The sequence below is a fragment of the Pseudorca crassidens genome, chromosome 15 (genome assembly GCF_039906515.1).
Source record: "Pseudorca crassidens isolate mPseCra1 chromosome 15, mPseCra1.hap1, whole genome shotgun sequence".
Taxonomy (NCBI): Eukaryota; Metazoa; Chordata; class Mammalia; order Artiodactyla; family Delphinidae; genus Pseudorca; species Pseudorca crassidens.
In genome coordinates this window covers 27,937,231-28,452,067 of record NC_090310.1, presented here as the reverse complement: position 1 = coordinate 28,452,067, position 514,837 = coordinate 27,937,231, and the positions used below count along the sequence as shown (strand labels likewise).

At 43.0% G+C, this 514,837-nt stretch overlaps 1 protein-coding gene and 1 non-coding gene across 3 annotated transcripts; one reads left to right on the top strand and one right to left on the bottom strand.

The window, feature by feature from the left end:
• Positions 1-60,781: 60,781 nt before the first annotated feature.
• On the top strand, positions 60,782-354,547 carry SHISA9 (shisa family member 9). 2 transcript variants are annotated; one of them, XM_067706602.1, is made up of 5 exons: positions 60,782-61,769; positions 71,897-72,024; positions 325,657-325,812; positions 332,956-333,003; positions 350,613-354,547. In XM_067706602.1, exons 1-5 carry the CDS (start codon positions 61,084-61,086, stop codon positions 350,993-350,995), a joined length of 1,401 nt encoding a protein of 466 aa, XP_067562703.1. In that variant the 5' UTR covers positions 60,782-61,083; the 3' UTR covers positions 350,996-354,547. The 2 variants fall into 2 exon arrangements, with proteins under 2 accessions (XP_067562703.1, XP_067562704.1); XM_067706603.1 differs by lacking the exon at positions 332,956-333,003.
• A 134,242-nt stretch (positions 354,548-488,789) lies between these two features.
• LOC137208271 (U6 spliceosomal RNA) lies at positions 488,790-488,896 on the bottom strand. The gene has a single exon (XR_010935585.1). It is a non-coding gene; the product is annotated as a U6 spliceosomal RNA (small nuclear RNA).
• Positions 488,897-514,837: the final 25,941 nt, after the last annotated feature.

Sequence of the window (514,837 nt, the reverse complement as noted above, 5' to 3'; positions counted from 1 at the left end):
ATCATTTCATTGCAAATAACAAAATCAGTTCAAATTGGTTTGATCAGAAAAAGGAATTCATTGGCATACATAAATGAAAACCCTGCTATGTGTGGCCAACACGGTGGAGTAGGAAGACCGAGCTCACCTCCTCCCACAGGTACACCAAAATTACAACTATTTACACAGCAACCAGAAGACTCAAAGAAAAAGATCCTCTAAGACTAAAGATATAAAGACGGAGCCACAACGAGATGGGTAGGAAGGGTGGAGTTGTGCTATAGTCCAGACCTTCCACCCTCGAGTAGGCAAACCACAAGTGGGAGGATAATCACAACTGCAGAGATTCTCCCCAAGGAGCGAGGAGTCTTAGCTCCACATCAGGTTCCTCGGCCTGGGGGTCTTACACCGGGAAAATCAGCCCCCAGGATGGCTGGCTTTAAAGGCCAGTGGGGCTTGCATACAGGAGAGTTAAAAGGTTGTAGGAAACAGGAACTCCACTCAAAGAGTGCACACAAAATCTCATGTGCTTTGAGTCCCAGCCCAGACTAATTTGAAAGGAGTCAGACCTACTTGCTGATCTTGGAGAGCCTCCCAGAGAGGCAGGAGGCAAATGGGACTCCCCCTGGGGACATAGACACGGGTGGCAGCCGTTTGGGGGGAGCTCGTTCTACCATAAGGACACTGGTGCTGGCTAGAGCCATTTTGGAATCCTCCCTCTATAGCCTATGGGGGCTTACCCACCCATCAGTGCTCCAGCATTAGTCCAAGGACACCGTGGACCCCACACCCAGCCACTTCCACCAGCAGGCTGGCACCAGCCCCAGGACTCCCTGGGCTGTGCAGCTAGTCATGCCAGGGCTCAGCCCTGCCCACTAGCAGACTGGCAGCTTCCACACAAGGCATGGCCTGGCAGACACCTGGGCCAAGGGCCAGCCTTGCCTACCAGCATGCCCACAGTAACTGGCTCTGCCGCAACAGAAGGGCCCGTGCAGCCCACGTAGGGGGCACCCCTAGAGCATAACGCTCTGCTGACCAGAGGGCAGTGTGCTGCTGGGCAGCATATCAGCTAGTGACTATTATGCCCCCTTCCCCACCCTTTAAAAACTGCCCCTTTTCTTCCATCCTCCCCCTTGTAACAGCTAATCCAAATGTGCTGTAATTTAGAGACTTAGGTATATTACTAAGAACATCAGTTGCTGTGCTGGCCTGTATTACAGCCTCACTCCAGGAAGCAAGCAGAACCGTTTCTCCTAACGCTCAGGGGCCCTATAGGCAGATGAGCTTTTTTCTTTTTTTTTTTTTAACATCTTTATTGGAGTATAATTGTTTTACAATGGTGTGTTAATTTCTGCTTTATAACAAAGTGAATCAGTTATACATATACATATGTTCCCATATCTCTTCCCTCTTGCGTCTCCCTCCCTCCCACCCTCCCTATCCCACAACCCCTATCCCACAGCCAGGACATGGAAGCAACCTAAGTGTCCATCAACAGATGAATGGATAAAGAAGTTGTGGCACATATATACAATGGAATATTACTCAGCCATAAAAAGAAACGAAATTGAGTTATTTGTAGTGAGGTGGATAGACCTAGAGTCTGTCATACAGAGTGAAGTAAGTCAGAAAGAGAAAAACAGATACCGTATGCTAACACATATATATGGAATCTAAGAAAAAAATGTCATGAAGAACCTAGGGGTAAAGCAGGAATAAAGACACAGACCTACTAGAGCATGGACTTGAGGATGTGGGGAGGGGGAAGGGTAAGCTGGGACAGATGAGCTTTTATAGATCTTCTCTGTCCTCCTCACTGTCAGGCCGTGAGCTGTCCCTTCTCACTGCTCTGGCATCTGCCTCTAGCGGGTCCTCACGCTTTACGTTCTTCCCTCGTTTCTCACCTGCCCAGGTTTGTAAAACCAGACAATAATGGTTGTTAGGATTCTGAGCCAGGTTGGTTTGTGGATTTCAGCCAGTAGGCTTGGCCTAAGAGCCTGAGGCCTCGTTTAGAGAAGAATGCCTGGGCTTTACTTTAATGAGCGTGGTCATTCCTGGTTAGACTGCATGATAGTTAATTTTATGTGACAACCTGGCTGCTTCCCCACCCCCACCTTGGATCCAGATATTTGTGCAAACATTATTCTGCATGTTTCTGGTTCTTTTTTTTTTTTTTTGGCCACGCAGCGTGGCATGCAGGATCTTAATTCCCCGACCAGGGATTGACCCCTTGCCCCCTGCAATGGAAGCGTGGAGTCTTAACCACTGGACAGCCAGGGAAGTCCCCAATGGAATTTATTCACATGAATATTTTTCCATGTTTATACATATATATGGACCTTATTACTCTTAACAGTTGCCTATTATTCTATTGTATGGATGGACCACACTTTATTTAACCATACTTCTTTTTTTTTTTTAACCATACTTCTATATATGAATATTTAGGTTATCCCAGTTTGTCTCTTGAAAAACAAAACTGGAGTAAGTATCAACATACACGTATTTTGAGTCCTGAGTGTCACAGGTACGCTTGCGGATACACCCTAGTTTACTTAATTGGACACATGAGCCAATATGTGTCCTACATTTGGACACATTTTCCTACAATTGGACACATGAACCATTTCCAATTTTTTTTATATTTTCCATGCAGTGGTTTTATTGTTAACAACTATTTGTTTGAAACTTTTGGGCTATGTGGGGGTTATTTATTTAAGATAGAGACTCCAACATGGTATTAATGGATCAAAGGGTTTGGGCATCTTCAAGGCTGTTGATGCATGTTGGCATGATTCTATCTTAGAGACTCCTTTTTCAGCAGGAATTCTCCTGGTGTCTGTGGTTGTTCTACACATAGAGAGTGACAGGGATCTGTATTGCCCATCATCAACTATTCCTCCTCAAGGCTATCTAAGGAACCAATCAATCTAGGCATGAAAAACTCAGTTAATACTGATAGACTAATTTTTTATTTAGTAGTTAGCATTTTGCTTATTTTCTTTAGTTTTATTTTCTAGGCATTGATGTATTTCTTTGTTTTTAAACAAAGTTGTTACACTGGACACTTTACACATAAGATTTCACACCTGAATTGGCCTTGAGCCCAGTAGGGCACACCTACTGGGTTTCCCTGATGAGTTCTCTTTCTTACTCTCCAAGACAATAGTCCCTATCTTCTCCCCTCATCTTCCCACTGCCATACCTATCACCTCCCTGCATCCGTACCACTTTCCCTCTATCACCTCCCTGCATCTGTACCACTTTCCCCCTTCCCTCCCTCCAATGATAATGATGGGACAGACTGTGATACCCACAAAAGGAACCCCTTACCTTGTGCACTGCATCCTCTTCCCTCTTCCCTGTTCAGCAGGTAGTAGTTCTCCTTCTTGCTACTCTGTCTTTCACTTCAGCATGCAATGCTGGAGAGATTTTTGTTGTAGCAGAAGTTAAGCTACAAAAGTGCCTGGTCTTCCTCTCTGGAAAGGGAATAAAAAAACAATGCAAAGGGCAACATCTTGTCAGGTTTTCTAACCGAATCAGGACTCCTCTGAAACAATGTGGGCTGCAGCTGTCCCCTCCTGGAGAGTTTGCCTGTGGGACAAACCAGCTGCTGCCTGCATGGCAGGATGTCCCACACAAGCTGTGGATTTCTAACTGCCCGTGGTTACTCTATTCCCAGCCCACAGAGTTTCTGGTATGACATTCAGAATCCCTAGTTTTCATGAGATCCGCAGAGCAGATGAACTGGAAAAATGAAATCCTATTGTCTCACTCTTCACGCAGTACTGTTATAGGCTTTCTCAGTTAAATAAATATGCAGAATTCCAAGATAGGTTGATGGGCATTGAGAGTGTTTCTTCTTTGGGACATTCATTCATTTGTTCTGCAAATACCTATTGCATGTCTACTTTGTTCCAGGCATTGCCTTGGGGGACTTGGGATACATGAGTGAATAAAACAAATACATCTGTCCTCATGGAGCTTACATTCTGTCAGGGGAATTCAGACAATACATATAATAGATGGATGATATAGTGTGATTGAAGATGATATTGATGCTATGGAAAAAGACAAAGTAGAACAAGGCAACGGGGACTGAGCACACTACAGCTGGGGAGAAGGAGGGTTGAATTATTAAATAGGGCGGTCGGGGTGGCCCTCATTGAGAAGGTAGAATTTCAGCAAAGATCTGGAGGAGGTGAGAGAATTAGCCAAGTAGATATCTGTGGGGGAAGAGTGTCCCAATAGAGAGAAAAGCTAGAGCAAAGGCTCCAAGGAGGTGGAAAGGAGCTTGGAACATGCAAGAGCAGCAAGGAGACCCATGTTCCAGGAGCAGATGAACAAGGGGAGAGTAGTAAGAGAAGCAGTCATAGAGGTGATAGGAGTACGTCACATGAAGTTCTTTTATGCCATCATAAGACCTTTGGTTTTACTTTGAGTGAAACGGTGCCACTGCAAAATTTGGAGCAGAGGCATGACATGATACGACTTATATTTTTAAAGGCTCACTCTGTCTGCTGTGTTGAGAGTTGACTAGAGAAAAGGAAAGAAGCTGGGAAGCCTGTTAAGAGGCTATTGCTGGGATCCAGGCAAGAGTTAACGATGTCTCAGAACAGGATGCTAAAGGTGGAGGCAGAGTCAAGTGGTTGCGTCCTGAATGTATTCTGAGAACAATGTCAACACGATTTTATGAGAGCTTGGATGCCAAGAGAAGACAAGGATGCTTCTGAGATTTTGTCCTGAGCCACTCGAAGGATGGAGTTGTCAGGACGTGAGATGGAAACAATGGTGCAGTTTTTTGGGGGGAAAGATCAGGCGTTCAGTCTGGGGCATGTTGAGTTTGAGATGCCTGCTAGATACCCAAGTAGAGATGCTCATAGACAGTTGGATAAATGCATCTGGGATACAGGGGAAAGGTCTGGGTTGAAGTCTACAAAGCGCACAATTTTTTTTTTCTATTTCTATGAGTCGAAGTTTCTGTTATTCAAAAGCACATTAACCTCCTTTTTTGGTTTGTTTGTCTTCCAAGTGTCTCTCATCAGTAATAATGTGCAGAACACCAAACACAAGACCTATAAACCCCTCAAATACCTTCTGATTCATTGGTGAAATAAAATCAAGTTACGGGGCTTCCCTGGTGGCGCAGTGGTTGAGAGTCCGCCTGCCGATGCAGGGGACACGGGTCCGTGCCCCGGTCCGGGAGGATCCCACATGCCGCGGAGCGGCTAGGCCTGTGAGCCATGGCGGCTGAGCCTGCGCGTCCGGAGCCTGTGCTCCGCAATGGGCGAGGCCACAACAGTGAGTGGCCCGCGTACCACAAAAAAAAAAAATTCTGAATCCCCAAATCTTCACTGTAAAAGGGGAATAACACCCATCTTGGAGGGATATCAAGGAAAATGCCACACTTGATACTTTATAATCATTGTTTTTGTGATTTACACCTTTCCCATAAGGTGAGTGTCCAATAAACCATCTTATTCCAGCTCCTCCTCTTCCCAGCACCCACAGAATGTCTAGCATATAGTAAGTGTTCAATAAATGCTTATGATTCATGACTCAGATGACCCCCACCCCGTCAGAGGAATCCTCATTTCTCTCTCCATTCTTCTGCTATATATTTGTTTATTTCCCTGCCACCATGTGGCCTGACATGACACACTTACCTGTTTAATCTCTGCCTCACCCATGACATGTAAGCTCCAAGAGGGTAAGAAATTGTATTTATTCAATCCCTATATCTCTAGTGCCTAGGACTGTGTCTGGTACATTGTTGGGGTTCAACAAAAGTTTATGGAATAAATTAGGAGATGAATGAATGATTTCAGCCAACAAACCAGCTCTACCATTTCCTAGACAAAGTGAAACTTCAAGGACCATCAACCAAATCACCTTGAAAAATCCTCTGCCCAGAAAAGGACAGACTGGACATTGTTTCCAGCAGTAAGGGTTTACAAATTAATTGATTTTTCTGACTCACTGTGGGTTTCAACCATTTATCTGAAAGCGCTGTAATATATTCTTTGAATTACTCTAACAATAAGAGACACAAAAGCTGAAATAATGAGTTAAACACTTAGTTGAGCCATCTCTATTAGCCCCTCATGTTTATTGCCTGTCAGTATCACCTCTGCAGTGCCAGCTTCAATGCACATTTGGTTCTTCTGGGGACAGATGCGTTGAGTTTTCTCCCCATTTCCCTCCCAGCTCGTTTGAGAAAACTGCAGACCTGCCCTTTGGTGACATCACCTGCTCTCAGATCAAGAGCCTTTGGTGGAGGCCTGCCAGACCTTCTGAAGAAGGCTGCTGCCTTGTCCTAGCCCTGGTGTGCCACCCACTCCTGCAGCAGCAATATTTAATAACACAAAGAATACTAAGCCCAGCTGGTGAGTCACTGTTGTGAGTGACCCGCCAAACTGAAATCTCCTTTAATAAAATGGCCTTGAAAGGCAGGAAGAAAAAAAACCACTCCTTTAAGTTCCGCTTTTAATGGGGATGCTATGCATTTCCAGGGACAATGCCTGTGCTTTCTTCTTCCTGGCTGATGTCATAAAATGCCTCCGAATCCACGTTAGGTTCAGAGTTCTTTCTTAACCCAGTGTTCTGCAAACTTCAGGAATGTGCAAACTGTCTTCTGCCACTTTCTTTGCCCTGTCTGCATACCACCTGCATGACTATTTACTTCCTAGTTTTCTTTACTATAACTCACTTTGGTTACTTAAACATCTTCTTTCAAAAGACAAAAATTTCATCTCACTCCTCCTGATTCTGGTAAACCAGTATTTCCTACCAGAAATAGACAGTAAAATTAGAGGGGAAACCAAAATACTATCAATTCTTGTTAAACAGTTTCTGTGGTCTGCTGGGGACTCTGAGGCTGGGATTTGGGATGTCTCTGATAAAGAGGGAGAGTGGAAAGCATTAGGTGTTAAAGATATGGTGACTGCAGATGCAGATGGTCTCATGAAGTGAACTGAGGAGGGAATACAGACGAGGGGCGCCTTTGTGGTAATCCGTTCTGAATCAAGATTGTGGTGGTGGTTACACAAAGCTATGCATGGAATAAAATTGCACAAAGCTGTGCACGCACACACACATATACATGTCAAAAAACTGGTGAAATCTGAATAGGGTCTATAGTGGGGTTAACAATATTGTACCAATGTCAATTTCCTGGCTTTGATATAGAACTTAAGATGTCACCATTTGAGGGCTTCCCTGGTGGCACAGTGGTTAAGAATCCACCTGCCAATGCAGGGGACATGGGTTCGAGCCCTAGTCTGGGAAGATCCCGCATGCCGCGGAGCAACTAAGCCCGTGTGCCACAACTACTGAGCCTGAGCTCTAGAGCCTGCGAGCCACAACTACTGAGCCTGTGTGCCACAAGTACTGAAGCCCACGAGCCTAGAGCCTGTGCTCTGCAACAAAAGAAGCCACCGCAATGAGAAGCCCGCGCACCGCAATGAAGAGCAGCCCCTGCTCGCTGCAACTACAGAAAGCCCACGCGCAGCAACGAAGACCCAACGCAGCCATAAATAAATAAATAAATTTATTTTTTTAAAAAAAGATGCCACCATTTGAGGCAGCCAGGTGAAGAGTTTGTGGGATTCCATGTATGGTTTTTGCAGCAACTTCCTGTGACCCCACAATTTTTTTTAAGTTGCATATTTTAAAAAAGAGTACTGTCCCCCCATGTGGCTTGATTCTGTGTATCACCTAAAATCTACAAGTGTACTACCAGTGGTATATGTCCCCCTTTGGGCAAAAATTGCTTTATTATTCTTTGGAGGGAAAAATCTAAGAAGAAGATACATTTATCAGACTTTGAAACCCTCAAGTGTAGGATGCGGTACTGTAAGAAGCAAGACAGCGTTGTGGTTTAGAAGCTTTGGCTGGGGGGTCCCATCAGAACTAGGGTGAATTGCAGATTCACTCTACCAGTAGTGAGACCTCAGGCCACACTCTTAGCTTCTCAGAGCCTATGTTTCTTTGGTTGAAAATGAGAATAAGAACGTGGTACATTTATCATACGTTTTCTAAGGGGATTGTATGAAATCATTCAGACAAAGCACTTAGGATACTGCATGGCACTTAATAAGGCTCAATAATTATTTGTCTTGTCCTAACTTATCGTCTTTCTCTTATTCTCCTCCTTCCCATCACCACCACCACCACCATCATCTTCACCACCACCATAATCATCACCATCATCATACTCATCATGGACCAAGAGGAACTAGCATTTGGGAAATACTAACTTCATCTCATTTCACAATTAAGAAGGCTAAGGACCAGTGAGAGTAGTTGACTTGTTCTAAGTCATAGCGTGAAACTAACGTCATACCTGGAATTAGAACTCAGTTCTCTCTGATACTCTGTCTTAACAGCAACAAAATAATAATCAATTGTTGAGCCATGGAATTTTAACTGTCAGGGCCTCAGAGCTCATCTAGTCCAAATTCTTCCTGAGGAAACTGAGGCCCAAAGAGAATCGATTTCCCAAAGTCACAAAGTTAGCTGCTGTGGTTTTCTCACACCCACCAAATATACATCCAAATTACCCAGCAATCAAAGAAAAATCATAGCTGATGCTGCCCCTAGTGGCCAAGCTCTGCAATACAAACCATCACAGCACAGATATTTTTAAAGGTAGATTTCTTAACAAAAATAATAAACCACAGACCACACAGCACATCCGGGGGAAAGTAAGGTTAATTCCTTAATATATTAGATTTAAATTTATGATTACTCTACCTTTGATATGGAACTTTAATCACTGGTGCCCAAATATTTCTTTTAGCTGATTTTATATCTTTTTTTTCTAGGTTAGTACAATATTATTGCACATCCAGAGCTAATAATTTTCTATTAGATTTTAACACACAGTTAAATGTACTTAAATCAACCAAAAACTAGTGTGTTACTCCCAACAGAACTACTTTAAAATCACTTTCAATACATGTTATACATGTAATGCAGAATTGGGATGTATTTTATATACCTGCATGGCTTGTGTGCCAACAAAAATGGTAGTAACACAGAACAACTGTTTTTTAAAAAAATATGTATCTCAATGGGGAATCTTTTGTTTTTTTCTTTAAAATCATCCTGCCTTTAACTTCCTAATCAATACTTATATGAATTTCAGCAAAAAAGTAATTGGCAAACAGGGTACTTAACACACTCCCCCTCCCCAACTCTGATGAGGAATTAATCCAGACATACAGACATGTGATCTACTTTTTGAGGACCACAGGAATAGAATGGGTCTGAGGAGTTGCTTTTCTGGAAAAAATCAGAAAGTCCTCATTATCTCTGGTTCATGTACTTGGCAAATAGCTTTAGAAATTAGCAAGCCCTGGGGACTTCCCTGGTGGTCCAGTGGTTAAGACTCCCTGCTCCCACTGCAGGGGGTGTGGTTCCATCCCTGGTCTGGGAACTAAGATCCCCCATGCTGCGGGTGGTGGGGAAAGGAAATGAGCACAACCCTAACTCTGGTTCTGTCCTCTCAAAAATAGAATTATGATGCTATTAGGTTAAAGGGGAAAAAAGAAGAGTCCATATTGATGTTGCCTTGAATATCTTCCACTAAGAATAGGAAGGCTAAAGGAAACCAATTGTTGTGCTGGATAAGCACTGTAAGTACTTTATCTTTTAAAATTCTAAGAGTATATGTGTGAAAGATGCCAATCTCATTTTTATTTTTATTTATTTTTATATCTTTATTGGACATATAATTGTTTTACAATGTTGTGTTAGTTTCTGCTGTACAACAAAGTGAATCAGCTATATGTATGCATATATCCCAATATCCCCTCCCTCTTGTGTCTCCCTCCCACCCTCCCTATCCCACCCCTCTAGGTGGTCACAAAGCACTGAGCTGATCTCCCTGTGCTATGCAGCAGCTTCCCACTAGACATCCCTTTTAAATTTGGTAGTGTATGTATATCAATGCTACTTTCTCACTTCATCCCAGCTTCCCCTGCCCACCCCCACCCGAGTCCTCAAGTCTGTTCTACATCTGCATCTTTATTCCTGCCCTGCCACTAGGTTCATCAGTACCATTTTTTTTAGATTCCATATATGTGCGTTAGCACACAGTATTTGTTTTTCTCTTTCTGACTTACTTCACTTTCTGACTTACTTCACTGTATGACAGACTCTAGGTCCATCCACCTTATAACAAATAATTTCATTCCTTTTTATGGCTGAGTAATATTCCATTGTATATATGTGCCACATCTTCTTTATCCATTTATCTGTCGATGGACATTTAGGTTGCTTCCATGTCCTGGCTATTATAAATAGTGCTGCAATGAACATTGTGGTATGTGCATTTTTTTTAATTAATTAATTTATTTTTGGCTGCGTTTGGTCTTTGTTGCTGCATGCGGGCTTTCTGTAGTTGCGGTGAGCAGGGGCTACGTTTGGTCACAGTGCACAGGCTTCTCATCGTGGTGGCTTTTCTTGTTGCAGAGCACGAGCTCTACGCACGGAGGCTTCATTAGTTGTCACTCGTGAGCTTCAATAGTTGTCACTTGTGTGCTCTAGAGCACAGGCTCAGTAGTTGTGGTGCACGGGCTTAGTTGCTCCACAGCATGTGGGATCTTCCCAGACCAGGGATCGAACCCTGTTCCCTTGCATGGGCAGGTGGATTCTCAACCACTGCACCACCAGGGAAGCCCGGTACATGTATCTTTTTGAATTATGGTTTTCTCAGGATATATGCCAGTAGTGGGATTGCTGGGTCATACGGTAGTTCTATTTTTAGTTTTTTAAGGAACCTCCATACTGTTCTCCGTAGTGGCTGTATCAATTTACATTCCCACCAACAGGACAGAACGGTTCCCTTTTCTCCACACCATCTCCAGCATTTACTGTTTGTAGATTTATTGATGATGGCCATTCTGACCAGTGTGAGGTAATACCTCATTGTGGTTTTGATTTGCATTTCTCTAATGATAGTGATGTTGAGCATCTTTTCATGTGTTTGTTGGCAATCTGTATGTCTTCTTTGGAGAAATGTCTATTTAGGTCTTCCACCCATTTTTGGATTGGGTTGTTTGTGTTTTTGATATTGAGCTGCATGAGCTGCTTGTATATTTTGGAGATTAATCTTTTGTCAGTTGCTTTGTTTGCAAATTTTTTCTCCCATTCTGAGGGTTATCTTTTCGTCTTGTTTATGGTTTCCTTTGCTGTGCAAAAGCTTTTAAGTTTCATTAGGTCCCATTTGTTTATTTTTGCTTTTATTTCCAATACTTTAAGAGGTGGGTCAAAAAGGATCTTGCTGTGATTTTTTTTTTTTTTTTTTTTTTTTTTTTGGGCAGCATTTGGTCTTCGTTGCTGCATGCGGGCTTTCTCTAGTTGTGGTGAGTGGGGCTACTCTTCGTTGCAGTGCACAGGCTTCTCGTTGCAGTAGCTTCTCCTGTTGCAGAGCATGGGCTCTAGGTGCGCAGGCTTCAGTAGTTGTGGCATGCGGGCTCTAGAGCTCAGGCTCAGTACTTGTGGCGCACGGACTTAGTTTCTCCGCAGCATGTGAGATCTTCCTGGACCAGGGCTCAAACCTGTGTCCCCTGCGTCGGCAGGCGGATTCTTAACCCCTGTGCCACCAGGGAAGCCCTTGCTGTAATTTATGTCAGAGTGTTCTGCCTATGTTTTCCTCTAAGAGTTTTATAGTGTCTGGCCTCACATTTAGGTCTTTAATCCATTTTGAGTTTATTTTCCTGTACGGTGTTAGGAAGTGTTCTAATTTCATTCTTTTACATGTAGCTGTCCGGTTTTCCCAACACCACTTATTAAAGAGGCTGTCTTTTCTCCATATATTCTTGCCTCCTTTGTAAAATATAAGGTGACCATATGTGCGTGGGTTTATCTCTGGGTTTTCTATCCTGTTCCATTGATCTATAGTTCTGTTTTTGTGCCAGTACCGTACTGTCTTGATTACTGTAGCTTTGTAGTATAGTGTGAAGTCAGGGAGTCTGATTCCTCCAGCTCCGTTTTTTTCCCTCAAATTACTTTGGCTATTCGGGGTCTTTTGTGTCTCCATACAAATTTTAAGATTTTTTGTTCTAGTTCTGTAAAAAATGTCACTGGTAATTTCATAGGGATTGCATTGAATCAGTACATTGCTTTGGGTAGTATAATCATTTTCACAGTGTTGATTCCAAACAATCCAAACACATGATATATCCAAACACATGATATATCTCTCCATCTGTTTGTGTCATCTTTGATTTCTTTCATCAGTGTCTTATAGTTTTCTGAGTACACGTTTTTTACCTTGTTAGGTAGGTGTATTCCTAGGTATTTTATTCTTTTTGCTGCGATGGTAAATGGGAGTGTTTCCTTAATTTCTATATACTTCCCTCTTAGAACTGCTTTTGCTGCATCCCATAGGTTTTGGATCATCGTGTTTTCGTTGTCCTTTGTCTCTAGGTATTTTTTGATTTCCTATTGGATTTCTTCAGTGATCTCTTGGTTATTTAGTAATGTATTGTTTAGCCTCCATATGTCTGTGTTTTTTACGTTTTTTTTCCCTTAATTTGTTTCTAATCTCATAGCATTGTGGTCGAAAAATATGCTTGATATGATTTAAATTTTCTTAAATTTACTGAGGCTTGATTTGTGACCCAAGCTGTGATCTCTCCTGGAGAATGTTCCATGTGCACTCGAGAAGAAAGTGTATTCTGTTGTTTTTGGATGGAATGTCCTATAAATATCAATTATGTCCATTTGGTCTAATGTGTCATTTAAAGCTTGTGTTTCCTCATTCATTTTTTGTTTGGATGATCTGCCCATTGGTGTAAATTGGGTGCTAAAGTCCTACTATTATTGTGTTACTGTTGATTTCCCCTTTTATAGCTGTTAGCATTTGCCTTATGTATTGAGGTGCTCCTATGTTGGGTGCATATATATTTATAATTGCTATATCTTCTTGGATTGATCCCTTGATCATTATGTAGTGTCCTTCCTTGTCTCTTGTAACATTCTTTATTTTAAAGTCTATTTTACCTGATATGAGGGCTGCTACTCCAGCTTTCTTTTGATTTCCATTTGCATGGAATATCTTTTTCCATCCCCTCACTTTCAGTCTGTATGTGTCCCTAGGTCTGAAGTGGGTGTCTTGTAGACAGCATATAGATGGGTCTTGTTTTTGTATCCATTCAGCAAGCCTGTGTCTTTTGGTTGGAGCATGTAATCCATTCATGTTTAAGGTAATTATCTATATGTATGTTCCTATTACCAATTGTTATGGGTTTGTTTCTGTAGGTCTTTTCCTTCTCTTGTGTTCCTGCCTAGAGAAGTTCCTTTAGCATTTGTTGTAGAGCTGGTTTGGTGGTGCTGAATTTTCCTAACTTTTGTTTGTCTGTAAAGCTTCTGATCTCTCCATCAAATCTGAATGAGATCCTTGCTGGGTAATCTTGGTTGTAGGTTTTCCCTTTTCGTCACTTTAAATATATCTTGCCACTCCCATTCTGGCCCGTAGAGTTTCTGCCAAAAGATCAGCTGTTAACTTTATGGAGATTCCCTTGTATGTTATTTGTTGCTTTTCCCTTGCTGTTTTTTTTTTTTTTTTTTTTTTTTTGCGGTGCGCGGGCCTCTCACCGCTGCGGCCTCTCCTGTTGCAGAGCACAGGCTCTGGACGCGCAGGCTCAGCGGCCATCGCTCTCGGGCCCAGCCGCTCCACGGCATGTGGGATCTTCCCAGACCGGGGCATGAACCCGTGTCCCCTGCATCGGCAGATGGACTCTCAACCACTGCGCCACCAGGGAAGCCCTCCCTTGCTGCTTTTAATACTTTTTCTTTGTGCTTAATTTTTGTTCTTTTGATTAATATGTGTCCTGCCATGTTTCTCCTTGGGTTTATCCTGTATGGAACTCTCTGCACTTCCTGGACTTGATTGACTATTTCCTTTCGCATGTTGGGGAAGTTTTCGACTATAATCTCCTCAAATATTTTCTCAGACCCTTTCTTTCTTTCTTCTTCTTCTGGCATGCGTGTAATTAAAATGCTGGTGCACTAAATGTTGTCCCAGAGGTCTCTGGGTCTGTCCTCCTTTCTTTTCATTCTTGTTTCTGCTCTGCAGCAGTTATTTCCACCATTCTATCTTCCAGCTCACTTATCCGTTCTTCTGCTTCAGTTATTCTGCTATTGATTCCTTCTAGAGTATTTTCAGTTTCAGTTATTGTGTTGTTCATTACTGTTTGTTTGCTCTTTAGTTCTCCTAGTTCCTTGTTAAACGTTTCTTGTATTTTCTGTATTCTATTTCTGAGATTTCGGATCATCTTTACTATCATTACTCTGAATTCTTTATCAGGTAGTTTGCCTATTTCTTTTTCATTTATTTGGTCTTGTGGGTTTTTATCTTGCTCCTTCGCCTGCAAGATATTTCTCTGTTTTCTCATTTTGTCTAATTTACAGTATTTGAGGTCTCCTTTCCCCAGGCTGCAGAGTCATAGTTCCTCTTGCTTCTGTTCTCTGCCCCTGGTGGTGAGGTTGGTCCAGTGGCTTGCATAGGCTTCCTGATGGGAGGGACTTGTGCCTGCGTTCTGGTGGGTGGAGCTGAGTCTTTTCCCTCTGATGAGCAGGGCCATGTCAGGTGGTGTGTTTTGGGGTGTCTGTGAGCTTCGTATCTTTAGGTAGTCTGTGTGCTGATGGGTGGGTTTGTGTTCCTGTCTTGTCTGTTGGTTGGTGTGAGGTGTCCAGTGCTGGGAGCTACCGGTAGTTGGGTGGAGCTGGGTCTTGGATTCAGATAGAGGCCTCTGTGAGAGCTCTTGGCAATTAATCTTCCCTGGGGCCAGGAATGCTCTACTGGTCCAGCGTCCTGGACTTGGTGCTCCCACTCTGGAGCCTCAGGCCTGACTGCTGGTCGAGGAACCAAGACCCTGCAAGTGGCTTCTCCTGGCAATAAAGGGGATTTTAAAAAAAAGACTAACAAAACCCCAGACAAATGGTAAAAAGTAAAATCAAACAAACAAAAAGAGAAACAAGGAAACACACACACGTAAGAGAAACAAAAATAGAACCAAATAAATGAAAAAGCAAGGGAACAACCAGACAAATGGAAGAACTCAAAAACAAAATCAACCAATTAGGATTAAAGCTAACAAAAACACACAACCCATAAACAAAAGCAAAGCAGTGTGCCAACCGAAGAATAAAGCAAGGAAACAGAATTAACTGATAAAAATGATTAAAAACATAATAATAAAATAAAACAAAATTGGAAAAAACACAGGACAACAGAAAAGCAAAGTAGAAATGGAAATATTAAAAATATATGTTAAAGAAGAAGAAAATAAGGAAAAAGAACATAGAATAACAGAAAAAGTAAAAATAGAAATAAATTTTTAAAATAAAAATTAAAAATATACTATAAAAGATGGAGATCCCAGGGCTTCCCTGGTGGCACAGTGGTTGAGAGTCCGCCTGCCGATGCAGGGGACACGGGTTCGTGCCCCGATCTGGGAAGATCCCACATGCCGCGGAGCAGCTGGGCCCGTGAGCCATGGTCGCTGAGCCTGCGCGTCCGGAGCCTGTGCTCCGCAACGGGAGAGGCCACAACAGTGAGAGGCCCACGTACCGCAAAAAAAAAAAAAAAAAAAAAAAAAAAGATGGAGATCCCAAAAGACTAAATAAGAAAAAATACTAAAACAACAAGAACAAACAAACAAACCAAAAAAATAAGAACGAAAACCCCTCCCAAAAAAGCCAGAACCAACAACAGAGTGAATCAAAACAGAATTAGTAATAATAATTATGTCTCCCTGGAGTCTCTGCTGTAAGTGTCCTTGCATATGCCGTGAGCCTCAGCCAACCTCTGCCTCCCCACGAGGCTCTCCTGCCTCTGGGCTGCTCTCTGGACCTGCTGTGGGCCCTGTGGGGACCTCTCAGACTCTGATGTGGCCAAGTTCCTGCATGTGCTGCCCCCAAAGTCCACAGCTGCCAGAGCTAGACCGTTTTAATTTGTGGGAACATTCATTGTCTACTCAGATATTCCATAGATGCGGTCTACCTATACGATTGTGGGGATTTAATCTGCAGCTTGTACAGCTGTTGGAAAGATTTTTGATCTTCTTCCTTAGTCACCCCATCCCTGGGGTTCAGCTTTGGTTTTTTTTGTTTTTGTTTTTTTGAATTTTATTTATTTTTTTATACAGCATATTCTTATTAGTTATCCATTTTATACATATTAGTGTATATATGTCAATCCCAATCTCCCAATTCGTCACACCACCACCATCAGCTTTGGTTTTATCCCCACCTCTGTGTGTGGTCCACTCACAGGAGTCTGGTCCTGAGGCCACCTTGGAGCTCTTGGGTCTGCCCCAGTGAGGACAGGGTGCAGAGGTGGTATGACTGCTTGGATCATGGGAGCCCCGATGGCACCAAATGTGCAGGGAAGCCTGTGGCCATGGGCACAGGAGATATGGCCCTAGTGAGGGCCTTTTCTGGCGCCCAGTGTAAGGTGTGTGAGGGCCAGCCCTGAGGGGGCTTCTCTCATTATCATCAGCAAGCACCCGCGTGTGCAGAGAGAGAGGTTACAATAGTGGCTCCTCTCCCTGCATGTGGTTCAGCAGTAGCGCCTGCTTCCACGGCAGTCTGGCCTTCCTCGTAGGCATTCCCTGCTGTGGATTTCCTCCCTCCCGTCCCCTCAGTCTGTCTCCCCACAGCCAACGGCAGTTCTCGCTCCAAGCCTGTTCTCCAGTCCCCATGCTCCAGCTCCCAGCCCCCTTGCACACCTGTGAACATACGTCCCAGTCCGGGCCACACAGGGCTGTGGTATGGACCATCTGTGTATTTCTCACTCTGTACCATCTGCCACAGATCGGCCGCTTCACCCTCTTCCGACAGCCTCAAATGTTTCCCTCCTGTCCCAATCGATTTCCCCGTTGGAGAGGGGGTTTCCCCAAATTCGGGACTCTCTCCTCTGCCTCAGCTCCCCCACCCTGGGATGCAGGTCCCATCCTGCTTCTGCTCCTCCTCCTTCTCCCTTCTTTTTCCATCCTACCCAGTTATGCAGGGATCTTTTTTTCTTTTTTCTTTTTTTTTTGCGGTACGCGGGCCTCTCACTGTTGCGGCCTCTCCCGTTGCGGAGCACAGGCTCCGGACACGCAGGCTCAGCGGCCATGGCTCACGGGCCCAGCCGCTCCGCGGCATGTGGGATCTTCCCAGACCGGGGCATGAACCTGTGTCCCCTGCATCGGCAGACGGACTCTCAACCACTGTGCCACCAGGGAAGCCCATGCAGGGATCTTTATAGTCCTTTCCAGTGTCCACGGTCTTCTGCTAGTTTTCAGCCAGTGTTCTGTGAGAATTACTGCATCTATAGATGTATTCCTGATGCATCCGTGGAGACAGATGAACTCCACGTCCTCCTATTCCTCTGCCATCTTGAATCCCCACCCACCCCCAATTTCATTTTTAAAATGAGGAAACTGAAGCTGAAAGAGGCTCATCTGTCCTTGGTGTAATGTTGCCAACCAGCATTTATTGAGTCCTCGCTATGTGCCAGGATCAGTACAATTCTTTTACGTGTATTATTCCCTTTCATCTTCAAAATCTGTGTGGCACCATCCATATTTCTCAGAGGAGGAAATTGAGACTAGAAAATATTCAAACTTCTACAGTCTTAAGGGAGAAACAGATAAGTTTCCCTGGGACAAATTGCAATTCGGGGGACAGGGGTTAGAAACATGGAGATCAAAACACCAAGTGAAAAACCAGAGGCTGAGTGGATGGAGGTCCCCTCCCAACACATCACATGGCCAAGGTCACACAGCTTGTAAGCAGAGAATGTAGAATTCGAACTCTGATCTGCATGCCTCAAAGCCCAGACTCTTATCTACCACTCTGTCCTGTCCTTATTCTTTTTCTTTTTCAGAAAAATATGGGATAAGAAAGACATCCTACAAACACCAGTTTCACCCATGCAAACCTTGGCTACCTACAGGGGATTCTAACTACTGTCATTAACTGGTTAACTAAGGGTTAATGAATACTTTATTTTTTTAAATAATCCTTGGAAAAGAAAAATCTACTGAAAAATGGTCCTCTACCCAAATTAGCAAATATAACCAGGACGCTTAACTGCCAGTAATAGGAGCACAACTTCAACAAACGTAAACTAAAGGGTATGTTTATTAAAAAGGCACTTGAGAGTCAGACAAAGAAAGAAAATGTTCTCAAACTGGGAGAAAGCAGAGATGCTTCTGAGGTTCCATTTGACAGTGACAAGAAGAAAGATCTTCTAGAAAGATTGGCTTCTCCAGCAGCAAGGCATGTATTAGTGTCCTACTGCAGCTGTCGCAAGTGACCACAAACTTAGTGGCTTAAGACCACACAAATCTAATATCTTATAGCTCTGGAGGTCAGAAGTCTGCCATAGGTCTCATTAGGCTGAAATGAAGATGTGAACAGGGCTGTGTTCCTTTCTGGAAGCTCTGGGGGAGGGTGTATTTTCTCACCTTTCTCAGTTTCTAGACACCACCTGCTTTCCTTGGCTCATGGCCCCCTCCCTCCATCTTCAAAGCCAAGCAAAGCTGCATCTCTCCCTGAATGTTTTTCTGTTTCTCCCATCTGCCCGACTCTCCTCTTCTTCCTCGCTCTTCCATTCTTAAGCACCCTTCTGATTACAGCGACCCCCACCTGTTTTATCCAGGATACTCTCCCTATTCTAAGGCTGGCTGACTAGCAACCTTAATTCCTCCTGAAACTCTAATTCCCCTTTGCCACATACTGTAATATACTCATGGATTGGGAGCATTAGGGTATGGATACGTTTGAGGGCCACCATTACTCTGCCTACCGTAAGAGGTGTTGGGCTGCTCCCCGCAGATGTACAAGGCCTGCACTTGCCCAGCTTTAAGACTGAAGAAAGAGCCCAGAGTCAGTAATACAGACATCAAAGGTTTAATGGATGGGAGAGCTTACACATCTGAAGCAAGGTCCTGGTGCAACATCCCACCATGCAGCAGACAGCAGGCGGGACATGGTGGCAGTCTTTGCTCGGAGTGTGGCGGGGGGGGGGGGGGGGGGGATGGGATAGGGAGATTACCAGCTATCGGGGAATTGATGTCAGGTGGGCTCATTAGTTACCAGGGAAACCAGTGGAGGGGCAGGCGGCACCCATCCCCCCGTTTTTTAAACATCTTTATTGGAGTATAATTGCTTTACAATGGTGCGTTAGTTCCTGCTGTATGACACAGTGAATCAGCTATATGTATACATATATCCCCATATCCCCTCCCTCTTGTGTCCCCCTCCCACCCTCCCTATCCTACCCCTCTAGGTGGTCACAAAGCATTGAGCTGATCTCCCCGTGAGATGCAGCTGCTTTGATAAGAACCATTACTAGCTGGGGCCTGGGGCAATTACGTAGGAAAGTCAGTCACCTGTGTAGGGTGTAGGTGAAGCAGGCCCTGGCTGGGCAGGGGATGTACGGAGAGCAAGGGAACAGCTATCTTGGGACTTCCGTGGCGGTCCAGTGGTTAAGACTCTGCGCTTCCACTGCAGGGGGCGTGGGTTCAATCCCTGGTCGGGAAACTAAGATCCTGCCTGCCACGCGGCACGGTGAAAACAAAAGAACAGCCATCTTGAGTGGCCTGACCATACAAGAGGGTAGACACCTGGATTTACCAATCAGGGATTCTGAACACAAAGGGTGAGGGGTAAACTTCCAGAAGGAAGTTGGAGTGTTGGAAGAGGGGGAATAATTTATAAGTGGCCAAAAGTGACAAAAGTCCTCAACGAATGGGGAGTCATTTCAGAAGATGGAAGGGCCGCTGAGTGAACATAACTGTAGCTGTCTACTTGGAGCAACATCACCGAACTACAGAGCGAAATCTCTCTTCGATCATTTGTGCTCTCTCAATGTCTCAAGACCAGGCTTATGACTACCGCCAACTGTATGTAGCGCTCAACAGGAAATACCAGGGAAGGGGTTCTGTATTGGCTTGTAAAATACCCTGACTTAAAAAAAATTCCAGCATAAGTTGTTTTCTTGTTGTTTGTCCTTGTCTTAGAAAAGTGGACCGTAGAATTCATAAAAATGATTATGTGAGGGCACCAGTGCATTGAAATTTTCTTCTGCTGTGTTTAAGACAATACAACTTCTTTCAAATAAATGGTAGTAAGACCTTTCTCTCAATTTAAGGCATAAACATTCTTATCTTTATTCACTCAAACTTGGTGAATTTTCTTGGCCAGAGAAAACAATTTGTTTACATTCTGGGCTGCTGGAATCCCCTTATCTCACTCTGTTGCCAATAGGTAACTAGATGATTTACAGTTTGGTGTGTGTATTGTTCTAGATCTTTTTCTATTGGATTCATATGTAGAAACATGCAATAAAAAAGTTTGACTAGAATTTTTCTCATGTAACAATGCTCTTTAGAGAACATTGTAGGTCAGGCCAGATAGCTCTACCTTGTTTTTTGAAATAGACCACTGCAAGATCTTCTGAATGTCTTCAGAGGAGCTCTAGATTCAGATATTTATGGGAAAAGTTCTGATTTTTTATATGTTGGCAACTAATTTAAAAATGTATAGAAGAGTGTGAAAGCATAACAGAAGACGCCTGTGGCGTTGATTCATCCCATCAATGGCCAGTCTGAGACCTCGGAATGGATATGCTCTTCAATGTAGCCACACATGCATGGTGTTGGTAGAATCTGCTGAGGTCTGGGCGTAAGAGGATGAAGGAGGACAGTACTTTGATGGTTGTAGTTGAGATGATGATCATTCACCAGTGAAGGGAGATTGAACTTCTCAGCCTCCTTGACCTTAGTCAAAGCCATATGACTAGTTCTGGTGAACAGGTTGTGGGCAGAAGGGACATGTGTGATTGCCAGGCTGTGGTGAAAACCCTTTGCCTGCTCTTCTCCCAGCAATTATAGAAGCACATCCTAAAAAGGAGCCTCCAACATACTGGATCCCTGAGTGACTATTCTGAGAGGAGCCCTTCTAATAAAACACATCAGACATTTGTGTGAGTGAGAGGTAAACCTTGGTTGTTTTATGATTCTGAAAGTCTGTGTTTTTTAAAAATAATTTAAAAATTGTAATATTACTCAGTTTATCCTAATTTGGGGTATATTCATTTTCTATTGCTGTTTGACAAATTACCATAAACTTAGCAGCTTGAAATAACACCCTTTTATCTGCTCAGAGTTCTGTAGGTCAGGAGCTGCATTCTAATCTGATGGTTCAACCAGGTAAAGTTTCCCTTCCAAGCTCCCTTGGGTCATTGGCAGAATTCATGTCCTTGTGGTTGTAGTACTGAGGTTCCCACTGTCTTTCTAGTTGTTGATCTGGGACCATTCTCAGCTTCTAGAGGCTCATCTCAGGTTCTTGCTATGTAGCCCCCTCCTTTGACAACCAAGAATCTTCCTGAAACTGAATCCTTTTCATTCTTTGCATTTCCCTGACTTCCCTTTCTATGACCAGCAAGAGGAAACTCTCTGCTTTTTAAAGCCTCGTGTGATTAGATTAGTGTGATTGGGATTATGTCTTTATTCAAGGTCAACTGTACCAAGTAATATAACCTAATCATGGGAATAAAATCCGTCATGTTTATAGTCCTGGGAATTAGGCAGGGCAATTTACACCAAAGGGGCAGAAAAGCTTGGGATCCATATTAAGAGTCTGTCTTACACATGGGGAGAAAGTAAGAATGAGAGCAAGTGAGTGAGAAAGAGTATTTGTTGGTCTATTTCTGCCTGGGGAAGAATCTATACACTTATCTCTTTTTTAATGACTCTAATTCATTCCTGAAAATTCTGATGCTAAGTAAAAAGTCATTAAATGGGAAACATTTTTTCCATTACTTTTAATGGGAAAATTATGATGCATTCCATCTCAATCTAAAATACCCTCATGATTTTCAAAGATAGAAAATATATCAATTGAACAATGGAAACAAGTTTATATAAGTAATAATTTTTAAATGGAGAGTAAATAAATATAGTTGTTCACAAGATATAATGCAAAGAAGCTTCATTGTACTTGCCAAAAGAGGAAGGTAAAACTTAATTGAAAAATTGGCAAAAGACCTAAATAGACATTTCTCCAAAGAAGATATACAGATTGCCACCAAACACATGAAAGGATGCTCAACATCACTAATTATTAGAGAAATGCAAATCAAAACCACAATGAGGTATCACCTCACACCAGCCAGAATGGCCATCATCAAAAAATCTACAAACAATAAATGCTGGAGAGGGTGTGGAGAAAAGGGAACCCACATGCACTGTTGGTGAGAATGTAGATTGTTACAGTCTCTATGGAGAACAGTATGGAGGTTCCTTAAAAAACTAAAAATAGAACTACCATACGACCCAGCAATCCCACTACTGGGCATATACCCTGAGAGAACCATAATTCAGAAAGAGTCATGTACCACAATGTTCATTGTAGCTCTATTTACAATAGCCAGGACATGGAACCAACCTAAGTGTCCATCAACAGATGAATAGATAAAGAAGATGTGGCACATATATACAATGGAATATTACTCAGCCACAAAAAGAAATGAAATTGAGTTATTTGTAGTGAGGTGGATGGACCTAGAGTCTGTCATACAGAGTGAAGTAAGTCAGAAAGAGAAAAACAAGTATCATATGCTAACACATATATATGGAATCTAAAAAAAAAAAAAAAGGTTCTGAAGAACCTAGGGGCAGGACAGGAATAAGGACGCGGATGTAGAGAATAGACTTGAGGACATGGGGAGGGGGAAGGGTAAGCTGGGACAAAGTGAGAGAGTGGCATGGACATATATACACTACCAAATGTAAAATAGCTAGTGAGAAGCAGCCGCATAGCATAGGGAGATCAGCTCGGTGCTTTGTGTCCACCTAGAGGGGTGAGATAGGGAGGGTGGGAGGGAGACGCAAGAGGGAGGAGATATGGGGATATATGTATATGTATAGCTGATTCACTTTGTTATAAAACAGAAACTAACACACCATCGTAAAGCGATTATATTCCAATAAAGATGTTAAAAAAAAACTTAATTGAGAAGGAAATACACAAGGGAATGGTGCATTTTTCTTTCTGCACCATGTTCTTCAGTAATTTCTGAACAATCTGGGGGCTGATGGGTTGGTTATCTTGTATTCAGATTGTACCAAAAAATTACAGTAGAGCTCAGATAAACACCTTTAGGACAAAACAACACTGAACATGAGAGTGATCATGGAAATAGTACATGTGCCAAGTACACTGGAGAGCTATAGAAGATGCTGCTTTTTTATCCCTCACTCTTGGTGTATATATGCAGGGAAAATCTTCAGAGTTCGTTCCAAACATGGCTTGCAATTCAAATTTGTTCCACTTAGTATTTTCTGACTTGAAACTGTTGTGTTGGGTAAATTGGAAAGTGTGTCTTTGCCAGAAACCGTAGTGTCAAACTATCACTTCTTATAGTATATTTATTTAATGTGTTTTGGGGAAAAAACATTGGTATTAAAAAATAAAAAGAGTGGTTGTCCAAAAAGTAGCATAAATTTTCAAGAGCCATTATGACAAAAATTGATTGAACAGCTATAATGTGATCTAGTAATTAAATCTAGTCCTAGGGTACATATTTTAGGGACCTTCTGAAATACATAGGCCCATAGTAGGTTTCTATTTGTTAGCTGTCATTGAAAAAAATCCCTCTTCTTTTTCATAGTTACATTGAAAATTAACAACTATCATAAAGAAAAAAATTAGATTAAATCAAGTCAAAATGACCCATTTGGGGGTTCTCACTAATTAGAAATTGCTGGAAGAACCATGCTTCAGAAATAAATGTAGAGCTTAAGGTAGATAGTTATTGGCTTTTATAAATCTTTTAATATTTTAAAAAGGAAATTTCAAAGTTAAATGTCAATTTCAGGGTGCTATTTACTGTAGCACAAAAACATGATAATGAAAATACAGTTTTAAAAAGTCAGCACAAAAGCAATAATAATGAAATTCTGTATCTTCCTTTAAAATATTTTAGTAGGAACTGTCCATTTTTGTTATAGTATTATACCTCTGTTTTCTAAATGCTAGGTAGGGTAGTTTTTTTCGATTTTGAATGAGATAGAAAAAGCCTGTAAACCTCAGCATTTCTCTTGCTGTTTTTCCAGGTTAGCCTTACTTTAAAAATTCTCGGATATAAGTTTATGTTTACCTAAAATGGACAAAAGAATATTTTTAGTAAAGTCCCTTGACTTTCTCAAGGAGAGAAAATAGAGGTTTTTGTTTTTTTGTTTTTATAAATTTATTTATTTATTTTTGGCTGCGTTGGGTCTTCGTTGCTACATGCAGGCTTTCTCTAGTTGCGGTGAGCGGGGGGCTACTCTTCATTGCTGTGCGCGGGCTTCTCATTGCAGTGGCTCCTTTTGTTGCGGAGCACGGGCTCTAGGCGCGCCGGCTTCAGTAGTTGTGGCACGTGCGCTCAGTACTTCTGGCACGCGGGCTCTAGAGCACAGGCTCAGTAGTTGTGGCGCACGGGCTTAGTTGCTCTGCAGCATGTGGGATCCTCCCTGACCAGGGCTGGAACCTGTGTCCCCTGCATTGGCAGGTGGATTCTTAACCACTGTGCCACCAGGGAAGCCCAGAAAATACAGTTTTAAGTAAATACTACAGAAATGTAGTACATTTAAAATAATGTTTATAAAAGACGTTTTGTGCATGCCCTCAATACATTTATAATCCCAAACTATTTACTTTGCTTCAATTCTGATCTTTTTTAATAGCCTTATTGAGAACTAGCCCAAGCACTGTACTTATGGAGAAGCAGGTAAAGCACTTTCTCTTGACCTCTCTTCCCCACATTCCATCTTAGTTTATTGCTTTGAGGATGAATGCTGAGCAAAGCGAAGGGGAAGTCAATATTTGACTTTGGTGTGCACTGAATCTCAGTGTTTAGTGAAACCAGAGATCGACACCAATTGTTTCAGGAAGAATTCCATTATGCATTCCCTTTGAATGAGCTATGTATTTATGTGTATTGCCTTATGCAATCTGATTCCTCCAAGGTTTTCTGAGGTAGTTTTAGGACTTCTTCCTCAAGTGATGACAGATTTGAAGGCATCTTGTTATAGTAACATAATAGAATGAAGTTCAGCTGCAATAAAACCCTAATGATGGTGACTTGAACAATAGAAATGTATTTCTTTTTCCTATAAATGAAGCCTAGAGGCAGGTAGCCTGATGCTGGTATGGCAGCTCCATAGTTCTCAGGGACTCATGCTCATTCTATACAGAACACATGACTTTTACCTCATTGCCCAAGATGGTTGCTGGTGCTCCAGCCAGCAGGAAGAAGAAAGGGAGGAAAAAGAGGCAAAATATACATGGAAGCTATCTTTTAGGAAGCTTTCGTAGAAGCCACTATAGATTACTATATATTACTATAGATTACTTCCTCTCACACCTAGGATTTAGTTTCATGGCCATACCTAATTACAGGGGAGGCTGGGATGGGTAATCTTTGTTCTTGGTGACTATATATTAATAAAATGTGCCTAAGTAAAAATCTGGGATTTTATTCCCACAATAAAAGGGGAGAAGGCATCTTGGTCTCTGCCACTAGCAGAAAGAACATGGTCTTTGAAGTCAGACACATCTAGATTCACATCTAGCACTGATTCATTCTGTGACCTTGTGAAAGTGACACAGTTAAGCCTCCATTTTAATACAAGGATGATACCATCTAGCTCTTATGGTTATTATGGTCTTTCTTCCTAACTTCCATGAAGTATTTCTGTATAATAATAAAACTCTGGATCCTGATATGTGCACCTTACATCATAAGTTCTAAAACATTCAAACATCTTTGGAAACAACTCTTTAGGAAATTCCCTGGCAGTCCAGTGGTTAGGACTCAGCACTTTCACTGCTGTGGCCTGGGTTCATTCCCTGGTCCGGGAACTAAGATCCTTCATGCTGCAGGGCATGGCCAAGAAAAAAATTTTTTAATAAATAAATAAATAACTTCAAAGTCACATGAATCTCATTAAATTAGAATACAATGCTTAACACAGAGTGTTTTTATAGTAAATGTGGACTGAAACAATAGATATATTTTGAAGAATTCTCCCATGAACCCTGTTATACAAACTGTATGATAGATACTGACTGGATGGAAATTAAAGAAAAAACAACTACTCAGATTCTTTATTCGGTCAATAGTTTTGAGCAAAATTATGCAGGCTCTGGGTCAGCCCTTCCTTGATTCCATCCTTATTGTGAAGAGAGGGATTTTTTTTTTTAATTAATTTTTTATTACAAAAGTCAGGGTTCAGAAACAGAACCAATAAGAGATATTTAGATAGATATAGACCTCTCTCTCTCTCTATATATGTATATATATAAATCTGTATCTATATCACCTATATCTATTTCTATATCTGTGTCTGTATCTGTGTCTATATGTATATGTATGTCTATATCTAGAACAAGATTTAGGATAAGGAATTAGCTCATGCAATTATAGAGGCTGAGAATTCTCATGATCTGTCACCTGCAAGCTGGAGACCCAGGAAAGCCAGTGGTTTCATTCAGAGGCCTGAGAGCTAGGAAGTCGGTGGTATAGAATCCATACCGAGTCTGAAGGCCTGAGAACCAGGAATCCTGAGAGCAGGAGTGGGTGGATGTCCCATCTCGGACAGACAGTGAATCCCCACTTCCCCTCTGCCATTTTGCTCTATGGGAACTTCAACAGATGGGGTGATGCTCACCCACATCCACTTCACTCAGTCCCCCAAGTTAAACGTTAACCTCCGCACAGTCACTCCTGGAAATACCTCACAGACACACCTGGAAATGATGTTTAAGCATATATCTGGATACCCCATGTCCCAGTCAAACTGACACATAAAATTAACCATCTCATAAAGTAACAAAAAAAAATTGGTTGCAAACAATTTGGAGTACAGAAATGTTTAAAATAAACTATTGACGCTCATCACTGTCTTCATCCTTTAGCTTCATTCTCCAAAGATAATTGCTGTTTGTAGTGTGGGCTTTTTCCTTTCTGACATTTTTTACTATACATATTCAAAAATAAAAATATAGTGATAATACCAAACACTATTCTGCAACATACTTTTTTTCCTTACAATACATCTTGGACCACTGAGCAACATCTGTGTGTAAAAGCTGGCCTCACTGTTTTTTACTGCTGCATACTACTCCACTGTATGGATTTCCCCCTAAGTTTCTTAAGTAGTGCCTGAATGTGGATGTTTACACTCTGTCCAGTTTTTCTCTAGGACAAACAATGTTGCCAGGAATATCTTGTACAAATATTTTTGCTTGCATCTATGGCTAAAATTCCTAGAAACTGAGATCACTTGCCTAAGGATGTGTTCATTTGGCACTGAAACATAGAATGACAAAATGCCAGAAGACATTTAGACATCTTTTGATTGCCATTATCTGAGTGGTATCTGGGCTGACAAGAAATTTCCCACTGGACAGAGATATATAGAGTCTTTCGTATTTCTAATGCTCACTTCTCCTTGCCACCTCTTTGCCCCAACAGCCCAGCGGGTTAACCACTTCTTGACCACTATCATGTTGGCAAGAGAAAAACAAGCCTGTTCACTGTGTCCCTAAAGTACTGCTAGCATTTTTTTTAATATGTAATTCAAAAAGACACATGCATACCAGCGTTTATTGCAGCACTATTTACAATAGCCAAGACATGGAAGCAACCTAAGTGTCCATCAACAGATGAACGGATAAAGATGTGGTATATATTATATACGGTGGAATATTTCTCAGCCATAAAAAAGAATGAAATAATGCCATTTGCAGCAACAATGGATGGACCTAGAGATTATCATACTAAGTGAAGTAGGTCAGACAGAGAAAGATAAATATCATATGATATCACTTATATGTGGAATCTAAAATATGATACAAACAAACCTATCTACAAAACAGAAACAGACTCACAGACTTTGAAAACAAGCTTTTGGTTACCAAAGGGGAAAGGCTGGGGGAGGGATAAATTAAGAGTTTGTGATTTACACATACATACCACTATATATAAAAGAGGTAAGCAACATGAACCTACTGTATAGCACAGGGAACTACATTCAGTATCTTGTAATGATCTATAAGGGAAAAGAATCTGAAAAAGAACAGACCTATATATGTATAACTGAATCACTTTGCTGTACCCCTGAAACGAACACAATATTTTAAACCAATTATACTTCAGTTAAAACATAACTGGGGCTTCCCTGGTGGTGCAGTGGTTGAGAGTCCGCCTGCCGATGCAGGGGACACGGGTTCGTGCCCCGGTCCGGGAAGATCCCACATGCCGCAGAGCGGCTGGGCCCGTGAGTCATGGCCGCTGGGCCTGCGCGTCCGGAGCCTGTGCTCCGCAATGGGAGAGACCACAACAGTAAGAGGCCCGTGTACCGCAAAAAAAACCCCAAACAAACAAAAATAAAAACCATAACTGACAGCATTTTTTAAAATTTTATTTATTTGTTTGGCTGAGTTGGGTCTTCATTGCTGTCGCGGGCTTTCTCTAGTTGTGGACAGTGGGGACTACTCTTCATTGCAGTGCACGGGCTTCTCATTGTGGTGGCTTCTCTTGTTGCGAAGCACGGGCTCTAGGCACTCAGGCTTCAGAAGTTGTGGCACGTGGGCTCAGTAGTTGTGGCTCGTGGGCTCTAGAGCGCAGGCTCAGTAGTTGTGGCGCATGGGCTTCGTTGCTCTGCGGCATGTGGGATCTTCCCAGACCAGGGCTCGAACCCGTGTGGCCTGTATTGGCAGGTGGATTCTTAACCACTGTGCCACCAGGGAAGTCCCTGATAACATTTTTGAAAGCAGAGATGATGCTTCAATTAAACTGTTTTCTTTAGGTCGGGGTGAGCAAACCAAAACCTGTGGGCCAAATCCAGCTACCATTTCTTTTTATACAGTCCATGAGTTAAAAATGGTTTTTACATTTGTAAGTAGTTGGGAAAAAAATTAAAAGATAAATAATATTGGTGATGGGTAAAAATTACATGAAATTCAAATTTCACATCCCCACGTGAAGTTTTGTTGGAGCACAGTCATACACACCCATTCACATACTGTCTGTGGCTGCTTTCACAGAACAAGGATGGAGTCCAGTGGTTGCAACAGAAACTCTATGGCCCACAAAGCTGAAAATATTTACTATCTGGCCTTTTACAGAAAATATTTTCCAACTGTTCCTTTAGGTCTACAGTGTTATTTTTTCTTGCGTATCCGTCTCATTTTTTTCCTCTAAATTTTTCTCTATAATTCTGTTACTTCTTTTTTTCTTCAACTCTTCTGCAAAGATTATACTGCAAGTTAGCAAAGCCCATTTTAATAGTGAATTGTACTTTCCTACTTGCCAGGTTTCTGAAGGTAAAATATATTTTAGGGAAAATAAAGAGTAATGGCTTTGACTTTGGTCTAAAATTAATTTTGGTCACAATATTAACACAAAGCTAATGAATTTCAGAAGGAAGGGTTTTTTTGGTTTTGTTTTGTTTTTAGTGAATGAAACAATGTAGCTCTGAATCCTTCTAGTTTTATGTTTCTCTAGAGAGAAAGATTTAATTTGAGGGTAGGAGCCAGAGGAACCCCTTCACATTTGGGGTCCACTGAAACAAAAACAAATAATTAACTCTTTCTGAACCACAGCTGGTCAGAGGCGGAACAGCTGCTAAAGTATCTCTGAAAAATGCTACCTCTCAACTCAGGGATGCAGAGAAGGGCTTGGTCTTTTTAGATGAATTCCTTGGCTATCTGGTGATTGTAAGGTGACAGGGTCGCCTTTAGCATCAAAGGAGAGGATGTGAGAAGGCATTCTGGTGGTCTCTTTCCAGGGGGGCTCCCACATTGAGAGGGCTGTATGGGGCAGTGAGAATGGACCATGGTTGATGGCTGGCTAATGGGGCCAGAGCTTGGAAATGAGATGGCTCCCTGAGAATTAGACTATTAAACAGATGGTTCGAAGTGTGTTCCCAGGGACTTCCCCGGCCGTCCAGTGGTTAGGACTCCGCGCTTCCACTGCAGGGGGCTCGGGTGGGTTCCCTGGTCAGGGGACTAGGATCCCCTGTGCCAGCGGCATGGCCAAAAAAAGAAAAAACAACAGTGTGTTCCCAGACCCACAGCACGAGCTTCTCCTGGGACTCGTTACAAACGCAAGTCATCAGACCTATACCCTAGACCAACTGACTCAGAAGCCCTGAGGGCAAGGCCCACCTCTCTGTTTTAACAAGCCTCCAGGTGATCGTGATGCTTGCTTCAACCTAGGAACAGCTGCGTCCAATCCACGCCTAATGGTTCAGCTGCATCCAATCCACGCCTAATGGTTCAGAGTGGAGGCGGCTCTCAAGGGACCGCAGCTCCTACACTGTTGGTGGGAATGTAAATTGGGGCAGTCGCTGTGGAAGATGGTACAGAGGTTCCTTAAAAAACTACAAGTAGAATTACCACATGATCCTGAAATCCCACTCTTAGCATATATCTGGAGAAAATGCTATTTCGAAAAGAAACGTGTACCCCAGTGTTCATTGCAGCACTATTTACAATAGTCAGGGCATGGAAGCAAACTAAATTTTCATTGACAGATGAATGGATAGAGAAGATATGATACATATCTTATATATATCATTATATATGATATATATCTTATATATATCATTATATATGATATATATCTTATATATCATTTATATATGATATATATGTATAATGTAATATTACTCAACCATAAAGAAGAATGAAATAATGCCATTTGCAGCAAGATGGATAGAGCTAGAGATTATCCTACTGAGGTAAGCCAGACAATGACAAATATAATATCACTTATACGTGGAGTCCTAAAAAAAAAGATACAAATAAACTTATTAACAAAACAGAAATGAACCTACAGACATAGAAAACAAACTTATGGTTATCAAAGAGGAAGGGGGGAGGGATAAATTAGGAGTTTGACATTAACACATACACACTACCAAATATAAGGTAAACGACAAGGACCTACTGTACGGCACAGGGAACTATACTCAATGTTTTGTAATAACCTATAAGGGAAAAGAGTCTGAAGAAGAATATAGATACATATATGTATAACTGAATCACTTTGCTGTGCACCTGAAACAAACACAAAATTGTAACTCAACTATACTTCAATTAAAAAAGAAAAAAGAAGAGAGAGACTGTGTGTCTCCTAGGGCTGTTAAGGTTGAAGTTTTCTGTTTGTTGGTTGGTCGTTTCTACTAATGACAATGGCAACCGTCTAGCTAGAGCTTAGTGAGTCTCGGGTGCTCTGGTACATTGAAATAATAACAGCCGCCACCTACTGAGTGCTCAATGTGCTCCAAAGTGCTTTATTCTACCACCTCACTTGATTTCCAGAATAATTTCATGAGGTAGGCGTTGTCATTACCTCCATAATACAAATGAGGAAACTGGGGTGCAGAGCAGTTATGCCCTTTGCTGAAAGGTAATAAAGGATGTGACCCAGGATGTGAGCCAGGTGGTCAGGCTCCAGAGCCCTCACCTGTGACCACTATATTGTCAATGGTGTTCTGAGATGCATTAATGAATTCATTTTATCCTCTCCATATTACTTAGAATGTGAAATTCATTAAACAAATGTTATTTTATTTTAATTGAAGTACAGTTCATTTACAGTGTTTCAGGTGTATAGCAAAGCGATTCAGTTAAACACAACTGTTTGTGTGCATATATATATATATATATTCTTTTTCAGATTCTCTTCCATTATAGGTCATTACAAGATATTGAATATAGTTCCCTGTGCTACACAGTAGGTCTTTGTTGTCATTAAACAAATTTTATAGTGGAAGAGTCAGAGGACGTTTAGGAGGAGCTACATTTCCTCATTAAAGGCTCAGCCGGATGGAGAAGCTGTCCTGCCTCCTGTGCTCAGTTGTCTGGGCTATTCCCCATGCTTTCTCCTCACGCTTGCCATTGTGTTGGCACACAGCAGGTCATCGTCGCTGAGTGCTGCCAGCTGTTGATTCAGAGACCGTGTCCCAACCCTGTTTGTGGGCAGCCTGACCTGTTCCTTAGGTCATATAAAGAACAGGTCCTACAATTACCCCCAAACTGAGTACTACCAGAAAGAAGATTCCCCAGGAGCCTCCTTGAAGCTTGCTGTAAACCAGCAAAGACAAGTCGTGATTCAAGCATGATTCATTTGTACGGTTTTCATTAGTAAATAAATTGGGTGGGGGGAAAGACATCAATTAGAATATGTGGTTAAATAATCAGAAAGATGCAGAAAGTCCTTGTGCCTGGAGGAAATCAGTGTGTTCCATTAACACTAATTAAGAAACACAGAATATCCTTCCAGGCTGCGTGAAGCTCAGGATTCAGGTACACTGCGGTGGTATAGAAAGTCTGGCTGCTTTCAAGTTTGAGAAATCTGGTCATTTCAGGGTATCGGGCTCAGATTCTGACCACCCATGTGAGCTGGAGGGTACGGGGTGGGTGGGGAGTGGGGCATGAATCACTTTTCAGAGTTCACCAGGGGCTATCTTGGAGGCTGGCTATTGAAACCGAGCAGGAGCCGGTGGGGCTCCCGGGCACAAATCCTTTCTTCCTCCCCCTTTCTTGTTTACAGGAAATGGGCTTCATTCAGCCTCCTAGACCTTCCCTGAGTTCCAAAGGGCAGATTCAAACGGTTGTTAATCAGGGAAGGGATGCAGAAATAAGGGAGGAGCAGTCAAGAAACAGTAGTGCAGGGCTTCCCTGGTGGCGCAGTGGTTGAGAGCCCGCCTGCCGATGCGGGGAACACGGGTTCGTACCCTGGTCCGGGAGGATCCCACATGCCGCGGAGCAGCTGGGCCCGTGAGCCATGGTCGCTGAGCCTGCGCGTCCGGAGCCTGTGCTCTGCAGCGGGAGAGGCCACAACAGTGAGAGGCCTGCGTGCCGCAAAAAAAAAAAAACAAAAAATAGTGCAGCCTTGGGGCAAGGTCCTGTTTCCTCCTCAAGGAGCATACAGGGACTTCCCTGGCAGTCCAGTGGTTAGGACTGCACTCTCACTGCCGAAGGCCTGGGTTCAATCCCTGGTCGGGGAACTGAGATCCCACAAGCCTTGTGCGGCACAGCCCAAAACAACAACAACAAAGGAATATGCATAACAATATCTTTGAGTTCTTCTGCAGAAAATAAGGCCTCCACCCATGTGGAGGAGGGTAACTTCAGGCTGAGCACCAGATCCTGGAGCACCGCCATTTACCTCCCCACCAACCAATCAGAAGAAAGTCACACACCCTGCATCCTCACCCCAGTTATTGCCTATAAAAATTTCTCCCCCACCAAGCCAACAGAGAGTTCAGGGTTTTTGAGCACGAGCTGCCTGTTCTCCTAGCTGGGCCCTGCAGTAAAACTTTCTCTGCTCCAAACTCCCGACATTTCGGTTTATTTTGCATCACTGTGCGTCAGGCATGTGAACTTGAGTTCAGTAACATTACTACAATGAGCAACTTCTCTGATTCTGACTCCCGGGAACTCACTCTACTCTCATTACACTGACCATCCTTCTGTTTTTCTAACATGCTACACTGGTTCCAAACCCGGGCCCTTTGCCAGCTCTTCCTTCCACTTGGATACCCTTTCCTCTGATCTTTGCTTCCTCCTAACATTCAGGTTTTGGCTCAAGACATCCTTAGAGAAGTGTTTCCTAATCATTCTAATACTGCTCTTCCTCATGGCCTCCACTCCAAGCCAATCCACCACAGTCAACCTATGTATTCTCTTCACTCTCTGAAATCATCTCAATTAGTCATTGGTTCTCTTACCCTCTGTCTCCCTGCGCTGGACCTCAGCATCCTGAGAGCAGGGCCTCACCATTGGGCACACTCACCACAGCCTCCTCAGCACCTGCAAAGCGCCTGGTACATAGTAACTGAACCACTTGCATTAGCCTGGAGCTTCCCTGGGGGAAAAATTCCAGATTCCTCACATTTCCTCACTCCCTCCTGCCATCATGGACCTGATCTGAAATCTGATCCTGTGTTGGTATTAAGCATTATTCACTGTGCCTACCCACAAGTCTGCACAGCCCTGCTGTCCCCCTGGGGAGGGGAGGGGAGGGTAAGAAGAGCCTGGGTTACTGGCTGAGGAGCTGCCTTGCTTCAGGCTTGTCTGAAACTGGCAGCCTGAGCTCACCCTCCCAGCCCAGAAGGCTTTTTTTTTTCTGATGGTGATTATTTGAATGAGGCACTTTTAACTGCACATCCCCAGCAAGGGCTTCTTGGCAGGGGACCCATTAACACTGGCCTAAATGGGAATCACCTGGAGGGAGTGAAGCCCCAGGGACCACTCAGAAAGCTTTAGCGAGCTGCGGCCTCCTCCTTCACTGCAGTTTCCCCAGGCAATTAAATGGGCAGCAACGAGATTGCTCCCTTAGCATCTCCAGCCTCTGGGGCTCAGAGGCTGCTGGAGATGGTTGGTCCCTGCTGCCTGCAAATCAACCATCTGCCTATCAGACTCCCTTCCACCCTCTCTCCATCCTTCCCTATCCCCTTCCTCCCTCACTCCCTCCCTCCCTCGCTCCCTCCCTCCCTCTCTCCCTCCTTCCCTCCCCCCCCTTCCTTCTTTCCTTTCCTCCCTTCCCAGTCTAAGAAAGTTACAAAGTCTGAATTCTCCAGCTCTCCACCTCTTAGCCCTAGCTGTTGGCTCTACCCACTCCATCCTTTTCTCCTGTATCTCACCTGCCTCTAAAATCTGAAATATCGAGGTGACCTACTTTCGCTTTATAAGGGGAGGCCGTGGAGCTGTGGGCCAGGTGAGTGGGAGAAGTGGGCAGAGGCGTGCAGAGGCGTCCAGCTAGCAAGAAAGTGGGGCCCCAAGGGTTATCCAGCCAGGCTGCTGGTGGCTGCTGGCAGGTGTAGATTTTCAAAGCTTGGCATCTTGGGCAGCATTCATGCACCTGGAGTTCTTGACCTGCAGTATTTTAGGGGCAGCAAATTGAACAGACGCTGGGATTTCTATAGCCAGAGTGCTATGTTGGACCTGGCATTTACTGAGTGTTGCCACCACAGTGCTAAGCAAGGTGATCCAATTAAGAATACTTGTGAGCACTTTATAAGGCAAGAACTTGGCACACACCATCTGGTTTGAATTCTCCCCAAAGCTCCGTGAGATGGGAATGATTTGTACCCATCTTTCACATGAGGAAACTGAGGTGCCAAGAGGTTAATTTGTACTGTTTCTCAAGTTACCAGAGCTCTGGGAGATGAGAATCATAATCTCCATTTTATGCATGAAAATCCTGAGTCTTGAGGGTAAAGGTCACAGGCAGGGCCAGTAAGTGGGAAATCTAGCACTCATCAGCAGTCTCCTAGGCATGTTGTCCTGAACTGCGGTGCTCAGATAAATCGCTACCATTTGCAACATTTTATTTTATTTTTTATTGATTTTTTAATTGGCGTATAACTGCATTACAATGTTGTGTTAGTTTCTGCTGTACAATGAAGTGAGTCAGCTATATGTATACCTATATCCCCTCCCTCTTGGACCTCCCTCCCACGCCCAACCCCAAATCCCACCCATCTAGGTCGTCACAGAGCACTGAGCCGAGCTCCTTGTGCCATACTGCACGTTCTTACTAGCTATCTATTTCACACATGGCAGTGTATATATGTCAAACCTAATCTCCCCGTTCATCCCACCCTCCCCTTCCCCTGCTGTGTCCACACATCCATTCTCTACATCTGCGTCTCTATTCCTGCCATGCAAATAGGTTCTTCTGTACCATTTTTGTAGATTCCACATATATGTGTTAATATACGATATTTGTTTTTCTCTTTCTGACTTACTTCACTCTGTATGACAGACTCTAGGTCCATCCACATCTCTACAAATGACCCAATTTCTTTCCTTTTTATGGCTGAGTAATATTCCATTGTATGTATCTATCACATCTTCTTTATCCATTCACGTAAAATTTTAAAGCTCATTTGCTAGGAGAATTATTTACTCATTCAGTGAGTATTTTCTGCACACCATTTAGATGTTAAGACCCAGTGGTGGTGAAATAGATTGCAAACCTGGCTTCTCATGCATCTTTCCTCTTTAGCCACACCCCTTTGCAACATGACAGAGTGCCAGTCTAGACCTCAGGAGGCCTTGCAGCTCTGCTCTCTCTTGGAACACTATGAGCTCCATGGGAACAGTCCTGGGCTCAGCAGCCAAGGCATGAGAGACAAATGGCCCAGTTACACATGTCACCTTAGCTGGCAGCCAGCAAACCACCCCCGGGGAAACAGAGCTGCATGGCTAACCAGCCGCTGATCATAGATGCATAAGTGAGCACAGCCCAGACCAGAAGAACTGCCCTGCTGAGTCCAGCCCAAAGTGCCAACCCACACAATCATGAATTCAGTGATTCTCAGAGTGTATCCTCCAGCCCAGCAGCATCAGCATCACCTGGGAGCCTGTTAGAAATGCAAATTTTCAGACTCATCTAAAACTACTGAATCATAAACTCTAGGAGTGGGCCCAAGTGACCTTTTTAAACAAGCCGTCTGGGTGACTGTGATGCATGCTAAAGTTTAAGAACCACTAAATACGTGGTGTTATTTATTTATTTATTTTTTTGTGGTACGCGGGCCTCTCACTGTTGTGGCCTCTCCCGTTGTGGAGCACAGGCTCCTGATGCACAAGCTCACTGGCCATGGCTCACGGGCCCAGCCGCTCCGTGGCATGTGGGATCTTCCCGGACCGGGGCATGAACCCGTGTCCCCTGCATAGGCAGGCGACTCTCAACCACTGCACCACCAGGGAAGCCCTACGTGGTGCTATTTTAAGCCACTAAGTTTTGGGGTGGTTTGTTACCCAGCAGAAGCTAACTAATACAGGTGAGGAAGTGGAGCTCACCAATGCCCTTGAGATGCTCAAAGTTCATCAGGGGAGACAATATATTCTTAAACATAAAAATTCTGTAATGTATAAGGCCAGATATTAACATTATGAACCACTCTCAAATTGCATAATAATAATAATTAATATTTAAATAAGCACTTACCATGTGCCTGGCTGTGAAGTACTTTGCATTCATTATTTCATTTAGCCCTCATAGGAACTTTTTGAGGTCAGTGCTCCTTTTTTTTTTTAATTTTTAAATTTTATTTATTTATTTTTGGCTACATTGGTTCTTCATTGATGCACGCAGGTTCTCTCTAGCTGTGGCGAGCAGGGGCTACTCTTTGTTGCGGTGCGCGGGCTTCTCATTGTGGTGGCTTCTCTTGTTGTGGAGCATGGGCTCTAGGCATGCAGGCTTCAGTAGTTGCAGCACGTGGGCTCAGTAGTTGTGGCTCCTGGGCTCTAGAGTGTAGGCTCAGTAGTTGTGGCTCATGGGCTTAGTTGCTCTGCGGCATGTGGGATGTTCCTGGACTAGGGATCAAACCCATGTCCCCTGCATTGGCAGGCGGATTCCTAACCACTGTGCTACCAGGGAAGCCCCAGTGCTCTTTTTAATGCCCATTTTATAGATGAAGAAATTGAGGCCTAAAGAAAAGAGCTTTGCCGGAGGTCACTTAACCAGCCAGTGGCAGAGCCAGGATTCTGCCCCAGGTGCCTGCCAGACCCTGAAGCCCACACTCTTGTGTGTTGCGGGATCTGCACCCTAAATGTGGTGCAGAAAGTGTGGCCATACAGAGGGAAAACCTCACCATTCCACAGGCGAGTCAGGAGAGTTTTTATGGAAGAGGAAGTCCCTGGGTTGACCTCAAAGGCCAGGCAGTATCGGGACACGTGGCAGCAGAAGAGAAAAAGAGTTTCAGTGGAGGAAACAACTTGAGCAAAGGTGAGGGAGCAAGCAAACCTCAGGAAGAGCAAGTAGCTTCACTGACAGAAGAGAGTGTTCCAAGGAAGGACTGGAGTGGAATTTTAAATTCAGAGCATTACAAAGATCCAGCATTAATCATGTTGTTGGACACGAGGTGTGGAAAGGTTATTTGAAATATTAAATTATTCAACCCAGCATTAACAGAATGTCTTCTGAATTTTGGGTAGTGTGGTCTCTGAATTGATTTCCCTCCGCCATTTGACTAGAAATAGTTTGAAGATGTTTGACTTGAAAGGGTAGCGGAAATATTTTGTTGTTGTTTTAGTTTAATCTCTCACCTGAATTTTTTATTTAGATAGTTTTTTCTTGAATCGTATGGAGCAGGTAAGACCTTCTTCCTTCCGCTTTCCTCTCTTTATACATTAACAATCAAAGGAGGGACTAATTTGAGACTTCCCTGGTGGTCCAGTGGGTAAGACTCCATGCTCCCAATGCAGGGGACCCGGATTCAATCCCTGGTTGGGGAACTAGACCCCGCATGCATGCCGCAACTAAAGAGTTTGCATGCAGCAACTAAGAAGACTGCATGCCACAACTAAAGATCCCGCGTGCCGCAACGAAGATCCTGCATACCACAACTAAGACCTGGAGCAGCCAAAATAAATAAATACATAAATAAATTAATTAATTAAAAAAAGAGGGACTAATTCAGTGAGCCTTGAAGAATGGTGAATGTGTGCAGGATTCTGCCATGTTTACCATAAGTTAAGATGCTTCTCCTGCTCCCAAGGAACTTAGAAATTTAACTGGACCCTAAACTGTCTGGCACAAATTCTAAAGACCATTAACAGTGAGAGAAGAGAAAAACCAGCATAGATTGGAGAAACCAGGAAGACCTTCAGGGAGAAGTTAGTACCAGTGGAGGAGAAAAACATTCAGCTTCACACTGACATTCAGTATGTTAGTGCCATCCTTCGAATCAAGTAGAATATACCCTTATCTAATTTAGAAAAACAAAGAGATGACCCTTTGCCTAAACATTTCTTGGAATCTTTTCAATCTGAAATAGTAAATGTGTTTTACCTGTTGGGTAAATTCTGCTTGGAGTGCTATCTTGAAAAGGATTTTGAGTCTCTGACACTCTCAGGGGAAATGAGTGCTGGAATCAATTAGTGATGTCTGCCACAGGTATGGGAGGAGCAAGGAAGACTATCCTACATGTATGACTTCTCTCTTCCATACTTTTCTCGGCAAATTATAATGACATTTTTGTTTTAATATACCCAACTGGCTGAAATCTTTAACTGGATATCACATCTTGCTTTTGACTTTTAGGACAGAGACACGTAAGAAAATTTAAACAATTATTCAAAAGGAGAATCTTCCAGTACATTTCTCTTCAGCTAGTTAAATTTTAAACTGATATCCTGCACTTTATTTAGAGGATTGTAAGTTGATTCCTTTATATTTTGAAAGATGACTCGAGGTACAACAAATCCTGGATAATGTAAGGATAAACTATATATCTGTATAAATAAGTTGTGTTCTGTTGAAAATATATGTTCTTGGCTGAGAATCTACTTGTATTAAGAAGGGAACACTCATTTAAGGATATAGTTACTTGCCAGAGTGGTATTGGGTGATTCTAAAGTGTTTGATTCTAATTAACTTAAGATAGCAACTCTATGTGCTGGAGGATAGAAATCAGGAGGAGAAGTGGGTCACACGGAGGACATTTTTTCTTGATTAGATAACAACAATAGCAAGAGGCATGGGGGGAGGTTAGCAGGGTTGCACACTGCACAACTCTAGGACAGGTTATCTGTAACACAGTCATTTGAGACATACTGAATGGGACTCCCTAGCATTGCACTGTCCAGGGAATTCCCTGGCAGTCCAGAGATTAGAACTCAGTGCTTTCACTGAGGTGGGCCTGGGTTCGATCCCTGGTCAGGGAACTAAGATCCCACAAGCCTCACGGTGAGGCCAAAAAACAAAACAAAACAAATCAAAGCAACCCCCCCAAAAAACAAACAAACAAACAAGAAACAAACCAAAAAAACCCCTCCCCCCAAAAACCAAAACCAAAACCAAACCAAACAAACAAACAAGCAAACAAAAGAACATATTCCGTAATAAAAAAGGTAGAGAAAGTAGGAAAAGAAATTTTGGATAACCAACAAGGACCTAGCACAGAGAACTATACTCAATATTCTGTAATAACCAATAAGGGAATAGAATGTGAACAAAAATAGATATATATGTGTATACAACTGAATCACTTTGCTGTACACCTGAAACTAATACAACATTATAAATCAATGATACTTCAATTAAAGAAAAAAAGAAATTTTGATCACATTAGATAAAATAAAGTAGTAATAGGGGAAAAGGTTAGGGGAGGGAAATTTGGCAATATGCCAGGGCATTTTGCCCCCAGTTTCATTGAGAGAAAATAGACATACATCACTGTATGTTTAGGGTATACAGCATGATGGTATGATTTACATGCCAAAGCATTGCTCAAAACTTTGTATCACATTTGTTTATAATGTAACACAGCGATTTATTTTGCTGTCACGCTTTCTTCCTCAAAATTTGTTTCACACACACACACACATATAGAACTGTGGCCTCCATAATGTGACTTAAGTCTAGGTGTGTAGCAATCTCAACTCTTTAAGCTATGCAGAGAAATCTAGACACTACCAGGTGATCGGGGGCAGGCAGCTCCATGAATTCCAAGGCATGGTGCCTAAAACCCTCTCAAAGATTGGTCCTGCAAATTCAAACTTCCAAAGTGATGACAGATTCAGTGCTATAAAAGGAAAACATGTTTATGTTTGCTTAATGTCCCTTGGAAGAGAGGGCAAAATCATCCCCACTTGGGAACCACTGCTCTAGAACAGCTCTGTTCAACAGAAATATTATGTGAGGCACATATGTAATTTTAAGCTTTCTAGTAGCTACACTAAAAAAGGAAAAAGAAGCGGGTGAGATTACTTTTAATAACATATTTTACTTGACCCAATAGCATCAAAATATCATCATTCTGCTATGTAATCAACAGGAAAAACTGACATACCTTATACTCTCTTTTTTCTTTAATAGTAAGTCTTAGAAATCCTGTATTCTACATACACAGCACATCTCAGTTGGGACTAACTCCTTTCCAAGTTCTCAACAGCCCATGTGGCTTGTGGCTGCCATACTTGACAGTATAGTTCTAGAACATAAGATCCATGAGGGTCTGTTTTTTTACATGGCTGTATCTTTAGTGCCTAATACCATGTATGCATAAACCATAGCAGACCCTTAATAGATATTTTAAAGTAAATGATGAAGTGCATATCCAATTCTATTTGTAAGGGAGAGGAAGGGCACTCTTGTCTAAAGTAGGGCACTTTATTTATTTTATTTTATTTTTTGGCCGTGCAGCGCTGCATGCCGGATCTTAGTTTCCCGACCAGGGATTGAACCCACGCCCCCAGCAGTGGAAGCGCGGAGTCTTAACCACCAGACTGCCAGGGAAGTCCCTAAAGTAGGGCACTTTAAAAGCAGCAGTGAGGGCAAACCAAAGCAAGTCAGAGTAATAATCCCAGCTGGTGAGGGTTTAAATCCCGCACAAGATGAAATTCATAAAACTACTATTAAGGAGGCCAGTTGGCTGTTAGGTGGATGAAGTGTGAGGGTGGAGCGTGTACACACACACACACACACACACACACACACACACACACCCTGATTTCCTGCTATCTCCCACACTGCCCAATAAGATGCTGAGTCGTTCTCTTCTAAGCATCCTCCTGTCACAACCCTCCCCAAAATGTGGTGGTTGTTTTTTTTTTCCAAATCATTGTCTCTCTGCCTCAGATACTGTGTTAAGAACTACAGCTTTCTCCTAGCTGTCTGGTCTAAAAAATATTGGCTTGCTGTACCTGCCTTTGAGATTAAATTTTTTTTAATTGGCTAACACCACGGTCTCCTGTGTATGTGTAGGCAGTTAAGTGTGTTATTAAAATGAGATGGTGTTTGCTCTTTACATATGACATGCTGATGCAAGCAAATTGACCACAAGAAGATACAACCAGGACCTTCTCTCAGCAACATTTCCACATCTTCTCCCAACGTCTTGATGTACTTTTCAAATTAGACTCCCAAGTCCTTTTGGGTCTTGCCTCAATTTTTTTTTTCTTCAGGAATAGGAGCACCGCCATTCTGGGCAAGCCAGTTGCAGAAGATGACACTGGATTTATTTCATGGACTTTTCTTTTTCTGCCCTCCCTGGCATTGATAAACAAGCATATACAAATGGACTAGATTTTTTTTTTCAGTCGAAGACAAAGATTCTCCTCTGTTGACAAATAGCAAGGGAGAAATCTAATTGCACTAACTGAGGTACTACACTTTTGCATCAAGAAATCCTCTATATTATATTGGATTTTCCCTTTTCAACAATCTGCCATTTGGCCCTTATTCCTGTCAGCACATCTGGCTGGTAGATGTTACACTAACCTGTTGTCTCCCTGGAGGATGAGGAGACATATTTTTCTAAAGCTGCTTCTAATGCCAACCTTTTTGCTCTCTGTTAAATGGTGACAGTCCAGGCTTGCATTCTCTGGCTAACATGGTTTACAGAAAATTAACCCACAGCTGAACCGGAGAACTCTCCAGTGAGGACAGATCAATGGTTTTGAGATTTTCTGAGTCAATTTAAGGAAAATGCATCCCTGAGGTTTACCACAACTACCCTTGTTCATTTCAGGGGGGAAGAAAAGGCTACTACCTTAAAACTCACACAGACACATATACACAAGTTTAGCTATATTAGCACTGAAAAACAAAAACAGACATACGTGACATTCCCTCACTATTGGTTAAGAGGTACTTTCCTGCTGATTCATGAGAGCAGCCAGACTCTGGTCCCCAAATGTGGGTGATCAGTAGAATCATTTGGAGGGCTTTTAATGAAGATAGATTCTACTGCTAGTGAACATGAGATCTATTTGTGCAAACAGTCCTCCCCCCTTCTTCTGGCAACAAGCCACTTATTTCTTGGGGGAAACCCATTTACGTGACTTACGTGGAGTCAACACTGACATCTCTGCCACAGGAATGGACATCTGACTCAAGCTTCACCTATCAGAGCACTATATCCTTCTGTCTACTGATTGGTTAAAAGATGGGCATGTGACCCAAGCTAGACCAATCAGATAGCTCCCAGAGACTGTGGCTGAAAACACCAGAAAAGATATACGCTCCTATCTTTATGGATCACTAGCATAAAGACAAGGTGAGACAGAGCTGCTGGTGGCTATCATTTCATCATACAGGGAGCCCATGAATGAAGCCAAATGATAAGATAAAGAGCCAGGAGATAGAGCAGGGGTCCCCAACCCCCAGTCTGTAGACCAGTGCTGGTCCACGGCCTATTAGGAACCAGGCCGCACAGCTGGAGGCAAGCAGCAGGCAAACAAGCGAAGCTTCTTCTGCTCCCCATTGCTCCCCATCGCTCGCATTACCACCTGAACCGTCCCCCCCCCGCCCCCCACCCCAGTCAATGGAAAAATTGTCTTCCACGAAACCAGTCCCTGGTGCCAGAAAGGTTGGGGACCGCTGAGATCGAGGAAAGAGAGAATCTTGAAGGCAGCATTTGAGTCCTTGGCTCTAGCCAGGCCTAAACCTAACCTTAGACTTTTTAGTTTTGTGAATAAATCTTCCCAATTCTTTTTTTTCCTTTAGCTTAAGTTAGTTTTACTTGAGTTTCTGTCATTTTCAAAGTCATTCTGATTAACACACTGTGTTCTCAGGATCACTCTAGTTGGAAGCCACTGAATGAGAGAGAGCGATTTCTAAACTTTAGAATGCATGCAATTGAGACAGAGGGCTTTACAAAATGCTATTTCTGAGTCTTTCCCAGAGATTCTGATTCAGAAGGATGAAGCCCAGAAATCTGCATTGGCTAAGCACTCCAGGTGATTCTCACATGGGACCGCACTTTGGGAATCACAGAACTAGAATAACCTCATAGGCTAATAGCTTCAGAATGTAGGAAGGTGACTAATTGATTGGGTGCTTACCATGAGCCATAACTCTGGACCAGGTTCTGTACTTAACCTCATTTAATCCCTAGAACAACCTAGTGAGGTCTCCCCAAAGAGAAATAAGATCTCTCCCCTTAGACATGCAAAATGATTTTGGACTGAAGTAGAACAGCAATTCTACTCTTTAACCAAGGGCAGATAGATGCAAGAAATAAACGAACCCACTAAATTTTCATTGACTTTCCAGGTGGTGATAATCCCAAGGATACATGTAATTACGAGAACTTAATTGATTACTTCAATGGAACCTACTGGTCTTATGCACATCGGACAAGAGAAGATAATGCATCTTTCAATAGACAGAATCATTAGCAGGTTAGAGTCTAAGTAGTAGATACAAGAGTTGAAGCTGTGAGAAGCTGTCCTTATATCAGCCATGATTTGAATCATCCCGTTTTGTGAAAACCTAGAACTGGGTCTTTCTTTCTTTTTCCTTTACAATGGTGTGTTAGTTTCTGCTTTATAACAAAGTGAATCAGCTATACATATACATATAACCCCAATATCTCCTCCCTCGTGCATCTCCCTCCCACCCTCCTTATCCCACCCCTCTAGGTGGTCACAAAGCACCGAGCTGATCTCCCTGTGCTATGCGGCTGCTTCTCACTAGCTATCTATTTTACATTTGGTAGTGTATATATGTCCATGCCACTCTCTCACTTCGTCCCATCTTACCCTTCCCCCTCCCCGTGTCCTCAAGTCCATTCTGTACGTCTGCGTCTTTATTCCTGTCCTGCCACTAAGTTCTTCAGAACCAATTTTTTTTTAAGATTCCATATATATATGTGTTAGCATACAGTATTTGTTTTTCTCTTTCTGACTTACTTCACTCTGTATGACAGTCTCTTGGTCCATCCACATCACTACAAATAACTCAATTTCGCTTCTTTTTATGGCTGAGTAATATTCCATTGTATATATGTGCCACATCTTCTTTATCCATTCATCTGTCGATGGACACTTAGGTTGCTTCCATGTCCTGGCTATTGTAAACAGAGCTGCAGCGAACATTATGGTACATGACTCTTTTTGAATTATGGTTTTCTCAGGGTATATGCCCAGTAGTGGGATTGCTGGGTCGTATGGTAGTGGACCTGGGTCTTTCTGAAGCTGGTCTTGGATCAATGGTTTTTGTGCTTTTGGTTTCTGATTTTGAGTTTAAAATTATATGAATGATCGCCTGAGGCTGAATTCTACAGAAGAAGACCCTGAGGTGAGAATTCACATGTAGTTGTTTTATTAAGGAAGCACTTCCCATAAAGTAAGGACAAGAAGCCAAGCAAAAGTGTGATTGTGGGCAAAGTTCCACAGAGGGTAACTCCAGCCTAATTCTGCAGGGGACTCTGGAGTGTAAGGTATACCTGAGTTTGTTCTGACCCAAGGCAAGAGAGCTGGCATTTCATACTCCTGCACTCATAAGTCCTTGACCAAAGGGAGGTAACCTCTGAGTACTTCTGGTTTGGAACATCCAAGAAAATCCGTTCCAGTAGCCTGAGATAGTTTTCCTCCTCTAAAGACTTCCTTGTGCATGGCACCAGGAGCAAAAGCACATCAATGCAGGCAAGGGTCACAAGATATGGTCAACGGGATCCAAGGGGATTTGGGTGGAGCACCAACAGTGCCTGCTCCAATAACACTGATTCTGTTGCTGACTTGACAAATCTAGTAATTATTATGCATTTTATGAATTCACCAAGGGACAACTAGTAGATGACAGACACTGGGTTTTTTTTAACATGGCCCTGATCTTATTTAAGAATGCAAGATTAGGAAGTATCCTTCAGGTGGCTATCTCTAAAACATGCCCAGCTTTTAATATTTTTGTGCCCCAAATGTGCATAAGATAAGCATAGACTTTGTTTTTTTTCCATTAATGTTGTTCCATTCAATAAAGTGAGTAATCTAAGTTGAAGAATACACATGTTTTCCGTGGGACTCAATAAAGCCATGTTTGATTAAAGAAAATGTGTGGACTTATTAAAGTTACAAAAGTAAGGCATGCCACAAGAAATCAAGTGAGAAATGAAAATATTAAATGGAAAAATCTCCCTCTTAAGTAGCACTGCCTAGAGGTAACCAAATTCTAGCAGTCTATCCTATTTATTCTTCTATTTATTTAGCCAGTTTCCTACGTATGGACATTTGGGTGGTTTCCAATTTTTCACTAATACAATGTTACAATAAACTTTTTTGTCTATAGTCTTGTATACAAGGATAGAAGCATCTTTTGCACAAAGATAGATTCTTAAAGGAGAATTGTTGATCAAAAAGATACATGTACCCCAATGTTCATAGATGCAGTATTTACAATAGCCAAGATATGGAAGCAACCTAAATAAATGTCCATCCACAGATGAATGCATAAAGAAGATGAATGGAATATTACCATAAAAAAGAATGAAATAATGCCACTTGCAGCAACATGGATGGACCTAGAGATTATCATACTAAGTGAAGGAAGTCAGACAAAGACAAATATCATATGATATCACTTATATGTGGAATTTAAAAAATGATACAAATGAACTTATTTACAAAGCAGAAATAGACTCACAGTCATAGAAAACAAATTTATGGTTACCAAAGGGGAAGGGGGGGAGGGATAAATTAGGAGTTTGTGATTAACAGATACACACTACTATATATAAAATAGATAAACAAGGACCTGCTTTATAGCACAGGGAACTATTCAGTATATTGTAATAACCTATAATGGAAAAGAATCTGAAAAAGTGTATTCATATCTGTATCTCATTTTGCTGTATACCTGAAACATTGTAAACCAACTATACTTCAATTTAAAAACTTTATTATTTTTATTTTTTTATTTTTGGCTGCACCATGTGGCTTGTGGGGTCTTAGTTCCCTGACCAGGGATCGAACCTGGGCCCTTGGCAGTGAAAGCGTGAAGTCCTAACCACTGGACCGCCAGAGAACACCCCCCACCCGCACGCAAAAAAAAAAAAAAAAAAAAAAAAAATTTTTTTTTTTAGAAGGAGAATCCTTGATACCAAAATTCATGCAGTAAATATTCTGGAAGATGGAGTCAAATGTTCAGCACTACCACCCCCCCAACTCAGCACACACCCTGCAAATGACGGTGCTCTCATATACTTTCACCAACAGGGATTGAATGCCCATTTCCTCAGTTATTTTACTCTTAAATGAAGAAAAATTTTAAAAGGTTGTCCATATATATCATTGTACTTATTGAACTGGCCCCGTGTATAAACCAGCTGTCAGGCATCAGGCCTCAGCCCTGTCAGTATCATCTGCCTTAGAATCCCCCCTTGTTTAAGCTCAAGCTTGAGTCCTTTTTTCCCCAGCTATTTTAAAATGCACAATTCATTGGCTTTTCGTACCTTCACAGTGTTGTACAACAGTCACAGCTCTCTAGTTCCAGAACATTTTCATCACTCCAAAGAGAATCATTGTTAACCAATTTTATGTGGTGCTGAGTGAGCATCTCCTGCTTATTGGATGTTTTGGGGAAGGAACAATGCACATTTTGAGTAGAAAAAGTGACCATTATTGAGATTAGAGTTCTGATGATCTTTCTCCTTCTGTGTTATGGAGTTTCTAAGACTTCACGTGCTCCTTTCAGCACTTGGAGACTTGCCAAATGTGCTACTCTTCTTAAAGAATCCCTATTGGCCTGAATAATTTAAAACCCTGGGCTGGGATCTTTCTGAAAAAACACGGTTCACTCTCACAGTTTCCTCTTACCCTTCTAGCCTAGTCTTCCACTTCATTCTACCATGTAGCCCCACTAAGCACCAGTGTTCCTTCGCTCCCTGTCTTTATTTGAAGTGTTCTCTCTGCCCAGAATACACTTTCCCTGGGACATCCTACTCATTCTTCAAAGCCCATCTTCAGGGTCACCTCCTCTGTGAAGTCTTCCTTGATATTGATTCCTTTCTCCCGTTTACACCCATAGGGCATTGTTTAAACCTCCTCTTTCAGATGATCTGCTGTTGGAATGGCTTAACTGTGTCTTTCTCCATCTCAATGTGAGCTTCCTGATGGTAGGGACATTGCCCTGCTCATCTTTCAGTTGTCCTGTACTTCCTAGCTTAATATGTGTTTTCTGAACTGAATTTGAACCGTGAACATGCTATGAATTATTTTTTCTTTTTAAAATTAATTAATTTATTTTTGGCTCCATTGGGTCTTCATTGCTGCAGGTGGGCTTTTCTCTAGTTGCGGTGAGTGGGGGCTTCTCTTCGTTGCAGTGCGCGGGCTTCTCATTGCAGTGGCTTCTCTTGTTGCAGAGCATGGGTTCTAGGCATGCGAGCTTCAGTAGTTGTGGCACGCAGGCTCAGTAGTGTGGCCTGTGGGCTCTAGAGCGCAGGCTCAGTACTTGTGGCTCACGGGCTTAGTTGCTCCATGGCATGTGGAATCTTCCCCATCCAGGGCTCAAACCCATGTCCCCTGCATTGGCAGGTGGATTCTTAACCACTGCGCTACCAGGGAAGTCCTACTATGAATTTTGGTAACATTTAATTTTAAAAAGTTATCTCAGGAAAAAAAAACTGATTCATATAACTGGGGAAAAAAATACTTGCCTTAGGGTTTTTCTGGGTGAAAGAAACCAAAATCTGTTTAGATTAGCTTAGGGTAAGTGGGTTTTTAAAGAAAGATAAAAATCCCATAAAATTCCAAGAAAAGCTGGAAATCTAGTTCTCAAAAGGAAACGAGCTAGGGTGGTACCAGCGATCTGGAGCAATAAGAATTTATGGACCTTTTGGCTAGTGATTATTTTTTTCTTTCGACTAATATTTACTGAGCACCTACTGTATGCCGGAATGGTGGCAGACCCCAGGCCTGTAGCAGTGAATGAGACTGTCACGATCTCTGCCCTCATGCTACTTTCAATCTGGTTGCTAAGCATTCACGTAATGGGCCTCTTCACCTGCATCCTCCCCCAATCTATGTTTCTTAGTTCAAGTTCTTGAGGGGGAATCTAATTGGCTTTGGGCAGCGTTATAACTGACTGGATCCTTCTGGGTCGGGCATCTGGGGCCATCTCTGACCAGGTTACAGAGGGCAGGAAAGCAGAGACTTCTCTGAAGAGGGTCAAGGGCCGGTCAGGCACTCAAAGGTGCCTCTTGTAAAAAAAAAAAAAATCATCCTTATTCTACAGGATTTGCAAATATATTATTTATGATTCATTTTCTACCTTTTAAGGCTCCAGATTCCAAAGATGACTCTAATAAAGAAAAGGTCATTTCATATTATGATGGTTCCATCATAGGTGGCTGTGGGAAGCCAGCACAATTACTGCGTTAATTTGAAAGTTCTGCCAGAGCAATTAGATCTGCTGGTGAATTTTTGGAGTTGGGACCTTGGAGAGCATCAAATTCTGCTGACCTATTTTCCAGAGGAAAAAACCGAGGCCCAAAGAAGGGAAATGATTTGGTCAAGGTCAGGGATCTGTGGTCAGAGAGGCATTAGGAACGGAACTCAGGTGGTTGCTACTGTTGAGATGTTTGATGCTTTTTTTTTTTTTTTGCGGTATGTGGGCCTCTCACTGTTGTGGCCTCTCCTGTTGCGGAGCACAGGCTCCGGACACACAGGCTCAGCGGCCATGGCTCACGGGTGCAGCCGCTCCGCGGCATGCGGGATCTTCCCAGACCCGGGCACAAACCTGTGTCCCCTGCATCGGCAGGCGGACTCTCAACCACTGCGCCACCAGGGAAGCCCGATGCTCTTTCTTTTCATCTCTCCTCATCCATTCCTCCTCTTTCTTTCCTTTTAACACACTTTGATTACTTTTCTTGAATAGGTAAAGCATACAGATGGTTTAAAACACAGTACACAAAAGTATAAGGAGGAAAGTATAATAATTGTTCCTCCCTTCCAGTTCCTATCCCTAGAGGCCACCACTGTGTCTAGTATATCTTTCCAGAAATGGTCCATATATTCTAACAGTAAGTATGCTTTTATTTTTGCCTTGTTTTTTTTTTAACTATATCTTGAAAAGTGTGTGTGTGTATGTGTGTGTGTAAATATATATATTTAACATCCTGGGGATCAGTAAGGCAAAATTGTACAAGCAGAAGCAGGAAATCAGAGACAGAAGAGATTAGGAGAAATATCAATCCCTATTTATCATGGGGCGGGGTGGAGGTGGGGATTAATGCTGGATTTCCCATTGTATGGAGATGGTATTTGAACTATTTTACTCAAATTACAAAGGGCATGGTGGACCTGGTAAGCAACAGGATTTGGGGAGGACATCCAAGGGTTAGTACCTGGGTTTCCTAGGCACTTTCCCTGTTCCTTCAGTCCTCCCTGTTTCATCTGTTTCCTGAATAGGTGGCTAAGCTGGTTAGGGCCTCTGAAGATAATACTGGTCATCAGAGTTGGTACAACTGATACTGATGGAGAAGATGTCCCTTTTGCCCTTGGTCAACAGTTGGAGCCCAGGAAGTCCATCACCAACTCCTACTGAGTCCACCTACATATTCAGTTAGTCCTCTGCCATGACCCTGGATTACTACCTTTCTACTTTTCTTCTGGAATAAAGCAAATGACTGACTTCCATCTCCAGCATTGATTCCCCTGGTCTGTGCTCCAAGGAGGAGGCAGAGTCATCCTTCAAAAATGTAAATCTTGTCAGGTCACACCTGCTTCTAGGCCACCCCAGTGCCCTTAAAATTCAACCCTCCTACCAAATCCTATTAGATCTGGACCTTGGCTACCTCTCGGCCTTAACCTCCACCCCCTCCCTGCCTTCCTGTCCTTTTGCCTAACTCATTAATGAGTGATACCTATCTGGAACTCAGTGTTGGCATGACTGCCTGTATTAGTTTCCTCTTACTGTTGTAGCAAATTACCACAAATTTAATGTTTTAAAACAGGAAAAATGTATTCTCTTACTTTTCTGAAAGCCAGAAGTCCAAACTGAGTCTGAATGAGCTAGAATAAAGGTATCAGCCGGACTGATTTGTTCTGGAGGCTCCAGGGGAGAATCTATTCCGTGCCTTTTCAGGTTCAAGTGTCCCTTCTCAGCTTCCCGGGCTTGTGGACCCTTCTTCATCTTCAAAGAGCATCACCCCAATCTCTGTATCAGTCATCACATTTCCTTTTCCTCTTCTGTAGTCAAATCTTCCTCTGTCTCCCTTTTATAAGAACACTGGTGATTACATTTAGGGCCCACTTGGATAATCCAGGGTAATTTCTCCATCTCAAGATCCTTAACTTAATCACATCTACAAAGTCCCTTTTGCTAAGTACTGGGTTTCAGCTTCCAGGGATTAGGACTTGGATATCTTTGGGGGCCATTATTCAGTCTACCACCATACCTTCTTGAATCCCAGGATATATTAAATGTATTAAACCCTCCCCTGGCTCCCACGGGATGCTATACTTTTCCAACCACATAACATCTATTACATGTATTACAATGATCTGTTGAGGCAAGGACTGGTTATATACTGAGCAATTCTCTTTCTTTCTCTGAGCGCACAGGAAGACTACATTTCCCAGCTTCCTTTGTGCTTAAGTTGGGACCATGTGATCAAGTTCAGCTAATGAGATATGGTGGGAATGATGTATGCCCCATTCAGGCATGGCCATAAATTGCCTTACTCAATCTTTCTGCTCTTTCATCCACACACATGGCTCCACATGGTATCCACATGGCTAAAAGTAAATGATTTCAGAATGGTGGCGCTACATCACGGGAGGGACTTGGATTCCTAAGTCGTCATTTACTATGTTAAGCCCCTGAGATCTTGGGTTTGTGTGTTATAGCAGATGACCTAATCTGACTAATAAATTTGTTTTCTTGCTTCTTTTGTTTACCAAACTATAGGGTCTCTCTTATTTCTTCTTGTACCCACCTGTTCCTAGCACAGTGCTTGGCACAAAGTGATCATTCAATAAAGGGTTGTTAAGTGAATGAAAGGCAGTTGGATTCAGGACGAGGACATAGGGGGTTAGGTGAAACTAGGGGAAAGTGTAATTGTCACTGTGAGAAATGATGAGGGCTGAACTGAAGCCGTGACAATGGGGATGAAAAGAGAGGAAAGATCTGATATTTATTTAGGAGGGAGAATTGACAGAACTTGGTGATTAATAGGACATGGAAGTTGAAATAAAAGATGGTATCAAAGACCTTCCAGTTTACTGGTTTGGACACATGGCTGGGCATTGATGCACTGAACTTTCAAATGTCCAAGGGAACATGTAGGTGAAAACACAGCTCTATGTGACTGTTGCTTATTTGGTTGCAGCAAAATTCATGTATATAAGTTTCTCCTTGAATATTGTTGGCTGGGCAATCTTGGGGATATGGAGATTTTTAAGTCTACTGTGGGTAGTAGTAATGGGCTTTGATATATGTGGTAGGTTGATGCTGTGGTCTGAACGTTTGTGTCCCTAACACATTGATATGTTGAGATCCAGCTACCCAATGTGATGTATTAGACAGTGGGGCCTGTGGGAGGTGCTTAGGTCACGAGCATGAAGCCCTCATAATGGGATTGTTGTTCGTACAAATGAGATCCCCCCACCTCTTCCACCATGTGAGAATACGATGAGAAGGTGCTGGCTATGAACCGGGAAGAGGGCTCTCACCAGAATGTGACCATGCTCCTGCCTTGATCTTAGAGTCCCCAGCCTCCAGACTGTGAGAAATAACTTTCTGTTGTCTAGAAACCATCTAGTCTCAGGTATTTTGTTATAGCAGCCCAAACAGACTGAGACAGGTGATATAAAAATAGCTGCCGTCATTCACACATCCTTGTATGCAGGCCCCTTTTCAATGTGACTTTTTGCAGCTTTTCCCATCAAGAGAAGAAGTCTATTTCTCTACACCTTGAATAGGGACTTTTTTTTTTTTTTTTTTCTTTGCGGTATGCGGGCCTCTCACTGTTGCGGCCTCTCCCGTGGCGGAGCACAGGCTCCGGACGCGCAGGCTCAGCGGCCATGGCTCACGGGCCCAGCCGCTCCGCGGCATGTGGGATCCTCCCGGACCGGGGCACGACCCCGCGTCCCCTGCATCGGCAGGCGGACTCTCAACCACTGCGCCACCAGGGAAGCCCTAGGGACTGGTTTTATGGTTTGCTTTGAGCCAACAGAATGTGGCAGAAGTGATGGTGTGATTGTTCCGACCCGGGTCTCAGTAGGGCTTTCATGCCTTCTCTCAAAAGGAAACCTGCCCAGGCACCGTGTGAAATATCCTGGGCTAGCCTGATGGCATATGAGAAACCTCATGGGATGGAGAGGAACTTTCCCAGCTGAAGGCTGTCCCAGACCAACCAGCACCCTGATGACCTGGCAGCTAATAGCAAATCCATTAGTGAGTCCAGCCAAGACCAGAAGAACCATTAAGTTGAAGCCAATTTAAAAGTTTCCAATTCACAGAACTATTAGTTAAATAAATAGCAGTTGTTTTAAGCCACTAAGTTTCGGGATGATTTGTTACATGTTAAAAACTAACTAATACAATCTGTATTTATAGGTATTTGAGCAGAGAGACAGGGTCTGGGGAGTAAACAGCTGTGGGTTTTTCATCTAGTCTCAGTTGATTCCTAGGGGTAAAGCTAGTTGTTTTAACCCATGTAGCTAGCTGGAAAATTCATGACCCCAAAACCTATTGATTTCACAAGTATAGTTGGATGGACTTAAATTATTCAGATAATTGCTTCAACCTACCACTTTACTTGTAAACAGAAGCTACTGTGATGTTTTTAAATTAGTTGTCCCAGCCTCTGGGATTTCATCTATAGTAAAATGACCAAAATTGGGAAGGATAGGTTTCCAATTCTTCGCTGGTAAGAAATATTTTAAAAATCACACACACACACACTATATAAATATGAAACTAACATGGAGTAACTCCAACAACATTACCTTAGAAAGAAAATTTTAATACAAACAGAATATGTAACAATTAAAAGAGGTGTTTTTGAACACATTTCATCAGCCTAACTTTTTCTCAATTTTCAATGGCTTAGTGAAAACCTCGACACATATTGGCATTGTTCTGTGGACTAGCTTTTGAGAACTACTTTTAAAGAGGGTCTACCAAAATTCTGCCTGCTATGTTTCTGAGAATGCTTACACACATTTAACTTAACTTAACGTTAACTCAAATGTCACCACCTCTGGGAAGTCCTCCTTTCCTGGGTTGGTGGAGCTAAACATCCTCCTCTAAGTTTCCATAAGCTTGACCTCTGTTTCTGCTGGAGTTGCATTACCTATACACAGGACCGGTTACATAATTGGTGGGACCACGTGTTCAAAAATCATTTGGAATTTCAAGAAGACAACTGTAGAGCATTAAATCAAGCATGGAGCCTTCCGGAGCATGGGTCTCTGTAAGGCTGCACAGATTGCACGCCCAGGAAAATTCTGCCCTACCTCTATATTCTATCTCAACCTGGAGATGTTGTGATCCTGGAAAGTAAGATCTTGTCTCAGTCATCTGTCTCCTCAGTGTCCAGTGCAGTGCCTGACACATTGTAGACTCTTCTGGTTTACTGTAGTAAGAGTGAGTGTTTCACTGCTAAGTGTGAAACTGAATAATGGAAACCTCATTTAAAAGGGAGTCTGGGGCTTCCCTGGTGGCGCAGTGGTTGAGAGTCCGCCTGCCGATGCAGGGGACATGGGTTCGTGCCCCGGTCCGGGAGGATCCCACATGCCACGGAGCGGCTGGGCCCATGAGCCATGGCCGCTGAGCCTGCGCGTCCGGAGCCTGTGCTCCGCAACAGGAGAGGCCACAGCAGTGAGAGACCCGCGTACCGCAAAACAAAAACAAAAACAAAAAAAATGGAGTCTGGAGGCCAGAAGGGGGAACTCTCAGGCACTACCACTCCATTCAGTTACAGACCCCAACAGAAAGAAACATACCTTGCATTCCCAGCCTGAAGGTGTCACTTCTTTCCTACCCCAGCAGGAGGAAGGAAGATTTCTTCCCCCAACCCCAGCAACAAGCCCAGCCAATGGGAACTGTCCAAACTCAGCCAATGGGAAGCCATCACCACCCTGAAATCTCGCGATCCTTTGAGGGGATCTTTGTTCAAAGCACCGAATCCTAACTTCTTCCTTTTCGCTATAAAATAACACTCCTCTCCTTTGTTTGCTGGACTTGCGTAGAGCTTTCGCTTGTATCAAATTGCAATTCTCTGATAGTCCCAAATTAACGCATTTTGCTGGTAAAATAACTGGCTGCTTTACTTTTAAGGTCAACGTAAGGTTACTTTCACTGCGCTGATCTCTCCACACAAGGTATGGAATGTCTGTAATATGCCTGGGGAGAGGCACCATTCTTATCCCCATCTTATAGATGAGGAAACTGAGGCTTAGAGAGCTTAAGTGACTTATTCGAGGTCATCTCATTTGAGAAAGAGCCGGGATTTAAACATAGGCAAGACTCAGTGGTTCTTGATCAGTTTTGCCCCCTGGGGATGTTTTGTCAACAGTTTTTCGTTGCCAGAACTAGGAGGTGCTGCTGGCACCCAGTGGGTAGAGTCCAGGGATGCTGCTAAACATCCTACAGTGCACAGGACAGCCCCCCAATGGAGAATTAATTAACCGCTCCAAAGTATCAGCAGTGCTGAAGTTGAGAAACCCCGTCCTGTTGCTAAAGCCGAAGCTTCCTAAACTTTGGTTTTCAGTACCAGCCACTTTATATTCTTTATTCGTATTTCACTTCATTAATAAATACTATATTTATTATTTTTAAAAAATTGACTTTAAATTGTTGTACTTGAAAGAATTAACTATACCTTAAACATTTAAGCCATGTGTTTGATGGGTCATTTTTTTCTGATACACATTGAAATAAATGTCAGTGAAAAAACGTTGCCTGCCATGTCAGTAAACAAAGGACGTTGCAGCCATCAAGCCACTACAGACTTCCTGGACAACGAGCCCTGAAGAAACTCAGGATGGAGTAAAATGGGGTGCCCACTGCCAAGCCCTTAGCCACTGCAGTCAACTCAAACGGTGCACCCTGAGGGGATTCAGAGTGGAGAAAAGCAGGATTCCGGCCCCAGATAGCTGAGGAGCATATCAAAAGAATGATTTCAGTGAGCCTAGACTCTTCCATCTTCCCAGACATAGAAAAGCGCTAAATTCATTAACTTGAGATATCTGGTTTTCTTTAATTAACAGTAATTTGTTTTTAATTAATTTTTTGGCTGCGTTGGGTTTTCATTGCTGCATGCGGGCTTTTTCTAGTTGTGGTGAGCGGGGGTACTCCTCGTTGCGGTGCGGGGGCTTCTCACTGATGAGCACGGGCTCTAGGCACGTGGGCTTCAGTAGTTGTGGTGCACGGGGTCTAGAGCGCAGGCTCAGTAGTTGTGGTGTATGGGCTTAATTGCTCTGTGGCATGTGGGATCTTCCCGGACCAGGGCTCGAACCTGTGTCCCCTGCATTGACAGGTGGATTCTTAACCACTGTGCCACCAGGAAAGTCCCCAATTAACAGTAATCTTTTGATGTTCCGACTGCCTGGTCTTTGTTGCAAAAACTCCTGTATATTCTGGCTCCTCCCTTACCTCTTTGGAGCAGTCCCTCAGAGCGGTCTGAGAGTCCTGTCTCCCTGGCTTGAAGTCCTCAGATTGTCCAACCAAATAAAACATAATTCTCAGCTTTTAGGTTGTGCATTTTTTTCCTCAACAAATATAAAACTGTTTAAAAAATCTTTGTTGGGGTACCACCAAAAATCATCTCACACACCACCTCTAGTCTTAGAGAACCTTACTGCAGACCCACTTCACTACTTTTATAAGGCTTCTCTTATCTTTTCAGAACAAGAGACTAAAATACATCAAATCAGTGTGTTGCTTGAAGCTGGCAAGGTACTAGCTACATTTTGGCTTCTGTTGGGGAAAGTCTTCAAGAGGATGTGACCACCCATTAACCAGAGAGCTGGACCTGGGCAAGCTGAGGCTCCTCTCTCCCTCCTGTCCTTGAAATGTACATTCCACCCACTGTTCCCTCACTAGAAGCTGTTCCAAGGAGGCAAAAGCCTAAATAAACTGTTAAGATTCTGGCAGATGGGTGCAGAGATCTATTCCTCTTGGAGCCGCCCAAGACAAACTCTACTATAAGTTCCCTTGTTTATTAATTCTGCCAATCTGGAGTGGCTGCTTCTTTCTTCCCTCTCTCCTGAGATGGGCCAGTTTCGAATTTCACCCGGGAAGCTCCCTGAGGTTATAAACTAAAGCTTCTGTTTCAACTCTTTTATTTTTTCTCAAGGCTAACAGTTGCTTAGAAACTGCTTTGAAGCCCTAAGGACCACCTGATGGGACAATTAACAAACAGCTCCTTGGAGTGAGGGCCACGGCTGCAAATAATCTAATTTGTTGAGCTGCTTCTGGACATTGATTGCAAATCCTGGTAAGCGAACATCCTTCGTTGCATTGCTGTCTCCCCTAATTGTTGGGGAGTACAATGCATTCTCGCTGTTACACGCACTGCAGTCTGACATAATTAAGGCTAGAGCCAATGAGATTCTTCTTTAGATATTAAAAGCCCCTGTGTTGTAAATAATAATGTTATCATCTCTTTCATAGAAAGCGCTTTCATTAAGAGCTACATTTTAATTTCAACACGTGTGCACGAATTCATTTGGGTAGTGGTAGGGGGTGGCATTTACTAATGATTTTTCATCTTCCATTAACTTGCCAGGTGTTTCAAATTCCCCCCACCCCCCAGCCTCCAAAGCCCTGAAAGAAAGATATTCTCAATCACATGTTCCAAATGGGGGCATGTTCCCAATAATCACACATCTAGTGCGAAGTAATGAATCTATTTACTGACTTGACATACCCAGAGGAAATCAACTTTTTTCCTTTGAGGAGTAAAAGGAACCAAGATGATTCCTCTCTCTTCTAAATATTTTTCAAATTCTTGGGAAATAGGCTCGGGCAGTATTCCAGGGGGCAGTGACAGCCACGGCCGGCGGGAGCAGGAAGGGAATTTGGTTTGGGCAAAGCTCATGGGGCTTCAGGTATGGAATGTGGTATATAAGCCACGCAGAGTGGATTAGGTCCGCTTCTTTCCAAAGCAAGATCCCTGCACTCTCCCTGTGACAAACAGGGGGCAGTCTCTGTTAATTAAAGCCGGGAGCAGCCGCCAGAGCCAGTCTCCTCTGAGGACCAGACTCAAATGTCCTGGTGACGGGCAATATTTTACAGAGATTGGAGGCAGATTCTGAAATGGACTTTTCTGTCTAGATTTTGTCTCTTTTCGCTAAGATTGTTCTTTTTTAAAAAAATCAAATTTAGAAGGGCCTTCAAACCCCCAACTCTTGCGGGAAGGTGTCTGTGACCTAGCCCTCAGTGGTTCGTTGCCCTCAGCTCTCAGCCGTGATGCTTGCTGGGAAGAGTCACGTGGGGTGCAGTGGGGTAGGATGGCAGGAGACCTGGGATTAGGAGCCCGGCACTCTGCATCCAGCTGTGCATTTCCCATTTGCTGGCCATATGACCTTGGACAAAGCCCTTATTTGAGCCTCAGCTTCCTGGACTGTTGCAAACATGCTGGAGCAGAACTTTCTAATTCTGAATTAGTATGTGGAAATATCCCAACCCCTCTGCATATCTGTCTCAGCCCTAGGTGTTCCTTTCCTCTCTCAGTTTAAGACAGGGTCTTGCATAAAAGGTCTTAGTTCATTAAAACAGCCTGTACATATTTTTCAAGTGTTTCCCGTATCCACATTGTTCTAGATGCTGGGGGACCCTGTGAGAGTCAAGGCCCTTTCTGCCGTGGACTTTACATTTCAATGTGGGAAGATAGAAAAAAAAAACCCATAATGTCAGGTGGATGGAGAGTCTGGAGGCCTATTTTAGGAAGGCGCTACCTGCGGTGGTTAGAACATAGGCTCCTGAGTCAAATTTCTTGGGTCAAATGCCAACGGCAGCACTTCCTTGCTGTGCTTCCTTGGGCACCTGGCTTAATTGCTTTGGGCCTCAGTCTCTCCCTCTGTTGTGTGAGCTTGGTAAGATTACCTAAAAGGTAGAATTAAATGAAGTCAGTCATCCAATGGTTCAGCAAATATTCCCAGATTGTCTGCTAGATGCTAGGCACCGCTCTAAGCATCCTCGAGGAGGTGATTTTAGAACAAGCAAGCTTAGTGGGTATGTTACAAGCATTGAATAAACGTCAGCTGTGGTCAGCTCTCCCACACCAATGCCTGTGTTTGTAGAGACTTACACAGTGCTGGTGTGTGTGGGTGGACAGACAGTCCACACTGTCCTGTTTTGGGGATCCCATTATGATGAATCCGATGAGTTCAGACTACACAATCTCGTGCCTCGTCCTGATGGCTTTAGTACATAATACAGCCCATAATTCAGTGAGTCTTCCAGGGCTGGTACACCCCTGGATACATTCTATCAGTATTGCCCTGGTGTGTTTTTGTTGGAATAGGGTCATTTCTGCAAGTGTTTGGGGGAGACAGTAGGTGACCGTTTCTTCAAAGAGAAGGCACAATTAGCTGAACTGCGTCTCATTCTGAGAAAACTTGCAACGGAGTCCCAATAAAACCCCATGCTTTTTCAATTAAGGGGACACTCCCCACCCCTGCCGTATGTCATTTTATATGTGGCCCAAGCTCTTGGTTCTTTGAAAATGCCCTGAGAAGCCCTTGACTGCAGCCAAATGGAGAGAAGGGTGGTGGAAACATTTCCCTGCAAATCGCCTAGCCTACTGCTAAGTGTATACTTAGTTAATGCAATTAAAAAACAAAACGCAGGGGCGTGTGGGGATCTAAATTTGGTGTAGCAGCTTTGGTACAAATCCTGTTTTAGGGGCTACTGGAGTCAAATTCAAGCCGAGGAGAGGAAGAAGTGGGAGAAATGGGAGAGGGCCGACGGATGGCTGGAATCGGCTGATTTGAGAGAGGGCAGGTTTGGAAACACTGACTGGCGACGGGAGACTGAAAGCCGAGGAAGCAAGGCCCGGCTCGGCAGCTCCCGGTGAGGATATCAAGGGAGGTGGAGGGTCGGTGGGGACAGGGACCAGCCGGCTCCGGGAGACCGATGCGCGCGGGCTCCAGGTACCGGAGGGCAGCTGAGGCCGGGCGCGAAGGCCTTGCGCTGCACCAGATCTGGGCGCGCAGAGGCGGCGCCTTGGTGTGCCCTCCTGTGGAGCGCAGGGAAGGCGGCGACGGCGAAGAGGGACAGAGTGGCAGGTCTAGGGGCCTGGGAGAGTCCCAAGGAAAGACGTTCTGGGACAGGCCATTGCCTCGGCCTTGGCCGCTTCCTCACCTTACCCCTGCGTTTCTTTGACTTTAGTTCATCCCGAGCCCCTCTCCCGGGGGTGCTTACCCCGGGCCCAGGCGCTTGCCACCGGCCTTCCCAGCTCAACCTTGGTCCTCGCCTGGGCCCCGGGAGTTGAGCCAAAAGGGTGGCGCCTCTGGCTGGAGGGCACAGTCGGGGAAAGGGCAGGGCGGCCCCGCGCCACCTGGGAGGGGTGATCCTGATCAGACTGCACCCCAGTCTGTCTTGGAGTGGAAGCTACCTGGCCTGTCCCTCAACCCTTCGAGTCACCCCTTCCCTGGTGGGCCGACTCCAGCCGCAGCTGCTGCGCACGCTCCCGGGAAAAAGCTCCGGGCGGAGCCGCCTCTGCGCCCGGAACAGGTCTGAGCCGCGGCTCCCCTCCAGAGAGGGCGCGGGAGGTCCCGCAGCCGTTTCCACCTGCCGGGAAATCCGAGCTGTGCTTCAGCCTCTGCGGCTGCCGGAGCTCGCTCCTTTCCGCCCGCCAGCCAGGCTCAGCTCTGCACGCCCCCCAATTGGCGCCTGCCAGCCCGAGTCACCTCTCCCGCGCCCCCGCCCCTCTCCAGCTCGCTCCCGCCCCCTCGCCCCCCCCGCGCCTCCTCTGCCCGCCCTCCTCCCCCTCCCCCTCCCCCTTCCCTCCTGCCCTCCCTTCATTCCACAAGTGTTGCTTAGCTCTCTCCGGCGCACTTGGCCAGCTGGAGAGGTGAGAGGGATCCTGCGAGCGGGCGCGGGGCGGCGAGTGCAGAGCCGCCGGCCGAGGGGAGGCGCGGACAGACCGACTCGCCCTTGCTCTCCGGCCCCCGCCTCCCCCTGTGGCCATCCGAACCTGCACCCCGCGCTTGCCCCCGCTCCTCCTCCCCCCGCCCGGCCGGCGCGCTCCTCCCCGACCGGCCCCTCGGCGCGCTGCGCGCTGGAGGCGAACGCGGGCTGAGCCGAGCGCAGTGGCCGCCGACCACCGAGCGCCCCGCGCCGCTCCCTGCATGTGCGGCCCGCGGCGGCTCGCAGCCCCCGGCAGCAGCCTCGGCAGCTTCGGCCGCGCCTCGAGAGGCGGCTGCAGCGGCTCCAGCGGCGGCCGAGCGGCCGAGCCCGGGCTGGGAAACACGATGCGCCGCGTCCTCCGGCTGCTCCTCGGCTGCTTCCTCACCGAGCTGTGCGCCCGCGTGTGCCGGGCGCAGGAGCGAGCGGGGCACGGGCAGCTGGCGCAGCTGGGCGGCGTGGTGGTGCTGGCGGGGGGCAACCGCTCGGGGGCCGCCTCCGGAGAGGTCGGTGAGGGCGTGGGGGTCTCGGACGCACCCCCGACCCGGGCGCCCACGCCGGACTTCTGCCGGGGCTACTTCGATGTCATGGGCCAGTGGGACCCGCCGTTCAACTGCAGCTCGGGCGACTTCATCTTCTGCTGCGGGACTTGTGGCTTCCGGTTCTGCTGCACGTTTAAGAAGCGGCGACTGAACCAGAGCACCTGCACCAACTACGACACTCCACTCTGGCTCAACACCGGCAAGCCCCCAGCGCGCAAGGACGACCCCCTACACGACCCCACCAAGGACAAGACCAACCTGATCGTTTACATCATCTGCGGGGTGGTGGCCGTCATGGTGCTCGTGGGCATCTTCACCAAGCTGGGGCTGGAGAAAGCGCACCGGCCCCAAAGGGAGCACATGTCCAGGTGGGCTGCCTTCCCCCCCCCTCCTCCGGGCTTCCCTACCCTCTCCTCTCCACCTTCCTGGAGGCAATGGCGCTCCCCCCGACCCTCGCTTCTCCGCGGGGGTATGTCACCCGGGCAGCCAACTTGGGCTGAGAGCGCAGAGAGGGGACGCTGCGCTCAGCACAGGTGCGGACATGAGCGTGTGTGGGGGTTAGGGGTGTCTTCTCCTCCCCCGCCCTCTTGCCGCCCCCTCCCGCCGAGGCTTGCAGCGGGCTTGAGACACACAGTCCCTGGGAACCCGTGGCTCCGAAGTCTTGGGCTTTGGGGAGGGGGTCCAGCCTTCGGATTCCAGATACTAGCCTCTAGGTAAACAGGGGCCAGCGAGCCCGAAAGGGAAGGGGGGCGTGTGTGAGCTCGCGCGCGCGCGTGTGTGCGGGAGGGAGGGAGGGAGGCAAGGAGTGTGTGCCGCCTGCAACTCGTACGACTCGCGAAAATGTGGCGAGGGAGGTGGAGAGTGCGGGGAGGGCGAGAACAAAAGCTGTGCTTGGAGCGGCCGCCTCGCTTTCTCCGAGCTGCCAGGTCCCTGGAATTGGGAGCTCGCCACCCCTCCCCTTAACCCCCTCGTCCCCCTCTCCAGTCGCCACCTCTACCCGCCTGGGGCAGCGACCTCAGCTGCGCGCTGCCCCCCCTTGCCCAGGCTGGCGTGGCCTCCAAGGACCGGAGCCTTCTCCCCGCGCGCCTTCACCCCCCAGATACTCTGATTCGTCAACTTCCCCTTTTGCCTTGTTCATTATGCAAGTCCCAGCACGAGCAGGTCTCAGCAGATGGGAGAAGGCATTTGGGATTAAGGAGCTATTTGCCTTTTGCTTTTTTTTTTAAAGTATCTAAATCGATTCGCACAACCTAGTAACTTTGAGGCGGAACACGCAGACGCGAGGACGCAGCCCCCGGCCGGGGTGAGGCCTGGGGTTGGTGTGAGGTCCGGGCGGGCGGGGTTGAAGAGCGCCGGGTGGCCTGCGAACAGCTGGATGACTGGGGCGCCAGGTTTATTCTTTTTCCGAATATGGGCAACAGAGTCGCCATGTGTTCCCCCCATGCCCCACCCAACACACACACACCCCGCACCTCCGGGTGACAGTGTGCCCGCCTAAAAAATCTCAACAAAGAGACCCACCAAAAATAGGCGAAGGAACATCACCACCTCACTAGTAATTATTTTCTACTTATACTCAGATTATCCGATTTTTTTTTTTTTTTTTCCAGATGGGAAGAATTTGGGGGAAGAGGTGAGGAAGTTCCTCTCGGTTTGGGTCAGTAGGGAGGTGTGGATGGATGTTGAGGTCTGGAGGCACAGAAGTAAGCTCCCAGGGCATTCAAGAAAGCCTGACCTACTAAAAGAGTCAAGAGCAGGCCTCGCCCACCTCCCCGTAACCCCAAGGTGCCCGATCGCCAACCGCATGGGCCGGGTGGTTTCACTTCCCCCACTGTCCTCTCCGAGGGTCTGTATTAAGGTGAGAGTGAGACACGGAAGCAGGGCTGCGGCAGAGACTGTTGCCTTGGTAGGGAGATTCACCCAGGGATATAGGTAGGCTGCCTTGCAGATTTCGGCTTAATTCCTCTGCTGAAATCTCCTTGGAGCCTTTGCCTTGCAAACCAGCTCTTACAGGAGCCCTCCTCCTTGTTTGGTTGGGATGGGGGTGGAGAGGCATGAAGAGGGAGGTGAGAAGGTGGAGAGGGGAGCTAACCTTTGGGCATCTGTGGGAGAAAGATGCTAGCTTCAGGCCAGCAGGGACTCAACTTCCTGGTCCTGCCCCCTTGCAGCTCTGTTTGCTTCAGCCCAGCAGGCTGCAGCCACATTCTTCTGCAGGTATCGGAAGAGGTCTGCTTGGAGGTGAAATCTAGGCGTACCCAGTCCTGGGGTAGCAGAGCCTCAACACAGGCTCTCCTTGCATACATTTTGGGAATTCCAGAATGGAGTGAAAGTATGTACTCCTGAAGAGAAAGGACGGTTGATTTTTACTTGCAACTCCTAAAGTATAGTTTTTAACCTCAGCTGATGTTTAGGGTCACCTGGAGTGCTTTTAAAAGAGTCCTCTCTCTGGGAGCCCCACCCTAGGTGGTTCAAATCAGAGCCTCTAGGGTGGGGCCTGACCATCCCTACTTCCGTGTATCTCTCCAGGCTTTGCAGTGTTCAGCCAATCACTGTCCAGGAAAAGGAAGTAACATTTGCTGAGCACAGTTCTGGGTGCCAGGCGCTATACTAGAGGGGTGTGTGTGTGTGTGTAAACATTTTCTCGTTTAGTTTGCACAGCGATGAGACAGGTGCTAATTTAATTCCCACTTACATAGGAGGAAATCATAGCTGAGGTTGGTGGCTTGCTCAAGGTCACACAGAAAGTTGTGCGATCCCTAGTCCCCCGGTTTCAGCTGTGTCTGGGGCAGATGTTTTCAGTTTGAGTGAGCGTCAGAATTTGGGGAGCTTCCTAAAATGCACAGTCTTGAGTTCGATCCAGAGAGATACTAAATCCATCCGTCTGGGCCTCGGAAATCTGCATTTCACCATCTCCCTGAATGGCTCACGTAAAGTGGTCCACACTTGGAGAAACACTGGTCTTGATTCGGGAATATGTTACAGGATTGAGGATGGATGAATTCATCCAGTGTGACTCTTACTTATTTACATTCTATTGCTGGTTTTCCCCGTGTGTGTAGCCTTTATGTGTATTTCTGTGGTGCTGGGGGCAGCCCCAAGTTCTCACCAAACGCATCCTGCTCTGCTGATGCAGTTAATCATTTCAAGTCCCAGCCGTGGCAGTGGCGTCATCCACTTTTGCTTGCACGGGGCCATGGGATGCTTGGGTGGGGCCAGCACACCAAGCTCGGCATCAGAGAGACTATACGGTGGCTTCTAGGTGAAATTAACCTGCTGGCTGCAGCCTCTTCATTTACTTTGTCTGCAGCTGCTAGGGTCACTGGGATGTTCTTACCTCATCCGAAAGTATCTTCTCCTCAAAGACTTAACAGCACGTGCTGCTCCCACGTCACACCCTGACTGGTATTGATGACCAGTGTGCTTGTGTTTGAGGAGGTCAGTTTCTAGGCTCAGAGTCCTGGGCACATCCCACGCTTCCCTTTGGGCTGATTAGGACTGAAAAAGGGGAAAGAACAGTTCCAGGAGCGTGCCTGGACCTTGCTTGTGATGTTGGGAGAACTGTACAGATGCTCATTCAGCAGCTGTAACAGCTGCCACATTCAAGCACAATTTATTGGAAGAAGTGACTGCAGATGGTGGCCAGCTATGGGTACCAAACCATGCAGACCTGTTTTGTTTGGTCTGCAAGGTATTTCTATTTATGTATTCTAATTTTTAAGTTTTCCTCAATTTGTTATTGTGAAACATTTTAAACATACAAAAAACTTGAAAGAAGAATAAACACTAAGTCCAGTATATCTTTCATCTAGAGCAGGGTTTCTTCCCCTTGACACTGTTGACATTCGGAGCTGGATAATTCTTTGCTGTGGGTGCTGTCCTGAGCATTGCAGCAGCCCTGGACGCTACCCACTAGGTGCAGGTAGCACCCACCCCACGCTTCATTCGGGACAATTAAAAACGTCCTCAGGTGTTGCCAAAAGTCATCCAGGGGCAAAATCACTCCCAGTTAAGAACTACCAATTTAGATTGAACAATTATGAGTATTTTGTCCTGTTTGCTATCTCTCTCTCCCTTCTTTCCTCCCTTCCTTTTTTCCTTCTTTTCTCCTTCCCTCCCTTCCTCTCTTTTTTTCCTTTGTTTTTTGGCTGAAGCAGTTGAAAATAAGTTGCAGACATGACGCTTCATCCTTGAATGCTTCAGTGTGGATCTCCTAAGAACAAGGACATTCTCCCACATAACACAATTCCAGTATCACACCCAAGAAAAAGAACAAAAATTCCGTAACATCGTCAAATAGCCAACTGTATTACTGTTTTCCCAGTCATGTACCAGAAATGTCTTTTAGAGCTTGGTTTCTCAAACCAGGATCCAGTCAAAGCTCACTGCCTTTGGCTGTGAAATCTCTTTAGTCTCTATTAAGTATGGTGTTTTAAAACCAACTTAGAACCAATTGCCAACATTTAAAAACTGAGAGATTTCACACAGAAATCCAGATTTCTGATTTCTCTTGAGAAATCGATAGGTCTGGTAATATTGGACCTGCATATTCAAACAGCAACTGTTCCTTTTAGGACCCTCTTAGGTTTAATCTCCAGCCACCACCCCCCCCGCCGCCCCCCAGCCCCATTCACTCAGTTATGTTACCTGCAGTCCCCAGAGAGGTCATCAGGCTGATCTTAACAGAAATGGGCTCAAGTCAGATGGCTCCAGATTCAGTCCCAGCTCAGCCACTTAATAGCTGTGTGACTCTGGGAAATTTACGTCACTTCTCTGATTCTCAGGTTCTTGCCTACAAAATGGGATGATGAGGGTCCCTAATGCATAGGCTTGTGTGAGGATTCACTGAGACTGGGCTTAGAAAGCTCTTAGAGCAGGGCCTGCCATATGGTCACTGCTCAGTGACTATTACCCTTTATCATCATCCTTATTACTGGAATTTTCTAACCCTTATCTACCGAAGTGGGTGAAGTTGTAGTCTGGAACTCTGTGTCTAGCCCTTGCTCTGCTATGACTGTTTAGCTGTGTGACATTGGCCAAGTCTTATAACCTCTCTGGGCTTGCATTTAATTTTAGCAAAAGGAGTGGCAGGTTCACAATAGGAGAGACGATCCATGTATGACAACATTAGATGCATTGCAAAGAGTTGGCCTGGGTGATATTGAAGAACACTTGCTGGTTTTACTATTTTGCCATAAGCTTGTGTGTAAATTCTCATTTAATTTCATGTCCCACCACAAGGAGGTCCGCCTTATGACAGTCTGCCTTTCACAGAGGCACAGATTGCTTTCCAAGAGGATGCACAAGCCGCTAGTGAGTGGAGGAGTTGGACTTCAGGCCCAGACAGTCTGAGGCTGTAGCACGGATCCTTGACTACTAGGCTGCACTGCCTTGGATCACTGAGACGCAGGACTTCAGTCTTTCCAGATCACAGAGAGGTGCTCGATGCCCTGCAAATAACAGTGCACACATCAGGGCCAGTTCGCGGAGCCACTGTCAGATCAAGACTAGGCATGTTTTCTGCATCTGCCCCTGGCAGGGCCAGCCCCTTGGCAAAGGCATCGGTAAGAAATGACCTTGGGGCAGGAAGCTCTCTACACTCGAAGCCAGTAGGGAACACATGTCATTATTTTGCCCACCTTCAGACAGAATCTGAAATCCAAGTGACAAATTATGTAGCACAATGTCCTGTGTGTTTTTCAAACATGCTTCACAAGTGTTGGAGTCCCTTGCAAAGAAATGGCATCAAGTGATATATGTCCCTTCTTCCCTTGCCTTTTCTCTCTTATTCCAGCTTCCCTTCCACCTCCCCTTTTTCTTACACATTTATGGTTATCTTGTGGCTTCCACCAGCTCCCCAGGCTGGAGAAGCCCATGAATGCATATACTGTTGGCCATGGAAAAGTCTAAATTATTTTTCTTTGCAGAATATGTTTGCTTCTCTTTGGGTACTGAGTCCTTACATTTGAAAAATCAACTTTAACAACATTGCAAAGCAGTTATACTCCAATAAAGATGTTAAAAAAATCCACTTTATTGGGGTCTAATTTACACAATAAAATGCACACACATTATCTGTACAGTTTGATGAGCTTGGACAAATGTCTACACCTGTATAATCACTACTCCAGAAAGGTACCTGGTGCCCATTGCCCTTAGATCCTTGAAAAATAAATGATGCTTCTGGTAAAAGAGGAAATTCTCAGGAATCCCATTCAAGTGTTTAAAAGTCAGGACATAGTTTAGACCTTGGAACCCCTGGAGGCTGTGAAGCAAGATGCTGGAACTCTGAGCTCTGTTCGGTAATGCTGGGGTCTTTTATTTGCTTTCTGTAATTGGAAAGAAAAGGGATGCAGCCTTTTCTTTTTGTTCCTCAGCTATGCCACGCTCATTGCTGCTTTGGAGTTGTTGTGTTGGTTTGCCTCAAATTCTCTGGCTGGCCCCTCCTCTGCATTCAAGTCTCAGCTCAATGTCACCTGTCTGAGACGCTGTCCCTGACCCCACAGGCTTACTTACTAACGCCCCCCTCCTCGCCCCCTGCAGCCCATCACTCAATGTTATTTGCTTCATTTCACATTACAGTCTAAAATGAACTTAATAATGTACTAGTTTACTAGTTTATTATCTGTCTCTTTCCGTTATCTTTCACATTAAGGAGTGCAGGGATGCTAACAGTCTCTTCCCCATCTGTCACCTGTGTCCTAGTACGGTACCTGGCACATAGGAGTTCTGATTCCTGACATCCTGGTTTATATGACATAAGGTATCTTCTCATTCAGTCATTCATTTGCTCATTGATATATTCATTCAATAGGGTTTTTTTTTCATTCAATAGGTTTTTATTGAGTACCTATGGTATACCCAGCCCTGTGCAGAGAGCTCTGAGAATGCAGCAAATAGTGCAGGCACAGAGCTCATGGTCAAATGGCAGGAGACAGGTAATGTACAAGTAAATATACAAGTGAAGTGATACTAAGTTGAACCTTATGAAATTGCCAATATTCCATCATCTTCAACCTCAAAAATGGCAATGTTTTAACTAACAATTTGGAGCTGGGTTAAGGGATATCAAGGAAAAGTGTAGTTTCTTCAATAAGGTGCCTGTGTTAGTTAGGGTACTGCAGAGAAACAGAACCTCTAGAAGATCTATCTATGTATCTATCTATGTATCTATGTATCTATCTATCTATCTATGAAGAGATTTATGCAGAATTGCCACACATGTTAATTGAAGCTGGGAGGTCCAACATCTGCAGAGTCAAGGTCCCAGTTTGAGTCTGAAAGCCGTAGAAACATGAAGAGCTGACGTCCCAGTTTGAAGGCCATCAGGCAGGGAAATTCTCTCTTACTTGGGGGAGGGTCAGCCTTTTGTTCTATTCCAGCCTTCAACTGATCGGATGAGGCCCACCCCATGGAGGGCAATCTGCTTTCCTCAGTCTATCAATCTAAATGTTAATCTCATCCAAAAACACCCTCTCAGACGCATCCAGAATAATGTTTGACCAAATCTTTGTTCTCTTCAGTCAAGTTGACACATAAAATTTACCATGAGATTACCTTTAGGATCTTGCTATTCAGATTGTGGCCTGTGGACCAGCAGCATCTCCATCACCTGGGAGCTTGAGCAGAATCTCAGGCCCTGCCTCAGACACCTTGAATCAGAATCTGCATCTTAACAAGACCCTGAAGGTAATCTGAATGCACATTCGAGTTTGAGAAGCACCTGAAGTATGTGTCACACATAAATACCAATTCCTTGGGCATTTGTTTGGCTTGTAGTACATAGTTGGTTCTTTCCACTAATTCACTAATTTTTAAAAACACATCCCTAATTGTAACATTTTTTTAGCATACACCCCAATATGTGCACATACCAACAAAAATTATGTACACTATAGCATTTATTATTTTTTAAAATTTTATTGAAGGATAGTTGATTTACAATGTGTTAATTTCTGCTGTACAGCAAAGTGATTCAGTTTTTTATATATATATATTCTTTTTCATATTCTTTTCTATTATGGCTTATCACAGGATATTGAATATAGTTCCCTGTGCTATACAATAGGGCCTTGTTGTTTAGATACACTATAAAGCATACATAAGAACAGAAATATTAAAGTGAGCTGAAGGTGAAATAAATATTTACAATTTGTTGCCAATGGTGCTGACTTCGTGCAATCATTAGCTCATCTCTCAAAGCCTAATGTGTGTTGAGGATGAAGCTCATCATTCATAAATAAATCCATAGTTTGAATAGTTTTCCTGAGAGCTTTGATTATTTTTGGCTGACTTCATTTTGATCTGAATAGGCCATCATTGTTTTAACCTTGTGAGAAGCTGTTGAAGAGGAGGGGAGAGTCCAATCTGTCCTTTTCCTGTGCTTGTGTCATCAGTATTATCTCCAAGCTGTGGTTTTGTTATGGGGGACATTTTTAAGCCCCATGTCCACGTAGTGATGGTTAGCCTGGTAAAACTAGATACTTTGCCTGCACATCCGCTTTAGGGGTGCACATAACTGCAATACAGGTGATGCAGCCTAATGATGGTGCCACTGCTAGCCACCCTCCTTGGTCCAAGACTCCAGATTCTCACCATCTGACATGGGTATTCCAAATGAGGGCTCCAGCATCAATTCACATATTAAATTTATTTCTTATTCTTAATGACTAAAGACCATACACAGAAGTTCTCATGTTTCCTTGCCCCATGCCAAATTATTTTAGGCAGTCCCTGAGTGAGTGGACCACATCTTGAAGACTCTTTGTCCAGGATGTGCGGGCTCTAAGAATCCCTGTCTTCACTGCATGCTCTGGGAGGGGCTGCCTTGGAAAAAGTATGGCTTGGCTTTTAGGTGAATTGCATGAATTTTGGCACTCAGAAGAAGCCCAGGGAATCTGCCGATGGCAGTGCTGACCGAGTTCATGGATAGACTTATTGAATATTTACTTTGCTGTCCTCTTGAAAGTCCGAATATTCTGAAATTTTGGAGAGACTCCTTAGAGAATCTGTTGATATCTATGGCTTCTTCTTCGAGAAAAACGCACAAATAAAATTTCCATTCAATTCCAGAGGAGTTCAGAGATCCCCTGAAGTTCATATAAAGAGCCTGTTTAAAAGTGAAAAAAGGCAAATTAGGTTTGGGAGGCATCTATTCTATGTTTCAAACATTCCTTCCCTGCAGCCCCTTTGAGTTTCAGGCCTTGCTTACTGCACAGAGTAGGAAGGAGCCTGGACTCTGATTTCAAAGACACTCAGATTTGTATCTTAGTCCCTCCACTGATTAGCTGAGTTAACTTGGGCATTTTTTTGTTTTGGAGAATGGATAATCCACACCTTGTAACATTATCCCCCCTGTTTGCCATAATCCAGCTTTATTGGCCTTCTTGCTTGTCCCTCAGATACCTGAACTCTTTCCTGCCTCAGGACCTTTGCACTTGCTGCCCCTCTGCCCAGAATGTTCTTTCATCGTCTTTATGTGACCAACTCCTTCTACTGCTCAGGGCTGTACTCAAATATCACCTCCTCAGAAAGGCTTTTCCAGACCACTCCATCTCAGTATATTTAGGATTAAAAAAAAAGTGTACAGAGACTTCCCTGGTTGTCCAGTGGTTAAGACTTCACCCTCCCAATGCAGAGGGCCTGGGTTTGATACCTAGTCAGGGAACTAGATCCCGCATGCCACAATGAAGATCCCTCGTGCTGCCACTAAAACCTGGCGCAGCCAAATAAATAAATATTAAAAAATACTAAAAAGTGTACAATTCAGTGGTTTTTAGTATATTCAGAAAGTTGAGCAACCATCACCACTGTCTAATTCTAGAACATTTTCATCATCCTAAAAAGAAACCCATCACTCATTAGCAGTCACTTCCTATTTCCCCTCCCACACCCCCAGCCCCTGGCAACCACTAATCTACTTTGTCTCTATGGATTTGCCCATTCTGAACATTTCATGTAAGTGGAATCAATTCACCTCTCTGAGTCTTTGTTTACTCATCTGCAAACATAGAGTAATAATCCTCATAAGATGTTTACATGCTGCTTAGTTGAATTAAAGTATGTAACGTGACTAGTATAGTGCCTGGCTTACGGTAAGTACTCAGTAAATGTTACTTATTGTTAGGAATAGTGGGCCATTGCTGTACGTGAGGTGTTGGTATCTAGGGTTAGTCATAAAGGGGAACTAAACTTGTGGGGTGCAGACATATTACATATATTCATCATTTAATCCTCTCAGCAACTCTATAAAGTAGGTAACACTGCTATTACATCACTATTGTGAGAGGCATGTGAACTGTTCTGCGTGAGGTCCTTATGTAATCTCTAATTGCAGTGATCTTACTAATGTCTTTTTTTCCCCTCTGCCCCTCAGTAGAATGGCAGCTCCATGGAGGAAGGAGTCTTGTCTTTTGTTCATAGGCCCAATCATTGTGCCATTGTGCCATGTGCCAATCATTGTTTTGAATGAACAGATTTAAATTTTCTCTTCTTTCAGGGCCCTTGCAGATGTCATGAGGCCACAGGGCCACTGCAACACTGACCACATGGAGAGAGATCTCAACATCGTGGTCCATGTCCAGCATTATGAGAACATGGATACCAGAACCCCCATAAATAATCTTCGTAAGTACAGCTGTGCGATCCATTCCAGTCCTGTGTGGGCCCAAGTGGTGGTCACACCACTCCAGATTTCATGGTGTATGTTTGGGTCCATGAAGAGCTTCTATTTGTTGAATAAGAAGTTTTATTTTATCTCTTCTGGATCAAACTGTGTTTGGCATCCTCAGATTTCACTTAGTTTGTTTCTCTGTTAAAGAGTGGCCCACTTGGTGGATTTCTCATGTTTGGTTCTTCTATTAGCAGAACCACTTGGGTGGTTCATCTTGGTTGATCTGTTAACTAATGACCCTCTTGGTGGGTTCATCATGGTTGGGTACCTAGTTAACCAATGGATTACTTGGTTGGTTCATCTTAGAGAGTAAATCTGTTAGCCGATAACCCATTTTGTTTGTTCATCTTGATTGGGTAATCTGTTAAGCAATGGTTCATTTGCTTATCTGTCTCCCTCCTGAGGTAGACCAATTGTGTCTTTTAGGTTTCGTGCTGCTTTCAGTTAACAGACACTGGTTCAGAACTAGATTTATTTTTCATAAAACTAGAGTTTCGTAGATATAATCCACAAACTCTGTGTGTGTGTATGTGTGTGCGTGTGTGCATGTGTGTGGAGTTTTGAGTTGTGGTTATGTTTGGGGTGGGTGTGTATGTGTGATTCAACAGTAGCAAATTGTTCCATTGTTCTTCCAGGAAAAAAAAAGCTGCATTTGCTATTGTGTTTCAATATGTATTCTTTAGCTGATGGAGCATAGTTGGGGATCTTAGTATGGTCCCAAAGATTTTCTTTTCTTTCAAAGATCTGTATATACAACATACATTATGGAGCTGGTGCACTGAGAACAGGGAGTGGGGAAAACAAGATGGTTTTGTTTTAGTGTACTACCGTGGTTACTCCTAGCAATTATGTTTTCAAGTAACCGCCACATTAAAGTAATGTGGAGGGGTTGGTTTACAATAACAAAAGCCAGACAATTTAAAGGATGCATTCAGTTGTGGCTGGAGGTTCTTAAAAACAGAAACATTTCTGGCAGTGCACATTTTTCTAGTCTGGGTCGCCTTTGCTAAAGCTGCACGAGGAGCGGCATTGGTGTTTTATTTGCTGAATCATACTTTTGGACTGGTTGCAAATTTTCATGCTCAACGGGTAGAGGAATAAGCCTGTGGAATTTGACATAGGTGATGAAAATTCTCTGATTCTGCATGGTGACAATTGTTCATGGCCTTGGAAATGTCGCTGTATGTTGGCAAAGTCAATGTGTACATGGTTTGAAAATGGGTTACTAAGTAGGTCTTAGGTTTCATTATATTAAATAATCTGACATTATTTATTTGTGAACTGGACCATAAAATGATATGAGAAATAGCCACATTTTAGAGCAAAATACACCAGCCATTGGAAGTTTTATGACCAAATCTCACAGCCCTGAAAGATATGGTAAATTGCGCCAACTCTGATATGGCAATCATATCCAATTCTGGTTTTGATGGAAATGAGCACATTCTCCTTCAGAATGCACTGGGAAATAAGTTGAACCTAGGTGTATGTGAGTCCCAAACATCATAAGTGAGTGATGGTGACCATGAAGTAGAGAAAGCGGAAATAGTATTGAGTCCCTGGCTATAAAAGGCAGCCGTTGAAAGTTTCTCATTTGAAGTTTCAATTTTTAGGATGATTTTGAATCAGCACTTGAGTGGAATAACAAAATCATTGAAGGCACTCAAATTTCACCATTCCATCAGGCAAAAAGGGCAGGCGACATTAATGAATCTTGCTTTAGTAAGGAATTAAAAACAAATATTTATCTTTTTGGTTGTGTTGGGTCTTAGCTGCAGCAGGTAGTCTCCTTAGTTGTGGCATGTGAACTCTTAGTTGGGGCATGCATGTGGGATCTAGTTCCCCAACCAGGGATCAAACCCAGGCCACCTGCATTGGGAGCGTGTAGTCTTAACCGCTGTGTCACCAGGGAAGTCCCTTTAGTAAGGGATTTTTGTTTAAAGTTGTACTGAGAATAAATTACTGTTCAGAGATGGGTGTCTAGGTACTGAGCAATTCAATAGTCTCCTGTGACAGGCTAACTTGGTTTATTTATGATTCTTGCTTTTAGTCTATATTTGTGTTTCAGTAATCAATGGTCTTTTTATACTAAGAAAAAAAATGTGTCTTGTAATATTTTACTGGGTAGAATTACACCAGAGCATTCCTGGCAAACTACAGGGGAGAATTCCAGGTGTTATGTCACAAACACTGCATTCCCATAAGAATTACCACAGATATTAATTTCATATAATTTTGCTAGGTTGGTTCAATCCTTATTTTCAACTGTTTTTGGGACTATCTGAAAATAAGAAGCATATAGCCTTTCCACAGATTTACATTAATAAGTTTAATTGATATAACAAGTTAATTCAGTAGTTGGTAGTGATTGTGTTTCCTTGTAATTACATGTTTGTCTTTTGTTGACTTACAGGAGCTCTTTATATATTGTAGACATGTGGGAAAAATTTGCATGTTCAGAACAAAGAATGATTTGGGAAGTTCATTGAGAAGATAGGACTAGATAACTGATATTTATCAGTTATTAAATGTTCAAGAAGCCAAACCGTCACCAGAGCCCACTCTGACCAGTAGAGAACTAGGAGAGAAGGAATTCTGTCTAATAACCAGAAAGTAGGACCAGATCTTGGTACCAGAAGTAGCATGTACCTATTGAATATAAAACCCTTTTCTGGACATTATGGGAGCTACAAAGATTTACCATTACAAAAAACGGAATGAAAGATGCATCTATTTGTGATACAACAAGAAGGGACACATCGTGCCATTTTTAGGGTGTTCTTCACTAAACATTCAAGTTGCCAGATTTGACTGGAAATTCGATAGGCCCAACTTAAATGTTATTTTCATCTCTGTTCAATTACTCACTTGACATTGCTTTAGGAGAATAATCATCTCCATATATTTATCTCTCCTCCTCTTGATACTAAAGCTGGATCACTTTATGATCGTTCCCTTATGCTTTGTTCAAATGCTAAGAGAATCAACAGTCAGTCTGGAAATCTGGATATTTGGAAGGAGGGGAGTGGAGAAGGACTAGGGTGAAGGCAAATAGGGGGCAGAGGGCTTCCATATGGGGAAATTTTTTGCCAACCTTTATCAGTTTTGTGAAGCTGATTTTTCCGGTGATAGGCAGGACTTGCCTTTTTTATCTGAAGATGGATTTTTCTTCAGCAGATGCTGAAGGGTCTTTCCAGGCATTCAGTGATATTGCCTAAAAATATTTAGTCTGATAATCAAAAGGTCTTGGACCTCTTTGATTAACAGGATGTAGATTCAGATGAGATAGTGATTTTCTGCAAAGGCTCCTAGGCTTCTGTGTAATTACAGTTTGCTTTTGAAGGCACATTTTGTCCTCAAGTGCTGTGAACGTACTGTCTCCCCGACCCCAGCCTCCCTGCCTGCCAATGACACCTCCCACCCCTTTTGAGAGTCCAGGGTAAATGTAGGCTCCCTTTGGTGTTAAGAACGGGATGAACCTTTTTTTTTCTTCTTTTCTTTTCTTTTTTGGCTGCGCCGGCGGCTTGTAGGATCTTAGTTCCCTGACCAGGGATCGAACCTACGCCCCCCGCGGTGGAAGTGCAGAGTCCTAACCGCTGGACCGCCAGGGAAGTCCCTAGTGTTAAGAATGGGAGACGTGAATGAGGGGCTGTGGGGACACCATATCACCTGGGTCACTGTTTCTCAACTTGTTTGTGTTAAAAGCACACTTTTTTTTTTTGAAATAAAATTTTAATTTGGGAATAATTGTATATTTATAGAAAAGTGGCAAAGATAGTACACAGAGTTCTGTATATTCCTCAGCCACTTTGATTTTAACATCTTACTTGACTATAGTATGGTCAAAACTAAGAAATCAACATCAGTATGCTATTTTTAGCTAAATGGTAGATATTGTTTGAATTTCACTAGTTTCTTCCCTAATGTCCCTTTTCTGTTCCAGGATCCAATCCAGGACACTACATTATAGTAGTATAGCCAACTTGATAGTAGAATTTTGGTTGTGCAATATTGGTTAATGATGTGGTGAAGGCTGGAATCAACACTGAATAAGTCAGCGGCAATTACAAAACCTTTATTGCCACCATATAAAAAGTGTCTCCCAGCGTCTATGAAAACATCTATGTTAAATTATTCACCTGCTCACTGTTGGAATGGAACCAGTTGCTGTCCTGACTGTGCTCTCACGTATACTCACGGGACAAAGGACCCTCACATTCCATACAAACATGCAACCCCATTTTGGAATGGGGTTAGTGTTACAGTATTTATTTCACGGCATAATCTGAGCAAGTGAGATCTCACCCCAAACTCCAGAGAAATGCTAACTTGATATTTCAGGACACAGAGTCCACCAGAAAGACCAGGTTCTTATTCCAGCTTCTACTCACACCCTCTCCTCCCCCAGGACCATTCCCAAGTGGCTTTACAAGGAATCAGATGAAAAGCAAACCCATGATTTAGTTTCTGAAGAGGTTGTACAGCTCATACCTAGGGCCAAATGGAGTTCCATTCATTTGTCCATATTTACCAAGGCACCCGGGATGTCCCATACTCGACTTTTGGAGATACTGGAAGGAATATTCCCAAATACTTTTTAAAAACTGGAGGAATTACCAACAAGGACCTACTGTATAGCACAGGGAAGTTTCCTCAATATTTTGTGGTAACGTATAAGGGAAAAGATCTGAATTACTGTGCTGTACACCTGAAACTAACATTGACATTGTAAATCAACTATAGTTCAATAAAAAATAAGTAAAATAAAAAATTAAAAATAAATAAGTAAAAAATAAATTTGGGGGTAATTTCCTAAGCAGGGCAGGCAAAAAGATAAATATAGATACAAAAGAAATAATGTGAGTTAGTGTAATAGTAACAGTAAACTGAGCAGACAGCATTCTAAACCCCTACCACATTGAATCCTACAGAACTTATTGGGTTGGTACTATTATTTTCCCCATCATAAGGACGGATAAACTGAAGTCAGAGAGGTTAAGTGGCTTGTCCAAAGTTCATACAGTTACTAAGTAGTAGAGCTGGGATTTAAATGGGGCCAGTCACATCCCAAGGTCTGTGTTTTTAACCACCACACTACATTACCTCTCCTTGTGGTACAGATGTTCGCTGAAGGGGGAAATATGTTAAGTGAACCTAAAGAGCAGTTGGCATTCCAGGAAAGAGCTGTTTCCAAAATACTCTCCAATATACTGTCTTGTGATGAGTCCTCCCTTAGGGATAATAACTAATATTTATTGAGCCCTTCCTAACTGGAGGCATTGTGCTAAATGCTTTGAATATATTAGCTCCTTTATATGCAAAGCAACCCTCAAACTGCCTAGGCTCATTCTTGCCTCAGGGCCTTTGCACATGCTGTGCTTCCTGCCTACAGCACAGGCTCCCAGGCCTTTTCCATCTCATCTCTTACCCCTATTGCCACTTCATTAGAGAGGACTTCCTTGTCTGCCTTTTTGGCCCCCAAATCACCTACTGTTCCCCATTTTCCCATTATCTCTTCATAAGTTTTGTATTCTCCGAAGTTGTAAACTCCACGAAAGCAAATGCTTTGTATTGTCACAACTGTACTCCCCACAGCAGGAACTGGGCTGGCTCATGGCAGCAGCTCCATAAATTTTTGTCTAATAAATGAAAAAGCCTATGGAAGAGGTTTCATTTTGTGGGGGATGATAGATGAAACAAAATGGGAAAAGTATTGTTATTATAGCTGGGTGACCAAATACGTGGGGATTCATTATTCTCTCTATCTTTTTGTATATTTGAAAATATCCATAATAAAATTAAAAATTAAAGAGCTTGTCCATGATATCATAGTTCATATACAGAGGAGCCAGGATTCAAGCCCAGGTCTGCCTGATTCCATAGCCTGAACCTTAACGGATGCACTTGGGTTATCTTCTGGTGAATAACCAGGCACAGGAAGGGTAGGAATCAAGACACCTCAGGGACTTCAGGAGGTGGAGTGGGTAAAACATCACTATCGTTTCTGTCCTTAATGTGCTCAATCACTGTGTCTTTTAGTTCATTTTATCCAGAGAGAGAAAATGTGATTGGTTTCTGACCAGCCAATGGCCTGGCTTCCCTGGATCAGCTCTCTGGCCCCAGATTAATCAGTTGGGTGTGATGGAGAGTGTCTTGGTCTCCTTCTCAGGACTGTAGTGGGACTAGGTCTCCAAGAAGGCTGTGTTTGAGTAGCAGGGTGGAGATTGCTGTTGTAAGCTTCCTTGGGGCAGGGGCAGGGTTTACATTTGTCTTACTCTCCCCTGTACCTCCAGTGCCTAGTAACTACACAGTGTTCAATGGATGTTTGTTAAATGAAGGGATACACGCATGTATGAATGAATGCCTAGCACAAGCTCCATAAGAGATCCAGGGGAACCCATTAGCAGGACCCTTGGGATTTTGAGTTTTGAGGGAACTTGGCGATTTCAACTCATATGAGGCTTTAACTCTCTTCTAAGAAACGACAGCTACCGATACTGTTGTTCCTGAAATAACTGGACAGGATGGTCTTTCCACCTGAAGATCTATGACTGTAATGGTTTTGGCACACAGGTCAGCAAATCTTAGAGCTGATAAGAGTTAGGGGGTGGATCTATACACTAAAAACATTTTTAGCTTCAGTGCCATAGCTTGAGTTGACTTTGTGTGGTTTTAGATCAAGAGCTCTGGTTTTCTCTTCAAGTATTCAGTGTTATAGATGAGATCCTGACATGTGATGATGCTCATCAGATATTAGACAATATATCTTTGAGATGGTTCAGTGAGGGCTTGGGGGATATGGGCTTGGGAGGTGGACGTGGTTGGCTTGGGTGTCTGCTTTGTCATCTGTTAGCTGCGCAGTCTTGGAAAAATTTATTTAAATCTGTAAACTTCAGTTTTCCATTCTATGAAAAGAATAAAATAACATCTCCCTTACGAGATTGTTGTGGAGATTACATGAATTAACACATTTAAAGGACTTAGCTTGATGCCTGGTAACATACACATTGGTTGTTACTATTATTTTTTGTGGAATGAGTAAGCATTAATGTTAAGGTGGTCCGTTCGCTAGGGGCCAGTGATGCACATTGGTATGAATTTGTTGTGCAGTTGTCTTCATGGTGAAAATATTTTCACTCTGTGTGCCTGTTGATAACCCCATTTGTGTGTGTGTGTGCGTGTGTGTGTGTTTTTTTACTACTAATGTTTTTGATGCAAATGAGAACTGAAGAAACTGTCAATTCCTTCCCAAGGAAATAGTTGGGATGGAGCAGCTGTCCCATTCTTAGCCATTTGTTCCTGTCTTATGTTCTTCTTCTATTCTCATTAAAACACATGAGCTTTCATTCTGGTAGGAGTGTTGATTTTAATATTTCTTTACACTGGCAGACCAGACCTGAAGGAATCTGTCTGGCCCCCAGCATGTCTTATAGTTAGTTCCACCTAGAAAATGAGATTTGTGTGTGTGTGTGTGTGTGTGTGTGTGTCTATGTGTGTCCATGCACGGGCAACAGAAACAGAGCCCTTAAAAGAAAAACAAAAATCACCACTTTCTGTAAGTCAACTCCTGGGCTCTTTTCAAACTTGCTACTAATGCTGGCCACGTGGCATTGCCTGATTGGATCTACATTGCCTTTCCAAAGTGCTTCCAACCAGCTGGAGGACTATTTGTAAAGAAAGCCTCAGTGCTTATCACAGTGTCTGGTTTAGTTTAAAAGATGCCAAGTTCTGCTCCTTCCATTCTAGGGAAAGCCTATCCAGTTCCTTTGGGAGACCGTTTCTATTTAGATCTCGGGATTCAAAGATGCAACATGCCTACTATGTGATTGACAGTGTGGATTAAAAAAGGAATAAATGAAACAGAATAATGCTTGTTCTGCTCCTACCACATACATGCATTTTTCTTCTCACAACAATCCATGAAATAATTGAAATAGGTACTGCACCTACATATTATAGATGAGGAAACTATGGCATAGAGAGTTTAAGTAACCTGCCCAAGGCCATAGAGATTTTTTTTTTTTTGCGGTACGCGGGCCTCTCATTGTTGTGACCTCTCCCGTTGCGGAGCGCAGGCTCAGCGGCCATGGCTCAGGGGCCCAGCCGCTCCGCGGCATGTGGGATCTTCCCGGACCGGGGCACGAACCCGTGTCCCCTGCATTGGCAGGCGGACTCTCAACCACTGCGCCACCAGGGAAGCCCCAGCCATAGAGATTTTTAGTAAGGAGTTCAGACCAGAGACATGGGTTCAGGCATGAACTCTATTCATGACTTTTCTCATGCCTTTCCCAAGGACTTGCACCGGGTGATGTAACAGATTATGTCTCTTTTTCTCCTTCTCCCCATTATTTATAGATCCTCACTAAGAATCACTATATTAAATGACACTCATCTTTGAAAATGGACCAACTGGATAAAGCCGTCATTTCTGTCCTAGAGGACTCAGATATTAGCCAATCGTTTGCTTTCTTGTCATTAATATTTCCACATCCTCAATCAACATTGAATTGATATTTATTAAAATTCTGCTACGTGTCAGGCAACGTGCTAGGAAAACCGGAGGTATGAGGATGAATGAGTCAAAAATAAGAAATATCCTCTTGGATCTTATGATACAATTGGGGAGATGGAAGAGAAAACAGGTAATTGCAAAGCAGCACGATAGGGATAATAAGTACAGGATGCTATGGGAGCATAATGGGGGCCTCCTCAAAACACTTGGGGTTGAGGAGGAGGGAAGGGAGATTGGGACAAATTTTCCTGAGAAATAGGTATTTTGCTCTTAGAGAGAAATATTTCCCAACAACTTTCCAGGAATCAGAGTGGAAGAGGGACTTCCCTGGTGGCACAGTGGTTAAGAATCCGCCTGCCAATGCAGGGGACACGGGTTTGAGCCCTTGTCCGGGAAGATCCCACATACTGCAGAGCAACTAAGCCTGTGCGCCACAACTACTGCGCCTGCGCTCTAGAGCCCGCGAGCCACAGCTACTGAGCCCGTGTGCCACAACTACTGAAGCCCACGCTCCTAGAGCCTGTGCTCCACAACAAGAGAAGCCACCGCAATGAGAAGCCCATGCACTGCCACGAAGAGTAGCCCCTATTCACCACAGCTAGAGAAAGCTCACACCCAGCAACGAAAACCCCACGCAGCCAAAAAGTAAACAAAGAAATTTATTAAAAAAAAAAAAAAGTGAAAGAAAGAACATTTTTATGTAGCAGAACATTTTTTTTTTTTTGCGGTACGCGGGCCTCTCACTGTTGTGGCCTCTCCCGTTGCGGAGCACAGGCTCCGGACGCGCAGGCTCAGCGGCCATGGCTCATGGGCCCAGCAGCTCCGCGGCATGTGGGATCTTCCCGGACCGGGGCACGAACCCGTGTCCCCTGCATCGGCAGGTGGACTCTCAACCACTGTGCCACCAGGGAAGCCCGCAGAACATTTTTATGTACTGATTTTGCTTGCTTTTGATTGAGGGGAGAACTATCAGTGCTAGAGTACAGCTCTCTGTTGCAGGTCTGATTACTTTTATACAAATTATAGAAAGGGGGGAAGAGGATTTTCTTCGGTTAGGGTCATACTGCATTTGGTAGGAAAATTAAAATGCCATGTCTGACACGGGAAGAACAAAACTTCAGGATGAGCTTTCAAGAGTTGAATACAGATTTTTTTCAGAACAGTCTTTGAGTTCAAGTCAGCTGGCTGTTCTTGGAGATTAGCATTTACTATTTTCTTCTTTTAAAAATAACGGCCAATATAAAACTAAGCAACATAGTTTAATACCATAATACATATATTAAAATAATTTACAATAAGGCTTTAGGAAACTGCCTGAAAAAAATCCCAGTAAGGATTCTCAGTAAAGTTAATTATAAGTTGAAAAGGAAATCCGATCACATTAGTCTGAGAATGCAGTTAATGAAACTAAGTGTAATCATAATCTGAATATTTCATTAAATGGAGACTTAAACTCATTAATTTAGGTATTAGGCTTGGAGTTGTGTGCTCGCATGAAGACTGCCACACTCCAAGCAGATCCTGGATTTCACACATTGAAATCCAATCCTTCGTCCAGGGAGACGGGCTTCTTCTCTGGGATCTGTCCACGGTGCCGAATCATACCCTGGATGTACAATATTATAGTTATTCAAACCACCCAGCAAGAAAAGTCTATCTCAAAGAATTTTGGAGCTGGAGGGAACTTTGGGAATCACTTTGCCTTTGGTTTACCACATTTTTGGTTTCAAAGGTAACTAAAAATTAAAAAAAAAAGTAGAAGAACTGGGGAACCAACATACTGTGCTTTCAATTTTGCAAGAAAGGAAATTATGTAAAAAGTAACTATGAGATAATACCAAACATTTAGGTAAGAAATAGATCTCAAAATCAAATACAATTCCTAAGTCGAATGAAATTAACTCACAAAAAACTCATTCCACTATCCTTATGTTTTCTCATTATTTTTGGCCTCCAGTCTGTTGGAAATGAGAACATGGATTTACATTTTGGGGAATTACTGATCATTCCTTAAATGGTTTGCTTATTGGATGAGTATTTATTGAGCACTGTACCTACTATGTGCTAGGCACTGGGGCTTGGTGCTAGGGACACAGAGCACCAAGTCATATATGCGTATACATATATGTATATATGACTTCATGGTGCTTACAGTCAGTCCATTCTCTGCATTTTACAAATAATGAAACTGAGGTCCAGGGAAAATTTTTTTTTTTTAAAGTGACACAACCATGAAACTTGTCAGGTTAATACTGTTTAAAAAACATCATTGGGGCTTCCCTGGTGGCGCAGTGGTTGGGAGTCCGCCTGCCGATGCAGGGGACACGGGTTTGTGTCCCGGTCCGGGAGGATTCCACATGCCGCGGAGCGGCTGGGCCCGTGAGCCGTGGCCGCTGAGCCTGCGCGTCCGGAGCCTGTGCTTTGCGACCGGAGAGGCCACAGCGGTGAGAGGCCCGCGTACCGCAAAAAAACCAAAAAACAAAAAAAAAAATCATTGACTATTTAGGACACAATTATTGATCACAAATACATGTATACTTGGCAGCTCTTGGAAATGGACTTAAGGATGTAAAATGAAGGGATAGACTTCATAGCTATTGGTGCAGTACCTCTTTAGTTAGATACCTTACCTGTTATCCAAAGGAAGCTCTTTGAAATATTTAGATACTCTTGACATTTTAACAAAATATTGAATTGCCTAAAGCCCATGAATTGGAAGTTGTGCAAGGGCAGCGTGTGATTTTTGATTTCCTTTATTGAGTAGTAACAAGGAATGGAGAAAGCACCTCATTCTTCAGAGGCATTGTTTAAAAATATTTAGTACATATATTCAAAGTCAAGGAAGGTCATCAATCAAATAATTCTTTGGTAATAGCTGACAAGGACGTTGTATAAGCATGTTTTGTTTTTTTTTTAAAAGAGAGAACGTGCATGTTTAATATGTTAAAAATTATATTAGTGAAGACAAGAATATACACTTTAAAAATTTTTTTATTTCATTAAAGTTAGTTGATTTACAATGTTGTGTTAATTTCTACTGTACAGCAAAGTGATTTCAGTTATACATATATATACAAAGAATGTACACTTAAAGACATGAGAGAATGTTGTCTGTGTCAAAAGAAAATACAAATGAGGTAGTTTCCCTAAATCAAAAGACTAGAGGGGCTTCCCTGGTGGCGCAGTGGTTGAAAGTTGGCCTGTCGATGCAGGGGCACGGGTTCGTGCCCCGGTCTGGGAGGATCCCACATGCTGCAGAGCGGCTGGGCCCATGAGCCATGGCCGCTGGGCCTGCGCATCCAGAGCCTGTGCTCCACAGCGGGAGAGGCCACAACAGTGAGAGGCCCGCGTACCGCAAAAAAAAAAAAAAAAAAAAGACTAGAAATATGATTCAATACCTGATCCTGCTTCTTCTTTTTTTATTGAAGTATAATTGATCTACAACACCATGTTAGTTCCAGATACACAACATAGTGACTTGACACTTCTGTACATTACAAAATGATCACCACTGTGTAAGCATATTTTAAAAAAATTGTCCTTATGAACATTTTTGTTCTGCTAATCAGCTTAGAGGTGGCTTGTTTCAGATCCTGGTATTGTTCTTTAAAATATGTATTCATTATTATTTTATTTACATGAGTATTATATATATATAATTGTGAAAATATTCACATAATATGGTACTGAAATCTTGCTTCTGTCATTAATTATGGCCTCTTTATATATACCAAATAATCTCCAGGCATATAATTGTTAATTCTGTGTAAACTAGAACATTTCATTTTATTTCAACATGACTAGGTACATCATTTTGCTGTTGAACTGTTGGAGAGAAAAATCACTTACTGCCAGGGTTGCTAGGAGGATGGGATGCATACCTGGAGCTGCTTGAAGCTACCTTGCCATCACAAGGGGGTGATCCTGCCATGGAATAAAGCCATTGAGAAGAAAGGCAGAATGGAGAGGGGGAGAGAGTGAGTTTATTTCTGATACTGTTTGAGTTCCTGGATCCAGCTGTACCTGAAGCCATGAGCTTTTCAGTAACAGAATGAATTTCTTTCAAATTTAATCAGCTTGGGTTGGGTTTCTGTCACTTGCAATGGAAAGGATGCTGATTTCTATAAGCAAAGGCTACCATTTATAAATTACCCACAGTTTTCAATACTTAGGTTATCTCATCTAGTTCTTAGAACAATCACCTGGGACTATAGCCTGTTAGCCAGAAATACTCAGATTTATCCAGGAATGTACTAACTCTGTTATGACTTTTATCCTACCAGACTGTGAGCTCTTCAAGCTCTGAGATTGTGTTCTTTTCTGTGTATCTCTGTTTCCAGCATTTAGACTTGAACACACGGTAGGCAGTTAGTAAATGCATGGTGAATAAACTAATGAAGCCCAGCCACTTTAACTAGTTGTGACCAGTCTAAGCTAACAAAGCTAGTTAAGTGGAAGAACAAGGACTAGAACCCCAGTCTCCAAACTCCAGCTCTAGTGCTTTTGTGTTTGGCCATTGGGCAATTTGGGCCATAGTGACATGTGGGTCTTCACCTGAACTTCATTACATCACTTCCTGCTTAAAACTCTGCAATTGAGCTTGCTATAGCCCATTTTTATTGCAATAATAATAACAAACTCCTCACTTGCCTACTTGGTCTCACATAACCTGGCCCAAGTGCTATATCATTCACTTGACCACAGTGAGCTCTCTTTTTTTCTTATTTAAATGAGCCAGGATTGCTTTCACCTTAGGTAGGGGCTTTCCTTTTGCTTTTCCCTCTGCCTTCCCCCATTCTTTGCATCATTTATGTTTTGGCTAAACTGTTATCCCTTTAGGGAAGCCTCCCTATACAAAGTAGCCCACCCTACGTACAGAATCCCACCACCATCCCACCACCATCACCATTTTCTTTCCATCATAGCTCATATCACTACCTAAACATCAACTTGTTTACTTGTTTCTTTTGTATCTTCCCCACTCAAAGATCAGCTCCACAAGACAGGGGACCTTTTCTGTCTTGTTTCCTACTGTATTCCCAGTGCCTAGCACAGTGCCTGGAGCTCTCTCCCTATATAGTAGGTGCTCAATAAAAAGTTATTGAATGAATGCTGTCAAAATACAACACTGAGCACATTTTCTCAAGTAATTGCTATTCTTACTTTTTCTTGTCGACTCATCAGGGTTTTATTCTTATGGACTAAACCTTCAGTGTGGTTATCAAAGTTTAGCAAATGTCAAATTACATGCCAAGAGAAATTACATACATTAAAAAAAATCATGAATAGGTATGGCAGCATTACCTGGAAATTTTGAAATGTCACACAAATTCCCGTCCACCGATTTGAACACAATTGATTTTTTTCAATAGCATTTCCTCCCATTTCATTCCTTTGGGCTTCTCTGTGTCTTAGGTCCCCTCAGGATGTCCCTCTCCATCTTGGCTCTCAGTTTCATTAGCATGAAAGCAAACTAAGAAGGGAATTGGGCGCGTATAATATTTATGAAATGACTATGTTGTGTTGATGTGCACAATTAAAAAACTTAACTCTGGTGATGCCAAGTAACCTTAATAATTACCTACTTAGAATTATAATATTGATTTTCAAGTATTGCCAAGCAAACTATTAAATCCCCAACAGCTACGTTCCACATTTAATTATTATATTTAAAAGGAAGCTTTGGGACTTCCCTTGTGGCGCAGTGGTTAAAAATCCGTCTGCCAAGGCAGGGGACATGGGTTCGAGCCCTGGTCCAGGAAGATTCCCACATGCTGCAGAGCAACTACCCCGTGTGCTGTGACTGCTGAGCCTGGGAGCCACAACTACTGAACCCACTTGCCACAACTACTGAAGCCTGCATGCCTAGAGCCTGTGCTGTGCAACAGGAGAAGTCACTGCCATGAGAAGCCTGCGCACCACAACAAAGAGTAGCCCCTGCTCGCTGCAACTAGAGAGAGACCGCGTGCAGCAGCAAAGACCCAACGCAGCCAAAAAAAAAAAAAAAAGGAGTCTTAAAATCCAGAGGGAGGAGATGGTGGATACAAAGAAAAAAAAAAAAAACCAACACAGCAGATCCATGGATTCATTTCATATCCTATAACTGGGCAGTTCTCCAGTGGCAAGCCTGGCCTATCTATGGTTAAGATCAATTACTTACGTACCCTTTGAATTTGAATTCCAGAATGCCCCCAGTGTGCCATTGGATCTTACAATCCTCACTCCCAGAGAAAAATCGGGTCAAGCTAAGAAAAGCACTCAAGAACAAAAGATGCAGCCTCTGAATTTTCTGAGCATCCCCTGCCTCCCAGGATACTTTTTAGTAAAAGTATAGGAAAGAAATGGGATATATCATGGTGGGTAGAAGGCATGGAGGGAGGACATCGTTCTTGGTTCCCTTTGCCTGGTTTTCCATCTTTGTATCCCACTGTGGTTGCTTCAGCAGGTTATTGTTCATGCCAGCCTATTTTATTATGCATCACTGTATGTGAAACACTCTAGGAGGCTTATTTGGGGTAAAAGTAATAACATCAATAGTTAGCATTTATTGGATACCTGCTGTGTGTCAGGTGTTTCAAATATATTATCTCATTTAATTCTCTTAATGACCCTGCATGTTGGGTGGGATTATCTGTATCTGACCGAGTAGGTAGGCACAGTATGTATCTGATACACGGGTTCAAATATTGTACAACGTAGTCTGACTCCAAAGCCTGAGCTCTTTCTTCCACCCAGGGTAGGCACAGAGGTTTCCTTTCGGGTGCTGTCACTGATGACTGGCGGTAGAGTGTTGAAAGGGATTTTGAAGCTAGATTCAAGCTCAGTGAGCATGAGTGCTATGATTGATTAGCCATGTCTGCTCTGAGAGCGCGCTAGGAGAGTAGTGCTTGTTTGCCATGTATTTACACTCCTATTTCTGCTACACGTTTGATACAAGCCCCTTAAGTCAAAGGACTTAATGATTTTTTAAATGAGGGAAGATAAATGTAATATAAACTGAGGGAGTATAAACCCACTTGATGGATTGGGAAGGCCTCAGTGCGTAGTGCTTAACATATGGTGTTTGGATGTATAGTAGGTGATTAGCATATCTTTGTTTAATGAATGAATGAATACATGAGTGGATAGTTGGACGCATATTACAACCCTTTATTCTCCTAGGTTCTCTAAGCTATTTACATGTATCAAGTCATACCACCATAAAAGTACATAATAGAACTGCATTCCTTTATTTGCTGTAGGAATGTCAACCCGGGACTGAATTTTAATAGTAAAATCTTTGATCTTTTTAAAAAACATCATAGTTGATATAACAAAGGGCAACATGAAGAATGCATTTGCATTCTTATAAATCTGCTGTTGAAAATGGGGTATATTACGTTGTTCAATATCCTTTATATAGGGAATGACTTCTGTATTACACATTTATTCAACAAATCTTTTTCTTGCATTATCTAGTTAGACTCAGTGCTAATGGAGCGAAAACCAGCTAGGTCTCTGACCTCTAGAGTCTATATTTGAGTGGAGTAAGACTGTTCTCAGATCTAATAGATTAAAAAAGTGTAAGAGTTACTACTTGTGAAAAGCATGGGAGGAGACAAGGAAGGTGATGGGATAAAGGATAACAAGGCTAACATCACTGAGAAAGTAACAATTCATGAGAAACCCAAGAATGAATGAGAAGGAACCATCCAAGTGAAGTGTGGGGGAAAGTGAAGGCAGGCAGAAAAAACAGAATGTGCAAAGGTCCTGAGGCAGGAAGGTTCATCTGTGGAACTAAAGGAAGACCAGTGGGGCTAGAGTCTGGTGAGGGAGGGGAAGAAGTTATATACATAAATGTGGAGAAATGCTATTAAGAAATGAGAACAAAGTGAGACACTAATTACAGGCATACCTTATTTTATTGTTTTGCTTTATTGTGCTTCACAGATACTGCATTTTTACAAACTGAATGTTTGTAGCAACGCTGTGTTGAGCAAGTCTATCAGCGCCATTTTTCCAACAGTATTTGCTCACTCTGTGTCACATTTTGGTAATTCTCGTACTATTTCAAATTCTTCATCAGCAAAAAGATCACGATTCGCTGAAGGCTTAGATGACGGTTAGCATTTTTTAGCAATAAAGTATTTTTAAATTAAGGTATGTACATTTTTTCAGACATCATGCTACTGCATACTTAATACACTACAGGCTAGTGTAAACATAACTTTTATATGCACTGGAAAACCAAAAAACTTGTGCGACTTGTTTATTGCAATATTCGCTTTATTGCAATGGTCGGGAACTGAGCCTGCAGTATCTCTGAGGTGTGTCTGTACAGATTATAGCTACAGTTTTTGAGCACCTACTAGGCCCTGTGTTAGGTGCTTTACATCTGTTATATTGTGTCCCAGTGATTGATCTGTCCCTCTAATCGGGCTTTCCAGTGGCTGTTCCACTGAACACTAGTCCTTTGAGATGTTCTGCAAAATTAAAATTTCTTGACCAAATAAATTTGGGCATAGCTACATGCTCTCTCAACCTCTTGAAGATTTTCAGTGCATATTATTAGCACCCTGAAGACTGAGAATAAAATGTAAAAATATGAAAAGCCATTTATAATTGCATTCATTGCAGTGTTTTTCAAACTGATCTATTAAACATCTTTTTGTGTAGCAATTATTGATATATAGAGGAAACGATATTCTGGAGAGCGAATTTTGAAGAATGTTGTGGGATTAATGTTTACTTGGCCCTACTTCATCACCTTCCATGGTGGTAGACTCATTATGTCCCAAGGCAATCCTTTCCGCTTTCAGGCAGACCTCATCGACAGGGAGTGTGTCCATTCCAAAGTTATCAGCCAAGCCACTTAGAATGGCCTAACAGAGGAAGTGGAGGCCAAAGCTATTAATAATTCTCTTTCCTCCCCTCTGTTCACACTAGTCTCTGTCATGTTTCAAGGCTCAAGGTAAATAGTCCGTATCAGGGTGTTTTGGTTACAAGTAACAGAAATCAGTGCTGTGTGACTTAAGCCTTAAAAAGGGTGCCCTTTTGAAGAATATGGGGTGGTTCATAGAACTGAAGGAACATTTGAAGAGCAAAGATTGACATAGTCACAACCAGGGCAGCTCTAACCAGGGCTGGTGGCTTGAGCTAATCTACGGTCTTATCAAAGCTCCCCTGCAGATAGCAATCATTATAACCGTTTTTCTTTCTTTGTGCCCACTCTACTTAAATATAAGGTCCTGGGGAGAGTCTGGCTGGCTCTCATTGAGAGCCACATTGAGTCACATGCTCGGCCTTGGCTAGGGAGGGTGGGTACCTTGATTGACAGTCTCACCAAGATTGCACATGGTGAGGAAGACGAAAGTCTCCAAAATGAAATTGAGATTCTGGGTGGAAGATGGAGGGAATGGAGACTGAGTATTCAAAAAGAGAAACCAAGTTCAAACAAATCCCATCTTCTGCCTGCTCTCTCTTCTGGATTTACATATGCCCTGATGTCTGTCCTAGTCGCTTCCATACCACTCTGTTCTATCAACATCCAGATGCTGCCTGGCCATCTTTCCTGCATTGTTTTCCTTCCCTGCGGCTGAGCTCTTATGGGATGTGTTTGCCCTGTGTCTCTAATTAGGCATAATAATGCAACCTATATAATGCCTCCAGCAAAAGTCGATGTAAGTGATCACGGGGGGATCATTCACGGGGGAGGGAAATCAAGCCCTCAGCAGGGCACTGTGAGATGTGGGATGGGGAGAGGGGATGTGGTTGGTAAGGAAGGAGATGTGGGCAGAAACATGGGGGTATGCAGGAGCACGCTCACAGAAGGCTGCTGAGGCAGGTGGAGAGGAAGTAGCCTTGCTGGGGCAGAGGGGCTGCCACTGGAAGTGAAGAGTGATGAAACTGATGAACAGAAGGCCTCCAAGTCCAGGTTAAGGAATTCAGACCCGAGCCTCTGGGAGTTTTGAGCAGATGTGCTGCCTTACATCCCTTCTCTAACAGGTGTCTTGTTGGGTTGTTGGGGTGATGAGCGAGAAAGGCCATTTAAGACAATTTGGGGAGACTCCCTCGCCATCCTAGACGCAGCTGCCACTACCTTACCCGTGAAGTCCTTGTTCTAACCATTCACCAAAGTGTTTTGAGGGTTGCTAGGAAACTGGGGATGCTTGAACAGTTGGGATCTGATGATAATAATTCTCTAAGTTTCCATGGTGGGAGGAAGAGCCAGGTCAGTCCAATGCCGTATTCTCTTACCTTACGATGGAGTAGAGTGAGGCAGAAGTGCCTTTAAGATATGTGGATTCTATTCTGTGATCTCGGGGTCAGGGATGGGAAGAAGCAAATGGGAGAGGGGGCGTGAGAGGGAGAGAGCAACATAAATAACGTGAGTATTTCTGCTCACCCTTCCACACAACGAGCATATGCTCGGAGTGAGACGGGAGACAGGAGTCTGCTTTTGCTGCAGACAGACTCACTTCCCACGAGCTTCTCCTGAGTGTGATTCTAGCATTTAAAGATATGCATTTTTCATGTAACTTGGCCCCTAAACACAAGCCAGTTACTTCATCTGGTGCTCAACCAGAGAAACAGCCATTGTGGGTAATTTCAGCCGAACATGATTTTAGCTGCTCCCTCTGGCCTTAGACTGGACTCCAATGAATAGTTCTGTGAAATCCCTACTTGGTGGCCATGGATAATCCCATATAACTCGGCTCACCTACTCACCCACCCCTTGGTATAGTGTGGACTGGCTGGAGGGTAGTGGGGCTTATTTATTTGTTTCTTACGCCAGTGATGTCTCTGCTGAGATAGCGTTATAACCTGGAGCAGAAAATACCGCCAGGTACCCTCATACAATTAGCTGGTCCTCCCAAGAACCACTGCCCTGCCCCCTGGGTTATGCAAGCCCATCCTGGCCCTAGCATTGCATATTTGTTAGAGGTTTTTTTTAAAAAAATTAATTAATTAATTTATTTTTGACTGCATTGGGTCTTCATTGCTGCACGCGGGCTTTCTCTAGTTGCGGCGAGCAGGGGCTTCTCTTCCTTGCGGTGCGCGGGCTTCTCATTGTGGTGGCTTCTTTTGTTGCAGAGCACGGGCTCTAGGTGCGCAGGCTTCAGTAGTTGTGGCACGTGGGCTTAGCTGCTCCGCGGCATGTGGGATCTTCCTGGACCAGGGATCGAACCCGTGTCCCCTGCATTGGCAGGTGGATTCTTAACCACTGCACCACCAGGGAAGTCCCTTGTTGGAGTTTTAAGGATTGACTTTTAGGTAGTGGTGGAGCTCGGCATTTCCTGGAAAGACGGTTTACCCAGGCCTCTGGGCAGTGTCTCTTGCCATTTATTTATAGTACCTTTTTTTTCTTCCAGTTTTACTGAGATATAATTGACATATAGTACTGTATAAGTTTGTGTACAGCATAATGATTTAACACGCATCATGAAATGATTATCACAATAAGTGTAGTGAACATCCATTGTGTCATATAGATACAAAATTAAAGAAATAGAAAATTTTTCCTTTGATGAGAACTCTTGGGTTTACTCTCTTAACAAATTTCATAAATAACATACAGTAGCGTTACTTAGATTTGTCATGTGTACATTACATCCCTAGGACTTATTTATCTTATAACTGGAAGTTTGTACCTTTTGACTGCCTTCATCTAATTCTCCTCCACCCCTACCTCTGGTAACCACAAACCTGATGTCTTTTTCTATGAGTTTGTTTGTTTGTTCTTCAAGTGTAATTGACCTACAACACTGTGTTAGTTCCTGTTACACAGCATAGTGATACGATATTTCTATGCATTTCAAAATGATCACTGTGATAAGTCTAGTTATGATCTGTCACCATACAAAGATAATACGTAGTTACGGAGTATATTCCCTACACTGTACATTTCATTACCGTGACTCATTTATTTTGCAACCGGAATTTTGTGCCTCTTAATCTCCCTCACTTATATCTTTCCCCTCGCCCCCCCACTTCCCCTTTGGCAACCACCTGTTTGTTTTCTGTATCTATAACTCTAGCATTGTTTATTTGCTGGACTTTTAGGGGTTGATTTTTAGGTGGTTGGTGGAGCTAGGGATTTCCTCAGAAGGACAGCTTACCCAGCCTCTGGGCAGTGTCTCTTGCCATTTACATAGAGTACTTTTAAAAAATATTAATGTATTCATCTACCTGAATAGGTCAACATGTACATGGAGAAAAATAACCAAGTGGTACAAAAGGGTATAAACACTAGATGTCTCCTATCCTCAAGGCCCCAGTTCTCCTCCTTAGAAGTAACCACTGTGATAAACTTATTGTCTGTTCTACCAAAGATATTTATTAACATTTATAAATACTTTTGCACCTTGTTTATTTCACTTATGAGTAGATGTTTTTGTCTGCTCAGGCTACCATAATAAAATACCATAGACTATGTTGCTTAAACAACAGAAACTTATTTTCTCTAGTTCTGGAGGCTGGGAAGTCCAAGATCAAGGTGCTGGTCAGTTCAGTTCCTAGTGAGAACTCTCACCCTGGCTTGCAGAAGGCTGCCTTCTCCCTGCATCCTCACCTCGTGGAGAGAGAGAGAGAGAGAGGGAGAGAGAGAGAGAGGTCTCTGGTGTCTCTAACTCTTTGTAAAAGGGCACCAGCCCTATTGGATTAGGGCCCCACCCTCTCATTTAACCTTTATCATCTCCAAATACAGTCACCTTGGGGGTTGGAGCTTTAACATATGCATTTGCGAGGGACACGAACATTCAGCCCATGACAGTGGATATATGCCTATTTAACAGCCTTACCCTCCTCCCAGGTGATTCTGATGTAGATGGTCCTGGGTCATATTTTGAGAAATACTGTCTAAGAGTCCTAATTATCCAGTAAACTAATATGTACTCTGGTGTAGGTGGTAGACACTCAATTAAAGGTTGACTCCGCCCAGATATCATATTTTAACGGTGTAATTCATATTTAACGGCCCTGATGGGAAGGCAGGCATTTTTGGTTGGATGAACCTCAGGAGCAAGGGATTTTCCTGCCCATTTGTGGTTCCATGGTGCCCACCTTCCTGGGTCTGAGGCAGAGTCTAGAGCATGGGCTCAGGGGTCCTTCAGATTCATGGGTTCTGTCTCTTCCTAACAGTGTGAGCTTGGGCAAAGCACATAACCTCTTCCTCCTCTCCTGGGAAATGGTGTTACTATCTGGTTCCTTGGATCACTGTGAAGATGAAATTAAATAATGCACATAAAACCCTTGGCACAGTTTCTAGGGTACTGAAAACAAACAAACAGGCAAACAAGACAACCAAATCTTGTCGTCTTTATTGTTACAGTTATAATATTGTACTTTGCTGCAAACCTGCGTTTGTTTATGCTCCTTGAGTGAGGCACGTCGTTAGAATATGCCTCACCAAAGCATCACCTCTCCAAGACAAGTTTGGGGCACAGTGGCTTTTTTTTTTCTGCTTGTAAGGTCAGAGAGCTTGGGACAATGTGTTACTTGGGCTGGAGCCATTTGAAATCCTCAGTGGAGTGACAGCCTGATGGTAACATGAGATCCCAACGGCCTAAATTAAAGGAGGTGAAGAGGGAAGCTCTCGGGGACAGCCCCTGACCTCTGCAGCTACCTTGGTGCAATCTTCCTTATGGCTGGAGGGCAGGAGGCTCCAATTCTTTTGAGCTTCCCTCTTTGGTAGGAGAGAGTGGAACCTTCAGAAGTTGGCATAAACGAGCTTATTTCTGAGAAGGAAAGGACAGAAACGGGCTGAGAATTAGTAGCGGCTAAAATGTCCAGGAACCAGTTCTAGGCAGGTTCACACGTGGAGAGAACCTACAGCAACGTGCATCCTCCGAGCACACTGCCTCCCTCCCAATCCCACAATCCCACAGAATCAAGTCGACCAAGCGTGTAAGGGTGACTCCCCTCAGCATCCGTAATAGAATCTGTAAAAAGCAGTTTACCAGCCCCATTATTGCACTGGCAGAGAGTGTCAATCAAAAGAGGACACCATCCTCCATATCTCAGTATTTCCTTTCCCATGATGCTTTGAGAAGCCAGTGCTAGGAAAAAGCGACGCTTCTCCTAAGGAGCTTGACTGTTCTCATTGCATTAATGAGAACGATGTAACTGACCAGCTTTCCCTTTTCATCTCATCTACTCAGAAGTACACAGCCAACTTCGAACTGGTGTCACCCTGCTCCCTGGTGTCATTTCCTGCTCCCTGGTTTCCATTTCACTCTCTTCTTGGCATAATCCCTGTAATATGTCACGACCTTTTAGGTTCAAGTGACAGAAACCTAATGCAAATAGAAAGAGGAATTTAGTGGTCCATGACCTTCAGGCATAGCTAGAACTCAACAAATGTTCTCAGGGCTCTATCTCCTCATCTCTAGATTTTGTGTGCCTCCTTCCTCTTAATTTTCAGACAGGCTTTTTCCCTGGGGTGGCAAGATGGCTTCCAGCAGCCCTAATCTGACGTTGTCCTTAACCTCCAGACCCTCAGAGAAGGAGAGAGCATACTTCTGTACAACTTCGGAAAAAAACTTGGAGCATCTGTGATTGGTCTCTGGCAGGTCACATGACCATCTCTTGACCAGTCATGTTGAACAAGGGTAATGGTGCTCTGATTGGTTAGTCTGGGATCATATGTTCATTGTTGGACATGGGTGGAGTCAATTCCATCCAAAACTCACAGACTGCGCAGGATCGTTATGGAGCAGTGAGTGTGAGTGTTTGTGTGTGTGTGTGTGTGTGTGTGTGTGTGTGTATACACGTCGCATATTTCAGGGAGAGTTCTTCAGACAAGAGATTCCAAACAGACAACAACCATAACAAAAAATTCCACACACCCCTTATTCTAATTGATATTGTCGCTGGTTTTGAAGTATGATTGTTTATATTTTGCTTCACTGCCTGAAACCCCTTGTGAAATGAGGCAGAATAAACAACTAAGATGTGTAAACTAATTGAATAGACACATCTATGCATCTCTCTTTACAAAAGGAGGGAGGGGTTGATGAGAGATAACAGTCAGCAAACTCAGACCCACGTTGAGCTATGGAACGTGATGGAGGTGAAACACTTGTTTCTGATTGCCCACCCGTGTATGGCCAAGACCTCCATGCTGTTATGCCTGTTACAAAACGACCCTGCGTCCGTTTGTAGATACTGATGAGGCGCCCATATAATGTAAATAGCATTTTACAAGTTCCTAACCCTAGCTTAGGGCTCAAATTTGAAATTCGTTTTTTTGTTTGTTTGTTTGTTATTCTGTCTTCTCCTTCCTTTACTACAGGGTTTCTCAGCCTTGACACTTTTGACGTCTTGGGCCAGGTAATTCTCTGTTGCTAGGGCCGTCCTATACATTGTAAGGTGTTCCGCAGCATCCTTGGCCTCTACGCACTAGATGCCAGTGCCCTCCAGCTGTGACAACCAAAAATGTCTCCAGATGTTGCCAAATGACTCCTGGGGGGAAATTGTCCTGGTTGAAAATCACTGCTCTATTCGAGTGTGGCTTCTGAGAGACGAGGGACCTTGTATGACTCGGTTCCTGTTTAATTCCTCTACCTAGCACGTTGTCTGGAACTCAGTAGATGCTCAAGAAATCTTGTTTTCCCAATAACTCTTTGTTGACTAAATGAACTTGGCCCACTTTGAACTTATTTCTAGGTACTCTTGGCCTCCAAGTAGCCACATTTCTTCTTGTTAGAACTAAAATAATTTGTGTAAAGTTTCACCTTCTTTCAGGTATATGACAAGCAGTCAAGGAACGTTTGCTCCTGGCATTACTATTATTACGATTATTTCCTTCCTGGAATAGTGCTAAGCCCAAAGCCATGTGCTTATTTTGTCCTAAAAATCATTGCTGTTTCTTGAACCGCAGGGAGGAACGGGATGGAAATGAGAGGGAGAGAGCAGAACAGGCATAGAGGGTGCAATCGAAGGACTTTTAGGGGTAGTTCTCTGTGAGATGACCTTGCCATGTGCTTCTCTTATAGCCAGAGCTCTAGCTAGAAAGCTGCTGTGGAACTTAAACATTTTCTTATGCAGGAATAGGAAGTCCTCACCCTCCACACTTCAGTATGGGTGTTTGGAAAGGTGAAGGAACGTTTTCAGTGTCACGGTGCCTGGGGAGCTGTCTTGGCTTGATTTTCCCCAGAAGCCGACCTTGAGACAAGATTTGAGGGCAAGTTATGTTATGGGAGGTAAAACCCAGAAAACGCTGTTAGGTGAGTGTAAGCAGTAAAAGGTATATTTTCCGCCCAGTTATCACCTGGGCAACTGGGAGACCATGTGTGTTTTCCAGCCAGAGCAAAAGTTATCAGAGAGAGAGTCAGAGGTGTTTGCAGCCGGCAGCGCCGGGTGGAGAGGTGCATGCCCAACGGATATTGGCAGGGCCCTGCCACGGGAGGCACATTTGGTAGACAGGGGCAGTGGTGCTTAACATCCTACAGCACACAGGGCACACACTCACCAGGAAGAATTAGCCTACCCTGAGTGTCAATAGACACCCCTTTGAGAAACATGAAACACAAGAATGGATATTTCCTTTCTCCTTTGGACTCCTAGAAGAGAGAACACTTTCTGTTTTATTTTTATTTATAAAAACAATGACTTATTTACCTAGTTATAAACGGAACAGATGCTCTTTGTAGCAAATGTGAAAAGTGCAAGAAAAAAATCCCTGAAGGGCTTCCCTGGTGGCGCAGTGGTTGAGAGTCCGCCTGCCGATGCAGGGGACACGGGTTCGTGCCCCGGTCCCAGGAAGATCCCACATGCCGCGGAGCGGCTGGGCCCGTGAGCCATGGCCGCTGAGCCTGCGCGTGCGGAGCCTATGCTCCGCAACGGGAGAGGCCACGGCAGTGAGAGATCCGCGTGCCGCAAAGAAAAAAAAAAAATCCCTGAAAAACATGCAATTTGGTGCATTTCCTTTTTATTCTGTCTATAGGCAGTGTAAGTAGTGGTTAGAAAAATTGAGTTGAAAGTTGAATAGTCCTGGCATCAAATCAAGCTCCACCACTTACTAGCTAGGTGGCCATGAAAAATTTAGTTAACATTTCGGAGCCTTAGTTTCCCCAGCTGAAAAGTGGGAATAATAATATCTTATTGGGTTGTTTTGAGAATTAAATGAGATAATGTATTTGCTTATAGTAAGCACTCATTACATGTGGTGTATGCGAGTATCTCCTTTTAAAAATGAGAATAATATTATTAGTGTGTCCGTGTGAATTACAGTTCTTTATACAGTCTTTTCATGTGTCCTGTTCTGTTTTGTTGGTGTGTTTTATTTAGAATTACACTCAGCCCCTCCGAAGCCATGGGATTTGCATCCTCAGATTCAACCAACCTAAGAATACAGTATTTTTTATCTTGTTGGTTGATGTGAAACTGGCAGATATGGAGGGCTGACTGTAAGGGACCTGAGCATCCTTGGATCTTCAGGGGTTCCTGGAGCCAATACTAAGGGCTGTCTGTATTTCAATGGTGTGTTCTTATGGACCTAAAACTTTTCATAAGCATTCTGTTGTTTTTTTTTTTTTTTTCGGCTGCGCCATATGGCATGCGGGACCTTAGTTCCCCGATCAGGGATCGAACCTGGGCCCCGTGCAGTGGAAGCACAGAGTCCTAACCACTGGACTGTCAGTGAATTCCTTCATAAATGTTCTTTTAAACCATTGTGTAGTATTCCATTGAGTGCTATATTAGTAATTTAAAGCTGCATAACAAATTACCCCATTAGTGGCTTGAAAGAACAATAAACTTTATTATCTCACACCGTTTCTTTGGATCAGGAATTTGGGAGCCGCTTAGTCTGGTGTTTCTGGCGTAGGTCTGTCGTAAGGTTGCGGTCAAGATGTTGGCTGGGACTGCCATCATCTGAAGGTTTGATTGGTCAGGAGGATCCACTTTCCAGATGGCACGGTCTTGGTGATAGTGTGAATTCCAGGGCATGAGGATCAATGGAGGCTGTCTTGGAGGCTGGCTGCTACACTTGCCTGGCAAGTTTTTGGGGACTCACTAAATATCTGTTGAATAAATAAATGAGTAGACATCATGCAATGCTCCTCCTATTGCAGGGTATTCAGATTGTTTCTGGGGGCAAGAATCTTTGGTCCGTAGGAAGGGGTCTGAGTCAGGGACTAGAACTGCGTTGAATCTCATGACAAAACTTGATTTTCTTATCTTAAAGTTTTTTGTCCCATTAAAAGCGAAAATCTGAGAGGGGGCTTGAGGCACAAATGTACATAGCAAGGTGCTGGAAAAAGGATCAAATCAAGTAAAAGGAATGCCTTCTGTGTGGATACCAGTCTGGTAATAATAGGACCCGATAATAAAATGAAATATTTTGAGAGCATCTGCTGGTTGCTGGGCATTTAGACCTTTGTGTTAGTAACCATAGCAACTCTTCAAGGTAGACATACTTGCTCTCTTCTGTAAAATGAGTGACCTGGGCAGTCCCTGAGCCTAGGAGTCCTTTTAGTGGTGCTGTGAGGATGCTGACATAACTAGCAAGAAGGGTTTAGCATAGTGCCTGCCACACAGTGTACTGCCCAAGATGTGGTACCTGCTGTCACCACTATTACTGCTATTTTTTTTTGGCTGCATTGGGTCTTCATTGCTGTGTGCAGCCTTTCTCTAGTTGCGGCGAGTGGGGGCTATCCTTTGTTGTGTTGCACGGGGTTCTTATTGCGGTGGCTTCTCGTTGTGGAGCACGGGCCCCAGGTGCATGGGCTTCACTAGTTGTGGCACGTGGGCTCAGTAGTTGTGGCACACGGGCTTAGTTGCTCCGCGGCATGTGGGATCTTCCCAGACCAGGGCTCGAACCCGTGTCCCCTGCATTGGCAGGTGGATTCTTAACCACTGCACCACCAGGGAAGCCCCTATTACTGCTATTGTTACTGTTATTCTTATTTTCATTAAGTCACAAACCGAGTCAGTGACAGAACCAGAATTTTAACCCAGGCCTGTTAAAATAAAAAGCCTGTGTTCTTTGTCCTATACCACTGCGCTGAAGACACATCCTCTATTTCACTCCCCATCCTCCAAGAATTTCATAGTCGTATTGGGAAAGGTACAACTGGGAAGCATAATACAGCCAAGAGAAAAAGACGATACCAGTAGGGAGGTAGGATGGGTTTTAATGTCTTATCTCAGGTTGGGTTTCCTAGAAGCAAAGCCTGAGACAGGGATTTGGGAACATTTAATTTACTGAGGGAGGCGCTTAGGGGAAGGAGGGTTAGGAAGCAGGATGGAGCAGAGGAACAAAGCTAAGCAAGTGTTGGTCTTAATTGGAGACTGACTTCAGCCTGATCCCAGAGGGAACTCTGGAGCATGAATGGTACCACAAAGTTGGTCCTGCCTTAAGGTCAGTGGCTGGCCTTTTGTACTTTCCCATCAGTCACCCATTCACTGGCTCTGGCTGCCCCCTGGATGGATGTAGGTGCAAAGTAACTTTCTAGGAGAGAAAGCCCTGCTGGCTGAGGTGGAGAGGGGATCAGCTATGAGCCATCAGCAGCTGGTAAAGGGGATCTGAGCAGGACACTGAGAATGGCCACTACAGGTCTCTGGGGCAGGAGTCAGCAAACTACAGCCCACGGTCCAAATCCTGCTTGCTGCTGATTTTGTAAATAAAGTTTTATTAGGACGCAGCTACACTCATTTGTTCGTGTATTGTCTATAGCTGTTTGTGCTATAAGGGCAGAGTTGAGTAGTTGTGATGGAGACCATATGACTTTCAAAGCTAAAATATTTCCTATTCCCAGCAACCAGCCCAGGGGTTCAGAGAAGAGAGAGGAGTTCACAGTAATCTGGAGTGGCCCCATGGTGGAGGTCCCTTTTCTCTGGACTTGGGTTAGTGGCGAGGAAGCCAGAAGAAGTTTGAGGATAAGCAGGTTAATGTGGGCACAGGGAAAGCAGATACACCCAGAAAAAGATGGAAGGCTGTGACAAGGGAGCGTGATATGGTAAAGAAACTTCTCTCCAAAGACCACGTGGATATCTGGGACAGTAGCTTGTTTAAGGGAAGAAATCCACTTAAGGCTCATTTCCAGGGAAGAATTCCATTTAGAAACCCTTAATCAGAGGAGTGCGTGGTCTGGGGTGTGCTAAACCCAATGCATTCCGATGTAATTATTTGGAGCAGCTATAAACAAGTCTGGTCACTTCAGATAAAGATGTAAAACACACACTTTGCCTTCATAGGAGCAGCAAAAGGAGAAAAGGGTATCTCTGTCCTTGATATTGGTGAACGCTTAGCAGGAATTCATTCAGCACTGGCAGACATCATGTGCTCGCTAACAGGGACATCGGGACAGCAGCTCTTGAAACTCATGGACTATTTTTGTCAAAGGAGAATTCAGTTTTAAATATTCGATGCCTTTAGGATAACTCATCTATCACTGGGCCAATTAAAGTCTCATTAATCACATACAGGAGAAAGGGAAAGAACTCCCTGCCCCTTGAAGCTATTAGTGTATAGCTGTGAAATGGAGGCTGGGAAATGGAACTCAAGTGGCATAATTATGTAGAGATGGGAGCCAGAGTGATCCCCCTGCATAGGGACTGTTCCTTGACTCAAAAATTGCCAATCATGGGTTCTGCTGCAGAGCCTGGGGCAGCCTGGAGTGAGAGGATTTGGAAGATCATGATGGCGATCTGGGGATTACATTTAGGAAGCATGATGTAGGGTAAAGACCATGATGCTTGGGGCCAGACAACCTCCATTTATGGATCTATCATCTACTGAGAGCCTACTATGTGCCAGGCAACGTACTGAGCACTTTAAATGCAAACACTCATTTAACCCTCACAATGACCCCATGAGATACGTCATTATCCCCCTTTTACAGATGTGAAAATTGAGGTTTAGAGATGTTAACTGTTTTGTCCAAGGTCATAGAACTTCAGAGTGGTGGAGCTGGGATTTGAACCCTATTTCCAAACCAAACCAAGCTCTTTAAGTATTATGCTACACTATACTCAAGGCAAACTAAACCTCATCAAAAATGGACACTTTTCTCACCTTGGAAAAACTGGGGGGAAACAGAATGGTAGGAAGTGTTACCGAACCAAACTTGGGTCTGTTCGCCCAATGTGGAGCGAAGCCAATCTACTGACACCAGGTTGTGGTGAAGGAAAGTAAAGCATTTATTGTAGGGTGTCAAGCAAAGAGCACCAGAGGTTAGTGCTCTGAAGACCCAAACTCCTCGATAGCTTTTAGGGAAGTGTTTTTAAAGGCAACATTAGGGACGAAGGTCATAGGGTACATGATCAGCTCGTGGACTTTTTCTGATTGTTTGGTGCCGAGGTAACAGCGTGATATTTTGGGGGAATCTCAATCATCAACACTCTAGTTTCATCCAGTTTGGGGTGTTCTGTCCGGTGGGGTCCTGGGTTTTGAAAAAGAGCTCAAGGACATGAGTCAGCCTGTTATCTACATCCTTTGAGGAGGAACTTGGGGTCCTGTGACTCTTTTTAATGGTTGCTTGCCTATTTTCTTTTTGTTTCTGTTTTTCTACTTCTCTAATTATTAACTGCTTGAGTCAGCTCCTTGGAACTGGGGAATGGCCTAGGAGCCTGAGGCTTTTTTTTACAAACAAGAAGTGGAAGACACAGGAGGTCTGATACTGGTGAGTTCCTGCAGGGTCCTGTTTGGTTTTAGAATAAACAGCCACTAATAAAAATAAACAGCCATTCATTCTGACTGCCCAAAGTAAGGTATTGACAACATTGTGGTGTATATCCTTTCAGGCTTTTAAAAAATGTCCATATTTTAAAAACACATATATACACATAGTACATTTTGGTTTTGTTTTTCCAAATCAACATTATACCGTTAAGTGTTTAAATGTTATCACATACCTTCACAAGTATAAATTTAAATAACTCCATAATATGTTGTTGTACGGCTGCATATACCTGTCTTTGTAAGTTTCCTTATCTTTGAAGTGTGGCTAGTATTTCCTACCTCACAGCTTTGTGGTGAGATGAGATAACAGTTATTAAGTGTCTGACACATGAGAGGTACTCAATAAATATTTGCATTCGTTTCTCCCGCATTTGGACAGGTTTCCTAGAATCAGAGCCCGAGATGGGGATTCTTGCACAGGTCACTTTTTTTGAGGGGATGCTCTCAGGAAAGATCTGGAAGGGAGTGACGGTGGCAGGAGGGGGCAGGAGGGCAAGGAAGGAGCACATCTGCTTTGGAGCCCGGCTACATCCTGATCCACGGAGAGCTCTGGAGCACAATTAGCACCACAGGTCGGTCCCACCTTGAGGCTGTGGGGTTGACCTTTTACGTCTCCACGTTAGTGGTCATTGGCTGTGGTGTTGTGTAGAAAAACCTACTCTTCCTCCTGTGTGGGTCTCCTTTACAACCACACTCACACCACTTCTCACGCGAGATGTGTGGGGTTATTTTTCCCACACCAAACGATTCTCTGTGACACCAGATGGTCGTCCTACAGTTCAATTCAATTCTGACACTAACGGGAGGAAGTGCAGATCACACCCATTTCTGATGCCAATCTCAAGTCCCAGGGTGTCACCTGTACTTAGGACTGATCGGTTATAAATCAGGCTTCCCATGACCCGCTGCTTGTGTTCAACAATTTGCTGGAGTGACTTAAAGGACTCAGGGAAACACTTCCTTACATTTACCAGTTTACTATAAAAGGATATGATGAGATACAGATGAACATCTAGATGGAAAAGATACATGGGGCAAAGTACAGGGCGAGGGGTACGGAGCTTCCAGCTCCTCCGTGTGTTCAGCAACCTGGAAGCTCTCTGAACCCCATACCATTGGGAGTTTTATGGAGGCTTCGTCACATAAGCATGGTGGATCCTTAAGTCAGCTTTCAGCCCCTTCCCTCTCCTGGAGGATGGGGAATGGGGCTGAAACTTCCAAGCTTCTAATCATGGTTTGGCCTTTCTGGGGACCAGCCCCCATCCAGGAGCCCATCAAACATTGCCTCATTAGAACAGAAGACTTTCCTCTCACCAGGGAAGTTCCAAAGGATTTAGGAACTCTGTGTCAGGACCTGGGGTCACAGACCAAATATTAGAACAGAAGATGCTCCTGTACCTCTATGTTCCCAGCAGCACTAGTTACACTAGCCAAGACCTAGAAGCGACCCAAATATCCATTGACAGATAAGTGGATAAAGAAGATGGGTACATATGTACAATGAAGTACTACTCAGCCACATGAAAAAGAATGAAATAATGCCATTTGCAGCAACATGGATGGACCTAGAGATGTCATACTGAGTGAAGTCAGACAGAGAAAGACAAATACATATGATATCATTTATATGCAGAATCTAAAATGTGACACAAATGAACCTATCTACAAAACAGAAACGGACTCACAGACATAGAGAACAGACTGGTGGTTGTCAAGGGGCAGGGGGGTGGGGGAGGGATGGATTAAGAGTTTCGGATTAGCAGATGCAGACTGTGATATATAGAATGGATCAACGACAAGGTTGAATATAAATATATTTTATATATAAATATATAAAATATAAAGAATATAAAAAAGAAAAAAACCCCAGATGCTCCTAGTGCTCTTATCACTTAGGAAATTACAAGGGTTTCAGGAACTCAGTGCCAGGAACCAGGGGCAGAGACCAGTATATGTATTTTCTGTTATTTCACAGGTGTAAAACTTTGGAGTAAAACCTCTCCTAGTCAACCGAAGGAGACTTTCTTGAGTAGTCCTTTCCAATGTGGTAGCCCCTAGCCATATGCAGCTATTAAGCACTTCACATGTGGCTAGTCTTAACTGTGATGTGTTGTAAGTATGAAATACGCATCAGATTTTGAAGACTTAGTACGCAGAAACAGATGTCTACGTTATTAATAATTGTAAAATTGATGATATGTTGAAATAACATTTTTAATATACCGGGTTAAATAAAAATATGTTATTAAAATTAACTTCATTTATTTTTTTAAATTTATTTTTTAATGTGACCTTTAGAAAATTTGAAATTACATATGCGGCTCACATTGTTTCTTTAAAAAATTTTTTTTATTGCATTTGGATTATATTTATTTAAATTTATTTTATTGAAGTATAGTGGATTTACAATGTTGTGCTAATTAATTATTTTATTAAAGGTGTTTATTTATTTTTATTTTATCTTGGCTGCACTGGGTCTTCGTTGCGGTGTGTGGGCTCTTTGTTGCGGTGCGTGGGCTTCGCTAGTTGTGGCGCATGGGCTCCAGAGTGTGCGGGCTCAGTAGTTGCTGTGCGCAGGCTCTCTGATTGTGGCGCGCAGGCTCAGTAGTTGTGGCGTGTGGGCTTCTCTAGTTGCAGCATGTGGGCTCTTCGTTGAGGCGCGCAGGGTTCTCTAGTTGTGGTACATGGGCTCCAGAGCGCGCAGGCTTAGTAGTTGCGGTGCGTGGACTTTGTTGCCTCACGGCATGTGGGATCTTAGTTCCCGACCGGGGATCGAACCTGCGTCGCCTGCATTGGAAGGCGGATTCTTAACCACTGTGCCACCAGGGAAATCCTGTAACGTTGTGTTCATTTGTGCTGTACATCAAAGTGATTCAGTTATACATATATATACATTCTTTTTCATATTCTTTTCCGTCATAGTTTATCACAGGATATTGAATATGGTTCCCTGTGCTATACAGTAGGACCTTGTTTATTGATTCTATGTATAATAGTTTGCAACTGCTTCACATTATATTTCTATTGGACAATGTTGCTGTGGAGTAGGGGTTGGCAGACTTTTTCTGTAAAAGACCAGAGAGTAAATATTTTAGGCTTTGTGGGCCACACAATCTCCATTGCAACTACTCAGCTCTGCGCTTGTAGGGGAGGCAATCGTAGACAAAACAGAAATGATGAATGGGCATGGCTGTGTCCCAATAAAAAGTTATTGATAAAAACAAGTGGTGGGCTGGTCTTGGCCCATGGGCTATAGTTTTCTGATCCCTGCTCTAGAGAAAAAAATCAGCTGTGAACTGTTAGCAGTCAGTGCTCATACCAGCTTGGGATGGTGGTGGTGGAGGGGTGTATCAGTCTATATGCCTATTTTTCTCCTGGTTAGGAAATAATTCTTTTTCCAAATGATTTTCCCCAGACTTTACTACTGACCTCTAGGTACTTCGTCTCTAAAGGAGGAAGCTTTGGGGGGAAACTTTATTTCAGGGGGCTTGGACTGTGAGGCTAAAGATGGAGAAATATGCAGAAGGAAGGAAAACAAGACCAAACATTTATTTCCTACTCAGAATAGGAGGAGAGGAACATACACATGTCAATGTAACATTTGAAGATGCTACTTGGTATTCTGAAGGTCTGTACAACTGGTCTACCCTGGAAGGTGAAGGCAGTGTCATTGAGGATTTAAGTAATTTTTTAAATGACATATCTCCCTGCCCCCCAGCTTTTGCCAACACAGACATAAACATGAAATTTTCCGGTAGAGTCCAATTAACATAGAATGCCTTAGGCCAGGAAATAATCAATACAGAATTCTGGGGAAATGACAGCTCTGCAACTCATGCTTTCCCAAGGTGGAATTGCTCAATTAAAATGATTCTTTGGCCTCCAGAGAACTTCCTGTGACCTCTTTAGGCTGGACTCAAATGTCCCCACTGGTTCTGTGCACTTCCTCGGGCAGCCCCGTGGCCCTGCCCCTCCTTGTAAACGCTGAGAATCTTCTAAAGCCCCCTTCAGCTGGTTTGCAGTTGACTCTTCCCAATTGTTTTTACCCATTGACGTATTGGGGTGGTCTCCCCAGTCTTCAGTCTCCTCTAATCAGAATCCTATTCCTTCAAGGCAGGATTGAAATCTTCCTCCTTTCTGTCCTGTTTTCCTTTGGCAAATGTTTACTGAACATCTATTGTTTGCCAAGCCTGTTTTAGGCACCGTGTACTGTCAGGCTTAGTATCCTAGTGGGGAAGGCTAATAATCAATTTTTATTTTTATTTATTTATTTTTGTTGTTGTTTTCTTCATGGAAAGGCATTTTTTCTTAACTATAGCAGTGTGTACATGTCAATCCCAAACTCACTTCTCCCTTGGTAACCATAAATTCTTTCTCTAAGTCTGTGAGTCTGTTTCTGTTTTGTAAATAAGTTCATTTGTATCATTTTTTTTTAGATTCCGCATATAAGCGGTATCATGTGATATTTGTCTTCCTCTGTCTGACTGACTTTGCTTAGTATGATAATCTCCAGGTCCATACATGTTGCTGCAAATGGCATGATTGCATTCTTGTTTTTATGGCTGAGTAGTATTCCACTGTATATATGTACCACATCTTCTTTACCCATTCACCTGCTGATGGACATTTAGGTTGCTTCCATGTCTTGGCTATTGTAAACAGTGCTGCAATGAACAGAGGGGTGCATGTATCCTTTCGAACCGTGTTTTTCTCCAGATATATGCCCAGGTGTGGGATTGTGGGATCATATGGTAGCTCTATTTTTAGTTTTTTAACGAACCTCCATACTGTTCTCCATAGTGGCTGCACCAGTTTACATTCCCACCAACAGTGTAGGAGGGTTATCAATTTTTAAATAAATACGTAAATAATACAACTTTGCCAAGTGATAAGGTTTGTGAAAAAAGTTAAAAAGGGCGAAAGAATGGAGAGTGATGGTGTGCGTGGGGTATGTCAGATAGGGTGGGCAGGAGAGGTATTTTTGAGAAGGTGGCATTTGAAAGAAGGCCAAAAAATTAGAGTTAAAACAGCCAGTGCTTATATGGTGCCCACTCTGTGCTAGGCACAGTTTGGAGTGCTTCTCAGACATTGACTGATTAATCTTCATGAAAGTGCAATGAGGTAGAACTACAACGAGCCCCACTTGATAGATGAGAACCTGACGTATAGAAAGATGACGTCATTGGCCCAAGGATGCCAAGTTCATCAGTGCTTAGATGGGGTTTGAACCCAGGCCCCTGGCTCCAAGTGCTCTTAGCCATCAGGAGGCATTAGGACATTGATTTATTGAATATTTGATTCACTGATTTCTTCTCACCTCTCACTCTTAGAGGACCAATATGCGCCAAGTAGACATAAGTAAGGCCTATTCCTCTCTTATTGTCTCAGGGTAGAGACGGCCTCGGGGCTCAGGCTTGCTGAGAACTGTTATTGCAGTGATAAGCACGTGATCTGGTCTCAGCCTGGGGTAGTGGAGGGATGATCACGGAAGACCGTTCAGAAGAAGTGACAAGATGAATTGAGACTTGAAGGATGAATTTTTAGGAAGGCAACGTTGGACTGGAAATGTAGAGAGTGGGAAAACAGGGGTCGGGAAGGACATGGCAGGCAGAGGGAACAGATTGTGCAGAGGCGCAGAGTCAGGGCATGCTGAGGGAGGTAAAAGTCCTTAAAGACAGCATAGCGTCCACCTGGGCAAATAACAGCTCTTGAGACAGGAAATGTGGGCAGAGTTGGGATTGCTTAAGGAACCTGGGTTTTATCCTGAGGGCGATGGGGAGCCATTGAATGATTCTAAGTAAGGGGTGAGGTGGATGGATTTGTGTTGTTAGAACTGGTAGCACAGGTAGCAGTGTGTGTGTGCAGCGTGGTTTGATGGGGGACGTGTTACCCACTTGGTTCTTTTTTGACACCTTCCCATCAGCCCAGAGGAAACAGAATTTTCTCCTTAATTATTATTTTTGTTAATGAATAATAATAGTAGCTAATTCTTATTGGGCACATACTAGGGGCTGAGTAGATTCTATGCTGAGTACTTCACATTTTTTTTTTTTTTTTACCTTAGGTAATTCTTAAAAAACACTTTATGTAACAGATATCACTGAGTCTGTTTTACAGATGAAGAAACCAAGGGTCATAGAGGTTGAATGGTGGATCTCAAATGACACAGACATTCATTGGTGAAGCAGGAATGACAGCCCAGAGATTATAATTCCAGAGGCCATAGTATAAAGCACAGTGCTTTCATCAACTCATTTTGTCAACTGCACTTTCCTTATTTTCATACCCAGAGGGCAGGGGATGAATGAAGACACGTATTGAGTGCCTTCTATGCACTAGATGAAGGTGGACAGCTCTGCGCACTTTATTTATTTATTTATGGCTGCGTTGGGTCTTTGTTGCTACGCGCTGACTTTCTCTAGTTGTGGCGAGTGGGGGCTACTGGTTGTTGTGGTGTGTGGGCTTCTCATTGCAGTGGCTTCTCCTGTTGCAGAGCATGGGCTCTAGGTGCACCGGCTTTAGTAGTTGCAGCATGTGGGCCCTAGAGCCTGTGGGCTTCAGTAGTTGCAGCGCATGGGCTCAGTAGTTGTGGTGCACGGGCTTAGTTGCTCTGTGGCATGTGGGATCTTCCCAGACCAGGGATCGAACCCGTGTCCCCTGCCTTGGCAGGCAGATTCTTAACCACTGCGCCACCAGGGAAGTCCTGCACATATTACTGATGCTATTTCCTTACAATAGCCTGATGCAGTGTATCCCCTTTTAACAGATGAGAAAACTGAATCCAGGAGGTGTGGGTTGCTGGCTTTTTTCCCTGCCTGGTGTTTCCACTGGTTTCTCCCTGAGGGCTTCGTAAGCTGCCTCCTCACTCTCCTGCATCTTTAACTACGTCTCCTTCCTGTGGGATTGCCCACACTCTCCCCAGCAAGCACTAGCCAATGGCCACATTAGAAGTGGTTCACTTAGTGTCGTTGCTTCCTGGTTTCCTTGCCAGGTGACACCTTCCATCAGCAGCCTTCTCTCCAGTGCTCATCACACCTATGAGAATAACCAGCCCCTTCACGCTCTGGGCTGATGTGTGTCTCTGAGTGTCTGTTCCCACTGGGGTGCTGGGAAGGGGAGCAGGGATTGCATTCCCAGAGACTAATTCCTGGATCCCAAAGACCCTGAGTTCACTTTTCCTCGTGATGGCATGACTGATTTATTATAGACACACAAAAAATGTATATTTCTGTATTGCTTCTTCTTCCTAAAGTTATATTCATCATCAAACATTTAGAATGTTTCAATAAGCAAAAAGGAGGAATCAAAAGAAACCTTTAATCTTACCTCCTAGTGATAAACACTGCTAATATAATGGAGAGTATTTATCTGGTCTGTGTGTTTCTCTGTCTCTCTCTCTCCTTCTTATTACAAAATAAAATCATACTATACATGCTGTTTCGTAATTGGTCATTTCCCTTTCACAAGTCAGCAGAGGCACCTTGATGTTCTTCTCTAATGATGGTTTTCAAATTTGTTTTAGCAGCTTTTGAACCCTTTCTGCAAGCACCATCATTGGAAATGAAATTTATTAGACAGATTGCCTTAATCAGCTTGGGCTGCTATAATGAAAACCATAGACTGGGTGGCTTAAACACCAGATATTTATTTCTCACAGTTCTGGAGTCTGAGAAGTCCAAAATCAAGGTGCCCACCTGTTTGGTTCCTGAGACAGCTGCTTCCTGATTTGCAGATGGCCACCTTCTTTCTGTGTCCTCACATGGCAGGGACAGAGAGAACCCTGGTGTCTCTCCTCTTCATATAGGGGCATTAACCCACCATGGGGTCTCCACTCTTCATAACTCCATCTAAACCTAATCACCTCCCAAAGCCCCGCCTCCTACTATTATCACATTGGGGGTTAGGGCTTCAATAAATAAAGTTAGGGGGGCACGAACATCCAGTCCATAACAAATGAAAGCAGAGCTTCTTTGATTGAAGCGTAAGTACAGGAATGGAAATTCTGCCTAGTTGCTTTGGTTTTTTTGCTCAGATTGGCTCCTGAATCAAATTCGTGGATCTAGTTTTTCAAGGAGCAGTGTTTGCAAAACAATTTCGTCATCTGGCATTATTTTAAATGGTTGTATTGTATTTCATCATATGGATGTATCTGGCTCCCTGTTGTTGGACATCTAGCTTGCTTTCCGCTTTGCATTATGAACAAAATTATGATGGGCATCTTTGTATTTCCAATCTTGTGTGTACCCATGATCGTTTCCCTCAGACTGTCTTAGAAGTAAAAATGTCTTTTGATTGCTGGCTTGTGGAAATTTCCCTCTGAAGCCCTAATCTTTGTTTGGCAGGCCAGGGGTGTGGACCTTTGTTCAGAGTGTGTATGTGCTAGACATAATATGTCTTCATAACAGACGGTTGGTGTTGGCCTGCTGAGTCATGCTCTGTTGTCAGGACAGCAACAGACTTTCCCCTGGGTCTGGGCAGGCAAGACTGCCGAGGATGCTATCTTATATTTGCAACAGCCTTTTACAGTTTTCAAAGCCCTTTTCATCTGTTGTGCCACAGTCACTCCAGGAAGTAAATGGAGAAGAGACAAATATATCTTTAAAAAATTTAAAGCATACTGAGGTTCCAAGAGGTTAAGTGACTTCCTAAGATTACGCATCTAGTAAGTGGTGGCACTCTGTATTAGTCAGCTATTACTGCAGTAATGCTGCGTAACAAATAACTCTCTTCCCTCCAAAAAAAATCTCAGGACCTTACATGAACAGTTATTTTTTTCATTCTCCCGTGACAGTTGGGTCTGAGGGTTGGCTGCGATTTGGCTGATCTCAGCTGAGCCGTTGTAGCTGGGCATAGGGGACAAAGGGAATAGTGACAACAGATAATGTTATAGAGGAAGACTTGACCATGACCTTAAAGACCAGGGTGGGGGTTCTGAATCTTATATTTACTGCAATGGGAAGCTATTGAAGGATTTTATGTAGGAGAGTGATGTGATCCGATTTATGTTTTGAAAGATTATTTGGACTTGTTTGTTCAATGTTAGATTTTCTTTCTTTTTTTTTTGTGGTACGCGGGCCTCTCACTGTTGTGGCCTCTCCCGTTGTGGAGCACAGGCTCTGGATGCGCGGGCTCAGTGGTCATGGCTCACGGGCCTAGCCGCTCCGCGGCATGTGGGATCTTCCTGGACCAGGGCACGAACCCGTGTCCCCTGCATTGGCAGGCGGACTCTCAACCACTGCGCCACCAGGGAAGCCCTCAGTGTTAGATTTTCAGTGCTGCGTTCGTAACAGATGCTCCATAAATATTTTATTGGATTAATAATGAATCTGGTTCCCAGGGAAAGCAACACAGTGCAAGACCTGAGGAACTGGGTACAGTCCCACTCTGTGCAGGGAGTTGGTAAGCTGGTTGGCTTCTCTGGGGAAGATCTATTCATTAGTCAGTTTGTTCATTTATTCATTCATTTCAGTAATTCGGAGAACATTTGCAGGGTGCGTCCTCTGGGGTGTCCACACCAGCAGGGGGAAGGCTGTGACTTTGCAAACACTCTAGAGATCTCAGATGAAATGATGGCCCCATCCTTCTTTTCTTCTGAGGAGGAGAATCTCAGGGCAGCTGGTGAATAAAAGGGGCTCAGACTTTTGAGAGACAAGGTCCTCTCTTGGGGTCGAATAACCAGGGCAGAGGGAGACAATCATTGTTAGGGCTGGAGCATCCTTTATTCATCAATTCATTCAGCTTCTTGTGTGGAAGAGGAAACCAAGGCCCTTGGAGAAGGCGAGGGGGACTGATTGCTCAGGATGACCCAGCAAGTTAGCTCACAGCCCCGGAGACCCTAGACTCCTAGCTACTGCTCCTGGGGCTCTTTGCTTCATGCTGCCCTGAACACTCACTTTTAAACGAACAGTTTAGACACTCTGTATACGAGTTCGGGGGAAGAAAATAATGGTGTTCATTTTGAATTATGATGCTTTTTTGATTAAAAACCAACCCCAGAAAGATGGTTTACATTTAGAGTGAAATGGTAAAGTGCAAAGGTTTAGGATAGGAATTAGGATTTCTAATTATACAGCACTTGGACTACATGTTTATGGAATCTTTGAAGAAATGCTTTATAAATAGGTCAAAACAGGCCACACAGTCCTCATGTGTTTATTTGCTGGGTGTTCTCATTTGGCACTGGGCCCCGATCTTATGTAGCCTTGAACTCTAGTTGCATTTTCTTGTGTAAGTGAATCATCTCCAGCTAGACTGCAAACAGGCTGTTTTTTTTTTTTTTTTTTTCTGTTTATCCGTTAGCGTAGTGCCAGGTACAGGGAGTTAGCTTAATAAATCCATTTCATCTCCCACCCCCTCCATCCCCTCCTTCCCCTCCCCTCCTCCCAACCTCCTTCCTCCATCTCTCCGTCCCTCCCTCTCTCTGTTTCTTCTCCCTCTTCCCTCCCAAGCCCTCCTAACTCCGGCTTCCTCCCTTCTCCCTCCCTCCCTTTTCCCTCCCTCCTTCCCTCTTTTTCTCACCACTTTCCCCCTTTCCTTCCACAATCATTTCTACTGTAAATCAGTGCCAAGCCCTTTACAGGCATTGGGGATTCAGTGATGAGTAAGATGAACAGGTTTCTTCTCTCACGGAGCTTTGAGTCTACCTGGGGAGACCTGACATTAAACAGCTAGAAGTGGGATCACTTATAAAATTACCTTTGGACCACGTGGAGTGAAGAATGGCAATGTGGAAGGATGGGGGGGCATGTGGTCAGGGGTCAGGGAACACTTTCCTGAGGAATGCTTGCTCGAGCTGAGACCTGGAGGATGAGTAGGAGAGAGCAGCCAAAGGAAGGGAGCGGGTGGGACTGCGATCAGGCCGAGGGAACTGCAGGGTTCGGGGAAAGCCTTGAGGTGGGGAGCGGCCTGGGTCTTTGGAGGAATGGACAGGAGACCTGCGTGGCCAGAGCCGAGAAAGTGGAGGGAGACGTGGAGAGGTCAGCACGTAGGTCAGGCAAGGTCTCAGGGGCTACCGGGGAGGTGTTGGCGTTTTTCTTGAGAGTAATGGAAATCCGTGGAAGGGGTTTTTAAGCAGAAGAAAAACACAGTTGGAATTCATTTCTGGAAGGTCACTTTAGGCCAGAAGGGTAGGCAGCTCCACCGATGGGGGTGAGGGAATCCCCCCCAATGGCACACTCTGTATCCTGATAGAGAAGGTCCCCAGAATGATACGTTAAATGACAAAGAACAAGGTGCAGAACAATGTCAGAAAGAGAGGAGGATTGCACTATGTATTTGGATTTATGTGTATTTGATTAAGGAAACACTGGAAGGATGAAGAAAGAAGTACCCCAAGTGGCTGTATATTTATTGTGTGTGTGGGCAAGATGGATGGGGACAGGTGTGTGGGCAAGATGGATGGGGACAGGCATGGGAGCCACAGACTTCCCCACGTGTGCCTTTAAAAAATTTTTTTTTAAAGATTCATGTATAGTTGATTTACAATGTTGTGTTAGTTTCTGGTGTACAGCGAAGTGATTGTGTTATACGTAAATTGTTTTTATATTCTTGTCCATTATAATTTATTCAAGATATCGAATATACCTCCCTGTACCATACAGTAGGTCCTTGTTGTTTTTCTCTTTTATATATAGTAGTGTGTACCTACTAATCCCAAACTACTAATTTATCCCCTCCCCCACTTCCCCTTTGGTAACCATAGTTTGTTTTCTACTTCTGTGAGTCTGTTTCTGTCTTGTAAATAAGTTCATTTGTATCATATTTTAGATTCCACATATAAGTGATATCATATGGTATTTGTCTTTCTCTGTCTGATGTACTTCACTTAGTGTGATAATCTCTAGGTCCATCCATGTTGCTGCAAATGGCATATTTCATTATTTTTTGTGCCTGAGTAATATTCCATTGTATATATATGTACCACATCTTCTTTATCCATTCAACTGTCGACAGACACTTAGGTTGCTTCCATGTCTTGGCTATTGTGAATAGTGCTGCAATGAACATTGGGGTGCATGTAGCTTTTTGAATTAGAGTTTTCTCTGGATAGATGCCCGGGAGTGGGATTGCAGGAGTAGAGTTGCATATGGCAACTCTAGTTTTAGTTTTTTAAGGAACCGCCACATTGTTTTCCATCGTGGCTGTACCAATTTACATTCCCACCAACAGGGTAGGAGGGCTCCCCTCTCTCCACACCCTCTCCAGCATTTGTAGCATGTGTGCCTTTTTATACTGCTTTGACTTTTGAGCCATATTATTAAATGATTTTTAAAAAACTGAATAAAAATGAGCTGAGCTGGGCTCTAACAGCAGTGGTTGTGCATTTGGAGGTGGGGTGAGGGGAATGGGATGTGAGCTATCGATCCGTGATGGGAAATTCTCAATCAGTGTCACTCTCCTTTCAGGAGATTTTGTTTTCTGTATCTGATATTGATGCTTTAATCATTTATTGAATAAGCAGCCCCTTGATCTCATACTTGCTCCTCTAACCAGACTCTTTTGATAACAAGATTTCATCAGCATCTTACCTTTAACAATTGTTGCAGAGTTGCCCCAGCTGGAGGGTAATGGTATCTAAGTTGTACTGAGCATGTATATCATGCCAGACGCAAAGTACTCTACCTGGATTGTCGCATTTCATTTTCACAACCTCTCACCACGGTTTTGTGCACACGCAAACTGAGACATGGAAACGTGAGGCGATTTGTTCGGGGCCACCCTTGGAGGTCAGCCTGTGGAGGGTAAATGGAGCATTGATTAATTTGATGACTGTTTGCTGGGTGCCAGCTATGTGCTGGGCACTGGAGTAGGTGCTAGAAATATCCTGATGAATAAGAGGCAGGGTTTGCTCTCACAGATCACACTATCCAAAGGGTCTGACAGAACTTCCACGTGTAACTGTTAGGGAGTGTGACAGAGGCTTTCAGCTGGGTATGTGCAAGGCCCAAAGAAACGGGAGAAGGGAATCAAGGAAGGCTTCCTGGAAGAAGAGAAAGTGCTTTAGTTATAAGTAACTCCTGTGTTATGTATAGGAGTTTGACAAGCACATGGAGCCTGCAGGGCATTTTGAGGGGAGGGCATTCCAGGGAGAGGAAACAGCAAGCATGTGCAGAGGCCTGGAGGCGGGAAGTGGTGGACCATGAGGGTAGAAATATGAGTACTCTGGAATCTCCATGGGAGAGGAGCTGGGTGGGGGCCTTGATACCGTGGGTGGGGTTCATGCCATTTTCCTCCAGCCAACCCAGTTATTTTTTTCTTTTTTTTTTTGCGGTATGCGGGCCTCTCACTGTTGTGGCCTCTCCCGTTGCGGAGCACAGGCTCCGGACGTGCAGGCTCAGCGGCCATGGCTCACGGGCCTAGCCGCTCCGCGGCATGTGGGATCTTCCCAGACCAGGGCACGAACCCGTGTCCCCTGCGTCGGCAAGTGGACTCTCAACCACTGCGCCACCAGGGAAGCCCCCAGCCAACCACTTCTGAATTTATTTACGTATTTATTTATTTATTTATCTAGGGCTGTGTTGGGTCTTCGTTGCTGTGCGCAGGCTTTCTCTAATTGCAGCGAGCAGGGGCTACTCTTTGTTGTGGTGCGCAGGCTTCTCATGGCAGTGGCTTCTCTTGTTGCGGAGCACGGGCTCTAGGCGCGGGCTCAGTAGTTGTGGCTCTCGGGCTCCAGAGCTCAGGCTCAGTAGTTGTGGCACACGGGCTTAGTTGTTCTGCGGCATGTGGGATCTTCCTGGACCAGGGATCGAACCTGAGTCCCCTGCGTTGGCAGGTGGATTCTTAACCACTGTGCCGCTAGGGAAGTCCCAGCAACTGACTTCTGATATGTGCCTTTCCCTGCTAGCAGTGTGTCCCTTTGCCTTTATGATATGTCTGTAATCAACTCCCAAGATTCATTCCTAGCTTAGCTAAGCAGTTGCTGTGTGTCTGTCTCCCAGCTGGGAGTTCAATGGCAAAAATGATGTGGTGGTGTCATGGATGAATCAGGCATGGAAATGGACAAATTGATTCAAAATGACATTTGGTAAGTGGCATTATACTGTACAAGGAAGCCCAGAGAGGGGACATATAATTGGAGACAGGAGGTGGTCAGAGAGGGCTTCTTGGAGGAGGTGACCCTTGAGGTAAGTTTTAGTGGATGAGGAGGAGTAGTTGTGGGGGTGAGGATGAGCTGGTGTGGCCTCAGAGTAGAGGGAACGGCAGGGACAGAGGCCCAGAGGTATGACGCAATCAAGTGTGTATGTGGGGCCAGTGGAGAGGCTAGAAATTAAACTGAAGAGTTAATAGAGGCCCTGGGAACCAAGCTCAAAAGACCTAACAGGGTGTTTTCACGAGGGAGGAAGAAGGAGAAAGAAGGGGAAGAACGGTAACATCCTCATGTTCTAAAATGCTAATAAAACCAGAGCAACCTGTAAATCAGTCTGGAGCACATTGCACTAGAACTCTCCTCCGGGGAACAGCAAGTGAACTCAACAAGTGAGGTTTTGGCCGAGCCCTGCACGTGGAGTGGCTGGCTGTCCGATGTGATCACACGTACCTGCCAGAGCTGGCCTTTCTCTGCTAGGGAGTTACATCTTCCAACTTGGCTGAGACTGAGAACCCAGGGACCAGCACTTCAGGCCTGGTCAGAGTAATTAAAATGGGATCAGTGGTTCCCATGGCAATATTGACATCAGTGCTCCCAGCGTGGAGGCCTCTGGCCATGGCGAATTTGCTTCCTGAGGGCTGGCGCCTGGCCCGCCTTGCCCGCCCTGGCCAGGCTCATGCCCACCAAACAGAAAGGAAACACCCTCTGTTTCCCAGCCATCATGTGCCAGAGCTATGCTGTTGGCACTTCATGCACATGACCTTGGATTCTCAAGACAATAGCCCTAGTGGGCAGGAAGGGGAATCTGAAGCCCAGAGAGGCTCAAGGACCTGCCCATGGACAGTGGGAGCCAAGGTCAGGATGCAACCGCACATGCTGGGGCCACTAGATTCAGGGTTTTCTGACCTCCCTCATCATTACTTTTCAGTCCCCCAGTTGTGAGAATGACGCTTGCCATGTTCACTTCTGTTATGGACTAAATGTTTCCATCCTTCCAAAATTCCTATGTTGAAGCCCTAACCCCAATGTGATGGTTTTAGGAAGTGGGGCTTTTGGGAGGTGATTAGGTTTAGATGCAGTCATGAGGGTGGAGCCCCCATGATGGGATTAGTGTCCTTAGAAGGAGAAGAAGAGACACCAGAGCTCTCCCTGCCATGTGAGGACACCCTGAGAAGGTGCAATCTGCAAGCCATCTGCAAGCCAGGAAGCCCTCATGGTGAACTGAATCACCCAGCACCTTAACCTTGGACTTCTCAGCCTCCAGAACTGTGAGAAGTAGATGTCTATTCTTTAAGCCACTCAGTCTGCGGTTTTGTTATGGCAGCCTGAGCTAAGACAGCCTTCCTCAACCACCCTTCCTTAAAGCACCCCAATTTCCATTTGGAGAATTATGTTCCCCTCACTAGCTGCATCTTGTTGCGACTGAACCATGGTGGTCATGTGACCACACTGGGCCAATCAGAGTTATTTTCTCCAGGCCTGGCCTTTGCACAGAGTCTCACAGTTCCAGCATATTCCGCTCACGGGGTCCTCGGGGAGACAGGGAGGGACCGTGGCTCCTGTCGCCTGATCCCAATCCTACTTCCGGTTCTCAGCCTTCCCATCCACTGTGTAAGCTGCTATTCAGGTCCATCCAATGACGTCCGTTTCTGCTTGAGTTCCCCACCATCATTTCTGTTGCTTGTAGTCAGAGGTTCCTGAAGACAGGCGTAGCCTGGTTCTCGGTACTCTCAGTGCCATTTGCCTTTGTTTTTGTTTTAAAACAGCTTTTTTATTGATGCATAATTTACATACCAATAAAATTACCCTTTTAAAGTGTGCAGTTCATTGCCTTTGGAGTGTTCACGGAGTTGTGTATCCATTACCAGTGTCACATATTAGGACATTTTCGCTACCCTACAAAGAAATCCATACTCATGAGCACTTATCCCCTCAGCCCTGGAAATTACTAATTTACTTTCTACCCCATAGATTTGCCTATTATGGACATTTCATATAAAAAAAACCACACACACACAATATGTGGCCTTTTTGTTCTGGCTTTTTTTTTTTTTTTTTTTTTTTTGACCGCGCTGCAAGGCTTGCCAGGTCTTAGTTCCTTCCCTGACCAGAGATTGAACCTGTGCCCTCAGCAGGGAAAGCGTGGAGTCCTAACCACTGGACTGCCAGGGAATTCCCACATTCTGGCTTCTTAAACTTATAGCGTTTTTCAAGGCTCATCCACGTTGTAGCAAGTATCAGTACGTCATTGCTTTTTAAAAAATTGTGGTGAAAACAAAACACAGAACGTGAGCTCTACCCTCTTAACACATTTCTAAGTGCACAAAACATTATTGTGAACTAAGGCGCAATGTTGTACAGCAGATCACCAGGACGTTTTCTCCTTCCATAACTGAAACTTTGTGTGCACCAAATACTATTTGTTTTTAATTGTCAGCTGAAAGCGTGTCATGAGAAAATGTGTGCGTGTGACGAGCAAGTTGAGTGGGAAAGGTGAGGGATGTGGAGGACGTCTCTGCAGGATGTAGGATTGGGAGCAGCAGGCAGACAGTCTGGACACACTCCTTCAGCATGACCGGGAAGGGGGGTTGGTGTCATAGGTGCATGCAGCATGGCCTTGGCCTTCAGAGACTCAGTGTAGCAGGAGAGATGTTGACAGGGGCATAAATAGCCATGTCAGGGTGCAGGGGATATGGGCATGAAGTCTGGATGGGTGGTGGGGATTCAGAGGAGAAAAAGATTATTCTTTGTGAGGGATAGTTGATAATAATAACAGTAACAATGATAATAGGTAGCATTTATTGAACCTTTATTATGTGCCAGGTGCCTTACTTAATGTTTTATATGTTTATGTCATTTAATCTTTACAATAACCCTAGGAGGTAGCTACTATTATTTCTCCCACTTTCCAGATGGGGAGACTGAGGCACAAAGAAGTTATATAAGTGGCCCAAAATTACAGGACTGGGAAATTGTTGGGTGGCATTTAAATCCTCCCCTTGTGGCTCCCCAGCCCATGGTCTCCCAAGGTATCACGGGGTAGAGACTTTGGAGTCGCCTTGTGAAAGGCAGGCTGAGAAAATTATACCAGTCCGATAATACCTCGGGCAGAAGGCATTAAAACAAGCTTTTTTACATGTTCTGGATGTTGTAGCTGAGAGAAAATCATTCATGTAATCCCTTCTCTCCAGTCCTCACTGAGGGGGCTTCTGGAGCCCTTCAAGTCACAGCCTCATAATTAACTAAATGAAAAGCTCCCTGCAAACAAGGAATCTTCAAAGGGCTGCTGCTTGCAGACTAACACTGACAAATCACAGTTTTCATTAGAACAAATTCCTGCTGAAGTTGGGCCAGGTTCCAGGTCTGCCCTGGATGTGTTAAGAATCAGTCCATTTCCAGATCTGGCCTGAGGTGCTGTGTTTGAAAAGACTTTTGAGCCAAGATACAGTCAGAGCTGATCTCGAAGGAAGCAAGAGTGTGTTTCTTGACCTCAAGCCCAGGCCCCGGGCCCCTGGCAGGTACTTAACAAATATCTGTTGCCTGAACAAATAAAAATGATTGAAAGGTAATTAATTCTGTGGTGCATCATAGGTATAACATGAACCAAAGGGGCGGTGATGTATCGGTCAAGACCTTGGGGTTTTCTGCTTTTTTATGCAACAGAAATTCAAACTGACTTAAGTAATAGAAGTTGTTGGCTATGTAACTAAAATGTCCCAAGGTATGCTGGCCTTCAGGAAACGTTCGCTCCAGCAATGCCTGTGTCACAAAATTATTGTTTTTGTTGTGAAAGCTCAGCCTCTGGGAAATTCAAGACAGGACGTGTTTATTCTACACCTCTGTTTGAAGTATGATACTGTGGTTTGGTCAAGGGTAAATTTTATAGACATAAAATCTGGCTTGAGATGGAAAGAATTCACCAGATTGCCAAGCTTTTGTGAAGTATAGAGTAGCAGATCAACTGAATTCAAGAACATGACAGAGAATGGAGGGAATTCCTAGCTGTGTTAACCTCAGAAAAGTTGCTTAAATCTCTCTGAGCCTGTTTTCCCTGGAATAAACCTGAGTAGTCATTTCTGCCCTGTTTTAGTGCTTGGGGTTGTCAAAAAGCTCAATTAAGAAAATATATCCATTAGAATTCTACACAAATGAGCAACTGTAATTAGTGATCATGGGGAATAATGGGTTATTGATCATGGCAGTTTCTTCTAGTAGGTGCTTAGGCTGATTCAGTCATTTATACATTCATTCATTTAGATATATATATATATATATATATATGTATATAGCCTTCAGGAAAAGTTTGATCCAGCAATGCCAACAAATTATTGTCTTTGTCTTGAAAGCTAAGCCCCTAGGACATTTATATATATATATATTTGAGATATAATTTACATACCATAAAATTTCAAGTTTTTAAGGTGTATAATTCAGTGGTTGTTGGTACATTGAACAAATTGTGAAAATTCACAGAACATTTTCATCACCTCAAAAAGAAACCCCATACTCATTAGCAGTCATTGCCATTTCCCCTCACCCCAGCCCCTGGCAGACATTAATCTCCTTTCTCTCTCTCTTTTCTTGAGCACCTACTGTGTGCAAGGCACTCTACCAGGTGCTGGAACTATGATTATGATAATAAGAAAATTCTCCCAACCGATTTGGAATCAGGTGAACAAACTAAATTACTCCAGCAAAAAATGAATGGAACTGGCTCACCGTCATTGTCACTGATGGGGGGACTGCTTTCGCAGGGAGGGGCAGTGTAGGGTGCAGTGGAATTTACTCTCTCTGCCACAACTTGGCAGCCATGGGGCCTTGGGCTCCTTGAGCCTCTGTTTTCTTGTCTCTAAAATGCCACCCACCTCTGAGGGTTGTTCAGAGGGTAAAATGAGATGAGGCACTTAAAGGGCTTAGCACGGCATCTAGCGCATATAAGTAAGTGGTCAATAAATGGTAACAGTATTATGCTTGAAATGAATGATGAGAAAGAAATGGTATTTATTGAAAAAAAAATGTAGTAAAGGGTGGTTCTTATCTCAGGAATTGAAGGATGGGGAAAATTTTCTTACCAACCACTTCACTGAAACTGGGGTCTGACCATGGCCCTGTTACCATCTTGGGCTGAATAATCCTCTCTTGTGGAGGCTTCCTGTCTGTTTTAGGGTGTTTAGCAGCATCCCTGGCTCTATCTGCTGGATGCCATCAGCATTTTCCAAATTGTTCCAAGACAGTTTTCCAAAATTGTCTCTGGACATTGCTAAATGTCCCCTGGGAGGACAAAATAGCCCCTACTTGGGCACCACTGATCAAAACTGAATACTCAAGTGTCCTTTGAAGAACGCTTTGCTTTCCTGCATCTACAGCTCTGCTCACCTCAGGGACTTGCACTTCCCCAGCTTCGTGTCCAAATTCCACTGCTGGCCTTCAAGGCCAAGCTCCAATGCCACCTCCTTCCTGTGTCTTCCCTGTTGAAAAAGCTTCCTCGTCTCAAATCCCTAAAGCGCTTTATCTCTACGTCTTGTATGATAGCGAGTGCCAACTATCCACCAGGTCTGTGCTTTACAATCCTCATAATCATTCCATGAGGAAGGCATCGTTACTCTCATTTACAGGTTAGGAAGACAAGGCTCGGAAAAGCTGTGTAACGTGTTCAAGGTGACGTAGCTGGAAAGTGGCAGAGCCAGGACCTCTGTGCACCTTAGAGTTTCTGCTGCTTCTTGCCCCCACCGCCCAATCTTTGGGACAACCCTTTCTCCTCTGCAGTGGAGTGATCTGTATACATCACTCAGTTCCTTTGAACACTGAGAATCCACAATCTCCTTCATTTCCAGCACAGTGCCTGACACATAGTAAGTGCTAAGAAATATTTGTTGAATAAACAAATGAAAAGAAGAAGTCTTAGAGGGGGCTGCCAGGTGTTGTTACCAAGTCTTTGAACTTGGGAAAGACTCGGATCTATCCGGGATGGTTAAATAGTCGTGAAGGCTGTGGTCCACATTACCTCCTGAATTTTTGCCTGATTCTAGTCATTCAGCAGAAAGTTCCCGAGTGCCTCCTGTGTGCTAGGATTTGTGATAACCTCTAGGGGTCTAGAAATGAAAAAGACATAGTCTTGTTGGTAGAAATATTTTGGAGACCAGTGTGGAAACTTCTGGGAAAGTGAAAGATGTTCATACCCTCTGAACTATCAATTTGTCTCCCAGGTGGAGATTCTAAAGGAACTGTTGGTCATGGGCACAGCAGGACCTGCAAAGAATAGTTATTGCAGTGTTGTTGGTAATAGTGAAAAAATTGGAAGCAGCCTGATTCAGTGGTTCCCAAACATGTCTGCATGTCAGAATCACCCAGAGATCATTTAAAAATTCAGTCTACATCCCATATCAAGTAAATCACAATCTCTAGGGGTGGGACACAGCTGTCACTATGTTTGGAAGCTCTTAGATAATCCCAGTGTGTACACTCCTTTGGGAAACACTGATCTAAATGACCATTATCAGCTGAACGCATAAATGATTATATAATGGATTACCTTGCTGTAATTATAACAAATGAACTACCCCAAAAGACATATACAAGGATGTTTATAGCAGCAGCACTGTTTACAGTAGCCAAGATGTGGAAGCAACCTAAGTGTCCATCCACAGATGAATGGATAAAGAAGATGTGGTATATATATATATACAATGCAATACTACTCAGCCATAAAAAAGAATGAAATACTGCCATTTGCAGCAACATGGATGGATCTAGAGATTATCATAATAAGTGAAGTAAGTCAGAGAAAGACAAGTATCAAATGATATCACTTATATGTGGAATCTAAAAAAAATGATACAAATGAACTTATTTACAAAACAGTAGCAGACTCACAGACATGGAAAACACACTTATGGTTGCCGAAGGGGAAAGGGGTTAGGGGAGGGATAAATTAAGAGATTGGGATTAACAAACTACATATCTAAAATAGACAAACAACAAGGTCCTACTGTATGGCACAGGAAACTATATTCAATATCTTGTAATAAATTATAATGGAAAAGAATATGAAACAATATATATATGTATAACTGAATCACTTTGCTGTACACCAGAAACTAATATAACATTGTAAATCAACTATACTTCAGTAAAAAAATTAAAAAATAATGTTTATAGCAGCACTATTCATAATAGCCCCCAAATGGAAACAACCCAAACATCCATCCACAGTAGAATGGATAAAAATCGTAGTGTGATTAGAAGGGAATATTACACATCAGTGAGAATGAAGAAGCTACAATTATATGTGTGAATCTCACAGACTGTTGGGTAAAAGAAACCAGGCCCAGGGGTGTACAGACTGTATGATTCCAAGTATGTGATGTTCTAGAACAGGGGGGGTCAGCAAACCTTTATGCAAAGGGACAGACAGTAAATTCTTTAGGCTTGTGTTCGATACTGTCTCTGTTGCTAAGCAGCTCCGCCATTGTGGTACAAAAGCAGCCATGCATGATATGGAAACCAGTGTGTCTGTGTTCCTATAACACTTTATTTATAAAACCAGGTGGCGAATGTAAAATAGTTGGCTAGTGGGAAGCAGCAGCATAGCACAGGGAGATCGGCTTGGTGCTTTGCGATGACCTAGAGGGGTGGGATAGGGAGGGTGGGAGGGAGGCTCAAGAGGGAGGAGATATGGGGCCATGTGTATGCCTATGGCTGATTCGCTTTGTTGTGCAACAGAAACTAACATGGTATTGTGAAGCAATTATACTCCAATAAAGATCTATTAAAAAAAAAAAAGCAGGTGGCGGGCTGGCTTTGGCTCACCGTTTGTAGTTTGCCGTAGTTTGCCGATCCCTATTCTAGATTGAGCAACATATATCTATGGTGAAACTACCGTGAGACTTGTTCACCCCACGTGGAGGGTAGGGATGAGAAAGGCAGTTTCTGGGGCTCAGGAAATGATCTTTTTTCTTTCATTTGGCTGCTACTTATGCTGCTGTGTTTATTTTGTGGCAATTCATTATTCTGTACACTTAGATGTGTACACTTTTCTATGTGATGTTGTTCTTCAATGTTAAGTTTGCATTAGAAGCCGCAAATCAACAAATGAACTGAAATGATATGCACTAAATCATAACGTGCAAAAAAGGTGAGTTTTGGAAGATACATACAGAATGTAAAATAGACAAAACGATGTAATAAACTGTTTAGGGACTATGCGCTAGATTAAGATGGAGAAGACGTTCAGGGGAACAGTAACCACCAAATTCAGGGTGGTGGATACCTCGGTGTGGGAGGGGGGAGAAAAATGGGATGGAGAGGGGTCCACCGGGGGCTTTTTGTGTAATTGTAGTTTTTTTTTTTGCGGTACGCGGGCCTCTCACTGTTGTGGCCTCTCCCGTTGCGGAGCACAGGCTCCGGACGCGCAGGCTCAGCGGCCATGGCTCACGGGCCCAGCCGCTCCGCGGCAGGTGGGATCTTCCCGGACCGGGGCACGGACCCGTGTCCCCTGCATCAGCAGGCAGACTCTCAACCACTGCGCCTCCAGGGAAGCCCTAGTTGTAATTTTTAATTTCTTGAGCTGAATGATGAATAAATGGGCTTTATCATGTTATCCTTTATTTCTTTTTATGTGTTCAAATATTCAGTACTAAGAGCAAGAAGAGTAGCAGATAATATCCTTACTTTTCAGGGGCATATGTTTTAAAATTCAGAAGAATGTGAGCCCAGGAGGACAGTGCTTTATTATCTATTTCATTCTTTTATTTCTCTCCAGTGCCTAGAATAGCGCCTGATACATAGTAGACACTCCCCAAATATTTGTGAATAAATGTATGAATGAATGAAATGCTCATCACATGAGACAGTTACAGACTGACTGAAGAATACATTTTGGAGGTGTCATGGGAATTGGGCGAGAAGGCGAACCAGGGACTCTGTAAAGACAACTAAGACCTGGGCAGTAAGATGGGCTCGGCCAGGGCTCCCCTTTTGCCCAGTCTTCGAAGCTACTAACTTTCCAGCCTAAATGGCAAGAGCAGAACCTTGGAGCAAACATTTAAAAGATGACTGCTCCTGACCTTGCCTCCCCTCTCCACATCCTGAGTTTGTGCAGGAAAGGCTGTGGGGACCCCTCAGCTTGGGTGCTTTTTGAGGCTGTCTAGTGAATCCTGAAGCCTTTGTCAGGAGCCAGGAAGCTCAGATCACCGATGGGGAAGGTGGTGATGGGGGAGACGGAGGTTGTGCCCGGCCGTGTTGGAGAGGCAGGCAGAAAACCACTTGTCTCTTGGCTGGCTGCCTGGTCTTGAATGGGAAAAAGGTCTTCCCATGAAGCATGAGTCAGCCTCTGAAGGTTGGGGAGGAGGTGGGGGAAACTGTGGCCTAATTTGGTACATGACTGGGGAGGCGAGCATCCTCCCTGTGCTCTGGGGATGCTGACCTGTAAAAAATTCATGAATCTCCTTACTCACCCTGTGCTGTTGTGGGATCATCTCTGTTTAGGAGGATGAGCCCTGAGAGCCAGGCACTGAACCCGATTATTTTTATGATCGCCATTATCATTAATGCCATCCTCGTTGTTCTTGGGGTGGATCTGTGAGGCAATTAATCAAAGCAGCCAAAGTAAAGAAAATCCCCTAAAAATGGAGAAAGCTGGTATTTGGCAGACTTTCCTAGCTCCTTTTTCAGCCCAGTGTTCAGCTCAATTTTAGAGGTACCCATGGGGTTATTCATATTACCTTTCTCTTTACAGGATTGCCCCTTGAATCCTGGCCTGTCTTTGTATTATGTTTAGCCTATTTATTCCACAAAATTTTCTCTTGAACCCTTACTCTATGCTAGGCACCTTCTAGACACCAGGCATGTGGCTGTAAATAAATTAGGCAAAATCCCTGCTGTGTTGGAGTTCACGTGCTAGCACATGTGTGTGGATGTGAGTGGGGACGTGGGGGAGAAACAATTAAATAAATATGAACATTGCCAGTAGTTGTGAGCACTAGTATTAAAATTGTAGGGGCACACATTAGCTAGGGTGGTCAGGGAGAGCTCTCTGGAAAGAAAATATTTGAATTAGGACCTGAAAGATAAGAAGAAAAGTAGGGCAAAGAGGAAGCGTGCTCCAGCCAAAGAGAACCACAGGTGCAAAGGTTCTGAGGCAGGACCAAATTTGGCAAGGTCTAAAACCAAACAACTTCTGAGACTGAACCAGGAAGAAATAGAAAATATAAACAGACCAATTACAGCACTGAAATTGAAACTGTGATTAAAAATCTTCCAACAAACAAAAGCCCAGGCCCAGATGGCTTCACAGGTGAATTCTATCAAACATTTAGAGAAGAGCCAACACCTGTCCTTCTCAAACTCTTCCAAAATACAGCAGAGGGAGGAACACTCCCAAACTCATTCTGTGAGGCCACCATCACCCTGATACCAAAACCATATAAAGATATCACAAAAAAAGAAAACTACAGGCCAATATCACTGATGAACATAGATGCAAAAATCCTCAACAAAATACTAGCAAAGAGAATCCAACAGCACATTAAAAGGATCATACACCATGATCAAGTGGGATTTATCGCAGGAATGCAAGGATTCTTCAATATATGCAAATCAATCAATGTGATACACTGTATTAACAAATTGAAGGATAAAACCCACATGATCGGGATTTCCTGGTGGCGCAGTGGTTGAGAGTCCACCTGCCGTTGCAGGGGACACGGGTCCATGCCCCAGTCCGGGAAGATCCCACATGCCGCGGATCGGCTGGGCCCGTGAGCCATGGCCGCTGAGCCTGTGCGTCCGGAGCCTGTGCTCTGCAACGGGTGAGGCCACAACAGTGAGAGGCCTGCGTACTGCAAAACAAAAAACAAACAAACCATATGATCATCTTAATAGATGCAGAAAAAGCTTTTGACAAAATTCAACACCGATTTATGATAAAAACCCACCAGAAAGTAGGCATAGAGTGAACATACCTCAACATAATAAAGGCCATATATGACAAACCCACAGCCAACATCATTCTCAATGGTGAAAAACTGAAACCATTTCCACTAAGATCAGGAACAAGGCAGGGTTGCCCACTCTCACCACTATTATTCAACATAGTTTTGGAAGTTTTAGCCACAGCAATGAGAGACGAAAAAGAAATAAAAGGAATCCAAATCGGAAAAGAAGAAGTAAATCTGTCACTGTTTGCAGATGACATGATTCTATACATAGAGAATCCTAAAGATGCTACTAGAAAACTCCTAGAGCTAATCAGTGAATTTGGAAAAGTAGCAGGATACAAAGTTAATGCACAGAAATCTCTTGCATTCCTATACACTAATGATGAAAAATCTGTAAGAGAAATTAAGGAAACACTCCCATTTACCATTGCAACAAAAAGAATAAAATACCTAGGAATAAACCTACCTAAGGAGACAAAAGACCTGCATGCAGAAAACTATAAGACACTGATGAATGAAATGAAAGATGATACCAACAGCTGGAGAGATATACCTTGTTCTTGGATTGGAACAATCAGCATTGTGAAAATGACTATACTACCCAAAGCAATATACAGATTCAGTGCAATCCTTATCAAGCTACCAATGGCATTTTTCACAGAACTAGAACAAAAAATTTCACAATTTGTACGGAAACACAAAAGACCCCGAATAGCCACAGCAATCTTGAGAAAGAAAAATGGAGCTGGAGGAATCAGGCCTCCAGACTTCAGACTATACTACAAAGCTACAGTAATCAAGAGAGTATGGTACTGGCACAAAAACAGAAATACAGATCATTGGAACAGTATAGAAAGCCCAGAGATAAACCCACTCACATATGGTTACCTTATCTTTGATAAAGGAGGTAAGAATATACAATGGAGAAAAGACAGCCTCTTCAATAAGTGGTGCTGGGAAAACTGGAAAGCTACATGTAAAAGAATGAAATTAGAACACTCCCTAACACCGTACACAAAAATAAACTCAAAGTGGATTAAAGACCTAAATGTAAGGCCAGACACTATAAAACTCTTAGAGGAAAACATAGGCAGAACACTCTATGACATAAATCACTGCAAAATCCTTCTTGACCCACCTCCTAGAGATATGGAAATTAAAACAAAAATAAAGAAATGGGACCTAATGAAACTTAAAAGTTTTTGCACAGCAAAGGAAACCATAAACAATATGAAAAGACAACCCTTAGAATGGGAGAAAATATTTGCAAATGAAGAAACTGACACAGGATTAATCTCCAAAATATACTAGCAGCTCATGCAGCTCAATATTAAAACAACAAACAACCCAATCCAAAAAAATGCTCAGAAGACCTAAATAGACATTTCTCCAGAGAATATATACAGATTGCCAACAAACACATGAAAGGATTCTCAACATCACTAATCATTAGAGAAATGCAAATCAAAACCACAATGAGGTATCACCTCACACCAGCCAGAATGGCCATCATCAAAATGTCTACAAACAATAAATGCTGGAGAGGGTGTGGAGAAAAGGGAACCCTCATGCACTGTTGGTGGGAATGTAAATTGATACAGCCACTATGGAGAATACTATGGAGGTTCCTTAAAAAACTAAAGATGGAACTACCATGCTACCCAGCAATCCCACTACTGGGCATATACCCTGAGAAAACCATCATTCAAAAAGAGTCATGTACCACAATATTCATTGCAGCGCTATTTACAATAGCCAGGACATGGAAGCAACCTAAGTGTCCATCAACAGATGAATGCATAAAGAAGATGTGGCACATATATACAATGGAATATTACTCAGCCATAAAAAGAAATGGAATTGAGTTATTTGTAGTGAGGTGGATGGACCTAGAGTCTGTCATACAGAGTGAAGTAAGTCAGAAAGAGAAAAAAATATCATATGCTAACACGTATATATGGAATCTAAAAAAAAAGGTTCTGAAGAACCTAGCGGCAGGAGAGGAATAAAGACACAGACGTAGAGAATGGACTTGAGGACACGAGGAGGGAGAAGGGTAAGATGGGACAAAGTGAGAGAGTGGCATGGACATATATGCACTACCAAATGTAAAATAGATAGCTAGTGGGAAGCAACCGCATATCCCAGGGAGATCAGCTTGGTGCTTTGTGACCATCTAGAGGGGTGGGATGGGGAGGGTGGGAGGGAGACACAAGAGGGAGGGGATATGGGGATATATGTATACATATAGCTGATTCATTTTGTGAAACAGTAGAAACTAACACACCATTGTAAAGCAGTTACACTCCAGTAAAGGTGTTAAAAAAACAAACAAAAAATACCAGAGTCCGGTGTAATTGGAAGTGAGCAAGAACAAAGGTGATGCATAATGGGGTTAGAAATATTGGAAGGAGTGAAGTTATATAGAATCTTTTAGAGCCCAGTAAGTCTTTCTTCTCAGTCAGCACTGTCCAGTAGAACTTTCTGTGATGACGGGTATGTCCTATATCCGCTCTGTTCAATATGGTGGCCACTAACCATTTGTGACTGTTGGGCAGTTGACATATGGCTAGTGCTACTGAGTTACTGAATTATTAATATTTGCTAATTTTAATTAAATCCAAATTCAATTGTAATAGCTGTGGGTAGCTATTGGCTACCATGCTGGAGGGCAGTTACAAGTGGTCCAGGAACCAGTGAGTGTTTTTTGTCACTGGAATGGTATGATTAGGTAATATTTTTCTAGAGAATGGATTTTTAGGGCAAGAGGAGAAGCAGGGGCCCATTTCGGAGGCTGTTATATTCCATTTACTTTCTATGAGGAGCCTGGCAGCTGAGTCCAACATTCAAAGAAAGGTTTCCACTTGTCCTTATTTTCCTTTTCAAATGCTGTCAGCTTTTCTGGAATAGTATGGGATCAGGACTGAGCTGATTCTTTGGGAAAATAGAAAGTCACAGGGAGTGTGCATTGTGTTTGGAGGGACAGCTCGATTCTAGTGGAAGACATTCTTGACTCCCATAAAGATATGGGCTACAGACCAAGCTTGTTAACCACTGGGCACTCATTGGGCAAGTGAAACCATCTTATTTTATTTTATTTTTTAAATTGGTGTATAGTTGTTTTACAATGTTGTGTTAGTTTCTACTGTACAGCAAAGTGGATTTCCCTGTGCTATACAGCAGGTTCTTATTATGTGTCTATTTTATACATATTAGTGTATATATGTCAATCCCAATCTCCCAGTTCATCCCTCACCCCTACTTTCCCCCCTTGGTGTCAGTACGTTTGTCCTCTACATCTGTATCTCTATTTCTGCCTTGCAAACCGGTTCATCTGTACCATTTTTCTAGATTCCACATATATGTGTTAATATACGATATTTTTTTTCTCTTTCTGACTTACTACTTACTTACTCTGAAACCATCTTGATTTCAGAGCAGAGAGTTGTCAGGCCACTGAGCAAATAAGACTAATTCACCCTATCACTTTTCTTTCCTGCTGTAGACAAAATGCACTTAAAATCTGCAGATGTTAATGATAGTTGCTCCCTTTTTCTTTTAGCACATACGAGCAACACAACTTATGTATAAGTAGCACTGAATTTTCATAACCACTCTACCTGTTAATGATAGGTCCCTATGAAGTATTTCAGAAATTTTATATTAAGACTCATAGAGGTAAGGGTGGCATCCTTACCTCCAATCATGGGTTGCCTTCAAATCATGAGTTGCCTTCCCCACTGATTGCTCTAGGAAAGGAAACGCGTTAATTTTGGAAGAGTGTGGTCCTTTGGATTTTCCTCTGTCCTTTTGTGGTCCTGGCCATGTGTGCATCATCTCTTGGCTTGAAAGCTTTGAGATTCAGCATCCCCTGCTGAATAATTCTTATTCTGCTACCATCTCAACTGAATCACAGAGATTTGGAAAGATGCTTACTTCCTTCAAAATTCAGTTTTCCTGTATGCTTGAACCAAAGATATTTTCCTTATTCTCAGAATCTCTCTGAGTCATTCCAGGTGTGCTAAGGTGTGGCTAAGGCTTTCTACTGCAAAGTGCCTTTTGGGGTTTAAATAATAAGTGGTTTTTAGGCAAGTGTGTTTTACAGAGGGAAGCAGTAAGTCCTTGTGGCTGAGAGTCAGACTACCCTGATTCCAGCCTTGGCTTTGCCTAGAATATCACTCCAGGCAGAGAAAATGCAATAGGATGGTAGAAATGGGCAGGTGTAACAGGGATCTCAGAGGAGAATGGCTGAAGGCTTTTAGAAAGAGTTGGCACTTAAGATGAATCAAAGAACCATCTAGGATTGTGGGCTATCTGGAGGAGGAGAACATTGTGAGCTTGAGTGATACGGGAAAAGAGGGAACAGTGTGAGCAGAGGGCAAATGGAACATATTTCTGGGGGTCCGGGCTTGGTAGAATTGTTGTGTATTAGTCACAGTAGTCTGGGCAGTAAAAAATAACCCTTGAATCTCAGTGGTTTAAACCAAAGGTTTATTACTCATACTACAGGTTATTGCAGGTCGGTTCTGCTCCAAGCTCTACCTACTCAGGAACCCAGCTTATCAGGGCCTCCACTGTCTGGAACATTGCCAGTATCCAAGACAGGGCGAAGAGAATGCGGCAAGTCATGCAGTGGCTCTTGAAGGTTTCCACTCACGTGTCACTGACAAAAGCAAGTGACATGGCTAGTCCTAACTCCGGGGGGGGGGTGGTGGTTGTAAAGTCCAATCCTACCTGGAAGGAGAAGAAGGGGGAATATCAGTGGACAGAAGAAATGACTGCAAACAGTGCTGTAACATTGGTTTGGAATCATTTGGATTTGTATCCTTACATGATACGAGTTCTGTGCTGGGGTGACATGATCATTATAGCTACAAATCATGCTGCACATACTACATTCTGGGCACTGGCTAATGATTTACATGCATTAGAAACTGAGTCTTCACAACCTATCATGTATGGTAGATTTTTGTCCTGCTCATTTAGTGTTTGAAGAAACCAAGGTCCCAAAAGGCTAATCTAAATTTGCCTGAGGCTGCATGTTGAGTAAGTGTTAGACTCATGACATGAACCCAGGTTCCTCTTGCATCAAATCTCAGGCTCTATCTTTCAAGGTGAAAGGGAGATGGGGCCCTTATAGGAACAGCTCCTGTCGTGTGTGTGTGTGTGTGTGTGTGTGTGTGTGTGTGTGTGTGTGTGTGTGAGAGAGAGAGAGAGAGAGAGAGAGAGAGAGAGAGAGAATGTTCCCGCTAGACTGTACGCTTCATGAGGGCAGGGCATTTCCTGTCTTGTTTACCATTGTGTCCATGTGCTTAGAAGAGTTCTTGGTAGATCCTTAACAAATATCTGGTGAATGAATAAGGAGGGGAAGATACCATGCTGGATAATCCGACAGCAGGCACTGGACACATAAATGAAGGAAGTGGCCCCCGCCCTCAGGGAACACTTGTTGAAGAGAAGCATATGGTGCTGGGGAGAACACAGTCCTACTTGAGGGAATCAGGTAAGGCTTCTTGGAAACTGGGACCAGAGCAAAGTTGTGACAACTGAGAGGGAGATATTCACCTTACATGAATAAGGGTTGGGGGTAGAGAGGAGCCTTGTACAGGTGGTGCAGAGACAGAGAAGAGAGAGAAAGAGTGCTTGGAAATGGGCAGATGACACAGCGAGAGGATGTTGTTCTCCAGAAGATAAAATGGAAGACTGAATTTGGTCCACATCTAGCTCCTACTTCCATGAACTAAAACATCAACACCTACTTGGTATGGGAGAATCAGACTGCTCACTGTTTATTGTGGAAGAAACAAGCATGACTTCAATCCCCCCTGGGGAAGAATTTTCATAAGTGCAGCCCTATTTCATCAAATTACGATTGCCGATTTTTATAGAGGAGGAAGAGCCATTGTGTAACCCAAGGAGTCACTTTCGATTATAACTGACGTCTGAGTATTATTTGAAGTGCTCAGAATTTAATTATGCTCCATGTAGATGGCAAATAATTTGAAATGGTAGGCAATGAGTGTGTTTCCAAACCCCAAACCAAATGCCAATGATGCAAATTGCCACCTCCATAAAACTCCCATAAAGAACAATTAAGGAAAACAGTATTTGTTTTCAGAGTAATCTGTTTAATATCTAATTCAAATTATTATAAACAGCCCCAAAGGAGTGCAGCTACCTTGGGCCGGGGGAGGTTGGCGGTGTTTGAGATCATCGCAGAACATTTGGTTTCTATGTTTAAGGCATTGAGACATTTTCTTTTAAATTTGTTTTCTTTCCACTGCAACATGACAGAACCTGTACTAGAACCTTCTTCTTAAAAAAAAAAAAAAGTCAGGTTAATAGGTGACTGGAGAAATAGATAAAAGGATAAATGTATGTGAAAGAAACTATTCCCAAGTATTACTTGTAGACTCGTAAGTGTGAGTGAGTAGAGTATGTAGGTGTATGTATTCACCATACAGTTCTCTCAAATTTTCTGTAGTTTGGAAAGTTTCTGTAATAAAATGTTGAGGGAATGAAACAGTGAGACGCAGTGTCTTTGAATTATGGGATGGTTTGTGATCTCTTTTGGGATCCCAGAACTTGGTTACTGACCTTGATTCCTCTCCCCTCTCAATCTCCTTATCTAATCGGTCACCAAGTCCTGTGGATTCTACATTGCATTAAATCTGCAGATACCATCCTTTCCTTGCCTGTTGCCATGACTCCTGCCTGCATCAAATCTTGCCTGGGTTATACAGCCATCCCTTCTTTGCTGGTCTTTATCTGCTCCCTTTCTGATCGACCCTTCACTCTGTTGTCAAAGTGCTCTGTTTATTCATTAAGCACCTTTTGGGTATCTGCCATCTGCAAGACACCGTGCCAAGTGATTGGCCCTTAGGCACACAAAACTGGATGGATGGCAATCCATAGTTTATAACACACTCCCATCATTCCACACAGGACTTGCTTTTGTTCAGTTAATTATGTTTAATAGTTAGAGTTCATTATTTTTAATGATGGAATAGGCACCTCTGAACTCATGCCCCCAACAAAATCTGGAATATTGACAATAATGTGCATCTAACCTTATGGTTCCCTCTCAGCCCCTGTCTCCACCCTTCTCCCCGCCTTCCTCCATCCAAGTCAACTAGCATTCTCAGTCCTGATGCATCATTTGCTTGCTTTCCTTTTGATATATTTATTGCTTCTGTTTATATTCCTAAGTGTTTATATTCTTATTTTGATTGCTTTTAATTTTGTAAAACGTGTAGCACACGCTATATAATTTTTTGGAACTTCCATTTTTTTTCTCCACGTACTAAGATTCATCCATAATGTTGTATGTAGTTCATATGTATGTGGTTCATTTTTTTTGACTGCAGTTTATCCATTTTAATTTATTTCAGTCTGTGTCACTCTTTTATTTTTAATCCTTGCTTTCTTTTCAAAAATGGATATATCTCCCCTCTAATAAGAGAGGAACTTAACATACTTTCCCATCCCTTGGTTTCTTTCCTCCCCACCACTACATCTACTACTTTGCCGTTATCTGGACTAAAGCTTCTCAGTTTTAAAGTGCATTCAGATCACTTGGGGATCTTATTAAAATGCAGAGTCTGTCTTAGTAAGTTGTGGGTGGGACATCAGTTCCTGCATTTTTAACAAGCCCAAGTGATGCTCTTGCTACTGGTCCAGGGACCACAATTTGAGTAGGATCTGGAGACTTGTAATTTTCTATTTTTCTGGATATAATTTCTCTTTTTATTTGGTCTTAGCTATTTTTTAAAGACAGCATCAAGGCATTTGATCACCTGTATCTATCTACCTGGTACCATCTCCGGGATATGTCTTTCCTCTTATTTAGGTAGTTCATCCAAAATTGTGTTCAATGTGGGGCTTTGTGTGGCTAATCTTTGAGGTCTTCTATGCCTGAAAATATTTTTATTGTACCTTCATATTTGAATGACTTCTTAATTGGATATAATATTTTGAGTTCTATTTTTTCATTTAATTCATTGAAAATATTACTTCATGTATTCTTGCATTCGGTATTGCTGATGAAAAAAATTCTGATGTCAATTTGATTCTTTTAAAAAAAGTGATGTCTTTCTCCTTGGAAGCTTTGTAGAATTTCCTCTTTGCTTTTGATATCTTCTTAACTTTAACTATAATGTGTCTAGGTGTGGGTTTTTCCTCATTTCTCTTCTTTGGGACGTTACAGAACTTTAAAAAAAATTCTGAGAAATTCGTATCTAATATTTTTTCAAATGTTTACTCCTTTCCACTTTTATTTCTCTCTTTTTCTGGGAGTCTTCCTATTTTAAAAATGTTTTTTATTGTAATACAGTTGCTTTACAATGTTGTGTTAGTTTCTGCTGTACAACAAAGTGAATCAGCTATATGTATGCATATATCCCCCCCACCCCGTCCCAGCTTGAGCCTCCCTCCCACCCCCCGCCATCCCACCCCTCTAGGCCATCACAGAGCACTGAGCTGAGCTCCCTGTGCTATGCAGCAGCTTCCCACTAGCTATCTATTTTACACATGGTTCCACTCTTTTTTAGATTCTTTTCCCATAGAGGCTATTACAGAGTATTGAGTAGAGTTCCTTGTGCTATACAGTAGGTCCTTATTAGTAATCTATTTTATATATAGTAGTGTGTATATGTCACCCCCAATCTCCCAATTTGTCCCCTCCCCCTGGAATCTTCTTACTTTGATGTTAGTGATTCTCTTCTATCCTCCATATCACTTAGCTTAAAAAATTTTTTTTGTCTCCTTAAAAAACTAAAAATAGAGTTAGCATATGATCTAGCAATCCTACTCCTGGGTGTATATCCAGAAAAGACAAAAACTCTAATTCAAAAAGGTACATGCACCCCAATATTCATAGCAACACTATTTACACTAGACAAGACATAGAAGCAACCCAAATGTCCATCGATAGATGAATGGATAAAGAAGATGCAGTACATATATATACAATGGAATACTACTCAGCCATAAAAAGAACGAAATAATGCCATCTGCAGCAACATGGATGGACCTAGAGATTATCATACTAGTGAAGTAAGTCAGAAAGAGAAAGACAAGTATTATATGGTATCACTTATACGTGGAATCTTAAAAAAGGATACAAATGAACTTAATTTACAAAACAGAAATAGATTCACAGACATAGAAAACAAGCTTAGGGTTACCGAAAGGGAAAGGGTTGGGGAGGGATAAATTAGGAGCTCGGGATTAACATATACACACTACTATATCTAAAATAGATAAACAACAAGGTCCTACTGTATAGCACAGGGAACTATATTCACTATCTTGTATACACACACACACACACACACACACACACACACACACACACATATAACTGACTCACTTTGCTGTACACCTGAAACTAACACAACATTGTAAATCAACTGTACTTCAATAAAAAAATTTTTTGTCTCTTCTTCCTTCTAGAAGATTTCCTCAACCTTGTCTTCCAGTTGATTAATTCATTCTTCAACTGTATTTATTCTGCCATCCATTGTGTTCTTTATTTCAACCATTACATTTTTTATGTCTGATATTTCAGCTTGGCTTTTTAAAAAATATTCTTTTGTTCTTGTTTTGGTTTATATTGTTACTCTTTTCTTTTATCTCTTTAATATGCTTAATAAAAGGCTGATTTGATATTCAAAGTCCATCTGTTCTAATATTCTTACTTCTGTTGGAATCTGAAGCCCCGTGGGTTGTTTTCCTTTCGAAATGGTTCTAATCCTCAAATCTATTGTTACTTTGGGCTGTGAGCTCATTTTACCCTGGAGGTATTGGGCAGTTACTCTGATGGGCAATGTGGATGGATGGAGACCAGATCCCTACGTCAGCTCTGATGAGCTCTAGGGAGTGGATGAGCCCTAGAATGGTGAGCTCCAGACAGAAGAAACCCACAATCATGCTCACCATTCAAACAGCTTTTCAGGCATCATTTTTGCCCTGAAGGGAGGCCCCTCCTAATGTAGCTTTTCCATTTTCCCTACTCACACATACCGCTTTGGAGGTATGAAGGGGATAAGTCCTCACCTCCTTGAGGAAGCAACTCCCTTGAGGTTATTTAGTCCCCTTTTTCTCAGCACCTCACAAGCGCAGAACTTTTACCCTGCCCTGATTTTATTTTTGATGGCATCTGGACGAGAGGTCTGAGTTGGCCTGTGGGGGCAGGTGCTGTATGCACCTGGGAAATGGTAAGGGAGCACCGAGGGCCAAACATTGCAGATTTAGAACATTTCCATCATTGCGAAAAGTTCTCTTGGACAGCACTGCATTAGACTATATTGCCTCCTGAGAAAATGATTACGTTTCTTTTCTTAGTACAGAAAGTGACTCATGGACTGGCCCTGGTCTACCCTTTTAACCTCATTTGCTGGTACTCCTTCACTCTCTCTACCTTTCCGTTGTACCCAGTTCCCCAGAGCTCCCCAGCAAGGCATGCCTTTCAGGCACGCACTATACTTTTGTCACACCTACTTATCCATTCAGACTGGGTTTACCCGCTACCATCTTCAGGACCTTTTCCCTGATTTGCTGGGCCAGACCAGGTATACCTTGTCTGCAAGATGGCAGTACTCCTTGTCTCTCCCAACCACAGCACTGGATCCCACTGGATGGCAATGGTTTAGTTATGTCTCTATTCTAGACATTGTTAGCCTCCTAAGGGCAGGTATGATAACTTCTTAATCTCGGAAACTATGGTACCTAGTAGTACCTGGGGAGAGTGAGATGCTTACTCAAGAAGTGTTGCATATGAAATGAGGGCATTATAAGTATCTTCTATTTTCCCTACTCACACATCACTTCATAGAGAAATTGCCACCTCACCACTGGCTGCCCTGGTTTTATAGGGTGATATCTTGCCCATCCCATCAACATAGCTGAAGGGATGAGGAGCCAATCAGACTCTTCACTTTGAGAATTTGAGCCCAAAACACAGACACTCTCATCAGCTGGTTTTGGGTACCATTGCATGTAACTGTTGATATGGGTGGGCTCAAGTCTCCCATCCTGGTACTTTCCCCTGGGTGTCAGAACCAGATTTGGGCTGGCCATTTTGCCATTTCACAAGCTTGTTGAGACAGGAAGAGCCAGCCCGCAGAGAGAAGCGTTCCGAATATAGTACACCTAGAGAGAAGAAGCTGAGGGGCTCACGTGGCCGGTGGTAGAGGGCAGTCGTTTTGAGGACAGGGTGTGAATTCTAATTCTGCCGCTTGCCAGCTGTGCAACCTCGGGAACTTTATTTAACCTCTCGGAGGCTCAGTTTTCCCATCTGAAAAATGGGGATGTTTGTATCTCAGAGAGTGTCCTGTGTAGGTAAACTGTGAGATAAGGCAGGTAAAGCATTGAGAGCAGTGCCTGACACATAGCAGGATCTCAGTCAACATTATGTTTTTACGTGGTGTCAGAGAGGAGAAAGTGGTTTTGGTTTTTAATTCTCTTGTTTATTCACCCTTTTGAGATTTGTACTCTACCCCGGATTCTTCCAATTAAAGTCCCCTTCATCTCAAGCTGGTTTGAGTGGGTTTCTGTTTCTTATAACCAAACGGTACATGATTAGGATAATGATTGCCTGTTGGCTTTTGGCATTAGCTCCTGTTCACTACTCCCATATTGGCACCCACTGTATGCTGCAGTTGGTGTTTTTTATTTAAGTACTTGGTATTTAACATTGATTTTGAAGCTGAAGTCCATCTTGGACTCCCCATATGAGACCTCCTTCATGTCATCCCAGCTTTTCCAGCCCGGAGCCCTTCGCCTTCCTACCAATTTGCCCTTGTCACTCAGTTGCCAATACACTGACTCCCATTTCTTTAAGCTTCCTTAATATCAGAGCCTCAAGCATCAAGGCAATGAGCAGAGGTGCTGAGCAGCAGAAAGAAATGAAAGGCGCATTCAGTATCTGCCATGGTAAAAATTGAAGCCCCTGTAATGTATTCAATCATCTTCCTTGTTGAAGGATTTCATATTAAATCTCAGCGACCTTTTATTTTACCCCCAAATATGAGCTCAATTTGCTGAAGTTCTGTGAACAAATTTTCTTTTATTTACTGGTATCTGTATGAATAAAGCTGCAGATCCAGGGACAAGTTACTTGATTACGTTTCTTTCTCTATAGCGGTGGAAGGTGGGATACTTTCCTTAGATTAGAGCCAGGCTTAGGTAATCAGCTCTTGAAGATGGTCTTCGAGATGATCTTTAGACTATCAGGAAGGGAGACTTTTTCCCTAGGCAATAGGGAGATTGGTTCTTGGGGTTTAAAGCCAAGGATTCAGGAAAGGACTGCTAGGCTTGGATAAGAATGATGGATGCCAGGGTGGTGTCCAGATCTCCTCTGGTTCCTTGGGCATGCTTCTGTAGGCTTTGCTCTCATGGTCTGCTCACGTGCCTCTCTTTGGGTTACCGGAGCCACTCTACTGGGGAGGCTACGTACCCTGGGTGCCTAAGTGATGCAGGCATATGAAAGCCCAGTTCGCTTGCCTCAAGTTGGAACTAACTGTGAAGCCTGAAGTACACTCCAGAGTTCCACCTGGGATCGGGCTGAGGTTGGGAGGTTCCCTGAAATCACCAAATGACCAACTTCTTCCCCTTTGCTGACCTGCCTCCCCTACTCCCTTACCAGTTTCGCCTGCAAGCTCTTCCTGCGTGATGTGTGGCATTACCCGAATTGCACATGAATCTTCACCTCGGGGTCTGCTTCTGGGTCATGTTTGCATCCAAAGGAGGTGTTGTTGAGTGGGTAGCAGTTGAAAAGAACAGAAGCTCTGAGGCCCACAGACTTGAGATAGATTGGAATTTCTCTGTTACCACTTATATGTTGGCCGTGAAAAATTTTAGAAGATTCTTAAACTCTCCGAGCCTCAGTTTGCTCATCTGTAAAGTGGAAAGAGTATGACCCACCTTGAGAAGTTGTTGTGAGGTTGGGCATGTCGTCTGTGTGATCCCCTGCCCATTGTGGATGCTGTATACATTTTAGCTCTTATTACTCTTTGGGATTGAACGGGTTGAGACTGGAGACAAAGAGTTCATTCAGACACAAATTACCTAATAAGAGAAACGTTGAACCCCTGAGCTGGTCCCCCATCCTACTCTATGCACTATAGCTGTAATTTGGATGTGTTCCTTCCTTGTCTAAGGATTTGGGCTGACGTTCAGCTGGTGTTACGGACAATGCTGGTACTCTGCCCAGATCCACTGAAGTTCTGTTCTTCTCCTCAGATTAATGGTGTCCAACCTTTGACCTTCCTGTGCTTTTGCCTCCAGGCGGCACCAGTGGCTCTTGTTCGGAGGACTTCCTGGGCAGCTCCTGGAGGTGCTTTGCTTTGCTCTGTATCCTACTCCCAGGACAGCCCTTAACTCCTGACTTGTAGATGCATGAATATGAAAGCTGGGCTCTCTTGCCTTAAATCAGGCCGACTGTGGGGCTGATTTAATGCTCCAGACTCTCCTGTGGAATCAGGTTGAGGTCACTATCTGCGTGGCTTTGATTCAAGTCCTCAGCCTGGCTGGGCTTTTCTCCCTTCTTTGTTCTGCTTCACTTGCTTTCTTACTGGTTTTTTTTCCCCCTGGGAACAGCTTCTTAATAAATCACCCACGTACAAATCCTCATCTCAGAGTCTAGGTTCGGTCTGGCTGGTATGTACAAGTGTGCCCGTGGTGGGCATTAAAATTTGAAATGCTTCCATGCCAGTTGGGAAACAGCCACTGCCCTCGTGTCCTAAGTGCCTGCCTGCCACCCTGGCCCTTCACTTGTATCCCCTAAACCTTCCAAGATTTTTAAAATAAAAGGATAAGAGCAGGAGACTTCCAGAACCTTCTCGAAAGTTAGGGTCATTGTCCATTCTGATTGGTTAGTAGATACACTGTCAGGGTTGTTAAAATTTTGTCTGTCAACCTGTTAAGTAGGCACACATGGGATTACTCGGAAGTGTATGTGTGTGTGTGTGTGTGTGTGTGTGTGTGTGTGTGTGTAGTTGAGAATGGCAGGCAGGCTGGTCCAAGTTTATCATTTGGTGGTGATGTTTCTCCCAGATGTCACAATGCCTCCCTTGTTTAACAAAACCTCAAGCACTTTGTCTGTCCAAATGCCCAGACTCTGCCAGGGAAAAGGAAGAATTGGCTTCTGTTGGAAATCAACATGAGACCAGGAGTCCATTCAGTCCAAGGATCACCCAGAGTGACCCGAGGGGGCTGCCAGGCAGGCAGGTGTTCAGGTGGAATAGTCACAGAGGAGACACCTGTCACCTGTCTGCTCTCTCAGGTGAAGCAGGAGAGTGTGCTCAGGTGTCTGGCCCCTGTTCATCCTCAGGCAATCCTGCCTTGCCCACAGTTGTATCCTCATCACCCTTTCCTGTTCCTGTTAAAGAACTTCCTTCTCCACTTCCTCCCTCCCTCCCCCCTCCTCCTTCTGGGGTGTGTGTGTGTGTGTGTGTGTGTGTGTGTGTGTGTGTGTGTGTGTGTGTGTGTGTGTGGCGGGAGAGATGGGGAGAGCGGGATATTGCTTTTAGAAGTGGTTTGGAGTCTCCTTTCCATTTAGAAAATGGGTGAATTACTCTTTTTTTTTAACATCTTTATTGGAATATAATTGCTTTACAATGGTGTGTTAGTTTCTGCTTTATAGCAAAGTGAATCAACTATACATATACATATGTCGCCATATCTCCTCTCTCTTGCATCTCCTTCCTAGGGTGAATTACTCTTTACAGCCACAAGTCTTTTGTGGGTTTTGGGGGAAGAGGTTAAAACAATAAAATTGTACATCTTGATTCCCAAGAAAGTTTTCTCTAGATCTGTGTGGTGATGATGAGGGAGAATTCAGGTGTGGTGCGATCATGGCCCCTGAGGTCTGCCCAGACTGGATATTGGAGGGGTTGGGCTGAATCCCCCTGGGAGAATCTCCCCGCTCTGCAGGTCAGAGAATCAGACTGTCTTTCCAGGGTCTATACGTCTAGTCACCAAGATGTTAATAGTGGTAACAGCTAATGTTTATTAAACTCTGTGTGCTGGGCATGGTTCTAAGGGCTTCCGCTTATTTTGTCCTGCCACAACCCTATGAGGGAGAAGCACTACTCTTATTCTCCCCATTTTACAGATGAAAATACTGAGGCTTGAAGAGATGAAGTAACGTGTCCAGGTTCACATGGCTGCAAGATCTGCAGATAAAACCAATAAGAGCAGGGAGTATGGCCCCAGGGCCTGAGTGCTACCATGACCTGATATTGCTTCCTCTTCTCACTACCTGAATGAAGTGTACCTGTGCCTTCCATGTCTGTCTTCTGCACTGGATTCTGAGCAACATGAGGCCAAGTTCCTGGCCATCACAGTACACACAATGCTTCTGACCTGTACCAGATCCCCATTGCCTACCCAGGATCTGGTACAGGTCAGAAGCATTGTGATAAACCCTGAAACACCTGAAAAAAACCTCCCTGTTGGGCCGAAACTGTTGCCATTCATTCTTTGTACATCTGCCCACTGATCTACCCCACGTTCAAAGTTTCAAGAGAACGAATTCCACTTTGAGGGAGATTCAAGTTCTATGTTTGGTGTAACTTTTATTATTATTTTTTAAATTTAATTTTTATTTTATATTAGAATATAGTTGATTTACAGTGCTGCGTTAGTCTCAGGTGTATAGCAAAGTGATTCAGTTATACATATACAATATATCTCTCTCTATATATATTCTTTTTCAGATTCTTTTCCCATACAGGTTATTACAGAATATTGAGTAGAGTTCCCTGTGCTCTACAGTAGATCCTTGTTGATTATCTATTTTATATACAGTAGGTGTGTGTATGGAGTAACTTCTAAAAAAGCAATTAGAGCTGCCATTTTATCAAGTCCTTGCTGGGGGCTTCCTGGCTCCATGCTAAACCTCTTACACGGGGTAGATAGCATCACCCATCTCTTGTAGATGCAAAAATGAAGGCTTAGATCCATGAAGTAGGCAACTTGCCCAGAGTTACAATAGCTAGGATGTGGTGGGCCCAGGAGTCACCTCTAGGTAGCTGGTCGCCAGTTTTCCTATTCTTATAAACTAAGCTAGTCTGCTTGTCTGAATACATCAATAGTCAGAGACTCAAAGAAGAAAATGAACTTGCAGGACAAGACAGCAAGGTCTTGAAGTCAAATCTCCAGATTCTTTCAGTCCGTCCCAGTGGTGGTACCCACAGTCCTCCTGGACTCTCCTCCAATGACTTGGGACTCCTGGCTCTCCAGGCTTCAGGAACATTTCCAGATCCAATTCCCAATGCGTCTTTGTAAGGCCCTAGAGTGGTCGTCTAAAGTGTTAGGCAGTTAAACTCTTTATGGCTCTTGACGCTTTGGTACTCGTGACTTGAAGCTGTCTGTCCATCCTGTCCAATTTAAATAACGTTTCCTGGCAGTCAGTCTCCTCTGCTAGATGGATTCTTCATCCCTCTTTTCATTCCACCACTAATAGAGTTTCACCCAATGTCAGATCCCCAAGCACCGGTGATCTCTCATTCTCAGACTGTGTCTCTCCCCAGAGAAATTAGACAAGCTCCTTCTGGCTTGGTGTTGTATGTTCGTTTTCTTTCTTTCTTTTTTCTTTTTTTTTTTTTTTGCGGTACGCGGGCCTCTCACTGCTGTGGCCTCTCTCGTTGCGGAGCACAGGCTCCGGACGCGCAGGCTCAGCGGCCATGGCTCACGGGCCCAGCGGCTCCGCGGCATGTGGGATCCTCCCGGACCGGGGCACGAACCCGCGTCCCCTGCATCGGCAGGCAGACTCTCAACCACTGCACCATCAGGGAAGCCCCGTTTTCTTTTTAAGAAAAAGATTTTAATTCAAAAGGTAGTCCCTGTTAATGAGGACTCACCTTTAACTGAATACCTATGACCACCAGGCACCTTGCTTAGCACTTTCTATGCATTAGCTTGTTTACTCTTTGCCACTCTTTGCAGTAGGTACATGGTTATCCCCGTTTTGCAGGTGAAGTCACAGTGAGTTGGATGTTGAGAGTTAGTAAGAGTCAATAATAGCTAGACAGTGGCAGGGCTGGATTTAAAACTGGGTTCTTCAGACTAGAAATCCATTCTCTGAGCTTATGGAGCCAAATAGATGTTTTGAAAAAGGAAATGAAAACTGCTTTTTAATCCTACTACCTAAAGGTAATTGCAGTGGGAGTTTGCTTTATTTCCATTCAGTCTGTTTTTCTAAGAAAAACATGACTAATTAAATTATCGGTGGCTAATTAATGGCTAATTAAGTATTTTCTTCTTTGCTTTTTTTCATATACCATTTTATTATGATTAGGTTGCCTTGTCATTCATTTTAAGGGAATACATATAATATTCCATCATCTGAACAGACCATAACTCATTTGACCATTTTATTGTACTTGGACATTTAAGTCATTTTCAAGTTTTTATTCTTAGATCAGTGGTTCTTTTTTTTTTTTTTAAATTTTATTTTATTTTATTTTATTTTATTTTTTTTTAACATCTTTATTGGGGTATAATTGCTTTACAATGGTGTGTTAGTTTCTGCTTTATAACAAAGTGAATCAGTCATACATAAACATATGTTCCCATATGTCTTCCCTCTTGTGTCTCCCTCCCTCCCACCCTCCCTATCCCACCCCTCCAGGCTGTCACAAAGCACCGAGCCAATATCCCTGTGCCATGCGGCTGCTTCCCACCAGCTATCTACCTTACTACGTTTGTTAGTGTGTATATGCCCATGACTCTCTCTCGCCCTGTCACAGCTCACCCTTCCCCCTCCCCATAACCTCAAGTCCGTTCTCTAGGAGGTCTGCGTCTTTATTCCTGCTTTACCCCTAGGTTCTTCATGACATTTTTTTCTTAAATTCCATATATATGTGTTAGCATACGGTATTTGTCTTTTTCTTTCTGACTTACTTCACTCTGTATGACAGACTCTAGGTCTAGCCACCTCATTACGAATAGCTCAATTTCGTTTCTTTTTATGGCTGAGTAATATTAGATCAGTGGTTCTTAATGCGGATTTTGTCACCCCAGGGAACATTTGGCAATGTATGGAGACAGTTATTTAAAAAATTAATTTTATTTCGGTATAGTTGATTTACAATGTTGTGTTAATTTCTGCTGTACGGCAAAGTGATTCAGTTATACATGTATATATTCTTTTTCATATTCCTCTCCATTATGGTTTATTACAGGATACTGAATTTAGTTCCTTGTGCTATACAATAGAACCTTGTTGTAGTTTGCGACTGCTAATCCCAAACTCCCAATCCAATCCTTCCCCCACCCTTGGAGACAATTTTGACTGTCGTAGCTAGGGGCTGGTCTGTGTACTCTTGACCTCTAGTGCGTAGAGTACATGGTTGCTGCCAAACATCTACAATGCCCAGGACAGCCCTTACAGCAGAGAATTAGTTGTCTGACCCTGAACGTCAAGAGTGCTGCAACTGAGAAACCCTGATCTTAGAAATACCATCGTGATAGACACCCTTGTCCATTAAACCAAACATGTCTGACAGACAGATCTCTGGTTTTATATGGTTGATTCCTAGAAGGGGAATTACTGAGTCAAAGATTAGAACCTCTTTGAAGGATCCTGAAACACAATATCAAATTGCTTTCCAGCAAGGTAGAAATATCATTCTTCTAACACCAGTACCTATTAAACCCCACTCTAGCTAGCATGGAAAATGATTATGCTATAACCCTTTGTTAATTTGAAACTGGAAAAAAAATGCTCTCTTGTTGTTTTAATTTGCATTTGCTTTGATTATTAAGGAGCTGAGTACCTTTTCATATGCTTATTAGTTGTTTGTATTTCTTCTCCTGTGAATTATCAGCTCCTGTCCTTAGCCCCCTTTTCTACTGAAGTTTTAGTGGTTTTTAATTGATTGGTGGGAAAGTTTTCCTTTGCAAACCTTTTTTTTTTTTGGATTTCAAAGGCAACTCAGAACATATATTTTGGACTCATTATGTATAACTTATTAAATATTGTTTGGGAAGAGTTGTCTAGTAGGGCGATTATGGGCTTTTTGGAGCCTTTCCCGTGTCAGATATAGAGACGTCATTGAAAGTTGATAATGTTCTTTGAAGATGAAAACAGCGCCTGGGTGTAAAGCAGCGTCCTCTGTGACTGAAGGGAAGGAAATGAAAGTGCCTGAAGTTTGGGGTGTGAATTGGAAATGGAGAGCCAGGAAGTTCAAACATGTTCTCAAACTGAGAGAGCCCTAGTCTCTGGCTCAGAAAAAAAAGTTCTCCTAATTGCTGAATAATTAGTTAATTAACGTCACTCTCTTCATGGCTCTAGCAGAATGGGTTGGAAGAGAGGAAGATAAACTGTCAGTCTCTCTAGAGGAATCCCGAACAGTACAATTTTGAGAGTTACCAGGAATCCTAGCTATTATCCGGGCCCAGGTGTCCAAAAGCACCCACCTTTTATCACTGGGAGCACCTAAGATTAAGGTGGATGTTAAAGGGCACATTTCCTTTTGCTATTTTTACATTGATTTTTTTAAAAAAAATGTTATTGAGGTATGGTTAATTTACAATGTTGTGTTAATTTCTGCTGTACAGCGAAGTGATTCGGTTACACACATAAATATACTTTCTCATTTTCTTTTCCATTTATGGTTTATCACAGAATGTTGAATATAGTTCCCTGTGCTATACAGTAGGACCTTGTTATTTTTACATAGATTTTAATACACACTAGAAAAAATACCTATAGTTAGCTTATCAATCCCATGAGTTCATGGATATTGTTGCTTAGGATGGGAGTAACTAGATATTAAGTTAAAAAAAAAGTCATCTAGAACAGTGTCTCAGTACCTAGAGGATTGCCTGGCATATTGTAGGTGCTTGGCGAATATTTGTTGAATAAATGGATATAAATAAGAAATATTAAATAAGTAATGTTATGAATGGTATGAAGATACAGCCCAGTAAAAACTATGAAAGTGGTAGGAGAATGAAAAGTTTGAGAAACAGTGCTGTTAATATCCTTGAGTGCAGACAAAAAAAACTAATCCTCACAGAAGTGAAAATGTTGCCTAAGGTCACAGAGTCAGATCTAGAATCTGCTCTAGATCCCAGTTTTTCTCTCAGACACCTGTGCTCTTTTAGCTGTAATAAGAGGTTGTTTCCAGCAATTTTATTGTGGAATTCCCTTCTTCACTGTTGTAACTGTAGTATCTACAGGGGTCACTCTGTCATTTTTGCTTTGGAAATTGACAAGGGGTGACTTGCATTTTGCAAAGGGGTAGTAACTGAATACTCATGATGTTCTAGGCAAAACCGAGCTCTTCCTTTCCACATTTCTAGAAGGTAGAGATGCACCTTATCACCCCGTTTCACAACTGGGAAAACTGAGGCACAGAAATATGATATCCCACTTCTAGTGTAGCATTTTCTGTACAATCTATATTGCTCTGATGCACACACGGCCTGTGGTATACTTTTCGTCTCCATCTTGGATTCTTTCAATTCATCTTTGTTTTTGTTTCTATCTCCTTCTCTAAAAGAGATTACTCATTTCATGGTGGAGGTTGGGTGGAGAGGAGAATGGGACAGCTCAGTCCCTCTGCGAGCCCCCCTGTGCTGACCCTCAGGTAGGTTTTTTTCTGCAGGAGGAAGGAATTGACTTTCTCCTTGTCTTTGAGGTTGGCTTAGATTGCAGAGAAACAGGCAGGACGGGTCATCTCACATCCTGAGAAACTATTTTTGCGTTTCTTCTAGAGGAAGCAACATGGCGCAACAGTTAATTGTGTAGACCCCAGAAATGGACACATCTGGATTTGTATCTGGGCTCTGATTTTTCCTAACATTGTGACTTTAGGCACATCACTCTACTTTTCTGAGCTTCAGTTTCCTTGGATTAATATACCTAGATGAGGCATGAGGATGAAATGAAACAATATAGAAAGTACATAGGTGCTCAGTTGAACATCGTTTGGTATTCATTCAACAGCCAGTTATCAAGCATCTACTCTGTACAGTGTGTCTGATGCTGGTGACTTGGTGGTGGGCAAGATAGACCCATCACCTGCCCATGTGGAGTTTACTGTGTGGCAGAGAGGCAGACATCAAGCTGGTAATTGCCCACTTATAATTCCAATTTGTAATAAATACAGGTTGTTTAAGAAACTATATGAAGAGTCTATTTAGACTGGGCGATCCCTTGCCTTTCTGAGCAAGGTATTATAAGCTGAGATCTGCAAGGTGAGTGGGAGGAAGCCCAGGTAGCAAGGAGAATGGGAAGGGCGTTCCAGGTGGAGGGAATGGCATCTAGAATGGCAGCCAGGTGGAGGGAATGACTGGGGGACAGAAAAGTGGGTGGTGAGCTAGGGGCACCTGAAGGAAGACCAGTGTGGTTCCAGCATGAGTGAGAGCAGAGAGCAGAGGAGATGAAGGTAGATTTCCCAATGGGGGGGCGGGGTTCTGTTTACTCCAGGCTCAGTATCCCTGGGCTAGAGAGATAGTCTGGGAACAGCTTTGGTAGGGCCTTAGTGGTCGGGATACAGACTTTGGAGTTTTCCTGAGTGCAATGGATCAACACTGTAAACAAATCATTCTGGCCCCTTTGTGGAGAACAGATTGGAGGAGCCACGGAAGGCAGGCAGATAGTTGGTAGGCTGTGTTCACATCCAGCTGAGAGATGATGGTGACGTGGACCCGGGTGGGAGCCATGGTAATGGAGAGAAGTGGATGGATCTGGAGAATATTGGACATCATGGAGGACCATATCACCGTTTTGCAAATATTCACTTTCTGCTCTACCATCGGAAGAAAGTACTTCCTCGTTCTGCTGATTTTGGGTTTGGTCACGTGACATGCTTTGGCAATGGAATATGGGTAGAGCCAACAGAGTACAGTCAGAGAAGAGGCTTTAAGAGGACTTGTATGTATCTACCAGCCTCTTGTGCTCCTGTCATTTGCCATGAGAATGGCAAGCCCCAGCTCAGTAGTGGTGGTGGTGTCCCATCATCCTGGTTTTGGAATGAGGAGACGCATGTTGTAGATTTGAACTTGACCTGCACCCTGAGATAAGCTCAGCAGAGTCAGGCAGAGCTCTAGCTGACTCACTGTGGTCTTCAACCACTAAGATTTTGGAGTTATTTGTTACTGCAGCAAAACCTGACCCTTCCAGAGGTAGAACTGGTATGATCATTGGATCATGGTCAGGGATATGATGTCATGGGTGAGGAAAATAGCAGTGTCAGGGGTGATTCCCACATTTCTGGCATAAGCAGCTGGATGAATAGAGGTGCCATTTACTAAGATTAAGAAGATCAAAAGTTCAGTTTTGTTCTTGGGAATTTGAGATACCTGTAAGGTATCTACTTGCCCAAGTAGAGATATCAAGTCTATAGATGGTCTTATGTGTCTTGGGCTCACAAGAGAGTTCTTGGGATAAAGATACATTTTTTTTTCTACTGGCATGTGAACAATACTCAAAGTCACAGGAGTGGATAAGATATTTTGGGCCAATGTTTCTTTTCGTTTTTTTTTTTTTTTTTAACATCTTTATTGGAGTATAATTGCTTTACAATGGTGTGTTAGTTTCTGCTTTATAACAAAGTGAATCAGTTATACATATACATATGTTCCCATGTCTCTTCCCTCTTGCATCTCCCTCCCTCCTACCCTCCCTATCCCACCCCTCTAGGTGGTCACAAACCACCGAGCTGATCTCCCTGTGCTATGTGGCTGTTTCCCACTAGCTATCTATTTTATGTTTGGTAGTGTATATATGTCCATGCCACTCTCTCACTTTGTCACAGCTTACCCTTCCCCCTCCCCATATCCTCAAGTCCATGCTCTAGTAGGTCTGTGTCTTTATTCCCATCTGTGTCTTTATTCCCATCAAGGTTGCCATGACCTTTTTTTTAAAATTTTTATTTTTTTCTTAGATTCCATATATATGTGTTAGCATACGGTATTTGTTTTTCTCTTTCTGACTTACTTCACGCTGTATGACAGACTCTAGGTCCATCCACCTCACTACAAATAACTCAATTTTGTTTATTTTTATGGCTGAGTAATATTCCATTGTATATACCTGCCACATCTTCTTTATCCACTCATCTGTGGATGGACACTTAGGTTGCTTCCATGTCCTGGCTATTGTAAATAGAGCTGCAATGAACATTGTGGTACATGACTCTTTCTGAATTATGGTTGTCTCAGGGTGTATGCCCAATAGTGGGATTGCTGGGTCGTATGGTAGTTCTATTTTAAGTTTTTTAAGGAACCTCCATACTGTTCTCCATAGTGGCTGTATCAATTTACATTCCCACCAATGGTGCATGAGGGTTCCCTTTTCTCCACACCCTCTCCAGCATTTATTGTTTGTAGATTTTTTGATGATGGCCATTCTGACTGGTGTGAGGTGATACCTCATTGTAGTTTTGATTTGCATTTCTCTAATGATTAGTGATGTTAAGCATCTTTTCATGTGTTTGTTGGCAATCTGTATATCTTCTTTGGAGAAATGTCTATTTAGGTCTTCTGCCCATTTTTTGGATTGGGTTGTTTGTTGTTTTGATATTGAGCTGCATGAGCTGCCTGTAAATTTTGGAGATGAATCCTTTGTCAGTTGCTTCATTTGCAAATATTTTCTCCCATTCTGAGGGTTGTCTTTTGGTCTTGTTTATGGTTTCCTTTGCTGTGCAAAAGCTTTTAAGTTTCATTAGGTCCCAGTTCATCTGTACCATTTTTCTAGATTCCACATACAAGCAATATTATACGATATTTGTTTTTCTCTTTCTGACTTACTTCATTCTGTATGAGAGTCTCTAGGTCCATCCATGTCTCTGCAAATGACACAATTTCGTTCCTTTTTATGGCTGTGTAATATTCCATTGTATATATGTACCACATCTTCTTTACACCTCTGTTGATGGACGTTTAGGATGCTTCCATGTCCTGGCTATTGTAAATAGTGCTGCAGTGAACATTGGGGTGCATGTATATTTTTGAATTATGGTTTTCTCCAGGTATATGCCCAGGAGTGGGATTGCTGGGTCGTATGGTAGTTCTATTTTTAGTTTTTAAAATAACCTCCATACTGTTCTCCATAGTGCCTATACCAATTTACATTCCCACCAACAGTGTAGAAGGGATGAACATCTTAAGCAGTTTTATCCTGCTTATTCATGTAAATGGTGCCTATGCTGAGCTGCTCTTAGGTTGGGATCTGGGTACCACAGTCTTGTAACCTCTGCCTTCACAATGGGGGCCACTCAGGTGCATCACTGGCCAAGGGGTGGACGGACGTGCAGGAAGCTTCTTGAGTTGGGGTTTCTGCCTGTGTCTCTGGCAACGCCAGTTGCATAATTTCTTCGAAATTGCAGGGAGGTGTAAGTGAGGTCTCCTGACTCTCAGAAGGCAGACAGCTCCAATTCCTGGATATATCCAGGGCACAGAGGGAGTGATGATACATGCATGCCTCTTGTAATTTGTTGCCAGAAACTTTTTGATAAAACTATTAAGTGGTGCAAAGTGGTGACCCAGAAGATGCATTTGTCTTGCAAATACATTTGATTGGGCTACATAATATTTTTTTTGTTTTTTCTTTAATGAACTTAATTCCCAGCGTTTAAAAACTGGAAAGCTTCATATAAAATCTAGATTTTTGGCTTCTCTTGAAAAAAATTCAGACCTGGCAGTGCTGAGCTGGTTTTCCCGCATAGCAACAGTCAGCTGGAGGTGCGTGTAGCTGTCTTTACTTTGAACAGGGCTGAGTTCACCCGTTTGGTACAAGCATCACCACACTGTCTTGAGCCTGGTGCTCTAGCTAAGTGCTGGTTACCATTTATCACCTTTTCCAGGCCTACTTGACTTGCTTGTGTTACCAGCATGGCTCCCAGGGCTGCTGCACTGCACGCCTCGAGGTGATGCCATTCACATCATAGTTTGGAGTTGTGCAGTGCTCAGCTGTACAACTGAACTTGGCAACCCTGCTAGCTGACTTGGCTCAGTGGTTCTCAACCTGGGATCCGTGATCCCTAAGGATGTTTGGATGTGTCTCAGAGGTCTTATAGGATGGAAGGGGAAGCCCTGAGGGTGGGACCTTCGAGGGACCTTCAGTTGCTTATCTCCAACTTCAAATAGAAAACTTCCTTTTGGTCTATTATTGTGGCGTGCTGAATAATATTTTAGTTTTGAAAAAAAAAGTTGTTAAGAAAATTTGAAAAAGTGACTGCCAAAATTAGTTTCATATAAGGCACCCAGTGCTGAGTTTTCTGGGGATAAAACTGCTTAGCATGCATGTAATTGGCATCTGCAGCCCCCAACTGCCAAATCCTTAGCCTAGAATTTGTTTTAATCAGTATAATTTACATACAGTGAACTGCACATAGCTTAAGTGAACAATTCAATGAGTTTTGACAGATGCATATACTTGTGTCACCAACTCCTCTATCAAGATGAGGAACCTTTCATTACCCCCCAAATTCCCCTATGGCCCTCCTCTAGGGCATGAGTGGTCAGCCCCACCCATCCCCTAGAGGAAGCCACTCTTCTGTATTTTCCACCATGAAGTAGTTTTGCATACTACTCAACACGGTATACATGGATTGTAGCTTATATAGTCCTTCGTGTTTGCTTCTTTTCCTCCTCCTCTAACTGGCCAATCCCAGGGCCCATTGACTCAAGGTCAAAAGGCATTTCTGCTGCTCCCTGGGTCTCCTTCCCACTCCTGAGACTCACTAGGGTAAATGCAGTTAACTAGGCCTTTGGTTCTGAATTTTGACTTCACAAAGAATCTCCCCTAGAGCACTTTTAAAAAATTTTATTAAAGTATAGTTGATTTACAATGTTATGTTAATTTCTGCTCCTCTAGAGCAGAACTGCACTGCCCCAAGCTAGTCTATGGTAGGAAAAAATGAGAACAGTGGTTGATTCTGGGGAGTAGAGGTATGGATTCACTGAGCAGTGACATGAAGGAATTTTCTGGGATATTGACGTTGTTTTCTGTCTTGATACAGATTGTGGTTACATGGGCATATGCAACGTTAAACCCGTAAAATGGTGTACTTCAGATTTGTGTGTTACATTCTCAATAAATTTTATCTCCACAGAGACAAATATAAACAGATATCCAACTTTAGTTAATTTACATGACAGTCATGCAGAAGTATTTAGGGGAAAATATGCTGCTGTCTGCAGTTTACTTTGAAATGTAGAAAAAAAAACCCCATAAGTATGGGTTGATGGGTGGAAAGATGGATAAATATATGATAAGGCAGGAGCAGTAAGTGTTAAATGTAGAAGTTAAGGTGTGGGTATACGAGTGTTCACTGTAAAAATCCTTCAACTCTTCTGTGTGCTTAAACATGTTTATAATAAAAATGCTGGGAAAAGTGCCAATTGCCCAGGACCCTCCCCCAGATAAATGGATTTAATTGGTCTGGAATGGGGCCTGGCCATCAGTCCTTTATAAAACTCCCTGTGATGAAAAACCACTAACCTGACTTAGAGTAATGGCATTCGGGCTTTACAAAGTGCCTATTATATGTCAGGACCGTCCCATACAAGGTCTCATTTCATCCCCCACAGCAGCTCTGAGTGATCAGAGAGGTGTCTGTTCATTGTCACGTGGCTACAAATTGGAAGAGCCAGGTTTGGAAACACCATGCTCCGTATCCCTAAACTGTGACCTTTTATGAATCCCCTTCACATGTGTCAGGCTTGATAATAAGCCTGCGGAATTTCACTGCGTCTCCCTGCAATCATTCCAGGAGTAGGTCCTAATTATCCTCATTGTGCAAAAGCAGAGGCTAAAGGGGGTTAAATCACTTCACAGTTGTTCATTCATTTGATAGAGATCTAAATGCCAGGCACTGCGCTAGGAGCTGGCCATGCCCTGGGAGAGAGTCAGTGGTCCCTGTCTTCACAGGGCTTACACTCTGGAATGTAAGCTCAAAAATGCATTCCCAACTAAGTATTGAATGACAGTCATTATCTATGCCGCAGAGATCTAATTAGAGGGAGCTGTGAGTGCATCTGAAAAGGATATTAGATGGAACCTTGGGGATGGGGAGGCCATCAAAGAAAGCATCCCTAAGAGAAGAACATTGAGCTGAAATCTGAATAGTTGGTGGTGTCAAGGTGCGCACATTCCACTGCAGGAAACGGCATGTGTACAGACCTCAAAGTGGGAAAGACTTCAACCAGGAGCAAAAAGGTCAGTGTGGTTGGAGCAGAGTGAGAGACGGGAGGGGTCTGGTGTAGAATGAGATCAGAGCAGTACTCAGTGGCCAGAATACACAGGGTGTTATCCCCCATGGGAGTGACCCAGGACTTTAGCCCCAAATCACCGGGGAGCTGTGGAAGGGCTTCAAACATGGGAAAAACATGACCCATTTTGCTCCAGGTTATGTAAGTTCTGAAATGGCCAAATCCATATTTAGACCCAGATATCTCTGCCCTCAAAGTCTTTTTCTCCTTAAGCTTGATGGATTCTGAACTTTTCAAATGCTGGTGTATTTCCAAGAATTACTTGTTTTGGCCATGTGCAAAAACCCAACCTGCTAGAATGGCAAGAAATATTCTCTTTGTTATAAGACAACCTGCGAATACTACTAAAAACAACAAATAATAATCAGAAGTGACAACACCCGTAATATTCTGTGGGGCAGGACTAATTAATGGATGCTGGATAAGCTATGAGCTGACCATGCATTCTTTTTTTTATTGAAGTATAGTTGATTTACAATGTTGTATTAGTTTCAGGTGTACAGCAAAGTGATTCAGATATATATATATATATATATATATATATATATATATATATATATAAAACAGGTTCTTTTCCCTTATAGATTATTACAAGATATTGAATATAGTTCCCTATACTGTGCTATACAGTAGGTCCTTGTTTATCTATTTTATATAGAGTGGTGTGTATCTGTTAATCTCATGCTCCTAATTTATCCCTCCTCCCACCTTTCCCCTTTGGTAACCGTAAGTTTGTTTTCTATGTCTTTGCGTCTATTTCTGTTTTGTAAATAAGTTTGTTAGTATCTTTTTTTTTTAGATTCCACATATAAGTGATATGTTATTTGTCTTTTTCTGACTTGCTTCACTTAGTATGATCATCTCTAGGTCCATCCATGTTGCTGCAAATGGAATTATTTCATTCCTTTTTTATGGCTGAGTAGTATTCCATTGTGTGTATATCTATTTATGTATCTATTCTTTAAGTCTGCCTCAAAGGGGCTATAGGAAAAGCCCAACTTTTGACAGATCTGGAAGGGTCCCTAGTGACTGACTTGTCCATTTTAAAGAGACCCAGAAGAGAGATGTTATGCAGTCAGGGCTCAACAGGGAGCCTGTGGTTGTTTAGGAACCAGAAGCCAGGTTGCTTGATGGCCAGGTCTGCGTGTTAAATACCTTCAAAGTCAGGGCCGAAGGAATGGTCATCGGTGAGGCCCGAAGGCTGGGCTGGGCCAGTTCATGCTCTTTTTTTGAGCTAAGGTAAGGATTTTGGTTTTATTCTGAAAGCCCTGGGAAGCCACTGGAAGGCCGCAGGGGTGACCTCAACCAGATTCACCTTTTACAAAGAGATCTCTAGGTGCTTGATCTAGAGGATCTAGAGTGGATTGGTGCTATCATCCAGGTAGGAGACGATGGTGATCGAGACCAGGGTGGGATGGGGGAGGTGTTGAAAAGGGGAGAGATTCAAGAAGTATATGGGAGATACAATCGACAGAACCTGGTGATGGTTTAGTTCTGATGAAGGGAGAGAGAGGCCTCCAGGATGCCTTCTGGGTTGGTCCATTGAGATCACTGGAGGTGCCATTCCTGAGATGAAGGTAACTGAACGGTTTGGGGAGTTGGTGGGGAAGAATAGGGGCTCCGTCACTCGATTTGAGGCACTGTTAAGTTTGGGACACTTGGGAGACGTCCAGAGATGCCAAGTCAGTTGTTGGATAGATGAGTCTGGAGATCAGAAGAGATATCAGTGCTGGAGATTTAAATTTACAAGTTTTGGGAAGTTTCAGGACAGATGAGATCAGCTGTTAAGCATAGGGGGAGAAGAGGCTGGGTGTGGGTGAAGGACAACAAATATTTATGAAGCACCTACTATGTGTCAAGTCATCTTGCATCATGCAAGCACCAAATGGATGGATACCCATTTGGCCAATGACCAAAATGAGGCTCAGAGAAGTTAAGTCATTTGCCCAAGGGCGTACAGCTAGTAAGTGGTGGCAGAGATGCTATTGAAATCCAGGTCTTTCCCTTTTCCGCTTCTGGAAAAATATCTCCCATGAGGGTCCTGGGGTTGACTCTCACTGGATAAATCTGAATACTTTCTCATCCTTGCTCCCGTCACTCAGGCCAGTGGGACCTTCTGATTGGCCAGGCCTGGGACAAGGGTCAACCTCTGATGCTGGCCCCACTGACCACATGGCTGGAGAGTGGGGGAGGGGAGGAGAGGAGCTGTGATCAGAGAAGGGGGAGTGGATACTGGTGGGGACACGGAGCAGGTGCTCTTTGCAGACAGACACTTTGCCTCTTGGGCACCAGCATCCCAGGGACTGCTGCCCGTTTGGAAAAGCATTGCCGCCACATGGTGTCTCTTGGGTGACCTAGGCTTGTGAGCAGGGAAGGTCTGAAGCAGTGGGAGGCTCTGATTTCAGAGAGTTGAGCACAGAATGTTGGAGTCCTTTTCGATTGCAAAGTCACCCACAAAGGCATATGTCTCCCTGCAGCTTAGGCTACAGATGGGCAGTGAAGCCGCGCGCGCGCGCACACACACACACACACACACACACACACACACACACTCCAAGAGACTGATTTCAGACGAGCTTTTATTAGCTAGCATATCATCTGTGCAAAGAAGAGACTCAAATTTGAGTGTTTGCATCATTTGAAGGAAAGAAAAATAAGCCTGCCAGACTCTCTCCTTCCTCCCCCAAAGGAAGGGGCCAGGGTGACCTCAGCAACCTGAGAGTGTGTTTGCTCTGAGCACCTTCCCCTTGGCTTGTTTCCTAAACTTGGAACGAGAGAGGTCAAACCACCAGCCATCAGCAGGGAGACAGTGGGGAGGAGTGGGTTCCCACTTCCCTGCTACTGTATCAACATACCAGTCAGCCCTTGACACTCGGTCAATATTTATTGAGCACTTTCTCTGTCTCTCCAACTTGTGGCTGAGGGCAAAGAGGATGCCAGTGAAGCATGACTCACAGCTCTGTCCTCAAGGACTCTGCAAGTCACTTGGGGACTTGATTCATTCATTCATTCATTCATTCATCAGACATTTTATCTGTCTTGTTCATTACTGTAGTGCCAGTACTTTGCATGCTGCCTGGCTCACAATAGGTATTGAGTAAATATTTGTTGGATGCACAAGTGAGGGAAGACATGAGAAAACGAAGTGTGTTAGACCCTGTGGCAAAAGGACTGGGAACCTGACTTCAGAAGTTTACACTCACTGGGGGGACATAGGCACCCATCACCAAAAGTGATGTACTCTCTCCTCCAGCCTACTTGGCTACACCTCGTGTCTGAGTCCACTGGCCACTCTCTGGCCTTTGCAACTCACCCCTCCCTTTGGTTTTCATGTTCTACTTTCTCTTCTGCTTCCTTCCCTTCCACCTTTCAGACCATCCAGCTCAGGCTACTCTTTTCCTACCTGTCTCCAACTGTAGGTGTCTTCAGCTATCTTTTCATCACCCTCCATACCTTCTGCACACCTGCTGCCTCAGGGCTATTTCAATGCGGATGAGCCCCCCAAAACATTCCTTCATTCTGTCAACAGGTATTTACAGGGTACTATCCACGTGCCTATTGAGGGTCTGTTCTAGGTATTAGAGATAATACAATGAACGACACACACCAAGTCCTTGCCCTCAAATTGAATGTCTGCCTCCCGCCCTCAACTCTCTTTCTTGAGCTCCAAACTCATGTAGCCAAATGTGTATATGGCATTCTACTGGGCACCCAAAAAGAGATTCACCCTCTCTCTCCCACCAGGCCAGCCCCTCCTGCTGCTTTATGTATCTCAGCAGATGGTTTTTCTACCACCTGGTTCCCCAAACCAGAGAATAGGGACTCACCCTAGACTCTGCCCTCTTCCCGCGTCTCCCACACCCGAAAGGGTCCCAGTCCTGTAGTTCCTGCCTCTCCCGTATTGGCCTCCTCTTCTCTCCCCTCCCCCGACAAGTGCACCTTATCTCTTGCCTGCATTTATTGCCATGGCTGCCATATTGGTCTCTCTGCTTTTGTTCTTTCCTCCTTTCAACGCATCTCCCCACTGCAGCCACAGGGATTTAAGATCTTAATAATATCACATTGCTCCATTACTTAAAAAGTTGAGGGCCTTCCATTGCCCCAGGGTGGGGGCGCAAGCTTTTAAACATGGCCTTCAGGGCCCATCATGACTTGCCCCCCCCAAACCCCATACGCTTCCCCAGTCCCAGTGCTCACATGGACCATGCAGACGTGCTCTCAGTTCCTCAAGGGTGAGCCCGCAACCCTTTGTCCGTGCCTATACTTCTTTGCAGCTGTTTCTTACAGCTCCCTGCATAGAACTGGCCTCTCCCTCCCTCAGACCCTTCTTGTGCCCATCATCTAGCTCTGCTCCTATATTCTTTTTTAAAAAAATTAATTAATTAATTTTTGGCTGCGTTGGGTCTTCGTGGCTGCGCGTGAGCTTTCTCTGGTTGCGGCGAGTGGGGGCTACTCTTCGTTGCAGTGCGTGGGCTTCTCACTGCGGTGGCTTCTCTTGTTGCAGAGTACAGGCTCTAGGCACACGGGCTCAGTAGTTGTGGCTCGCGGGCTGTAGAGCGCAGGCTCAGTAGTTGTGGCGCATGTGGCGGAGTTGCTCTGCGGCATGTGGGATCTTCCCAGAGCAGGGCTCGAACCTGTGTCCCCTGCATTGGCAGGCGGATTCTTAACCACTGCGCCACCAGGGAAGCGTTCTGCTCCTATATTCTTATTGCATGTGTGTGTTTACATGACTCTCTCTTTTAAATCCCACAGTGGGAGGAGCAGTGTCTTAGTATTCCCAGTGCCTGGCACTCGTAGGTGACCGTAGCAGGTGTTATTGGCGCCCTGCCCTTATTCCTTCAACTTTCCCCTTTCTCATTCCAGCTGCAGGTTTCTACTTGCGGGCACTGGTGATGCTCTGCCTAAGGGCTTTCTCTGACCTCAGGAGCATGCCTGGGATGTGAATGGAGCAGGATGGAAGTGTCAAGGAGTTAACATCTTAGGGAACATTAGTGGGTAAATAATAATTTAAAATATCTGTTAAATACAGATGGGCATTGGGGGATTAATAGCCCAGCTTTCTTACTCCTTGGGTGCAACAACGATGAGGTGATTTTTACATGCTCTACCAGAGGTCCCCGTCACGAATGTGCTCCAGTTGTGTCAGTGGTAACTTGCTCGTTAACACACCCTCTCCTTATATCATGTCCCCACTCCTCTCCTGGGACTTCCAGGGATCATCATCTCAAATAAACTGGTGCACCCACAGCTTTGTCTCTAGGTCTGCCTCTGCCCAACTAAGATGGTGCCTTTAAAAATGTTTGATGATTGACTAAACGAATGTAATACAATGACTATAAAATATCCATAAAACAGTAAGTGAGCAACATGAGACAGTTTATAACCAACAATCAGCAATTTCAAAGCCTTTGTAAATCAGAGGAGAAGGACCCCAGTGAGGGCGAGGAATAGTAAAAGGTAACACTGAACTGGCATTGACTAGGTCCCAGGCTGTGTTCTAAAGGTGTGGGTCTGTGTGTATTTTTTCTCATTTAAACATCACAGCAGCTCATGGACACGCTATTATAATAATCTCGCTTTACAGGTGAGGAAATAAGCTGGGGGGCTGTAGGTGGAGGAGCTGGGAATTGGCTCCAGACAGTTTGGTTTTGAGCTGCATTCTGAACCGCTGTGCCTTGTAGAGGGGATGAGACTTGATGAGGCTGGAAGGGGTTGGGAAGGCATTCCAGGAAGAGGGGTTAGCAGGAACAAAGGCAAGATGAGAAAGTACAGGACTTGTTCAGGGTCATACACCTTGAGGGGAGTTTTCTTTTTGTTTGTTTTTGCTTCTTTTTTTCAGTTTCACTGAGAAATAATTGACATATGTCACTGTAATTGCTTTTTTACTATAAAAATAATATACTCATTGTAATAAAGAAGAAAAAGAAACAGAAAAGCAAATTCTGAGGCTATCATATAGACGTAACTGCCGTTAATATTCTCATCTATTTCTTTCTAATAAAAGTGGGACTTTGTTAATGTGCAGGAAGGTCTGCGTTCTGCAGCGATCTCATTTCCGCCTCCATTTTTCCTGTCCCCCGTATTATTTTCAGCACCTGGGGATGTGGGGAAGGCGGAAGGGCCGAAAGCTGGAATCAGAAACCTCTGAGGAATCTGGCTACACGTGCTGCAGCAGCAGATTCTCTTCTGTAGCTTTACTTATTTTAGGCAGACTTTGCAAGAGTCTCAAATGCACACTGGAACTTAGATTAAAAAAATCACAGGAAAAAAAAAAAAATCACAGGATCCTGGAGTCCCGCAGCCAAGGTTGCAAACTCAAATTCTTGCAAGGGCCAGGCAGGCAAGGTGAACAACGCGATGGAAGACGGTAAATGGCAGCGTCCATGTCTGACCTAGAGGAGGCAGCTGCACCCCACTGCAGCCCCTCATTGCTTGATGGGGATGGGGGCTCAGCGTGGCTCTGTTTTCCCTTCTAGGAAAAGGAGAAGCCAGAAAGCCAATTTTTAAAAGGGGAAACTTTCCAAATTGTAAGTATTGTCAATAAATTAATTTAAAAAACATTTTGCAGGCTGACTTTGAGGGGCTCAAACAAAATGTGTTAATGGATCCAATTCAGCTTATAATCTTCCATGTTAAGACACCCTAATCAAGACAATAGAATATTTTGCTTAGCTCGACAGAATCCATTTAAAATAAACAATGAGAAACTAAGAGAATCTTTTTTTTTAAAAAAATATTTATTTATTTTTGGCTGTGTTGGGTCTTCGTTGCAGTGCATGGGCTTCTCACTGTGGTGGCTTCTCTTGCTGCAGAGCACAGGCTCTAGGCGCACGGGCTTCAGTAGTTGTGGCTCACGGGCTCAGTAGTTGTGGCTCGCAGGCTCTAAGGTGCAGACTCAGTAGCTGTGGCGCACGGGCTTAGTTGCTCTGCGGCATGTGGGATCTTCCCAGACCAGGGCTCGAACCCGTGTCCCTTGCATTGGCAGGTGGATTCTTAACCACTGCACCACCAGGGAAGCCCCCCAAGAGAATCTTAATGTCAGAATCATGAGTGTTACAGATTCTTAGACTTAAAACTCTCTCTTAGATACTTGGCACATTCAATCACTAGAATCACAGCCATAGAATTTTAGGGGAAGTCTCAGGTACGTAAGATCATATAACCAGAAAATCAGAATTATTAGCATTGAGTCTGGACCTTTACTCATTAATATCTAAAACCTCATAATCAAACATTACTGGAATCAAATGCCTTCTACAGCAAGTATCCGGCCTTTAAGAAACACTAGTTGAATGAATATACTTGGCAAATCTCTGCTTGAATGAACTGCGCCCCATCCCCCACAAGATATTCTTGTTCGTTTCTTCCAGAAATATTTTTATTGAGCACCTAATAAATATGGACATCAGAGAACCAGAGAGACATAGTGCCTACTGTAATGCAGCTTACATTCTTGTGCAGGTGGGCAGGCAGAAAACACACACAAAAAATAATTTTAGACAGTGATCAGTTCTAAGGAGAAACCAAGCAGTAGCATTACAGAAAGTGACATGGTGGGATGATCAGGGTGGACCTCTCCTCCTTTGACAGGAGACCCAAATTAGGAGGAGGAGTCAGCCATGGGAAGATCTGGGGGAAGGGAGTCCCAGGCCTGGGGAACAGCAAGTGGAACGGCCCTGAGGTGGGGGAGGGGCTTGTGTGCTTCAAGGGGGATGAGCTTGTGTGCCTCAAGGTGTAGGAAGAACACCCGTGGGGCCGAAGCACAGGGAGTGGGAGGGGGAACGTGGTGGGGGAGATGAGGCCAGATTGCTGGGCGGGAGTGCACCCTCTTTCCATTTCAAAGAAATGAGACACTTTCAGCACATCTGTGTCTAACCTGCTGCCCACTACACATTGTACGTAAGTGCTTGCTAGGAGTTTTGGACGCACAAATCAGGTCACGGAGAATGAGCTTGGGGGGTTAGCACTGCCCTGGGCCACAGCTTCATACAAGGGTCCACAGTTGCGTTTCCTCAGTGCTTTTGCAAGCATCCTCTTCTGTACTTCAACCATCTGCTCACTGTGACATCCGCTCTTCTCTGGTCCTGCAGTGCTGGGGTCCTATGTCTCTATCAGTGACGGCCAGACGGGGAGGAGAGACAACTTTCAGAAGTGTGTATGAGAGCTGTCACAGCCTCTGTGCTTGCTATCTCCATGGTACCCAGGCAGGGGGACAATCTAATTAGGCTATTTTCAGCATCCCGGAGGGAGGGGGGGTGGAGGGAGACAGGGAGAAGGGGGCCTGCCTTTCCCGCTGCCTGTCTCTCTCTCTCCCCCCTTCTCTCTCTCCTTCTCTGAAGTTATTATTGATTAAGCAGTCAGGGGCCACGGAGGCAGGACCTTTCCACGCTTTGTGCTGGGATCAAAGGAGGCTTTTTGGCAACACGGCGGGCCTTGCCAATCGCATCAGGACCCCAGGGCTGGCAGGCTTCCAAGCGCCCAGTGCTAATGAGGTCTGAAGCCTACAGCTTTGACCGGAAACACGTCCCCTGCAGGCTCTTTGTCCTCTGCCGGGGCTGGCTGCCACCAGCTTCCTCTAGAATTATGGGCCCAGAGACAAGGATGCCGGCAGCTCTCTAATTTTTAGCCTGGGGCCTGTGTTGGCCTTCAAGGCTTTTTGCCTGTGATATTCAGGGCCTTGCAAGGAAGCTGGGCTTTCATCTGCTTGGAGCACGTGGCCAGTGGCTCCTGGAAGTGACTCACGGGCCATGGACTCAGTGGAAACACTCGGCTCTAAGTTCCAAGGGGCCAGGGGTCACATCCAGTTTGCTTGTCCCGTGCCTCAGCTTCTAGCACTTAGAGGTTCTAAACATTTAGTCACCAAATATCCTGCTATGAACTTGAAAGAAAGCTGACTCTAAAGGGCCATCTTCTTTAACTCACAAGACACCACTTTTCACATTTCCCCATTTGCTCCTGCTTTGCCCATGCTAGGTGGGTCTGGACGTTAATGTGGCCAAAGCAGGTTGGAAAAGAATGGATACCTTTAGAGCTCTTACAGGACATAGAAACTGTGCCAGTTGAGCTACCTGCACCATCTCATTTTACCCTCATACAACTCAATGAAGTAGGTGCTTTTATTATCCCCATTTCACAGATGAGGGAACTGAGGCACAGAGCAGTTAAAAGAATGTGCCTAAGCTAACACAGCTGGTGTCAGATTTGAGATTAACACCCAGGTTTGCCTGACTCCAAAGCCGGGCAGATTCTCAGCTTTAGGATTCAAAGGAGTTTAATAGGTTAATAGGAGTTGTGAATCTCAAAGAAGGGGCATTTCCTACAATCATTAGACTCTTCCCTTTTTATTTTCTGGGCACACTTATTAACATCTTCTGACAGCATCTTGGGAACTGCTGCTTGTAGGTAATTAAACAGAGCAAGTGATAGTGTCTTTAATTAGTCCAATTCAGTCTCTTTCATTTGTGCTTATTTCCTTATGTTGGCAATAGCTCCAACAGGAGGGCTTTACAGTCACATCCCCTGGTTATTCCTTCCGACTCCAGAAAGAGAATGGACACCAAAAGGGGCATTTTCAAAGAGCATCTCATGTTGGGTTATTGCTTTGCATCATTGTGAGGTGTGATGCTGTCTATCACAGTAGAGGGCTGACATGGATTCTGAACCAGAGTTAAGGCAGTTAAACGCACAGACACACAGACACAGACACAGACACACACACACACACACACACACCCTCAGATGAATCAGACCTCACTGTGGAACTTTGTCCGTTTGTTTAAAATATTATAGAGTCATAGGACTTCAAAGACATCCCTCTGATATTTTTCCATTGATGTATTCCCTTTCACCCTATTATTATTTACCTGTTTGATGTGTGAAGATGTCTCGAAGGTGGATGCCTCACCTATCTGCCTGGTACTTCCCTCCTTCAGTGTCTAGTAGAGGGCTGGACACGCAGAAGCACACAACAAATGACTGATTGGTGGGTCTCCTGCATTAATCAGCATTGCTATATCATCATCATCATCATCATCATCATCATCAAAGCTACCATTTAAAAAAAATTTTAAATTTATTTATTTTTTGGCTGCGTTGGGTCTTGTTGCTGTGCGCGGGCTTTCTCTAGTTGCAGCGAGCAGGGGCTACTCTTTGTTGTGGTGCACGGGCTTCTCATTGCGGTGGCTTCTCTTGTTGCAGAGCACGGGCTCTAGGTGCACGGGCTTCAGTAGTTGTGGCGCATGGGCTTAGTTGCTCCGCGGCGTGTGGGATCTTCCCGGACCAGGGCTTGAACCCGTGTCCCGTGCATTGGCAGGCGGATTCTTAACCACTGTGCCACTAGGGAAGTCGCAAAGCTACCATTTTTTGATTGTCTTCCATGTGTGGACCCTGGCCTTTATGCTTTTCTGCCAGGAGTTGGAGCACTACAGCCCACGGGCCAAATTCAGCTGGCTGTCTGTTTTTGTAAAGTATTATCGGAACATAACCAGCCTATTTATGTATGTATTGTCCATGGCTGCTTTTGTGCTGCAATGGCAGAGTTGAGTAGTTGGGGCAGAGACTATATGACCCTGTAAAGCCTAAAATATTTACCATGTGGCCCTTTACAGAAAAAGTTGACTGAACACTGCTTTATACACATACGTATTGTCTTTTAATTCTCGTGACAAACTTGAAAGGCAGTGCTCCCATTTCACAGATGAGAAGATCTAGGTTCAAGGAGGTTAAACACTTTTCCCACCTGATAAGTGGTAGATGCAGGACTCAGGTCTGCATCTCTAAAGCCAATGCTTTTTACTCTGCCTTATGCTTCCCATTCCCCAATACTGCAGAAAACTGAGAACAGATTGGATTTTTTCACCTTGATTTTTGAACCAAGTTTTCTGAGCATCTGGGCTTGATTCTGCTGGGGGCTTTGAGGGCACTGCCAGCCTAAAATCACTCTCGAATGCGGTCAGGATTCCTGGGTAGTTTGCAACTGGCGCGGACTGTTGCTCTCTGCATAGATACACAGATTCCCTCCTGCAGATCAAAGGTGTCTGGAGCAGCTGATTCATCAACACCTTTGAAGTCTGGTTCCAATTTCACAAAGACAAACTAATTTCTTTAGCTTCTTAGCTGCTGATGGTTTCAACCCTCCTAGAGATTTCAGCTGGAAAGTCTTCCCCGCCTTTCTCTACACCATGGATTCCTAGAGCTGTTCTAAATCTTCAGTGACTTATCTACGCAGGGAAGGGAATGGGTAGTAACACTGAATTCACAAACATGAGTCCATGTGGTTGGTTGTGTAATGTGTGGTGATAAGGGCAGAGAATATTCTTGTCTCTGGAAGGAAGACACAGGCAGCTAGTCTCCCAGTTCGTGGTGTTTTCATCACTTACATTTGTGTTGGGCAAACCCTATGAGGCTAATAACCAAACCCAATCAGCACATTCATTTTTCTGGTTGATTGATGGATGGATTGGACCTCTGACTACCTTTATATTGAAAGTATTACAAAAGCATTACATCATGTGTTAAAGGAATGGGTCTTGTGGGAAATCATGAAGGGAGGTGAAGTCAACACCATCTTGGAAATCCAGGGACATGCTGTCTTAGTACCTTTTTTTTTTTTGCGGTACGCGGGCCTCTCACTGTTGGGGCCTCTCCTGTTGCGGAGCACAGGCTCCAGACGCGCAGGCTCAGTGGCCATGGCTCACGGGCCCAGCCACTCCGCGGCATGTGGGATCTTCCCGGACCGGGGCACGAACCCGTGTCCCTTGCATCGGCAGGCGGACTCTCAACCACTGCACCACCAGGGAAGCTCTGTCTTAGTACTTTTTAGACACTTTTCTAAGACATTTAAAAACACAGTCCACCTTCCCTGGTGGTGCAGTGGTTAAGAATCCTCCCACCAATGCAGGGGACATGGGTTTGATCCCCAGTCCAGGAAGATCCCACATGCCGCGGAGCAACTAAGCCCGTGTGCCACAACTACTGAGCCTGTGCTCTAGAGCCCGCAAGCCACAACTACTGAGCCCATGCACTGCGACTACTGAAGCCCGTGTGCACTAGGGCCTGTGCTCTGCAACAAGAGAAGCCTGCACACCGCAACGAAGAGTAGCCCCCACTTGCTGCAACTAGAGAAAGCCTGCACGCAGCAACGAAGATCCAACGCAGCCACCCCTCCAAAAAAAAGATGATTAAAAAAAAAATAATATAAAAACACAGTCCCCAAGAAAGGCAATTTTGACCTAGTGAGTATCTTGTGGCATTAGGAATTTCAGAGTACATTTTGAGACGATGAGCAGGAGTCTGTGAATGTTTATGTGTATGTTGGGGGTCCCTGACCCATGGGAACCTTTGATCTTCTGAAAGGATGGGATCTGAGATTTTGTGCAAGGCATTTTTCTATACGTTATCTCATTGGAGCTTCATAAACAGATTTCTATGTTGGAATAATTACCCCCATTTTGTAGAAAAGGGAACTGAAACTCAAAATTATTAAGTAATTTGTTGAAAGTCTCACGGCTACTGGCTAAGCTGGGATTCCCATTTAGATCTGTCTTAATTGAAAGTCCTTATTCTTTGAAAATAATGATATCATCAACAACAACAACTATAATAATAGTAGATGAGACAGACTGCCAACTATGTGTCAGGCACTATGGTAAGCACTGTCCATGGATTATATCATTTAATCCTTATGATAACCTTATGAGGTAGGTTATTGTCCCCATTTTACAGATAAGAGAAACTGAAGTTCAGTGCAATTAAGTCACTGGCTCAAGGCTCCTCAGCTTGTAAATATCGGAGGAGGGGCCTGAATACATCCTTGTGTGACACCAATGCTGCAAGGGCATTGACTCTGCTAACTTCTGCCCTTCTCAAGTCATACCAATTCATGCATTTAGCCCAAAATGTCTTTCCTTAAGGGCCATCTCATCTAATTCCTTCATTCAACAAAGGGTCAACGGGGCCATAAAGAAATCCCCTCATGCCCATACTCCCGTCTAAAAGGAGATTTTTGGCTACTTTAAAAATTTTATTTATTTTTTAAATTTTATTGGAGTATAGTCGATTTACAATGTTGTGTTAGTTTCAGGTGTACAGCAATGTGATTTAGTTATACATATACATATATCTATTCTTTTTCAGATTCTTTTCCCAGTTAGGTTATTACAGAGTATTGAGTAGAGTTCCCTGTGGTATACAGTAGGTCCTTGTTAGTTGTTTTATATATAATAGTGTGTGTATGTTAATCCCAAGGATTTTTGGCTACTTAACGGAGAAAGCGCTGAACGTGGACTTCTTCCTTGTACCAGCCAAGGCCATTTGCTCTTCCCCAAGTCCTACCTTGTCCCCCGCTGAGGGGCTAGCTCAGAGTCCCAGCCCTTGATTGGACAGAGGCAGCCACAGCTGGACTCCCGCCCAGGCCAGCCTTTGTTCCCAATTCTATGCCTGTCCTGAGAACATTCGTAATGAGCAGAGCCCTACTGTGGAAAGGGCTTCTTGAGCTAGTGTTGGCCTGGCTTCCCCTTATCATTCATGCCCTGCACTCAAAGTTTTGGCCCCAGATCTGGCAAGAGGGATCTGGCCTCCAGTCTGAATTTAGTCTCGCACAGTTGCCCCCACTTGCTGAGGAAGCCATTGAAAATGGTCAGTTAAGACCAGTTTCTCAGCATCTCCTGTTCCCTTCCTGGTTTTTTCTCTTGTTCTCCTTTCCTACCCTCAGTCTGTCTACCCTACCTCCTACCATTTGCCCAGCACACACATCCTTCACTTCGTGGGTCGTCTTTTGCAAGCTATACCTTTGAGCAAGGTTGGGGAAGAGGAGGGTGTTCCACGGGGATGAAGGCAATTTGCAGAGTAGCAGAGAGGAGTCCCAGGTAGGTTATGTGCAGACTTTCCAGTGTTCTCTCTGCTTCCATCCCAGTCATTTGCAGTCTAGGAGAAGCACTGCAGCTGGAAATATTTCCAAAATGTAAGTCTGCTTAAAATTCTTTATGGATTCCCAGTCACCTATCGGCTTTGGTCATACAATTTTAATGTACATAACTATCACCCAGTGAGCTTGTAAAAATGCAGATTCCTAGGCCCTGCTTTCAGCACACCTGATTCAGTAGATGTGGGTTATCTGTATTTGCAAGAGCCTCTGGGAGATACTGATGTAGATGGCCCAGGAACTGAGCTTTGGGAAATTTTGACCCACAGGACAAAGTTCAAACTCCTTAGAATGTGTCTTGGTCTGCTCAGGCTGCCATAACAAAATACCATAGACTGGGGGGCTTAAACATCAGAAATCTATTTTCTCACAGTTCTGGAGGCTGGAAGTCCAAAATCAAGGTTCCAGCTGATTTAGTTTCTGGTGATGGTTCTCTTCCTGGCTTGTAGATAGTTCCTTCTCATGATGTCCTCACATGGCCTTTCTTTGGTATGTGTACAAGAAGAGAGAAAGAGATAGAGATGGAGGTGGAGGGAGAGGGAGAGAGAGAAGAGTGGGGGGAGAGAGAGAGAGAGAGAGAGAGAGCGCTCTTTGGTGTCTCTTCTTATAAGGCCACCAATCCTATTGGATCAGGGCCCCTCCTCTATGACCTCCTTTAACCTTAATTACTTCCTTTAGAGGCCCCATCGCCAAACACAGCCACACTGTGTGGTTAGGGCTTCAAAATATGAATTTGGTGTGGGGGATACAAACATTCAGTCCATACCTCTATGGCATACAGGACTCTTCCTTTGCATCTCCAATATCCCTTCCTTTTTGTATTATACGGTCCAAATATACTAAACTATACTAGACCTCTGATACTTTGGAGGGATAAGTTCCAAGACCTTTGCAGTTACAACTGTCAGGCATTCAGTGTGAGTTTAATACCCTATCACTTACTCCTCTTTGAAGGAATTCTACGCAAGGATTGGTGCTGGGGCAAGAAGGTCAGGCCCAGAAACCAAATAAGGATTTCTCTTCCTGGTTCATTTGAATCTGAAAGGGCTGGGTGTGCCAGGCTGAGTTGCTCATTCAGCCTCATGGAGAAAGATGACAGGGTGTTTCTACCCTTCCTCCAAGCCTCATATATGCTAGAATCTCCTGTGCAGCAGGAATGAATCAACTAAGGGTGATTTTGCCCCTCTCTCCCCTCCCTCAGGGGTATTTGGCAGTGTCTGTGGTCCTTCTTGATCATCACCACTGGGGGAGGGCGGTGGCTCTTGGCATGTAGTGAGTGTAAAGGCCAAGGATGCTGCTCAATATCTTAGAATACACAGGACCCCCTCCTTGCCACACACACATAATGAAAAAATGATCCAGTCCAAACAGTAGTGATGGCGTTGAGAAATTCTCTCCTTAGTGGTCCTGCTGAGGGCATGTTTGCACAACGGTCTTCTCCAGATGAGGGCAGGAAGTGTAAAATAGGACGAGGAGCCCGGCTTCTGATATTCAAGGCTCAGTCATCATGCCCACCAGTAAAATGTGGCTCGATCATGTATCTAATTCCAGACATTCTGATGAGCAACTTCTCTTCCCATGGGAAGTAGGAAGACGGGGAGCTGGGCTGAGGGGAAGAGGATGGAGACTGAGCAACTTTAACGGACGATTCTTTTCTCTAAGGGTTGAGGTGGAAATGTCAGGGGAGAAGATGTATTAGGGTCCCATGGTTGCTGTAACAAATTGCTGCCCCCACTGCATGGCTTTTAAAACAGCACAAAGTTATTTTCTTACAGTTTTGGAGGCCAGAAGTCTGAAATCAAGGTGTTGGTTGGTAGGGCCATACTGTCTCAGAGGATGCTTCCTTGCCTTCCTGACTCCAGGCGTCGCTCGGCTTGTGGCTGCATAACTCCAACCTCTGTCTCTCTTCATGTGGCCTTCTTCCCTCTGTTTGTATGTTTCAGATCTCCCTCTGCATTTCTCTTACAAGTACGCCTGTCACTGTATTTAGGGCCCACCTGGGTAATTGAGGATGATCTCATCATGAGATTCTTAATTTGATTATATCTGCAAAGACCTTCTTTCTAACTAAGGTCACATTCACAGGTTCTGGGGATTAGGACTTGGGCAAACTTTTGGGGGGATGCTATCCAACCCACTACAGAATGGGATAAAACAGGAAAAGGGAAGGGAATAAAAGAACACTGTGGGGCTTCCCTGGTGGCGCAGTGGTTGAGGGTCTGCCTGCCGATGCAGGGGACACGGGTTCGTGCCCCGGTCCGGGAAGATCCCACATGCCGCGGAGCGGCTGGGCCCGTGAGCCATGGCCGCTGAGCCTGCGCGTCCGGAGCCTGTGCTCCGCAACGGGAGAGGCCGCAACAGTGAGAGGCCTGCATACCGCAAAAAAAAAGAACACGGTGGAACATGATTTACCACCTAAAATTCAGGGAAAGGAGAGGATGAGGAAGAGAGGGAGTAACAGTAATAAAGCATCTACCACGTGCCAGGAGCTGGACTAAAGCTCTCCATTTCTCACAACCACTAATCCTTGCTAACACTTGGTGGATTGGTTATCTCTATTTTAAAGATGGAAACAGAAGCTCAAGGAAAGTAAACAAGTAGCTCAGGCACATACAGAAGTTGAACACTTGCTCTGCTGGTTCTAGAACCTGTGCTCTTTCTAAGATAAAGGAAGCGTTTGCATGGCTTCTCGCTAGCAGCTGTCGGGAGAGGTCAAGACCAGAACATGTCTTTTGCAGCACAGAAGCTGTCATTGCTCATCCTCGGCCTCCCCCAGCCTGGCCTTCACCTGCTTGCCTTTGGCAGCTGGAACCCAGGTGCTTGGACAGCCCTGTTGGCGGGGCACAGAGGCAGATTTTGGCAGGTTCAGAGGCAACACTCTTTCTGGCACCCTTGGCCACTTGGCGCTGCAGAGGAGCCAGTCCCACAGATAAATATTAAAGCGTTTGGATTCCCTACTCCCGCCAGTGCTGGAATTGGAGGAAATCAGGCAGAACTTCCTGAGAGAGAAACAGTGTAGTGTGCTAGAAGAAGAAGGTTGGAACAAGACAGACCCCAGTTCAAATCCCATCTTTGCCACTTATGGGTTGTGTGACCACAGGTGAGTTATTTCCGATCTCGGAGCCTCAGCATTCTCAACCTCCTCAGCTATAAACTAGAGGATGATAGTATCCACCTTTGCAGAGCCTGCACATAAAGCGCCTTGAACGACGCCTGCTGCACTGTAGACGCTTAAAGTTCCTGGGTTGGGTGAATCTGCATGTTCTATGATGCTTCCTTATCCCTGGCTAGCATCTATCTGCAGGGTGAGGTCTCTGCTTGCCTGGAAGTGGCAGTGGTGGAGCTGGCATCTCATTGCCAGGTACCTTCTTTCAAATGCAGATGTGTTGAGCATCACCGCTAATGAAAGGGGACAGACAGATCTTGGAGAAGGGATGTCTGGGTGGAAGACTGTGGGATCCCATGTGACTTGGCCTGGAAGGGCTTTTATTGAATATCTATTATGAGTCAGGCCCTGTGCTGGTGTTTTATCACCTTCCCTCTTTTATGCTCATAGTCATCTTGGTTCTTTTGTTTTAATTGAAGTATAGTTTATTTACAATGTTGTGTTAATTTTTGCTGTACAGCAAAATTAACTCAGTTATACACATATATACATTCTTTTTCATATTCTTTTCCATTATGGTTTATCACAAGATACTGAACATAGCTCCCTGTGCTATACAGTAGGACCTTGTTGTTTATCCATTCTACATATAATAGTTTGCATCTGTTAACCCCAAACGCCCAATCCACCTGCCCCCCACCTTGGCAACCACAAGTCTGTTCCCTGTGTCTGTGAGTCTGTTTCTGTTTTGTAGATAGGTTCATTTGTGTTGTATTTTAGATTCCACATGTAAGTCATAGTTACCTTGGGATTGATATCAGTATATTAAGATGATTCTTTTTTAAATTTTTTTTATAAATTTATTTTATTTTATTTATTTTTATTTTTGGCTGCTTTGGGTCTTCGTTGCTTCACGCAGGCTTTTCTCTGGTTGTGGAGAGCAGGGGCTACTCTTCGTTGTGGTGCAGTGGCTTCTCATTGTGGTGGCTTCTCTTGTTGCGGAGCATGGGCTCTAGGCGTGCGGGCTTCAGTAGTTGTGGCACACGGGCTTAGTTGCTTCTTGTCATGTGGGATACTCCTGGACCAGGGCTCGAACCCCTGTCTCCTGCATTGGCAGGAGGATTCTTAACCCCTGCACCATCAGGGAAGCCCCGAGGCGATTCTTTAAAACTCAGCACATCATCTTCTCTTGGCATTTTCTCTGAACCTCTAGGCTTATGTGATGTCCCCCTTCTCTGAATTTCTAGAATACCCCATATTCATTTATCATCATACTTATGACATTGGATTGTAACTGTTTATTTATTATATAGGGACAAATTTAAAGGCAAGGGCTAATTATTCTTTTTCTCTATCTTCCTAGACCACTGGTCTTCAAAATTTGGTCCTTAGACCGGCTGCACCAACATCACCTGGAAACTTGTTATAAATGCAAATTCTCAAGATATACCCCAAACCCACTGAATCAGAGACTCTGGGCCTGGGTGTTGGCAGTCTGTATTAACAAGCCCTCCATGTGACCCTCATGCATGCTCAAGTTGGAAAACCACTGTCCCAGACCACTGGTCCTCAAGCTTGGTGATGCATCAGAAGCTCTAGGGAGCTGTAGAAAATAGTGATGCCTTGGTCTCACTTCCAGAGATTCTGAGTTAATTGTTTCAGAGTGTGCCCTGGGCATTGGGATCCTTTAAAGTCTCCAAGGGATTCAGCCAACTGGCTTCAGATGTTCAGCCGAAGGTGAGAACCACCAACATGGCGCATCACCCCCAGTGGGCACTCAGTGTGCATTTGTTAATTAGCAGAACATGGTGGTTCAGTGCCTGCTTGGGAGTCTGACACAGATGCCACCGTAACATCCTTCTTTCTAGCTGTGGGTCAGTGCTTTTTTTTTTCTTCCATATTTAAAAAAATGTGGCAAGAATACTTAGCATGAAATCTACCCTCATCAAAATGTTACAATTTTTATTATAGTATTTTTAACTATAGGCACTATTTTGTACAGCAGATCTCTAGAATTTATTCATCTTGCATAGCTGACACTTTATACCCTTTGGACAGCAACTCCCCATTTCCCCCTCCCCCCAGGCCCTGGCAACCACCCTTCTACTCTCTGCTTCTATGACTTTCACTACTTTAGATCCCTCATGTAAGTAGAATCATGCCACCTTTGTCCTTCTGTGACTGGCTTATTTCAGTCAGCGTAATGTTCTCCAGATGCAGCCATGTTGTCGCATGTGGCAGGATTTCCTTCTTTTTTTTTTTTAAGGCTGAATAATATTCCACTGTATGTATACACTACATTTTCTTTATCATTCATCTATCAATGGACTTTTAGGTTCTTTTCCTATATGGGCTACTGTGAATAATGCTGCAGTGAACATGGGAGGGCAACTGTCTCTTGAGATCCTGACTTCGATTCTTTTGGGTATATACTTAGAAGTGAGGTTGCTGGATCTTGTGGTAGTTCTAGTTTTAATTTTTTTGAGGAAACTCTATGTTGTTTTTCATAGTGATTACACTGTTTTACATTCACTGTGGGTCGGTTCTTAACCTCTGTAAGCCTTAATTTCAGTATCTGTTAATAGGAGTAATAATGTGAATCTTCATATAGGATTGTTTCGAGGATTACCTATATAATGCATATAAAGCACTTGGTACAATGAAAAACCTCCAATTAGTTGTGCTGATTAGTATTATCTCCATTATACAGGAGAAGAATGTGAAGCTCAGAGACTTTGGCTAAAGAAAGAGTGCTCCTCCTGGGTCAACGTCAAAACCTCAGGTTTTAAGACCCAAAGTCATTAGCTCTGCCTTCAGGGTACCATAACTTCCTGTATGGTTCTGTTGTCTGGAAGAGACTTGAGGAGACTCCCCTTGACCATCTGAATCACTGCACCCGAGTCTTCGGGGCTATAGCTCATCTATTGAACAAAAAAATATTTAGGGAACTCCAAGATTTCTGTTCTCAATATTGAGTTGTACTATTGGTTGTCAAGTGTTGGGTGAAAAATCCCCAGGTTTCTTTGGAAACTGGCCAACACTTATAGATATTATTACCTGGGAGATGGACTCCATCAGTATTCTTTCAGTTATAAGTAGCAATAAAACCCATCTCAAACTTGCTTAAACAATTAATGTTATTAATTGGGTCATGTAGCAAAAAGTCTAGGAATCCAACTAGGAACAGTTGCTCAAAAGACCTTGTTAAAAGTTTACCTTTTGTTGCTTAAAAAGTGAAACATAAAATTCAACATACACTTAGTGTGCCAAGAAATTCCCCTCCTATGTATTTACCCAAGAGAATTGAAAATTATATCCACTCAAAGAAATCTACACTAATATTCATAGACGCTTTATTCATAATAGCCCCAAACTGGAAGCAACCCAAACGTCCATCAACAGGAGAATTAATAAACAAGCTTTGGAATAGCCACACAATGGGATAACTCTTAGGAATAAAATGAATGTTGATACATGCAAAAACAAGGTTGAATCTCAAAAGCATTATATTGAGTGAAAGAAGCCAGGCATATCTGTATATTCTATTTATATGAGATTTTAAAAGGTAAACCTGTAGTGATAGAAAGTAGCCAGTGGTGGCCTGGAGTTGGGATGGAGTAATTGACTGCAAACAGGTGTGAGAGACCCCTCTAAGGTAATGGACATGTTATATTTCGTGCTTGTCATGGTGGTTAATTGACGATATGCATGTGTCAAAATGTATCAAACTGTACACTTAACATGGGTGCATTTTATTTTGTGCAAATTATACCTCAATAAGCTTTATTGAAAAAGCTGGCTCTCTCTCTGGCTCTGCTTACCGCAATGCGGCTTCATTTGCAGGCAGGCTCTCCCCATGTGGTAGCAAAGCCAGCTCTCAGTAATTTATGACCCTCAGTTCAGCAGCCCCAAGGGAAAGAGGGCTTCTTTCCATATTACAGTAATGGCATAGATTGTCATTGGATTAACTGAGGTCATGTGACCTTCCTCGAACCAGTCACTGTCTGGGGATGATAGTGGAATTCTCTGGTCAGGCCTGGGTCATGTGCTAGAGCCAGGGGGTGGGGTCAGCCCTGCAAAACTACAGAGTGTGAATAGGGGAGGAGTCCATTCCCAAAGGAAAGCAGAGGTGTTGTTACTAGAAGATGGAGAAATGGATGTAGATGCCATAGAGGTCTTCTACATAGACCTTCCCTGGATATACCTTCCTGGCTGGGTACCTCTCTCTCTTTCAGACCCCTCATCATCCAGAATGAGACAGATCCACCTGTTTCATCACTTTTGTGATTTCTGCAAGCATGAGGTAGTAGAAGGGCAAAGGCATTGAAGTCAGACACACGTGGGTTCAAATCTCAGCGCCGCTTCTTCTTGGCCCCTTGATCCTAGGCAATTTGTTGAAGCTCTCTGAGAATCAATTTCCTTATCTATGAAATGAGTATAATTGTAAGACCTACCCTATGACAGTACTGTGAGGATTCAATGAGATACTTCATATCAAGTACTTGGTACACAGTAAGCACTTAATCAATGTCATCTATTATTACTATTTTTAATATTTCAAATGACTTAAAAAAACTGAGTATTAACCTATAACCAGGTGTAGCAGGTGTATGGGTGCCCTGCCCATATCTCCTCGGTACTTTCATTCCCATACATAGTGATGGCATTCCACTGCAGGAACCTTCCGCTCACTCCATATGACGGCTCCCTCTGGCATGCTCTCCTGCATGTGAGGAGGCCTAGAAGTGCTAGAGACTTGATGCCCCTGGGAGTAGCTCTCAGCCAGTGATGGATACCCCAGTTTTCTCATCTCTTGGGTGAGGCACGTTCTACAGCGTCTCTCAGGAGGTGCCCCTCCCTCACCCACATTTTGGGATTGAGCTTCAGTTGCCCCCTGCCATTTAAGACTGGATTGTCTTATGCCCCTTCCCCGTCTAACTTCCCTGCTCCTTCCTAGCTACTAAATACACTATTTGCATTCAGACTTTATTTCAGAGCCTGCTTCTGAGGGAAGCCAACCTGAGATCCAGACCCCATGAGTGAGTGGAAACATCACAATTCTACTCTTGGCTAGAATCACCCAACATTGTATAATGTCATAACGCCAGAGGCTTTGACTGGTAACCTTTAAAGCTTTGATGAGTAAAATGTGGTAGAAAAGAATGAATTATTCCTTAATAAATGCAGTTTGCTGGGTAGGCAAACCCTATACAAACATTTATAGGAGAGGAATGCAATGGGGGAGATGAATCCTGAAAGGCCCTTTCATGGCAGAAGAGCGGGAGTCACTGACAGGGGAGTTCTCAGTAAATACTGTTTGAGTGATTGATTAGTCTGGCTCCCAGCATAGGGCTATTACTCAGTGTCAGAATACTGGGCTGTGGGTTTATGTGCAGCCAAGAGACTTCGTGAAACTGCAAAGCTTGGGAAGCTGAGCACACACGTCCTGGCCATCCCTGTAGCTCTGCTGTGTTCATGGAGGGGCTAGTTTGAGTAAACCATGGCTCAGTCAGGTGCCACTGGGCACCATGGTTACAATGGGTCTTGTTCCAGGCATATTGGCAATGACTTTGCCAAGGATCCACAGTCCCAGATTTTAATCCCTCTCCTGCCTCTACCTTCCTGTGTGACCTCGGTGAGTCCCCTGCTCTCTTCTGTCAAATGGAGTGGTTTGGATGAAGAGGCCCCAGTTATTCATGCTTTGTGAACTGTATGAGGCTATTGCCTTGTCGACAACGTATTCAGCTATTGCACATTTTCCATAGGGTGGGTGGGTAGCAGATGGACACCGCCCCATTTTATAGATAGAGTAACTGAGGTGGAGTGAGAAAACATGACGTGGTCACTACATACTGTGCCAGATTTTTAAAATTTCAGTACAGAATCTTATGTAATGTAACTCCTGAGACCTGAAGAGAAGACAGCCCAGGGTAAGGCAACTTAGATATGTAACCTAGGAAACACTGGCGTTGAGATGGAGCCTGCCAGCGTGGAAAGCACGTGAGCACTAGAGTTCTGACGGACATGGCTTTGAATCTAAGCCTTGGCCACTCCCTGGCTCCCCGAACCTCAAGGTCTTCACTTTTAAAATGAAAGAAATAATATCTATGCCATAAGATTCAGGTCAGGCTCATATGAGACAGTTAGTTCTGCTGTAACACTTGTCCTGGAAACATGAATTTGTTCCAATGAGATTGATATATTAGGAAGCAATTTGAACATAATGTGAATTTCACATTTACTTATGTACAGTTTCATCAGTGAGAAGCAATAGGTGAGTGAAAGAAATTGCCCTCAGCTGAAATAAGCCATGTAAGAATACACAGAATGCTATATGTGCACACACCTCAAGCATCTACCTGATACCTAAGTTATGAGCCACACCCATCCACGTCTGGTGTTAAAACTTCCCGTCTGATTGCAGATAACTGATATCAGTTCCACCACCTCACAACACATCAGCCGCAGTTTTCCCAACCCCCCACCTTCACAAGCCAATTTCAGGTCTTTTCCAAGGTAAAGGGTCATATTTATTGTAGTATGTGTGTATTTAAAAACCATTTAATATGTGTAAAACTATGCTTCCATTTTTAGCAGTTTTCTGTGTTTTTTTAAATGTGTCACTGATGAAGTTTTTGAGTGTTGTGTCCCAACCTCATTTCCCCATAAACCTTTGTAGTTTTTATTGTACAATGGTGCATAGTGCAGTGAATTTTAGGAATGCATATGTTATACTATGGCAGAACTGATTGTATAGTGAGGTAAAGTGCCTGGCATAGGGCATAGTACAGAGTAAATGTTAGAGTGCCCTCATTCCCTCACTTTTCATCCTCATATGATAAAAAGTAAAAAGAGCTGAATTGTGACTCTTGATTGTTTAGAGAAACTACTTGTGCTTCGTAGGTAAAAAAGAAAGAGGGATTTATTAGAATTCTATCTCTTATGGACAGGAATGTGACTTGGCTTCACTGAAGTCATAACTGTGACCTTTAGTTGTAAGAAACAGAAACCCAGCTCACACTTGTTAAGACAAAAAAAAGTTTATTGGCTTGTTGCTAAAGGGTTCCCTGAAGATTTGCTTCAGTCACAGCTGGATCAAGGCACTAAACCTATGCTACGTCACTGGGACTTGGTTTCCATCTCTCAGCCCTGCCTTCTGCTGGCTCTGTTTTCAAGCAGGCTTTATTCTAGTGGTGGCAAGATGGTGGCCAGCAACTCTTGACTCACATCCATACACTTCAAGTCTAGTGGAAAAGAGAGGGCGTTTCTTTTTTCTAGTCTCATTTGCCTAAATCTTGAGATTTATTGGCTCTGGTTGGGTCATATTCCCACCGCTGAAATTATAATTGTGGCCAGAGGGATCTGATGCTCTTATGGTCAGGCTTGGGTGTCATACCCTCCCCTGGAATTAGGGTATAGTCAGCTCTTATGCAAATGAACCTGGGTGGAGGTGGGAAAGGGATGGTTCTCCATAGGAAATTCAACGTATTAGTATCCAAATAAGGAAAAATGAATATTGGACAGGCAAAAACAACAAAATCCCACTATAAGAAGTTACCAAAACCAGGAATTTGGAAGCCATTTAGATTTTCTTTACTACTCTGTGTTTCACTGTTTTCTTTTCCTGAAACCTTTCTTTCTCTGCTTTTCTGATCCACGTGATATTTTCAGAATGGACAGAATCTGCCAACCCCACGCTACCCAAACTATTACAGAGCCAACCACCAGAAGGAGGGAATATCTCAATTCAAAATTCTAAAGGAAGGATTCTGACCCAGCTTGGATCAGGGGCTCACTTACATTTAAACGACCTGATTCAGGCATGGGTGTGTTGCTGTTTTGTTGCATAAACAGACTTCCAGGAGCCCACTGTTAGGTCTGTAGATGTGAAGACCAATAGTAATGATCATTGTGAGTTGGTCAGACTACCTAGTAGGTGTCCATAACAAGGCAGGTCTTCTCAAATTTCTCCTCCACTATTTTCAGGATTCAAGTCCAAGATGGCTTAGCCTGTGGTTGATAAAGTGATGGACGATTGTTAAATACCTGTATCTGAGGCCAGAGACTTCACCTTCCCCAAGCTCCTTGGAATCTAGCCCATTTAGCAGGATAGAGGCGAACAAGAGGAGTGAAGTTGGTGGGGGTAGAGACAGTGAGTGCCATCAGCATCTCCTTACAAACGACCTAACTTCTCAGCTTCTGTTTCACCTCCTGGTCCTGCTAGACTTGATAATGATCAGTGACACTGACTCACATCTTACAGAACTCAGGTCACTGGGCTTTTCTTTTTTTCTGGGATGAGGGAAATTGGATCATAGATATTCAGCCTCAGACCAGAATTAGTGAGATATGAGAGCAGGAAGTAATTTAAGTTTATCTTTTTGGTCTGCTTGGGTATTGTTTTGTGTGGCAGATTAGCACAGTAGGACCAATTCTTCAGCCTCCCAGTATGCATACTCTTTTCCATGTGACTTTGCAGTTTCTGTCACCAAAGAGGTGGGTGGAGTTGCTTTCCCACCTGCTAAATTTGGACTGGCCTGTGATTTACTTTGACCAATAGGATATTGTCGAAGTGACTCTGTACCAGTTTATTTAATTTATTTTTATTTTATGTATACAGCAGGTTCTTACTAGTTATCCATTTTATACATATTAGTGTATAGATGTCAATCCCAATCTCCCAATTCATCCAACCATCCCCCCCACCCCACTGCCACTTTCCCTGCTTAGTGTCCATACGTTGGTTCTGTACATCTGTGTCTCTGTTTCTGCCCTGCAGACCTGTTCATCTGTACCATTTTTCTGGGTTCCACGTATATGCATTAATATACGATATTTGTTTTTCTCTTTCTGACTTACTTCACTCTGTATGACAGCCTCTAGATCCATCCACGTCTCTACATATGACCCAATTTCCTTCCTTTTTATGGCTGAGTAATATTCCATTGCATATATGTACCACATCTTTATCCATTCATCTGTCTATGGGCATTTAGGTTGCTTTCATGACCTGGCTATTGTAAATAGTGCTGCAATGAACATTGTGGTGAATGTGTCTTTTTTTTTTTTGCGGTACGCTGGCCTCTCACTGTTGTGGCCTCTCCCGTTGCGGAGTACAGGCTCCGGACGCGCAGGCTCAGTGGCCATGGCTCACGGGCCCAGCCGCTCTGCGGCATGTGGGATCCTCGTGGACCGGGGCACGAACCTGTGTCCCCTGCATTGGCAGGCGGACCCTCAACCACTGCGCCACCAGGGAATCCCCGGTGAATTTGTCTTTTTGAATTATGGTTTTCTCTGGGTATGTGCCCAGTAGTGAGATTGCTGGGTCATATGGTAATTCTATTTTTAATTTTTTAAGGAACCTCCATACTGTTCTCAATAGTGGCTGTATCAGTTTACATTCCCACCAACAGTGCATGTGGGTTCCCTTTTCTCCACACCCTTTCCACCATTTGTTGTTTGTAGATTTTCTGATGATGCCCATTCTAACTGGTGTGAGGTGATACCTCACTGTACTTTTGATTTGCATTTCTCTAATAATTAGTGATGCTGAGCAGCTTTTCATGTGCTTCTTGGCCATCTGTATGTCTTCTTTGGAAAAATGTCTATTTAGGTCTTCTGCTCATTTTTGGATTGGGTTTTTGTTTTTTTAATATTGAGCTGCATGAGCTGTTTATATATTTTGGAGATTAATACTTTGTCCGTTGATTCGTTTGCAAATATTTTCTCCAATTCTGAGGGTGTCTTTTCGTCTTCTTTGTGGTTTCCTTTGCTTTGCAAAAGCTTTTAAGTTTCATTAGGTCCCATTTGTTTAGTTTTGTTTTTATTTCCATTTCTTTAGGAGGTGGATCAAAAAAGATCTTGCTGTGATTTATGTCAAAGAGTGTTCTTCCTATGTTTTCCTCTAAGAGTTTTTAGTGTCCAGTCTTACATTTAGGTCTTTAATCCACTTTGAGTTTATTTTTGTGTATGGTGTTAGGGAGTGTTCTAATTTCATTCTTTTACATGTAGCTGTCCAGTTTTCCCAGCACCACTTATTGAAGAGACTGTCTTTTCTCCATTTTATATCCTTGCCTCCTTTGTCATAGATTAGTTGACCATAGGTGCGTGGGTTTATCTCTGGGCTTTCTATCCTGTTCCATTGATCTATATTTCTGTTTTTGTGCCAGTACCATATTTTCTTGATTACTGTAGCTTTGTAATATAGTCTGAAGTCAGGGAGCCTGATTCCTCCAGCTCCGTTTTTTTCCCTCAAGACTGCTTTGACTATATGGGATCTTTTTTGTCTGCATACAAATTTTAAGATTTTTTGTTCTAGTTCTGTAAAAAATGCCATTTGTAATTTGATAGGGATTGTATTGAATCTGTAGATTTCTTTGTGTAGTATAGTCATTTTCACAGTGTTGACTGTTGCAATCCAAGAACGTGGTATATCTCTCCATCTGTTTGTATATCTTTAATTTCTTTCATCAGCATCTTATAGTTTTATGCATACAGGCCTTTTGTCTCCCTTGATAGGTTTATTCCAGGGTATTTTATTCTTTTTGATGCAGTGGAAAATGGGAGTGTTTCCTTAATTTCTCATTCAGATTTGTCATCATTAGTGTATAGGAATGCAAGAGATTTCTGTGCATTAATTTTGTATCCTGCAACTTTACCAGATTCATCGATTAGCTCTAGTAGTTTTCTGGTGGCATCTTTTTTTTTTTTTTTGTGGTACGTGGACCTCTCACTGCTATGGCCTCTCCCGTTGCGGAGCACAGGCCCCGGACGTGCAGACTCAGCGGCCATGGCTCACGGGCCCAGCTGCTCCGCGGCATGTGGGATCTTCCCAGTCTGGTGGCATCTTTAGGATTCTCTATGTATAGTATCATGTCATGTGCAAACAGTGACAGTTTTACTTCTTTTCCAATTTGTATTCCTTTTATTTCTTTTTCTTCTCTGATTGCTGTGGCTAGGACTTCCAAAACTATATTGAATAATAGTGGCGAGAGTGGACATCCTTGTCTTGTTCCTGATCTTAGAGAAAATGCTTTCAGTTTTTCACCATTGAGAATGATGTTTGCTGTGAGTTGGTCGCATATGGCCTTTATGATGTTGAGGTAGGTTCCCTCTATGCCTACTTTCTGGAGAGTTTTTATCATAAATAGGTGTTGAATTTTGTCAAAAGCTTTTTCTGCATCTATTGAGATGACCATATGGTTTTTCTCCTTCAATTGGTTAATATGGTGTATCACATTGATTGATTTGCATATATTGAAGAATCCTTGCATCCCTGGGATAAATCCCACTTGATCATGGTGTATGATCCTTTTAATGTGTTGTTGGATTCTGTTTGCTAGTATTTTGTTGAGGTTTTTTGCATCTATATTCATCAGTGATATTGGTCTGTAATTTTCTTTTTTTGTAGTATCTTTGTCTGGTTTTGGTATCAGGGTGATGGTGGCCTCGTAGAATGAGTTTGGGAGTGTTCCTTCCTCTGCAATTTTTTGGAAGAGTTTGATAAGGATGGGTGTTAGCTCTTCTCCAAATGTTTGATAGAATTCACCTGTGAAGCCATCTGGTCCTGGACTTTTGTTAGTTGGAAGATTTTTAATCACAGTTTCAATTTCATTACTTGTGATTGGTCTGTCCATATTTTTTATTTCTTCCTAGTTCAGTCTTGGGAGGTTATACCTTTCTAAGAATTTGTCTGTTTGTTCCAGGTTGTCCATTTTATTGGCATAGAGTTGCTAGTAGTAGTCTCTTAGCATGATTTGTATTTCTGTGGTCTGTTGTAACTTCTCCTTTTTCATTTCTAATTTTATTAATTTGAGTCCTCTCCCTCTTCTTTTTCTTGATGAGTCTGGCTAAAGGTTTATGAATTTTGTTTATCTTCTCAAAGAACCAGGTTTTAGTTTTATTGATCTTTGCAATTGTTTTCTTTGTTTCTATTTCATTTATTTCTACTCTGATCTTTATGATTTCTTTCCTTCTACTAACTTTGGGTTTTGTTTGTTCTTCTTTCTCTAGTTCCTTTAGCTGTAAGGTTAGATTGTTTATTTGAGATTTTTCTTGTTTCTTGAGGTAGGATTGTATTGCTATAAGTTTCCCTCTTAGAACTGCTTTTGCTGCATCCCATAGGTTTTGGATCATCATGTTTTCATTGTCATTTGTTTCTAGGTATTCTTTGATTTCCTCTTTGATTTCTTCAGTGATCTCTTGGTTATTTAGTAACATATTCTTTAGCCTCCATGTGTTTGTTTTTTTTACTTTTTTTCTCTGTAATTGATTTCAAATCTCATAGCGTTGTGGTCAGAAAAGCTACTTGATATGATTTTAATTTTCTTAAATTTACTGAGGCTTGATTTGTGACCCAAGATGTGATCTATCCTGGAGAGCGTTCCTTGTGCACTTGAGAAGAAAGTGTAATCTGCTGTTTTTGGATGGAATGTCCTATAAATATCAAATCTATCTGGTCTATTGTGTCATTTAAAGTTTGTGTTTCCTTATTAGTTTCCTGTTTGGATAATCTGTCCATTGGTGTAAGTGAGGTGTTAAAGTCCCCCACTATTATTGTGTTACTGTCGATTTCCTCTTTTATAGCTGTTAGCAGTTGCCTTATGTATTGAGGTGCTCCTATGTTGGGTGCATATATATTTATAATTACTATATCTTCTTCTTGGGTTGATCCCTTGATCATTATGTAGTGTCCTTCCTTGTCTCTTGTAACATTCTTTATTTTAAAGTCTATTTTATCTTATATGAGGATTGCTACTCCAGCTTTCTTTTGATTTCCATTTGCATGGAATATCTTTTTCCATCCCCTCACTTTCAGTCTGTATGTGTCCCTAGGTCTGAAGTGGGTGTCTTGTAGATAGCATATGTATGGGTCTTGTTTTTGTATCCATTTAGCCAACCTGTGTCTTTTGGTTGGAGCATTTAATCCATTCATGTTTAAGGTAATTATTGATATGTATGTTCCTATTACCATTTTCTTAATTGTTATGGGTTTGTTTTTGTAGGTCCTTTTCTTCTCTTGTGTTTCCCACTTAGAGAAGCTCCTTTAGCATTTGTCATAGAGCTGGTTTGGTGGTGCTGAATTCTCTTAGCTGTTGCTTGTCTGTAAAGCTTTTGATTTCTCTGTCAAATCTGAATGAGATCCTTGCTGGGTAGAGTAATCTTGGTTGTAGGTTCTTCCCTTTCATCACTTTAAATATATCATGCCACTCCCTTCTGGCTTGTAGAGTTTCTGCTGAGAATCAGCTGTTAACCTTATGGGAGTTCCCTTGTATGTTGTTTGTTGTTTTTCCCCTGTTTTTTTCAATAATTTTTCCTTGTCTTTAAATTTTGTCAGTTTGATTACTATATGTCTTGGCGTGTTTCTCCTTGGGTTTATCCTGCCTGGGACTCTCTCTGCTTCCTGGATGTGGGTGGCTATTTCCTTTCCCATGTTAGGGAAGTTTTGGACTATAATCTCTTCAAATATTTTGTCGGGTCCTTTGTCTCTCTCTCCTCCTTTTGAGACCCCTATAATGCGAATGTTGTTGTGTTTAATGTTGTCCCAGAGGTCTGTTAGGGTGTCTTCATTTCTTTTCATTCTTTTTTCTTTATTCTCTTCTGCAGCAGTGAATTCCACCATTCTGTCTTCCAGGTCACTTATCTGTTCTTCTGCCTCAGTTATTCTGGTATTGATTCCTTCTAGTGTAGTTTTCATTTCAGTTATTGTATTGTTCATCTCTGTTTGTTTGTTCTTTAATTCTTCTAGGTCTTCAACATTTCTTGCATCTTCTTGATCTTTGCCTCTATTCTGTTTCCGAGGTCCTGGATCATCTTCACTACCATTATTCTGAATTCTTTTTCTGGAAGGTTGCCTATCTCCACTTCATTTAGTTGTTTTTCTGGGGTTTTATCTTGTTCCTTCATCTGGTACAAAGTCCTCTGCCTTTTCATTTTGTCTGTCTTTCTGTGAGTGTGGTTTTCCTTCCACAGGCTGCAAAATTGTAGTTCTTGCTTCTGCTGTCTACCCTCTGGTGGATGAGGCTATCTTCTGTAGCAGTTTAGAGCCTAGAGCTGAAGAGTCTTTGTGTATTTCTGCTTGCTCTCTTATACCTCCACCATTCCCTAGAGAACATGCCTAGACTAACCTGGTGGAGGATGAGAGCCATGTGAAATATAGCCAGGACACCTAGCAACGTCATTTGAGATTATCCTAGATTAGCCAGCAGTCAGCCAATCCCAGACATGTGAATGAGCTGAGCGGAAACAGGAAGGGATGCCTGGATGTCTTAACCTAAATCATTGGTCATAGACTTGAGAGCTAAATAAACACATTTTGAAAATAACTACAGTATTTGGAGGGATGAGTTTTTTCAAAAAAATTGACGTATAGTTGGTATAAATATTACATAAGTTACAGGTGTACAATATAGTGATTCACATGTGGGATGGTTTTTTTCTTTAATTTTCCTATTTTAATTGTTAGAATACTGTCCAAAGTAATACAGTAGAAATGTATTGTATATATGTTTATAGCATATATAAAATGAGAATATGAAAACAATAGCATAAAGGATGGAGGGAGAAATTAGAAATATAATACTTAAAGTTATTACTCTCTATTTAGAGTAGGATATTATTTGAATTTGGAACATTGTAACTTAAAGGTGTATATTTTAAATTTTTATTTATTTATTTTTTATTGAAATATAGTGTATGTACAATATTACATTAGTTTCGGGTGTATTACATAGTGATTTGACATTTGCATACATTATGAAATGATCACCACAATAAGTCTAGTAACAATCTGTCCTCATACAAAGTTATTAAAATATTATTGACCATATACCGTATGCTGTATGTTACATCCCCGAGGCTTACTTATTTTATAACTGGAGGTATGTATGGCAGATGGTTTTTAAAGCAGCATTATTGTGGCAACCTATAACTGATATGTTTAAGATAGAATTTAAAGCTTTGTATCTTGACTATCTACTACGCAACAGATATGTTATGTATAGTGGCTTCAGTCTTCCCAACACATTTAGGTTGGTTGCATTTTGAAGATAACTGAGATGAGAATTATAGAGGTTATGTGGCTTCCATGGGGCCAACCTGCTAATAAGGGGTTGGTTGGATATAATAAGACGGATACTTCCCACCATACGAATCTACCTACCTCTCTGTGGTGTGTCCACACCCAGAATCCCATGGTGCCAATTGCTGTTAGTCCAAAGATCTCAATAATTTAGGGTAAAGGGGAACATTTCCTTGGACTGTGTTATCCTGAGGTTGATTATGTCTTCCTGTAAGTCTCAGTTTTAATAACTTCTACCATAAAGATCTTGGATTTGTTGATAATATTATCATATTTAAAAGGGCAAAGATTTGAACAGACAATTCACAAATGAATATACAAATGATTGATAAGCACATGAAAAGATGCCTGACATCATTAGTTATCAGGGAAAGGCAAACCAAAACCATAATAAGATAGATATCACCCATTAGAATGGCTAAATTAAAGAGTGACAATATCAAGTGATGGTGAAAAAGTGGAGCAAGTAGAATTCTCATACACTGAGGGTGTAAAGTGGTACAACAGAAAAGATTTTGGTCGTTTTAAAATAAAGTTAAGTCTGCATTTACTGTATGACTTATCAGTGTTACGCCTTCGTATTTATTCAAAATTCATGTGAACATGTCCATGCAAAATCTTGTACACTAATATTTGCAGCAACTTTATTGAAAATAACTCTAAACTGGAAACAAGCTGAAAGTCCATCTACCAGTAAATAAGTAAACTACTTGTGGGATGTTACATAATAAGAAAAATGAATAAATTACTGCTATGTGCATTAATATGGATAAATTCCAAAAAAATTATGCTGAGAGATAAAAGGCAGACATAAACGAGTACATAATATATACCTTTATATGAAATCTGGGATTTGCAAATCAAATCTGTAGTGACTGAAGGCAAATAAGTGTTTTCCTGTGGCCAAGGAGTGGGGGATTTATTAAGATGGAACCCAAGGGGACTCTTTTCTTTTTTGGCTGTGTTGGGTCTTCGTTGCTGCGCGCAGGTTTTCTCTAGTTGCGGCGAGCAGGGGCTACTCTTCATTGCGGTGCCCGGGCTTCTTATTGCAGTGGCTTCTCTTCTTGCAGAGCACGGGCTCTAGGCACACAGGCTTCAGTAGTTATGGCACGCAGGTTCAGTAGTTGTGGCTCACGGGCTCTAGAGTGCAGGCTCAGTAGTTGTGGCGCACGGGCTTAGTTGCTCCGTGGCATGTGGGGATCTTCCCAGACCAGGGCTTGAACCCATGTCCCCTGCATTGGCAGGTGGATTCTTAACCACTCTGCCACCAGGGAAGTCCCCCAAGGGGACTCTTGAGGGTGATAGAAATGTTCTATATCTTAGTGGGTAAACTGGTATATACATTTGTCAAAAGCCATCAAAATGTACAATTAAGGTGGGTGCATTTAATTGTATGTAAATTATAACCAATGAGGATGATTTTTAAAAAGACTTAAAATTATGTCTTCTGAAAGTCATGGTTAGGGGTTCTGGGGAGACGGTTGGTGGTGCGGCACAGTCAGCTTCCCGGAATTAGGAGAAAAACGCCCCAGCTGCCAAAGACAATTCAGAACCACCGACAGCACCTCAGTATTAAACGTTAAAATGCAGGGAAAGCAGTTAGCACAGAGCCTGGCAACAGAGCAAGCACTCAGTAAAAGGCAGGTCAAACCACAACTACTGAGCCCACGTGCCACAACTACTGAGTCTGCGCTCTAGAGCCCATGAGCCACAACTACTGAGCCCATGTGCCGCAACTACTGAAGCCTGCATACCTAGAGCCCGTGCTCCACAACAAGAGAAGCCACTACAATGAGAAGCCCGCGCACTGCAACGAAGAGTAGCCCCCGCTCTCCGCAGCTAGAGAAAGCCCGTGTGCAGCAACGAGGACCCAACACAGCCAAAAATAAATAAATAAAAATAAGTAAATTAAGATAAAAAAAGCAGCTCAAAACCCCCTTTAATGAATGCCTACTATATGCCGGGTATCACGTAAGACCTTATTTATATGCATTATTTCATTATATTCTCACCAGCCACTGTTACTACTTTCACTCTGCAGTTGAGAAGTCAAACGTTTTCCTCAGTACAATTTTTTTTAAAAAAGGAAAGTAGAGAACAATGAAACACACACACACACACACACGCACGCACGCACACACACGTTAAACTTCAAAATGTTGGTCTGAGGCCCTGAAATGGGAAAGGGAATTTTTGCCTCTCTGGTGTAATTGTGTTCTGCTTCCAGGATGTCTGGAGTTAGAGTCGCCGTCAGGCAAGCAGGTGTGCCTGCACTGTGTACAGGAACTTCAGGTACATTTTCCCAAGCCTCTGGCAGATTGTTTTTTACATACAAAATCACTTGTCAGGCAGACTTTTTTTCCCCTTAGTTCTCATAAGATAGAAACAACAGTGTTACATAACAGGCATCAGCAGTGTTGGTTTTGCAGAGCATCTGACCAAGATTGGGGGGTGGACAGCAGCAAGGGAGCATGCAAGTGGTAGCTTAGAGAGCCTTGAAAGCTAAGGTTCTGGGCAGAATGCTGGTGAGACAATGGGGCAGAGATAAACCCTTCTCATCGGAGATTGGGCAAAGAATCAGGCCGGGAGCTCAAACCCCGGGGTCTCTGCTGGCCAGCGTCTCCTCTCATCCGCACTGTTATCCCCATGGTTCCATGCCCTGTATCTTGCCTGGACTCCAGAAGTAACCTCCTAACTGGTCTTTTCACTTCCAGCCTTTCTCTATCTTGACCCTAGATCTTTGTAGGCACGTATGTCTGTTTTTTTCACTGACTTCTCTCAAATGTCTTAAACATTCCCCCAAACTGAACTTCCTCATATAGTAGAGTCCTTCATAAACATCAATGGTCGTTCAAAATCTGGGCCCTGACTACATCGCCAGTCTCTTTCTTTGCTCCTGTGGCCCCTCGATCCTCATCCTAATGAACTATATGCAGGTTCCTCCACGTATCCTGCAATGCTGTATTTTGCCTATATGGTTCCGTCTGCCTGAATGCCCTTTCCTGCCTCAGCTATCTCTCTAACTTCCAAATATCCTCCAATTGAGAACTCAGGTGTCAGCCTCTTTCAGTCTTCCTCCTCGTTCTACCCCCGTTATACTTGCAGTTGGATCAGAGACCCCTTCTTTGTGCTCCCACACTATCCTTATTTCAACTCCTTATTAAAACTTCCACATTGTAATACACTAGTCTGTTTAATCATTTGTAATTTGCCTTCTCTTCTTCATCTCTGCCCTTTCTTCCATTTCCTTTAGAGCACCTAGGATAACATATTGTGTTCTGCAAGGTCTTGTGCAAGGAAGCCCCTGCCATCACTCTAGCCTTATCTTGTAGTCCTCTCGTTCTAGTTCACTCTGTGCCAGCTACCCCTGGCTTTTTTCATGTCTTCCAATGTGCCACATATTCCTTTTTGCCACAGGACCTTTGCACATGCTCTTCCAACTGACTGTCATGCTTTCATCCTTCTCCATATTGCCCATCTCATAGTTCATTTCAATGCATCCTTGCATTGAAATGAATTCAGCTCAGTCATTTTTCTTGGGACACCCTCTCTGAGCTTTACTATCACCCTGCATGTTTCTTTAAACATATGTACTAACAGTGACATTGAATATTTGCAAAGGTGATCATTTGTTAATTCTCTCTCCAACTAGACTATAAGCTTCACAGAGTCAGAGACCACCTGTCATGTCAACTCGACCCACCACTGAATTACTAGTGTCTGGCATAGAGTAGAGGGCCAATAAATATTTGTTTAATCACTCAGCGGCTGCCCCTACCTCATTCCCTCATTTAATACTAAACAATTCATAATATTCATCCTAACATTACACGTTTCAGTTCACAAATGACATAGGATGTCCTATATGTTTCTACTTGAACTTTCCGTGATTGAAAGGCCAGGGATATTATCCCATTTTTTCAGGGGAGTAACTTGAAGGCTCAGAGAGGCCAAGTGACTTGCCCAGGGTCATAAGGCTATTCGAGAGCCTCTGTCTCCAGCTCTTTCCATGCGTCTACCTCCAGCTTCCATATATGGAAAAAGACATGCCTGGCCAATGTGTCAATGCCATGAGTTTGTTTATTTCTATACCTCTTAGGGGACACTGTGAGATTAAGGAGGGTGGCATATTCAGAGCCCAGAGAAAGCTACAGCATAATCCAGGCCCTTATTACATTACCCTTTGGAAGATGAATAGGAGCTGCCAGGCACTTGCCTAAGTCAGTAAGCAGAGTGGCATTAACTAGCGCGAGGTTTATTTTTCCTCCCCAAATGAGGAGCAGTTGGCGTACAGGGAATGCACAAACCCCACACACCTGTTCTTTGGCGATGACCACACGAACAAGAGCTCCATATAAAGAAGGACGATTGGAAAGAACATGGGGGCTCTGGAGCCACACAGACCTGGTTTCAGATCCCGGTCCTGATAGCTTCCAGCTGTGTGACCTGGACCTCAGTTTCCTTATCTGAAAAGTGGGGATGAGAAGCCATTCCTCATCATTCCTTAATTTCCTTTCTCTTTTGAGTCCTGTCAATTCCACCTCCCTAATGTGTCCTGACTCTCTGCTTCTTGGCACCATCTTGGTCCCAGTCATCTCTCTGCTGGTGGACTGCCATCGCCTCCTACCTGGTTTCCCGATTCCACCCTGGCTCCTTTTGCCGTCCGTTTGCCACACAGCAGTCATAATTGTCCCTCAGAACCCAATCAGATCGTCAAACCACCTACCTGCACCATCCTCACTGTGCTTGATCTGATCTCTGCCTCTTTTCCTTGCTCATCTGCCTCTGCCTTTATGGCTCAGTTCCAATCACGCTGGCCTCCTTTCTATTCCTCCAACATGTGACACTTGTCCCCACCCCAGGCCTTTGCACTGGTTGTTACCCCTGCTGTCTGGTGTGCTATTCTCTCTAATGTTTGCATGACCGTCTTCTTATCATTCCAGTTTCAGCTCAAATGCCATTTCTGCAAGGGGTCTCCTCTTCTGAAAAGCTTCCTGCCCTGCTAGTCTCTTTCTTTTGCATATCCGTATTAAAATTTTTTTAATAGCGTTGATCACCTTCCAAATGATCTCATTCATTTGCATGTTTTCATGTTTATGGCCTGACTCCTTCATTAGAATACCAACTTCAAGAGAGAGAACTCTGGCCTATTTTTTCCCCTGGTTGATCACCAGTGCCTTACTTAGTGTCTGATGTATAAAACATCCCAATAGAATTTTTGAATTAAAACTATTGAAGAGTCACTCAGTAAAGAAAAGCTTCTTTTCCTTCTTCCTATCACCCTAAGGTCTGAGGACTCTTAGGTAGATTTTTGGTGCAAGTGAATAATAAACATATGATTTTTAAAGACTCATAAGCAAACGTTGTCTTAAGGTTCCCTACTGAGCTTTTTTCTTTAGAGCAAGTCTTTTTTCTCTAGAGCAAACCTGACTTTTCTGGCACTTGGAGTGGGGAACAAGTGTTGGTGCCAGTGACCCCCGACCTTCAGAGGTGAGTAACAGGGGTCCTGTTGCAGATACAAAGCCCTTCATCTACCCATCCATCCATACACCCATTCATCTGTCCATCCATCCATCCACCCACCCATCATCCAACAAATACTGTGTTATTGAGGGCAGACTCTATGCACGTACTGGGCTAGGTGCCCAGGATGCAGCTTTGAGCAAACACACATCCTCTCTTCCCAACAGCTCACAGCTAGGTGTGCTGTCTTGATGGTGGTACTTTATCCGAGCTGCGTAGCTGTCCACAGGAGCAGTGCAGGGCCCCCCAGAGAAGTTCCCTTTCCTCACCATTTCCTCCCTGGGCAAATGGAGCCTGCTTATTTGGCCAACCTGTTCTGTTTACCTCTCTCTGTCCCACACCTGATCTCCCTTTGTGCCTTGCACTCCAGTTCTCCATCATGGCCGATCCAGATTTAAGACCCTGGGCTCTTGGCCTGTCCCTGGCTTTCTGCTCTGCCCCTCCCCCATCCACTGTCATCCCCTGTCCTCTCTTTGGCTGTTGTGTTCCCTGTCAGAACCAGCATGGCTTCTGTGGTGCATGCTCTACCCTCACAGCTTGGACTTGCGAGCAAGGGGCTTTATGCAGCTCTGCTCTGATTTATTTTGTGCTTTGAAATCTCAATGTAGGATTTGTTTTAAGGAAGGCTCTGATCAAGTTTCAAAATCACTGATCAGATCGAATGAATGCAGAACCCGGTTTCTCCTCGTTTTGGCAAAACGTCAATGCAGTACCCAGACTAGCAGTCCTCAACTTTGAGAGTGCATGACTCTGGTTGAGGAAGCTTGATAACGTACCAATTGCTGGGCTTCACCTCCACAGATTGCAGTTCAGTATGTGTTCGGTGGGACTCAGGAATCTGCAATTTGAACAAACTCCCCGGGAATTCTGATGTAGGTCCCGGGGTAATACCAAGAATATTTACATGACATCAGCACCGGCCAATCAACAAGATGCTGGAGCGCTTTCTCATGCCTGGCTTGAGCTTTTGGTTTCTGGATTGGGAGAAGGTCTAGGGGCCTTTGAGAGAAGGATTGTGGTATCTGGATAATCAGGTGGATATTTAGGGTTCTTGGGGCAGTGGCTGTTACCCATAAGTATGGAAGCATTTCTGTATTTTAATAACGGGTATGACTACTGAGCTCTTCCATGATATGCCGAGTGGAAGGCTTACAGAACACAGTTTGAACACAGGCCGTAGAGAAAACCGGAAGCCTTGGCTAGTTGTCACACCCACCTCACCCTGTAACCGTGTTCGTAGTGACTAGCATCTAGAAGGGGCTCTTGCTGCTTGGCAGAGTTCTAGTACCGTGCCTGTGATTGCTTTCTGCACATTGACACAATCTGTTCCTTTGGGGGCTGGTATTAGGATTAATGAAATGGCAGATTTGCTTTGACTGTAATTAATGGGAAATACAATGGCAATTAATAGGACAACATATAGCTGAGCCAAACTCCCCAAGCATAGACACTCTGCAAACATCTGACCAGGCTCTGTGATGAATGCCTTAGTTGTTCTCATCAAAGTCTTCCCAAGACAAGATCATTTGACTTCCACCGAGTTGGATGCTCAGTTTTTTGAGGAAGGGGATCGAGAACCACCCGCTTTGGGCAGTTCTCTGTCCCTGTAGTGTCTAGAATGCTTGTGGGTCCTGAAACAGGGTTTTATGTTTCAAAAAAAAAAAAAAGCAGAGGGAAGTGACTGCCCTATTTAGGGTAAGTTCCCTGTTCCCTACTCTCTAGTTACATCATCTTGTTTTATTTCCTTTATAGCTCTTATCATGGTCTAACGTGATCTTTTTTTTTTAATTGTATGTATGTATGTATGTATTTTGGCTGTGCCTGGCCTTAGTTGCGGCACGCGGGATCTTCGTTGCGGCACGCGGGATCCTTTAGCTGCGGCATGTGGGATCTTTTAATTGTGGGATGCGGACTTCGTAGCTGCGGCATGTGGACTTCTTAGTTGTGGCATGCATGCGTAATCCGGTTCCCTGACCAGGGGTTGAACCCAGGCCCCCTGCATTGGGAGTGCGGGGTCCTACCCACTGGACCACCAGGGAAGTCCCTGGTCTAACGTGATCTTATTTGCTTACTTATTTGCAGTCTGTCTCTTCCCACTAAAGTTGCATAAGAGCAGTGCCCTTCTCCTTGTTCACCACTGTAATCACTAATGCCTAGAAGCATCCCTGGCACATAGTTGATGTTCAAAGAATATTTATGGAATAAACTAACTCAAGGGGTATATTGGTTAAGGTAATACTAACTTCCAGAACAGACGAACCCCAGGATCTCGGGGCTTAATAAAACAGAAATTCAGTTTGTATTCAAATAAAGTCCAGTTATGTGTTCCTGGACAGCAGTTGGGGACTGGAGGTTGGGATGGGATGCTCTACTCCATGCAGTCACTCAAGGACCCAGGATGATGGAGGAAGTTCCAGCGTCATCATATGGCTTTCATTGTTGGCCTGGGCATCATTATCTAGACATTAGGGGGTGGAGGGTGATGTAGGCAAAGGAATGGAAGATGCCTTGGGAGGATTTACTGGGTCCGACCCAGAAGTGAGTCCACCAGTTGCATCCATAGTCTGTTGGCCAGAACTCAGTCACATGGCCACGTCCAGTTGCAAGGGAGCCGGGGAGATGTTGTCTAGCTACGCACCCAGGAGGAAAGAGAAATGGCCTTGGTAAACAGCTACCCACTCCTTACCATGGGGACTTTTGTGGTTGCTCTATGACTCCTGTACTGGACTTTAAGATGTGTCTGTTTCTCTGAGCCCCCAAAGTTGACATCTCTCTTTTTGCAGCAGGAAGTTCAAACTCCTTAGCCTTCCACAGGCTGAACTCACTGTCCCAACAGCCTCACATCCCTCCTTGAACAGGTGCCCCATGGTCCAGGGCCATGCATATTACAATTCAGGGCTTCTGCTGTTCTCTCTGCTAAGAATGCCTTATTAGCTTAGGCTTATTGAAATTTCACTGATTGATTCCCCAAGGCCCAGCCTCAAATCTCTCTTCTTCAGGAAGCGCCCTTGGCATCCCTCTCAGTGGAACCCACCTCTGTCCCGCTGCGATTCAGCAGCACATAGCTTGCGTCTCTGCTTCACTTCATTGTGCCTTCACGCCCCCGTCCTTACGTGTTTACCTAGTGTGTCTCCTCCTAGAATAGAAACTACTTTACTCCTTTTGTATCATGCTCCAGAACTTAGTCTGGCCAAAAAATAGGTGTTGATGGCCCCAAGCTAGTAGAAAGGGCCCTATTTAAATTTTGCTTGGAAAATGACCCACAGGGATTTTGCAGACTCAACCTGTGATCTGTCTCATGAGGTGGACTCTGAAAACCCTGTCGGAGGCAGGGGTCCCAGAGGAAGCCTAATTTAGTTCCTGATGTGTGACAAGCGACAGTCAAATCCACGTGGCACTGTGGGTATCTGGGCGGCAGGAAGAACTTGGATCCAGAAAGACACGGGTTGGAATCCCAGCCCTGCTGTCTACTGGCTGTCTGACCTTGGGCACATTACTGAACCTCTATGAACCTTGGTTAAAATGATGACTTTAACACAACATACGTTTACTGAGTGTCTTTTAAGTGCCAGCACTGATGTAGGTGCTGGCTGTGTGGGAGTGAATGGAAAAGATATAGACCTCCGGGACTAGGGGTATTGGACCAATGACTTCAATATAAGGTCTGTGGTTTCAGTGCAAGGAGAAGACTAAAAGGGAAGGTGTCCCGAGGAAGCTATGGGGCTGAGACCTGAAAGTAAGCAAGATGAGGCAGAGGAAGGGGTTACAGGAGGATTCCAGGTGGAGGCAGCAGTATGTTTATATGAAGGTCCGGAGGTGAGCGGGGTCCTTGTTATGATGTTGGGAGGATTAAATGAAGCTCTGCAGTTATCCAGCGTGTGATGAATGACCCACTGGTGTTTCTCAGGCTGATTCTATGGTGGTAGCCCCATGATCACTTAAAACCTTTTAAAAATATCATTCTCTCCACTTTTGGCATGTTTAATTTTTTTCCACCATAAAGAGTCAAATAAAAATGAATATTTACATTGATACTTACAGTCTCTATTTGAAAAGCCGTGTGAGTATTACACGGGGCACACCAGTTGGTAGTTAAGCACATAGATTCTACCTGTTTGAATCCCTGCTCTGCAGTTTCTAACTCTGTGACCTCATGCTAGTTCCTTGTGCCTCAGTTTCCTGATCTGTAAGATGGAGATAATAATAGTACCTACCTCAGGGCTGTGATTGAGATTCCACATGTTCGTTATTATTAGTGGGAGGAATGTAAAGTCTTACAAATGTACTTAAGTCAAAATTGTGAGTCAATATACAAAGAAGTTTATAATAGTGAACTTGGATTGGCTACTTGGTACGTGCTGTTCTAAGTACCTTACATGTCATCTCATTGAATGCTCACTGTGAAAGTGGGTGATTAACCCATTTTACAGGTGCAGCCAGATAAGTAGTTTGCCCAGGGACAGGGTTAATGGCAGAGCAAGGATTTCAATGCATTCTGCCTCCAGTTCCTCTACCACTCACCATTACACCATACTGTCTCAGCTTAAATAATATAGATGGTCCATGGATATGACATGACTAATGAAAGTCTGTTCGCTTATTTGTTCACTCAACAAATATTTATTGAGTGTCTACTATGTGCTGGGCTCCATTGAAAATGCTGGGGTGACAATGGTGAGCAGTAATTGTCCTGCAGGGCTTCCGTCTACAGGTGATAAATCAGTAAACAAAGACGCAAGCTAGGTAATTTTAGACCCAGATAAGTCCTGTGAAGAAAATAAAGCCGGATAATAGGATAGAGTGATTGGGGAACTTTTGTGTGGATGCGCCCCCTGGAAGAGGCCACGAGGTGCCTGGAAAGGAAGGGTCTGGTCATTTCCCCAGCTGCGGCTTGTCTTCCCTGATAAGCCAGCCACGTCACTGTTATGAATTCAATCTGAATTTCAAGACCATCAGGCCTATTAAGTCAGACCTTCTGACAAGTGTGCAGAGCACAGATTTAGTCTCTGTCAATGTTTGTTTAAATTTGTAACTCTCTCACAGTGGAATTGAGCAAGCTCCAAATAACCATCAAAACCCATTAATTTTCTCCAAGTGCGATAGCATATTAATCAGACAGCAGCAAGAAGCTGTGGTCTAGAGGTGATGCTGATGCAAGACAGATATCTGCTCCCCCTTCCCCTTTCCTGGGAAGAGGCAAGTTTTCCTCTGTGCCTGTGTATTGTACAGAGCCTTGCTGCATGCGAGGTGAATGGAGAATCACAGTGTGTTTGAGCCATAGAAGGGACCCTTTTTGAGGGAGGCTGTATTTTCTGAACCTAGATTCAGATCCTACTGGGCTGGCAAAGGATTTTTTACAACATTTTTATTGAAATGTAGTTGATTTACAATGTTGTGTTAGTTTCAGTTATACTGCAGAGTGATTCAGATATATATATATATATTTTTAAGATTCTTTTCCATTATAGGTTATTACAGGGTTATGAGTATAGTCCCCTGTGCTACACAGTAGGTCCTTGTTGGTTTGACCAATGATTTTTGAGCTGCTTCTAAGTGTGAGAGGCATTCTGGATATGGGATCCAGACTCCCAGAGAGTAGAGTTTCCAGATGGTTTGAGAGCTATGTGACACACAGCATTTCTTGGGCCTGCAATGGGGGGGAAGCCAGGATGGATTCTTGCTATGATTTCATATCATCAATCCTCTTTCCTCATCTTCCAGAAAAGAGCTCAGAGAAGGTGGGAATAACCTATAATCACACAGTAAGTTATTGAGAGAACCAATATTCCCTATGAAGCAGCCAGGGCACACTTCATAAAAGGGAATTTAACTGAGCCTCCTCCTGCCTAAAGCCCTCCTTGGCTCCCCATTGCTCTAACAAGGAAAGTTAAACTTTCCATAGCCTACAACATCCTGTATGATCTGGCTCTGGTCTGTTTTGACTTCTTTTCACTTCCCCCTTCCTCCACACTTTTAAATCCAGCCATCACGAACTTCTTTCAGTTCCTTAGACATTTCTTCTACCTTTAAGTCTTTGATAGCACCATTTCCTCTGCCTAAAACACACACCTCTACATCACCTGGCTAATTGCCACTCCTCCTTCATGCTCCAGTTACAACATCATTTCTTCCAAGATGTCTCCCTGGAACCTCTAGGGTAGATTAGCCTCTCTTGCTCTGGGTTCCCATTATACCCTGTACATTCTATACCAATAGAATCCTCACATACTACTGTGTCCAGAAAAAAACCCCCAAACCAGTATTAATGTTGAAGATGATGGCGAGTGCATGTTCTCTCTCCAGTGGGTCTGGCTGGGTATTTTCTCCAAAGATAAACCGAGGAGGGCTACAAGCTTAATCCATGAGGGTCCCCCCAACTCCCAGCTCTTCATGCTTGCCTTGATTTAATGTCTGTGGGGCCAGTGTTTCGAGATGTACTCTGGCACTTTCCTGAGAGCTTTCTTCAGTCCTTCTCTGCCCCTTCTGTCCATAGTGGGAAGAAGGGAGCCAGCTCACTCCCTGCCACGGGCCAGCAAGCTGCCTGTGCCTCCGTCAACCAGACCGTCAGTCCAGGGCACCTTATCCATTGTGGGCAAAATCAGAGGAACTTCTTGGAGCCTGTGGGACCAGGGCCAGAGCCTCCAGCTGTGGCTTCCAATGTTGGGACTTATCCACCTCCAATTTGTGGCAGATATGCAGCTTTTATTTTCAAGAAACTTGCTTAGAGAGAAGGTTCTCTCTCTTGCAACAGAGAGAACTTTGCAGTCTGTCCGCTTGCCCAGGGCATGGGAAATTAGCTTTGTGATAGTGGCTTTCTGGAGGGTGCCTGGATGTTTACTGCATAATGGTTCTGCCCTTCAGAAAAAGGGTAAAATGCAGAAGATCCCCAATAGGGAGATCTAGAAAAAGTGACAAGAAATAACCATATATTGAGTACCTCCTAAGTGCCAGGATCTGTGCTAGGTACTTTATCCCCTGTATCTCTCTTGAGGCTCACACAACCCTGTGGGTTTAATACTACTACTAATGTTTGATAATAAAATAGCTAAAATGCACTGAGAAGTTACCATGTCCCACACCTTATGTCGAGCATTTAAAATGCATCCTCATTGGACCATCACCACCTCTCTGGAAGGTGGAAGTTATTAATGTTCCTTTGTGTAGAGGGACCCAGGAACTCAGAGAAGCTGAGAAACCTGCATGGGTTCACACCATCTGGAAGTGGGATTCCAATTCTGTCCAGCAGATGCCAAGACTCATGTTATTTTCAGTGTCCAGCATCCGTGCTGAGTGGTTAGCTGAGCTTATCACCAAAACTTGCAAGGCTCTCTGAAGGATATCATCCTAGGCACCAGCCCCCCACACCAGGAATTTCTTGAGATGGATTCGGAAGGCTCAGCTTTGAGGTAGCACGTCTCTACCATCTGCATGCAAAATCACTCATTTTTTATTTGTTTTCCCCACACAAATGCTGTTGTTTTGATAAATGGCATCTCTCAAACAAAGTGGGGTGATGAAGTAACAAGCGATTTCTTTGATTTTTTTTTTTCATTTGGCATAACTCAAAATCAGAAGGGATCATCAGAACTTCTGCTCAGCATGATAAGGAGGGCAAGCATTTATGTAACCCAAAGCAAATCCAGGAGTCTCTAGAGTGCAATTTCTAATAAGCTTTTTGAGCCATTGAAAATGGCTTATGGACTTAAGAGCATCTTTTAAAAAGAGCTTTATGGGTCTAGGAGTCTAGAAAGGAAGCTCTGTTGTAAGGTGAGCTGTGGACTTTAAAGAGACCTCCACAATGGATGGAGGTCACGAGATTTAATTGGTCAAATACGTGTGGATTTCACTGAGTAGAACAGTCAGACATGAATTAATTATTCAATTAAATACATTCACTCATTCATTTTAATATTTTATTTCTCCTATTATTTATTGACTGATTCTCTTATTCAATTCATTAAACCCTTCAGGTCATTCAACAAACGTTTCTGGTCTATGTGTGAGGTGCTGGAATCTTCAAAAGGAAAAGTAACCTTAAAAGAAGTCTACCTTTTGTGCCAGGCTCAGCAGAAACTATCCAGGAATTATTGACAAATCTAAAGCTTTGAGCAGTCATTCTAATTCCTGGTTAGGAGTGTGTGTGTGTGTGTGTGTGTGTGTGTGTGTGTGTAGTTTGCAGGCTTACTTGGTACTCTGCCAGGTACAAGTCTAAGAGTCACGGAAATGTTTCACAGCTTAGGAGAAGAAAACAGCGGTCCTTAGGATCAGAGGTCCCAGACTGCTCTGGGTTGGGAGTTAGCATCCCTGGGCTCTGAGATGGGTCTGCTCCTTAGCAGTTGTGTTGTTTCTGGTGAGTTGAAGAACATCTTAGGTCTTATTTTCTCCATCTGTAGAATAAGCAGGTTGACCAGATGACCTAGGACTACTCAGCGTGCAGTCAGCTCGCAGTAGGTAATCACTTCCTTTGCTTCTCTTGTTCCAGGTTTGAAATGAGGATTCATCGAGAAATGAGCCAGTTTGGCTTTGCTCTTTACACTCTGGGGAGGAAAGTGTGTCCTTTCTGTTTTTTTCCCCCAGATGGATCGTCAGTAGTGGCGAGCGAGCAGGAGATAGTAGAACTAGTTGCATGTGTTGTAACTAGAACAAGAGCAGCTCTTGACAGCACAAATTTCTTCTGTATCCAGATCTTAAATCTTCCCTGTCAAGAGGGGAAAATTAGACAAAAGAAAAATTCTGAAAGGATAATGAGTCCTCTTTTCCTCCTGCTGCTTTCCTTTTGGGGTAGTGCAGTCAAAATGTCCTTGCTTTACAGCTCCTACCCCCAACTCAGCTTATGCTGCCAATGATTCTCACCTTGTGAAATGCTCAAATAGGATAGGCAATGGCGTGGGGGTCAGATCTGTCCTCTCTGTGGCTGGGTACAGCATCTGTATCCCCACGCATGATATTTTTCTTGACATTTATTTTCTCATTTGTCCCTACATGTCTCTGCAGGGATAGAGGTTAGCATCTTCTTCTCAAAAGGAGAAATAACTTCTAGGTATTAACCCCAAGGAAATCAGCTTGGAGGTGTCAAGGTAAATGTCCAACAAAGGGGATGTTAGATAAACAAAATATTAGGACACCGAATCATGATGATGCAGAGTAATTGTTGACATGGAAACATGTCTATGATGTCGTGGGAAGTTTTTAAAAAGCATGGTTACAAAATTGTATGAATAATATGATCCTACTTGTGAAATGGATAGAGATATGGATATAGATATACCGATATGTAACAAAATGTTAAATTTAATCTTTGGATGGAGATATTATATTTATTTATTTATTTTTGGCTGCGTTGGGTCTTCGTTGCTGCGCGGGCTTTCCCTAGTTGCTGCAAGCTGGCACGTCTTCATTGCGGTGTGCGGGCTTCTCATTGCGGTGGCTCCCCTGTTGCGGAGCACGGGCTCTAGGCACGCGGGCTTCAGTAGTTGTGGCACACGGGCTCAGGAGTTGTGGCTTGCAGGCTCTAGAGTGCAGCCTCAGGAGTTGTGGTGCACGGGCTTAGTTGCTCCACGGCATGTGGGATTTTCCCAGACCAGGGCTCGAACCCGTGTCCCCTGCATTCGCAGGTGGATTCTTAACCACTGTGCCACCACGGAAGTCCCGGGTGGAGATATTATAGATACATTTTATTTTCTAATACTTGTTCATAGTTTTATAATTTTCTATAGTAAATGTCTATTACATTTATAATAAAAATACAGTAAATATTATCATAGAACCTAAATGGAATAACTAGAGCACGTGGGCGTCGTCTGTCTTTCTTTAGTCCCTTATCAAATTAGTAACAGATTAGGGTTAATTCTTTCTGCTTGCATGCTCAAGTTCTTTTCATGTGACATCCTGTCTCCTAAAGATTCGTCAAGGAGGATCCACCAGGAAAATCCCAAATATTTTGCCAAGTCTCTCTCATGAGTAAATCCTTATGTGTAGAAGCAGTGTAATTTACTCTTCTCTGGAGTTCTGCTTTACCACTCCTTAGCTGTGTGACTTGGGTATCAGTCTTGGCATCTGAAAAATGGGGTTAATAATGATTCCTATCTCAGAGGGTGTTTGTGATGACTCAACGAGATGATGTTTCTAAACAATGCTTAACAAAGAGTATATATTGAATATTCTGTATTAGCTACTGCTGGGTGCTTAACACACTCCAGTTTGGGATTCAGAAAATATGCTCACTCTCTGTGCCATCAGTTCTTACTACCTACCTTCTTATCTGCCTGCGATTTTCCCCCTTCTTCCCTTTCTCCTCCTTCCTTCCTCCTCCCCCCCTTCTTCTTCCCCTTCCCCTCCTTCTCCCCCTTCCCCTCCTTCTCCCCCTTCCCCTCCTTCTCCTTCCTCTTCCTCTTCCCCTCTCGCTCCTCCCCTCCCCTCTCCTCCCCTCCCCTCCCCTCCCTCCCCCTCTCCCATCCCCTCCCCTCTCCCATCCCCTCCCCTCTCCCCTCCCCCTCCCCCTTCTTCTCCTCTTTCTCCTCCCCTTCCTCCTCCTCCTCCTTCTCAAGGGAACGTGGTTTAAACAAACAAGTGAACAAAAAAAGAGAATCTTTGAAGCTAGTCCATATTTACAGAGGGAGGACCACTTTACATTACAGCCCACTTTGTCCTCAGTTACCCCCCCTACAGTTTTTGTTTTTAAAGCATTTTTAGACTTTTAATACTTTTCATTGCAAGCCTTAAGTCTTGGAGGAAGGACGACGAATCAAATCTCAATTACCCACAGATACTAGAAACCCCCAGTCATTAAAAATAATAATAAGGGGCTTCCCTGGTGGCGCAGTGGTTGAGAGTCTGCCTGCCGATGCAGGGGACGCGGGTTCCTGCTCCGGTCCGGGAAGATCCCACATGCCGCGGAGCGGCTAGGCCCGTGAGCCATGGCCGCTGAGCCTGCGCGTCCGGAGCCTGTGCTCCGCAACGGGAGAGGCCACTACAGTGAGAGGCCCGCGTACCGCAAAAAAAAAAAAAAAAAAAAAAAAAAAATAAGGATAAACCAATGAAAGGAAAGAAGGAACAAACAATATTGTATAAAACTCCAAATTAGAACCCAGTCTCCTAAGGGCTTGATGCCCCCAGTGACGATTTAGAGATTTTTCTCCCTTTCTAAGTATACTTCTGGGATGTGGAAATGAAATAGTTTTTCTGTAATAACTCTTGGTGAATGTGTCACCCCAAATGTTTGGCTCTAAGGATGGTTAAAGATTATGTGTGAGGGAGGGAAGAAGTAAGGCCAAGGAGATCTTTTGTTGGGCTTTGTCTTCTGAGAGCTCTGCAAACAGTCATTATTAGGAGAGATTCCTCCCTTGCTCTATCCTGGTTGCTGAGGAATGAATCAACCACATCTCTTAAATACCTAAGGCTGCCTATTGCGCTGAAATAATCGTCTTGAACCCAATCTATGGCAAAAATACAACTGACTGACGGACACTGTCTACAAACCCTATTCAGATGAGTGCACCCAAGTAAGAAATCCATATGGCTTCAAACTGCAGGAGAGTCGTTTTTGTTTTCCTGGATTAAGTTAAATTTCTTTAACCATATGTTGTTCTTTTCCAGTGGCAGCCAAACTTCAAACACACTAAAGGAAAAACAGATTAAAAAAACCCAGATGCTACCTGGGCTGAGTCTTGTGCTAGTAAGCATGTATTTGGTCTGCCCTGCAACCCTCAATGGGGGCATGGTTATTCTCATTTAAGATTGGAGAAACTGAGGCTCAGAGGATTTAAATGAGTTGCTCTAGTTGATACAGTTGTTAGGAATCGAGAAATCCTTTACGATTCCCTTCTCTATCTTCTCCCTGCATCTAATCCTTCATCAGTCCAGGGCTGGTATCTCACCTCCACGATAGCATTTCCAGCCAATCACTTCCTTTCATCTCCTCTGCTTCCAACCTGGTCCGAGTCTCCATCACTTGTCCCTTGAGCTACAACCAGAGCCTCTTTGCTGCCATTCTAGTCCCTCACAATCCATTCTCCACATAGCAGCCCAAGTGTTCATTTTAAAAAGGACATTGATTATACCACTCCATTATGGTACCCTCCTGAGGTTGCTCATTCACCTGGATTGATCTCTGAACCCCTCAGCATCACCTCTCTCTCTGACCTCACCTTGCTGCCTCCCCACCCGCCTTGAGCTCAGCCTCCCTCATCTTTCCTCATAGATCTTAAACCCACCAAGCTCCTTCCTACCTCAGGGACTGATGTTTGCACTAGCTCTCCTTTCTGCCTGGAATGCTCGGCCTCCAGGTACCGGACATGGCTTCTTGGTCCAGGTCTCAAGTCAAATGCCACCTCCCCAAGAGGTCCTCCATGACAATCCCAGCCACAGAGATGTCTGGCCTTGTTACCCCAATCACTCCCTTTTACATCACCTACTTGATCTTCTTTAAAGCCCCTATCAGTCCCTGAAATTATTTTGTTTCCATAGATGTTTGCTTAATTTGATATCTTCCTTATGAGACTATAACTTCCACGGGGACAGAAACTATAGCTGCATGTTCCTTGCCCATAGAACCATGCCTGGCACTCAGTTCAACAGACATTTGATGACTGAATAAATGATTCCATTCTTGGGTTTCGAAAACATGGTCCCTGTAAATGCCATCACCTCTTAAAACCCTTTATTCTCACCTGCTTTTATATATTTTAATTTTATACGGGCTTAGGGATGTTGGAAGCCTGCCATTAAACAAGGCACCCCCATACCCAATAATGTTACTCAGCTCAAAATTTGCTCTGGAGCCTGACTCGCGAGGATTTCCCTGATTGCATTGCATTGATGAGGACCACCTAAGAAGCACCTGCATGGAGCCCACTGCGGGCTCAGCGCTTGGTGCTCACTGGCCCTCAGTGAATGTTCCTCCCTTACTCTTCCACCTTTTTGTGTAACACTGAAGTCTCCCAAACAGCAAATGTTGACTGTTCTATTTTAAACTCCCCGATATTTCTGGGAACAAAGGAGCCTTGTAAGTCATTTGACTGCACATACAACCATGGAAATTCTTATTGGCGAATCAAGGAGAATGCCTTTAACTTTCCGTCATAACCTCCTTTTAAAAACAGCTGAAAAATTTGACTTAGTCTTCAGGGCAGCAGTAGGATTTTGCTAAGGGGGTTTGTGAAACTCCTCTGGAGATGGTTGTTAAAAAGGCAAATAACGCATTTCCTGGTATGGGGGAGGGTTTAGACTTGCCTCGAGGCAGATGCTTGGATTAGAGAGAAATCTTCAACCTGAGCTGCCTCTCTCTGGCCTCTGCCTTCACCTCCAGCCCCATCTTGACCTATGTTCCCCTCACTCTGCCTTCCAGTCCTGCAGACCTCCTTTCAGCACTTGGGAAGTTTCATGTTTCCTCCTGCTGCAGGACCTTTGCACATGCTGCTCCTTCTGTCTGGTTCACTATTCTCTCTAGTCTAACCTGAGTTAGCTTTTTACCTGTTCATTCAAATAGCTCTTCCTTAGGGCAACGTTCCCTGACATCTCCAAATCAAATCCCTTTACCCTCTACTCTCAAAGTGTCTCTGATTACAGATGCAAGTTCACATTGATGTGTATTATCGTTAAATTAGTAGTCCTCCTCCCAGTTTGGCCATCTGCATCATTATCATAGCTCACACTTTTAGAATTCCTTCTCTGTGCCTGGCACTGTTCTAAGCATTTGCACTCATATTAGTTTATGTAATCCACACGATGACCTCATGAGGTAGGCACTATGATTGTGCCCATTTTACAGATGAGAACTCTGAGCCACATGGAAGGTAAGTGATTTACCTAAGATCATGCTGCCAGTAAATAGAACTGGGATTAGAACTCAGGCACCCTTGTTCTCGAATCTGTGCTCATCACCCCTATGCTGTTCTGCTTCCTGTAAGTTCAGTGGAAGCAGTGATGTTGATTTTTGCTGCTTACTGTCTCTCTGGATCTAGCACAGGACCTAACACACCATAGTATTGGGGGGATGAATAAATGAATGAATCTCTCTCTCTGTAATTCTGTGCCCTTAGTCTTGGTGCTGGTCACAGGAAGGTCCCTTGACCCCCAGCTTGAATCCATGTTTCCTGGGAACTGTAATGCAACTTTGTTGGACCCATTGAAGGATGAGGCAGCATCCCACTCCGATTTACAATAGCTGAGCAGATTCTAAATTCACCCTTCATGTCCACCCACCTGCTTCCTTCGCAGAACTCTGGAGGCCATGCACCACCTGGAGAAACACTGCAATACATTCTTGGGTAGCAGAGAAGTCTCTGGAATAACAAGGGTGCAGCAAAGTTGACATTCTGCTATTCATTACTCAACCAAGGCATTTTTAGAAAACCTTTCCTTTGGGCTCAGCTGAGAGTGGCTGAAAAACTGCCAACTTTCCTTGGTGACAGTGAATGAGCCCTTGCTGGGTGGAGGCCACAGGGGCTGCCATCTAGCCTGCAGAATCTTGCTGATGCCATAACGTGTGGTTTTCACGATGCTTGGGATACAGATGTCCTTACTGGGTTGCAGATCTGGCTCCCTCGTTAGACCAGGAGCTCTAGGAGGGCATGGACTCCCAAGGGCACAGGTCAGGGTCTGACACATAGCAGAAGCTCAGGAAATATCGGCAGAGTAGATGCGTGAGATATAGGGCTCATATGCTTAAATGGGCTGAACTCTGGAATTCGTTATACTAGGGCAGCAGAAGAGCAGGGAAACATGCATCACTTAGCACTAAATGGCAGGAAGTGTGCTGGGGAATGTTCACTTTGTTCAAAGAAGCGTTGGCAGGAGGAGAGAAGTGCATTTTCCAGGGTGGAGGCAAACCAGGCTTCATCTGCAGAAGGGTCCAATCAGTTAATAGGGACCTGAACACAAGGAAACAAAAGCCCACCGTCTAAATCCACTTCTTTCGGCCAGTGGGATCTGTGTTGGTCCATCTATGTTGGAATCACCCTATAGACATCAAGGTCAGACATGTAGACCATCATTAGACCTGGAGAGGGACTCATACAATGGATGAGAAGACTAGATCACAATCAGTTATGGGATGGCGGAATTTAATGGGTGACAGATAGCATGGCTCTGGAACCAGATGGTCTGAGTTCAGTTCCAGGGTCTGCTACTTAACTAGCTCTGTGGTCTTAGCTAAGTTACCGCACCTTTCTGTGCCTCACTTTCCCCTCTATGAAATGTGCCTCCCACCTCTTGGTGTCCTGGCTGAGGATCAAATGAATCAGTACGCACAGTGCGCTCAGAAGACTGCCGAGCACAGCTTGAGTTCTCTAGAGGCCTTAACTTATTAGGGTGGGAAAGGGGTCCTCGAATGAATGCAACAAAGCTTGCTTTTTCTGGGCTGGTCAACCATCTAGTATTATCAGGACGAAGTGAGAGAAAGTAGACACAGGAGGTTTGGGGAGATAGTGAGGCTGGCGGGTTTGTACATTCAGGTTGAAGACAGGCTTTGTGTTACATTAGCTGTTAGGCTAGCAAAGGGGAGTATGGATTTGGGAGGACTGTGTGGAAACCAAGCTGGAAAGAAAAACACAAGCCTGAAGTCCAAGCAGTTGGCCTTGGTGCAGTGGCTCTGCCACTAGAGGATGCTACTAAGTACGAGTGTGTGATGCTTTTCCAGGGCGGGGGGATGGGGGCGGGTGGGTTGGGGGGAATTGCACTCAGCTGAGCCTCCCAGAGTGCCCGACCCAGCTGCCCTTGCTTTCCACGAGGCAACCTGCATGGAATGGACTCTCACTTCTGGAAGGTGGGTGGCAGGAATCCCCGATTCCCTATATCCTGATTACCTGGGAGACTTAAAATTGCAGATTATTGGGCCTCACCACAGACCCAAGAATCAGTGTTTGGGGGGTAAGGGCCCGGGAATCTGCATTTTGAATCCACTTCCAAGGGGATTTGGTACATTACATGGTTTGAGAACCTACTCTAACAGGTAATTCTTAACCAAGAGTGCATCTCAGAATCACCTGGGTGGCTGTTTCCCCATGGAAACGTGCAGGTCTGCCCCCCGCCACCGGGAGATTCTGATTCAGTAGGGCTGGGCTGTGGCAGGGCCCAGGCCGTGTGACTTTTGAGAAAAAAATTGCTTTTCCAATGGTTGGGTGAATGCCAATTTGACTTGCCTATTGCCTGGTGATAACAATACTGGAAAGCTTGTTAAAATGCAGGTTTCCAGCCCTGGTCCTAGAGTGACTGAATTCGCCTCTATAGGAAGGGATGATTTTTTTTTTTTTTTAACATCTTTACTGGAGTGTAATTGCTTTACATTGTTGTGTTACTTTCTGCTGTATAACAAAGTGAATCAGCTATATATATATATGTATATCCGCATATCCCCTCCCTCTTGTGTCTCCCTCCCTCCCTCCCTATCCCACCCCTCTAGGTGGTCACAAAGCACCGAGCTGATCTCCCTGTGCTATGTGGCTGCGTCCCACTAGCTATCTATTTTACATTGGGTAGTGTATATATGTCCATGCCACTCTCTCACTTCGTCCCAGCTTCCTCTTCCCCCTCCCCGTGTCCTCAAGTCCATTCTCTACCTCTGCGTCTTTATTCCTGTCCTGCCCCAAGATTCTTCAGAACCATTTTTATTTTGGTTTTTTAGATTCCATATATATGTGTTAGCATACGGTGTTTGTTTTTCTCTTTCTAACTTACTTCGCTCTGTATGACAGACTCTAGGTCCATCCACCTCACTACAAATAACTCAATTTTGTTTCTTTCTTTTTTTTTTTTAACGTATTTATTGGAGTATAATTGCCTTACAATGGTGTGTTAGTTTCTGCTTTATAACAAAGTGAATCAGCTATACATAAACATATATTGCCATGTCTCCTCTCTCTTGCCTCTCCTTCACACCCTCCCTATCCCACGCCTCTAGGTGGTCACAAAGCACCGAGCTGATCTCCCTGTGCTATGCGGCTGCTTCCCGCTAGCTATCTATCTTACATTTGGTAGTGTATATATGTCCATGCCACTCTCTCACTTCATCCCAGCTTACCCTTCCCCCTACCCGTGTCCTCAAGTCCAGTCTCTACATCTGTGTCTTTATTCCTGTCCTGCCTGTAGGTTCTTCAGAACCTTTTTATTTTTGGTTTTTTAGATTCCATATATATGTGTTAGCATACGGTGTTTGTTTTTCTCTTTCTGACTTACTTCCCTCTGTATGACAGACTCTGGTCCATCCACCTCACTACAAATAACTCAATTTTGTTTCTTTTTATGGCTGACTGATATTCCGTTGTATGTATGTGCCACATCTTCTTTATCCATTCATCTGTGGATGGACACTTAGGTTGCTTCCGTGCCCTGGCTATTGTAAATAGTGCTGCAATGAACATTGTGGTACATGACTCTTTTTGAATGATGGTTTTCCCAGGGTATATGCCCATGAGTGGGATTACTGGGTCATATGGTAATTCTATTTTTAGTTTTTTAAGTTACCTCCATACTGTTCTCCATAGTGGCTGTATCAATTTACATTCCCGCCAACGGTGCAAGAGAGTTCCCTTTTCTCCACACCCTCTCCAGCATTTATTGTTTGTAGATATTTTGATGATGGCCATTCTGACCGGTGTGAGGTGATACCTCATTGTAGTTTTGATTTACATTTCTCTAATGATTAGTGATGTTGAGCATCCTTTCATGTGTTTGTTGGCAATCTGTATATCTTCTTTGGAGAAATGTCTATTTAGGTCTTCTGCCCATTTTTGCATTGGGTTGTTTGTTTTTTTGATATTGAGCTGCATGAGCTGCTTGTATATTTTGGAGATTAATCCTTTGTCAGTTACTTCATTTGCAAATATTTTCTCCCATTCTGAGGGTTGTCTTTTGGTCTTGTTTATGGTTTCCTTTGCTGTGCAAAAACTTTTAAGTTTCATTAGGTCCCATATGTTTATTTTTGTTTTTATTTCCATTTCTCTAGGAGGTGGGTCAAAAAGGATCTTGCTGTGATTTATGTCATAGAGTGTTCTGCCTATGTTTTCCTCTAAGAGTTCTATAGTGTCTGGCCTTACATTTAGGTCTTTAATCCATTTTGAGTTTATTTTTGTGTATGGTGTTAGGGAGTGTTCTAATTTCATTCTTTAACATGTAGCTGTCCAGTTTTCCCAGCACCACTTATTGAAGAGGCTGTCTTTTTTCCATTGTATATTCTTGCCTTCTTTATCAAAGATAAGGTGACCATATTTGTGTGGGTTTATCTCTGGGCTTTCTGTCCTGTTCCATTGATCTGTATTTCTGTTTTTGTGCCAGTACCATACTGTCTTGATTACTGTAGCTTTGTAGTTCAGTCTGAAGTCACGGAGCCTGATTCCTCCAGCTCTGTTTTTCTTTCTCAAGATTGCTTTGGCTATTTGGGGTCTTTTGTGTTTCCATACAAACTGTGAAATTTTTTGTTCTAGGTCTGTGAAAAATGCCATTGGTAGTTTGATAGGAATTTCATTGAATCTGTAGATTGCTTTGGGTAGTATAGTCATTTTCACAATGTTAATTCTTCCAATCCAAGAACATGGTATATCTCTCCATCTGTTTGTATCATCTTTAATTTCATTCATCAGTGTCTTACAGTTTTCTGCATACAGGTCTTTTGTCTCCCTAGGTAGGTTTAATCCTAGGTATTTTATTCTTTTTGTTGCAGTGGTAAATGGGAGTGTTTCCTTGATTTCTCTTTCATATTTTTCGTCATTAGTGTATAGGAGTGCAAGAGATTTCTGTGCATTAATTTTGTATCCTGCTACGTTACCAAATTCACTGATTAGCTCTAGTGGTTTTCTGGTAGCATCTTTAGGATTCTCCATGTATAGTATCATGTCATCTGCAAACAGTGACAGTTTTACTCCTTCTGTTCCGATTTGGATTCCTTTTATTTCTTTTTCGTCTCTGATTGCTGTGGCTAAAACTTCCAAAACTATGTTGAATAAGAGTGGTGAGAGTGAGTAACCTTGTCTTGTTCCTGATCTTAGTGGAAATGAGTATGGGCATTTGAGTTAGGGCATTTGAGTAAGGGCAATGCATACTCCTAGACCATTATGTGCTGGCTGTGCATTTGGGGATGGACATTTGGGAAGGTGTTTCTGTGTCTCTTTTGTATCCATCAATAAAGCATTCTTATGAAGTCGTGTAATGAGTTGAATTGTGTCTCCCCGCCAGATTCATATGTTGAAGTCCCAGGGCCTCAGAATGTGACCTTATTTGGAGATGGGGTCTTTACCGAGGCAATCAAGATAAAGTGAGGTCATATGGGTGGGTCCTAATCCAATATGACTGTTGTCCGTATATAAGGGGACATTTGGACACAGAGATATGCAGAGAGAAAGAAGGCGATGTGAAGAGGCATAGGGAGAAGATGGCCATCTCCAAGAGAAGGAGAGAGGCTGGGAACACATCCTTCCCTCAGAAGGGACCAACCCTGCCGACACCTTGATTTTCTGAGTGAATGAATTTAAGCTCCCCAGTCTCTGGTACTTGGTTAGTGCAGCCCTTGCAAACTAATACAGGAATAATTACTATTATTATCCCCACTTTACAGGTGAGGTAACTGGGATTCAGAAAGGTCATCCTCCCTGTGAAAGTCATCCAGGTTTCTCCCTCCCCTCCTTCCTCTGCAGGGTGCTGCTGGTGAGGATAGTGATGGTGTGGACCAAGTGTGCCTGGAGAGCATTTCCGCCTTTGGAAGGAGCAGATGAGGTTGAAGTCCCCTGCTCTGTGTCTTGTTAACCAGAGGCACAGGACAGGTTTTTTTTTTTTTAAAATTGAAGTATAGTTGATTTACAGTGTTGTGTTAATTTCTGCTGTACAGCAAAGTGATTCAGTTGTACATATATACATATATATACATTTTTTCATATTCTTTTCCATTATGGTTTATCACAGGGTATTGAATATAGTTCCCTGTGCTATACAGTAGGACCTTGTTGTTTATCCAATCTATATATAATAGTCTGCATCTGCTAACCCCAAATCCCAATCCATCCCTCCCCCACCCTCCCTCTTGGCAACCACAAGTCTGTTCTCTATGTCTGTGAGTCTGTTTCTGTTTTGTAGATAGGTTCATTTGTGTCATATTTTAGATTCCACATATAAGTGATATCTATGGTATTTGTCTTTTTCTGACTTACTTCACTTAGTATGATAATCTCTAGGTCCATCTATGTTGCTGCAAATGGCATTATTTCATTCTTTTTTATGGCTGAGTAGTATTCCATTGTATATATCACATCTTCTTTATCCTTTTATCACAAGACAGGTTTTTTTTTTTTTTAAACCTCTCTCTGGGCCTCAGTTTTCTTCTCTGAAAAGTGGGGAGAGTGGAGCTGATCATAGAGGGTGGTGGTGAGGACTGGAAGACATAATGCCTGGAAACAGTCTAGTGTAGTGCTGGGCACAACAGGCTCCCAGTCAATGGCAGCTGTTGCTGCTGTCACTTGGAATCAGATGGTGTCCCTTCAAGTCAAGGTTCATGGGATGGGGGATGGGAGCCTTTTGTTCCCAATGTTCCCATGTCCATCGCGACCAATGGAACTGGCATGTAGGAAAAGCAGGGCTTGGTTATTCCCCTGCCACTTGGAAACTAATCTCCTTAAACATAGTAAACAGCAAAGATGCTTTTTCAGGCCCTCTGCACGGGGCCTGATACGGCTACAAGCAAGACGTACTAGAATAGGCTTCTGAAGCCTTTGCATATGCTCTGTGCTCCAGCCAGAGATATAAATATGCTTCACACACAGTTAAAAGAATCATTCTGCAGCCTACACAGATGTCAAAATAATAACAGGATGATGCTAGGCAAGGAAATATTTTTGATGACTATTCCCCCATCTAGAGTTATATAATACTTTTTTTGGTTTTTATTGTTGTTAAGGGAGGTAATCTGAAGGCTGGTGAGTTCGAAGGTCTAAGACTGTTCTATATGGGCAAAGCCTTTGAACTTGGCAGATTTATGCACTGTCCACTTTAAATGGAACCTGAGTATGAGTTCACTTTGGCTTTGGGGATGGGCGAGATGCTGCTGGACTGGGGGTGCCTAATGGTTCTATCAACTCAGCACATTTATTGAGCACTTACTATGTGCTGGGTGCTGGGCTCGGTGCTGGGGATGGAGACAGGAAGGAACAAGCCGCCCTCTGGAGCTTGCAATCCACTGGGGAGAGGCAGCCTCAAGCCAAGTAACCGGCCATGTGCCAAAACCATTGCAAGGTGTGATTCCTGCTGTAAAGGAAACAACAGGCAGAGAGAGTGAGACATGAGGTGATGGGAAAGCTTCTCCGAGAAGGAAGTATTTAAGCCAAGACTCAAGGGACAGAAAAGATGGAGCCATTGAATAGTGGGGGAAGGAAGCTTTCAAGCAGACGGAAGGACCCCTGCAAGGTCCTTCAGGCTGGAAAGAGCTCCACATGCCTGAGGAAGGAAGAGAAGGAAAATGGGGCAGGACTTGGTGAGGGGAGGAGGGAGCAAACAATGGCAGGTAAGTGGCCAGTTAGGTGATTATTTTTATATCTGACTATTTTTGTTACCCCAAGTCTGTTGCAGCTAGGGTTGCCAAATAAAACACAGTGTGCCCAGATAAATTCGAATTTCAGGTAGGCAACAGGTAACTTTTAGTGTATGTCCCAAATATTGCATGGAATTTATACTAAAAATTACCCTTTGTTTATCTGGAATTCAGATTTAACTGGGCGTCTTGTATTTTTATTTGCTAAATTTGGCAGCCCTAACTGGAGTGATCAGCCAACTCCATGAAGACTGGGAAGATGACATAGTGTTCAGATAAATCCCGTGGGTAAAGACGGTGGTTTGTTTTGTACCTGTAAGTTCTATGGCTCCGAGCAAGGACTCTGGTGGGGTACAATGGACCATGCTGTGTGACCCAGGGCAGGTTGCGTAACCTCTCTGTGTCCCAGCTGCCACAGCTGAAAAACAGAGATTCTAATTTATGTCTGAAGTACCTCAACAGATTTTACTGAGGCTTCATTTGCAGAATGTTTGCTAAAGTGCTGCAAAGAGTACTGGGATTTTTATTTTTTGAGGGCATGAGTTATCATGCCTTTATGAGTCCCTGACACCAGGTCACTCAGGATTTTCCTGGACAAGGTTGAGGAGGGTATTACTGATTATTCCTTTGGCCACAGGCTGTATCATAATTTGGCTTGGCACAGCAAGTTACTGGTTCCGTCTTTATTTTAAACTTTGACACATTTTTCATCATGGCTCTTTTGAATTAATTTTGTTTTTTAAAACTATTGCATTAAAATATTGTTTATCTTGATGACTCAGTTTTTGGTGCACACCGCTTATACTTTGCACCCAAGGAGAGGGGCTCATTCACTTTTACCCTAGTCCTGGTTGGTTTCTGATGGAGAGACCACAGCATCAGGAACCAGACACACTTGCTGTGAGTGCTTCCTGACCCACTGCTTATTAGCTGAGTGCCTCTGTCTCATGGTGCCTTAGTTTCCCTACCTGTAAAATGGGTTTAATAAAAGCACCTATCTCAAAGTTGGTTGTGACGTTGGCTTGAAAAAGAAATTCAGGTCAAGTGGTTAGGATAGTGCCTGGCATTTACGAAGTGTTCAAAACAGCTTAGCCATCACCACTCTTATTTTTGAGACTCGGTTTCCTCATCTGTAAAGTAGGGACAACATGAACTTCTACCTCAGTGACTTCTTATGGGGCATCAGTGAGATAATTACGCAGAATGTCTGAGCGCCGGGGTCCTTCAGCATCCTCTCCTGTCTTCACACCAGGAAAGCAGGTTATTTTTATATATTGGGCATTTTTATTTACATCTCGCTACTTTCCATCAGGGATTGGTGGTGGCTTCTAATCAAGGGCACAGAGGCGGTGGAGGCTATACCAGAGATGTAGACAGCGGGGATCCTAAGCCAAGGCCAGTGGAAATGTGTCGACTAGGAGATTGGGTGTGCTGACCATGACCGTGAAAAATCAAGCCTGGAGCATTCTGGCATCAGGAAAATGCAGATGTTTCCTCAGCACCCCTCTTTGGGCATCCCTCGCCCACTTCTGAGCTTAGCTCGGCCCCTGTCTCTGACCTGTACCCCCACCCCAGTCCTGGCTCTGCCCTGCCCAGTGCTTTTGAGGCTTCCTGGCTGAGGCAGGCTCTGTGCAGCTTTCCCGTGCCTCTCTGTCTGGACCCGTGCCTTTGCCTTTGCCCCTATTTCCTGTATTTTAACTTTCAACTCTTAACTTCTGCCGCTGAGAGCTGATACTCAAAAAGGTATAATGGCAGGTCACCGTCATTCACTTAGTCAGTCGACAGATATTTGTCAAGCACCTACTATGTCCTGGGCACCTCTGCAGATGCTGGGGATTCAGCAGGAAATTAACAGAGACAGGTCCTCACACCTAGGAAGCTTACCTTTCTTGTCTTCCCACTGTAGCAGCAGGTGAGAAACTAGAGAACAACGGAATGAGCAGTGATGGGAAGGAAACTAACCAGGCCCGAGGGAGAGGGCAATGGGGAGGAGGTGCCCAGGGGAGGGGCAGCCTCACCAAGGTGTGATGTTTGAGCTGAGACCTGATGGACTATGTACTCCATCCCTTCTTTGAGTTATGTATCTGTACAATGGGGATAAGTCCCCCATCTCAGAAGGATGGTGAGAAATAAACACTGGGCAGGGGTTAGTCTCCTTCCCTTAATGGGGTCAGTCTGGCCTTAGAGTAAGAGAGCTCACCTTTATCTCCCCTGGGTTTCCTAGACCATGGTCCTCATCTAACAAGGATGTCAGTCGCATCTGTGCCCCACCCCTTTACGTGCTTCGTCTGGTCCTCCGCATCCTTGACAATGAGCGTGCTTTATCGGCACTGGTCTTCTCTCCCTCTTTCTTTCTCCCTCCCTCTCCCTTCCTCAGCCTTTCTCTCCTCTCTTCCGTTTTACTTTCTCTTTTTCTCTCTTCTCTCCACCAGGCCATCTGGGCCCCAGCCTGGATACCAGCTTATCCTTAGGGTCAGGATTGGATATACATATAAACAAGAAATTTTTAGAGAGAAAGGGACAGAATTCAAGGTCAAAACCATGTCCAGGGCACCACCAACTGAAACTAGCACTGTTCACATAGGAAGGACACATTTGTTCAGGCACTTGATGTAAAAATGATAACTTCAGGCATCCAGGTGGCCTTTTACCCGTTTTTAGCTCTTGGGTGAGATTTTTTTCTCTTGTTAAATGTTTTTAATGTTCTTTGCCTACTTTAACAATTCTGTTGCCATGGAAGGGTTAGAAGCCTTGCCATGTTTTTCCACGCCATGGCTCTTCTGTAGAAAGGAACAGAGAAAGGAAAATCAGTTTCAGAACCAAGGTGTAAGTCCTTTGAATTCTGCAAGAAAGGCAGGAGCAGTGACTGTTGTCTGGAGCTCCTAGAATCTCTGCTCCTCAGGATGACTTGGCAAGTCTTCCATCACTCTGAACTAGACCTTGACAATGCACTGACTGCCACAGCTCAGTCTGCATATGGGCCTTGGTCTTGTGTACCCGTGGTGCTTGAACAGTCTTTTGTGCCAGGGTCTGTTGATAATTCATCCTAGTAACCTGGCCCGGTGAGAAGGTGTGGGCTTGTGAAAGATCAGGGTTTAAATCCCAGTCCTGCAATTTGCTATCCAAAGGGCCTTCTCTGATCTGTCTACTCAAAGCAGCCCCCTCAATTACTCTCCATCCCTCCTTGAGGGAGACAGGAGGAGGGCAGATGATAATACTCTGTCTCTCCATCTCCCAGGGACAGGATAGGATCACTCTTCTCCACCTACTTTAAGTTTGGAGTGGCTCTGTGACTTGCTTTAGCCAATGAAACGTGAGTAGAAGTGACATGTGTCACTTCTTGGGGGAAGCTTTAAGAGCCAGTGTGTGGTATTCTGTGTCCTCTTCCCCTTGATCGTGGAGATGGAACATATTGAGATGAAGCCTCCATCAGCTTGGGCTCCTGAGGGACTAGTAAATGTATTACTCTTTCTATCTGCATTTCACATGTGGTGTGAATGAGAGCTGGACCAGCCACTGGGACTTAGGGGTTGTTTGTTACTGCCACATAACTTAATGGATCCTGACTGATACAATATCATCTTTAAATGCTTTCTTTTTTCTTTATAGCACTTATCATCACCATCATGCTTATTTATGTTTTGCACATTAAAAAAAATATATTTATTTATTTATTTTTGGCTGTGTTGGGTCTTCGTTGCTGTGTGTGGGCTTTCTTTTTAGTTGCAGTGAGCGGGGTCTACTCTTTGTTGCAGTGCACAGGCCTCTCATTAAGGTGGCTTCTCTTGTTGCGGAGCATGGGCTCTAGGTGTGTGGGCTTCAGTTGTTGTGGCACATGGGCTCAGTAGTTGTGGTTCATGGGCTCTAGAGCGCAGGCTCAGTAATTGTGGCACACAGGCTCAGTTGCTCCGTGGCATGTGGGATCTTCCCGGACCAGGGCTTGAACCCGTGTCCCCTGCATTGGCAGGCGGACCCTCAACCACTGCGCCACCAGGGAAGCCCTTGCACATTTATTTGTTTCTCTTTTGTCTCTTTTCTCTAAACTATAAATTCCACGAGAACCATTTTTTCGGTTGTTGTTTGTTAGTGTTCGCTGGAGTAACTCCAGTATCTGGAAGTGTGACTAGTACATGGTAGGCACTCAATTAATATATGTGTTGAATGAATTGATTAATAATTTGGTTAATGTGGGCAGGTCACTTCACTTCTGTGAGCCTCACATTCCTCCTCTGTAGAATGGGAATGAATATTAACCATACCTGCCACATAGGGATGTGTTGAGAATTAAAGAATAATGAAGGTAAAGCACCTTTTACCATGCCTGGCACATAGTAGGTGTGCAGTAAACATATGCTGTTGTTTTTGTAACGACTGTTAATCCAGTGAACCCAAAATAGGGCCTCTGTGGTCAGTTACCTTTACCAGATATATTTACACTATTCCCCAGACCTATCGAAGGTTCCTTAGCAAAGGGGTGGCATCATTATACCAGTATCCAGGGTCTTCACTCATAGAGGTTCTAGAAGGCTTGTTCTAAGGGTTTGCTTTTAGATCACAGGCTGGACTTGGAATTTGGGGAAAGTATCTCTTCCGTATTGGACAGGAGTGCCATCAAGGCCCCCTCAAGCTTGAAAGATTTTGGGTCTTAGGCTGGGCGTCCAGATAGGAAGGAATGGTGTCTGTGAGGCCTCTAGGGACAGGGGTAGTGACACTACTTGGAGAATCAAACTTTCGACGTCAAAGACACCCAGAAGAGACAGACTGGGTGCTTACACTTACTTCCTTTTCAGTGCTGAGTATAGAATCTGGTCCCGATGCAGGGGAAGTGGCCACAGCAGAATCTCTTCCAGATTCTTGGTGGCCAAGAGACCCATGAGCCTGTAGATAGTACCCATGTGGGTGGGGCTTGTGCACGTGCTGCAGAGCTGGACTCTGGACTGGGATGAACTCAGGTTCGAATCTGGGCTCCTCTACTTTGCAGATGAGTGACTTTGGGGGCAAATGGCTTCTCCTCTCTGTGTGTTGGTTTCCTCATCTGCCACTCTGGGGAGAATCAGGTACGATTCTGGGTCTCTCCAGCAGGACTTACCTCCTTCAATCTGTTCTCTTGGCTGAAACCATTGTGTTCTTTCTAAGAGGCAAATCTGATCAGGTGATTCCTCTCCTAAAGAAAAAATCCTCAGTGACTTGGCATTGTCTTTGGGGTAGAGTCTAAACTCTCTATTCCAGCTTAGGCTCTGTCTTAACTGACCTTTGCCCATCTGTCCATCTCCACCTGCACCTGCTTTGCCTGCCACACTGACTGCAGCCAGGCTTTCTAATAGGGCTTCACGCTATTTCTTACCTGCTCAGTGCACCCCGCACTCCTGACTTCCACCCCGACTTCTTTCCTCCCATTAATTCCTCCTCAACCTTCAGATCTCGCTCTAGATGTCACTTGTCAAGTGCCCAGACACCGGCATTGACTAACTATGCACAGTCTCTGTTAGTCAGTTCCAGGCTGGCTTGGATGGGGCCGTTATCCTGGGGGCTGAATAGCTCAGTGGTTCAGCACCTAGGCTCCGAGATCAAGCTGCTTAGGCTTGAATCCTGGGTCCATGACACAGGTGTTAGCCCTCGGACTGCCCTCTTCACCTTCCTGTGCCTCAGTGTCCCCCTCCATGGTGTGGATGCTTGGACAGCGCTCTTTACCTTCTTGTGACTCAGTTTTTCCTCTCCATGAAATGGGCTAACAGCCATCACTGTCGTGCAGATGATGCAGATGATGTAAATGGTGCCTGGTCGAGAGGAGATGCCTTATACATGGTGGTGTTTTTCACCACTTTCCTGTTGTTTTGTGGACCTGAAAATAAAAAGGTTCATCAAAGGGGGTGTGAACGCACACACAGACACCCATATGCTCATTCTCACTCTCCCTGTCACTAAGCGACCTTGGGGATGGTCCCCTCAAAGTGCCAAACCTTGTGTGACAGTCAGAAGTGGCTTTGCTTTTAGATGGAGAGCAGGACTGTGTCTTTTCAGGCTCTCCTTCCATCCTATCCTGGGAGCTCCATAAATAATTTGGTTTTGAGCCAAGGCTTTGATGAGCTTCTCGAATGCCAACAAATACTGCAGCTGGGCCTTTAGGAAGCCCAGCTTTCCCTGTGATTTGCAAATGAAAAAGGGTCCTAGGTGTGTGTGTGTGTGTGTGTGTTTTGTATATGTGTGTATTTTGATTTTATGTGTGTCTGTGTGAATATGTGTGCAGGTATGTATGTCTGTGGTATATATGTGTATGTATACACGTGAAAACAGCGAAAGAAGAGATGGGATTCTCTTTATCCCCTCCTTCCACCCTTCTCTGTTTCTGTCCCTGCCTGTGTCGCTTCATCTCCATGACTGTCCCTGTCCTCGGTCTCCCTCTGTCACTAACCTTCCTGGTGTCAGGCTGCCACTCCCTGGGTCTTTCTCTGTCTTCCCCTCAGCGCCCCCTCACCCAGCACCCAGTCTCTCTGGGCTGGCACAGGAGTGCTGGTTACCTAGGCAACGACTGCAGGGCGAGCACATGTGATTGGCCAGGCTGGGGCCCGACTCTGGGTTGGTGGGCAGATTTGGGGGGGGCGAGTCTTGTCCTCAGTCCCCTTTGGGGGAGGGACATTCTTTGGACCGTGAAAGGAACCCGAGTGTGCCATGGTGGGCAGGGCTCCCAAGCTGGGGAGGGAATTCCTGTCCTAATGAGGACTCCGAGTTGCAGAATGAGGCCACTTGAACAGATTTCCAAAAAGCCACGCATGCAGGCGGCTGGGGGAGGGAGCTATAATCCTAACAGCTTTCACCTGCTTATCGGTCACTGTTCACTAAGCTCTCTATATACATTAGTTCATTAGCAAATCTCTGAAGTAGGTGATATGTTTCTCCCCATTTTACAGATTAGGAGAGGGAGCTTGAGAGAGAGCGTGGTTAAGCCTACACAGCTGGTACGTGCAGAGCTGAGATTTGAACCCAGGTGTGTCTTGTCATTAAGAATAGCCACCTTCCCTGGGGGCCCCAGAGACAGTCTTATAGAGATGGGGGTACGTGAGATGCTTCTCCAGATCCATCCTGCTCACCCCCCCCCCCCGACCTCCATCCTTTGATCTGGTTCTTCTCTCTCTCGAGTAACTAGCTGACCAGTTCGTGGAGCCCTGCAGGTCTCGGGAACTAGTGTGCGACACCTGTTTTCTCATCTTTTGAGAATGACAAAGTGTTCTGGGGATGGATGGTGGTGATGGTTGTGCAACAGTGTGAATGTTCTTAATGCCACAGAACTGTACACTTAAAAAGGGTTAAATGGTGAGTTTTATGTTATGTGTATTTAAAGAAAAGAGTGACAAGGGTCCTGGGTACCTCTCGTTGGGGTCTTGTGAACCTGTGATTCTGGCCCTGTGCTCTTCCCTCCATATAAGGGAGAGGAATCAGCCATCAGGGTACTTTTGAGCACTTTCTCTATGCTGGGTAAGCACTTTGACAAACACTTATATGTGGATTATTTCATTGTATCCTCCCAGTACCTTACAAGGCAGTTTCTCCTATTACCTCCATTCTACAGATGAAATACCCGAGGCTGCGAGAGGTTGAGGGATTGCTGGAGTGAACCCAGCTAGCTAGTGAGGTTTGAACCCAGGCCTTTCTGACACCATAACGCCTCCTGAATCACATGACGCCTCCTCAGTGCTTAACATCGCAGGGATGCCGACAAGAGAGCCCTGCTTCTCTGTAGTCCCAGGAGATTAGATGATCCCTCGTCCCTGGTTCCAGCTCAGTTCCCTCTGAAGGCCTGAGTGCCTGCCAGTCTCCTAGCAGGCAGTTGGTTGGCCCAGGCCATCTCCCCAGTGTTCTCAAAGTGTCAGAGCCTCTTCAGTGATATTGCAGAGCGGCGGCTGGAAAGAAACTTGGGACCAAGGCTGGTAAGCGGGCCAGATCAAAGCTAATGAGGCACATCCTTGGGAAATGCAGCAGAGGTGGGCAACAGCTGGGGTGATTGCCTGCCCTCATCGGTTCTGGAAACACGGCTTGGCAGGAACTTCATGGCAGGGGAGGAATTCGGGCCACTGTGGGGCTAGGAGAGGAAGTGATGGGGCAGGACACACTTTGTTCCAGTTTTCAAATGGCAAAATTAGAGGCACAGTCCTTCCTGCTACCGGTGCCCATCACACATCAGCGTCTGGGACACTTCTCAGGACTGCTGGCTTGCTGAGATCTTTAGCTGTAGCAATAGGTACGCTTACATATATGGTCCATGACACCCTTCAGGAACTATGATTGGGCAGAGCAAAATTCTTATTCCTATTTTGGAGAGGAGGAAACTAAGGCTCAGAGAGATGAAATGGTTCATGCAAACTCACACAGTTGGCAAGGTGCAGAGCCAGGGCTGGCTAAGTTCAGTGCTCCCTCTGCCCCCACTTTTTTGTACCATAGGCCTTACTGCTTCCTGAAGATTAATTGGGGTCACTAGGGAGGCAGGGCAGGAACTGATGAGGTGGGCAAGGATGAAAGATGGGGACGAGAGTCTTTGCTATCTTTCATCATTCTGTTCAGCGTAGGCATCTGACACTTGTTAAATATCAGAACAGCAAATCACTCGCACGTGGAGTTTTTGCCTAAGGCAGTGGTCCTCGGACCAGAAGCATCAGCATCACCTGGGAACTTGTTAGATATGCAAATTCTGGGGGAGGGGCCCAGCATCGCTATTGACTGGTAGCCCCCCAAAAGATATGTCCAACTGGAACTTGTGAATGTGACCTTATTTGGAAGAACGGTCTTTGCAGATGTAATGAAGGTAGGGATTATGAGATGAGGTCATCCTGACTTAGGATGAGCCCTAAATCCAATGACAAGTGTCCTTGTAAGAGGAGAAAAGAGGAAAGGACACACAGAGGTGAATGTATGTGGAGACAGAGGCATAGATTGGAAGGATGCATCTATAAACCAGGGCTTGCTGGCAGCCCGCAGGAGCTAAGAGAGAGCCCTGGGGCTGATTCTGCCTGAGAGTCTCCAGAAGGAACCAAGCCTGCAGACACCTTGATTTCAGACTTCTGGTCTCCAGAACAGTGAGAGAATACATTTCTGTGTTTTGTTTTTTGTTTTTTTGCGGTACGCGGGCCTCTCACTGCTGTGGCCTCTCCCGTTGCGGAGCACAGGCTCCGGACGCGCAGGCTCAGCGGCCATGGCTCACGGGCCCAGCCGCTCCGCGGCATGTGGGATCTTTCTGGACTGGGGCACGAACCCGTGTCCCCTGCATCGGCAGGCGGACTCTCAACCACTGCGCCACCAGGGAAGCCCCTACAACTGGTTTTGAGGCAAGAAGCAGAAACCCACTCAAAGTAGATAAGCAAAAAGATTATTTACTGGAGAGACCCACAGATATCTCACAGACTCCAAGGGTAGAAGTCCAGCCCAGCTTTGTGACCAGGGCCAGGAAACACCTCAGAACCAAAGCCATAACTCTGCCTTTCTCTCTGCGGGAATAGCTTCTGACCTCAGGTGTGTGTAGTAATGGCCTTCATTTCCCTCTATCTCCTCTCTTTCTGCTTCCTCCCACTTTTTTTCTTTTTATTCCCTTTGTCCAGTCCAGCTTCCTCTACTTTATCCACATGGCAAAAAAATGATTTCCTCAAAATTGAAATCTTGATCCCCACATTTACTTGACCTCTTAGTTCAAACACAAACCCAGACCAAGGAAAGTTTCTAACCACCAGTTTCATATTTTCAGGAGAAAGAATCTGATTGGCCCAACTTGGATCAGGTGATCATGTCAGGTCCAATCAGGAATGGCCAGGAAGTAGGCAGGGCTTGCTCCCAACTGAGTAGTAGCTCCTCCGTAGCTCGGCAGAAGGCACGTACTGAGCAAGAAGCTTCTGAAGGTGGGAGAGCTGGGTGTTGGTATGCCAGCCTCGGGTGGACACCAGACAAAAAGACTTGGCCCTGGAGGTAAGTCGGAGTATCCCATGCTTCCCATCCCCACAGCTGCCACGTTTAATTACAGCCAGTGTCAGTCCATTTGAATTAATTGGGGGCGGAAGGCCAGTTTACACTAAAGAAAAGCCTGATATGTCTATCCTTCTGTTTCCATTACTTGTAAGGACACACAACACGTTATACTACAATCATAAAAATGTGGCAAAAACAAGTAAAAAGAAGCCAAGGAAGATGAATAGAAGCCTAAACAATAGAAACCCCAGGGAACCTGCTTTATTGAATGCAACCATAATGATGGTAATGAACACATACAGGCTGGGAATCAAAACAGGTGCTTGTTTGATTCTCTTAAGTAATAATAATGATAAAAAAAGAAAACTAGCAACTGCGTAGATAGCATTTACTGTGTGTCAGGCACTGTTCTGAGTGTTTGATAGATTCTCTATCAACTCATTTAATCCTGCAGCAACTTGATGATGGAGATTCTAAAGGATGTGAAACCTAATACCAGACACTGAAGGTTGCGGGGCAGTTTGCTCAAACTCTTTAAAAATACTTTTGAAATTAATTAGGAGGATAAAGAGGGGAGGGCATGTCTAAACTTCTCTAGAGGAAGCATAACAGAGTGGTTAAGAGCTGGGGCTCGGCAGCAGCCAGACAGCCTGGATTGGAATCTAGCTGCGTGACCTTGTGCAAAGTTACTTAATATCTCTGAACCTCAGCTTCCTCTTCTGTAAAATGGGGATAAATAAAACCTACCTCAGATGATTGTGGTAAGGATTAAATGTGACGTAGGGCCTCTGAAATGCCAAGTTCAGCCCCTGGCACATAGGAGACCCTTAGTAAATGCCATGATGAGAATACAGGGTCTGGATTCCAGCCTGTGTACCTTGCAAACTTTGTACACTTGGAATGACTTCTCAAAAAGCTTTGACTTTCTCATCTGAAAAGCATGTTTGATGATAGATCCTACCTCTTGGGGTCTTGTGAGGAAGAATTCAGGTAATTCGGGTAAAGTCCTTAGTACTGTCTATCATACATTGTAAGCTTGTTATTATTATTATTGTTAACGGTCTAGGATGAAGAACCAACCTAACACAGAGAAAAGGGTGGGCAGTTAAAAATGACAACATGAAACCCATTCCACTGTTAAGTGATTTGCATGGGGCAATAAGCAAATTACACTCAATTTTTTTTTGCAAAAGTGCTTTAACAAGAGGAGGACGCTTGTGCCAGTCATGACACCCCATAAACAATTCATTTCTCCAGGAAGATCCATTTTCTGCTGACAATGCTTGTTCATTTTGACGGCATCAGCATTCCTCTTGATTTGCCTAATTTTAATGAGATGTTAGATCAACATCACAAAAGTCATTTCAGATTACTCTGGTTCCTTGACAAAAATTCTGTTGTCGTGACATTATTTGGTTTATATATGGAGAATCTTTGCCATTGATTTCCAGGCCCAGACTCTTATGCCAGCACAAGTGTGAAATGATTATTCTTTAAAAATATATAATGAAGGTTTAAAAAATCTGGGAAACACCTTCTTGGTGTGTTACCAGTACACATTAGTGTTCTTTGATGCAAGCAGCAGAAACCAACCTTAGCTAACGTAAGAGGAATGAGAACATTAGAACACATTGAGTGGATAAGAGGAAGGAAGACTTCCTAGTTCCCAGGAACCAGGGGATCCAGGTATGTAGGAAGCAGGGCAATGGGACAGTCTTGTCTAGACACCACTACCTGAGAGGCTCCAACCTTTATCTCAGTCTTGTTTTGTTGCATTTGAGGGTTGAGGTCCCAGCTAGAGTCCCGTTGGTCTTGCTTGGATTGTGTGTCTGCCCCTTGGCTGAGTAGAAGGTGGGACATGGTGATTTACAGTTTTACCGAGACCACACACATTGGGGGAGAGGAAATTTCCTAAAAGAAGAACAGGGGGCTTCCCTGGTGGTGCAGTGGTTGAGAGTCCGCCTGCCGATGCAGGGGACGCGGGTTCGTGCCCTGGTCCGGGAAGATCCCACATGCCGCGGAGCGGCTGGGCCCCTGAGCCATGGCCGCTGAGCCTGCGCGTCCGGAGCCTGTGTTCTGCAACGGGAGAGGCCACAACAGTGAGAGGCCCGCGTACCGCAAAAAAAAAAAAGAAAAAAAAGAAGAACAGGAATGGGGGCATGGTATATTTGCATGAGTGGGACCTCCTTTTCTTTAGTTGTCATTTACCAGAATTGCAGTCACTTCTTTGAAGTGATTGGTTAATGTACAACTTCAGCCGTGGGTTGACTCACTGGAGATGTGAAATAGACATGCTGTGGGAGATTCTGGCAGATTGGGGTTTCCAAAACCGTTCCTAGTCTCATTTGATTTAATTCAGGGAGTTTTAGCTCTACCCAAGAAGGGATAGAAAATGTGATCCTCAGAGGTAGAGTCTCTTAGTGGTCTGGGCTTTGCAGTCATTTTATATGGAGAGAGGGTACCTCATCTAGATTTAGATCCAAACCTGTGGGAAGGGATCATGTAGCACAGGGAAGAAGAGAGATGGGAAAGACAACTTTATAGCACTATTTATCATGAATGTAATAGGGTCAGATAAGGCTGACAAGCCAGTCCTCATGGCCCCTGTGAATAGGCTAAGGAAAGCAGGGATGAAATTGCAATATGAATTATTTAGGTAGAACACGAGGAAGGACTTTCTGGCTGCAAGGAAAGTCAGACATTGTAGCAAGCCTTCAAGGTATGGTTTTGTTCCGAGGTGACCAATGAGTGCCGCTTGTACCCTTCTGCTCCTGATTCCTACGTCTGTGACACACATCCCCAGGTAACCACAGCTTTCCGTCTAGGTAGGATTGGATTTCAGAATATTTTACAACCCAGCACTAGAGATGCTCCACTCATCAACTAGACTGGCGAACGGGGGGAATGACACAATTTATTGCCCCAAATCTAGATTCAGAATTGAGATTATGAATGGAAACAGGGTCTGCACTAAATATTTTTTCAATACTTTGCCATTCTTGGGAGTCATTGCCAACTCATGAGGTAATCGCCAAGGCAGCAGCAATGACAACAACGGAAAATCCCGAGGGAGAGGAAAAAAGGACAGGGAATCTTGTAGAGGTGAATTCTTTGAAGTAGAAGTGAGGTTTTAACCAGAAGTGTTTAACTCCCTCCAGAACATGCATAATGGATACATATCACTTAAGAGGTTTTGCATTGTATACAGAAAAGAAACACAAATCACTCTGGCTTAAATAGTTTATGCAACTTATTGACTACAGCAACAGGGAGATGCAGAGATGATGCTCAATTCAGGTGAGGCTTGATCTAGGAGCTTAAAGACCTGATTTCCTCTCATTTTGCCTTTCCACGGAAATAGCTTCATCCGCAGGCACCTCTCTGTGGGTCATCAACAGCTCCCTGCTCTTTTCTGCTGGTCCAAAAACAGCTGCAGCAGCTGCAGACTTTCCATCTTCAACCCACACCATTCAGAGAAGAGAGAATGTCTCTTTGGATACCTCCTCCTCAAGTCCTGGGAGTCTGTCTGTCTCATTGGCCTGAGTTGGGTCATGTGCTCTTCTCTGAACCAATCATTGGCTGGGGGATGGCACGAAGATCATCCTCAGAGTTCAGGAAAAGATCAGCCCCACCTAAACCAGGTGACTGAGATTGGAGTGGAGGTAAATTCCCCAAATGAGAAGCAGGATATGATGGAAGGCAGGGGACAAGGGATGCCGAGGGGGTTCAGGATTCTGTGCAATGGTAGTTTGTGAAGGTGTGGGTGGATGGGGGAGGGGCTTAAGTCTGTTTCCTAAAAGCCATTATTTAAATGGGGCTGGGGAAAAGACGGAAAGTTCATCTTGTCCAGAGGTTATCAAGGTGCACTTTTTAGAGAAACCTTGCCCTTCCCGAGAGACAGTTCATTACCTCCTTCCCTGCCTCTTAATGTGGAAATTGCCTTGGGGCAGCTTTTCCCCTCGATTGCTCCACCAGCTTTGCCCGGAGCTTTGCCTCCCTAACAATCCTGCCAGGCGTGTGTGCACCTGGCTTAGAACTGATGTGCCAGGTGAGCCTGAGCTTTCCCAGCATGGAAGGATTCGTGGGCAAGGAGCCAACAGTGGGGCTGCCCTTTGGCTGGCAAAGGAGTAACCTGAGTAGACCCCTGTTTCTCCTTCCCTTTCTCTCCTTGTTTCCATGGGCCTTGTGCTGGCTACTTCACAGGTCTGGTGAAGGAGCAGGAGAGGGACCTGGAAGGACTCAGGCTTGGACAAGTTGATCCGTGACTTAGCTCCCGCTTCTCCATTCTTTGGCCACTGAATGAAACTTGTGCTGTGTTGGAGAAAAAAAAAAAACAGGCTTAGACCAGGTGCTCAGTCCCCCTTGGTTTCCTGCCTCATCTTTGCAACAGTCACATGCATGGTTGTTCTGAGGATTATCCTAGGCATTACATGAGATGGTGTATGCACAGCAGAGCGCCTCCATTTGTGTCTTAGACGGGCTTCCCTCGAAGCAGAGTCTCAAATAGGGATTCTTATGCAAGTGATCTGTTGAATACTGCTTTCCAGAGAAGGGTACAGCGAGGAAAGCAAATGGTTCAGGGAGAGGCGCTCAGAGGCGCTGGTCTCAGCTGGTGTGCAGCCTGATCCTATGGGGAGCACGGGGCCTCAATTGCATCTCAGACCTGGTCCTCCTTTAAGGCAAGGGGCCTGGCCTTCTGTGCACCTGTGTCATTTAGACATTGACTGTGGGCTGCTCCTAGGGCCTGGGGGTGGAACCTCCCTGGTGAGGCAACTCCCGTTCAGCTGCAGCCAATTTTCCAGAGAGGAGCGTGGCTATGAGTCATTAGTGATCATCATTCACAGCAGCTGGGCGATGCGGCCTGTCCTGGTAAAGGGAATCTGGGCAGGGCACCCAGGGCATAGACTCCACCATGCTGGATACAATTTGGTGGCCAAGGGGGAGGGAGACAGGGCTTGTGAGTAGCTCTAGTTTATTGATATGGGAACTGAAGGAGAGAGATGAGGCCTGCAGTGCTAGCAGGCATTCGAGGAGGAATAAAGATGTAAACTTCTTGCCTCTTGTCAAAAGCTTTTCCTGTTATCAGTTTTCTCAGAAAAGTGGAACTGTTTCTTATAGATGATCTGGACCAGCCCCTTTATTTTAAAAACAAGGAAACTGAGGCCCAGAAAAGACCAAGTAACCCAAATTCACACACAGAGTAGGGCAGACCCAAGACCGAACCTACCTGAGCATCCCTCTTCAAACCAGAGAGCCCCATCCTGCTGCTTCTCTTTGAAAACAGGCAACTAAGGAAGCTGCTGTTGCTTTGTGCAAATATGTTCCCATGAACTCAGCGATACCCTCCGCTGCTTAGAAGCAAATTTTGATCATGTGGTGAATAAGCCTCCCAGACAACGGTGTTCTTGCTTCAGAAGGGGCTTTCGGGAAATGCCGTGAGCTCAGGTGCACGTTAGCGAGGGTGACAGAGAGGGCTGGTGCTGGGGCGCTTACATTTATTTAACAAGTATTTATTGTGCTAGACAGTGGGGATTGCAGTGGTGCGCCATCCAGATGGGTTCCTCCTTCTAGAGGTTACAGTCCAGTGGGAAAGACAAAAATTATAGTACTCTTTGTGCAATGAAAATGACAGTTGTGGTACCTGCTCTTGAAGATGTTTGGGGTATTGTTTGAACCCCAAATGTTTGGGGTGTTGTGTGAACCTATAAGCAAGCAGCCTGACCTGGTTTGGGGCCAGAAAGCTTTTCTCTGTGGAGATCTAAAGAATGGAGAGAAATTAGGAATGGGGGGGGCGGTGAGGAAAGAGATGGAAGCACATTCCAGAAAGAAGGAGCAGCTTGTGTTGATCTCCAAGGTGGGGAGGTCTGTTTTAGACACTGTTTGTTTGAGGAGCGTCAAGGTGGCTGGAGGGTAGAGTGTGTTGAGAGATGAGGATGGAGATTTGGCTTTTTAGTGAAGAGGAAGGCATTACATGAAGGTAAGCATGAGTGGGTGTGAGGGTTGGGTGTGCGTGTGTGTGTGTGTGTGTGTGTGTGTGTGTAGGGTAACAGGATAAGTTTTGCGTATTAAAAGTATCATTCTGGTAGTTACGGCATGGGGGGAATATACTTAGCAATATGGCAGACTCAACTGGCATAGCCCTCTCCCTTCTTCAAACCACATAGAATTATTGGAGAGAAAAAGATATAGAATATATTATATATAAAAGATATTAATACATTTATTATTATTAATGAATATAATATAATATTACTATATAGTTACAACTGACATCCCCATTTAAGGCTAGAATGCTGCTGCTTCCTTTATTAAAGGGCTAGAAAAACTCTGTCCACATGTCCACAGAACCTGGTTGCCTGCCCAGCGTTCAAGGCTGAGAAAAGAAAATGCCCAGTGAGAAAGGGAAAGGCCAAATCTGTGTTATGCGTGGGTGTGCCCGCCTGGGGTAGAAGTTTTAACATGAGAAATTAAGGTGTAAACTCATCTAGGGCCAAGGAAATGCCTGGAGAGTAAGTCCCCCTTTGTAAGGTAACTTCGACATCCCTTGGCTCACAGAACTTTTACAGGATAAAGAACCTCTGTTGAAGATGAGCTCATCATTAAAAAATTACAAGCCACATGATTAGACATTTTACGTGAAGTTAACAGGCATAAGTAGAAGTAACATCTCAAGAACTTGAGACAACAGAACCATCTGGAAGAGACTATAAAATAGGTTTGTTGAAAATGATCAAAGGGTTAAAAGAAGGATGAAAGAGAATAATGAAAGCACAGGATATTGTAAAAAAAAAAGATAAGATTTTTTTAAAGCCAACTAAAATGAATAGAAATCAAGAATATCCTCATTGAAATTTAATACTCTTATTTCAGAGATGAGCAGCTGATTAGACATAGCTTCAGAGAGAGGTAGTGAATTGAAAGATAGACTGAAAGAAATTATCCAGAGTGCAAAAAAATGGTGTTGATGGATTGGAAGGAGTCAAGAGTAGATTCAGAGGATGCTCCAGTTGTGGTGTCCTGGGCAAAAGTGGTGCCTGTGAGAATGGAGAACGGAGGGTGGATTGGAATGAAATTTAGGATACTTTGCATTTCAGGATTGAGAAAAAAAGATATGCCAAGGCAGAGAGTAGTGAGCTCGTTCTCTGGAGGAAAACCAATGACAATGGATGGAAATTGGAGAGAGGCTGATTTTTAGGCATTATAAGGAAGGTTTCATTTTTCTAAGAACCAGGCTTGGAGAGATTATGAATTATTATTATGAATAGAGATGGGAATATAAATTTTGACACCAAAGCCCGTTTGGGAAATACTGAACTGGGATGGAAAGGGATGCCACCTTGACATTTAGCTGGGGACGTAGAGTCCTGGATCTAGTTGGCAGTAGCAGAGTTGGAGGGGGTGGGGAATATGGGACAGACAGCTTGGGGGGCTGGATCCTTCTTTTCCAGGGACTTGGCCCAGAACTTGACTTCAGCCTCAGGTCACAAGATAACTTAGCCAGGGGGGACTTCTGTTGTAGGTCCTGCCTCTCATGTAGCAAAGGGGTTAAGAAAGCCTGACTCTGCCACTAGGTGTGTGATCGCGGCCCAGTTGCTTTCTGTCTCTGGGCCTCTGTTTGTTCACCTGTAAAGTTGGGATGCTAATAAGACTCATCTTACAGGGCTTTAGGCAAGATTCCCTGAGTCATGCATAAAATGGCAAGTTGGTAGTAAAATTTATAATAAATGTTAGCAGAATGGTGGTAAGTTATGACTATTTCTGGGCACAGAGAACTTGGGATAGGAAGGGTCCACCTAGGAGGGAATCTGTGAGCGTTAGCCGTCATGGATTTCCAGGTAAGCATCGAAAAGAGTGACTTAACTATTAAAATCCAAACTATGACGTGTACACGTGGGAGATGGAGGGAGCAGACAGATTACAAGTCAGAGAAGGCCAGGCCTCTGGGGAAAAATCCTGTTTCCCTTTGGGTAGCTGCTGGCTCCAATTCAGCCTTGGGTTTTTTTCCCCAGGTGCTCAGGTGTGCTTTGAGAATTTCCTTGGGAGAATTTCCCCAGCCAAGGAAGAAAAATGTATCTCTTTGCATCTCCACTGTGACGGGCCTCTCCATTCTCTGTATACGTGACACGGTAGAGTGGGGATACATATATATTTAGCGCGAGGGCAAACTAGTTCAGGTGAAATCGTCGCTGACTCAGATGCTCACTTCTCTGGCAGAAGAGAGGAAGCACCGAGGATTTACATAGGCGTGGCTCACTTTCCCCCTCTGTCTGCCTCATCCTTCTTCTGCCTTTTCTGTTGCTGGGCTCTGCCCAGCTTCAGGCCACACCCCATAAGGGAATGCCCCAACAGGAGAAGGCCCATTCACGAGTCTTCTGTTTCAAGGAGGCTGCCCAGGTCTCTGCATCTCAGTACTTTTCCTTTCTGTCTTTGTCCTTTGCCAAGGCTCCAGCAGAAGGGATTCTGGGAAAGAAAAGATTGTCATTGTCACAGGCAAGGAGAAAAGGTGAAATGTGATGAATTCCCCACATGTGCTCCTCTGATTTGGGAAGGGGATAGAAGCTGCATTTTCTTTTTTCCCTCTTGGAACTGCACAAAACACTTCACAAAACACGCAGCTGAACTTCCCATCCTTGGAAGATGACTTTAAAATAGGGCCATTAGACAAAAGTAAGTACGCGAAGAGCCAATTTAGTGCTAAATATACCCATTCTCATAAAATCTGCTATTTTTGAGTTAAATGTTGTGGAAATTACCAAATTTGCATTTAATTATTTTAATAGATCTTGTTTACAGATGACTAGGCAAAAATGAAAAAACAAAATACCCCAAACTAATTCATCTTGACTGCTCAGGTTGTAACTGTGCCTAGAATAGGAAAACATACTCAGAATATTTTCTCAAAGTCAGAGGGAAAGCCAACTCTAATTCCATTTGGTCTCAGTGTCAACGCCACACATGCTGTTTTTCCTATTAAATGAGATTTATACTTTTGAAATTTGGGGACGAAATATACATTCCCTGGTGAGGGACTTTTCTGGACCTGTCTCCTAACTGGCTTCTAGACTTTGCTTTGGGTGTAGTGAGGAGTTAATGTCTTATATAATTGACAAGACTATGGTCTCTGTGTTCAAGCATGGCTGGAATTGAATTCAAGTTATGCTCCGTACCAGCTGTGTGTCCTTGGGTAAGTCACTTAACTTCTCCGAGTCCTGATTTCTTCTTCTAAAAATAGAAATATTAATTTGTATGAGAGTGTCAGAAAAATTAATGAAAACCGACACATAAGACAGCTAGTATAGTGCCTGGCACATAGTGGGTGCTCAGTAAATACATATTCCTTCCTTGTCCTCGTATCTTCCTCTTTTTACATGTGAACATTGTCTTTTCCTCCTCCTTGAGAGAGCAAACTTTCTGGGTTCAGTGGTTTCTCAACTACTTCCTGGGCCCCAGGGATAACTGGGAGAAAGAAGAGGAGAATTTTCTGGGCAAACATTGTTTGTGACCATACTTGCACCTTGTGTTTGGAACCTGATTCTCGGGAGACTGGCAGGCATCGACTTGAAACGCTTTTCATTTCTGCCTCTGCTTTGGGGACAACTAGACCCATTAGCCCACAATACACAATTTGTCTGTGTGCTTGCGGGCTAAGCTAAGGATGCTGGGAAGTGGTCAGCCTTGCTGTTTTGTTTCTGGCTTGGTTGACACCCTTCATGCTGCATGTCTTAATTAAATGGGGAAGGTGCAATGGTGAAAAAGGCAAATTATCATTTCCCAAATTTGACTATGGCTACCTCACTGGGTCAGGGAAGGGAAATGAAAAAGCGAAGTGCTGCTTCTTCCACGTATGGAAACAGTGAGAAGACAGCCAGCCATCTTTGAACCAAGAGGAATCTCGCCAGACACCTCGTCTGCTGTTGTTGCCTTGATCTTGGACTTCCCAGCCTCCAGAGGTGCTGACACTGAACTAATGAAAATACATTTTGCTGTCCTTGACATGATACAAACTCTGCCTTTATATCAAGATTTTATGTCTTTGGACCCAAAGGACCCATCCCCAAACACAATGAGAGACTAGCGGACGAGAGTCAAAGATACTGAAGTTTGAGCTGAATGTAGTAACCGTATGGGAGTCTTAGGTTGTCTTCTCTGGGGAAGAGAAGGATTAAAAAAAAAAAAAGTGTTGGGAGGCTGCCAGCTTCGTCCTCAGGACTGTTCTAGCTCACGTGGTCTTCAGCATGCTATTTGCCATGTGTCAAGGGAAAAGATTGTGGTCCAGGCAGTCCTCTTTTTACAAAGCCCTAGCCTTGCATTTCCAAGTATGATAGACATTCAACAAACCCTGAACAGTTAGTTCACACAGGCAGGAGCTGGTGACGGTTTTTTCTCATCTCTGTACGCCCAGCATTGAACATACTATCTGGCATCTCCTGAATACTCAGTAGTGAGTGGAGGGCTTCCCTGGTGGCGCAGTGGTTAAGAATCCGCCTGCCAATGTAGGGGGCACAGGTTCAAGCCCTGGTCCGGGAAGATCCCACATGCCGCGGAGCAGCTAAGCCCGTGCGCCACAACTACTGAGCCTGCGCTCTAGAGCCTGCAAGCCACAACTACTGACCCCTCGCACCACAACTACTGAAGGCCACACGCCTAGAGCCCATGCTCCGCAACAAGAGAAGCCACTGTAATGAGAAGCCTGCGCACTGCAACGAATAGTAGCCCCCACTCGCCGCAACTAGAGAAAGCCCACGTGCAGCAACGAAGACCCAACACAGCCAAAAATAATAAATAAAATAAAATAAAGAGATCAATGAGCCACTCATCATTTTAAAAAAAATAGTGAGTGGGGTTTATTCTGCTTGACAATAAACTCTAGCCAGTGGTTCTCAAACTTGAGCACACCTTGGAGTCACTTGGAGAGCTGGTGACAACACAGATTGCTGAGCCGTATGGCTACAGTTTCCTATTCATTAGGTCTGAGGTGGGGCCTGAGAGCTGATGTTTTGAGAACCACAGCTCAGGTGGTCAGGAGTGAAAGCTTTGGAGTCAGGAACACTTGCATTTAAATCCCTACTTTAGTAGGTGTTAGCTGGGTAACTTTGATGCTGACTAGTCAGTGGACTTGGGCTCGAGTCCTGGCCGTGACACCTAGGAGCTGTGTGGTCCCGGCTGAGTGGCAATCTCCCCGAACGCTGGCTTCCTCATCTATAGAAACGAAGTAAAAGTACACTCCCTGTTAGAGTCTTACAAGATTTAGACACACGTATATAAAGTTCCAAATGAATCCCTGGCGCATAATTGGCGTCCATAAATGCCACCTCTGATAGTTAATGGCTACTATCCTTGTCCTTAACTAACTCAGGATTAGCTGTTCTGGGTTGCCATAAACCTACAGTCCCAGCAAGGAAGCCAGGGAGTCTCTATTTCCCTCTCACTTGCTGGCCCTGTGCTCTGCCTTGTGCTTTCTGAATTTCTTTCCTTTGTTTTTGTTTTTAAAGGCACTGTTCTAGACAACCATTTATCCACCAAAGAAGCTTAAACTTTGAAATACATTTCTTGGACATATTAAACATTTATGACAGGCTTGAAGTTGCCTTTTTTTCCCAAGGAATATAAAATACATAGATAATTGGGTTTTTATATAAACAGATTATGCTTGGCATATTAATGTAAAAAGGATTTTAAATCCTAACAGAATTTAGTTTGTTCTTTTATTTACTTTTTTCTTTTTCTTTGATTTATTTATTTACTCATAAATGCTACATTTTGTATCTCTAATAAGTCATGTCCATTTTTCTTATTCTCATAACTAAAACATCACAGTTCCACCTAATGTTATTGTATTAGTTTGCCAGGGCTGCCAGAACAAGATACCACAGGCTGGGGGGTTCAAACAACAGAAATTTTTTCCGAGTCTGGAGGCTGGAATTCCAAGATTAAGGTGAACACAGGGTTAGTTTCCTATGAGACCTCGCTCCTTGGCTTGCGAATAGCCCCTTCTTGCTGTACCCTCACAGGGTCTTTTCTCTGTGTGCTGGCATCTCTAGCATCTCCCTGAAGTTCTGAATCCTGTTCTCAGCAAGTGAAAGGGGGGCCTTTTCTCTGTGTAGGGCATAGGAGCCGCTTTTAGGCTACAGTGAGAAAGGAAGGAGGTGTGGAGGAAGTGACATCTGGAATTAACCCAAAGGGCTTGACTGGTTTCTGGAGGATGCACCGGGCAGAATGTCCAGGTTCTCTTCAAGGACCAGCTCTGGACTCTCATCCACTCCTGGCACGTGGCAGTTGCTGCCTTGGGAATGGAGCTCAGTGCTGAGCTGGTTGGAATTACAAGGTGATTCTGGAGTCAGACAGACACCCAGCTCTGATGGGCGTGGTTCCGCCCCTTCGGGCTCTGTGATGTTGGACAGCTCCCTTTGCCTCTCTTAAGCCTTGGTTTCTTTTTCTTTCTTTTTTTTTTTTTAACTTAAAAAAAAGTCTTACGGATACAAAACTCACATACCATAAATTCCCCAATTTAACCTTTTTAAAGCATACAATTCAGTGATTCTTAGTATATTCACAACGTTGTACAGCGATCACCGCTCTTCAATTCTAGAATATTTTCATCACCCCCAAAAGAAACCGCATCTATTCCACTCCCCAGTCCCCACTATTCCTTGGCAGTCCCTAATCTAATTTGTGTCTCTGTGGATTTGCCTATTCTGGACAGTTCCTATAAATGGAATCATACCACATGTGGCCCTTTGTGACTGGCTTCTTTCACTTAGCATAATGTTTTCAAGATTCATCTATACTGGAGCGTGTATCAATGCTTCATTCCTTTTACGGGTAAATCGTATTCCAGCATATGACTATAACACATTTTGTTTATCCATTTATCATTTGATGGACAGTTGGATTCTTTCCACATTTTGGCTACTATAAATGATACTGCTGTGAATATTTGTTTACAAGTTCTTACATGTAGATCTGGACTTAAGCCTCGGTTTCTTCATCTACAAAATGGGGCGGCTGTGAAGAGTAAATGAGGAACAGCAGTTAGCTGAGAGGAAATAGTATATATATATATATATACACACATGGAAGGGACTGACAGTAAAGGTGCTGAATTTATTCAACAAACATTTCTTGAGTGTATAAGGCACTGTTCTAAGATCCGGGGTTGACAAAATATGGCCTGCAGGCCAAATCCAGCTGCTGCCTATGAAAGCATTATTGGAACACATCTACATCTATTCATTTACCTGTTGTCCATGGCTCATCTGATGCTAGAATGGCAGAATTGAGTAGTTGTGACAGAGACCATATGGCCCACAAAGCCCAACATATTTACTATTTGGCCCTTCACAGGTAAAGTTTGTCGACCCCTGATCTGGGTAACGACACATAGAGAATCTCTTGACACACACACATCTATTCCCTAACGTAATGGGTCATTCTAGGAGAGGGGAGATCATAAAATAAATAGCTAAATTTTATATTCTATTAGAAGGTGGTAAGAATGATGAGAAAAGTAAAAACAAGGTGGGTGACAGGGCATGCTGGGAGGGAATACAGTTGTGACTTTGAGTAGGGTAGCCAGGGCCAGCTTCACTGAGAAGGTGACATTTCAGAAGGAGGTGAGAGAAGGGGCAGTGCTGTATCTGGGGGAAGAGTGCCCAGGCAGAGGGGGTGACAAATGCAAAGTCTCTGAGGCAAGAGAGTGCCTGATGCATCCTGAAAGCAGTGAGGAGTCGCTGTGGCTGGAGCGGAATGGGCTGGGGAGAGAAAAGAGGAGTGCTCATCCTGGGGGGCCGTGCAGGGGTGGGGCGTTGTCTCAGACCTTGTGGGTTCTTCTGAGGACTCCGCCTTTTCTCTGAGTGAGCTGGCAGCACTGGGTGATGTTGAGCTGAGTAGGGCCGTGATCGGACTTGTACTTTACGAGTCCCCCCTCAGCGGCGATATTTGAGCCAGGGCAAAATAGCCGTGGACCTTTGAGCCTGCCATCCCTGGCCATTTCCCTTGACACCTGAAGACAGTGCCGGGAACGCAGGTATCAACGGGGGCCGGACTGGGTGTGATGCAACAGGAAGACGGGGACTGTAGCGAAGTAAAGAACACGTGATCCTTTAAGTGATGGACGCTAATCCGCGCCAGCCAGTTGTCGGGAATCTGGGAATGGGAACTCAGTGCCCCAGAGCTGATTCCTCAGGAGAACACAGAAGTGCAGATTTTGTATGTTCAGTAGTAATTCAACTTGTCTTTTTTTTTTTTAATTTTTATTGGAGTGTAGTTGATTTACAGTGTTGTGTTAATTTCAGGTGTATAGCAAAGTGAATCAGTTATACGTATACATATATCCACTCTTTTTTTTTTTTAGATTCTTTTCCCATATAGGCCATTACAGAATATTGAGTTCCCTGTGCAGGTTCTTATTAGTTAATCTATTTTATATATAGTAGTGTGTATATGTCAGTCCCAGTCTCCCAATTTATGCCCCACCCTGTAACCATAAGTTTGTTTTCTACATCCGTAACTCTACTTCTGTTTTGTAAGTAAGTTCATTTGTACACTTCTTTTCTAGATTCCCTATATAAGTGATATCATATGATATTTGTCTTTCTGTGTCGGACTTACTTCACTCGGTATGACAATCTCTAGGTCCATCCACGTTGCTGCAAATGGCATTACTTCGTTCTTTTTTCTGGCTGAGTCATATTCCATTGTATGTATGTATCACATTTTCTTTATCCATTCCTCTGTTGTTGAACATTTAGGTTGCTTCCACGTCCTGGCTATTGTAAATAATGCTGCTATGAACATTTTGGGGCGCAGGTATCTTTTCAAATTACGGTTTTCTCCGGGTATGTGCCCAGGAGTGGGATTGCTGGGTCGTATGGTAGTTCTATTTTTAGTTTTTTAAGGCGCCTCCATACTGTTCTCCATAGTGGTTTTACAACTTGTCTTTTTAAATAACATGCACGACAAAACATATCAGCAGAAATTTTCCAGCACAAATACAGACGAATGTCCCTTTTTGGCTTCTAATACCTTGCGGGTATAGCTTACACAGCAATGATGGGTCCTCTTCCGGCTCATTCATACCCCAGGCCTGACCCTCTCTTCAGGACAATCCCAGAGACTGAGAGGTTATAAGCTTGCTGTTGCCCTCCCGAAGTTTCCACTCTATGAAAAAGGGTAGCACAAATGTCCTTAAAGACAGGAAAATATTGAGTTAGGGTTAGGGTTACAAACTGGAGTCCTGAGGCAGACTTGGCCAGCAATTGTCTTTTGTTTGAGTAGCACAATGGTATATAAAATAAAAAACTCTTTTAAGCTAGTTGCTGTCTTTTGAAAATCGAAAGATTTCATAGTAAATTCCAGATTTGGGCTTCTCATGAAACATCAGGAGAATCTGGCCATACCAGGCCCAAATTCCTGCATACGTGATGGTGACGCTGAGAATGGCTGCCTCTTTCGGAGTGGGGGGGTGTGCTCCCAACTCACCCCCGGGCCAGGTCCACTTTACTAATTTACACACCCTGCCTGTCCTCCTCCCTGAAGGCTTTTGGGTTTGAATCTCTTGAAGTTGGGGCTGCAGATCTGAGTAGCACACCTGGGGCTGAGTCCTGTGTGCATGCACTTCCATGCTTGTCCCCAGGACCCAGAACCTCACGTGTCTGCCATGAGCAATGAATGACCAGTTACTGTTCCTCCTATTTGTGCCCAAGCCCCTGGCACAGTGCTCCAGGCTCAATCTCCAGGGCAGAGCAGCCTTCAGAAGGAATTACAGGCCGCCTAAGGGCTGCTATTTTCTTAGAATTCTGACCTGCCCTCTGTGTCCAAGAGGTACACTTTCTTCACCTCTACCAGGTCCCTCTGTTATCAGGTGGTCCTCAGGGCCAGGAGGTCCATGGTAGCCATTGCTGCCCCTCTGAAATTCTAGGGATAAGAGAGAGAGGACATATTTTCCCTCCATCCCATCTGGTGCCCCAGTGTAACCTTCTTGATCAAGTTGATCACATGGTAAAGTCAGGGTCGCAGCTGGGCCTTGGGAAGCATTTCATCCATGATGTTGTAATTGGTTTTCCTCCTTTTGTCCTCCCTCCTGACTCCACCCCCACCCCCCACCCCCACCCTTTCCTCCTTTCTCTGCTGCTATGATGCTTCACTGATTCCCCTTGATGTTCAGGGAGAATTCACTCTCCATGACTTGTTTTGTCCCTGTTAATCCCCATTCAATATGGCATCCGATGCAGTCACTGTTCAGGGAAAAATAATTATTATTCTGCCTGGGCCAAAAGTCATCTTAATTTAAAGGATAAATCGCTAAGTCAACTTCCAGACTTCATTCTTAAGGGACACAGGTCATGGGTTGACAGAGGGAGCTGACAAGTTCTCATAGTCTATTCCTATAGCAGTACCCTTTTTTTTTTTCTTCTGGCCGTGCAGCCTGTGAGATCTTAGTTCCCTGACCAGGGATTGAACCCACACCCCCAGCAGTGGAAGCACAGAGTCTTAACCACTGGACCACCAGGGAAGTCCCAGCAGCACCTTTAAAAAAAAAATCTTTTCTTATTTGTACTTTTTTTGAGGGCCTACAATGTGTGAATCTCTTTGACTACATTATGTCTAGTCCTCCCAATAGCCCGTGAAGTTTTCTCATTTATAACATGAAGAAATTGAGTCAAGAAGATTGCATAACTTACCCAAAGTCATATGACTAGTCAATGGCAGAGCTGGGATTGGAACTCAGATGTGTTAGACTTCAAAGCTCACACGTTGAGGAAGAGACCCACCTGGGACCTCCACCCCCCTGCCTTTCAGCCTTATCCATCTCTGGGATAGGAAGAAAGCTTCCTCCTTAAAGATCTCCTGGCATGAGTTTGATGATTTATCTCCTTTGAGCCTGATTTATATAGTTTCGTTATACATAGAGAAATATGATTATGTTTCTTGGATGTCTTATTGCACATTTGGGGCCACAGAGTGTCCTTAATGTCTCATGAGCAGGTGAGTGGGAGAAGCAGGGGCTGATGGGAAGGAAGCCAGGGTCGCATCTGCTGAGCAAGAAGTCTCAGGTGAGAATCAGCTCTGCTCTTGGATGTAACCCAGTCTTCCCAGGATTCTCAGCCTTTGGGGGAGATGGAGTCACAAGAGCAGGGATTGCCCACATTTTCTTGGCTGTTCTCATCATTCACACACACAGGACTTCTGCCCATGCAAACATTCTCTCTGTCTGAGAATTCTTGCAGCAGGTTCACGCTGCACTTGCTTTTGTCTGACTGCGTTCATCTCATAGTGTCCGCCATGTTTTTCCTTCTACTTTGGCCTCATTGTCATTATTTGCAGCTTAAGAAGCTCTTGAGGGTCCTTAATGGTGCTGGTGCTCTTGTATCACCTCACATGGACTCTGTGTCCTGATGTTCACAAAGGTGCCGATCTGAAGCTTCTAGAGCAGTGAGAAGTCATCTCTCCCCAGCTCTGAGATAGACTGTACTCTCTGAGCTCCAGAGCCATCCTGCTTGGGCTTTATACTAAAACATCTCATGAAAACAGAGCCTTCAGTTTCTCCGTTCATCACCTCTCTAGAATGTTCCAGGGGCCATGCACCTGGTTCTTGCTTCATCCCCACCTCTCTTTCTTGGGCCATCAGAACCTCTTGCTTTCATCTTTATCCCCAACCAGTGCTCTCCTGCAGTGGACTCACGTAAAAGCATTGTCTCGGGGCTTAGCTCACTAATTCTCCGCACTCTTGGACATATCTGAAGTTCAGTCAGGGCAGGACATGTTAATATAGAATAGTATGGGCATGGATGGAAACGTAAAATGGCTCAGTGGCTTTGGAAAACGGTTTGGCAGTTATTTAAAATGTAAGCTTACCATATACCACCCAGCAATTTCACTGCTAGGAAGCTACCCAAGAGAAATGAAAGCATATGTTCACACAAAGACATATCCATGAATATTTATATTGATACAAGCATTATTCATAATAGCGCCAAAGTGGAAACAATCCAAATGTCCATCAATCAATGAATGGATATACAAAATGTGGTATATCCCATACAGTGGAATACAATTCAGCAATAAAAAGGATTGAAATACTATAACTGCTATGACATGGGTGATCTTCAGAAACATGCTAAATGAAATAAACCAGATGTATAAGCTAGTTGTTGTACGATTCCACTATGAAATATCCAGAGGAGGCAAATCTGTAGTAAGTAGATTGGTGGTTGCCTGAGGCTGGAGGTGGGGGCAAATAGGCATGAGGGAACTCCTTGGGGTGCTGGAAATGTCTAAAGTAGGAGGCCGGTAATGATCAAAATATCACACATTCACTAAAAAAAAAAAATCATAGAATTGTATACTTACAATGGCTGAATTTTATGGTATGTAAATTATATCTCAGTGAAACTGATTTTAAAAAATATGTGGGCTCTGATTCAGACAGACCTTAATTTGAGTTCCCACTCCATTGCTCACTGGCTCTTCCCTCGTGGATTACTTAATTTAATTGAGCCTCAGTTTCCTTTTCCATAAAATGGGCATAAACACTACTTCACCAGGTTTTTGTGAAGATAAAAATTGGTTAGAACATGAGAAATGCTTATGGGACTTCCCTGGTGGTCCAGTGGTAATGAATCCACCTTCCAATGCAGGGGACGCAGGTTCGATCCCTGTTTGGGGAACTAAGATCCCACATGCTGCGGGACAACTAAGCCCACACCCCACAGCTACTGAGCTTGCGCGCCTCAACGAGAGAGCCCGTGTGCCACAAACTACAGAGCCCACGTGCTCTGGAGCCTGAACGCCACAACTAAAGAGAAGCCCGGCACCGCAATGAAGAGCCTGCACGCCTGCAACGAAAGATCCCACGTGCCTCAACGCAGACCCCACATGCCTCAACAAAGACCCTGCGTGCCGCAACTAAGAACCGATGCAGCCAAAAATATAAATAAATAAATAAAATTAAAATAAAAGGACATGAAAAATGCTTAGCATCAAGAAAATATAATAAGAATAAAAATTAAAATATATAAAACGAACATTCGTATACTATGTGCTCAGTAAAATTTATTTTTTAATTGCTATCTTTCCTTGATGCTAAGACTTTAAAAGTATTATTACTATTTTTGAAATGGACTGTAAGAGCGTATAGGTAGCAGAGTAATTGGGTTTATTTTATCTTGGCAAGTGTTTCTGAATGTACGGGGCGTCTGTAGATTGCAGGTGTCTAAGACTGGAGGAGACGCAGCCTTTTCATTATTGCCTGCCACATTCAGGCCCCGGTGGGTCCTGTCTGAACTGCATTTCAGGCCGCCTGTCTCCTCCTTCCTTGCTTACCACCACAGGTCTTCCAATATTCCTAGCTCCTGCTTCCTATTTTTGCAAAGCTTCTTGTAGGGAGGCTTGGAAGGAGGAAGGGCAGGATGTCCCCACGGGGCTTCCCGCAGCATCCCAATTAGACTAGTTGTGGGGAGATTCTGGAGGAGGGAAGTCTGGGCTTGTGCCAGGAGGATGGCTGCGAGTCTGGAGAGAGAGAAAATAGAGCACGGAAAGGGAGATGAACTTTCTAAGCAGCCAGTTTCATTTTGGGCATGGCAAGTGCTTGTGCTGTCAGGAGGAATCAAGCTCATCTGCTGAAGAGAGCTGCCAGAGGCTGAGAAGCTCCAACCTTACAAGTTACCCAGCTCCTCTTGGGTTTACTGAAAACTTGGCACTGCCTGGTGGGGAATACAGAGCTTGGAGGCTGGGAAACGTTGAACTGAACTTGAGAGCACCATCTTGGATATTGGCATTGGAAGTCTTCATCATTTGACTTCCGAACACCCTTCGCTCTTGCATCTCACCAGGGTTTGTTTCCTCCATATACCCTGGTCTCCCTGTTTCCACAGGTACTGCTCTCCCTCTGCTTCTTTGCCTTTGTCTCTGCAGCCCTATCCCCTTCTCTTTTTGCAGATGTGGAAATCAGACCTCGTTCAAGGTCACATGGCTTGTAAGCGGCAGAGCTGGAATTAGAACCCAGTTTTCAATGACTCAAAAGCCTGAGCTCTTGGCTACTCAGCTCTGTTACCTCCCAAATTTTGGTGTGAGTCACAGCACGTGTTGTCATATTATATCATAATTGTATGCTGGCACATCTGCTTCCCCTGTGCACAGATTGTATACTTTTCATCCCTGGATCTTCTGGGCCCAGCACAGAGCCTGAGTACAGGACTTCGGTGTGTGTTAAGTTCCTGAGTCAGACCCCACTTCTGCCATTTACTAGCCCTGTGGCTTTGGGTGACTTGTTTAACCTTTCTGAGCCTCACTTTCCTCATTAGGGGATAATAATACTTACCCAGGGTGTTTGTGGTTTAGTGAGATGATGCGTGTATGGTGCCTGATATGAATTAAGTGTGGTGGTCAGTTTTGTTTTCCTCTGGGCACCCGAACCTTGTTTATTCTCAGCCCACTCAGTTTAGATGGGACAGGGACAGTGCCATGACTCTGGCCACATGGATTGGTTCAAAGGAAGACATGTGACCTGGATGGATGAATCCATGCCTTCTCTGGGACTTTGACTAGACATACCAGGAAGAGGCACTTTTCAGCCTTCTGAGATGATAGGTGCCAAGGGCCATATAAACGCTGAGTTGCTGTTGCCATCTGGTGGGAAAGCACTTTCCCGAGAGTGAAGCCAACCCAGAGGAAACAGAACCAAGAGAAGGAAGGTGAAAGAAAGAGCTCTGATCATATTGAGTTTCTAGGTCCTGTCATGCCTCCCCTTTTCCAGCTACATGAACCAATAAATTCTCTCTTCTCTCTCTCTCTTTCTCTCTCTGGCATGAGCTAGCTTAAATTGGTTTTGTCACTTGCAAGTGAAATTTCCGTTTTGCATAGTAGGCATTTAAAAATGGCAAGTCTTTTTTTTAAAATTGAAGTATAGCTGATTTACAATACTATATTAGTCTCAGATGTGCAGCACAGTGATTCAATATTTTTATAGATTATACTACCTTTAAAATTTTTTATAAAATATTGGCTATATTCTCTGTGCTGTACAATATATCCTTGTAGCTTATTTATTTTATACATGGTAGTGTGTGCCTCTTAATCCCCTATCTTGCCCCTCTCCCCTTCCCTCTCCCCACTGGTAACCACTAGTTTGTTCTCTGTATCTGTGAGTCTGTTTCTATTTTGTAATATTTATTCGTTTGTTTTATGGCAAGTCTCATTTTTATTTAAATGCTCAGTAAGTGATGGAGTGAATAGAAGTAATAAATGCTTATAAAATGATCAGAGTTGAATTTTAGATTTAGCAAAGATCAAATAATTAAATAGGCAAGCTAAGGTGAAGACAGGTCATAGGGTGCAGAATTCACGGAGTGAAAGATTCTTCAGTTGGATGCAGGGCATTGAGGCTGCATTATTTTCTTGTATGAGAGCCACAGTGGGGTCCAGGAATAATGGTGGCAGGTGAGGCTGACCACGTAGGTTGGGGCCAGGTCATCAGAGCCTTCAGTGCCATGGTATTGCATTGGAGGATACATGGTGGGAGGTGAAACCAAAGGGCAGTAGATCATTTGGGAAACTGAGTGGGGATAAATGAGGACAGCGGCAGTGTTTTGAGGCACATAGCTAGTCTTCAATCACAAGTCATCACAAACCAGACTGGGAAGTGGGGATATGAGTAGGGGTCGAGTCTGGCATAGCACAAGCCCTACATGTAGTAAGTCCTACAGATAGAGTTGGTTTGATTTGATTTTTTTTTTAAAGGAACTGAGCTTGTCAACTATAGTTTGACAATAACCTAAGTTTCCTTCACTTCACTGATTCATTCAACAAATATTTATAGAGCACTTATCACAGATCAGGCATTGTACTAGGTACTTGGAATTCAGCTGGTAAAAAAGAGGAAGAGTCCTGGCCATCTCAGAGTGCACTTCTTTTTTTTTTTTTTTGCGGTACGCGGGCCTCTCACTGTTGTGGCCTCTCCCGTTGCGGAGCACAGGCTCCGGACGCGCAGGCTCAGCGGCCATGGCTCATGGGCCCAGCCGCTCCGCGGCACGTGGGGTCCTCCCGGACCGGGGCACGAACCCGTGTCCCCTGCATCAGCAGGCGGACTCTCAACCACTGCGCCACCAGGGAAGCCCTCAGAGTGCACTTCTAATGGGGCGATAAGTCTGTAATATGTTAGGTGGTGATAAGAGCTAAGAAGGAAAGAAATTTGGGTGGGAGGAGGGGAGTTGGGGGAAGAAGTGCTATTTAAGAAGATGGGCAAGGGAAGCTGATGAGGAAGTCTACCTTAAGAGCAAGACACATGGGAAGGTGTGTCTGGGAAATTAATCTCTGGGAAGATGTTCATAATGTAACACAAAATGGAATGGACATCAGCATAAGGAACTAGAAAGCAGATTTGGGATAGAGAGAGATTGCTTTCTTTTACCACTGGGGAAATCTTGACTCTGATACAAACTTTTCTTTTTTTTTAACAAGTCACTTAAACTATTTTTTTTTTTTATGATTTGAAACAACTCACAGCACAACTGATTATAACACAGGAGACTCTCGTGGGCCTGAGATGGAGAACAGCTTTCCCAGGTAGAGTCAACTTTTCAATGTTCCTTCCAAAACGTTGTGTCCAGAACGGACTCAGACCTCCCTGGGTGCTCTGAACAGCTAGTGTCGGGTGACATGGAATAGACGAGACTGTGACGGGTACGCCATGATTCAGGTGGCCATTTTGACCTGGTGCTCTTGATTCTAGAGTCATGTGATATTTATGAGCTTTTCAGGATTCTAAAAATCAAACCACTTTTAAAAGATGTGCCCAGTATTTTGGGCATCAACCCCCCATAATCCCATTTCCAGCCTTCAAGGATAGCCCCACACTGGCCTCATTTCTCACCTGACTCTCTCCTCCTGCTCAGGGAGGGGCTGATGGCAGCAACCTCCCAGGGTGTCTGATACACACATCATTTGGGTTTTTAAAAAATCTGAACGTTTGGTGACTTGAAAAAAACCTAAGCTTATGGAGGTGTAATTTACATGGCACAACATTCACCCATTTTAAGTGTACAATTCAGGGCTTCTAAAATTAATTAATTTGTCTGAGTTGGGTCTTTGTTGCTGCGTGCGGGCTCTCTCTAGTTGCAGCAAGCAGGGGCTACTCTTTGTTGCGGTGCGCGGGCTTCTCATTGCGGAGGCTTCTCTTGTTGCGGAGCACGGGATCTAGACACAGGCTTCAGTAGTTGTGGCACAGGGACTCAGTAGTTGTGGCGCACGGGCTTAGTTGCTCTGTGGCATGTGGCATCTTCCCAGACCAGGGCTCGAACCCGTGTCCCCTTCATTGGCAGGTGGATTCTTAACCACTGCGCCAACCGGTTGTTGTTTTTTTTTTAAAGTAAATTGAACAAGTGTGTAAGTATCACCACCATGAAGTTTTAGAACATTTTCATCGCCCCAGTAAAATCCTTTTCTTGCTCCCGTTGCTAGCCCCAGGCAACTACTAATCTATTTTCTGTTTCTATAAATTTGCCTCTTCTGGCAAATTTAATAATGGAATCACACACTCTGTGGTTTTGTGTGTTGGGCTGTTTTTGAGGTTCATGCATGTTGTAGCAGGTATCAATACTTCATTTCTTTTTATTGCTGAATAACATTCCCTTATATGGAGAGACCACTCCATTCACCCATTAGTGGACATCTGGGCTTTTTCCACTTTGGGGATGTTATGAATAATGCTGCTCTGAATATTCTCGTGCCAGTCTTTGTGTGGAGATAAGTTTTCATTTGTCTGGGGTAGCTATCTAGGAGTGGAATTGTTGGATGCTATAGTAAGATTATATTTAAGTTTTCAAGAAACTCATGGCTTGGTTTTTAAACCTTGTTAAAATGTCCTTTCGGCCACAAAAATAGGGCAGCGGCTGAGCATCACTTGTGGCCCTGGATACTTTCCATACGTGACTGCCGCCAGCCTGCAGCAGGATTTTCAGGACCTTCCACGCCCTGCCGTTTGCTGGAGTGGTTCCACCCCAGAGTCGCTCCTCCAAGCATCCCCTTCCTGCCCCAGCCAGCCCCGAGGAAGAGGAAACACAAAGACGGCTACAGCTGTCTGAACTCGGCTTTTTCTCCAAATGAGACAGGTGCAGTCCTGTAAAAGCAGCTGCGATGTTTCCCTGCTGAAAAGGGCTTTTCATGCAAGAGACAAAACAGATGAATGTTGTGCTAGAAAGGTGAACCTTGGTAGCTGGTATGAAGAGTGTGTGATGTTTGCTTCTTGTTTCTCTGGGAGGAGACGTGGTCCCTTTTCATCTTCGGCTACTGCTTGGTCTATTTCAGCATCCAAAAACACAGAGGGCAGAGACCTGAAACTTTAGCAAGAATCAAAGATTGCTGGAGACTTGGAGATGGTCTCCTGATGATGTGACAGGTCAGTGAGGCTAGTCTGCCAGCCAGTGAGCTGTGATGGAGAGAGAGCTTGTGATCAGAGCCACATGTGGCCTCGTTCGTCCCGTGGGCACCTGTGGAATTTGGTCTAGGACAGTCCTGAATGAAGCCTGTGTATGTCCAAGAGACAAGAGAGCCATCTCAATTGAATAGATGCCAACGTTACCAGCCTCCTTGGAGATAATTGATCCTCCTCTAATGGGACTGGAGGTGACAAAAAATATTCAAAACCAGGCTCCCAAGATTTCATTGTAGCTCAACCTGTAAACTCAGGGATGCAAGAGATGTACCTCTCTTGCTTGTTAAGAAGGTGATCTCGAGTATTAGCTGCCTGAGTTCAAATCTGGGTTGTAGAAGACCGTTGGATAACTTATGTAACTTCTCCGTGCCGTGGTTTTCTCATCTTTAAATAGGACTGAAAATAATCCCTCCCTGTTTTGAGGATTGACTGAGATAATTTATGTAAAACACTTAGCATAATGATGTATACATAGAAATACCACAGTAAACATTATCATAACTACTACTTTTAAATTTACATTTTATTACTAAGGTGATTTTCTCTTTTGAACCTTTATTCTACCAGGTGGGCACAATTGAATCTTGGTCTATTCTAGGCAACCCCAGGCAATTCGGTATTGCCTCTCCCCAAAGATTTTGATTCTGTAAATGTGTGGGAGGGTTGTATCTGAAGCAGGGTGGGAGTATGATCATCCCTGACTAGGTGAGAGGCCATCTGGTCTTCAGTTTTCATCTGTCCAGGCTGATATCCATGGAGGTCCATTTTACCTTGTATTTGCAGCTTTAGGAATTGAAGCACAGAGAGGTTAGGAAACTTGCCTAAGGACACACAGCTAAGAAATGGAGCTGAGATTCAAGACCAGGTCTGTCTGACTTCAGGGCCCTTGCTGGTTACCATTTGTCTTCTAAAAATGACCCCAAAGGTTTCTCCACCTTAAGTCCAGGTGGTCATACTATTAAAAAGAAAAGGGGCAGAGTTCTTTTGGGGGGTGTGATTTGTGGGGTCTATGATTGCTTCATGATTAGACAGAGAAAGACTTGAGGACTTGAGTCATCTGCCAAATAGAACTTTTTTGCTAGGTTTGGAAAGCAGTCTGGTGTTTGGTTATTAACAAGATACATTCAATGCCTATTTGTTAAATTGAAGGAAGGAGAGAGGGAAGAAAGAAAGAAGAGGTTTGGGTTTGCATTGTCGAGACACACCTTTGGAATATATTAAAGTTATGGGCTTTTACCAGGGTTATGCCTTGGAATTTCCATAAGAACATTTTCAAAATGTGTGTTCTCGGGCCATACCCCACACCTACTGAACTGGAATCCCTGGGGTCAGTTGTGGGCAAATGAACACAGATACATGTAAATTTGATTCTAAATTGTACCTCTCGTTGAGAACCATGGGTTTGTAGGGTTTTGTTGTTGTTTTTAAGCAAATTTAGGATTGGGTGCTTTAGCAAGTGGTTTGTTCTGGTTTGTGGATCTGGGTTGTTGTAGCGCCATCTCTCATCTGGAGGCTTCCTGTTCATTTCCGTGCTGGGAGGAGGCACTCAGTGATGCCTTTCAGAGACCATTAAAGTGTACCACTGGGTTGCCACTCCAGTTCACCTTTGTGAAGGCCAAGGAATGTGTGGGCTTGATACTTTCCTTTTAAGCAAACTCTGTGCCACTTGGAGTGAGGGTCTCCTTTTGTCTTTATCCCTGATGGTAGAGCAACAAATTCAAACACATCTTCCTGATTTTCAGGTCTGAATTGACCTAAATCAAAAGTGCTTTCCCTGGTTATAGTGGTGGTGTTGGTGTTGGTTCCCAAGGGACCAATAATACAGCATCTACTGTTTAGATAAGAGGGCTCTCACAGTCTGTTAAGGTTAGGGGTAGGAGTAGGGTTAGGGTTAGGGTTAGGGTAGGGATAGCGAGATCTGTTTTTCCGGGCAGTGCCTGGCCTGACCTAGCCTGGAGGTGGCCTGATCTGAATTTCCCACCACCCACAGTAGAGGGTGCTCATCCTTGTTTGGTATGACATCTCCAAATTAACTGGCTGCCTTCAGGACTTGTGGGTGTCACCCATTGGACAGGAATAGTCATTGAAGCCTTGGGAAAATTGTCTTGCCTGCAAGGCTCATTATTGCATCCAATACAAAGGAATTTGGGCAGGGAGGTTAGAGTTAATATGCTTAATATTCAGTTGCTGCAGGGACCCAGCCAAGGAATTGAGAATGTCCTGAAAATTACTGGCTCATTTGTTTGCATCCTCAGGCTGTGTTCTTGGAACCCATGGAGGAGGGAGGGCTGAACACAATGGAAACTGGAAAAAGGCCCAGGCCAGTATATAATGGAGGAAAAGGGTTTTGTGGCTGTAGTCAAGTGGTCACTTAATCTGATTCCCAGTCAATGTAGGCTTCTGCCCTAAACTAGCAGGGATCACTTCCTCCCTTCCCCCTTCCCCCTCTCTCCCTCCTTCCCTCCCTTCTCCCTTTCTTCCTCCCTCCCTCCCTCCCTCCCTCTTTCTTTCCTTCCTTCTTAATTCCTTTCTTCCTTTCTTTTTTTCTTCCTTCCTTCCTTTAACAAAAACTTTTCTAGTCCCTTTTGTAAACCTGGAATTGCACCAGGAAAATTTTTAGAGATTACCTGTGTTGGTTTACATATTCCTAGAAATAAATGAGGGCTGTTCCCAGAGCCCAGGGATTTGACAATTAACAAAGTCATAATATTGAAGTCTCCCCCACTCCCAATTTTCTTCTTCCTAAATTCTAATTCTTATTTTGAGGAAATGAAAAATGATACAGAAAAGTACAAAGATCTAGGTAACAGTCACCCAGCTTTCCACCATTCCAGAATTAACAATTGTTAACTTTTGGTCACATTTCTTCAGATACATATTATTTGACATCAGAACCAATATGTTACAGATCATGTTGCAATTGGTCTTTCCTGAATCATTCGCTGTACAGCAGAATTTAACACAGCATTGTAAACCAACTATGCTTCAGTAAAATTTTTATTTTGCTTCTCCACGCTGCCTCATAATTGGGATTATCCCTGTATCGCTGTCCACGGGGTGAACATCCCCGTGGACTGTGATTTCCTTGAGCCTAAGGCTGTACCATACTAGTCTGTCTGACCTTCTTTTGTATCTGCCTCTCACTTAAACAGGCATGCCAGCTGGTTCCTGGGGCTCTCAGCAAACCCTTGTTAGGTTGGCAAGGAATCATCAGTGGAGTCTGTATGGTGTGAGGCGTCAGGTGTGTGTGGAGAACAGCATGGAGGTGTAACGTCCTCGGGTTCTCATTCACAGGAACTTCCCAAGGTGTTCCTGACTCTAAAGGTCCTTAGCTCTGAGAGACCTTGTCAGAACAGTATGGTTTGGGGGATGGCAGAGTGCCGTTGCTCAAGATCTCAGGAAGGGGCTGAAGTTTCAGATGTAAAAAGTGCTTTGAGAAGGTGAAGCAGAGGTGTTATTTAAGAGCCAGGCAGCGTGGAACAGCAGCCGCAGGAAACTAATACGGGTGGTTTCTGTGCTAAGTTCTGCTTATGCAAGAACCTTGTGCACACTGTAGGGACTTCCTGAAATGCCTTCAAAAGTTCACAATATTTGTCGTTAAAAAGTCTGCACATAAATGCTGGAGAGGGTGTGGAGAAAAGAGAACCGTCCTGCACTGTTGGTGGGGATGTAAATCGATACAGCCACTATGGAGAACAGTATGGAGGTTTAAAAAACTAAAAATAGAACTGCCATACGACCCAGCAATTCCACTACCGGGCATATATCTGGAGAAAACTATAATTCAAAAAGATGCGTGCACCTCGATGTTCATAGCAGCATTATTTACAGTAGCCAAGACATGGAAGCAAACTAAATGTCCATTGACAGATAAATGGATAAAGAAGATGTGGTGTACATATAATGGAATATTACTCAGCCATAAAAAGAATGAAATAAAGCCATTTGCAGCAACATGGATGGATTTAGAGATTATCATACTAAGTGAAGTAAGTCAGACACAGAAAGACAAGTATCATGTGATACCACTTATATGTGGAATCTAAGAAATAATGATACCAATGAACTTATTTACAAAACAGAAACAGACTCACAGACATAGAAAACAAACTTATGGTTACCAAAGGGGAAAGGGTGGGATGAAGGTTAAATTAGGAGTTTGGGATTAACATATACACACCACTATATATAAAATAGAAAAACAACAAGGACCTACTGTATAGCACAAGGAACTATATTCAGTATCTTGTAATAACCTATAATAGAAAAGCATCTGAAAAGAATATATATATATACAAAATGAATATATATATGTATATATAAACTGAATCACTTTGCTGTACACCTGAAACCAACACAACAAAGTAAATCAACTATATTTCAATACAAAGTTGTTTAAAAAAAAATAAGTTCACAGTTTAGTTCTGGGAGATGACACATAAGCCAACAGTTACACAGCCCAGCAGGTGAAGGTTTTGGTAGAGGGAAGCACAGGGAGGGCAGGTAACCCAGAGGGAGGTATATGTGTGGATGCTTCTGGAGCTTATCTAAGCTGTGCCTCAAAGATCAAGGAGGAGCTATAGCTAGACGAGGATGGGGGAGGGCATTTTATTTAGAGGGAGCCTCATGCAGAGGCAATGAGACAGCAAGAACGGGCAATAGCTCTTGTCTTTCCAACTCTTGGGAAGGTCAGATAGCCCTCGTGAGCAGTGCTTCCCAAACATTAAGATGAACGCAGATCACCTGGGGGATCTTGTTACAATGCAAATTCTGATACAGTGGGTTTGGGGCGGGTCCAGAGATTCTGCATTTCTTACAAGCTCTTGGAAGATGCCAATGCGGCTGGTCTGTGGACCACACTGTGAGGTGCAAGGCCTTGGTATTCTGAAGTTTATAACACTTTTGCCCATTTCTCACCACATTTGAACCTCTCCTGGAGAGTGCCAGGTCCTCGATTTGCAGCTGTGGATCCAGAAGCTTGTTGAGAGCAAGTGCCTTGCCTGAGTTCACACAGCCTCAAATGACATCTTTGATTCTAGAATTCAGGTTTTCTGACTTTGAATACAATGCTCTTTTAAATAACTTATCATGCAATTTATTATGGCTTGCAAATAAAGATTATGCTTTGATTTTTTTTAAAAAATTATTTTATATTGTAGTATAGTTGATTTACAATGTGTTAGTTTCATGTGTACAGCAAAGTGATTCAGTTATACATATACATGTATCTATCCTTTTTCAAATTCTTTTCCCATTTAGGTATTACAGAATATTGAGTAGAGTTCCCTGTGCTATACAGTAGGTCCTTGGGCTTTGATTATTTTTAACCCAGCCTGAGAGTCTTTTTCTTTTAATATATTATTTGATCGTATTTCCACTTACTGATATAACTTGTTTATGATTAATTCTGTCTTCATTTTTGGGTGATGTTTTTGTTCTTTATACCTCCTTGCTATTTTCTTTCCTTTCCCTCTTGTATGTTTTGCTGTAAATTGGTGCTTCCCAGCTTTAACCACACGCTGGAATCACATCCAGAGGTTTAACGAATTCTGATGTCTGGCTCCCATCCGAGATTTGGATTTATTTGCCCTGGCATGTGGAGTAGGCATCAGGATTTAAAAACTCTTCCTCAGGTATTCTAATGAGCAACCAAAGTTGGGAATCACTGATCTAGATTTTTTTTTTTTCAGCCTCATTTTCCCCTCCCTTCCTGCTATTTCCATGATATCTATAGTCATTTTTAAAGTTCTTCTGCTGGTCACCTTTTATTTTTAAAGAGTATACTTAATTCTTTTTCTTCATTTGTTAACAGTAAAATTGGAGAGGAATCTTTTCATTCATTATTGTGAAAAAGTTTGAAAAAAAGCAGTTATTGACTCACTCATGCTTTTCCCCATCATCCCTTACTCCAGAGAGTCTCAGTTTCAATTTAATTAATAAGCTTTAGGGTGTGTGTGTGTGTGTGTGTGTGTGTGTGTGTGTGTGTGTGTGGTGTGGCCTGTAAGTTTCACTTTTGTTGGTGTTGTTTATTTTGTATCATTTGAATTTTCTTTCAAGACTTGTAAGACAATTCTTTTCCCAAGGTTGTTGACTTAATTTCATATTTCAGTAGGTTCCTTTGTTAAAACACTTTGAAGAAGCTGAAAGTGCTAGAAAGATGGAAACTAAATTGGTCTTATAATAATCGTATAAGCCGTGACATCTTACTAATCAGAGCCAATTACTGATCGGGTGCTCGGTATTTAAAGTGCCTTAGTTCAGTTAGGTTTTCCGTTTTGTTTTGCATCTCTGTGTATAGTGGAGAAAGGTTTTCCTGTGCGGTTCTTGCTCAGTAAGGGAGATTGGGATACATTTCTAACCATCTTTGTCCCATCTTGGTACCAAGATTATACTGCTGTCATAAATCGATGAGGGTAACTCCCATTTTTTCCTATGTTCTCGAATAGTCTGACTACAGTGGGAATTATCTGTCTCTTGAAGGTTTGCTAGAATTTGGCTAGAAAACCATCTTGGGCTAGTACCTTTGTCTAAGTGTATTATTTTTACCCTGACTTTTAATTTTGAAATGTTGAAAAATGTTCAACGGACAGAAACATTGAAAGAGAAGCACCATAGAAATTATTGTTTTTAAATGGCTTTTGGTCTACTGTGGTTTTCTACTTTTTCTTGGGCCAGTTGGGTCATGTAAATTTTGCTTGAAAAATTGGCCATGTCAACTCGATTTCTAATTTACAGTGAAACTTAAATCATACTCTCTTATTTTCTAATCTCAGCTGTATCTGTAGTGATAACAGTTTGTCCTTTCTCACATGTTTAATGTCATCTTATTTATCCTCATAATGACTTTATGATGCAGATAGACATATCCTCATTTTACAGGTAAAGACACTGAGATTGAGAGAAATTCAGTGACTTGCCCAGGGCCAAACAGCGAGTAAGGGATCAGGCCAGGGTTCTAGCGGAGGCTTTCTGAGCTGAGAGTCCAGCCTACATCAGCTGTCCCTTCACAGACTGCTGGTCCGTGGACCATACTTTGAGGAGAAAAGCCTGAGTATTCTGAAAGTTACACACCTTTGTCCATTCCTTACCATATTTGAGCCTCCCCTGGAGATAGCCATGTCCTTGGTTTGTAGCTGGGCAACCAGAAGCTTGTAGAGAGGAGGTCTACAAGCCTGAGGTCGCACAGCCTCAAATGATATCTTTGATGTTAGAATTCTGCTTCTCTGATTTTTGAAAACAGTGCCCTTTTTAATAATCCATCATGCAGTTTCACTGTGGTCTACAAATAAGGGCTAGATTTTAATTTTTTGACCCAATCTGAGAATCTTTTTATGCTAATAGTTTATGTCATATTTCCACTTATTGATGTGATATGCATGCTCATTACTAATTAATAATAATAATTATTTATGTTATATATTATTGAATAACTATATAATTATCAAATAATGAGTATTAGTCATCATCATTAATTACTAATAATTAAATGAATTATAATTAAACTTCCTCTCTTCATAGCCTTCCAGAGGTGTGGGCAGCAATCTCTCCATTTGCTGTTTCTTTCAGGGAAAGTGACCTAGTGGGATTTAGGAGTGAAATGGGCTGCACTCAAAACACCTTTCCCCCAGTCAGAGCCTTAGAGGGCTATAGTGTGGGTCTTACGCTCAGCTCAAGGCACGTATTCTGTGAGTTGTTGGCCAACTAGTTATCTGAGGTGAGTACTGAATATTAAGAGGGGACTCATCTTTTGTTCTTTTTTAAAAAAAAATAAATAATTAATTAATTTTTGGCTGCGTTGGGTCTTCATTGCTGCTCGCAGGCTTTCTCTAGTTGCAGCGAGCAGGGGTCCTCTTCATTGAGGTGCGCGGGCTTCTCATTATGGTGGCTTCTCTTGTTGCAGAGCACGGGCTCTAGGTCCACAGGCTTCAGTAGTTGTGTCTCGTGGGCTCAACAGTTGTGGATTGCGGGCTCTAGAGTGCAGGCTCAGTAGTTGTGGTGCACGGGCTTAGTTGCTCTGCGGCATGTGGGATCTTCCCGGACCAGGGCTCGAACCCGTGTCCCCTGCATTGGCAGGCATGTTCTTAACCACTGCGCCACCAGGGAAGTCCCTCATGTTTTGTTCTTGTTGTTGTTGTGGATTTCATGAGATTTAAGGTACCAAGCGAGACCACCTTCAACAGCAACAGTCACTAGGAGGTGCATTTTTTGGAAGAAGGATGATGGATGACCTCAGAAAGAGGAGGCTGGACTCCAGGGAGAATGAGAACATGACAGGGAGACATAAAGGGATGAAGACAGTGTGGTCTTAGAGGTCAGGTGGGAATGGGGTGACTCCAGCTGACATGACCTTAAAAATGACATCATGACTGTAGTTGTCCACAGGAGGGGACAGTAGTGTAGGTGTGTCTGCAAGCAGCCCTGAGAATGGATTAAAGGAAAGAAGGGTGCAGAGAGACAATTATATACATACATTTCTCTTAGCTTTGGCCAAGCTAGTTTGATAACAGAGTTACTCCCAACCCTGAGGGAACTCCCATGGGACTGTCTATAAAATTGCAGTGAAAGCTGTTAGATTCCATTGTAGAGTTTAGGGGCCCTTTGGCGTATCAGCGAAGACCTGTTACCAGGGGACTTGTTACCAGGGGATTCCACATCAAACATCTGTTCCTCCCACAATGTAGGGTGAAGTTGGTGGCCCCGATGCCCCACCAGGCTGCATGGTGACACCATGTTAGCAGTGCCCCAGTGGTAGTGTGTAGGGAGGACACGGGGGACCAGGAGAACATATTTTTACACATAAGTATTTATATCAAATCAGCTCTGCGAAGAAGGTGGCAAAACCAGGCGTGAAAACACAAAGAGACAGAGCAGGCTTCGCAAATATTTATTAGAGAGGAAAATGCTGAGAGAGAGAAACAGCCCTGGCAGGTTGGCAAAGAAGGGAAGAGAGACAGCAACGATGCCCCGAAGTGTGGGAAGGCTGCCTTCTTGGAGGAAGAAAGTAGAGAGGGCAAGACTAATCAAATAATAATGACGTTAGGGAGGGAAGAGGATGGTCACTTTTTATTTGTGTTTTTAGTACTTGTATGACGGTCCCTTTGCTAAGCACAGGTAATTCTTGGAGGTAGACAATAATAACCCATTTTGCAGATAGGAAAACTAAGAGTCAAAGAGATTAAGAGATTGTTTTCAAGTTATTCAGCTAGCACATAGGGAGAGAGCTGGGATTCTATGCACAGTGATTTGTCTCCTAGCCCAGTGGTCTTCCCACCGCTAAACTCCAGTTGCCTGACCCAGTTCAGGCCTGGCCAGTAATGTAATGGACAATTGAGAGAGTCTGTCTCTGCATTCTGTTCATTTCCTATAATAGCCATGTATTACTTTTTCAGCTGGAAATATAAACATTAAAGATACTGGTACAAAAACTAGTACAAATAGGAGAAAGCTCTAATATATGAAGAATTATATTTAATATGACTTTCTTGGGATGGACAGCGTCTGGCAGGTGTCTATACCAGATGTATCAGCATTTATCTTGTGGGCAGGAAGGGGAGTGGGTAACTTTAATGTTTCATTTTGTCCATTTCTGTTCAAAATTTTTACAATCAGCATTATGACTTTTATAATAGATTACTAAATTCAACACACACACACACACACACACACACACACACGCACGCACACGACAGGTGTCTGTAACAGGCATATTCAGCATCCTTCTCTCTCACCGTCAGTTTCCTCTTTGGTAAAATGATGATAATGGAAGTCCTATTGCATGGGATTCTCTGAGGATGGAGTGAGATAGTCCACATCAAATACTGCAGTGCCCAGCACATTGGAAGCTCTCCATCCGTGTCCAAGGTTACTCTCATTTTTTCAGCTCATTGGAGAAGTGCCTGGAGGGGTGGTTGGTGGATCTAGCCCATGCCTTGCCCAGAGTAGGGGCTCAACGCTTTTGTTGTTGCCCTTGCTGTTGAAGAAATAAATAATCTGGGATTGGCACTGGTTTTAAGAGAAGGAAATTCAGCCTCTGTGTACAATTCAGCTCTAGGCAGTTACCAGCCACTGCAGAATTTTGTCGTTCAGCCAGAGGTCCTCTTCAGCTGTCGCTTTAGGGCACAGCCATTTCTTGCCAAGCCACTGGTGATTGTTTCAGCCTCAGGCAAGTGGCTATCCTCAGGTTGACTTGAGACTCCGCCCTTCCTAAATGCTAGAGGGAATGGGTCGGAAAGATCTCTGTAACGTAGGAAACCAGCCAGGCGGTGGTGGAGAGGAGGAGGAGATTCCTCTAAGATGTTTGGGCATTTTTTTTCAAGAAGTTGGAAAAGAAATATGCAGTGTCACTTGGGTTTGTAGGTTTGCTCATGGTGTTGTTCAGTACCAGTTTTCTGTTAGGAGCAAATACACAAGTATCATGATTGGTGGCTGTGGGGGGAAGGGAGAAGCCTGTTGACATTAGTGGACTGATGTCACTAATGGCGTTGTGTTTGGTGCTCTATGAATGTTTGCTCATTTAATGCTCAAACAACACCACAGGGACAATGTTATCCTGTCTGTTTTATAGATGAAAAACCCAACGTCCCTAAGGTCCTATAATAAACAAATGTGATGGAACTAAGGTATGAGAATTAGGTTATTTGTCTGGATCCAGATCTTCGGGAGGGTATGTGGGAATTAAAAAATAAAAGAAATGTGTTGGTAAAGGTACACATTAGAATACAGTCAATTTGTTTTTCTACTCTTTTGGGAAGTGAGGCAAGAAAGAACAGATTTTGTTAATCCAAAAGATAAATTCATTCGTTTAGGAGCTGTGATTGGCTTGGGTCAGGGCTGGTGAATAGATTGAATCTTCAGTGCATAATCTGATCCATTGGTAGTGGCTGCTCAGTGGGAAATTGATTAATAATGCCTGTTATGGTAGTGGGATGGGCTATGAGTGGCCCAGTTGCTATTGGTACCCACTCATGAAGCAGAAGTGGCTGTTCTGAATAATACAGGAAGACTACTCTATTGAATGGCACAAAGTAGGACAGGTGGATTATATCTTTTAAAAAACAAATGTATGAGTTGGATGGTGAGCACAGTTGGCAGAAACTGCGAATCTAGTGAGAATGGGCAAAGGTCTCTTTTTGTGTTATCACAGAAGATAGTGAACTTATAGTTCTTCAACTGCCTCCAAGAGAAGCAGCCCTATCTTCTCTTGCAAAAGAGACATTGAAGAATGCAGAAAGCAAGGCTTTTTCATAGTAAAGTGGTCTTAGCCATGGGACTTTTGGAGCTAGACAGACTACATTTCAGATCCTGGATCCATCACTTATGAGCTACATAACTTTGGGTTTCTACCTCTACATTCTCATTCACAAAACATATTACTCCCAACTCTTGTTATTATTCTGAAGATAAAGCAAGAAAACATTATTATTATTTTGCGGTACGCGGGCCTCTCACTGTTGTGGCCTCTCCCATTGCATAGCACAGGTTCCGGACGCGCAGGCTCAGTGGCCATGGCTCATGGGCCTAGCCGCTCCGCGGCATGTGGGATCCTCCCGGACCGGGGCACGAACCCGTGTCCCCTGCATCGGCAGGCGGACTCTCAACCACTGTGCCACCAGGGAGGCCCAAGAAAACATTCTTAAAAGGCTTTGCATACAGCAGGTACTCAGTGTCTGAGTGTTCCCTTCATCACTCCATTGTGCCCTGCATCTGGGGATGCTCTCCTTGGTGAGGAAAGGCCTCACTGAATCCTGACTCAGACTGAGTCCAGCCCTTGATACACAGGTGTCTCTAATGCCTCCTCCTGTGACCGAACTTCAGGATGCACTTGGCTTCCCCTATTACTATTAATGGCAATGGTGTTCCAAATTCCCCTCCCACTGCAGTCAGTTTATCTCTTAATGCTTAGCAGAGATAGCCCGCAGAAAGATTGGCAACATTGTTCACTCGGTTTGAAGGTTCCACTGTGTTTTGAAAATTATCTAAATGGGGGGATAATGAAAAATCACCAAACTGGAACTTTCTCAACCTGAGAGGAAAGAAAGGCTTTGAAGAGAGGTTGCCTTATGACCAAAGTTATTAGCCAGGGTGGGGAGGGAGAGAAAGGTAGTGTCAGTTCCCCAAGCCCAAGAGAGATCAGACCTGTTAAAACATAAAGCACTTGGAGCCTTTCACTATTTGCAGGTTACCTGTAACATTCCGGGGAACTCTGGGATAAGGGGGATAGGCAGGCCTCCTGTTCTGTCAGCTCTGGACAGGGTAACAAAACTGAGATGCCATTGGTGTCCTCCACAATCTGGATGGACCTGACATGTGAATTCACCATTGATTTCCTTCTTGATGGTAACTTATCTGATGGGATGGGGTATCCTGTGTGGAAGGATTGCATCTCAGAGTCTGGCTTTCTGTTTTATTAGTGGCGTGTCTTTGATTCTTTGCTTTTCTCCTGAAATGAGTGTATGCTGTTACCTATCTCACAGAACCATTATGATGAGTTAGAGTCATAATATTTAGAAATCGTAAGTATCATTTACTGCGTTCCTATTTGATGTTGGAGGAGCTACTGTGCTCATCTCCATTTTGATCAATAGTCTTGCAATGTAGGTAATATAATCCACCTTGTAAAAATGTGATACTGAGCCTTGTAGAGAGGCAGTTTCTCACCCAAGACCTCACAATTAGGAACCAAAATCTGTTTGACTCCAAATGTGCTGTTTTATACCATCTACACAAGATGACCTCAACGTGAGACAGTTTCTGATTGTGAAAACCCAGTCTGGTGCAAGGCTGTCATAGCCACTCAAGAAATATTTATGTGTTTTTGGTTCATTAATCTGGTCTTGCGAACACTGAACATTGCACAACTCTGAGGCTAGTGTAGGACATTGGCTGGCTGATGTCTGATGTTACCTGACTATTCACCATAGCCTGGGACAGAGACAAGCAGACAGCAGATCAGTTTCTTTTTCTCTTAACAAGAAGTATGGCTCTCCCAGCAATGGGCAGCCTGATTTGAAATTGACAGGATGTGAGGAAGGATCCATTTCCATGACACATCCCAGCTAGTGGCAAGCCCTTAAGCGTTTTACGGCACACGTTGAGAACTTGGTGATCTGCAGAGGCTGACAAAGCCTTGGCGGCCCCATGTGTGCACATAGTGACATCTTGAGCTTGGACAGCAGTTTGGACAGTGATGTAGAGGCTGCCGTGAAGAGCAGGCCTTCCCTGGGGCCGTCTTCCATGCTCCTACAGCCCTTCGGCCTCCCCGCGTCGTCGTGCTCACCTCCTACTGCGCTTGTCTGTGTGGTTCTTTACCTCCCTTCTCTACCTTAGTGTGGGTTCCTGGAAGTCGGAGACAGTGTCTAATTGATCTGCCCGTCCCAGTGGGGTGCAGGAGGCCAGGCAAAGAGTAGGTAGATAATCAATACAGGGAGAGAGTGAGAGTGTGTGAGGGTGAGGAAGTGGGAGAGAGGGGGAGACAGAGACAAATAGAGACAGAGAGAGACAAATAGAGACACAGAGAGAGAGAGCTCTAGAGAGATACAGAGAGACAGAAAGAGATGGAGAAAAACACCAAGGGGGAAAGGTGGAGAGACTACGGGAGATAAAGAAGGAAAGCGGGGAAGAAAAGAGAAAACAAAGGGGGGGATAGAGACGAAAGAGAGAAAAGGAAAAGGAAGTTGGGAAGGAAGGAAGGGGGAAGAGGGAAGAGAAGGAGAGGGAGAGACCGGAAGGAAGAGCAGACACTACAGGCCAGCTCTTGAAGGAGTTTCTCTTTGGTTCTTTTCCAAGATATAAATTCTTTTTTTATTTTTAATATTAGTATTTATTTATTTATTTTAAAAATTAATTTTGTTGAAGTATAGTTGATTTACAGTGTTGTGTGAGTTTCTGCTGTACAGCAAAGTGACTCGGTTATACACATATATACATTCCTTTTTTACATTCTTTTCCATTATGGTTTATTCCAGCATATTGAATATAGTTCCCTATGCTCTGCAGTAGGACCTGGTTGTTTATCTATTCTATATGTAATAGTTGCATCCGCTAATCTCAAACTCCCACTCCATCCCTCCGCCACCCCCCTCCCCCTTGGCAACCACAAGTCTGTTCTCTACCAAGACATAAATTCTTAAGCCGTCAAGGTGGACACTGGGCTGCAGGGTGAGCTTAGGAGTTTTGTTCCAAACCAAAGTCTCTAAGGCTCGGTCCCCATCCGTGAAATGGACTTAACCATGTTGACCTCACGTGATTGTGAGAATTAACCCACATAATCACAATAAAAGAGTCACAGCCCCTGAAGCAGGGGAGGCTAAAGCTGAGATGACATACTTCGGAGGTGAAAGGATCCTGAGAGGCTCAGCCTGGAGCAGGGATCTTGGGGAGAGCCCAGCTTCCGATGAAGACTTGTCAGCCTTTCCTGTTTTAAGTGCTGCAATTGTTAAATTCTGTTATTAGACATTTTTCTCTGGCTTAATAGGCCCTGAACAGTACCTGTTCTGTGAATGGGACCTTTCCTGGGGTGCACACCGACTGTGCTGTTTTGAATGCTGCATGATTAAGATAATTAGATGCCCAGACAATGTTTAAATACTATTAAGGATTTGGTGCACACTGGCTGGCCCTGGTGGCAGAGTCTTTTGGAGACATAGCCTTTGCTTGCTGCTGGTTTTTGGAGACCAGAACCTTGCCTACGACGAAACAGCTCTTCTGAGCAAAGGAAGAGAAGGGAAAGGAAGGGAGGTGGCATATTTCTGAGCTCCTTCTGAGTGTCAGGTGATCTGCAGGGAATTCTGCAGATGGTCTGATTTAATTCCATCCTCCTACTAGACGATCAGGTGTGTGTTTTTGCTTTCACGTTTCAGATGAAGATACAGAGGGATGGAGAGGTGAAGGCACGTACCAGGGTCAGGCATCTAGGGAGCCCCACTGGCCAGGTGGCCTTGAGCACTTCCTTTCAGGTCTCTAAGCCTGAATTTGCTGACTTGGAAAATGAAGATAACAATAATATTACCATTTAGGGTTCATAAGAGAATTAAGTACAAGGGGACATACATAACACTACCATCACAGTGCTGGAAAGCTACAAAGAACTCAATAAGTATGAGTTAATATTCTTATTTATTCCCAGATTATCTGGGCCCAAAGCCTACACTTGGTTTATGAATCTGTCAGCTCAGCTTATGTGCCCTTTGGAGGTGGATGTGGGTCCCACATGGACATGGGTCCCATATGTACGTGAGGTCTGGAAGTCCCTTAGTCTGTCTGGGACATGAACACTTTAGGTTCCCATCATGCTGTAAGAGTTCAGCCATGCTGTGTCCACGTACCTGTGTCTGCACCACGATGCTGTAAGAACCTGGTATGACTGTCTTCATGCATGCTCTCACCTGTGCATTTGCAAACGCACCTCTGTGGTGATGGTGAAATTTAACATCTTCACGTAACTTTGCAGTTTACAGAAGAGCAGTTCTGTGTGTGTGCTTTTATCCCATCTTTCCAAGGACTCCAGGTCATTGATTGCTATTTATCTTGTCCTGAACTTGCTAATATTTTGGTCAACAAATGTTATCTAAGCATCTTCTTTATGTCAGACTGTTCTGGACAGAAGAGTGAATAAGAGGACAGAGTTCTTGTCTTCATGAAGGCTTCCATTCCGGAGGTAGTAAATATATAAAGGAAAAATAAGACACTTACATGTATTAATTAGGGTTATGAAGCCCAAATCCTCAGTGCATTAACATAATCAATGTTTTTTTCTTGTGCACAGTATAGTGAACTCTGCTCAATGCAGTTATTCAGGGACCCAGGATTATTCTATCTTGCGGCTCCACCATTCCCGTAAGACCTTGCGATTCTCCACTGGGTCCTCTGCATCTCACCAGCAGACTAGAAGAGATCTAGATAGGAGGCTTTTGCTAGGATGGGCTTGGAGGGGCAAACATAACTTCTGCCTAGGTTCCATTGGCCAGAACTGTTGTATGGCTAAACCTAATTACAGGAAAGCCTGGTGGATATATTGTAGTTTCCCAGGAAGAAAAGGGAACCAGTTTAGTAAAAACACATACATACCCCGCTACGGTGTACAGAAGTGTGGTCGTGCAACGCTCCGTTGTGTGTTCGCAGTTGCGTGGATTTCTTTGGAGGGGCTCAGAGGGGCTGCTTTCTGCAAGAGGAGGGGATATCCTTGGTGGATGTGTAGTGTTCTCTGTCGTTTCATGATGTCCAGTAGGGAAATTGGACCTCTAGCCCTGCCTTTTTCACACCCTCCTTTCTCTTTCTTTGCCATCTCTTACCCCGTGTCTTATCCAGTGCTCAGATATACACAGCGTTCTGCTGTGTACCTTCTCTCCTTCTTCCTTCCCTGGGTTAAGCTCTCCCACTCTTGTGAATCCCCCATCAGCCCGCAAAGCCCTCTCACAACTGGGAACCCAGATGTGTTCTACCTTTAAAACATTCTTAGTTATTAGTAGCAGTCCTAGTAATGCTACCACTTAATTTGAATGGTAGCACTTAAGTGAATTCCATGTCTTTCTATTCCACTAGACCTTAGGTGCCAGGATGGCAGGGACAATGGCTGTCTAGGCATAGCTGTACATTGGTGATTGGCATAGCTCCAGGTACACAGTGGGGCAGCCATCAGACATATTCAACGAACAAATGCATAAATCATTGAATATATTTCATTGAGTCTTCCCAGCAACCTTAGGAAATAAGTATAATTATCTCCATTATGCATTATTCCCTCTCCTTGATTTACTATTATCCCCAGTTAAGAAAACTGAGACCCAAGGAATTTAATAACTACTTCCAAATCACAATAGTAATAGTTGGTGGGACTTGGATTCACACTCAGGTGTGCTTGATTCCAGATCCCATGCTGCTTGTTTGTTTGGTTTTTATTCTGTCACGCTGCATCCCCGTCAATTGGTATTAATACCACAATGCAGATATTTCTTTGTTCTTTTTCAGAGTACTTTCACATGGGTCATTTCGTTAGACCATCATGGTAGGTCAGTGTAGTGTTCGGCTCATGTTTCAGTTTTTGTTTTTCTACTTCAGAGATTTAGAAGAAAATCTACAAAGAATTACCTCTGCCCTAGGGGTCAACAAGCTTTATCTGTAAAGGACTAAATAATAAATATTTTAAATATTTTTGGACTCTACAATCTCTATTACAACCTCTCATCTCTGCCATGGTAGCACAAAAGCAGCCATAGATGACGTGTAAAATATGGGTGTAGCCATGTCTCAATAAAACTTTATTGTCAAAAACAGCTGACAGCCATACATATTTGACCTGTGGGCCATAGTTTGTCAACTCGTGCTCTACACACCTGCCAGAACTAAAATGGAAAACAGGGACAATATCAAAAAGAAAAATCAGGTGAGAGTTTAAGAAACTTGCCCAAAGTTCCAGGATATATTTGTGGCAGAGCTGTGCCCCGAATCCATGTTTCTTGCTTCCTGACATAATGTTCTTTCCACTACACTGACCTCTCTCATTAACCACTATGGCGGAAGTAGAAAGCAATCTCGGGCTCTTGCATTTGCCATTTGTTCCCCACAATTGCAAACGTTAGTCACTGTTCAGTGTTCAGTCCTGATATCTTCCTTCCACAAAAACCTACAGAAGTACAAACGCTTTGCTCTGTTGCATTGTCTCTTTCCTAAAGAAATGAATCTAGAAGCCAGAACAGATATGGTCCCTGATCTCCAACACACCAGAGTGGTTAAGAATAGAGATTTGGAGCCAGGCAGGTGAGGTGGAATAGCATCTCTGACACATGCTAGCTGGGTGACTTCGGGTGCCTTGGTGTTTTCATTAGTAAAATAGGGGTAGTGACCATCCCTGCCTCTGAGGGCTGTTGGATGAGGGTTGAAACAGTTCAAGTGCCAAGTACTTAAAAGAGTATCTGCCACCCAGTAGGTGTTTACTGCTGGTGCTGCTCATCATTACTTTTCCCAACGTGGAATTTGTGACTTCATATATTTATTGCTTCTAAGCACCAGTGCCTTAATGCAGATATAGGTATACCTTAATGCAGGTATACCCTCAGCACTGATGACATTTGGAGCTGGATACTTCTTTGCTGTGGGGGCCTGTCCTGTGAATTTTAGGGTGCTTAACATCACCCCTGGCCTCCACCCTCTAGCTGTAGTAGCATCTCCTGCCCCAGTTGTGACAATCAAAAATGTGTCCAGACACTGCCAAATGTCCCTTTGGGTCCTGGGGGCAAATTCTCTCCGCCAGTTGAGAACCACTGCTCTGATGTCACTGCTTCTTCCTTGTGACTGTTTGGCAAGTCCTGACACGTGTCTTCCTCATGAAGAGAAAAATTAATAGGTGTTAAAAAGTACTTAAAGCAATTAACCCCTAATCGAGACCCTCTCGCTGATATCCATTGAGGGTCACTGGAGAAAACTTTGGGGAGAAAGTGAGCAGCTTATGGGAAGCATTTCTGATGAAAAGTAGACGTTTTAAGGATCTGTCCCCTGACCCCGATCTCTAGGTTGTCTTCATGAATGGGGAAGACGTTCTGGGTGACCCAGTCAATCACTTGGGGAAGGTGTACTAGGAGAGAGACACCAAGTTAGACCAGGACAGAAAGAGACAAAGTGATCATTTAGTCACTCAACAAGCCAAGGGCTACTTTAATAGCTCAGGAAGCAGTGAGGAGGGAGATAGCATCTCCACATTCCAGAAACTCACAATGTAGTCAGAGACAGACAAGCAGACAAAGAAGTGAGGAGTCTCCCAGATGGGGACTACAGAGCTGGGTGGGATCCTTTATTTTTCCGGACCTTGGTTTCATCAAATATTAGGGAATTCTGTACTGACGTGGAAGTGTGGGAATATTGAAATTTGCATCCTCTGTTATGATGAAATGTCCATAAAATTATCATCAAAGGCCCAAGACACAGAACTTACTCATAAGGAATATCCATGATTTTCATTTCTTTTTCCTAGCAGAATAACAGTTTAGTGAGAAGTGGGCTGTGGAAACTTGGGTCATTGCCTAATGGAGCCCATTCAAATTCAGGTTCCAGATTCCTCCCTAAATCCTACTTGCATCTCTGCAGCTCTGGTCACTGGCATAGGCGACATGGGGGCACCAAGGTGAGATATTTCTCTGTCCCCACACTTCAGGTTACTGGGTGATGCCGGGCCCTTTGGATTTGCAAAATGGATTTTTTAAATTCTTTTTTGGAATGCCAGGCCCATCCAGCTGGATGGGCTGGTTTCTCCCCAGTTTCGGTTACATTACAAGGGAGGCAACATGTCAAACTAGACTATGGGCTTTGTTTTAATTGAAAGTCGTGGAAGTAATTTACTTGTTCTGTGTCAATTGCTACATCTTCATCATTCACGTTCTCATCAGTTCTATCAACTAGTTCATTCATTCATTCAGCAATGATTCAGTGTTGTATTAATGGGTGTGGGAGTGGAAATGACCCATCTTGGCATGGAAGAATATTTTATTACTGACATTTAGAATTGCTGGAATTGTTTAGAACTGCTAGTGCATTGCGATATTATATAGAAGACCAAACCTTAGTTGGTTTTATTATTGCTTTTAAATGTCCTACAGTCAACGTACTCCCTCTATGCCTGCACTAGGTTCAGACCCTTCCAAATACACCAGTACATTATACACCACTGCCACCATTTATGGAGTATCCACTATGCGTGAGAAAATTTGTTGGAATCTGGGCACCCCCAGATTCCTACAAGATAGCACAGTGGTGAAAAAATGGGTAGTAAAACTAGACTGCCTGGTTTTGTCAATGCCAAGTACCAATTAAATCACTTAACCTCTCTGGGCCTCAGGTTTCCCATTTGTAAAATAGGCAACAGTAGTTGTAGAACAAGGAATATTTTTTTTTTAACATCTTTATTAGAGTATAATTGCTTTACAGTGGTGTGTTAGTTTCTGCTTTATAACAAAGTGAATCAGTTATACATATACATATGTTCCCATATCTCTTCCCTCTTGCGTCTCCCTCCCTCCCACCCTCCCTATCCCACCCCTCTAGGTGGTCACAAAGCACCGAGCTGATCTCCCTGTGCTATGCGGCTGCTTCCCACTGGCTATCTATTTTATGTTTGGTAGTGTATATATGTCCATGCCACTCTCTCACTTTGTCACAGCTTACATAACTTTGTAGGAACCATTATGTTGAGGATGACTTTAATCAAATTTGAGGGAAATTATTCAAGGTTGCAGAGTACCTTCTTTTGGCTTTTGATCAAAGCACATAAAGAATTCAATCCTTATAACCTATGTCCTACTTACTTACTATTTCACTGTAGTGCCCGGTTTCAACAAGAAGTTGTACTTCTGCTGTGTTCTTTTATACAGTGATATGTATTCTGTTCCTAAGTCACGTCAAACTGTATTACCTGAGCATTAGGTAATGTAGATAGACTTTTACATATATCCCCACACATAGGGTCTCTACTACATTAAAAATAGCTGGACCAAGTTTCCTTAGGTACTTTATTTCCTTTTGAATGCTGAAACTTTCATTTGAACTTATTTAGTTGCTAGGCCTTCTTCTGATTTTCGTAGATTAACACTGACCCTGCCCTTCAAAAACAATGCATCTGAGTGTCTTCAGGAACCACTAGGTGAAATAAAGAAACCTAGTTTTTAAAAATATCTTCCTGTTTTCCTTTCTTTTGGTATTCTCTCTCTTCCCCTACCTAGTATTCTCTTCTAGGAACTTCTCATTATGTGATCAACAATGACCTATGTATTTAGAGCCTAATTATAATTCTTATTACTACTGAGAAGTCATACTGTGAATACACACAGAAATAAAAAAAAAGTAAAATGGATAAACCTAAAAACATTAAAAAAATAGGGAACAGTAGTAATACCTACCTTAATTTAAGTTAAATAATCTTCTTCAAACACTTAGTACAGTTCCTGGCACACGCTAACACATCAGTATACACTATGATTTATTCCAACAAATGTTATTGACCCCCTGCTGAGTGCCTGACAGCGTTCTAGGCACTGGGAAGGGATTAACAAAATAGTTTCTACACAGCCCAATGAGAAAGATTGGTGGAGTTATTTCTGCCTAGGGAGAGGGGATGAGGGAAAATTGCATAGAGAATATTTGAGCTACATCTTAGAGAAGGGGTAGGAGCTTTTCAAGAAGATAAATGTGTTTGATGTGGTTGGAACAAAGCAAGGTGAGGCATGGTGGGAGATAAGACTGGAGAGACGGGCAGAGGTGGGATTATATAAAGCCTTGCTGAGGAGCATGGGCTTGTAAGTGATGGGAGTGTGTCTCAGTCAGGCTAGGATAAGTTATGCTGTAGCAACAAACATCCCCAAATATCTTAGTGGCTTGAGACAACGGAGGAATCTAACTCACTCACGTTCATGTCCATTGTGGAGCGCCTGCAGTTTTTGCTCCAGTGCCTTTACTCAGGAACTGAAGGAGCAGCTCCTGTGTGGGACAACCTGGACTCTTAGCAGAGGGGAAAAAAAAGAGAAGATGACAGCACATGTAACGGCTCTTAAAGCTTTTGCTCAGAAGTGATGCTCATCACTTTCACTCATAACTCACTGGCCAACACAAGTCACATGACTGAGCCTGACGTCAGTAGGGGAGGAAGTAATCCTTCCATAGGGAAGAACAAGTATTTTGGACAACAATGGAATCTACTACAAAACATCATGTTCAGATTTGGATTGCAAGGAGCAAATGTGCTAACAGATATGAAAATGTCATCAATTGTAAAGCCCCATTCAGATATCAGGAGGTATCATTCGTTTTGGTAAATAAAGATGTACCATCTGGCTCCTCCTTCAAAAAGGACTTGCTGTCCAGCTATAAGGAGTGTGGTCGGCAGAGAGCCTATAGCTATCAGCTCTTTCAGGGTCTGCCTCTGCCATAGAGAGCTTGTACCATCACATTCTTCCCAGAGCATCCAGCCTCTAGTGACTGAATGAGGCAGATAGATAAAGGTTGGACCATTTTGGCCTGAAGGGGACAACCCTGGTGGATAATATTCATTCCAGAGCCCCTTGCTGATGCTCAGGCTTTTCGAGCGTTCTTCACCCTGTTCTATCTTATTTCCTCCCCTTTTTCCTTCACATCTGTTGATCCCCAATAAATATCTTGCCCCCTAAATTCCATCTCACCTATGCTTCTGGAGAACCCAACCTGTGACATTATAGTAATAGTGACAGTGATAATAATGTAATTATTGTTATAATATACAATTATGTCAATAGCAAGATTGATGTATTAATAAATACATTAATATTACACTCTCCATCAAGGGCCACCAAAGGGAAATAAACCAGATTGCAGAATTAGTAGTTAAAACAACAGATCATTGCTTTGGGTTTTGTCTGATAAAGCCACCAGCTTTTTTTCCTTAAGGATTTTGTGCTCCTGAGGTAGATAGTCCGTAGCCACTATCATGTCCTTTGAGGATCAACAAGAAGCTGAAATCTAGGTCCCAGGCCATGTGAAACTCAGAGATTCTGGGCCAAGAAGGGCCCTTTAAGAGAATGTAGTGGCTCTTTTAACTTTTAGAGCTCTCTAGTAAAAACTATCGTGAAGCCCTTGCTGTTTTGTGTTTTGTTTTTGTTTTTTATCAATACTACATCTGTGATGTGCCTGTTAATTAAAGTATACTGGAAAAGGACCCATGTTTCAAGCCAGAGAGACCTCTCCACTAGCTGTTTGACAGCAGCAGGTTATCTAACTTCTCTAACCGCCTCTGTAAAATGTGGATGACAGACTTACCCTATATGGTTGTAGTGAGGGTTAGATGAACTGTTCTGTATGTAAAACGCTTAGGAAGATGCATGATGTACAGGTTCAGTACATGTGCATTTCCTCCCCCTTCCTTTCTTCCCCTTGGATGAAATACGCAAATGTCGCTCACTAAATCGGTAGTTTGGTCACTTCACCCGATAACCCTGGAATAAGGATTCTTCTTCCTGAGAAATGCACATCATGAAGAAAAATGATGGTGGTGTTTTTTTTTCCCCCTGTACCTGGTAAAACATTTATTTTGACTGATGTTATCAGTCAATGATGAAGGACACGATTCGAAGGATATCCTCTTAGGTACAAGCTTCTCTCCGTCGATAGGGGGTGCCTGGAGAGCTAGGTTGAGGTTTCTGAGAGAGTGTCTGGGCTAAGCAGGAAAGAGAACAGGGATTGATTAACGATGTCTACCACAGGAACAGAACGAGGATACAGTGGCACACATGCCACACACTTGCCATCTTTGTGGCGCTTCAACAGGATGTAAACTTCCTTCCCCCTCCAGGAGTTTTCAAGCCTGTTTCAGCTTACAAGACGTCGGGTCCTGTTTTGCCTTGGCAATGACACTGATCTACTCTGTCTGGCGAAGTGAATGAAAAGCATTTGTTGGAACCAAAATGGGAGGCAGACAGTGGAGCCTATGATACATGCTGTTGTATGCGATTCTCAACATGGCAGTCTTACCTCTTCCTTTAGGACTCAGTTCAAGTAGCTTCCCAAGGATACTGCTTCTCAAATGTCAGCATATATACGAACCAACTTGAGGATCTGGTAAAACACAGATTTCTGAGCTCCTTCCCCAGAGATGCTGATTTAGTAGGTCTGGGCTAAAGTCTGAGAATTTGCATTTATGCAAACTCAAAAGTGATGATGATCTGCCTAGTCCATGGACCATGCTTTGAGTGACTCTGTTCTAGGACTTGCTTCCCCATCTGTGGTCTCTGAATAATAGTGTCAGCAGCATCTGGGAGCCTGTTAGACGTGCAAAATCTGAGGCCCCATCCCAGAGAATCAGAATCTGCACTTTAATAAGATTCCCCCCTGGTAATACACATGCAGATTAAAGTTGAGAACCACTGTTGGAACTCTTCTCTGACTCTCCTGTGCTGGGGTAGGTGCTAGTGCTTTCTTCACACCGATTCTCCTCCATCACTGATAGTCCTCATCACACATTATTATAACCAGAATGGTTGGACTTTGAGCTTTCGAGAACGGGTATATACAGAACAATGCTGTATATCCGTCTCCTAGGACAGTACTTAGCGTATAAGAGACCCTCAGAAAATGCATGTAGAGTGAACAAGTATGGCAGCCCTCAGACCTTAGACCCCACCAGTCATACCCCCAAGTCTTATTCAAGTTGTCTTTTGTATGGTATTTGAAGAGAGGTTTTTCTTAGTGATTCAGGATTATGGAGGCTTCACAAGGGGAGTATTTGAGCCATTTAGGAGGACAAGGGTTTTCCAGGCACACCAGCTCTTACTTACGTGCAAGCAGTTGCTGCCCTAATTAGGAACCACTTTCCCCATTCAAGTGAGTAGGTTATGAGAGGGCCAGAGTGTCTGATCTCCTATATGAAGTTTTTAGTTCCGTAACACCCGCCTTTACCTTTGCTTTTTGCTTCATTGGGCATCCTGAGCTTGCTGCCTCTGTTTGGGCACCCTTGCGTTGTGGGGTGAAGGGGAGGAAGAAGGAGCTAATGAAGCTTCTGTCCTCAAACATGGAGTCCTGAGTTGGGAAGGAGAGGACCAGACTTGTCATCATGATGGTGTCATCGCCTTCCTCTGTGATCTCAGAAATACCACTTCTCTCCTGACTCTTCGTTTTCTCATGACAGGTTTGGGTTTTATCGGTAGTTTGCTTTCTTCCTTCCTTTGTTCCTTTTCCTTAACTTTTCTTCCTCCACCTCCCTTTCCTTCCTTCCTTCCTTCCTTCCTTCCTTCCTTCCTTCCTTCCTTCCTTCCTTCCTTCCTCCCTTCCTCCCTTCCTCCCTCCCTCCCTCCCTCCCTCCCTCCCTCCCTTCCTTCCCCCTTTCTAACTTATTTTTCTTTCTGGTCTCCTCCTTCCGTCTCTTCCTCCCTCCTTCCTGCTTCCCTCCATCTCCCCTTCTCTCTCCTCCTCTCTCTTCCTTTCCCTTCCTTTTCATCCCTTCTCCTCCCTCCTTCCCCCTCCCTCCATATCTTCCTTTATTTTTTAAGCAGAACCATCTCCTAAGAGTTTTCTGCGGAGGGTCAAGTTGTAAACCAGTTACCAGTGGAGCTGCCCTGGTTGGAGTGCTCATGGCCTGGTCTGCAGCACCAGGCCTCCCACATGCCCTGTCTTTGAAGTGGTTCTGCAGAACCCTAGATTTCTGTGAAAGGCAGCTTACAAACCATTGGATTTAATGATCTCTGACAGGTATTTTGTTCCTAACAGTGTAAGATACATATGAGTAAACGAGTCATGTTAGAATCTGTTCTCTGGCATCTCACGGCAAGACAGCTTTTTAAAACTGTCACCCTGGGATCTCAGAAGAGACAGCCCTTCCTTCTCAGAGTTGCTCACCCTGGCTCTGACTCAGATGAGGTTCCTGGTCATCTACAGCCCTGTTCCTTTGTCATGGTCCCTCCCACCTCTCACCTGACTTCCTAGCTGGGCTCTGCCTCTCTGCTTTGGCTCTTTGCACTTGGTCAAGTCTTATTTTTTTTTTTACCAGTATATAGTGCTCCCTTCTGGGGGAAGCCAAACGTACGCTCATGAGCCCATTCACTAAGTCCGCCCATCAGTGATGTGTTACACTAAGTTCCATATGCCAGGCTCTGGACTGAAGATGCCGTAATACATCAGGCACTAGTCTTCTCTCAGTGATCTCAGAGTCAGGCTTAACATACAGTCTGATCAATACCAATCAGTGTGTTAAGTGCAATGATAGAAATCTATGGACGGCAGCGAGAGGAGAGAGTGAATTGTGTAGAGACGCATGGTGGGGTCAGGAATATTTTCCCCCAAAAGATGGTATCTTAGCTAGGTTTTGAAGGAAACATCTAAAACTTGGACTGGAAAGGAGGGAAGGCATTTGAACCTGTAGGATTATTTAATGTACAAAGACTCAGAGCATGTCTGGGACAACTGTGGGCAATTTAAAATTTTCCAGAAGTACAGGTATCTTAAGGAGGAGAAGGGATGGTAGACAATGAAATTGGAGAAACAAGGCCAGATTATGAAGGTATATTATGGTAAGAAGCTTTAATTTGTAGACAGTAGGAAAGTAGATGTAAAGCCTTTTTACAAATACCCTTTCCCTAAAAAGTAATGGTGGAAAATTTAGATGACAAAGAAAAACTAAAAGAGGTAGGAAAAAAACCCTTCCACCTTTCCAATGGATGCCCACCCTCCAAAGGCAACCATTATTATCATTCTTGCTTCTTTTCTTCCAGTTTTTTTTTCTATGTAGTTTTTTATACAGTGGAGATGATACCAAAGGAGAGTTTTAAACAGGAAAGCAATCCCTTTATGGAACTCTACTCAACATCTCAATAAACTAGAAATTACGTAATTTTTTTTCTGGAGTTTTTTTTTGAAATGTTTTATTTTAGAACAGTTTAGATATACAGAAAAGTTGCAAAGATGGCACAGAGAACTCTTGTATACCCATTTATTAGTCTTTAAATTAATTGAGGTTTATTGCCACTACTTGTTGTCAGTCCAATAAGAAAACAGGCAAGACATGGGGATTTGTCTAAAAACATAATGGCGGTTGCTGCCTCCCAGTGTATCCCATATCCCTTGCAGCTGTAATGCTGGACATTGAGAATGAGAGTTCACGTTGCTAACCCTGAAGGGACTTCCACCGCGAGGCAGGAAATTAACTCAGATGGTAGAAAGACTCCCATCCCTGCCCCCGCCCCCTTCACGTGAGCTGAAATAAATGCAGCTTTCCATTCTACCTGAAATAAATTTATAGCCAACCTCATTCTCGGAACATTTCTGAGGTCATCCTTGAGCCCATAGCCAGTTGGAGATGGCTCTGCCGGGTCTGACTCTAGGTCTTTCATGTCTGGGTGTGGACTGGGTGAAGTGGGGGTGTCCAGGAATCCTTTTAATTATATTAGAATTGGGGTGTCTAGCATGACCGGACTGAATGGTGTAGCCATAACCACTTATTAGGTCTCCCTCACCTCCAGATCAGTAACAGCCCACATATTCCTTCTGTGGCTATACAGCCTGGGTCCCCCAAACGATACTGCCTGAGTTAGGCGGTTTAAATCTTTGCAGCCTCTGAGTTCCTCTAGGATCCACTTGATTTTCACACTTTGGCTAAACGCAGGTTATCAGAACCTAATTTATTATACACCTCTGTGGCTAGCTGCAATGGGAATTTTGCAAGTAGAAACCGGTAGTCTACAATACTCAAACTCCAAGTCTTGATGTTAGATTTGTACATAGTTATTTCCCCTCCACCATTCAGTCTGCAGACAGTGCGTTACCAAATGGTCTTTTGATTGCTCATCCTCTGGCTTAACGTATTTCTGCCTCTTGTTTACCTCAAGTTCATTGTTTTATTACCATCTCATTATTTGAAAGGGGTATGGGGGGGATATTTCCATGGTGATGTGGAGACCTTACCACTTTAAACCAAGTTAAAGCACATTAGCACACCGTTCAGGAATTTTTAAAGTGTTAGAGAGTCTGTGACAGGGGCTATAAGGCTCTTCCTAATTTCTCTTTTCAAGTGTTTTATGGGAGAAGATATATTCAAGTTCGTGGGGTTGAACTTAGCAGCATGTAGCAGTGGGTAGAAGTCCTCAGTAGATGTTTCCTTTATTCTAATTAGCCAGCTCCCTTGTATTAATGGTTTTTAGCCTAACACCACAGCGTGCCAAGGATGACTATGTCCCCATACCTATCCTTCTGGAATTCAGAGCCTGCCTGAAGGGACTGATAAGGAAGGAAGAGAACTGTTACAACAGAGGGTGATAAGAATTTCGCATGAGGTGAAGGAAGGCCACTGGGCAGCTGCACTGGTGCCAATGGGAAGCCATACTGTGATCTGTTCACCAAACTCCATCTGTGCTACCCAGCCTTGTTGGCTATCCCTCTTAGTGTGATCTGGCTCCAGGGACTGACTCCCACTAAACTGATGTATAAACCATCATGAAACTGTATCTTGTGCCACTGAAGAAAAGAGTCAGCCATTAAGCAGACAGTGTTGAGTCAGAAAAGTGAGTTTCCTCCCAAGAACAAAACCACACGGAGAGCTCAATTATAATCAAAGGATTCCTGAGGCAAAGGCTACTACGGGGGTTGCCAGAGCCTGCTGGTTTTGATGTACAAGAAACAATTGTACATATCTCTTAACAAATCCGTATTCAATGGATTGTGTACAGCTGTACACAGAGGATTACACACATCTCTTCCAAAATCCAGCATTCTTCTCGGTCACTTACAATGGACCATGGTGGGAATATTTACACTATGATAATTGGCAAATGTTACAAATTAGAGCTTCCCCCCCAAAAAAAATCTGGTTGTTAAAAACGTTTACCAGCATATCATTTGAACTATTACATGTGCCATAAAATGTATTTAAGTTAATAGGATCGTCCTGGATATGTCCTAGACAGTCCTGGGAAGGGCATGCCCTATGTCTTATTCCTTTACTGTCCTAGTGTGTTGTGGCTGGGCAAGAACTATTATGTACTAGCCTGGGAGATTTTTTTTCTTGCTAGTTCTTTAAGGTAATATTACTTATTTCTCCTCTGGTATCCATCTAGTATTCAGTGATAACCTGGTTTTTAGATTCCAAGTTCTTTGAGGCCACCTCACTGTTGGCCCTGCATACACTGTTGGGGAGAGAGTGGAGAGATGAAACAAAAACAAGAGTGAGGAGACGGCTGTGGTCATTTTTAGTGACTGTTACCATCTATCATTAAATATCTTTCCTAAAACAATAGACATAAATTTCATGGCAGCTCTAATTTCATGCTAAAACTGGCCCTATGCTGATTTGGGGGTCTTCGTTTGGACAAATGGAAGGCAGCAGAAGCCACTCCTAAGTGGATTTCGCTCTTCTTAATGAGGGATATAGTGCCAAAAAAATTAAGTTTCTTTCATTAGTGAAAATGAGGCTCCTTCATCAACTTTCACATTATACAAAGAAAGAAGGAAAAAAATACAGGCAGAAGGGAAGGAGCCTAGACAAAGTAAACAATTATTTTTGATTTATTGATCTCTGCAAGAAGCTAGAGCTTTTGGCAGAACAGGGAGCATCGTTCTTAATTAGTGTCATGATTTTTCAGCAGTTATTGACAATGCAGTTTCTTCAGCCCTATTGTTTCTTTAATGCCAGCCTCTTTTCCTGTGCCCCTCACCATCTAGTTTGGGGGCTCCATCAGAGGGACTGGCGGGGGGAAGAAGGTTCTCTGCTTCTCCTTAGGAAACCAAGAGAGTTCCTGGATTGCATCATAGGACAGTGTGGGAACCAGCCTTGGCTTCAAATCCCAGTTCTGTCACTTAGCAGTTACGTGGCCTAAGGCTAGTTGTTAACCTCGCTGGGTCTCAGATTGCTTAGCTTGCTCACCTATGAAATAGAATAATCAGACCTGCCTCGTGATTTTGTGGAGGAAATTAGAGACGAGCTGTGGAACACTTTTCATAGTTTATGGAACACTTTTCATAGTTTATGGGGAAAGTGGCGGCTGTTAATAATAGTAATGACTAGGCAGATTCATTTCTGCAGTCTGCCGACAGGTACAGTATCCTTTATTCTAACAAATACTCACCAAGAACCTACTATGTGCCAGAAACTGTTCTAGACACTGAAGTTGTATTAGTGAACAAACAGACCAGAAAATCCCTGACCTCATGGAGGTTATCATGATGTACCATCCTAGCACCTTATTAAAAATTCACAGTGAAAATTATTATCTGAGTTGAGAAGATAAAGCCTCAGCCTGATGGACAAGGCTCATAATTGAAGCCCAAATTCCTGCATTCAGGAAATGAAAGGGGCATGATCCATGCCTATCAGGAGGAAGTTAGGTGTTTGCTTCATAAAGCAACATTTATTGAGCCCTTACAATGATGCAGCATCTCATTCAACCTTTTGAGGTAGGTTTGTTCCACGAAGCAGTTGAGACCCAGAGCGTTTAGCAAACTTGCCCAAGACCACTCGTGTTATCATCGGTGGAGTCAGGTTTCAAACCCAGGTGTGCCGAATCATGCTCTTAGCCATGACTGACGAGACACCAACTTGATGAAGTCTTTCCTTCAAATTCTCCTTCATTCCAGATTCAGGCACAGGTTATGGCACTAGGTTTCTGAAGAGAAGTCTGATTCAGTTAATTTTCATATATTAGCTTTACAAGGGCAGGGAATATGTCTCTTTGGCTGGCTGCTGTATTCTAGAAGCCGATTGAGCTTCTGGAACTTATTAGTTGCCAAAAAACATTTTGAAAGGATAATGGAATCAATCGTCAGTGAGTATGGTAGGATGTGTCCTTCCTGGTCCCTGTTGATGTTTCTGCAGAAAGGAAGACAGGCAAGGTATACCTATTCAGCACAAAGGACAGCGACATGTGTTTCTTTGCTGAGATAACTTTGCCCTTGAGGAACAGTGAGTAGATTGGTGAGCCTAGAAGTTATGGGGGCACAGGATGGATGGAAATGAGAAACTAGAAGAGTCAAGTCATGGAGGGTCTTGGGTGGCATGCTAAGGCGATTGGACTCTATCTGAGGGCTGTAGGGAGACAATGAAGAATTGTTAAACACATAAATACGTGACTTAAAGGAGTTAAGACAAAGATTCTAGAACCAAGAAGTGGGCGGATTTGCCAAAGGTCAGATGGCAGAATAACAACAGCAGAAACTAGAAACCCTAAAGCTGGAGAAATTCTTCTAAGCCACACTATGTTTTCTTAATTAATTCTTACGGGAAAATGTGAAGTGAGCTTTAACTCTAGGCTATTTCTGTTCAGGACAGGTTTTATTTTATTATATACTTTGATTTTTTTATTTTGACCATCTCCATCAGGTTGGAAAACCTCTGCCTGTAGACCAGAGTTTGAGAGAAGCCCGTATGTGCCAAGAAATGTTGACTGCCCCAGACACTTTGTGCCTGGTCAAGGGAGTAATTAGGGGCTAGAGTCCCAGAGGGGCAAAGGAGAGCAGTGGGTTAACATTCTGGAGAACACCTTCACATAGGTCTCCGGAAGTATGTTACAGGAAGATCTAGGATGTTGTAAACATTGGGGAGGGGCACTCGGGACTCTGCCTATCTTTCCTGGAGTCATCAGCCATGACATGTGCGTGCAGACACACACAGGTACAAACAGGCACACACCCCTTCCAGCGCATACCTGCATGATCACCTCATACTTGTGACCCACTCAGGCACACTGTCGACATGTTTTCCACACATCCCCACACAATCTGAATACACACAAACACACATTCCCCACCCTGAGTGAAATATATCCACTGCACGCTCACCAGAGCAAGAGCAGATGCAATGCCTTGGGTTCACATACCTTACACACCCCTGCAGACACACCCGCACTACACACAACATGCAGCTTCCACTACACACCCATACAACTCATGCTCTTAACCACGGAAATATACCACACACCTGTATCAAAACCTTCCCACATACGAAATTTACACACCTCACGCTCACCTACCTATCCAAGTCACATCAGCGTTCATTCTGCTGCCACCTCATTGCAGCAAAACGCAGCCCACATTCTATATATCTACATTCATATCCTTATCCCTGTCTATATCTATCCATGTGCTTGCGTACACACACACACACAGATATGCTATGCCTATGCCCTGCATACATATACCCTCTATTTCCTAGGGATCATAATTCAACAGTGAAGAAATTTCCTGGGGTCAAGCACAATTCTTGCCTACAGTCACTAAAAATATATTATTTAAAGCTTAAAAATGTTATGGGGAAATAAAATTCTATTTGCCTATTTTTAGCTCCCTTAAGGTTAAATGTGGCCTTATTCCATGTTCAAGCAGCCTTTGGGATTATGTAACTTCAACAGCTCTGACCTCTGACGTCAGTACCTGCTCTACTGTTGGTGACGGGCATGCAAGGCCCTTTCATCCACCACCAGCGGCAGCAGGTGTTCTAGGCAAAGGAATATTAGTGCTCGGGTGAAGGGGTGGAATATCTGGGGGGACGTGATGCTCTCAGCCAGTTGGACGAGCTTCCTGCCACAGCGAGCCCTGCTTGATAAGGCTGAGGCTGAGACCAGCATATGAAAGGTGGTCTATTCTTGGAACACACCCCTTCCCAAGCTCTCTTGCCGGGCAACAAATGTCTGGAAAAGCGGGGACTCAGCTGACCAGGCTCAAACCCTGGGCCTGACTGTTGGCGCACAGCTGGGAATAGAGATGAGAGGGCCTATGTGAAGAGACTGTAGTTCAGTGCCTTGGGTTTTGCCTCTCATGCTCACCGGGCACAGGGTCACAGGGGGTTTCCAGAAACCACCTACTGGTAAGGATGGAGTGGCCACTGTATCACCAGGTGGGGGATGGTAGACCATAGTATAAACACATGGTGCCTGGAGTTGGGTAGCCTTGGGTCAAATTCCATCTCCCTTGTCTATTAGCTCCTTGACCCTGGGCAAGCCTCACTTTTCCCACCTCTAAAATGGGGATTGTTTTGATGTCCAAGAGTAAAGTGCACTTTACTCTTCACCCATATTGACCTTTCAGTAGTTTCCCCAACATATTGGCTTGTACCTCTGTGTCTTTTCTCATACTGTCTTATCTCCATGTGCTGCCATCCTCTCCTTTGTTGGCTGGGCAACAAGGTGGGCTCAAATGTCACTTGTCCTGGATAGCCTCCCGGATACCCCAAGGCAGACTTAGGCATACTTAGGCTTCTTCTGTTCTCTCACTCCTCTTTACGCATGGTGACCCCCTTCCCCCTCACCCCATCCTTCACTATTTGTGGCAGACCTGGCCCTCTTTGGCAGCAGCAAGAGACAGGGAGAGTAGTTATGAAGGAGGGCCCACCACAGTCTCCAGGATAATGAGATCAGTCTACTAGCCTTGATACCTAACCTGTGTTCTGGGGCCATCCTCACTGCCTGGGAGCTTGTTTGAGATGCAGAACTTCAAACCTACATTATCTAATGATAATGTAAAAAGAATGACACGAGGAGGAATTGACACGAGGAGGAATTTCCACGAGTGGAACAACCAGCAGTGGTACCCAGTCTCTTTCATTTTTCCATGGATTGTATTCTCCCTCCATCTGGCTGAACAGCAGAGAATTCAGCTTCCTCTTATGGCCACAAGAATATAAACGCTCTGTAGCTGTATCCTCGTCGTATATCGCGTCCACCAAGACGTGTTCCCTCCTTCTCCTCAATCAGTATCTGTCTCTACTGCTCTTATGGAAAGAATATTTCTAAATTTACATGACTGCATAATTAAACCTTTACAAATCTTGAACTAAATATGTTTCGTATGCTTATTATTTAGCCAAATGCACTTTCTGTCATTCAGAAAAAACAGATTTCCCTGCTGATCATTCTACATCAGCACATGCCTCCTTCATAACTTTATCTCTAGACTCTAATCTCCACGAGAACAGAATGATGGATTAGCTGGCGCCTAGTAAGCATGCTCGGGGAATTTTTCTTAGATGAATAGGACTAAATAGCTCGCTTGGGTCCAGGGAGTCTGACTTCTTTACCTCCACATCCCCAAGGTTCCCAGCACAGAGTAGGTATTATAATTTATGTCAAACGAATGAATGGACAGGAGCAGCAGTCGGTTCTGCAAGGCTTTGCCTGGAGGAATCAGTATGGCTGCATAGATTAAATTATGGGAAGAAAAGATCAGGGAAGAAGACAAAGCAGAAACCTTATTTCACGCGTATTATCATACTGCTTTTATCATTCAGTGTAAATAAATAAAAGGGGATGGTTCCAACAACGGAACTGTGAAAAGACCCAGAGATGCATATAACAGGTCTGCCACTGCCTAGAAATAAATTCATCTGGCCGAGCTATTTATTTCAGCCTCAACTTTTTTTTTTTTTCAAAATAAGTCTGTTGTCCTCAGTGCAAGTCAGGAGAGTTTGTCTGTGTGGCTGCTTTAGGTTCTGTGGGTTTCTCTGCTTATCTCTGTGTGTCTCTCTTTGAGTCTGAATATCTCAGGGCTTATGGGTTGCAAGCAACAGAAACTATGTCTGGATGATTTAAGCCAATAAATGATCTACTGGAAGAAATATGGGACAGCTCACAGAATCAGAGGAACTACTAGAGAACCTCACTTTAAGAAGGAAAGAGACCAGGGGAGTTTCAGAGAACTGGGACTAATGTGCTCTTTTCAGGATGCTCTGTGATGGAGATAATTTTCCATTATTGGGTCATTCAACTTAAGATTCAAATCCCAGGGATAGGAAGTCTGATTGGCCTACTTTGGGTCACATGTTTAGTCCTTGAACAGGATAGGATACAACACCCAGTTTGAAGGATTGATCAGAACTGAATCAGAAGAGGAATAGATAATATGGTAGGCAGAACAATGGTCCCCCTAAGATGTCTACATGCTAATCCTAGAAACAGTGAATACGTTATGGAACATGGCAAGGGGGAATTAAGGCTGAAGATGGAATTAAGGTTGCTAATCAATTGACTGTAAGATAAGGAGATTACAATGTGTTCTCCACTGTAATCACTTTAAAGGTGGACAAGTTAGTCAGAGGAGTCAGAGTGATGCATTATGAGAAACACTCAACCAGCCAATGCTGACTTTAAAGGTGGAAGAGGGCCATGAGGCAAACAATGAGGGGATTCTCTAGAGGCTGAAAAAGGTTAAAAAAATGATTCTCACCAAGTGTCTCCAGGAAGCAGTGCGGCTCTGCTGACACCTTGATTTTTAGCTGTGTGAAGCCCATTTAAACTTCTGACCTCCAGAAAAATAAGATTTGTCTTGTTTCAAGCCACTAAGTGTGTGCTAGTTGATCATAGCAGCATGGGAAATAGATATGGAAAAGCAGCACATGCCTACAACAGGGTGGGACTGTACATGTTTGTTTCCATGGGCTTCTAATGGAAAACTTTGTGGTGCAATCCACTCAGAAATGGAGAACCATAGTTATATACAATGGAATATTACTCAGCCATAAAAAGAAGGAAATGATGCCATTCGCAGCAACATGGCTGGACCTAGAGATTATCATACTAAGTGAAGTAAGTCAGACAGAGAAAGACGAATTATCATATGATAACACTTCTATGTGAAATCTAAAATAAATGATACAAATGAACTTATTTACAAAACAGAAATAGACCCACAGGCATAGAAAACAAACTTAAGATAACCAAAGGGGAAAGGGGAAGGAAGGGATAAATTAGGAGTTTGGGATTAACAGATACACACTAATGTACATAAAATAGATGACCAACCAGGACCTACTGTATAGCACAGTGAACTATACTCAATATTTTGTAATAACTTATAAGGGAAAATAATCTGAAAAAGAATACATATATGTGTGTGTATAACTGAATCACTTTGCTGTGCATCTGAAACTAACACAACATTGTAAATCAACTATATACTTCAATAAAAAAATAAATGGTTTCACAAACTATAATTTAATCATGCCCTCTTTTTATAAATCAAAACATTGTATAGATTACTAAATAAAAAGCATCTTATGTAGAAATAAAAGATCAAGCACAAAGGCAGTACCTGATGAATGTTGGCTTCATCCATTTGTAGACAGTGGAACTTTCTCGTTCCTGGTTCTCCCAGTCGTGGTGTTCGGTGGATTGTAGAGCTATTCTGTGCCCACTGTTCTAGAACCTTGTGGTGGAGCTCCAATGGGTGACTTCCCACAGGAGGAGGGGGTCTGCAGGCCCTGCTTTCCACAGGACCTTTAGATAAGGCAGAAGCCTGCCCCAGAGTATCGGTTCCACCCATTACAAGCTCCGGCAGGCAGAGGGGTGTGGACCTCTGGAGGGGTCCAAACCTGCTGCTCCAGGATGTTTGCCAGTCTTCTCTGGAGCATGGGACAGTATTGTACTGGATGATCGTTCGTTCTGATTACACTTCTGCTCCAGGAAGTATGGTGGGGTTTTTTTCTGCAATGTTTGGGAACAAAGCAGCTCTGGGTATTGGTCTCTGCCCATCAGAAATCAGTGTTGTGATATAATTACATTTGCAAAGCAGATGGATCATCATCGAGCACGTGGCTGAAGCTCCTGTTGCAAAGAGAGGCGACAGATCTGAGGTCTGGAAGGGAGGTGGGGTGGGGCTGAAAGCTCCTCTCTGTTCCCAGATAAGAGCCATCTAGTTTGTGTCTCTGATGTTTTTGCAAGGAGGTTGGCAGGGAGATAAATGAAGAGACTTGAGGAAGGGAATTCATATTTACGAAGCACCTGCTGTGTGCTGGGTTCTTTCCATACCTATCTCATCATTTACAATAGACCTGAGAAGTAGGTTCTAATTATCCCCCTTTTACAGGTGAGAAAACTGAGGCTCAAGAAAATTAAATTAGGGGCCTATGGAAACTCAGCTGGTGTGGTCATCGTTACTGTTGCCCATCAGATATTTCCAGTTCTCCTCCCAAGAAACATGAACATTTCTTTGGTCTCTGTACCTCCCAACGTGTGATTTCTCTTCCCTGACCTTTGACTATGAGTGGAAGCAGGTGACTTCTTTAGGACAGTGAAACGTGAGCAGCAATGAAGTGTATCTCTTCTGTGCGGCAGCTTTAAATGCTAATACATAAGTTGTCGTGTGCTCTCCCCACCCCCACCATGGTGAGGGGCAGTGTTCCAGGTAGAGACTGCTCTGGGTCTTGGCAGTGAGGATGCCATGGAGCAGAGCCCCCAGCCAGTGTATGAGAGCCATGAGTCATGAGTGAGAAATAAAACTTTGTTTTCAGCCACTGAAATTTTTAAGGTTTGTTTGGTGCATAACCTTGTCTGTTTGACCGCTTAATAGCCTGGCTTCAAAATTTAAGCTCTTCCCTCTATTCCACATGGCACCAAAGCATGGAGATCTGTGTAGAGAGTTAGGCATTCAGGTGTTTTGCCCATGATTCTTGATTCAACTGGGTCTGTGAAGGCCATAGGGTGATATGCCCTCATTTTGTTTCATAAGGATTGTTTCTGCCTCTCTAAAGAGAGTGCAAAGATGGGGTCTCAGCCCCTCTCTCCAGACCCCTCATGGAACGCAGGGCTGCTCACATCATAGATGCTGCTGAAATGCTTCTGGCAGGAGTTACTGGAACAGATTGAAATGGTTAAGAAGACACTGCAATGATGAAATGGGATGAAATGGAATGAATTGGGACACGGGCTTGAAATGGAGGAGCTCGACTTGCAGTGGAATGGGATGACATGGATGTAGATTAGGACAGAATGGATTGAACTGGGATAGAATGGAATGAGTTGGAATTTGAATGGGCTGGAAGGGCTGAGAAGGGAATAGCTTGGCATGGAATTTGGAGAGTGATATGGACTGGATCCGACGGAATGGAATGAATTGGATGGAACAGAATTAGTCATTGGATGAAAGGCATAGAATGGGATGGACAGAGTTCTTTTCGTCTAGTTTCCTATCCACACCCCACCCCTAACCCCGGCCGGCGGACTATTTTTGTTCCTGTAAGTAGTCAACATACTGTTGAGAAAGTGGCACTGTTAAAAGATGAGGGAAATAATTCTGGCTGCTTCAGGGATGGCATCTGACCTTTAATAATATCCGTGTGTGCACGTGTGCGCGTGTACACACACACGCGCGCGCACACACACACACGCGCGCGCACACACACACAGTGGGGTAGAGGACGATCCTAATTGGGTACCCAGACCACAGCCCTTGAAAGAACTAACAATTACTGGGTCCTGGGGATTTATCGCTGGGTCGGGGGCATTTGGCCAATTTCATTTGGGGGAAGTACATCTTACTTTCTCATTGGCTTCTCAGCCTGTTCCCCACTTCTCCTCTCTCCCTGCCCCTGTTCTGTGTTCCCTGTATAGTAACAAGAGGCTTTCTCTTGCTTTTTCCTTCCCTTTCCCAGAATGAGGGAATGTGCTTGGAAACAGTTGCCGTGGGAGCAATCTTGCTTTTGAAAAAGAAACTGTAAAAAAATGTGTTTGCGGGGTTGCCAAAGTGGAGTGAGCCTTATTTAAGTGAGTGGGGTGGTAGGAATGTGTTTACACAGCAAGCAAACGCAGGCTGGGTGTCTGCTGTTTCTTTAGTGGATGGTATTTTGAAAGGACTTTATGATCTATGTTTTAATTCATTGTTACTCCTTCCAGCCCAGGAAAGTGTGCCTTCCTGGCGTTATTCATATAGCTTGAGTTAAGCAGCAGAAAACTGACAGCCAGCCTGAACCTGTGCTTACCCGGGAGAAATCTGTGTGTGTGCAGCTCAGACAGAGCCGTGCACACATGCACGTGCATAACTGGGTGCCTCTATATCCACTGAGAGAATTAAATGTGATGTTACTTGCAGCGTGCTTAAGAGAGAGCCTGTCACATAGTGAGTTCAGATTAGTGTTAGCCCATCATCAACTGTGTGCACATGGGCGTATGCACCCAATCCTGCAGACGTTCACTGATAGGTCCGATTGTATACCGTGTGAAATTATGTCCTTGCACAGCTATGCACACCAAAAGCTGGACACATCTGTGGAATTCTGTTTATACACAGAACCCTATGCACACCTCTGTCTGTGCTTATGAACAACCAGAGGTGCACACAACTCTACACTGTGTGCCTCCTCAAAACATGAAGTCATGGAAGAACTGAACACTTATGGAGTGCTGTTTTTTTTTTTTTTAATACAACAGATATATTGAAGCGATTTGCAAGTTTCCTTTGGAAACTTGGCTCAGGGCTTTTCAAGCCTACATCACAGGATCCCATTTAGAGACACGTTTCTATATTCTACTCTTTCTTGGTTCCAAATGGCTCTTTCCTCTCCATCTCCTTGCTACTGTCTGAATCCTTATCTTATGTGCTTGTTCGTTCATTCATTCATTCATTCATTCCACTCACACTTTCTCTGCCTATTGTAAGGCTAAACATGGTTCTGGGGACAGGGCTACAAGACAGATATATGTCTCCTTACTCAGAGACTCTCTTCTATCCTGGCACCAAGTAAATTGTTTGCTAATATGTGTGAAACAGTTCACAGTCACAGAGCTCTATTGCATCCATTAAAATACTTGATTAGCACAATACTGAAGGTCTCTGATTTTGGAGATGGAATACCGGGGTTCAGATCCCAGCTGTCCCAATTACTTGCTGTAATTAGACAAGTCACTTAACATTTCTGTGCCCCACTTTCTCATCAGGAAAACAGAGGTCACAAAAGTGTCCACACTTTGGTGAAGATTGAAAGAATTCTTATAGGAAAAGCCCTTAAAACAGTGTGTGGCTCATTTTCAGTGCTATAGGTTGTTGCTAAAATTCCTACTGCTGATTCTCTCAGACAGACCTGTGCAGGGAGTAGTGTTATCCCGATTTTGCACATATGAAAACAGGATCAGAGCAGTTCAGTGTTACTCCTGGATGACTGTTGCTGCCTCTCATCTGTCCTCCCTGTCTGCTCCCAGGACGGAGACCATCCTCCACCCCCCAGACAATCACTCATTCCCTCTCCTGTTTCCCAGGAACTGGCGGTGATCACAGATTTGAATCTTGTTCTAAAAAGAGAGCCGCCACCTCTCTGTTTGTCTGAGAAGCTCCTACTTCTTTCTATTCGTGTTCAGGGTCTCATTCCCTCTACGGTGGGCTCCTCAGTTAGTTCAGAACAAGAGTTTTATGTCGGGAAGTGGTGGTGGAGAGCGCTGAGGCAGAAGGTGAGTTGTGCTACGTTAGAGAGAACCAGGAGCTTGCAGCCCAGACCTGGCTTCCAGTTGCTTCCAGTCTGGGTGGTTCTCTCTCCTCTCTATACCTCATCTGTGAAATGGGATCAGAGTTTTTCCAGTGTCCCCCTCAGAGCAGTGTGGGAATACTGGAGGCAGCACGGGCTCTGCCTTTAGACTGACCCACGTCCAAATCCCTGATGACCTTGCTTGTCATCTCCAAGGCTGAATCGGCCTGAATTCTTTTTTTGTTTTAATTAATTAATTAATTTTTGCTGTGTTGGGTCTTCGTTTCTGTGCGAAGGCTTTCTCTAGTTGTGGCAAGCGGGGGCCACTCTTCATCGCGGTGCGCGGGCCTCTCACTATCACGTGCTCTCTTGTTGCGGAGCACAGGCTCCAGACGCACAGGCTCAGTAGTTGTGGCTCACGGGCCCAGTTGCTCCGCGGCATGTGGGATCCTCCCAGACCAGGGCTCGAACCCATGTCCCCTGCATTAGCAGGCAGATTCTCAACCACTGCGCCACCAGGGAAGTCCCGGCCTGAATTCTTAGTTGCAAACAAAAGGACCCAACTCTGAATGATTCTAGCAGAAAACAGATTTGTTGAAGGGATATTAGGGAGCTCATAGAATCTCCAGGGTATCTGAGAAACTAGCTTATAAAACAAGCAGATACCAAGAGAGGCACACTAGCCAGAGCTATCGTCAGAACCCTGCCACAGCTGTCCTGTGAGGACCCTGTATTGCCCCAGAGGACACTGGATATTGCCGTGGTGTTTCTGCTCCGAATTCAAAGTCCATGGCTCATGCATATGATTGGCCAAGGCTAGGTCATGTGCTCTTGCTTTCGCAGCAAGAGAGGCTGGGAAAGCAAGTATCTGGTCTTTTCAACTTCTGGGAGGTAGATTCCATCTCTCTCCAAGACTCTTAAGATGGGGACCTCCCCAAATACCCCTAAGCATAGGAAAAGGTGATTTAGATTGTTGAAACGACAACAACCAACTCAACTAAACTAACACTGTCAACTAAGATATTGATTCCTCCTCTGTAAAATTGGGAAAACAAGACCCATCTCTAAGAATTGTTGTGAAAGTTACCTGTTAGCCCTCGTGTAGTGCTTAGGCATGATACCTAGCACATTATATGCCCTTAACAAATGCTTCTTTCCTGTCCCTGTTTCTAGACAGTATTCAGGGCCTGGGTTTCGGGGGTGGTTCCCAGAAGGCTGCCCCTTCCTAGCTGTGTAAGTGGTAGAGGCCACCTTGGTTTACGATGCTGATCTGTCTCCAGACAGTGGTTCATGGAAGTTCCTGAGAATGACTCTTCTTGAGACAGGAGGGAAGGGGGCCTGATACTGTCCAGTTCTGTGAAGGAGCTCAGGATTGGCCAGGGTCTTGTGCCCTTGCCTAGGATGAGTTAAATTTCACTCAGGAGATTGACAGAAGTGGAAATGAGTGCCTCTTGCTTCATTCATCAGAGCATATGCTTTCCTTCTGATAAACATTTGCTATGTTTCTGTGCCGTCAAAGTGTTCCCTGCATCCGAAACCTATAGGTGGTCTCCCTTGGGAGGAGAATAGAGGCTCATGGAGATGTCGGATCATCTGCTCATTCTCCAAGGCCCAGATTCAAGTCTATCCCCTGGGTGAAGCTTGCTAGTCCCATTCAGTCCCCAGATCGGTCTCCCTTCTGTGAGCGCTCCTTACAGCTCACGTTGCTTCCCCTTCTTTCTCTCTCTTGTTCTTCTTTCCACCGTATTCACTGAGGGCCACCATGTTCCAGGCACAGGAGACAAAGTGGATGATAAGACAAACAAGCTATCTACTCTCAGAGAAATTTCATTCTAGTGGGGAAGGGAGAAAATTAACAAGTAAAGAAATAAAATAATTTCATATAATGGTGGGTGAGGGCTAGGAAGACTCAAACAGTGACATCAGGGGAGGTTGGGAAACTTGATGTGTGGATGTTAGTGAGGTCCCTTCTAAGGAAGACTGAGCTCTGTGAAGACCCAGGAAAGTGAGTTCCTGGTAGAGGGAACTGAGGTTCACAGGCCTTGAGGTCAGTGTGAGCTGATGTGTTCCAGGCACAGAGAGAGAGTTAACATGGCTAGCGAACAATGAGGGAAGGGGAGAGTGGTGTATAGGAGTTAGCTAATAGTATTTTGTGCGTTGGCTTATTAAGTTGGGTTTTCGGCAATCAAGCCTGTGTTTTCTACTTCTTGATGTCTGCCTGTTATTAATTTTGCTCAGACGGTACTGTTCGCTGAAGAGGTGCTTAAGTTGACACCTGTTGATTGTCAGTAGTTCCTCCCCTAGTTGTATTTTATGCTGCATAGGTGGTCCTGGTCCCTTCAAGTTGTCATTTCCATGAAAGAGTGCAGCCCAAAGCAGAAGGACATGAGGTCCTACATGGCTCATGTGAGGGCACATCTAATGAAAGTTGGGTCGTATCTTGCCAACGTAGTCAAATCAGTAGGCCCAAACCCAAGCGTGGAATATGAGAACCAAAATCTGATGAGGAAATTCTAGTATGTGCTCTTTGGGGACCGTTTTTATACCTCCTTGGGCTCAGTTGAAAGATACGGCCCTCTGAACCTAACACTTAACAAGCTCCTTGTCATATATGTACATAAATCTATGAGAATACTTCTGCTGAGAACATTCTGACAGGAGAGAAATGATGATGTCTCCCCAAAGCCTTCTAATTCCTCTGCCTCTGGCTGAGACAAAGTAGGTGAAAAAGTAGTACTCTCCTTTTCAGACTGGGTGGCTTCAAGGCAACAAGTAAATTCTCAGCCTCGGGGTAGATAACGGTGTTGAAATGGCCCTGTTTCTCTCCCTAGTCCCATTTCCCATGGCAAGAGAAGTTGAAAAGTTGGCACTCGAGCCAAAGCTTTATAAATAATTTGCTGGAAAAGGCAAACGCTGATGACAGCCAAAGGCGTACATATTTCAAAGGAGCCGTAGAAATTCTGAGTTCTCGGTCCTGGCTGGTTCCAGGAAGTAGTGATTAGAGAGAATTGTAGAGTGTGGGGAGCTCCAGGCTGTCCATGGCTTTTGGAGATGTCTGTGGAAAAGCAGAACCTCCCATGATGGTCAAAAATCAAGGGAGGATGGACCTCTGCTCCTTTGGTGGGTCACTCCTTGTCACATCACTGAGAATGGCTTTCCCTCTGCCCAGGCCTTTGTGTCATCGGGATCAGCTGCCCACATCAGCTCTGGACCCTAACACCCTCACAATGCTGTGTCTCACTTCTAAACAACTCCTCTTCACCTATCTGGCAACATTTTTTTTTTTTCTGACCAGCTTCTGAACCAGTTAATCCATCTCTTTCATTTTGGTCTTGATTTTTGGCAATTTCCCCATCTCAACCTTGACTGTCCCCCTACAGCTAAGATACTGTGTCCACACAGACTCAAAGGTGTTCTCTGTCCATCCATTGTGAGTCTCCTGTGCTGGCCCAGACCCGAGTCTAGGACCCAGGCAGTGATGAGCCCACCTTCCTTGTCTCTGCAGTCTACGTCTTCTGACTCCTGTATCTACCAGCCTCTTCTATAGGCATCGGATCCTTTGGGTACCCATGACATGCAAGATAAAGTTATGGCGGGTCAGGGTTGGAGAGTCTGGATGATGCGACCCTACTAGAAAAACCCCTTTCTTGTTATTTTTCCCTACCAGTGCTAGAAATGGGGAATTTCTCATGATTTGCTTCCTTGGAGCCTTTATACTGGGGGGAGGGGAAAATGTGATGGTAGAGGTGGACCTCAGCTGTGGCTGACAGTAGAAGATGAATTGGCCCATATGGCCCCCAATATTCTCAAGTAGGTAATACAAGGTTTAGCAAAAGTAGTCAGAAGGGTGGGTGTTTGGAGGGAGGTGGGAGAGAGCTTTTCCCTGGGGACAGGGAGTGTGCATATCAGTCTCGGGTCCTTTGGAGGCCTAGCTGGTATAAGAGAAGAAGGAAAATAAGTGCGAGTTTTTTAAGATTCATGAGTTAGTGTAGAATGGTGTAATTCTTTTTTGGGAAACCGGAACGGGGGATATTTGTTTGGATATAAGAGTCATTAAGAAACAAATTAAACAAGCCTGTCAGGTGATTCTAATAGGACTGTCAAGGAAAAGCACAGAGAGGTGCAGACGCGCTTCTTTGTACCTTGCATTAGCGTCAGTCACTGTGTTGGGTGTAGAGTACGTCTTTAATACATGGGGCTGATTGCTAGAATGATAAACAGATTCCATTAAAATAAATTCAAGGCTTGTCCCAATTGTTTTTCTGTGATAGAATTGGAGTATAGCAAATGGACGTGGAAATAAGTAGGCCACTCCTGGGCCTTTTACAGTGTATTACACACAGGATTTTGTTGTGATGCCACTTGACATAGTAGGTGGCTGTTATCATATGGGTATATGATCATTGTCATGAGAGAAGATGGGAGAGAATCTCAGCAAAGTAGATGTCAGAACACTAGAAAAAGACTTCAGTAGCGAGTACCTTTACAAGGAAAGCAAGTTAAATTAGTCATTCACATGAAAAAATCCTGACATAAGAAGAAGAGGAAGTGGTTTTGAGCACATCCTATTTTATCACCTGGAGTAGCTATCCTATCTGTCAAAAGATGACTCTTCTCAATCCTCAGTCTCAAGGTGAATGTTTTATTTACAGTGTTTATTTGCCAGAATGAGAGAGAGAGAGAGAGAGAGAGAGAGAGAGAGAGAGAGAAATTCTAAGTCAGCCCATATTCTTTTCTTTTTCTTAAAGACCACAAGTCACTTAGCTTACCTGGGCCTCAGTTTCCTTGTCTGTAAAGGAAGCAAATAAACTTCTAGGGTCATAGTAAGGATGACATGAAACAATGTGTTTGGAAACACCTACCTAGAACAGGTCTTGGGGAGAGGGGCAATAAGTCCCAAATGTCATTTAAGGGGGGAGAGAGGCATGGTCTTCATTTGACCTTGGGAAAATTAGTTAACATTTCTAAGCCAACATTATTCTACTTTTTAGAGTTGCTTTGGTTGTTACAGATCTTTTGAATTTCTGTATGAATTTTAGAATCAGCATGTCACTTCTATTAAAAAAAATCTGCTTGGATTTTGATTGGTATTGCACTGAATTTATTTATTAATTTGGGAAGAATTGATGTTTGAACAACACCAAGTCTTCTAAACCACGAACACAGTACCTTATTCCTTTAGGTCTTTAAACATTTCTCTCAGTAAGTTTTTATAGTTTTCAGTATATAGGACTTGCCCCTCTTTTGTCAGATTTATCTCTAAATAGTTGATATTTTTATGTTATCACATATGCTGTTTTTACTTACATTCAATTTCTAGTGGTCCATTACTGTTCTATAGAAATACAATTGAGCTTTGTATGTTGATCTTGTATTCTGCAACCTTGCTGAAATCATTTATTAATTGTAATAGGTTTATTTTATTTATTATTTTTGTAGATTCCAAAGAAAAGGAATTCTGAAAATAAAGACAATTTCTGATATGGATTCCTTTTTCTTGTTTTATTGTGCTTACTAGAACTTCCAATAAAATATTGAATAAAAATGGTGAAAGAGGATATTCTTGCCTTGTTTCTGACCTTAGGGGAAGCTATTGGGTGTCTTACCATTAAGTATGATGCCCATTATCAATTTGAAGAATTCTCTTCTATTCCTAGTTTGCTGAAAGTTTTTATCCGTAGTAGGTGTTGAATTTTAGCAAATGATTTTTCTGCATCCATTGAAATGATCATATGACTGTTAATATTATGAATTACTTTGACTGATTTTCAGAGTGTAAAGTAACCTTGGTTTCATGGGATCATTGGCACTTGGTCACAATGTGTTATGTGGAAAATTTTATTAGGAAAGTTTCTGTTACATCCCCTGTCCCATTGGATGGATGGGGAAACTGAGGCTGGGGTGGGTTAAGGAAGATTCCTCTGCTGTGAGTGGAAAAGGCACTTAACAGTGTCTTTCCTCTCTGTCTTCAGGAGGTTCACAGCCTCCCACACACCATCCTTTCCTGCAACAGACAGCAGAGCGGACACACTGTCATGTGCTATCAGCAAGCAAAGTTCTTTCTGCTGTGAATTTATTAAGGTTAATTTATTAAGCTGGTTGGAGGATTTATCGAGCACTTAAAAATGTTAATGGACACAGTTCCCAATAAATCACGTCAACAGATCTTTATAAAAACAGTGGGGAGGTTTTAAGTCAGCCCCAAGAAGTAACACTGACCCCACAAGGTGGGCTCAGTAAAGCCTTTAAGAAAATGGCAGATGTTATGAGCTGCTCAGTGTCTGGAGGCTGTGATTCTCCAGCCACAAAATTCTCAATGGGAAGTCCTTCTCAGAATAATAGCTGTTATTTGTTAATGCCTACTCTTTGCAGGAGATTGTGCTTGGGACTTTATATATGCTCTCTTCGATCCTGCAAATGTCAGTTGTATTATCTCCCATTTCATAGATGAGATAATCCAGGTCCTAAGAAGCAAAGGGACTTGCCTAAGATGGTGGTTTTTCGCCCAGTTCTTCTTTTAACTGCAGTTATATCAGACCACTAAGAGTCCTCACAATTATATGTTACACCTTCATGCTTCTGGGCTTTTGCCGGAGCACCTTCTCACTCCCTCTTCACATCTCAGCTCTTTTGATAAAACAGATCTGGTCATGGGACTCCCCTGCTTACCAGACTTAGAATACCTCCTTTCCTTGAGGATCGAGTGCACACTTCTTGGCGTGGCTGACTGGGCAAGTTTGGGTAGGTCTTTCGCAGCCACTTCTAATAAAAGTCCTCTCCCCCTCACCCTGTCCTCTCTCTTTTCCTGCTTCGCCTTACTCCATGGCATCACTATTACCTGACACTACATTTTTCTGTTGTATTGTCTTTCATCCTCACTAGAATGTCACCACATGAAGGCAGGTGTTTTTGTCTGTTTACTGCTGTGTCAATGGTACCTACCCCCCAAATTTTGCAGAGATGCTGTCAAAATGAGGGCAAAGGAAAGGTCATTGGATATGATCCGACGTGAAGCTACCAGTGACCTTCACAAGGTGGTTCTGGGCAAAGAAGCCAGACCATGTTGGAGGAAGTAGGGATGTTGAGGAAGCAGTAGGTAGAATATCAAGATTTTTTTTTCATTAGGAGAATATGTTTCCATTCTTATTTTACTCCACTTCTTAGCAGCACAGTTGCCCACTCTCCTCTCCTTGGAACAGTCTCCTCCCCTGACTTGGTGTTCTCTCTATGTTTCTGGCCACTCCTTCTCTGTCTCATTTCTTTGATTTTCTGTACTGTTCTCTCTGCTTAGAACATGTCTTCTTGCTCTTCCCATGGTTAATGGCTTCCCATTATTCAGGTCTCAGCTCACATGCCTGTTAAGAACCCCATCTTCTATTACAGTTTCTTTATTTGATGCTTTGACATCTTTTGACCTTGCTGGACCCTGGTGGGACTCTCCATTCCAGGGTTAGCCAATGCCTGGAGATAGTAAAGGACTCACCTCAAGAGTGCTTTTCATATGCAGACCAACTAACCCAGAGCGCAGGCCCCCAACCTCCTCCCTCACAGGGTTTTCACACTTTAGGCCACATCTTATTCCTCTACCTTAATCACCCAGGTCTAGGTACTAGGCAACGAGGGATAGCTCCTATGTCCCAGAGCCAACCAAAATTATTCAAAGTAACCGTTCCTAAACCTGCTTACTCTGCGTCTCCTGTTCCTTCTTGCAGGAACCAACATAAAGGCTTTATGCGTGCTTTCCCCTTGCTCTTCTGGTGCTTCCCCATGTGATGCCTCTTCATGCACTGTGCCCCCTCTTCTTGGGATCTGTGAATGTAACAAGCTGTCTCTTCAGTGGTAAACATTTCTGGATCTCCTGATCTGTTGGCCTTGCCATACCTGGATAGAATAAAAGCTACATTTTAAAACAGTGCCGTCTCCCTGGAGAGCCCTTTCCCAACCACCTGTAATTCTCAGTCTCAGCAAACTTGTTGGTTTCCTTCATGGAAAGTACCCTAGGTTGTAATTATTTAATTTTTGTGTTTATTTATTTATTATCTTTCTTGAGGGTGTATTAATCAAATAACCAGAATCAATAGGAGATGTATCTTTATATCTCTATCTTTCTATTTCTATCTCTCTCTCTATCCCTCTCTTTCTATCTCTCTCCCTATCTCTATTTTTCTGTAACTGGAGGTTCCAGTTCAAAAGCTGGCAGACTCGAGACCCAAGAAGAGTTGATTTTTCTGTTTGAGTCTGAATGTGGGAAAATACTAATGTCCCAGCTCACACAGTCAGGTAGGGAAGATCCCTCTTACTCAGCCTTTTGTTCTCTTCAGGTCTTCAGTTGGTTAGATGAGGACCAGCTACATTTGGGAGGGTGATCTGCCTTACTCAGTCTACTGATTCAAATGTTCTCATCCAGAATCACCCTCATAGACGCCCAGAATGAAGTTTGACCCAAAATCTAGGCATCCTGTGGCCCAGTCAAGTTGACACATAGAAGTAACCACTGTAGAGAGATAGGATCAAGTCTGCCTTGACTGCCGTCGTATCTGTGGATACAGGAGGTGCTTAGTAGAGTCTGTTGACTGAATGAAGAGTAGAGACTTCTGATTATCCTTTGAGAGGGTAGGTGAGGCTAGGCTATGCATCAGTGATTGAAAACAACCTGGAAACTCAGTAGCTTAATACAATAAACCTTTATTTCTTATTAACACAAACTCGGCTGCGTATTGGCCGCACACCTCCATCTTGTAGCAGGACCCTCCAAACATATGGCCTCCAGAATTGCCACAGCAGTGGCCAGGAAGTGGGGTGCATCACTTCTGCCAGTGCCGCCTTGACCAACATTTAATCACATGGTCCAAGTCTACCCACCAAGAAGGCTGGTAAATGTAGTCTTCCTGTGTGCCCTGATGAACTCCAATCATTGTCTCTCCATCCTACACCATGAGAAAGAGGAGGGAGCCTTGGGAGAGAGCTGGCCAGGGAGCAGTGAGAGCTTAGGAGCAGCCAGACATCTTGGATTTGCTCTAGCTCTCATCAGCATCTAGTTTTCTTATTTTTCCAGCATCCTCTGAGAGGCTCGGCACCCAGGATATGAAGTTAGAAGGGCACGATTCACACCCACTTCTGTCATTGACCAGCTGTGTGGCTTTAGGCAGGTCACTCTACCTGTCTGAGCCCCAGGTTCCTTGTCGGTAAGAGTGGGCCTCCCTACCTGCCTCTCAGAGTTGACATGAGAATTGGAGGTTGTGGATCATTGTGCCTGGCACGAACACTTTTCTCTCGGAGCGCTTGTCATCATTAGAGCTGTCGTTTTTATCATCTTGGTAATCATCGTGAAACGTACTGAGGCGTGGGCCCTACCTGGCAAAGCGGAAGCAGCTTACAGCTTTTGGATTTCCAACTCCTCCTATGTGGCGACCCCATGGAAGCCCTCATGCCTGTTTCTGGGAAAAGAAAAACATCCTGCCCTGGGTTTGGCCATTTCCTCTGTCTTACAGTTGCCATGTGATCCTCCCCCGCTCCCAACTCTAGTCGGAAGGTCAATGGTAGTGCAGCCCTTTTCCAGGGTAATAAGTTGTTAATGTAGACGCAATTAGTGAATAAGCAGTTGATTAGTTCATTATGAAAATACTGGAAACAACACCATTTGCGGTGGCAGAAGCTCCAGGAAGACAGATGTGCCCCCTTTTCATTCTATCAGTTGGGTCAGAGTTCCAGGCAAGTTAACATATTTTACCATACTATTAAGCCTTTTTAACACTGAAAGGCCATTATGTTAGAAAATTTTCCCCCCTCTGGGGTGTTAATTAGAGAGATGGAGCTTTAAAAAAATCATAATCACATTAAATTCCTCTCTTATAGCCATTTTCATAAAGAATCCTTAATGTGAAATGTGGATGGAAACACGCAACACTGGCTGAAGGATTTATGAAAAACACCAAACAGCTGATCTATCATTTTTAAGGGAAATAAAAAAAAATATTTTGTCAGAATCCTGGCTTTGGATTTCTAAAGCAGTTACGAGACGCCTGGGCCAGACAATCGCTAGCCTCCCCCCAGAATTAATGACGATGGATGATCGCTCTGGGTGGAAACTTATGCTCTGTGTCCCAGCTCTGAATCACTCTCTCCTCTTGGGGCTTTCCTGGGTTGCCCTGGGTCTCTGGCTGGCATGGCAATCAAGTTCTGAATTGTTACTCGTGTGCTTAAAAATATCAGCATTTAAAATATGTATTCATTTGTTCATGTATTCATCCCCGTGATAAACATCTGTTGAGCCACTCTGCCTGCCATATACTGTGCTCGGAGCAGAGGCTACAGTGGTGCATGGAGCAGTCCCTGAACTTAGGTGCTTCCAGTGAACGGAGTGGTTATCCATTCATCAGTAAATCACAGACTGGCATGAAGTTGCAAAGGGGATAGAAGTCATGGATGAGGGAGGTATGCATTGCTAAGAGTAGCAATAACTGAGGCCATTGATATTGTCAGGGAGGTTCAGGAAAGCCTCCCCCTGAAGCTGACAAGAAGGAAGGAAAGGGGTTAAGTAGGTAGGGTGGAGTGCATGAACGGGGGTGTTTCAGGCAGAGGAAACAGTATTTGCAAAGTTCTTGCCCAGAGAGAGAAAGAACAGAGGACAAGGACGTTTGGGAAACTGAAAGGAGGCAGGTGGCTGAAAGTATGAGCGAGGTGGGAGAGGTAGGAAGGTGGACAGGTGGCAGGGACTGTGTGGGATCTGTTAAGGACCGTCGTCTTTATCCTAAGAGAATGGAAACCCACTGGAGCATTTTAGGAGGTGACATGATAACGTTTACAAATACGTGTACGCACAGCCGTGTATACATACGATACAGATGCACATTAACTCTGTGATACTGAATGAATTGCTTTCTCTCTCTGATCCTTTCCACATGTATTAAGTGATACTAATAATAGGACTTACCTCTAGTTTTGCAGTAGCCATTATGTGGAATAATCCAAGAGTAAATGCTTCTCCTAGCATTTGGTATGCTGAATATAAGAAACCTTCCTTCGTTCCTTCCTTCCATCCATCCTTACTTTCTTTTTTCCTTCCTTTCCTCCTCCTATCTTTCTCTTTCCCTTCCTCTCCCTCCATTCTCTCTCTCTTCTGTGTTTATCAAGCTAGTATCCCCAGTGAGAAAAAACCCAGCTGACCAAAGAATACATTTTTTATCCACAATATTAAATTGAATTGTAGTTGATTTACAATGTTTCAGGTGTACAGCAAAGTGATTCAGTTATACATACATATATGTGTGTGTGTATATATATATTCTTATTCAGATTGTTTTCCAGTATAGGTTATTATAAGATATTGACTATATTTCCCTGTGCTATATGATAGGACCTTGTTTATCTATTTTATATATAGTAGTGTGTATCTGTTAATCCGAAATTCCAGATTTATCCCTCCCTCACCCCTTTCCCCTTTGGTAACCATAAATTTGTTTTCTATGTCTGTGAGTCTGCTACTATTTTGTAAATAAGTTCATTTGTATCATTTTTAAAGATTCCACATATAAGTGATAGTACATGATGTTTGTCTTTCTCTGTCTGATTTACTTCACTTAGTATGATTGGTGCAGCCACTGTGGAAAACAGTATGGAGGTTCCTTAAAAAACTAAAAATAGAGTTACCTTATGATCCAGCAATCCCACTCCTGGACATATATCTGGAAAAGACAAAAACTCTAATTTGAAAAGATACATGCACCCCAATGTTCATAGCAGCACTATTTACAATAGCTAAGACATGGAAGCAACCTAAATGTCCATCAAGAGATGAATGGAAAAAGAAGATGTAATACGTGTGTATTTTATATATATATATATATATATATATATATATATATATATATAAAATACACACACAAACACACACACAATGGAATATTACTCAGCCATAAAAAAGAATGAAACAATGCCATTTGCAGCGACATGGATGGACCTAGAGATTATCATACTAAGTGAAGAATGCATTTGAATTTTTTTAACTTTTAGAACTCAAGGCTATTAAAAAAACAAACAAAACAAAACAAAAATGCTAGTGACTTTTCTTTGCTTATTGCTCTTATTAAATCAGTTGGTTATCAAACTGATCAATCAATGAGTATGAAATGGGCACTAACTTTATGCCTGGTTCTGCAGAGAGGGCCAGGGAATGGGAAAGTTTCCTTATTATAACACCTGTGCATCTTTATGGCAGGAAGGGCTTAAGCAGGCCTTACTTAAACAAGCAGGTGGGGTTAGGAATAGAAGGCTGCACAGAAACCAGGTAACTGGCTGATTGCTCCTTCTCTGGGGAATTTGTTATTGCGTCCAGTCCTTAGTCAAGGCATCAGATCAACAGGCAGAGTCTCTTTAAAGGTGCACGATCATCTTGATCATGGTTTGGACTATTCTCTCTTCTTGTGGCACCATCCGTGGCTCCTCAGTTCCTTTTTTGTGAAATAATAATGAAAACACCATCTCACCTTCCTGCTGGCAAAACAGCAATCATTCAGCCTGCCAGCGACAATTTGAACTTGTTTATGCCTGTCTGTTTAGGCTCATTGAAAAGCGCTAAAAACAATCATATGACTTAATCACGATTCACTTATCCTGATGATTTTTTTTTTTTTTTTTTGGAAATAATCTTGATGTAAATTCCTGATGGGCCATGAGAGAGGAGGCGGGATCTTAATGAACTGGTGATGAAGTGGAAATATTTTGAAGTGCCGAATAATGTATTTTGCTTGTCACCTAATTACTTATCTGCCACCTAATAACACATCTCATAACATCTTACTTGTTGATCTATTCATCTGGCAATAAAAATTCTTCCTTGTGATTGCCATGTGCTCCCAAGTAAAGACCAGTGCATTAGGAGCTCAACATATAACGATGCTTTAATGACCTGATAATGTCTCTTTTATGGAATGGAGAAAGGGCTTTCTTGTTTTGCTGAAAATTCATTTTCTTCGCCAAGTGAATATTGTTTGAAAGGGAACTGTTTTCAGTCAAAAGAGATGAACACACACACACACACACGCACACGCACACACACACACAATCACCAATCTAGAAACAAAGGGTTAAGTTCCAATTAGCAGCAACATTTTTTTGTTACTTTTATTTTAACAAGGTAATATAAACACACAGTAGTATTGAATGCATCCCAGAAAGACAAAATATCTTGTATCCTTGACAATTTATTTTGGAAACTACCATGTGCAAATAGCATATGTGTGCGTGCGTGTGCGTGCACACACACCCTCTCCCCACATATGCGTTTTCATAAGAATAGATTCAATTTTATTGTATGCTTACCATATTCTAGGCCCTGTGCTGCATCATAGGAATATTTATATTCCTATACAAGAAGGACATCATTTCTGCCCGGGGGTGATTTTTCTCTCCTGTACCTGTCCCCACCCCCAACCCCACAGGTATTTGGTAATGTCTAGAGATATTTTTGGTTATTCACCACTTGGCAGAGGGTGCTAGTGGGTAGAGGCCACAAATGCTGCTTAACATCCTACAGTGCACAGGACAGGCCCCCACAGCAAAGGATGATCCAGCCCGAGATGTCAACTGTGCCAAGATTAAGAAACTGTGGTCTATTAGAAGAGATAAATGAAAAAAATCCAGCAATGATGATAGCTCTGATAAGTGGATTCTATGCCAGAGGAAGCTTAGAAGGCTATCAGGGCAAAGGAAGTAAGGTACCTAACCCAGCTTAGGAGTTCAGGGAAGACTTCCTGGAGGAGGTGATGGCTGTACTGAGTCTTAAGGGGTGAGAAGACATTAAGTAGAAAAATGAATGGGAAAAATGTTCTGGAAAACAAAAAGAAGTCAGAGTCGTGACAGAGCCTTAAATGTGTCATATCACCTTGCTGGGCCTCAGTTGCCCACCCATCCACCGCCCACTATAAAATGATGGGTTGCAGTAGATGATTTCCGAAGTCCTTTCTAATTCCATGTTTATTACTCTATGCCTCCAGCTTGCGGCCATTTGTATAATACAGTATTCGATTTTTGTTTGCTTTTGTTTTGTTTTCATGGTAGGGTCTTCTCATATAACAACTTCCAGCATCCTGTTTATTTACCCAACAAATGACTTTCCTCTGGGCCCAGCCTTGTGCTGAGTTCTGAGAACACAAATATTCCTCCTCCTCATGCAACTGAAAATCTGGCCCCCAGATCTGCTCATGGAAGCTCCCCTCCATCATTGTAATGACCCTTGAGCATCTCCTGGGAGCTGAATGACTGAGCTCATTGGTTTGGTGCCTTTACCTCTTCTCTGAGTGATGGTCCTAGGAGAGATGGCAGTGGCCTGTATAGGACAGGGAGCGTGGAAATAGAGCTGGAGTCAGGGATGGGAACCCTGAAATTTGAGGAATGTTTATGAGAAAGGATGAATAGGACTCGGTCACTTATTGGGGCTTGGGGGATGGGGCGATGAAATCCAGGAGGGGCCTGAGGTTTTTGGGTTTTTTTGTTTGTTTGTTTTTTTCGGTATGCGGGCCTCTCAGTGCTGTGGCCTCCCCCGCCGTGGAGCACAGGCTCTGGCCGCGCAGGCCCAGCGGCCATGGCTCACGGGCCCAGCCGCTCCGCGGCATGTGGGATCTTCCCGGACCGGGGCACGAACCCGTGTCCCTGCATCGGCAGGCGGACTCTCAACCACTTGCGCCACCAGGGAAGCCCAGGCCTGAGGTTTTGACTTGAGCCGTGAGTGAAAGGTGTGCCCATCTCTCAGAAGAGGAGGAGGCAGAGAAGAAGAAGCTGGTTTCATACGAAGATTGTCCTCTGGGTTCCTGGTGATGGGTCTGGGCCGGGGAGGTGGGGTGCTGTGGGAATGTGAGGGGTCCAGAGGGGCCAAACAGATTCCTTTACCGTCTCTAGATGGAGGCAGCTCTGGGACAGGGAAAGGAAGACTCCTTCTGTGGGGAAGAAGCCAGGTTATGCTCCCCCACCACTCATTTTCTGAGCATTTGGCACAGACCCAGGCCAGGACACTAGAGAAATCTATGACTGTCTTCGTCCGCAGCATATGGGGCACCAAAAGGGACTTAGATTTGAGTGAAGGAATCTGAGCTGGAGTCTCAAGTCTGTCTGTGGGATACGCTCTGGACTTCACTTTTCCCCATTAAAGAGGCGATACTCCCTGTGTTCCAGAGATGCTGCAAGGAGTAGATGAGAGAATGGATGATAAGAGTTCTTTGGAGGCTGGAAGGTTCTGTGATTTGGGTGGGACATGCCCAGTGGCAGGGTTCTGGGGTGGCCATAGACTCAGTCTCATGCCCACCACTGGCCAGGCAGAAGGTGACCCAGGAGAGAGGCAAAGCTGGTTAACAGTGATTCTCCAGCTAGTCTTAAAGGGACACAGGGTTAGTTCCAGTGTTTTCCAGCAGGGGCACTGTTAGCACCTTGGGTGGGATGCATCCCCATGTGGGACCCCACACATAGCAGGACAGTTAGCCCGGAGGCAGGCCAGTAGTCTCCTCTTTATCACTGATAATTAAAAAAAGAGATCAATATGGTTCTAAGGGTGGATGGAGGGGGGTAGGATCACTCTAGTTAGAATGTCACATGTAAGGAAACCAACCAAGAGAGCAGCTCATTGGGCTCAAAGTTATAGAGCTATAAAGTGACATAACTGGGATTTGAACTGAGGTTAATTTTCTCTCTCTCTCTCTGAAAATGTAAATATATATACATAAATATAAGTAAGTATATATGTAAAAATATAAAGTAGTATATAAATATAATTATAAAATCTATACATTTATATAAATACACTTTATATATTTATATAATAAACATATTTATTATCTATAATAATTTTATAAATTAGAAATATAAAGTATTATATAAATATAATTGTGTATTATATATGTACATATATATTTATTAATTATATGATTATATTTACACTTTATGTTTTTACATATATACATATGAATACTTATGTATATATTATACATAAATATATAAACATATAAGATATAAATATACACACATGTATGTGTATATAATATACACTTATATTTACATATATATACTTACATTTATAACTTAGCTTAATTCTGTTTTATGTTCTTATTCTGTCTGATGTTAAAAACTTACCTATGTCAATTAACATTTCCTTACTTAATGTATTTTGCCTTCACCCTGGTCCCCAAGATTGCAGCTAAATTCAGAGGGGGGTGGCATAGTGTTCAGGCATATTTAGGGGACAGGTTTGGTCTCTGGTGATTATGTGTCTACAGTGGTTTCTACTGAGGGATACATCACTCAGTCTGGTTCTTGGCTGATCTGAAACATCCATTCTTACATCTGTAGAGGTGGCCATTTTCTTCTTCAGTCTCTGGTCATATGGTCCATGCTGTGATGCTGCTGTGCCTCTTGGTCCAGACCCTGAGGTCTATCCAAAGTCCCATAGTCTCCCTTCAGAACCCAGATCTTAACCACTACCTTTCTTGTGTCTGGTAGTCTTAACCAACCAGGGCCAAGTGCTCCTGGGAGACCAGGTCCAGAGCAGCCAGACAGACCCAAGAACATGGACCCACACTGGGGAGTCTGCATTCAGCCCAAGACTTAGCCCCCTCCCACTTACATAACTAGTGGTGCCAGTTACATCTGTGAGCTGGCTTTTGACTCACCACTATTTTTTTTCACAAGTAAAATGTAATTGCAAGCTTATTGTATTATAACCTCACATGGAGGAGTGGGTGGTAGGGTGGGCTGAAGCTTAAGACAGATAATGGCCTTCTAGGGCTTCAGCTCTCAGATCACCCACATCGCTTCTCTTCTTTCTGCTTTTAATCTGTTGTTGAGACAATAGCTAAGCCATGATGTTGACTTGGAGTTATTCAGCCCTGTGGTTACCCTAAGGCTGGGGAGGACATACGACTCCAATTATAGATTGCTTGCCAGCCTTTAATCTTGGAGGACCCTAAGGCTGGGGAGCCTCCTCATTTGCTGACTGGGGAAAGCCTGCCTCTCTCTGCATTTCCTTTTCCCTGCTCAGCTTATCAGCTGGGAATATCTCTGATCCAGGGCCACACTCTCAGATGTGCTTGGGGATCTGAGAACTGGAGAGATCTGTATTTTGTTTCTACCTGTTTCTCTGAGCATCATACAGAGCCCCACCTCAGAGAATACACACTAACAGGTGACTCAGTTGCTCTCTTATCTAACTTTTGTCCCTGTAACCCAGAATTCCTCATATCTTCTGGGCCAGAAATAAAATAAAATACTAGCTTAGCAAATGTTTGTCCATATCAATGCTGTGTTTTGAAGCTCAAAAATCTGGAATTGGACTCTTTTGTTGTCTGATTCCTTCCTTCAAACTCTCCATCAAGACTCTGGATGCCCTGTGGCCATCTGCCCAATGAAGAAGGGTCACTGTATAAGAAGCAGTGTGGGGTGAGGGGAAACATAGCAGTCAAGTCTTCATAATATCCCACAACATGTGAATTAGGAACAACTAGTGCCCAATACTTTTTCTTTACAAAAACTGGCATAATTTGTGTGTGTGTGTGTGTGTGTATATATATATATATATATATTCATATGATTTTCTTTTTGCCTAAAATCTGTCTTGCCCACTAGATTATGAGCTCCCAGAAATAGGAACTAGGTCTATTTTTTCATCGATGCATTCCCAATGCTTGGGATGATGCCTTGTACATAGAGGTACTTCAAAAATATCTATTGAATGAATGAATGAATGTGATCACGTCTATTCTGAGGTTCTATAGAGAGGAACAGGTACTTGAACTTGAAGAACAGATGCAAGCATATGAAGAGAACTGGGATGTTTTATTCTCATGTTGCTCAGAGCATCTCCTCCACCCATGGGTTAGGTGTAAGTTGAGTCAGGTGTGTCTGTGTGGAGAGAGAAGCATTCTGGAATTCTGGAGAGTTGACTCATCCTGGCACTCATGCACATTAACTGAGTGACCATGGCCAAGCCCACCCCCTCTTTAGGTCTTTTTTTTTTTTTTTTTGCAGTACGCGGGCCTCTCACTGTTGTGGCCTCTCCCATTGCGGAGCACAGGCTCCGGACTCGCAGGCTCAGCGGCCATGGCTCACGGGCCCAGCCGCTCCGCGGCATGTGGAATCTTCCCGGACCGGGACACAAACCCGTGTCCCCTGCATCGGCAGGCGGACTCTCAACCACTGCGCCACCAGGGAAGCCCTGTTTGTTTTTTATCTATAAAACTTTTGAAGGGACTGGGGGAGTCTTCAAGGTACGCAATTCTGTCATCTCCTGAGTATGCTCCTGCCTCCCATCTTGGGCCTCCTGCTTTATAAGTTGCTTCCTCCACTCACTCCCCAGGCTTCTGACACAGCAGATGGAGCTGGTGCTCGCCCACGACTGACAGATGAGCCTCATTTACAGCCCTCATTTAACCACTTGGCTATTTGACAGAGTCATCTAGCTCTAAGATGCCAGGAGAGTCCTCCCCATCTCCAGCAACGCAGACAACTCCCCACCCCCATGCTCTGTCTGGGCTAGAGACCTGGGGAACATGGAACAGGGAGCCCAGCTTCCAGCCATGGGTCTACAAGGCCTTAGAGAGAAGCCACATTTGGGCTTAGCAATAGTGCCCAGAAGCAGAAGATACTAATGTGATGTCCAGACAATATGCTAGCTTGATCTATTTCCAGGTCCAATTTCTCAGCCAACTGGGTATTTTTGCTGCCCTATTCAGTAATATCAGTCATTCTAGAAAGGCCTGATATTGATTATAAGGGGGTCTGAGAATTGAAACAAACCTAATTCCTATCTCATTTGTTGACATTGGAGGCTTTTGAGTGGCCAGATATTTCCATGACAATAACAGCAACTCCCCAATATCTATTGAGTGCCACCAATGTGCTAGGCATAAACATCTTTACAACCCTTATCTTGTTTTGCCCTTCCAGCACCACTGTAAGACAGATACAATGATTATCACTATTTTATAGCAAGGAAACAGGAATGTTAAGAAATTTACCCAATATTGAATTTTTTTTTAAAACCTTACTTTCTGTTTAATTCGTTTTGCCAAACAAACACAGTGAAAAACTTTAGTCTGACTAATTGAACGGAATATAGAATTTGTAACCAGTAGCAAACATAACAGGATAGACGGATCTCCATCAACAGGTCACCTAGCTCCCCTTGTCGATGGCCTCCTGGGAGGGTGGTCCTAGTAGGCAGAGGCACAGATCTGCCAGTCCCCATCAGAATCACAGGCTGCACAAAAAGTAGAACTGATGTCACTCGGATCTCTTATCACTACACACAGAAGAGTTGTCTCTGATTGCTGGCCAAACTCAAGGTGTTGTCTTCGCAAAGCCATAGTCCTTGGGCATCTCACCTGCATCCCTAGGGGATAAGTTTCAAGTTCAGTGGTTCTGAAGTCTCTGCTTAACCAGAACGTGCAACATAAACTTAGTGTCCTAAAAGGGGGGGGGGCGGGGTACAAGGGTGGTTCAACAACAAAAGAAACAAGAATGTAGTGGTGGTTAAATTTATAGTTGTTAAAAATGTCATCTCAAGTCAAGTCACTGGTCTGTTTGCATTTGATACATTTTTATACTAACTAGCATTGTGAAATTATCTCATGATTAGAAAATACCTGTGGATATTTGCATAGAAGTGTGAAATAAATCTTTTTATGAAAGTGTTCATTGCTTAGTAACACAGCATTGTATATGTGAAATTATAAATAATGTGAATTGCCTTTCTTTTTATTTCATCAAGCTGAACTGTAAAATTTTTGGTCTTTTTATTTATATGGGACACTAAGAATAATCTCAGATCAGCCAAAGATATTAGTGTCTCCCCAGCTGCAATGTAAATGTGATTGATGGTCCCCCCCCCCCCCCGTTTTGGGTCTACTGTTCAGTAGAGAATATTTTCAAAAGAAAATGGTCTTAAAGGTGGTTTGTGTATAGACATCTAAATTTCCAGTCCTCATAGTGCTTTTTAAAATGGTTTCATTGGCTGTAGGGCTTAAAAATCACTATTAAATGCAAATAAAGTTACCCAAATCTGTGAGGACTGTATTTGCTGTAACTTTACTTGTAGTTTTTTTCTGGTAATTTAAGAGATGGATATTTGGGATTGTATTTTTATTTTACTAATATCTGTAGCTATTTTAATTATTATTTGCATTTTTTTTCGTTTCCTTTCTTAGCCAAATTCTATGAGCTGATCATTGTTCTTCCCCACCTCCTACCATGTCAGTCACTTTAGTTAATAAGTTGAATACTCAGTAGGATGTGACACTCCTGCTCAGAAATGGCCCACAACCTGTAATTTGAAATTTAGTAGAAAATGCCCTTTAATACACTACATTTTCAGTTGCATTGAACTGAAATCATTAAACTTATATTTGAATTAAAAAAAGAAGAAAGGCGGAACCAAGATTCACGCCCAAGCACCTTCCTCCTCCTTTCCTTCTCAAGTAATTGAAGGAAAATCCTGTTAAATAAGTACGGCTCCTGGCGTTGGCTCCAGTGAGGATCGTCCTTTGGGAAGGAGGATGGGGCTGGGGAAAGAGACCGTTCCCTCCTAGTTATTCTATGAATTAATAATTTTTAGGTTCAGTGTGGATATCCGAGAATCCATGGTCCAGTTGGAAAAATTGAAGGATGAGACAAGGCCATTGGATGGGAACAGAATCCTCTTAATGTAAAGAGGAAGGGTCATAGCCAAAACCTCCCTCTCTTACTTCTCCCTGGCGGAAGAATATGGGCCTTAAACTGTTGTGTTGGGAGCAGGATGGAATTGATGGAACAAGACATGAAATGTTTGTTTAGGTCTCTTTCTTTGGGTTGATGTTGGCCTAGGACATTGATGGCTTTGTAATGCGAGAGAGGTATCAGGCAATTATATCCCGAGTCTATAAGGCAAATGACCTCTGGTTAACTTAGTTTCTTAACTTAGATTGCCCAGGAATCTATGACATACAGTTCTAAGAGGCCATTGGGTCTAGACATTTACAATGTACCAAGAAGGTATGAGAGTTTCAGTTGTCCCATGTCCTCACCAGGACCTGGAATTGTCAGATTTTTAAATTTTGGGGTTTTTTTGCCACTCACAGATACGTAATGATAGCTCATGGTGATATCATTTTGCATTTTTAAAGTTTATTTTTTATATCTGACAATCGCTTTTAGGAATTCGGAGGGATTACTATAAGTTATGTCCCATCTTGAAACAGACATAGCCTCTGACTTTTGTGCCTACTTGTTTTTTTTTTAATTTCTATGGGAGTATAGTTTATTTACGATGTTGTGTTAGTTTCTGCTGTACAGCAAAGTGAATCAGTTATACATATATATATACATCAACTCTTTTTTTAGCTTCTTTCCCCATACAGATTATTACAGAGTATTGAGTAGAGTTCCCTGTTTGATACAACAGGTCCTTATTAGTTATCTATTTTATATACAGTGGTGTGTATATGTCAATCCCAATCTCCCAATTTATCCATCCCCCCCCTTACCCTGTGGTAACCATAAATTTGTTTTCTACATCTGTAACTCTATTTCTGCTTTGTAGATAAGTTCATTTGTACCCTTTTTTGGATTCCACGTATAAGTGATATCATATGATATTTGTCTTTCTCTGACTTACTTCACTTAGTATGACAAGCCTACTTTTTTTAAATTGAAGTATAGTTGATTTACAGTGTTTCAGGTGTACAGCAGAGTGATTCAGTTATATATATAAAACTGAATCAGTTATATATATATTCTTTTCAGATTCTTTTTCCATTATAGGTTATTGCAAGGTATCGAATATAGTTCCCTGTGCTACACAGTCGGTCCTTATAGGTCCTTGTTGTTATCTATTTTATATATAGTGGTTTGTATCTGTTAATCCCAAATTCCCAGTTAATCCCCCCTTTCCCCTTTGGTAGCCATAAGTTTGTTTTCTATGTCTGTGAGTCTATTTCACAGACATAGTCTATGTCTGTGAGTTTTGTAAATAAACTCATTTGTATCATTTTTAAAGATCCCACATATAAGTGATACCATATGATGTTTGTCTTTCTCTTTCTGACTTATTCCACTTAGTATTGTAATCACATGTGTTATAGGGAAGTTGTTTGCCTATCCGTTCACCCCATTGAACTGAGCTTCTCAAAGGCTGGAGTGAGTCTTATCCAATTCTCTTTCTGCAGTACCCAGAAAGATGCCTGGCCTAGGAATGGCACACGGTGATTGTTTCATAAGTGAAATTTGTTCAACCTGTAATTAGAAAGGATTTGGTTTATTCAGCAATTACCACCTGGACTTCCCTGGTGGTGCAGTAGTTGAGAATCCACCTGTCAATGCAGGGGACACGGGTTCGAACCCTGGTCTGGGAAGATCCCACATGCCGCGGAGCAACTAAGCCCGTGTACCACAACTACTGAGCCTGTGCTCTAGAGCCCGTGCCCCACAACAAGAGAAGCCGCTGCAATGAGAAGCCCGCGCACCGCAACGAAGAGTAGCCCCCCGCTCGCTGCAGCTAGAGAAAGCCCACGTGCAACAGTGAAGAAATAAATTTCTTTTATTAAATTAAATTTCTTTTATTTATTTATCTCTGGCTGCGTTATTATCCCAGTGCAGCCAGAAATAAATAAATAAAATAAATAAAGTAAAAAAAGAAATCACCACCTTGAGCATTCTCAGAGAAGAAAATGGCTAGGTTGTTTTTCTAGGGGCTTAAATTTTTAAAAAATAGAAATGTTATGGGGGAAAGGATCTAACATTACAGGCTCTCATGTGTGCCAAGCACTAAGGTGAGTGTGTTCAGGATGTATCTTGTTTTATCGCATTCTGAACTCTGTCATAGAGAATCACTTAGTATACAGAAAGAAGCACTGGCTTTGGATAGAGCTGGACTTTGTCTCTTTCCTTGTGACCTTGACCAAAGCCTCCCTTTGCATCGGTTTTCTCGTCTGCAAAATAAGCAGATGATAATGCCTAACTTATGCCATGGGTTTGGGTATTTTGAAGGATGTGTGGGTAAAGTACTTGGCATGTGTGGTTTTTTCCCAAATTGTGGGAAAGAATGCATAACATAAAATTTACCGCCTTAACCATTTCTAAGTGTATAGTTCAGTAGTGTAATTTATACTCACATTGTTGGGCAACCATCACCACCATCCATCTCTGTAAATTTTTCATCTTACAGAATTGAAACTCTGATACCCGTCAAACACTGAGTCCTGATTCCCTCCTCTCCCCAGCTCCTGGCAGCCACCATTCGACTTTCTGTCTTTATGAACTTGACTACTCTAGGTGCTTCCTATAGTATGTGTCTTTTTGTAACTGACTTCACTTAGCATAATGTCCTCAAGGTTCATCCATGTTGTAGCATGGATTGGAATTTCCTTCCCTTTTTAAAAAATATTTAATTAATTAATTAATTTATTTAGGCTGTGTTGTGGCACACAAGATCTTTTAGTTGCGGCATGCGGACTTCTTTTTCTAAACCTTTTTAACTTTCTATTTATTTTTAAAAATTAATTTTATTTATTTATTTTTTGGCTGCGTTGGGTCTTTATTGCCGGCATGCGGACTTTCTCTAGTTGCGGTGAGCGGGGTCTACTCTTCGTTGTGGTGCACGGGCTTCTCATTGCACTGGCTTCTCTTGTTGCGGAGCACGGGCTTTAGACACTTGGGCTTCAGTAGTTGTGGCACACGGGCTTAGTTGCTCTGTGGCATGTGGGATCTTCCCGGACCAGGGTCCGAACCCATGTCCCCTGCATTAGCAGGCATATTCTTAACCACTGCGCCACCAGGGAAGTCCCATGTGGACTTCTTAGTTGCAGCATATGAACTCTTTAGTTGAGGCATGCATGTGAGATCTTGTTGCCCGACCAGGGATCGAACCTGGACCCCCTGCATCGGGAGCACGGAGTCTTTCCCACTGGAACACCAGGGAAGTCCCAGAATTTCCTTCCTTTTTAAAGCTGAATAATATTCCAGTGTACGAATATACCACATTTTCAAATCCATTCATCCTTTGTTGAACACGTGTGTTCTTCCATATCCTGGGTATTGTGAAGAGTGCTGCTAGGTACATGGGTATGCAAATACCGCTTCGAGATCCTGGTTTTAATTCTTTTGTTGGCATGTGTGTTGCATTCAGTAATTTAATACTTAGTTTCCCATTTCCCCCATTTCATATGCAATGAAACAGAGGTGCCAGAGGTCAATTAATTTGATTAAGGCCTCACAGCTGATACATAGCTAGAGCAGCATTTGAATCCGAGTCTTCTGTCTCTAAATGATCTGTTCTCTCTCCATAATCTCATTTTGCTCTAAAATATTTTTCAAGAGGAGGGATTGGCATTTTGAGTGAGAGGAGGTGACTTTAGGGGACTTTAGAAGATCTGGAAAAGAGGGAGAAAGATGGTAGCATCCATTACTGTGAATTTCATAACCAGTCAGTTATATTCTTTGTGACAGGCCCTAAGTGGGGGAGATTTGCACCTCAATCAAGTGGGCTCTTGCATAGACAAAATGCGTGGGTGACAGGGAAGTCAGAGAGTATCATGCCACGTACACTGGCTTTCTGAATCTTCCACCACAGCATGAGCTAAAGGTCTTTTTTGGTGCACGCTGGAAAATTCCTCTAACAGCCCCTGAAGTGGGACTGGCTACTGGATCCTTTAACCCCTGTGTGGAATTCACTTTACTAGAGACTTGGTGTAGAACATCCTTCATCCTCCATCCATGGGGCATATGTCCATCGTTATCACCTGAAGGCTGCACACCTGAGCAGTGTAGCATCCATAGTGTTTGGTTAAACTGAGCCCAGTTTTCTCATCTGTTATATTGCTTTACTTTGTTGTTGCTGTCGTTTGCTGTCCAGGCATCAAATGGTCCATAAACAAAACACCTGTCCACTGCATATGCACTCCAAAAAGCAAAAACAAATTTCAGAGCAACTACAATGGCTGTTGCTAAGCCAGTACATTCAATGCATTTTTCTTAGACAAATAGTTGACTTTTAGGTAAAACACCTTGCATGCTGCTTGTCACATAGCAGGTCCCTGAAAATCGTTCTTTTTATCCCTCATCCTTTCCTGTATTAGAATTCAGTTCCGTGCAAAGAGCTAGGATAGGCATTGGAAATGGAGGGGTGGAGGAGGTGACTGTATTCACTGACCTCAGAAGTGTGGGAAAACAGGCATTGAAAATAAATCAGTGTATTCATGTGGATAAAGAAAGGAAGGAAAGGGGGTGTCACTAATCAAATTGTGTCCTCCCTCCCCTAAACTGATACGTTGAAGTCCTAGCCCTCAGTACCTCAGAATGTGACCCTTTTAGGAAGAGGATCATTACAGATGTAATGAGTTCAGATGAGATCACAATAGAGCAGGGTGGACCTTTAATCCAATATAACTGGCGTCCTATAAAAATGGGAAATTTGGACACAGACATGCACACGGGGAAAACACCACGTGAAGATGAAGGCAGAGGTCAAAGTGATGCACCTGGGAGCCAAGGAACACCAGTGATTGCCAGCACAGCCCCTGGAAGCTAGGCAAGAGGCGTGAAACATTCTCCCTCACCATACTCAGAAGGAACCAACTCTGCTGACACCTTGATCTCAGACCTCTAGCCCTCAGAACTGGGAGATGATACGTTTCTTTTTTAAAAATTTTATTGAAGTATAGTTGATTTACAATGTTGTGTTAATTTCTGCTGTACAGCAAAGTTATTCAGTGCTCTACAGTAGGACCTTGTTGTTTATCCATCCTACGTATAATAGTTTGCATCTGCTAATCCCAAACTCCCAGTCTTTCCCTCCTCGACCCCCCTCCCCTTGGCAACCACAAGTCTGTTCTCTATGTCTGTGAGTCTGTTTCTGTTTCGTAGATATGTTAATTTGTGTAGTATTTTAGATTCTACGTATAAGCGATATCATGTTGTATTTGTTTTCCTGACTTACTATGCTTAGTATGGTAATCTCTAGGTCCCTCCATGTTGCTGCAAATGGCATGATTCCATTCTTTTTTATGGCTGAGTAATATTGCATTGTATGGGAGATGATACATTTCTGTTGTTCAAGCCCTCGGGGTTTGTGGTGCTTTGTTATGGCAGCCCTAGCGAGTGAATACAGACAGCTCCAGTGGTAACTAGGATAGGATGGGGTTGGGGAGGTCCCCTGGAGGACATGATGTTTAAGCAGAGACGGGGAAGATGATTCAGAGATAGCTTGGGAAATATGTAGGAAAAAAAGGAGAACATTTTTCAGAAGAAATACTATTTTGATATGCGGCTAGTGGTTACTTTACAATTTATCCTAATAAGTGTGGGTATCGCGTTTCAAATCCCACAACACGTTAGGACTGGAAACAATAAAGTCCAAGACGGCTGGCTGCTACTCACCGTGCAGCTGATAAAACAGATTGACCATGATGGGGGAGAAAAGAAAACTTAAATCAGTGGAATTAGGAGGAGGAGGACACAGAGGGAGGAGAAGAAGGAGCAGAAATGAAACAACCTTTCCATTTGGGGGCTCTTTTTTTTAACAACAGAAATTAATTTTATCATAGTTCTGGAGGCTGGAAGTCCAAGATCGAGGTGTCAGCATGTTTGGATTTCTTCTGAGGCCTCTCTCCTTGGCTTGCAGATGTCTGCCTTCTTGCCATGTCCTCACATGGTCTTTCCTCTGCCTGTGCATCTCTGTGTCCAAATGTTCTTTTCTTATAAGGACACCAGTCAGAATGGAGTAGGGCCCACCCATATGACCTCATTTAATCTTTTTAAAAAATTGTTTTTAAATTTATTTTTTAACCTTTTAAAAAAATTGAAGTATAGTTGATTTATAATGTGTTAGTTTCAGGTGTACAGCAAAATGATTCAGTTATACATATATATATATATATATTCTTTTTCAGATGTTTTTCAATTATTGATTATTGTAAGATATTGAATATAGTTCCCTGGGCTATACAGTAGGTCCTTGCTTATCTATTTTATATACAGTAGTGTGTATATGTTAATCCCAAACTCCTATGTGTGTGTGTTGTGTGTGTGTGTGTGTGTTTATATATAAATACACACAGCCATATATATATATGAATGGATAAAGAAGATGTGGGGTGTATATATATATCTTCTTTATCCATTTATCTGTCCATTTATCTGTCAGTTTCATGAAGTAGTGTAATGATGGGTGTTTGTCCTGAGTAAAGGGACGAACCTCCATCATTACACTAGCTCATCAGGTTGACTTCTGGGGAAATGGCTGCTTGGAGCATAAAACAACCACCTCTGATATTCTAACGATGATGCTGAGCCCTCAGTGGTGAGTTCAGCCACCGTAGAGATGTCCTATTTCAGAAGTGATGCCAATAAACTGTAGTTTCTTGAGCAGACACAATGCTACTTCAAATTAAAAAGTCCTCTTCTTGTTACTGTCTTTGAGAGTATTTTTCAAAAAGTACCTTCTAAACCCTGGTTAGCTACCCCCTCCCTTGGGCCTTCACAGAACTCTGTGTTTTGCTGTATCATAGTACTAACCATGCTGATTTTAACTCTCCTCCTTCTCACCTGTGTTGTTCTTGATCTGCCTCCTATCCTAGGCTTGCATCTCCTTGGAGCACAACCTCAGATTTGAAGTGAATCTCTGTCCCTCAGAGTCTGCACACAAGATGACCAGAAGTGAACATTAAATAAATATTTGTTTAACAACTCCAGTTTCAAAATGTTCACATCCTAGATGCTCAAAGTTAAAAAAAATTTTTTTGCATGCTTAAAAATATAAACCCTTGGGTAACACACATGCCCAATTGCCCAAAGGTTTTCCAATGATATATGTTCATTTTTTCTCTATCACAAATTCCCTCTGAACCCTCTGCCACCAAGATTCAATAATATGAATTTAATTCTCTGTTTACATCAACCTTTTCTGGTTAGAGGCTAGCCTGCTATGTTCTCTTTTGACAAGTTCAGGGTAATTTTGAGTTTGATCTGATTCTTTTTTTTTTTTTTTTTTTTTTTTTGCTTGCTTGTGACCAGAGAAAAATCTACGTGATGTTTCAAACTATAATTTTCAGGTTTTCTCTTTAAAAGGATGCTGGATGTAAAGGTTTGGATAGGATAGAAAGGAAAACAGAGCTAAAACCCAGAGCTCTGTTGCAACTTCTGAATGTCTATTCTCTTTTTTGTTGTTAAGAGAATTACCAGTGCAATTGGTTCCCACAGGAATATCTCCTGTTATTCTCTCTCATTTGTCCAGTTCTGAGATAATTGAATAATCTGGAATGTGTCCAAGAATTCTGAGCCCAGAGAGCGCCTTAGGGAAACCTAACACTCTAACACTCTCTTCTCATGGCCACTCATCACGTCGTCTTGGTTCCCCTGACTATTGGAAGCCGTGAAGCTTTAGCTACGCTGTGTTGGATGCTTACTGTGTTTCACCTGTATGCTGAGCATGGTATATGTGCAGTCTCTAAACCTCACAGCGAACCCTGAGAGGGTTTATGTTCTGGTCATCAATTTAGAACGGAGAAAACTGAGACTCACAGAGTCAGTTGTGTGACACCTCCCAAAGCTGCTGTTGGGAAATGGAAGAGCCAGAATTTGAATGCAGAGCTGACTGGCTCAAAACTCCGTTCTTCTTTCATTATGTTGTTCTGGATGGTGTGGCCTGGGGAGAGAGTCTGCTGAGGCTACATGATGGGGCACAGAGAGTGTGTTGGAAAGAGTAGGGGTGAAGAAGGACCCTGGGCAGGATCAATATGGCCTTGGGGGCCAGGCAGAAATGTGGTACTTCTCAAGTGTGCAAAAAGCTTTAGAAAAATGTTATGAGCTCCTCTAGTTAGTAAGCAGTGTAAGAGCTAGAACTTGTCCACCAAACACAATGCCTGGCACGCCGTAGACACCCAAATATATGAGGAGGAATAGATGGATGAGCCGAGTGGGAGAGGTCAGAGCACAGGTGGGTTCCACAAGGCAGTAGGGGATTCTCAGGATGGGCGAGCCCAGCTTGTTCCCTAGATACAACAGTAAGTTCTATTCTCTGGACAAAAGAGGAAACAAAAAGGCCAGTGGTTTACTCATTTAAGTGAGAAGTTTTACAAGGAAAGATACTCAAGACAGAAGAGTCTCTCTTCATAGGGGAGGCTTAATGCTGAGCCTGGCCCATGCTAAAGGCAGCCTAGCTTAGTGGAGGAAACACCAATTTTGCCATTAGACAAACCTGGGATCAAATCCAGATGATTACTAACATGCTGTGTGACTTCGGACAAGCACCTCAACCTCCCTGAGCTTCTGTTTCCTGATCTGTAAAATAGGATTGTAATACTTAGAGAAACAGGGGTAAATTTTTCACATGGTTAATGTGCTTTTCTATTTGGCCTTTCTGAGTATATGACTTTTGTCTGAGCTGGGCTGCGTTAACCATCTACTTGGGAAAGAAAGTATAAAAGAAAGTGGAAGGAAACTCACTCGATGCCACTGTATGGGACTCGTTGCCCCACACCGACAAGTTCTGTAGCAGGACCCCTGCTCTCAGGCCTTCTGGTACATGAGAGTCATTGAAGAACTCCAACCAGACAATCTTGTACTCAGACCATACCACTTTATTTCTTTTTCTTTTTTTTTTTTTGGTACTTTATTTATTTATTGAAGTATAGTTGATTTACAATGTTTCAGGTATACAGAAAAGTGATTCAGTTTATATATATATACTTTTTCAGATTCTTTTCCATTGTAGGTTATTACAAAATACTGAATATAGTTCCCTGTGCTATACAGTAGGTCCTTGTTTTTTATCTCTTTTATGTACAGTAGTATGTATCTGTTAGTCCCAAACTTCTAATTTAACCCTTCCCCCCTTCCCCCTTTGGTAACCATGAGTTTGTTTTCTATGTCTGTGAGTCTGTTTTGTATATAAGTTTATTTGTGTCATTTAAAAATATTCTGCACATAAGTGATATCGCATGATATTTGTCTTTCTCTGTCTGACTTCACTTAGTATGATAATCTCTAGGTCCATCCATGTTGCTGCAAATGGCATTATTTCATTCTTTTTTATGGCTGAGTAATATTCCATTGTATATGTGTACCACATTTTCTTTTTTCATTCATCTGTCAATGGACACTTAGGTTGATTCCATGTCTTGGCTATTGTAAATAGTGCTGAACATCTCCTTGAATTAGAGTTTTCATCTTTTTCAGATATATGCCTAGGAGTGGGATTGCTGGATCATATGGTAACTCTAGTTTTAGTTTTTTATACTTCTTTATTTCTTAACAGGCTCAGCTACCCCCTGGTAGCACAGAGCTTCTTCACCATGAGTTTCTGCCAAAATCCCAAACAGCAGAGTGGGACAAGAGGTCTTTGCCCTCAGCATCACCCTCAACTCATCCATCATTCTTCTCCTTCACCTGGGTCTGAAGACCAAAAGGGGAGAGTTGAGAGACATGATCTTAGGCCCCCTTATTTCTCTCTTTTTGTCATTCTCACAATTTCCTAGAATCAGAGCCTTCCCATCCCTTTCCTCTCTGGTCCACCCTTGCCAAAAACTTCTGTGGTCTTGCCAACCAAGACTGGTCCTTAATATGCCAAAGAGTAGAGATGAAGGAATTTAGTAAAAACTACCTTCCAAAGTCAATATTGTGACTTAAAATTTTTATTATTTTCTTGCTGCACAGTCTTTTTTGAATGTCAGAAATTTGCATTTACCTCCTTTAGAGGGAGTAAGGAAGTGCCTAAGAGCATGGATTCCAGAGTCAGACTGCCAGGTCCAAAGCATGGTTCTGCCACTTACAAGTGGTGTAACTTTGGGTAAATCACAAAACCTCTCTGTGCAAAATGGGGTTAGTAATAGTATCTCATAGGGACTCTTGGAATAGTACATTAGTTTGTATATGAAATAATAACACCTCTCTGTTTATTATGCATATAACTGTGTTTTCACCTTCTTTATCATTAATCAATATCATCACCATTTTTCTTTGTGTTCCTTCTTTAATAAATCCTAATTTCCTAGCCTTACCTAGGTATAGGGATGCCATGGGCCATCTGAGGTAAACCTCATATACTCCGGAAGACAAAAGAGAAGAGCACACTAATAATTTGAAAAATACATTATCCTTAGACTGCAGTCTAGTTGGTACAGTTGTTTTCCCATAGGGCTGTGGGTTAACAATTCTGATATTGCTAGACGTGTATACTGGAATTAAACAACTAAGTAAATGGATGGTGGAGGATGGGAGTCAGGCTTCTCATTGTTGGGGTGGGAGGTTATAAATGAGCAAGGGGAGAAAGCTAGACTGATCCATGTGATAATGGATTAGAGTTGAAGATATCAGGATGAATTCATGTTAAGCTTAATATAGACACAGACGGTTACATATATAAATATTTATAGATTTGTATATATGTATGAGTCTGTATACACACATAGATTTCCTTACTCAAGTTAACTGAGAGGGACTAGAAGCCGTGAGCACACTTGGCACCCAGATTTTGGTTTCTAACACCATTCTCCAAGAAAGGGAACCAGGGTCCTTGGAGAAATGGATTCTAGGATGGGACAGGAAATAAACAAGATGAACCTGGAGCATCTTGCATTGCTAGAAAGTAAGAAAGTTCTCCAAAGAAAGGGCAGGGGGGAATGTAGAAGCCAACTGAAAGAGATTCCAATGGCCAAACCTGGGGAAATTTGAATGAAAAAACAAAATAAAATAGCATTGGATTATAATCCAAAGTATAAAATACATATCCATGTGTCCACACTAATATATATCATATATATATATATATATATATATATTTGAGCAAATAATTAAATGGGGAAGAAGAGACAAATCTGCTATGAAGAACAATTCCAAATAATTTATGTAGACACTGTACTCAGAGAGGTAGAGCATAACTTCCCACTCCTTAAGTGTGGGTTATGTATAGTGACTTCCTTCCAAAGAGTATGGTATGCAAAGAGAGAAAAATAGAGTAACTTTATAGTGGAGAGATTTGAGAAACACTGCCTCAGGCAGCAATATTGATATTTATGACATCAATAATGATGTCATCATAGAATGTATCCTTGAGATGTTATGATGAGAATGTCACCTTTTCTGTATGGTTTTCCTCCCCCAAACCCATAACTGCAGTCTAGTCGTGAGAAAAACATCAGACAAATTCCAGTTGAGGGACATTCTACAAAATACTTGACCAATACTCAAAACTGTCAAAGTCATCAGAATAAGGAAAAGTCTGAGAAATCCACAGCCAAGAGATCCCTCAAGAAGCATGATGACTAAATTTAATGTGCTACCTGGATGAGATTCTAGAGCAGAAAGAGGACACTAGGCAAAAACTAAGGAAACCTGAATAAAGTATGGGTTTTAGTTAATAGTTATATGTCAGTCTTGGTTTATTAATTGTAACAAATGTACCCTATTGGGGAAACTGGGTCCAGGGTATATTGGAACTCTCTGTGCTATCTTTGCAGTATTTCTGTAAATCTAAAACTGTTCTACAATAAAAAATTATTTTAAAGATATATTGTTCCTGTATCATTACTTCACAGGATTGATATGAGGATTTAAGGAGATAGCGCATGAAAAGTTCATTACCAAGTGACTGGCATATAATATATGCTCCACAGAACAGCAGTCTTTGACCATCTTGTGCCTTTCTGTGCAGTTCTTCCTTGTGATATGCCTTGAGAAACTTACTATTGTTGCCTTTCCTCTAAGATGAGCCAAACTGATCTAGTTTGTAATAGTTGGTATCTGCCTCTTTTGCTCTGAGAAAACTAGAGCATCATCCCAGGGTTTGTAATTGAGCATTTTTACCTTAATGACCCTATCTGGATTGCATTCATTAGTCTGTTTAGTAACTAAGATATACCACATCATAACAGTACTTACATGGTGGTTACCTTGCTGTAAGTCTGCCAGATACTTCTATATAGAGTACGTGTATTTTAACTTTCTTTGAAAATGATTGTCAAATATGTGAGGCCCATTTTCTGTCTTAGGAAGGGGAACATGGGGACGTTATCAACTTCTTGTTTGCTGACTGAGGGTCTTGACGGAATGCAGCATCCCAGAACAGCAAGTCCTTGTCAGTTATTTCTAAGGATCAGAAGGAGTTGCAAAATTGTAATGAGGCAGGGAAAGTTTTCTTGTGACCTTGGGTAGAAAGTACCTTTCTACAGAGGTGAGGTGGATAAGATCTCTCTGGGGCTGAGGTGTATCTAGAAGAGAAACCATACTGCTGGGAGCAGGACATGGCTGGTCCTCCTGGATTCCCTCTATGGTCATGGCTATGCAAAAGAAATTATATATACACACACACACACACACATATATATATAATTTATATGTAAAATATATATAGTAAATATATAAATTATATATACACATAATTTCTTTTGCAGAGTATATTATATACTATATTATATACTATATAAAATTGATAATATGTAATTATATAAGTGTACATATACAAATACCTACTATATTACATAATACATAAAACATATATAAAATGTATAATATATAATACATAAACTATATATATAATTTCTTTTGCATTGTATATATACTTAGTGTATGTATAAGATATAAAATATATAATATATATTATATAATATACATTATATTATATATTTGTGTACATATGTATATAAATACATACACGTGCATGGACATATGTACATACTACGTATATACATACATTCAAATAGTTATTTCCTATCTTTATGCTTCTTCTCTCAGTTGACAAGGTCAGGATTTGCACATTATAACCTACTCTTCTCTCTTCACTCACCCTATTCTATTTTTCTTGGATGCCAACCTGAGCTTACCTCCCATCTACTCTTTTGTTTGTCCTCCTTAGCTGGATATTATGTGTGGAAAACTCACAGAAAAACTGGGTTGCCATGGCTGGTCCATCCTCCTGCTCAGTAAAATGAAAATAACATTTAAGAAACCCAGTCGCCAATGTCTGTTTAATAATTCTTGATTGCTGCCCTGAGCCTGGATTTCAGTATTTCTGAATAATCAGCGCCTGGAAGCTAGCAAAAAATGACTATCTAAAACTGCCAGAAATTTGCTTCCTGTTGTTCTGAATGTGAAAGTAGGAATGTGACTCTGGGGCAGCCTCATTTGCCTTTGTGCTGGATCACTTTGGTGGGCCATCTCAGTCCTACCCAGTGGCATTAAATAACTACTCGCTGCCCCTGAGTTAGCCCAGGACTTGGGAGAAATCATCCAAAAGCAAATGCTTTATAATGGAGTATTCTGTTTAAGAATATAATTCTTTAATGAAGTGTTTAGCATTTCCCCTGGCAGGACTGGAAACAGAGTTTGAAAATAGTGGATGGGATCTGGGACTGAGGGAGCAAAGAGATGGGAGTAAGGGCTCCCACTGGATGATGGGCTTAGGTGGTGTCAGCTCTGTAACTAGTTAAGGGTCTATTTCCAGAAAAAAAAAATACCTGCCATTAAGATATTAGTTCATTAACTTATGAAAGTCCTTGGGCATTCTTTATGCACTACTCAGTCAATTTGCTGTTTGAAATTTCTACTGAAGCTCTGTAGAAAATCCAGGGCTAATGCCGGTTCCACCTTGGTGCCCTCTGCAGGCCCCATGGGAAGCCTCCCTTCTGGTCAGTTCCAGCCTCCCAGAGGGATTCCGGACAACAATTGTACTAGTCAGAACTTACATTGCTTACATTACTAGTCAGAACATTACATTTACATGATAGTAAACCCAAAGCACACTAGCTTATTCAGAAAGGGACTTCCCTATCTCCCCTGCTTCTTTCCTTATTCTTTCACAATGAAGAAAGATTTTCTTCACATGGTAGGTTCAAACTCATTTGAATTCATGACCTCCTGGCTCCTTGACTCCAAAGCTTCCCAATAGAAAAAATTCAGGGAAGGACTCTGATTGGCCCAGCCTAGATCACATGCTCACTTCTGGCCCAATCACTGTGAGGAGAAGGAGGTGCTGTGATTGGTCTGACTTGGATCACATGTTCACTGTGCGACCAGAAGGGTGAGTTACTGGCCTAATTTCCAACTGCCAGCTCTTACTTACAGCTCTGAGTAAGAGTTTTTCTGGCCACCAGAGCTCACTGTGCCCATGAACATGGTAGGTTACAAGTGCTGAGGAATTACTGTCTCCCAGAAGCAGCCCTCAAACAACGACTGATGGGAGCTGACACATAAATACTCAGGGGCTCACTTGCCCGTGGGCTGACAGAATTCTGAGACATGCAGTCAACGCCATTTACCAAAATGCCAGAGTGGGATTAAACTCCTGTTCTCCACAGTTGCCCCTTGCTGGGCATTGCACTCTTTATCTGCCTCTTTCTCTTTCCCATCTCGCCCCCTCACCCCTTGTCTGCAGTATTGCCTGACTTCACCTCCCAAATATGTTTGTACTTGAGTCCTTATCTCAGTGACTTCTGGGAAAACCCAAACTAAGAGAGTTACAGTGATTGGCAGCTCATCACATGAGTCAAATGGGGATGAAGCAGAGTGCCTGGAACTGGTACTTCTGAATACACAGAGTAGTAGCTGTCAACTAAAATATGTGTGTGTTTGTGTGTGTGTGTGTGTGTGTGTGTGTGTGTGTGTGTGTGTTGGGGAAAAAAACCCACAGAGCAGCAAACAATGAGAACTTACAGTAAATCACTTCCTATTACACCAACATTTGGGCACAAGCATGTCTGGCCTGATATGCCCAGGGGAAGCAGACAGACCTCCCCAGCAGGTTGCTCTAGAGAGGAAAATGTCAGAGGATGTGGGGTCCAGGCTACAGGGAGAGCTGTAATTTACATGAGACAACATTTCCACCATGACTTCATTAATCTTAGGACTCTTCCGCCCCAGCTGAATCCCAGCCAAAAAGTTATCATGGCAGAGAGACATGCCCGCCTCCTCAGATGCTGGCCAGCGGCTGGGCGACTTGGCTTATGTTTGGCGATATTCCCATTAGACAGTTGGGCTTGTGGGATGGCCCATGCATGTGCAGTGATAAAAATACTCTCATCTCTGTGTCTCAGCTGTGGTAACCCTGCTTCTTTCCGTTCGAGTGTATTGGTTTCTAAAGCCAAACTTATTCTATATATGTCATGGGTTGAATTGCCTACAAGCAGCAGTGCTTGAGAGAGGGGTTCAGGTGTATGAGACTCTGAGGGAGTAAAACACACACACCTCTCTAAGGTGGTGAGGGAAACAAAATAGGAAAGATAAAGGAGCCACACAGGGATGGGGCTCTTAGTTTCAAATAAAGTCTAGACCAGGGGTTGTCAAACTATGGCCCGTGGACCAAATTCAGCTGCCACCTATTTTGGTAAATAAAGTTTTAAATAAAGTTTTATTGACACACAGCCACGCTGACATAATGTCTATGTCAGCTTTCTTGCTACAAGGGCAGAGTCGAGTCGTCTCTGGACTGGATGGCCTGCAAAGCCTAAGCTATTTACATTCTGGCCCTTTCCAGAAAATGTTTGCTGACCCCTGCCCTAAACTTGTCTCAACCCATGGGAGCTCTGGAGCCCCCCTTGCTCTATAAAGTTATCCCCACCTTGAGGCAAGGGCTGGTCTCGGTACCTTAGTGTCAGCTGGGCGTTGGTTGTCACCCACCCTGGGTGTTAAGGGTGAGGGACATTAAGCAGATTAAGCCCAGGATGGTGGCTCCCATCAGCCGAGAACAATTTTTTGGATGTTAGGGGCACCTGTGAATTCTGAGCAACTGACACAGTGGCTGGGAAATGGGTACACGTGCTGGTAAAGGGGACCTTTCAAGGCACTGCTAGCAACTACTGCCATGTTGATCTGGATCTCCAGATGTGTTTCATGAAGATGGAGGGAACCCTTGCTTCCTGCCTGAAACTGAGCCATAATTCTCTCACCTGGACTCCATGACTCCCATTTCACTCTTGCCTTCAGTCCGTCCATCCCATTGTTCTCGGCGAAGACAGAAACCCTTAACAGCTCAGAGAATAATTCCTGAGAGAAAACTTCTTGAACCTTTTTCCCCATAAATTCCAGTCCCTCTAAGTAGCCAGTATTCATTTTGTGTGTTTTTACCTATTTTTTTCAGTCTTTGCAAACCACAGCACACAAAAATATGCAGATTTTCTTTTCTTTAAACCAAATGCCCTGTTATGCGCATTACTTTGACATTTGCTTTTTTTTTGCCTTAACAATATAAACCGTAAGAAACTCTCCAGTCTGACATGTATAGTCAACTGATATTTAACTCATTTTTTTAACAGCTGAATGATAGCCCATCATATGTATGTACATATTATGTACCTAATACAGATGTACAATAATTTAAGCGTTCCTACATTGATAGGAGTTCAGGTTGTTTCTGTGTGGTTTTTGTTGTTCACTTTACAAACCATGGTGCAAAGAACAGCTCTGAACAAATATCCTCACATTCTGTTGCTTGTAGGCTGAAGGCTCCATCCCTAGAAGTGGTATTATTTGGTCAACATACACATGCATTTTAAATTTCCATACACGCTGCCAGATTCCTTTCTGCAGATACAGCAAATCATATGTCCACCATGAGTTTATGAGACTGTCCAGTTTCCAACATCTTTGCTAGATTGGCGTCCTTCAGTCCCTTTAATTTTTGCCAATCTCTTGGCAGGGGAGTGGCCTCCCGTTGTCCTGACTTGCATTTCCTTGACTGTTATTGAAGTTGGTCATCTTTTTATATGTATATTGCTTTGGTAAAAGTAGTCCCCGCAGTGATAGGACCTTATGTTAATCTGGGGGGAGATGGAAGTGTTCTAGGGGAATCCTTTGCTCTTTACCCATCCATCCTCGGCTGCTCTCCAATGCAGAGTTGGTTGTTGCCGATATACCTGCCCATCCTCGGCTGCCCTCCCTCTTGTGTCCCCAAAGGGTGTGGAGTTTTGGTCTCAAGGGATGTGGCCATGGTGGGAGTGGGTAGAAGGTCCTGCCCCATTGGTGACCATCTCCGTCTGTTCTCTTCACGTCTAGACACCACCCAGATGAACAACGCAGTGCCCACCTCCCCTTTGCTCCAGCAGATGGGCCATCCACATTCCTACCCCAGCCTGGGCCAGATCTCCAACCCCTACGAACAGCAGCCGCCTGGCAAAGAGCTCAACAAGTACGCCTCCTTGAAGGCTGTCGGTAAGTGCTGTTTTGTTTCTTCTCTCTCTCTCCTGTACTTTTCTGTTCCTTCTAGATTTCCTTATCCCCTATTTTTTTTCTACTCCTTTTTCTGTCTTTCTTATCTCATCTATCACCTATCTATGTATCTATCATCTATCATCTATCTGTCCATCTACTATCTATGTATCATCTATCTATCTATCCATCATCTATCTATCTATCATCTATCTATCTTTCAAAATTTCCAGATGTAAACATTTCTGGTGTTGGGGGGTGGGGGGGAGCCTGGAGCTCCTATTACCTGAGTTCTTATCAAGTGCCAGACATTGCATTGGCCCTTTTATAGACACTGTCTTATTTTCTCATAGCGCTCCAAAGAGGAAGGCATAAGTATTGCTCCAATTTTCAGATTAGGAAAACTGAGACTCGGGGAGGCTAATTTAACTTGCTCCCAATCAAGCAGCCTGTGGGCAACTTGAACTTGTGTTTTTATCGCTGCAGAGCCTGTGCTCCTGCTGCTCCCTTCCTACAGCCCTGGGTGGGTTGGGGTTCAGTACATTCCCTCGATTTGTACATGAGGGAGTCTGACGGTGACCCAGGTTCCTAAACAAATGACTCGTGGCCCCGTTCTATAGGATGGAAGCAGCACCCACAGCAAAGTCAAGCTTTGGGGCGGGCAGAAGACTCCCAGACCCCACGCCTTCTTTTATAATCAGCTTCTCATCCTATTTCCTCTCCCCACTGCCAAGCTCCTCATTGGAGATGGGAGAGGAGACATGTGCTGATCCATTCCAGTATGAAATATCCTAATTTTGTTACAAACTCAGGACAGAAACCAAAGCACAGACATGATCACATGTCTAGGCTGCTGTCGGAACCGCGGTCTACAGACATCAGATTCATAAAACAAGCACGTTGGTCCCCAACAGAGGGCCAGACACATACTTGGAGCTTAGCGTTCGAACCAGAAGTCCATCTTTAGGAATTCCTATTCCTCAATCTCCCACGATTTCCAAATGGAACCGTTTGAAGAGGGTTTGAGGGGTGCTTATAATTCTGAGGGCACGGGTTGTGCTGCCTAAATTCCAAGCCTCGTAAGACTTTACATAGTAATCTCCCACGTTTCCTGTTGAATTTTTCCACCCACCTCAACCCTCATCTACACCCATGACCACAGATTTCTTCTATTCCGTATTGTGTGTTTGCAGAGCACATACATCCTAAACGTGTTCAGATAAACTCAGATGTTACTAGGAAGGGAAGGGAGCTGTTGCCTAGGAGAGAAAGAGTCAGGGCATCTGTGCCAATGTAACTGCAGAAGCCTTCATGCACTGTTCAGTGGCCCACCTCCCTTTCTGAGCCTTGCACTTAGGTGATGAAGAGCATCTGCTGTTATACTTGATTCTTGTTTTGCATTAAAAATAATCCACCCAGACGTCTTTTTCTTTTTGAACTGGTCCTATTACCCAAAACAACTCATTTCTTCAACTTAGGCCCAGTGTTTCCTTCCCCCTTAACACCCAATAGCTCTTTGGGTAAATCATAAATGGATCTTCCAACAGAATTCCTCGATTCTGTCCAGCATTGACTCAGGGCTTCTTGGTATAGCAAATGTTTGCAGTGCATTTGGAATTAAACTTGCAGTCTGAAAGTTTATTTGACACTCCTTGAGTAACACTTTCTTCCACAAAGCCGGGACTCCTGAAGTGTTTGTTGAATGAAGGAATGAGCTTGTCTTTGACAAGAATCAAAGAATAGCTTAGTTGGAAGGGAGCACCCCTATATCTTCTAAAAACTCGGAAGGGTCTCACTTGGGGTACCCTCCTCGATCCTGGCTGTGGTTGATGTGACCCTCTTCTTCTTGGTCCTTCTTTTCTGACTATTACTGGAGTTCACAAGCTTTATCTGAGTCACTGGTCCTGTGAGGTCCAGTGAGGGGCAGACTGAGCGAATGCATGACCCGATGGGTTACCCAGGAGTCCAGAGTCTGCCTGCCCAAATGAAATGCAAATCCCATAATAAACATTATTTCAAGGGTTCTCTATTAAGGCATAATGTGACTGTGCTGTGAACGATGAAATGCATTTCATTAACAAAATCATTACCACCCAGTAGAGAAGTTGTTTAAAAAATGGTTTGCTGTGGAAAGCTCTGCAGTCTCTGATAACCAGACTCATTTTCTAAAAATTTCAATTCAGTAAATAAGGGGAGACTTGGACAGCCTTTAGTGTTAACTGCCAAGTTCAAAAATACCTCTGGAAAATCAGTGTTCTCTTGGAGACTTTAATATTCAGAACATCGAGTGGGTTGGTCACCAAAACCCCCTGACCTCAGCTTCTTTGTGTGAAAAACGAAGAACCTGAACTCTCTAGTTTCCAAGCTCCATTCTAATTTTAAAATTGGAAAATTAAACAGTTCTACTCATTCTAGTCATTAGAATACCCGTGGACCATTAAATGTGTCTCCTTCATTCACTACCAACTCTGGGGAGAAAAGGGTGGGAATTATTGGTAGTTCCTGAGATAAATTCTTCCCAAACAAGACTTCCCATCTATTTAATTTAATTTGATTTGATTTAATTTAATTTTTATTTTATTTATTTAATTTTATTTTTGTTGTTTGCTTGTTGAAATCACATTCATGTTTAAAGAGAGCTCCTTTCTTTCTATAATTCAGGGGTTTGGGAATGTAACATCTGGTCCTATATAGCATGTGACTATAGAACGGTCTCCGTTCCCAAGGAGTTCATTGGCCAGTTATTGTAAAATGTTAGCATACACTAGGGGAATGTAAGAGGCTAAACCTCACTGTACTCTGTACAAGAAGGAGTGATGAAGTTGAATGATTATTTGTTCAACGCTTTCATCCATCCTGCAGACATTTAATCTGGTGTCCCTTGATTGTAGGTCCCACTGAGGCATGAACCAAGTCCGTCCCTTTCATCGATGTATCCCCAGCATGTAGCACCATGAAGGGATCTTTTCTTTTTTTTCTGAACTAGTATTTTTATTCATTTCAAAAGTCCTTCCCTTTATTCCTTTCTTTAACGTTTCCCATCCCCCACCTGCCATTTCAACCATGTAGAGCTATTTGGGAAGATTGGTCTTAGCAGAGCACCAGAGAACACAAGCATCAAATATCGCCTTTGGACTATGTAATTTAAAAAAAATCTTGTTTTATCAATAACTCAAATATTATTTTAAGCATTTAGTCCATGTAATAGTAACAAAATAAATGCTCACTTCAGTGTTTTCAAAATCACTCCAGACCTCACCCTCGGCTCTTCTTCTCCTTGGGGTGAATAAACTTGGGGGTCTGTATTTGGTGACCCACTAACATCTGCAGAGGTCTGACATGTTCTAAAACTGCATGATTCCTGGCTTTTTCCTCCTCTTCTCTGCCGTCTTCCACAAAGGGTAAAGCCCACCTCATCTCTGCTGGCACAGGACAAATCGGTTATTGCTTCTGTGGCCTGTGATCACTCTTGAAGGGATCTTAGTAAGCCCTCCCAATACATATTTGTAAAACCACTGAATAATGCCACGTGACAGACACCACCCACATCATGTCAGGAGCGTGAGATCATCAGCAAGATGGTGGCATATAGCACTGCCCCTGCAGTTGGTCAGGGCTGAGTTTAAGATCTAGTTCATACGTTTATTGCAGAAATTACTCAACCTTCCAGGTCTCAGTTACCCCATGTGTACAATGGAGATAATAAAAATATCCAACTAATTGTCTATTGGCAAGATTTGATGATACAGTGCAGGGAAAGTGCTTACCCTGGTACATGGTCAGCCCTCAATCAATACTGCCCCATATGAAAGTCTCCAGACCAGAATTGTTTGTTGGTCATATTTTTCCTTGAATTTCCAAATACACTGGTACCTTGATTAACATGCAATTGGTAGATTTCACTTTGAAGGAAATAGAGAGTTGGGTCCACATCCTTCACTCTAGTTTGATGGGAAAGATGTGCCTGAAAGCTAACTCACTTTGGGACTCTGATAGAACAAACAAGCAAGAAGCAAACAGCAGATGACTTTTCTGAGTTGTGCTTAGGGCCAGCAAAGAGGCGGCCCAAACCTCTTCACTCTCCGCATCAGTAGCCTGGACAGTGAAGGTCCATATGCCCAGAGCTATGACTCCTACAATCCATCAGAGAAAGATTCTGTTTCACTCCATTAACTCTCCTTACTGAGTCAGAAATGTGGGTTTAAACATTTTCTAAGTATTTTCTAAAGTCAAGAAGTGTGTGTTGTTCTCGACTGAGCCAAACTGTAACCTGAAAATTCAGTTAAGCACACAAACCCTCTGGCCTGAGCCACCTGTGGATAGGTGGTTACAATGCAAGGACCCGCTTTATGGTTCCTCATAGGTCAATGTTTGCAAAGACAGTTGTGAAAATCTCCCGAAGGATCACCTGATGATTCAGAGATGGGTGATTCCTGCCTCCAGAACTGGGAAAAGACCGCTCTGTTATGTAGCTCCTGATGGGCTTTGCAAGTGGAAATTGCCTGCATGTTGGCATTTAGCTCCTATTGGCTCCGTGTTTAGTTTTTCCTCTAGGTGTCTTGAGAGTTTAAATCCTCAGCTGCTAAAGGTTCCTGACCGCATGCCCTTCAGATGCTTTAGTGCAACTTATGCTGCCCAGCTGGAGAAAGAGACAGGAAGTAACAGCGTTATTGATAAAAGGCTGTGCCTTTTTTTTTTAATTCAAGAATTTAATAAGAAAATATTTTCTCTGTTGCTATTTGACACTCTATGGACTATTTTCCCAGTACCATGTTACATTTTCCAATAGCACTTTTTACAGCCACAGCAACAATGCACTTAGCTGTGGCAGGAATTCTTTTTTGCTCTTTCTGTAGGAATCATGTGTGAAAACCCTACGTGATGCATAAGCCCCTCAAATGTGAATTAACCTCTGCTAGTTTTTCTTTTGTCATTGTTATGGAGGAGGGTGAGCTAGTATCATTGACCCAAACAGCACACCTCTGAAGGAGGTATCAGTCCCAAAGTCAAAAGATGGGGAAACTGAGGCTTGGTATAGTTAAGTAATTTTCCCAAAGTCACACCTAAAGAGCCAAGACCCATATCTGGGATAGCCTGATTCAGGTCATCTTCTTCCCACGAAACGATGCTGTCTCTCACAGAGCAATTTCTGGCACCAGAGGTTATAACCAGGCCAAAATAAAAAAAAAAAAAGATTGAAAGGCCCATTTTCCTCTTTGTGGGGGAGGACTTACTAAGCTATTAATTGTTTTCTTTGTTTGAAGGTAAAAGTTTTCTCATGATGCTGAGTACAATTGAGGTATAACATGTTTAAGGTGCATTACAGTTGAGGTATAATTTCTTATGAATAGTATACTACTCAGATTGTAATTTCACAATAGTGTGACTACTGAAAATATACATACACTAGGGTCATCAGCATCCCAGTAAGGATAAGAAATATCTTCCTCTCCCAGAAAGTTCCCTCATGGCCGCTTCCTCTCAATGCCGTAGGCCCATCCTCTTTACATAAGCATTTAATTTTTCACCCAAAAAATATTTATGTAATGTCCATTAGTGTCACCAGGCCCATAATGGGGCCTTGCTATATATTTGGTAGCTTGTGTGCCGTCTTATTAAGTGCCCTTATTAGCTTTGGATTTACGAAACAAAACTTGTTACTGTCTTGCCCCGTCTTAGATAGTGGGGACAGAGGTGACCACAGCTTGTTTCCTGCCTTCAAGGCAGTCGTGGATTTGATTTGGGAGCAAACGGCTTCCTTGGGCTTAGTGACTCAGTGACTCGGTCAGGCACGTGTCCACCCCGCACAGGAAGATCTGGGGCCGCATCACTATTTCCAGATGTCAATGATCCTGGCTCAGAGGGAGAAGAAACATGAAGGCGTCCCAGGCGGGTCCCACTTAATTTTAAGTTCGTCACTCTTCACCTGTTATTCCAATTTCCCCTCTGTTGCTAGTGATGAGGGTGTAGAGCTCATATCCGCAGGGGGAACGTGGCAATTTGAGCATCCTTTGGCACGCCTGGGAGGCCAACCAGAAATGTTTAAATGGGGCCGGATCTGTGCTCTGTAATCATTCAGATCACAGACTGTTCCCTCCATCTCTTCCCAGCTGGCAGCCTGATAAATGTCTGGAAACTGTGCAGAAACGTTGAGGACTTGGTTTTTCCAGGTAGATTCCTAAGAAAGGAAACTGGAGCTAGTAGCGCACGCTGATTGGTCAGGCCGCCAGCCAGTGGGCAGAGGCTGCTGCTCAGGCACGTGCGCAGGTTTGCCTCGGTTTGAGTAAAACCCGATCTTACAGAGAGGGTCTATCGAGGAGCGGGGTAGGCTGTAGCCATAGTCATTCTCACCATCCTTTACAAAAGGGTCACTATGGGGTTCTCCTAATAATAAGAGATTCCCCCAGGGCCCATCCAGTACCTCTAAAATGGAATTCAATTTAGAGAAACTGATTTATAATCAAAGTCCCAGGCATTATGGGATTCTCAGATAACAAGTTTGATTCCTTTAGCATTGAGGGGAATTTCCTTACTTCAGGAAGAGTGACCCCGTGGAGAACCTTGAATTCATTCATTCATTCAACAGTATTTTTCAAACACAGACTGTGTGCTAGGCACTGTGAATGTGGGGTCTCCACTCCACCCAGCCTGCCACCTAGCACTTAAAGTTGCAGTCAGCAGAGCCTGCCCCGACCTTGAATTTGGAGCTAATGATGCTCCCCCCACCTTTTTAGCAGGGGGATTGCAATAAAAGAGGATCACAATTTATCTCTTGTCAACAGAGCGTTATTAGCCAAAGTGACCTCATGTAACTAAAACTTTGTTTTCTTTCTTAGAGGGTTGAAATTTAGAGCCACCTAGGAATTCTCTCTCTCCCTGAAAACATCTAGGCTTTCTTCAGGGGAACCGCTCTTGATCCTGTGTTGGGTATTATCTTAATCGTGCTTCAGGGCCTTGCGGAGAGAAGTGTTCACATAATCGTAATTGCGCATTTGGTCCCTCGCCCTGTTTCCCGGTCCCCTGAGACCTGCGCCCCTTGGAGGCTGCAGCTGGGGTGCCTGCAGAGCATCTGGGCGTTGAGGGCACAGCACACATGGGAAGCCCGTGAACAGATAGATCAGCATCTCTCCATTGTTGTTTTTTTAGGAAGTTCTGAGGGTGACTGGACAGTGGCGACACTTAAGTCACCGAAAGGTACCGTATGGCTTTTTCTAGCTCTTTTGTCCAGGTGTTGTTGGATTTGGCATTAATCCATGAAGGCACAGAGAATCCTGGTGTCTGTGTGCACACATGTGTCCGCGTTGGGTGGACCTGCGGGTCCGTCTGAGTTCCAGTGTGTAGGTGTTGTGTGTGTGTGTGTGTCTGCGCGCCTGGGGTGGCATGTCTGTGCTCCGGGCTGTTGTTGAAAAGTGTGCCACTCCTCACTTCCCAATGTTCATTGCCTGAAGGAAAATGTCACTATCAGAAACCATCCCAGGTAAGACATCCAGGAGACTTTTTTTTCTCAGAAAACTGTGCAGGCAAATGGCAAAATGTAAGGTAAATTAATGCAGGGGGAAAAACACAAATTGTGAGGGAGAGATAAACAGAGTCAGGTTGTTGGCCCGGGGTCTTGGGAATGATTAGCCTTTTGGGGAACAGATGCTATTTTCAACTTTCCTGGCTACCATGGTGAGCATCAAAAGTTGGTCCCCTTGAGTCTGTGCGTTAACTAGCTGGGTGACTGGGCTAGGTGGTGGCTATAATTTATTAACCCCCTACTATGTGCCAGACAGAGGGCTGGGCCCTTTATGTCATTTTGTCCTTGAACTCTCCGATGACCCAGCCATGTATGTGTTGTCCTTCCCCTTCAGAGTCGAGGACATGGGCCTCTGAGCGAGGCTAGCTCTTGCTTGTCTAAAGTCATATAGCTGCTAAGTGATGAAGCTGAATTTGAACCCATGTCTGCCTGACTCTAATGCTTAGGTTATTTCCCACTGGGGTATGATGGGAATGGCTATTTTCCAGAACAGACTGGAAACTCAGTTCTCTTCTTTCTTCACTCCTTATGCTTTGTCGGGTGTGGTAGTTGGGAGGATGTAGCTGACCCAAGCAGGTGAAGGTCAAACCCTTTAGTGACCTTGAACTGGGAGAAGTTAGAAGATATTGCAGGGCTGTAGGTAAGATACTGGTAGGGCCATTTTGCCTTCTCAAAAGACAGTTCTGGTTTCTAAGTGGAGACTGGATTGGGGGAGGGTGGGCTGGAGTTGAAGTCACCTTCTGGAAGACTCTTGCAGTCATCCAGGTGGGCAGTGCCCTGAACTGGGGTGGGTAGAGGATGAAGAGAAGAAAATAGAGCAGAGGGGTAATGAAGAGACTGCAGAAGGTAGTGAGTGCGTGGGAGTGCAGAGGAGGGAGCCGTGGGCCACCCTGTGGTTCTCAAGTTTGAGCCACTTCAGTGCATATCAGCATCTCCTGGAGGAGTTTTAAAACCTAATTCCTGGGCCCCACCCCAGAGCTTCTGATTCACTAGGTGTGGCCAGAGGAGCTGAACTGCTAACAGGTTCCAAGGTGATGCTGATGCTGCTGGTCTGGGGACCATACTTTAAAAACCACTGCAGTAGAGAAATCTTGCTGGGAAACTAAGACTGTTTGATTGGGTCTCCAAGCATCTTTCTGTGGGTTGAGGGTTCTGAAGAGGGAAGTTTGACCAGAGTCCCAGAGGCTCCGAAGCAACTTGAGCTCTGGGGCGGGGTGGAGGGGAATGAGGAGTGTCACCCCATATTCCAGAATTGGGAGTGAGAGCTTTAGACCCTCGTGTCTAATGAGAACCCCTTGTTACCCAGTTGTTGCCTTGAGAGAGGCAGATTTTTTGGGTCTGCATTAGATAATAAGTATTCACATGTCAACATCCATTTTTAACAATGTAAACAGTTTGGAACATGACAGACCTACTAATTTGAGGCATAAACTTTTTTTTCCTTCCCTTGTGAAAAACAAAGCCATTACGATTCCCATGACAACATTTAGAGGCAGTCAGCATCCCTGTCTTTATATCAGCCTGTTGTTGTCTGATGCATTTAGAAAATATTTCAGGACAGGTCAAAAGCAAGGGCTTAGAGGCTATTTTTCTCCTCAAACCAGGCTAATTTCCCCTCTCCTCCTAAATGCATCTGTATTTATCCTGCTTTGTCTGGGGAAGAGAAAAGGGGTCCCAGAGAGGGGAGGCCCAAGTTCCTCTGGGGTCACTGATTTTCCCTATTGTTTTCTACTCGACCTCCAGACCCTGAATCTACATGAGGCATGATAACAAGGTCAGGGGGGTTGTACACCCTGCCACCTTCTTGAAAGAGAGGTATCAGCAGAGTGTGATGGACTTAGCCTCAGACACACCTGAGTTCTGATCGTGGTCCCGTCACTGGTACTCTTGTTACTTTCTCCAAGTCATTCAACCCCTCTGAGCCCCTCTTTTTGATCAACAAGATGGAGACAACACTATCACCTCCCTCCTAAGGTTGTTGTGAGGACGATGTGAGGTAACATGTACAACACATGTCACAGTGCCTGGCATGTCAAAAGTGATAAACACATGAGGTTGTAACTGGTATAATTATTACTATTATTATCAGGTGAGCAAATTAAAGCTCTGAAAAATCTCATGGTTAAAAAAACTGTCAAACTCTGTATAGCCCATCATTTCCCAAATACTTTTGACGTCTGATCTCTTTTCTCTATGGAAAACCAGTTCACAGCTTGAGATCCAGTTACTGGAATGTTGCTAGGAACCCACTTTGGGAACACAGGGCATGGACAGAGGGATGGGTGTCCCTTGGGGAGGTTGGATAAAGAAGCAGTAGCTTCAAAGGAGAAAGGGCTAGGTCCCTGAAGATACAAGTTCCCTGCTTCCACCTGCATTGGCTATAACTCTCTTGGGAGGGGAATCCTATCTGCCACGAAATGGCAAACAAATCTTAGCGGTTTGCACTATCCATTTTTCACTACCTGAGGTTTTCCAGGAAAGTCTCCCCCTAGTGGTCACTGCTGTAGGTCCACGTGCCCAGCCCTGTGGACTCCTGGAATAATTGTTTAATACCCAGGATGGAAGAAGACACCACCACCTCAATCCCAGTGGACTCCCCTAACCAGTATGAACACGTATCATGGAAATACATTTATTTTGCAAAACGAATCTTTGAACCTGATCTGTCCTTAGTGTAGCACGCCATTGGAGCCTGGAACTTGGGGGAAACTTCTAGCATAGTGCCGTGATTTCATCACTCTAGCTCTGACTAGAATCAGGTTGTGTGGTCTTGCCCAAGCCAGTCACATGCTCTGGACTTTCATTTCTACCATTTCCAAAATGGAGGAGATGATAGTATTCACATTCTATCAGGTTTGGGGGAGTAATTTTATGAGACAATGCAAATAATACCCTTCCATGAAGCAATGAAGAAAATACACTTTTTCACCCTTTATGCTTCTACAGATGAGGGAACTGAGTTCTCTTGAGATAAATGAGATTGCCAACACTCACACAGGGCATCACACCCAGGACCAGGACCCAGAACTCAAAGAATGGCTTAAGACCCCAATGTTCATAGCAACACTATTTACAATAGCCAAAACATAGAAACAACCTAAATGTCCATCGACTGATGAATGGATAAAGAAGATGTGGCACATACACACACACACACACACACACACACACACACACACACACACACACAATGACATACTATCAGCCATTAAAAAGAATGAAATAATGCCATTTGCAGCAACATGGATGGATCTAGAGATTGTCCTACTAAGTGAAGTGAGTCAGACAGAGAAAGACAAATACCATATGATATCACTTATATGTGGAACATAAAAAAAATGATACAAATGAACTTATTTACAAGACAGAAATAGACTCACAGACATAGAAAACAAACTTATGGTTACCAAAAGGGAAAGGCGAGGGGACAGATATATTAGGAATTTGGAATTAACAGATATACACTACTATACATAAAATAGATAAACAACAGGACCTATTGTATAGCACAGGGAACTATATTCAATATCTTGTAATAATGTATAACATATTTCTTTTATACATAATTCTTAGTATATATTAAGACATATTCTTAATAACATAATTCTTTTATACATTATTAATAATGTATAAAAGAATCTGAAGAAGAATATCTATCTATCTGAATCACTTTGCTGTTCTCCTGATCATTGTAAATCAGCTATACTTCAATTAAAAAAAAAAATCAGTCTTTAAAAAAAAAAGAATGGCTTAAGGACTTGACCCAGAATCGTGGGAGATGCTTTTTACCAATGTCCATCCCGGGCCTGCCCACTCCTATGGGCCTGGAACCTCTGGATTTTTCACTTTCCATTTTTCATTTTTTCACTTTAAAAATGCACCTCCTGGGTCATTTTATGTGCATTCAACTCTGGACCTACATTTTCCTAAGACCCAATCCTAGATACAAACACAGCTTACCCCAGAGCACCAGTTTTCGCATGCCAGCATTCCTCATGTATTCCAAAAATACATGAGTATTTTTGCTGTTTTCTTAGTTGGGGTTTGATCTGGGGGCTATAGCTGGAAGGTAAGAGCATTGGAGGTGGACGGTCTTGGATTTGGTATCCTGCTCTGCCACTTATCAGCTGTGGCAGAGTCAGTTGGCAGCCAAATTACTCAGTGTCTCTGGGCCTTAGTTCTCATCTGTCACATGGAAAAAAAGGATATTGCCTCATCACCTCCCTTTACGAGGGTTTAAATTAGATCATGTAGGTGAAACGGCTAAAAACGGTGTCTAGTACATGGTAAGCACTCAAGAAATCCTAGTTCTTTCTTTCTTTTGAGAAAATTGATGTAGCTCGGTGATAAATATTCATCCAAGAGATGCTACAGAAGCACAGAAAGTATGTGATTTGGGTTACAGTTCTGTCGGAGGGTACACAACCTGGGGAAGGACTCACTTAAAAGTAGCCTTAAAACATTACTTCATAAAAGTCAGGCTTTTGCAACTTTCTGACTTGGGTTATTGGTTTGTGGGTGAGCAGCAGGGTACAGAGCAGGTGGAGGATAAGGAAGTGATTTTTTTTTTTTTTTAATAAAAATCAAATCCTACCAGCTTCTGAGTTCAGCCTCTTTGGAAAAGCATACAGCAAGCACTGGCATTTTGATGAGCTTCCTTGGGAACCCATAGGGCATGAAGTGAGCCTGTGGAGAGAGTTCTCTGCTTTGCAGAAAATGCCATTGCAGCAAGATAGCAATAGTACTATATATAAAGTAGATAACTAATAAGGACCTACTGTATAGCACAGGGAACTCTATTCAGTACTCTGTAATGGCCTATATGGGAATAGAATCTTAACAAGAGTGGATATATGTATATGCATAACTGACTCAATTTGATGTACAGCAGAAACAAATACAACATTGTAAATCAACTATACTCTAGTAAAATTTTTTAAAAAACGTGTGTCCCTCTGAGGCTCAGCTGGCTAGATATCATTCATGCTAAATATCTCCCAAATCTTGCATGGTACCGCCATCACATAGTAGACACTAAACATACATTTTATTAATAAATTATTAATTGAAGCTGAGCATCGCATTTGAAGGGAATCCTGTTGCCTTTTCTAAAGAGGCCCTGGGAAATAGAAAAATCAACCAGGTGGAAGCGGGGGGTGGCCTGTGTTTAGATCCAGTGCTGCTTCTGTTCCGTTGGGTGTCCTTGTGCCCACAGCTCCAGTTGCCTCTCCTATAAATGGAAGGCTGGGATCATTGATCTCATTGGTCCCTCTATCTCCATAAGTAAAGATCCCAGGCTTTGCTATGATTGGCTTGCCTTGTCATGTGGCCACCTACCTCTGAACAAATTGTTATGGTGAGGGCAACGAGTAGGGGAGGGCTTCCCTGGTGGCACAGTGGTTGAGAGTCCGCCTGCCGATGCAGGGGACACGGGTTCGTGGCCCGGTCCGGGAAGATCCCACATGCTGCAGAGCGGCTGGGCCCGTGAGCCATGGCCGCTGGGCCTGCGCGTCCGGAGCCTGTGCTCCACAGCGGGAGAGGCCACAACAGCGAGAGGCCCGCGTACCGCAAAAAAAAAAAAAAAAAATAGTAGGGGAGACATGGATCCCCACCTGGAAATTAGGGCTCTTCCTGGGAGTAGAGTGAGTGAATGATTGGCATTTGTATCAGTTATCCATTGTTACAATGATGCTGCATAAGAAACAACCTCAAATCTCATGGCTTAAACTTATTTAGCTCAGCATTTATTGAGATCAGAGGTCTATGTGCCAGTGATTTATCCTGATGCAGGAGGTTCTTCTAGTCTGAGCTGAGTTCACCCATATGACTTGGGGTTGGATGGATGCTGGCTAATGTAGGCTGGTTTCAGCTGGAAAGACTGGGTGACTTGGCTCTGCTCCAGGTGTCTTTTATCCTTAGAGAAGGTAGCCCAGACATGTTCTCATGATGGGGGCAGAGGTGAAAGAGAGCAATCAAACACCAGCAAGCACTTTTCAAACTTCTGTGTGTGTCATATCTGCTAACCTTCATTAATCACATGATGAACTCAGAATCCAGTGGTGGGGAAACAAGATCCTCTTTTTTGGGAGGTGAGTTTCAAAGTCACATAAAAAGAGTGTGGATACAAGGAAGGGGGGAAAATGGAGGTCCTTCATGCATTCATCTAACACAGGGTCCCAAATCTTATCATTATCTACTTTGAGATGGTCCTTTGCACATTGGAAGGAAGTATGTAGGATTAAGGAGAGTTAACTTTTATTTCCTCCCTTTAAAAAACCACCAGTTATATAAAATTTTACCAGTTCAGAGGTTGATCGTAAGACAAACTATGCAATGAATTTCTGAGAAGAAATATCTCCATCTGTGGAGCAGCAGTGCAGGATGAAGGGCAGTGAAGGAGTGCACAGTTTCCAACCAGGGCCCTTCAATGCAGGGGGCTCTGGGGTCAGCCTTGGATGGAGCATGAGTCCAGCCACCTTTGTTCAATAGCCTTTCAGAAAGTGGTGACTGCCCAACAGGACTGCCTAAGGCAAGAGACACAGGGCTTAAGGTTTCATAGGTCCATTGGCAGTGAGATGTTCACAGAGGGCTCCCTGCAGCCACAACAAAGGGGCTGATCGTGCAGCTGGATAGCTTTGGTGCAAAGCCCAAGCCAGGCACTGTTTCAGAATCATCATCAGCAAAGGCAGCAGTGCTTTCCTTTGGGACCCTCAGGGCTAAGATAAAAAAGGGCCAGGATTCCATTCTCCCCTTTCCAGTTTTCTCAGAGAAATAAGCCTTCAGGAAAGATGTGTGGCCCTGTAGAAACAGCTAGGAGTCCTGGCTTTAATTAGAACCTGGTTCAAATGTGATTTTTCCTCCTTGTGTCTCTACAGTGAGGCCCAGAACCAGGTGAAATGGGGGCTAATTTGCCATAAAGACGAATCTTCCCACCTCCTCCTGGCTCTCTCCTGCCTGGGAAGCTAGGCTTCTTTCCTGCCTTTCTTGTTTCTGCCTGCTGAGACAACCGCAGGAGCCTGTGCAGCATTATAACATGTATTTCAAAAGAAGGGAGAAATACCTGGGTATTTTTTTTTTATCATGAACTGTTTCCCCTTTTACTGTTTCATTCAGCTCATGATGGAGAGAAAAAAAGTAGAGACCCAGAAAACACTCCCATGTAAATAAAAGTTCAGCACTGTCCTAGTGAACCAAAAGGCCTCACAAATACAGTGGCTTAAGAGAAAGAAGTATATTTCTCTCTCATGTAATAGCCCCAGAGGGGGTGGCCAGGTTGGTGGGGCAGCTTTACTCCAAGCTGTCACTCAGGGACCCAGGTTCCTCCAACATTGTTGCTCTGCGGCCACCTACTGTATTGTCCTCATCTGCATTGTTATAATTAGTTGCTGTCCTGGCCTATGGGAAGGGGGAGAGAGGACACCCAGGGCAACGAATTTTACTTTAAGTGAGTAAGTTGAAGTGGAAACTGGATGCATCACTTTTGCTAACAGTCCATTGGTAAGAGATTAACCACGTGGCCAAACTTAGCTTCCAAGAAGGCTAGGGAAATCTAGCTCAGGATTAGGTGGCCATGTGTCCAAGAAAAAAGTGGACGAGATCTGGATGACAAGTAGCAGTCTCTTACAATATCATGTCAGATGGGGTATATGTTTAAGGAGCCTACTGTGTGCCAGGCATAATGGTTTGTGCTTTCACACTTTGTCACTTGTTTACTTCTCTGCTGCACTTTGCAAAGTAGATCTTCTTATCCTCACTTTATTTTCTGACAATGACATCAGTAGCAGCTACTATCTAATGAATACCTACCATGAAGCAAGGACATTGGTACTTTACATTATACAAGATAGTTTACATGGTTCTTTTGAATACCATAACCCCTTACCACATAGGCATTGTTATTTTATTTTCCATTTTATTGGTGAAGCTTAGACAACTTAGGTAACTTGCTTAAGGTCTCCAGCTTATAAGTGGAAGAGTTGGGATTTTAACTCAGGTCCATCTGCTTTTCAAGTTCATGCTCTTTCTACCATATTCTAAAGAAGATTTTACAGTCACAGAATTCTTCCAAACTCCGCTACCTGCTGTATAAACAAGTTGCACTGAGTCCTGCACGCTCTCAGCTTCACTAATCCTTCTTTCTCTCTCAGCATGCTCAGATCTTATTGCTGACGTCTTGCCTTCCAAGGCTCTACTATGGCCGTCAAGAGCTCAGTGTAGGATTCAGGAGCAACACTTGGAATACTTTGTCATCATCAAAAGTGATCGCTGCTCTCTGAGTGGTGGGGAGGGGAGAGTGGAAGCACAGGGAAGAGAATACTGGTGAATATCGCAAAATGGGATCCCCCTACATGGTCATGGAGGGAGTCGGTGTGATGTAGCGTGAAGAGACCAGGCAACCGCACCTACCTCATTGGCTTGGGGTGGGGTGGGGAGCCAACTAGATGAGATGATACCTGTAAAGCACCTGGATGGTGCCTGGCTGGAGTGGTGACGAAGCTTCAGGCTCCTCCCAGTTCTAAGAGAAGCCTATAGCACCTTATCCAACCCAGTCCTTTAACAGGAAGCCACTTTTTGTTGGTAACTGGTCAGCACTCCCGCCAATGCCAGTGCATCTCAGACGATGCAAGACCCATACTCTTGTAATGCAGTAGCCAACTGAGTGCTGTGAGCCTGGCAGGGGGAGTCTCTCATGACACCCCAGCTCCCTTCTCTTGCGCCACTTTAAGGAAGAAAAAGGTAAACATGTATTGCCTCCAGGGGGAGTTTGAGACTTCATGAAATTTCCAGTTGTGACATTTTGATGTCTCCTCTTGTGAATAAGATTTACATGTATATCTCAATCCCTGATGTTTTGAGAGGAGGAATCAAGAAAAGTGTTTTCTCCTTATAATTCTCACTCTGTCCTCCACCTTCTTTAGTTTCGGGGGAACGTTTTCCTGCAGATAGAAACTTGTTGAGGAAACAAGAGTTTCTTCTATAAGGCAGGCAGGTGGTTAAATAGATGGTGAATGTTGTCACACGTTCGTAAATTTCAGGATACTTGGAATTCAGCCGGGTGTCAAGGGTTCAGATCCCAGCACTGTCACTTGGACAAGTTGCCAAAGCTCTCCTGCTTCAGTTTCCCCATTTATAAAACGAGACCAATAATAGCACCTACCTCATTAGGATATTGAGAGGATTAAAGGGGGTAGCAAATGTCCATTCCTTAGCCGGGTGCCTGGAGCAGAGCACGCACTTAATAAGGGTGAGCTCTTACTCAGGTTACACTGGGTGAGCTGGGAAGGGGGCGTGTCAGCACAGCCTGCTGCTGGATCCAAGCGGTCTCTTTAACCAATCCCCGCGCCCTGCGCCTGACTCCATTCTACCTCCCCTGAGCTATGGCTGCGAGAGAACATCCATGCCTCTGCAAGTTTTCAGCCAGGGGTTTGGAGCTGGGCAGCAGCCTGGTTCTCCTGCCCCAGAAGCTCCAGTCCTTCTATCCCTGTAAAGCACAGGTCACGTAGCCTTCTACAGTGTGGACGATGTATTAGAGAAACAGGACCAGCAGGATATTCGTGTGGGGGTGTGGCAGTCCTCGGCATACTTTGCCTTATGTAGCTGTATCACTCCAGTCTCTGCCTCTGATTTCACATGGCCTTCCTCTGTGTGTGTCTATGTGTCCAAATTTCTTTATTCTTATAAGGACACCAGTCATTGGATTAGGATCCACATTAATCCAGTATGACCTCATTTTACCTTGATTACATCTGTGTGATAGGTACGTAGGATATATTTAATGTATATATTATATATATATGCATATTATATATGTAGGATATATTATATAGGATATATACATACAAATATGTATATATGGAATATATGTATATATGGAGAATTATTGCAAGCAATTGAATCACACAATTATGGAGGCTGAGAAGTCCCATAATCCATTGTCTGCAAGCTAGAAACCCAGGAGGCTGGTGGTATATTTCCAGTCCCAGTCTGAAGGCCTGAGAACCAAAGGAGCCAGTGTTGTAAATCCCAGGTCCAGGCAGGAGGAGACTCATGTCCCAGCTCAAGCAGGCCAGGCAGGAAGGGCATGGATCCTCTCTTCCTCTGCTTTTTGTGGTATTCAGTCCCTTAACAAATTAGGTTGGTGCCCTTCTACATTGGAGAGGATCGTGTGCTTTACTGAGTCCACTGATTCAAATGCTAATCTCACCCAGACCCAGAAATAATGTTTAATCTGGACACCCTACGGTCCAGTCAAGTTGGCATATAAAATCAGCCATCAGAGATCAGAAGATGAAGCATCCTGCCCATTTCTAATATCTGAGAGAATGTCATTGGAATCAAACTGTCTCTGGTGCTTTTCTTCCCTTATCAAATGTTTATTATTGTATCCTACTATGTGCCAGGTACTGGGCTAAGATGTTGGAGATACAGTGATGAGCAGAGCAGATATGATGTCTAACCTAATTGAAGCTTATATTCTAGTCAAAGGAGATAGACAATACACAAATAACTAATAAAAATAATTTCATATATGCAGGCTAAGAACATATTAAAATAGGGAAAGGTGATGAGAGCAACGGGGGTGTTTTCACTGGGTCATCAGGAGGAATTTTCTGAGTGACCTTTGATCAGAGAACCAAATGACAAGAAGAATCCAAAAAGAAGGGTGTTTGGCAGTGAGAACAACAGGGACAAGGTCCAGTGGCTCTGAGATGGTGAAAAGCTTGGCGTGTTCTGGGACCGAAAGGAATCCTGTGTGTGTATGCTGGATTGAGTAGCATCCTCCCCCGATCCTGACCCAAATCTACTCAGAACCTCAGAATGTGCTCACACTTGGACATAGGGTCTTTGCAGATGTAACTAAGTTAAAATGAGGTCATCCTGGATTAATGTGGGTCCTAATCCAGTGGCTGGTGTCCGTATAAGAAGAGGGAAGTTTGGACACATAGACACACACAGAGAGGAGGGTCATGTGAATTCAGAGGCAGAGATTGGAGATGCAGCTACAGGCAAGGAATGCCAGGATTACTGCAACCACCAGAAGCAAAGAGGAAGAGGCAAAGAAGCATACTTCACTAGAGCCTGCAGAAGGAGCACAGACCTACCGACACCTTGATTTCAGACTTCTGGCCTCCAGAACTGGGAAAGAATAAATTTCTGTTGTTTTAAGTTGCCCAGTTTGTGGTAATTTGCTATGGCAGCCCTAGGGAACTAGTACACTATGTGATGGGTCATAATAAGCGAGGGAGAGATGAGGGTGGGCAAGCAACAGCCGGAGGCCAGGCCATGCTGACCTTCGGGGTCACAGCAAATCATTTGGATTTGATTCTTAAGTGTGATGGGAAGATTAATCGCTCTATTTCAATATATTCTCGGACCAAAGGTAGGGACAAATTGGGAATTGTTGAAAGCTTAGGGTGGGACCTTGCTCACCAGGTGAAATCCATCACCTGAGACCCAAGATGATCACCAAGGGAGAAGGAGTGGTAGGAACCCCTCCTTAAGATATCCTTGGCCCAAGGAAAGAAGGTAGGTGGGAGGCCACCTGCCAAGACCCTCAGATGTGTAGCTTGTTTTGAAAACTGGTTATTACCTTGACTCTCCATTTCCATAGAGGCGAAGCTCCATCCCACCCGGCACCTGTACAAGTGTCTGCTGCTAATTAAGAGAGAGACAGATGGAGGAAGGTTTAGTTTAATTTTGAAGCCTTGGTTCCTTCAAGGCAATTAGGCTGATTGGAAGGAAAGCACCTTTTTCATTCTTTCTTTCTCTTTTTAAATGAAGAAAAATCAAAACGGAGAGGACCAGTGTTGTTGGAAGCCTCGCACATCTGTTACCTGGTCGGCTTGTTAACCACCTGCCCACGAGGTACCTTGGTTGATTAGGTTAATGCATTTATTAATGGGGCTTACAAGGCTGCTCAATGAATCTGTGATTTCCTCCACAAGCCGCTTTTTAATATAGTAAGACAGGGACCACGATGCACAACACCGAGAGTGGCCAGGTAAGTATTTCTTTCCCATCCTCGGTATCTAAATCAGAGGGGATGAAAAAGAGGATTTCACAAAAGTTGCATTTCCTGGTTATGGGAACAGTTCACCCAACCACCAACCACATCCTTGTTGAAATGATCTTGAAAATAACTCTTTGAAGGATGGTTTTATGCCCCATGCAGCAAGTCTGTACCTGCTCTGCACTTGTCAAAAACACCTCTGAGTCATGTGGAGGGGGGACAGACAAACAAATAGATGTGAACGATATAATCCTGCATACAGGACATTAGATGATCTGATGAACCCTTGTTTTCTTCACTTTATTACATACATATCCTTTCAGTTTTTGAAGCTACCATGCTACTTCCCACCTCAGGCCTTTTGCAAATGTTGTTCTGTATCAGTTATCTACTGCTGCATAACAAATTACCCCAAAACTTAGTGGCTTAACATAGCAACTGTTTATTGGGCTTGTGGTTCTGGATCAGCTGGGAAGTTCTTCTGGTTTGGGCTGGCTTGGCTACTCTTGGCCAGGCTTACTTAGTGTCTGTGATGAGCTGGCAGGTGGGCTAATGGCTGCACAGTCTAGGATGGCCTCACTGGGTATCTGGCAGGTAGCAGGCTGCTGTTGGCTGTGGTGAACATGGGCACCTGGACTGCATGTTTCTCATCCTTCAGGGGGCTAACCTGGGCTTCCTTTTTCATATGGAGGCAGGGTTCCAAGATCTGATAACAGAAGCTGCAGAACTTCTAAAAGCCTAGGCTTGGGATGTGCGTGACATAATTTCTGCTACAGTCTACTGGTTAAAGCCAGTCACAAGGTCAGGCCATATTCATAGGGTAGGGAAATAGACTCCACCTCTCGATGGAAGGAACTGCAAAGTATTACAGCTATTTTTGCAATACACCCCATGTGCGCTCACCTGGATGCTGTTTCTGTTACTCTTCACTTTTCAGATTCCAACTAAGAGAGCATCCTCAAGGATGCCTTCCCTAACCGGCCCCTCATCCCAAACGTATCAAGGCCCCTTCTTGTGTCGTCTCATAGGGACAGCTAGGCACTCGATACACATGGCAGCTGGAGGGAAGCAAAGAGGGAAGGAAGAAAGGAAGGAAGGGTGGTTAGTTTGGATGAGTGCTTCCTTTGTGCTTGGCTGGATATCTGGCACAGAGCGCTCAGTAAATGTCTGTTGGATTTAATCCAGTGCCTCTTTCATAAGCCAGAAGACAGACAAAATATATGTAGTGACTAGTTACTCTCTTTCAGAATTGTGTTATATAGCTTATATGTCTTATATAATTTATTCTTAACAATAAACCTCAGAGCAGTTATATTATCCTCATTTTACAGCAAAAGAAATAGAGATAAAGGAGTTTGACATTCCCAAGGTCTCATAGACTCAGGTCTGTCTGATTCCAAAGCCTACAGATTTTTCTGTCCCACCCTTGCCCCATATACCAAACACTCTCTATGTTCAGGGGTTTCCCAATGACAGGTTCACCAAGAGACAAATTCAGGGTTGGGTGTGGAGAAGGATGTATTGTAGGTTCTCCACGAGCGACTCTGTGATTCCTCCTAATGGGAGCTGCTTCCCATACCTGCACTGATAGGGCAAGAATTGAATGCCCCTGGGACTATTTTTCTTTAGAACTTTTTGAGAGGACATCACCTGTCCCATCTGTCGGGGCACCTGTTTCATAATCAATTTCCTCAGTTTGTCAGAAACGGGAACCTTCCAGTGCATCCCTTGCTCTGAGCTTCCCTTAGACTCGTCCATTGTCTGGAAAGAGGAATTTGGGAATAAATGGTTCTGGATCGTGCCCGGGGACATAATGAGGGTGGGTGAGACTTTCAGTAAGACACTGAAAGCAGTTTAGTGAGAGCAAATAGATGTGAAAATGGAAAACTAGAAAAGAGCAGTCAGGACTATGATAGCACAGAGGTTGCTGAGGGAGCCAGGGAATCAGAAAGCATCACCTTAGCTTAACCTTGAAAGATGAATAACAGAGCATCTGATGTAAATGAAGGGGTGAGACACGTCAGCTCCCTCCTCTGGTTCTCCGACCAGCTCAGAGACCTCATTATTAATACTCGTAAGACTGGATAGTTCTTTATAGCACTTACTATATTTCTACTTTTATGTAATTGGTGGGATTCTTTGGTCACATTCTGTCCTTCCCTCATAGAATGTCCACCCCACGTGGACAGGGACCTTGTCTGTTTCTGATTCTCCCAATGTCCTTATATTTACCATGTCTACCACCTGGACCGTGGCTATTTGATGTATGACTAAATGACTGAGAAAAATTGCTGGGAGAGGTTTTGGTAAATGGTAACATGGTCAGTTTTAGAAATATGCCTTTGGGAGACTTCCGTGGCAGTCCAGTGGTTAAGACTCTGAGCTTCCACTGCAAGGGGCACGGGTTTCATCCTTGTTTGGGGAACTAAGATCCCACAAGCTGAACAGTGCGGCCAAACAAAACGTAACAAAACAAAAGAGGAAATATGCTTTTGGCTGTAGTGTGGACAGTGGCCTGGGGGAGGTGAGACTCAAGGCAGGGGAGCCAGTTCGGTGGCAGAAGTAGAGCAGCATTTAAAGCAAGGAGGAGGCATAGCAGAGGTTAGAGAAGCATTTGGTAGGTACGATGGGAAGGACCTGTGGGTTAGCAGTTGTGCTGAGGAGAAGAGGAGGGTGACATCAGCACCTGCTCCTGTGTTTCTGGCTTGAGTAACTAGAGAGTTGGTGTTCCCACTCGTGAGAGAAGGAAGAGCCTGGAGAACAGATGTGAATGATGTTGATGGGTTCAGTCTTGGCCACCTCGAGTGGGAGATGCCAGTGACTCTGTCCTGGAGGTAACTGGATACATGAATTTTGAAGTCCAAGGAGGCATGTCAGAGCATCCTTCTGCTGAAACATCATGGCATTGGAAACCTAGAACTTTCCTCTGGAAGACGCGATTCTAATGCCAACTTGAATGTAACTCATACCACCTTAAGGAGTGCATGGTATTTGGGGAATGTGTGCTCTTCCCATGTCGGTAGCTATTCCCTAGTTCCTTTTGGCATTGATACTCTGTATCTTCAGACAGCTCTAGAATTCAAGGAAGGGGGGACATTCTCTTGAAAGATTGCATTACTCAGGGTTGTTTACATTAAACATGGACAGAAACCCAACTTAAACTGTATTAAGCCTGGAAGGTTAACATGTGGCTTCCGGGGGTGCTGTGTTGAGGAATCTAAGCAAAGGCCATGCTAGCTAGGAAAGAGCTCTGTGATCAATGAGTGATGTCTGCCACAGATGCAGAAGGGGCAAGCGGGGGCATATGTGCTCACTCATTCCTGAAAACAGAGCTTTCCCTCTACGGCCTTTCAAAAGCATCAAATAATGTCTAATGGAGTTAGGTTCTACCTTGGCTCAGCCGCTAGCTGCGGGTAACCTCAATTAAATGATTTCATGTTCCTTAGCTTGACAGTTTCCGCATCTGTCAAGCAGAGGTCATAATCCCTGTCTTTCCCACCTCTTGTGGTTGAAAGGATCGAATGAGAAAAGAAACGTGGAAGGGCAATGATCTCCATGAATTTACATAATCTCACACATGTAACAGTATGGGATGCTGGAAGTGTGGATTAAAGAGCAGCACATATTTCTGGACTCCTGAGAGATATATGTTCAAGAGTTTATTGCTAAGACATTAATTTAAAAAGTATAGAGGATCTTCTAATAAAAGAATTGTGAGAGAAAATAAAATAAAGTCTCAGAAAGTTATCAAATAAATTGAGAAAGAAGGCAGGAAAGAAAGAAAGGAAGGGAGGGAGGGAGGAAGAGAGAGAGAGAGAGAAAAGAAAACAAAAGAGAGAAAGAAAGAAAGGAATCATTCAGTGCTTTAGAGTGTGGTGAATGAAGCAGAAATTGGTATAATTCTTTTGTAGCATAGTTGGCAATATGTATAAAGGGCCTTAATAATGTTTACAGCCTTTGGCCAAGTAATTCCACTTCAGATAATTTATTTCAGGGCTGGATAGTAAATATTTCAGGCTATGTGGGCCATGCAGTCTCTGTCACAAGCACTCAGATCTGCTGTTGCACTGCAGACAGGTGAAGGAATGGGCATGGCAGCATTCCGGTAAAACTTTATTTATGAAAATGGGTGGCAGCTAGCTCGATCCATGGGCTATAGTTTTCCACCCTCTGATATAGATTAAAGAATATTTTAAGAATTATTTTACATTCAAAATTCTAAATACTAAGAGAGCTTTAGTCTAGAAAATTCTCATTTCAGATTGATTTTTATGAGCAAGATACTGGCACAGCTTGAATGCTCATCCGTAGGATGAATGATTAATTTTCACAGTTTTGCTCTCTGAAATACTATGTAGGTATTAGAATGCTGTTTGCTAGTGATTTATAACAACATGAAGAAGTGCTTGCTAGAAGTGCTTGCTAGAATAACAACATGAAGAAGTGCTTGCTAGAACAACATGAAGAAGTGCTTGCTAGAACAACATGAAGAAGTGCTTGCTAGAAGTGCTTGCTAGAAGTTGCATGAGAAATTACAGTTATTTATAATGATGATGATAATGGTGGTGGCTAATATCTAAGCACATTACGTATGGCATCACTTAACCCTCTAAACAACCCTATGAAATATCCTTTTTTATTGTAACCACTTTCCTGATGCAGAAGCTGTTGGTAATAAAAGTTATTTACCAAAGTTACACTGCTAGTAGGTGGCAGAAGTGGGATTTGAACACAGGTCTGCTTAACTGCTAAAAGCAAAAACAAAAGCACTAACACAAATTCCAAATGAGACTCTTTATTGAGAAAACCAGGAGAAAATACACCCAAGTATTGATATCGACTGTGTTGGGCGGTAGCTGATAGATACGAATATTTCTCAATGTGTTCGATATTTTCTCTAATGAGAAGCATCATTTTCATAATGAAGAAAGAACAACACTTGCATTTTATAAGAAAGGCAAGGGTGGCGGAGTGCTAGGTGTGATTGTGAGGGAAGGAGGGAAGGAGGATTTGGGGGGAACTAGAGATTCCCTTGTGGATGCCCTCGCCTTCTTGGTCCTCCTCTTGTTGGTGGAAAACACATGACCCTGTCTTCCTTCCTTCTGTCTGCTCCGGGTGGAGTTTCTAGTGTGTGTCTCGTTTGGACTGTTGGCCCACTGAGATGCTGTTCTTGGGTTGACCTGCTAATCCCTAACTGTCTTTCTCTCTCTCCTCTCTCTCCCTCTCTATGCTCTCTCCTCTCCCCTTCGTCCACCTACCTGTCCCATCATACAGCCGACAAGGTAAATGATGACTTCTACTCCAAGCGACGGCACCTGGCCGAGCTGGCCGCCAAGGGGAACTTGCCTCTGCATCCCGTAAGAGTGGAGGATGAGCCGCGGGCCTTCAGTCCTGAGCATGGCCCCGCCAAGCAGAACGGACAGAAGTCCCGCACCAACAAGACGCCCTCCCACCCCCTGGCCTACAATTCCACCGCCAACTTTAAGAGCTGGGACCCCAAGGATCAGTCTCTTCGGCGGCAGCAAGCTTATGGGAACAAGGGCAAGCTGGGCACGGCTGAGTCCAGCTCCAGCGACCCCTTGGGAACTCGCACCCAGCACTACCCACCCCCGCAGCCATACTTCATCACCAACAGCAAAACGGAAGTGACTGTCTGAGCTGTCGCTACAGGGGATATCCTGGAGACCACACTCAACTGAGAGAGGCAAAAAATACCCCAACACACACCCTCCCTGTCCCTCGCCCGCACACCCACCCACACGTTCACCCTCCACACCGACCGACGACAAACCTACTGGTGACATGGAATCACGCTTTTCCTGTGTCATGCCTAACACGTGTCGGCGGGCAGCTGAGCAAGACCGGAACGTGGACGGTCAGCAATACAGCCAAGGGGAAACTGAGGCACCCGCTTTCGACTTCAGGGTCGAGGTGGCCAACTCACATGCCTAAACCGTGGGGCTGATTTTTCTTTTCCTCCTGACTTGAAACAAATCCATGATGAAAAAAAAAAGTAGCACAATTTAGAGAAATTGTCCATTTGAGCACATATACCATTGACCATGCATTGTCTGTTTCTGGGTGAAAGAGCCAGAAAGGATGGAAGGTGGGGTAGAAAAGAGGGGTCGCTGGTGCACTTGATAAGCATTTTCTAATCCCAGGAAGTAGTGATGTGGACATAAAATTGTGATGAGCGTGAGACAGTAACTGGACCCCCCCCCACCATGCTATTTATATACTTCTTATATCATCAAGGTTGGAAGCAAAAACAACACACACGCAAACTCACAAAAAATAAATAGACCCTGAACCCACTGACAGTGATGGGAAAGAAAGAACTTTTTTAAACAACTCCCATAAAGACTGTGGAAATGGGAGGGGTAGGCTTTTATGGCAGGGAGAGGGTCCAGAGCGTCTTAAATAACTATTTTTTAAAAAAAGGAAAATAAAATAGAATCCCACTACAAAACAGACAAGAACAGCAAAGTAACTTTTGTCCAACGTTTTCAAGACTTAGGAATTCAACAACGTCGTCAAGAACAAACAAACAAAATTCACAGTTGAAATGTCGACAAGAGGTGAGAAGGGGACCCAGAGCCTCCGATTTCTGGCGTTGTCCCCCCGCCTCCGAGACAAGAAACAGAGACAGAAACCAGTCCTCCATTAACTGTCTATCCCCGACTCCCTTCCCCTTCAGCCTGTTGCTGCCACCGCTGCCGAGTTTCAACTGCTTTGGACTGAAAATGTCATAAGCGTGGGTGGTGCCTTCAATGTGTCACTGTTGGATGACAGTCTTGTTTCCCAAGTGCAACCTGTGTTCTTTTAGCCTTCCTGCCTCCTGTCTTTCTGCAGTAGTAGAAGGTGTTTCCGTCCTCTGTTTGTTGGTGAGCCCACCAGATCCCACACTCTGAGGGGGAATGCTGCAACTTGCAAAGACCAAGACCTCCCTCCCCCGCACACTGTCAAAACTCCCCGAGTCCCACCCCAAGCTCCCCAAACCTAGCGTGGAACCCAAGCATTCCTGGTCCCATCATTTCCAGGATAGGTAGATAGACAAACGATCCCTCCAAACCACTTCCCCAGATACTGCAATGCGTTCATTTCCCATCCACGATACCCCGGGGTTGTTGTTCAGATGGATTCTCATAGCTAATGGGTGTCCCAATAAAGACAGTTTTCCTAATAGTCTGATTCGTTTAGTGGAAGCCCAAAGAGAGAGGTTGACGGAGAAGAGATTTTCATTTAAGGTGAGAAGTTTTCAAGCAGTCCCTTGAATGGCTTAGCTAATTAACAGGAACCTTGGAGAGACCCCCAGCTCTTCTGATGTCAGAAACTGAACGTGGTCTGAACAAGACCCTTCCTGGAATGCTGGACATCAGCGTTCTGCTTCTCCATCTCTCTGACATCATGGGATCGGGGAAACCAGCTGTTTATTCTCTTCTTTACTCCCAGCTGACGTGGGGACATTGACAGTGCATTTTATCTCTCTGGGCTTTAGTCTTCCACTTGAAACATGGGGAATTGGGGCGAGATCAAGCTTTTCAAGCTTTTTGAAATAGCAAAACCTCTGCCCATTAAAAAAAAAGAAAAGAAATCGTGCCCAGGAGACCCTCTGTCAGATCCTGGCGAATGTGAGGCTCTGTGCTGGGTGAGGCAGAGCTGGGAGGTTTAGTGCCTGCTTTCTCAGCCTCTTGGCTGAAACCCCAGTGCTACCCACTGTGGAGTAACGACTAGTGGGCTTGGTCAGTGTTTCCTTGATGTTAGTTATCTGTGTACCTGCCGCACACTTTTGGCATCTTTGCGTATCCCTATCACGATATTTGTACCTAAATTGATACATTTTTAATACATTTAACTTTTGAAAGGAAAACTATCTGTCAGTATCACAAACAGAAAACCAATATCAGTCACCCTGAATAGAAAATCAGTGTAAAATAAGGACAAAGGCAACAGCGCAGCGATTGTTATGTTCTAGCTACAGGCTATTACCCGCAGAAGGGTTTGAACCTGGAGCCTGGCGTTTGCTCCCCTTCTTTCTCTTCCCTTCCTTCTTTTCTCTCTCCCTCTCCCCTTTTCTTGATTAAAAACAGATTAGCAGACATTCAAGAGTTGTTGAAGATATACCGGCACCCATTGGAGACTTTCTCCTTGAAGTACTCAAATGGGCTGACACAAGTGAAAAGGGAATCGTTTCCTATGTGACTCAGTGGTAGTTAGTGCTCCATCCATGTACTACTAAAAATCATCTTGCGTTCACTAGTGGTGCACAGCGCATACTTCAGGAAATAGTGGATTGGCTTGTTTGGTGAGGTTCCCTCCAGCTCCAAAGTTCTATCATTCTAGTCTCCCTTTTAGCTCCTTTCTGCTCCTTTCCCTCAACCCCCTTATCCCAGCCCTGATGAAGGACCTTTCTCGGTCTCTGAATCTACAGGATTTATTCGTCTTGTTCCTTCTCTTCTGAGTAAACCGCACCCAGTGAATTTTGTAACTTGGAGGTCTGCAGCTATAATTTCGGCAGTGAAGTTGCAGCTTGGTCCATAAGAAGTAACAGTGGTGAGAGCCCAAGAAGAGCAGTACTTAGCCTCGTTACCTTCCAGTTGGCTTTGGGAGCTGAACTGAAGCGGGGGAAGGGAGGGAGTTTGGACAGGGAAGTTTATTCTCTGGCTTCTTCTAGGGAGGTGTGGACAGACCTCATGATACTGAAAGGTTATCATGACCTGTAGAACTGTGACTGCCATGTATCAACAAGGATCCTCTAGCTAGAGTGGGGAGACTTAGAAGCGAGAAACCAGAACAAAGCAGGGAGACTGTCCCCTCGCCATCTCCTGCCCTGGCAGTAGCCTCTTCTTACCTTTAGCAACCCCCCAACTTCCAACCCAACAGGGCCAGAGTCTGACTCCCCTTTGCCCTCCCAGAGCGCCTCAGCCTCCGTCGGCCTTGGGCTCCGCCTGGCATTTCCATCTAACTCCCCCCAGTTTTTTTGTGTGTAAATGGAGCATATTTTATGTGCGAATATTTTAGTAACCATATGTTCTGCAAGTAAACCTGTGTTAATACTTGTCAACAACTGCAGAGTTTATGATACCAATAATACTTCCTACAATGAAGAAAAAAACACGTTTGTTTTCTAAGAATGTTTATTTGTAAACATATGTATTCACTATATTAATATGAATTTCTTACCTGGCAATAAAACTGATTATATGTGATGCTGTTGGGGTTACCATGTATCTTTCTAGGGTTACCATGTTATCATCCTAATCTGAGTTTTCACCAGGGAGCACCAGTGTTAGCATAGGGAGCTAAATCCTTAATATTCTGAGGGTACGAGAAATCATTACAGGTAAAGGAAAATTTTAGTTAATAGCAACAAATTTTCCAGGAGACATTTTTGTTTGAAAGGTTCTTGGTAAGAGTCTTGTGTCATGTCTGTTAATTCATCTCCTGCCTTAAAATACATATCATGGCTCGGTCTCCCTGGTCATAACTAAATCTAACCTTAATGGTCAAGATTCTTGCTGAGATTTGCACTTCTGTTTTTACCAGTGACCAGGTTTGTAAAAGACACAAATATGGGAAGTATGGGAGATTGGATTCTTCCACTGTTTATTAAATTTTATTTCCTGCCTGCCTTCTGTTAGCATTAAATTTGAGTTCTCAGGTCGAAACCTGCCTTAATATGGTTCCACCAGGGAGGGGTTCTGAGAGAAGAATTTGAGGGCAAGGAGTTTATTTGGGAAAGGAAGGGAACACTGGTTGGTGTTGGGGAGGTGAAACGGGAAGAAAACCAGCTAATAAAGGATGATTTATCACGTCAGCTATCGATATGAGTGACTACAGTTTAATGCTGCAAGGAAACTGGGAGAATTATCCCACCCAAGTGGGCATGGAGCTGGGGTGTTTACCCACCAACTCCCATCAGACATCATATTGAGCATTGCTTTCAAGAGGTGTTAATGTTTAGACAGCCCCAGGCCATCACGTGCAAGGACAGAGGGATTTCCACGGTGGCAAAGAAAGCCCCAGGCACAGAGATGCAAGGGTGGAGAGATTTCGAAGAGAGAAACCAGAACAAAGCAGGGGTAGTTATGGTCATCAGAGACGTCTGGATGGTAGAGGATGCTTTTCCAGCACTCAGGAACCGTTCAGATCAGGGGAGTTACCGAGCAGCACACATCACCGCCCTGTGGATGCTTCAATAGGATAGAGACTCATGCCTCTTGGGGGCTGGGGGGCAGTGACAGACTCTTCCATTAGTGAAGCTGTCTGCTTGGTTACAAGTCATAGACAACAACAACAACCACCTTATCAATTATATTTGTAGAGCTCTCACGATGTGCCAAACACTGTTGAAGACTTGATGTGACGGTCGCATTTGTTCATCACAACTGTATAAGGTAGGCACTGTTAGCTTTGGCGGTGAGAGATGTATCGAAAACGTGAGTAATTTTGCCCAAAGTGATTCAACCGTTAAGTGGTAGAACTGGGATTCGAACTCCAGAGCTCGTACTTTAACTACTGTACAGTTGTTCTCACTTGCATGAGCCTGTGAGTCAGTGGAGAAATTTGATAAAGATGCTGATCCCCGAGCTCCATAGGTCTGAATGCAGGCCCAGGATTCAGTGTTTGTAAGGGATACTGCCTCCTCGCAGTGGACCACCCCCGAGAGGCGTTTGTGTGATGCCAATTCCCTGATCATCCCATATCTGTGAGCTCTTCCTGTGGACCTTGGGACGCAGAAGGAAATGAGATGAAGGTGTGTGCTTCCAAAGAGAGGGAACTTCGTCTTTTAGTTTCATGTCCAATGTCAAAAGGTCGTGTCCTCTGATGGGCAGAGGACTGACTCTAGAAAAACTGGTTGCTGGTATTGATTCCAACGCTAATTTGCCATGTGCCCTGGGCCCTGAAAATAGCCCTCTTTGGGACTCTGTTTCTTCCCCCAAGAAGGAGGAGGCCGGGATAGATAATCTCCAATCCTGCTCCCTTGCTTGAGTGAGTGGTCCCCCTCCCATCACTGTACCATTTGGTATAGTCAACAGGATTGACTCCCTTCTTACTTCCAAAAGTTTGCTCCTGGATAAACAGGATTTTGCTGGGTGTAATAATAATCACTATGGTAATGGCTTTTGTGCGCTGAACACTTGCTATGTACCTGGCTTTATGTTAAGGGTTTTCCGTTGCTCTAACATCTATGGACTAGCTTGGAGGTTCTTAACTTTTTTTGAGCCATGGACTCCCTTGGTAGTCTGGTAAAACCTATGGATCCTTTCTCAAAATATTGACTTTAAATGCATAGAATAAACTGCATAGGATTACAAAACAAACCTATTACCTTGAAATACAGTGATGAAAATATTCTTAAAATCCACATTTGTGATATAGTAATATATGTGATTTTTAACTCATGCGTTAAAGAACAAGACCTAATGACAGGTTTCAAGGTAGTGCTGAGCACAAGCAATTCTTTGAGCTCTCTGCTACCACTACAGTTTGATGCGACAATATCTGTGCTTCTGTTGGTGACGTCGTTTCATTTAGAGACTAGTGAACATAAAGATGTTATTTTGTACCATCCAAGTTCCCAAACCCACTGGATTCTATCCATGGATCCCCTTGACAGTCTGTAGGTCTAGGTTAAGCATTCATGGATTCGTAGGACTTAGAGCTACGTACCTATTTTCTTCATACTTCTATTTTCTCATCTTTTAAAAATAGGGACAATAATAGTATCTTTATTATTGGCTGTTGTGAGAAATAAAATAATCGATTAAACACATTAATTAACTGTTAGTAAACACTTAAGAGTTAGCTTTTGTTATCATAATTATTATTTCAGCGAATCCTTATGATAACCGTAGGAAAGAGCACTTTATTATCCACCACTCCCAGAGGAAACTGAGGCTCAGAGAGATTAAATTGGCACAAAGTAACACAACAAGTCAGTGCCAGGGCTGATTGAAACCCAGATCTTTGCGACGCAAACTCAAGCTCTTGACCACATGCCATGTTGTATGATTTTTTTCTTTTTTTAGCAATTATATTAAATGTCCTCACTACTCCCTGGAATGAAGCCAGTCAGACACTAGGATGTATCCCAGTGATGTCTCCAGTTCTCCTTCCCTCCCGAAGGAGAAAGGCAGATGTCAGAGATTCAGGAAGCCCTTGTCAGACTTGTCTGGGGATTATTTAAAGACATGTTGGAAACAGTTAATAATCACGTCCTTCCGTTCAAAATAAGCTCCCCCCAGCCCAGTGCTTAGAAGATCCCGATTACAAGGACCTCAGTGTCCCAGAAATTTTCAGTTTCTTTTATTTAAAAAATCCATCCCATTAGAAATACATTCATCACCTAAAAACTGAAATGAGTTTTCCTTATCAATTCAGACATTCTCAGCCTTGAAAGATGATAATCATCATAATGATAATAATAGCAACAACTCCTTCTGGTATTAATTATTGAGTTTTTATTATGTGCCAGGTACTAGGTTAGGCACTGTATGTGCCTTGCCTCGTTTTCTCCTTTCATCAGTGCTCTGAGGAAGAGGCATCATTCCCATTTTTGAGCTGGGGAAAACTAAGGCTCAGAGAGGTGAAATGACTCATCCAAGATTTTACATGTAGTGAATAGCAGGGTCGGAATTGAAACCCAGATTTGTATGATCCAAGCCAACCCTATCACAACAATCCATTTCATTCTTGCATGATCTATATCTGTGCTTACTTCCTTTGCGGTAAATAATTGGAAACCGTAATGCATTCCAAAATTGTTCCAAGAAGATACAGTTAAGTCCGGGGAAAAATATACTCTGGATCAGGTAGTATCCACTGGTCAATATCCATTCCTACTATGTGTCACTGACCTGGAGACATTGAACTCGGTCTGATGCTGCCTCAGTTGTTGCTTCTGTCCTTAATGTCCTTCAAGTCTGTCCTCCAAAAAAACAGGCTTGACCTTCAGAATGCTTTAGTGTCTGTGAGGTGGAAAGAAAGCAGGGCTGGAAGAGGCCTCTGGGGCAAGCAGACAGGAAGCTAGGAATTTTAACTTAGTATGCCTTAATTTTGTATGCCTTGCAAAAGTCACTTTCCCTCTCTAAGAGGCCATGCAATCTTTTGGATAAGAGTAGGACCTCTGGAGTTCAAGGAACCATGTCTGAATCCAAGTGGGCATAATAATAGCATCTATCGAAGGGCTGTTATGAGAATGAAATAAGACAATTTAGATAAAGCTCTGAGCACAGTTCACTGGTAATTTATTTTCAATATTTTAAAACCTCATTCAGAAATCATCACACACTCAGGCCCTGCAGAAGGCATTAGAAGAAAAATCACTCTTCTTTGCTTTGGGTAAGACATATCTGAACTTCGTTTGGTGCCTTTCCCTCCAATTCTTTGGCTGTTGGTGATGTCATGAGCATATCAAGGAACTGATTTTACTGCACACCTAATTAGATATAGTTATGATGAATTTTAAGAAGTGGGAAAGAAAATAAATTTTTGCTCAATGAATGTGGTTTGTTCAATAGAATTTTCAATAGATCTAGAGGTTTATAGAGGATAAGTCATAATTAACGAGATCCATGGTAGTAAAAATGGTTGTGAACTCCTGGCTTCATATTAGTTATGTATTGCAGCATAACCATGTAATTACTCCAAAACTTAGCTTTAAAAACAGCACACATTTATTGTCAGGGGTCAGGAATCTGAGCACTGCTTAGCAACATCCCATGAGCCTACAATCAAGGTGTCAGCCAGGGTTAAAGTCTCATCCGAAGGCTCAAGAGGAGAAAGATCTGCTTGTAAGCCAGGTTCCTCCAGGATTGTTGGACTGAGAGCCTTGCTCAATAAATGTCATCTGTTACCATCAGCAGCAGCAGCAGCTTAATTAACAAAACTTATACTCTGTGTTAAGAAATTTACATACCTCATTTTTAATCCTCCCAGCAACTCTGAAAGTGTTAGTAACTCCATTTCATAGATAAGGAAACTGAGAAGTTTAATGACTTACTTAAGGTCACAGAGCAAGTGCTGGTGTGGCTTTCAAAACCTAGTTTAGAGTATCTGGTTCCACCATTTCCAGCATCTCACTTAGCCCTCTTGAAGTTACTGGTATAACTTAAGTTATCTGGATCCAGTTATGGAGGTAAAACCTTTGTAGGAGAAGAATATCTACGTCGTCAGCTTGGTATCTCACTTATTTTCTTGTCAGATTCCAAATCCCAACTTGCGCTGTGTTGTACAGTTCAAAGAAAGCATTTAACATCAAGAAATGTCACGGTTGCTAGAAATAATTTTGTCACATCCTCTTGAAATTTTCCTCTTTGCAAGTTCAGAGGTTTCAGTTAGATTCAAATCTTATAAATCCTCTTTTTAAAACATTATAAAAAGGACAGCTCATCTTTAAAAATCTCAGCATCCAAATAGAACAGTACATTGTCTTCATCTTGAAAGGGACAAAATGGGAAGATTCTAAAGGGGCAGTTTTTGATGTGCAGGTGCCTTATTTTCTAGTAATTGGAAGCTTTTGATGCCGTAATTTTGTTTTTGTGCCTCAGTGTCCACTTACCAAAGGCAGTTGAGATGAATATATAAGAATTCTACAGGTTGGGTGTCAGTTGAGCCCCCAGATTCAGGTTACCAAAAGTTAACGCCATGTAGGTCTTGAAGCCTTTACCCTGGGTCTCATTATTTGCTACGGGTATCTGCCTCATGGGTATATAATACTTTCTCAAACTGAGTCAACAAAATTTGGGGGAAAATTTACAGACTTCTGAGAGTTTGGTTCTTCTCAAAGCACCTCATATTCACTCAATAAATACAGAGCACCTACTATGTGCCAAGTGTTATACTAGGTCTTGAGGATACAAGGATCCCTTCTGCCACCATCACTTCCCCTTAAAAAGAAAGGAAGATGGAAGATGGACAAATGGAAAAGCAAGTACCATATAGAGAGACATCATGGACAGAGGAAAGCCTTGATGTCAGATGGCCTTGGGTTCATATTTCCTCCCTAGCACCTCAAGCTATGTGACCCTCGGGAAATTACTGAGCTTTTTCAGAGCCTAGGTTTTCTCGTCTCTAAAATGAACGCAGTCAGACCTACCTTGCAGTGTTATTTGGGCATCTGAGATAAGCTGTGTGAAACATTCAGTCATGGTGGATGCTCAAAAAATTGGAGCTGTTATTAATAGGAAGCAGTTGCTTATCGTTGATTCCTACTCATTGGAAACCAACTTGGTTTTTGCCTTTTGTTTATGTTAGGATCCCCAGAAACAGATCCCAAGACAAGGATTCACGTTCAAGGTACAAGGGGATCCAAGGAGGAACTGGAAGGGAATGGTAGAAGTTAGACACAAGGGGAAGAAGCCAAACAAGGATGCAATTTCAGGGAATGTCCCATGGAGTGTACTCTGGTGTGTACGCGCCTCAGAATTTGCACCAACCCCAAGCACAGAAGCTGGGCTTTCATTCTTACATCTGCCAATCATTAGCCAAAGGGATGGCAACCTCAGGAACTCTGGCTCACTGCATGTGAGGGGAAAGTGGTACCAGTAGCCCCAGGGAACGCCTCCACAGAGGGTCTCAGGTGCTTGAAGTTAGAATCAAAGGCACACGGAATCCGGAAGAGAGGTGCATGGAAATAGGAAAGGGGTTATGAGGGCATCTGGGTGAAGCACCAACTCTGTCAGTCATGCCTCCCTTTTCTGACTTCTGGAGGGCATTAGCCCTGGCCCAACTAACCCCAATAAGCAAGATGAGTTTTCCTTGGTTTATAAACACAGGAAGTTTGGAGAATTTATCTGTCCAAACTTGGCTAATGGAGGCATTGGGGCATAGCTTTGGGGTCAGCCTGATTTAAGAGAGAACCTCAGGCTAGCTTTTTACAACCCGTGTGACTTTGGGCCACTGATTTGGCCTCTCTGACTTAAAGTTTCTCATTTATAAACTAGGAATATTGATACACTTTCCGTAGGCTTGTTCTAGGCTGAGATGTCTTTATGTTTACTGATTGCTTTGACAGCGTATCTACTGAGCAGCTGCTCTATGTCAGCTCAGGGCTAAGCCTTGGTACCCTGAAATGAATCAGACACAGGCCCTGCCTCCCAAGATCTTGGCACCGAGTGGAGGAGGCCGACGTACACATAACAGACTCTGTCCTTCCTTGTACGTTCTCCCTCTCTCTTTCTCTGTCTCCCTCTCTCTTTTATTTTTTGATCTGTCCCTTCTCTCCTTCCTTCCACCCCACTTCCTTCCTCCTTCACTTTCTCTCTCCGTTTCTGTCTTGCATCCTCCTACCACACAGACCTAGTTTTTCTTTCAACTGGACGATATCCAACCTTCTGCCCTGTGGAGTTCCCGCTGCTATTTTCCAAGGCCCTTCTGAAGCTTGCAGAGTCTGTGAAGTTCTGGGAGATTCAATTCAACACAGACCCTCAGGAGTGACAGAAAGTGACGTGGAGATAACAGAAATCCATCCAGAGCTTCAGTTAAAGCTTGGGCGTGGGGAAGGTGGGAGGGGAGGAGGGTGAAACTAGCACCCCCGAGTGGGCAGCCCTGGGGACTGACAAATAGAATATGTGGCTCATTACTTTGGGGGGGATGGGGGTTGGGGATGGGGGCAGGGTCTGGGCGAGAGGTTATTTCCCTGCTGGCTGGCAGATGGGTGGCCTCAAGTGCAGTGGTGTAGGAATCAGGCAATTCATAGTTTTAATTCTAGCGCTGAAACTGGCTGTGTGATCTCGGATGTTGTTTCGTCATCCTCATGATATAGAGGCTGTGATCTTTTAGGGCTGCTCTGGTCCTCGTGGCCAGGATTTCTGCTTTTGAAAATCTCTGACTCCTCCCCACATTGGGCCTCAGTCTTGGAATGGCACCCATGGGGTGCTTCTATAATAACAAGCAGCTTTTTTTTCATTCCAGCGTTCTGGAGGATGAGTAGCTTTGGGCTTGAGAAAGATCTTGATTCAGGGCCCTGGAAACAGACTCTGTTGGCTGGAACCCAGGTACCATTTTATTGTGAAGGTCAGGGCAGCTGCTCTGGGTGGAGAGGGAAACTCTCATGACTTGTATAAGACAGTATTCAGACTCAAATATCATAATTCAGTAGGTCTGGAGGCCCTGGCATCAGTATTTTAAGAAACACGCTAGGAATTCTTATGTGGGTAGTTGATGGACCACAGTTGGAGAGTCACTTCTACATACCTGGGCTTGGCTCTGCCCCCAGTACACCAATGTAGCTGTGGAAGGCCCCTGAGCATCTTTCCTTGTCTGCACGATAGGACTTTTCACCCCCGCCCTGTATTCTGCAGGATTTCTGTCGGGAACTGTTGAAATGGCAGATGGCAAAATTCTAAGGATCAAAGATGATGGCCTTTGTGCATGAGGTCGCATCACCCCCAAGGTCCCACCTCTCTATTCTCAGAGGCAAAGGGACTTCAGACCGAGAATATTCAAGTGAACACTTCATCCCCTCGCTGCACCTTCTACATCACACACCACTTAAGTCCCACTTCACCTCCTCTTGGTCAGTTGGTTTGACCTGCGCTGCGGCTGTGGCAGCTGGCCAGGTCTACCCAGGGAGCATCTGGCCCAGGTGAGCTGTAGAGCTATTACGTTCTGTCCCAGCGACTTCCTGCCTCCATCGGGCAGGACAGTGTCAGAAAGCAGCCCAGTCATTCTGAAGCATGTGCAATGCTGGAAGTGTGAGGGGTCACACCCCATGAGCCAAACCTTGACCAGTGGGATGGGAGTTGGTGGTGCCTATTCCCCACTTCCGTCTCTCGGGCAGACAATTCTGAGCGCATTCTATCAGCTCCCCAGGGGTCCTAGTGGGCTGGAGCCTACCTACTCAGTGGTTTTCAGGTCCATGAAGCCCTCTGCTGTTGGCTTTTCCTCCTTTCCTGTTTCCTTTTCCCAGTCCCTCCTCCTTTTCCTTAGAATCACTTCCTAAAAGAACTACCTTGAAGCTTCTACTTTGTACCAATATCACATGGCAAACCTCATATAAAAGGTTCTCTAGAGCCATTCTGTCAGTTACAACCTTAATCCTGAATCTCTCATCCAGGCCGCCCTGGACAGCCTAGAAGAAATGAACAAGTTTCTAGAAACATATAGCCTGCCAAAACTGAATCAAGAAGAAAAAGATCATTTGAACAGACGGATCACTAGAAGTAAAATAGAATGTGTAATTTTAAAAAAAAACCTCCCTATTGGAACTATATTCAATATCCTGTAATAAGCCATAATGGAAAAGAATATAAAAAAGAATGTATATGTGTGTGTGTGTGTGTGTGTGTGTGTGTGTGTGTGTGTGTATATATATATATATATAAAAAACGGAATCACTTTGCTGTACCGAAGAAAGTAACACAACATTGTAAATCAACTATACTTCAAAAAAAAAAAAAAAAACAAAAGTCCAGGACTGGATGGCTTCACTGGGGAATTCTCCCAAACACACAAAGAACTTATACTGATCCTTCTCAAACTCTTCCAAAAGATTGAAGAGGAGGGAACACTCCCAAAGTCATTCTATGAAGCCACCATCACCCTGATACCAAAATCAGTCAAAGACACCACCAAAAAAGAAAATTACAGGCCAAACCCCGCTGCCCACACCATGCTCCCTCCTGTAACGTATTCAGTTATTTCAAGGACCCATCAGTTCTCCAGCTGGCAGGGAAATACATCCACTTGGGCACTAATTATCCTTAAACAAGAGTATTATGAAACACCCCCATTAGGTCAAAAGGTGAGCACAGAAGAGGGGTGTCATTCAATTGCTCCTAACACTCCCTAAGATTAAGAAGACAGAAATGAGATGCCATTGAAAGTTACTATTCTTCACTTTTTAAAAATCCTCCCACTTCCTGTTTCTCTTGGGAGATTGAAAAGTGTCTTCTCGCACATTTCTCATTACCACAACTGAATGAGAATTCTAATTAGGGCTACTGCACACTTTGGTGGTAGTTATCAAAGGCTCTGGCTCCTTATTTGCCAGGCTGCCGGTCTTTGCATCCTCGCCAAAGATGCCCTCCATCATAATAATCCTAATAGCTATCATTTATTGAAAGTCTACTTCGTGCCAGGCAATTTGCATACATTAGCACCAGTCCTGCAAAAATCATATGAGGTGGAAACTATTAACCCTAATTTTAGAGGAGGAAAGTGAGGCTCAGCTGGTGAAGTGATTGTCTTGAAGCCATACAGCTAGGGACGGGCAGACCTGGGATTCAAACTCAAGTCTATTCTCTGGTCAGGAACTTTTCATGTCTAGCCTTCACAGGGGATCTTGGGGAGGAGAAGATAAGACAACAAGACAACTTGTCACCACTTCCGGAAGGGCCATCCGTTCCAATCAGAATGTTGGTTATGAGTTATTATGTCTTCAGCCTTGGTTTCTTAGTCTCTCTGGGAACAGTGCTATAGTTTAGGGAATCCCAGGAGACTCTGAAACGTCCCATTAGAAGGACAGTAAAAGCAGACCCAAGAATTGACAGATTGCTATTCGTTATTCTGTTATTTCTGAACTCTTCCATCTGTGGAACAGGGGACTGTCAGCAATTACCACGATGTCCTTTCCAGAAAGGGACCTCTTGGTCTGGCTAAAATCTCGCCCAGAATTGAACAGAATCTTGGCGTAAATCCTCCTGATGTGATGTCAAACTTCAGCTGTCTCTGGGGCTTCCCAGCGAATCTTCAGTGGACAACTTGGGGGCAAAGTGAGAGAACCAGACTTTTGCAAAGGAAGGAACAGTCCCCTCTGGGATTTTTAAGTGCCAGTCGTCTTGTTGAGCAGCTGCGCGCAGAGGCAACGTGGTCTTGTGATGGATCACAGACTAATACTGGGTAACAGAGGATCAGGTGTGAGCGGGGATTGTCTGCATAGCAAGAGAGAAGTGGGGTCTGTTCCCTCTCCTCCCAGCAGGGGCTTCTATCATTTTGAATTTTATTTTTTTATACAGCAGGTTTTTATTAGTTATCCATTCTATACATATTAGTGTATATATGTCAATCCCAATCTCCCAATTCGTCACACACACACCCCCGGCACCTTCCCCCCTTGGTGTCCACATGTTTGTGCTCTACATCTGTGTCTCTATTTCTGCCCTGCAAACCGGTTCATCTGTACCATATCATTTTGCTTTTTCTCTTCTTTCTCTGTCTCTGCTTATCCTCTGAGTGTCCACACACCTGTATACCTGACTGTACCAGGTCAAAGCATTATTGACATCTATTAAAACTCCTGACTCTCTCATCCTTTTTCTTCCCCTCCTCTATTCTTGTTCTGCCCCTTCCTGTATCTTTTTCCTCCATATTCTTTTTTCACCTCTGTTCCTCTCCTTCAACTTAACTTTTCTTTCTTTCTTCCTTTCTTTCTTCCTTTCTTTCTTCCTTCCTTCCTTCCTTCCTTTCTTCCTTCCTTCCTTCCTTCCTTCCTTCCTTCCTTCGTCCCTGCCTCCCTCTCTCTTTCTTTCTTTCTAAAATTCTCTTTCTGTCTAGTCTAGTCTCTTTCTGTTTCTCTTCTCTGGCTTTCCATCTCTGGAACTCTGTCTCTCTTCTCTGTCTCTCTGTTTCTCTCATTCTCTCTCTTTTTCATATACATACAAAGGATTATTCTATCTCGTGGACAGTCCACATTAAACCATCACCACCACCTTCCATTCCTACAAGTGTTGTCCCAAACAAGCACCATTCGAGTTCAGAAGATAGAAGTTACACCCACGTCTGGCTGACTCCAAAGCTTGTGCTGTTAGAAACTGCCACAATCTCCCTCTTTTTCACTTTCCATGTCCAGTCAGTTTCCAGTTCCTGCCAGTCTCATGCTCAAAATAGTTCTCAAACATGATATCCACCTCTCCATCCTTCCTATTAATTTATTCATTCGACCTATACTACTTGAGCACCTGTCGATATCTGTAGTAGGTCTGGGACAAGTGGCAGAAAAGACAGAATAAGATGTGATCCAGGTCTACTATGGAATGACACAACCACTAGCTTTGTATAAGTTTTCATCACTTCATGCCTGGGCTAATAAATCAAGTTTTTCTCAACCTACTCTCCATACTGCAGCTATATTACCTACAATTTTGTTTAAACCCTTTAATGGGATCTCTTCCCTGTAGGGTAAAGATGGGTCATATAACTACTTCCATAGCCATCCTCTACCTTCTCATGTTCTGGGAGAATTAGGCTGTTGGAAGTTCCCCCGTGTATCCACCATGCTGGTTCCTCCTACCTGGCCTGGTTCTTTACTCTGCCCGGAATGCCTTTCCTTCTACATGTGGTTAACCGTACTCATTACTTAAGACTCAGATCAGAATCTTCCCAACCCTCTCAGCCTGGATTAGATGCTCCTCCTTGTGGCCTGTAAATATCTATTATTGACATTATAACCCTTTTTATAATCATCTGCTTAAGTATCTTTCTTTCTGCTAGTCTGGGAGGTCCTTAAAAATGAATTTGTCACTGAAGTCCCATTGCCTAGGACAGGGTGCAGAGTAAGGCAATGGATAAATACATGAATGAATGAGTGACTAAATGAAAGAATGCTACTTTTAGTACACCTTTTTGCCTTTCTGAGCAGGGAATAGTCCAGGACTCACTAAGCACAGAGGACAATTTGTGGTTTGAAAGACCTAGGCACTGAAAGCCTTCCTTTGGTGGTGGTATGGAGGATGTCTTAGACCTCTTGGAGCACCTGATGCGACCCTTTCCCCAGAAAACACACACACACAATATATCTGATATAGTCGTAGGGAATTCATGGATTCTTGATGCTCATATGTTGCCCTCTGGATCCCTTGAGGCTGCTATTAAGAACTCCAACTCTAGAAGTGATGCCAGAGTTCAAATGATCTGCCAGAGAATCTCTGTCCATTTAGGAAGTTTTTTAGGAGCAGGGATTACATGAGAAGTCTGTGCTTCTGTGCCTCCTGGGACATCACATTGTCTGTTGAATGAAGACTTTGGCCTTTGATGTGGTAACCTTTCTAGACAATGTTTTCTTCCTGTGTTGCTGCTGATATGATGTGCTTTATTATCACCCTGGAAAGTGAATTGATTGATTTTTGGAGATATTGCATAGGGTAATTGAATGTTATTAAGCTGGTTGGTCTAAGTTGCATCTGGTCTACCTCTTATTCATTACGTGGCCAGTTACTTAACTTCTGGAACTCTCTTTCCTCATCACTAAGACTGGGCTAATAATAACAGACTCACAAGATGTTAAATAGATAACACTCAAGAGTGGTGACTAGGACAGTATCTGGTGTGTGATACATGCTCAACAGTCATGCAATCATCATCATCACCACCACCATCATCATTTTACCTAGGATTCAGGTCTCTTGATCTGACTATGAGATGTTTTACCTTTACAGTATTATATTATTTTGATCATTCCTTTTTGTAAAGCAAGAAGCATGCTAGCAAAGATCATTCCCCCCGGGTGTCATTTCCACCAATTTAAATATTGTGCTTCTGAGGAGCAATCCGGATGTCTTTGCAGATGTTACCACCTCTATATGCGTGTTCACCTGGAATCAAACGTTGCTTGTAAAAAGCCCTTAACTTGACCTTTAGAGTTGGAATGCTTTCTCTCGCCTTAATGTTTTAGACTTCCTTCTGTGCTACTTGAAGCTGATGAAATCTGAAATCTGCCCATTATGTGCTTCTTGTAGGAAAACCTAGTTTAAACACTTAATTTTATTGGTGACTTAAACCCGTGTTTGCCATTTTCTTTGCAAAGAACTCTGAGATTTTGAAAGCAGTCCTCTGCAAATAAAAACATCATGACCAGACTGCTCAGCACACCCTGTGTTCATGGATAGCTTTGCAAATGGAAAAAAAAAAAAGTGCAATTTCTTAATTCCAAGTGGTTGGAATTTGCCTAGAAAACCTTAGCATCCCTGAGGCCATGTAATTTAGTGTTCCTGACACCATCTGCCATCCTCTTCCCCAGCCTTGGTGTTCTTCCCCTACGACCCCACTGGGAGACAGTAAAACTTTGATTACCTACAAGAGTCAGAATACAGAAGATTCCGAATAAATAAAATTTCTGGTTCATTAGGGAATCATCCAGTAGAAAAAATTATTGGGCAGACTAATTTTCAGTACTGCCACGGCCACTTATTAACTGTGTGTCTTTGGTCAAGTCACTTAACTTTCCAGGGTATTTGTTACTCCAGCCAAGAAATGGGAATAGAAACGGAAATATTTCAAGATTACCTTGAGGATTAGAAATTGATTTGCAAAGCATATGGCATATAATAGGTTCTCAATAAGAGTTGGTTCCCTTGTCTTCTACTTTTTCACAAACAAAACTTATTTTCGATGCTCTTCAGGAGTCTCGTGGTAAAATGTTCTAAATGGGGAAGTTTAGGGTGCTTTGGGAGTCCGTAGGAGAGGAATCCAACCCAGCCTGGATTAGTTTCAGAGTTCAGTTCAAACTGAGGTTCTTCCTGACTCCAGAGCCCAAGACTCTCACCGGATCTCTCCAAGCTCGTGGAGATTGAGGATTTACTCTGAAATGGAACAGGAATGAAATTTGAGGCGACCAAATCCTTGCACTGATGACATTCACTATGCCCTTTCTTATCATCCAAATGCTCTGTTTGCAACACTTTCTAACTTCATGTAGGAAGAAGCTGGTGGGTTAATGGTGTCACCTGTCTACCCAGTGCCATGTGCTGAGGCCACATGATCATGAATGGATATGGGTTGGTGACCAGGGCTTTCATGAGTTTGGGACGACTGACAAAATTGTGAAATGGAAGTTAGTGAGATTCAAACGCATCTGTGGTCAACTCTCTCAGGATGAGATAGAAACATCCTCAAGATCAAAACATCTCTTGCCTTGCCTCCAGGTTCTGTGGCTGAGGATAACGGTGGATGGGAGTTTGCTGGCAGGTGCAGCCCTCAGGGGTGTCACTGTGCAGATTTCACTCCAACAACATGACAACAGCTTCAAAGGCGGGAGATAGATAACAGAGGCATTAATTAAATCAGCCATCCCAGGTAGGGTCCCTCTACAGAGACTCAGAAAATGAAGATAGGAGCCACGAGTTCCCTCTGAGGTTCAGGGTGAAAGGAAACCAGCCCCCCCACCAGCCTCTAATGCCCTCAAACAATCTGGCAAAACAACAGGCTGTCAGTCATCCAGTGAGGAAAACTGGTCCTGATGTGCTCAGAACCATAAAAGGATGGGGTTGATACCAGCTGTAAATTGATGTGAGGCAGCTTGAGCTCCTACACAGGTGATCACAGCCAGAATGTGTTGGTTTTCATGAAATATCCTTAAAAGTCCAAATTCCTGATTCTGGAATCCATAGCAGTCTGGTGGATTTCAGCCTCATTTCTCGGCTCCCTCCTTCCCCAAACACGTTAGTTTCTTTTCACGCTTGCAGCACCCTGTCTATATTAGACCCAGAACAGAGGTAAGATGTATCTCTGTCATAGGAGGTTTTAATGTATTTCCACGTGGAGGAGAGGGAGTGGACGCATTGACTTCCTGAGACCCAAGGGAATTCTATCCTATCCTATCCACCTATTTATTCAACAAGTATTCATCGAGCATATACATAGCATCAAACCATGTGATATATGCTGAGGATATAGAAACTAAAGATATCTGGTCCCTTCTCTCCAAGAGTGCAAGTTGAGGATGGCAGACAGAAACTACTCCTTTCTAAGCAAAAGATAATCAAACAAAAGCAAGCAACTTTAGAGGATTTTACTTTTAAAAAATCATTGCCAACATCCTGAGTGTCTTGGCCACCAATTCACATTGCAATCAATCTTCTAAAATCTAATTCATCTCCGTCTGCAGGCTTGGGTGGTGAGAATTTCTGTTCTTAAGATATGGGATCAGAAAAGAATGATTCCGTTCTGCTCACCAGACATCAGATAAGAAAGTAGGTGCCTGTTTTGTTTTGTTTTGTTTTTGCATTGTCATGTTCAGTGGATGCTTCTTAAGATGTGTTAATTTTCTAGCAAAGCAGTTTCGTGCACAGAGTTAAAAATATCAATCAGCTTCGTAAGGAAAATCAGAGGTCCTCCTTCCCCACGTGTCCTGTTCTCCCCTCTTGGGTACCTTCGCAGGGGCAAAGAGTTTTAATGGTTAGCTCTGTATTTCAAAATATGCACAGATTACTATTTCTTGACTGATTTTCCCCAGACGTTATTTATTGATTTCTCTCTTTGGCAAGATAAGAATTTAGTTCTCTTATGGGGGGTGAGTTCTTTTCTTAATCTTGGACTGAAATGAGGATTCTGTGATTCTCAGAGCCTGCAGTGCTTCTCAGAATCCCCTATAGACTGTTCCCACCTTGAGGCTTGTCCAGGCTAGAGGGAGAGAGAGCTTTGATGGGGGCAATGTTGCCAGGTTCAGACACACAAGCTGCCTTCCCACAGGCATTGGCTATTGCTGTTTCCCAGTTGGAATTGCTCAGGGAGCTCTAGGCCTCCTGGAAGATAGGCAAGCATTGCAAATACTTTACAGAAAACTTTGGGGATGGAACACTGTTTGGCTGGAAGTCCAAGGATAGCTCTGAGGACCCTGCTGTTGGGGGAACTGAGTAGGTGGTAGTGGGTGGAGCAGAGAGAAGAAAGGACATCTGCATGGCACTTGTATTGTTATCAACCAGGGTTCTTGGCCTTCCTTAATCAATAAAAATTAATAAGAGGCCAGACAGGAAATTCAGGCAAGGCTTTATTGGGGCCACTGCTGCAGCAGGGGGGAGTGAAAACAAGTAACAGATGCCCTTGGTCGCTCCCCGAGGGGTGTGGTAGGCTGATTCCTGATACGGGGTGAGGGTAGAGGCGGGGCCAGAGATTGGGCCTGAGAGGCGTCTTAGGTGGCTTGCCCACCCCTTTGGTGGTGGTGTATGTGGGGGGCATGCACAGTCCTGCTTTTGCTCCCGGCTCTTCAAAAGTGGCAGGTGGGTGTTTGGTTTTTTGTATCTTGTTGTCCATAATTTGCCCCAACTGCACACACATGTAGTTATTTTTAGTCCCTTATAGTTTCTTTGTATTTTGTTGTTCGAGGGGATGTTTTGTCCAGGTGTGAGCACTGCAGCCAAGAGTCCCAGGTCCCAGCCTGTCTCAGTATAACTCAGCAAAGGGAAGGCATAAGACCCTAATAACTGGACTTTCCTGGTGGCACAGTGGTTAAGAATCCACCTGCCAATGTAGGGGACATGGGTTCGAGCCCTGGTCTGGGAAGATCCCACATGCCGCAGAGCAACTAAGCCTGTGCGCCACAACTACTGAGCCTGCGCTCTAGAGCCCGCGAGCCACAACTACTGAGCCCACGTGCCACAACTACTGAGCCTGCGCTCTAGAGCCTGTGAGCCACAACTACTGAAGCCCGCACATCTAGAGCCCGCGCTCTGCAATGAGAAGCCCGTGCACTGCAACGAAGAGTAGCCCCTGCTCGCTGCAACTAGAGAAAGCCTGCGCGCAGCAACGAAGACCCAATGCAGCCAAAAAAAAAAAAAAGACCTTAATAACTCTCAGGAATAAGACTTTAATATAGATAACAAGCCATGGGGAAGCCAAGGGATTTTTCAGTACACGCTGCTGGGAGAAATATTGGTTAGCAATTTGGCAAAAACTCAGGTTGATCCCTCACGTCAGATTTAACACTGAAAAAAGAAGAAAAAATAAACCTTTCAGATAGAGTCAAAGCCTTTACATTTTTAGTAAAAACAAGCACCAGAACAAAATAAAATTGAACATTTATTAAGTTGCAGAGACAGAGACGATATGGGTGGATAAAATCACAAAACCAAAGATTGATGTACTTAATTATATATTTTGAAAGTCTTTGGTTTAAAAATTTTTAAAAGGAAGCAAAATGGGACAATATTCTAAGTGAAGATGACAAACCCAGGCTTGATATTCTTAACATAAAAGGGCTTATAAAATTATTATGAAAATCACTAAGATCCTGAAAGCTAAAATAGACAGGAAAATAAACATCACAAAAAGAAAACAAAATGGCTTGAAAAACATATGGAAAATGTTCAACCTTGCTAGTAATCAGAGAAATGCAAATTAAAACGGAGATACTATTTTCAGCTAGCAAACGTGTAACCTTTCCAAAAAAACAGAATACCCAAACGGATGGGGGTGTGGCAAAACTGATACTCTGACGCACCGCTGGAGAAAATGTGAGTTCATACAGCCCCTTTGGAAGGCAATTTGGCAACGTGTATCAAGAGCCTTAAAAATACACATGCTTCCACAATTCTACCTCTCAGGCGGCAATCCTAAACGCAGCCAAAGCTTTTTGTATTAAAAGAGTTCCTTTCAGTGTTGTTTACAATGGTGAAAAGGAGAACTGAATCTAAATGTATAACAAGAGGGGGATAGTTAAGTAAATGATGGAATCCATTTGCTGGATTATTCTAAGCTGTCAGTAGTGAGTCTGACCAACCTGGATCTGTTCCTTGCTTCACTTCCATGTGTCCCAGGGAATGCTGTTTACTTTTCTGATCATGCTCCCTTATCTGTTAAAAGGGGACCCTGCAGGGTGGTTGTGAGAATTTCGGCTCAGTATTAGGTCCACTGACTGGGGGTGCTTTTCTCATTTCTCAGTCTTTTATGACTTAGCACCTAGCACTGTTCTTCCAAGTGTTAGGATAGATATTCCTGTGACTCAAAGGATTGCTGTGTCCAGCGGATTTCAGCAGGAAAGCATGAGCAGAGAGAGGAAGGATTGGAGTACCTGGGAGCCAGAGGGGATGCAGCTGCTACGTAAATCTATAGGGGGAGGTGTTCAAGGACCCCACACACACCCCTTACTCATTCTTCTCCTGAAACTCTCCCAGTTCAATTGGGATTGAATGGATGTTTTGTGCTAGACATTGAGGGTGGAGGTAGGGGTTGGAGAAATGTTTAGAATGTGGAGATGAATAAGCCATTCCTTATGTTCAGTGAAAACTTTTCTCTTTGAAACACTCACGCTTTGCCTGTTGCTTATCAGCACATAATATTCTCCATGTTCAGGAGAAAATGAACGCACCTCTCTCTGTAGCATTATGGTCTGGTTTCCATCTTCGATGTCAGCATGTTTTCCTTTTTCCTACGGTGGGCACAATTCCTTGTGATATTTCCTTCTTAGTGAGCTAAAATGTCTTCATATCAATCCTGGGAATCTTTTAACAAAAAAAAGTCAGCTTGCAGCCAGAATAAATCACAACTCTTGGAGAAAACCACCATTACTAGCTTTGTGGCACGGTCAGCAGGTATTTGCTGAATACCTATTATGTGCCCACCTGGATACATAATACCAGTTATACCTATATACCTATTATCAGCTCTAGGTATAGCTATTATGTGTCTGTAATGGACAGATGTGGAAGTTAATACATGGTCTCGGTCCTCAACAAGCAACAGTCAAGTGGTGGGAACATCCAGGTCAAGAAATTACTATGCCATGGAGTTAGGAGAGCTTCAGAATGCCACACTAAAGTGCAGTGGTGGCAGAGGAAAGAGGGAAGTCTTTTCAGGAAGAAGTACCAAGAAAGGTTTCAGGAGGTGGTGAATTTGAGCTGATCCTTGAGAGGGGAATAAGCTTATGAATGTTTGAAAGCAAAGCAAGATAGGGGTGCTGTACCTTCTAGGGTGTATAAGGAAAAAAGACAGCAGAGAGCCCTGGATTAAATCCTAGCTCAGTCAGTTACCAGCTGTGTCTACTGAAAATGCTAACCAGTCTCTCTAAGCCTCACTTTAAGTAAAAGGGGAAAAGCAATACTTACCCTATGGGGCATATATAGCAGGGCTCTTTCTCCATGTGTCCAGGAATGCTCAGACTCCTGGTGATCTTAAATAGAAAGTACTTTTCATAAGATGAAGATTTTTATGCTCTCCCAGCTACCTGTGTTACCCACCAGGGTTCTTGGATTCCTTAATCAATAGAAATTGGTAAGAGGCCAAACAGGAGATTCAGGCAAGGTTTTATTGGGACTCATGCTGCAGCAGTAAGGAGTGAAAACGAGTAACATGTTCCCTTGCTCGCTCCCTGAGGGGGTGGGGGAGACGAGCTAGTTCCTTACATGGGCTGAGGGTCGGGGCTGGTCCAGGGGTTGGGTGGAGGGGTGTCTTAGGTGGTCTGTCCACGCCTTGGTGGTGCTATGAGCAGGGGGCACGCGCAGACACCCTGCTTTCGCTCCCGACTCCTCAGAAGTGGCAGTTGGGTTTTGGGTCTTTTTTATCATCTTGTTCATAATTTGCCCGAACTGTGCGTGCAGTTATTTTTAGTCCCTTATGGTTTCTTTGTATTTTGTTGCTTGAGGAGACTTTACCCAGGTGCAAGCACTGCAGCTTAGGGTCCCGGGTCCCGGGTCCCGGGTCCCAGCCTGTCTCACCTGCCTGACCCTCTATTTGTTCTCTTAACAGTGGGACTCTGCCAGTTATACTCTTCTGTTATTGAGTCACTATGTGATTTTGGAAAAGTCACTTCTCTTGTCTGTACTTTCGTTTCCTAATCTATAAAAGGAGGGAGGGAAGCACAATGACCTCCTTCAGCTATAATGTCCTGTGCCACAGTTCTAGGCAGCGAGAACAGTATATGCAAAAGTCCTGGGGGTGATATCTTTGAGGCAGAATGGATGAAGAGAGAGAATAAAGAAGGCAATGACTGAACTAAATCTGTAGAAGCAGGTGGGAATCTGTGACTCAAAGAGGTGAGAGAAGTTGCCCAAGGCCATATACCTTGTAAATTAGGGGATCTGAGATTTTATCCCAGGTCCAAGCTACCAAAATCCGCCCCTTCAGTCAACTCTAGACGGATGAGATTTGACCTCTAAAAAGCTCCCCTCACCCCACCTCAGCAGCAAGGCAGACATCTGTCAAAAGTTAGTTGGATGCAAGGGCATTGGCACGAGACCCTGAGAGGCTGACCCAATTATTATCACTTGACCGGCTACAGAAAATTTTAAACCAGCTACATGGGAAGGAAGTGTTTGCTGGGCTCTGATAAGGCCTTAAATGGAGCAATGCCCTGCCTCGCTCACAAGACTCCAACAAAATCCAACTGTTTATTTGATGAAAAATACAATTTGCCTTTAATTGACATTTCCCCCGATGGTGAGGGTCTGTAGGCTGCAGTCTGGCTGGCACAAGGAGTGGGACTTTGTAGCATTGGGCTGATGTGTTACTCGAGGCTATAGGATTCTACAGACCCAATGGGGAGTGTGTCAGGACATCGTTGCAACTCTCCAATGCACCCGCACTGAGTTTTTGGAAGGAGACCTTTATGTACAAGGCCAAGCAGACTTAGAAACAGAATGTACCTTCCGAATGACTCTCTCTTAGGGGAGTGAGGAAGGAAAGGAGAAAATGAGGCAGATAGAATGAGCTTTTGCAAGAATGTATTTAAAATTAAATTGCATTTTAAAGGGAATGTGGAAATCCTTGCTCTGCAAAGAAGCAGGGTGGAGAGAAGCCAGCAAATCGTGGTAGAAAGTCAGAAAGTGACGTAGGCTTTGGAGGCAAGAAGACTTGATTTGAAGTGTTGATCTGCAATTATCAGCTGTATAACCCTGGCCAATTAACCTAGCTGAGAATCAATGTCTGAAAATAAGGATAATAATATACTTACATGATGGTGTGATTATGCAGGTTGTGACACAGCAGTCACTGAATGTATTTTTTTCTCTGCCTTATTAACCAAGAAATATGTGTAATTAGCAGGAAATGGGGAGGTACAGAGCACCTTGGAGTCATAAAAGTAGCCTCTAATTAGCAGTATAGTAGTTGACAACTTGGAATCAACTGGAGTCTCCCTCAGAGAGAAATCGCTTCTGGTCCATTGAAAGTAGCATCCCTAGAGAGGGGAGTAGGACCTGGAGCGTCACTTGAGAAGTGGAGCAAGTGGTCCCATTCTCTAGGAAAGGAGACGTGTATAAGACATTTGGATGCTAAGGGTTTAAGACAAAGCGCAAACCACTGACCTCAGATCCTGAGAGAGGACATGGATGGGACTTTGGGGTTCCGTGGGGAGCAGGGTGATGTCCCAAGTCTGACACAAATGAAATTCTGTAATATGGAGATCCCATCTGGACATCTTTGGCCAAGCTTAATTCAGAGGGAATGAGATCAAACAACCACACGAGTGATCCAGGAACAGTAACATTAATGTAGAGAGAGAGGACAAATGTTATCTGTTAGACTGTGTAGAACAGTGATTCTCTTGGCCTGTAGAATTATCTGGAAAGCTCTGAAAACCAATATGTGTCTCTACCCCAGGCTCACTAAGTCAAAATCATCATGTGGATCTAGGCTTGAAAGCCACAGGTGTAGACCAATTTTAAACAGCATTCAGGGGCTTCCCTGGTGGCGCAGTGGTTGAGAGTCCGCCTGCCGATGCAGGGGACGCGGGCTTGTGACCCGGTCCGGGAAGATCCCACATGCTGCGGAGCGGCTGGGCCCGTGAGCCATGGCCGCTGGGCCTGCATGTCCGGAGCCTGTGCTCCGCAACGGGAGAGGCCACAGCAGTGAGAGGCCTGCGTACCACAAAAAAAAAAAAAAAAAAAAAAGCATTCAGATTGTTTTCAGTTTGGAGCTGTCGTGAGTAATGCTGCTAAGAACATCCATGTGCGAGTCTGTGGACACCGGTAAATGGATAGAAAACAATGTGGTCTATCCATACAATGGGATGCTTTTCAACAATAAAAAGGAACAAACTACGGACACATACTCCATCATGGGTGAGCCTCGGACACAGTATGCGAAGTGAAAAAGAGAAGACAGACACAGAGACCACAGATTATATAATTTTATTTACCCGAAATGTCCAGAAAAGATAGAAAAGAGAAAGTAGATTAGTGGTTGCCTGGAGCTGGGAATAATGATTATCTGTAAATGGGCATGAGGGATGTGTGTGTGTGTGTGTGTGTGTGTGTGTGTGTAAATGTTCTCAAACTGATTTATGATGATGGTTGCACCACTTAGTAAAGGTACTGAAATCATCAAAGTGTATAATTGAGATGGATGAATTCCCTGATTGGAAACTATACCTTAATGAAGTTGTTTAGAAAAGCAATGCGGTGAGGCCGCGAGGAGCGATGGTGGCAGTGGACTGTTTGAAAGCCGTGGATTTCCCGGCCTAAGTGTGGAAGTTGGACAGCCACCTCCCTACCCCACCCGCACTTCCACCACACGTACACAGCGTAAACCCAACCTCTTTCCAGTGTATGTGAAATTGATGGGGAGACCCAGAAGAGGGCTATCAGTTTTTTTTGCCAGTCTAGTAGGCGAGGTCTCTACGATTACTTGGAAAAATAAGAGAATTACCACGGTATTTTCATACTAAGTTTATAGAACAGCTGAGACCAGTTATGTGAGGATGAAGTGAGATGATACATGTAGAAATGATACAGGGAGAGTGCCCTGGCGGGAGGAAGACGTACAATAAATGAGTCCCCTTCCCCTCTGCCTCGGGCAAACCCCATTGTCTTCCCTCTTTATGATCTACTCCCATCCCATTTACCATCAGAGCTATCCATGTATCGGACGGAATTTTCATTTTCTCCACAACCCTTCGAATCACCTACGTGATTCTATATGTCAGTACTAAAGACTTTTCCGGTAGGCTCACTGATAATCTCTCTCCCTCTCTCTCTCACTGTGTTTTTATTTGGGATGTTAAAACTCTCTGGAGAACTAAAGATACTGCTTTTTCTCTCATTTTCTAAACTGGGAAAGCCAGGGCATCAGAGCAGTGATGGTGATTAGGCCAAGCCCTGAGTTGGTTACCATCAGAATCGGTACTTTTCACCATATCCCACTGACTGAGCCCATCGTCAGCTGTGAACAGTCTACAGAAGTACTACTAAAGACCTCATTTCTGCCTGTGCACCATCTCACACTGGCACAAGCACAGAGACCTCACCCTACTGGTGAGACGTCTTGATGATATGACCTAATGGAGGCATTTTGAAATCTCAGGGTGCAGTTGAGCAGCGGCGTGACTGTGGGCAAGTTCTTAACTCTTCAGCCTTTTTCTTGGTCTGTTAATATGGGAAGGCCTGTTGCACAAGGCAGTTATGAAAATTCAATGAGATTATATACACAAAGAGTGCAAGCACCGTGAATACTCATTCTCTTCCCCAAGCTTCAGAAAAGCAAGAAACTGCAATATTGTCATCAATTGTCGAAGTTCGTGGCTATCTATGTCTCTGAGATCACAAAGCATTTGCCTATCTGGCAGTCCCAGGGTCATTAATCAGAGCATCGTTTTGAGCGGGTTGGAACTGAAAATACAAATGTTGAAAGTGAATCTGGGCTCTTCCAACGAGGTTGTTTCTAGGAATGAATCACTTGCTGTAATTGAGAAAGTCACTGCAGTGACTTGAGAAAGATATCTTAGTTTTCTCACTAGGCAAACGTCTCTAACACTTGCTGTTAGCTTGCTTACTTCTCATTTGAAGCGTCATAAAATCAAAACATAAAACTGTGTTTCTGTCCATCACTTACTGGACTATTCCAAGAATTTGGGGGGCACCTCATAAAAGGGAAAGATGGGCTAGTTATCATTTTGAGTTGTCACTTGTATTCATCCATGTCTTTAATTTAGTGTCTCAGCTCTCACTTTCCCCACATGCATCCATCTTGATCCTCTGGATAAATTTCTAATTGTTATACACAGCAAGATTGTTCTGCTTTAATGTCAGCTTTTACAGTTTGATTATTTATATATATGCTTAAGAAATCATTTATACTGCTAATATCCTCTTGAAAAAAACGTTTTCTTTCCCTGCTAATCAGCTGCAATGCCTTGGAGGGGTTACCCACACCTATAGTTTCAGATGCAAAGGCTTGTAAATGGTTTTATTTTAAATTTTAATTAATTATTCCAACTTCTAGCAGCTGTGCTAGTGAAGTGGTTGTTAATTCCGCATGGTAGAGATAATGTGGTCAGACAGAAGGGAGCCACATTACTGCTGGCAGACCCTGAAAGAAGGAGGGAGGAGAAAGCGGCCAATTATGTCAAGTGGCCCAAACTCCGTGACATGCTGACTCTGCGTGGAATCAGAATGCTTGAAAAAGTCATTCATGCTGCCTTGAACCTGAAAAAGCCACTTAGCAATGATAGCCATCCCTTTGGAGGAAACCCAGTGGAATCAAACAGGTTTCAGGGAGATCTTGCTAATTCTCAATAGCAGAAAGACATCAGACCATGCTGAGAATCTAGTCAGTTGTCCTCTTGTCAAGCACAAATTCCCAAGCTCCACTGGAAGTCTGGCCCAGAGTGCTGGGAATTGGGTCCATTTTGAGTGGGGGCACTGGTCATTTGATGCAGCAGGGGTATCTGTCACTCAGTATCAAGTGTAAATTCCTCACGTCTAATGACAAGGCGGGCAGTCGAACATCTTCCTTTGCAGAAGGCATGGATTTGAGTTCAGCTCTATTCTCTACCAGCCGTATGAGACTGGCCAATAAAAAAGAGAGTAATCCCTGCCTTACAGGGCAGCAGGGCTGCTGTGAGGATCAAGTGTGATAATATTTCTAAAACCCTTAATACTGGAACTGGTTAGGCGTTCAACACACATTTCTTTTCAGATATTTTCTATGCATATTTTTACATAATTGAGATGGCAATGCATATAGAATTTTGTCTGAGATAGAAATAAGAGTTCAAAATCATATTCTATAAGAACTCAAGACATGGCTCTATTGTTCTAACAGATGATGTCAATATAGTTCTGATTTCTTTTTGTATAAACATTTTCCTTTTTCTTCACTATTTTAGCATTTTCTATGCCACTTTATTTTTTTAATTTATTTTATTGAAGTATAGTTGATTTACAATGTTGTGTTAATTTCTGCTGTACAGCGAAGTGACTCAGTTATACATATATATATTATTTTTTATATTCTTTTACATTATGGTTTACCACAGGATATTGAATATAGTTCCCTGTGCTATACAGTATGACCTTGTTGTGTATCCATTCTCTCTATAATAGTTTGCATCTGCTAATTGCAAACTCCTAATCCATGCCTTCCACACCTCTTCTTCCCCTTGGCCACCACAAGTCTGTTCTCTATGTCTGTGAATCTGTTTCTGTTTCATAAATAAGTTCACCTGTGTCATATTTTAGATTCCACGTATAAGTGATATCATATAGTATTTGCCTTTCTCTTTCTGACTTACTTCACTTAGTATGATAATCTCTAGGTCCAACCATGTTGTTGCAAATGGGAAATTTTCATTATTTTTTAGGGCTGAGTAGTATTCCATTGTATACATATACTACATCTTCTTTAACCATTCATCTGTCAATGGACATTTAGGTTGCTTCCATGTCTTGGCTATTGTAAATAGTGCTGCTATGAACATTGGGGTGCATGTATCTTTCTGAATTATAGTTTTGTCCAGATATATGCCTAGGAGTGGGATTGCTGGATCATATGTCTATGCCACTTTAATTTTCTGGAAATTTTAATTTGTGTATATATGTATATTTTTTCTTCCAGTTTTATTGAGATATAATTGATATACAGCACTGTATACATTTAAGGTGAACAGCATAATGATTTGACTTACATACATCATGAAATGATTACCACAATAGGTTTAGTGAACATGCATTAACTCATACAGATACCAAACAAAAGGAACACTTACTAAACAGGTGTTGGACTTTCTGGATATATCTGTCATGTATCTTAGTACCCGCACCCCATGTTTGATTTTTTTTTAAACCAGTTCTGAGAGAATCCCTTGGCCTAGTATCCCAGTCCGTATTTTAGTCTTCATTGGTATTCATCCTTCTATGCAGACCATTCATCTACTAAATTCTAGACTTTGGTTTGGCAATCATGTTTTTCTTTCTTTTATTGAAGTATAGTTGATTCCCAATGTTGTGTTAGTTTCTGGTGTACAGCAAAGTGATTCAGCTATACATTTACATGTACATATTCTTTTTCATACTCTTTTCCATTATGGTTTGTTACAGGATATTGGACATAGTTCCCTGTGTTATACAGTAGGACCTCGTCTTTTTTTTTTTTTTTTTTTTTTTTTTTTGCGGTACGCAGGCCTCTCACTGCTGTGGCCTCTCCCGTTGCGGAGCACAGGCTCCGGACCCGCAAGCTCAGCGGCCATGGCTCACGGGCCCAGCCGCTCCGCGGCATGTGGGATCTTCCCGGACCGGGGCACGAACCCATGTCCCCTGCATCGGCAGGCAGACTCTCAACCACTGTGCCACCAGGGAAGCCCAGACCTTGTCTTTTATATATAGTAGTGTGTATCTGCTAATCCCAAACTCCTAATTTGTCCCTCTCCCCACCTTTTCCCTTTGGTAAACATAAGTTTGTTTTCTATGTCTGTGAGTCTGTTTCTGTTTTGTAGTTTATTTGTATCATATTTTAGATTCCACATATAAGTGATATCATATAGTATTTATCTTTCTCTTTCTGACAGCTTCACTTAGTATGATCATCTCTAGGCCCATCTATGTTGCTCCAAATGGCAGTATTTCATTCTTTTTTATGGCTGGGTCATATTCCATTGTATACATGTATCTTCTTTATCCATTCCTCTGTCGATGGACATTTAGGTTGCGCCCATGTCTTGGCTATTGTAAACAGTGCTGCTGTGAACACTGGGGAGTGTGTATCTTTTTGAATTAGAGTTTTCTCTGGATATATGCCCAGGAGTAGGATTTTGTTTTTGAGAGTTCTGGTTCTTTCCTTTCCTTTGCAGCCTGTTCTTTCTTATTGATGTGATAACTTGATAAATCTCCTTCAGCTTATTGCATTAACTGTTCCCTCACACATTAATTTGTTATTTACTGTATTTTGAAATTCTTTTTCACATGGTTAGATTTCTTCAAATGTATGGTATTGATTGGTTGCTGTTCATAATTATTGATGAAATTTAAATTGAGCGATGTTGCCAGCTGGGGAATAATTCCTCAGTCTAGGTGAAATTTCATGTTCTCTTGGCAGTGAGTGCAGATTTAGATCATAAGTGCCTTAGTGTCGGTGTTTTTGTAAGAGAAGGGAGTGGAGGAGGGGATGGGAGACTAAGTGGAGTTTCCTCTAAGATGTGTAAATGGAGGGTTTTTCACTTTGAGTGAGTGATCTCTCTTTGTCTTTCCTGGAAGCTGTAAGTTATCTGAGGCACAGCCCCATCTCACTGGACATACATCTCACTCTGGGAGTCTTTGTCAGAATTTCTGGGTCAAAGAGGGTACATAAAACATTATCGTAGGGACACATGTCAGATAAAGACCCTCTGATATGCAGGGCCTGGCTTAACTGCTCTCCCTTATGGTTACTCGCTCTGCTAATAACCCATGGCCTTTTGTTCTTTATCCATTCTCCTCCCACTGTCAGTCCTTTCCAGCTCCTTTTCTCTTCCATCAGGTTGTTTTGGTGGTACCCTTCCCATCCTTCTAGTTCTACTATGGATTTTTTAAAATGTGTATACTTTTCTTCTGTCATTTTAGTCCTGCATATTCAACCACAAGTCTCCATGTACAATTTTATATCCTATTTTATTGTACAATGCCTGTCTCCAAGCATTTTCTCTGTCACTAGATGTATTCACACCCATGTAAAATCAAACTCCAAAAGCCCAGATAAAACAAGCAAATAGATTTGAGTGAGCCACTTGTCTGAGCAGAATATAACAGCCAGTGTTTGTTTCTTCCACAGTGATTAGGAAACAATTAAACCAATATTAGGAAAAGGAGTAGCAAGAAGTAACATGTCATTTACAAAGTCCATCTGAGAGAGTTAAGGTGTGTTTATCACTAGGGGACAGCTCTCAACGAAACAGATCTTCATTCAAAATACTTTAAAACAGCAGAGATCAATGGACAGAATAGATTTTCAAGAAGAAGGGAATGGAATTAGCATATAGGACACATAAACTTCTTGACCTTGTATATAAAGCCGTGAAAGTGATACTTCTTACAAACATATTCCCATTCAAAAGGTGAAGCTGTGGAGTTTTTTTGTTTTTTGTTTATTTTTTTAGGAAGAGCTGAGTTGAACGAATTATGGTCACCAGGCAACTGGAGTGTGGGAATGGGTTTGTATAGTTTTTGTATTTTTTTTCACTCATTACTGGATTGATTCAGTCATTAAACAACTATAAATTAAGTATCCACAACAGACACCAAACACTACTCCTACAATGAAGGAATTCACAGTCTAACAGAAGAGGGGAAAAGTAAGCACGTCATTTAGAATACTGTACATTGGTCCTACAATAAGATTAATAATATGGTCTATGAGATCCCGTAAGAACCTAATTAAATATTGGGGAAGAGACGGCTTCTCAAAGGAAGAACAACTCATCAGAAGCCAGGAGGACCAGTAGGAATTAATCATGTAAAGAGCAATGGAAAGGATTTTTTAGATAGAATAGATGTTCAAGCATTCAGAGGCACTAGTGAGAATGGTATGGTCCCAAAGAATTGTAAATAGCTCCACGTGACTGAAGTAGAGAGTGTGAGGGGAGGGGCTTCCCTGGCGGTCCAGTGGTTAAGCCTCTGTGTTTCCACTGCAGCGGGAGTGGGTTCAATCGCTGGTCGGGGAAATACAATCCTGCTTGCCTCACGGTGCAGCCAAAAAAAAAGAGGGTGAGGGGAAACGAGCAAAAATAATGCTGGAAAGGTAAGTGGATCTTTGATTTGTGCCGAGTTTCTGGCAGAGGAGTAGCATGGTCGAGTTTGGCTGCAGAGCGTCGAATGGATTACAGAGAGCAGACCTGGAATCATGGACACCTCTTAGAAGAGCGTCATAGATGTCCAGCTGAGCAATGGTGGTCACTTTCACTAAGGCATTGTCAGCGTAGGTGAAGGTAAACAGAGGAGTTCTAGGACTACTTAGTAGTTATAATAAGTAGAATCTGGTGAGTGTTTGTACTTGACGGTGGGGGAGAAGAATGCATCAATGTCGACATCCTTTCATTATCGGATAAATGCAAGTCCGTTCACAGAGATGAAGAGTGTGGATGGGAACAGTGACGGAGGACAAGTTTTGGGAGAAGATAATATTTCAGTTTTGGGTGGGAGGCACCAATGGAACTATACAGTGGGTAGCAAGATATGTTAATATGCAGCTCCTGTGGGAAATCTGAGCTGCAGATTATATCTGGGGGGGGCCCTAAGTGGTAGTGATAATTGAAAACATGGGACTAGGTAAAAATCAACCCAAAAAAGAGCATAAAGACATAAAATATGAGAGAGAGAAGAGGAAAATTAGACTAGATTGGTGTATTAGCTCAGGCTGCCATGTAAAATGCCACAGACTGGGTGGCTTAAATGACAGAAATTTATTTTCTCACAGTTCTGGAGGCTGGAAGTCTAAAGTCAGGGTGCCTGAATGGTTGGGTTCTGGTGAGAGCCCTCCTCCTGCTTCATGGTTTACATATGGCCGCCTTCTTGCTGTGTCCCTACGTGGTGGGGAGAGAGAGAGAGAGAGAGAGAGAGAGGAATTGGTTTGTTGATGGGTTGATTTCTGGCAGCACTAAGTTTCAGGATGAACCTTCAAGCCCCAAACTCCCAAATCTTTTCCTTTGATCACCGTAAGCTCCCCAGTGTTCTTTCCAGCTACACAATCCAAAAATTCCCTCTTTTGCTTAAGCTAGTCTGAGTTGTGTTTACACTCCTAAAATTTTTGAAGAATCCCGACTAATACTGAGATTGTTGGTGTGGAGATGAAAGCAAGAACACTGTGATTTGAGGAATCAATAAAGGGTGAGAAAGTAGAGAAAAGAGTAGCTGGTTTGTAAGAGAGGTTCCTCCCTTTCTGCAACAAACATTTCCTGTTCTGTGTACCGGCGATTTAGCATTGAACATAGGTGATAGATATCTGCATCTATAGCTGAGCGTGAATAAATCTCTTTGATAAGAAAATTCTGTTGAACATCAAAATGCAGAGCCTATTTATGGTATGACCCAATCTTCACTTCTACAGTATTGCATGTGTAGCAATAATATTGAATTTTTACTTAACACTGCAAGGGCAAACATTTTCATTTATGGAAGATAGCCAAAGCAGAACTTCTCCCTTAAATACAACACTGGTTTTGGGAGTGAAGATGTAAACAGAAATACACTTTCCCAGATTGAATCTTCCCTTTGTCATTCTTTCCCATGGTGAGCATTCACTTATGCTTTTAGCCCAGATGGGCACACGGAGGATGAAATGGCACAGCATTGTTAGGACCTGGGACGAGGGAGGATATAGAAACAGACCTTCTGCACCAGGCAACGTGGTATCTTGTGTTGCTGCCAATTAATTAGTGATGAGTTTGTCATGTTGCCTGTTGCCCAGGATGATTAATCTGAGCCCCAATCCAACTAAACCATTAAGGAAAGTTCACAGCAAGATAAGCTGTGAGTGACAATGTTACCCTTTAGAAGAAGGGGAGCTGACAGAATGAAATGCAACCCCCTGCCTCCCCCTCACTGGCTTCCAGCCTGTCATGATAAAATCCCTGAGCTCCTACTGTGACTAAAGAGCTGAGAAGGCATGCTTTAGAGTCACATGAGCAGGGACTATGAGAACTTAAAGGGGCATTGGGGTTCACTTCTCAAACCTGCTCATACCACGCATGAGCGGGTGGAGGTCCAGAGAGGTCATTTCACTTGCTTACAGACACCCAGCAAGTTGTTAGCTGGGCTGGGGCTACAGCTCTGTCTTTTGACCCTCAGTGTTGTCCCTGTCCTGCTGTATCACAGAGTTCTGCTCTCACACCATTTTCTTCTCCTACAGAGGAGAGGTATAGTTTTGTTTGTTTGTTTGTTTGTTTGAAATCACATGACCCAACTTTATTTACTTATTAACATTTTAATTGGAGTATAATTGCTTTACAATGGTGTGTTAGTTTCTGCTTTATAACAAAGTGAATCAGTTATACATATACATATATCCCCATATCTCCTCCCCCTTTCGTCTCCCTCCCACCACCCTCCCTATCCCACCCCTCTAGCTGGTCACAAAGCAGCGAGCTGATCTCCCTGTGCTATGCGGCTGCTTCCCACTAGCTATCTATTTTACATTTGGTAGTGTATATATGTCCATGCCACTCTCTCACTTCGTCCCAGCTTACCCTTCCCCCTCCCCGTGTCCTCAAGTCCATTCTCTAGTAGGTCTGCGTCTGAGGAGAGGTATAGTTTTGAAAACACTCTTGAAGGACATGAGATTAGAGGCCTGCAGATCTAAGTTCTGGTCCAGCCTCTGGCATCAGCTTCCTCTGTAAAGCAGCAATGGAAGGAGAAGCTGTCTGCCAATGGGGCATCTTGATTGTTTTCCATGTGGCTGATTCTTCAGTAGGCCAGATCTACTTCCTTCTGTGATGGTCTCAGAGAAGCATTCCAAGAGACTGAAGGTGGGCACTGCAAGACCGCTTGATACCTAGACCTCAAAACTTGTACAATATCAATTCTACCATTTTCTATTTTTTTTTTAGTAAATATTTTTATTTTTTAAAATTTTTATTGGGGTGTAGTTGATTTACAGTGTTGTGTTAAATTCTGCCACTTTCTATTGGTCAAAGAAAGTTACTGGGCCAACCCAAACTCAAGGTGTGGGGAAACAGACTCCAGTTCTTGTTGAGAGGAGTGGCAAATTTATGTCACCGAGGGTCACATGGGATATCACTTACTTTTTTCAGTAATCTTCGCAAATTGCATCTTTCATCTCTGGCAGTCTAGAAATTTGAAGTCCCCACAAAACAGCAAAATAACTCCACTAACCACATTACCCAAATACACTTTATGTATTTTCTCTGGATCATGTTGTTTATGAAGTGCTCCCAATTATTTTGTTGTGGCGGTGGTGTATAGGGGGGTGGCACTGAGAGAAAATATAAGCATGTGTATGTAGATCATGTAATCACATATATGCATGCATGTCAGTTTATGTTCAAGTGTATGTTTTAAATTGATATTTGACTTACTGTTCAGAAAAGATGTCATATGACACAAAAGAATGTGTAATATCAAAAGAGAAAGCCCAAATTCAAAATAGATGCAAGATAATTTTCAAAACAGAAAAGAAGAGCAATAAAATGGAGCCAGAAATGACTTAAAATGCATAGACTTATGTCCTTAACCACTTTTGTTGGTCAAAGTACAAACTTGACTCTGGGCTTCCCAGGAGACACTGTGAAGAGCACAGCACGTGGCTACTGCAGAGGGAGATGGAGAAAGTAGTGACTTTTCATCTCTTGCTCCTAAAGCCTGCTGTCAAGATTGCATTCCCTCCATTGCATTCCATGACCTACTCATATAAGTTTCTCTGCTTTTTCTCTTCATAGCTTGAATGGAGCTTCTCTGTGATCAATTTCAATTTTGTTTTAAATTGTGATTTTTTTAAACATCTTTATTGGCGTACAATTGCTTTACAGTGGTGTGTTTCTGCTTTATAACAAAGTGAATCAGCTGTGCATATGTAATCTTAATGAAAAGCAGAGACCAACAGTGGAACCACCATGGCCTCTGTGTTCTGCCCATGGTGCTGAGCTAGGGAAGAGCCAAAGGTGGACTGAGCCCCTGATTTCTGAGAGCCTCTAGGCTGTGACTGACAGAATCCAGGTGCAACTCAGAATATGTGTGTGTTTGTCCTGACTGCTGCTTCTAAACCAGACCACCCTTAACACACTCTTTTTCATATCAAATAGTTGGAACCCTGCAATAGAGGAGTTGGGTATCCCTGTTCAGCTCATCAAGAAAGGCTTGGGTTTCTCTGTTTCTGTCTTTGTACCACACCTCTTAGAATATCCCTGAGTTCACGTTTCTCTGATCTTTCTATTTAGACTCTGTTACCCAGCTCTGTGCTCATACCAAATCATGTGGCAGATTTTCTGAGTTTTTTTCCTCAGCTTTTGAATTCTACCTCAAATATCCAGTTTGCACTGATCTCTCAATTACTGGTAGCCTCCATCATGTAGTTAAGAGAAGGTCCCAGAGATCTACTCTGGGACTATAATTGGCCTATAATGGTCCTATAATTGGCCATCTGATCCCTACCAGATAGCACCAGTCACTCAGACAAGGGAGAGTTATACAGAAAGAAATCTTAAATTCAAGACAAGGGCAGGGAGAAGGTGAAAGACTCTGAGGCTGAGAGGCTGTCTAGAAAGTGACCTCTTCCAAAGCACTTTTTAAAATTTTTGTCAAAGAGCAGACGTTCTAGGGCATCCCGCTGAATGAGGACTGTTTCCATGTTCCCAGCAGTCAACCCGTGGAACTAAAGAAAATATACATGCTAGCTGTAGCAGAAAAGCCATTATTGATCTCTGCTCTAGAGAGAAGGAATGATGCTTCTCATCGAATAAGGATTTCTTTTTTAAAGAACAAGACAAAGCCAAGAACACCCAGGGTCATTTTCCCCTTCAAATGGCTGTTTATCTTGCTGAGTCTTGGCTACTATATTAACTAGAAAAATCAGAGGCAAACAGATTTCAAATAGCCTCCACGAGATTGAAATGAGTACTCAGCTGTGGTAGACAAATTCAGAAGTTGTCACAAAATGGTCCTGTGATTGTTTTGAGATAATTTATTTGTTTATCTCACACACACACACACACACACACACACACACACACACACACACACACACACACACACACACACACACACACACACACACACACACACACACACACACACACACACACACACACACACCCCCCCCCAGCTGGATTCTTCTGTTCATCATCACTGCCAAGTGATGTTGATTCCCTGCTTAGACAACTGCAGTGCCCGGCATCTCTGTATCTCCAAAGCAGCTCATCCTATCCACGTAAAGTTCTGACCAAGGAAAATTACTCCAAACATTAAAATCAAACTCCTCCTTTCAAGTTCCTCCCACCTCTTTGTCTCAGTTCTAATTCCTTGATCCCCAGAGAACAAGTCAGAACGAAATATGTGACAGTCCACCAAATATTTGTTGACAGTAACCCTTCTCCCATGAAGCTTCTCTTCTTAGTGGACTTTTTCTTGTTTGTCATTGTAAATTGGTACACACACAGGACACACATTCTTCCCTAGAACAAATGAGAAGACCCTGTTGTTTTTGAACTGTTTAGAACTCCCTGTTCATCACCCCTATGGCTATTCAACCACTAAGTCCTGCTTATTCTACCACCTGCAAAGCTCTTAAGTAATGCAGTAGCAGAATCATGCAGTGGTTAGGAGCCCAGACTCAGGATCTAGACTTCCTGGGTTTCAATCTGCCATTTGCAGGCTGCATCACTTTGGCCTCAACATCATCATCTGTAAAATGGAGGGAGTAACAGTACCTAATTCATACGATTGTTGCTTAAATATGTGTAATGCTTTTAGAACAGTGGCTGAACCATAAGCACCTGATAAGAGTTGTTATTGACATTGTTTTTATTACTGAATCTCCTCACTTATGTCCTTCCGTACGCATAGTCTTCATTCAAACTGACACTACCTTCCACTTGGCACCTCCAATAGCTTCTTAACTTTTCTTCCTGACTCTGCCTCCATCAGTCCATTCTTACATTGTGTAGCCAAGATAAACGGTTAAAACTAACAAATGGACAAAAACTTGGTGATAATTGTGTGTATGTATGAGGATGTGGAGATAACAAGAACCGTAAGAAAATAAGCCATGGGAACTGAGAAAATCCATGAAGGGTGTTGGGTTCTCTCCTGCTGTGTCCTGGGATTTTGTCCAAGGTTTTGTGAAGGGTTGGTGTACCCAACTGACTACCCAATACTCCAGCCCTTGAATGTTTGACTCTTCATGTGAGTTAGGCAGGAGCCCAGTTCTCAGAGAGCTTCTGGCCATACCTAACACAGATGGTATCATCACTGTATCTTGGGAAAATGTGCAATATTCCATTTGGTCACTTGGTGATGCTAAAGGGTTCCACTGGACAGTTTATCTACTGGGGTTTGCTATGTAACAATCCACCCCAAAACTCAGTGGCTTCAAACAACCACCATTTATTATTATATCTCAAATGAGTGTGGGTTTACTGTGGATTGGCTGATCCTGGTTGGTTTCAGCAGATCTCTGCTGGGTTGTTAATACTTCTGCAGGTCAACTGGGACCCTACTCTTTGCTGGATTGGAAAGATCACTTTAACTGGGGAAGCCCTACTTCAGGTGTCACTCCTTTTCTTCCAGGGACCAGCATCTAGCCTGAGCTTTTCCTTCTCAATAGAAATGGTGAAATGTGAGAGGAAACATGTAAGGCTTAGGCTCAGAACCAACACATCGTCAATTCTGTTTTATGCAGTTGCCGGATCAAACCACCCACGTGGCCAAGTCAAGAGCAGGAAGTAATGTTCACTGATTCTGCTCATAGATTTCCTGGTGTGAGGAAATCCGCAGCTGTGGGATCTCCTGGTTGCTGCCTAAGGCTGTATTACCCTCATGGGGTTTACAAAGGTCCCACATTGGCAAATACTGTATCTTCATTTGGGACCAGGGGTCTCAAACTCAAATACTTACAAAGGTCAGGAAGCTAATATAATGAGTGAATTGAGTGGTGTGGGAAGCATAATTAAGTGGAGTGGTTATGTCTTATCTTGAGCGAGGGAGATAACTGTTGTGAATGCCCTGCCCCATGTTAATAGCAACATAATGTAGCAACTGTTCTAATACTTACATATGGTAGGCACTGTTCTGAAAACGTTGCTTAGGGAATTCCGTGGTGGTCCAGTGGTTAGGACTCCATGCTTTCACTGCAGAGAGCCCAGGTTCGAGCCCTGGTTGGGGAACTAAGATCCCACAAGCCACGCAGTGCAGCCAAATAACTAAATAAATTTTAAAAGTTAAAAAAAATTGCTTATATTAGTTCATTTAATCCTTAAAACAAGAACTTAACATAGGCATTATTATTATTATTCCCATTTTACAGATGAGAAAATTGAGGCACAAAGAGGTTTGATACCTTGCTCCCAATCACAGGGCTGAGATTCTAAATCAGGAAATCTGGCTCCAGAGTTCACATTCTTAAACATCATACTCTACAACCAGATCTTTTTATTTTTAAAAAGTCAGAAATGCAGATTTTCACATAGAATCATTCAAGTTTTACATCTTGACAGGTAATTTTAAGTAAATAAAAATCACAGTACAGGCCAAGGAAAATATATTTATGGGCTGTGGACCTCTAGTTTAAGACCACTTTTTGAACTAGAGGGTTGGTCTTCTCAGGACAATTCTATCATCCTGAATTCAGGTCAGCTGCCACTCCAGGCCTCCTACTCTTCTGGAAAAGTACTGAACTCAATCAGAGCTTCAAAAATCAACCCCCAAGATCTCAGTAGTGTCTTCACAAAACTCTGGCTGATTCTCCTGCCCTGGCATTGGCCCAGGGTATCAGGTAGGCACTGCCTGACATCGGCCAGTCCTTTGGAGGGCGTTGGAAATTGAGCCCAAGGTAAAGACTGGCCTTGGTTTGCAGATCAAGCTTGGGACCAGCTGTGAGCCTTTTTACCTTGTGGTTTCACCTTCCTGCAGGGGCCTAGGTAGATGAGAGATGTCTCAGAGGCCAAACAGGTGTGGTTTAACATTGTTGTCAGGAATTGGCAGGGTGAAAGGAGGGGTTAGAAGAGGGAAAACCCCTAGGAAGGCAAAAGGATGTGACAACCAGTGATGAAAAATTTATCACGCAATGCACAGAGAGATGAACAATGCCCATGGTGTACCAAAGAGAAAGTTTGAAAACACAGAGGAAGAAACATTGATTCTGAGAGAACTTTTTTCCTCCGTTTCCTAGAGTTTTCCTTGAATTGCTTTTCCCCCAAATCACAAGGCAAGTCCTGGTGGAGTCAGCCTACATCTCTTAAGCCTGCATCAGACTCTGTATGTCTGTTAGTTAAAGAAGAGGAAGGATTTACCCTGCCTTCCTTGCACGTCTGAAAAGTGTCTCTTAATCCCCAGTCCTCCCGTCGGTCTCACCTGTCACTCTCATGCTGCAAAATCCAGCTCACTTGTGCTCTCCGTAGCGATAACAGCCAAATCTCCTATTTTATTTAGTGCAGCATCTCCTCCATCATCAACCCCACCTCTTCCTCTGTCAGTTTAAAAGAAAAGACTTTTGATTTTTTTCCTCTGGAAAATTCCCCACTCTCCATCTTCTGGCAGGAACAGATGCTGGGATGTCTGAAGGTGGGAAGATAAGTGGTTATATCCTCAAGTTATATTTTGTAGCACTTCATGTAGTGAGTCCCAGCAATATTTATCCATTTGTATTATCTAGAGGGTTGTTATTTGCTGTGCCTGCTGTTGTTTGAACAGTACACAGGGGGAAAAAAAAAAAGTAGGTTCCTGCCTCACTGTGTCCAGAAACGCTGGGAATGTGGTGGACAGCATTCTTTCGGAGGGATCACATTGTGTTGGTGGCACAGATGATTGTATACATGGCAACGAAACACATGATGGGACTTGTGGAAAAAAAACACCTCATGTAGATTTCAATATTATTTCCTTATTATGAGTGTAACGCATGTTTGTTGTAAACATAGCTTAGAAAATATAAAAGAGATGAAGAGAGTATTTACTCGTATTTCTTTCCAACTGTTAGAAAGCTTAACAGTTTGAAATATAGTCTCCCGTGCACCCCTTCAGAATTACACTGTAAGTAAATATTAATGTCCAGATTTATTTTTTACTCTAATGGCATCCCTACAGTAGTAAAGAACTAAAATGCCTGCAGGGTTGTCCGACACACTGATGTGCAATAGCAGTTTTTTGGGGGGGGGGGGTTGTGTTGGGTCTTCGTTGCTGCATGGGCTTTTTCTAGTTGTGGCGAGCGGGGGCTACTCTTCGTTGGGGTGTACAGGCTTCTCATTGCGGTGGCTTCTCTTTGTTGCGGAGCATGGGCTCTAGGCGTGTGGGCTCAGTAGTTGTGGCTCAAGGGCTCTAGAGCACAGGCTCAGTAGTTGTGGCACGTGGGCTTAGTTGCTCCGCGGCATGTGGGATCTTCCCGGACCAGGGATTGGACCCGTGTCCCCTGCATTGGCAGGTGGAGTTTTAACCACTGCGCCACCAGGGAAGTCCCTGTGCAATAACATTTCAATCCATTCCGTTATAGTTTGATATTTAGGTGATTTCCAATGTTTCACTTCTATAAATGCTACTTGGATGAATGCTCCCACTCATCATTCTTTGTATGTCATGTTATTACATTAGGCTATTTGTATGAGTCAATGGAACAGATATTTTTAAGTCTCTTGATAATTCTGTAGGAAAGTGGTACAAATTTAATTTATACTGTGGAGTCTCCTGAAACCAGGTCTATGTCAGTCTGTATTGGGGGTTTCCCTTTGTCCTAAGAGGGGAAAAAACACTTTAAGGACTGCAGAATGCTGGGGTGGAGTTGGGATTTGCAATAGGACAGTTAGGCATGATGTCCCTGTGTGACTGTTATGGACTGAATGTTCGTGTCCCCCCAAACTCATATGTTGAAACCCTACCTTGCAATTTGATGGTGTTAGGAGGTGGGGCCTTCAAGAGGTAATTAGGCTCAGATGAAGTCATGAAGGTGGAGCCCTCATGAGTGGGATTAGTGCCCTTATAAGAGTCACAAGAGAGCGAGCTTGCTTTCTCTCCCTGCTCCCTGCCACATGACGACACAGCAAGAAGTTAGCAGGCTGCAACACAGAAGAGAGCTCTCATCAGAACCAGACCATGCTGTCGCCCTGATCTCAGAATTCCAGCCTCCAGGACTGTGAGAAATAAATGTATGTTATGTATAAGCCACCAGATCTATGGCATTCTGTTAGAGCAGCCTGTACTGACCAAGACAATGACAGACACCTGAACGAGGTGAGAAAGAGCCATCCATACATCTAAAGGAGGGGAGTCCCCACAAGGATACAGCAGATACAAAGTCCCCTAGGCAACAAAGGTTTGACTTAGCAAAGAAGAATAAGAAGAGTGGTCTGACTATTGGCTTCAAGCTTCCTGACAGAGCAAGAAGGGGAACTTAACCTCAGGTGCTCCCTGCTGCCACAGCTCTTAGTGCTTTCTGGGACTCTTACCTTTGATGAACATGCTGAAATACAGGGAAACATGTTTGGGTGACTGATCCAAGTCATTGATGCCTGCCACTCAACTGAAAAAAGGAGATTTTTATTCAAATATAGAGATGCTCCTTTCCTTATGGAAACTCTACGCAGGCTTCCTGGCCATGATCCTGTCCTTCAGATGGCTCAGAAGTTCAGAGAGGATGGAGACTTTGAGGGACCCCACTAAGCTGGAAGGAACTGATGATGAAGCTCCTACTGGGAAAAGCTCCCCCAGAAAACTCTAATTTCTATTAATTTTACAAATTATTAGCATCAATATATTATCAATAGTGAAAATGATAACTCATGAATACTGAGAGATGGTCTCTCAGGCATTGTGCTAAAAGCTTTACACGGGGATGGTCTCATTTTAATCATTACAACAAACTTAAGAAGTCAGTAATGGGAGTTCCCTGGTGGCTTAGTGGTTAGGATTCTGGGCTCTCATTGCCGTGGCCCAGGTTCAATCCCTGGTCGGGGAACTGAGATCCTGCAAGCTGTGTGGCACGGCCAAAAATAAATAATAAATAAATAAAATTTAAAAAGAGGTCAGTAATATTACTATCCTGATGTTACAGAGGAGGAGGGGTCTAGAGTGGTTAACTAACTTCTCCAGGATCACAGAGCTAGAAGTAAAGAAGCTGGGATTTGAACCCACTTTTGTCTGATGAACTCTCCCTTTCGGTTTGCCTCGCAGAGGGAGCTCTGTCCAAGCCATACTTTATCTAGTGAATTGCTGATATGCGGCCTTTTGGAAGAGTGTGTTCAGTTAACTAGGCCCTGGGGAAGGAGGGCTGGAAATTCCCCTCTAACACATCCCTGCCGCCACGCTGAGATCTGGCCTCATTATGGCTCAGAGCACTGGAGAGGGCTCAGTGTGTCAGAAGGGCACGTGCAGCCTCCCTTCTACGCACCACTGAATTCTGGTCACAGACAGAGTGGGAAGCTCCCTGGTCAGGGTGTCTGGAGGCCTGTCCCCAGATCCACTTGGCTGAAATGAGCAGTGTCCTTGGCCCCTTGGAGCTGCAAGAATTAGACGAAAACTGACTTGGAGGGAACCCGCAGAAGGATGCTCAGAAGGGCAGCCGGATGACTTCCTGCTCATGCGATAAAGTCCAGCTGAGATATGCCCCTCCCCTCATCTAAACCACACCCTCCAACAGGCAGTCATTCACTCTTTTATTTCACTGAATATCACTTGGTGGCTAAGAATGTAAAAATTCATTTGCCAAACTCTCATTAGCACTTACCTCCTAAGGCAGTCACTGCTCTAAATGACCACTTAGATCATTTCGATTTAGCTACTCATTCACAGCCCTGTGAAGTGGGTAGACTTTCATCTATCTCCCTTTTACAGAAAGTGACCTCAGGCACAGATGCGTTGTGTAATTTGCTCAGGGTCACACAGCTGGTAGGGGGAGGAGCTCAGGTTCAAATATAGATTGGCTGGCTCTAGAGTCATACTCCTAACTGTTCTGTAGAGCTGGAGATAAGTAGACCTAGGCTTCCATCCTGGCTATACCTCATCCTTCTCCGTGCTCATGGGCACATCCTTTAACTTTTCTGTGCCTCAGTTTCCCCATTGGTGAAATACAGGTGCTAGTTCTACCTGTTCCATAGGATTATTGTGAGAATTAAGTGAGATAGCCACGTGAAGCTCCAGGTAGGAGTGTGATTTCCAGAAAAACTCATCCCCCTGAGTTTTACATTCTGCCCACACTTCATCTCAACACCCTTATTTCAAAGCAGCCCAGCTGTTTCCATCTTTCAGGACGTGACACCTCACCTTGATCCAAGCAAAAGAAAGAATTCAAGGTGATGGAGGGAAGGGGAACAGAGTCCAGAAGGAGTGGGTTCTTGCCCACCTTTTCCTCCAATAATCCTGCCTTTCAAGACGCGCTGACTTCCTAGACCCAATCCACCCCTGGATTCCATTTCTGAGTGGGATCCCATGAGGTAACGAGCTGCAGAGAGAAGCCGGCTCCCCTAGAACAGGGACCTGGTTTTGGAGCTTCCCTGCGAATGTAACCATGTTCCTTTCCCTCCTTCCCCCAAAGCTAGCTCATCCAGGTGGGCCCTCCAGGAGGAAAATCAGAGAGGTTCGTGTTCCTGCGTTTCCCCAGACCTGTTCTGACATCTAGTCCACCCCCGTCGGCAAAACACGGTCTCAGATTACTCGAGATCTCATTTATTAATTGGGAATCGGAGCCCGTTTAGGACAGATCTGGGCAATTGTGGAGGAGCTGAGCTGCAATGAAAGAATTTAATTTAAAGAACGAGTCAATTCAATTGAATCCTGAAAATCATTCTGATGTGCTCCCAGCGGAGTCTATTTAGAACCAATAAATGTGCCTGTGTCACTGTCTCCTGGCTGCACTCTCGCAGCCTGGGGGAAATCATTCACAGGGACCAGGTTTCATTTAGGAGAAATGTGGCTTCCGCCAACTGCACAAAAGGGGGCACTTCTCATCCCTGTGATAAGATCTCTCTCTTTCCTTCTCTCCACATCCTCCCTCCCCCCTCCCCCGCACCGCCATGGGTCATTTTTCTTTCTTTGTCTACATTCACCCTGGCTCCTCCTCCCTTCTCCTCTTTTGTCTAACTCTTCCTTTGCTTCCTTCAAAAATGCTATTAAAATTGCCAAACTCATAGAAGCAGAGAGCACAGTGGTGGTTGCCAGGGGCTGGGGGGAGGGAGGGGATAGGATGACACTGGTCAAAGTTTACAAAGTTTGGTACTCAAGGTAAATAAGTTATAGAGATCGACTGTGCAGCAGGGAACACTGGTACACGGGTTTTGAAATTCGGCCAAGACTTGGGCGCAAACCCTGATTCGGTCCCACTTATTTTCTTTGAACCTCACTTTTCTCCTTGTAAAATGAGGATAATCTTGTGTACCTCGCAGAGTTATTGTGCAGGCTAAAGAAGATAGTCTGTGGAATGTGCCTGACACAAGGTGGGGACTGAGCTGATGGTGGTAACGGTGCAGTTTTGCTGTTGCAGAGGGGTTGGAGTGTCTGGAGTGGAGAGTATACACTGATGTTAAAAGACGCTGGGCAGCCAGAGAAGGTTTTGTTAGAGAGTGGGGTGGCGGGAGCGAGGCTGGTCACTTCCTTCCTCGTGGCACTGGAGGACCTAGATTTTTGTCTCCCTGTCCATCTGAGTCATGATTGTTAATGGGGAACCAGAAGAGCCAGCAATCTATCCATGTAATCTCTCATTTCTGCCACCGAAGAACTGAGGTGTGCAGGCAGGAAATTAACCTTTTTTTTTTTTTTTTAGAAATAAAAGCCCATAGCTTGTGTCCCTGTGTGAGTGAGCTGGACGGAGCCCAAAGCCTATCCTGGGACAAATATATAGTTCTTACTAAAATAAACCCAACAGAGATCAGCTCCTCTGACTCTGAAAGGTAAATAACGATACCAACAGCCAGATACCCTGGGAGAAATGAATGGAGCCTTGCAGCCTGAGTTCTTTCCAGGAAGGTCCTTGGCTGCAACCAGCCTAAGCCGCCTGCCTCTGCCTCTGTTCATATCATCCTGGCATCTACAGGATGCTCTGCTCTATCCTGCAGGAGCAACTCACTTCCCTTAGATAGTCTCACCTCCTCCAGGGAGGCTTCCCTCATGGGGCTGTGACCCAGTGAAAATGGCAATGACTTTTATGCCTCAGAGGTCTGATTCCTCTAAACTTGAAGCATTTAAAACATTCGTGTTTTCTTCTCTACCTGTAAAAAAAAATGATACAAAGTTCCTCAAAAAATTAAACATAGAATTACTGTATGACCTGGCAATTCCACTCCTAGGAATATACCCCAAAGAACTGAAAAACAGATACTCAAACAAATTCCTGTACACATGTTCACAGCAGCATTATTCACAATACCCAAAAGATGGAAACAACCCAAATGTCCATCAAAGGATGAATGGGTAAACAAATTGTGCTATATTTCACGCAAGGGAGTATTATTCAGCCATAAAAAGGAATGCAGTACAAATACATGCTACGATGTGGATGAACCTCAAAAACATTCTATGAAAACAGTAAGTGAAAGAAGCCAGACACAAAAAGTCACCTACGTGTGATTCCATTAATGTGAAATATCCAGGAGAGGTAAATCCATAGGGATGGACTGCCCGTTGGTGGTTGCCAGGGGCTGAGGGTGGGGTGAGGAGGGACTGGGGAATAAGTGCTTAATGGGTACAGAGTTTTCTTTTAGGGTGATGAAAAAGGTTTGCAGCTGTGTAGAGGTGGTGGCTACACAATACTGTGAATCTACTGAATGCCACTAAATTGTTCACTTTAAAATGGTTAATTTTATTATGTAAATTTTACCGTTGCTTTTAACATGGGGGATAAGAATAATTACCCCCTAAAATGGTGAGGTGATAATGATAATGCAAGTAGAACTCCAGATAAACGCTGTGGCTTGACAAGTGTCACTCCATAAATGCTCTTTCCCTTTCTCTTCCCAGGTGTAATCTTTCTACAGACTGTACAGATAATATCCCTGGGGTCCCCTAGCATAGCTAGATTACCCTTAACTTTTAAAGGACCATGTTAATTGCTTAGACAAACCAAATGGAATTGTTTTAAAGAAGGAAATATACAAAAAGTCCCCCTCTCCAGCCTGATTTCTGCCCATACCACAGCTTTGTGGGATCTTGTCCTTTTTTTTCTTTTTTTTTTTTGAACATCTTTATTGGAGTATAATTGCTTTACAATGTTGTGTTAGTGACTGCTGTATAACAAAGTGAATTAGCTGTACCCGTATCCCCTCCCTCTTGCGTCTCCCTCCCACCCTCCCTATCCCACCCCTCTAGGTGGTCACAAAGCACCGAGCTGATCTCCCTGTGCTATGCGGCTGCTTCCCACTAGCTATCTATTTTATGTTTGGTAGTGTATATATGTCCATGCCACTCTCTCACTTCGTCCTAGCTTACCCTTCCTCCTCCCCATGTCCTCAAGTCCATTCTCTATGTCTGCATCTTTATTCCTGTCCTGCCCATAGGTTCTTCAGAACCATTTTTTTCTTTTTTTTTTTTAGACTCCGTATATATATGTGTTAGCATATGGTATTTGTTTTTCTCTTTCTGACTTACTTCACTCTGTGTGACAGACTCTAGGTCCATCCACCTCACTACAAATAACTCAGTTTCGTTTCTTTTTATGGCTGAGTAGTATTCCATTGTATATATGTGCCACATCTTCTTTATCCATTCATCTGTCGATGGACACTTAGGTTGCTTCCGTGTCCTGACTATTGTAAATAGTGCTGCAATGAACATTGTGGTACATGACTCTTTTTGAATGATGGTTTTCTCAGGGTATATGCCCAGGAGGGATTGCTGGGTCATATGGTAATTCTATTTTTAGTTTTTTAAGGAACCTCCATACTGTTCTCCATAGTGGCTGTATCAATTTACATTCCCACCAACAGTGCAAGAGGGTTCCCTTTTCTCCACACCCTCTCCAGCATTTGTTGTTTGTAGATTTTCTGATGATGCCCATTCTAACTGGTGTGAGGTGATACCTCATTGTAGTTTTGATTTGCATTTCTCTAATGATTAGTGATGTTGAGCATCCTTTCATGTGTTTGTTGGCAATCTGTATATCTTCTTTGGAGAAATGTCTATTTAGGTTTTCTGCCCATTTTTGGATTGGGTTGTTTTTTTGATATTGAGCTGCTTGTATATTTTGGAGATTAATCCTTTGTCAGTTGCTTTGTTAGCAAATATTTTCTCCCATTCTGAGGGTTGTCTTTTCATCTTGTTTATGGTTTCCTTTGCTGTGCAAAAGCTTTTAGGTTTCATTAGGTCCCATTTGTTTATTTTTGGTTTTATTTCCATTTCTCTAGGAGGTGGGTCAAAAAGGATCTTGCTGTGATTTATGTCAAACAGTGTTCTTCCTATGTTTTCCTCTAACAGTTTTGTAGTGTCTGGCCTTACATTTAGGTCTTTAATGCATTTTGAGTTTATTTTTGTGTATGGTGTTAGGAAGTGTTCTCATTTCATTCTTTTATATGTGGCTGTCCAGTTTTCCCAGCATCACTTATTGAAGAGGCTGTCTTTTCTCCATTGTATATTCCTGCCTCCTTTATCAAAGATAAGGTGACCATATGTGCATGGGTTTATCTCTGGGCTTTCTATCCTGTTCCTTGATCTGTATTTCTGTTTTTGTGCCGGTACCATATTGTCTTGGTTACTGCAGCTTTGTAGTATGGTCTGAAGTCAGGGAGCCTGTTTCCTCCAGCTCTGTTTTTCTTTCTCAAGATTGCTTTGGCTATTCAGGGTCTTTTGTGTTTCCATACAAATTGTGAAATTTTTTGTTCTAGTTCTCTGAAAAATGTCATTGGTAGTTTGATAGGGATTGCATTGAATCTGTCGATTGCTTTGGGTAGTAGAGTCATTTTCACAAGGTTGATTCTTCCAATCCAAGAACATGGTATATCTCTCCATCTGTTTGTATCATCTTTAATTTCTTTCATCAGTGGCTTATAGTGTTCTGCATACAGGTCTTTTGTCTCCTTAGGTAGGTTTATTCCTAGCTATTTTATTCTTTTTCTTGCAATGGTAAATGGGAGTGTTTCCTTAATTTCTCTTTCAGATTTTTCATCATTAGTGTATAGGAATGCAAGAGATTTCTGTGCATTAATTTTGTATCCTGCTACTTTACCAAATTCGTTGATTAGCTTTAGTAGTTTTCTGGTAGCATCTTTAGGATTCTCTATGTATAGTATCATGTCATCTGCAAACAGTGACAGTTTTACTTCTTTTCCGATTTGGATTCCTTTTATCTCTTTTTCTTCTCTGATTGCTGTGGCTAAAACTTCCAAAACTATGTTGAATAATAGTGGTGAGAGTGGGCAACCTTGTCTCTTTCCTGATCTTAGTGGAAATGGTTTCAGTTTTTCAGCATTGAGAACGATGTTGGCTGTCGTTTTGTCATATATGGCCTTTATTATGTTGAGGTAAGTTCCCTCTATGCCTACTTTCTGGAGAGTTTTTATCATAAATGGGTGTTGAATTTTGTCAAAAGCTTTTTCTGCATCTATTGAGATGATCATATGGTTTTTCTCCTTCAGTTTGTTAATATGATGTATCACATTGATTGATTTGCATATATTGAAGAATCCTTGCATTCCTGGGATAAACCCCACTTGATCATGGTGTATGATGCTTTTAACATGCTGTTGGATTCTGTTTGCTAGTATTTTGTTGAGGATTTTTGCATCTATGTTCATCAGTGATATTGGTCTGTAGTTTCCTTTCTTTGTGACATCTTTGTCTGGGTTTGGTATCAGGGTGATGGTGGTCTCGTAGAATGAGTTTGGGAGTGTTCCTCCTTCTGCTATATTTTGGAAGATTTTGAAAAGGATGGTTTTAGCTCTCTAAATGTTTGATAGAATTCGTCTGTGAAGCCATCTGGTCCTGAGCTTTTGTTTGTTGGAAGATTTTTAATCACAGTTTCAATTTCAGTGCTTGTGATTGGTCTGTTTATATTTTCTGTTTCTTCCTGGTTCTGTCTCAGAAGGTTGTGCTTTTCTAAGAATTTGTCCATTTCATCCAGGTTATCCTATTTATTGGCATATAGCTGCTTGTAGTAATCTCTCATGATCCTTTGTATTTCTGCAGTGTCAGTTGTTATGTCTCCTTTTTCACTTCTAATTCTGTTGATTTGAGTCTTTTCCCTATTTTTCTTGATTAGTCTGGCTAATGATTTATTAATTTTGTTTATCTTCTCAAAGAACCAGCTTTTAGTTTTGTTGATCTTTGTTATTGTTTCTTTTATTTCTTTTTCATTTACTTCTAATCTGATCTTTATGATTTCTTTCCTTCTGCTAACTTTGGGGTTTTTTTGTCTTTCTTTCTCTAATTGCTTTAGGTGTAAGGTTAGGTTGGTTATTTGAGATTTTTCTTGTTTCTTGAGGTAGGACTGTATTGCTACAAACTTCCCTCTTAGAACTGCTTTTGCTGCATCCTATCTGTTTTGGGTCATCGTGTTTTCATTGTCATTTGTTTCTAGGTATTTTTTGATTTCCTCTTTGATTTCTTCAGTGATCTCTTGGTTGTTTAGTAGTGTATTGTTTAGCCTCCATGTGTTTGTATTTTTTACAGTTTGTTTTTTTTCCTGTAATTGATATCTAGTGTCATAGCATCGTGGTTGGAAAACATACTTGATACGATTTCAATTTTCTTAAATGTACCAAGGCTTGATTTGTGACCCAAGATATGATCTATCCTGGAGAATGTTCCATGAGCACTTGAGAAGAAAGTGTATTCTGTTGTTGTTGGATGGAGTGTCCTATAAATATCAATTAAGTCCGTCTTGTTTAATGTGTCATTTAGAGCTTGTGTCTCCGTATTTATTTTCATTTTGGATGATCTGTCCATTGGTGAAAGTGGGGTGTTAAAGTCCCCTACTATGTTTGTGTTACTGTCGATTTCCCCTTTTATGGCTGTTAGCATTTGCCTTATGTATTGAGGTGCTCCTACGTTGGGTGCATAAATATTTACAATTGTTATATCTTCTTCTTAGATTGATCCCTTGATCATTATGTAGTGTCCTTTTTTCCTCTTGTAATAGTCTTTATTTTAAAGTCTATTTTGTCTGATATGGGAATTGCTACTCCAGCTTTCTTTTGATTTCCATTTGCACGGAATATCTTTTTCCATCCCCTCACTTTCAGTCTGTATGTGTCCCTAGGTCTTGAGTTGGTCTCTTTTAGACAATGTATATATGCTTCTTGTTCTTGTATCCATTGAACCAGCCTATGTCTTTTGGTTGGAGCATTTAATCCATTTACATTTAAGGTAATTATCAATATGTATGTTCCTATTATCATTTTCTTAACTGTTTTTTTGTTTGTTATTGTAGATCTTTTCCTTCTCTTGTGTTTCCTGCCTAGAGAAGTTCCTTTAGCATTTGTTGTAAAGCTGGTTTGGTGGTACTGAATTGTCTTAGCTTTTGCTTGTCTATAAAGGTTTTACTTTCTCTGTCAAATCTGAATGAGATCCTTGCTGGGTAGAGTAATCTTGGTTGTAGCTTTTTCCTTTTCATCACTTTCAATATGTCCTGCCACTCCCTTCTGGCTTGCAGAGTTTCTGCTGAAAGATCAGCTGTCAACCTTATGGGGATTCCCTTGTATGTTATTTGTTGCTTTTCTCTTGCTGCTTTTAATATTTTTTCTTTGAATTTATTTTTTAATAGTTTGATTAATATGTATCTTGGTGTGTTTCTCCTTGGATTTATCCTGTATGGGACTGTCTGCACTTCCTGGACCTGATTGACTCTTTCTTTTCCCATGTTAGGGAAGTTTTCAACTATAATCTCTTCCAATATTTTCTCAGACCCTTTATTTTTCTCTTCTTCTTCTGGGACCCCTATAATTCAAATGTTGGTGTGTTTAATGTTGTCCCAGTTCTCTGAGACTGTCCTCAATTCTTTTCATTCTTTTTTCTTTATTCTGCTCTGCAGTAGTTATTTCCACTATTTTATCTTCCAGGTCACTTATCTGTTCTTCTGTCTCAGTTATTCTGCTATTGATTCCTTCTCAAGAATTTTAAATTTCATTTATTGTGTTGTTCATCATTGTTTGTTTGCTCTTTAGTTCTTCTAGGTCCTTGTTAAACGTTTCTTGTATTTTCTCCATTCTATTTCCAAGATTTTGGAAATAGATCATCTTTACTATCATTACTCTGAATTATTTTTCAGGTAGACTGCCTATTTCCTCTTCATCTGTTTGGTCTGGTGGGTTTTTACCTTGCTCTTTCATCTGCTATGTATTTCTCTGTCTTCTCATTTTGTTTAGCTTACTGTGCTTGGGGTCTCCTTTTCGCAGGCTGCTGGTTCATAGTTCCCGTTGTTTTTTGGTGTCTGCCCACAGTTGGTACGGTTGGTTCCGTGGTTTGTTTAGGCTTCCTGGTGGATGGGAGTGGTGCCTGTGTTCTGGTGGGTGGGGCTGGATCTTGTCTTTCTGGTGGGCAGGACCGCATCTGGTGGTGTGTTTTGGGTTGTCTGTGAACTTATTATGATTTTAGGCAGTCTTTCCGCTACTGGCTGGAGTTGTGCTCCTGTCTTGCTAGTTGTTTGGCATGGAGCATTCAGCACTGGAGCTTGCTGGGCATTGAGCGGAGCTGGGTCTTAGCGTTGAGACAGAGATCTCTGGGAGAGCTCTCGCAGATTGATATTCCATGGGGCCAGGAGGTCTCTGGTGGTCCAATGTACTGAACTCAGCTCTCCCACCTCAGAAGCTCAGGCCTGACACCAGGCCGGAGCACCAAGACCCTGTCAGCCACATGGCTCTAGCCTGGAGGGTCTCTGGGGTCAAGATTGTCTAGATTCAAAACTCAGTTTGGCCGTCTGGCTATGTGGTCTCAGGTGTATTTCATCATCCACTGGGTCCTAAAACACAGCAACTGTTCGCCGTGACTGCGAAACTAAAGGGCAGGGGTGGAGGACTGGACTCTGAGAGAAAAAAAATGCAAGAAAACCAGAAGCTGGAGAGCGAGTGGTAGAAACCTGAAGAAGGACGACTAGGCAGGGTAAAGCTGACTGAGAATTTGGTCTTAATCCACACCTCAACCTCTATCTTGGGACATCCACACTTACTCACCAGTGGGTCTTATAATGTCTTCCTTGGATATTTCAATTTCTAGTTCTGCGAAGATTTGTATAGTGGTGTCTTCCTGCCACTCACCACACAGAAGCTGCCTTTTAGGTATCTTGACCTTCATGGACAAAATGATAACAATCATAATAACAACAACAACAATAAAGGTTGCTTTTATTTACTGAGGTGCTACATTGTTTTGAGAACTATGCTAAGAGTTTTTATGTGCGTTTGTAATCCTCACAGTAAATTTAGGAAGCGATCTCTACTATTAACCCCATTTTACAAATGGGGAGCTAGAACCTGAGTGAGGTTAAGCAACATGCCCAGAGCTGAAACACAGAGTAAATGCATGCATGAACTGAGTTCAGAGATGGGCTGCCATCCACTGATTGCCCAAGAGCAGAGAAGTCGGTTCCTGTTTTCCGGGAGGGGCGCACAGCAGGAGTTGAAGATGGTTCTTAGAGAAAGCAGGTGACGGACACCCAAGGCTGGACCTGTTCTGAGAGACAAGGTCAAAATATTCAAGGCAGGCAGCTCCTAAGGTGTCTCCCAGTGATCCCCCACTCTGGGTTTATAGGCCCCTGTGTAATCACCTCTCTGGGCTGACCTGGTAAATTGCTTCTAAAAAATATGGCAGAAGTGATGGGACATCCTCCTGAGATTAGGTTACAAAGACTCTGGTTCCACCTCGCTCACCCTCTCTCACTCTCTCCGGTGCTCACTCGGATGGAATCCACCTGCTGGGTTGTAAGCGGCCCCAGGGAGCAGTCCACGTGGCAGTGAGGACCTGTGGCCTCTTACAGCCACATGAGTGGCCTGGACATGGCCTGTCCCCCAGCTGAGCCTTGAGATGAAGACTGCACCTTTGTGAGGGACCTTGAGTCAAATGACCCAATGAAATCACATGAGATTCTCGATCCACAAAAACTGTGAAGTAATAAATGTTTGTCGCTTAAGCCATTAAGTTGGGATAATTTATTATGTAGTTTGATAGTCAGCACAGTAATATTTTCAAAGCACGGCCTTTGCTAGGCCCTAGGCAGAGACAGGAGAGATTGAGAGGCATGAGATAAGTCTCTATCCTCCAGGAACCCATGTGTTAGCAGGATGAAAAGAGAATAATTTAAAATGGAAAGTTAGAAGTGTGTGCAAGGCACAGAGCTGGTAGAAAGGATCCAGCATCCATGAAGTGTTCTAGGGCCTTGACATATGAGTAGGAGTTCACTAAGAAGGTGTTACAAACAATAATTTTTTGAACGAACAAAGAAGCTAGAGTGGTAGAAGATGGGAAGCAAGACCATTTAGGATATACGTAGTGGGATTATCATGATTTGGTGATCAATCTGTAGAAAGTGAGCAGTCAAGTGTGTCCTGGGTTTTTTTGCTTGGGTGAACAAGTGGGTTGTTGTGCCATCAGCTAAGGTGGACACCACAGGAAAAGAGCAGTGAGCCTTTGGAATGGGTCCTGGATATGTTCCAGGCTTCTGTTCCTTAGCTTTCTTTGATCACTATTTGATAACACATGTGCATGCAAACACACACAGTGTATTAGTTATCTATTGCTGTGCAACAAATTACCCCAAAGCTTAGTGATTTAAAACAACAAATATTGTTTTTGAAGGTCAGAGTTCTGAGAGTAACCTAACTGCCCAGGGTTTCTCAAGAAACTGCAGTCAAGACGTTAGGCAGGACTGCAGTCACCTGAAGGCTTGAATGGGGCTGACGGGTCCACTTCCAAGATGGCCCATCCACATGGCTGTTGGCTGGAGGCCTCCGTTCCTCTCCCCATGAGCTTCTCCATAGAGATGCTCCATATGGGAGCTAACTTCCTCCAGAGCAAAGCAAGCCAAGAGTGACAGAATAATTAGGAAGCCAGAGGGCTTTTATAACCTGGTCTCCTAAGTCATATGCTGTCACTTCCACTTTATTCTATTAGAAGTGAGGAACATCAAATAATATGTGGACATATCTTAAAACTAATACACACATACACATATATATACATGTGTCTGTATGCCAGAGCCTAGCTCACAGTAGGTACTCAATGCATATTTTTGAATGAAATAATTCTACTACGTGCAGAAGTTTTATCCTGTTTCATTCAGTGTATTACAGCATGGTTCCCTAGTATTAAGAAATAGATACATCATATACTTTTGCAGTCAGACTGGCTTGAGTTTGAATCCTGGATCCATCTGTGCAGACTTGAACAAGGCAACTAACTACTCCACAGCTCAGTTTCGTCGTCTGTAAAGAGAATCATGGCACCTATATATCAGAGTTGTTATAAAGATTAAATAATCTAATATATGCACAGTACTTAGTCCACTGCCTGGCACATACTAATGATTTTTTAATGTCATTTGTTGCAAATATCATGCATTCCTGAATGGAGTGGCCTTTCATGTCCTTTCGCTGTATTTTCTGCTGCTGCTTTCCCTTGGCTTATGGTTGAGGCTGTAAGGATTCAGACATCTAGGGATGAGCTATCACAGGGACCTCACAGTGCAGAAGGGGGATGTGCCTTCTGTTCTAGGAAAAGCACAAAACAGCTGCCTGTTTTGTACTTGCTGTATAAAAGTCTAAAAGGCATGGAGCCTGATGCCAGTTATTATGCTGACTGTAGACATGGTTAATTGGTTATCTATTCCAAGCATTAACAATTATTCCCATAGATACCTGATCACCATGACTAATTAGACAAAAGTTCTTTGCAAAGCCCGTTTGAATTATAGCTCTAGTGTAATAAACCCCTAAGTGTTTATTCAATTTGTACATGATTTTTTTCCTGTTCTTTCCCTTTACAGGAATCGATAAGTTGTTTAGACACATTTAATAGAGAGGAAATGAACAGAAAGCAGGTTTTGCCACTTTATGAAAGTATCTTTTAAATGTTTTGCCTTTAAAAACAGCATCCCTTTTATCCACCCTATGAGTTGGCATTTTCAGGAAAATGGACATGGGCTTATTTCAATGGTTAGGTGAGGACGATTAATGGTCTTGCCAGTAATTAAAGTTGGATTTCCCCGTAAATAAAAACAAATGGCTTCCACAGAGCGTCCTGTGTTTATTCTGGTGCCATATATCACAGGCCTGGGCAATTGGTTTTGTGTTCTTGCCTCGCGCTACATCTCATGCTTATGTTTCCTCTGCTCTTTCATGACATTCAGAGTGCATCTGGGATGCTAAAACCCTCTTAGAAAATAATTATTTTGAGGCACCACATGAATAATAGGACAGTGAAAAAAAGGGAATAGAATGTTCTGGGACTTTTTAACCCCCAGAGCAGCAGATTGTATGAACTGCTCTATTATATTTATCCAAGTAGTCTTTGTTCTGGGCTCGTCCTCTTGGGGGAGAATCTTGTTCTGGTGCTTCTAAGTAAGGATGTGGAGGAAAAGCATCAGATACATTTCAGCTGTCATTGTTGAGGTGGAATGGCAGGACAAGAGACTCGCACCCATTGCAATGACCTCTGGTGTGTCCTCCATCCCCTGTAACCATAGCGCCGAGGGTCCTGAGGTGACATTATTCAAGGTAAACCATTAAAGCAGGAAAATTGATGGAGGTGATGTCAACCACATAGTGTTTCTTCAGCATGGGTCTCAGGTAAACATCCTGGGTATCCTAAGTATCCCCCAAACCGTAACTCGTTCAAATTCTCTCCTGCCAATCCTGTCTCACTGCCAGTATAATCCCTAGCATAGCCATACCTTGGGAGACAAGGTGTGTGGGAAGAGATGGAGAAAACCTTAACATAAAAGAGGGTATATAGTGGTGATTTTAGTGTTTTTGCCATCCATTTAATCAATGAACACTTACTATTTGCCCGGTGGTGTTCTAGGTGCTGAAACCTTTGTACTGAGAAAGCTAAAATTCCAAATGGGTCATGACGATACAATATTCCTGGGACCTGCAGGTCAAATCTCAAAAATTACAAGATTTTGTATTTTAAATATCGAATAGATTGCAAATAGATTTTAAATCTTTTCTACCCAACCCATGCTTAGACAGTTTTAAGTTCAAGAACTGCAATCAGACTTAAAAAAAGTTTTATTTTTCTACTATGAAATATTTAGGATGTAAGTCATACGTAAAGAAAATTTTAGTGAACTTCTTTGTATTTATCACATAGTTTAAGAAATAAAACACTGTAAATTTAATTGAGGTCCTTTGTGCGCCCTTCCTTAGCCTCATTCTGCCCTGTCAACCCACAGAATTGCTGTCTTGATTTTTATGTTATCATTCCTAGAGGCATGTTTGTTTAATAGAGGAATTCTAACTCATTAAGATGGGGATGGAAGAAAGACTATTTTTGTGCAATTGTGTGTCCATTTAAACCGGGCTATCTTGAAGAATTCTAAAAAAAACTGAGAGATGGATTTGAATGTTGGGTCTAAATTCTCCACTGCATTAAATGAATGGCATTGATTTTACACTTGAACATTCACATTTTCTACTGAAGGGTTATCTTCTAAGGGTGCTTTTGGTTGTAAATGGAGGGAGCCCAGGTGGAATCCAAGGCTGAGAATGTAGGGAAGGAACTAAGTCAGGGTCTGGGAGCTACTTCCCCTCTCTTGTCTCTGCTTCTCTCCGTGTGTCTGCTTGATCTTTTCTGCTTTGCATGCAGACTTTCTCCAAAACAAGGGTATTCATAGGGCTACCAGATTTCACACACACAAAAAAATATATATATATATATACACATCCATGTATATATACATATTCATATATAACATATTTTATATATTACATATTTTATATAGTATGTGTTATGTGTGTATATATGTATCAATATATGTATGACACTCAGTTAAATTTGAATTTCAGATTAAAAAAGGAAGAATTTTTTTAGCATGTGTCCTATGCAATATTTGGACATAACATACATAAAAAATTCTTTAGTGTTTATCAGAAATCTAAATTTCACTGGGAATCCTCTATTTTATCAAGCCATCCTAAGTAGGTTCTACAATACATATTTCAAGCCCAGCCCCATGAAGAGATTGGCTTTCTCTCCCTCTCAGTTCCTGAGATGGAAAGGACTCTGATTGGTCCAGCTCAGGTCAGGTGACTTGGTGGGTTTTTAATCAACTCTGGGCTGAGTCGTGTTGATTAAGCAGTGCTGCTAGAAGACCACCTAGGGGGATTAGGGGAGCAAATAAGGAAGATGACTGTGAGTTGGGAGGATGCAAGATGTCCACTCCTGAGAATCTGTGTTTACAAGTGAGTGGAGATTGCTCTCTCTGGTCCCTTCTGCTCTCATTTCTCTAGGACAACGTGGTATAATGTGGCAGTTAGGAGCACAGGCTCTGAAGTCTGCCTTTCAGGCATGATTTCTCCCTCCACCACTCACCAGAGTTATCATCCTGTGCAGGTTCCTCATTTACAAAACTGAGGTTATGATAACAGTAACTGTTTCATAGACTGTTGTGAAAATTAAATGAGTTAATAATATGGGGGGGGGGAGTTCTTATGCCCTGCTTGTAATATAGCAACATTTTACAACTGTTTGTTATTTTTCTCCTGCAATAACAGTGGTTTTTCAGGAAGGATGTCCAGGAAGAGGGATAAGGAACTAGTTAACTCCCTCTAGAAACCACTGTAAACCAACCTTCAGCTTTTTTCTTCTGGATCTTCTAAACCAAAAGTCCACTGTTATTTCCCTAACGGTCCAGATTGTAAATATTTTAGGCTTCATGGGTCATTAGGTTTTTGTTACAGTGACTCAACTGAGCTGCTGTAGCAGCCACTGAATTTATAAACAAATGATCATGGCTGTGTTCCAATAAAACTTTATTTACAAAAACAGGTGGTGGTCTAGATCTGGCCGGTGGACCATAATTTGCTGACCCATGCTCTAGCCCTTCCAGCAGCACAATCCCCCACTTTTTCTTTTTTTCAAATGAGCTTATATAAATTAATCCTCTTATCCCCACACTCAGTCATGGATTACAGAGACATTCCATGGTGAATATTTAGAATACTTCCTGAAAGGCAGTTTTGCAATGTTTTAAGAGCCTTAAAACTGTTCAGACCTGCCACACTTCATCCACTGCTTTGACAAATATTGATAAAGAATTCACAATATGCCAGGAACCCTATTGGCCACTACTGGGTATCTCTTCTAAAGAAACCATCAGAGAAGCAGATTCAGACACACACAAAAATCAAAGCCTTTCATCACAGTGTAATTTATAATAGCAAATAATTATGAAAATACCTCTTTTAATCCACCTTAAACATTTAATGGTTAGGGAAATTGGGGGACAGCCATACTATGAAATATTATACAGTCAAAACAGATGCCCATTCTTCATAATAATGTAAATGTTGTTTATTAAAGTTCTAGAGTCAACGTATAAAGAAAGCATTAATGTCTTAATTATGGAGTGAGGAGAGAATATAAGCATTATCAAAACTGACAAATTAAAAACTAGAGTTAACAGAAGTTGAGAAGTGTCAGGGAGGAAAACAAGGTCCTTATCTTGCAAAATGTTGAATAAAAACCCAATGTCAGGGCTTCCCTGGTGGCTCAGTGGTTGAGAGTCCGCCTGCCGATGCAAGGGACATGGATTCGTGCCCCGGTCCGGGAAGATCCCACATCGGCTAGGCCCGTGAGCCATGGCCGCTGAGCCTGCGTGTCCGGAGCCTGTGCTCCGCAACGGGATAGGCCACAACAGTGAGAGGCCCCAGTACCGCAAAAAAAAAAAAAAAAAAAAAAAACAATGTCATTAATAGAAAGAGAAAGTGAGGTTTAGGTATGCTATTTACAATTATAATGGTGACCAAGAAGGGAATAAAAAAATAAAGGCATAATTATTATAATTATTGGGAGAAGAAGCAGGGGGAGAGATATATCTAGAGTTGGTGACACAAATAAACTCAATTCTCATCTATCATAGCAGGAAATCAACAGATAATTCTTGAAGTAGAAAAATCTACAAGTCACGTATTATTGAGCTATATGAAGATAAGAGTCAGAAAAACTTTAAACGCAGATGGTTAAAAGTTATACCCAATGGGATCTCAACAGGTGCATGCGTATGGGGGGGTGTAGGGTATAGGAATAGAGCAGGAGACTATTGCACTTCATTAGTGAAAAGGAAAATTGTTTACAAAGAGACTGTGCTAACATGGAAAAATATTTATCATTTAAGTGGGAAGACTGGTAACAAACTGCATACACAGTGCATTCCAAATATCTAAAAACTAAAAACAAAACAAACAAACAAAAAGCTATGCATAGGAAGAGGTCGAGAAGGAAACATGCCAAGTTATCTACAGCTCTCTGGGTGGTGGGAAACAGGATCATTTTATTTTTGTCATAACTTTCTTCATTTCCGTATTTTCCCAATTTTCCACAGCAAACATGCACAGCTTTTATGATACCAAAATAAACTATATATTAAAAGACTTGAATTGAAGCCCTTCGATGCAGTTTGCCATTCTCTCTTTGTGTTGAGCGGTTGGCAAAAAGATGGTTCAGCTGGGAAGCCATGGGGTTTTGCTCTGGCTCTGCTAATGAGCTGCATCCTTCAGGCAGGTCTCCAGTCTCCCTTCTTCTACTGCAAAAAGAAGACAGGAACTAAATGATTGCCAAGCTCCCTTCTTGTTCTGGCATCTTGGAATCAATTCTAAGGCAACTTATTATGCCCTGGGAACAACTCCTATTCTTTGATCATCAGGGTCCACAACAGAACCCCAGCCCTGCTTGGTCCCCGTAAAATTATCTAGGCTTCCTTATCAGATAGATAAAACCTGTTGTTGGAGCCACGGGTTTAATGGAGAGAGATTGGGTGTTAGAGTACAGTAGACCTATCCACTCAGTAGTTGCGTTCCCTGGGGCAAGTCACTCTTTCACAGCACCTGCGATGGTGACTGGTACATAGTAATTTGTGAGGACAAAACTTCTCTGAACCTAGCTCTTCATCTTTAAGAGGAGGGTAATAGTAATTCCTATTTCCTAGGGTCATTGTGAGGATGAGAGAGATTGCATGGTCAGGGACATAGCACAGTGTGTGGCATATGGTCAGTGCTTGGTAAATGAAAGCTGTCACAACAGCCGCCAAACTTTCCTGTGTTTATAAAGCCTAGCACTGAGCTCTATGCTTTGCATTCATTACCTCATTTACTCTTACCACACTCTTGCCATCAAGGAGGCATTTCTGTCAGGTTTAGGACACAACACAGAGTTGTGATTAAGAGCATGCACTCTGCAGCCTGCCAGCCTGCCACTGTCTAGCTGTGTCATTGGGCAAGTTCCAGAACCTCTTGAAGCATCCTTTTCTTCATCTGTTTAATGGGTATGTTAACAGGATGCCCACCTCAGAGGTGGTTGTGAGGATCAGATAAACTATTGTGTGTTAACTGCAGGGAGCAGTGCCTGATACACAATGTTGTTAGCTATTATTATTCTTGTCTTATAGACGAGGTCACTAAGACTGAAAGCAGTTGCATAATTTTTCTATTTGGTCACATATTTAGGAGTGAAGATGTGAACCCAGGCAGTTACCTACCAGCACTTGCTTTCTTAATCATCATGCTGTATTTTCCCTCTCCACTGTCAACTATTTTACATGACTGAATATTGATAAAAATGCCCAGATGAAAAAAGGGTTAAAAAGGGTTAAAAAATCTGATAAAAAGGGTTGTGATCTGAACAATTACATCAGCGACAACCAGAGAGCTGCAAATGCCTAATTTTGTGGCCAAGCTGAAGATGAGTGATGGCCTTTGGAAAGGGCTTATTGAGGGTCCAGCAGAGCCTGGCCATGAGGCAATCACTTACTCTCTGGTTGCTGCCTCTAGTCTGGATGGCTTGTTGGTGCGCCAGGAAGCAGAGGTGAAGGGGTCAGTGGTTTTGTATTGCAAATTGTGGAATAAAGGAGAAACATGATTGCAGAAGTTCCCTGAAAATACAGGGAACCTGTCCAGAGTGATTTATTGCACCAGAGTTTCATCATTTCTTCCTGTCTAGGGGCTTCTCTTTGTAGGTTTGTGATGACCTCTCTCCCCAGAAAGGGAGCCTGAGTGTGACTCTTTTCTTGGTCTTTACTGGGTTTAAGTGTTCCAATACACCTTCAGGTCAGGCTCAAGCTCACAAGGGATATTCTTTGTGCTCACAGTTACTGAGTGCTTATGATGTGCTAGGAGCTGGTGATATAAATAGGAACAATAATTCCTAATATTTTAAGCCATAAGTCCAAGCATACTGTATCACTGAATCTAAGATGACAGCCATAACTTACACTTTTATTTCATGCACCACTAAGGAGAAAAACACTCCATCCAATAATCTATGTTGTATTATCCCTTGTAAGCCACCTTCCAATTCTTAGTGATGGTAAAATGTGGGAAATGTGCATCATAGAAGTGATGAAATACACTGTTTGCTCATTTGGTCCTCCCATCAACTCTACAAAGCAGATATTAATATACACCCCCTTTGAGAAGAGGAAACTGGTTCCAAGACATTAAATAGCTTGTCAAAGTTATACAGCTAGTAAGAGAGAGCAACAGTTTAAACCTAGGCAGCTTGGTGCGAGCCCAGGCTCTTCTGGGAACTTGCAAGTCATCTGTTGTCCAGGCACTTGAGGCAGAAGGCTCGGTGGCTCCTATAAATCCCTCCCTTCGTTCCTCAGCTGAGCCTCAGGCTTGTCTTTACACTTTCCAGCCTCCCTTGCTCCACAGGCTGACTCTCTAGCTGCTTTAAGAGGCCAGCAGGACCCAGGAGATCCGTAATCCCCTTCCTGGATCTTTTCTGTACCAAAATTCTCTGGTCGCAAGCAACAGAAACTAACAATGACTTACATAAGCAGAAGGGGGAGTTGATTGGTGAGAAAAGAGGCAGCTGGCAGAATAGACAGGTAAGTGGGACCTAGGACAACACAAGGAATCTGAATGCATCTGCTTGAAGGGAAATTTATCAGCCATTTCTGTTTCATTTTCCTATAATTGTGTCACAAAGTTCAAGAGTCAACATTCCAGGCCAGAAAGTCTGGTTGGCCTGATGTGAGTTATGGCAGGGGATGCTCACTGGTGGCTCCAGTGGGAGTTCCCCAAAAGGGAATTTAAAGACTTCCCTGGTGGTCCAGTGGTTAAGACTCCGAGCTCCCAGTGCAGGGGGCCCGGGTTCGATCCCTGGTCAGGGAACTAGATCCCGCATGCCGTAACTAAAGGAGCCCGCATGCTGCAAATAAAAGATCCCGCAGGCCGCAGCTAAAAGTCCGCACGTGGCAACAAAGATCCTGCGTGCTGCAATTAAGACCTGGCACAGCCTAAATAAATAAACAAACAAATCAATAAATAAATATTAAGAAAAAAGAAAAAGGAAATTTGGATGAAGCGTGCAGGCTCTGGGGTCTAATTGCCTTCTCTTCTCAGCTGACTCTGCCTGCTAGCTGGGTGACCTTGGGCAAGTTACCTAACCCCTCTGTACTTCTGTTCCTTCATCTGTAAAACGGGGATCACAACAGCCTTACCCCACAGGGCTTTTGGGGGAGGCGGTGTGCAGGAGATAGTGCATTGCGCTCTGAACTTATTACGTTCTTAATAAACAGTAGCTGTTGCTGTCTACTCACATGGCCAGCGTTGAAGGCTATGGCTGTTTGTTGCAGAATCTTCCTGATACCCAGAGCTTCATGCATTTTTTTTTTTCCCAGAAGTACCTTGAGTCCCTAAGTTTGGAAATACCTCATGTTTGATTTTCTGGAGCTCCTGCTTGACGCTCAGATTTTCTGTCTGAAATACCTAATATCTGACAGGGGTATATAAATGGATAGTTTCTAAAGCCATTCCACGTATGCCTTATTTGATTTGCTCCGCGATTTGTCCTCTGTGTCCAGCACTGCGGTAGTGTCTATGATTTATACGCAAGGACAAAAGATCTTTATCATTCATAAGCTCATGAGTTACTAGGTCAGGGATTTCCAACCTTTGTACCACTGATATTTTGTCAGTTCTCTGTTGTCGGGCCTGTCCTGTGCACTGTAGGATCCCTGGCCTCTATTCCTATATGCCAATAGCAAAGTTGCATCCCCCTCACTAGTTATGAAAACACAAAAATGCCTCCAGACATTTCCAAATGTCCTCTGGGAAGTCAATATCGCCCCCTTGTTGAAAACCACTATTCTAGGTGAACAGAAGCTCTAGAAGACCCTGCCTATGTCTGTCTGGTTCATCCTTGAATTCCCAGGGCCTGGAAGAGTAGCTGGCACGTACTAGGTGCTTAATATTTGCAAAATGTTCAAATAAACCTGAATCACAGCCATCTTCTTCTAAAAATATAACAAAACAACAAAACCCCACCTCCACCTTCCCCTACCACTTCCTAAGTCAAGTTCAGACTCCTTAGCTGACATCCAAAGCCCTATAAGACACGGGTCCAGCCTACATTCTCAGTCGTGTGCTCCTATGAGGTCTAAGGCAGTCCCCATGGACTCATTTCACCATATTTATTTTTTGCAAAACAAACCCAGCTGTTTGGCGAGAAAGCGCTCCAGCCAGCTGCATTTCTCCTGCCCTAAGAGATCTGTTTGGAAAACTCAAACAAATATTTCAGTCATCAATGTGACACTAAGGGGTAAACCCTACATGAATAAGAGGTGATAACGCTTTATCATACAAGAATAAAGCTGACTCTCCTTCTTGCCTGACACACATTTGAAACGGTACAGCTGAGGCTGTGGTTGGAAAGAGCCCAAGTTCAAGAAAGCCTTCCTGTCATTTGTGTCTCCCTCCCTGACTTCTGGGATGGGGATGGGTGTGTGTGTGTGTGTTGTGAGGGTGTGGTTCTCCAGGTCTGAATTTCAACCCTTCATATCTATCCACTAGGCGCAGTCCTGAGTTTATAGCAGGAGGCCTGATCTCTCAGCTCTGGCTCTTTTGGGGTCCTTCTAGGTCCCACGAAAGGGTTTCTAGGGACTTGGGTGCAGAGATATGCACAGAGCGGATAAAACCAAGGCGAGGAACAGAACACGTGTGGCTTTTCCAGCAGGGATGGTTCTTGTTTAAACTTTGGTTTTACATTTGTTTTGATATTTGAATTTGAAGCAAGGCCAGGAAAGAGGAAAATCTGTAATTATAATTGCTTCTTATCCTGTTAAAATGAAGCTCTAAAATGAAATGGCAGGTTAGAGTGGAGGCAAAACAGCAATGGGCTCTGGGGTCAAGTGACTGAATTCCAATTCAGGTTCTGTAACTGAGCTGCGCCCTATGGGGCCTTCCCAGGACAGACCCCTCCCCCATATCCTCCACTTCAGCTCCTCTCTGAAGCCGCTGGGTAACAGTATCGGATGCACATTTCCTGAGCTGTTTTACAGAGGCTAAAAGCCCCACCAAATAGAAAATGTTAACTACACGAGCACAGAGCCCCCAGGCCTCCTGGAGCCTAAGGATCGATAATGTTAACTCCTGTGACAACGCCCTGTTACCTCACCATCAACCAGAGAATCGTGCACAAGCTGATCACATACCCTGGGATGCCCCTCCCCCACCTGGCCTTTAAAAATACTTTGCTGGAAAAAAAAAGTGCTTTGCTGAACCCCATCCTGGAGTTCTGGTGTTTTGAGCACTAGCTGTCCTGGTCTCCTTGCTTGGTGTCCTGCAATAAATGCTGCACTTTCCTTTACCACAACCTGATGTCAGTAGATTGGCTTTACTGCATGTGGGTGAATGGACCCAAGTTTCATTCAGTAACAGAGCCTCCACTGGTTTAGTGGCAGACCCCAAGTTTGGCACTTGGTTCTGAATCAAGATTGACACCCTTTGTTCTATTAATCTTTGACCTCTTAGCATCCTCCTTGCTCCAGAATGAGCCAGGTCATCTGCCTCTGGGAGTTTCTGTAGCTCAAGAGTTGGTGAGGAGCCGCCTCCAGAATCCCAGCCCAGTTTCCAGCCACATTTTGGATGGTAACCCCGAAGAAAAAAGGAAAAGGAGTGCAAGATTTTTATTTCAAATACCAGCTCTACTGCTCACTGGCTGTGTGACATAACTTCACCTCTATGAATTGCAATTGTTTTTGAGTTTTTTGTTTTTGCTTGTTTTTACCTTTAAAGGGGAATAGTATTTGCCAATCTACTAGGGTTACATTAGCAGCTATGATTCTTTGGTCACAAGCAAAAGAATCTGGTTCTGAATTGCTTAAGCCAAAAGGAATTAATTAGAAAAATATGGAGTAGCTTCCAGTATAGAAAGGAACAGACAGTACCAACTATCTGGGCATCTCCAAAGGTCTTCTTGGTAGCACAAACCTCTTGAAGATTATATTAGAATTCTCCAGAGAAACAGAATCAATAGAATTTGTCTATCATCTATCTATCTATCTATTGATCTATCTATATATTGACCTATCTATCATCTAGCTATCAAAGAGTTTTATTATAAGGAATTGGCTCACACAATTATTGAGGCTGAGAAGTCCCACTTCCTCCTGGAGATCCAGGAAAGCTGGTGGTGTAATTCCAGTCCGAGTTCGAAGGCCTGAGAACCAAGAGGGCTGATTGGGTAAGTTCCAGTCCAATGCAGAAGACCAATGTCCCAGCCTGAAAACAGGAAGAGATCAAATTTTCCCTTACTCTACCAATTTTTCTATTCAGACCTCCAGCAGATTGACTGAGGCCCATCACATTGGGGGGAGCAAAGTACTTTACTCCGGCCACCTGGTGGTCCAGTTAAGTTGACACATAAAATTAACCATCACGGGCTTCCCTGGTGGCGCAGTGGTTGAGAGTCCGCCTGCCGATGCAGGGGACGCGGGTTCGTGCCCCGGTCCCGGGAAGATCCCACATGCCGCGGAGCGGCTGGGCCCATGAGCCATGGCCGCTGAGCCTGCGCGTCCGGAGCCTGTGCTCCGCAACGGGAGAGGCCACAGCAGTGAGAGGCCTGCGTACCGCCAAAAAAAAAAAAAAAAAAAAAATTAACCATCACGGTGGTCTCACCCAGGTGCCAACATTGGAATAAACAAACCTCAGTGGTTTCCATGGTCCTTGCATCATTTCACTTAAGAGTCAGAGTCCCAGGAAATAATCTGATTGGTTATTAGGTCTTGTGCCTGTCCCTACTGTATTGGGGTAGTGAGAAAAATGATCCGGCAGCAATACCCAGCACATAATAGCTGTTCCCTATATGGTAGCTATTATTATTTTTGTCTCTCTTGTCTCTGTGCCTTATTATCAGTAACTCAGTGAATCATCATAGAATGTCTTTGCAACCTGATTATCCTGAAAACAACTCCCTCAACACCCACCAGCCAAATTTGCTTCTTCCCCAGCAACAATATATACAATTTAGGTGTTAAACAGTGTGATAACAGTTATTTCAGTTCTTGCCATAGTGTTTACCAATTTTTAGAAGTCTTGCCTTCAGGAAACACCAGGAGTTCTCACTCTGTGAAAGTAATGCTCCAGGTTACTCTTCCTAATACAACAAGCCAGAGCTCTACTAGCCCTTCTCCCTACCCACCCCATTAGAGGTACAGCCAAGTCCTAACCAGGGAGGAAGGGAGCCTGGGGGTGGAGCCTGTTGGGGTGGAGCCTGAGACTTCTGGTTGACAGATCAGCCTGCTCATAAAAAGGCACTAGATCTTGCGTTTCTTTGGGCCCCAAGGCTGTACTTTGACACTTGTCTCATCTAAAAATGACTCATAATTTTCATAACAACATCATGTTCATATATTATCTGAACAAATAACTGAAAAGATTCCACTTTTGACAGTTATGCAAAGGGGAAAGTACTGTCTCTCCTGTCCCCCTAAGTACACTTTTGTCCCCTTCCCCCTACTCTCCATTTCAAACTGGACTGGAGCAGGTGCCCCTTACCACCACCCCTCTAGCCCATGAACACTTCTGCAAAATCTTGGACAGGTTGCAATAGCTTTGAAAGAGAAGAAAAGATCAGCTCCCAGATGCCAGCTTGCTAGTAAGGATCTGTTTTCCTCCTTAACAATACCAGTATGATTACAAGTGCATGATGTATAGGACTTCCCCACATTAGCAACTTTTTTTTTTCTAAGAGGTAGCCTACTGCACTGGGCTTAGGACCAAAAGATATGAGTTAAAATTCATGTGGTAGATTGTATTGTTGACTTTAATTCTTCACTCCTCTCTCTAGCCATGCCTTTTGCCTTATGACTTTTATTTTCTTCCACTAACAGAGTGGAAAATAATTTCCCACTCTTCTAATTCAGGTACAGCCAAGTGACTTTCTTTAGCCAAGAGAATGAGGCAGAATTGACATTGTGCCAATTCTGAGACTACACCTTCTGAGGCCTTGCATGCTTCCCTTTGCTTTCTTGCTTCTCTGCCATGCCAGGAGAACATGCCTGGGATAGCCCACCAGATGAAAGGCACACGGAGCAGAACAAAGCTACCCCAGCTAACCCTTGGCCCACCCCCAGCCAACTCACAGAATTTGAGCTACATATATGCTTATTACTGTGTGACGTTGAGATAGTGGGGATATTTGTTACACAGCAGAATTGAAAATTTATATTTGGTCCATACACCCAGTTTCTGCTGCTTTGTCCTTGGGTGACCTTGGTCATGTCTATTTCCTCAACTTTTTCAACAAGGGATTGAACTACAAGATTCCGAAAGGTCTTTTAATCTCTGAAATACTCAGTATCTTCTCCAAACCTCCAATAATCCCACTAGTGGATTATCCCCCAGTATCTTTGGGTTGAGCTTTTATTGCATTGTGCTAGTAATTTACTGAGGTGTTTGCCTCTCCTCTTCACAGTGAGATCCAGAGAGATCAGCTGTGTCTTATTCACCTCTGCAGCCCAAGGGTCCATCTCAGGGCTGGAACATATGGGTTCTCAGTTAATGTTTGTTGTAGAAATAACTAAATGGCTGAGGAACCACCTAGAGGCAATTCATTTACCTTCCTTCCTCAGAGACGAACAAAATTTTCAGATTCACTGGAGTACATGCATGTTATCCCTTATGCAGTGATGACTTGATCAATCAGCAATTGTTTTCATTTAATTAATTTACAGCATACTTATTCAATGCATACAATGTGTCAAACTACCTTTAAATTTTCATTTATCTATTTCTTTTTTTTTTTTTTTTTTTGTGCTACGTGGGCCTCTCACTGCTGTGGCCTCTCCTGTTGCAGAGCACAGGTTCCAGATGCGCAGGCTCAGCGGCCATGGCTCACAGGCCTAGCCGCTCCGCGGCATGTGGGATCTTCCCAGACCAGGGCACGAACCCGTGTCCCCTGCATCGGCAGGCGGACTCTCAACCACTGCGCCACCAGGGAAGCCCCATTTGTCTCTTTCTTTACCTAGCTATCTATGTGGTTAGCCAACTATCAAAAGGCAATACATGCAAATAATAGTAAGTACTGTATGGGACTTCCCTGGTGGTGCAGTGGTTAAGAATCTGCCTGCCAATTCAGGAGATATGGGTTCGAGCCCTGGTCCGGGAAGATCCCACATACCGCAGAGCAACTAATCCCATGTGCCACAACTACTGAGCTTGCGCTCTAGAACCTGCAAGCCACAACTACTGAGCCCATGTGCCGCAACTACTGAAGCCCGCACGCCTAGAGCCCGTGCTCTGCAACAAGAGAAGCCACCGCAATGAAAAGCCTGCACACCGCAACGAAGAGTAGCCCCTGCTCGCTGCAAATAGAGAAAGCCCACGCGCAACAACGAACACCCAATGCAGCCAAAAATTAATTTAAAAAAATTTAAAAGTAGCAATCCTTTATAAAAAAAGTATTATAAAAGAATATCTAGTCAAAATTGTCTCTCCTGCTCTTTATCTTTCATTCCCTAGGTCATAGTTTCTTGGGTATTGTAAAGATTGTAAAGATATCTGGTGGGCATACAAGCAAATGTGCACCTATCATTCCATTTCTACTCTTCCTTATGCAAATAGGGCATTTTCCACATTATTTTGTATTTTACCTTTCTCAGCTAAATTTCCTTAAAGATAGTACCATATTTGGTAGGTATAACTCTGTCTTGATATTTTAATAGCTGCCTAGTATCCCATTTTATGGTTACATTATAATTTAAGCAATCCTGTTTTAGGCTTTTAGGTTATTTCCAGTCTTTAGCAAAATTGTTTTGAAAACCTTGGCTTGATCTGGGACCAGCAGGGATGGGCACTTGGCCAAGAGGCAAACTGAGAGTGACATTCAAGCCCGTACTCCACTCATCAGAACAGGAACCCTAGTGTAACACTGTGTCCCCCAGATGTACGTGTGTGGCAAAGGGAAGCTCCCTGGCCTCGCCCCTCTAAAAGTCTTAAAGAAGCAGTCCTCTTAACCTAGTGCCCAGCCAGTCCCAGAGACCATAAATCATCTCGGTGAGATGACTAGTAGCCACCATGAACTACCACAGAGACTAACTACTCATAAGGAATAGTTGATTATGAAGAGGAAGAACCAAGTAAGAGCTAAGCTGCTGAGTAGGAAGCTGGATGAAGGGTTGGGACTTGAGAAAGGGCCAGGAAAAATCGAGGGTGCTAGAGCTGTGAAGTGCCCCACAGCTAGAGAGAAGGAGGGGATGCACAGGGGGTAGGGGAGTGATGCTGAGCATTGGCCCCTGGGTAGATGGGGGAACCACAGGGGGTCAGTTTGAGGGTTCCTGAAAGTTAACAGAAAAAGGAAGAAGTTAATGGCTGCAAATAGAATCATGAACACCTGGTGAAAAAATGGAAAACTTTTATTTAACCTTTTTCTTTCCCCCTCAAAACCTTTTAACTTTTTTCAAGAAAAGGAGAAAAGCTATTTCCCCCAAACTCTTCTCCTTCCTATGTTCTCACGTCTTTAAATACACCAAACATGATAATTTTATGAGCAAAGCACATTATACATAATACATTTTTATGTTTCAAAGCTTACAAAATGACTTAAGTTCCATAAAGAGTGTTAAAATTTAAAAAAAAAAAAAGAGAAATGCATATATTTCAGTTTTCCCACATTTCTGCTTCATCTGCTCTCCTCCATCGCAGTGGATTTTTTCTCCCTGGCTTCAAAATTTGGGGAAATTTTATAACTGTAATCTTCAAGCTTCCCTTCCAGGATGACCTTTTCTGTTCTCCAGAGCAGACCTGGACTCTAATTCCAGCTCCACTATATGTTTGCATTGTGACTTCCAACGAGTCATTTAATCTTCCTAATCTTTATTTTTGTATCTGGAAAATGGAAGCAATAATACTACTTACCCTACATTGCAATGATAACGTGATATGCATTAAGTAGCTGGTACAGTTCTTGGTGTGCATTAGATTGGCTTCATGTTCTGTCTCCATTTCCTAACGTCCTTCAGAAAATGCTCCCCATGGTCTTGGGCCAGTTGTCCCATTCCTTCTTGCTAACCTGGCTGGGGTAGAAAATAGGTAGTGGTATTTAGAAAAAGACAAATAAGGGGTCTGGAGTCTAGAGAAAACGGCTGCAAGTGGATCTTAAGCAAAGAGGTGACATCAGAAAAAAGAATTAGAGATCGTCTGTAGTTACATTGGCGAAGACAGGCCTTTTGGAAGGGGCAGGGGGCATCTCTAGAGTGACCAACTATCTCAGTTAGCCTGGACCTGAGAAAGGTCCCAAGAAGTGCGACTTTCATTGTTAGAACCAGGAAAGACCCAGACTGGCTAGGATAAGTTAGTCATCGTATGCCTTAAGCTTTTGCAAGTCCTGAAGTATCCTGCCCATGCCCATGGAGGAGTGGGTGGACTTACTGTAAACATGATGGCTGAATAATCTGCATTTTTTGCTGGAGGAATATTGAAAGGGCAGATGAGAGAGCAGTGGGCCAAGGAAACACTGGCAGTGAGGGAGATAACAACCAGGGAATGACTCAACTGCCCTAATTGGCCAGGCGGGTCCCCATCCTCCATCACAGATCCGCTTGTCTTCCTAAAGAAGCTTCAAATTGGATTAAAAAGGACATCCTTCCCTAAGCAAGGACAAAGCCTCCTCCACCAGAGAAGTGAAGAAGCTGGACTGCTCAGATGAGACCTCTGATGTCCTCAGAGGCCCTGCAGAAGCTAAGGTGGAGTTTCCCTACAGAGGAGGAAGAGGAACTGGGGAATGAAAAAAATCCACCAAGGCTATGCCTCCAGGGGGACGCTCAGATCCGCGAGGGAGGATCATTAGAGACACAATAAAGTAACCGGGCATTTGTTTTTGAGTATTCATGCATTCTGTCCTGGCCTTACTCAGGCCTCTCCCATCCACTCCGGGGACAGAGGTGCTGACTGGCCTGGTGTTTGGGCTGCCATCAACTCCCAGGGATGCCTGACATGTGCTGATCTGCCTTGGGAGTTGTTGCTCTCTGCTCTCTCCAAATCGACTCCTCTTTCAAAGTCTGTGTTTGTCTTTTAAAGTGTCTGTTTTCAGAAATCAGAGGCCTGGAAGAGCTACCCTTCACTGCAGAAAGGAGAAAGGGAATGATGTTCTCCAGGCCAGCTCTTGGACCTTGCAGACTGGGGGTCATCCGTGTGCACATGTGATTGGAACATCCATCCAAACACCAAACAGCCCGTCTTCTCTCTTTCGAGGGAAGGGAAATAAAGCCACGGTTAGAGGCAGGCAGGACCACTTTTGTTCTGGAGCCCTTCCAGCTGCAATCAAAGGTTCACTTGGTTCTTCAGGTAATCTGGAAAGGAGGAAGCTGGTTGGATAATGTGTGAAATGTTATCACCCTGATGGAATTATTAAGGACTCTCAAGCTCATCCCCCAGACATCCGCTTGACGGAGATGCATGTAGATCACAAACATTGCCCTCCTGACATGCAAGAGAGAGGGAGGTTTTCAGGTCTGCCTATTTTGCTCTCATGTATATTTCATGGCATCCAGGGTCAATGGAGCTTCTGGACATCTTCCAACAATCTCAGACTTCCTGGAGCCAAGAGCCACATCCTGCATTTGAAGGGACAAGTTGTGTAATATGGAGAGATAATAACCCACGTTTCCATTTACCCACTAAAATGTTTGGGACGAAGGATGAGAGAGATCAGCAAGGTTGTCCTAAAACAGTTAGGAACAGAAGGAAAATCACTATGTAAATATCTGGTACATAAACTACCTTGCCTTAAGGTAACCATCCAGTCTTCAGCAGCAAAATATGTGGGGGGTGGAGGAGTTCTCCAGTGCCCCTGACTGCTGACATAATTTCTGATTTCTGCTTCTTTGTTGAAATTCCATAACCGTATTACAAAGGATATCAAAGGCCTCATCTCTCAGAAAAGGTCATCTTATCTAGCTCCAAACTTTCTCTGCTCTAACTACAACCACGGAGACTAAAAAGATCAACCTTTTCATCATGTTTTCCTGTTTTTACACTCATCTTAATCCCTTTGATTTCCCTAGCCAAGTTCATGTCCCCAGTTTTCAGATGAGGAAACCAAGGTTTGGTGATCTTTGGACTTTCAGGCAAAGTTTCAAAGTTTAATGTCAAAGTTGAGCATCAAGAAGAGAAATCCAATCCCTTTTCTCTCCTCATTGGGGATAGACAGTTGTCACTAGTCAATGAACTCTGTGATTGGTTTCCTCTTTCTTGGGATTTTCATGTTTTCACCACCCCTAAGGGGAAGACTCTGCCTCTTGGCGGTCATTGACCCAGTTGCCTGAAGTCTGAGCTGGTGTTGGTCATGACCAATCCTCATGGACACACATGACCGATGGTGATGGGGAGAAGCAGCTCACTGCTCCTGATTTGGAGATCTAATCCTGCTGGCTGAGGCATCCTCCCTTCTATGAGCTTCACGTTTCTCTTCTGTAAAATGGAGACAATAGGACTCCCTACCTCCTGGGTTTGTTTTGAAGGACCAGTGAACTGATAGGAATATTTGTTTGCCCATTACTCATTGAGCTAAATAGGGTACTGATTGTAAAGTGCTTAACAGGGAGCCTGACACATAGTAGGTACTCAGCAAATATTACCTGCCCACTCTGCCTAGAGTTGGATATTCTCCTCCAGTTCTATGTGCTATGGACCTAAGTATTCTAAGAGGGTTTGTGAATCCCACCTTTGGTTCTAATAACTTTTCCTGCTTCCTTACTCTTATCTTTCGATTCTTTCCATGTGCAAAGCTAATTCCTGAATTCTGATTCCCATACAGAGAACAGGTCACATTTGTTCCCTCCCCGCAAATATACATTGAAGTCCAAACTCCCAGTACTTCAGAATGTGACCTTATTTGGAGGTAGAGTCTTTACAGAGGTAATCAAGGTAAAATGAGGTCATTAAGGGGGGCCCTAATCCAATATGACTTACGACTCGTGTTCTTGTAAAAAGGGGAAATTCAGACACAGAAACAGACACACACAGAAGGAAGATGATGTGAAGAGGGTGAAGGTGGCCACGTGACAGGAGTGATGCATCTATAAGTGAGGGGACACCTGAGGCTGCCAGACGCTAGGAGAGAGGCCCGGAACAGTTCCTCCCCTAGTGTTCTCAGAGACAGCGTGTTTCTGCCCACACCTTGATTTTGGACTTCCGGCCTCTAGAACTGTGAGATAATAAAATTGGATGTTTTAAGTCACCTAATTCATGCTACTTTGTTATGGCAGCCCTAGGAAACAAACACACCAGGAGTTGAAGACGGGCTCATCTAGACTTTTCTGGCTTGGGGGTGAGGCCCAATTCAGAATTCTGTCGTGGCCTCTGTTCTGTGACCCAGCTGATGCACGCTTCACAGCCTGGCCTTTTCAGCCCAAATCTTCTAAATCTAATCTATTGCAGAAAGCCAAGCTGGGTATAGAAACACACACACACACACACACACACACACACACACACACGGAGTCTCTATCTGAAATGCAAATTAAACAGCAAATAAGGAGAGGACATATTTAGGTCAGGAGGCTGACCTGTAGATAAGGTCTTCCAGACCCTTGCTCAGAAACAAGATATTTTGGGAAGAGCGCAGATATATAGGCAGCATCCAGGGTAAAACCCAGCTTTACTGCTCAACTGCAGTGTGAATGTGGACAAGTTCCTCACCTGAAAAATGAAAATACTAATAGTATTGACATCACAGCGTTATTATAATGTTGAATGAGAAGCCATAAGCATCGTTTCGATCACAGTGCTAACTAGATAGTACTCTTTATTAAAGAGTAGTTATTAATAATGCAATTGCTGTTGTGTCCTAAAGAATGAAACAGTCACACCTTGTCTCCCCAGAGTTTTCTTTCCTAATTGCATGCCTTAATAAAGACATTTGAAAAAGATGGAGCGAGAACCTACTGGCCTAATTCTTTCAGCTATCCAGGAAGGATGGTTCAGTGGGTCTGTTTTTCCTATGCAATAATGAGTGAATCACACAATGTGCGTTTTTGCATATGAAGATGGACTTTCCAATAAACCAGGAGTGAAAGCGTTTGAGTGGTTTGTCAAGTGGCAGTGGAGGCTTGTGCATTTAGTGCTTGCCTGTGATGTCACCAGCATCCTGACCAATAGCATGATGTGGCAACAATTCTAGGAGCAAATCAGTGTAATAAGCACAGAGTACAGATGGAATATGGGTTGCCATTCTCCACTCTGTGCCCAGGCAGACATTGCTAATCGATCATGGAACTCCTTCCCACTGAATTTGTTCATGGACGTAGAATCTTAAGAACTCAGCCACTCTCACACAATCATAGTCAGCCTTCAGTTGGAAAGATATTTGCTGTCTCTATCTCAGGAAAAAAAGAGAAGACCCTAACTGATTTATGTCTCTTTGGTGGGGCAAAGAGGAGGCAAGTCATCCAACCACAAAATGTGATGGCCATAGTGGGGAGGAAATGTAGGGCTTTGGGTGTGAAGGTTATTTGAGGTCAGAAATGGGAGGGTATGTAAGCAGGTAATGAATCATACCCAGGGATAATTAATTCAGATATCCTAGAGAAAGAAAGAACTCACAGCAAAGACTTCAGGACAAAGAAGGAGAATGATGCGTGACTGTTGGAGTTCCACGTAGATGCCACACTGGTGATGCCCAAGGAATTATTCAAGCCAGGATATAAATACTTGCTGAGCTAGTACTTAGGTGCCAGAGACTCTCCTAGGCACTTCCATGGGCATTTTCTCATTCATCCTTCACAATAACTCTATAAGGTAGGAAGTATTCTCATTTTACAGATGAAGACACAGAGATTCAGAAAGATAAGGTAACTTACCCAAAGTCACAGATGTGTGCTACCTGCATTTTGAGTCTTTTCCTTTTTCTTTTATATTACAGCTGAAGTTCATACTTTTAGATCTTGAAGGCTTTTCAGACTACTAATAAAATGCAAAATAATAACAATAGCAACTATAAGAAAATGCAAAATAATAAGATACTAATAAAATATAAAATAATAGCAGCAATAACAGCTACAAGAAATAAGAAAGATTCCATAAATTTTGCCATGTTGGCTGACATTTTTACATGATAACAAGGACATTCAAGGTAGGAGCTAATAGATACACAGACTAGAAATGGAGGTAAAAGATACCAAAACAACTCTTGAAAGGAGGGACTGAATCTGTTTATAGCAACTCTGTCTATGCCAAGGTCAGAGTCAATGCAGAGTAACAAGATGGTGGTACCCCATCGCTGGAGGGTGTATTGGCAGTAAATGAGAGACAGGACAACACAATCGTGTGTGGCTCCTGATGCCTGGGTCTGGGCCCCGGCTTCACCTCTTCCTAGCTATGTCACTTTTTAACCATATTACCTTGGGCGAGGTATGGTGTGTCCAAATGCAGATCAAGAGAGAGAAACGGGGAAGAGTTTTGTGTGTTGTTACACTCACAGCTCCCTGGGGAGAAACAGCGTGCCATGCAGGGCCACTAGGGGAGGCACCTGGTCCATTATGAGGCAGAGGGAAGGAGGGACTGTGGGCAGGCACCTTTATTGTGGTTTCTTTGGGAAGGAAAGGGAGAGGCAGGGCAAGCGGGTGTAGGATTGGCTCATTTGAATAATTTCAGTGGACTCTGGGGCATAGTCACTGTCCCAGGTTACCTGGCCTGGGATGCTTGGGGTGGACAAATCTGTCTGGAGTGTAAGCCCATTGCAGAGGTGCTTGAGGTGTGAACTTGTCTGCTCAAGGAGAACTGACTAGCCTCTAGCCAGGGCCTCCAAACTGGGTCAAGACAGCATTTTATTTTGTTTTTGTTTTTGTTTTTGCGGTACCCGGGCCTCTCACTGTTGTGGCCTCTCCCGCTGCGGAGCACAGCCTCCGGACGTGCAGGCTCAGCGGCCATGGCTCACGGGCCTAGCCACTCTGCGGCACGTGGGATCCTCCCGGACTGGGGCACGAACCCGTGTCCCCTGCATCGGCAGGCGGACTCTCAACCACTGCGCCACCAGGGAAGCCCCCCTCTGCCTCCTTTTAAAGGTGACTGTAGTCTCTTAAAATATGGCAACCATATAATTTTTCATGCTTTGCCGCAACAGATGCAAAGTGGGTTGTCACCCCCACATGAAACCAGAGAAAGGTCATGTGACCGTTACCCCAGCCCCATCCTTAACTTGCTTCGTATCAGCCACACACCGTCTCTGAGCCCCAGTCTCCTCACTTGTCAAACTGCCTGGACAAACTCTGAGGCTCCGACATCCCACAAGGTTCTGATGCTCTGTGCCTTCAAGAGTGGCTCAGGCCAGTTGAGGATGTGGCTGTGGAATCAAGCAGGAACCACAGAGTGGAGGCATCCTGTGTCCTTCTGTCTGTACCACTCTGTCCACCCCTGGACGCTGGCTCTCAGCTCTGGTGCTTGTACCCTCTGTCCCACCCCCCACCAGATGCCTAGAGAAGAAATAGAGATGTGTTATCAACCAAAGAAATGGAGATAAATATAGCCCTTGTTGGATTAATATCCCCAGGATTACTCATGTCTCCTTCAAAGTGAAGCAAAGATCATGTGCCGCCTGACAACCACCCATCTGGACTGAGAAGAGTCGCCATATGGATGGTTCTCGCTAATTATAGTTAAACACTGAAGGGAGGGGTTCCAACGTGGAGCCTCGTCAGATCAAGATCAGAACCCTTTTACCAAGAGTTTAGTGGAAAGGCTGTGTGGTTACTCTGCTCAGACTCTCCCAGGCACATTCAGACATGCCATCCAATCTTTCTGGAATCAACTTCCTCCAACACAGATGTGGAGGAATAATACTGGTCCCTCCTTATTTTAAAAAGGGGTTAACCACAGTGACCTCTATGCCAAATAAAGAGCCAATCAAGATCCTGGATCATAAATCAAGTAAATAATCAATAACTTAATAAATGCACATTTTGTGGTTCCTATTATGAACCTGAGTCTTTGTCTAGTTATACTGGGACATGGATTCATACAAAAGATGTTAAGAAAAAAAATTTTTTTTTTTGGCTGGTCCCAGACAAAACCACCCAGTGAATCATTCTGATCCCAGAAAGGAAACTCCTTTGGTGAAAGCATGTAGCAACCTACAGTATTGCTTTCTTAAAATAGTTGGAGATTGCTTTCTCTCCATCCCAAGAGGATGACCAACTTGGAAGATGAGAAATGCATTTCCTACATACGTGCCATTAGACCATCACCAAGAGCCATCAATTTAGCTGTGGACCAAATGTTAGGCAGGGGATTCAGTTTGGGGTGAGAAAGGTGAAATGCTCAAATTGTGGATGAATTTTCATCAGTGTCTTCATTCTGTCTGTACCACTCTGTCCACCGCTGGACACTGGCTACTCTCCCCCCTCATTCCACCATCAAAGTAGGACTGCTTTCCCATGGAGGCTCAAACTTCCATGCCTTACAAAGTCAGGTAGGCAACTTATATAACTAAAGTGGAACAGGCATAAGAAAACTCACAAGGGTCTCTCAGTGTTCATTAATTTACCCACTTTTCTTAAAGATGTGGCCACAAAGAAATACTTTTCTTCTAAAACAAAAACAGCAATGAATGTATGGTGATAACCGACAATGATACCTGACTCTAGGGTTTGGTAGAGAGTAGGGTATAGGAGGGATGGTTATAAACTGAAGAGTATGTGCCCTATTTCAAGGGAGCACTTCTAAGGAGGAAGCCTATAGTTACCATTTGCCAACCAAGGCCCAATAGTGCCGGATCATCTGAATTTTCTAGAGGTACTCTCAACTAGGGTATATATACGCAATCTTCTGATTTTTTTTCTTGACTCAAAGTTTTAGCAAATACTTGAAGCTATTCTACTAGTATTGAAAAAATATAGGCATAATCTTTGTTCTGGCTTAGCTGAAGGGACAGGATGTAAACCAAGTACTCTCAGGGGCCATCTTGTTGACTTAGGGAGAGAGCTTATCAAAAATGACAAACATTTTAGATAAGGAGAGCGGGGCTAAGAGCTGGTGAGAAGCTGAGTCCTGGTGATGTCATTTGAACCCCTGGAATCAGCCACACCTGAAGTTTCTGACATCCCTGAATTTCCAATTGCATAGCCTAACAATTTCTTCTTTTTACTTAAATCAGTCTGAGTTATGGTTTACTTGCAACTAAAAAAAATTCTAATCCATACAGACTTCAGGATCATCCATAAATAGTTGATAACAGGATTGTTCAATATGACACGTCGAGGACCTGCTGTAGTTTGAAATGACTGGAAAAGAAAGTGTATTGGGGCCAGAGCAAGCTGCACAGATAGAAAGGAGCTGCATCGCAAAGAACCTAGGATGCTTTCCTTAAAAGTTTACTTCTTGAGGAAGAACTTCAAGATGGTGGAGGAGTAAGACATGGAGATCACCTTCCTCCCCACAAATACATCAGAAATACATCTACATGTGGAACAACTCCTACAGAACACCTACTGAACGCTCGCAGAAGACCTGACTTCCCAAAAGTCAAGAAACGCCCCACGTACCTGGGTAGAGCAAAAGAAAAAAGGAAAAACAGAGACAAAAGAATAGGGACGGGACCTGCACCAGTGGGAGGGAGCTGTGAAGGAGGAAAGGTTTCCACACACTAGGAAGCCCCTTCACTGGCAGAGACGGGAGGTGGCGGGGGGGAAGCTTTGGAGTCATGGAGGAGAGCACAGCAACAGGGGTGAAGAGGGCAAAGCGGAGAGATCCCCACACAGAGGATCGGTGCCGACTGGCAGTCACCAGCCTGAGAGGCTTGTCTGCTCACCCGCCGGGGCGGGCGGGGCTGGGAGCTGAGGCTCTGCCTTAGGTCGGATCCCAGGGAGAGGACTGGGGTTGGCTGCGTGAACACAGCCTGAAGGGGGCTAGTGCGCCACAGCTAGCCAGGAGGGAGTCCAGGAAAAGGTCTAGAGCTGCAGAAGAGGCAAGAGACTTTTTCTTCCCTCTTTGTTTCCTGGTGCGCGAGGGGAGGGGATTAAGAGCGCCGCTTAAAGGAGTTCCAGAGACTCACGCGAGCCGTGGCTAAAAGTGCGGACCCCAGAGACGGCCATGAGACGCTAAAGCTGCTGCTGCCGCCACCAAGAAGCCTGTGTGTGAGCACAGGTCACTATCCACACTGCCCCTCCCGGGAGCCCGTGCAGCCCACCACTGCCAGGGTCGCGGGATCCAGGGACAACTTCCCCGGGAGAACGCATGGCGTGCCTCAGGCTGGTGCAATGTCACGCTGGCCTCTGCCGCCGCAGGCTCGCCCCGCATCCATACCCCTCCCTCCCCCCGGCCTGAGTGAACCAGGACACCCTAATCAGCGGGTCCTTTAACCCCGTCCTGTCTGGGTGGGGAACAGAGGCCCTTAGGCGACCTACATGCAGAGGCAGGGCCAAATCCAAAGCTGAACCCCGGGAGCTGTGCGAACAAAGAGAAAGGGAAATCTCTCCCAGCAGCCTCAGGAGCAGCGGATTAAACCTCCACAATCAAACTGATGTACCCTGCATCTGTGGAATACATGAATAGACAGCAAATCATCCCAAAATTGAGGCTGTGGACTTTGGGAGCAACAGTAGACTTGGGGTTCGCTTTCTGCATCTAATTTGTTTCTGGTTTTATGTTTATCTTAGTTTAGTATTTAGAGCTTATTATCATTGGTAGATTTGTTTATTGATTTGGTTGCTCTCTTCCTATATAGATATATATATTTTTTATTTCCTTTTTCTCTTTTTCTGAGTGTGTATATGTATGCTTCTTTGTATGATTTTGTCTGTATAGCTTTGTTTTACCATTTGACCTAGGGCTCTGTCTGTCCTTTTTTTTTTCAATATAGTTTTTAGGACCTGTTATCGTTGGTGGATTTGGTTTTTGGTTTGGTTGCTCTCTTCTTTCTTTCTTTTTATTACTTATTTATAATAATATTAAAAAATTTTTTATTTTAATAACCTTATTTAACTTCTTTATTTTTCTTTTTTTCTTTCTTTTTCGTTTTCTTTCTTTCCTTCCTTCCTTAGTTCTTTCTTTCTTTTTCTTTCTTTTTCTCCCTTTTCTTCTGAGACGTGGGCTGACAGGGTCTTGGTGCTCCAGCCAAGTGTCAGGCCTGAGCCCCTGAGGTGAGAGAGGCTAGTTCATGACATTACTCCATCAGAGACCTCCCAGCCCCATGTAATATAAAATGGCGAAAGCTCTCCCAGAGATCTCCATCTCAATGCTAAGACCCAGCTCCACTCAACGACCAGCAAGCTACAGTGCTGGACACCCTATGCCAAACAACTAGCAAGACAGGAACACAACCCCACCCATTAGCAGAAAGGCTGCCTAAAATCATAATAAGTTCACAGACACCCCAAAACACACCACCAGACACGGTCCTCTCACCAGAAAGACAAGATCCAGCCTCATCAGCCAGAACACAGGCACCAGTCCCCTCCACCAGGAAGCCTACACAACCCACTGAACCAACCTTACCCACTGGGGGCAGACACCAAAAACAACAGGAACTATGAAAAGGAGACCCCAAACACAGTAAGTTAAGCAAAATGAGAAGACAGAGAAATACACAGAAGATGAAGGAGCAAGGTAAAAACCAACCAGACCAAACAAATGAAGAGTAAATTGGCAGTCTACCTGAAAAAAAATTCAGAGTAATGATAGTAAAGATGATTCAAAATCTTGGAAATAGAATAGAGAAAATACAAGAAACGTTTAACGTTAGAGGACCTAGAAGAACTAAAGAGCAAAGAAACAATGATGAACAACACAATAAATGAAATTAAAAATTCTCTAGAAGGAATCAATAGCAGAATAACTGAGGCAGAAGAATGGATAAGTGACCTGGAAGATAAAATAGTGGAAATAACTACTGCAGATCAGAATAAAGAAAAAAGAATGAACAGAATTGAGGACAGTCTCAGAAACCTCTGGGACATTAAACGCACCAAATTCACATTATACGGGTCCCAGAAGAAGAGGAAAAAAAAAAGGAGACTGAGAAAATATTTGAAGACATTATAGTTGAAACCTTCCCTAATATGGGAAAGGAAATAGTCAATCAAGTCCAGGAAGTGCAGAGTCCCATACAGGATAAATCTAAGGAGAAACATGCCAAGACACATATTACCAAAACTATCAAAAATTAAATACAAAGAAAAAATATTAAAAGCAGCAAGGGAAAAGCAACAAATAACACACAAGGGAATCCCCATAAGGTTAACAGCTGATCTTTCAGCAGGAACTCTGCAAGCCAGAAGGGAATGGCAGGACACATTTAAAGTAATGAAAGGGAAAAACCTACAACCAAGATTACTCTACCCAGCAAGGATCTCATTCAGATTTGATGGAGAAAGTAAAACCTTTAAAAACAAACAAAAGCTAAGATAATTCACCACCACCAAACCAGCTTTACAACAAGTGCTAAAGGAACTTCTCTAGGCAGGAAACACAGAGAGGAATAAGACGTACAATAACAAACAAAAAACAATTAAGAAAATGGTAATAGGAACATACATATCGCCAACTACCTTAAATGTAAATGGATTAAATGCTCCAACAAAAACACATAGACTGGCTGAATGGATACAAAAACAAGACTCATATATATGCTGTCTACAGGAGACCCACTTCAGACCTAGGGGCACATACAGACTGAAAGTGAGGGGATGGAAAAAGATATTCCATGCAAATGGAAATCAAAAGAAATCTGGAGTAGCAGTTCTCATATCAGACAAAATAGACTTTAAAATAAAGACTATTACAAGAGACAAAGAAGGACACTACATAATGATCAAGGGATCAATCCAAGAAGAAGACATAACAGTTGTAAATATTTATGCACCCAACATAGGAGCACCTCAATACATAAGGCAAAGACTAACAGCCATTAAAGGGGAAATCGACACTAACACAAACATAGTAGGGGACTTTAACATCCCACTTTCACCAATGGACAGATCATCCAAAATGAAAATAAATAAGGAAACACAATCTTTAAATGACACATTACACAAGATGGACTTAATTGATATGTATAGGACATTCCATCCAACAGCAACAGAATACACTTCTTCTCAAGTGCTCATGGAACATTCTCCAGGATAGATCATATCTTGGGTCACAAATCAAGCCTTGGTACATTTAAGAAAATTGAAATCATATCAAGTATCTTTTCTGACCACAACGCTATGAGACAAGATATCAATTACAAGAAAAGAACTGTAAAAAATTCAAACACAAGGAAGCTAAACAATATGCTACTGAATAACCAAGAGATCAATGTAGAAATCAAAGAGGAAATCAGAAAATACCTAGGAACAAATGACAATGAAAGCACAACAACCCAAAACCTATGGGATGCAGCAAAAGCAGTTCTAAGAAGGAAGTTTATAGCAATACAGTCCTACCTCAAGAAACAAGAAAAATCTCAAGTAAACAACCTAACCTTACACCTAAAGCAATTAGGGAAAGAAGAACAAGAAACCCCCAAATTTAGCAGAAGGAAAGAAATCATAAAAATCAGATCAGAAATAAATGAAAAACAAATGAAGGACACATTAGCAAAGATCAATAAAACTAAAAGCTGGTTCTTTGAGAAGATAAACAAAATTGATAAACCATTAGCCAGACTCATCAAGAAAAAAAGGGAAAAGACTCAAATCAACAGAATTAGAAATGAAAAAGGAGACGTAAAAACTGACACTGAAGAAATACAAAGGATCATGAGAGATTACTACAAGCAACTATATGCCAATAAAATGGACAACCTGGAAGAAATGGACAAATTCTTAGAAAAGCACAGCCTTCCAAGACTGAACCAAGAAGAAATAGAAAATATGAACAGACCAATCACAAGCACTGAAATTGAAACTGTGATTAAAAATCTTCCAACAAACAAAGTCCAGGACCAGATGGCTTCACAGGTGAATTCTATCAAACATTTAGAGAAGAGCTAACACCTATCCTTCTCAAACTCTTCCAAAATATAGCAGAGGGAGGAACACTCCCAATCTCATTCTACGAGGCCACCATCACCCTGATACCAAAACAAGACAAAGATGTCACGGAGAAAGAAAACTACAGGCCAATAGCACTGATGAACATAGATGCAAAAATCCTCAACAAAATACTAGCAAACAGAATCCAGCAGCACATTAATGGGATCATACACCACAATCAATTGGGGTTTATCCCAGGTATGCAAGGATTCTTCAATATATGCAAAGCAATCAATGTGATAAACCATATTAACAAACTGAAGGATGAAAATCATATGATCATCTCAATAGATGCAGAAAAACTTTCGACAAAATTTAACACCCATTTATGATAAAAACACTCCAGAAAGTAGGCATAGAGGAAACATACCTCAACATAATAAAGGCCATATATGACACACCCACAGCCAGCATCGTTCTCAGTGGTGAAAAAGTGAAATCATTTCCACCAAGATCAGGAACAAGACAAGGCTGCCCACTCTCACCACTATTATTCAACATAGTGTTAGAAATTTTAGCCACAGCAATCAGAAAAGAAAAAGAAATATAAGGAATCCAAATTGGAACAGAAGAAGTAAAACTGTCACTGTTTGCAGATGACATGATACTATACATAGAGAATCCTAAAGATGCTACCAGAAAACTACTAGAGCTAATCAACGAATTTGGTAAAGTAGCAGGATACAAAATTAATGCACAGAAATCTCTTGCATTCCTATACACTAATGATGAAAAATCTGAAGGAGAAATTAAGGAAACACTCCCATTTACCATTGCAAGAAAAAGAATAAAATAGCTAGGAATAAACCTACCTAAGGAGACAAAAGACCTGTATGCAGAACACTATAAGCCACTGATGAAAGAAATTAAAGATGATACAAACAGATGGAGAGATATACCATGTTCTTGGATTGGAAGAATCAACCTTGTGAAAATGACTCTACTACCCAAAGCAATCGACAGATTCAATGCAATCCCTATCAAACTACCAATGACATTTTTCAGAGAACTAGAAAAAAAATTTCACAATTGTATGGAAACATAGAAGACCCCGAATAGCCAAAGCAATCTTGAGAAAGAAAATGGAGCTGGATGAATCAGGCTCCCTGACTTCAGACTATACTACAAACCTACAGTAATCAAGACAGTATGGTATTGGCACATAAACAGAAATATAGATCAGTGGAACACGATAGAAAGCCCAGAGATAAACCCACGCACCTATGGTCACCTTATCTTTGATAAAGGAGGGCAGAATACACAATACAGAAGAGACAGCCTCTTCAATAAGTGGTGCTATGAAAACTGGACAACTACATGTAAAAGAATGAAATTAAAACACTCCTTAATGCCATACACAAAAATAAACTCAAAATGGATTAAAGACCTATATATAAGGCCAGACACTATAAAACTGTTAGAGGAAAACATAGGAAGAACACTCTATGACATAAATCACAGCAAGATCCTTTTTGACAGACCTAGAGAAATGGAAATTAAAACAAAAATAAACAAATGGGACCTAATGAACCTTAAAAGCTTTTGCACAACAAAGGAAACCATAAACAAGATGAAAAGACAACCCTCAGAATGGGAGAAAATATTTACAGATGAAGCAACTGACAAAGGATTAACCTTCAAAATATACAAGCAGCTCAAGCAGCTCAATATCAAAAAACCAAACAAGCCAATCTAAAAACGGGCAGAAGACCTAAATAGACATTTCTCTCAAGAAGATATACAGATTGCCAACAAACACATGAAAGGATGCTCAACATCACTAATCATTAGAGAAATGCAAATCAAAACTACAGTGAGGTTTCACTTCACACCGGTTAGAATGGCCATCATCAAAAAATCTACAAACAATAAAGGCTGGAGAGGGTGTGGAGAAAAGGGAACCCTCATGCACTGTTGGTGGGAATGTAAATTGATACAGCCACTATGGAGAACAGTATGAAGGTTCCCTAAAAAACTAAAAATAGAACTATGACCCAGCAATCCCACTACTGGGCATATACCCTGAGAAAACCATCATTCAAAAAGAGTCATGTACCACAATGTTCATTGCAGCACTATTTACAATAGCCAGGACACGGAAGTAACCTAAGTGCCCATAGACAGATGAATGGATAAAGAAGATGTGGCACATATATACGATGGAATACTACTCAGCCAAAGAAAGAAACGAAATTGAGTTATTTGTAGTGAGGTGGATGGACCTAGAGTCTGTCACACAGAGTAAAGTAAGTCAGAAAGAGAAAAACAAATACCGTATGCTAACACATATATATGGAATCTAAAAGAAAAAAATTGTTCTGAAGAACCTATGGGCAGGACAGGAATAAACATGCAGACGTAGAGAATGGACTTGAGTACACGGGGAGGGGGAAGGGTAAGCTGGGATGAAGTGAGAGAGTAACATGGACATATATACACTACCAAATGTAAAATAGATAGCTAGTGGGAAGCAGCTGCATAGCACAGGGAGATCAGCTCAGTGCTTTGTGACCACCTAGAGAGGTGGGATAGGAGGATGGGATGGAGACGCAAGAGGGAGGGGATATGGGGATATATGTATACGTATAGCTGATTCACTTTGTTATAAAGCAGAAACTAACACACTATTGTAAAGCAATTATACTCCAGTAAAGATGTTTTTTAAAAAAGTTTATTTCTTCACTCATAGGCAATAGTAAACCAGTGCAGGCTTGGGAAGGGGCCCCAGCTTTCTCTGCCTTAGGAGTTTTATTTGGAAGTTTGACTCCTCTCCTGCAGTCCTATCTTTTTCTGCTTGTTACTTCCTAGGCAGTTGACTAGCTTTCTCCTGTGTGGTGAGGTGGAATGATTGAGCCTGTGTTTTCTGGATTTCTAACATCTCCAAGCCATGTTGCAGGCTCATTCAACTGGTTTGTAATCCCCTGGTGAAAATATAGTAAGCAGAAGCTCCCAGCGCTTTGAATACATGTTACAATAAAGCAAAAGACAGAAAAATAGAAGAACAAATGGTATAATATTTTCCTAAGCGTATTTGTATTCGATTTATGTCAGATTTGGGAAGCTGGCAACTTAATAGGTGAGAGAACTTTCATCAAACTTCAGAAAGTACATGTAGAATTCATCACCACTTGGTACATGGAATCGCAAGGAGAGATTGTAATCAGAGACAGACAGACAGATACAGCTTGGCAGAGAGCAAAGTAGAGTCAGCTGTTACCCTGCTGTACCTCCTCTTGCAATTTATGGGGACTGTCAGCTACTAACAATCTAAATAACTCATTTCCATGTCAGAAATTATACCTGAGGCAGAAAATACTGCAGATTAATCTGGTGTTGTGACTTTTTTTTTGAAAATGCAGACACATCTTCCTTCGTATGGATGTATGGGAGTCATGGCGTGGGAACTGGCATAATTTAGTGGCTAATAGGCACTTTTTATCACCTTGGTCTTTTGCTTTATTTTCTCACAAGGGTCCCAAAGTTCATTCAAGAAGGGCTTTGATGGAACCATTGGAGAGAGAATGATGGGAAAATTATTTTCATGTTCTCATATCAATAGTACTTTGGGATAAAATAGACCTGGATTTGAAGCCTAATTCTTTCAGCTACGATTTGTGTTATCTCAAATAAGGAATTCATCTCTTTGCGCCTCACTTTCCTTATCAGTAAAATGGAGACAATAATAATAGCATAAGAACATCACACAGTGATTGCACAAAGTATATATTCCCTTGTGCCTCCTTTTTAAAAAGTATGCAGATAATAATTCATGAATAATAATAGTCCTAGTTGTTTTTTTCCCTTTTGGTGTGTGTGTGGTGAGAGAGGGAGCTTAGAGAGAGAATCAATAAGAGCAGAACAGAATGATATAAAACCACCTGGACTCTGAGGCCAACCTGCTGGGGTTCAAGTTATGGCTCTAGTATTTATTTATTTATTTTTATATATCTCTGTTTGCAGATTTTAAACACTAAATCTCCTAGTGGTCATAGAATGACAGAATTGAAGTAAAAATTTTTTTTGTTTTAATTTGCTCAGTTTTTAGAAACTGAAATATAGTTGATTTACAGTGTTATGTTAACTTTTGCTGTACAGCAAAGTGACTCAGTTATATGCATATATACATTCTTTTTTCATATTCTTTTCCATTATGGTTTATCCCAGGATACTGAATATAGTTCCGTATCTTGTTTTTTATCCATTTTATATGTAATATTTCACATCTGCTAACCCCAAATTCCCAGTCCATCCCTCCCCGACTCCCCATGGTTCTATTATTTATGTAACCTGCACAAATTACTTAATTTCTCAGTGTTTCAGTTATCTGTAAAGTGAAGATGATAATACTATTTTATCTCATAGATTGTTATGAGTTAAATGAATAGTCATTCTTTTTAAAAAAATATTTTTATTTATTTATTTGGCTGTGCTGGGTCTTAGTTGCGGCATGTGGGCTCTTAGTCGCGGCATGTGGGCTCTTAGTTGCGGCACGTGGGATCTAGTTACCTGACCAGGGATCGAACCTGGGTCCCCTGCCTTGGGACCGTGGAGTCTTAACCGCTGGACCACCAGGGAAGCACCAAATGAATAGTCCTTCTAAATAAGGAAGTGTTTAGAACCATGCCTGTAACAGGATGTACTATACATCTAAGCCATCCATAGTAATTGTATTATCAATTGAATACTGCTATTATTTCTGTAAAGAATAATAATGATAATTACTCATATGACGTAGAGGGTTATGAGATCTGGGGAGAAAAATGATGAACAGTATATAGACTTTGAAGCTATTCCTGGTTTAAAACATGCTCAACTTTCATTTTTACTTTTATAAGACTGAGATTATAATTTCTAGCCCTTGGGGTTAAAACGACATTAAAATGAGGTCATGGTGTACCACCTTAGGACACAGTGGCTATCGTGAGGATCTCTCATTTCACAGAGGAGGAAGAAAGTGTGGTTCAGCCATCTGCCTACAGACACACAAATGGTTTGGCCAAGTGTCTTTCCCCAACCTCCTTGCCCTCTTCGCTCCCCAGAAGTTGCCTCCCCAGAAGGACGCTGGGAACATTTAGGGGACAGTGGTAGTCTTGGGGTTTTCATGTCATGGAAAGTGATGGTGCCATGTGAATTGATGTCACAGTTATTTGGGGGATTCTGTTCAGTACATCTTTTCTGAAAACTTCCTTCAAGGTGGGTCCTCAGCAGCCAGGTTCTTACCTTGTGACCCCACCTCCTGTTATATGATTGGACTGGAGTTGGACCCCTGATCCAATCAGATTCACTCTCTGAGGAGCTTGGAATTGGAAGCTGAGTTCCTCCAAACCCAACACCACAATTCAGCTAGAGTGATCTTTCTGAAAATCAGTCACCTTCCTCCTGCTTCAAACACATTTGTGGCTCCCTATTGCTCTTGGAACAAGGACTTGTTTAGTCTGGCCTTAAACACTGTGGACCTTCAGGGCCTCATCTCACACCATCTCACCTTTCTTTTCAGTGCTGCAGCCACACTGGCCTTCACTGGCCCTTGGGCTCACCATGCACCCTCTTGCTAAAGGCCTTTGCAGATGCTGTTCCCTTTGCCTAGAACACCAGTCCTTCTACTCTCTTCCTCATCTTTCCTGTATCATTTCGGTGGTTACTTTCCCAAGGATATCTTCTCTCACCTCCCTGACTGTGTCAAACTTGTGTCCTTTGAGCTTTCATTGCCGTGTGTGCCTTTCCATCCTAACACTAGCCAGGGTTGTGATTATATGTGTGTATGCGTGATTATTTGATTAATGACAGTATCTCCCAGCAGACTCCAGCCTCCATCAGGGTGAAGTCATCTTTAGTTTTGTTCACTTTTGTATCCCCAGGACCTGGCACAGTGCCTTGTCCATAATAGATGCTCAATAAATACTTGCTGAATGATGAATATGTACCAGGATAGGTAGAGCTACAGGGTGAAAGTCTATATACCACAGCTGCTGAGATCTGAGACTTGCCGTGATACTCACTCCATTCTCCTTGAAGCCTGCTTTTCTTCTTGTTTTTTTAGATTTAATGAAGGGCCCTCACCATCCTTCTATTGAATTTCTATGTATTGTTTAATCTCTTGTGGGTGGGGTTCTTTTATCTGCAACCCAATGAGACCATTTATGCTGCTGTAAGGAGATGGAGACTGAGGAAATCCCAAGAGTTTTCTTCTTCCAGGATGATTCAAAAGGAGGATACACGGGGGGAGGGATGGAGTAGGAGGTTTGGGGTTAGCAGATGTAGGCTTTATATAGAATGGATAAACAACAAGGTCCTACTGTATAGAGCAGAGAACTATATTCAATATCCTATGATAAACCATAATGGAAAAGAATATATAGAAAAAGAATGTATATATATATATATATATATATATATATACACACACATATGAATAACTGAATCACTTTGCTATACAGCAGAAATGAACACAACATTGTAAATCAACTATATACTTCAGTAAAAAAAAAATTGATTAAAAAAAGGAGGATACACAGCACAGGCAACGTTGATGACCACAGTCATCATCATCTGCTGCTATTGGGCTGGCCAAAAATTTCATTCGTTTTTTGCTGAATGAGCTTTTTGGCCAATCCAATATTTGTACTCTGGCTCAGCAGGAGACCCAGCCTAACCAGGGAGCACCACTTCAGTTATGTCTACTGCTGGTGGGGTCTTACCTTCAGTCCTTAAAATGCCTTCATTAACTTCTGTATTTACTTCTCCATTTGCAACACTCTTTCCCACCACAGACTTTATTTGGGTTAACTAATAACCTAGTCAAATGCCAAACGCTCCTTCCAGGAGAGGAAGCATTGAAAGCAGCATGTAAGGATCCTGTCTTTATGTAGCAGAAACTATTGAACCTGACCAATATTCACCCAGTTGTCTAAACCTTGTCTTAGCATCTGGGCATCACTCTGCTTTTTCCCTTTCCCTAAGCTCCTGCTCATTCAAACCATTCATCATTCTACCTGCTAAATATCTCCCCAATCCACCTGCTTCCTCACCTGCTCCCTTACTGTCACCATCCTAGCCAAGCTGTCGTGATCTCTCTCCAGGATGACTGCAACTCTTTTCCAATTGTCCCCTTGCTTCCAGCCTTGCCCCTTCCATAATGTTCATCTTTCCAAACTTAAATCTGATCATGCTTATTATTTCACTTCCTTTATACCTCAGCTGCCACCTCAGGGTCACGCCTTAGAACTCATGATCACCAAACACTGCCCCATTTACAGACATCACAAATGCCATCTTCCTTCTTTGTGACTGCAAACTCTCTTCTTCCGGCTTGAAGGCAACGAACTCTCATACAATCATTCTTCAACTCCCCTAAGACCCTAAGCCATTGACACCCTGTTCTCCACATTTCTTAGCCCCTCTTCTTTTCACATATTCTAATTCTGATTTCATGGCCCGTCGCTTGCAATTACCTGCTCCCAAAAGCCCGCTTACTCAGGTATCCTTGACTCCTTTTCTCCACGGTATTTGCCTGGCAAAACCCAACCCTAGACGTTTGTCTGTTGCTCCCCCTGAGTGACTAAAAGCAATAGGGAGAAAATAAGACCAGGATACTGATTTTACATCCTATAGTGTATTTCTCTTTTTTCCTCTTTTTTTTTTAAACTGAAGTGTAGTTGATTTACAATGTTGTGTTAATTTCTGCTGTACAGCAAACTAATTCAGTTATACATATATATACATTCTTTTTTAATATATATTCTTTATTTCTACTGAGCTTACTTTCCTGCTCTCCAGGATCCAATCCAAATGCATAAGGCTGTTGTGAAGATTGAGTTAATATATACAAAATGATTGAAATATTACCTGGCACCTGGGAAGCACTCAATGAATGTTGCCTATTGTTAATATTATTATTGTTGTTGTTGTGATTGTTATGGTCATTAACCCATCCTCCTCCCTGATGACCTTACCTCATAGTTAATTGAGAAACTAGAACACTTCAGATGAGAGTTCCCTAATCTTGCTGTCACCAAAATCTCCAAACCTCCAATAGTTCTGCTGTTCTCATTTTCCCTTCCAAAGTCAATCCCTCAACATGTGATCTAGATCTTACATACTTTTGCTTTCTTAAGACATTTACACCTTCCCTTCTGTCTTGTACCATAAAATAAAATGCTAGTCGTGACTGGAACTAAAGTACTAAGTCAGCAGCTCCTGAACCCCATGCTCTGGACAATCTGTTAAGTAGAGAATTTAAAGCACGTTCCACAAAATATTGCTGGGTGTCTCTAGATGGAGAAAGTCTAGTAGGAAAATAAGCATCAATTGCTAAAAATAAAGGGGAAATCCTATTATATAGTGAATATTAACCCCCTTTGTCTTCCTCATTCCTACCCCCAAGTTGCCAATGAGGTTTGCAAAGCAACCGTCAATTTAGACTTTCCTGTTGTAGGACATTCAGTGTTTATTACCCACATGAATACATGGTGAGTTAAAGGGGAAGGGACCTCTTATACTGGCAGTCTGATTTTCTGAGAAAATATAAAATTTGCCTAAATAAGGAGAGAGGTTGGAGTCACAGGGGATATATACTATAGATGTGTATGTGACTTCACTGGTTTAGTACCAGCTCTCTGGAGGCCAAGTACAAGGTTCCTGAGGACCATAGAGGAGAGATAGAAAAAGGGCTGGGGGCCCGGGAACCCTGTTTGCTTTCTAATCCATTGACAGTTGTAGCATTTCTGTTGCAACAAGTGCCCTTTAGTTAATGGAACTAGATTTTTTTTTTATTCCAAGTAGCACATCTTTCTACATTTTAACATTTCTGAAAGGATGTTACAACTGACAATTGATGTGAACATTTATTCTTGTGTTTTTCTTCCAGAAAGGTGCTATTAAATCAGTGATGTGTCTTACAAATAGGGCGTCTTAAAATCTTGAACACGTGGTAATAAACCTCATGTAGGGATGGTTACTTTGTTTAGGTAAGCAGTTTAAGGAGTCTGGTCTTTATCTGGTCTGAAAGGGAGGGACTAGGTTACATATAAAGACAGAACTGACTCCTCAGAGGTGCAGAAGTTAGGACTTCCATTATTTTCACTAGAGCTTTCTGAGAGGCTCAGAAACTGATAAATGTACATGTTCTGTCTACTGAGAGGAGCCCGGAACAAGCCTCAGGGCTTGGTGGGCTGAGAGCCATCCTTGGGAGCTTCAGGTCTGTGTCTTTGCATCCAAAAAGCAGAGATGCATTTATACAAGTGGATCCTCTCCGGGTGTGCTTTCGGGGCCCAGAGGCACAAGTCATTCCGAGACTCACCTAAGCTCCTTTTTGCGGAGAGAGAGAGGCTATGAGGGAAAAGGGCAAGCACTGGAGTATTAACTCTGAATGGCTCATTGAGTGGCTGGTTTTAAGATGTTGCTCCTTGTTACACAGAATCCTTCTTTATTCTCCAAAAGAGGCTTTGGCAAAGTCGGAGTAGGGAAGACTTAATCTCATACAGAACCCAGCTATTCCAGAGAACGTGATGTCCTCCTATCTTCTATCAACAGTACTTCATGGATCCGTGACAGGCTTGCAGGCCTTCCCAACAGTAATAATCACTATCATTTATTAAGCCCTGATGTGCAGGCACTATGCTAAATTCTTGATAGGAGTCAATTCTTTTATATGAATTGTCTCAATCAATTTTCCTAACAACCCCCATTATACTGATCAGGACATTGGGAATCAGAGAGATTAAGTAACTTTCTCAATGTCACACAGCAAAAAAGCAGCAGGGCCAGGACTCAAAGCCAGATCTATGTCACTCTGAAGCCCTGTCTCTTAACCACTTAACCACACTGCCTGCTGCTTATTTTTCTCTATCCCAAAGGAGGCTGCCCAGCAGGTGGACAAAAAAAGCTTCTAGCCAGACAGCGTTAAAGCTACCATGGAAAGCAAATGACAGCTGCTACCGTACAAACACACTTTTCTGTGTAACTTGGTTTCCTGCCCTTTCAGGAGCTCATAGACTGATGGCTGGCAGAGAAGAGAAGACAGAAAACACACTGAGATAAGCAGAAGTACCAACCAAGAACTCTTGATGTGCAGAGGAGGTTGAGAGAGCAAAGGAAGGAAGCCAGAACAGTGTTAGAGTCAGCCCCAGGTCCTGATCGCCTGCACACACCCACTCTCCTCTTTCCAGGCTGGCATGGGTCTGGGGAGGGAACACTTGCCCAAATCAATGTTTATTTCCTGAAGTTCATGGTCACCAGAGGAGACTGCATCTCCCCCTCTTTCACTTGGAAAAATGGATGTGTTGGGATAATTATGATTCATCCTTTGATCTGTCTCTGTATCTGCAAAGCATAAATAGTGTCAGCTGGCGAGGTATGATTACTCCGATATTTCAGGTTTATATTTTGAATAACACGAGACTTGGTTGCTAGCAGTGGTAAATAATTTACTCTAGTCTGAAATACAACCTCCAGGCAAGAAGGATAAGATCAAACATGGGGAACTGCGGTACCAGAGCAAACACACTGCTACCCTCTGAAGAGTTTTTCTAAATTCTCTGCTGGAAGAAGGGGTGAAAATGACAACGGGTGGGGAATCAGCAATGGTCCTCTGGCCCCTGCCAAATAAAATGGTTTTGCTGACACCAAAGGAGGCTGGAGAGATGAATATCAGTCGTGGTCATGGAGCAGGGAAGTGATGGCTGAAGGAGAGCTTCTCCAGTTCTAACACAAACACCCCACCTCACCGCACAGAGCCTCTGCCCTGCCCAAGCTGAGTAGCGACGCCCGCTTCTTAGGTCCCATGTTAAAAAGCCTTCTACCCACAGGGTGCAGAAGAGAGGGAGGGGGGGAGTGCCTGGTCTGATTGCTTTGTTTTCCTATATCTGGGGCAGAAATAAAAATGAACAAATGGAGAGTATTATGATAGGAGAGTTTGTTTAATGCTTTTGTTATGACGATACATGAAAAGGCAGGATTTGAAATGCAGCGGCAGTGTGATCACAATTAAGTTCAAGTCCACAGCAAAATTTCTGCAGTGAGAATAGACTGAAAATAAATGCGTTAATATGTTATCCAGTGGTTGCTGTTGGGGGATGGGAGGACTGTTATAGGCCAGAACTCTTTGTTACTATAAAAGGGTGATCCTGGTGGGAATCTGTATTGTCTCGAGATGACCTTTCAGATTGGTCTGGACAGTAATGGCATGCCTCTGTGATGGGCATGGCCTCCCTTGAGTAAGGAGAATCTTCCTTCTACAGCAAATCTTTCGTAAATGATGTGAAAATTAATAACGGGGGAACATCACTAAAATGGAAGGAGTCTGGAGGCCAGAAGGGGGTGCTCTCGAACGCGTGCGAGCCATCAATACAGGTCCTAACAGGAAGAGACTACTTTGCATCTTTGGCAGGAAGTGACACTACTTCACAACCACAGGCCAGAGAAGAAAAAAAATGTTTTTTCTCCTGACCTAGTAACAGCTTAGCCAATGAGAGACTGTCATACTCAGCCAATGAAAAGCCACTATACTTCAAACTCCCAGTTTCTTCAATGGACTTTTGTTAATAACAGCTCCTCCCAACTTCCCCTTCTCCTCTATAAAAAGGTTTCCTCTCTTTTGTCTTACCAGCCTGGCATATGGTTCCCCACTGTTGCACTTCCTGAATTGCAGTTCTCTGCTGTTCCTAAATAAACCCGTTTTGCTGGTAAAATAACTAGCTGTTTTATTGTTTTAGGTTAACAGTGTGAAATATCAATTGGTTCTTAACTCAATTGGTAGTGACTATTTGGGACACTGAGGTGAGAAGGATTTTGAAAGGCCTGATTGACTAGTGATGTCTACCTAGGGACAGGAGAGGAAGTCAGAGTATGAGGTGCTATATTTGCCATCTGGGTTTAAAGTCAACCACCTGAGTTCAAATCTTGGCTTTGAGCATGAGGTTTTTTTCTTTTTTTTAAATTAATTAATTAATTTATTTTATTTTATTTTTGGTTGCATTGGGTCTTCGCTGCTGCACGTGGGCTTTCTCTAGTTGCAGTGAGCAGGGGCTACTCTTCGTTTCGGTGCACGGACTTCTTATTGCAGTGGCTTCTCTTGTTGCGGAGCACGGGCTCTAGGCGTGCAGGCTTCAGTAGTTGTGGCACGTGGGCTCAGTAGTTGTGGCTCGTGGGCTCTAGAGCGCAGGCTCAGTAGTTGTGGCGCACAGGCTTAATTGCTCCGCAGCACGTGGGATCTTCCCAGACCAGGGCTCGAACCCGTGTCCCCTACATTGGCAGGCGGATTCTTAACCACTGCACCACCAGGGAAGGCCCTGAGCACAGTTCTAAATGCTTCAGTCATCCAGTGGAAGGTCCCAAGGTTAGAGAAGATGAACATGATATGGTTGGTAGGCCTAGGAGACAAGGTGTTTTTAGGACCAAACAGTGTTTGAAAGGATCTGTCACAATGAGGAAAACAGAAAAATACCTCAGTTCACTGGGCACAGTGCTGAGCTAAGCAGATTGCAGATAGAATTTTTGGAATTCCTCCTCCGAGGCCAAAAGCCTAGAACTTTAATAGCTACATATTCTTGGAGGTAAAGAATGTCTTGATTGGGCTGAGAAACGCAATTTCCATCCCTTAGACTTGAACTGGAGAAGAATTTCCAATTTTGGATTTGCTGTGGCTCTCATTTTCCTCTTTAGAGTCTCTGGTGTGCGTCTGGTCTCTCAAGAAATGGGTATTTTTAGGTCCTGGTCTGGAAAATAATAAGTCAGCAAAATTCCAATAATTAGTCCTGGAAAGAATTGGCCCATTAATTCTGTTGCCATTTTCAATTTAATAGAATTCTTTGCTGAAGGCTGGCAGCGTGGTGGTGAGACAAGTGTGTGAGTTTTGGATTCCATCTGATATGGGTTTTAAACCCCAATTTACCACCTGGTAGATGCTCTTGGTGCCCATGTCACTTTCCCTCATCCCATCTCTGATTTGGTCACTGCCAGTGTCCAGCTTCAAGTCCCCACTCTGTCTCCCAGCTTTGCTGTCTCAGGGCTTTTTTCAAAATGGTGGCAGCTCACTCAGACCAAACATAGAAACACAGGGGAGTTAACAGCAGCATGGCGACCCTCAGCCAATGGGAGATGGGAGTCAGGGGATAAATGCCCCAAACTCCCAGCCATCAGAGGGGGCATTCTGAGGTGTTTTCTACACAGCTTCTCCGAGGGTCTCCAGCAGGAAGCTCTCCGGCTGCCCATAGCAATAATCAGCTCAATAAAGACCCCTTATCAGCTTTCTGTCCTTTCTCATCTCACTTGCCCTTCTCCTATCCCTACTTTTAGAGAGATAACCTCTCCAATACACCACCTGCACCCCAGTCCTTGTCTCAGGTTCTGTTTGGGGAGATTCAGACTAACACCACAGCTATGTTACATATTCTTCCTCTTTTCTAACACTCCCATTTCATCCTTCATTTGCCACACTCATAGATGATTCAGTTTCTCCCTTTAAGATTGAGAAAATCCACCCTCTTCTTTTCTTATATATCTCTTTGCCTGTCTTTCTCGTTCTTTCATTCTTAGGGAAATAGGACTACAAGATACATTGTCTTGACAAAGCCTGATTCTCCACAGGGCCATGTATTTCAATTAATAGCACCACGATGTCCTCAGCAGCTTAACCCAGGAAACTTGGGGGTGGGGGTGGGGTATCCTCTTCTCATCCTTGAATCAAGCACCAAATGCTAAATATTTCTCGGTTTTGTCCACTTCTCTCTCAATTAATAATGGCTAACTTTTTTTTTTTTTTTTTTAAATTTTGAATATACTTAAGCTCTGTGCTCTTGCGGTTCGCAGGCCTCTCACTGTTGTGGCCTCTCCCGTTGCGGAGCACAGCCTCTGGATGCGCAGGCTCAGCGGCCATGGCTTATGGGCCCAGCCGCTCCGCGGCACATGGGATCATCCCGGACCGGGGCGCGAACCCGCGTCCCCTGCATCGGCAGGCGGACCCCCAACCACTGCGCCACCAGGGAAGCCCATGGCTAACCTTTTTTTGAGTATTTGTTATATGCTAAGCATCTTATGAGCCTTACATGCTTTATTTCATTGACATCCCTATAGGGATGGTACTATTTTTTCCCCATTTACCGATGACAGAGTTGAGGCACAGAGAGGTTCAGGAACTTGCGCAAGGTTGTTTGAGTGAGTGGTTAATCCAGTTCCTAACTGCAGAGTTCATGATCTTAACCATCTACTTTCCCACCTGTACATCTTCCGAGCATCACGCCCCTACCATCCCACTCCACCATCTCCATTCTCTGCTTCTCATAGGGCTTCTTCCCTTCCACTTTCACCCAAGCTGATGCCTCCTCTGTTTCATTTGTATGATCTATGGAATAAATGATCTATGGAATGAATGGGCCTTTATTTAACCAACTAGTCCCTCTATACATATTGTTTACATTAACGGTGAAATGTTCATTGTTGTTTCTCATTGCTGAAGAGAGGTAAAGAATTTCAGGCTTTGGAGTCAGAAAGGCCTAAGGTCAAGCTCCAGTATGTGACTGAACATGTCCCAGCATTAGTCTTCTCATCTGTAAAATATGAATTAAAAATAGCTCCTATCCCATAGGTTTGTTGGGAGGACTGAATGCGATCATTTTTATACGCAAATCACTCTTCGATGCTTCTGCCACATAATGTTTATGACTCTGTAGTAATAAAGCAGCATAGTAATAGTAAATACTTTCTTAATAATAAAGTACTAAGCAGCAGCAATAATAGTAGTAACAGTAATAGTAGTGATATTACTACTACTATTTATTAGTAATTATTATTTACGATTTATTAGTAACTATTATTTACTATTAGTAACTGTAGTAATAGTAAATAATAGTAGAAGTAGCAGTAGCACTAAATGCAGATGCTAAGAGGGCTTCCCAAGTACATGCAATCTACCAGAGATGGAAAGGAACCTCAATTCCCTGGCCAGGGGAAGTTCAGAGCCTTCCTCAGGGTTTCCTTTAATTTGTAAGGTCATTTGGCCTCCTTCGTCCCACTCTTGCCACTTATATTCTCCACACAGCAGCCAGACACAGCCTTTAAAACTCAAATCGGATCATGTCACTTCTCTGCTCTAAACCCTTCAGTGGTTCTGCATTCCACACCCGACTCCACTCAGGGTAAAATCCAGATTCCTTGCCTTTCAACACCCCGAGCGATCTTCTCCCTGCTGTCTGGCCGACCTCCTCTCCTTTCCTCCTTGCACGCACTCTGCTCCAGATGTTCTGGCATCCTTGCTGTTCTCAGCTGGACCAATCATTCTCCATGTCAGGACTTGTTCACTTGTTCCCTCTGCCCAGAGGTCTCTTACCCCAGATAGCCTATGGCTCTTATTTCATTCAGGTCTCTAGTCCATCATCTCCTCCTCAAAGAGGCATTCCCCAATCACTCTGTACCATCATGACACCATCATCTTGCCCCACTTAATTTTCCTGCTTAGCACTCAGCACCCTGGTTATATTAAACGTCTCTTCCACGAGCATGTACACTCCGTGGGATCAAGGACTTTTCCACTTTGTTCACTGCAGTATCCCCAGTTCTGTAATGACCAGCACCCAGTCATTCTCAGTGAGTATTTCTTGACTGGTGTTCTAATTCACCTGTATCACTTCATCTCCCAGATAATCTTGCCGTTGTCCCAGGAGTCCTGGTTCCAGTCCTCAGTGTGCTGACCCAGACACACAACCCAGACTCTTCATTTATTTGCCAAAAACAAATATTAACAAAAAGCACTTGTAGAAGGCATTTGTGAGTTGGATTTTACTGAAAATTATGGTGTGCACAGGGCACACACAGAAGAGCTTCCCAATCAAAGTAATACAAAAAGCTTCAGCTGTTACCGAAATGCTTTGGTCCCCCTGGGACTAGAGAATTTTCATCAGCTGCTTCATCCCGTCTTGAGCCTTAGCCTCAGCGCATCTCACTGGCCACAGGTGGCTCTCTTTCTCAATCTTTTGCACTCATTACTTTCCCTATTCCATTTCCGTTTCTTCTCTATTCCTTCTTTCCCCACCCCAGGAGCAAAGCCATCTTCCTTTCATCTTCTCACACAGAGCCACGTAGCCTTTTCTTTCATCGCCTTGATTTTTCCCCACCAAAGTCCAGGCACTCCGAGCTTTTATTCAAGCTTCAAGCGGCTTCTCAAGGGATTTTTCTGAACCAAAACAGTTAAGCACATATAAAAAGAATTCTGAGGCCAACTAATAATATAATTAAGGTTTCCACATCTGCTGCACTAGTGTTGGTATAAGATTGTTATCCCTTTGGGAAGAAGAGCTGTGTTGTGTGGAACTCAGAAAACATTTAGAAAATACTCAACCATGTGACCAACTCTGTATTAACTAAGTACAGAGAGATGAAACGGTGTGGATTTGGCTCTCCAAGAGGCCATAGTCTAAGGGGAGAAACAGCCGCAGAAAACAGCTATTTCAATGTTGAATAATAAGCCCAACATTGAAATATGTGTAAAGCAAAATACAGAGGCAGTTTCACAATTCAGAATTTTTCATTTCCTGACTCTCCTTCCAGATTGTAATTTCCTTGAGGGAAAGATTTTCCTTGAAGAAGAACTAAGTCTCCTTAAGGGAGGGTGGTACTGAGGAATATGGCATCTGAACTGAGCTTTGAAGGATGAAACAGAGAAGTGGGGAAGAGTATTCTGATCAGACAAAAAAGCATGTGCAAAGATGTGAAGGTACTGAACACCTTGGAATTTGGAGGACTGTTGGGACATAAAACAGGGCTGGGGGGTAATACAGGATAAAGACCCAGAGGCCAGCAGGGCCCAGCCATTCCTGCAGCCTCTATGCTGAATCTATCACAGTGCTGGCTTCAGAATAAGCGTGCATTGCATTGATGGCCTTAAACTTTGGGGCGCACTGTTCCACAGCATGTGTGATAGACACGTGCAATCTCGTCAGAATATTCTGAGGCAGGACTTCTAGGGCAGAGCAGCCATGGCAGCATCTCCAGGGAACTTGTTAGAAATGCACTTTCCCAGCCCCCCTCCCCCTCTCCTCACCTCTTACCTTTTGGATTAGACACTCAGGAGGTGGGGCCCAACACTGTATTTTAACAAACATTCCATGTGATTTCTGATGCATGCTCAAGTGTGAAGAGCCCTGATCTAAGATGTGGTGCTAAAAATCTATAATAAAAAACAAAACGAAACAAAAACACACATATCTTTAATGATCTGTCCAGTTGGAGAACCTCTAACATCTTTAGATGGGTCCCTTATCTTTACTGCCAGTGGCTTAGCACCACGCTGACAGATTCACTCTGTCTTTTAGAACTAGCTTAGACTTTCCATAAAAAGACCTGTGTCCACTAGGTCCTTAATAAAAGTATGAAACAGACCTGAATCTAGGGAGGGAGGAATAAGGCTAGTCTCTGGTGTTCACATGCTCCAGGGAACAGGGAAAAGCAATTGTCTCTTTGCCAAAGACATTGAATCACACAAAGACAAGAGACACCTTGAGAAAATAAAGAGAAACAAATTTAGAACAAGCAACGAGAGATATTTCCCCATTCAGCATTCACTCAGCTTGCAGAATTTGAGTGATTTATGTCTTTCAATGAATATGCAAGGTGATTCTTTTCACCCAGATATAATTAACACCATTCAGTATTTTTATTCAACAGACAATATACCATATAGACAATATTAAACAGACAGTACCCAATTACAATGAACACCAGGGAATATTTTTATTAAACAGACAATTTAATAAGGGGCTCCTGAAAGATTGTTTTATATTGCACTTGTTCTCTGATCAATCCCTGAAAGAGACTTGATTCCCGATGTCTAAAGAATGGCCCTCTCTGAATGGGTTCCTTCCATGGACATTAATCACTTTTTGAATAATGCAAGTGACAGTTATAATAAAAGCTTATGTATCTGGTTAATTTCTTTGGTCGAGCATCATGCTCATTTAAGCACATTGCTGACAATGTCAGGGTTGAGAATTCAATCCTCATGTGGGCAGTCAGAGTGAGGAAATGAGCTATTTGGGGTATGGAACAATGAAGAGGGCAGAGGGGATAATATACAAGGACCTTGGGGCTTCGTAATTATGTTGCAAATAAAGGATGATGGTGGTGGTGATGATGGCGATGAGTCAGGAATGACTCCCGGTTTTGTATCTCTCTGTGGGACTCCATGGAGCTGAACCTTTGAAAAAATTGAGGACAACAGTAGAATGACTCCATAACTCAAGAAATTTCCCCCAAGGAAAGTTTTATCTCACAGAACATTAAAGCTCCACTGAAGTCTTCTAGATTGCCTTGAATTGAAATGCACAGAGCCCCTTCTTTGGCGTTATCATCACATGGTGTAATATCGGTAATTTTGTCTCACGGTGGGTCCAGGAAAATATGAATCATTAAGGACCATGTGAAAAATATTTGTACGAAACTGCCATCCGTTCACTTAGTGCCAAAAGAGCCAGTATCTTGTTTACTTGGCTCATGTTATTAGAAAAGATCTTGCCAATAACTCAAAAGGTCGTGCTTTACTGTAACATTGAGTCTTGTCCACTCACTTTCCTATAGTGCTGTCATTAGCCAGAGTCAGCCTGTGCAAATAGAGGCTCCATCTATCTAAGGAGAGTGGAAGTGTGTTTTCACATGTAGTATAAATATTTAGGTAAAGACATTTCAAACTTTATTGTGCACACAAATCACCTGCAGATCCTGTTAAAATACAGATTCTGATCCTGTAGATCTGGGGGTACTGAGATTCTGCATTTGTAACAAGCTCCCAGGTGATGCTGGTATTGCTGGTCCCCAGACTATACTATGAGTATCAAGGATCTAGGTTGTAAAAATCTGAGTTAATGTGTGTCAACAATTCTCTCCTCTCTCAAAGGTCTTAATAACCTCAAAAATCATCTGTCAAACAAGTACAACAAGGAGTTCCAATCAACAAAGTTTAAACTCAAAAAATTAAACCAACTACCAGGGTGAACTTCTAGATAAATGTCCAACAATAAGCACCAACAACCATTCAGAGATCAAACTTTTTGCAACTACCGTGTGTGGAGTGCTTATTGCCAGGCACCACGTAGAGTTTACTCTGTGGTACCCAGTCATGCTGGGATCTGAATGCAGGCAAACTGGATACATAAAACAGAAGAAGGGAAGATGTCACCCATGGGTACCATTTATTAAGCTCTTATGCTGTGCCAGGCACTTTACAGACATTCTCCTATTTAATCCTCACAGCAGTAAGAGGAAAGTATTATCATTGTCCCCATTTTTCAGAAACAGGAGGCCAAGATGCAGAGACGTCAAGCCACATGCTCAAATCTGCACCATTCTTGAGTGTGAAACCAGGAATTGAACCTTCAGTCTCTTGATTCATCTTCTATAGCATTTTTCATTGTTTGGAACGGAAATGCTGTCCCCAATCCTAAAACGAGATGAACAGCTAGCAGAACGGGCTGAGAAAACGAAGATCCCTCCCAAAATAGGTGGCACATACAGAGACACACAGACAGACAGACACACATACGCACACACACACACACACACACACACAACTGAGCTGCTTTTGGTCTCCTTCCCTAAAATCTAAAATCTGGGCCGAGAAAACAGATCTGCTAACGAGCTCTTACTTATCCCTGGGTATCCCACAGTCTTCCAGGCCATTAACCTCCTAGTTACAATTCAAATCCATATTGTCAATGGCTGTAATCATCTATAATTCAGAAGAACCTTCTCCAAAATACTCACAGACTGGCAATTCCCTACTGTGCTTCAAGTGATTAATCAACCAAGTTAATCAACAAGTCCTTAAAATTGGACTGAAATCAACTTCAAAGGCATCTCTAATCAGCCGTCTCTGAGCAGTGGGCACTAACTAGTAGGTGTAATCATGAGGACGATTTTGCAACCGCTTTTCTAGCCCCAGGGGAGCCAGAGGTAGTTTCTGATACAGTGAGGTGGGAAGAGGGGAACTTCAAGGAATTTTGGTAGCATACGTAGGCTCTTTCTTTTTTTTTTTTTTTTTACGGTATGCGGGCCTCTCTCTGTTGTGGCCTCTCCCGCTGCGGAGCACAGGCTCCGGACGCGCAGGCTCAGCGGCCATGGCTCACGGGCCCAGCCGCTACGCGGCACGTGGGATCTTCCCAGACCGGGGTACGAACCCGTGTCCCCTGCATCGGCAGGCGGACTCCCAACCACTGCGCCACCAGGGAAGCCCCCCATAGGCTCTTTCTTGTAATTGCTATCCAAGGAGTTGCAACAGACCAAACTCACACTAAATCAGTATCAACTCTATATACAGAGACATGCTAATTGGAAGGAACATGACTTTATTACTATCAGGAGAAAGACTACTGGGAGCTCAGAACCTGTTTGGATTTGAAGGTTTTAAAGGTGGATGGGAGAGGGAGAGGCGGTACAGACAAGGAGAGAGAATGTGTGTAATTCAGTGTGGGCTTGTTTTAACACGGAGAGAAGACTTTTTAGAAAAAAATTTATTGAAATATAGTTAATTTACAACGTTGTGTTAATTTCAGGTGTACAGTAAAGTGATTCAGTTATACATATATATATGTTTCTATATATATATACTTTTTTACATTCTCTTCCATTATAAGTTATTACAAGACATTGAGTGTAGTTCACTGTTCTATACAGTAGGTACTTGTTGGTTATCTATTTTGTATACAGTAGTGTGTATATTTTAATCCCAAACTCCTAATTTATCCCTCTCCCCCCACCTTTTAAAAGACATATGCAGCTGGTGGGAAATGGTGGGTTGTATTGATCAAAAATGAATTCTGTTATCTTAGAGGATAGAAGAACATTCAGTTAAGTTATAAAATGCATTTGTGAGAGCAATGGCTTCCAAAGCAAGATGTGTGCAAAAAGTCTCATTGGGATATGGGAAGAAAATATTAGAACCTCTAATAGAGGTTTTTTTTAGTTAAAATTAAGAGGGAAATTAAGCTTTATGGATATTTAACATATGATTGACAGTGGGCTAAGTGCATAACGTAGAAATGAATATGCATACATTTGGCTGTATAATCCAACATTTTCCTGGTAGAGAAGAGACTCTTTAGCTAGTAAGATTGCTTATGTGTGAATATGTGTGTTCAGAAAGATTCTAAATGTTATGTTGGTAGAAAGAAAATGCACTAGAATGAATAAAGTGTTAGATATTTACATAATGGAACATTACAGAGCTGTTAAAATGAAGAAACTGAATTTAGATAAATCTCAAAATGCCACATGAAAAAAAGTAAGCTGCAGAATAATGTATTCAGTGTGATTCCATTCATGTATAGTTTTAAAAACATACAAAACAATATCGTATGTTGTTTATTAACATTTGCACATAGAAAAGGCATCATGAATAAGAGGGGTGCTCACTAATTTGAGAGTGATGGTAACCCCTGGGAGAAAATTAAGGGCGCAAGATTAGAAAAGACCACAAAGGAAGTCTGAACAAAGCATTAACATTGGTTCCCTCTGGGAGATGGGAGTGGCTGCTTGCTAGCTTATTAAATGAATCTATCCTCTTGCGTATGTTCAGCATAGTTCATGGTCATCAAGGAAAAGAAATGTGCTAAACTGGTGGGTTGAGGAGACTGTATCCTGGACAGTGAGATTTGTAAGTCACAGTATGGGGAGGCTACACTAGACTACTTTCTGGGGGCCCCAAGAGTGAGATGAGCTGAAATGAGATGAACAGGGTGTTTAGACAAGAGAAGCAGAGGGTGCAGCCAAGACTAAGTCGTGCTGCTGCCACTTCCGGGTCGATCCTGCGTGAGCTTTTCTCCTCATGCTAATTGCGTATGCTAATTGCGTCATAATTAGCAGAGCCATGTGCAAATGAAAATCAGGTTATCTGGAGCAATGTGACCTGTGATCACCTGTGAGCCCCATCTTGGAGGATCTGGGGTGAATTTGAGAGGGATACGAGAGAAGTATAAAAACCGGGCTCATAGGGACCAGTTAAGCCAGTCGGCCCCGGCTCCGTATCAGCAATACCGGGGCAGCTTAAGCGCGCCTGCCTCCTCTCCAGACCAATTGGATCAGCATCTCTGGGAGTGGAGACCTGACGTGGGCATTTAATGTAAAGTTCCTCAGCTTATTTCAGTGTGCAGCCTAGGTTGAGAACCTTGGGCTATAATGTGTGCTCCAGGGCTCCATAACCACGGGTTCTGTCTGTCTTTACTACTTCTGGGCTGGTAACAACCAATGTAACTTGTTTTTGCAAATACACATTGCTTTGCCTGCCCTGCTGGTTGCTTTTTCTGCTCAGACATAGACCTCAGAGGGAAATGGAGAGTAGAGTCAATGGCTCTTAAAGGAATCTCTGAGACTATGTGATATAACGTCTCCATTTTCAAAATGAAGAAACAGGTCCTGAAACACAAAAATACCTTGACCCAAAGACACACAATGAATTAGTAGTAGATCCAGAATTCAAATACTGATTTTCTGACACCATCTTGAAAATAAAATGAAAGGAAATTCTATTAATAAGGGTTTATTGTCCAGAGGTGATATTGTTAACCTGAAGTGGTTTGAGAAGGTGTTTTTGAGTGGACATTCTTTCAAGCACAAAATAATTTATCATTATCCTAATTGTATGGAAATGAGAGCTTCTCATACATCTGAAGGTTCATGAAAACATCTTCTGCAGTTAACTATTTTAAGTGCTCCCACTATGATCTTACTTTTAGCATGAATTTATTTTATTTTTGAGGGAGTGTTTACTTAGCATGAAAAGCTCCAATCTACCCTGTTTGAATGGTTATGCACTAACATTATCAGAAGCCAAATTAATAAGTTTTTGAAGGGCTCTTTACCCTGAGGAAACGGCTTGGAATAGAGTGGGCTCAATAATAGGAATAAAAAGATAATAATAGAAAACATTTATTAGCACTTGCTGGGCACTCTAAGTGACACAGTTGCCACATTTAGTGAATAAAAACACAATAAATCCAGTTAAACTTGGATTTCAGATAAACAGTGACTGCTTCTTTAGTATGATTTCCTATATTTTTCTTTGCTGATTCTGTCAACTCACTAAATGAATTAACCCCATTTATTCTTTACAACCCTACCAGGGAGGTTCTATTATAATTCCCATGATACAGTTGAGAAAACAGGGGCAGAGTGTTAGGTTAACTCACCGAAAGTGACAGAGCTAGTATGTGGCAGAGTCGGGGTTTGAACCAAGGAAGTCTAGCTCCAGAGCCTGTTCATTTAACCACAACAATACACTGCCTCTCTTAATTAATAATGGGAAAACCATTCAACAGTGATTCAGTCAGCAAACATTTATTCTGTCTACAATGGTTAAGCACCGTGTCTGGTGAGAGGAACTAACACCCGAGAGAGACAAACTTGGAAAAGACACTGGGCGGCTTTGGCGGTCTTTGCGCTGCAGCTTCCTCCTGTGTACAGTGGAAGGATAAAGCCAGATCACTAGTTCTCAACTCGGTTGGGCAATGGGGGATTTGCTAAAGTCCGGATGACTCTCCTCACCTCCACAGATTCTGAAACAAGGGGTGCTTAGGGGTGGATTCTTTGAATCTGGATTTTTTAAAGCAAGCTCTCCAGTTGAGGCTGATGAATCTGAAGTTTGAGACCCTACAAACTATACCATCGAATCAAGTTAGAGCTGGGAGCAGTGATTCTCAACCTTGGCTCCCACCGTGAAATCACTCGGTGGGCTCTACCCCGCACCCAGTGAGTTACAACCTCCCCAGGCAAATCTTTTTCTTTTTTTTCTTTTTTTTTTTGGCCACGCCCTGTGGCTTATGGGATCTTAGTTCCCATAAGTACCAGGGATTGAATCCGGGCCCTCTTGGCAGTCAAAGTGCCGAGTCCTAACCACTGGACCACCAGGAAATTCCCCTTCCCAGGTGATTCTAATGTGCAGCCAGGGTTGAGAATCATGAAGTTTAGTCAACCTAATCTGAGTAAGATAATTGATTTTTACTTTTATTTATTTAGTTATCTATTTACTGTTTTATTTTTAAAAATTGAAGTAGAGTTGATTTACAATGTTATATTAGTTTTAGGTGTACAACATAGTGATTCAATATTTTTATAGATTCTACTGCATTTGAAGTTATTGTAAAATACTGGCTCTATTCCCTGTGCTATACATTATATCCTTGTAGCTTATTTATTTTATACATAGTAGTTTGTACCTCTTACTCTGCCACCCCTATTTTGCCCCTCCTTCCACCCGTCTCCCCTCCCCTCTCCCCTACCTAAAAGTTGAGAGTTATGTTTTATTCGACAGAAATTTTTAGGACTTCAAGCCTGGGAGGCAGCATCTCAAGTAACCCTGAGAAAACTGCTCCAAGGAGGTTGGGGTTGGGGGGGTGGCTAGGATATATAGTAGTTTTGCAACAAAGGGCAGGTAGTAGGAACAAAAGATTACTGTTAATTAAAGAAAACTAGAAATCTCAAGTTAAGGAATCTAGTGCTTTTCTATGTATGGGAAGATGCAAGAATCTGGGCTCACTGGAATCATTCCTTTGATACGCATCTCAGCTATCTGGGGCCAATATCCTGTGTTTTCACATCCTGAGTTTCCTCAGGGCTCATCTGGGGAGTTGCTGCAGTCTGATGGCTGCTAGATGGCAGGTATTCTTTCCTTCCTGGTGTCCCTCAGGGCTCACCAGCTCACCAGCTGAGGGTGGCTACAATTGCTGATGACTGTGACATCCTTTGTTTACTGATATAGCAGGCAGTATTCCATTTCTCATAACCACTAGTTTCCTTTCTATATCTGTGAGTCTGTTTCTGTTTTATCATATTTGTTTGTTTGATTTTTTTTATTCCACATGTAAGTGAAAACATACAGTATTTGTCTACCTCTGTCTGACTTACTTCACTTAGCATAATACCCTCCAGTTCCATCCATGTTGTTGCAAATGGAAATTTTTTCTTCTTTTTTATGGCTGAGTAATATTCCATTGTATATATGTACCACATCTTCCTTATCCATTCATCTACTGATGGACACTTAGGTTGCTTCCATGTCTTGGCAATTGTAAATAGTGCTGCAATGAACATTGGGGTGTATGTATCTTTTCAAATTAGTGTTTTCATTTTCTTTGGGTATATACCCAGGAGTGGAATTGCTAGTTCACTCTTGGTGGGAATGTAAATAGATAATTTATTAGTTTTAGATTTTCATTGTATTTAACTCTTTGTTGGCTATGGAGGACATTCATTCATTCATTCCTTGACTCATCAAATATGTAGTAAGTGCTTGCTACACTGTGTTGTACTACATAGAGGAATATGATGGTCAACAAGGAAAACAGAATTACTGCCCTTGTGGAACTTTAATGAGAGAGACATTTTTGTAATGATTGTAAAAGTGAAGTATTTAGACTCAGATTTAACATCCATCAGAGGAATGTCAGTGGGAATGGCATTGTAACGAACTCTAAAAAATCTGTACTTCCAGATAAGCAACACTAGTAAAAATTGTTAAAAACTAACTTTTTCAGAACTCTGGAGATTAACCAAAGGCTTGCAACAATCTAAAAAACATTTAATCAAGGAAAACAGATAAATATCAATAAGAACAGAGAGCTTTGTGGCATTTTAACTTGATCCATTCAAACCCCTCTCCTCAGCTCCATGATAGCCCTGAAAACCAAAAGCCTGCAACCACAGTGAAAACCAGCAGCTGGTGGCCACTGAAGGGAAAGAACGAGTATGGAGCTCTCCAGAAGCGCTATTCTCAGATAATTATCATTACTGACCTGTCTGACAGTTGCCTGGAAACACCCACTAACAAGGCTTCTATTTACCTGACCTGACTCAGAGCCTACTCTTTGCGAAGGTCCTTTTCCCTTTAGGCATTTGTCAGAACCAATCAGTGGCAGTTGTTTAACATAGCAGCTGCCTGAGGCAGCAGTAAACATTTGAGCAAACAAAAAGCTGACCAAAAAACTTAAAAGGAAAAGGTGAAAAATGAGATGTCCATTGAGGGCTTTGAAAATTTCTGACATGTTCCTGAGAATCTAGAAGAGTACACACATGCACAAGGCTGCACGTGCTTGGGAAAGAATTGAGAGGGCCCTAAGTTCTCACTGCTGACCTTGAGGCTTTGCACAAGCAGGAGGTGAAGGCTGAGGAAGAGTTGTAAACTGCCTTCCAGGGCATTGAAGTGGTGGCCCTACCATACAGAGACCCTGGGCAAAGGCTGGGTGACTTGTTCCAAGAATTTAAGGAAATTTCTGTCCAATTATTAACTGACAATTAAGCTAAGCAAACAGAAACTTCGATGCCCACACATAACAAGGAATACAAATTTAATTTATTTTTATTTGTATTTATTTATTTATTTGGCTGTGTCGGGTCTTAGTTGTGGCATGTGGGATCTGCATTGCCGCTTGCGGGATCTTTGTTGCGGCATTCAGACTCTTAGTTGCAGCATGCGGGATTTAGTTCCCTGACCAGGGATTGAACCTGGGCCCCCTGCACTGGGAGTGCAGAATCTTAGCCACTGGACCACCAGGGAAGTCCCAAATTTTAAATAATTAGTACAGGAAAGTCACTAAACAAACAGCAGAAGCAACAGTGAAAACAACACATGGTGAGAGAATCAAAAAGATCTCAGGTTAATAACTTAGCCTTCTACATTAACAAACTAGAACTAGAAAAGGAAGAGCAAACTAAACCCAAAGCAACTAGATGGAAGGCAACAATAAAGCTTAGAGAGAAATTAATGGTAGAGAAAAGAAAAATAATAGAGAAAATTATTAATAAAATGAAATTTTGGTTCTTGGAAAATATAAACAAAATTAACAATAATAATAATAATAATCTTTATCTAGACAGATGAAGAAAAAAAGAGAAAAGACTCAAATTAATAAAATCGAGAATGAAAATAGGGTCATGACTACCAATCTGATAGAAATAAAAAAAACTATAAGAGAATATTATGAACAACTGTATGCCAACAAATAGAAAATCTAGAAGAAATGGACAAGTTCTTAGAAAAACAAAGATTACCAACACTGACTCAAAAAGATCTGAATATCAAGTGAAGAAAAAAACGTACACAAAACAAATTCCAGACCCAGATGGCTTCACTGGCAAATTCTACCAAATGTTTAAAGAAGATATAACAACAATCTTTCAAAAAATCTTCTTAAAAATAGAAAAGGAGGAAATACTTTCCAACTCATTTTATTAGCTAATTTTACTCTGATACTGAAACCAGACAAAGGCATAACAAGAAAACTATAAGCCAATATATTTTGTATATATAGTCACAAAAATCTTCAACACAATGTAAAAAATATATCCAGTAAAATATTTAAAAAATTACACACCACAACCGAGTGGGATTTATTCCAGGAATATAATGCTGGTTGAATATATTAAAAAAATCAATCAATGTAATATGTCACACTAATAGAATTAAGGACAAAACTACATGATAATTTTTTTTTTTTAATTAAGGGTACTTTTTATTTATTTATTTTTGGCTGTGTTGGGTCTTCGTTTCTGTGCGAGGGCTTTCTCTAGTTGTGGCAAGCGGGGGCCACTCTTCATCGCAGTGCGCAGGCCTTTCATTATTGCGGCCTCTCTTGTTGCGGAGCACAAGCTCCAGACACACAGGCTCAGTAGTTGTGGCTCACGGACCTAGTTGCTCTGCGGCATGTGGGATCTTCCCAGACCAGGGCTCAAACCCGTGTCCCCTGAATTAGCAGGCAGATTCTCAACCACTGCGCCACCAGGGAAGCCCCTACATGATAATTTTAATAAATGCAGAAAAGGCATTTGAGAAAATCTAATCCTCTTTCCTGATAAAAATACTCAATAAACTAGGACTAGAAAGGAACTTCCTCAACTTGATAAAGTACATCTATGAAAAATTCATAGCTAACATCATACTTAATGGTGAAGGAATGAAAGTTTTCCCCTTAAGATCAGGAACAAGACAAGGATGTCCAATTTTGCCACTTTTATTAATTGTCCTAGTTTCTAACTAGGGCAATTAGACAAGAAAAATAAATAAAGGCATTCATATTGGAAAGAAAGAAGTAAAACTTGCATCTTGGCATGTTTTTGCAGATGACAAAATCTTGTATACAGAATATCCAAAGGAAGAAAGACGGCTAAAGCGAACAAATTATTTTAGCAAGATATAGGATACAATATCAACATGCAAAAATCACTTGTATTTTTATACACCAGCAATGAACAATCCAAAAAGAAAACGAAGAAAACAATTCCACTAACAGTAGCATTAAAAATAATAAAATACTCAGGAAATTTAACACAAGAAGTATAAGACTTGGGCACTACAAACTGTGAAACATCCTTGTAGACAACTCAAGAAGACCTAAAATAATGGAAAGACAGAATGTATTCAGGGATCAGAAGACTTCAGATTGTTAGGATGGCAACACTCCCCAAATTGATCTATTTACAAATTCAACACGATGCCTATTAAAATTCTTCTCCCATTTTTGCAGCAGTTGACAAGTTGATCCTAAAAGTCGTATAGAAATGCAAGGGATCCTAAATTGCCAAAACAATCTTGAAAAAGAGCAAGTTTGAAGGACGCACATTTCCTCATTTCAAAAGTGACCGCAACCAACGCAAGTATCTAGGCGGATAGAAGTCTATCTGGGACATGGCTGCTAGTGTCGCAGATAAAAGAGAGAAGAGGACTACTACACGACGACTCTGCTCATGATTGGTTCATGTCACTCTGGTTCACACTCCATTTGCCAAATAAGTCATACGGCCAAGCCTGATATCAGTGGGGAAAATGTATATTCCTCTCTTAAGGAGGGGGAGGGAATATTTTGAGCAGTTATATTAAATACCACAGGCAATTTTTCAGATAGACTGATGGCATACTAATATGGGGTCTAGTCATAACAGAAGGGTATATTGGGACCATTCTCTTTGCCCTCTCCTCCCTGCAAGTTTATAAGGCATTACAATTAAGGATAAATGTGATGTTTGGAATATAAATGACTGCCTGCTATTTGGCAACAAACACAATACAAAAAAAAATTGACGGATTACCAGCATCCGGGCAGCATATTTCTTGAGTACCTGGTTGCTTTCTATACTCAGATTGCCCCAGAAAAAGGTCAGCCCATAGCTTTCTGTCCCTGGGCAGCCTGAGCAGTAGTACATATACGCTGCCCTTGGCTATCGCCATCCATACTGGTAGAAGAGCTCTTTATTCCTTAACCATTCAAGGCACAATCCGGCTCATGGGGGCTCACCCTGTTCTCCATCACTGGTGAGCGTTGTGCCCTCGCTGGGTGGCGAGATGCTATAACCCTTCCCTCTCTCCTGCCTCCTGAAAGGATGGAGGTGGCATTTAAGTTTCTTCTGTTTTATTTTCCCTTTGGATATCTGCCTTCTTGATATAAAGATTTCATCATTTACAGAATAAGGAATGTTCTCTCAGCTCTACTCTGGGAAACAGACATTTCGTTTTTAATCAGCCTAAATGAATGAATCTGCTTATTCACAGGCACAGTCCTGCTCCTGATTTTCTGCAACTTTCATCTCTCTTGGAATCTCTAGAAAAAAAGACAAAAACCACCTCTGGTCATAAAGATAAGGACTGGAATGGCCTCAGATACATCAGGAAGTGACTTGGGATTTCCCATCTGGTTCTAATTATGCAGGCTTCTGAGAAGCACGTAGTCATGGGTGTGTTGACATCATCTTCACACTTTCTGAGGCCTCTGCCAGGGAATCAGTCAGGATCTAGGAACAGGGCAAAGAGGTGTTAAAGTAAAATCTCCTTCTGAAAGGGCACATTTCCTGGTCCTGTAGCAACAAGGGACCATTTCTAGGAACTTCAGAATTTAGATACATGCAAGATGTTCAATCATGCTCATGAGTAATGAAATGCTATTTTTGAATAGCAGTGAGATCCAGTTATTTATCTATCAAATTGACAAAAGTTAAAATGTTTGGTAAAACCCAGTGAGTGTGAGGAAAGAGGCATTCTCATTCTTTTGACGTGGGTGTGTTGTCCAGTGCAGCTTCTTTGCAGAGCAGTTTGGAAACACCTGTCAAAGAAAAAAATGCTTTCCCTTTGGCTCAGTGATTGATCCTCTGTGAACAGATTTTACAGATACATGAATCTGTGTGCAAAGACATGTTTAGACCAGCTTTCCCCTTGCTGCATGGTATTGTACTGTACCTGCCTTATACTGTAACTAACCTAGATGTTTATCAGTAGCAGACTAATTAAATGAATTAAGGCCTATCTATAATACAGAATACCATGAGGCTGTTTAAAGCACTGAAAAATATCGGTGTACGCTGGCATGGAAAGAGAGTCAACACATCTTGCTAAGTGTTAAAAGCAAGTTAGAAGATGATTCTTTTAAACGAGGGATCTTCAACTTCAGCACTATTGACAACTTGGGTCAGATAAGTCTGTAGTGGGGACTTTGCTGTGCATTGTAGGATGTTTTGCAGCATCTACTGAGCAGACGCCAGCGGCAATCCCTACCACTCTCAAGCCATGATGATAAAATATGTCTCCAGACATGGCCAGATGTCCCCTGGGGAGAGGGCTGCAAAAGCATCCCTGGTTAGGAACCGCGGCTCTAGATGCGTGTAAGTTAAGAGCTATGGGTGTTTGTGTGTGCACAGATCGTGTTTAGAATAACCATACGAATCACTGGCTGCCTCTGTACAGCTGGGGCTAGGATGGTAGGTGGGAGAAAGACCCAGGTTGCATTGTAAATACTTTTGTATTGTTTGAGTTTTAGCATGTGTGCTATTTAAAAACTCAGATTAAAAGTAAACTACACAATGATATCTCCATGACTGCTGAAGTCAGAGGTAGAAAGAGCATTTTTTAAAATGCCATTTTGACCCAGAGAGCTTGGTACCTTTTTTTCCCTTGCAGTTTGGAATGTGCTCAGGGTGAAGGGTTATAGAACAGCAGCAAGATGGGCTGCCACTGTGCACCATGATGAACGCGTTCTTGGAGATATAAACAGAGCCCCTGTAGCCACCACTGAATAAGTTTGGGAAAATGATTTTCTGGAAAGAGCATGAACGGACCTTTGGAACTAGAACGATTTAGGTTTTAATCCAAGATTTGCCTCTTAATGGCATGTGTCCTTGCCCAAATTAACTCTCTGAGCCTCAGTTTCCTCATTTGTAAAGTGAGCAAAAACGTATCCAGTTCATAGAAATTTTGTGATTATTAACTAATACACACACACATGCACAATTTCTACATAAAACTCTGGTGACTGCCAGTTAAGAGTACCCTTTCTGAATGCAAGTTACACGGGGCCCGCATCATGATAATTAAGAGCTTTTTGTTTGGAATCAGACTAACCTACATCCAAATCTCAACTCTGCCACAAGGTTGCCTTGTGACCTTAGGAAAATCAGTTAACTTCTCTGGACCTCATTTTTCTCATTTTTTTCTATATTAAAAAAAATGCCCATCACAGAAATTGGAGGCACCTGACACATGGCCCACTTTGATTCTACAAAGGCTGAAGGGTTGGAAATATGTCTCAGATCCTATATTACTTAGGGACAGAACTCAAACTGGTTTAGGTCAAAAAGGAGATTCAATGATCCACGTCCAGGCATCCCCTGGAGATAATGCAGGCTCAGTTCTAGAGCACTGCAATAAAGCAAATATCAAAATAAAGTGAGTCACACAAATTTTTGGTTTCCCAGTGCACATAAAAGTTTTGTTTACACTATACCATAGTCTATTACATATGCAATAGCATTATGTCTAAAAAGACAACGTATATACCTTAATTTAAAAATACTGTATTGCTAAAAAAAAAAAATGCTATTATCTGAGCCTTCAGTGGGTCAAAATAGTAACATCCAAGATCACTGATAACAGATCATGATAACAAATAAAATAATAATGAAAATTTTAGAAATATTGTGAGAATTACCAAAATGTGACACAGAAACACAAAATGAACAAATGCCGTCAGAAAAATGATGTCGGTAGACTTGCTCCATGTAGGGTTTGCGTAAATCTTCAATTTGTAAAAAACACAGTATCTACAAAGCACAATAAAGTGAAGCACAGTAAAATGAGGTCTGCCTGTACTGGAACAGTTTAGGGATTATTCTTACACGGCTACTTCAGGCATGACTGGTTCCAGGCACTCTGTCAAAAGGGCTTGGTCTCTTTCCATCTCATTGCTCTGTTTTGCTCAGCATTGGTTTTATTCTCAGGCAGCCTCTCTCCATGTGGTAGCAAGATAATTGTACACACTGGGAAAGCTTAGTATAAACACAGTGCCAACTACCAAATGGTCCCAGCAAAGTCCGCATACACTGTTGTATTATTAATCCTCTCTGAGTCCTGCTCCCATCTCTGAAACAATCACTATGTCCAGGAAGATGCAATGCTCTGCTTGGTCAGCCCTTGTTCATGGTGCCCATCTCTGAGCACAGAGTGGGGTTAGTGCCTCTGAACCATATGGAGAAGTCACGAGAGGGGAGAAGTTGTGAGCTGTTATCCATGTCATTTCCCATAATAGATAATGTGTTTTATAGTTTTCTTTTCTTTTCCTTTCTTTTACTAACTTTCTTCTCTTCTAGACCCTGAGTAGAACAAAGGCTCTACGTCTCAATAAGCTCAGGGTCTAGTACAATACCTAAAACATATAGGTGATCAATAAGTATCCCTATAATGCAATGAATTACAGGGACCATATGCCTTTTAATGATCTTGTCTGGAATCTGTCCTGCAGCTCAAAAATATTTGTTGAATGGATTGATAATTTCTCTGGGGATAGAAATCATGTCTGATTCACTGTATTCTCAGTGAAATACACATTAAGTGACCAATTAATACTTGTTAAGTAAGCGATTGGTTGAGTGAATGATTTCTAAGTTCCACTACAGCAGGGATCCCATCTCTTTTGTCTCTCAATTTGTAGTGACAGGTCCAATAATCCCTACCCTCTAGGGACCCAGGTATCTCCAGCCACACTCTTCCTCCCCCATGGTGGGCAGCTACTCCTCATCTATTCCCCAGAAGATGTCCAGAGGATGGGGGCCATGGGGAGAAGGTAGTGGGTTTGAATATAAAGAACAGGCAAGAAGAAGGAGACAAATGAGGAGTTCATTTGAAGTTCACGTCTATCTTATTTTGGAAGGAAGTGGGAAAGGAGAACAAAGTTTTCATGAATAATGCTGCTTATTAAAATGCCTGCTCTCTCTGATGGTGATTAAGATGGATGCAGCATCATACTGACTTTCAGAGAGAGTGGGAGTACAGCTGACAATTTTCCCATCAGAGTTTTTCACAAAGAAGGAGCAACTCCTAGGTCCCTTCCCTTCCCTCCTCCTGCTCTAGGCTGCCTTTCCTGCAGAGCTTCTTGCTGCTTCAAGGCACTGGGGGAGGAATTCATCAGGGGCTGACAAGTGGCAAATGCCATTAGCTTTCAACTACATTAAAGGATGTGAACAAGCAGGGATGGTGCCTTATTCCCCTCTCCATGTTCCCAGCCCCTGTGCCTACTATAGTGCCTGGGTCCTGGCAGGCATATAATACTTTGAATCATTCTTTCATGGTTATCTGTCATTTTTGGCATTCCACATTCATTTCCTTTTCTTCTATTATCAATTCCTTTCTTTTGTTTTGGAGAACCACTCCCTTACCTCAATCCATGGTTCTGGGGATCAAAGGAGCTAATTTCATAAAGTTCCTAAAATACTCCCTGGCTCAATTAATATTAGCTATCATTATAGCTAGTTCTACTTTATATTAGAATTCATGAAACACCCATGAAGCAGGATACCATAAATAAACTATCAGATTGTATGGAAAAGATCTTTTAAATTAAAATATCATAACCAATTTTTTAAAGAACAAAATAAGCATAAGAGTTGGAAGAAAAATCAAGAGGAAGTAGGACCAAAAGATAAAGACAAACAGACACATACATACATATTTTTAATTTGAGCTTCAATCCAAGAGGTTCAATATTTCACTAAAAAGAGTTTTCAAAAAATAGAAAAGGAATTACATTGGAAGGAAAATTATCAAAGAAAAAATACAAGAAAAATTTCAAGGTTTGAAAAACACTCTCTTTCTAACACAGTGACCAGAATAAAAAGTAACAATAATAAGATATATCATCATTAAGTTGTAAAACAAGGTGAATAGAGAAAAAAATTAAAATGCTTCAAAAGAGAAGAAAAAGAAATAATTGGAAATCAGTATGGTATTAGTTTATTTAGCAACGACATTGGAAATTAGGCAACAATAGAGCAATGATTTAAATATTCTGACTAATAATGGTTTCCAGATAAAAATTCTACAGCATTCAAGCTAGAGATCAACGGAGAGCTTTTTTCCTTCACATTTGTAAGTTCTCAGAAAGCTCTTGGACAATGTGTTCTCCAAAAAGAAGTAACCCAAAAGGCAGAAAAACAAGATTCCTAAGGAAGGAACCAGCAGAAAACAGAAGCAAAGGTAATTTTAAGAATGGTTTTGAAAGGAATTCTCTAGATCACAGTGGGAAGTAGGCCCAGAGAGCAACTAAAACAGATAAGAGCAGGAAAACAGAGGAACTTGAAAGATACGAATAGAGCATCTCCAGGAAAACAGTGGAACCAATAGCATAACTGTTTCATTTGACCGTGAGAAAAATAGTGCTAAAAGGATTTCTAGAGTTCTGTGTGAAACAGAAAACTAAGCAAATGAAAAATTGAGGCAATTATCAACTCCAGGAAAATATAAAGTTACATAACTGAGAAAAGATAATCAATGTATACTGTTTGACTCAGCAGTAAACTTACATGTACTAACTAGGCCACGACCTATCCATGAACACATAGTTATATTGCAAATACTGAATGTTTAATTATATTTGAGATATGATTTTATTGGAAGGTTTAGGAAATGAACTACAAAACAATCAGAAGATAATAAACAAGATGAAAATAGTAAGTCCTTATCTATCGATAATTGCTTTAAATGTAAATGGATTAAATATTCCAATAAAAAGACATAAAGTGGCTGAATGGATAAAAAAACAAGACCCAATTATGTCTTGTGTAAAAGACACTCACTTTAGATTTAAGGACACATGTAAGCTGAAAATTAAGGGACAGAGAAAATATATTCCATGCAAGTGGTAACCAAAAGAGTGCAGGGTCAGCCGTACTTCTATCAGACAAAATAGACTGTCAAAAACTGTCACAAGAGACAAAGAAGGTCATTATATAATGATAGAGGGATAATTCATCAAGAGGATATAACAATTATCAATATATATGTACCCAACATCAGAACATCTAAATATATTAAGCAAATACTAAATACATTAAGCAAATTTCTGAAGGTAGTAATAGCAATGCAATAATAGTGGATTTCAATACTCCACTTTCAACAATGGATAGATCATTGAGACAGATAATCAATTAAAAAAATTGGACTTGAATTTTACTTCAGAGTAAACAAAACCAACAGAAATACATATAACATTCCATCCAACAGCAGCAGAACACACATTCTTCTCAAGCGCATATGGAGCATTCTCTAGGATAGATCATATGTTAGGTCACAAAATTAGTCTTAGCAAATTTAAGAAGATTGAAATCTTGCCAATTATATTTTCCAATGACAACAGTTTCTTACTAGAAATCAATAACAGGAAAACTGGAAAATTCACAAATATGTGGGATTAAACAGCACACTCCTGAACAATCAGTGGATCAAATAAAAAATCAAAAGGAAATTTTTTAAAGATCTTGAGAAAAATGAAAAAGGAAACACAAATACCGACACTTATGGGAGACAGCCAAAATAGTTCTAAGAGGGAAACTTACAGCAAGAAATTTGTAACATTAAGAATAAAGAGGGCTTCTCTGGTGGCACAGTGGTTGAGAGTCCACCTGCTGATGCAGGGGACACGGGTTCGTGCCCCAGTCTGGGAAGATGCCACATGGCACGGAGCGGCTGGGCCCGTGACTCATGGCCACTGAGCTTGCGTGTCCGGAGCCTGTGCTCCGCAACGGGAGAGGCCACAACAGTGAGAGGCCTGTGTACGGCAAAAAAAAAAAGAATAAAGGAAGATCTCAAATAAACATCCTAACTTTATACCTCAAAGAAGTAGAAAAAAAGAATAAATTAGGTAACATAAGCATAAAGAAGAAAATAATAGATATCAGAGCAGAAATAAATGAAATAGAAACTAGAAAAACAATAGAAAAGATCAATGATACTGAGCTGAGGTTTTGTAAAGATAAACAAAATTGACAAACCTTTCGCAAGACTAAGACAAAAGAGAGATTTAAATAAATAAAAATGAAAGAGGATATATTACAACTGATACCGTAGAAATACAAAGGATCATAAGAGACTACTGTGAACAGTTACACACCAACAAATTGGACAACCTATACAAAATGATACATTCCTAGAAATATGCAAACTACAAAGACTTAATTATGAAGAAATAGGGAATCTGAACAGATCAATTACTGATAGGAAATTAAATCAGTAATCAAAAACCTCTCAACAAAGAAAAGCCCAGGACCAGATGGCTTCATGTGTAGATTCTACCAAACATTTAAGGAATAATTAATGTCAGTCCTTCTGAAACTCTTACAAAAACTTGAAGAAGGGAATGCTCCTAAACTCACTTTATGAGGCCAACTGTGCCCTGATATCGAAGCTAGGTAAAGATCTACAAGAAAAGAAAATTACAGGCCAATATCCCTGATAAATATAGATGCAAAAATCCTCAACAAAATACTAGCAAACAAAATTCAACAGCACATTAAAAGGATCATACACTACAATCAAGTGGTATTTATCCCCAGGATGTAAGAATGGTTCAACATATGCAAGTCAATGAAAGTGATACACCACGTCGACAGAATGAACGATAAAAATCATATGATTGTCTCAATAGAAGCTGAACAAGTATTTGACAAAATTCAACATCTGTTCATGATAAAAAATCTCAACAGATTAGGTATAGAAGGAACGTACATCAACATAATAAAGGCCATATATGACAGACCCACAGCTAACATCATACTTTAATGGCGAAAGCTGAAGTCTTTTCCTCTAAGATCAGAAACAAGGCAAAGAAACCACTCTCAACACTTCTATTTATTTATTTATTATTTTTTGTGTGTGTGATACGCAGGCCTCTCACTGTTGTGGCCTCTCCCGCTGCGGAGCACAGGCTCCAGACACGCAGGCTCAGCGGCCATGGCTCACGGGCCCAGCCGCTCCGCGGCATGTGGGATCTTCCCAGACCAGGGCATGAACCCGTGTCCCCTGCATCGGCAGGCGGACTCTCAACCACTGCACCACCAGGGAAGCCCAACACTTCTATTTAACATAGTATTGGAAGTCCTAGCCAGAGTAATTAGGCAAGAGAAAGAAGTAAATGGCACCCAAGTAGGAAAGGAAGAAGTGAAATCCTCTGTTTGCAGATGACATGATTTTATATATAGAAAATCCTAAAGGTGCCACCCCAAAACCTGTTAGAGCTAATAAAAGAATTCAGTAAATTTGCAGGATACAAATTCAACATACAGAAAATCAGTTATATTTCTATATGCTAACAGTAAACTATATGAAAAAGAAATTAAGAAAATAATCCCATTTACAATGGCATCAAAAAGAACTGGAATACATTTAACCAAGGAGGTGAAAGACCTGATACTGGAAAACATAAAACATTGATGACAGAAACTGAAGAAGACATAAATAAAGGGAAGGATATCCTGTGTTTGTAGATTGGAAAAATATTTTTAAATGTCCAAGCTATCACCCCATGCTATCTACAGTTTCAATGCAAATATTAGCAAATTTCCAATGGCATTTTCCACAGATAATAAAAACGATTCTAAAATTCGTACGGAACCACCTAAGACCCTGAATATCCAAAGCAATCTTGAGAAAGAAGAACAAAGCTGAGGCATCACATGACATTATTTCAAAATGTACAACAAAGCTATAGTAATCAAAATGATATGGTACTGGCTTAAAAACAGACACATAGACCAATGAAACAGAATATACAGCCCAGAAATAATCCACACATTTACAGTCAATTGATCTTTGACAAAGTTTCCAAGAACAAACAATGGGGAAAGTATAGTTTCTTCAATAAATGGTGTTGGGAAAACTGGATATCCACATGCAGAAGAATGAAATTGGACCCTTATCTCAGACCATCAGTAAAAATCAACTCAAAATAGATTAAAGATTTAAACAATATATCTAAAACTACTAGAAGAAAACTATTATATGGAATTCTGAAAAAGGCAAAACTATGAAAATAATATAAAGACCAATGGTTACCAGGTATATATGGTGGGGACAGGGGAGATGAATATGCAGAGCACAGAATTTTTAGGAAAGTGAAAATACTTTGTATGATACTCAAATAGTGGATATGAGTCATTACATATTTGTCCAAACCCAAAGAATGTACAGCACCAAGATGAACCCTAATGTAAACTAGGGACCTTGGGTGATAACAATGTGTTGACATAGATTCATCAGTTGTAACAAATGAACCATCTGGTGGAGGAAGCTGATAATGGGGGAGGCTGTGTATGTGTGGGGGCAGAGGCAATATGGGAAAATCTGCACCTTTCTCTCAATTTTGCTGTGAACCTAAGATTGCACAAAAAAAATAGTCTTAAAAGTGCATAGAGCCAAATACACACAAATGAGTAAAAATAGGTAAATATGAACAAGCTCAATGGATTATACCAACGTCAATATCCTGATTGTGATATTTTACTACAGTTTTGCAAGATATTATCATTAAGGGAAACAGTAAGTGATACACAGATCTCTGTATATTATTTCCTACAACTGTAAAAAAATTAAAATCCCATTGACTACTGACTGGAGTCGTGGATTCCCCTCTACTTCACTCCTGGAGGTGACCATTAATTACTTTTACGTATATTCTTCTAGAATACATAAAACAGCAGGAGCAGAAAGAGCCCGGTGAATTCAGACAAACCTGGATTCAAATTCAAATCCCACCACTCAGTAGCTTTGGAGAAGTAACTTAACCTCTTTGTGTCTTAACCTCTTCTTCATTAAATGGGCTACAATAATAGTAGTTAAATTGTTCTGAGAAATTAATAAGAGTCTGTTAGAACAGTGCCTGGTATCTAGTAAATGCTCAATATTAATTTTAATATGCATGTATCCTCAGAAAACATGGAGCATAATTTTCTTTGATGTTGATTTTTGTGTTTTATATAAATGGTATCATGCTCTCTGTGTCAGTCTACTATTTACTTCTTTTTTTTTTCTGGCCATGACAATATATCTCATTTCTTTCCATGTCACTAGTATCAAATTATCTCATTCTTTGTACTTGTTGCATAGTATTTCATGGTTGGCTATACTTAAATTTATTTACCATTTACCTACTGATGGAGATTTAGATTGTTCCTAACTTTGTGCCAGCTAAATTCATGTGAGTATGTCTCTGAACTATACATGAGAAATGGAATAGCTGGTTAACTAAATATGGCTTTGAAACTTTCAGATGATGTGTTAAGATTCAGTGCAGTCTACATAAACTTCAGGATCCCAGCAATGGTTTGAAAAATCTCCTTGCCATTCTAAAAATTACTCGATTGAAAATGTTAACCTGAAACAAACAGACTGCTGATATTTCTCCATGAAAGATGGGTTTATTTGGGCTCAGCAGAGAATTGTAATTCAGGGTCTGCAACCATGGTGAGTCACTGCAAGTCCCCAAACGACAAGAGGAGGAGAGAGGGAAGGGAAGTTGGAGGGGGGGGGGGGCGGCTGCTAATAGTAAACTAAGAGTCTGTGGCTTTTCATTGGCTGAGTCCTCTCCAGGAAAGAAGAGTCGTCTTCTTCCCAATGGGCTGTGCTATCATCACGAGGCGTGAGAGCTCCCCCTTCTGGTCTCCCAACTCTGTTAATTGACGTTTCTGTTCATTTTTTTACAAGCCGTAACTTACATATTATAAAATGTATCTACGTTGTAAATGGACACACATTTGCAAGCAGCACTGTTATTCACTTTGTTGTGTATTGAACTGTGTCCACCAAACAAGATATGCTGAAGTCCTGACCCCAGTACCTCAAAATGTGACCTTATTTGAAAATAGGATTGTTATAGGTATAATTAGTTTAGTATGACTTTCTGTTGTTTTAAACCACCCACTTTGTGGTACTTGGTTACAGAAGCTCTAGGAAACTAATACACATTATTTTTTTATTGTTGTTGTTTTGAAGTATAGTTGATTTACAGTGTGTTAATTTCTGCTGTACAGCAAAGTGATTCAGTTATACATATACATACTTTTTTAATATTCTTTTCCATTATGTTTTATCAAAGGATATTGAATATAGTTCCCTGTGCTATGCAATAGGACCCTGTTGTTTATCCATTTCTATATATAATAGTTTGCATCTGCTAACCCCAAACTCCCAATCCATCCTTCCCCTGACCCTCCCTCCCCCTTGGCAACCACAAGTCTGTCCTCTATGTCTACACATTAGTTTTTAGTGCTTTTTAATATAGTCTTTTTTAGTAGAGTCGAATACACACATACACATTTCGACCATTTCCATCACCTTAACAAGATCCCTTATGCATATTTACAGTTCAAGTTCACCCTGACCCTAGGAAAGCCCTGAGTTCTATTATGGAGTAGAGGAGGAGACCCAAACTTCTCAGCTGATGCCTGGATTGGTATTATCCTTGAGGAGCCATAGTCACTCATGAAAATGACTCAGTAGGAGACTCTCAGATGGTCAAGTTTGGGATATAACTTCATTCCACCCTCTCCTCCACCTTTGGTCTCAACAGTTGTCAACAATTGGGTCAAAAACTAAATTTTGAAAACCTGGTGAAAATCTCCTCCAAGAAGAAAGGTATACATATCTCTACACTCAAAATCGGACAATTTTAGATGCCCCATGTGTGAATCCCAGTTTCAGGATCCTTGGTCTTTCTGTTGTATGCTTGAATATCTGTGGTGAGGGGGAGGCCAGTGCTACCTGAGGCAACCCATTCTACCCTGGGGAGCTCTATGCCCTGGGAAGCAATTCCTGTCCTGGTGGCTCCCACTTAGCAGTTCTGGGATAGTCTTTGTTAACTACAGTATGGAACAGGAGACTGAGGAATTTTCAATCCCGGAGTTAAATAGGAACCTACAGAAACCTGCATGGGAATGATTGCCAAACCTCTAGTAGACTTTCAGGATGGAGAGGCAGTGGGAGAGCTCAGAATTTGGAAAGTCCTGGCTCTATCATGTACTAATTCTTTGTCCTTCAGAAATACTGATAGCCTTTCTGAGACTAAAGTCTCCTTTGTAAAATAGAGAAACTTTGCACATACTAGGTGTTTTATCATGGATGAATTTAGATTGAAGTGAAACCTCATATGAATAAAAAATAGGACCCGGGCTTCCCTGGTAGCGCAGTGGTTGAGAGTCCGCCTGCTGATGCAGGGGACACGGGTTCGTGCCCCGGTCCGGGAGGATCCCACATGCCATGGAGCTGTTGGGCCCGTGAGCCATGGCCGCTGAGCCTGCACGTCCGGAGCCTGTGCTCCGCAACGGGAGAGGCCACGACAGTGAGAGGCCCGCGTACCACACACACACAAAAAAAACAGGACCCAATACCACGAGAGATGGACAAGACGAGGAGGAAAGGGAATTTCAGTGTCTAACAGCATCCTGAGAAATGAGATTATCAAGTCTTTCATACATAGACCTTTTAAAAATTTTTAAATCAATTTTTTTAAAGTAGTTTTAGGTTCACATCAAAATTTAAAGAATGTCATATAGTATGTAGGCTTTTCAGATTGGCTTCTTTCACTTAGTCATATGCATTTAAGTTTCCTTCATGTCTTTTCATGGCTTGATAGCTCATTTTTTTAAAACACTGAATAATATTCCATTGCCTGGCTGTACCACAGTTCACTTATCCATTCACCTACTGAAGAACACATACTTTTTACTGAATAAAATTAGGTCTCCATCTTACAGTTGAATGACCACAGCACGGAATGAGCAGATGACAGCATCCCAAGACTCCTCCCATTGATCCAGAGTTCCACCAAAGTACCACAAAAGACAAGTCTGAGGTCTCTAGCATCCTAACACCTAAGGCAGGAGATAGATGGGCTCCAGACTAGGCATTTATAACCGGCCTCCTGTTTACATTTCTTGGGGTGAGAAAAAGATGGGCTTCAGGCCAGACGTATACAACTTGCCTCCTGTTTGCATTTCCTGAGACAGGAAATAGATGGGCTCCGGGTTAGGCATTTACAATCAGCTTCCTGTTTGCCCTCCGAGATGTAAGTAACCACAGAAACAGGGTAAATAGCCAGGCATTGTCTCTTGAGGATGCCCTAAGATAACAGTCATGGCAGGAACAGAGAGGGACAAAGCCCTGTTTGAGTAAAGGATCAAGAGTCATGCATTTCCCATCCTTGGGGCAGGGGAGACATTGCACATGTGCAGAAAGGCTCCTTGGGGGTCAAAAAGGAGGGGGCACCACCCCATAATATGTGATGCTAAGGCCGCCCCATAGGCCTCTGGCCTGGAATCCATCTTGGAGAAAAGTTGCACGTGCATGTTGGGGAAGGTCCTAGGGCAGGTCAGGTGTGGAAAAAGAAACCAGATAATTGGCCAAAGGTAAACAGAGACCTGGAAGAACTGCCCTACATAAATGAACGGACCGCCTCTTTACTGCGCTCCCGCGGTAGGGAGGATGCCCACACCCTTTCTCTCTGGGTGTGCATCTCTGCCTTGCTTCTATCTTAACTAAACAGTTTCTCTGTGTGCTCTCCCACTAGTTGTTGTGCTGTGTCTCTAATAATAAACTTTGTACCTGTTTTTACAGTTTTTGCCTCCATGAGAAATGAATTTTTCACTGGGGGCAGGAGCCAGGGAAGAATAGCTTCTGGCCTCTAGCCCTTCCTGGCCTGGTGGCTAGGATTCCTGGTTTTCACCCAGGCTACGCAGGTTCAATTCCTAAGCAGGGAATTAAGATCTCGCTTCGTGCCACCGCTTACTGCTCCCCCTCCGAGATCACACCCACCACATTGAGAAAACAAAGAAACAAAATTGATTAGGTGGGGATGATGGGATTGGCCCGAAATCGCAATGCAGTATCTCCACCAACTATAATCGCTGCTGAGCTCCATCCACCTCCAAAGGCTGACCCACTTCCCTAGGATGGGTGCTCTTGGAAGTTCAAATGCAGGAAATACGGCTCCACCCTGCCTTGTTGTTATCCCCACTTAACTTCTAAGGACAGTACTGGGTTAGGCACTTGATTTAACCAGGTGTTTGAAGACCTCAACTGGCAAATGCAAATGATGAGACTTGAAAAAAAATCAGAATTTTTTGCCTTGGTTTCCTGAAGGCTGAATTAAACAGAACTTAAATACTGTTTTACTTTTTATTTGTTTTTTTCTGGACTGAACCTAGAACTGAAGGGGATTTTTTTCTCTCCCTTTCCAAAAGATACCAGGCGAGCCAGAAACAAACACACATTTTCTAAAACCAGTGAACCGTGGCATCAGAATTTTCTTCAAACCATACCTGAACCAAACTTACACTTCATACAGTTGGAGTCTCTCAGCTAAATTGGCCACAGACATGGAGTTGTTTTACCCAGTTTAGAGCCAATATGAAACAGGTCTCTCTCTCGGCTCTGTGGTTATTATTGTTGTGGTTTTTAGGGCCCCATTCTGTCTCTGCTTCTTTGCATCTTGGTGGCTGTCTCTCTTCATCCCTCTGTGTCTCTCTGTCTTTTTGTCTTTCTGCTTTTTTCTTTCTTTCTGTCCTTCTCTGTCTGTGATCTTTCTTCCTCTCCCACTGCCTCCTTCTGAAATGCTCATAATATAAGGACCCTGGAGCAGACAACCTGGGCTTGAAATCACCTCCTGTCTCTGGGCATCTGTCTCTTTATCTGTCAAACATGCTTAGAAGGGTACCCGGCATGTAATAAGCATGTTATAGTCAATCATTATTATTATTTCCCACATTTGTATAGCCAACTTCCCCAGGTAGTTTCTGGGACCAGCAAACATGGTGACATAGCAGATTGGAGAGAGGAGACTTTGGGAGAGAAAGACTTCATGGGTTGAGGGAAACAGAAGCTAGAGACCTAGCTTAGTTCTCTTGGCTGTGCAGTTTCTCCTCACATCTTTTACAAGAAGCAATAGGAGATGTCCCAGAAGATTGTAGGGTTTGCACAGAGAATGTCATGATTCTCATAGAATTTTGGCTATTGAATCTATACTTCCTCTACCCTAACCTGTGAAATCTGTGAAAGCAAGAATTTTGAGGAGAGAAAGGGGAAGAGAGAGAAAACATGCAAAGGAACGTAAGAGAGGAGAAAGAGGATGAGAATAAAAGAGAGAATGGAGAGAGAGTTAGTGAGAGAGAGAGAGAGAGTAAAAGGAAGAGAATATGAGAGGGAGAGGGAGGGAGATTCACTGAGGCCATAGACCAATGTTTTCTGCTAAATAGAGTAAGCGAGACCAACCTGCATCCTTGGAAGAAAAGACGCTGTGGCCCATATTATTGCTCCTAATCATACATTGCACTAAATGCAAACCTATTATCTGTTCAATTTCATTTTAGTACAATTCACTGTACTGCCGCAGCCTCACTTTCCAGCTGAGGTGCCACTTTTGTAAGCAAAAGTCAAACTCCATACAGCAAAGATTTGGCTTCTTAGCAACTGAAAGAAGTTAGGCTGAAGAAAAGAAAATAAAGTACATGGCATTGCAGAGTTAAAGAACAGAGATACTGATGCATTGCATTTGGAAGCAACAAACAAAAAACAACCCCCAACAAACCCATGCCATGCCATCTGCAATCGATATGCATCATTACATTTAATGAGATGGCTGGGTTCTGGGAGAGTTCCAAGCCAGTGCTTCTCAACCTTCCCTGCGCAATGTAATCACCTGAGAGCTTTCAAAAGAAAAAAATCTCAGTGCCCAGGTTGTACTCCCCAGACCGGTTAAATCGTGGGACCCAGGCATCAGTATTTTCAAAGCCCCCCAGGTGACTCTAGTGTGTAGCCAAAGCTGACAACCTCTGATCTTAGATAACCCAAAAAGCCAAGTCATAACGTTTCCAAACTCTGTAACCTGACTGCAGCGGGTAAGGTAGCATAAGAGATGACGGCACCTGTTGGGTAATTAAGGTAACATGTCAGGAGATTATGAAAAGTCCATCTGTTTTGGATAGGGGATGCAGTCTAATCAAATGATATTCTTTATGAGCAGCTATCCTAATTCCCTGACATTTGGTTTGCCCCCAGTGTTTGATGACCCTTGTTTGCTGCTGTCTGTTCACGGCCATCTGCTGCCTGTGATTGCGGTGGAGAGGAGCGTCGTGCAGCCAGGTGAGGTGTGTAGTGTTGTGGTTTTCCTGCCTATTAGTCTCCTAGGAGTGAAGGAGTCTGTACCAGGGCATGACCCTGCCCCTGTGGCTCAAGCACTCATTATTTACCTGTTATGGGTTGAATTGTGTCCCTGGTCAAATTCATATGTTGGATTCCTAACCCCCAGTGCTTTAGAATGTGCCCCCCCCTTTTTTTTTAATGAAGTATAGTTGATCTACAGTGTTGTGTTAGTTTCATATGTACAGCAAAGAATATATATTCTCTTTCAGATTCGTTTATAGGTATTACAAAATATTGAGTAGAATATGACCTTATTTAGAAATAGGGTCGTTGCAGATATAATTAGTTAAGATAAGGTCATACTGGAGTAGGACGGTTCCCTAATCCAGTATGAGTGGTGTTACAAAAAGTGGAAATTTGGACACAGAGGCATGCACACGGGCAGTATATCACATGAAGCTGAAAGCAGAGATTGGAGTGATGCACGTACACAAGCCAAGGAACACCAACAATTGCCACCAAACCTCTAGAAGCTAGAGAAGAGGCATGCGACAGGCTTCCCTCACAGCCTTCAGAAGGAACCAACCCTGCTGCATCATGATTTCTGACTTCTGCCTTCCAGAGCTGGGAGACAATACATTTCTGTTGTCTAAGCTACCCAGTTTGTGGTTGTCACAGCAGTCCTGGCCAATGAAGACAGCACCCCAGCCTGGAAGAACCAATTCTGCCCATTGACGGGAACAAGTAGAGGGTTTCAGGCCTGGGAGAAGACAGGCCCTAAACTAATCAACTGCCCTGGTTCTAACCCTGATTCCAAACCAATCCCCATAATTGTTGCTCCCAACCCCCTCATGCTCATGGTATCCACTGCCCCCAGCAGTCCGACTTCATAGGCATGTGACCTGTGCAGTGTCCATGGCTTTTCATTGGCTGAGGAAAGAGAAAGGAATTTCCTTGCCAGGAAAGAGAAAGGAATCTTTCTTCTTCTTGATGGTCTGTGCACTTAGAAGGCCTCCGGGTGTGTTTTAATTCTCTGGTGTCGCCATCTTGAAATTCTGAATCATTTTCCTGGGCCCAGCATTTTCACTTTGCACTGGCCCTGCAAATTCTGCAGCCAGTCCTGTTCCCAAGCCTCCCATTAATTTTCCTTCCTTTGATCAGATCCTATCTACTTCTTCATAGGGATTTCTCATTGTTTCTGGTCCAGTAATGTCCCTCTCTTTCTGTTTTCCAATGATGTTATGAAGGTTCCCTTTTTTTTTTTTGTGGTACGCGGGCCTCTCACTGTTGTGGCCTCTCCCATTGCGGAGCACAGGCTCCGGACGCGCAGGCTCAGCGGCCATGGCTCACGGGCCCAGCCGCTCCGCGGCATGTGGGATCTTCCCGGACTGGGGCACAAACCCGTGTCCCCTGAATTGGCAGGTGGACTCTCAACCACTCCGCCACCAGGGAAGCCCAATACTCACCTTTTGGTTTTAAATTCACATCTGTTATACTTTAATCCTGTCTTTCCTGGTAGACCATGAACTCTTAGAAGTTGGGATGATTCTGTTTTGTTCTATTGTTAAATCTCTGGAGCTTGACACAGTGCTTGGAACATACAGAGAAGGAATCAACACATTTGTCAAATGAGTTACTGACTGTTAGGTGCTCAGAAACGCTTACTTACTGCACAAAACTGGACCCATTCTCATAAACACCGTGGGCCTCAGGAAGACTGCTTTAGGGAGGAAGAAACCAGGTGTGGGAAGTTGAGGTGACAGGTTCAAGGTCACATAGATAGTAACAGCAGTGCTAGAACTTTTTTATTATATTCAGAAAAAAATATTCCTTTCTCTTTGGAACATAGCCCTGAAATGTGACCCTGACACATCCTAAATCGCATGACTCACACTTTGTCTTCCATGATCAAGAGAGGGGAAAGTGTAACAAAGCAGAAGCCTTTATAACACAGGATTTTATATTGAGCCCTGAGATGCTAACATCTCATAGAAACTCAAACTCTGCGGTGCCTGGATTTTCCAAATGGATGGCTCTCCTTTTATTAGCAGCACAAACCAAACCGACCCCAAGGGCTCACGGCAGAACCTCGTTTGTCTCAGACAGACTTGACTTGACTCTTCTTTCAGGGTTTCCGTTGCCTAAACAGGGTGGCTATTCAACAAGCAGCAATATAGGGTATGGGTTCTATTTCTTATAAATCATGTACCACTCCATTGATTCTTTTTTTTTTAAATCCTTATAAAATAGGTGACATTTTGTGTGTATTTTATTTTTTTTATTTTTTAACATCTTTATTGGAGTATAATTGCTTTACAATGGTTAGTTTCTGCTTTATAACAAAGTGAATCAGTTAATACATATACATATGTTCCCATATCTCTTCCCTCTTGCGTCTCCCTCCCTCCCACCTTCCCTATCCCACCCCTCTAGGTGGTCACAAACCACCGAGCTGATCTCCCTGTGCTATGCGGCAACTTCCCACTAGCTATCTATTTTACGTTTGGTGGCGTATATATGTCCATGCCACTCTCTCACTTTGTCACAGCTTCCCCTTCCCCTTCCCCATATTCTCAAGTCCATTCTCTAGTAGGTCTGTGTCTTTATTCCTGTCTTACCCCTAGGTGCTTCATGACCTTTTTTTTTTTCTCTTAGATTCCATATATATGTGTTAGCATACAGTATTTGTTTTTCTCTTTCTGACTTCACTCTGTATGACAGTCTCTAGGTCCATCCACCTCACTACAAATAACTCAATTTCGTTTCTTTTTATGGCTGAGTAATATTCCATTGTATATATGTGCCACATCTTCTTTATCCATTCATCTGTTGATGGACACTTAGGTTGCTCCCATGTCCTGGCTATTGAAAACAGAGCTGCAATGAACATTTTGGTACATGACTCTTTTTGAATGATGGTTTTCTCAGGGTATATGCCCAGTAGTGGGATTGCTGGGTCGTATGGTATTTCTATTTGTAGTATTTTAAGGAACCTCCATACTGTTCTCAATAGTGGCTGTATCAATTTACATTCCCACCAACAGTGCAAGAGTGTTCCCTTTTCTCCACATCCTCTCCAGCATTTATTGCTTGTAGATTTTTTGATGATGGCCATTCTGACCGGTGTGAGATGATATCTCATTGTAGTTTTGATTTGCATTTCTCTAAATGAGCATCCTTTCATGTGTTTGTTGGCAATCTGTGTGTCTTCTTTGGAGAGATGGCTATTTAGGTCTTCTGCCCATTTTTTGATTGGGTTGTTTCTTTTTTTGATATTGAGCTGCATGAGCTGCTTGTAAATTTTGGAGATTCCTTTGTCAGTTGCTTCATTTGCAAATATTTTCTCCCATTCTGAGGGTTGTCTTTTTGTCTTGTTTATGTTTTCCTTTGCTGTGTAAAAGCTTTTAGCTTTTAAGTTTCATTCGGTCCCATTTGTTTTTGTTTTTATTTCCATTTCTCTAGGAGTTGGGTCAAAAGGATATTGCTGTGATTTATGTCATAGAGTGTTCTGCCTATGTTTTCCTCTAAGAGTTTTATAGTGTCTGGCCTTACATTTAGGTCTTTAATCCATTTTGAATTTATTTTTGTGTATGGTGTTAGGGAGTGTTCTAATTTAATTCTTTTACATGTAGCTGTCCAGTTTTCACAGCACCACTTATTGAAGAGGGTGTCTTTTCTCCATTGTATATCCTTGCCTCCTTTGTCATGGATTAGTTGACCTTAGGTGCATGGGTTTATCTCTGGGCTTTCTATCCTGTTCCATTGATCTATATTTCTGTTTTTGTGCCTGTACCATACTGCCTTGATTACTGTAGCTTTGTAGTATAGTCTGAAGTCTGGGAGCCTGATTCCTCCAGCTCTGTTTTTCTTTCTCAAGATTGCTTTGGCTATTCGGGGTCTTTTGTGTTTCCATACAAACTGTGAAATTTTTTGTTCTAGTTCTGTGAAGAATGCCATTGGTAGTTTGATAGGGATTGCATTGAATCTGTCAACTGCTTTGGGTAGCATAGTCATTTTCACAATGTTGATTCTTCCAATCCAAGAACATGGTATATCTCTCCATCTGTTTGTATCATCTTTAATTTCTTTCATCAGTATCTTATAGTGTTCTGTATACAGGTCTTTTGTCTCCTTAGGTAGGTTTATTCCTAGCTATTTTATTCTTTTTGTTGCAGTAGTAAATGGGAGTGTTTCCTTAATTTCCCTTTCAGATTTTTCATCATTAGTGCATAGGAATGCAAGAGATTTCTGTGCATTAATTTTGTATCCTGCTACTTTACCAAATTCATTGATTAGCTCTAGTAGTTTTCTGGTAGCATCTTTAGGATTCTCTATGTATGGTATCATGTCATCTGCAAACAGTGACAGTTTTACTTCTTCTTTTCCGATTTGGATTCCTTTTATTTCTTTTTTTTCTCTGACTGCTGTGGCTAAAACTTCCAAAAGTATGTTGAATAATAGTGGCGAGAGTGGACATCCTTGTCTTGTTCCTGGTCTTAGAGGAAATGCTTTCAGTTTTTCACCATTGAGAATGATGTTGGCTGTGGGTTTGTCATCTATGGCCTTTATTATGTTGAGGTAAGTTCCCTCTATGGCTACTTTCTGGAGGGTTTTTATCATAAATGGGTGTTGAATTTTGTCAAAAGCTTTTCCTGCATCTATTGAGATGATCATATGGTTTTTCTCCTTCAATTTTTTAATATGGTGTATCACATTGATTTGCGTATATTGAAGAATCCTTGCATTCCTGGGATAAACCCTTCTTGATCATGGTGTATGAGCCCTTTAATGTGCTATTGGATTCTGTTTGCTAGTATTTTGTTGAGGATTTTTGCATCTATGTTCATCAGTGATATTGGCCTGTAGTTTTCTTTCTTTGTGACATCTTTGTCTGGTTTTGGTATCAGGGTGATGGTGGCCTTGTAGAATGAGTTTGGGAATGTTCCTCCCTCTGTTATATTTTGGAAGAGTTTGAGAAGGATAGGTGTCAGTTCTTCTCTAAATGTTTGATAGAATTCGCCTGTGAAGCCATCTGTCAGGACCTATTTTTTTAAAATAATTTTTTCTTTCTGATTACATTTATACATTGAGTTTGCAGCAGCATATTTTGTGTGTGGTATATCTTGTGGAATGAATGAATGGATGCATAAGTGACTCTGCAGGACCAGAAATGAAAGGTATCTTGTGGAATGCACCCCTGCTAGTAATCATACTAATCCTATGTGGAATATTATTCCTGATCTCTGTTGGGTTTGACACTTCTCAAACACCTTGTTGGAAATGGAGACAGTAATTCAAAAGTAGCACTTAATCATAGTATTAGATGGTGCAGCTAAGTGTCATCGTACACATGCTTCCACAAGGAAAGAAGCATATGATTAAAATTAAATCATCTGAGTAGATTGTATAAGGAATTGAGCATAGAATGATGCCTTCCCAGTTCAGGGTCTAAAAGACAGATTGAGAAATAAGTAACCCGGATTTGTAGATGAGGGCTTTGGTACCAATTGGCTGGGATTTGGGGGCAAGTCTCTTTACCTCTCTGGGTCTCAGTTTCCTCCCCTGTAGAGGAAGGGGCGTAAAGCTGGTGGTTCCTCTGATTTTTCTTTTACCCCATCAAGCTGGAGCTAGATATCCCCCTCTGAAAACACAAGGTATTATAAGAAGAAGAAACTCAACAGAGAAGCACATCTTGTAAATGGTAGATATTTGATTCAAGCCCAGTCTTTCTTTACCCTCAATCCATTAACTTTCTACTATTATTTTATTTATGTCATCCCCCCCTACCTGAAATTCCCTTATTCACTCAAAAACAATGAAATGCATCTTGGGTACCTGTAACGGTCCCTATTGTATTGAAATTTGCTCTCTGTACAAAGACCCAGAGCCCCCTCTTCCTCTCTGACCCTGTGAGATTTTCTGGCAAGCATTCTGCTGCCCTATACTCCTTCCTCAGCACCTAACCGTGCTCCCTAAAGTTCTACAACTTTGTAGTGTACACCAGTGGCCTCGTGGGTTGGGAAGGCTATATGACATAGCATAGAACATGAGCTGAGTCCCAGAGTCAAACACATATAGGTTTTATATAGAGGTGAAGGTCCTCACCACTTTCTAGGTGTGTGACTCTGGACACAACACTTTATATCACTAAGCCTTAACTTGTTTATGTAAGGGGACAAAAAGGGGACAATGATGCTATTGTGAACATTGGTGGCTGCCTAACCAACAGTCATTCCGTCTTTGTTGACAGTAGGGTACTGTTTCATTCAGGCATTCAGGGCAAGGTGTCTTGTCCCAGGGGATGAATTTTGACTTCTAATTGATCATAATAATCCTATTCCCATTTGTCAATGACTGCTTTAGATTAGGCCATATGACCATTTCTGGATCATGGGATACAAAGGGAAATCTACTGCAGAATACTGGGGAAAGATTTCCCTCCCTAACAACAAGAGAGAGACTTGAGAAAAGAGTGAGCCCATCTTCCTTTCTTCATAATTTTAGATGTTACTGATCCTATGATTGTTGGCGCTATAGCAGCCTCTTACAGTAATGAGGGGAAAACCAAGAAAATCACAGAAAAGCCATACAGAGCCCTGACAGTGTTTAGGTGCTGAATCTACTTTCTCTGAAACCTCTATCATCTCTAGATGTTTTATTAAATGAGAAATAAATATCTCTACTGCTTAGACATTTTAACATTTTGTGGGATCTGAAAGTTACATTATGTTATATACACTCTTTAAGTCAAAGAATACAAAATTTAAAATATGAAAATCAGGTGTGAAAATAAATATTTATTTAGAATAAAAAGAAGCTGCAGCAGATTCCAAATTTTAAAAGCTGACAAATGTGCACATCACAAAATTTAAAAAATAATAGTTTTTATTAACGATTAATAAATCTCCTCTGTAATATATATATTTTTAACATCTTTATTGGAGTAGAATTGCTTTACAATGGTGTATTAGTTTCTGCTTTATAACAAAGTGAATCAGCTATACATATACATATATCCCCATATCCCCTCCCTCTTGCATCTCCCTCCCACCCTCCCTATCCCACCCCTCTAGGTGGTCATAAAGCACCGAGCTGATCTCCCTGTGCTATGCGGCTGCTTCCCACTAAAAAATATGGAATGCGTCACGAATTTGCGTGTCATCCTTGCGCAGCGGCCATGCTAATCCTCTCTGTATCCTTCCAATTTTAGTATATGTGCTGCCAAAGCGAACACCTCTGTAATATTTTTATCCTATATGCTCAGGCTGCATACTCTGTCTTCATATGACAATAACTTGATAAAAATACTTTCTATAGAGAAAATAAATAATTCGAACTTTTTTTCTAGCATGGTTGATGAAAAATTAATACGGCTCTTGATGGTTTAGAAAAGTTACTTTCAGTTCCACAACTCATTATTAGTAATGACATGTAAATTTTTAGGATTATCACTAAATTTGGGAAAAGCTCTAATGAGTTTGTTTCATATATGAGTTGTATGCTTTAAAAGAATTTCCCATAGACTAGCTTCTGACTCCATATACTTCAAACTTAATTTCTCCTCTGTTACCTGCATTTCTTCTGTCCCCATTGCAATACCACCTCTGGCCCTGCTATTCTGGATCAAAATACTAGATGAGTCAGCACAGTGTGGCAGGAGTATTCCTGGAAGCCATAGGGATAAGTCATTCACGGGTAGCTAGCTTAGAGTCACTTAACAATTCATGGAAATGAATGAGAACCACATAAACATATCGCACTAAACCCCATCCTGATGTATTACTGCAGCTCAATCCCAAATCCCCAGATGCTCTCAGCCTCTCTAGCACTAACCAACATGAGGGGATGTGTAACAAAAAAGAACCCCCAGGAGGAAGAATTCCCAGGCTTAAACCATTGCTGTTCAAACATTTCACTTTTACAAAATTTCAAAACAACACGTGATGATGGAAACACATTGCTAGGGCCTTAGAAAGGACCCGTGCAAGTGAGGGGGCCGTAAAATGTAAGCTTTGATTTGCTTCACGTGAAATACATCTTCCTCTTATTACAGTCATGCCGTGAGAATTGAATGAACCCACAATATAAATCAGGTGCTTATTACAACGTCTGGCACATAATGAAGTTTGAAGTATGGTAGGAACTATTATATTTTAGTAGTATTAGTATTATTTAAGATGGTACCTCCCACAGTACCTCCTTTTTTCCCTCCTGAATGTGTTTTCATTGCTGGGACCAAAGGACGGAAACAAGTGTTTGACCCACACCTCTGGGTAGATACACTTTTAGTTTTCCAATATGAAATCTGTTCCTGATAGGGCTTTAGTTTTCAAGGGTTAAAAATTTCTAAGCCTGGTAAGGGTGAAGGTCTCTATAATCAGAGTGAACAGGAAATCAAAGTGACTTCTTTACAATCAATAGTTTTATGATTACTTTTTAAAATTACATCTTTGCCCTAAAATCGGCATGCTATATTTAGTCACCATCACCAAGAGACATCTGCCCAATGAGGCAACAGCACTTTTTATAAGTGATACGTCATCTATTTATTTCAGCAGCTAAGTACCTTCTGGCACAACAAACAGCCACCTTTGGAAACAAAGATGGAATTTTGGTTGCCTTAACAGATATGGGTTGTCTAAAATTACAGACAGCGCTAATTAACTGGAACACAGAATTAGAACCTACAGTTCAGAAAAGATGCAAGAAAAATAGAGTGTCGGAAACTTTAGCACTGGAAAGCTAAGCTGACTGTTTCAAGGATGCTAGATTGATGATAAGAATTAGGTACCGTTGTTAAAACTCAATAAACAAAGCCTGACAGGTTGTGGCTGAAATAGAACATTTGTTTGCTCAAAGAGAGAGTGTTTGTTTAAAGTAAACTCCCTTTCACTGATAAAAAATTATGAATAAAGCTAGTGAAAAAGATACTACTATCTGTGGGAGGGGAGACTGAAATTGACCATAATTTCATTTATGTTTGACTAACAAGCGAATTTTTTTCTGTCAAATACACCTTAATTCAAAGAAAATAGCTGTTATTAGTATTCTTGAATTTAGAAACTGAATGAATTGCTTGAAGTGTTTAAAAAAATATTAGGAGAGGCTGGTGGAGTCTGGTCCTTCCAAGAGAGCCTGATTGGTGGAGTCAAGCGAAAAAGGCAAAGTTCTGAAGTTTCAAAGACTGGAACTTTTATCCTAGATGCCTCTCTAATTCACTGGATGATCTCAGTCAAATTACCTAAGCGATCTGGCTAATAAGGACAATAATCATCCCTGCCTCCTTAGTTAGTAATAATCATGGAACACTCTGAAAACCGGAAGGCACTGCATAAAAGGAAAAGCGGCAATGGCAGTAAAGCACGGTGATGAGGAGCCCGAAGCGTATGTGAGTCAGGACCAGCCTCCGCTGCAAGCTCAGCCACTAACCAGGTATGCGGTCAAGGGCAGAGTCCTTACCTTCTCTTCAGAACCAGCTCTAGCGATGGTCAGATGAGATCATGTACATGAATTAGTTAGTTCACCTGGGTGTATCAACAGCCCAAAATGGTAATAACTTAAATATAAGGAAGATGAGATCCAAGGCAAGCAGTCCAGGCTAGCCTCTCTGCTCCATGAGGTCCTTCCTGGATCCAGGATCCTCCTTCCTTGTTGCTCTGCTATCCCTAGGCTGTTCTCATTTGCATCAGCAAAGATGGCTTGACAGCAATCTGAATTCCAAGCAGCAAGATGGAGGAAGGCAAGGTAAGGGGAATAAGGGCACCCCCCCGAATCTATCTATCTATCTACCTACCTGCCTACCTATTATTTCTATCTACTTTTCTATAAATAACATGTTTGACTTTTATCATTATGAGCCTTAAAAATTAAACAATGTTTTTTTTACAAGGCACTGGCTGTTGCAAAGTTCTGAAATGCTTGGAGACCGGTCACAGTCATTTTAGGCTCTTTAATGTCTGATCTGTCAGAGGGAGCCTTACCCTTGGGCTGCAGCAGCTAAGGGGAAGATGTCAGTCTGGGGAGACAAACTTGTCCCAGTTTCCTGGGATGTTCTGCATTTCAGAACTAAAAGTCCTGTGTTCCATGATCCCTTCACTCAGTCCTGGGAAAACTGAGATGGTGATTCACCCAAGATGCCCTATCGTGGGATTCCGAGAGACCTTTGGGGATAAAACTGGGTTGGAGCTTCAGGAGAACCAGTTGAGGCACCCGGGGTGTCAGAGATAGAAGGGGCTTTGAAAATATAGGTCAGACCATCATTTTATGGTTAGACTTGCTGTATATAAGAAAGGGAGAGATGTGACCATGGTTATGCCATTCCTAAGTGGAGAGGTAGGTAGAATAAATTTCAGAAGACTGAGAAGGAGGCCATTCTCCAAACACACCTCCACTCCAGGGTCTGTCCTGGCATGGCCTTTCCCTCCCATCTAACAAGAAAGTCCATTCACAAGCTCTGTGGATGTGTTAGACCATGAATACTCAATCAGTGGAGAGGACCTACCAGTAGAACTCAAAGGTACCCAAAGCCTCTCCTCTTCTTTTTTCTTTCTTTTTTCTCCTATAATTCTTGTATTAATTGGAGCTCTGTTGATTACAGATGAAAGAAACATAACTCAAACTGGTTTCAGCAGGAAAAAGGAACTACATTGGCTCATATGACTAGATTCATAAATAATCCAGCTTCAGGCACAGCTGGATACAGGGGCTCAAATCACAGTTTCATCTGTGCTTCTATCTGAATAAGTTTTGTTCACTGGCAGATTCTTCCCCTCATGGTGACAAAATTGCTGCTGGCACCCCAGACTCACTCCCTTGAAACCCGTGGAAAGAGTGTTTCTCTTTTGTAGTACTCATAAAATTCCCAGAATTGAGTTACACAATTCTGACTTGGTCACACATGCCCATGATTAGGGTCAAAGAATGGAACATGCTGATTGGACAGCCTGCCTTGTGTGCTCATCTCTGGAGTGGGGGACTATGAGGTCAGCCCCACATGAGATCCATGGGCTGTGTGAGAGTAGAGAGGGCTGGTCTCCCAGATGAAAATATTGATGCTAAAGATGGAAGAAGGGAATACGGATGCTCAGTAGGCAAAAATCAGCAGATGTCCATAACATCTCTTAAATTCTCTCCTCTCTTTTCTTTTTCTTCCTTCCCCTACCCTACATTCTCTTTCTCCCTCCTCCCTTCTCTTTCTCTCCCTCTGTGTCTCTCTCTTCGTCTCTGTCTGTCTCTCTTTGTATTTCTCTCACCGTGATAGCCATTATGCAAGATGCAAAGATGAACCTCTTGTGGTCCCTGACTTCAGGCAGTTCTCAGATTCAAGAAGATGAGGGACAATTAGATAACAAACTCTAATAAAATGTGATATGCTTGGGGAATGCAGTCATACATATGCACATGAATAAATAAATAATGATTGAATGAATGAATGAAATGGTATAGTAGAGAAATATGCAAAATTCCCCCAGGCACACAGAAAAAGGAGGGATTAATTTCATCTGGATCAAGTGAACGCTCAGGGGAGTTTTCAAAAGGAGACATTTAATCTGACTCTGAAGGATGAGAAGTTTGTAATATTTTTCAGCAGAAAGAGACCCCCATGCAATAACAATTAAGGTCTTTATCCTTGGTTGCATGCCCACCTCCAAATTTCCTTGTGGAATTTGAAGAGAATCCCATGCTCAAAAATCAGGAAATTTGGACAAACACAGCCTGTCACTAAATTTAACCTCGTGTAAGTCATTTATCCCTTCTTGTTGTCAATTTTATCGTTTGTAACAGAAGCAGATGGAACTATTTCTGAGGCTCTTTATAGCTCTAAAGACAAGGAATTTCTCTCTCGAAAATATGAAAGACCCTTGCCTTAAAGAGTGAATGGAAGAATCTTTGATGCTGAGATTCTAGTTAAATGTGCTTTGGGGAGTCTACAAGAATACATGTGGGGACAAACTGGTCTACCAGATGTCTGAGTCAGCTAGTTGATACTCTAGGTATCTATGAGTATATCCTTAACGGGATATTAAGAAGAGGAAGCAAGATGTCCCTAAACTGAACCTGGGTCATCTTATCACATTGTCTGAAGTCATCCTGCAAAAGTAGCAACAACTAGAAGTGAAGGCAACTGCAGAGCCATTAGGGGATTTCTGTGACCAGATTAATCTGTTCTCTCTGAGTCCCACTGTTTAAGGATCATCTTGGTAAGTCTTTTTTGTGGCTTTCCCCCCCATGAGTTAAATTTTGCTTTCTTGTGGCTGAGATATCCCCCTTGGCCAACAAATGAGATAGAGTTAGGTGTCCTAAAATATGTGTACAGTTTTAAACTATCACCAGGTTCTGTTTTCACTTCTTAATTTAGTAAATAGGAGGAAAACAAATCCTCCACCACCTCTCTGTGTTGTAATCTTGTATTCAAAAGTCCTGTTGAGTTGATCTCCCTGTGCTATGCGGCTGCTTCCCACTAGCTATCTATTTTACGTTTGGTAGTGTATATATGTCCATGCCACTCTCTCACTTTGTCACAGCTCGGTGCTTTGTGACCACCTAGAGGGGTGGGATAGGGAGGGTGGGAGGGAGGGAGACGGAAGAGGGAAGAGATATGGGGACATATGTATATGTATAACTGATTCACTTTGTTATAAAGCAGAAACTAACACACCATTGTAAAGCAATTATACTCCAATAAAGATGTTTAAAAAAAAAAAGTCCTGTTTAGAGAGCAGCATGACCCATGAAGCCCTGACTTTCCAACCACAGAAATTACTACCTCGACCTAATGATTACAATTTGTTATTGGTGTACAGCCCCAGCAGATGAGTAAGTTCTAGCATCCAGAGAGAAAGTGGACTTGAAAACAGGATGGACTAGGTGTTCACAAATGCCCACATAGCATTCCTTGAAACAAGGGCTTTGAATTCCCTGGGGACATTATTAGCCTCATTTTAAACACAAGGAAATAGGCTCAGAGAAGTAAAATGACTCACCACGTCACACATCTAGGAAGTGGAATTGGTAAATTAAAGTTAGGGGTTCAAATTTAAAAAAAATTTTTTTTGACTCTAGTGTTCTTTTCATTGTTCTTTGCCAAACTGATTTTCAAAAGCAAAACCAACACACCTACCAAAATGGCTAAAATGGAAAAGACAGAAAATACTAGTGGCAGGGATGAGGAGAACCAGGAACTCTCACATACAAGGGGTGGGCGTGTAAAGAGGCACAGTGGCTTTGAAAAACTGTTTAGCAGCGTCTATTAAACCCACACTTACCCATTCTCCATGACCACTCATTCCACTGACAACAGTCATGTGTGCATATGTCCGCCCAAAGAAACGTTCAAGAATGTTTGTAACGCTATTCATAACATCCCCAGACTGGAGCTACACAAATTCCCATCAGCAGGAGAACAGATAAATAAACCTTAGCATATTCGCATGGTGGGATATATTTTATATATATATATATATATATATATATAGTATACATACAACAACATATATATATAGTATACATGCAACAACATGTATATATATATATATATATATATATATATATATGTGGTATTATACATGCAACAACATGAGTGAACCACACAAGTATAATATTGAGCAAAATAAGCCAGACCCAAAAGAGTACGTACTGGAAGATTATATTTATCTAAAATTCAAAAACAGGCACAGCTATCTATGGCGTTAGAAGTCAGAACAGCAGTTCTCCTCGGGAAGGAGACGTGAGGGGCATGCTTGCTTCTTGGGTCTTAGTGATGTTCTCTGTTTCTTGATCTGGGGCTGCTTACATGACTGTGATCAGTTTGTGAAAATTCATTGAGCTGTACTCCTATGACCTTGACACCCTTTTATTATACATGAATAAAATCTCAAAAAGTAAAAAGAAAAAGCAAATTCACACAGTTAAGAAAGCTAGATTGTGGCTATCAGAAATATTTATAAATAATAAGAACAGTGGCTGACACTTTATCATAGGCCTACTTAGAGTCTTGAATTTGTATGTATTCGTTTATTTAATTCTTTCAACATCACAAAGTGAATAAATTGTTACTCCGTTCTTAGAAAGTAAAACAAGACTCAAAAGCTTAAGAACCTTACCCTAGACCATACAGCAGTAAGCAGTAGAGCAGATATTCAAACCAAAGCAGCCCACCTCCAGGGTCCACATCTTAACTATCATGTGCCATAGCCTCTGGGAGGCTGGGTCACCCAGGGGCACTTTGATTCACATGTTAATTCCTGTGAAAACCACTCAGAAACCTAAGAAATTGGGATAAATTCCCTTAAGTTACCCCTGGAAGAAAAGAAAATGTTGCAACCAAAATCCAATGTTAACTGAGATGGAGAAAGCCTGTTTATCAAAGATTTAGGGCAGCCACAGAGAAAATCACAAGGGCTATAACTTTCTTCCTGCCAAAGGTTCTTTTTGAATAAATCACTGCTTCTATCACTCTGGAGCAACTGCAGAAGACGTGGATGGATGCAGTCATTTTCAGGATGTTAGAGGACTGTTGACATCAGTGCAGGACTCGTGGCGACGTGTTGAAGGGTGGTTGGCACCCGAAGGAGAGAATGGTGTATGTTTCATGTTTTGTCACTTGGGGGAATTCATAGGTGGAGGCACTTATAAAGTGAAAATGGAAGCCAGCTTTCTCTTCTTGTCCCTTGTGTTATTTGGAAGATTTTTAAGTTGGAAAAAAGAAAATCAGAGACTCACTGCCCACGAAAGGACCACGGAGTTACTCCTAAGAACTGGATTGGAACCAGGAAGTAGAAGCAGCAGCAAGCCTGGGCATATAGCTACTTGTTCAGTTAATCCACTTTCTCTCTCATTAGCGATTGGCTTCCTGTATGGTATCTTCGCTTCTTTCGACAAGTCTACGCTGTTGGTCCCTTTTGACCTGCTAACCACCACTGTGTTCCTCGTTCCCAAACCAGAAGCAGCTTGACTGAATGGCACAGTTGTGGGCATCACACACATTGTATAGATATCACCATCAGAGGCTTCTGTCTGTGTAGGTACCACCTACAAAGACAACCTGTGCATGGGTGGTAGGAAGATCTGTGGCCACCCCTGCTCTTGAAATAGCCCATCACAGCTTCCCTGAGTGGCGACAATGGGCAGATGAACTTCTATGAGCAGAGCAAGGAAAGTGGGTAAGGTTGCCCTATCGACATGGTCATTATGACTTATCTACCTAACACTGGAGTCAAACAGAGGATGCCTGAAGCACTGGTGTGGTGAAGCTGGTAGAACTTCGAAAATCACTTTGAATGGTTCATGCCAAATGATACCCTACAAAAGCCCCATCCTGTATCTTTTTTGCTGAAACCATGAACCTCTTATTTTCTTCCTCCCTCCCTTCCTTCTTTGAATCCTCCTTTTTTTCTTCCTTTCCTCCTTCATCCATCCAACAGATACCTGACATGTTTTAGAGGGGAGTCCCTCCCCTGAGATTCGGTTATATTCATCTCTGAGAATATGGCTTGCCTAGGCATGTCTGATTTGCTGTTAGAATGGTTGACCTACACGTGTTTATTAGCATGAAATTTCAAGAAAGAAGTAGAAAGAGGTGTTCCAGTTATATCGCTGCATACTAAAACAGCCCCAAGCTTAGTGGCATAAACGAATGACCATTTTAATACGCTCATGATTCTGTGGGTCAGGAATTTGGGTTGTCCTTCCAGGCCTGTCCACATTCCACAATGGCTGATGTAATTTGAATGGCCGGAGATAGGTGGAATGGCTCAACTGGGATGTGTATCTGGGGCCATGTGGGGGCAATTCTTTCCCATGTGGCATCTGCTGAAACTAGAATGTCCAAGATGACTAATTCACTCACATGCCTGGTGTCTGGGCTGAGATGGCCAAAACGTTTGGGGGTGGGCCAGCACCGCTTTCTCTCCACATGACCAGGTTGGGCTTCCTCACAGTATGATGGTCTCAGGATACTCAACCTAGTTACATGATAGCTGACTTCCCCCAGAGCAAGTGTCCAGAGAGACCAAGATAGACACTGCAAAGCCTCTTAGAACCCAGCTTTGGAAGTCACACAGAATCACTCTGGTCCGTTCTATGAGTTACACAGGGCTAGCCCAGTTTCACTGTGGGACGAGACAACTTAAGGGCATAGATACCAGAAAGTGGGGTTCTTGGGGATGGGACATCTTCAGGGATTCATTATCGCAGAGGCTATAAAGTGTATAATCAATCAACATGATACACCATATTAACAAATTGAAGGAGAAAAACCATATGATCATCTCAATAGATGCAGAGAAAGCTTTTGACAAAATTCAACACCCATTTATGATAAAAACACTGCAGAAAGTAGGCATAGAGGAACTTTCCTCAACATAATAAAGGCCATATATGACAAACCCACAGCCAACATCGTCCTCAATGGTGAAAAACTGAAAGCATTTCCACTAAGATCAGGAACAAGACAAGGTTGCCCACTCTCACCACTCTTATTCAACATAGTTTTGGAAGTTTTAGCCACAGCAATCAGAGAAGAAAAGGAAATAAAGGGAATCCAAATCGGAGAAGAAGAAGTAAAGCTGTCACTGTTTGCAGATGACATGATACTATACATAGAGAATCCTAAAGATGCTACCAGAAAACTACTAGAGCTAATCAATGAATTTGGTAAAGTAGCAGGATACAAAATTAATGCACAGAAGTCTCTGGCATTCCTATACACTAAGGATGAAAAATCTGAAAGTGAAATCAAGAAAACACTCCCATTTACCATTGCAAGAAAAAGAATAAAATAGCTAGGAATAAACCTACCTAAGGAGACAAAAGACCTGTATGCAGAAAATTATAAGACACTGATGAAAGAAATTAAAGATGATACAAATAGATGGAGAGATATACCATGTTCTTGGATTGGAAGAATCAACATTGTGAAAATGACTCTACTACCCAAAGCAATCTACAGATTCAATGCAATCCCTATCAAACTACCACTGGCATTTTTCACAGAACTAGAACAAAAAATTTCACAATTTGTATGGAAACACAAAAGACCCCGAATAGCCAAAGCAATCTTGAGAACAAAAAACGGAGCTGGAGGAATCAGGCTCCCTGACTTCAGACTATACTACAAAGCTACAGTAATCAAGACAGTATGGTACTGGCACAAAAACAGAAATATAGATCAATGGAACAGGACAGAAAGCCCAGAGATAAACCCACGCACATATGGTCACCTTATCTTTGACAAAGGAGGCAGGAATGTACAGTGGAGAAAGGACAGCCTATTCAATAAGTGGTGCTGGGAAAACTGGACAGCTACATGTAAAAGTATGAGATTAGATCACTCCCTAACACCATACACAAAAATAAGCTCAAAATGGATTAAAGACCTAAATGTAAGGCCAGAAACTATCAAACTCTTAGAGGAAAACATAGGCAGGACACTCTATGACATAAATCACAGCAAGGTCCTTTTTGACCCACCTCCTAGAGAAATGGAAATAAAAACAAAAGTAAACAAATGGGACCTAATGAAACTTAAAAGCTTCTGCGCAGCAAAGGAAACCATAAAGAAGACCAAAAGACAACCCTCAGAATGGGAGAAAATATTTGCAAATGAAGCAACTGACAAAGGATTAATCTCCAAAATTTATAAGCAGCTCATGCAGCTTAATAACAAACAACCCAATCCAAAAATGGGCAGAAGACCTAAATAGACATTTCTCCAAAGAAGATATACAGAGTGCCAACAAACACATGAAAGAACGCTCAACATCACTAATCATTAGAGAAATGCAAATCAAAACTACAATGAGATATCATCTCACACCAGTCAGAATGGCCATCATCAAAAAATCTAGAAACAATAAATGCTGGAGAGGGTGTGGAGAAAAGGGAACACTCTTACACTGTTGGTGGGAATGTAAATTGATAAAGCCACTGTGGAGAACAGTATGGAGGTTCCTTAAAAAGCTACAAATAGAACTACCATATGACCCAGCAATCCCACTACTGGGCATATACCCTGAGAAAACCATAATTCAAAAAGAGTCATGTACCAAAATATTCATTGCAGCTCTATTTACAGTAGCCAGGACATGGAAGCAACCTAAGTGTCCATCATCGGATGAATGGACAAAGAAGATGTGGCACATATATACAATGGAATATTACTCAGCCATAAAAAGAAACGAAATTGAGCTATTTGTAATGAGGTGGATAGACCTAGAGTCTGTCATACAGAGTGAAGTAAGTCAGAAAGAGACAAATACCGTATGCTAACACATATATATGGAATTTAAGAAAAAAAAATGTCATGGAAAACCTAGGGGTGAAACAGGAATAAAGACACAGACTTACTAGAGAATGGACTTGAGGCTATGGGGAGGGGGAAGGGTAAACGGTGACAAAGCGAGAAAGAGGCATGGACATATATACACTACCAAACGTAAGGTAGATAGCTAGTGGGAAGCAGCCGCATAGCACAGGGCGATCAGCTTGGTGCTCTGTGACCGCCTGGAGGGGTGGGATAGGGAGGGTGGGAGGGAGGGAGATGCAAGCGGGAAGAGATATGGGAACATATGTATATATATAACTGATTCATTTTGTTGTGAAGCTGAAACTAACATACCATTGTAAAGCAATTATACTCCAATAAAGATGTTAAAAAAAAAAAAAAGTGTATAACAAGGAGTCTGGATCCTCCAACCAGACCCAGAGACTAGTGCCTGGGTCCATAGAGACAGCAGAAGCTGCAGGAGCTCTAATGATGTGGGATCGAGCAGAGATGCTCTGTGGCCCAGAGGGCAAAGCAGCACATGTGTGGGGTGATCCTATTCACCTTCTGCGTGACTCCATAGCCGTACAATATGGCTTGAGCATCTTAAGCCCTGCAAGTCCTAGTCTAGCCTTGGGAGCAAAGGGGACTGTGTGCTAGGCATGGTCACACTGAGATACCATTAGCCCACCCAAGGTGCAGAATAAACAGCCAAGGGCAGAGCAGGAGAGAAAGAAAATTTTGCATGTCACACAGTGGCCAAGTTAACAGCCTGGTTAATGAGCACAAATGAGACAACACTTGGGAGAGTCCCAGACATAAACTAGGGACACTCTACAGAGACTTGCTGGTTCTTTGTGAGTAGTTGAAGCAAAACTAGTGAAATGTGGATATTCAATCTTATATAAGCCCATTTGCACAAACTGGATTGTGAAGATGCGAATTAAACTTGATAACATTTTTAGTTCAAACTTTGTACATAATGACCTCACCCTCAGAGGTTTAGCATCTAATTGGGAAAATAAAATTAATATACATTAAATAATGGCATAAGACAATGTAAGAGCTGTCACCAGGGAGCCCCAAAGAAATGGCTCAGGCATTAAGTTTTATAGGAATAACCTCAGAGAAGGAACAGCAGGACCTCATGAAAGAGGGAAATTTGATCTGTGCTCTGGCTGTTGGTAAGATTTAATTAGGCCGAGAAGAAGCAGAGAATGGAAGAAATTTTAAAACTAGAAATGGTTTTCAATGACTTTTGGCCCAAGACACAATTATTTATTATTATTTTCTCCTAAACATTTAAAATTTTTAAACCTTAGACATTTTTAGTGTATAATGCATGGAACTCTGGGGTTTCAAGATTAATGGGAAGACTCAATGTGGTTATAAGAGGAGACCGAAAAATCAAAAGGAGAGGAGGTATTTCAAAGTGGTTATTTACTTATAACTCTTCTTGGACTTGAAAGGAAAGAATCCAGACCAGAGTTGGCCAGATAGTAAATATTTTTGGCTTTGTGGGCTGTGCAGTCTTTACTGCAATTACTCCGCTTTGCTGTTGTGACGCACGATCAACTATAGATGATCCATAACCAGGTGGACGTGACTGTGTTTCAGTAAAACCAATGAAACCAGTTTCAGTAAATCCAAGTGGCAGGCTGAAGTTGGCGCAGGAGCCAGAACTCCATACACCCTGCCTAGACAGCCTATTTCATTTTGTGAGTGCTTACTGAGACCTACCCTAAGCTCGCCATTGTTGATAAGAATGCGATATGAAGCTATGGAGAAGAGTATGGAGGCGCCTTAAAAAACTGAAACTAGAGCTACCATAGGATCCAGCGATCCCACTCCTGGGCATAAATCCAGACAAAACTATAATTCGAAAGATGTATACATGCACTCCTATGTTCACAGCAGCTCTATTTACAATAGCCAAGACATGATGAGTGGGTAAAGACGATGCGGTATACATATATACAATGGAATATTACTCAGCCATTAAAAAGAATGAAATAATGCCATTTTCAGACAACATGGATGGATCTAGAGGTTATCATACTAAGTGAAGTAACCCGGACAAAGACAAATATCATATGATATTGCTTATATGTGGAATCTAAAAAAGTGATACAAATGAACTTATTTACAAAACAGAAACAGACTCACAGACATAGAAAACAAACTTATGGTTACCAAAGGAGAAAGGTGGGGGAGAGATAAATTAGAAGTTTGGGATTAAAACTACACACTACCATATATAAAATAGGTAACTAACAAGGTCCTACTGTATAGCACAAGGAACTATACTCAATATCTTGTAGTAACCTATCATGGAAGAGAATCTAAAAAAAAAATATATATATATATATATATCTGACTCACTTGGTTGTACACCTGAAACGTAACACAACGTTGTAAATATTTCAATAAAAATTTAAAAAAATAAAAAAAGGAGAAAAAGTTGTCTACTCAGCAGATATTTACTCTAGGTTCTGTACTTAGTACCGTGCTGGTCAAGGGGGATAAAAAGCTGAAAAGATCGATGTGACCCTCCCCTCCAAGAGCTTCCAATCTAAGAGAGATGCCTGGAGGTGGGGAGGAAAGATGTAATAGGATCTAACCTAATCTTAGGGGATGGAGGAGCCAGAAATGACTTCCCTGAGGGAGTGACGTTTAGTCTGAGACTGGAAGAATCTCGTTCTTAGCACAGATGGTTTGTGGAAGGAGGGATGTTAAGAAGGGTAGAAGTGTTCCATCTAGAAGAAACAGCTGTTTCAAACGCATCTAGGTGAGAGTGTGTTTCATTAGAGAAGCTAATAAAAGTTCAGGCTGGCTGCAACAGAGAGAGGGAGGGAAGGGGGAAAGATGGAATTGGAGGTGTTGAGAAATTGGAATCACCCCAAAACATACACAGGTGGTGATGTGTCCCTGACCACCCCCCAGCATGAACTCATAGCCTCTCCAGCCTCAGGGTATATTATAATCAGCCTTGTTTGGAAACAACTGAGATTCCGCAAATGACAAACACCGTGAAGTCCTCTCACCCAGACATGCTTCCACTCATGAGAAGATGGTATTATGGCTACTCCAAGCCAATCAGCTCAAATTTGCTTCAGGGGAAAGCAGTGATCCAACTGCTCTTCCCACACACCAGGCAAGGAGAGAGTTGATTTCCCCATGTTTTCAACACTGATTAAACTGGCACCAGTGAATGCAAACCTAGAGAGCACTTGGAAGTGAGCCTTTCCCTTCAACAAGAATATGCAGTTGGCTGGAACTCTCCATCCCTTGCCCGTGCCAGGTAAGAGAGGGTCCACTGCATTCGGAGCTCCTGGAGGCAGTGCCATTTCTAATCCCTGTCATTACCGACAACAGGCATTTTCTGTATTCCGTGTAATTCTCATATATCATCCTTGGGCTCTAATTAAATTCATTCAGTGCAACTCAGAAAACACTCAGTAAATTTTAATTTATATAATTTTGTTGTATGTTAAAGGACCTAGCACAATACATGACGTGCAGGGAGTATCAGCAAATACTTCTTCTCTTCCCTTTCTTTCAGGCCATTCTACCTTGTATAGTTCTTGCCTGAAATCTCATGAAACCTCTCATCAGCCACATTTCCCACTTCATTAGATGCCTTGGGTGTGTCTAAATCCCATGTTGGAGCAGATCCTTTCCAGTAACACGATAACTGAGCAGGACACTATGGGGTCTTCCCGGGACAGACGCCTTCCCCATATCCTCTGCTGTAGCTCTTCTCTGAAGTACCCAGATAATAGTATCTGATGCACATTTCCTGAGTTGTTTTACAGAGGCTAAAACCCCCACCAAATGGATAAAATCAACTACTTGATGACCATGAGCATGTAGCCCCCAGACCTACTAGAGCCTGAGGATTGATAAGGTTAACACCTGTGACACCACCCTGTTACCGCCCCATCAGAGGTCTGTGCACAAGCTGATCACATACCCTGTGACACTCCCACCCCTCACCTGGCCTTTAAAAATGCTTTGCTGAAACACATCAGGGAGTTTGGGTTTTTCGAGCACTAGCTGCCTGGACTCCTTGCTTGACCCCTGCAGTAAACGCCGCACTTTCCTTCACCACGACCCAGTGTCAGTAGATTGGCTCTACTGCATGTGGGTGAATGGACCCAAGCCTGGTTCAGTAACAACACTGAAAGAAAGGTTTGAGAAACAAGATGCAGAGGAAAAGCTAAATGGCTGGTGACAAGCACAGGGAATGCCTAGGCCAAACCTTAAACCCTGCGTGGGGCTTTTCACTCCCTGTGTCCTCTAATGTAGGACTGAGTCTGCAGAGCCAGCTGAGCTGGGGTGTTCAGTGTCCCTTCCCTCTGTGGCCACAGGAGACAGCACTCCAAGGACGCAGCCCTACCCCCTAGTAAAATGCGGCCCTGCTGTCACACCCAGATGCATTCTGCAAATGCTCCTCTAGAGCCAGCGCAGAGGTGCAGGGAGATGCTGAATGTGTTTGGGGTGTAAGTCTGCTCCCAGGCTAAAGCAGAAAGCAAGTGGCAAATATGTTTCTTTCTCTGCCACAAGCATCAGGTAAAAAAAAAAAAAAAAAGTTTCCCAATGCCAGCAAAACCTTCAAATAGACTGGAGAGAACTACATTCGAAACGGCTGATAGAGGACCCGGGAAAATAGTGAAATCACATTCGAAACGGCTGATAGAGGACCCGGGAAAATAGTGAAATCACATTCGAAACGGCTGATTGATAGAGGACCCGGGAAAATAAATAGTGAAATCAGAATTCTAACTCTGTTGTTTCCAACTCTGGTGAGTGATCTTAGTGAGGACATTTCATCAATTATCTGTCTCTATTTCCTTGTCTCCCTAATGAGGATCTTACTCCAGATGAGGGTGAAGATTCCTTCCAGCTCTAAAATGGAATGTTCCCATGGCAACTTTGGAGTGAAGAGCAAAGAGGGCAGGGTGGGAAGGGAGAGAGCTTGGATTCCTATCCCAATTCTACCGCCAATCAGTTGCGTGGCTTTGGATAAGTTGGTCTCTTTGACAATCAGTTCCCTTACCTACAAGGAGAGAGGGACAGGCTTGATCACCTCCAGGTTTTATTACTCAGTGATGCAAAGGGCCTGCCCTGGGCACCCACGACCTCATAGGGGTCAGATATCCAAATGGTTGCCTGAAAGAGGGAAGGCTTTGAGCTGCCAGGCAGGGCAGAGAGGGCTGTCTACTCATGCTGCAGTCTCTGGCCATCTGACATCTGCCTTGTGTCTCCCTGGAAATCGTTTCCTTTATTTTTGTCTTGTTGTAAAAGTGAGACATGCTCTAAGGAAGAGAAAAGCAAAAACGAAGAAATAGCACCTGTAATCTACCTCATTCCTTAAAGATACTCACAGTTAAATTTTGTTTTATATCCTCCGGCCCTGTTTTCAATATCTCCAAGTGAGAGTCATCATTTACCCGAATCATCCCTAAGTTCTTTGGCTTTCTGGGACCAGTCTTTCATTTAATATACAAATAAAATAACTCACTTCCCCTGTGTTGGTTCTGCATAACAAATTACCACAAATTTAGGAGCTGACAACAAAGACCAGGCATGATATGGCTGAGAACCCTGCTCAGGGTCTTACGAGGCTGAAATCAAGGTGTTCTCTGGGCCATGTGCCGTTTTGGAGGCTCTGGGAATGAAGTCACTTCCGAGGTCATTCAGGTTGTTGGCTGAATTCAGGTCTTTGCAACTGTAGGGCTGAGGCCGCTGCTTCCTTGTTGCCTTTTAATCAAGGACTGCTCTCAGCTCCAAGAGGCTACCTGCATCCCTCCCCACGTCTGTCTCCTGTTAAACAAGAATCAGTATAGAGACTGTTCTGCAAAGAACAAAGAGCTTTATTTGGGGTCTTAGGAATTGCAATTCAGGAGACACAGATTCGGGTAGAACTGAAAGAGTGTTCCAGGAAGAGGAAGAGTCAAGGGCTTATAAAGGCAAAAGCCACAAGGTTGTTAAAATTGTCTGGCAAGAATTATGATTGATTCCAACGCAAGAAAGGAAATATTTGTCTTAAGGGATAGGTGGTCACAAGTTATTTAGGGTAAGGGCCCAATAGGTATCTTGAGTTTCTGAAACATTGTGCAGAGGTTCTGGATGCCTGCGTTGAGACAATAAGTGATCAAAAGGTCCGATTCCACCTGGACTGAGACGTGCATAAGTCACACTTCCTCGATGGCCTCCTGGCTCCACTTTAGCGAGGTCCAGTAGCAATACCGACTCCATTTTGATTTTCCTTTCACATTCCCCATCGTTAAGCCAGCAAGGGCACTTTGAGTCCTTCTCATGATTTGACTCTCTCTACATGAAGAGCCCTGTCCTTTTTCAGGATTCATCTGATTAAGTCAGGCCCACCCAGATGGTCTCCCTTTTTATAAACTTGAAGTCAAATGATTAGTAACGTAATCAAGGGAGTTGTATCCAGTCATATTCACTGCTCTCACCCACTCTCAAGGGGAGAGGATCATATAAAGCATGTATGGGGGAGGCAGGAATCTTGGGGCCATCTTAGAATCATGCCTACCACACCCCCCCATTCTGTGTAACTACAGGAAATCCATTGACCAAGATATGATGGGTCTCTTCTTTATCTCTCGAGGGTGAAGGAAACTCCTGTCCCAGGCCACCAGAGGAAAGTAAAACTTCATAACATCCATAGAAACTCTCCTTTCGAAGAGAACCATTCATTTACATTAATATGAAAAACAATTTTTAGCTTTCCGTCGTCCTGATTTCCATTCTGGGTTAACGTTATCTTGGAAAAACCAATTTGAGACTCGTTGTTTATTTACTCATCTGTTTCCTACCAGAGAAGAATTCTTAAGCAACCCAAAGACCAGGAAACTAGAAATTATTGTTGTTTTGCTGATCCTATAGATATAGATGGAGTTCCCAGGCACGGTTCAAGGTCAAGTTACCTGTGCTTCCCTCCCTACAGCCACTCTGTAAGGGGAAGCTAATGGGTGGGAAGCAGACAACAAAAGACTTATCGACCGTTTCTGACACCAACATCAAAGGCCCCTGTTTTCTTTCTTTCTTTTTCCTTCCTGTAATAATAGGAACTTCGCAGTTCATTGGGTTCTGTAGAGTATTTGGCAGAAAACATAGTTTGAGCTGCAACTTGATGTAATAATAGCTACCATTTATTGGGCGCTTACTCCACACCAGTCACTTTGCCAAGTGTTTTATATGTGTTACTTCATTTAATTCTCACAACAATTCTATGAGATATGCACTATTGCTCTTTCCATTTTATTCAAGGGAAACTGTAGTGTCAAGAGGTTAATCAGTTCCCCTAGGTTCACAGAGCCAGAAAGTGGTAGGGTCAATTTTGAACAAAGGTCTCTCTGACTCTAAAACCATTTCCCGTAGCCACTACACCAAGGAGCCCCTGCTTCTAGGAGACAGAGTCCCTGGAGACAGATTATCTGTGTACAGCCCCTCTGCCCCCAAGGTGATAGAAGGAAACAGCCCTCTTATACAGGGCACCACGGAGATTCTTGACATTCTCTTAAGATCAAGGCCACTTAATAAAGGACTTCTATTGATGCTCTGTTAGTTTAAGTCAGGCTGAAGGGCTTAATTTCAGACAGGACAATATATTAGGAGGAAGCAAGTGCCACAGAGCTAACTTAATAAAGCTCCTTTACTTGTGGGATCTTTCAGAACACATCAAAATGTAACACTGAAAGGGGACGGCTGTGCATAGATCACTTAGAATTGACATCATCTCTGCTTCACTGTGTGCTTTATGGACAATGATTGAGCACTTCCTGTCTGCCAAGTTTCACCAAGCATTCTCCTTACACTATCGTATTTAATTCTCTTAATTACCGTCTGCATCAGTCAGGATCGTCTAGGCTATGCTGCAGTAACAGGCAACCCCCAAATCTCAGAGGCTATAAAAAGAGGTTTATTTCTTACTCCTGCTGTACATCTATAACAGTCATCCAGAGAACTGCTACTCTAAGATCAGGTAGCAGAGCAGGCACTCTGGAACATCGCTGGTTAGCCTTGCCGAGGGAAAGAGAGTTCTGGAGCATCTCACTTTGCCAATTCAATGCTCAAGCCTAGAAATGTCACATGTCCCTTTGGTACAAACTTATCAGCCAGAGCCACACTGACAAAGGGAAGGAAATGAATTATTTGCTCTAAGGCGAGTGCTATTATTATCTTTCCTTTGACAAAGAAGGAAAGAGAAGTTAAGGAGCCTACCCAGGGTTATATAGCTAGATAAAGTCACTCTTCCCTCTCTGATAAAGAAATGTAACAAAAAAGAAGCAGACTCACAGATATAGAGAAAAAACTAGTGGTTACCAGTGGGGAGAGGAAAAGGGGGAGGGGCAATATAGGGGTAGGGGACTAAGAGGTACAAACTATTATGTATAAAACAAGCTAAAAGGATACATTGTACAACATGGGGAATATAGCCAATATTTTATAATAACTATAAATGGAGCATAACCTTTAAACTTGTGAATCACTATAAAGTACATTTGTAATTTATATAATATTGTACGTCAACTACACTTCAATTAAAAAAAAAGAATCGTAAACAGATTACTGGTATACAAAACAGATTGAGGCAATCGCTGTTTAAATAAAAAGTCAAACTCAAAAGAACTGTAAGGGATGAATCATTCTAATTGGGAGGTAGAAGGACTAAAAAAGAGAGACAGGACTTCCCTAGTGGTGCAGTGGTTAAGAATCCGCCTGCCAATGCAGGGGACACAGGTTCGAGCCCTGGTCTGGGAAGATCCCACATGCCGCGGAGCAACTAAGCCCATGTGCCACAACTACTGAGCCTGCACTCTAGAGCCTGCAAGACACAACTACTGAAGCCTGTGCACCTAGAGCCCAAGCTCCGCAACAAAGAGAAGCCACCGCAATGAGGAGCCCGTGCACTGCAACCAAGAGTAGCCCCTGTTCACTGCAACTAGAGAAAGCCCGCGTGCAGCAATGAAGACTCAATGCAGCCGAAAATAAATAAATTTATATTATAAAAAAGAATAGGCAAAGCCTTGTAGATGAGAAGTGGCTTGAGTTGAATCTTAAAAGATGGAAAGTAGCATTCCAGGTACAGGGTAGAGGGAAGTAAATGCATAGAGATGGGAGAGCACAGGATAAGTCAGGATATTTAATGTGGTGTGGACAGAGTGTGTAGGGGGAAACTTGAGAGGAGACAAAGAGAGAGGCACTAGGAGATGAAGTAAACGGCAGACTGGTGACAGACTATAGGTTTTCTTCTCCTAGCTGTAAGGATACAGGAACAGGATATTATTCTAGAACAACTCATTCTCACAACTAGAAAAAAACATTGAAGTTATAAACCCAAAGCCTCCTCTTTTTTAGGAGTATAGCATTTTTGGAGTTTTATAGAGTGTTTGGCACATCACATTGTAGGTGCTTAATAAATATTTATTGGACATTGAATGATTTCCAGGAGAAGGAGTGTATCTGAGGTTTAGCGTCTGCCCTGAGGACAAAACAGAAAGAACTACTAGAAATCTAGGGATAAAGAGAACCCTGCAAGGAATTTTCTCGGTTGAATTTTTCACTGAGGACACAGAATACCACATGCTGGCAAACAGCCAAGGCAACAGGAGAGATGAAATGCTAACATAAACTGTGTGGTCAAGGTTTAACTAGTCTTGCAGTGAATGGGGCTGCCATATGGAATTGTTTTTATTTGCCGTGGGTAATTTTCTGTGGAAGAGCATCCTCCTAACCCAGCATAATAAAGCCGATTATTCATGCTTAGAATCACCAGCAAGGGGGGAAAAGAGAGAGAAATGCAGTCAGAGAACACTTTTACTACTGAGCTATGCCCTTGGCTGGATTCCGTCGGTAGGGATCCTCCTGGATGTACCAGCAAGGAGATGACAAAGGATGGATTGTCAAGTACACTGACCAAGAGCTCAAAACAATTAGGAGTGTCTTATCTCAAAATACACACACTCTTGAGTGGAGAGAGACGTCTGCTTGGGAGACCTGATGATCTCTAATCCTAAAGATAGTTATATCCATTTCTGGTGATAGCTTCCCGAAGGTAAGTCAATTTCCTGAGAGTGGGTCCTCCTTTCCATTTCACACCCAAGTGAATTCTGACCCCTAAAAAGAAGCTTATGAGATCTAAATATTGGATAGATAATGCTCCAGGAAGAGAAGTAATTTTATTAATGGAGGGCTTTGTTCCTGTATGTTGAGCTGATAATCTTGGCACACGTCCTGAGGATAATGGTGAGGATTCTGTACGAGGTGACACTTGAATTGTGAAAAGGTCACCAATCAGGTGGGTGGAGAATGAATGGAAGGAGAGAGTGTTAGTGTTGCGGTGGAAACAGTACCTAAAGCTGATTGAGACAGACTAGGTGAGAAATGATGAAGACCTCAATTTCAGCTGTAGTTATGGGTTATGGACTGTTGACCTGAAACAAATAGATTGCTGATATTTCTTCAGCAAAGATGGGTTTATTCGGGAATCAGCAGAGAATTGCAATTCTGGGTCTACAACCATGGCGAGTCATGTGCAAATCCCTACACGGCTGGGAAGGAGAATGCTTTTATAAGAGGGGAACAGGAAGTTGGGAGGGCTGTAGTAAAAAAAAATAGAGTCTGTGGCTTTTCACTGGCTAAGTCCTCATCAGGAAAGAAGAGGAGTCTTTCTTCTTCCTGATGGGCTGTGCTATCATGGCAGATGTGAGACCGCCCCCCTCTGGTCTCCCAACTCTACTTAATTGAGGTTTCTGTTTATTCATTTTTTACAGGGCATTAGAGGAGGGGACCTGTATTAGTTTGCTAGGACTGCTGCAACACAGTACAAAAAACTGGGTTGCATAAACAACAGAAATGTATTGTGTTAGAGTTCTGGAGGCTAGGCGTTCAAGACCAAGGTGTCGGGAGTGAGTCCCTTCCAAGGGCTGCGAGGGAGACTCTGTTCTGTGCCTCTCTCCTAGCTCTTGGTGGTTTGCTGGTAGTCGTTGGCATTTCTTGGCTTTTGCTGCAACATCCGAATCTGTCCTTTTATCTTCACATGCTGTTTCCCTGTGTTTGTGTCTGTCTCCGTGACCAAATTTCACCTTTTTCTAAGGACACCAGTCATAATTGGGGCACATCCTACTCCTGTATCATCTTATCTTAACTAACTACATCTGCGAACTGCCTATTTCCAAATAAGGTCACATCCTGAAATACTGAGGTTAGGACTTCAACATATGAATTTTTGGGGGTGAGGAGACACAACTTAACCTATGACAGGACCCATTTCAAAGGTATTTTGGAGTTTTGGGAGTTATAATTGACTTGGTGACTAACTGAGTGCGTTTTTATTATTTATGAATTAAGATAGTTTGCAGATGAAGAAGATATTAACATATAATTTGTAATTTAACAAGGGGTAAACATGAGTTGCAATGATCTTGTTTGGGACTGAATTATCCACCCCCCCCCGCCCCCGCAAATTCATATGTTTAAGCCCAGTATCTCAGAAAGCAACTATATTTGGAGATAGGGCCTTTAAAGAGATAATGAAGGTTAAATGAGGTCATTAGGGTGGGCCCTAATCCAATGACTGGCATCCTTAAAAGAGGAGGTGATGGATATGTTAATTGGCTTGACTGTGGTAATCATTTCACAACGTACACATGTATCAAAACATCACACTGTATGCCTTAAATACATACAATTTTTATTTGTCAAGTATACCTCCATAAAGCTGGAAAAAAAATAAGAAATTAAAGAAAGAAGAGGAGAAAAGCATAGAAGAAAGACGATGTGAGGATACTGGGAGAAGACAGCCATCTATAAGTGAAGGAGAGAGGTCTCAAAAGAAAGAACCCCGCAGACACTTTGATCTCAGACTTCCAGCGTCTAGAACGGGGAGAAAATAATTTCTGCCGTGTAAGCCACCCAGTTTGTGGTACTTTTTTATGGCAGCCCTAGCAGATAAATACAGTCCTTAATAATGATGATCCTTTAAGGTGCCTGACCAGTACAGGAAGTGGGAAACGTTGAGTTGAAGCTTTCCAGGTAACTGGATTCTTAATCTGCCAAGGTAAAAATTAGTGCTGCCTTTTGGTAATCGTACGGTTTGCGAACTTCAGCAGGTCTGAAGGTTAGAGGAAGAAGCGTCTATAGGGCACCCACTTTAACAAGTGCTGGCATCCTAATGCCACCATGTCGTTTGCCCCTGGTAACCATTACCATTTGGGTTTTTAGACGTAAACTTTGTTCAGTGAGCAAAAGCAGAGTTTTACTTTATCTGTCATCAACAGGGGAAGGAAGTTGAACAGATGAGGATTAGAGAAAAAAGGGAGAAAAAGAGTGGGAAAGAAAAAATAAAATGGAAGAAGGGATAAAGGGAAGTACAGGGAAGAAGAAGAGGAAATGAAGAATGAGAGACGAATGAGTGAATGTAGGGTTTCTCAGCCTCCACATGACTGACACTGGAGGCTGGATTATCCTCTGCTGTCCAGGGCTGTCCTGTACACTGTAGGATGTTTAACAGCATCGCTCCACCCACTAGATGCCAGTAGCATCCACTGCCAGCCCATATCCTCAGTTGTGACAACCAGAAAGTCCCTAGACATTGCCAGATGTCCCCTCGGGCAGAAACTGCCCATGGTATGTTTTCTCATAAAGTATGTAAAAGGTCATTTTGATTTTCTAGAAGGAAGGGCAGAAGGGGAAGAACTATATAAAAACACAAAAAGGTAGGAGGAGCGGGATGTAGGTATGGGTCTTGCAGTATCCCACAGTTTCAGAGTCTTGGGTGTATGGGTGTGGTGGGAGATTTGGCATATGATGTGCTGTATTTATCAGGCACAAGTACCACTTCTGACTTATCCTTCACAATTTAGAGGAGTCCATGTACTTGTGAGAGTGACACCACATTGCTTCTAACAAAAACATGTCCTTCCTACTCAGAACGTGGAGTGCCAAGCCAAGTACAATTACAGATAGGGGTTTCACTTCATTTTCCTAATTGGTTCCAGTGCATCCTACTTCTTGGATATAATGCTCTTCCTCAGCTAAAAGGGAGAAAACGGTATCTCAAGCCGTTGTCCCATCATTTTAGTGAAACCAGTGGGAATGTAGGAGGCACTATTATCAATTGCTGAAAGCTAGGGTTCTGGTGGGTTACTTTGGGCAGGTTACTTTTCTGAGTCTTCAGTTTCTCATTTATAAATGGGTAAAAGGATGTGTTGTAAGGGTGGAGATAATAAACAAAAAGTGCTTAGTACAGGCCCTGAGAAGGACTCAGTAAATATTTAATTTCATTTCCATTAGCAAAGGGCAATCAGAAAGATGAAGGAACTTGAAATTATGTTATCTGAGGAGTGATTATGAGATGTTTATTTTGGTAAGAGGGAGTTACAGGGGGCATAAGGGCTGTCTTCAAGAGTCTGATGGGACCCTACTATAAAAAGAAAACAGTTTTCACAAAAGACCGAACGAGAGATGAGATGTGTTACAGGAAGATGTATTTAGGTTCAAGAAATTTTCCAAAAACTGTACCCACATGGCTAACTACTAGAGAAGGAGGGAGGCTCTCCTCATGAGAAATGCTTGAGGAGAGGCTGTTTGGGAAACCTCTTCCACTGGATAAGGGAAAACTCCTACACAACCATCAAGACCCATCTCAATTGTTCCTACCTGAGAAAGCCTGCGGTCACCTTCATGGTCCAGCCTGAATTCAGTGTCCTGAAAGTGACCTCCCCAGATTTTACAGTCATTGCCTGTTATCCTGCCTCTTTCCGAATCTACGTGGTGAATTTCTTTGGGACAAGAACACATTTTTTCACATCTTTGGACATATTTCCCATCATAATGCCTGGAACTGAGCACATACTCAGAAGATGTCAAGGGGAAAAAGAATTGGATGGCCAGAAGAGATTTCTGAATTAGGGGAGGAGGTTAACATTTATTGCCTGTAAATTTCCATCCAACTCAAATATGTAATGACTTCTTGGTTATATTTTCTAATATCCAACTTGTTTTTGCCAATGTCTTATCAGGCTGAATATCCAGCAACAAAACAACAGGTCAAAGCAAGAAAGGATAAACAAACAAACAAAATATATATATATATGGTTCAGTTTCATTGTTGCTGTTTATTTTGTTTTCTAACTCCATGCCCAATGGTGCATTTTGTGGTAGGCATGATTTTTCCCACTGATTGGTCAATCTGAGAGTCAGTTGGCTTAAACAACTGGTTTTGGACTGACTCAGCTTCCTGTGTTCCAATAGTGATTTCATTGTCAAATACCTGTTGAGGAATTCAGACTTGTAAGGAAATACGTACTCAATTCAAAATTTCAAACTATTGAAATTTTGTTTCAATAACAAAGTTAAAATAACTTGTCTTTAGGTTGTACCCAGGCTCGTAAAGTCTGTTACAAAGGTCTTTCCCACAGTCTCTGAAAGATGAAAAGCTGTACAACCAATTGCAAAAGCTTGTCAACCCACCCTCATTTCTCTTTTCTGTACTTCCAAGTTCAGAATATGTAGGACATCTGTATTCTCTTTAACCCTCTTAGCATAGATGCTGTTCCCTTGGGCCAGTGGGCAGGTGACTATTTGCAAGGCTGCAAAAAAACCAGAAGCTGCAAATCTGGACTGGAAGGTGAGAATTATTTTCTAAGAGTGGCTTACTGTGAGGGATTGAGAGAGGAAGAAAAAAACTGGAAGCTGATGAGCTGTGAAATGATTGAGATGGAGGGTGACATTCAAGAATGTTAAAAAATGTGCATTTTTGCACTAGTCTCTAGGGTCATAGAAAAAACACTGATCCAAAACATTGATAGAATTATAATTTAACATAGTATATCCCTTAGATTTTTGTCTTCTTTTGCTCTGTTTCTTTTTTAAGAAAGGCAT

Coding starts and splice junctions, on each gene's coding strand:
- SHISA9 (XM_067706602.1), top strand. CDS start 61,084: ATGTGCGGCCCGCGGCGGCTCGCAGCCCCCGGCAGCAGCCTCGGCAGC. Junction 72,025..325,656: donor AACCCCCATAAATAATCTTC/GTAAGTACAGCT, acceptor CTTCACGTCTAG/ACACCACCCAGATGAACAAC. Junction 325,813..332,955: donor CGCCTCCTTGAAGGCTGTCG/GTAAGTGCTGTT, acceptor TTGTTTTTTTAG/GAAGTTCTGAGGGTGACTGG.